Here is a 574,659-nt window from a genome sequence, read left to right on the forward strand (position 1 = left end):
CATATCATAAAAAATAACCAAACAAGCAAAAGCAGAAAAATGTGACCTAGTCCATAAAATAAATTTATAGAATCAAGCCCAGAAATTACAGAGGTAATAAAGTTAGTATAGAAAAACTTTAAAGCAGCTATTATAAAGATTTTTAAGGGTTTAAGAAAAACATAAGCAAAATAAAGAAAGAAAACTATTTTAAAGGAAACCTGAAGCATATAGCACCCAAAATTACAATATCTGAAGTTTAAAATTCATAGGGAAAGCTCAAGAGCAGATTAGACATTCCAGAAAGAAAATATAAGTACATTTTTTAAAAGACAAGAGAGACTATCCAAACAAAAATGAGATTAAAAAAAATAGCTACTAAATTAAACAAAGCTTCAATGGCATGTAAGACCATATTAAGTTATCTGTAATATGTGTAACTTAGAGACCCAAAGAAAAAGAAGAGAACATAAAAATTATTTGAAGAAGTAATACCTGAAAGTTTTCTAAGTTTCATTAAACATATAAATTGACATGTTCAAAAACTCAACAAACCCCAAGGCAGAATAAATATAAAGAATATCACATCAAGGCACTTTATAATCATGTTTTTGAAAACCAGTGACAGTGAGGAAATCTTAAAAGTAGTCAGAGAAAATAAATACTCATCATGTATAGGAGAATATAACTAAAAAATTACAAACACTACCTAGCTGAATCTATGCAAGCCAAAGGACAATGGAACAATATCACTAATGTATAGATTAGAAGGGGGACATGATTATCAATCTAGAATTCTATATCAAGTGAAAATATCCTTCCAAAGTAAAGGCAAAATGAAGAATTTTCAGACAAATAAAAGCTAAGAGAATTCATAATTGAAGAAATTTCAGACAAATAAAAGCTAAGCAGACTTGCATAAGACTTATTAAATAAAGCTCTTCTGGCTGAAGGAAAATATCAGATGAAAATGAAGTCTATACAAATGAATGAGGAGTACTGGAAATGCAAACTATGTGGGTAGATTTTTAAAAACTTATGCATTTTCCTCACTTTCTTTAAAAGATAACTGACTACTTAAAATAAAAATAGCAATGAATAGTGGGATTTATAATGTATGTGTAAGTAAAGTGTGTGACACCAATAGCACAAAGGACAGGAAGGGAAAGGAATTATTTTGTTGCAAGATTTTTACATAAGACATAAAGTAGTATAATATTCTTGGAAAGTATACTATGGTAAGTTAAACATATATATTACAAGCTCTGGAGTAATTACTAAAAACATAAAACAAAGAGGTATAGCTAATAAATTGCATATAGGGAAAATATAATGGAATCCTTAAAAGTACTGAATTGATACAAAATAAGAGGGGGGGGAAATGGAACAAAGAACAGATGAGAAAAATAGAAAATAAACAGCATGATGATATATTTAATCCTATGTATCAATGATCATATTTAATGTAAATTTTCTGAACATTCCAATTTAAAGGCCCCAAACTGACAGACAAGATCAAAAAGCAAGACCAGACTACATTCTACTACAAGACATCCACTTTAAATATAAAGACCAACGATGAGGCTCAGTTGTTCAGCATTGATCCATGAACCAGGAGGTTACCATTCAATTCCTGGTCAAGGTACATGCCCGGGTTTTGGGCTTGATCCCCAGTAGGGAGGGTGCAGGAGGCTGTGGATCCATTCTCTCTCGTCACCGATATTTCTGTCTCTCTCTCCCTCTCCCCTCCTCTCTCTGAAATCAATGAAAACATATTTGAAAGAATAAGTAAATAAATATAAAGACACAGGCAGGTTATAACTGATGGATGGAATAAAATATACCACACAAACATTAATTATAAGAAAGTTCTACTATGTCAATAATCCTATCTTATAATAGACAAATATGCAAATTGACCATACCTCTGACACACCAACAAGCCACGCCCCCATCCAATCAGAGCGAGTATGCAAATTAACCCAAACCAAGATGGCTACAGCCACAGAGAGCAAGATTTCCTAGGTAACAGAGGAAGGCAAGCTTTCCGCCTGCCCTTGCCAGGCCTAAGCCTCCACTCAAGCTACAAAGTTTTAATTATAGAAGGTAAACAAATTCAAACAAATGGCGGCAGAATGGAGCTTGAGAGAGCAGGCCAGGGTTGCCGCCGGCAACAGGGGAAGCAAAGCTTTCCACACACCCTGGCCGGGCCCACCTGCTTAAGGCAACAAAGTTTCAATTATAACCCCAACAGAAATGGCTGCCAGCCGCGGAGGGAGCCCCAGGCTTAGCTCCGCTCCAGGCTACAAAGTTTCAATTGTAGAAGGAAAATAAATTCCAGATACCAGGGCCTCCGCTTGGGTTGCCAGGGGGCATGGCCAGCCTGCAAACCACCACAGGCCCCTCGCTCAGGCCGCCCCACACCCCAAGGAAACCCCCACCTGATCCGGGACACCCTTCAGGGCAAACCAGCTGGCCCCCACCCCTGTACCAGGCCTCTATCCTATCTAATAAAAGAGTACTATGCAGATTGATCATCACTGCAACACACAATATAGCTGCCCCCATGTGGTCAAAGATCCTGCCCCCATGTGGACACAATATGGCCACCACAAGATGGCCAGCAGGAGAGAGCAGTTGGGAGGCACCCGGCCTGCAAGGGAGGGCAGTTGAGAGGGACCAGGCCTGCAAGGGAGGGCAGTTGGAGGTGATCAACCCTGCAGGAAAGGGCAGTTAGGGGTGACCAGGCTGGCAGAGGAAAGAAGTTGGGGCAAACAGGCTGGCAGCAGAGTGGTAGGGGGTGATCAGGCTGGCAGGCAGAAGCGGTTAGAGGCAATGAGGAAGGCAGGCAGGCAAGCAGTTGGGAGCCAGCAGTCCTGGATTGTGAGAGGGATGTCCGACTGCCCATTTAGGGATCCAACTGCCCACCGGGATCGGGCCTAAATGGGCAGTCGGACATCCCTCGAGGAGTCCCATATTGGAGAGGGTACAGGCTGGGCTGAGGGACAACCCCCCTCCGTGCACGAATTTCGTGCACCGGGCCTCTAGTACATCAATAAAAATAATAATAAATACTTTAATTTAAAAAAGAAAGTTGTATTGACTACATTGATACAAGTCAAATAGACTTCATAAAAAGGAATATATCCAGGGATAAAAAGGGACATTACATAATGATAAGGGTATGATAATGATAAATAGTAGAAAAATTTTATGCCATAATCAACAACTTAGACAAAATGTACAAATTCTTTGAAAAACACAAAATACCTAAACCAGTGGTCAGCAAACTCATTAGTCAACAGAGCCAAATATCAACAGTACAACAATTGAAATTTCTTTTGAGAACCGAAAACCAACTTCTGCGCATGGGCCGCGAAGATTCAATCGCACTGTATGTGCGCGCCCGCACGTGGTATTTTGTGGAAGAGCCACACTCAAGGGGCCAAAGAGCCGCATGTGGCTCGCGAGCCGCGGTTTGCCGACCACTGACCTAAACTCACACAAGAATGAATTTAAAAACTGAATTGCCTATATCTATTAAATAAATTTAATTTGTAGTTATAAAACTTCCCACAAAGAAAACAATAGACTCCAATAGTTTCAGTGGTAAATTCTATTTTTAAAATAGGTAGAAAAAATACCATACCTATCCATCTCTTTCAGAAAACCCTTCCTAACTAATTTTATGAAGTCAACTTATCCTAATACCAAACAAAACTAGAAAAAGATATTAAAATAGAATACCACAGACCAATACTCTTTATGGGGCAAAAATACTTTTTGAGTGTGAGCAAATTGTATTCATCAATATACAGAAAGGTAATTCACCTGACCCAGTGGGATTTACCCTAGTAATAACGGTCAGTGTAATGTTCCAATATCAGTAAAATCATAATATCTCAATGGAATCCCCCCAAAATCTTTTGGCACAATTCAGCATCATTTCTGGTAAACACTCGCAGTCTCGTGGGAATATATGCATTCACTTCCAGGCCACTGACCCCCGGGCCTCAGAGCGTGGCAGCTCTCAGGAATCTGAAACAACCCGCTCCTTCATCCACAGGCAGAGCAACTAAGGCCCTGACACTTTCCAGTCACACAACAACGGGGAGGCTGGGCGGGGCCGCAGCCAGGGCGCCCGACTCTGGGCCTTCAGGACTGGCAGGCACGGGAAAGCAGCCACCACCCATCACCAAGCACAGCAGGTCCCAGCATCACCCTGGGGTTCCTTCTGATTACAAACATTCCCAAACTTACCAAAGGTAGACATAGGATCATTAATGCCCACAGACATATACCGTCACCTAGATTTAACAACTGATAGCATTTTGCACTATTTGCTTCACGTGCGGTTGTTTTGCTGAAATATTATAAAGCAAATCATAAATATGATATTTCACACCTAAATTCTTCAGAATATATTTCTTAAAAATTAAAGCATATACCTATGTTAATTTCAAGTCATGAAGGCACCTAACAAAACTGTTAATAACTTCTTAAAATCAAATGCCCCCCTGGGTTTGTAGCAGACGCTGCTGGCATCACTCCCTGGAAGGCAGCGCAGCCGCAGTGGGCAGCACCCTTATACACCAGCACTTCCCACTCAAGCGCCTGCATCTCCACCTGTGGGCAGGTCAGTGCTGCGGAACCCTGCTTTCCCCTTAATGGGGTCCCAAACTAATCAATATTCAGATTTTTCCTATAGTTTAAATCACCTGTGTTTTTAATAGGTCAAAACGGGAGCCTAAACAAGGTGTTGGGGAAGCGGGGGCGGGGGCAGTCAGGATTGATGAGAAGGCGCCCTCAGTTCTGCCACTTGCCCTGGGCTATTTGACCAGTGGGATTGGCCACCTCTAGGCTTTGCCCATTCAGCCCTCAGTCCCCTTCCAATAGGAGTCACCCACCCTGATCCTCCACTGAAGGCCCTGGAGGGGCAAGTGAGCCGGGCCTCAGCCGTCAGTGTCCCCCACTCCCCTGGCCGTGGGCTTTTGTTCGGGAGTGGGCACATGGCCCTTGTGAGCCAAGGAGAGCCAGCACCAGGATTTGACCGAGACCATTGGAGAAGACAGGATGTGAGCCTGGAGCTTCCGGGGGCCACTTCTGTCACCGTCACCATGTGGGCTCAGCCAGCCTGAGGATGGAGTCCATACAGAGGAACGAAAGCTGAGACAGAAGCTGACAATTCCATATGGTACCTAGGACCAGTCATGCCTGACTCCTGCATGTACGCCCGTAACCTGGCTTTGGCTTGAGCCAGGCTGAGCTGGGTTTCTCTCACTCCCAGACAAAATGCACCCTTTGCGGGGACCCCTTGGTTCCCCAACTCAGTGGCTCTGCCTGCGTGGTGTTCAGATGGTCACCAAGGCGCTACAAAAGGCTGCCTTGGGCAGATGCAGGACTCACAAGAAAGCCGGCCAAATCCACTCCATCACCGTCCCTTGCCTCCTTCCAGCCCGTCTTCCACACGGTCCACAAAAATGGCCTGTGTGCCTACCACCGGCTTTACAGGAAGCAGAACCTTGACACTGCGGGCGTGATACCCACTATTTCAACAGGCGTGAGTTCCCTGGAGCTCCACAACACAGAGTGGTTTACACTCTGCTGAGGCCCGAAATGCAATATGAGGGGGCAATGGTGAAGGGACGTGACTCCTGCCCACAGTGAAAGGAGCAGCCACTTCCCTGTGAGTGAGCCTAGTCCACCGCCTCCATCCTCCTCCCTTGAAGGGGAACTACATGCTATGGGAGAGGCCGGCCACTTGGGGACTCACAGATGCTTCAGAATAGTCCCCTTAGGGGTGCCACGGGTTTCTTCTGGTAGGAATATAGCTACTGCTGGTTCCGTGCCAGGTATGGCACATGCATGCCACTGTGCCTTCTGAAGACAGTCCAGAGAGAGGGACCAGTGTCCTTACCTGACAATTGAGGACACCCAGGTCCGGAGAGTTAAGTGACTTTCCAAGGTCACAAAACATTTGTGATGGCTCTGGTATTCGATTTTAGATCTGGCAAACATGCTTTTCCCATAGTGCCTCTCTCTCTTCCCACTAACTTTAGCAGGGGTTCAGTAAGTATGTACAGGGTTGTGAACATAATTCAAGCTGTCTACACACTGACCCTCTGGCCAGTGGATTGGAAGGTGAGACCACAAGGACCTCATCCGTGTAGACACAGGGTGTGTCTAGAGAACCAGGGCTTCCCAAACGGGCTGGGGTTCTGAGCGGGCACCGAGCATCCCTCCGCTTTAAGGAGAGCCCGAGGTATTCTCACGATCAGGCACTGCTGACAGCTGCGCCTTGGGGACCTAACAAACATAGACAACGGCTGTGACACTCAGACTGAAGTGGAGGAGCCGCGGCGCCTCATCACCGAACAAGGTGAGTCCACGTGGAGGCCAGGACGGTGGGACCCGAGGAGGTGAAGGGACGTGCCTCCTGCCCACAGCCGCAAGCAGCGTGTTTTCAAAACAATACTTGCTTTGTAATACTTTCGGGATGTTTGTATCTGCGCCGGGACCATGGGTATGTGCCGTGGCGCAGTGCACACTCTTTAGGGAAATGAGACATCCCCGTCTTTATTACTATTTCACTGCTCTGCATCATCACTGCCACACAGTTGATGAATAGAGCTTTCAAGACATCAACGCAAAGCACAGAGAAGAGATAGCCCGGGGACGTCTTCAATGGCTGCTGCCAGCGGCCACCGCCCGGCTGGCCAGGGAGCCCCGAGCACCACTGCCCTGGGAGAGCCCTCTGCTGGGCAGGTCGGAGCGGCCTTCACCTGGTCATGGGGGAGGCTCCAGGCCCTGGGCTGGCGATCAGAGCACCATGGAAGGTGGATGCCTCCATTTCCACACCAGAAAGTGGGGATAATAATTGTATTTTTCTCAGCGTCTTCTCATGATGATCCTGTGGATATAAATAATGCATATAAAGTGCTAGATTTAGCTAAAAATGTTCCCGAATGTGCTATGTGTTGTTAGTATTCTCGCCTCGTCTGAATGCTGATTCCACCTGCAGAGATCCATAATGACATGGTGTCGGAGCCGGAAGAGCCTGTGGGGGTCCCCAGCCAGTCAAACCCCTTTATTCCACAGACGTAAGAAAAAAAGAGACCCAGAGAGGTTCCGGCACTTAGGACGGTCACACAGGAGTTAATCTAGAGCCCAGACAAGCTGGAGCCCAAACCAGCAACCCGCTCCCCATCGGCACACTTGGCAGCTCCTCAGACTGCGGACATGGTGAGTCCAACAAGAATTGCGGATTCTTTCTTTTAAAGATTGATTTGGATGTTTTGAGGCGTGTGAAACCAGCAATTTTAATCAATTTTTCAAAATTGCTAATTTCATCCATCCAAGGAACTCACACACAAACAGAAGGGCTGATTGAAATTTAAATGGCGGCGGGCTTGTTAGCGGCAGGCACCAGGCGGGGGTTTCACATGTGAGCCTGCAAGTGCGTCAGGCCTGGCAGCCAGGAAGCAATCTCCCAGCCACTCGGAGGCATTAAGAATTCAGGCAGCCAAAATGAGAGGCAACAACGTGAAATGATAAAACAAAGACAGATCATTATTAGCGCCAACATAATGTGTTCCTGTGTCCTCCGATCTCATTTAGAGCCCTGCCCGCCGTCTATTGAAACTGTAATTAGGCTGATAGGAACCAGAGAATTAAAGTAACTTTCTCCCCCGAATTGCGGGGATTTCAAATGAGCGAGATGGGGAGGAGATAAACCTGAGAGAGATTTTAATATTCTGGGCTGCAGCTCCCGGGCCGCACAGGCTGACGACAATGGCTGGCTCCTGCCCCAGGCAGACTGGAGAGATGAGACATGGCTGCCTGCCCCACCTGGGGTGGCAGGTCTGCTCTCTCCCCAGACACCTGGCCTTCCTTCTTGACACCTCCCACTCCTCCTTCTCTTCTCAGGTCTGACTCACAACCCCCTGGCCAACCCGTCCCTCTCGCTTCCTGCAGACCCCCTCCCAGCACAGCCACCAGCTGCTGTGACACCTCCTGCTGGTCTGGAAGCGCCAGGAGGGCAGGGCTCTCAGAACTCTCCCCTCGGCCTCTGCGCCTTTATTTAGATACCAGTTTCCCACCTCAACTGGCCCCTCATGGCCACCTTTCTTACCTCTTCTCTCTCTAAACCCATCCGGGACCCACTCCCCGACCCACAAAAGAAAGGCACCCTGGCAAAGCGTTGAAGTCCTTTCCATCTGTGCCCTCCTGCCCCAGGCTGGCACACAGGGGCCACTTGCCCACCCTCACATGCTGCCCGCCCCACCCCTCCAGCTGGTGCGCACCCTGCTCCAGCCTACCACTACTTTATGCCGCAAAATTCTACATGTCCTTTGATATTTTCTGAGAGGTACTAGCCAGAGCCCATGGAAGTCTGTCATTCCCCCTCAAGTGCTCAGAGGACCCTGTTCAGATGTGAGCCGGAGCCCTCCTCCAAGCTGTGGCCCTCCACTGGGCCTTAAGCTCTGCGAGGGGAGGGCCCCGACCACGGTCAGCCTCACGTTGGTGGAAACCAGTGCTTGGCCAGAAACATGGAATTAAAATTCATTTCAACACTGACCAGCCTGGACATGGCATTTGGGACCCCAGGGGCAGCCAGGCTGGGGAACTCAGACTGCCCCTCCCTGTATCTGCTTTTCCATGAAGATCTCAACCCAGAGATGGAATCCTGTGTTTGTGTTTGTGTGTGTGCACATGTGTAAGAGGTGAGTGTGTATGGTGTGTGTTCGTGCACATATGTAAGAGAGTGAGTGCATATGTGTGAGTGCATGTGTATGTGTGTGCCTGTGGTAGGTGCACACACGTACACAGCAAATCCTGAGGAGGGGCAAAGAGGAATTTCACTTCCTGCGTGAGGCATGCACTCAGGGGAGGAAGAGTGGGCACCCTCGCCTGGGAGCAGGGGGTGATCATGATCATGAACTCAGGTCAGCACTGGGATTTCCCACAATCTCTTGCAATAGTTAAATATTGCTCCATCTGGTCCCTCATATTCTGTAAGTCCTCGGGCGCCTCAAGAGCTGATTCAAAAATGGCCCACGAGCAACATCTGACCATCATTATTCACCAAGTGTCCACTGAGGACCCGGGAAGAGCCAGCCATGGTGCTAAGTGCTCCGCCCTTCCCTTCCTGGCCTCAGTTCCCCACCTGCAATACAACGGGGATCCCACATGACTCAGGGCCTGTCAGCTCTGACACTGTGACCACGCGTCAATGCCCTTCAGGGGACGACTGCCGCACTCCACCACCTGGGCCGGAGCAGAAGGCGGGCGGCAGGGAAAGGGCTTTGTGGATCGTGGCGGGAAATGGGCTGCATGCCTGCATCCAGCTCACAGGGTGGAGTGAGGGAGGTGGAAGGTGCTTCCGCCCCACCTGAGTGATGTGGAGACCAATCCAGGAGGTAAAGGCATGGACCAGCCCGTCCCTGGAGAGACCCGGCCCAGGCGCCCAGGCCCCTCCAGCTGCCCTCTTTCTTTGTTTGCCTGTATATGACTGCTCACTGTCTTCGGGAGTCGCAGAGGATGGCAGAGAGCACCTGAGCACTCTTGGCTCACTTTCCTCATCCTCGCCTCTGAAAGACAGGCATGTGCCAAGTGCTTTCTTCTATGCGTGCTGCACATGTAGGTGAGCATGTCCGCAGAGGGTGAATGTGTGCCTGAGGGAATTTGATGTGGATTGTGTACATGAAAGTAGGCGAAGGCATGTGGATACACGTTTGTGTGTGTGTGTGTGTGTGGGTGTGTGTATGTGTGTGCGCGCGTGCGTGCGCATGCACAAGCAGGTGTATGTGGGCGTGTCATGTGAGCAGCATCATGACCATGAACTCATATGTGTGAGTGTGGATGTGTGTATATATGTATGTGAGGTTTATGGAGCGTGCCCATGTAGGTGTATGAGCGTTTGTTGTGTGTTTGGGATTGAGGAGAATAAGAGGCCATAACATGCACATCTTCCCTAAGATAAAAACCACACAGCCTGATCTCAGAGATGGCCTTTCCCAAAACCACTGTCAAATAGCATTATTTAGGTTAACTCATGCTTCTCACATGACCCCACAGATCAGACAAGTAGCATCAGATAATGTCACATGCAGACTCCCACTTCCTGGGTGGGCTCATTGCATTCAGGCACCAAGGAAATCATGATGCAATTTTCTTAGAGTTTTATTTGAGACTAGAGGCCCTATGCACAAAATTTGTGCAAGAGTAGGCCTTCCTTCCCCAGACTGCTGGCACCAGCTTCCCTCTGGCATCTGGGACCCGGGCTTCCTTAGTAGCCCTGGCTTCATCCAGAAGGTCATCAGGAAGGACATCTGGTCTAATTATCATATTACGCTTTTATTATTATAGACTAGAGGCCCAGTGCACGAAATTCGTGCACTGGAGGGGGGGCGTGTCCCTCAGCCTAGCCTGCACCCTCTCCAATCTGGGACCCCTAGAGGGATGTTTGACTGCCCATTTAGGCCCAATCCTGGTGGGATCGGGTCTAAACGGGCAGTCAGACATCCCTCTCATAATCCAGGACTGCTGGCTCCCAACTGCTTGCCTGACTGCCTGCGTGATTGCCCCTAACTGCTTCTGCCTGCCAGCCTGATCACCCCCAAACCACTCCCCTGCCAGCCTGATCAACACCTAACTGCTCCCCTGCTAGCCTGATTGCCCCTAACTCCCCTCCCCTGGCTGCCTGGTTACCCCTAACTGCCCTCCACTGCCAACCTGGTCACCCCTCACTGTCCTTCCCTGTAGGCCTGGTCACTCCCAACTGCCCTCCCTTGCAGGCCTGGACCCCCCAACTGCCCTTCCCTGCAGGCCCGGTCCCCCCAACTGCCCTCCCCTGCAGGCCTGGTCCCCCCCAACTGCCCTCCTTTGTAGGCCTGGACCCCCCCCAACTGCCCTCCCCTGCAGGCCTGGGTCCCCTCTAACCATCCTCCCCTGCAGGCCTGATCACCCCCAACTGCCCTCCCCTGCAGGCCCGGTCCCCCCCAACTGTCCTCCCCTGCAGGCCTGGTCCCCCCCAACTGCCCTCCCTTACAGGCCTGGTCCCTCCCAACTGCCCCCCCCCCACTGCTGGCCTGATCGCCCACAACTGCCCTTCCCTGCCGGCCATCTTGTGGAGGCCATCTTGTGTCCACATGGGGGCAGCCATCTTTGACCACATGGGGACGGCCATCTTGTGTGTTGGAGTGATGGTCAATTTGCATATTACTCTTTTATTAGATAGGATAGATTCGCTGACAGTCAGGTCCACCCAAGCAAGGCAGCTTATTTTTCTATAAACTGTGAGGCTTGTGAGAGGATGGAGTATGAGGCCCAAAGCCAGCACCTGGCACATAGTAGGTGCTCAGCCCACATCAGCTGTGCTTATTCCAACACCTGCGAGGCCCGTGCTTTGGCCGCCAGACACTATTAATGCCCGCTCCTCTGGTGCTGGACCAAACAGGCTTTGGCAGGGTCACCCCCGCCCAGCGGCCCCCCATCATACATGCCCTATTAGTTGCAGGTTTCCCAAAGTACAACAGGAACGTTTCCTATGCTGTCTCCTCTGCTAAACGCCCCGTGACAGCTTCTTGGCAGGAGCACAGCGCCAAGGTGAACATATGTTAAGAATATGCTCTGCAGGCATCCCACCTCAGCGTGGAAGCAGGAGGAAACCTCGCCTCATCGGGGCCTTTCCTGGGCTCACAGCCCTTAAAGCTGGCTTCGCAGTTGCCCCACAAGTCTCACCCAGGAGATGCCAGGGGGTTGCAGCCCCCACAAATATACCTGGTCACCTCCTCTGCTCACCTCACAGTTCAGGACACCCTACACTACAGCCCTGCCCAGTACCATCCAGCCTCAACTTACACCCGCCCACAGCGCACTTACCACCCCCAGGGGAGTCGAGTCAGTTGTCCTTCTAGCACTTTCTCTGGGCCAGGCTTGAATAGGACATAGAGGAAGAGATTGTGAAAAAGGCATAGCCATACTCCAAGGGGCTTTCAGTGGACGGAAAGTTCTAGTATCATGGTGAGGGCAGGGCTGCCTGTACACCCTCCCTTCAGGGCTCCATGCCCACTCTGTCCTCCAATCCAAAGAAAAGCAATGACCAGACATATAGCAGGCCATGGTCTGCAGCCCCATGGCCCCATCAGGACCTCTTCCTGCTGCATCACCATTTTACCTCCTTTACATCAAATATCCAGGAGGTGGAGAAAGTTGGGCATCGTACTTACACAGCCACAGCAAGGTTTGCCTCAAAGTCCTTGTCTTCTTGAGAACATGCTGGTCTTCCTAGAGGGCAGATCTGGGGTTTGGGGGGGGGGGGGAGTCCAGGTCCCTGGAACTGACATCTTTTAGTCATTTTGTAGATGTGCAGCTCAAGACTCTGAGAGGGCATGTGGTCATTCCAAAGTCATACAGCTATGGGGGTCCCTGCCCTGGTTTTGAACCTAAGTCAGAATGCTTCAGGGTTCTAGGTTTGTTCCATGAGGTCAGACTGGATGGTGGCCTTATCCAGAAGGCCAAGTTCAAGGGTGGTTTCCTTGGTCATACTGCTGCTGAGAACATGTGCTTACATCGTTCCATTTATGAGTTCCATGTCCTGCTTACCATCCCATGGAATTCACCATTTAGACTAGAAAGCCTTACTTACTGAATCTATACTGGTTGCCCAGTCTGGGCTAAGGGCTCCCAGGAAGAGGGAAGTGAAGGTGGTGGGGACAAAGAAGATGTTGTATTAATGTTAAACCATACCAGCTACTGCAGCAGAAAAATCCCCAAATCTCAGTCTTACCCAGATAAAGTCTGTTTCTTGCTTGTATTACATGTCTAACGCAGGGCTGTGGGTGGTTCTGATCCACACAGTCATGCAGGTAACCAGGCTAACAGAGGGTCTGTCATCTTGTAGCGGAACCATCTGGATCAGCATCTGTGTTCGCTGCAGAAGGGGATAAAAGCGGGGAGGAGGACTGCTGCCAGCTCTTAACTGCCTCAGCCAGGAAGTGGCACATGTCACTTCTGCTCACAGTCTGAAACTAGTCCCATGTCCCCACCCCTACCCCCACCAGCAAGGGAGGCTGGAAATACAAGGGATAACATGGATTTCTGGTGAGCACTCACTGTCTCTGACACAGGCATTACCGTCTCAGTCCTCCAGGGACTTACAAATTGTTCAGGGAGAAAAGAAAGGGCCACCGGAGAAGAGAAACTGGGTCTGTGAGTTTGTGTAACACTAGAGACCACTGGGTCCCGGGTCCGGGTGAGGCCGTGGGCCCCTGGATCCGGGTGAGCCTGGGTCCCGGGTCCGGGTGAGGCCGTGGGCCCCTGGATCCAGGTGAGCCTGGCCCCGGGTCCGGGTGAGGCCGTGGGCCCCTGGATCCGGGTGAGCCTGGCCCCGGGTCCGGGTGAGGCCGTGGGCCCCTGGATCCGGGTGAGCCTGGCCCCGGGTCCGGGTGAGGCCGTGGGCCCCTGGATCCGGGTGAGCCTGGGTCCCGGGTCCGGGTGAGGCCGTGGGCCCCTGGATCCGAGTGAAGCCGTGCCCCTGGGTCCGGCCGAGACCAAACCAGAGGGAGTCGGACCTGCATTACCACCATTTGTCCACCATCCAGAGCTGAGGGGTCAGTGCCGACATGTACTCATAGGGAACTGGTGGACATTGATATTGGGTCTCAAAAGAACTGTTGGTCCAGAAAGAAACTCACTACAGACTGATTCATTTGCCTGTCAGCATAACTATTATTGCTCGTCGCACATTCAATTCTTATAAGTATATCTCTAGTGACACATGATTTCGCTCATCTAGGGGAAATGATGAACAACATAGACTGATGAACAAGAACAGAACCAGAAACAAGGAGGCATCGATCGGACTATCGGGCCTCAGAGGGAGGATAGGGGAGGGTGGGGGGAGGGGGGAGAGATCAACCAAAGGTCTTGTGTGCATGCATATGAGCCTAACCAATGCTTAAGTTCAACAGAGGGTTGGGGCATCCATGGGGAGGGGTGTGGGATGGGAATGGGGGGATGAGGACAAATATGTGACACCTTAATCAATAAAGAAATTTAAAAAAAAAAAAACACTAGAGACCAAAGGTCCATGAGAAGGATAAAGATAATCAGGGAAGACTCCCTGTAGGAGGTTGACCTAGAAAGAGGTAACCATTCAACACCAAGGTGGGAACAGATAGAGACTGATTAGTCTCAGAAAAGGGAAGGCGGAGGCCTAGGAAGGAGAGAGTTTGTTCAGGGACATGGGGCCAGAGAATGAGGCCCTTGGAAGACAGCCTAGGAAACTGGGTTGGGAGGGAATGGGGTAGTTAGTATGAATGGGCAGTTAGGGAAGATGAGGCTTCCTGGAGGAGGACTGGAAGCAAGTGACATGCTAAAGGGTTCTTCTGGGAATCCTTGAGGAAGGCGAGGAAGACAGAGAGGATGGCACTGCGCAGGGATCAGACAGGAGAGACATCTTAAATGGAGCCAGCCTGTCCCCAGGACAATCACCCTGCTGGTGATAGAAATGCATCCGAGCCCATAAAATCCTGACCTCCATCCCACACAAGCGTTTCCGGAAAAGCTGCAGCATTAAACCCAACGGAGTGTCTGTGCTGAAAATGAGATGATTTGATTTCGGGAGGTAAAGTACATCTTGAAGTTAAATTCTTGGCTCTACTTTGAAATCCTCTCAAGTGGCTTCCAATAGCTGGCTCATCCTTAATGGATGAAGCTGGGCACTGCCTTCCCCTCCCAGCCACTTAAGAGGGTGTAAGGACACACAAGGCCTCCCTTTTGATAGTCCATTTCTCCCCAGCACAGGAGTCAGATGGCCCTAGGCTTAAAGGCAGAGAGTGGAGGTGCCTGCCTCGGCCAGGAAGTGACACATGTCCCTGGGTTCTCGAAGGCAGGGGCGAGCAGGCTCATCTCTGCAGAGGATGCGCTCCATCTCAAGTCAGGCTCCCGCCTGGTGTCAGTGACCCTCCTACCCTAGGACCTGGACTATGTCCTGAGGACACAGGTGGGACAGTGGGGTGAGGGGACATGAAGTCAAGACCAGGGATGACCTGAGAGTGTTTGCTTGGAGGGCACGTGGTCAGATGTTAGTGGTCTGATTGGCTAATCAATATTCTACGCTTGGCTCTGGCGAGTAAAATTCTAGCTGACAGGTGAGTTCATGGGATTTACAGGGAGGCCTGATTTTCTAACAGATACACTCACTCTCCAATAAAAGAGGCCACCTTAGAAAAAGGACTGGGGTCCCCATTGCTGGAAAGCCCAGACAACCACGGTTCCTCAGCTGGTTTAAAGAGGGGTCAGACAAGGCCAACACCCGAGCAACTCAGACATACTAAGGGACTTGTTTACGATCCTGATCACCTGACAGGTCTGCATGTTGTCATGGGGTGGCTAACCAGTCTCGGTTTGCCCAGGACATTCCCAGCTTTCGGCCTGAAAGTCCCTCATCCTGGAAAAGCCCATAGTCCCAATTAGTCACCCTACTTTTTAGGCTTCATGAGTGACAACCACAAAACACATTTTAACCTCTAGGATGGGGGGATTCAACAGTCCAGGGTTGTGACATACCATGTTTCACCATAATTTTTTATGAATAATGAGGTTTAAAAATGGGATCAAAATTTGGAAAGAATTTTAAAAAAAAATGGATATGGATTCAAGGTTGTTCATGTACAAACTGACACCATTCTGACTATGAGCATTCTAACAGGCTTGCTCGTGTGGGCCGGGAAGGAGGGAAGCCACAGTGAGCACACCTGGGCCCTCCATTCCCAGCAGCTGAACCGAGAGCTCATCCTGATGAGCTACAGAATTCCACTACCTCAACAATAAGGAACCATCCATGAAGGGTTCTTGCCGAAAGAATTGAACCCAAGTCTGATGAAACTAGATCGAGCCTTAGTGTTGACATACCAAGGAGGGAGATCCAGTTCAACACCACAAGAGTGAAGTCAACCAAATTCCACATGAGACATTCTGCAGAAGATGGACCCATGTTCTTCACAGACTCAAAAGCATGAGAGATCAGGGGGTCAGGGTGGGGAAGAGAGAGAATGTTCTTTTAGATCCATGAAAACCAAATCAAAGAGAGGGCCCAGTCTAGCCATGATTTAAAGTAACTGAGAAGGAAGACATTGGCGGGGAGAGGAGGGACCAGCAGGACATTTGAAAATGGATCAAGTGTTAGAGTAGGTCCTACCCTCTGAAGTGTGAGTCTTGCAGTCCAACCAATGGGGACAGAAACTATACCTACCTTCAGGTGAGCTCCTGCTCATGCTCTGTCCCCTCTGACCCTTTTGGGTGGTTTCCCCCTGACCTCAGGCAATTTCCTCATAGGCATGCGCTGAGCAGAACTGAACTCTGCCAGGGCCTGGAGGGGTCCCTCTGCAGCCTTCGGGGTCCTCTCTCTGTACCTCCCTCTCCAGTACCTCCCTCTCCAGCTCTCGGCATCATCTCCTGGAATGCGGAGGTCCACAGGGCTCCTGGGGTTCCCCTTCCTGTGCGCAGCCTGGGAACTCTCTCCAGGCAGGTGGCCGGGGGCAGTCCCTGGGCGCACCTCGTATGTTTCCTTCTCTCATACATCACGAAACTTTGCCTCCTGATGCCACCGTCTGGAAAGCTAGCTTCATATATTCGGATTATTGTTGTTGTTATTGATGTTGCAATCGCTGTTTCAGGCCGGAAGGTAGATCTAGTCCCCGAGGTCTGAGAAGTGGTCTGGCCTGCCGCCCTAACTCCCCATGGACCCCAGCCCCGGGCCCCTGTTTCGAGGCACCTTGTGCTCCTCAGGTGGGCTGTCCTCGCAGGTATCATGCCCTCCTGGGGCTTGCCAGCCATGTTGGTGCCTGCCCTGCCTGAAGGAGGCACTTTCTAGTACTTTCCATTGAAGAGCTGGCCCTAGCCCCTGCTAGTTGTGAGTTTCCGTCAGCATTTTTTTCCTGTGATCAACACTAAATAAAATAAACATTTGTCTTACTTGAGGTTTTTGGCTTTCATGAACTGTTTCCCATCTGCCTCTTTTATTCCTTCCCTCAGCCCCACTCCTCAACTACCATGCTCACCTCCTGCCCCTCCACACACACACCACAGTGCCATTTCCACACACACTCACGCATACATACACACTCATGCATGCCACATGCACACATGCACTCGCACAACGTGCCCTAAACTCTGTTCTTTGGTCCAGGAAGCACTGTTGACTCTTTTCTTCTCATTCCTTTTCTTTCTCTGGCCCTTTATTGAGCACCTCTCCATTCTGGCGTGGAGCTCAGAATCCTGGTTCTAACTCTGCTCCTTGCTGTGTGACCTTGGACGAGTCACAAAACTCAAGCTTTTATTCTCTTGGAGCCATTAATCCCCATCAGGTGCTGAGAACATGGGACCAGAGATGTGTCCCAGAACAGCTTCCTGTAGTGTGAGGTCCTGTCTGTGTGGCCCCGCTCAAGTCCCCTGGCCTCCCTGAGTCTCCAGTTTCTCATCTGTGAACCAGAGACAAGAATCCCTCCACTGCCAGCACCGTGGGCTGTGTGTGCGGGTTCTGCTTCTTTGCGGGGACTCACGTCTGACACAAACATGCGTGGGGTTCTGGTTGCAAATGGAGCAAGTGGCAGTGAGATGGCCCCACTCTCACTCAGGGAAGGGCGGGGACTCTCGGGACACAGACCCTGGCCTGAAGCCTCCCACACCAGGCACACACCATCTACTGGCCCTCTTTGTCTGACATGAAGAACACAGTTCATAGCTAACACAGTTTACAGCTATATAATTATTGGATCTTTATGATCATGCTCACTTTAGAAAATTGGAAAGATACAGTAAGTTAGGAAAATTAAAAATAGCTTATATCCCTTCATCCAGAGAAAGCCAAACACTACTTGTAAGTGCACTCGTGTAGTTCAAACCCGTGTTGTTCCAGGGTCAACCTTATTTTCCTCATGCAGTTGGGAATCCGCATAAGCAGAGAGCAGACTTAAGCTACATGCACATTTTTAACTGTGGGGGCAGTTGACACTCCAGCCCCCACATTGTTCAGGGTCAACCATATATATCTACCTAATAAAAGAGTAGCATGCTAATTGACCGTACCTTCGTGACACCCACCAGCCAATCAGGAATGAGTATGCAAATAAACCCAACAAAGATGGTGGGTTAATTTGCATATGCAGGCACCTAGTGGCAGGGAGCGGGGCAGGATGCTTGCATTGTCACCATGGCAATGATGCAGGCTTCTGCACCACCCCAGCCGCTCCAGGCCTCTGGGCAGCGTGGGAAGGCAAAAAGGTGGCTCCAGGCTGGAGCAAAGGTTGTGCCGGCAGCCAGGGGAAGGAAGGCCCATTCTTGCACAAATCTTGCATCGGGCCTCATATGTGTGTGTGTGTGTGTATTACATATATGTTAACACACACTGGTACACATTTGGAAATTATATACAGGAAGGAAAACATATAGATGTAGATGGTGGTAAGAATTTCATAAGCACATAGGCATATATGGGGGAAATGTCATTTTCATTACTTTTGTGTAAATTAAACTTTACTTCTTTCTTGAGTCCCATTCTCCCTGACAGCAGGAATGCTAACCTAGTGAGTCCCGGGCAAACACTGTCACCTCGGGTTTTCTCCTCAGTGAATGCAGATCTCAGTGCCATCAGCTCAGAACCTTCCTTTCTCACCTCACCGCTTCCCCATCTCACCAAAGGATGGGTCTGAGCTGCCCCTGAGGCTGGGGCGGGGGCTGTGGCAGGGCTAGAAAGGAGGCCCTGGCCAGCTGTCCTGTGCTGGTGTCTGGTGGACATCCATAAGACCACCCATGTCCCCTCGGCCCAGCGCTCTCAATCCCTCATCTCATTCACAGGTCCCTTCACGGGCTGCTTCCTCCTCACCTCGCCCCTCACCTTGCTAGAATGAACCCGAAAAGCCAGCCCCCTCAGTGTCACGGGGCTGTGGGAGAGGCCGAGGGGTGGAGGTGCACAGAAAGGAGAAAAGACACCGCTTACTACACCACATGGTCAGGAGGCCAGGTGCCACGAATGACACACACATCCCTCTCTCTAGCTCCCTCCGTCCCTAACGGTCTGCTAATGACTATAACAGGCATTTAGTGCTTGCTGGGCAGGAGGGCCCTGAGTGCTTTATGGTAATAACTCATGTCATCCAACAGCCACCCGGTCAGATAGATAGTATTACCCCTCTGTTACACAAAAGGAAATGGAGCCCCGAGAGCTTAGGCATCTCCCCCAAATCACACAGCTGGGAAGATGCAGAACCAGGGTTCCCCCCAAGCAGGAGGGCCCAGAGCTCACACTCTAAGCAGGCCAACATGCCACTGTCTCCGTGAGCCGCTGGGCAGACACACACACCACACTTCAGGTCCCGCCTTGTCCTTTGAGGCTGTAGAGTGGGAGCGAGTTTTCTCAGATCAGGCCCGCGGGGAGGGTGGAGCCCCGGAGATTCACCCATTCTCACCCTGTTCGACCAACCAGCACGGTGCGCCCACTTCCTGCCAGTGGTGTGCCAGGTGCCGCGGCACAGAGCAGCATCAGGCATGGTCCCTGCCACCCAGGAGTCCAAGCCTCCAGTGAGGGAGCCAGACCTGGAGACAAATGAGATTCCCCTGCTGAACCAGGCGGCCGAGCAGCGCGCCTCCCTCCCAGGGCTGGCGTGGAGATGAGATTAGATAACGCGGGTACCGTGCCTGCACGTGGCATTGGATAAATGTCAGCTATTAACAGTATTTTAAAATGTCACCACCCACGACCCAGAGCAAAGGAGAAGGGCCACGCTTCCCTGAACAGGCTCCGTTGCGAAGTAACAAAGGGAGGGCTTCGCAGGTGCTGACCACCGAGAGCTGAGGCTCCATCCAAGGGCGATGCCCGGGCTCACCCGCGCACCATGACATGAGCCAGGCACAGAAGGCCCCCACCCGTGATCTTCCCCAGCACCAGAAACCCCACTGTCACTCGTGGGTTCCTCCTCAAGGCCCCTGTGAAACACAAATGTTCTCCAGAAGGTGACGCATCAAGGCCTGGAAAGACCATGATCTTGCCATGTGTAGCATCTTCCCTATTCTCCCGCTGAGACGCTGAAGGAAAAGGGAGTCCGGTATCCTGGCTCCTGGTCCAATCCTGGAGCCTCTACCCCAGGCTCATGCATTCTTCGCTCCTTCCGTGTCATCCACAAACATCCAGAGAAATTATGAACATAAATCTGCTGTGGAATTTGCCCTTTATGGTCTCAAGGTCAGGGGAGGTGAAGAAGCATCCGGCCCCCTCCCACGGTGCTCTGTCACTTCTACCTCGTGTCCTAGGATGCCGAGGGTTCACGGAAGGGAGAGGCCACCCCCGCAAACATGGTCACAGACACAGTCTGACTAGGGAAGCAGCAGGAACCAAAGCACCAGGGACGAAAAACGAGAGTGGATGGGATGGACAGACTGGAGCGAGGAAGGAAAGGTGGGGAATCCAGGGGGCAAGCAGAGAACCAAGCATGCCATGCAAAACTGCTGTCCCATCAAACATTCAAGCAACAACAGGACCAGGTTTAGAGAGCTGGGCTTTAGGGAGATGCTCTGCCCAGGGAGGAACTTTCAAGGGCAGCGGGTGGACGCTGGAGACTGAGACCTCCCTCACCTTCCTGGCCTCGTGGGTCTACAAATGGCACTGCCAGCCCAAGTCCCTCCCCTTCCCCAAGACCATCAGGTCAGCTAGTGTGTGTGGCTCTCATCCCCCCTCCACCTCCTGCCAGCTCCTACAGACACCCCGCCCTGGCACCTAGACTCTTCCTGGGTGCCCTGGCTGGAATTACACCTCATCTGCATACACCTGTGCTGAGCCCCCTCTGCCTCTGTAGATGGAGTTGACTCCTGCGGGAGCTGGGGCACGGAAAGGGTGGACAGAGGCTATGGATGGGAGAACCTAGGGCACACCCCGTGCTGTTGAGGCAGGAATGGGGCTCTGGAACGGCCTGCCTGGGTTCCAACCCAGCTCTGCACATAGAGCTGAGTGACCCTGCAAGTTCTTAACCTCACTGCACCTCTGTGGTCTCAGTCTAAGAATTGTGAGCCAAGCCGTGGCCCACACCTTGCAGGGACGTGGTTTCATGCCACATGAGATGGCACTTGTAAAGCATGGACAGGCAGGTGGGCTTGGCCCGTGGGTACTTCCTCTGTCCCGGGTAGGGGAAAGAGCACATGTGGTGTTCTCCCTACAGCTGCAGGCGCCACTCACATTCCCTCCCAGGGGCAGCTGGCCAGGCTCTGGGACAGAGGGGCTCCTATGGACTCACAGTGGTTGGAGCAGCGGACCCACCACATGGATTGGGAAGCACTGACCAGGCACCCATTTTACAGCTGGGCCAAAGGTGCTGCATCTCTTCCAGTCTGTTGAAGTGGGTCTTCCCCTGCCACTGAGAAGTGCTCAAGACAGAATGTCTGGGGCCCACCAGACACTGAGGCGGGGCCCGCTTGGCACCAGCTCTTGAGAAGGAAAGCTGCAGAGTGGATCCCAGACACTGGAGATGGGGGTCCCCTGGTAGGAGCAGTCGGCTTTCCTGAGCCCTCACGCCTGGGAGAGGATTTGGGGCAGGGGAGAGGGTGCTGTGTGTGGCACATCCAGGCTGGGAAAGGCCACCTCAGACACCCTCCCCACCCCCTCACCGGAGCTGAGCGCTCCTCCATCCGAAGGCACTAGCGGCTTGCAGCTTGGGCAGGACTCTGGCCCAGAGGGCTGGCCAAGGCTGACCCGAGCCTGGGGCTTCACCATGGAAAAGAAAGCTGCCCCTGTCCATCTGCAGAACAGAGACCCACACCACATCATTGTCCTCGAGGAGAGCTGGACACAAAAAACCGGGGAGATTCAGAGGGCAGACGTGAGTTGCCCAAGGGCACAATGACAGGACCTGCAGCCCAGCCCCCTGCCCCACTCCTCGCTGCCCTCCTTCTCTTGCAGTCAGTTCGCTCTGTCCTGCCCAGGTGGTAAGGCCACTCGGAGAGCTTTCTGGTTAGCTGGAGGTAGCAAAGAGTGGAATGAACACCTGAAAGGAACTCAGAGAACCTGAGTTCCAGTCCTGGTTCTACCACTGAACAGCTGTGTGGCCCTGGGCAAGTGTATTCCCCTCTCTGTTCTGACTCCTCTTCTGTTATTTGGAAATGACACTTGAGCTGGGCCACACAGAATAGTCTGCGATGGAGGGTGAAGGTACAGACCAGTCCTGGCCAAGATCACTCAGTCATGCTCAGTGTTCCCAGACAGAGGCAGGGCCCGCCAGCCCAAGCCCACTGGGGCCTAAGCCATGAGAACAAGGGTAGAGCTCCAATTCCGCAGCATGAGATGGTGAACAGCCACTCACCTTTGAGGGCACCAGTTTTGTCATCTGTAAATAGATACAATAATACTCAGAAAGCCATTGTTATTATTAGGGAGCTTATATAAAACAACATCAAGAAGGGAGTTCATACATAAATATGATCCTGGTTGAGATAGCTGAGTAAGCCCCATTTGACTTCTTGAGACTATGATCATAACACACATCTTGTGGCACTAAGTTTAATATGTAAAAGATTGTCCTAGGCCAAGGCCAACCCATACCCACCCCATAGCAGGTACATAAACATGATCATCTTCCACTTCCTCAGTTTATAAAACTAAAGACTGAAGCCTACTCCCTGGGGGGATGACAAAGCAAGCCTTAGACTAGGATTCCTTGTCTAGGTCAGGTCAGAGGAATGGACCCAGGGTGCACCAACTTCATACACACAGAGAGGCGGCCCAGGGTACGCTGGGCTCATGCACACAGGGAGGGGGCCCAGGGTGCACTGGGCTCATGCACACAGAGAAGGGGCCCAGGGTGCATTGGGCTCATGCACACAGAGAAGGGGCCCAGGGTGCATTGGGCTCATGCATAGAGGGAGGGAGGGGGCCAAGGGTGCACTGGGCTCATGCACACAGGGAGGGAGGACATTGAAGTGCACTGGGCTCATGCACACAGGGTGGGAGGACATTGAGGTGCACTGGCTTCATGCACACAGGGAGGGGCCCAAGGTGCACTGGGCTCATGCATACAGGGAGGGGGGATATTGAGGTGCACTGGGCTCATGCACACAGGGAGGGGGCTAAGGGGGCCCTGGCCTCATGCACACAGGGAGGGAGGACATTGAGGTGCACTGGGCTCATGCACACAGGGAGGGAGGACATTGAGGTGCACTGGGCTCATGCACACAGGGAGGGAGGACATTGAGGTGCACTGGCTTCATGCAAAGTAGTTGCAGAGAAAAGAAGTTGTTCTGAACAACTTCAAGGTGAGCTAAGTTAGAAACAAAGAACCATGGAATCCCCCAAGTCCCACAGGCAGGCCCAGCCAAAGCCCCTCCCCTGCCCCCTGTGGTTCAAGCCCATCTGGAAACCATTTAAATGGTGTAGGAATGTTTACAGGCTGCAAGCCCTGGCCAGGAAGCCTGAGACAAACCTGCCTCTTTAGAGGCATTCAGTGGCCAAGTGGTGTGGACCCAGGGCAGCAGGAGGCAGTGAGAAGACTCTGCTGGGCCCAGGCCCTCCTCTTCTCCCCAGGTGCAAATCAGGTCTGTTATTGCCCCTGATGGTCCTGGTATTTTGATACCTGAGGGATCCTGGGGGGAGGGAGGGAGAGCAGGAGAGGGCTGGGGAGGAGTGAGGAGAACCTGGGGTAGTGGGCAGAGCTAGGCAGCTGCTCATTGGCTTTCCCCTATATCAATCATCACTATCCTGCAATGATGAGGAGAGGAGCACTAGAAAGGAGGGCAGGCACCTGGGAGGCTTTGCAGGAAAGAGCCAGACTTCTGGGAGCTGTTGGGAAGAGCAGAAAGGATGGGAGCAGGCTTTGGGGAGAGGGTGTTGTCCCCACCCCAGTGCTCCCAGCTCCTATAGAGTTCCTAGCCCTACCCAAGATGAAACCCTGGTGCAGAGGCCTTCACTCAAGTATGGGGCAGCCTTGCCAGCCAGGGATCCAACAGAGCCAGTCCTGCTGTGAGGTGCCCATGACTGGCACATTTGCCCAGCCAAGTGCTCAAGCCAGTGAGATCGTAGTATACCTTTGACACCTTCTTCTCTCTTGCCTGCCTGCCACAGCCAACCATTCATCAAGGCCTACTGAGTTATCCTACTATCTGTCTTTTGAATCCATCTACTTTTCATGGTCCAACTGCCACCCTCCCTCCCACCCCTCATCATCTCCAAGCTGGATCTACCCTGACTTCCCAAGGGCCAGTCTTCCAGCTTTCCTTTTGACCCTCTATACCCCATCTCTCATTCCTCTTCTGCCCTACAGGAGCTCCCACTGCTTTGCCGTAGGGTTGGGACTGCATTTAATTTGCTCACCCTTGGGTCTTCCAAGAGTTAGCATATGCTAAGTGCTCAATATAGATCTGTTAAATGAATAGAAGGAAGGAGGAAGCAGAGGGAGGGAAGAGCAGCAATGCCTCCTTGTCCAAGGGAAGTTAGACAACCAAAGGAGCAGAGAAAAGGGAAGCTGGGGAGGTTGAAGAGAGGGCCAGGACAGGCAGGGTATTTGGGTCCCCTTACTGTAGCTCAGTGGTTAAAACCCTGCTGGGGCAGGCTGGACTTGTCCCTTCTCAGAGCCAAGCATTGTAAGGGGCCCCTGAGGTTACCTGGTTGCTTTTTCTTTAGTGACAACTCTCTCTGCAGAGCTGAGACAAGTAGTCAGGTTTCCTTCCCCCAAAGACCCCAGCCACTGCTCTGCCAGGAATCGGCACCCTCCCTGCCCACCCTGGCTGCCTGCTCTGGCCTCGCAGGTTGGTGAATACCGCTTCTTGAGTTTGGAGCCCAGAATTAGACTCAGCTCTTCCAGGAGCCCTGGAGGGATGCTGATGAGAATGAATATGCCCGCATCTATGCCAGGGATGGATGCTATCAGCTGAAGATTTAGACATTCTCTAGAGCTGCCACTGGACATGGGGAAGTTCGACCTCAGACAGGGGGTGGGGCTTGTCCTGTGCCAGTGCTGATGGTCTACAAACCCCATCACCAAGCTCCGTCATGAAAGAATGGAGAAGAGCCTGGGCTACAGCCCTTCTCTGCTCCCACCTCTTGTCTTCCACCCCCGCAAGCAGTCCCACCATCCCACACTCTCTTCCCATTGAAACAGCCTCCCAGGGGAGACACAGGACCTCAGTCTGACTTGGATGAGTGGTTAATGACATCTTAATGCATCACCCTTCCAGGGGATTAGCACTGGCAGGATCCAGGACTTAAGCCAAAGCAGCAACACAATGAGGAAGTGATTTCAGGGCTGACCAGCAGATTGGGGCTGAAGAGAGGACCTGGAACCTTCCCAGCATCTTGGAGACCATTCCAGTATCATCAGTGTTGGTGATACAGGCCTGGGCTTTGTCAGCTTTGCTACCTGCTAGCTTGTGGACACATCACTGAACCTTTCTTACCCAATTTCTTCGTCTGTACAATGGGGATAATACTGCCATTCTCATCAAATTGTTGTGAAGGGCAAATGAAGTAATGGAGGTTAGCTACCTGGCACAGAGTGGGTACTCCATCACCACTTCTTTCCTTCCTTCTCTCTGTATCAAGCAGATAGGTCATTTTCCTTGAGGAGTGGTCAGAGAATGGACTGAGAGAAGATGTGGGTAAAGGCATTATACCATACCCTTGAATCTTGGTTATTTCCTACAGCCTAAGGTAACTGGACTATGAAACTATCCAAACTCTCTCTCTCTTTCTCTCTCTCTCTCTCTCTCTCTCTCTCTCTCTCTCTCTCCCTCCACCCCCCCCCTTTCACCCCAGATCAATCTACAAATCAGAGAAAGTGTCACAGAGGCAAACAGGACCTTAGAAATAAAAGGTCCCCATCCCAGTCCCTTCCTCCACATTCTGAGAAATCATAGGAGCTGGAGCTCAGCAGGCACACCCTCCTCCAGTGCTGAGTCCAACCTTCTGTTTATCTGTTGCCACTCCAAAGCTCAGTATCTTAAATTCAAACAAACATTTATCATCGTCCTCATGTTTCATTGATTGACTGGGCTCAGCTGGACAGTTTCCACTCCAGGTCCCAGATGGGATTGCAGTCAGATGTCCTCTGGGGCTGAAGTCCTCTGAAGATTTGACTGCTCTCCAATTCCCAGCTGGCTCCTTCCTGTGGCGAGGCTGTCATCTGGGAGCTCAGCTGAGGTTATCCTCCAGAGAACCTACACGTGGTCTCTCCACGTGGCTTGGCCATCTCATAGCATGGGCTTTCCAAGGGGAACATCCCAAGAGAGAATTCCAAGGGAGCCAGGCAGAAGCTGCAAGACTTCTCATGGCCTGACTGTGGAAGTCTCAGAACATCACTGCATTCTATTGGCCAACTAGGCCCAAGCCCAGCCCAGGTTCAACGCAAGGGATATAGGAGTTCACCTCCTGGTCCGGGATGGGCAAGGTCACACTGCAGAAGAGCATGAGGCATGGAGACAGTGTGATGCCATCTCTAGAAAATATAGCCTTTCACACCACCGACCTATTCTTCCAGGGCAACAGAACTTAGGCTAATGGGGCGGAGGAATGAGCACTTGCAGGCCCCCAGGACCAGTCAGCTGTCACCTACACTGGCAAGGCAGCAGGCCTGTCCGAGTTGGCTCTGATTATCTACCCATGCATTTTAGGGGTGGCTGTAAGGATGAAATGAGATCACCTGCTTTTTTATTCCAATCTAACAAGTGTTCATCAAGCAACTTGTTTATTCATTGATTCAACAACTATTTGCTGAGTGTCTACTTGAGCCAGCCCAGACAGAAATCCAACATGGACAGGGAACACAGGGTTCAGTGAAAGACACACATTCACTAGGACAATTACCAAACACTGCTCAGTGCAGTAGACCTGGGGTGAACAGAGTGAATGGGGTGCAGGCAAGGGAGAGGCTGGCTTTGATTTGGAAAGGAGAAATGGAGGAGGGCTTCAAAAACAGACTTGAGCCTACTCTTAAGGACCCGTGCAGGTCTCCTGGGAGGTAAGGAGGCAATAAAAAAGGTTCCCAGGTAGAGAGCATTGTGTGAGGAAGAATGGCATGTTTAACAAGTGGCAGGCTACTGGATGGCTGTAAGGTGGGAGAGGAAAGGAGGGGTAACATGGGAAACATGATGGGATGGGGTGTAAGGGTGCAGAGAAGCAGGGGTCTGAAGGCCATGGAAAAGTTTGGACTTTAAACCAAGGTGAATCTTTTTTTTTCTTTTTTTTTTTTAATATTTTATTGATTTTCCACAGAGAGGAAGGGAAAGGGATAGGGAGTTAGAAACATCGATGAGAGAGAAACATCGATCAGCTGCCTCTTGCACACCCCCTACTGGGGATGTACCCGCAACCAAGGTACATGCCCTTGACCGGAATCGAACCTGGGACCCTTGAGTCCACAGGCCAACGCTCTATCCACTGAGCCAAACCGGTTAGGGCCCAAGGCGAATCTTGATCAGACCTACCTTCAAGAAAGATTAAAGGGGTATGTTGTGGGGAACAGATTAGAAGAGAGTGACACAAAGAGTAGCTCAACGATGTTATTTATTATTTCATACTACATTCCAGGCCCTGTTCCAAGCTCTTTATACTCATTAGCCTACTAGATTTCACAACAAATGCAAAAAATAGGTACTATTCTCATCCCCATTCCACAGATGAGAACATGGAAAAGGAAAGTTTCTTGCCCAAAGTCACTAAGAAAGGAAGTGGCAGAGCTGAGAGCTGAGCCCAGGTGGTCTGGCTCCAGGGTCTGGTCTGTCTCACCTGGGCTTGCTGGGTGTGACTGTAATCCAGGTGAGCGAAAGGCAGGCCGGCTACACAGGGACAGGAGAGGCAGAGTCACATGTTTCCTGCTCACCACTGAGACCCGTGGAGGCCCAGAGCCTGGCAGTGAATAGGTGCTGCGTAACGACATGTGAGCACATGAATGCATGGAAGGAAAAGACCCCGGAGCCCGTTCGAAATCTCCACATCACAAGAGCGATTAGCCTTCCTCTCCTGAAGCAGCAGGACCATAGCTATCTGGCTGCTCCCCTCAGTGGCCGCACCCACCACGGGCCAAGCACACTGATGACAGGATGCTGATTGAGCAATAAGGCGCTGAGCCAGCCTGCAGACTGACAGGCGAAGTTCCTCCGAGACCTGTGCAGGCAGATGAAGCCTGGTGAGTGCTGTCTGCCACAGTGTCCAGGGACCCAGCACCAGGCTGCGCCTGCATAGTGCGCCCAGTCCGCTCCTCCTCGCCTGCTCCCCCATCCACCTCCCCGTCCCCGCCCCTAGCACTAACTAAACACTTAAATGAAGCGTATTTTTGGATTCAGAAAGACTCCCCTGCTGGAAGGCTGTTTGCAGCCAAGCTGGGAAGGCGTCGCTCTGTAGCACACACAGAGGGTCTGCTGGGAATTTCCTGAGTGGCTGGTGCCCAGAGAAGCAAAACAGATGCTCACTGGGGACAAGTTGCTCTTCACAAGCAGTTAGCGCTAGTCTGGGTACAGAGACAGGCCCTCGTTGGCATAGGGAATTGGAGGCGCCTGACTTGTCATCTCATTAAACCCTCCGTCCCACTCATCGCCGCACAGCAGCAGCTCTGCTCTCTCTGGCTCCTCTGCATCCGTGCCAGTGGGGGGCCCTGCACATCAGCGCTGGCCTCTGGATCATTCAGCTGCTCCATGTCCAGAGCTTCTGCACACCACGTCAACTCCCAATCCCCGCATCTAGCCCCCTAACAAGCCAAGACAAGAAAGGTATAATTCCCTCCATGCAACAGGTAGGGGAGCCGGGAAGGTGAAGACTTGGCTCAGTGAATACAAGTCAGGATTTCAAATCCAAGTGCAGTGCTCTGCCCCCCTCTCCCTTTCCTCCCCAATCCTCTGTTTGGGATCTTCCCATGGATCATGTCTTAGTATGAACCTCTAGAGAGACACCACTATCGGCTGAAGACCTCACAGAGAGCCAAGCTTTGGGCATGGGAACACAGACGAGGACACATGGCAGAAAAAACTCCTGTGAGGGGAAAAGTGCTGGGTGTCAGTGAGCAGCGAATGCCGGGCAGGTCAGAACTTCCTTCCATTCTGACGGCAACAGAATGGAGGAGTGATGGAGGGGGTGACTTTTCCTTGGCCAGTCACCTGAACTGGTGACCAGAGCCTCACAAGCATGGCCCAGCAGAGGGCCTATTAAAAACCCCATGGCTTAGTAGTTTAGTCCTGGTGAGAAGTTACTTCATGGGCCACTCATATATTATTTCTTTGAAACAAGTTCTGTATCCACACACAAAGGAGGTCTAGGAGAGAAGATACCTGGATTTTATAGCTGAGCTCATGAAGCAGAGTATAAATATTCAAAAATGCAAATGGAAAATTCTAGAATTTCCAGCAAAGATGCATGTTCCCATCTAAGCCTTTTACATTTTTGGCTACACTTGGATAAGATGCTGCTGAGTAGCATCCATCAGACCTGTAGACCCCCCATCATCCAGGTCTGACCCTGGGACACCATTGGGTTCCTAGGACCCTGTCCAAAATCACCTTCTGGGGACACTAATGAACCAGCAGGAAGCAGTGTGACCACCAGGAGCAGTAATGGGAGCACCTGAGCCCGGTTTCTTTAACCCTTACCGTGGTCAGCACACAGCAGTGCATGGTGGTATGATCCCAGCCAAGTCTCTCTGTCTCACACACTTATCCTCCACTCTGGATCTCAAAGATTCTTCCAGGCACTAACATTCAGTGATTCTTATCACACATAGCCCTGGTCAACCCTAAATTCCTAGAGATATGTCCTGGAACGAGAACCTATGGGCTATACAAGGCCCAGAGATCAGGGCACAGCGCTGGTCCAGGGTCCAGTCAGAAGTGGGACCCATCTTGTCCAGCTGGCCATTTGAGCTTGGACACGGCCTCTCATAGCCTGAAGGAACCCAGTTAACATTAACTTGGTTCTCTATCTGTGCAATAGAGTCTTATTTCTTTGTTTCATCGTAAAATAAAGGTACTATGTGTGTCAAACCCCAGCAATTATGGGCCCCAACACTTCCTGTCCTTTCTGGGTTACCCATTGTTTCACACGGTGGGTGGAAAGGCTACCAAACAGGAGTCAGGACTGCAGGGAGCCTTCTTTTTTTAATTGAATTTATTGGAATGACATTGGTTCACAAAATCAAAAGTGTACAACTCAATAAAACATCATCTTCACACTGTATCATGTGCCCATTGACCCAAGCTAAGTCTCTTTCCGTACCCATCCCCAACACACACACTCTTTGCCTACCTCCACCTATCCCCCACCCGCCTTTCCCTCTTCTTCATGGTCTTTTTGAAGATCTACTTGTGGCTGGCTATGGACCACAGGCAGGTCACTGGATTCTCACAAGCCACAGGAGGCCAAGCAAAGATTATCAGCCCCACAGGTTAGCCAGAGCTTCTTAGCTGCTTCAAAAAACCCAGGGAACCAGCTTTCTCACAGAAAAGAGAGATCTCGCCTCAGGAGCAGTGGGATCCAGGCACTCAGTGCCCCAGGCTGCTCTCCATCTGCCATCTGGATTTCTCTATATGTTGACTTTATTCTTCCAATTCCAGGTTTTTGGAGAGAATGAAATATGGCCATAGATAACTCTAGCTTATATCTAAACAAATTCATACCAAAAAAAAAAAAAAAGGATAAAAAGCTCTTCTGGGCCAGTTCAAGTAGCAAAATTCCTGGGAAAGAGTTCTGATAGGCTTGGCTTAGGATACCACAGAGCCCAGGGGGAGTAGACAGTCAATGACCAGAAGAAGGCAAGTTAGGGATCAGGACAAAGGCAGTAGCCACCACACCCCAGGTGAAGGAGGTTTGCTGAAACCTAAAGAGGGTAATAAATGAGGAAATACTCTAAAAAGTAGCAAATGCTGCTCGGGCACCATTCTGCTGTGCCAGCAGATGCCACATTTGGCATGGAGGCCATTTAGACATTTCTGGAAGAAGGTTGTGTAGCTGAGCCTGGCACTACCATGCTTAACCTCTCTCCATCTCACTTCAATCCTGCCTGTCAACTCAGCCACACTTAATTCATTACAGCCAATTAAAAGCTGGGCCACTTGCAGACCAGCCACAGGCCACAACATTAGCTAGGCAGTGATGACAGGGAAACATTCTACTTCATCCCTGCCAAACCTTTGGGCATCTTAGCTCAGGGCATAGGTTAGGTAAGTGAACAGAAGGGGGCAACTCTCTCCCATCAAGAGTCCCCTCCCAGGGTTTGGTGCATCAAGCAATCCCTAATGACATGTATCATAGGACCAACCTACTTGTTGCCATTCTTGTTCTAAGATATCCATTGTACATATGACAGCATTGAGCCTTGAGCCTCAAGGAAGTAAGGTGACTTGCCCAAGATCATGTGACAGGTCAATGCCATAACCAAACGCGATCCAGGGTTCCCAAGCCTGGGTTTCCACTCTGGACTAAAGTTGACGTTGCCTTTGGATAGACCATGATATAGGGAATAAGCCAGCTCATTCCTAAAAGCGTCCCCTTCTTTTCTTCTGTCTTGCTCCACATTTGCTCTACTCAAGTGAGCCCCCACCCCACACCTTTTTCCTGCTATTGTTCCCACCTGGCTTGCCTTTCCTTGGATTCTGTTTATGCAGATTCTCCAGGCATCACTCTACTCAACCCTTTGACTTCCAAGGCACCTTCCCTGACTTCTTCAGCTCTCGATAACTTATTTATTCCCTCTCTCAAAGCCTCCAAGCAACTTAGCAACACCCTCAGAATGAAAGTCACAGTGGCCCACTCAACCCCATGGTCTGACCCAACTCCTCAGCTTCTCCATTACTCTCAGCTCCCTTCTTCTGCTCCAGCCATGCTGGCATCTCTACCATTCCCCAAACCCTTGGAGCATATTCCCACCCAGGGCCTGTGCCCATTGTCCTCCTCCTCTAGCTCTCCACTCTCCTGTATGTGTTCTGTCCCTAAGTCACCTCATTAGAGAGGCTTCCCTGTCACCCCATTAAATCAGCCTCCATCTCCCTCAACTCTCTGTCCTAAGGCTAATTCATTTTCTTTCAAAGCACTTTCTTTAAAGTGATTGCTTAAAATTATATTAAGCATTTAGTTAGTTAGCCAGTTAGTTTATTATCTGTTTTCCCCATGAGAATGAAAGATTCATAAGGGCAGACCCCATAACTTTGCCATGTCCACTGCTGTACCCCTCATTCCAAAACAGTGTATGGCCCATGGAAGCCCTCAACTAATAAATCAATGAGTGAATAAATAAATTAACTGTTGTAATAAAACATCTCAAAATTAGGAGTTAGGATGCCCCTTGTGTGTGCAAGATATTTTCTGAAAAGTCTTTGTCTATATAGACAATTTGAGTCATTCAAAATCTGTGTGTCAGCACCATTCTGATGACCCAATCTCATGCCAATCCCACAAAAGAAATATCAAGTAATAAACCATCTGAAGATGAAACTAAAAAACCAACTCCATTTACAATAGTGTCAAAAAGAATAATTAGAACTACATTTAACAAAAGAAATGCAACACTCAGACTTTTAAAACTATAAAACATTGTTGAAGGAAATTAAAGCTTTAAATAAATGGAAAGACAGCACATGTTAATGGATCATTAAACTTAATATTGTTAGGATGGAAACACTCCCCAAACTAATCTACAGATTCAAAGCAATTCTTATTAAAAATCCCACTGACTTCTTTGCAGAAATGGGCAAGGTGGTCCTAAAATTCATATGGAAATTCAAGGGACCCAGAATAGCCAAAACAATCTTGAAAAAAGAGAACAAATTTGGAGGGTTCATACTTTGCAGTTTCAAAATTTACTTCAAGACTATTTGGTACTGGTATAAGGATAAACACATAAATCACTGGAATAGAATTGAGAATCCAGAGATAAATCACCACATTTAGTCAATTCATTTTCAACAAGGATGCCCAAACAATTCAATGAAAAAAAAAAAAAAGGAATAGTCTTTTCAACAAAATCTTTTTGGCACAACATGCAGAAGAATGACATTAGATCCCTACCTCACACCATATATAAAAAATTAAAAATTAACTAAAAGTTGGACAAAAAATCCAAATATAAGAGATAAGACTACAAAACTTATAAAAATACATAGGGATAATTTTTCTTGATTTGGGATTGGACAATGGTTTCTTAGATATGACCCCAAAAGCATAAGCAACAATGGAAAAAATAGAAAAATTGGACTTCTTCAAAATTAAAAACTCTTCTTTTTTAAAGGACACAACAGGTTGGGAGAAAATATTTTCAAATCATATATCTAATAAGGGACTTATATTTGGATGCATAAAAAATTCTTGCAACTCAATAATAAAATGAAAAATAACCCAATTAAAATTTGGCAAATGATCTAAATAGACATTCCTTCAAAGAAGACATAGAAATGGCTGACAGGCACATGAAAAAAAATGCTTAATATCATTATCCATTAGGTAAATGAGACACCCTTTCACACCCACCAAAGATGGTTAGACTCAAAAAGTCCGGTGTTGATGAGGATATAAAAAAATAGAACCTTAATACCCTGCTGGCAAAAATGAAAAATGGTACATTTTCCAAATAGTCACTTAAGAAAAAAGTTTTGACATTCCCTCAAATAATTAAACATAGAATTACCACATGACCCAACAATTCCACTCCTAGATATATTCTCAATAGAAATGGAAACATATTCACACAAAAATTTGTACACAAATGTTTATAGTAACACTAGAGGCCTGGTGCATGAAATTCGGGGAGGTATCCCTCAGCCCAGCCTGCACCCTCTCCAATCTGGGACATCCCTCTTACAATTCAGGACTGCTGGCTCCCAACCACTCGCCTGCCTGCCTGCCTGATTGCCCCTAACTGCGTCTGCCTGCCATCCTGATCACCCCATAACCACTTCTCTGTCAGCCTGATCGACGCCTAACTGCCCTCCCCTGCAGGCCTGCTCCCCACCAACTGTCCTCCCCTGCAGGCCTGGTCCCCTCCCAACTGCCCTCCCCTGCCAGCCCGGTCACCACTAACTGCCCTCCCCTGCTGGCCTGATTGCCCCTAACTGCTCTCCCCTGCTGGTCTGGTTATTCCCAACTGTCCTCCCCTGAAGGCCTGGTCTCCCCAACTGCCCTCCTCTGCCAGCCCCATCACCCCTAATTGCCCTCCCCTGCAGGCCTGGTCCCCACCAACTGTCCTCCCCTGCAGGCCTGGCCCCCCCCCCAACTGCCCTTGCCTGCCAGCCCCGTCACCCCTAACTGCCCTCCCCTGCCAGCCATCTTGTGGTAGCCATCTTGTGTCCACATGGGGGCAGCCATCTTTGACCACATGGGGGCAGCCATCTTGTGTGTTGGAGTAACGGTTGATTTGCATATTACTCTTTTATTAGATAGGCTATTCATAATAGCCAAAAGGCAGAAACAACCCAAAGGTTCATCTATTGACAAATGGCTAAACAAAAGGTGATATTTCTCTGCAATGGAATATTATCCTATATAATAAAAGCCTAATATGCTAAATGTCCAGTCATCTGGTCACCTGTTCAACCAATCAAAGCATAATATGCTAATGATATGCTAAGGTTGCTCAACTGCTTGCTATGACATGCACTGACAACCAGGGGGCAGATGCTCCGAGTGATAGGTTAGCTTGCTGCTGGGGTCCAGCTGATCAGGACTGAGCGAGACAGGCTGGACATGCCCTGGAGCCCTCCCGTGACCCCTCCCTGTCTCACCAAGCTCTTGCAACTCTCCCCGGTCCCATTGTGCACCAGTGGAGTCCCTCGACCTGGCCTGCGCCCTCTCGCAATACGGGACCCCTCAGGGGATGTTGGAGAGCCTGTTTCAGCTCGATCCCACAAGCCAGGCTGAGGGAACCCACTGGTGCATGAATTCATGCATAAAAAGGAGTGAGGTATTGATACTTGGTAAACCTTGAAGACATTATGTTAAGTGAAAAGTCAGTCATAAAAGACCACATCTTATATGATTTCATTCATGTGAAAAGTCCAGAACAGGGAATTCTTTGGAGACAGAATGTAATTGGTAGTTGTTTAGAGATGGGGGAGATAGAGAAGATGGGGGATGGTGTTGGATAAAGGGTTTAATTTGGGATGATAAAAATATTTTAAAATTGCCTGGCCGGCGTGGCTCAGTAGTTGAGCATCGACCTATGAACGGTTCAGTTCCCAGTCAGGGCACATGCCCATGTTGCTGGCTCAATCTCCAGTGGAGGGATGGGGGGAGTGCAGGAGGTAGCCAATCAATGCCTTCCTCTCTGAAATCAATAAAAATACATTTTTTTTAAAATTCTAAAATAGATTGCGGTGATGGTTGCACAACTATGAATATACTAAAACCCATTGAATTATACACTTTAAATGGGTGAGTGTATGGTATGTCAATTCTATCTTAATAACACTCCTTTTAAAACAATATAAAGAAAAGAAATATTATGGTGGCCAGCATAGGCACTCTGTGCAACAGGATTTTAGCCCCAGGATTTAGGCCCCAGTCAACCCCATCGGTGTAACTCCTGCAGTTTACCAGACCTACCTGCACTGTGGAGGAGAGAGCCCCAAGTGGAGAAATTGGGACCAGGACTAGCTGTACATTTTCTGAAAACTTTAAGGAAGGCACTGCAAAGCATGGGGCATGGGCAGGAGCCAGGCTTGTCCCGGGCTAAGGATAAGATCATCTCTACATTCTTATAGTCCTGGATGACAAGCTCATGTGGCCAGTCTGGTAAATTGCAGGGTTCACCTGGAGCTCATGTCCAGAAGACTGAATGAGACAATGCCCAGGCTCTACCACAAAGAGTGTCAGCTCCAGTCCTAATGTCTGCTGGGGACAGGGAGTGCCAGTGCCTGAGCCATGCCTTTGCCAACTGTGATTTGATTCACCCCCCTCCTGGCAGAAGCAGGAGAAATCAAGCCACTGAGAAGAAGGGAAGGTTCCGGGGCCCAAAATGGATCAAATCCCAGCCTCTGAAGACCTCTGCCATCTGTAGGCATTGGCCTGTTCAGCCTCACGGCTTATCGCACCCCTACTCTCACCAATGTTAATAGCCATTGTACTTTCCACCAGTGCCTGGAGCAGGCCAAGCCAGAACCTGAACCCAGGCTCTGGCCAAAGAGTACGTGCTCTTAACCACCATGCTCATCTCAGATAATGCTGAGGCCTTCACCACCTGATATGTCTGATCTTTCCTCAAACTTTTTCTCATCAAAGCCCACAGCTGCCTTGGGAGATAACTATTGTTATCCCCATTTCACAGATGACAACACTGAGGTTCTGAGAGGTTTACTTGCCCTAGATCATACCACGGCACAGCCAGGATTCTAACCAGGTCTGTCTGACTCCAGTGTTCACCCCACAGTCCCAATGGGTCTCTAACAAAGAACAATTTATCTTTCTCTGTAACAGTCTCAGCCAAGGCAAACCAACAAAACAAAACAAAACAAAAAAAAAAACACATCTGAAGGAAAGATAACTAAAAGGAAAATGCTGAAGTTCCTCAGGTTCACTGGCAGGACTCTGAGCACCTTTTCCCTTCAGCAGGTTCACCCACAGCAGCTCCAGTTGTTGCCATATTACTCTCCCTTCCTTCATAGCTAATGATCTAAGGGGGAAATAACTCATACCATTATCTCTGATTCTTCACTGTCTTCCCATTTCTCACCCCAGTGTAACCTGGCTCTATCACCACTCTACAACCTGAACGTCACCAGGTTGAACACTCTGCACCTTTTTGCCAAGTAGCCCCTGACCCTGCTAACCAGCTCCTTCTTCTTGAAACTCACTCTTCCCTTCGCTCTTTAGCAAATACTTTTTGTGCCCCACGTCACGTCCCCTTGATCCTCCTGATTTCAGCACAGAAGAGGAGAACAGTTTTGTACCTCAGCTTAAATGCAGGCATGACCAAAGCATGGAGGAGTTCATGCGCCCAGGGGCAAGCATCAGCCACTGGAAGATCGAAGTGTGTGGATAATTGCCCCATCCTTGGGAGGAGAATTCTAAGTTGCGCTCCCCAGCTCTGATGGGCTTGAGCCCAGTTGTCTATAGAGGCTTGGTTATACACTCTTTACTGGCCTTCCTCTCTCCTCTCTTCTTCTTTACTTACTCTCTCTCTCTCTCTCTCTCTCTCTCTCTCTCTCTCTCTCTCTCTCCCCGCTGCCTTACTCCAGCTACTTGCAAGATCACCTTGCAAATAAACCACCTGCACCCAAGTCCTTGTCTAGGCTCTACTCTGATAGGCACCATTGTCTCACTGTCTTTCTTTACCTTCCGACCCTTCATTTTCTGTCTCTTCACAAACTGCTCCTTTAAGAGTGAACCCTACACTGTTGTTGCTGCCCAGCACCTCCCAAAGCCCTGCCCTGTGCCCTTCCACCTGCACATTAGCCACACTAGTCCTCCCAATTGCCTCTATCCACAGACGAGTCCTCCCACTTGTCTCTGTCCATGCTGCACCCCCTGCCTTAACTACCTGGTGAGCACCTGCTTACCTGGCAATCCACAAACCAAGCACTGCCCTCCACAGAGCCTCTCCCAACACTCCCCACTTCCAACATCAACCCCCATCTTTGCATGTGGGACTGGTGAGGCCCCTTCCAGTATGTTCTCTGCTCCCTTTCACAGAAATGTAAACACCCTGAGAGCAAGGCGGTGAGGTTCATTTGCATATCCCCAGACAGTAACACATGCTCAATAAATGTGGATAAAAGAACGAGCATTCAAGCAAATCTCTCTGCTCATCCCTCCTCAGGATGTCTCCCCGCTGGCAGGATTTGGGCAGGATGAGATCCCACGTGGCTTTCCCTGCACAGAGCTTGCTGCTCTGTTGGCCTCAGCCGGGAGATGGAAGCTAACCTTGTAAACATCCCAGGTCGCTTTCAGGGGCAGCGAGCAGGCAGGGAGCCCGAGGAGAACATCTGACTTATGTGTCCGGGTCAGGACATGAGAACAGGGTTCCCGCATGCACACCGACTTGTGGGATTTGGCAGACAAGCCCTGGCGAAGACCAGCAGCCCTGCCTGGTAGCGTCCGCACCTGGTGAGGCCAGGGAGGACCCAGGGATGGCCATGGTCAGCCAAGATGGAATGATCACTGCGTCCAGCTCACGTAAGAAAAATGCCAGCCCGGCCGGCACCTGCCCAGCACCTTCTCCACGCCAGGCCCTGTGCGAGGTGCAGAAGGCAACAAAGAGCTGGACCGAAGCAGGTCCCTGTCCTAGGGCGGAAAGTCATTCCCCCCCCGCCCCCCCACACACACACACACTCTGCTACCAACTGCCACTCAAGGGTAATAACAGTAAACGCGAAGGAGACGACCAGCATTTATTGAGTGCTTTCTGTATGCCAAGGTCTTCTGAACGTTTGGAAAATATTAAATTATTTATTCCCCACAGTAACCCTGTGGTGGCATGCTAAAGCCAGCTCATATCAGCTCGCAAGAGCTAACTCTTCAGTTTTCAGGAATTTTACAGGGCGCGTGTGAAATATGGCTATTATTAAAAAATTAAATTACATCAATTTACAATTAAATTATATTAAAAACAAAAGTAACACATCCTCAAGACTCATCACTTCCTAACCCTCCTGCTGCGCTTCACGCTGTCCTTGCTGTTAGTGGCCACTCGCGTCTGTTAGTCTGCGAGGGGAGCAGGAGCTGACGGTGCCACCAGGCGTCTCTCCCCGGCTCTGCTGCTGGTGATGTCACAGGGAGATTGCAGAAGGTGACACATCAGGGCTTGATGTACTTCTTGTTGATTTCCTAGACCTAAGAAAGTGATGGAGGAAATATTTCTCATGCGAATGAAACTGAAAAGAAGTGCCTGAGTCTGCAGCTGTTATTTTGTGAATAGCTTTCCCTACAAAAAAAAAGGAAAATATTGCCCTGTATTCAAAAATGATTCAGCAAAGAGGCCACAAGGGCCCTGGATGGGTGAGTGAAGTTTGTAAACATCTTTCATTGTTTCCCTTTCACCTTTTTCCTTAATGTAAACGCCAGTGCCAATCAACCCCCCGGAGGGAACTACACCTGATGAGCCGGCTGGTGAGTCTTTACTGGACACACTGCCTCCCAGGGAGGGGCTGGCTGGAAGCCCATTTTACAGAGGGAGCCGGGTCAGGAGGGGCAGAGAGGACTCCTGCAGGCAACCCAGCCTTGAGTCCAAGCTCTTAAGCACGAGGAAGGGGAAGGGGCATCCTGTCACCCCCAGTTCACCACGCAGTGCTGGGCAAGCCCCCAGGGAGAGCTTGCTTTTCTGGCACATGCATCTGGTCCCCCTGCGAGAGGAAGGAGCAGAAGCAGGGCTGGGCAGTACATGCCAAGGGCCATGAGGGTGTCTCAAGAGGCAAAAGGGAAAAGGAAGCCGAGTCAGGCAGCATCAGGCCTGGGTCAGGAAGGCAACTGCTGGAACAAAGCCTTGGGCATGGGTTTGGGGAAGCAGAGTGGGAGGTGGGGCTGCCGGAGGGTCCAGAGCAGAGGCCAAGGGCCTCAGTCACTCACAGGGCCTGTGGGCATAAACAGGGAGGTTGCTGCCATGTTGCCCACCAGGCTCTGAAATTCTCCTGCCTCCTGCCAGATGGGCCATTTCAGGCCCCCATGACAGGCCCTCCCCATGGAGCCCCCTCCCAGAAGGCCCATGAGCAGACACAGAGAGTGACAGCAGATTCAGGGACATCTCAGGAGAAAGGCGAGCTGGTCCTGGCATCTCGTTCTCATGATGACAATGGAGCAAATCCCCTCAGCCTCAGGTCTGCCCCTCACCACTCAGGTCCCTTTCCCGCCTCTCCCACAATCGCACCTGACACTCCAGCCACACACTTCCCACTGTCCTCTGTGCACGAGGCCCTTTCCTGCCTCTGAGCCCTTACACAGGTTGATTCCTCTGTTGGGAGAATCAAAGAAGGCTTCTTGGAGGAGGGGATGCCTATGCTGGACACTAAAGGAATGAGCTAAAGTGTTGGGGAAAGGTATTTAAAATAGTCCTTTGCCCCCTCTCCCACGTGCACACAGCATTTGTAACAAATAGCCCTGCTGTAATGCTGTAACCGCTGTAATGGGAGGTGCACAGTCTTCGTGGCACACAGTAGGTACTCAGTAAGTAGGCAGGCTGCCGAGCTTAGGCAGGTTGCTCGGCTTAGAGACCCGCAGTTGTGCTAGCTGTGGGCCACATGCACTTGGTGATACCAAACTGTTTGACCTACAAAACTAGCAATGTTTTATGTTCCAACCTAATAGTCTTGCTGTGACTCTGTCAATGGGGTTAATTGCAGTATCACTCTCAAAGGGATGGTGGGGGGAAGAAATGAATTCACACCTGTGCACTCACCTGGCTGGAGCCTGGAACAGGGTAGGTAGGTGCTGACAACAACTGCTCACTCTTCAAGGTTCCTACTATGTGCCGGGCAGGGTGCTCGGTGTGCTGCCTGTTAACTCCTAAGATCTTCCAACACTCTCCACAGCCTACTCTCAGCCCTACTTCTCAGAGGAGCTTACCCAGCTGTGGGTGGGGCTGGGCAGGTGGAAGTCTGGGAAGGACTAGAGGAAGCTTCCAACAGCCCAAAGCATGGGCACAGGCGGGCAGGTGGGCACCGGCAGGAAACCCCAGCGCCTCTGGCCCCTGAAGGGGGAGCTAGCAGAGAGTGCTGTGGAGGCTGCTGCTTTCGGGGGACATGTTGTCACATCTGATCAACACAGCCTTCTAAAACGATGAATTCCTCTTTGCTTCCACCTTCCAAATCTTACACAATTCTTCTTTTGGCCGATCCTGACTCAGAACCCCCCAGAGAAGAGGATTCTGGGAAATGTAGTTCCCCTCCTTGGCCAAGCCGACAGGATCCAATCCAGTGCCGATGGTGGTTCTAGGAACAGCATCATGGAGTGAGGCCAGGGAGTGGTGTGGGTCTGCCCAGCTTGCTCCCCATTTCCCCTCTGTTCACAGGATCCCACTTCCTGGGGTAGCCCATTCCCCAGCTGCCCTTCACCCACCTGGCTCCTGCTGTCTCCCAAACACACGATGCCTTTCTGGACATCTCAACTTGGCAGCCAGAGGTTCTCTCCCCCACCCCCTCCCCCTGCAGGTCCTTTTCATTGCCTACCATCCCCCATTCTCCTGGCCTCAATTCAGTTCTGGAGTCCTCTCCTTCTCCCAAAACCAGGGGGCTCCAGGGACGCTGATCTCATCCTCCCCAGGGGTGGGTCTCATTAGTCTAAGCCCCACAACTCAGGGAATTGCCATGGTGACTTATTGGTCCAGGGCCGGTTCTTCTCCAAAGTGGCGCCAATCCAATTATAACCCATGCCCGGGGGAGAGATTCCTCCCTCTCCCATTAGACAAGAACAAGGACATGCATAGCCTCCAATGTTGCTGACAGCCACGTTTTGACTGCAGACTTACACCAATTCAGTGGATGGCCGTGGAGAGAGAGAAATCACCTGAGACCCAGGTGACACCATGGAGCCGCTGAAGCCACCAGCCCTGAAGCCAGAACTGCCTGTTTGAGACAATAATTTTTTCTTCTGTCACTTGTAATTCTGAAAGCATCCTGACAGACAGACCCACATCTTGACCGGACACTCTTATCCATGTCCTCCAAGCCAGCACAAATGTTATTCCTTCTGGGAAGCCTTGTCCAGCCTCCGGGTAGAGTCCCTCCCTTGAGTGCCCCCCGTGCCCTGCACCACCATCTAGTCCAGCACTGTGTACATTATTCATTTCAGCCCCCGAGGTGTTGTGTCCCCTGAGTCACCGAGCTCTTTGCAAGTGAATCATCTCACCAAGACGAGAGAAGATAAGTGTATCCATTTAATCTCATTCACTCCGCATTCACTCAGCAAACATTTGTTGAGTGCCTCTAAGACAGTGAGTGCCAAGACAGTATCAGTTTTGCATATATGTTGGGGGGGGGGGCGGTGTGCAGTAGATTCATGGCTGGGGAGAGGCAGAGAGAGGGAGAGAGAGAGAGAGCGAGCTTGAAGGCAGGAGTGTGTGGGCAGGACTTCCTTCTGTGGTGGGGAGGAGTTGCCCTTGGGACTTGGAGCCTGGACCCTCCTCCTGGGTGTCTCCTGGGGGTGTGTGCAGGGGGGTAGGGAAGCTTTGGGAAGAGAGCAAAACGCTGAAGCTCACCTCTGAGGTTGCATCCCTCCCACAGCTTTAAACTCAGAGGAGCTGGGGTTCATGTATCCATTCATTCAGCTCATATTAGTGCCTCCTGTGTGCCGGGCACTGAGCTTGGCTCTTGGGGTTCATCCATGAACACGGTCCATTGACTGCTTTGGCTCAAGGAGTCAGGAAGTCTTTTCCCTAAGATCTGGAGATTTTCATGTTCACCCTCCAGGATCATAAGTTCTACCCTAGACCAGAGCTAGGTGACATCTGGGGGTCCCTTCCCATCTCTGAGTCTATGATAAGCTCATAAGTACCTGTCTTCTCTAGATGGATCCTGTCTGCACCCCAAATATTTTAGCACAGCCACCCTAGCCCCATGACCATGCCATCTAGTGCAGCTGTGAGGAATGCACTCAGGACGAGCCCAGTACATTTTTTTTAAATACTTTTATTAATTTTAAAGAGGAAGGAAAAGGGAGAGATAGAAATATCAATGATGAGACAGAATCATTGATCAGCTGCCTTCTGCACCCTCCCCCGCACCCCACTGGGGATTGAGCCCACAACCCAGGCATGTGCCCTGACTGGGAATCAAACTGTACCGCCAAGTTCATAGGTCGATGCTCAACCACTGAGCCACGCTGGCCAGGCCCCTGTACATTTTTAATGCCTATAAAAACAGCAAATGCTCCCTCATGAGCCCCGTGTCCCTCAGGACTCATGTTGCCAGTGACAGAAACACCACTTGAACTAGCTGAGGCTCACAAAATCCAAACGAAGATTAAATGATCAAACGGAGAAAAGACAGGACACAGCTGGACCTCAGAACAACGGGGACCAGAACCTTCTCTCTCCATCTCTCATCTCTGCTTCTTTTTGCACAGGACTTTATCCGCTCCCTGCAGGCCAGCGCCTCAGCACGACAGAATCCTGGAAGCCAGGTGCCCCCACTTTTACCCTCCTAGAGCCTGCACTGTGCAGGGGGCCTGCAGACGCCTCTCCAGGTCCATCATGAAAAATCCCAGGCAAGGACTCCAATAAGCCCAGTGCAGGTGCGAGGCCCACACCAGAGAAGTGAAGTTTTCTAAAAACATGGTGGCATCTATGGGGGCTTGTGGTGGGAGCAAGGAGAACACAAACTTCTAGGGGGTGGGGAATGTTCACAAGATGGGGACTGTCCCAAGTACAGGCTGCAGACGCTGGTAGTGACACAGTAGGTATCTACTAGAGTCCAGAAGCTAAATCAGAGAAAAGATTTCTAGGGAGTCACTTGCAAAGCCATTCTGTCTTCTGATTTTCCTGTCTGTTCTGTATCTGATAATAGAATTAGCCAGTTATGTTAAAAACTGCGCTGAATCTAGAGTCAAAAGAATTAACTTTAAAACAGAACTTGGCCATTTACTAGCTGGAGCAAGTCACTAACTTCTCCCCCTTTGGTGTCCTCATCTGTTAAATGGGTTCAGGTTTACCCAGGTCATGCACCTGAGTGTCTCCAGCACAGTGCTGGCTGGTGCTCCTCAATGATGGTGAAAGGCCTCAGTCGGAACATCAGACCTGGTCCAGCCCTGTAGATTCCAAAGCTCCTAGTGCACAGTTCAGTTCCAGGCACCCAAGTGCCAGCCCCAACGAGGAAGTCTGGAAAACCACTGCTCTCTGCATCTTCTAAGCATCTTCTTCTAGGCATCCTCCATCCTCTAGAAGTTTCTGTTCTGTTTGCTCCCACCACCAGCCTCTGCAGATGCTGCCCCGGTTTGGGAGGACTCCCTTTCTCTGGCCTTGGTTGACTGCTGGTGAGTGGAAGTGGGAAGGTAAGCGATCAGCCTCCCCCATGCACTGGGCAGGGGATGCACATGGAGAGGGTCCCCTTTTCCTCCCGTGACCAAGCAGTCCCACCAGGAACACTGCCTCCTCTGTCCTGCTCACCTTGGCAGCCTAAGATTTTCCCATGTCACTCTCCTGCTAGGGACAACGGTTCCCACTGCTACCGGCTTTCCTCGGACCCCCAGGCCCTCCAGAGTCAGGTACTCAGCACTACCTCCCCCGGCTCCTCCCTCACACTAATGCTCCACTCCATACTCTGTCCTCCTCCTGCACTTCCCCTGCCCACCCTGTCATGCCCAGGCGCCCGAGGGGCACTCGGCTCCTGAGGAAGCTGATCTCTTTATGCTCTGGTTGACTCCTGACCCCCACCTCTAGCCGCTGGAACTCTGCTCGTGATCAAAGGCTACACTGGGCGATGCTGCCTTAGAGTCCTCACCGTTGAGTTCCCACACTTAGAGACCTGAATACCTGCTTTCCTAACACTTAAAATCAAGTCAGGAAAATTAGTTTCCTTTTACGGGGTCCTTTTCAGAGCTTTTCCTCCAGCAGTTAGCATGAGCTGACCTCAGTCTGGACCCCTGAGGAAGTTATGTAGCTCGATCACAGGTTAAAGGGTAAAATTCAGAAGATTAGAAGATACTATTTAGAAAACAGGTGCCCGACAGAGAGATTTCCCTTCTTTAGGAATGGTCAATATATGGCACGTGTTACTGAAGCCTCCTATGTCACCTGGGGCAGACACCACCAATCGATGTCTTTTCCAGGGAACTTGGATCCTGCCTCAGAATCTCCAAGCAGGCACGACCAATCAATCAAAGTTGGCAAATGAAGTGAAACCCATTTGCCAATTATGGTAAAATGAAAAGAAAAAAAAAAACACACCACAAACACATCTTTGGTCTTTGTCTCTTGTTTCTGGCACAGAGCTTCAAACCCTCTTAGATTTCCTGAATGATAGGAGTAGCTTTTATTATCCTGAGTTTATGCTAATGAGAGGACTCATGTAGGTTCTTAGGGAGGGACTGGCCACATCAGAAAGACCAAGCATGTGGTTAGAGGGCTGGCACTTTCAGCCCCACCCCCCAACCATCAGGAAGTGGGGCGGCTGGACATTGAGTTCCATCACCTGGCCAATGATTTAATCAATTGTGTCTACTTAGTGAAACCCCAGGAAAAAAATGAAACAACAGGACTCAGGCAGCTTCCAGTTGGTAAACATTGAGGTTCTGGGAGGGGATTCCTTAAGGATAGGGCATGGAAGCCAGCAAACTCCCCACTAAAGACCTTGCCCCATAACTCATCAACTGGCTGCTCATGTGTATCATCCTATATAATAAAAGCCTAGGTAACGTCATGCCCTCACGTGACACCCTCGCTCGACATCGTCACAAGATGGCCACCACAAGATGGCCACCCTCATGTCATCACAAGATGGCCAGCAGGGGAGGGCAGTTGTGGGCAATCAGGCCAGCAGGGGTGGGCAGATGTGGGTGAACAGGCCAGCAGGGGAGGGCAGTTGTGGGTGATCAGGCCGGCAGGGGAGGGCAATTGGGGACAACCAGGCCTGCAGGGGAGGGCAGTTGGGGGCGATCAGGCTGGCAGGGGAGGGCAGTTAGGGGCGACCAGGCCAGCAGGGGTGGGCAGTTGGGGGTGAACAGGCCAGCAGGGGAGGGCAGTTGGGGGCCACCACTAGAGGCCCGGTGCACGAAATTCATGCATGGGGTGGTGTCCCTCAGCCCAGCCTGCACCCTCTCCAATCTGGGACCCCACAAGGGATGTCTGACTGCCTGTTTGGGCCCGATCCCAGTAGGATTGGGCCTAAACGGGCAGTCAGACATCCCTCTCACAATCCAGGACTGCTGGCTCCCAACTGCTCGCCTGCCTGCCTGCCTGCCTGATTGCCCCCTAACCATTCCCCTGCCAGCCTGATAGACGCCTAACTGCTCCCCAGCCAGCCTGATTGCCCCTAAGTGTCCTCGCCTACCAGCCTGGTCACCCCTAACTGCCCTCCCCTGCAGGCCTGGTTGCCCCTAACTGCCCTCCCCTGCAGGCCCAGTCACCCCTAACTGCCCTCCCCTGCATGCCTGATCGCCCCCAGCTATCCTCCCTTGCAGGCCTGGTTTCTCCCAACTGCCCTCCCCTGCTGGCCATCTTGTGGTGGCCATCTTGTGTCCACATGGGGGCGGCCATCTTTGACTACATGGGGGCAGCCATCTTGTGTGTTGGAATGATGGTCAATTTGCATATTAGGCCTTTATTATATAGGATGATAATTATAAGATAGCACTCTCCTGAGTTCTGTGAGGCATTCTAGCAAATTGATGAATAGGCAGGAGACATGGAGGTAAGGGGTGTCATGGGAACCCCTGAATCTGCAGTTGGCTGAGCAGAATTGCATGTAGTTTGGGGATACCTGAGACTTGCAGCTACTGTCGGAAGTGGGGGCAGTCTTGTGACACTGAGCCTTTAACCTGCGGGGCCTGTGCTAACTCCAGGTAGTTAGGATCAGAATTGAACTGAATTGTAGGACACCAAGTTGGTATCACAGGGCTGGTGCTGGGAAGTTCCCACTCCGCCCCATACACTGCTGCCAGATTTGTCTACTTGGAAACTTCTGAAGACAAAGCAGAGTGCCCACATAGACTGAGCAGGGATCAGCAACTCTGACCCCCAGGCCCAATCCAGCCCACCTCTGTTTTTATAAATAAAGGTTTATTGGAACATAGCCATTCCCATTCCTTTACATGTTGTCTATGGCTGCTTTCAAGTTATAATAGTAGAGTTGAGTAGTTACAACACTGACTGCATGGCCTACTAACCCTAGAATAGTTTCTATCTTGCCCTTTAAAGAGCACCAGGAAATGTTATCCAAGCCAACACTACAACCTCCAAATCCCTTTCAAGTCTCATGTTTTATTTTGAAGACTCACGTAAATGTTGCATTTTCTTCTATTTTACATGTCTATGTGTACACATTTCACATACAAATAATTTCTAAATTACCACCAGTTAAGTAAATATACCGGTACCAGGAAGATGCTCTACATTTTAAAGATGCTCCAAGGGTAAGGCATCTTCTGTTGCATTCCATGGGTTCTTGGGAGTTGCCACTTATTTTTTCTCACTGGAAATCATTCACAAATTGTGTTCTGTGGGAGCTAGGGCATCCATAAACTTCAAAGACTACTGGGCTGGAAGGTAGGGTGGGATCCTAACCTTAACCAAGATATTCCCTATCCCCTGCTTTGTGGTTTGAGTAAAGGGATCTGCTGATAAAATAAGGTTTAAAAAAATCACAGATCCAAATGACTCACTCAAACTCACTTATGGAGACAGGTAATATAAATAAGCAAATCAGGCCAGGCATGGCACAATAGGAAACAGCTAGGCCTTGGCAGAGCGTAGAAGGAGCGGGTGCCCCTGAGATCTAGCCATGTGGGACAACAAATTAATGTGTCCAAGTCTTCCACTTCTTTAGTAAATATGGAATTTTATGTGGATATTTTCCAATTATTAAGACCTGTGCAGATCATATAGAGTCACACCTGTGAACTAGATGCAACTGGTGGATGGTCGGTCAGTAGGCAGCTCCTGGCTCAGGCACTGCCTTTCAGAAAACCCAGCCAGGAAGGGCTGCCATTTCCTTGAACTTATTCCTAGGACAGTACAGGGCACCAAGAAGACCCACCAAAAAGGCAGGCATCGCAGTCCTGGCACTGGTCCTTACTGGCTGGGCGAGCTTGCAGACCTCTGCGAAAATGTGATGACCATAGTACTCCCCAGGTGGCAGGGAGGGCAGAGCGGAGGACCCTGCAGGTGAAAACGTCGCCTGGTACACGTGGCACAGGCTGGGCACACACAAGGGTGTGGTTAGTGTTTTCCTTTGCTGGGTGGAAAGGAGTGTTCTTCGGGAATGAACAGGGGTGTGTGGTGGTGAGGGGGCTCTCTAGATCAGCCCCCAGATGCCGTCAGCCCAGAAAGGCCTAACCCCACTACAAGAGAGATGAGGAATGACTACCGTCCGTCTCTGCTCTTCAGGGTACAGATGAGATTCGAGAGCCTCATTGGAGAGGAGCCAGTGCCTGGGCCCATGGCTGCCTGGCAGGATCATTAATAAGATAGATGCTCCTAATGGCTCCAAGAAGGATCATGGAGCTACTCATTATCAGGGGTTGAAATCGCTAATTATTCGTTTCTCTGCAGCTGTCACTGGATGCACCCACCCCAACCACAGGGCCCCACACGGGTTCCTTCTCCCATGGCCAACAGGGGCCATGAGCAGGCATGGCCAGCCTCCGGGCTGGGGGCAAAGTCTTCTTCCTGCATTAAATACTTATTAAAGTTGATTAGAACTCAACGCACCATAAAATCTCTTTCAAGTCAGCGAAATGCCTAGGGTTACAGATTCCTCCCCAACTCCCCGCCCCTCCCCGCCCCCCCCCCGCCCCCCCCCCTCCCCCGCTCCCCAGCCACCCCTGAATTCAATACAAAAGGAACTCCCAAGTACTCAGAGAGTATTGGGAAAATTAGATAAGGGTCCAGGAGAGGGGAGTGTAGCATTTCAGATTAGGAGGAGGGGAGGTGGTTTAGAACAGTTACAAAGCAGATAGCAACCCCTGGAATGAGGGGCATCCAGGACCCAAAAGGGGGTGTGTGGATTCTGGCGAGTGGGAGGATGGGAAGGCCGCCGGATGCGCATAATCTCAGAAATGATATCACCCTGGGCCTGAAAATAGGAGCATGGCTTTCTTTAAAAGCGATCTAGGTCCTATTTACATTTCAGAGCAAACAGCATATTGTTTTCATCAGGGGGAAATAAGCACTCATGTTTACCTTATGTTTCCTTCAAAATATTTGCATTTCAAAGCCTTCTGAGCTTTAAGTTTCAGAGCTGTTCAAAACGTGGCACCTGGGACTCTCCCAGATGGGCCATGTGACAGCAGAAATCCATACCACCCAGCCAGGATGGCACCCAATAAAAGGGCAGCGCCCCCTTTAAGGCCCATGACACTTCCCCAGGGGCGCTGCAGCTGGGACAAAGCTGTTGGCCAGATGAGAGATAGGAGAGCCAGGCAGCCAGTCAGAAAGCTTCTGTGTGGGTCCACACATCTTCCTCTTAGGGTTTTTTGTTGTTGTTGTCCTCTTTGTAGACTGTGGATGCGCAGGGAGACTGTGCTGGTCTGCACAGACCCGGGGGTCTGTCTGGAGAGGGAGGAAATGGCATCCCTGGAACCCTGGGGAGATGTTAAAGTGAGGCCAGGAAAGATGGGCAGAATAGCCACCTCATTGCCAGAGGGCTGAGCCAAATGACCTCAATCCAAAACTTCTTGCTCCAAAACTCTCATTCATTCATTCAACAAACCATTATTGAGGGTGGACTATGAGCTGGGCCTCAGTCTAGAGGCTGGGGCCATAAGGATGAACAAAACCAATCAGGATTCACATTTATTAGACACTTACTCTGTGCCAGGCATTGTTCTTGGCTGCACATTGGAATTGATATACAGCTTTTAAAATCCCAGTGCCCCAGCCAAACCCCAGACCAGTGAGATCCTAGTCTCTGCAGGTGGGGCCCAGACTCCATTGATTTTTAAAACTGCCTACGTGACTCCAGTGCACAGCCAAGTTTGAGACCCTAAGTGTTCCACATGCATGACTCATTTAATCTTCAAACAGCCTTCAGAGGCAGGCAAGAGTAACTATCCTCTTTTTAATAACGAAGCACGGAGATGTTATATCAGCTGTGGCAGAGGAGCAGAGGCAGGATTCGAACCCAGGTGTCAGGCTCCTCCAGAGGCCACACTCCTAACAGCTCTGCCATAGTATCTCCTCGTACCAGCTGCTGTCCTCACGGAGCTCCTGCTCTGGAGAGAAACCAACAGCCAGGTGAACCCCGTGTCAGATGCAGCAGTACAGAGAGGGGCACTGTGGGATGTCCAGCCACCAGCCATTGCCAACTCATCTCCCCCTGCCTCCCATTGCAGAGGCTGGAAAGCCAGAGATTTCTGTCCCAGCCTGCCTTGCAGCTGGGCTTCTGGCCAATGAGATGCTGTGGGAAGTTGGCGTGGGTACTTCTAGGAAGGGTTTTCCCCCAAGGTAACAGGACAGGTGTGTGAGGAGCGCTCATCCTCAACCCATCCTCAACCTGTCGCCTGGGATATTGCTGGGACAGGACATGATATTTGGAGCTGCTGAAGCCATCTCATGACCATGAGGGGAAGCCTGAGAGAATCACAGACAGAATTATCAATGCTATTGAAGTAGCCCTCCAGAGTTCTTGTTAAAGGAGATAACTAAAAAGTCTTCCTTGCTTTCAGGTAATCATTACCTGCACCTGCATCAATTACAGTGCGATTTGACTGTGATTAACAGAAATCTCCAAAATAACTGTGACTTATGTAAAAGAGAAGTTTATTTTATATAAAATAAGGCTGGTGTCAAATTATACTACAAAGGAGCAATAATCAAAACAGCATGGTACTGTAATAAAAACAGACATATAGAACATAAATCCTCACTTATATGATCAATTAATCTATGACAAAGTAGACAAGGATATACAAGGAGGAAAAGATAGTCTCTTCAATAAATGGTGTTTGGAAAACTGGAAAGATGCATGCAAAAATATAAAATTGGACAACTTTATTACACAATATACAAAAATAAATTCAAAATGGATTAAAGACCTAAATGTAAGACCTGAAACCATAAAACTTCTAGAAGAAAACATAAGCAGTAAACCCTTTAAAATCAGTCTTAGCACTATCTTTTTAGATATGTCTCCTCCAGCAAGGGCAACAAAATAAAAAACGAATGGGACTACATCAAACTAAAAAGGTTTTGCACAGCAAAGGAAACCATCAACAAGATGAAAAGACAACCTGCTGAATAGCAGAAAATATTTGTAAATGATACACCTGATAAGGGGTTAATATCTAAAATATATAAGGAACTTATCCAACCCAATTAAAATATGGACAGACAACCCAATTAAAATATGGACAGAGACTAGAAGAGACATTTCTCCAAAGAGGACATACAGATGGCCAATGGAATAGGAAAAGGTGCTCAATGACACTAATCATCAGGGAAATACAAACCACAACCACAAGTGTATCACCTTACACTTGTCAGAAAGGCTATCATCAAAAAAAAAATCAATAAATAACAAATGAATAACAAATGCTGGTGAGGATGTGGAGAAAAGGGAACCCTCATACACTGTTGGTGGGATTGCAAATCGGTACAGCCACTATGGAAAGAGTATGGAGATTCTTTTTTAAAAATTTAAAATAGAGCTGCCAAGCCACACAGCAATTCCACTTCTGAGTATTTATTCAAAGAAATCCAAAACACTAAATCATAAAGACATATGCACCCTATGTTCATTGCAGCATTTCTTGCAATAGCCAAGATATAGAAGCAACTTCAGCTGCCTAGGTCTATCGATAGGTGAATGGGTAAAGAAGACGTGGTGCATACTATATATATAGTGGGATATTACCCAGCCATGAAGAAGAATGGGATCTTGCCATTTGTGACAACATGCATTGACCGACAGGGCATTATGCTAAGTGAAATAAGACAAACAGAGAAAAACAAATACCATGTGATCTACCTATAAGTGAAATCTAAAGAAATAAATAGATGAATAAACAAAACAAAACAGAAACAGACCCACTGATATAGAGAACAAGCTGATGTTTGTCAAAGGGGAGGGAGTGAAGGGGTGGGTAAACTTTAAAAAAAAAATTAATGTAAAAAATATAAAGACCAAGTAGAGATAACAAACCTGATGACAAAATATAAATCCTAACTAATAAAAGAGTAATATGCTAATTAACCATCACTCTGCTACAGCCACAAGCCACGCCCACCAGCCAATAAGGAGCGAGTATGAAAATTAACCCAACCAAGATGGCTGCAGCCACAGAGCGAGCAGGAGGCTTGGGTTTCTCTGGCAATGGAGGAAGCCAAGCTTTCTGCACACCCTGGTGGGCCCAGGCCTCCACTCAAGGCTACAAAGTTTCAATTATAGAAGATAAATAAATCCCAACGAAAATGGCAACAGCCACGGAGCTGGGGAGAGCACGACGCTTGAGTTGCCTCCGGCGATGGAGGAAGCCAAGCTTCTGCAGCCCTGGCCTGCCTTGGCCTCTGCTTAAGGCTACAAAGTTTCAATTATAGAAGATAGATAAATCCCAACAAAAATGGCTGCAGCCACGGAGTAAGCAGGAGGCTTGGCTCCACTCAAGGCTACAAAGTTTCAATTATAGAAGATAAATGAATCCCAGATCCCAGGGCCTCCACTTGGGACACCGGGGGGCGTGGACAGCCTGCAAACCACCACAGGCCCCTCACCCAGGCTGCCCCACGCCCCAAGGGAACCCCCACCCTGATCTGGAACACCCTTCAAGGCAAACCAGCCGGCCCCCACCCGTGCACCAGGCCTCTATCCTATCTAATAAAAGAGTAATATGCAAATTGACCTTCACTCCAACACACAAGAAGGCTGCCCCTATGTGGTCAAAGATCCTTTCCCCATGTGGACACAAGATGGTCGCCACAAGATGGCCAGCAGGGGAGGGCAGTTGGGAGGGACCAGGCCTGCAAGGGAGGGCAGTTGTGGGCAATCAGGCCAGCAGGGGAGGGCAGTTGGGAGGGACCAGGCCTGCAAGGGAGGGCAGTTGGGGGGGACCAGGCCTGCAGGGGAGGGCAGTTAGGGGCAATCAGGCCAGCAGGGGAGGGCAGTTGGGAGGGATCAGGCCTGCAAGGGAGGGCAGTTGGGGGCAATCAGGCCAGAAGGGGAGGGCAGTTGGGAGGGACCAGGCCTTCAAGGGAGGGCAGTTGGGGGGGACCAGGCCTGCAGGGGAGGGCAGTTAGGGGTGACCAGGCCTGCAGGGGAGGGCAGTTAGAGGCAATCAGGCTGGCAGGGGAGTGGTTAGGGAGTGATCAGGCTGGCAGGCAGAAGTGGTTAGGAGCAATTAGGAAGGCAGGCAGGCGAGCAGTTGGGAGCCAGCAGTCCTGGATTGTGAGAGGGATGTCTGACTGCCCGTTTAGCCCTGATCCTACCAGGATCTGGCCTAAACGGACAGTCCAACATCCCTCGAGGGGTCCCATATTGGAGAGGTTGCAGGCTGGGCTGAGGGGCACACACCGTGAACCGGGCCTCTAGTAAATAAATAAATAAATAAATAAATAAATAAATAAATAAATAAATAAATCTGAAGATAAGCAGTCCAGGGTGATGGGGAAGCTTTAAAGTTATGAGAACCAAGCATATTTCTCTTGCTGCCATGCCATTCTTAGCATGTGACTTCTACTCATGTTAATCAAAGATGGCTGCCCAAGCTCCAGGCGGCACATTTGCATTCCAGCAAACAGAACAGAAGAGAAGAGGTGGATGGAGGGTGCACCCATCCTTTAAAGCACACTTCTCAAAATCTGTTCTGTTTATGTCCCATTGGCTAGAATTTAGTGGCCTGGCTACATCTGGCTACAAGGGAGGTCGGGAACCATGTCTATTGTGAGTAACCATTAGCTTATCCAAAATGAAGGAATCTATTGATCATAAAGAAAGGAGGGCTATTTGAGCAGCCTCTGAACAACCTGATAATCCATGTTGCTGCTGACAATTGTGCTCAAAGGTGACTTCTCTGATGAAGAAGGGAGAGGACTTACGAGGCAGCCAGGACAAAGGAAGGGAGGACAGGGTTCTGGACAGAAGCAATGGCTCGGGCAGAAGCCTGGAAGTGAAAGCACACTTGGTACATTTGGAGAACCAGAAGAAATCCTATTTCTAGATGATAAAAGCAAGGTGGGTGAGAGGAGAGGTGGGACAGGCAGCAAGGAACCAAGCTGTGGAGGACCCTTTACCATGGGGAGGAGCGTGGGCTTAATCTAAGCATGACAGAGACCCACTGGAGAGTGTTGGCAGGAAAGTGACATGACCAGGGTTGCATTTTGGAAAACTCATTCTGGTCACAGGGTGGAGGATGCATTGGGCTGGAGAAGGGCAAAGCTGGAGGCAGGGAGACCCAGTGGGCGGCTCCTGGAGGCTGACAAGCGGCTGACACTGGCTTGCAGCAGCACACTGGCAGGCCCTGCCTCTCCCTGGAAGGCTGATGAGGGATGGTTTCCAATAGTGCTGCTCAGAGGGCTTGTCTGCGTGAGATTCCAAGCTTCACCAGAACCTAATGCAATGCACGCCTTCCTTCACTGAGAGAGTCTTGCTACAACAATTGCATCTGTGCACATATAACCAGCTGAATTAAACATGTACTTAGTGATGTATTTGCTTTACACCCTGGTGTAAGCTCCTTCCTTCTTTGTAGACCCATAAGAGTTGGCAGCCCACCACCAGTCTAAGGACCACACTTTGAATATCACTGGTTTTAAGATGAGAGGAGCCTGAATTCCTCATGGAAGGCTGCCTTCTCGGACCAGGGAAAGGCTGGTTTCCCTGTGTCTGCTGCAAACCTTATTATTCTTACTAGTAATTGCTCCAGCGTCCAATGCCAACCCACCGCACCTCTCCAGCAGTTACCTGTGGCCCTTGGCAGAGGGACAGCTGCTGATCAGCTTGCCAGGAGTGGCAAACTCCCAGGTGACCAGCCTCGCTGCCCACCTGGAGTCCTGGGACCTTGCAAAGACTGCCTGGCCAAGCTATTTTCAGGGACAGTGGGGAAGGCAGACACTGGCTAAGTGAGCTGTGAGATTAGCTCCTGGGCAGCTTCTTAGTTCTTAAGACATTCTGACAGGGAAGAATGAAGGGGCCCTAGGAAAACTTAGACAAGAGGGGATCCCCAGCCCAGGAATGGGCCACTGTGCGCACACACTTTCTGCCCGGGCCAAGACTGTCCCCCACTGGGCTGCCTTCTACCCGCTGCAAGCTCTTCCAGGAAAGTGTCCGGACTCAGCCTCTCAGCTTCCCCAGCCCCTTGCCCTGCCCGCCCAGAGTGTGGCCACAAGTGTCCCTCTCACTGCCAAGCACTCTTCAAGCAGCTTCACATGCATTAACTCATTTATTACTGATCCCCACGAAGCACTTGTAGAATCAATTCATCAGTTCTCCTCGTACATCGATGCTTGCCTCTTCATCAGCTGTCCACACAGCCTCGGCAAGGGCAGGCCTCAAGGAACGGAGGCCCAGTTTGAGCTCAAAAATGAAGGCAACCAGTTCAAGTAGCATTTCAACCCCATGTCAGCACAGGCTCCATTGGAATATCCAGTGGCCAACTTACCAGTCAAGCTGTCTGAAAGAGGGGTTCTAGACAGACTAGAGAGTGTTGGCAGGAATCCAAGGACATTCTGGGTCTGGGGAAGCCGCTGGCGCATAGGGGACAGACTCTCAGAGCAGACTCTTCTAAGAGCCTTACCTGCTCACTGGACAGATGGCAACTCTGAGGCCAAGAGGGAGAAGTAGCCCAAGGTGACAAGTAAGACCCAAGGTGACACCAAGGATGGCAGAACTGAAACTGGGCATTGTCCCAAAGCCTGCCTGTCTACATGCCTTGCCCCCCAGTGCCTAGGAAAGTGCTCCCCGTAAGGAAGAAGCTGGTGCCATCCCAATGAGCCTCTGAGTACACGTTGGACCCCAAGGCGGACACCAGCCCCCACTGACGCCCTTTGGTAGCACTGACCAAGAGCAGGGCGGGAGCACGCACGATCCTGCTTCTAAAAGCCACCCTGAGAAATCAGGGTGTCTGGGAAACAGGCCCAGGGCAGCTGAGCAGGCCGGCCATCCTCCCAGCGAGCTGACCCCTCCGTCAGAGGCCAGGCCCCCACCTCTGCCACTGCAGGGACAGCCAGTGCTGGGCACTTCCACGCTGGCTGGCTGAGCCCCGCCCTCCACCCACCCCTCGTCTCCAGCTTTGTGTTTTTGTGGAGCCTGGGACTTGGGAGGGTGGGAGCCGGGGAGGCCAGAGAGCAGTGAATGAAATTCTTTGTTTAAGAAAGCCGAGAGCCGCGCGACTGCAAGCCCGGGAGAAGCATGTCATTTTGCTGGAAATGCGATTTTCCCTAACAAGTACAGAATTCTACATGACATGTTGAAAAGTGTATCTCTTTGAGAAGCTGCTCTGTATCTCAGAGGCATCACCAGGACAGAACCATGTAATGTGGCAGTTGCCATGGCAATGCCTCGTTTTCCATAGACAGGGAAATCAGAGTGGCTAAGTCGATTGAGAGGCCCCAAATAACGTCTCCAGAGCAGGCTGAGAGAGATGTGGCTCCGGCTTTCGCAGCGCCTGGGGTGCTATTTGGGGTCTCGGGCCACCTCCGATACGCTTCATAGGAAATCCACAGGCTGGCACAGAGCGCCTCCTCCTCTGTCAGAGGCTTGGTGACTGCAGGATGAGATCTGCTCAAGGCCACCAGACAAGGCCGTGCCAGGGCCGAGATGACCTCCTCAGGCAGGTCATGCCCACAGCTGAGGGGACACCCTCCCTCCTACCCCACTGGTTCTGCTCCTTTGCCCAGGATCCTGAAGCTGATTCAGATGAAAACATGTGCCCAGCATCTGTCCACACAGGCGGAGACACTCATGCCTGCCCATGGACACGTGCTCCCGGGGCCGGCTCTCCAAGCACAGGGGCGGGGCCACACAGAGCAAGTGCTCCTTCTGTGGGTGTGGCCCTAACGTCCTACACACCCAAACACAGCCGGGGGAGCCCTTAGCTCAGGGGACATGGGTCTGTCATCCTATGGCTTGGCACAGTGTCTTGCAAGGGGTGGATGTGACACTTGAACTCAACATGCACACACAAACACACAGACACACAGACACACACAGAGACACACAGAGACACAGTCAAACACAAACATACACAAAGAGACACACACAGACATACACAGAGACACACACAGATACACAGAGTCAAACACACACACACACACACACACACACACACACACACACACACACGGCTCTGTCCCAGCCCATAAGGCCCATAAGCATTATGCCCGGACTTGGCCAGACCCCACTGTAAGGCAGGGTAGCCCTTCTCCCTCCATCAGAAGGGGTGGGGGCAGGATGCTCAGAGGGAATCAGCCCGATCTGGAGCCCAGGGAGGAAGCGCCCTCACCCCACATGGGTTCCTGCGTCAGCGCAGCGTGGCCTGTGCTCTCTCCACTCTCAGCCTCCGCCACGTCCCCTGGCGCATGGGCGTCCGCCCGTGCCTGCTGGTGTGTGCTCGCCCTCCTCTCTCCCAGGAGGTGGCTGGCAGCTAGCACTGAGCAGAAACAAGAGAAGCATCACCCTGTTCTTTCATCTCCAGGCGCAGTTAGCAGGGGGCTGGGCGTGACGGTGGGGGAGAGGCAGGTGCCCCCTCAGCTTCCCAGAGGAAACATTTTATGAAACTGTCAGAGATGTAATAGAACTGTCAGAAGTACAGAACTCAGCTACACAGATTACAAAAACATATGTCAGGGACCTATTGGTTTCATGACAGTGTGAAAATCACAATTTTTCTGTCAAGATAGAAAATAGAAACAGAGAAAAGCCAGGAGCACTTGAGCATGCACCCGCCGAGACTGGCAAGTCCCACCGAGGTAGGTCCTGGGCAAAGACCCGCCCCTCCCCTTCCCCCCCCCCCCCCACCCCAGCAGGATCCAGTGGCCGGGGCTCCCCCACCCCCACCCCCGGGGAAAATGGCCACACCTTCAGTCCCCCGTGTCTGAGAAAGTAGGACTGCGCTTCTGGCTGCCAGGTCAGCCACTCTGGGCCTCGCCTCCCGCTGGTGGCTGTCCTGTCCTCCCGGGACGGCAGGTTTCGGAGAATCCCAGACACTGACCAGGTCACTGTTGGCCTGGCTGCTGGGCAGAGGAAGAGCAGCCACAAGCCCGGCTGCCTTGCTCTTTGCTCTTGAGGTCATGAGGAAGCCAATGCGGGCCCTGGGTGGGGGGGAGGGGGGGGATGGGGGGGGCAGGCCGGGAGAACCGGGTCTTGAGGGAACCACATGCTATGCAAGTGGCCCACAGGTCCCGGCCTCCCTGCTGCCACTCATGGGCTCTAGGGTCCCCTCTTCTTGGCCTGACTTTGTGCCCCAGGCCAACCAGCCGCAGCTGGGGTTCCTGGGGGCTGTAACCGGAGTCTGGGTGGAGGCCTCCTGCCACGGCTGGGAGGGGGTGACAGGTGTTGGTTGCCCATCAGCACATGGAACACTTCAGAGGGTGGGAAAACATGGAGACTCGCTTTGGGGTCAGACAGGCCTGGGTTTGAATCTCAGACCCAGAGTCCGTGTGCCCTTGGCCGAAGCACCTGGACACCTCCAAGCCCTGATCTCCTCGGATTTTTGTGAAGAAGGGAACACTTACATGTTGGATCCACCACGAGGGTTTCATAAAACACCAGATGTGCATTCGGGTCCCAGGAGGGGCTGGCGTCGTGCCTAGCCCCTTCCACGGCAATCCACGGGGCCTCCTCCCTGCAGGCCAGGCTGCCGTTGAAAACATTTTACATCTAGAACACTGCAGAGCACTCGTCCCCTCCTCTGTAAACTGGAAATGACAGCTACACCCTCACACTTTCCCCTGGAAGCCCTGTGAACCCCCTCGGTTCCTGAGGCCCTTCCCGCTGGTCTTAGTCTGGGCCTTCCAGAAGCAGGATTCAGGGAGAGGGATTCCTGAGGGAACCGCCCCGGGAGAGAAAACGGGGGGGGGGGCGTTAGAAAAGGCTGGCGAGGCGCAGGTCACAGTGCAGGTCTGACCATGAGTACCAGAGAGGAGGAGGGCACATGCCTGCAAGGGAAGGCCTGGCAAGGCCAAAGCCCTGGCCAGTGCACATCCCTGTCGCCCGCAACATCCCTGCCACACTGTGAGAAGCAGCTGAGGTGGGCAGAGCCCAGCCGCGGGGCCAGGCGGGGTCCTGCCTCCGCCCCCGCTCCCCCCACCCCACAGTGGCAGGTATGAAAGCCCCGCCTCACCACTCTCCCCACGCTGACCCACATGCAGTCCTCTGCCTGCAGCCCTCTCCTCCGCTCTTGGCCTGACTAACCCCAGTCTGTCCCAGCGAGTCTCAAGTAGAGGTCCCTTCCTCCAGGAAGCTTTGTCTGATCTGGACCCCCTCCCCTCTGGCATTACTGGAATGTGCTGTAATTGTATGAAGAATCTTTGTCCTCCACGCACCCCACCCCACCCCACCCCACACACACACTACATAGCTCAGAAGGGCAGCAGACATCGGTAGGTATCCGCCCTGCCTTAGCCTAAGCCCAAATCCAGGGCACTGGGCCCAGGCACTGGTGTGCCAGAAACAGGCACTCAGGACCCTTCTTGATGCCAGCTCAGGAGAGAGAGTCCAGGAAGCAGGTGTCCCCAGCAAGGAGCACTTTGAGTCACCAAGTATCACCCTAAGAGGGACATCTGGCTCATCCACTTGACAGTCCCCCTACTGTGCCAAGGCTGAGCGAGTTGCCAGCTGGCAAAGACATTGATTCCCTTCCCTTGCAATGGCCAGAGCAGGCCCAGGGCACCCAGAACACCTGAGCGGATCTCCTGGCTGTGGCAGCCTTGCCTGAGCACCCTAATAGGTTATATAATGTTTATCCTTCTCGATGACATCACAAAAACAGGTCAGAAGGCACCAATTCTAGTCCAACCCATTATACAGATGAGGAAACTAAGGCCCAAGAAGAGAAAGGGCACTTCCTAAGAGACATCAGAAATGAAGAGGTCGGGGTTCTCATCCAGGGCCGCTGCTGAGTCCCCATCCCGGACACCTCTGCTCCTACCAACCTCAGCCCTTGTCAGCACCAGCTCTATCCAGGCCTTCATCCCCAGAGCAGCGCCCCTCCTTCCATCAAGGCCCAGAGACCCCCCCAGTCCCCCTGACAGCCTCGGCCACGAGTTAGCTCTTCTCCCTGGCAGCTGTCTCCACCTCTCTGATTTCCGTCTCGATGGGGAAGGCATCATGCCGGAGTAGGATGTTGAGCTAATAAATATGTATGCAGGATTTTTATTACTTAATAGTTGTAAGGTTAATCGTCGTGGTGAACGCCTATATTTAATGTGTCAATGGAGCTGCAAAATGCCAAACTGAATAGCTTTAACACACATTAGTTCTACTTGTGAATCTACAAATAGGAACCTTGTCAGAAAAGTATTCAAACCCAGATCAGTATTGATTTTGGTCCTCAGGAAAGGCACTGGGCTGTGACAGTTTAAAATGATAAATGTCTAGAGAATTATTTGCCCGTATTGATAAAAAGAGGCAGATCTAAAGCTGACAGTCTCGGAGGCGTCGCCACTGAGTGAGGGCAGCGCGTCTAACATTGTTAGGGCTCCGAGCTAATCTCCCTTTGGATATGGAGGAGATCCGCGTGTGATCTGGCCCTGCCCTGAGACTGGGCTTGTAATTGCCAAGGAGGGCCTCTGGGAGCTTCTGCAGCGGGGTCCCGGTTTCTGCCCTGACCTCCCCCACCACATTTTGGAAGGTACATTCTGCAGAGACCCTAGCATCTTTCATTCATCACTCCCCACCTGCTCAGCAGCCTTCTACAGCTCAGAAAGCAAAACTGAAGTCCTCAGCCAGCCTTAGTGCTCTTGTCTCAAATGCCACCACCTCCCTCCCCACCTCCTCACTCAAAGCTCCCTCCCCTCATAGGACTCAGCAAGACAGGCGGTCGCAGCTCCTATGAACTCCCCTCAAAGGCCTCGCTCATACCATTTCTCACCTGAATTGAACCGCCTTTCATTTTAGCTGTCTGAAGCCGACACTTTCCCCAGGATAACCCAACCCCACCTTCTCTTCATTCTCTACTCCAAGGCCACTGTAACTGGAGCAAGGGTGGGACCAACCAAGATCCTCTCCTTAACCAGACTCCAGGCAGGCTCCTCCGAATCCGCTTCCCAACTGAACCTGGACTTTCGGGCTTCCATGCTCATCTCTGCACTGTCCAGTTTTAGCAAGAATCCTGCTGAGTTCAATTTAACCAGAACCCATCACCTTTATCAGATGGGGTCCCTCATCCTCCCCGTCTCCCAGGTGATGTCTGGCCACCCTGGCCGGCCTTCAGCAGGAATCTTGTTAGGTTTAGCCAGAATCCCCCACCCCCCACCCCTGATGTTTCCTCTTAGTAATTTTCCACCCACGGACACACACACACACACACACACACACACACACACACACCCGCCCCGCTCATGTTGTATCCTGTGTTGAGCCCAATCTCTGGCCCCTACTACAAAATCCCACCGCAGCAGCCACCCCTGAGGAGAGTCTGACTTACCTTCTTTAACAAGTGTCATGAGGAAGTTTTTCTTTAACACTGGACACCCGACCTGAAAGGGTGTCCCTCTCCCTCTCAGTCTCCTTACTCTGCGGTATTTTTCCTCTGAGCCTATTTCACCAGCTGGTAGATGTGTTTATATGTTGCTTAAATTTCGTCTGTCTCCCCCAAACCCAATGTAAAGACAGACAGTTTGTTTATTTTGTTCATCACTGTGGAATAGTAGTTGGCACCAGGAAGGTGTGAAATAAGTGTTTGTTGAGCAAATGAATGAATGAGTGAATGAATGAATGAATGAATGAATGGAGTCCATCAAGAAGCCTTCCAAACATCCTCCAGCTCAGTCCTCTCTCCTCTTCAAACTGACTCAGGACCTTGCTAGTTCTCTCGCCACCCTCTCTTCTGATCAAAATCTTCCAAGCTCCCTCTGACCTGACGAGCAGGTTTGAACTCCTCAGGCTGAACTGCAAAACCTTGCCCCGCCTGGTCTGTGCCCCAGGCCCCACCTCTTCCCTCTCTTCTGAATCTGGGCTGAGTTTCCACTCCCCGCCTTCTGCCCAGGACCTGGCTGCCCTCTCTCCGCTTCGCACCTCAAGAATAGGGCTCTTGGTGGACAGCCCGCTTGGCCCAGGTACAGCGTCATGCTCCCTTGACGTCATGGATGGCTCCCAGTTTTGAGGCCACCCCAGGCCTGGGCCAGCACAGCAGAACCAGCCTGTGTGAGCCCTGCTTGTTTCACAGGGACTTTGCTCAGGAACCCAGTCACAGGCACTCGTGTGCACATCTGTTGCCACAAATGGTGTTTCTGGTGCTATTTTAAAGCACCAGCTCATGGAGACTCTTCCCTGCGGAATGTCCTGCTCTCCTTCCTGCCCTGGTCTCTGCCATCCCTGCTTCACAGCGGACTGCTGTGCAGCAGAAGCAGAGGTGCCTGCAGGGCGTGCTGGCTTTTGCCTCCCAAAGCTTCACCTGGAAGAAGAATGTGGAGAGTTTGCAGGAAAAGAGGGCAAACCATGTTCTCAGTGAGAAGCCCAAGATCTCCGGAGAGTCATGAATGGGGAGAGATTCCTCCGCAGAGATCTCCAGAGAGTCATGAACGGGGAGAGATTCCTCCGCAGACCGAGGAGACGTCCTCAAGGTGCGGGGCGGAGAGCAGGAGAGATGTCCCCCCAGGAGGGGGCCTGCCCGCTGCTCCCAGGAACAAGTAAGAGATGAGAGATGGCTCTGTGGGGACTCGTGGGGCCCAGGGCCATGGGCAGCCCCAGAAAGGAACCTGTGCCCTAGATAGGATTAGACAGTGGCAAAGAGCAGGCTGCACCCTGAAGGGGCCACACAGGCGGGGAGAGCAGGTCCTGGGGGTCTGGAGAGTAATGACAGAAGGCCCTCCCTCTGATGCCCAGGCAGGCTGACCCATGCCAGCTGGGAGGCAGGAGGACGATCCCGGAGGAGCTGCAGTGAAGGGTGTCTGCCAGCCTCATGGAATGGGCTATGTGAGCCATAGGAAACAGATGAGGGATGTGCCTGAGGGGGTGTCAAAGAATCACAACCATAGTCCCCCTCCCCCGCAGAGCAGGTGCTCCCCAAGGGCAGGCACTGTGTTCCTTCCTCCCTGTCACTCCACACAAGAATAGGTGGTACTGCGACACCCAGCAGGCCGGCCCCCTTGCCCTGTGAGAGATGCCTCGTGCCCTCTTCCCTCAGGGAGAGACAGAGCGCGGGTCGGCAGTGGGTTCCCAGGAGGAGCAGGGGGATGAGCACACCGCAAGAGGCCGCTCACTGCCCCAGCGGGGGCGGCAGACAGGCCCAGAGTCTCCGTGCTCAGCCAGGGCTCCCAAGGCAAGGGCAGCAGGAGGCCAGGCGTGTCCTGGACCTCCTTCCACAGAGCAGCTGGGCCATCTGACTCCCGGTGCTCGTGTCCACTCCCTGAGCTTCTCCCTCAGCCACATGGCACTACCTGGGGCAGGTCCTCAGGGGCCTGGAGAGACCCGGAGTCAGTGACGCACGGTGCAACGACGGTGCTGAGGCCCAGAGAGGGCAAGCTGCTCGCCTGGCGTCACACGGTGGCTCAGCAATCTGACACCACACACCAGGCCCCTTGCCCCCAGGAAGTTGCCCTTTCTAGCACCCCAGCACCTCGGGTGTGTTTGTGTCTCCATGTGACTGTCAGGCCTCCGCAGCCACAAAGCTACCATGACAACTGCCGAGGGGCGCGCAGCTCCAGCTGGCTGAGCACTGTGCAGGGAGCCGAGACCTGGGTTCCAGCCCCACCACCGCACGTCCCCTTCCTGGGCTCCAGGGCCTCAGAGGCCAGCTTCTCAAGTCGGAAGGGAGGGTCATGGGCTAGGTCAAAGCAAATGTGTGTGTGGCGTCGGGGTCGAGGGTGGCAGGTGGGAGTGGGGAGGAGGGGACCCTATAAGAAAGGAGTCCGGAATCCCACCCTCCTGCCTTCACCCAAGTGGCTCTGCTCTCATCTGAGGCCTCTGCTTAGGGTTACCCAAAAAGTACATGACTCTGTGGCACCCCCTACCCCTGCCTCTGTCCCCAGGAGGCAGACTCTTTAAGGGGCTGTACTGAGGGAGGAGCGGCACGGGGGCAAAGGGTCCCCGACAGCCTTTCACTGTGACACCCTCAGCTTCTGAACCATCCGCTGAGCCAGGGCAAAGTTGTGAGAAGTGAGAGAAACGTAGACACCGGCGCTCCAAGTGAGCTCCAAGGCGGTTGCTGAGCAGTTAGGAGAGGTGGCCGTGCCACCTGGGAAGAGAGGTCGCATCGCTCCTTCTCTAAAGGGCCACATTGGGAGCCCTGGGCCTGGCAGACCAGCCCCAGCTGCAGGCTGTGCCAGGAGGGGCTGCGGGGACCCGCTGGTGGAGCCAGCACAGACCCGGAAATGGGTGTTCCCGTGGTCCTGAATGACAGACCAGCAAACCCTCCAGGCCTTCCTCAGGCTCCCCAAGGCATGGCCTGAGACAGAGTGGAGGGTCAGACAGACAAGTTTTCAAGACCCCACTGCCAGGAATGGAAGGGCCTAGAGCCTAAGCAAGTGAGGTGGAGGAGACGCTGAGGTTTGTCCTCCTGGGAGCCTGAGTCCCCACCCCAGAGCAGGCAGGGAGACCACAGCAGACCAGAGGCTGATGGCCAAGAGGTCGCTCAGCAGGTATGGGCACCAGGAGAAGGTGACTGGCTCACCTGAGTCTGAGGCAGGGAGCTGGGCTCCCCGTTCAGAGCTGACCATCAGCTGGACCAGGACCAGGAGAGCAGAACCCCTGAGCAAGGGGCCTCCCTGCTGAAGCCCTGGGTGGGCCTGGGAGGGGGCTTTCATCGGCTGGCCCCAGCCCCGGTCAGTGCTTTCTGAGGATTGTACTCGCTCCATCCAGGCATCCTCATGCTCTCAAGCCTCGCTCCCATAGCACAGACCCAGCTATGTTCCCAAAGGGAAGTTGCATCCAGCACAAGAAAGGTAGTTACAAAACAGGCCCATATTCAAGCGGGGGGGGGGGGGGGAGGGTCAGATACGGTTTCCTGAATTTCGTACCAGTGGTGCATGGACCCCGGAGACCCTGCATAGCCTCGGAGCCAGTGCAAGCCCAGCTTTTCAGTACAAGGAACTGTTCTTTACCCCCTCTCCCCTGAACCAGAATGAGCAAAAGCAAGGCCGCTGTGGCTGGAGTGAGCGGGTGGGGCTGACTCCTGCCTACCTCCTTCCCCTCCCTAACCCTGCTGTGGAACCCTAGACTCCTCGGAACATGGTTTGGAAACCAATGACCTAGTCCAGCCCCCACATTTTACAGATAGAAAAATTGAGTCACAGAGAAAGGAAGGGGGTCATTCAAAGCCACACAGCCATTCTGGAGAAGAGCTAAGGTTGTAGGACACAACTGGAAGGGTAGAGTCCTGAACATTCTTTTTCTAGTTCAGAAAACCATGGCCCATCATGGACAGTCTGGGGCCAGGCCCTCCCCTGGGGAAGCTGAGCACTCCTTCTGGTAAAGACAAAGTCCTCTGGCCACTGCAGGCGCTGCCCCTCTCCTGCAGGCTCCCGTCTGTCTGTGTCTCTCCCTCCCCTCCCTTCCAAGTCAGAGCAGGCTCAGCCCCAAACAGCTCCCAGACACGGCCGTGCCCTCGCTCCTGCTCGTAATTACCCTGTGATAGATGTCGGCATAGCTGCTAAAGGTATCTGCGTGCAGGCTTTATGGTCATTTTCCAACAGCCTAGACCTTTTAAACTCTCTTGTGGGAGCAGGTTAAGATGATTATGCAGATGGATGGACCCTGGTGCAATATTATGTCAGCGATGGAGATGTAGGAGCTGCAGACGAGGCGCGATTACCGCCAGGAGGAGCCTGCTGCCACCAGCTGAGACAGAGGGACCTGAGCAAGGACCTGGGCTCCTGGAGCACCACACACTCACACACTTACATACTCACACCCACTCACTCCTCCTCAACCTCTCTAGCTAGTCATCTGGCTAAAGGCGGACTCTGTTCCCATGGAAACGTGAAATGTCAGCCATGTCTGTTGGGACACCAGGAAGGCACAGGTGTGCAGGGAGGAGAGGCAGCCAGGGCCCACGGAAGACCTGCTCCCAAGCTTTCTTGGTGGGAGTGAGATGATCTACATCAGACGCAGAGTCGGACCCCACAGACAGCCCAAGGAGTGGCCAAAAGGACCAGCACGCTCTGGTCAAGCCCTGGGCCAGGGTGATGTCGCCCACAGAGGTGTTGCTGCCGTAGCCCTGCGCACCTTCTGGAGATGCTGCGCACTTGGCTCTGTGCTTCCCTGAAAAGCAAGGAAGCAGAACGGACAACCACAGGCTCAGTTCCTCTCGATGGAAAGAAGCTCCCCCTTCTCGGCCCGCCTTCTCCCGGTTCTGCAGGCGAGAGAGATGTCTCCCAACAATGTCCTTGGCAGCACCTCTTGGTCAGAGGCACCATAACTACCTTCTTGGGGATGAGTCACCTAACTCTGGGTCTTCAGTACAAGCCGAGGGCGTGACGCCAACGCGGAGCTCGAGGAGACAGTTCTCCGGGAAGAGGCAGGCGGCAAGGTGGGGCAAGGCTGAGCCAGGAAGGTCAAGCACAGACGCTCCTGGGGGCGAGTGGATACCACGACCTTCTACAACCCTCTAGAAATAGAATTCCTCTTCTGCGGACTGCAGAGAGTTGACGGCGGCCGCCTGTGAGAGCAGCCAGCAGGGCAAGTATCCCGTATGCAGAGGAAGGTGGAACCACGTGGTGCTTGGACGTCCACCAAGCAGAAGGTAGGAATTATCTGTGCCAGGTGCCTGGTAATAATCGGGTCCAGAACAGCGGTGACTGTGAGCAGCAGAAGAAACATTCACAGGCTCGCTGCCCCCGGCTCACCTTGGATTTGGTAACTAACCCTGAGACCTCCGTGACTGGGGGGAGGCTGCCGCTATGCTGACACCTATGACCGGGCTGGCTCAGGACGGGTGAGCCTGGGCCTGAGGCTGGACAGCCATGGAGCTGGGGACAGGGGCAGGGGACTAAGAACAGGGTTGGCACGCCTTTTCCTATTCCATGCCTGAGTAAAGGGGCCCACGCCACAACCCGCATCTCCCAAAGCCAGGCACTGGAGGCAGAGAAGAGAAATGGACTCTCTGCTGGTGCGGGAAACGGAAGCCCAGCGCCACTCACATCTCCGTCTCCTGTGATTAGCAGCTCTCGTTGGCCGAGCTGCCCCCAGCGCCAGGCACTGTTCTGAGTAACTTACATGCAGTTCATCTTCTCTGCTTCTTGCATCAAGCCTGCAAGGGCCATGCAATTACCCCCATTTTACAGGCAGGGATACTGAGGCTAAGACAAGCAGCGTAACTCCCCCAGGGCCCCCCAAGGGGGATGGGGTCTGGCCCGGCACATGGTGCCTGTTGCACCAAGAGAATCCGCCTCAGAGGGCCCAGCCTTTGGAACCAAGTGCATCGGGGCTTGAATCCAGTCCAGCTGCTTCCTAACTGTGTGACCTACGCTGGGAGAGTCAAGCACTCTGGGCCTCCGGTTCTCCCCCTGTAGTTGGTGTTAGTTAGGCCCGTGTCCAGAGTCCTTGGCAGGCTGAAGGGGCTGGGTAAGAAGTGCCCCGGACCACAGCGGTGCCGGCTGGCTGGGGACGGGCACCTCGGGGAGGGCAGGGCCGGCTGCCTCTGGACCCGGGGCGTCTCAAACAGCCTGGAACTGAATAAACAGCCGTGGAGTGAGCGTGGGCTTCTCCCTGCTGAAAAGCAGCGTGTGCTCACAGAAAACATGAGAAATGAACACAGGCATTTCGTAAATGTCACGCCTAAGTCCCACCTCTGAAAGATAATCGCTGTTCTGCTTTCTCTGATAGGTCAATCATTGAGTCCTGTGAACTCCTCACCTCCCAGCCACGACTCCTGCCACTCATAGCTTGGCCAGAGACCCCCAGACAGGCTGAGCCTCCTCCATGGAGCCTCCTCCGTGTGAGCCTCCTGCATTTGAGCCTCCTCCGTGCCAGCCTGTCTGAGTACGGACTGAGGGAGCTGCCTCCCTCCCACCCGCCCCGCCTCTGCCACCCACCAGCCCTCAGCCCTGCCACAATCAGGAGTGGGGGCCGCTCAGCAGTGGGGGCTTCAGAGCTGCCACATCTCCTGAGGAACGTGACCAATCAGATCCTTCAACACAGAAGCCTTGTGGGGAGGGAGGGGGCTTAACCTGCTCACCTGGAGACCCTCCCTAGGGGTGCTCCTGCCGGAGCATGGCCCATGGCCCTTCATGGCCTGGTCCTGCCTGCCCCTTACCCCTTCCCACCACCTCCGCCATGCACCCGCCACACCAGACAGCCACATCGGTCCCCACACAGTCAGCCCCCTTTGCTGCCTTAGTCCCTCAACACAAGGTGCTCTTCTCCCTTCTGGGCGTGACTTCTTGTCCACCCTTCAGGAACTCACTCAGGGGTCGCTTCTTCCAAGCCAGGAAGCTTCCCTAGGCCCCCAGCGTAGGCGCACTGGCTTACCCTGTGCCCGCACCCCCGGGCTCGCCTCCACTGCAGCGTGAGCACCCTGTTCTCACGCTCTGGTCCTGTCAGGCCAGGAGCTTGGGGAGAGCATCGGGTGGTGTGGGTGACGGGAGGACAGTCTGCCGCCTCTCAGTAAGTGCAGTGGGGAGCTGTCTGGCCCCAACTCTTGACAATCCACCTGTAAGACACATCTGTGCCTCCCAGTATCTAGAACAGGGCCTGGGAGAGCCGGGCTCACTGAATGGCCAGTGGGAGGGAGGGAGGACTTAAGGAGAGAAGGACAATGGGTGGGTGGACCACAGGACGCTGAGTGCGGCTTTCCCATGGGTCCCAGGCTGGCTGCTCGGGCCCACAGAGGTGATGAAGGAGCAGCAATAAGAACATACCAAGCAGGCTGGGCTGGCTGCTCCCCGCAGGTCCACCTCCAGCCCCTCGTCTCACCCTGTCCTCAGCGAGGAGTGCGGGAGGGGCTGGGAGCTGGGCCTGAGGAGGAGCGGAATCATGGTGAGAGGACGCTCTCCTCCAAGCCGAGCAGAGCGAGGCCTCCCAGAGAATCATTCCCAGAGACAGGGATGCCCAGCGGGAGAGAAGACTGGTGCCTCACCCCCAGCTGGATGCAGGCCGTGCAGAAGTGAGAACGTGGGTTGGGGGAGTTCTTTGGGGGGCTTAACCTATGTCCCCTGGGATTTGGGGTGGCAGTGAGCACAGGAAGGGGCGCCTTTGTGTCTGGTGGTTTCTCCAGGAAGGAGACTTGCTGAAGAGACCTGGTGGACCTCTGGTGGCGGGATAGGAGGCCAAATCATCCCATTTCACTGATGGGCGATGACCGAAGCGGAAGGTCTCAGAACCACCCATTCTTGGAGACTCAGGGGAGGAGAGGTGGGGTTTCAGACAAGCAGACATTTCTCCTTCCCCACCAAGGAGAGAGCTTAGACACAGCTGGGACGCTGAAGCTTCAGGCCAGACCAGACCAGAGGAGGTTCTGACATCTGAAAGGGCTCAGAAGCCAGGGACTGCCCACGACGTTGTGAGGGACAAAGGAAGAGGTTGAGCGGAGTCGGGGGAGGGGGGTAAAGGAAAACCATGTCCCGACCAGTGCCCACTGAGCTGGGACCCTTCACCCAACCAGTCACGGAAGGGAGGAAGGGAGGGAGGTAAAGGGGGTGTGGAAAGAGGGAGTGGAAGAAAGGAAGGAAAGAGACGGGAAGACAGACTTGCCTTGGAAGCCCAGGCTGGGAAGCAGGTGCCTGGGCACCCCCATCCTGCCCACACTCCTGCGGCCACACCAAGTCCAGCCTCTCAGCAACCAAGGGCTCCTCTGAAGTTAGGAAGGTGGGCCCTGTGTCCCGGGAAAGGGTCTAGCCTGTGTGCTTACCCCATGACACATCAGCCTCACCTGGGGCGTCTTTTAAAAATATCCACCCCAGACCCCACTTCAGATCCTGGATCAATTGAAAAGGCCCCGGGTGATTCTCATGTGCAGCCAGGGGTGAGAGCCAGGGGGAACCAGAGGCGGTTCCCAAAGGGTGGTTCTTGCACCAGCCGCAGCAGCATCACCCAGGAACTGGTAGAAACGCAGAATCCCTGGCCCTGCCCCTTACCCACGAATCAGACACACTGAAGTGGAACCCAGCGATCTGTGCTGACAAGTGCTCCAGGGATTCTGACCCAGGTCAAAGGTTGAGAGAGAGGGTGAGGGAGGCAAGAGGTGAGGCACGGGCAGTGGGATAGGAGAAGCAAGCTCCCATCCGGGCCAGGTCGTCCTCTCCCCAGCCCTTCCGCTCCCAGGAGACCCGCCTGCAAGCCGGGAGCACCAGGCGTCCTACACTAGAGAGTGGCTCATTACTCGCAAAATGCTGAGCTCCCGTGAGCACCATCCATTTATTCACTCTGGCTTCCTAGGCGCATGGGGAGTGAGGGAGCTGCCTGTGCTCCCATTAACCAGCCCTGATTAAATCCGCTGGCTCCTCAAAGGGCAGCGCCACAATAATAATAATTTACTAAATGTCTCCAAGCTGGATTCACCCTCATCGTCCATGGACAAAAGAGAGCAATGAAAAGTCTCCCAAATTCTCAGAGCCTAAGCGGTGCCCCTCCTCCAGCTAGGCAGGCTTCGGAGGAGGGTGCAGGCGGCAGGGGTGCTGCATGAAGGACCCGAGATGCAAAGCCGAGGGAAAGAGACAGGGATGGGTGTCTTCGGGAGAGTGAGGCAAACAATGATGAGAGAGCCCAGGGAACTGGCTTGCTGCTGGTGGGAGTCACACAGAAGCTCAGCCTGCAGTGGTTGAACTCCCAGATTCATCTTTTATCCAGCAACCCCCTTCCGCATCACCTCTTCCAGGAAGCCTTCAGGCTGCTGTGTAACGACACTTGTGTGAAACTACACACTGGGAATGAACCCCTCTGCACCCCTGAGCCTTAACCCTTCTTTGCAGATGAGGAGTTAGGGCTCAGAAAGTGCAGTAACGTGGCCAAGGTCACCCAGTCAACTGGAGAGACAGCAGGATTAAAACCCAGGTCAGCGAGCACAGGGCTCTTCCCAGACACACAGCCAGCCGAGCACGCAGGGAAAGTGGCTGTTCCTTCCAGGCACTTTCTCCCCACGTGTCATCTTTTCAACTGTTTTTAAGGGAAGAAGTTGACAGGAGAGTTGTTATGACTGCGGTGAAAAGTCTTTAAAGAAAACAGTGCAAAAACGAGCCTGGAAGCCAGCAAGCAAGCAGAGGGACCGTGCTTGCTAACGCTCTCCCCAGCAGTAAGCAGGCCCAGCCCTCGCCGCCTACGCCAGCCCAGGCTCCCTCCTGCCATGTCCAACGCCCCTTCTCTTCCTCGCAGCCCCTAATCTGTTACCAGCTCCCAGACACACTTATGTGAGACTCGACAGCTCCCAGTCTAGACTGCAGACTCCTAAAGCCTCATTGCTCTTTCGTCAGTGGAGAAGGGCTGCTTCTCCGTCAAGCAGCCAACCACCCGCAAGCCCTCCTGAAGCTCCTAGGGGCACCAGGCCGTGCCGGGGGATCAGCGATGCCTGAGGATTTGATGGATCATCTGGGGTCAGAGGAGGACGGTTCAGACGGTTCAGACGCTGCCTGGGCTGGGCCTCAGGCCAGATGCTAGGCTTCCAAGGAAAGCAAGGCCCAGGCCTGCTGGGTGCTCCGCCAGGCCCCTGGGGGGCAGGGGGGAGCAGAGAGAGAAACCCAGGCTGTAAAGGGACTCCGTACATTGCCTTTCAACAGCCTGGTCCCGAGGTGCCCTGGCCTCCAACTGCTCCAGACCAAGGCTCTGCCATGCGCCCTCAACACAGACTCCCCTCCCTCCTCGATTGAGCGCTTACCAGGTGCTGGGCGCTGTGCTCACAGCAGGGAGAATGGACATGATGCCTGTGGTCCTTGAGTGGGTGCTCACCTGCCCTCACTCTCATCCCCGCGCTGGGATTGGGTGCATTGAAGGATAGGTGTTCGCAGTAATGCTCCATGGGACCAGCCGCACTAGTCTGCTCTCTCCCCAGACCTCCCTGTGAGTGGGTTCTGGCATCTCCTGCGCCCCCCCCCCGCCACCCCCCGCCCAGCCCACCTAGGTGGTCCTCCTCCTCCAGCAGCTGCTCCGGGCCCAGTGCTGCCTTTTCTCCTCTGGGTCCCTCAGACGCCATTTGGTTGTCACCATCGGTCTTCACTCATGAGCTGTAACGCTGTAACCACCGCGGAGCCCTGTTCCCGTGTCTCCTGGGAACCACTCCGGCAGGGGGTCCAGGGCGCCTTTGATGCCTGTCCCCGAGGACAGACGGTTCTTTGAGGCTCAGCGGAACCACAGCCCCTCCTTGGCATTTAGGCAGAGAGAAGAGCTCTCCTTTGTCATCATTCCGGAAAGAATGGCTCCCTGGGGGCAAGGCTCTGCTTAGTCACAAACAGGATTGTCAGACTGAGAGCCATTTATTCATCTCACAATCGCCTAAGTGCCTCTGGTTTTTTAAGAAAGTTACCGTTTACGCACAGCATGCCAATCCTGTCACTCGCTCTGCCTTGAACCCCCACCACCACCCTCTGAGGAAGGTGGGCTCAGAGAAGGGACTCATTCAAGTCGCCTGCAGTCAGGGCCCCCCGAGTCCAGCCCCCACTGGCTCTGGGTCTTGGCCCTGGGCACCTGCCCACAGCGGCTGCCTCTGCCCCCGCCCCCCTGCCTCTCCAGGCGGGGGACGTGTCAGCCTTGCTGTAGGCACCGGGGCCCTCGCTGTGGATTAACTACCTGAGGCCTCCCTCTCCCTCTCCGGCAGCCGCCACTGCGGCAGCCACTGCAGTCAGGATGAAATAGAGCCGCGGAGAAACCAGCAGAGCCGTGGCCATAAACCATCGCTCTCTGCCAGGAATCACTGGTGCCGCTCACAGGAGGGGGTGGGGGTGACAGTGGAAGGATATGTCAGCTAGAAGGAAAAGGGGGAGGGGGAACGGTCCCTTCTGGTCCACACTGTACCCTGGGAGGATGGAAGGGGGAGGGAGAAAGGATGTTCTGCTAGACAGAGGCCAGGTGCCCTTCCACAGACCGAAGGGGGTGGTGGCCAGGCGGCTGCGTATTTCCCCCAGGAGATTGGCCGTATTTCAGTAGGAGAGCCCCATGGTGGCCTCGTATTGGAAAAGTTAGGGCTCTGTTGTGCTGATATGTCCATCAATTCTGCCCCTGAGGGGAGACACGGTGCCTTGCAGAGCGGAGAACAATGGGCACCCGGCTGAGGATGCCTGTGTACATGCGAGCGGTCGCCCAGACACCACCAGAGGAAGGGATCAATTTGGAGAATTAGAGGCCAGCCCACTTTGCACGGCTTCTAGGAGGCATGTGCGGTAAATAAGGATGCAAGAAAAGAAACGTTGCATCATTCAATTAATTTTAGCCTTGAATCGCAGTGGCTAGGGTGGGGGATGGGGGGTGTGTGTAATCAATACCAAGCATTCAGCTTGCTAACATGAAGCACATTTCATACAAAGCTGGACATTTTTCTCCTTGTCATACAGAATTATCTTAATTATTGTTTCAAGGAACAGCCTTATATAGCATCATCTAGTAGTCGGGAGGCGGCTCAGAAACTCGTCACTGAAATAATTTATGATTTTTCTTTCTAACATCTTGGTCTTGTTTGATATGCTTGCCATTTCTCCCTGACAGGGAGGTCGATTAAATCACATTTATATTGTAAACGTATGCATTGCTTTTTACCCAAGGCGCTGGATGAAGAGATACAGGGGCCCCAAGGGAGGGAGAAGCCAATCCACTTTCATATTGCAAATTTCTGCTGTTTGGAAGAAATGAATGGTTGCCAGGGAGAACTGGGAATTACTTGAGGATGCAAAATGTTATTTTAGAATCCTTTTGAGAGGGTTTTTTCCCTCCCCCCCCCCCCCCGCCCCCACCTTCAACATTTTCACTTCTCCAGCTGCAAACGCCAAGGAATGCACCTCGCCGGCATCCTTCAGGGGATGCGCGGAGCCACATTTCCTGCCGGCCGACCTGAAGCAGGCTGCTTCTTGGCCTCAAAGGAGGGTGAGGGACACGCCGAGAAAAAAGGAGCTATTCACGTTTTCCAAGGCAGGCATTTCATCCTCCCATCCGGAGCTAGACGGGGCCGCTCTGGAGGCTGCGAGTTGGATTTGGGGGTGGCGGTTGTAAATAACAGAAAGTGTTGAAAATGAAGAGGGGAAAAGTCATTGGCAGGGACCAGGAGGATGTGGCGCTGCACCATCGTTAACCTAACCGAACTAATTAGGAAACATTCAGGTTTTATAAATTATGCAAGACGCTCAATTTATACTTTTTCAAATTCCTACCATAACATAGATAATGAGGGAACATTTACAGTAACAGCATAACCTAATCAAGAAACCCTTTCATTAGCATGAAATCTTCCCACACGGTGTTTGTGAGCACAACAAACGGAATGATAAATGCCAGGGGAGGCCAGGGAAGGCTAGATTGGGGAGGGCGGGGAGGGTGACACTGATTCCGAGTTCAGCAAGGCTGTGGCCCTGTGAAACTTCCCCTCCCACCCCCAGCATGGAATAGAGCTTTCCCCGGGCTCAGTCTTTGCAAAAGGGCCGGAGAGATGGGAAAGGTCCCTGTGGCTTCCCAGCCCTTTCTGGGTGTGAGTTGGCCTGTGGGTGATTTATAACCACCTCCTCTGTCTTGAGCCTCTACTCCCCGGAGGCTGATAAAGGTGCAGACCTTTCTTCAGGGGGAAATACTCCCCAGGGGTCAGGAGTCAGGGTCCTGTGGAAGGGGTGGGCCTCCGCAAATATGGGGCAGATGCCTTAAGTTCCGTTCATGGAGGTGGCTTTGCCTGGAGGTTCTGAGCTTACTGCTAGTGGACAGAAGGCAAGGAGGGCAGTCCAGCATCATCACAGAATCCCAGGACCCAAAGGGGGTCCCTCCACATTATCCAAGATCAGTGCAGCCACCTGAACTCCCACCGTCAGAGCTCACTACCCGCTAGGGAAGTGCCCCCATGATAGACAAAACCTCTCAAAGGCTCTCATGGAGAATGGGGGCACAGCTGAGGCTTCCTGTGCCCTCTACAGCCACCGACCCTCCCAGCAGTGGTTGGATGGTGGCTCCTGGACCTGCCAGCTCGGGCTGCCAGAACAAAATACCACAGCCCACGTGGCTTACACAACAGACATTTATTCCTCAGTGAGGAGGCTGGCAAGTCCAAGATCGAGGTGCCTGCAAGAAGGTTTCACCTGAGGCCTCTTATTGTGGCTCCTAGGCACCAGTCCTCCACCATCTCACTGTGTTCACGGGACCTCTTCTTTCTGTGTGCAGAGAGAGAGCAAGAGAGAGAGGGGTTCTCAATAAATGTGAGCAACCGGCATTAGGTAGAGCTGAGATCTGCCTCTAGTTCTCCCCATCGGCCATGGTTTTCACCCTCTAGTGCCAGGGAGAACAGCCTGCTCCCCACCAGCACCCCAAAACCCGAAGATGGTGTGTTTTTTATGCTCACAGCTAGATACTCCTCATTCTTTCTACTGCTTCTTATACAACACTAGTAGCCCTGAGCACGAAACCATGCACCAGTAACTCGCCAGTAGCTCGCTGCCGCCTTCCAGTAGCTCTCCACCCGCTGTCCTGCCCTCCTGTAGCTGCCCCCGGTCCCCCTCTCTCCTACCCCCTCTCATACCTTGCTGCTCTGCCCCCTCCTGTAGCTCTCTGCCGGCTGCTTGTAGCTCGCTGCCCCACCCTCCTGCTGATCCATGATCCAGTCATTACATGGTCAGTCGTTAAGCTTCACGGCGTAATGACCATTTGCATATTACATCTTTATTTTATAGGATAGGTGTGCATCACCCCACCATCCTAGGAGGGAGACACTGTTCTCTCTTTTGGGCAAACCAAGGCATAAGCCATGAGAGAAGCATGGGTAAAATGGAATGGAACTGTCATTTTACTTTTTCTAGAACCATTCATTTATTCACTCATCATTCATTCATTCATTCAATGAACAAAATTGTAAGGCTCTCTGAAGCATCCAGGCCCATGCTTGCAACTAAAAAGACAGAGTCCCTACTCTCATGGAGTTTTCAGCTTGTTCCCTACTTCTACCCACCCAGACAGGACCCCGTTGTGTGGGAAAAGGCCCCCACTCGGGGCAAAACCTGACTTAGTTCTGAGTTCCTTGAGACCCAAGGGCCATGTGTGAGCCCAAGCCCAGGGCCCCCTGGTTCTGTCTTTCATCAAAGTCTGGCTTCCCCAGCATCACAGTCTTCCCAGGCGGTGGGGCTATTTCCAGTGCCGTCTTGCTATAGCCATTCAGAGAGTGAGCTTCAACAACCCAAACTCTGGTTCTCGGGTTCAGGGGAACCCACGTCAACGCCAGGCAATGTTCTCTCCCACATCTTACCCAGGTTTCCATATTCCCTCCAGTAATCTGCAAGCTGCAGACTGTAAATTCTGCCAGGGAGAGACCAGGGACAGTGGCATCCTGCTTTTCCTTCATAGCCGAGAAGGAGGGATGGTCTTTGGGCTTCTCCCTGTAGTTGTGCCAATTACTAAGAAAAGAGAAAGAAGCAAAACATTTGCAAAATTACTCCCAAATGTTCCCCCGAAAGCCTTAGGCTGACCCTGGCTGCCAGTGAACTATTCGTAGGGTGACAATTTCATACATCTTGGTCAATGAGCATAAATCTCTGGTGGGGGGGTCGGGTGGTGATGGTCTCAGTTTCGGCAAGCTTTCACGCATCTGTTCCCAGACATACAGCTGCTTGTCACCGGAATGGCACATTTAAATAATAAGCTAGAGGTCTCACATCCAGAGAGTTGGGGGTCAGGCCAAGGTCGTGAAAATGTGAGGCTGAGATAACTGCTTTCTACAGGCAGTTGACGGCAGACAAGCACCCGAAATCCATGGCCAGCCCCGACTCCCATAAGCCCGCAGAGCCAATTGGAGGAAAGAGACCTCTCCATTTTATGGACGAGGGAACTAAGGCCCCAGAGGCTGGAGAAGGAAAGAGTTTAGAATTAACGGATTGTTCAATTCGATTATTTTTGATGCTAGATGGAATGATTCAAAGGCCGTGCCTATGCTGTGGGTTCAGCAGGACACAATGGTCATCTCCATCCCAGGGCAGGACAAACATGGGCCTGCAGAGGTGATGCTCAACACTCAGGGTCCTGGTAAGTCAGTGTAGAAGCAGGTATTTGGGCTCCAGTCCATTGCTCTTGCATACATGCCCCAGCAGCAGCCTCTTCATCCACCAGGTGAGGTTGAGCTTAAATCTGTGCTTCGCTCCAAGGGAGATAAGAATAGTCATGCATCCACATCTGAAAGTCATGTCTTAGATATTGCTTGATCTTCAGTAAAAATTCAAGGGGAAATGTATGTTTTGGTTACATCATTTTTGTACCTAGGACTTAATAAGAGTAGAGGTGAGGATGTGAGGTGGGGGGGGGGGGGGGGGCGGTACAAAGGCAAGAGGAGGGCGGAGCCAATGTGTGGGGAGAAGCCAGGATACCGTACAGAAAGAGGCTGCTCCCACAGCACCATATTGCATATGATTACCCTTTGGTCTCAATTCCCGTGAGGTCCCCCTGGGAAGCAAATCTTCTTTCTGAAGCTCCATGAAAGCCTTGTGTCCTTGAACAAACCTTCTTCAAGAGGTGCTTGAACAGACCTTTACTCTTGGCAATGAAGTGAACCCAACTGAAGGTGTCTATGACCATCTCGCTAAACCACAGGTTTAATCATTTCTTCCTCCCAGAGGCGCATAAGCATCGGCATTGCAAGGCACAGCCCTCCCCTATGATGCCTGTCTGGCTACAGAAATGCCCAGAACCTCTCCGAGGTCATTAGCTGCAATGAGTTATTGACAGGAAGAAGTAACTCAGGTCAAACTCACCTGATGGTGAGATCTTAGTCATGCACCATGTTGGACATACTCTGTGCTACTGAACTTTTATTACAAACCAGGGACACGAAAGTGAACAACATTGAAGTTTGGACAGAGGAGAAAACAGTGTTTATTGAGCATCAGAAGAGATATCAGACAGGGGAGTCCAGGAGACTTTACAGAGGGGATGCCATGTCCCCTGCAGGAAGGGTGGGGAGAGGGAGGGAAGGGCATTCCAGGCAATGGGAATGGGGAAGGGAGGGGCATGGATGCATCTAGCTCATTTGGAGAATGCTGATGTATGCTATTGACCTCAGCTGGTCCCATCAGCTATCAACTGTGGCCACTAATACCTGTGGGGACATGGGTAATAAGGGGAGAGGGAGAAAATGCAGAAGTATTTTCTTTCAAATTTCCTGCTTTGCTCTTATCAATTAAAGGCCAGTGATGTCACCAGATGGTGTTATTGTATGATGAGATATCCTGGGGATAGGGCTTTCTCCAAATTTCACAGATGAGGCCCATGTGGCTCAGAAAGGTGAAGTAATTTACCTGAGGTCACCCAGCAAGATAATGAAACAGTCATGACAAGGATCCAATTTTGCTGACCCCAGACTCCTGGCATCTTTCACAGGAGCCTTCTCAGGGCAGCCAGCTGTGAACATCTTTTGATTCTCTTCCCAGTGGACTCTATAGTGAGGCCTTCCAGGGCCTGGCCTTTCATTATTTTTCATGCTGTTTACATATGAGAGACAAGATATGGGAGGCGGTCAGGAGGTATGAAAGAGCACCAGGTCAAAGTTAAAGCTCTTGGAGGCCACAGTGCTCTTCCTTCCCCCTCTGTCTCGCCACCAAATCCCACTGATGGTTAGGAAAATAACTGAGGCCGCTATCTGACTCCCAGCCACAGGGCTGAGGCTGGGTCAGGGAATTGACAGCCTCTCCTGGCAGTGATGGAGGGGCTGGAGGCAGCCAAGGTTAGAAATGCAATTTCACAGAGGAGTTGAAGATGCTATGGGGGAAGGGACTAGGGGCAGAGAGAAGGAGGAGGGATTAGTGTGGGTTGCTGCTGAGGGCTGGTGGCAGGCTTTCCCAGCCAGGCAAGGGGCTCCCTGGAGCCCACAGGAAAGTGAACACTCCGTGTTGGTTTCTACAAAGAGTTCCTTATTAAGAAACTAGCTTTTCCCCCTTCTTAGTCCCCCTGCCCTTTAAGACTCAGCTTGCTTCCCCAGGAAGCCTTCCTTGACCACCCTGAGGCTGAGCTATAAAGCCCTCCTCTCCTACAATCCCATATCATACTCTATCTCAGCCCTCAGGGCTTGGTACGGGGAGTGTGTGTGTGTGTGTGTGTGTGTGTGTGTGTGTGTGTGTGTGTGTGAGATCCCCACTCGACATGGACTGCTTGAGGGCAGGCACTATATCCATGGCACTTCTGTTTCCTCAGGGCCTGGCACACAGTAAAATAAACACATGAAGATTGAATGCGTAAATGAATGAATGGAATGACTGAACTGACAAATGAACTGACAAGTGAACTGTCTTCAGGACACAACTTGGAGGACAGGGGCCTGCTCCGTAGATTGTCTGTCCACGCCTACCAGGAGCTAGCCTCCCTGAAGGCAGGGCTGTGGCCTAGGCTGAGCACCGCTGGGAGCCCCGTGTCTGCAGCAGGGATTCCCAGCCCCACCACAGCTGACGTGTATTATAGTGTGTGTAGTGGCATCTCTGGGCTCTACCCACTAGATGCCAATAGTAGCCCCCACTTCCCAATTGTGACAACCTACATTGTCTCCGGACATTGTCAAATGTTCACTGGAGGGCAGAATAGCTCCCGGTTGAGAAACATGGGCCCACATGGGCCTGGCACAGAGTTGGATCTAACAGAGTTGACGAACTAGCCAACCTTTCACAGCCTTGCAGCTCTCGCTGGCTTCTGCCAGCCCCAGGGCACTGGCACCTGGGTCAGGGCTGACAATGCTAGGAGGATGTGAGGGCAGAACTTCCAGACCTCCTCTGGATTAGTACCCAGCCCTGCCAGGGGACAGGCTGTGGAGTGTGGGCTCACTGCTTCCCTCTGCAGGCAGGGCCCACCCTTTAGCTCCTCCCACCCCAGACCTAGAGGTTCATGATGTCACTTCCTACCCCATCTGCTCAGCACCCACGCACCTACTGCGGATTCGATTCCAGTTCCTAAACGGAGAATAACTGTCCCTCATGGCTCCTCGGATGAGCCCGTTTATCCAGCAGAGCCTGAGTTAGCACCCGGCTCTTGTGTGAGCTCAATTAAACTAGGCCAAATCTCTTGGTTTTTTTCCAAAATGGCCCTCCTCTTAGACCAATATGGAAATGGGGTCTCATGAAGAGGCTACCAAATTCTCCAAACACTAAGCCACAGTGACCTGGAGATTCTTCACTGGTGGGAGAATTGCTATTGTGAGTGTGAGTGTGAGTGTGTGTACGCGCGTGCGCATGTGTGTGTGTGTGTGTGTGTGTGTGTGTGCGCGCGCGCGCCCCATCTATCTTTCCCGGTAGGGTTTGGCACTAAAACCATAGGCTGGCAAAGGCTGCCAGGTTAGTGCCTCAGTAGTCTTGCAGGAGGTGAGGGCAGGAGACAGTTATGACTTGGCCGAGGCAGACAATTGCAGGTATACAAGGTCTAATGAAACTTCAGAAATTGGACCACCCACCAAAAAGAGCAGAGAACAAGAGAAGCCCAGAGGGCTAGGAGAGTTCCTTATGTACTCCCTGCGCCAATTGGCATCAGCACGCTGGGCACTTTTACTGGAAGCAGGAATATAAGGACAACAGTGGCAACCATTACAGAGCTGAAACAGAGAGGACATCGGAGGGCTCTTTCCACTACATCCACTGTGTTGTTTTTTCCATTGATTCCATTGTTAGCATCTCAGGGCAGGGACCAATGCCTTAGGTTTTGCTATCCTCCACAATGCCTCGTATGTAGCACACAGTGCAGTAAGTGCTGTGCATTTGTGGCCGATGGTTAAGACACCTGATGCACATTGACTTAGAAAAGTGGGCTTTCAGGTAAAACAGTTTGATTCCTTTGGTTATTTGGCTTCAGACCAGGTCTGTCTGCTGGTTGCCTGGAGACAAGCACCAAGAGGCATCTCTGACTGTTCTTCATTCAACCAATAAGCCTGCTCCACAGGGCACTGAGGGTGTATGGTAATAAGACAGAGGGGTTTCTTTCCCTAATGGAGCTACACAAGACCCAGAGTCCTAAGGACACAGCCACCATTTGGGAGGGAGGGTGGACGGGATGGGAAAAGGGCCAGCAGGCACTGGCCAGCCTGGGAATTGGAAATCCTTTTATCCAGAATTGGTACACAGGCCCATCCCTCTCAGTTAAGCAAACCCACCTGCAGAGCTTCCCCAGCCTTTGGTAGACTGCCCTGCCTACATCGCAGGCTGCTTCAGCCTATGCCATGTGTTTACCCAACAAGAAGCCCCCTGCCATGGCATGGCACTAGGGATTCCCAGTGACCAGTCACCCTGAGAGCCTTTGGTTCCTGAGGCGATTTTAACTGCGGAAGGCCCTCCCACACAAAACGATGTCCTCTTTATAAACAATATGAATAGACGTGAAACAAATGATGAGGTTGAATCGGTGATTTTAAAACAACCTTACAAAGAAAATCGCAGCCCTGATAGTTTCACTGCTGTATTCTACAGAACATTCAAAGAAAAACTAATGCCAATTCTTCCCAAATTCTTCCAAAAGATAGAATAGGTGGGAACACCTCTCAACACTTGTTATGAAGCCAGTATTAACCTGATACCAAAAAACAAACAAAGACATCACAAGAAAACTACAGACCGATGTATATTATGAATATGGACACAATAATCCTCAACAAAATACCAGTAAACTGAATCTGGCAAGATTAAATCTATAAATCTAAAAAGAGTATATACCATGACCAAGTGGAATTTATCCCAGGAATGTGCAAGGTTGGTTTATCATTTGAAAATCAGTTAATCATCATATCAATAGAATATAAAACAAGAATCACATGATTATCTCAGTAGATGCAGAAAAAGTATTTGACAAACTCCAGCAACTTTTCATGCTAAAAACAGTCATCAAACTAGAAACAAAAGAAACTGCCTCAACCTCATAAAAGGCACCTATGAAAAATCTACAGTTAACAGTGAAAGACTGGATGCCTAACCCCTAAGGTCAGGAACAAGACAAGAAGTCCACTCTCACCACAGCTATTCAGCATTGCACTGGAGGTTCTAACCAGGGCACTTAAGCAAGGGAAAAAAAGAAAGACAAGGCATCCAGATTGGAAAGGAAAGAGTAAAACTATCTCTATTTTTAGATGAAGTGATCTTGTATATTAAAAATCCTAATGAGTCCACTACAAAACTATTAGAACTAACAAACAAGTTTATCAAGGTTGCAGGACACAAGATACAAGATCAATATATAAAAAGCAATTCTTTCTAAACTTGCAATGAACTAAACAATCCAAAACTGAAATTAAGAAAACATTTCTACATACAGTCACATGAAAAAGAATAAAATACTTAGAAATAAAGTTAATAATAGCCCCAGCTGGGTGGCTAGGTTGGTTGAAGTATCATCCCGTGTACCAAAAGGCTGCAGTTTCTATTCCTGATCAGGGCAGAGACCTAGGTTGTGGGTTTGATCCCCAGTCAGGTTTCTTGGTTTTTCCTCAGGACTTGGGGTAAAGACCGGGAAAGCAGGGGGGTGGGCGGGGGGTGATAGCTAAAGGATATAGGGTTTCTTTCTGAGATAATGAAACTGTTCTAAAACTGGATATGGTGATGGTTGGACATATTTGTCCAAAACCATTGAAGTCTGCACTTTAAATGGGTAAATTGTATGATATGTGAATTATATCTCAATGAAGTGGTTTTTAATCTTTAAAAGAAACCTTGTGTCCTCTAAAACACTGGATTGGTTAGAATTTTAGAAAAGACATCCTCCCTCCTAACTCTCTCATTTTACAAGTGCAGAAACTCTGGCCCATAAATGGGTGTGAACCAAACCCAGGTCACACAGCACACGGCCGACAGGGCCAGGTCTGGAGCTGTTATCCAACTGCCACAGACCTGAGGCATCGCTGAGCCCCTAACTCAAAGTTTCCATCCGCAACAGGGGCTTCGTCTCAGCCCTTATTTCCCAAACCCCAGCCCTGGTGCTCAAAGGGGGAGAGGACATGCATAAAGATTCAGGAACTCCGGGTGCAGCGGGGTGTTGCTCCCTGGAAGGTTTGGGGTGTCTTTCTTATCCTTGGTGTGTTTGACAGCCCCATCACCTGGGCCTCTGTCCCGGCCCTGCTGCTCCCTGGGATCAGAGCCCGGGTCTGGTTGGGGGGGAGCCTGGCTCTCTCCATCAGCATCTCACAGACTCACTGGAACCTGCTGGATTGGTGATGTCTGGAAGCACTTACAACCACAACAAGTCATGCTTAGTTCCTTTGGGGGTCATTACTGTGACATTAATCCTGATAGACTCATTTAGGCTATAAGGTGAGAGAACACCGTGTATGCCCAGTCCCCCCTCGTCATGGCTGTTGAGTCTCATTCTGGAATAGCTGGGACACTCTTCTAAAAGCCCTCCAGTAATCCTTTGTCAGGAGGTTGGGGATGTGATTGGAAACATGCTCATGCCTCAGTGTCCCACCAGGAACAGAGCAGAGAGAGGCTTAGGGTTCCTGGTGGGAATGGGAGTGAGAGGTGGGTGTGGGGTTCAGTGAGGCAGCCACAGCCTGGGGGCTGTGCTTCATGAGGAGCTGCAGGACTCTGGTGACCAGACACCAGCCTCACTCAGGCCACAATGTCAGCCGCAGGGCCCGCGGCTGTAAGATGCCCAGGCTCCCAAGACAACAGCACCCTGCCCTGGGGCCTGCAGGGCGCGGCCCCCTTTATCCCAGCCAAGCTCCTCCAAGGGCCCTGCACCAGGCCGGCAACAGTCCGTGTGCAGCTTGAGCAAGTGATTTCCCTTCTCAAGACCCCAGGTTCCTCATTCTTAAAACTGAAAGGGAAACTTAGTTGAGAGCAGGGACCAGGTAAGGCATGCAAATGAGCAGAAGAGGGAACTGGGGGAAACTGGAAAATGCAGGCTGTATCTACAAAAATTTGAAAATTAACAAAAGGAATAATTATAATTAACACTCTATGGACCAAACACGTATCTGCAATGTGCATTATCTGGCCAACCAGCTTATGACCCCTCCTCTAAACTTTTCTGTAGGTCTCTTACAACTGTGATATCCCATGATTTTAAAAACATCTCCCACCTCCTTCCACCTCCCACCTCCAGCCCCACTCACTGCCTCCCCCATGTCACAAGCTGGCTAGCTCACCATCACCCTCTGTGCCAACCTTGCCACCAACTCTGCTTTTGCACATGGTGACCACTCCCTCCTCTCTAGGGCCTCTCTCCAAACCTCCCTCCCTTCCAGTCCCAGGTCGAGGCTGATCTTGTCCCATTGACCTCTCAAGGCCAGAGTGGCCTTTCGCTCACCTGATCTGCATAGCTATGACCCTGCAGGAGTGGCCTTCTGACAGCACTCGTGTGGACTGTCAGCAACATGACGGCAGGAACCGTGGGCTGGGATATGCACCAAGATGGCACTGAGGCCCAAGGCTCTGCCCATCCCTGTGGCCGGAAGAGGACTGGGCACTAAAGTCCCATCAGGAAGCTGCCCCATGTGAGACTCAGCCTGTGTGGTCATCCACATGAGCCCCCTTCATCCTCAAGATAATCTAACAGCATCCGTTCCTTCACCCCCACTTTACTTATGAGAAAACAGAGGTCCTGCCCTGGCCGAGCGGCTCAGCTGATTGGAGCACTGTCCCATACACCAAAAGGTCTCAGGTTCAATTCTGGTCAGGGCACATTCCCAGGTTGCGGGGATTTGATCGCTGGTAGGGTGCATATGGGAAGCAACCGTTCTATGTTTCTCTCTTACATCAGTATTTCTCTCTCTCTCTCTCTCTCTCTCTCTCTCTCTCTCTCTCTCTCTCTCCCTTCCTCTCTATCTCTAAAATTAATAAACATATTGTTGGGTAAAGTTTTTTTTAAATGAGGTCCTAAGGAGATCTAATAAAGACAACAGGAATCTTGGTTTGGATCAATATTTGCCTCTGTTTTTTGTAAAAACAAAATTGCTGCAACCTCCTCCCCACTAGAGCAGGCACGGGGATGAGGCGGTGGAACAGAATTCTCACTGAGGCAGCCAAAGTCATGAATATCCTGTTTAGGAGGAAAATATGGTGAACAATTTATGGCGTGAAAAGGGCAATGGAAGCAGCAGCATCCAATTCTCCTTAGCAACCCCTCCTCCCCACAACATCAAAACATCCTGGCATCTTTAAGACCAAAGCAGGAGATAGCCCCTGGCCTCTAATTGCTCTCTGTCTAAGGCTGTAGCTAACATGTTATTAAATATGTAAATAATATGAAAGCCAGAAGAGAATTAATATTTCATATATAATGATTTAAGATGAATTCTCCTGTGTCTAATTTTCTGTTTTTAAATACATAACGCACGGTGGAGTCCAAAGTGATTCATGGTGTTTTATATTGGTTAAAGACGTCCGGGGCTTCTCTGAAGCAGCTTCCTAAATGATTAACCTGAAGATTATTATTACAAATAGAATTTGTTTTTTAAAAAATTAATTATGTGGTTAATCGGAATAATAAGCATGGAATTCCTTGCTGGTGGGCTAATTTTAAAAGGGGAAAAGGAACCGAGAGAGGGGTTGCAAATCCTAATGCCTCCAGGGCCTGGCAAGTAAATGAATGAGGCAGGTTGAGTGGCAATAGGGAGCGGTGGGGACTGCAGCAAACTGTGAGAGTCCAAGCCCCATTACAGGGAGAGCCAGTTGTCCCAAGCCTCAACCTCAGATTTTTATGTGACGTTTATTGATATGTAAAGTTGGTTCCTGGATCTAATATTTTCAAACATTGTGGATTCAGAAGAAGATGATCTGGGTGGGAAGTGGCACCAGATTACAACTGCCAGATTGAGACAGGTGGCTTGAAGGACAGTTGCCACCAAATGCAGGTCCTTCCATCCTTGGTGCAGGGGAAACAGTTTGTTCTCACCTTTTCTAGATGATAAACTGGTGAAAATAAAACCTTGTTAGTCAGGCTTTTGGGAGGGCGATTTGGCTAGATGTGAGAAAGTACATATCCTTCAGCCCACCAGTGCTACTTCAGTTCTACTTCTAAGACTTACCCTAAAGAAATAACTAAGAATGATCCAAAAATTGCACCTTAATTATGTTCTGCATAGTTCTGTTTAAAATAGCAACAAAAAAATGTAACCAACAGTCATGTATGATTACTGAATTATATTATGATGCATCTAAAAACATCACAACTGTGCAGTCTTAGACAACTATCAGTAGGCATTCAGAAACAAATGTAAAGAAAGCATGGGTGAAATATACTTGTGGTGTGACCAATAATATTATTTTTTAACATGGACCTACATTTATATGCCCAAGGAAAAGGAGGGAAGGTGATCCGCCAAGTAATCCGCAATGGCTACCTCTGGATAGGTGGGGCAATTTCTAGGTAAACTCCATCTCTTTCTTTTTGCTTGTTTATGTTTTTTTATTATTATTATTGATTAAGGTGTTACATATGTGTCCTTATTCCCCCATTACCCCCATCCCTCCCACTCATGCCCTCACCCTTGTTTATGTTTTTTAAATGACTTCAAATGAATGTTCAGTGCTTCTATATAAAATCAATAAAAAACATAAACTTGATATGACCTTGTGTGATGTAAAAATTCTGGCCTGTGGAAGTTGCCCGTCTAGATCCTCATTTCACTCTTTTGAAGACTCTATGTGGGCTGCTGAGGGCTTTCACCTCCTGAATCTCACAGTTCTCATCTGAGGAATGAATGATGGTGCTACATAATGTCTAAGGTCACTCTGTGATTTGAGACCACAGTCAAGGGACTTGCAGGACATGGCAGCTCATCTATCTATTTATTCATAAGAATTGATTGACTGTCAGATGGATGCCAAAGTTCATGCCAAACTCTGAGCCTGACACTCAAAAAACAACAAAGTGAGAGGCGGAGAGGTACAGGTAAGCAGCACTCACCTCTGCCTTACCACGTCGTCGTGTAGAAACAGAGGACTCTAGAGAACACAGAGGCGGGGCCCCGCCTACTTTAGGGACTAGTCAGAGATTTGCTGAAAGAAATGGCACCTGAGCTGAATCATAAAAGATGAGCAGGAATTAGCCATCCAGTTAGGGAGGAGTCAGAGAAAGGCAAAAGGAAGAGTGTGTACAAAGGATTAGAGGTGAGAATGGGTGCTGAGGTAGGGGGATAAGAGGCAAGGACTAGATCATAAAGGTGCCGTGTTCCCTGCTTAAGAATTTGTATTTTAAACTGGGATGTAGGGAGCCCTGGGGTTTTTTAAAATGAAGGAAATCCTGTGGCCAGAGTTTTAGAAATCTCCATGGCAACAAGAAGATGGATTGAGGGAACAGGCCCCAAAGAGACTGCTGTAATAGTCTAGGTGGAAATGATGGCAGTGGTGATGGAGAGGTGAGACTTTGGCACCTACTGTGTGGGTGAGGCAGAGGAAGGAAGCTAAGGGGACTCCCAGGCCCGGGCTTTGGCAGCTGGCGGATGGTTGTGCTCTTCACTCCAATGGGAATTACTGGTTTGAAAGCAAATTTGGGGAAAAGGCCCATATGCAGTTGTAGGAATTTATGAACATCTGAGTGTCTATGTCAACTAGGCAAATGGACGAACGAATCTGAATTCAAGAAAGATCTAGATTTGGAATTCATCAAAGGATCAGCTATAGTAGAAGCCAAGACAAAGATGAGATGATCCCAGAAGAGAGACCAGTGAGCTGTGCATGGAACCCTGGAATCCACAGGCAGGGGGGCAGATGGAGACTGAGAAAGAAGGCCCCAGGAAGGAGGTCACTGAGAAGTAGGGTTCAGTGAGGCCGGGGAGTTGGGGGGGCGGGCAGTTTGGAGGCACAGAAGGCCTAGAGGAAGAACATTGTAAGAAATAGGAAATAACCGGCAGTGCCACATGCTTCTGCAAGGTCATGTGCGATGGAGTATTGGTGGCATGAGAGAAGAAGTGGGGTGCACAGGGGAGTGAAGTCGACTCTCTCAAGTAGAGTGCCTGTGTAGAGTGGAGTGGCTGAGCAGGTGTGGGTAACAGGAGATAATGCCAGGGCTGTGTTCCTCACAGGGCCAGGCTCAGAGCAGGGTTTCGGGAAAGGCTGGCTTCCTCTCTCTGCTGAGCAGCCTGAGTAGAATCACGCTCCTCTATTTCCTGAAATTGTGCCACTGGTCACTGGTCAGGACGAAGGGCCCAGTGATTCCATCGGGATGCAGTCCGGGGTCACAGAGGAGAAAGGGCCAGGCTCCAGCACCCAAGTAAAGGACCTCATCTGGCTGCAGGACACCTCTCCCAGCTGCCCCAGAGCACTCACACTGGAAAGACAGCCTCCGATAGGGATCCCACCTACAAAAACAGTGGGGGGTTCCCCCTATGTGGGAAGCAGATCAAGGAAAGTCAAGGACAGAGAGCTAGGGGTCTTGAAGGCCAGAGGGGCACCACACCCCTCTCTCTACCCTCAGCACTTTGCCTCAACTTTTGAACTTGCTCCACCTGCCCAAGCATCATCTTTCTTGAAAACCCCTGTCTTCCTGGGCATCCTGATCTCAGAACAAGACCTTCAAGGGGTCAGCGACAGCTGCTGTGCCAGCCCTCTCCCCTCTGCCACAATGCTCCGCCAGCCTCTGCTGGGACAGGCCTCCCGTGGAGCAGCAGGAAGAGCTCTGGACCTGGAGTTTCCTAGGCCTGAGATAAGCCATAGCTCACGTAGTAGCTTGTAATGTTGTTTATGAAAAATGTCCAGCTCTGCACCTTCTGGACAAATACTAAGATTGTCCATCACGGCCTTCTGCTTGGATGAGGTCATGTGACTAGTTGTAGCCAATGAGTTGTGAGCAGAAGGGAGGTGTGCAACTTCCAGGCCAAGCACTTGACCTGTAATATGAGATCCACCAAAGGTCTCTCTTCCCCTCTGCACGGGACCAGTAATGCATCAGACGCCGGCTGTTTTGACAGCCTGGGTCCCAGAGCGACAGTGATGAGAAACAGAGCCCCCAGCCCACACCGGATGGAAATGTAACATGTGCAAGAACTAAAGCTTTGTTGTCTTGAGCTGCTGGGGCTTGTTAAGGCAGCAACACCTAGCCTATCCTGATTGACACAGCCTGGCTCTAGGGCAACCTTGGGCAAGCAACCTCACCCCCCTGAGGCCAGCATCCTCAGCGCAAAACTGGAAAGTAGCAATCAATTGCACTTGAGAGACTGGCGAGGGTTAGAGAAGGAGCGTGCAGATGTGAGCAGCAGCCCCTCACGCACAGTAGGTGCATGTTAGGGGCTCAGTGCCTCCCGTGACAGACAGCGCCTCTGGAGCATGCCTACTCCAGGATCCACGGAATCCTGACAGCTACACAATTTGTCCTCAGGCTTCCCCTCGGCCCTCCCAGAATCCCAGAGCATGGTTGCTCCTGCTTCCTAATGACAGCCATTCACAGATTTGAGAAATGTGGGCTGTGTGTGTGTGAGAGAGAGAGAGAGAGAAAGAGAGAGAGAGAGAGATTGAAGCTACTCTCTGTCATGCTATCACACACCAGCACCTGGGGCTGGGAACTTCACTTTCCTTATGAACAATCCTCCCTCCGAATTTGTGAGGCAAGTATCAATGTCCTCACTGTAGGGAAAGAAGAGAGGTGTGCTGGCTACACCCTGTTCACCTGCCCACCATATCCATTTCTCACCCTCCGAGCCCTGCTCTGGCCTGGGCGGTGGCCCCTAATGACTGCATCAGCCGCCCTTTGCCGCTGTCAGGATGGCTGCGGGGGGGGGGGGGGGGGGGCGGGGATGGCGAGGGCATTTTTTCCCACTCCCTTCCTGCTAGGCCCTACCCAGCATGACGGCAGGCTCCCCTCCTCTGTGTGCCAAGTTCTCACAGGGTCCTACCAGCACTGCCTCCATCAGCCGGTCCCCTCAGCCTTGGGGACAGTCATGACGTCCTGCTGTCACCGGTCACTGAGAGCTTCGTCATCTCTTGGGTGTTGCTCTAATGCTGCCCCCACGGTGCAGTTTTCTCTTCATTAGAACCATCTGGGCGAATTCTGTTTCTTGCCAGAGCCCTAATTCACACCCAGGTCTCTGACGCCAGGCCCTGCCTCTCCTATTACCCCACCCCCTGCCTCCCGTCTTGGGCCCCTGGGGAGTCTTCTCAGTAGAAAATTTCTTGCTGTCCCTTTTCTGAACACGACACAGCATGGAGGTCCCTCAGCTGCACCCTACTCCCTAGGCGTGCCAACCTGGGAAGGGGGTTGCCCAAAACAGCCCAGGGCACAGCCTCTGCTCCGTGAACCTCTGCCGGACTGCTCCTCTGGCTCCCTCCCTGGCTCCCTCCTAGAACAGCGAGCTGCCATGGGGCACTTCCTCCACCCTGGCTGACCTCGCGCTCCGGGAGGCCAGGATCCTGGCCAGGCAGTGGCGGCCTGAGAAAACCCACAGACACAGCTTTTGGGAACCATCGGAGCCAACACAGCCCAGGGCCAGAGAAGGCAGGCATTTTCCATTTTGGGTGTCCTTTGTTTTGCTTTGGTTTCTGCTATGGCAAGTGTCAGATCTTTGTCATCCTTACACCAGCGATGCTTGTGGAACAACAGCCCCCAGTGGCCATCAGTTACCGCCGGCCCGTCCTGTCTGAACACATCAGCCAGGCCCGCAGCATCCGCTCCTGCCACCTGCACCTCGCAGCTGAGCAAACAGTGACCAGAACTCGCCAGGGTCAGCCAGCGGTGGCCTAGTCTCCTCCCCTCCATGGCTGATCCCTAAACCACGGGCACAGAAAGCTGGCCTCCTGGTGGGAAAGGCCCCGAACCCTTCCCACCCCCATGAAAGCAGGTCTCTGAGCGGCTCTCAGAGAAGAGGAAACAGTTACTCGGGAAAAGATTTCTGGGTCAGGTCTCTGTCACTATCAGCTATGAGATCGTGAGCAAGTCCCTCTACATCCAAGCCTCATTCTCATCCCTATTTCACTGGCAAGGAAGTGAGTCCTGACTCTGGGCTGGTGCAAGGCCCATGTGCATTAAAGGTAAGAATGCAAATATTTCTGCAATGTCCCCTGTGTATCCAGCCCTGGGCTAAGCACTTTGATTCTACCATTTAATTCCTTCACCACCCCCTGAGGTTTGACATAGTGACAGCCTCATTGGGCAGGGGAAACCAAGGCTCAGGACGGTTAAGAAACGTGTCCAAGGTCACACAGCTAAGACAAACTAAAGCTGAAATTTGAACCCTAGACTCTCTGATTCTAGAGCTCTCATTCTTTATTTTTTCCTTTATTATTTTTTTAAATTTTGGTTCTCTGTGGCTTTACTTTTTCGTTTTTTAGTATGGAAATTTCCAAACATACACAAAACTACAGAGAAAAATACACTGAACCCCATGCCCCTTCCCCCAGCTTCAACAATTACCAACATTCTGCTGTACTTGATTCATCTATCCCTATGCCCATGACTTTATTTTTCTTTTAGAGAATTTTAAAACAGATGCCAGGCCTGGGTTTCACCAACAGATATCTGAGTGCAGATCTGCAGAGCCCTTGTTCTTCACCATCACCTGAACACTTGATGGCCCTTGGGGAAGGGCCAGGAACAACCCGGAAGACTGGGCTTTCCTGCAAGGCAGGCAGAAAGAGCAGGGGCCAGGTCAGACCGGGCTCAAAGCCCAGCCTTGTCACTGTGTCTCTGTGGACCTTTTGACGTGTCACACCTCTCTGATCACCCAGCTCTTATTCCGTAAGATGGAGATCGTTGCAATTTCACTGAGTTGTCATCTAAACAAGATAATGAATGTTGATGGCCCAGCACAGGGGATGGGCTCAGCACCCTGAGTTCACCTTCCCAGGCCCAGTATCTCCATTCCCTGGGGCTGCAATAACAAAGTACCACTAACTGGGTGCCTTACAACAAGAGCAATTAATTTGTTCACCATTCTGGAGGCCACAAGTTCAAAACCAAGGTGTTGGCAGGGCCAGGCTCTCAATGAAGGCTCTAGGAAGGATCTGCTCCGGGCCTCTCTCCCGGCATCTGGTGGTTGCTGGCAATCCTTGGCATTCTTTGGCTCATGGCAGCATAATTTCAATTTCTGCGTCCATCCTCACATGGCCTTCCCTCTGTGGGTGTGACTGTGCTCAAATTTCTCTTTTTCTCTTGTAAAAACACCATTCGTTGGGCTAGTGTGACCTTATCTTAACTTGAGCACATCTGCAAAGACCCTATTCCAAATAAGGTCATAGTCATGGGTTCCGGGTGGCCATGAGTTGGGGAGGCAGGGACAGGATTCAGCTCAGTGCCCCCGAGCTGCTGCCTGCTGCCCAGGCCTGGGTGGCTTCCCTGCAGGTCGGGAACATTCCCGCTGCTCACTGAGGCTGAGGAAGCCGCCCCCAGGTAGAAAGGGGGTTCTGCCTGGTACCCTTTGCCCTGCACCACCTGTCCTCACTTCTGGTTGCTCAGAAAGCAAGCACTGCTCCCTGCACTTTGGAGAAGGAAATTCATGCTGAGGGATATCCACCTGCCACCTCACACCCTGTCACCCTTGCTGAGTTCACCCCAGCCCTCCCTTCTCTCCCTGCCACCCTCCTGCTCAGGGGCCTGGGCACCAAACTGTCTCTGCACCCTCATCCCTGCTCTTCGTCTCAGTGACCCTTCTCCCGGTAACTCCTGTCCTCCTTAGGTCTCACTTTCACCATCCCAAAGCCTTCCTGACCCAGTCAGAGTCCTTCATGTAGAGTCTCTCTTCTGGCACCCTGTTCCTCCCACCCCCTGCCAGAGCACAAAGATCAATGTATATTTATTTCATTTTATTTACTTCTGTCCTTACTTGCTCCCCCACTGCAAGCCCCATGTGTGCAGTAACCTGATGTACTTTATTTGCCTCTCTATTCCCAGGACTTAGCGCGGTGTCTGGCACATAGTAAATGCTCAATAAATTCATGTTGACTAAATCAATAATGAAGTTACCTCTTCGGAACCATCTCATTGTGCAAAGGAGAGTTTAGCAGATCAAAGAGGGAGGGCTTCTTTTCCTTATGAAAAGGTACGTCCCCCATCGGGGGGCACATAAATACTCCCTTGTTAGGAAGTTCCTCCCGCTGTGGCCTCCACACAGGGCTCCGAGCTTGGCCTCCACATCACACAGGCCCACACCGCTGCCCGCTCCTCCATTCATTCATGTGGGGCTGGCTCTCGCGCTCCTGCACCTGAGTCTTCCTTTCCCCAGCAGAGCAGCCCCCGTGTCTTCTATTCCTGGCTCCAGGCTCCAGGCCTCACCCCTGCCCCCCTTCTCTGCTCCATTTCACCCAGGTCTTTCCTTAGGTCCACCTCTGGATCCACGCCCGCAGAGGGCGGCATTCCTTCCCGGCTCTCCAGTGTGGGGGACCTGAGCTGCCACCCTTGGCTGGCCGGGCCCTCCTCTCAGGCTGGCCGCCTATTGCTAATGTGGGGGGGTTGTGGCTGGGAGCCCTGGACTCAAAACATAAAGTCAGCCACACGGTTGGCCTGTGGCCCAAGTAGTCAAGACTCTGGCCACATCACAGTATGAACCGCCCTGCACGTAGCATAGGACAGCCTCCCCTCCCCCACACCCATGCTCACCCTATAGGTGTAACTTATGTGGCCACCACATGACATAGGGGCTCACATGAACCTACCACCAGCTAGATCCCCAAAAAGAACCACAGAGGCATAAAAGCTCCTCTCCCAGAGGCCAGGCTCTCTGACAATCCGATTAGCCCAGTGGGACCTCACCTGAGCCAAGTTCTGCATTCCCGGAAATGGCCTATTGACCAGGGAGAACCAGAGGCCTGGTCACCCGAACTCCAGGCACCGAAGAAAAGTGCCTGTCGAGAGACAGTGAGCTGCACAACGCCAGACGCAGCATCAGCTGCAGCCACTTGCCTTCAGGCAAGTGAGGACCCTCCTGAGAATGGAGACCCTGACTGGGGAATGTCCTGGCCAAGGTTCCCTGAGGGGCAGGGTGCGGAAGGAACCGTCCGGGTAAGTGCTGGGCAGCGTTTGCTCCAGGAGCCCACACCCAGGAGGAGGTGGGCCCTCCATCCCACTGAGGCCTCCCCTGGGAAAGTATCTCCACCTCCTTCAGCGAACAGCCCGACCTCCCATGCTGCGAAGGCAGCCCCCTGCTTCTCTCTCCCAGCAAGCCAGGTTGACCGCTGGATGCTAAGAACATAAAAATCCAAGGAAACAACAATGGGATCAGGACTGTGGCCTGGGATTAAACAGACAGAGCCAGAGCCTGAGCTGTCTCCCTCCGCCCTGGAGCCCGCATTGCCAGCCCAGCTCTCCTCCACTGAGTGTGCCATGGGTGCACTGGAAAACCGGGGCTGTTTGGGGGGAAACCCAGCCCTCCCCAGCTGCACCCCACGAGGCAGATGTGGACAAATGTCAAGCAGGCATCATGGAACTGTCCCTCGGCCAGCGGCACGCCTCCTGCTCGCCCCATGTGGACGCCCCTTCTTCCTGAGGCCCCTGTCTGAAAGGGGAGGCCAGCCCTGGACCTTCTCAATCAGAGAATCCCCGCTGCTCGGGATGTGTTTAAATTTTCCCTCCCCCCTCTCTCTCCAGCATTAGTAATAACTGGCTCGGATGCCTGCATGAGTCAGCCTTGCTGGAGGCCCAATTAGCTCACCCACATGCACCCATTATCTGTCCCGTGGACCCTGGGTGTCAGGCGGCAGGCAGCCCCCTTAGTGAGCCAGGAGCCCGGCTCCTCCCTCAACCCCTCTGCAGCTGTGGGCACCTACTCCATTCCCTTCCCTTCACCTCCCACCACTGCCCGGACCAGGCCTCATCATCTCTCTTGACTTGCTCCCACCCTCTAACAGGCTCCGTGTCTCTGAGCCTGTCTCCTGCCCATCTATCCCCTGCCTGGCTGCTTGCAGGATGACTGTAAAGCCAGACCTACCCATGTCATGACCTTGCTCAGAAACCTTCTGTGGCTCCCCATTGCCCAAAAAATATAACAGTCACTCTCACTAGGCTTGCACTTAGGTTTTCTCTTGAGTCTGGTCTCTTCTGCCTTCCACAGCCCTCTTTAGCTCTGTTCCCCCATACAAGCCCTCTAGTGAACCAAACACCTATCCCTCACTGGCAGGCTCTGCACCTTTGCTGTAGCCAGTCTTCCACTTCAAATACTCTCTCTCTACCAGTTATCCCAGCCCCTCCCTCAAGGCCTGGTTCCCTCTCTCTCTACTCCTTAAAGCACCCCCAACCCCAACACCACCATTCAGTAGTCACACCTTCACTCCAGTACCTCTATTGCATCTCTGACACTCTGCACGGGCAGGTCCCAACTGTATTTTCATGTAATTACTTTTATAGGCTTGTTGTTTTCTCAAGCAAGATTGCAATTTCTTAGAATTTACCTAAGTACCCAACAATGGGGGGCTGGTTAAATAAACTACAGAATATTCATATAATGAACAACCAAGCAATTATTAAAAACAAGTGATGGGCCCTGGCTGGGTGGCTCAGTTGGTTGGAGCATTGTCCTTTACACTGAAAGGTTGTGGGTTCAATTCCTGGTCAGGGCACATATCTAGATTACAGGTTTGATCCTAGGAGGCAACCGATGGAAGTTTTTCTCTCACATTGATGTTTCTCTCCCTCTCTCTCTCTCTCCCTTCCCTTCTCTCTAAAAATCAATAAAAAAGCATATCCTTGGGTGAGGATTGAAAAATAAAAAATAATAATAAGTGATGGGGGAAAAATGTATATGAAAATATATTGATTATATATTAATCTGGGGGAATTGGGGTTAAAAAACAAGATGCACCCTAAGTGTTCATTTTTTACTCAAATATACTAGTATATGTGCATAGAAAAAGAATCCAAGAGTTCTAAAACAAAATACTGAACACTATTTTTTATATGAGTAGTATGATTATGAGTAATTTTTCTTTCTTCTTCTTATCTGCATTTTCAATAGTCAATATGTATAATCCTATATAATAAAGAGGTAATATGCAAATTAACCCTCAGTCCTCCCAAGATGGCTGCCTGTGACCAGATCAGCATGGAGGTTAGTGAGGGACGACCAAACAACTGAACAGCAGGCTGTGTGGGGCAACCAGGCAGGCAGGGGGGCAATTGGGGGCGACCAGGCTGGCAGAGGGGGGGCAGTTAGGGGCAATCAGGTCAGTACGCAGAGGCAGTGAGGGGCAATCAGGCCATCAGGGGGCGGGCAGTTAGGGGCGACCAGGCAAGCAGGCAGGTGAGCAATTAGGAGCCAGTGGTCCAGGATTGTGAGAGGGATATCCGACAGCCAGTTTAGGGATCAGGCCTAAACCGGAGTCAGATATCCCCCAAGGGGTCCTGGATTGGAGAGGATGCGGGCTGGGCAGAGGGGACCCCCGTGTGGACAAATTTTGTGCACCAGGCCTCTAGTCTATATATATAAAAGGCTAATATGCAAAGTATCCCCTCAGGAGTTCGACTGGGAGAACAGGAGTTCGATCGCTCACTATGACGTGCACTGACCATAAGGGGACGGCACGGAACATGTCGGGTGACCAGCGGTGGCTGCAGAATGCTGAGGGAGCAAGGGAAGGAAAAGGCAGGGAAGCAAGGAACCTGATTGGCCCTGATTGCTGGCCAGGCCTAGGGACCCTACCCGTGCACGAATTTTGTGTACTGGGCCTCTAGTCTATAATAATAAAAGGGTAATATGCTAATTAGACCGGATGTCATTCCAAATGAAGCCAGGGCCAGAGGGAAGCCAGCCTGGGTCCCGGATGCCAGAGGGAAACCAGTGCTGGCAGCCGGGGAAAGGAAGGCCTACTCTTGCACAAATTCCATGCACACAGCCTCTAGTCTACACTAATAAAAGAGTAATATGCAAATTGACCATATCTTCGCAACGCCCACCAGTCAATCAGGAGTGAGAATGTAAATTAACCCAACAAAGATGGTGGGTTAATCTGTATATGCAGGCGCCAAGTGCCATGGCGACGACACAGGCGTTTGGCACCACCCCAGCTGCTGCGGGCCTCTGGGCAGCATGGGAAGGTGGAAAGGCGGCTCCGGGCTGGAGCCAGAGTGAAGGCGATGCCGGCAGCCAGGGGAAAGAAGGTCCATTCTTGCACGAATCTTCGTGCATCGGGCCTCTAATCTTACCTTATAATAGAGAAACATGCAAATTGACCGCACCTCCGCTATGCCCATGATTGGGCCAGCGGAGGCTGAGGGCGGGACTCCGGGTGGCCTGTCGACCGTTGATAAAATCAAGATGGCGGTGCCCAGTGGCCGCGCCCGAGCCGCTGCTCCCCTGGGGTGCCTGGGGTGATCGGCACCCCGGGGGGCGTGGCCGCACCCGTGACCGCTCCCTGGGGGTGCCTGGGGTGATAGGCACCCGGGGGGGCGTGGTCACGCCCGTGTAGCTGCTCCCCGGGGGTGCCTGGGGTGATCGGCACCCCGGGGGGCGTGGCATGGGGGCGTGGTCGCTCCCCGGGGGTGCCTGGGGCGATGGGCACCCCGGGGGGGCGTGGCATGGGGGCGTGGCCGCTCCCCGGGGGTGCCTGAGGCGATCGGCACCCCGGGGGGGGCGTGGCCGCGCCCGTGCCTGCTCCCCGGGGGTGCCTGGGGTGATCGGCACCCCGGGGGGCGTGGCCACGCCCCTGCTGCCACTCCCCGGGGGTGCCTGGGGTGATCGGCACCCTGGGGGGGCGTGGCCGCGCCCGTGCCCGCTCCCCGGGGGTGCCTGGGGTGATCGGAACCCCGGGGGGGCGTGGCCGCGCCCATGCCCGCTCCCTGGGGGTGCCTGGGGTGATCGTCACCCCGGGGGGCGTGGCCGCGCCCCTGCTGCCGCTCCCCGGGGGTGCCTGGGGCGATCGGCACCCCGTGGGGGGCGTGTTCGCGCCCGTGCTGCTGCTCCCCAGGGGTGCCTGGGGCGATCGGCACCCCGGGGGGGGGCGTGGCCGTGCCCGTGCCCGCTCCCTGGGGGTGCCTGGGGTGATCGGCACCCTGGGGGGTGTGGCATGGGGGCGTGGCCACTCCCTGGGGGTGCCTGGGGCGATCCGTGTGAGAGGGATGTCCAACTGCAGGTTTAGGCCCGATTCCACAGGGATCGGGCCTAAACCTGCAGTTGGACATCCCCCGAGGGGTCCCATATTAGAGAGGGTGCAAGCTGGGCTGAGGGACACCCTCCCCAGTGCACGAATTTCGTGCACCGGGCCTCTAGTGGTATAATAAAAAGCAATGAAATGTATTTTAAAGATTGGTGGGTTATATATTTTAAAGCACTTTGGAACTAGGTAGGCTGGCTCTTTGGTGTCTTTTGTATTTACCACAGAACTGGCATGCAAAGAACACCCATTGTGTGGGGGAGGAGGACTTAGGAAAATCTAGACCTTCACGTTCACCAGTCTCAATCCCTTCCTTCTGAAGAAGAGGAAGCTGGGTTGGGAATTTCTCTGGGCCAGGCCCTTTCACCCCTAGTTCAAAATCACTGCTCATGGTTTGGGGAAAGCTACTTTCCTCCCTTAGCTCACTTTGTTTTCTTATCTGTAAAACGGGGAGGTGATGGTGCCAGCCTGTCTTAAGAATTAAAAGAAGCAGCGCCAGCCAGTGTACCATAACTATGCAGTCACTGCTTGCTACTGCTGCTATCACATACAACCCTGTGGTAGGCACACCCATCACTCCCATCTGACACTTCTGGAAATTAAGAGATTAGAGAACTTCAAACACACATATGCACAACAACAACAAAGTCCAAACCCTGCTCAAAGCACTGGGTCTAGGAGACGGAAGAGGCAGAATTCAAGCTCAGGGCCGCTCACTCCGTAATCCAAGCTCCCAGCAGTAACTGCTATGACAATGACTTGTCCCAAGGTCACAGAGCTAGTGAGGGCAGAGCTGAGATTAAACCCATCCACTACAGGAAGTCACTGACCTCCATGCATCTTTAAAAGCATTAATAAAATAATCAAGTCATCCTTTTCCTGGAAAGCTGGTCTTTCAAAGCCAGGGCCATGGGTTTTCCAGGGATGGGCTTGAACTGGGCCAAATACCCAAGGGCAGGGTCTGCTTGGAAGGCTGGGGCGTACCTGTCTCAGACTGGGCTCAGGGAGGGCTCATTTGGGAAGTACTAACCCAGTGAACAAGCAGCACCAAGGATGGGCGCAAGATGACCCTGGCGGGGTGGGCATGGTCCCGGGCAGCGTGTTCCTCAGCAGCTAGGCACACAGTTCAGAGGTCTCTGCAGCTTCAAGGCGTAAGGAGCTCTTCAGGTCAAAGGGGCGGGCGTGCTGGCTGTCTTTGCCCCATTGGGGCGGGGAGGGGAGCCATTCCTGTCCTCCAGGGTCCACAACAGGCACCATGAGAGAACATTCTTGTTCCGCCAGTTACATGCGTCTTCCCTCGATTTCTTGCTGCATCAGCCATGCCAGCCAGGTCACTTAGAACTTCAGGTTGATTCTGCCACCAGCAATTCCAGGGCAAGAGAAGAAGAAAATAAATCAAATACTCCTGAGATCTCCTACATGAGAGACTGAATCAGAGAAACTATGTTCTAACCCAGTCACTTCTCAGGAATGCGTTCCCTGAATATTCCACTAGAAGCCAGGGTGCCGTGCTAGGCGTAGGGCGGAAACCACACATTTACCAGAATTCGTCGAGCACCTGTTAGTTACACGACACCGGAGGCAGCCATTCTTCTCCTGCCTCGAAAATCAAACCAGGAGGAAGTCAATGCCCGCCCCCCTCCCCCCCCCCCACACACACACACACCCTCCCATCAGGCTTGACACTTCTTGGAGCTAAGCCTCAGTTATGAGAACAGTGAGCTGCCCACGAGGTGTGACTTGCCCCACAGCATTGATGATTTCCACTTACTAAAATAAAGACTGTGCTTGGCGAAGGCTGTGCTTCTCCATTTGGGGTGTGGGTGAGGCATCTTGCAGCCTGACCCCTCAGGCTTCGTGCATTTCTCTCTGATGACCACATCGCCGCATCATCATCCTTTTCTGCGCCTCAGGAAGGCAGGATGATCACTCTGTTCACCCCACACCGAATGGCCCGAGTAACGAAGCTCCCCTGTCTCCCCTCATTGTCAGGCAGGTCTTCTCACGCCCCAGCAGGGAACCAAAACACATAATCTTTGCCATCTTCTGGTTATTCAGGTCCTATATTCATTTATTCATTCATTCATTCATTCATTCATTCATTCAGCAAAGGCTCTCTGAACTCCTGCTCTGGGTCAGGGACTCGGCCTAAGAGTCAGAAATGAGTAAAGCCTGTCCCTCCTCCCTCCCAGCCCTGTTTGCTGACCTGAGACAAACCCACTTCACTTCTCAGATGCTCAGTCTCTTCCTCACCAAAGTGGGGAATGAGAGCTGGGCCAGTCTTTAAAGATGGTCTAGCTCAAGGGTCAGCAAAGCACAGCTCTGGAGCCACATCCTGCCCTCCACCTGTTTTTGCACAGCCTGGAGCTAAGAATGGTTTTCACGTTTTTAAATAGTTGGAGGGAAAAAGAATCCTTCCTGACACATGAAAATTATATGAAATCCAACTCCCACGCTCATAAATAAAGTTTTATTGGAACACAGCCACGCTCATCCGTTTGCCTATCATCTGCAACAGCAAGATTGAGGAGCTGCAAGGGAATCCCTACGGGCCGCAGAGCTGAAATCATGTTCTTCGCAGAAAAAGCTTGCTGACTGCTGCTCTAGTCTGTGTTACATGATTTATCCAACTCAGCCCACAGCACCCAAGGCTGCCCGCGGAAGCCAGGCAGCAGCTACCGGTCGGGGCTGCACACGGAACGTGGGGACCACACTGCTCTCCCCAGGAGTCACATGGGTTTGCTCAGCAACCCCTCTTCCCAAACCCTCTTCGCGAGACTCCCGTTTTCACAGGTCTCCTTCCCGGAGGCCTGGCTGCCCGCATGCCGGCCTGTCAGGGCCACATCCCGGCTGCGCTGGGTCAGCGGCCGGTGTGGCTAACTTGCTCCTGAGAGAGCTCTCTGGGCGCTGTCACCATTCCTGCCTCCACGTCCACTCCACGGGGCAATCTCCCGCGGCCCTGCTTTCATCCATGAAAGCCACATCTTCAGGAAGAGTCACCAAGACTGACAAGGTCAAGGAAACACAGCTCCTCTTAACTCCTCGGTGCCCTTTTCCAGGTGGCACGGCAGCCAGGGGACACGGAAGTAGAGAGTGGTACCGTGTCCTGCTCCAGAATGTGTTCCTGGAGCCAGGGACGCTGGCCTCCCTCTGAGGGCCCCGCCCCTCCGCCTGGGCCTCCAGTCTTAATGTCTGCCCATGCCTGGCCACTCCAACGCCCACTTCCTGTCACCTGAGGTCACACCCTCTGCCTTCCCCCCAGGAGCCACATCTGGGAAAATGCCTGCGGACAGAGGGAGCAGAAAGTGTAAAGGCCCTGAGGTGAATGCTCCTTGCTCTTTTGGGGGCTCCCTTACAGTCAGGCCACTGCTTCCACAGGACATAACATGTCGGGTGTTTGCTTTGCCAGCCTCCTTTGTATCCAGCACATGGCTCGCTTAGGCCCCTCAATCAGACACGCTAGTCCCAGGCTTAGTCAGAAGTGAGGGACACAAAGAAACAGGGGCTGTGCCGGCTGCAGGCTGGCAAGTGTCCCAGAGCAGTAGCCAGATCCTGTCTCTAGGGGGAGGCCATGGCTGTGGCTCCAGGACCGGCCCTGTTGGTGGGGTGGCCTTGGCCTCTGTGCCCGTGTGCGCAGCATCTCAGAGCATCTCAGCACAGTTGGGACCTTCCTTCTATCTGCACAGCCTCCATGCTTGGCTTTCTGGCCCTTCAGGAAATTCTCTGAAGTCCATAATATTGTTTTACTAATTCCTTTTCTGCCTGCAAACCTGAAGTCACTTTCTGTTGCTTACTCTTCAGAACCCTGACTGATACAGACAAGTATGGCAGAGAGAGTAGGTGCCCACTAAATATCCATATGCTCCCGACTACTTCCCAGACTCCCTTGCGTTTATGTTAGGTCCATGAGACTAGTTCTAGCCAAGAAACTATGAGCACAAGTGACAAGTGTTACTTCTGGGCCAAATAAATTTCCCACCATGGCCACTTTGGAAGCACATACTGAGACAGCAGCGTCATGAAGAAGAGGGAGCCTGGATGCTTACGTCACCAGATGGAGGAGAGACCCAGCCCACGTCAGACAGTGCGTAAAGGAGAAAAAACGCATGGGAGCTGAGCCACTGAGACGTCAGGGTTTATTTGTTATTGCAGCACAGCCCCATCTATCCTAACTATTACAGCAAGTTTGAGGACCAGAACAAAGGCAGGTGGCATAAAAAGGATAGGGGAGAGAAGGGTCTGAAATAATATTGAAACTATTAAAAAGATGGGAAACTTTGTATGATCTTATTCTAGGTTTGATGAAAAACCACTGGAGGGTTTCACACAGAAACAGACATAGCCCAATCACCGAGGCAGATGGCCTTTTCCACAGCTTACAGACACAGAGCTTGAAGGATGTCTCAAAAGGCAACTACTCAACCCCCCGCAGTGTGGGGGAGCTACCGTCACACAGGCCCCCACTTCAATGCTTGTAAGGCGTTCCCTGGCCTCTTCTTGCACATTTCCATTGACAGAGAGTCCACTTCCTTTAGGGCTTCTCATTGTATTTTGGGGTGGCTCTGAGCTTTCTCGTTTTCCTGCAGCCTCCGCTACTGGTAAACCCAACAAGTCTGAATGCATCCCCCAGCCCTCAGAGGGCCCTCACAGAGCTTGCTGCCCGGCTCTGCTCTGCTGAGCCACAGCCCCTGGACACTGTCCTCCCAAAGCCTGTTTCTATAAGAGCTGGATTCTGAAAGTGGAGTTGGGTATGAGATTATGAATCCAGAATCTCTGCACATATAACTAGCCCAGCATGAGAGTATGATATGCCCACAAGTTCACAGAATCAGTTATGTTCTCATCGCCCTCCTTATACAACCCCTGGAGGGAGCACAAGAGACATTCAAATCTCTGGGCCTGGCTCTCCCTCTGCCTGCCCTGGCCACATCCCCAGCCTAACCTTCAGCTCCATGAGCTGATGCAACAGGAATTTATTTACAAGCTAATTATCCCTGTGAATCATGTTCAGCTTGAGTTGGGGCTTAACAAGGAGCTGAGGAGTGGTCCTTCAAGTAGCTATGCCCAGGCAGCGTGGGGAGGGTTGGGCCTTGCTGCCCTAAGAGCCAAGAGGTCAGATGGAAGCAGTGGATGGGAGGTGGCTCGTGCCAGCCCTGGAGTTTGTTCTGGCTTCAGCAATTCTAGGGCTTTTCCAAACTCTGGCATAATTCCAACACAGAGGTCCCAGATGGAAGATTTGGCTGGCAATCATTTTTTATTTCTAAGTCCCAAAATGTACCATTTTACAGGGTAGAGAGCCAACATCTTCCTGGCTTCCATCCCTGCCCTGGGGCCCTGCTGCACCAGCCCCTGGGTGAAAGGTCTTGCTATTCAAGTGATGACCATTAACTTAGCCAAACTTCTGCTACAACCAGTATTTTATTTGAGCACTGCACGTAAACTTATGCATCTCCATTTGGAAGAAAAGGATTCAGGCTCAAAAAGATGAAGAGGCTGGCCCAAGGTTGACTCATAGTTAATGGTGGAGCTCAGGGTTTAAAACCAAATCCTTAACTTTATGTCCACACTGAATCCGAATTTAATACCCGCTTGTGCTTTCTGGTTGTCTTCTGAGATGCAGAATGGCACTCTGTCAACGTTTACTCAGGGAAACGAAAACAGATCTTTCAAGCAGGAAGGGATTTAATACAAGAAATGGGTGCTGTGGTAGATTTATAAAACTGGCCTTGATTATTCTCTTCCATGTGATGTGACTTTGAATTTGGGCTGGTCTTTTAGCTTAGTTTGGTCAATAGAGTATTGCAGAAGTTACGTTGCTCCAGTTTCAAGCCTAACCTTCAAGAAACCTTGTGTCCTTTCGCCTGCTGTCTTGGAAACCTACACAGTCACCTCCCGATCAACCTTTCAGTTGATTTCAGATGTATGAGTGAGTCTAACCAAGACCAGATGAACCACCCACTGAGCCCAGCTCTAATTCTGATCCACAGCATTGTGTGCTAAAAATATAATTGTTGCTTTTAAATGACAACTTTTGGAGTGATCTGTTATTCAGCAAAAGCTATTTTGCTGTATTTACAAAACTTTTGGAACAGCTGAAAAAATTAATCTCAAGGGCCAGCTGGTGTGGCTCACTGGTTGAACGTCCACCCATGGACCAGGAGGTCATGCATGGTTCAATCCCCAGTGAGGACACATACCCGGGTTGCAGGCTTGATCCCCAGTAAAGGGCATGCAGAAGGCAGCCAATCAACTATTCTCTTTCATCATTGATGTTTCTACCTCTCTGCTCCTCTCCCTTCCTCTCTCTGAAATCAATAAAAACATTTTTTTAATGAATGTCATGGGATATTTAAAGAATGAAGATTCTTTGCAAACTTCAGGAAGAAAATATGTTGTGAGATCTTCAGGAACTGCTGCGGCGCTCGTAGATGCTGCCGACTTGTTGACCCACTGGAAACTTCTGAGGTTGTTTCAAAACCTCACATCTGCCAAAGCCCACCAATCCACCTACCCCAGATGGAGAACACTGATATGGCTCCTGCTTCTCTCCCGCCTTCTGCATCTCATTGAAAAAGTCTAAACTGGATCCAGGGTGGCATGGCTTCCTGCCCCTGGTAGAGAAAGGAGAGCATGGAAGCAGAAGAGTGAGACTCAGTTGCCAATCAAAATATGCACAGGCACAGGGTCTGCTCCACCTCAGACATTGCTTCTTGAGGCACTAGTTCTACCTTTGGGACCACATTGGCATTATTAGCTCATTTCATTTTCATTTTAAGGCCTGCAATGAAGGAATGGTTGCATGTTCAGGTACCCCAGAGTGCAAAGGGTTTGGATAAGTCCCCAGAAATGAGAACAATCGGCACAGCTTCCCAGGCTGCCATTCTGCTGGCTCCATCCTTCTTTGGTATGGAAGCAGCTGACAAAACCCAGCTCTCTCCACAGTATAGGTAGGAAAACTGGTCCAGGAGCACTGGCAAAGCATAGGATGACAAGGCAAGAGTAAAGAGCTTGGGACCCTGGGTTTCTTCTCTCTGCCCCTAAGTCATTAAGTCATGCTGGGGCCTTATCATGACAGCCAGGTTTAAGACATAGTAGATTTTGGGGTAGAGGAGGCTTTCCTATATGAGGAAAACAAGTTCCTCTGAGGAGCTGAATTTATGAGAAATCTGGACTTCTAAGTGCCTATAGGATCTCTTCTCTCGCAGGAGGATTCTCTTCCCAGCCTCCTTTCAGGGGTCAAGCTCCCAGGGTTGCTTTGATCCTGACCGTCTTTGAACAATCCCATCAATTCCTATGGATTCGATTTCCATTGAAATACGGATGGCTCCCAGATCCAAATCTTCAGGCGCATACATCTAACTGTTTGTTGACTATTGCGCACAGGGTCCTACACTCAACATGACTCAAACTCAGGTCCTTCCCTTTAAACCAGCACCAATCACCACCAATTCAGTTGATGGCATCACCAAGTCACCCAAGGCAAGAATTTTTCCATCTCCCAGTTTGATTTCCATAACCAACTGGTTTTCATGCTTGGTTTCTTGGCCTCCAGGCTTGTGCTTCTCTAAACAATGAGTCCCACAGCTGCCAGAGAGAGCCTGCTAGCCACACATGTGCCATGACACTCTCTAGATTGAAAAACTTTATTAGCTCCCTGTCATCCATAGGATAACATTCAGCTGCTCAGTCTGCTCCCTGCTTACATCTTCAACATCTTCAACACCATCCACTCTCACATTATCCGCTAGCCACACTGTGATACCCAAAGCTGTCAGGCACCTTCGTGCCTTTCGTCTGCAACACTCTACCTCCATACCCCCTCATTCTGAGCTCCGTGCTCTTCCTGTGGCCTGTCACAGTGTCATGGTCTTACATCCCTTTTTGTCATTATATCAACTTGTTTGTCTACCCCACAAGATTAGAAACCCCAAGAAGGCTGAGTCCAAATCACCAGGATTGTCTTTATATCTCAGTCCCCATTAGGAGTGGACAGTAGTGAACGGTTATTAAACAGAACCATGAGCTCCCCCAGATGTTGTAAAGTTCATGGCAGAGGGTGTGTTCAATCCATACTAATATAATAACAATAATAGCTAAATGTGTAAATGTGTTTAGTACTTACTATGGGTGAGAGAATTTGCAGGCATTATTAGCTCATTTAACCCTTACCACAGTCTCAAGAGATATTACTGTTATCATCCTGATTTGTAGGTAGGAAACTGAGATTTAGAGAGGTTAAATAACTTGCCCAAATCATTCAACTAGCATGCAGTGAAATCAGACACCAGCTGTCCCTTTGGGATCACATGGGCATTATTAGCTCATTTAATCCCCATTTAAACCATCATCAGGCTCCGTTCTGGGGTGATCCCTATGGAGATAAGATTTCATCTATATGCCTTCTCTTCTTCAGGCTTAAGAATAGAAAGAAGGGACAGAGGACCTGGATGTGTTGGCAAAATATTGTGCATTAAATCTCCTTGGCCCTCTCTCACCAAGCTAGTCTAGTACTCACAGCAAAGAAGGAAGGAATGACTGGAAAGATTCAAGATGGTCCACATCCTTGACCACTAGACATGCAGCCTCTCTAGTATACTCCCTCTAAGGTAAAGTCAGTTCCATCACAACAGGATGAGGTTCAGGGTAATGTAGAGTCTCGTTCTCCTGGGTCGGGTTATTAGCAATTATATCTTACTCTGAAAATATCTGGGTGAAATGCTTAGCTAATTAATTAATCTTTCTTGGTGCAGGACTTGTCAGAACCTTTAATATGCCGATGTGTTTTGAGCAAAAGATATGTAGCATTTCCCAAACTCACTGGACCACTTCATGTCTTCAGGCATCTGCCAGAACTAGCAACCCATGGAACATTGGCAACCATTGATTCCTGTGTCCCGTTCCTCCAATGGCTGTGTCTTCATGAGATTAGCCAGATTCTTTCCAGTGAATTTTCTTCCCTGCTAAAGTCAACTCAGGTCAGTTTCCATTACTTGCAACAACAGACCTTGACTGAGACGTGCCCTCACTTGCCCTCAGAAAGGCCAAACCTCTGGAGCCTGTTGGGATTTACACTCAGGGCGGAACACAAGAGAAGGGTTTGAGGAGGCCCAACCAGTCAGACATGCTCATGGCAGGCTTCTCTGAGACCCCCCACTAAGGGGGTCATCTCATAAGGCATGCTAAAGGGCTCATAGCTATTTTTTGTTTTTTATTCCTTCCTGATGAGAAATTTGGCATTTTTAGATGCTAGAACTGTGACTTATGTTTCTGGATTCCTGTGGCTGAGTTGATGTCTTTTTGACCTTTTGATTGTATTTCTGGCTGTTATAAAGAGTTGAGGGAGTGAGTCAAATGTCCCTCTCCCTTCCATTCCCCCAACTCTGACACATGCACACACGAGTACCCTACTTCTGTTGAATTTCCCCCAAATCTATTCGCCAGTCTGATGAGAGGTCTATGGGTATCCTTGGGTTTCCTGCTTATTCTTGACCGGTGAATGCTCCATACTGGCCTCTAACAGGACCAGAAGCCCTGGCTTCCAGAGCATCCCCTTCTCCTCGCCATCCCCTGCCCCAGGTGAACTGAAGTTCTGTTCTGTTAGCTGACAAGGCCTATTTATAATGTAAGTTGAGGTGGGTTGGTTGCCGCCAAAATGGCTGCTCAGAAGTTCAACTAAGAGGGTTGCAATAGTGGACAGAATTGTACTAGGTTTCTCTAAGCTTCCTCCTACAATCTGTCCTCACTGCCACAGCCACAGTGCATGGCCACACTGGAGAAAAAGGGACTTGGAGATAGAGCCAGATCTGGTCACCCCAGCCTGAGGAAGGACAGTGCTTCCCAGACCCCTGGGCAGTGAAGGCCACTCATTCGCACACTCCTTCCACCACAGTTGGGAACGGCTCCATGTCTCTCACTCCTCACCATGTGTGATAGTAATATATAGAAATGTTTAAAAATGTTTTAAAAATGTCTAAAAATGTTAAAAAGGTTTTAAAAGGTTTGAGTTAACTTTCTTGAAACTTAAAGTGTGATATTAAGGACACATTCCCCACTGCCCTGAAGCATGTGTACCCCATAGATAAGGATTTCAACTTCAATTACTGACTTAGAAGTGACTTGCTATGTGTGAGTGATGTACTCTACCTAGATAACCACATGTAGCCCCTTGCCCTGTTTGAGATTAACATGTGTGCATTGACGTATTTCATTGATAGCCACCTGAACTGCTGCGGGTACGAAACAGACTTTAAAAATGGGTCCTGACCAGCCAGCAGTGCTCACCTGTCGAGACCACCACAAAGGCACATCCTTTTGTCAGTCCGGTAAGCGACGCCGCTTCAAGCTCCTCTCCCTGCCAGACGACAGAAGAAGGGCTAGTACCTCCTGATCGAGATGCAACCGAGCTCTCAGGTGAAGAACACCGGCCCCCTGCATCCGGACTGGACCAGCCCAGCTGCCGGATCCCAGAGGACAGCACCACCGGGATCCTGTTAAAGCCTGTACCCACAGCATAAGGAACTTTTGTGAGTAATAAAGTGCTGTGTGATTTGCAATTGCATATGTTTCATGTGGTGTAATTCCTCCGGCAGTTAATTGAATCATTTTGCGTATGCTTAAAATTGAAATTAAAGCTCCTGGTCTTTTCGGTCCTAGGCCTGCCCTTGGTCCTGCTTGCGTAGAGTAGCCTCTTCGCTAGCAACTACTTAAATGTCCCAACAATTGCACGGTTAAAGGTTATCTCAAGGGACGCCTTAGATCAGTGGTTCTCAACCTTTCTAATGCCGCGACCCTTTAATACAGTTCCTCATGTTGTGGTGACCCCCAACCATAAAATTATTTTCATTACTACTTCATAACTGTAATTTTGCTACTGTTATGAATCGTAATGTAAATATCTGTGTTTTCCGATGGTCTTAGGCTCTACAGCAGCGGTTCTCAACCTGTGGGTCGTGATCCACAGGTTGAGAACAGCTAGCAGGGTCGCCTAAGACCATTGGAAAACACAGATATTTACATTACGATTCATAACAGTAGCAAAATTACAGTTATGAAGTAGTAACGAAAATAATTTTATGGTTGGGGGTCACCACAACATGAGGAACTGTATTAAAGGGTCGTGGCATTAGAAAGGTTGAGAACCACTGCCTTAGATAAACACCCCAGATCCTTTCCCGGGATCTACTTGGGACACCATGATTCACCACCACATATGAAAACCCCCTGCTCCCTGAGGTTCGTGCCACCTGGCTACAGTACCACTCCCCCACCCTAACCCCCACACGTCCTATCTGAGTCATTCACCAGTCTCCCAGTCTCTCCCCAAGATCATCGAAGATTTTGGCACTGCAGCCACAGCTCTCATCTCCTCCCAGACCTTACCCTGCTGACTTCAGTTTCCACATGCATGTCCCATCCAACACCTTCAATGCTTAGCTCCTCAACTTTGTCCTTGATGACCTTCTCCTTCTCTCCACTGCAGCCACCCACGTCTTTGGCCACACTCTGAACCTCGTCATCACCTCGAACTGCTACTCTGAAATCATAAATGCAGACTAGCTTATTCTTTCTGTTTCACAATTTATTTTATTGTGGTAAAATACAACATAAAATTTACCATCTTAACCATTTTTAAGGATACAGCTCAGTGGTAATAAATACATTCATTGTTGTGCAACCAAACCACCATCCATCTCCAGAACTCTTTTCATCTTGCAAAGCTGAAACTCTGGCTCCATTATACAATAACTCCCCATTCCTTCTTCCCACCAGCCCTGGGCAACCATCAGAGGCTGTCTCTGTGATTTTTACTACTCTAAGTACTTCATAAAAGTAGGATCATACAGTATTTGTCTTTCTGTGACTGGTTTATTTCAATGAATCTAACATTCTCAACATTCATCCATGTTGTAGAATATGTCCGAATTTCCTACCATTTTAAGGCTGAATAATATTCCAGTGTATGTATATACCACATTTTGTTTATCCACTCATCAGTTGGCAGACACTTAGGTAGCCTACATGTTTTAGCTATTGTGAATAATGCTGCTAAGAACATAGGAGTTCTTATATCTCTTTAAGACTCTGCTTTCAATTATATTGAGTATATGCTTAGAAGTGAAATTGCTAAATCAATAATAAAATAGTAATTCTATTTTTAATTATTTGAGGACTTAACATATTGTTTTCCACAGTAGCTGAACTATTTTATATCCCCACCAAGAGGGCACAAGAGTTCCAATTTCTTCACAACCTCAGTAACACTTGTTATTTTCTGGTGTTTGTGTATTGTTTTATTTTTATATAATAGCCATTCTGCGGGTTTGAGGTGGTATCTCATTGTGGCTTTGATTTGCATTTCTCTAATGATTAATGATGTTGAGCATCTTTTCATGTGCTTATTATCTATTTTATATCTCCTTTGAAGAAATATCTATTCAAGTCCTCTTTCCATTTTTGAATAGGGTTTGGTGGGTTTTACTGTTGTTGAGTTTTATAGTTCTCTTTATTTTCTGGATATTAATCCCTTACCAGATATATGATTCTCAAATATTTTCTCCCATGCTATGAGCTGCCTTTTTACTATATTGGTAGTGTCTTTTGATGCATTTTTTTTTATTTTGTGAAGTCCAAATTGCTGTTTGTTTGTTTGTTTGTTTGTTTTTGTTGTTGTTGTTGTTGGCTTGTCTTTGGTGTCATATCGGTAAGATCACTGCCAAATCCAACATGATGAAGCTCTTGCCATATGTTTTCTTCTAAAAGTTTTATTGTTTTATGTGTTACATTTAGGTCTTTGATCCATTTTGAATTAATTTTGTATAAGGTGTTAGGTAAGGGTCTAACTTTATGCTTTTGCATATGGATATCCAGTTTCCCCAACAACATGTGTTGAAAAAATTGTCCTTTCCCCATTGGATGGTCTTTACACCCTTGTCAAAAGTTACCTCATCATATATGTAAGAGTTTACTTTTAGACTCCATTCTATTCTATTAGTCTTTATGTCTCTTTATGCCAGTACCACCCTGTTTCGATTACTAAAGTTTTGCAGTAAGTTTTAAAGTCAGGAAGTATGAGTCTTCCAGTTTTGTTCTTCTTTTTCAAGATTGTTTTAGCTATTTCAGGGCCCTTGAGATTCCATATGCATTTTAGGATGGATTGTTCTACTTCTGCAAAATAACATCATAGGGATTTTGATAGGGATTGCTTTGATTCTGTAGGTCACTTTGGGTAATGTGAACATTTTAATATTAAGCCTTCCAATCCATGAATATGATATGCCTTTCCATGTACATTTTCATTCTACAAATCTTTTATCTCCTTCATTAAATTAACTCTTAAGTATTTTATCTAATCTAATAATAGACAAATATGCAAATTGACCGCACCTTCGCTTAGCCCAAGCCACGCCCACCAACCAATCAGGACGAATATGCAAATTATCAAAACAAAGATGGCGGCTAATTTGCATATCGCGTAGAAAGAAGCCAAGAGCTGCAGAAGGGAGCAAAGCTGCAGAGAAGCAAGCAAGCGGAGGGGTGGGGGAGGAGAAGGGAGGAGCGGAGGCGGGGCCGGGGGAGAAGGAAGTTGAGCAGGCGGGGCCAGGGGAGAAGGGGCGGGGCCGGGGGAGAAGGGGCGGGGCCGGGGGAGAAGGGAGGAGCGGAGGCGGGGCTGGGGGAGAAGGGAAGAGCGGAGGCGGGCTGGGGGAGAAGGGAAAAACAGGCGGGCTGGCAGAGAAGGCGGGCCGGGGGAGAAGGGAGGAGCGGAGGCGGGGCCGGGGGAGAAGGGAAGAGGGGAGGCGGGGCCGGGGGAGAAGGGAAAAGCAGGCGGGCTGGCAGAGAAGGCTGGCCAGGGGAGAAGGGAGGAGCGGAGGCGGGGCCAGGGAAGAAGGAAGGAGAGCAGGCTGGTGGAGAAATTACAAAAGCAGGGGGGCTGGTGGAGATCGCGGGGCGGGGGACAAGGGAGGAGAGCAGGCAGGGTGGGGTAGAGTGCAGCAGGAAACCCTATTGCAGGATTTTTCCTGCAACGGGAACGCTAGTGTTATTATAAATAGAATTGTTTTCTTAATTTCCTTTTCTGATTGCTTGCTGTTAGTGTATAGAACTGCAACTGATCTTTGTGTATTGACTTTGTTGAATTCATTTATTAGTTCTAACAATTTTTTGGTGGAATCTTTAGTTTTCTACATATAAGTCATATCAACTATACACAGAAATAATCTCATTTCTTCCTGTCCAATTTGGGTGCCTTTTATTTCTTTTTCTTGCCTAATTGCTGTAGCTACAACTTCTAGTACTATGTTGAAGAGAAGTAGTAAAAGTGGGCATACCTACCTTGTTCCTGGTCTTAGAGGCAATGCTTTCAGTCTTTGAGTATATGTTCCTTGGGGTTTTCATACATGGCTTTATTATGTTGAGGTATTTTCCGTCTCCCCTAGCTTTAAGTGTTTTTATCATGAAAGGATGCTAAATTTTTTTATCTTTTTAATAGTTGACATACAATATTATCTTAGTTTCAGGTGTGCAAGGTAGTGATTACACATTTATATAACTTATAAAGTGATCACCTTGTTAAGTCTGACATCATACAGAGTTATTAAAATATTATTTATTATATTCCCTGTGCTGTGCTTTACATCCTGTGTCTGATTTTATAACTGGAAATTTGTACATCTTAATCCCTTCATCTTTTAACCCATCCTCCTAACCCCCCTCCCATTCGGCAATCATCAAAACGTTCTCTGTATTGCCCTAACTGGTTTGACTCAGTGGGTAGAGTGTCAGCCTGCAGACTGAAGGGTCCCAGGTTCGGTTCCAGTCAAGGGCATGTAACTTGGTTGCGGGCACATCCCCAGTAGGGAGTGTGCAGGAGGCAGCTGATCGGTGTTTCTCTCTCATCGAATTTTCTAACTCTCTATGCCTCTCCCTTTTTCTCTGTAAAAAATCAATAAAATATATATATTTTTAAATGTTCTCTGTATCTATGAGTTTGTTTCCATTTTGTTTGGTTGTTTAGTTTTTTAGATTCTACATATAAGTGAAGTCATATGATTGTTGTCTTTCTCTGTCTAACTCATTTCACTTAGCTTAATACCCTCTATGTTCATTCTCTTTAAAAATTTAAAAATGGGCCCTGGCCAGATAGCTCAGTTGTTTAGAGCATCATCCCATACACCTAAAGATTGCAGGTTCAGCTCCCAGTCAGAATAGATACCTAGGTTGTGGTTTCAATCCCCATGTGGGGCAGGTACTGGAGGCAACCAATGGATGTTTATCTCTCATATAGATTTGTCTCTCTCGCTCTCTCTCTCCCTCCCTCCCTCCCTCCCACTCCCTATCTCAAAATCAATAAAAACATGTCCTTGGGTGACAATTTTAAAAAACATTAAAAATAGAACTGCCACCAGGCCGGTGGTTGAGCATTGACCTAGGAACCAAGAAGTCATAGTTCGATTCCCAGTCAGGGCACATGCCTGAGTTGCAGGCTGGATCCCCAGTAGACAGGGTGTGCAGAAGGCAGTTGATAGATGATGTTTCTCTCACTGATGTTTCTAGCTCTCTCTCCCTTCCTCTCTTTCTCTCTTTTTCTAAAATCAATAAAAACGTATTTTAGAAAAAAATGGAACTGCCTTATGACCCAGTGATTCCACTTCTGGATATATATCCAAAGAAACCCAGAATACTAATTTGAAAAGACATATGCACTCCTATGTTCATTGCAGTATTACTTATAATAGAAAAGATATGGAAGCAATCTAAATGTCCATCAGTAGATGGATACAGAAGATGTGGTACATATATGCAATAGAATATTCCTCAGCCATAAAAAAGAATGAAATCCTGCCATTTGCGACCAAATGGATGGACTTGGAGGGCATTATGCTAAGTGAAATAAGTCAGACAGGGCAAGACAAATACCTTTATAGTATACTTCTGTATGCATGTACTTGATTTATTTTATCATCCCTCTTTTGCTTTCACATGTGAGAGTCTTTCTACAGGATAAATTCTTAGAATTAGTTAGATCAAAAGCATTTGTAATGTCTGAAGATATTGCCAAATTTCCCCCCCTTCAGCTGAACCACTTCCACTCACATCAGCAATGCTTCCCAATACAAACATTTTGATCTTTGTCAAACTGAGAGATAAGACTATCTCAGTAAAACTTTAATTATATTTCTCCTGTTGTACATAAGGGGGCGTCTTTTCTCAGGTTTCACTAACTCTTTATATCTTGTTTATCTTCCTTTTGTATTGTTGATCTGTTTCATATTGATTTGTGGAAATGAGCACATGGTCAGTGGAGTTGTAATTATTTTTCAAGTTTGTCTTTTGATTTTGTGTATGCTGGGTTTTGCCATGCAGACGTTTTATTTTAATAGTTTAAATTATCAGTCTTATCTTTTATGCCTTCTTGGTTGAGTCTCTTACCTAGAAAGTTTTAAAATACTCCTATGTTTCTGGCACATTTTTGGGTTTGTTTTGTTACAGATACATCATTGTTTTATATGGGATTTATTTTACTATGAAGTATGAGGTATGAATCCAACTTTTTTTTCCAGATGGTTCTCCAATTGTCCCAATCCCATTTACTGAATACTGCATTTTTCCACTCAGTTTGAAATACCGTATTTACCTTAGACTAAGTTCTCATGTATAACTTCTGAGATTATATTTTGTTTCACTGAGTTTTCCAGTACCATCTTGTTTTATAAAATATAACTTTATAGTACAGTTTAATTTCTGATAAAACCAGCCCACCTTCTTTACCATTCTTTTGCAGCAATTTTGTGGGTATTCTTGCTGTTAAGAAGTATGAAGAGTCTGAGCAAGTTTTTATTCTACTCATAAGCCAACACATTAGCCTCCCTGTTTCCTTGTTACCCACAGGAGACAAGAGACTTGTGGGTCAGAGACAAAAGACTTTGTTACTCACAACAATGGCAACAGCCAGAGCGTCAGCATTTGTGTCAGTTCCACGAGCTGGAGTTCCCAGAGGGTGACATGAAGAACTTCCGGGGATGCCAGGCGGTCGCTTGTGGTTCAGGAGAAGAACCTTGCGTTTCAGGAATCCAAATCTTTTATATCGGGCAGTGAACCTGCCTGGTTTTTGCCCGAGAGAGGCATTCTCTTTATTTTACCGGACAGTAAGCAAACTTGCCTTTTTTCCTGAAGGAGACACTATCTCTGCTTTGCAAGTGTGTTTCCTGTAGAAACATCCCTGAAGAGACAGGCTAGAATGAAGGTGGTGCTGCCTTTTCTCATTCAGAAACATGAGAGGCCCATGGAGAATTGTCTTCCCATTTGTTTATTTCTCCATATGAACTTGAGGATCTGTTTGTCTAACAACAAAGGCTTCGTTTTTATTGAGAATCTTATTAAATTCCAAATTATCTGAGGGAGAATGGAAAATATTATGCTGTTAGTTTTCCTACCCAAGAACATTATTCAAATACTTCCTTTTTTGTTGTTCCTTGCAAACATTTTAACGCTTTCTCTATTTAGATTTTTCACATTTCTTGTTACATCCATTCCTAGTTGTTGTTTCTCTCTCTCTCTCTCTCTCTCTCTCTCTCTCTCTCTCTCTCTCTCTCTCTCTCTCTTTTAGCTGCCATTGTAAGTGTTTTCTATTCCCACTTCATCTCTAACAGGTTGTCATTAATTCCTGCCCTTTAAATGAGTGCTTTTCCTCCAGGGTCTCTCCTCTGCTTTCTTCTCTTCTTACTCTAAGATTTCCCTGGATGGATTTTCTCTCCCAAAACTTCAGTGAGCATCTGTCAGCCAGTGCCTCCCACGCTGGTCTCTCTGGCCCTGGTCTCTCTCAGGAGCTCCTGACACAGATGTGGTGAGTGCCCCACAAGCACGTCATGCCCAGGCAGCTTTCAAATTAAACTCCTCGTCCTTCTCCCCAAACCTGCTTCTCCTCTGCACTCCAGCCTCAGTCAATGGCACCACCATTCACCCAGGAAAAAGAGAAGGCTTTCTTTCACCCTCTTTCCCAACCCGTCACCAAGTCCTGTCTGTTCTTCCTCCTCAATTCCTCTTTAATCTGCGCCCTTGCCTTCATTCTCTCTGCCGGGGCCTGAGCTCCACACGGATGACTGGGGAGTCCCCCGAGTGCCCACTTGGTCTCGCATCTCCTCTCTGTTATCTGTTCCTATCCGGCTGCAGAAGGGGGCCGCTGTTTGGTTCCTGTGACCTCCCAGAGGCTCCAGGTTAAAATAGAGACCATGGCGTCTCTCCGCCCCCAGTATGGCATCCCTTTCTGCTGGTGACCCGGCCCCGCCCACCTTCTTGAACTTCAAGTTTTCCATTCCCACACTATCCTGCACCTATGCCTGTGCACATGTTTGTGCCTTCCCCTGGAATACCTCAGCCCACCACAGCCTCCTTCCAGGCTAGCTCCCACCCCTCCCCTAAGGATTCAACTCATAGGACAGCTCCTCTGGAAGACTAGAAGACCCCCTGACACCCTCATCCGCATGAGATGCTTCCATTCACTTCTTTATTCATTCATTTCTTCATGTCAGAGGCATTTATTTGGTTCCCCCGCTTGTAAAGCCCTCAGCTTGGTACTAAGATTACCAAAATGAATTGAACACAAGCCACTGTCCTCTAGGGACTCACTAAGTTCTTGTCATTCAAAATATGGGCCGGACCAGCAGCAGCAGCAGCAGCATACCTGCATTGCTGGAAATCAGGCTCCATCCCAGACCTGCCGAGTCAAATCTGCATTCGAACAAAAGTCCCAAGCAATTCATGTGCACAATAAAGTTTGAGAAGCACTGATCTAGGTGACGTGGAAACGGAGAAATATAGCAAACGAGGTAAGTGCAATCTTAGAGGAATGCACAAGGTTCTGAGGACATGGTGAGCAGTAACTAGCTGAATATGAAAGGAGGGAGGGAAGGAGGGAGGGAGGGAGGGAGGGAGGGAGGGAGGGAGGGAGGGAGGGAGGGAGGGAGGGAAGGACAGGAAGGAGAGCTCAGGACAGAAAAGGTGGGTTTCAGTGGGGGGAGGGATTTTCAGGCAGCCTTCACAGCTTGAGCAAAGGCGTAGAGGGAAGAGGTGTGTATGCTGGATTGGGGATGCAGGAACCACCGGCTGCTAAATGCAAGGTCCTGACACAGAAGCATGAGAGAGAAAGCACACTCAGGTTTACCTCCTAACACTCCACCCTAGACTCATGGCCCCCTTCAACCACCCACAGGGGGTGGGCAGGTACCACAGCCTGATGGCCAACCAAGGAGCTTGGGTCTGGTGGGTTAAGTGCCTGCCCACTCACGCAGACTGCATGTCAAAGGCACAAGTGATGCTGCCTCTCCATGTGAGTCACCTGCAGGCAGGGAACCGATTAGGGATCATAATTGTTCCGGCAGGGGTGACTCCAAACCAAAGCACAGCAGAGGCAACCCAGACAGAGAGAAGAACTCAGATTCCAGAAAGTTCTGGGAGGTCAAATTGGTAGGGCAGAATGTGGGGAAGATGCAAAGAGAGGAGCGGGTATAATTCTCAGGACCCAGGCTTGTGTTTGGTGAAAGTAAAAACCAACCAAAGCAGGGGCAATAGGAGAAAGAGCCAGCATGGGAGAAAGGTAATAAGCACCAGTACTTACTGAGCTCTTGTTCCGGTGGGCACCATCGTCAGCACTCTGCATGGATTTCCTCAATGTGCCCCCGGCCAGCAATCCTCCACGCAGGTGCTGTCATCGTCTTTAGTTTACAAAGGAGAAGACAGAAGCAGAAAGCCTACCTTGCTCACTCAGAGTCACCTAGCAGGAAGTAGGAGAGCTGGCCTGAGCTCAGGCCGTGACCACCTTGTCACCCTACTCTGTGCACTGGCTTCCAACATGATGGGAGTTCAGGGCCTGTAGACTCCAGTGGGAGAAGAATGAGTGGGACAGAGGATTAGGTGGCCACTGGCAGATGTCAGCCCACAAGGCTGCCAGAGCCCTTGAGTGGATGAGATGATGATGGGAAGGGGGGTAGGGTTGGTGAGGGAGCGCGAGTGATGGGGGGTAGGGTTGGTGAGGGGGCTCAGGGTGGGCTAAATAACCACACAGCTTTCCACTGCCCCTTGGGTTGCCATTTGCTGGCTTAGGAGGAGACCCCAGGAACCTTGAGGAACCACGCCTCCCACCAGGGCAGAGGCTGGGAGAGCAGACCTGATCAGAGAAGGGAGACAGATGTGCCAGAGCCAGGCAGAGGGCCTCAGGGGGCACCAGGAGTTCCACAACAGAGCCCTCCTGGCCTCACCCACCCACCCCGCTATGCTGACAGCAAACTCTTTCTGCACTTTCTGACCAGGTAGCAATCACTGCTGGGCCAGCACCTTCTCCGCTGTGAGATGGGGCATGACACCCTCCTCTCAGAGCAATCAGTAGGACCCCGTGGGCCTCATTTGCAGAAGGTTCTGTGCAGATGGCAGAACCCCCACACCCCACAGTGGGTGGGGACTCCTCCCTAGGGGTATAAGGGCTAGAACTACTTAGGAGAACCGAGGCCTTCCCATGCCCAGCTCAGGCTCCAAAGGTCGGGCTGGGGGTCCAAGCTGGACTCCTGGCTACCTGACAAGGGCTCCCCAGGGGGCGCTGACCCTCCCCTGAGCTGGCAGCCTCCAATGTCCACCGCAGGGCAGAGGGCACAGCTGCGGGGCAGGGCTTCCAGCCCAGCCTGAGGGGCCCTGCTGCTCAGCCCGCCATTACGGCCAGCCGGAAAGAGGCCTCAAATTGCCAGAGCTCCCGATTTTGCAAGAGAAGGCAGAAACCCAAATGTTTATGTGAACTCCCCAGGTTTTCCGTGTAGACAACTAATGTATAAATAGTGTAAACAATGGGGCAGCTAGCCTAGCCTACGTCATGTCTAGGGTTGGAATTCGGCCTTTTGTCAACAAGGCCCTGGCAAGGACGAGGACGGCACCTGCTTGTGCCTCTGAGTGTGCATGGACATGCCCACGGGTGTACTTCATGTGAACATGTGAGCAGGCGTGGCTGCAGGAGTTCACAGGATGCATGTGCCTATGTGAGCACATGCATACATGTGCTGTAGGTAAGTCTGTGGGTTAGCATGTGCATGGTCCTCACGTGTGCATTTGTGAACATGTATAAACAAGCACAGGCATATAATGTGGAACAGCATGTGTGAGCATGAGCTCTTGTGTCAGTGTGAGTGCGTGTGTGTGTTAAAGCACGGGCATAGCGGCTCCAATGCGCGCAGGTGTTTGCACACGAATGCGCACCAGCCAGGGACACGGTAGTGTCCTGCGACTTTCCCATCGGAGAAGCCATGTCCGCACCGCAGACCGCAGGGACACACGTGCGCGCTACAGTGGGGACAGCAGGGTCCGCAGTGCCTGGCGGGCTGGAGGTGGCAGCCTTGGCCTCCTGCACACCAGGGCCTTCTTGACCGTCCCTGTCCACGCCCCTCTCCACCCTCCACCCCTCCCCCGCGCCGGCGCAGAGCGAGGGAAAGGGTGGGCGCGGCAGCTGCACCCCGGCCCCGCAGGAGAGAGGAGCAGGCGCACAGCCCTGGCCATTAGTCACCAGATGTCACCTTCTGCTGCCAAGGCGCCGCCAGGCGCGCAGACAATGGCCGCGCAGGCCCAGGGGTGGGCGGGGCCGGCCCCCGGACCCCAAAGCCGCGCCTCTGCTGACACCTACAGCCTCCAGCCCAGCGCTGCCTACCTCTCTCCTCCGGCTCCACCAGCCGCTGCTGCCATCCCCTTGGCTCTTTGCCCTCCGCCACCATTTCCTCCACATCCCCTCCCGTTATCTGCTTCAAGCCTCATTCTCCAGGAGGCTGGGCAGGCCTCACCTCTCCCAGGAAGCTTGCCCCCCTCCAGTTCTCATAGCTCCCATCCCTCAACTGGATGCGTGTCTTGGGCCATCACAGTCCTCCCAGACCAGCTCTGTGAAGGGCCCAGGCACTATCCTTTCTTCCCCTGTGTCTGACACGGTGCCGGCCTGGGGGACTGAGTGCCTGCGGTGGCACTGGTGCCTTCCAGTCTGCAGGAGAACCATGTGAAATGTCGAGGGTCATTGCCACCCCCAGATCAGTGCACTTGACCGCATCCAGAAGGAAAAGCCCTTCGCCCCAGAAATCCAACCTGAGAAATGGAATTCACGCTCTGAAACGAATAAGGAGATCTTTTTTATCTAAGGAGCCAAGCCCAGGATTGTCAGTTCCACCTCAAGTTTGTATGTTTAAAAAACCAGACATAGGGGTCACGGCCCCTGGATTCTAGTCCCTGGCTTGCTGTGTGACTCGGACCAGTCCTTGCCCTCTCTGGGCTTTGGCTCCTCATCTGTAAAAGGAGGACGTGGGGCTGGGTGGTGGCTGCCGCAGTCCTCCTGCCTGTGCCAGTGGGGTCCATGCACAGCTGAATTCCAGCCGTGTCTCTAAGGCCATCGCCCTCCTCCTCCCACCCACCCAGGCTGCACTGGGCAGCGGCCTCTGGGCCTCAGACGGGGAGGGCCAGAGCAGGCTGCCTTCTGTGAAAAGTTCATGAAAGTGGGAGTAGCTGTCCAGGGCAAGGTCCAGGCCCCCACATGGCCAGCATGCTCAGGGACCTTCTGAACTAGAACTGGCTTCTGAAACAAAGGCACGGAGCGTGGGAGATGAAAGGAGAGAACAGGGATCCGGGCTAGGGAAACGCTTTGCAGGCTCTCCAGGGAAGCAGGGTCTTGGCCTGTGACTGCGGCACTCCCTGACGGCCTCCACTGTCAGGACCCAGGCCTGGTGTCCTCCTCAATGTGGCCTGTGCGCCCTTCTTCTCACTGTGTGGCCTGCCAGAGCTCTTTCTGTCCCCCGGCCCCCAGCCCCCAGCCCGCAGCCTCTCCCGAGAGGACTGTCCTGGCCCTGGGGACAGCAGGCACTCTGAATCCACAAGAAACATGGCCTCCACTATCGTGGTTTCCTTTGTTTCTTTTAAAAGTAATATTTATTTTTTAAATTTTATTACAAAAGTAATGCATATTGTTTGAGACCATGAGAAGAATGGGAACTTTTTTTAATTGCCTTTTATCCCATCATCACTAACAACTGTTCCTCTTGCATAAATTTTTCAGGCTTTTTCCTGTGCGTCGTATATATTATCTATTTATGTAGACACATTTTTTCACACAAATGGGAACATGCTCTATTGAAACCTTTTTTTTCTTTCCACATAACAGCTTGAACATTTCCTCGTATCCTTAACTCTCCTGCCTCCCTGTTTCTGTTGCCTGTGTAATCGTCTATAGGAATGATAAAGTATTGAATAAGCCAGTCGTCTCTCACTGGAAACAATGCTGACGTTTCAAATGGCAATGAGTCCAGAGCATCGCCAAGTCTCAGGGGGACTCTGTCTGGGAAGAGACTCAACCCAGAGCTGGAGAAGGAGGAGGGGCTCGGCACGTGGAGTGAGTTCCATCACCTTCTCCCGGGCGTCTCCGGCTCCTCACCAGCAAGGGGTGCGTGCTGCCCTGGATGGGCCCCGAGGGCCCCCCAGCTCAGCGGTCCCTGGGAGAGACTTGTTGGCCATAAACAGGAAGTCATGGCAGAAGGGAAAGGAGAACCAGGTCTCTCAACTCCGGGCCCAGTGGCCGTCCTGAAGTGACACACAGCCTCGGTGTCTCGCCCCATTGCCACGTAAGGCATGGTTTCCACATGAACCATTTCTCTGCAAGTCGGCCAGGGAACCTAGTTATGAGCCGTGGGAAAAACCACTGAAAAAGAGAGAACTCTGCTCTGCCAACAGCTCTGCAGCCAGCCAGCACAGCCAAGAGGAAGTGGAGGGCGAGGTTGGGTCTGATCAAGGTGTCTCTCCCTGGTCTGAGCTCCCACCATGAACTGCTCAGCTAGAATTTCTAGTCCTGTGTGACCTTGGGCAAGTCATTTCTCCTCTCGGAGCCTCCATTTCTTTAAGAGTAACAAAGAGATGCAATACCTACACAAGGTTATTTCGAGGATGTGGACACCATAGGGACTCCGACAGGTTCCTGCCCAGCAGCCTCCAACCCCGACCTGGGTCTTGACAACCAGTTGCTAGGTCTCTATTGAGTGCCCACTATGTACTAGGTGTCCAGGATGCAGGGGTGAGTGAAACAAATGGAACACCTGCCCTCACAGCCCTTAACAATAAATAATTAAACAAGTGAGTTCAAGTGTGAGGTCTGCGTGAAGCAGCATCAAGTGCCCTGAGAGTTAAAATCACTGTGCCTAGCCGGGGGCAGGGTAATTAAGGAGAAGGGGCTCAGGGATGGGTTTTCTGAGGAGCAGTCATTCTCATGAGAGGTGAGCATTAGAAAGAATAATGCAGAATAAAAGTGGAGGGAAGGGGGCTGTAGGCACAGGGGACAGCCTTGAGGTGAAGAAGAGAACGCCATGGCCCAGGCCTGGCCACGGGTAGCAGGGCTGGAGTGTCCAAAGTTAAAGAGGAGGCTTGAGGAGGCAGGCAGGGGCGGGTGTGCAGGGCAAGAGGGTGTATGGAGCTCTCTTGCAAGAGGGTGTATGCGGCAGGCATGTCTGAGGAGCAAAGAGGCCACCAGTGTGGCTGGAATAAAGTGAGCAACGTGGACACAAGGTCATAAATAGTCTGAAGCTAGATCATTCAAGAACTTGAGGGTCCTGTAAGGATTTGGGCTTTTAAATGAAATGGGAGCCATAGCGGGTGGGGGGTGTTGAGAAGAGTGATATGGTCTGAGAAATTTTTAAAGAACACTCCAGGCATTCTGCTTCTAATATAGTGAAGTAAGCTCTTCTTTTCATTGAATTTATTGGATGACACTGGTTAACAAAATTATACAGTTTTCAGGTGCATGATTATACAACATATCAACTGTACGCTGTATTGCAAGTGTCCTCAAACTACGGCCCGCGGGCCACATGTGGGTGTTTTTGCCGTTTTGTTTTTTTACTTCAAAATAAGATATGTGCAGTGTGCATCGGAATTTGTTCATAGTTTTTTTTTTAAACTATAGTCCGGCCCTCCAACGGTCTGAGGGACAGTGAACTGGCCCCCTGTTTAAAAAGTTTGAGGACCCCTGCGTGTATTGTGTATTTACCACCCCAAGTCAAGTCTCTGTCCATCACTACTTAGCCCCTTATACCCTCCTCCACTTCCCACCAACCCTCCCCCAGCAATCACCACACTGTTGTTCCTGTCCATCAGTGGAAAGCAGCATGGAGTTTCTTCAAAAAATTAAACGTGGAACTGCCTTATGATCCAGAGATTCCACTTCTGGGAATCTATCTGAATAAACCTGAAACACTAATTCCAAAGAATATATGCACCCCTGTGTTCATGTCAGCGCTATTTACAATAGCCAAGCTATGGAAACAGCCCAAGTGTCCATCAGTAGATGAGTGAAGTAAGCTCTTAACAGATCTACCCTCCTACAGAAAACACGTGTAGCCCTAGCCAGTTTGACTAGTGGATAGAGCATCGGCCTACAGACAGAAGGGTCCCAGGTTCGATTCCAGTCAAGGGCATGTATCTCGGTTGCAGGCTCTTCCCTGGCTCGGGCCCTGGTTAAGGCACGTGCAGGAGGCAATCAATTGATGTGTTTCTCTCACATTGATATTTCTCTCTGCCTTTCCCTCTCTCTTCCACTCTTTCTGAAAATCAATGGAAAAATATCCTCGGGTGAGGATTAAAAAAAAAAAGAAAACACCTATAAACTCTGAATATCACGCAGAAAACAACTACTAGCCCTGACTGGTTTGGCTCAGTGGATAGAGCGTCGGCCTGCGGACTGAAGGGTCCCAGGTTCGATTCCGGTCAAGGGCAAGTACCTTGGTTGTGGGCACATCCCCAGTAGGGGGTGTCCAAGAGGCGGCTGACCGATGTTTCTCTCTCATCGCTGTTTCTAACTCTCTATCCCTCTCTCTTCCTCTCTGTAAAAAATCAATAAAATATATTTTAAAAAAGAAAAAGAAAACAACTACTAGAAGGCTCTACAGGCAGACTTTGGAAAGATGTTGAAACTTCGAAGAAGGGGTCTGCGTGTGGTAAGTTTATGGCTTATCCACAGGGCAGACTGCAGTTGTGGCACAGTGCACGGCAGCTAGAGAGAGAAAGGGGGAGAGAGAGAGAGTTTGAAAAAATAAACAGTCTTGGGAATCTATGGGACAATATCAAAGATCTAATGTGCATAATTGGAATCCTAGATGGAAAGGGGGAGAATAAAGTAACATTTTTTTTTAAATAATGGCCAGAAATACCACCTCATTTTCCAAATTCAATGAAAGAAAAATTTACATATACACTCGTATTTAAACTGCTAAAAATAAAAGATATAAAGAAAACCTTGAAAGCAGCCAGAGAAAAAAGACATTACATAGAGGAACAAAGATTCAAATCACCACAGACTCCTCATCAGAAATCGTGGAGGCTGGAAGACACAGAGTAACATCAGTAAAGCACATAGAAGAAAAAAACTGCCAATCAGAGTTCTATATCCAGTGAAAATATTTTGCAATAGGAAGGCAAAGACATTTTCATTTTAAATAAAATTTATAGAATTGTCATCAGAAGACCTGAACTATAAGAAATACTAAAGTAAGTTCTCCAAGTTGAAGATAAATGACACAAGAGGGGCACTTGGATCTTCAGAAAAGAATAAACAGCATCACATGGTAAATATCTGGGTAAATATATAAAATTACAAGAGTATTTTCTCTTAATTTCTTTATTATGCATATGGCTGTTTAAAGTAAAAATAACATTGTACATGATGAAATTTATAATGTATATAGTATAGTACCTATAACAAGTATAGCAGATAGGATGGGGGTAGCAAATGTTTACAAGAGTTTTATATTTTATGTAAAGCGATAAAATATTAACTCTAAATTGGCTATGAAAAGTTAAAGATGTCTCCCTGGTTGGTTTGGCTCAATGGATAGAGTGTCAGCCTGCAGACTGAAGGGTCCCAGGTTTGATTCCGGTCAAGGGCACATGCCTGGGTTGCGGGCTCGATCCCCAGTAGGGGGCATGCAGGAGGCAGCCAATCAATGATTCTCTCTCATCATTGATGTTTCTATCTCTCTCTCCTTCTCCCTTCCTCTCTAAAATAAATAAAATATATATTTTTAAGAAAGTTAAAGATGTCTATTGTAATCCCTAGGAATAAAAAAAAAAAAGTACTTATAAAAATGCAAAGCAGTATAGCTAAAAGGCCAAATAATCACATTAAGATCAAATTCTGAACAGTCACTGTGGCTCCTGTGTGGACTGAAGAATAGAAGGGTGAGATCATGGACCCGCTTAGGATGTCACTGACATAATTCAGGTGAGTGGCCTGCTGGCTTGGACTAGGCTAGGAGCAGTGGAGATGGGGAGAACGTTGGGTCTGGGTGTGTTCTGAAGGTAGAGACACAAGGAATTGCCAATGGACTGGATTTGGGGTGTAGGAGAAAGGCAAGGATGACCCTCAGGCCTGGGACCTGAGCTGTAAGGATGGAGCTGCCAGTTACTGTGATCACTGTATCTGCCCTCCCCACCTCTCTCTGGCATTTGAGCCATGCCGCAGCCCTGTGCTTGGAAGCCGAGCAGGGCTGGAGGCCAGCCGAGGGAGAAGGCAGTCACAGGCCACCCACCGCAGCCCTCATGCCAGAGCAGGGACGGTGGAGCACGTGTGCCTTTTGGCAAGGTTCACGCCAGATCCCAAAAAGCATCCTTATGGCTTCTTCCAGCTTCCAGAGCCCCGTCTCTGAGTGTTGCTTTCTAGTTGGGAAGTAATGGAGAAATAATTGCTAATATTTCACAGAGATGGCAGAAGCCCCAGCCTCTGGAAACAAATTAAAGATGAGGACGAGGTTTAGAAGTGGAGAACAGCCCGCTTCTCATTAGCAATTGCAAACAAGATAACAGAAAGATGTTTCTGCCCTGAGGCTGGTATCTGCCTGGAAAACACTAAACCATTTTGGGTGCCAAGTGGATACCCTGGGCCAGGATTCGGGAACCTGGGTCTAGGGCAGTGCTTTAGGATCTCTTTGTCCAAAGTCACAGAGAAGCTTTGCTGCAACTTGTGTGAGCCTCGTTTTCCAAGTCTGCGAAATGGAAAGAGGCTGCGGGACTCAACTCTGGAGGTGGGCTATCATCTCTCCTCTGTGTGAGAAACTGTTTGCAGCCAGACAGTCTGGGTGCCAGCAGCTCAGATGGCACCGATTCATAGAGCTGGAGGGGGCGGTGAGCACAGGGCACTAGCTTTGAGATCTGTACCTTGCTGCAGCCCGTCCCCTAGGTCCTGGCTCCATCCCAAGCAGCAATGGCTCGCACTTACTGAGTGATAGGCACTGTTCTGAATGATCTTTGTGTACCTTCATTTAATCCTCCCCAAAACCCTACTAGGTAGGTACTATTATTATCCCCATTTTACAGAGGAAGAAAGTAAGACACAAAGATGCCAGCCAACGTGGCCAAGGCCACAGAGCAAGCCACTTGCAGGGCCAGGAGAGTGAACTCAGTCTGATTTGAAAGTCTGAGCCCTTAATGCCATGTATCTGCCTCTCGAGGCTTGTGGGTCCCTTTGACTCGGCCCCCAGACTTCTAGAAGTAGAGAAAGGCTTTGGCGATTAGCCCAGGAAAGGATCCCAGGCTCGGATGTCCCTCCGCCTGGGTGTGAATCCTAAGGCTACGGCTGATGGCGCATGACTCTGAGCTTGTTTTGCTTGTGTGTGTGCCTTTAAATTGATCGTAGGCTTGGCCCAGATTTGCTCTAAGGAAGAAAGCAGGCTGCGATATAAGATACCAGGCCTTTCTGAGGGTCGGTTCCCCTCCTCCCATCCTGTGCAGCCTCATCGCTAAGGGATTCTCCCAGCTCTAGGCCTTCTTGGCCGAGAAGCCCTCCTGTATTTTCACTCCCCTCACCCATGTGTCAGTGCTCCTTCCTAGGCATCTGTGGCTCCAGGTGTTGCCACCTGTAAGGCCCTTCTTTTCCATCCATAAATGCAGCATCCCTCCGTCTCAGAGGGGTTCTTCCTGCCTCGTTGCCACAAAAGACGGTGTTTGAAGAAGACCAAATCCTGCCACCGGCATTCAAGGCCCTTTCTAGCCTTGCACTCTGGACAAGCTGACCTCTTTTCTGCAACCTGCTCCCCCCACCCCCCAGGCTCCATTTCCCCACACACACAAGAGCCTTTGTCCAAATTCTGCTCCCCCAGCCCCCATCCAGGGGCTGGGGCAGGGGGCTGGATTCTGAAGCCCAGGGATATTCTGGCCAGAGCTGCCCTGGGGACAGGCATGAAAGAGAGTCCTGAGGCTGAGGTGTCAGGTTACTGGGTAGATAATCTGATTATATCTGACCTAGAGAGGGAGGTAATGGTGGGGGGAGAGGGAGTCTTAGGCCTAGAAAACTAGAGAAAAAGACAAACCAGGATGCTGAAGCCAGAAGTGGGAGCAGAGAAACAAGACAGGACTGAAGCAGAGGGAACAAGCAGTCCTGGGTTCCAGTCCCAGCTCCACCACGTACCTGCGCCTGTCAGCTGGTGACCCTGCACAGGTCACCTAGGCTCTCTGAAGCCCACCAGAGCCCCAGGCCTGTCGGGATGGTTCCAAGAGGAAGCACAGGGAAGCAGGCCAGGGGCTGTGCTTTCCAAGTGCCCTTCCCCTCGTCTCCCCTCCATGCACAGAGCCAGGCAAAGTGGCCCACCCCACCCTGGGGGCTGGCAAGTACCCCCACAGCGAGCCTGCAGCTGGTCTGTCAACCTGAGAGCGAATCTGCCCCCAGGGAGGCTCCTAATTTAATCAGCCTCACAAATCAGCTCGATGGGCTTAATTGATCTTTTTCACTCCTAATATTGTCGCTGTCACTTTCTGAGCTTGCCTCCTCCAGCCACCCCATGCACCACGCTCAGCCAGCTGAAAAGGGAGAAGAGACACTGAGATGAAAAAGCACGGAGTGGATAGCGAAGAAGCCTGTGGGACGGAGCGGGTACACAGGGAGGTAAGAAGAGCAGGGGAGTGGGGAAGGTCAGGACGGACACCTGAGCCGCACCTCCAGGACCACACACGGTGTCCATGGGGCAATCATGAGAGGGTAGGGCAGGAGGGCTCCAGTGAACCATCTGCCTGGGCCCTCGGGCCCTCTGAGCCTCCGTTTCCTCACCTGTAAAGATCACAACCTGCCCTCGGCAGCAACCGTCATTCCACAGTGCTTGTGGGATGCCTACTGTATCCCAGGCATGATGTAGGCACAGGGAATATGGCAAGCAGAAACAAACCTGTTCTGGCCAAACCTGTTCCCGCCCTCATGGGACACTCCTGACAAGCGGTGTCCCCTGGGCAACCCCTCCCCCAGTGGAGCATATAGACCAGAGGGATAGGTGGATGTTGATTGAATAAGCACATGAATAATTGCCAAGTGGCAACAGTGCTGGCAAAGGAGGTTCATGGTGGCATGCGGGCAGGTCACCGGGGCTCCCTGAGGACGCAGTGCTTGAGTTGAGACGTGAAGGATGAAGTGAAGTCATCCAAATGAAGAGGCAGGAAGAACTTTCCAGGAGAAAGCCCTGTGTCTCTCACTCACAGCTGCACTGCTTCCAGCTGACCTCTGGATAGAGGCGGAGCACGGGAGCGTGTGGCAAGATGAGGCTAGACCAGGAGTTTCTGAACAGTGGCTTCCCGAGTGGTTGACACAGCCATAAGACAGACATTTTGCATGGTGGCCCGGAACACAGCACACACATGGACACACACACACAATGACATGCGTCCGTCAGCTTTAAAAGATCGGTGAAACAAAGTTCCTCTTGCCCATTAAATGCCATCCAGCCTGAGAGTTTCTGTTCTATTCCCACTCCAGCCTGTTCTACGTCTTTGACTTAAGAAAATGCAGGTCACCAACCGCCGCATTGACTTCCCAGCCCCCTACAGGGTCAGGGCTGTAGGTTAAGAGGCACCACGTTTTGCATGGCCTCTCAGGCTGCGTACCTTTACCCCACAAGCAAGCGAGCGAGCAAGTGAGCGAGCGATGGGAAGCCCCGGTTCTGTTCAGCAGGGCAATCTAATGAGACTCGCATTTTGAAAAGGTCAGGTGGCTGCTGCGTGGAGTCGATGGGAGTGGGCAGGCGTGGAGGCAGGGAGCCCAGAGAGGAGGCTGCTGCTCCCACCACCGGTGAGACATGGTGGCAGCTGCAGTTGACAGGTTTGCAAAGCAAATGAGTAGCAGGTATGAAAATTTTTGTGCCAATTAAAAAAGTGTTTTATGAAAAGCTGCACAATGAAACTGCAAGAGCTCCAAATCTAGACCAGGCCACCTGGGTGCACATGCCAACGGCTTGTCTTCCCAGGTCTCCCACCTCGAGGGAATCACGGTGCCCCATGGGTCTCAGCTTCCTAGTTGTAAAGAGGGTCCTAAGAGGCCCTGTCCCCGAGAGTCCTGGCAAGTTTGGAACGCAATGGTGCACACCCTCAGCCAAATGCCTGACCTGGAGCAAGGGCTCAACCAATCCATGGTAAATATGGAAATAAATGTTAGAATTTATTCACTGGTCAATACACACCCAGTGCCCACTCAGTGCCGGGCATGGGGGAGATGGTGAGAACTCCTGGTTCAAGAGAAATTTCTAGAGCCAAATCAGTCTGGGTTGAAACTGATTTTGAATCTGGACTGGGCTGTGCAGCTCACCTGGTCAAGCTCTCCCATTTACAGGTGATCAAACTGAGGCCCGAGCCGGCTAAGGATCATTTTTAACAGGTTGTACCTTCATACAAACCTTTACCTGGGCCCTGTTACCTGGGGCTCCGTTCACTCTGCAGGGAATTGGGCCGATCCTGGTACATCTGCTATGTCTGTGTGGCACCTCAAGTAGACAGCTGCCCACCCTCCCCTCTCCCTCAGAAGCTTCCTTGGGGCAGATTTATGGAGAGACCAGAGCAACATGAGGCTGTGCAACCAGGAGCCGGCACTGTCGGGCAGGCTGTCTGCTCCACGCCAGCCAAGCTCAAGTGAGCAGATGGGGATGGTGGCAGGGTCCTCCCTGCCAGTGAACACTGCCACCTCCCTTCACACCTCGGAGGCTCAGTTAAGTGGCCCTGGGCAGGTGGGTACAGCTACAGGCCACAGCCCACCCTGTGCTGGGCTCTGGGCACCTGGGGTGCATGCAGAGGGAAGGTGTGTCCTCACCCCAGCACCTGCTCAGCAGCCATGACTCACTGGCCCCGATTTCTGGGCCATGTGGCCACTGACCATCAGGGCACTCTGAGAGCCGGCCAGGTCCCCATCCAACAAGCCACCTGCTCTGCTCTTTGGCCCCCTGCCTGGGAGCAGGGCAGGGGCTGTCAGGTTTGTGCAGCTGGCTGTCTTTCCTGTCCTGCTGTCTTCACCCCTCTGCATCCATGAGCTAATGTCCCTTCCGTGCCCCTGCGTCCTGAGGTCTCCGCTCGCACCTCTCTGGCCTGTCTCCCTAAGTCAGGGCAGACCTCCCGGGCTCTGTCATGGTTTCTCTCCTCGGGCTCGCATCTCTGCGGCTGTGTGAGCACCGTCTTCTCAGCTGCCCAGCAGCTCCGTGTGTCTTGGATCACCCTTCACTTTCCACGTTGTGTTTACCTGTCTCTCTGTTTCTCTCTTTGTTCAGTTGTGTAGCCGGGCATGTCTCTCTCTCTTAACCCACCTGGAGTAGGGAAGTGGAGGTGTCTCTTTCTGGCCCTCAAAGCTGCCTTCTGGTAAGGGGCTATCCTTGAAATAAGCCAGTCAGACTGCAAAACTCACTTCCCCCTTCTCCTCCCAGCCTCCAGCCCCACCAACACACACAGACACACCTGCTTTCCTAAGCTTTGTGCTGGCAAAACACCCAGGACACCTTGACTCAGCGAGGCTCGTCTCCCCTCCACACTCCTCACAGTTAAAGTGCTGCCTCTACTGCCCCCACGCAGCCCTCAAATGCTGCTCCCACACTCCTCAGCTGTGCGACCTGGTGCCAGTCACTGACCCTCTCTGTGCCACACAGCCCCAGAGGTTCCCTACACAGCATCACGCTGCCTTCCCCACAGACCCCTCCTGTCGAGGGTAATTAGGACTAATTACCCTGGGAAGGCCTCCCATTAAAGGAGGAAACCCGAATTTGCCAGTGGTGATCAGCCCCTCTCCCCCAGAGGAACCTCTGCCCTGGGTGGTGAGGACAGAGCTCTCTATCGGGTGTAGGATCAGCCACTTTGCCTGGAGAAGAGCCAGGCTGTCTCCTAGCTCCTTGCCAGACAAGCAGGAAAAAGACTTGTTCCTTAAGTGGCTGTTGCTCTGAGAAAATAAAACTAAATCCAGCCCCAGATAGCACACTGAGAGTGGGAAAATCTTATTCGATCGCCCGATTTCAGTGCCTTGCCGAGGGCTGGAGGAAAATGGGAGCGGCCTTATCTGAAGGTCTATCCGAGGAGAGGAAAACACCGCTATAATAGGCCTTCACTGGTCTAGACATCCACACAGACGCTCTCAGCGCCCAGGAGAGGCCGTGGGATGCGTGCATGGTCCACGGGCAGGATTTGTGGGCAGATGTCTGGACGAGGGGCCCTGGACCATGTGGTGAGTGGAGCTGTGGCAGGTGCAGGGTGCAGACACCAGGCTCTGGGCCAGGGGCTGTGCTGAAGCCGAGACAGACAAGCTCCCCCTCCGGCCACGCTAGAGAAAGTTCTGAGAGTACAGCCTCACTCCAGACATCTGATGTATAATGCTTCATCCGTGCTCACAACCTCCAATGAGGTAGGGTGCTAGCATTTGCTCTCATTTTACAGGTGGGGAAGGTGAGGCACAGGGTGAGTCACTGCCCAGAGTCACACAGCTGAACTTGAACCGAGGCAGCCTGGTTCCAGAGTCTGTGATCTTACCCGGCCTCTCCTGGGTGCTGTGTAGTGTATAGAGACTAGAAGGTAGAGCAGGTAAGTGAGCAGCTCATTCATTGTGTGCGGAGCATGCGCCTATCAGGACTTCTTGGGGATAAAGGGTTTCATTAATGTCAGAACAGGTTTACCATGTAAAAGGTTTTAAATGCTTACATCTCACAAATTGGTGCTTTTAGTCCTCAAAATGCAATGCAATAAAAAGTATGCTCTTTCCAAGATAGTTACATTATTTACAACAATGATGTGACTTCATAGAGCACTACAGCAAGGCGGGCTGTGATGGGCAGAAGATGTAAGTGGTGGGCAATCAGTTCTCTCTGAGTCTTCAAGTCTAACCTCTTTAGGGGGTAACTCAAAAGTCTAACGTGGGAGGAATCAGCCCAATGTTGCTAGCTGTGAAAATGGAGAAAGGGGGCCATGAACCAAGGAACGGATTTCTGATCTACAGAACAGCAAGATAATAAATGTGTTGTTTTAAGCAGAGAGAGAGAGAGAGAGAGAGAGAGAGAGAGACTAATCTTGAGGCCCTCCATGAACCTGCCCCTTCTCCCACTCCCTTGGGAGTTACTGAACCCTTATAAGGAATAGAAAAAGTATAGGAAGAAGAATGGGAATTGGAATCGGTCATGGGTGGCTTCGCAGAGATGGTGACCACTGAGCAGGGGTCCTGCAGGATGGGTAAGTAGTCCCTCAGGAAGATAAGGGGAAAGAGCATTTCGGGCAGAGGGAAAGGCCTGCGTACAGGTCCAGAGTTAGAGGACAGTCTGGGTAGGGACACCATCCACGGCTTAGGGTTCCCTGGACTAAAGTAGGTGATGGGAGAGATAAAACTGCAAAGGTAGGTAGACACCAGATCATACAGGACCTTAGAGGTAAGGAAGGCTTTCTCTGCAGAAATTGAGAGAGAGAGAGAGAGAGAGAGAGAGAGAGAGAGAGAGCCTGGAGTTCCCTCTCTTGGAGGAAGTTTCAAATACCCCGGAAATGTTTAGTCTGGAGACAGAAGATTTGGGGGGAGGCAAGAATGTGATAAGATCTACAGGATAACCTTTCCATGTTTGTGAAGTCCTTTTTCCCCCCACCCCAATACACAGGGCTTAGGACACACATGGAAGTTAGAAAATGCCGGCTACAGTTTAGAGATAAAGGTGACGATCAAAGTTTCCAAGAACGAAATGGGCAACTGAGGTGGCAATGAGTTCCCCATCATTGGAGGTATTTCAGCACAAAGCAAAGGGCCACCAGCAGAGATGCTGACCAGAGATTCAAACACCAGGTGAGAGCTGGCCTCGTTCGTTTGACTTTTCCTCCAGCCCTGAAAATCTCAGATACTATTTTGTATTAGAACAGATTCAAGACCTTGCCTTGGGGGGGGGAAATAGTAATCAAAATGTAAATACCATGGGAATAATAGATTTGGCCTAATTATCAGCGATTACTGGGAGTTTGTCATTATTTCCATACAATATATCCCAAAGTTCCAGAAAACAAATCAAAGAAAGTACCATGGCCGATGCCATTAATAGAAGCAAAACACTTCAAGACAAGAATTTAATTTACTGGGTGAGTTCTTGAGGCACGTTTTTGTTGATGAATATTTATAAAAGTGGGTTAGGCTGGACCTGGTAATGATTGCGAAAAATTTTAATGCTGTCCCCCTCATTAATTTACTTTTAATGAATGACTTGGTAAAGCATAACCATTTGTACATAATGATTTCATTAATGGCTATGGCATATGCAACCGTTTTTCACACGTTTGAATGTCACTTGAATAAAATGATACCTTAAATTATACAATCTAATAAAGTATGTTTGTTGAAACATGACAAGCTTCTGCCTCTTGGTACTCAGGCACCAAGAATTCATTGCATTTGGAAGAGCAATAGTTTAATGGGATTCGAGTGATGGATTTCTTCTTCCATCTCTGAGGTTTATCGCAAACCTAGTCCCTGGGCTTCTGCCCTGAGAACTCTGTACATGAAAACTTGGAGCTGGAGGATGCAGTATGCTTTTCACAGCCCCCGCCCCCTCTCTTCTCACCTTGGCCTTGGGGATTTGCTTAAACAGAGGCCCAGCCAGATCATTCCACATAATGTGGGCACCTGAGAGCAGGACTAGACCAGGGGCAGAGATGGGCCAGGGGCAGGGACGGGGACACGAGGGGGCGGAGTCTGGGCCCTGGCCTAGTAAGGGAAGAAGCATGTACAAAAGATACCCTACTTTGATCACCCTCTGCTCATCTAGTTGTCTGGCTCTCACCTGCTTCTCCCAAAGACTTCCCAGTGTTGGTCATAGGCCACCATACCAACGTGCTTCCTTAAGCTTTTTGAAACTGGTTTGGGAGAACAGAGAGACCATGTCCTATTTAAAATGAATCTCCTTGGTTATTCCTCAGCTCAGACCTGCGTCTGTTGCAGCCGACACAGTTTGTAACTATTTATTTGTTATTCATTTAGTGCAGAGACCATGCCACTAGCATTCACTATGGAATCCCCACTTCTGGAATGTTAACAAGTGATCAGGAAATATTTCTGGGCAGGGAGAGAGAGGGGAAGGGAGAGAGAGAGAGAAGGGAGAGGGAAGGAAGGAGAGGAGGCAGAAAAGGGATGGAAGAAGAAAGGGAAAGAAAGGAGGAAGAAATGCTGATTGAATTAGATTTAAAGCATAAAGCAAAGCAGGCCACTGGCCAAAAAAGAAATGTTGGCATCAATGTCCTTGGCTCTGTAGAACAGTCATGTTCCTTCCTGCCACCAGCACCCTCCCCAGCAGGGCTGTGCCCTGCCCAGGTCTCATCATCCTGCTCCCCTGGGTTACTTAGTCCATCCTGTGTGAACGTGGTCTTGGAAGTGAATGAGGTGTTTGGACAACAATGAAAGCAATATTCCTCGGCAGGTGTACCCTGGTATGTGGTTTTCAAAGTGTTTTCCTACCTTTGATCTCCTCACGTTTTTGCCGATCCCGTCTATCTCACAGGGTTCTTTCATTGTTCCCCCTTTTTTTTTTCTAGAGGAAGCAGACTCCATGGAATTAAATGTTAGCTCAATGTCGCAGAGCCAGGAAATGGCTGAGCTAAGAAGACTTCCACTCGGGTCCTCCGGATTATGCGGCTGAACAGCTTTTAATGTTTCTCAGCCACTTAATAGGTTACCTCTCTCAAGGGTGTTTGCATTTTAAAAGAGAACTAAAAAGAGAGGGAAATGTATAATCCAAATGAATGAATAGTGAATAGTAAAATGTCCAGAACAAAAGCATGTGCACAGGGAAGTCTGGGCTGGGGCCAGAGGGGCAGGGTGGTCCCAGAAGATTCTTAATATACAGGCTCTCAGGGTCAACAGATCTGGGTTCAAATCTCTTCCATTCCATGTACTAACGCAGTCATCTTGAGCCAGGGAGTCCCACTTTCTGAGCCTTCTTCCTAATCTGTGAGATGGGGTTGATGTGAGACTGGCATGCATAGAAATGTGCACACAGTGTGTGGTCGGCACAGATTAGCAGGGTACATGGAGGACCGCATGTGCAGTTGGCCTCAGCAGGAACCACGGTGCTGAACGGAGCTGTCCTTGCCCCCAGCTCCACAGGGGAAGGAGAGCGGAAGACCAGGCCGCCGCCCAGGCCCCTCTCTGCCCAGCACTGGGCTGGACGCACCTAACCCTGTGCTAATTACTCAGCCTTTAGGATCAAGCCCAAATCGGAAGGGCCGGGTACCTGCAGCTAACGGCTGTCCTCGTCGCCTCTGAGTCTTCCCCCACCTCCTCGGAAAAGATTTATGGAAAGATTAAGGGGCCTTTTTTTTCAATATCTATTAATATTCATGGCAGTCTTCACAGCCATCTGCTTTTAACGATTTTGTTTGCAAAGACCTGAGATTAAAATATGGCCTGCTAGTGCTCTGAAGCATCTGAACCGAAGGCGATAAAACAAAGGCCTTTTCAGGAGCTCTGAGCTGGCCTGTCACTCCACCTGCAGCGGGAGACTAATGACTAGTGGGAGGGAGGGGCGGGGGGGAGTGCCCGGACCTGGCTGGGATTAGATCCGGGGGCCATGGCTCCCCCTAGGCCTGGCAGGGTTGATTGGGGGGGGGGGGGCGGAAACAGCCCATCTCCCTCCCCACCACCTTGCGCAGGGCCCTGAGGATGAGGAGGCTTAGCCAGGGCAGGAGGAAGATGCTGGCTACAGTACAGAGACGTCTCAGGGCTTTGAGAGCTCAAACTCTCTGGGATCAGCACCTGGAGAGAGGGTTGCCAGCCCTGGAAGTGTCCAGGGGTCTGGAAAGGACGGGGCTGCCCCTCATTGTGATGCTGTGACCTGAACGCACCAGCATCACTGAACCTCTTCTATGCACCAGTGCCGTGCAACCGAAAGCCCAGTGTCTTTGTCCCGATTTCCAAAGTCAGTCACTTCAGTACAGTCCTGCCTTGGGCAGGAACCCCATTTGACCACCAGTATCTTGGGGTGGCCTTGGCCAAGCTGGTGTTCCCCTCTTGGCCTCACCCAGGGGTAGAGTTTTCAGTGAGCTTCTAGGAGGCGGCTTGGGGCCAAGCAGTGGACACAGGCCAGCATAGGTGGCCATGCAGATCTTGCACAGCTGCAGGGGCGCCTTTCCCACCCTCTGCAGCAATCCTGAGGTCACCAGCCTCCCCGCAGCAGCCCAGGCCCCTGCTTTGTACACCCAGGCTCCACCTCGGCACTCATCTGACTGAAGGCGCCTGCTGCTGAGGAGTTTGAAAACCAGCAGAATTCCAGTCATTCTCTCATTAGGTGACACCTCTCCTCTCTGGCACCCTTTGATTCTGGTGCCATCCTTCCAAACATCCCAGAGGGGCACCACCTGGTTCCCAGGCAGACAGGCAGACCAAGATGGAAGATCATGAGTGTCACAGGCGGCCCCATCCTCCTCCCCCTGCCAACAGGGTGGCCTCTTAGTCTAAGTGTCCAGCTTCCTGTCCCAGCCCCCCTCACATGTGGAAGGTCAGACCATCCTCGTCTCCCTACTGCCTCTGTGGACTGAGACCCGACCCACAAACACCAGGAAATGCCCCCTAGCTGCTCCTCACAGGGAAGAAGAATTTTACAACAGGAATCCCATCAGGCCAAAGGGAGGAGGGTCTGTCTTAAGTCCCACAGGTTGAAAAAATCCTGCTTTCATTCCCACTCCGGCCCAGCCTTCCTCGCCTGCCAGGCTCTCCGGCCTCCCAACGCAAGTTCTATCTTCCGCCAGGCTTTCCAGGCCAGAGTGAGGGAGACAGGCAGCTGGTCGCCAAGGTGCACCCCCTGCTTTGAGAACTGCTCAGCACCCCAGTCCTGTGACGGGTGGGCCGTGCCTTGCCCACCATGGAGCCCCACCCTGCTTGTCCTCCACTCTGATAGTACTGCCAGTCTGGTACCCTCAGTGGCCTCACTTCTACAGGAAAACCACACCCCCTCAGAGTGAAACACATGCTCTGTCACCGTCAGATCCTGCTTACCTTTCCAGAATCTTCTCCCTCCTAATCTTCCTCTTGATGCCTCACACTCTCCTCCAGTCACAACCCCCAGCATTCATTGGACATGCAAGCCCTGCCATGCCTCTGAGCCTTCGCACATGCTGTTCCCCAGGCCTGGGATGTGTTCTTAATTGCTTCCAAACTCAAATATCACCTCCTCCATGAAGACGCCCTAAATGCTAGGCCCCTCCCTCACAGACAGAGTCAGCCACCCTGAACACCCCCAAATAACAGCTAGCACTTGGGGGACACTGTACCTGTATCACCTCATTTAGTCCTCAAGTGTCCCTATACAGGATGTCCTAGTATGATCCCCATTTTGCAGGTAAGGACATTGCTGCACAAAGAGGTAAAATGATTTCCCTGAGGCCACACAGCTACAATGTGAGAGAGCCAAGACTCAGGTACAGGAGTGTATAGAGCATGTATTCGTGTGAGTGTGTGTGTGTGTGTGTGTTGGGTAGGTGCTGTGTGTGTGAGAGAGAGAGTTATGAAAGTGAGTGTATGTGACAGTGTGTATCTAGTGTGAAGGCAGATCTATGTGTTTGTGTGTGTGTGTGTGTGCATGTGTGTTTGTGTGTGTGCATGCGCGTGCACTCGCATAGGCATCCTCAGACACTCGCAGGCCCTGCATGGGTGGGTAGAGGCATGTTCTTGGCTGCATGAATAGTTAAAGCCCTTAAACTGTGCCGCTTCATCATTGATATTTTTACAAAGTTGTCACAGAGAAATATCATTTTTCTTCCTCCTTTATTTCATTTTCTCTGGGATATAGTAATTAACAAAAGCCGTTAGATGCCAGCAAAACTGTTTCTTTTGAAGTTTCTACATGGCTGTCACCCGGGAGATAAAGGCAGATTATTCAATCTTGACATTATAATTGTGGATGCCAGATAAAAGCCTGGATTAGACACTTCCCAGCCCCACTCAGGGGGGGAGGATGAGATCACCGGGGCGGGGGGGGAAGGCCTCCCTCAGCTGGGAGGGCAGGAGGGCCCAAGGAGGGGCGACTCCGAAACGGGAGGGGCAGCTCGCCACCTTGTTGGCATCTTTCATTTTGAGCTGGACAGTCCCCAGATCACACAGTGTTGGACAGGAAGGAAGCACATTCCACACCGAGGTGGAACAATCCCGAAGTCAGGGTCTAGGCCCCAAGCTTGGTTCTCCCCTGTCACACCTTGCCCCACCTGGACTCCTCCACCCCCCCCCTCCCCCCACCAGTGGCGCCTTGGAGAGGCTGTGCCTGCTCCTCCAATGAGGATGGCAGGAGAAATGCCAGCAGCAAGGACAGGGGCAGGGCCTGGCAGCAGAGTCTGTTCTGAGCCTGGCACTGCCACTCAGTTGCTCTGACCATAGCTAAGTCCCTTTCCATGATTTAGACCACAAGGAGGTCGGGCCAGGCGCCCTTCGGGAGCCTTCTCCACGCCTCCAGGCTGGGAGTCCATTCCCGAGCAGAGGTGGGAGGAAACCACTTCCCGTGGAAGCGCTGAGTGCGTGAGGGTCCTTAAGAAGGAAGGTCGCGGGGAGACACTGGGAAACATAAATCTGCCGGCGCGGCTCTCTCAGAAAGGGTTTTAATTAATTGTTTTTATACGACATAAGAGCAACTCATTACCGAACAGCTTTGATTTGTGACACCTGCATTATAGATGATTTTTAAATTAACATTTCCCCAATAAAAGGTGTCAGTAGAGAGCTGAAGGCGCCCAGAGAAGTATAAAAGGATAATAATATGAAAATACAAATAAACACCAGCCCAGCCCAACAAAGGGGGCTGCTTAATCAATTTTACAATTAATTAAGGCTGCCTGGGGGACCGGGGCCCTGGAGGCAGGTGGAGGCACCGGGTTGGGGCTCAGGCATCAAATGCTAGAAGGCGGAAGAGAGTGTGAGGCTTAAGAAAGAAACGCAATGAGCATGACCTGCCGGGCTTTCCCTGAAGGGGAGGCAAGTGGGAGGCCAATATGTGCTGGTGAGGATTTTCCTCCCTTTGTTCTCCTGGATTTGTCAGCTATTGGTCTGTAAGTATTTACAGAGCTCCTGCTGGGTGCTCCAGGGAGAGCCGGGAGCCCAGGCGGGGCTCCAAGGTGAGCGAGAGGGAGTGGCGCCTTGGAGAGGCTGAGCCAACGTCTGGTCCAGCAGGAATGGGGGGCAAAGGAGCAGAGGAAACTGGAAAGGTAGGCATTCGGAGCTATTTTCAGATGCCCTTTGAGAGTTTCAGGTAAAAGAACCACATAAGAGTTCCATTTTAGGCAGATGCAGGTGGACGCCACACTGGAAAGGTAGATGGGAGAGGAGGGGTCACCTGGCAGACCTGCTGAAGAATGGAGTTGAGAGAGAGGTGGCTGAGGTGGAGACAGCCCATTGGTCCCTGGGAGACTTTAAAGCTAGAGCCCAGGGTGTTGCTCCTGGGGGTTGGTGGGGGAGGGGACGGGGGAGCCGAGGATCACCCCCGCCAAGGAGACCGCTGTAGAAGCAGCTGCGCACAGGACACAGACAAGCTCCTGCCCACAGCGTCTTACGTTCCGGTCAGAAGAAACAGGAGAAAGACACACAAAGGGATGAACGAAGGCCTTCAGGAGGTGCTGGGAGGGGGCTCGGGAAAGAGCATGGACGGGCTGCTGCTGTGGGGACTACTCGGGCAGCGCAATCTGGGGCAGGGTGGTCAGGGAAGGCCTGTCTGAGGAGGCAATGTTTGAAGTAAGACCTCAAGAATGAGGGGCCGGACAGCCCAAAATCAGGGCAAAGGTGGTTCAGAGATCAGCTTAGCACGTGCACAGGCCCTGACACTGGGTGGCAAGTGGGGGTGTGGGGGAGGCACCAGGACTGCCCTTGCCAATCTGCCCACTGCACTGCTCTCTCTTAGTCCTGTCTTTGCTTTCCTCTGGTTGACCAAGATGGGTATATTATACTAGGGGCCCAGGGCACGGATTCGTGCACCTTGAAAGGACTGTGGCCACGAGCTGCGGTGGGCACATGGGTGGGTCTCGGCCCATCCTCCATGCCCCTCCGCCCCTCCCACCCCAGTCCCCTGTTTGCCAGCAGCCCCACTCCCACCACCACCACTTCCAAAGCTGACGGCGCCATTCCCACTCGCACCCACTGATGGCATGGAGCAATTGGGGCCAGTGCTGGCAGCAGGTGCGAGCACCAGGTGGGACCTCAGCACGTGGGAGCAAAGAATTTTCAGTAACCAACAGAGGCTTGCCCCGATGACAGCAACTGGTGCCCCGCCTTGGTCTGGCGCCCTGCTTACCTGCTCCACCATCCCACTGCGGTGATGCCTGCCATGTTCCACGCTCTGCCACCTGCTGCTGATGCCCACCATGTTCCATACCCCCCTCCCCCCCAGTGGTCAGTGCATGTCATAGCGATCATTTGTTCGGTTGTTAGGTTGTTCGGTTATTCCGCAGTTCAGTCTATTTTCATATTAGGGTTTTATATATATAGATAACTGGTGGATAATTGAGGATTGGTCTCATTTATAGACAGAGGCCATGGAGCACTGAGAAAAGTGTGCCATGCCCCACCCAGGCCTCCATTCTCTCACCAAGTGATTCAACTCCTCCAGGGAGAGTCAGTCCCCATCTCCATGCCCAAAACTCCCCCATTTTTATCAACACCCCAGATAAAAGCCTGGATCCACTTGGATGTCTCCCAGGCATCTCATACCAAACACATCCATCATCCTCCTCCCAACATCCACTTTTCCTTCTTGTCTCAATCTCAATTAAAGATGTCACCATCCATCCAGTAGCTCAAACAGAGACCAGGGAATCATCTCAATGTTCCCTCTCATTCTCCCCTATCTCCAAGTCCTGTTGGCTCTTCCTCCTCATAGCTCTTGAATCCATCTTCTTCTCCACATTGGACTCCATTCTGCCCATCCTCCTCTCCCTGCATCCTCCTCCACATGGGGCAGGAGGAATCCTAAAATGAAAGCCCATCACAAGTACTGCTGCCCCAAAAGCTTCAAGGGTTTCCTGTACAAATGAACACATGCGTGTATGCACGTGTGTGTGTGTGTGTGTGTGTGTGTGTGTGTGTGTGTGTGCTAGACCCATTCACAGATCTCAGAGGTAGGGTTTGGTCAGAGTAAGAGTTAGGGTCAAAGTTACAGGAGTGGCTGTAGGGAGTCTACAGCCTTCAAGCCCCCCAGGCAAGACCAGCAAGTAGGGGGAAAGGCTGGAGTGGAGGTCAAGGTCAAACAAGGTGAGATGACCCTTGCCTGGAAGAATCCAGGAGGGCCTCCTGGAGGAGGTGGGCTTGAGCTGTTCCCTGACAGATGGGGAGGGTCGGAAAGCAAGAAGTTCTTAATCAAGCTGCTGCTTCCTTTATCTTCAAAATTTCCTGCCAGGAGGAAGCACCTCTGAAGGCCAGCTTTCTCCTGTAGGTCATAGACTCAACCACTGGTGACACAATTCATGAATGTCAGGACAGAAATAGCTCAAAAGTCCAACTCCTCCATTTTATAGATGAGAAAACTGAGGCCCAGAGAGAGAAGCACAAATCCTCCTTTGCATTTGAAATGGCCTCTCACAACACATCTGCACAACAGGCTTCCGTCTTCTTTATTTAACAAGTGAGGGGCTGAGTCCCAGAGGAGCCAAAGGGCTTATGGAGGTCACACAGCATGTGACAGAACCAGGACTCAAACCCAGGCTGATCTGGTTCCAGATCTAACACCCTTAGGTGACTTTGTCTTTAGTTCTGATTTTTCTGAGGCACAGAGAGAATACTGGCAGTTGATGTCAAAAATATATGTAGCTGTTTTGATTGACAGTATAGGCTTGGTGATGTGCAAACAGGGTGATTTTATTTTTCTCAATAACTGCTATCAGCCTTACTCTGCAAGCCTCAACCCCACAAGCTGGCAGTTGAAGAAGAGGAGGGAGGGAGGGGAGAAAACAAACTTGCCATATAATAGTGTCTTCATTCCTTCTGACAGTTTTCTGGTCACATTTAGTATCTGTAGCTGTCACTTTCTAATTATTAAAAAGTGTCATTGTCCAATTCAAAGACACCTTCTGCACAGCTTCCATGAGGCGCAGCAGCAGGGATGGGAGTGTCCTGCTTATGAGTGACTGGCTGCCCCTCGGAGGAGGACTGGATGCTGCCCTGCAGGACACCGCCCCCTAACTCTGGCCACGGACCGGACGTCCCCACCTTGGCTGGCCTATGAGGGCACTGGTGGAGGCCAGTTGCCAGCTCCTTATGTGACCCTGTAACCCTCTCCACAACCACTGACCTCAGGGACCCGCCAGGGCATAGCTGCTTCCTCTGCTCACTCCTGGAAAGTGTGGGGCGAGGGGCATGGCTGTGTTCGCCCAGCACACTCTGCTCTCCTCTTTAGAAAGAAAGGGGACGAAGAAAACCTTGTGTCTGCTAAAATGCCCCTCCTTAGCAAAGCCTGGAGTGGATCTTGTGAGACCACTCACTCTCCATCACAAGCCAATACCCCCTGGCAAAATGTGGCTGGGCCAAGGTCACCATCTAGACAAGGAGTCCACACGCAGCCAGATCCAACCACCGCCTGTGTTTGAATGGCCTATGAGCTAACATTGGCTTTTGCATTTCTAAATGGTTGGAAAAGGTTAAAAGAATAATATTCACGACACATGAAAATTATATAAAATTCAAGTTTTTGTGTCCATGAATAATGTTTTATTGGGACATAGCCACACCTATCATGTGCATATTGTCTAGGGATGCTTTCAAGATACAAGGACAGAGTAAAGTACATGCAAGAAGAGTATATTGTTCACAAAGACAAAAATATTTCCTGTCTGGCTCTTTACAGAAAACATTAGCTGATCCCAGGTCAAAATTACATTTCCCGCCTCCCTTGCATCTAGATGGGGTCATGTGCTAGGTTCTTATTAGTGGAAGTGGAGGGGAAGTGCCTGTGTGCCCCTTGCTGCTCTCTTCCGTCTCTGGCTGGAGCCAAGCATGGCAGCTCCCAGCTTTAACCAAGGAGACCAACAGAAGGCTTTCAGCGGTCAGAGGGCAATGGCATGGAGGACTCCAGTCCCTGAATGACTATGAGACTCACAGCTGCTCTGCAAACCTGGGTCATTTACCTTAGAACTGTGAGGTGAGAAAGGAAGAAAAAATAAATTTAAAAATGCAAATAAAAAAGATAAAGAAAGAAACTTCAAACCTGTCTATACTACTATATGATCATGATATAGCAACCCATCCTTACACTGGAATAGATGTTTATTTCCACTGGGCCCTGTCTATAGAGTTATTCACCTACAGATCCCAGCCATGTTAGTTTGGGCTATTGTTCTTGTGCAGGAAGCCTGCTTAATAGATGGGTTGAGCCCCTCCTCACACTGGCAGTACCCTAAAACCTAACAGGAGAATTGTTCGTGTTCGATTCTGTTCATAAGGAAGAGAGGGGCATGAGCTCAGTGAGAGACTTAAGGAAAAAGACTAGTTCATATAAAGCAGATCCTTGTCAGAATCTTAAAACAGACAGCCAGGAGCAGCCAGGGTCCATGGGAGCCATCATCACGAGGTGCCCCTCCAAGACCAGGGGTCTCTCTGTCCTTCTTCTTGGCTGGCCAGCTCCCTCTGGTCACTCAGAGCTGGTGATCATGATGAGTCTCCAGTTTCCAGTATAGTTCATCAACAATTCCCACCCCGAGGCTCAGCCTCTTTCTGATACCTCCCCAAGTAGGAGTCAGATTGGCCCAGCTCATGCTTTTGAGCCAGACCACCCAAAGAGCGTAACGTGGGGAAGCCTCGCTTCAAGTGCCCACCTCAGATCAATCAGCTGAGGTCTGGAGGAGGCAGACACGTGGCACAGACACAGCTGCTACCCACGCAGCATGCACTTGGGACAGGGATTGTCCTTAGCCAGGAAATCAACTCTCTAAGGAGTTGAGTAGTTTTGTGGCTTTAGCACTTGAACTAGGGGCTAGAATGCTGGCTTCATCTCCACCTCCTTCTTGTGGAAAGTTTAGTACCTTCATCTCCACTTCTATGAAATAGGAATCATAATAAAAACACCTGCCTCATAAGGTTTTCAAGAGGATAGAATGAATTAATCCATGTAAAGCACTTAGAACAATACCACCTGATACATAGTAAGCTTTCAAGGAAGGCTAGTGATTATTATTATTATTGTTATTGTTATTATTATCATCAACATCTTTAAAACAAGAAGGAATCAATAAGTCAAGGCTCTATTCCTTTTGCTGTGAAACATCTCATTGTGTGCTCAGTGAATGATTTGAGACAGCTTCAGAAATGCACTATAAATGGGCCAAAGATACACCCTCCTAAGGATCAAGGGCACAATGGCTACCATCTAGTAAGGACCCACTCTCTCTATGCTCATCCTGTGCTTGGCCCTCTACACACAGCCCACTTGATCCAGGGAGGGTGAAGCTCCAGTTGTCCAAATTCAAATTCACACATTTTAGGCTTAAATCCTTTGTCCTCATGGAGAACACAAAGCATCCCCAGGCCAATTGCTGAGTCCTGCCATTTGGAGATAAACATACTAAAGACAGAAAAAGGAGCAAGGCATATCTGGACTCCCACTGGGAGAGGGAAGGCTGGAGTGATGGGGATGAGGTGGGAGAAGGCCACCTTGGGAAAAGCACAGCAGGTTGGGGCAGGTAGGGGAGGTGGCTGTGTGCTCAGTCAGACCTCCCCAATTAGGCTATGGAAATGCATGCAGCAGAGTCCCCATTTAGCAGGCAGAGCCCTGCCTGGAGCAAAGCCAGCAGCCCTGGGTGCTTGTTCCAGCTCCGCCTTCCTATCCCTCTGTGACCCTGAGAGCCAGGCCCTGCCCTTCTCCCCTCACAGTAGTCACGTGTGGTAGACCAGGTGACTCTAAGACCCTTCTGGCTCTGGTCCCACAATGGTGATTTTCTGGTTTCTGTTGTGTTCTTAAGGGGGCCACCTTGCGACTTGCATCCCAACCGGGGACCACGGTGTTGCACTCCCCAATTTATTATATGCTTAAGAGTCATGGGGAAAAAAATAAAACTATTATCCTCAAAACCCCAGTAGGTCTCTTAATGACTACTCCACTAATTAGTAGCAGCTGTTAATGAAGTGTGCAGGTACAAGCCTAGCCTCGTCGATTAATCCATAGATGCTCCTGGGCTGCAGTCATATTTAAAGGGGAAATCAATACCTGGCAGCTGGGCCTGGGGAGGTCGGTCTGGGTGGGCAGGGGAAGGTGTAGCATTTCAAGGAATTTGTAACTAAAATAGCTTATGCCTAGAGCGCAGTGCAGGAGCAGTAACTAGGATAGCCCTTAAGGGGCACAGGGATTCAGGAGCCTGCAAGATGAAGGCAGGAGGGGCTGGGCAGGCAAGGCGAGCAGGACCTGCTTCTTCCATGGGTGGGCAGAGAGCTCCATGCCAGGGGCATATAAGGGTAACATCTTTCTCCAATCTTACCTTATAATAGAGAACATGCAAATTGACCGCACCTCCGCTATGCCCACGATTGGGCCGGCAGGAGGCTGGGGGCGGAACTCCGGGTGGCATATCCGCCGTTGAGAACTTCAAGATGGCGGTGCCAAGTGGCTGGGCCCATGCCGCCACTCCCGGGGGTGCCTGGGGCGATGGGCACCCGGGGGGGGCGTGGCCGGGCCCATGCCGCCGCTCCCCGGGGTGCCTGGGGCGATTGGCACCCCGGGGGGCGTGGCCGGGTCCATCGGCACCCCAGGGGGGCGTGGCTGGACCCATGCCTCCGCTCCCGGGGGTGCCTGAAGCGATGGGCACCCCGGGGGGCATGGCCGGGCCCATGCCGCCGCTCCCCGGGGTGCCTGGGGCGATCGGCACCCTGGGGGGGCGTGTCCGGGCCCCTCCCGCCCCTTCCACCCCTCCAGGGGGTCCCGGGGGGCGATCGGCCACGGGGGGGGGGGCGTGTCCGGGCCCCTCCCGCCCCTCCCACCCCTCCCGGGGGTCCCGGGGTCGATCAGCCACCTGGGGGGGCGTGGCCCGGCCCCTCCCGCCGCTCCCGGGGGTCCCAGGGGCCGAGGCTTTCCGGGCCTTGGGCACCAGCGGGGAGCCTGCACCGATCGCAGGAAACCACTGAGGGTCGGCTCCTGTGATCGGTAGCAGGGACGCTGGGTGAGGCGAGCCCAAGGCCACCGCCTGGGGCCAAGCCCCGACCCTGAAAAAGGCAGAAGGCGGTGGCCACAGCCAAGGCCTGGGTCCCTGGTGCCGGCAGAAAACTGGTGCAGGCAGCCAGGTGAATGAAGGTCTATTGCACGAATCTTCGTGCAAACGGGCTACTAGTTCATATCATAAAATCCACTTATTCATGTGGGTATGGAGGCTGAGGGGTTTACTATTACCTCCTCTCAGCAGATGTAGAAATCAAGTCTCCACGACACTGTCTTGTCCAATGTTGCAAAGCAAGAAAAAGCAACAATCGCGTTGCCTGGCCGGTGTGGCTCAGTGGTTGAAGGTGGATCTATGAACCAGGAAGTCATGGTTTGATTCCTAGTCAGGGCACATGCCCAGGTTTAGGGTTTGGTCCCCAGTGGGGGGCATGCAGGAGACAGCCAATCAATGATTCTCTATCATCATTAATGTTTCTATCTCTATTTCCCTTCCTCTCTGAAATCAATAAAAAAAATATGTTGTTGTTTTTAAGTAACGATCACTTTCCTGGCCTATGCTGTGCCAAACACCCTACACACACATCACCTCATTTAACCCTTACACTAGCCCGGTGGCATGAGAACTATTTTTCTCGTTGTGGAAATGGAAACACTTCAGCTTTGAGAAGTTAAAACACCTGCCTAACAAAGCTGGTTATCGGCAAGGCTGGTATTCAAAGTCACACAGTCTGACTTCAGAGCACATATATTTAACATACATGACCCCTAAATGTGATGAGCCTTTAGCTTTATAGAAAAAGATCCACACTCCTTTGCATGATTTATAGCATCTTGAACGCTAGCTGCCTGTATTAGTTTCCTATTGCTGCTATAAAAAAGTACCACAAACTTACTGACTTAACACAACATAAATGTATTATCCTGCAGTTACAAAGGTCAAAAATCTGAAATGGTTTTCACTGGGCTAACATCAAGGTGTTGGCGGGCTGCGTTCCTTCCCGAGGCTCTAGGGAGAGCCCTTTCCCTGCCTTTTTCAGGACCTAGAAGCTGCCAGCATTTCTTGGCTCCTGGCCCCTTCCAACATCGAGAAGCCAGCAATTCAATCACTCCAACCTCTACTGCTTCCACCATCACCTCTCCCTGCCTCTCTTCCTCTGCCTCCCCTTGCAAAGACGCTTATGCTTACATGATATCCATTCAGATAACCCAAGATAATTTCCCGGATAATCCAGGATAATCCATTTCCTTTTGCCATGTGAGGTCACACAGTCATAGGTTCCTGAGATTAAGTTGTGGACATCTCTAAAGAGGATATTAGTCTATCTACCACACCCTCTCACTTTCTGTTTCTTCCCCTAGAGCTACCCATGTTCCACCCTCATCAGACACCTGTATCAGTCAGTATCCAGCCAGAAAGACAAGGCCACTCTCAGTATTTCAAACTGAGGAAGTTGAATACAGAGAATTAGTCACACAGGCAATGAAAGAGCTGTGAAGTCGCAGAGGAGCTGTTAAAGTCACCTAGAAATTAGTAATAACAGCAGTATTTTCTAACCCTTCCCACCCACTCACAGAGACACATGCAGTCAAGGTCAAAGGCCCCTCCTCCAAGCTCTAGTGACCTAAGTGCCAAAAAATACCTGGTCCATTGCAGGTCCCCAGCACTGAGTCCGGAGTTTTGCATAAAACAGGTGCTCAGAGAAAAGTCATCTGGGCCAGGGGTCCTTCCTCCACACCAGAAGTGAGGACACAGCCCCGGCTCGTGGCTCCTAGAGAGGTGACGTTGCAAGTGAAGCAGGCAGACAAAAGGCAGCCGCTCAACAGCCAACTGTCAGACACTAAAACCAGGAGCTGTGTTCAGTTCATGTGGCTGCCAATCACAGGCTTAGACAACTCGGACCTCACCTATTCAAAGAAAACATTGAGGGGCAGACAGATCACCCCTCTCAGGGAAGAGATGGGGCATAGGGTACGTATTCCGAGGGTCCAGCAGGATGCTGTGAGCCACGGGCTGCCCCGCTGCTGGGAAGGTCCTGAACCTGCGTTTACCTACGCTATGGAGTCTGGCTTCTTGCCAAGTCAGAGACATGGGGAGAGACCACGATTATCATCTTCAGTGGATAACCTTTCCCTGATTGAACATGATTCCATGCTCCTCGTCCTCAGCAGCTCATCCTGAGATATCCTGGGAATGGAGGAGACTGGAAAAACATACCAGGGAGGAAAGGAAGGAGAAGGGAAAGCGGAGGGGAAAGATCCCAGGAACCAGCCCTTCTCCAGCAGGCCTGGGTCAGAGGTGGAGGGGGACATGTAATTTCATGGAACATCCACCCAGGGTACAGCATACCTTCCCCCACCAGAGGAGGCCTTCCTTCCCCCATCCTGGTGAATGGCACCACTAACTCCTCCCACTCAGCTAGCAGGTGGGTCCCAGACTCACTTCTCCCCTAGGCCTCCTCCTTTCACACCAATCTGCTCATCACCAGGCCCGGCCAGTCTACTGTCCCCTGCCCTTGTCCTCAGTGCCACAGCCTTAATAAGGCTCCTTCAACAGCCACCTAACTGATGCTCTTGCCTCTGGCCTCACCCCCTCATCTCATCTTTACACTCTCCATCTGCAATAGATCTGGTTACATCACTCCCTTGCCTAAACCCATCAGTGACTTCCCCCCACGTCCAGGGAATTCAAGGCCTTCACTTCCCTCACCAGCTCCCTCTCCTCCCACCTCCTCCCCTCCTCCTTCCTATCACTTTTCAGGATCCTACCTATAAGTTCACAAACACACACACACACACACACACACACACACACACACCAGGAATTCTCCCCTCCCTACACCCTGGGAATAAGCTCAGAGACAGGAATCTCCACAAACCTGCTGTATCTTGAGACTTTGGGCTCATATTCAGGAGTCATGTTGCATCTGCAGAATCACCTGTGCCATCCCCACCTGTCCCCACCCCCTCCTGCTGCCCAGGGTCTATACCTTGTCCTGCCATATAGCTGTACTCCATCACTGGTGCCCAGCTTGGGGGAAAGGTGGGAGAGGCATTCACTGAGAGTGCCCACGGGCATGGGGAGGGTAGGAATGGGCTGGAGCACTGGATGTCCATTCAGAACCACTGACATTCGGCTACATTTTCTACCAGGACCTCCTTCCTTTTAATATCACTGGTCCCGTGGGGGCCTGAGTAACATAGGGAAGAGAGAAACCAGTCTGGCTGCTTGCTGAAGATCAACAAGTGTTACTGATGTCATGACACCGACCAACACCAGGGGGGAAGGATACACCCCCTCCCAATGCCATTTTGAAGGACATTGTTTGAAACAAGACTGTGGATAAGTTAAAAATCCCCCCTCCCTTTGCTGTATTTTACCTTTGCCATCAGTTCAGCATGCCGTCCCCTTAGCAATCCACGCCCCACGACAAGCCATGACTATCACCGGGAGAGATAAGAAGAGCCAGCCGCTGCATAGCCCTAGTGTAGCTTCAGGACCATGTCACCGCCTCCTTGGGAGCACTGAGCATTCTGCGATATTTATCACTCACACAGGAGCATTGCAAGGTCATTGAGTTTGGGCTTGGGTAAGTTACTCAGCCTCCTGCCGCATGAACCTGCCCCATCACAAGTGATCAGAGCCATCAGCCCAACTGCCATTCATTCCGTGGTTCTTCAGACGCGCATGGAAAGCCTGCCGCTTGCAGAGTCCTCCCAGGGCTGGGGGAGCAGGAGCCCACCACGCAGCCAGGTCGCTGTCCTCGCGGAGCTGAGATTCCAGTGCAGAACCGGAACCGGAACCGAAACAAAGCAGAAGTGCAGAGTGCAGGGCGGAGAGACGTGTGACGGAACTACACGGCAGCAGGAGGCACGAGAGGGCTGGAGTCGGGCGGTTTACTATTTTGCAATAAGAAAGACAAGTTATTCTGAGACCGAGTGAATGGCAGTTTCCCCATTGAAGAGCTGAGGGAAAGTAAATAACAGAGAACAGAGACGGCATGAAGCGTGTCTGGCCCTGGAGAGCAGAGGGAAGAACACTGCCCCGAGACTGCTGTGCTGAGAGTGGAGAGCCTAGACTAGCTCCTCACGACACCAGGGTCACCCCCACCTCTAAAGACTGCGTGGTCTAAACAGCCCGCGCCCAAGCCCCCTCCCCAACCCCCAGTGCCTGCCCAGAAACACCAGCCTGCACACGGTCTCGCCTTCGCATACCCCACCACACAGGCTTCTCCTCAGCCCCCCAAGTTCTGTGCATCTGAACATTAACTCAGCTGTTCCCTGCCCTGCACGACCTTCCTCTCTGCTCTTCCAGGCTCAACTCAGTGCCACTCACAAAACTACTTCTGGGGACATCCTCACTCCTCCGAGTCCCCAGACTGCAGTCTGTTGGTCCCCTCTGTCCAGGCCTTTCCGGACACGCCCTGCCCTGGGTCTGCCTGCTGCCCTGGGTCTGCCTGCTGCCCTGGGTCTGCCTGCCCGAAAGGAGTGCAGTGTTTTCTGAGTGGCCTCCGTGCCCTCGTGGTGCCCTCCGGGAGGCCTGGCACAACCTAGTTCCTGCAGAGGAGTGAGGAGAGGGCATGGGGTGAGGCCTGCTCCCTGCCAGGAACAGCATCCCCGTGCACCCCCATGCTGGCAGCAGCAGCGCACGGGGTGCACAGCCATGCCTGAGGGGCCATGAGCTCTGTGTCCAGGTCACACTCCAGTCAGAGGCTGGGCTGGGTGCCAGCGGAGCTCCCGCTAACCACAGGCATCTTTCCACTCTCCCCCGCCGCCCGGTCACGGGAGACCCTCGGTAAATATCTGGTGTGTGAGAGTGTCTGAAGGAACACACACACATCCCTCCAGCCCCGGACCCCTTCCTTGCGCCTCCCAGCAGGCACGCGGGCCAGCCTGGGCTCTGAGCTCAGCCTTCTCTCTGGAAGAGAAGCCCTCTGGTGCCTTCAGTGGGGGTGTGCCTTGGGGGAGGGCCTTTATGCAACCACGGATCTGGCTTCCTAACTCAGTCTCCCAGAGAACTGTCAGACCCTTCCTCCAACACTGAAATGGGAGCCCAGGTTTGGGGGTTCTGAGGCTGTGCTCAGTGATGGCCTTGAATGAGCAAGTATCAGACTCAAAAGCCCCCAGGGCTCACAGGCCAGCCCTCTGCTCTCCTAGAAGGGGAGGTTCCGGTCCCCAACACACAGTTAGCAAACAGCAGCCTGGACCCAGCCGCCCAGCCCTGCACTCTTCCAGCCACTGCTCTGAATGGCTCCCCTTCACTTTTGAAGCTGCTGGGCAAGTCCTCAACTTGAGGGGGTGGGGCGGAAATGGAATGGAGCTTCTCCCTCACCCATCCTGTGGGGGGAGGGGTGTTGGGGGGCACAGATGCACTGCCTGTGGACTGCAGCAAAGATATGGACCTGGGACCACTCTGTTGGTTAAAGTGAGGGAGCTTGTGTCCCACAGCCCAGGCCTGCAGGTGGGGATGCTCCCTGAGCATAATCAGCCCAGGGTTGTCACTGCACAAGAAACGAGGTCACGCTCATGCTAATGGGAGGCGCACACATTTCTCACCTAGCTGAGGGGAACTTGGGAAGGGAATTAATTCTCACAGTGAGGCATGTTCGATTGCTGCTGGTCCGGAAGAAATCAGCCCCAGCCAGGAGTGAGAGCCTCCCTGGCCCTCTCACTTCACCTCTTCTCAGAGCAGGGCTCAGCCCTCCCCCCGCAGAGACAGCAAAAAATGGGCAGAGAGATGCCTGGCTGGTGTGGCTCAGTGGTTGAGCATCAACCTATGAACCAGGAGGTCATGGTTCAATTCCCAGTCAGGGCACATGCCCCGGTTTGGAGCTTGATCCCCAGTGGAGGGCATGCAGGAGGCACCCAATCAATGATTCTCTCTCCCTCTCCCTTCCTCTCTGAAATCAATAAAAAATATATTTTTTTAAAAAAAAGAAAATGAGCAGAGAGGAAAGCCACCAATGGTCAACCAATGAGAGAGGCAACAGGTAATGAGTAGCCGTGGGGAATAGCAGAAAGAGGAGTTAAGGACACTTGCTGGTCATTATTAAGCACTTACTGTTAAGTATTTAGCTGCATCATCTCATTTAATCCCACAATAGCTTGTGATGCAGATCTTCCTATTATCCCCATTTCACACATGTGGAAACTGAGACTCAGAGAGGCTATCCTCTCTGACTTACCCTTAGTTAAAGAGCCAGCAAGTGGGAGGACCAGGACGATTCCAGGTTTCTGGGCAACCAGGTGGGTTCTGGTGCTATTGCCCTGAGAGGGGGCCAGAGGAGGAGATGGGGATCTGGAGAGCCAGCAAGGGGGTCAGCACTGGGCGTGTAGGTAGAGGACCTGGAGTACAGGCAGACGGTGGTGTCTGGTTGGCAATGGAATATGTGGGTCTGCAGCTCAACGGTATATGATATGGATGTGGGAGACTATGCTTAGAGAAAAGAAGCCACAGGAATGGAGGAGGAAGTCTCCCGTCGCCCATGTGAAGAGGAAGGAGCAAGAAGGCCAAGGACAGAGTTCCAGGAACACAGACGTGTAGAGGTGAGCGGAGCAGGATGGGGAGGAAAGGGTTAGCAGCATTCTCCACCTTTACTGAGAAGAGAGAAAGATGACCCGGTCAAATCCCCTCATATCGCTAGTGACAGAGCCCCTGGCAAACACAAGAGTGGTATTGGCTAGCAGAAGAAGTCTTATCTATGGAATGCTTTTAGCAAGATACAGCCTAGCTGTCTAGGGCTGCTGAGGGTAAACAAACCTGGACCCTATGGATTTATGGAGTATGGCTCCCTGGGAAATGTTCTGCAAGCTATGTAACTATCACAGAATAAAATGGAGATATTTCATCACCAAAATAGCTCCCTTTGTGGTAAGGAATAACTCACTTGTATCACATAGAGACCTCTTTTGATAAATCCAAGCCAGGGCACTTCTCAATGTGGCAGGAAAGATCCTGGGAGCAGTACTGGTGGGTCCAGACCACAGGCTTTCTCTGTGCCTCGTAGTTATTTGTATGTAGCCTTGCAGTTTTTAGGAAAACTTAATCCTGGATGAGATTTCTAATTCTTAGGAATCTGATTTGACAATCTGAACCTTTATATTTTATCTCAAGGACAGAAACTTACTGAACTTTGCCATGATCTTTTGAGTTTTCTGCCCAGCGCTGGGATGGATCCAAGCTTGGGAAGTAGCTACTTGGTCTTGCTGACGGATGGGTACCTGGAGGTGGGAGGGGGCCATGACAGGCTTTGTATGCCAGGCTGAGGAGGCATTTTGTCCAAACAGAGGCCACCAGACACTACCAAAGACCCAAATGTTGGGGAAAGACAGGGTCAGGCTGAGCTCCGGAGAAGCCCCTTGATCGTTGGGTAGAAACTGGATGAGAGAAAGCAAGCTTTGAGGCAGAGAACCCAGGTAGGGGCAGCTCCAAGAGAAAAATCATGGGGCCCTTGAAGGGGGAGTGGCAGTGGGACTAGAGAGCGATGGTTAAATCTGAGACCTATTTAGGAATTAGAGTGTACATGACTTGAAAATTGATTTGGTCTTCAGTGAGGGGCAGTGAGAAAGAAGAGTCAAGGTTTCTCACTTGATTAACTGGGTGGGTAGTGGTGCCAGTCACAGGAAGGGAACATGAAGGCAGGCAGCTTAGAGAAGATGAGAGAGTCCACTTGGAACATCTCAATTGTCCTTGGCACATGCTCTTGGAGTTCTCTCATAGGTAGTTGGGTATGTAGCTCTGAAGTGCAGGAGCAATGACTGGACTAGAGATAGAAAGTGGATTGTAGGTGGCAGCTGATGCCTTGGGCCAGATGAAATTTGAAAAGCCATGTGACTAGCAAAGAGTCAGAATGTCCACACCAAGAACAGCCGATAACGAAGGCAAGGTTTTTCAAAATGTGGTCCAGGGACTGCATGCATCATCTTCCCGGGCCTGCATGAAAACCACCAAACCAAAATGTATGGGACCTGAGAATCTGGTCTGCATGTTAGCACGCAGCCCAGATGATGTTTAGGCACCTCTAAATTTGGAAATCACTGAAGTAAGGAACAGACAGAGGAAGAATATTCCCAAAGGAAACTGGGACAGAAACCCACGGGAAGAGATTTTGCAGGAGGGAACTGTTGAGAGTGTCCAATATTTCTTCAAGTTTGAGTGAGTTAAGGACCGAGAAGTGCCCTTGGATTTGGGAGGATGTAGGTCCCTGGGGACTTTATGCCAAGCATTCTGGGAAGAGTATGTGGACAGGGACCCTATGAAACAGACAGAGGGTAAGTGGGAGATGAGGAAGTAGGAAGTGAGTGTAGACTAAGTTTGGCTGTGAATAGAGATGAGGATGATAAGACAGAGTGTCTTACGGGGGGCTGGGAGGAGGTGGAAGAAGTGGGAGGAAAGAACTCCACTCCTTGTAAATATGGAGAAGACACAAAGATATAATGCTGACCGAACTGGTTTAAAGGGAGAGCATGAAGATAGAGGAAGGAGGGGCCTGAAGTCAGCAGCAATAGGTGGCATCAGCCTTGGTCAAGAACAGGCCTGGAGAATGAAGACACGATGGCAGACAGCGTCCTTAAATTTAAAATCCTTATGACAAGAGTTTGGCATTCCCATCTGACGACTTCTATTTTTCTCTGCAAAGCAGGGCATGGGGTTAACTGCAAAAAGAGAGTGAGGTGGAAGTGAGCGCAGAGGTTTGGAGAAGGAACAAAGCAATAGAAGCGAGGCCGTGCTAATGATGTCTACGGTCCCAATAGTGAGCACACACTGGCTCACAGTGTATTATGGAGTTGAAATGATTTTGTCCAGGTCAGCAGAGCTTAGCCAGAAAAATGTTCTACTTTCTACAAGCACCATGCTGTGTACTTCTAAGTCACATAAAGCAGTAGAGTCCGTAGCGAATAGACCTCCACTTGTCCATTTGGCTCCTAGGAGGGGCCAGATGAGTTGTGACCCTCCGGATCCCGCAGTCTTGGGAGGCACCTGAGGACTCGCCGCTCTGGAGCGCAGGAGTGGGGCTGCTGCTTCTGTGCTCAGCCCAGACTCTCAAATGCTTCTGAGAGTTAACTCACAACCTTCGCAGTACCAAAAAGCCACAGTCACTGAAAGCAGGGGGCATCCCAGCCAAATCCTGGCAGGTGGAGGATCATGACCATATTACCTACCTTAAGTCACACGCAGTGGGGCAGCAAAGCCCAGAAGGTATGAGACCCACTATGGGCCCAGAGGTGGAAGACTCAGAGGAGGAGCGAGCGTCTTTTCCCTTTATATTCACAGCTTCCAAATAAAGAGGCCATTTTTCCTTTCCTTGTTGTGTGTTTAGTTTCAACACAGCCTGCGGGGGTCTTAGGGGAATTAAAATGGACTCTGTGTAAATTACTCAAGTGAACCCCAAAGCCAGTCAGCAGCACCCAGTGGAGAGGTTCAATGGAGGCAGGAAATGAGGTCAGCAGGTGGCCTGACGCAGCAGTCACTGCCTCCGGGCAGCCGATCTGGCTTTGCTTGTGCTCAGCATCCCCCCAGGAGTGGTGTAATCAAAGGGCCTAATGAGGTTCCAACCTCATCAGTCAGAACCTCTCAGGTGGGGCCTGAAGGTTCCACTGATACCCTCCCAACCCTGAGAACCTGGGCCAGGGCCTGCCGGAGCCCTGCAAACAGGAATGCAGAATCACCGGCCACCAGACTTGACAGGCTGCCGGATGCTGACTCACACTCACAAGGGCAATGACCCAAACCCAAATGCCAGTATGTTCATTTGCAGGCTGTTCTGCTGTCTGACCATATCTTCTCCCCCATGGCTAGCAACACAGGAAGCCAGAGCATAAGGGTGTTGCCAGGGGAACCAGTGGCATCAGGCTATGATATGTCCTTCTTCCTGACAGACAGAGGTTTGTCAGGTGGGCCGTAGACCCGGTCCAGCCATCCAGGACCCTATCAACATGTGCCCCTGGCCACCTCATTTGCTCTGTCCCTATTGGCTGATGAGACTCCCCACTGACAGGCACTGCCTTCCCATGCATACAGTAAGTCATTTCTAAGCTCCTTGGCCCACTGCCTCTTGAAAATGACCTTGTGTCTTTGTTCCATTCCATGTTATGGGTTAATGTCTTAGTTGAGTGCTCAGGACCATTGTATTCCCCTTTCATCAATCCTAGGGACATTCACATTTTTAGGATCCTGCCTCATCCACATTCACCCAGGTTCGGTGTCAGATCCCAAGGCATATGGCTTCCTCCCGGGAAAGGTGAGGTCTGAGCCAAGCAAGGGGAAGTGGAGATGGAAAATGGGAATAGGCTGGAGTCATATTGAAGGGAAAAAGGAGGCAACACTTCCAGCTTGGAGACTGGGCGGGAGGAGTGATACTAAGGAGACTGGGCAGGCAAGGGAGTGTGGGGGGACTGGGCAGTGATGAGGAGGGTCGTGTTGCTCTTGGATCGTCCAGACAATCAACACATTTACTGAGGACCATGCTGGGTACTGCAGGAGGGGCTTGGACAGAGACAGAAAGGGACATGTGCCAATCTGACAGCTTTCATAGCGCAGCAGGCCTGTGATTCACACTGCTCCAATGAGCTGTCTTGTGCCCGTTCCTGGGCACTAATCTGTTCTGTTTCGTTAGGACAATACGAAGTTCACAGCTGACTGCGGTGGTCTACCTACATCTCAGGCAATGCTGCCGAGGGGCTCACCCTGCAGCATCAAGTAAACTACCGATCAAGACCTCTCAGTTGCCGCTTAAACCGGCTTAATCTGAAAAGAGAATGTGAGGCTCATGCAGTGGAAAAGCCTACAAGTAGGTCCTGGTTGCATGTGCAGCTGGATCCAGAGGCTCGAACCACATCCTCAGGACCGGTGTTTGCTCCCTACTCTTTGGTCCTCTCTCTGGTCCATCTCTTGGCTTTGTTTTCCTCTGTGCTGCTTTCAATCTCGGGCATACGCTCCCCACTTGGAGGACCCCAGAAATTCCAGCATCATAACCCCAAATCCAGGAAGAAAGTTCACTTCTCTCCACAACCCCACACCAGTGCCGGCATTGGAGAAAATTTACCCGTAGATCCGTCCTGTACCCATGACTGTGCTGGGTCGACCTGACACACGGGTTTGCCAGGCTCGGGTCATGTGCCTGCCCTGGGGTTAATACACTCAATCCACATGGACTCAGAGTGGGTAGAGCAGATTCCCAAGGAAAAGGATGTCCTGTTGCCAGGAGAGCTAGATGAATGTTGGGCAGGCAATAAGTGCCTACTATTTTAAAAAGCAAAGCTCCCTGGGTGCAGGAGGGGGCAGTGATGGCCAGAGGCCTCCTGGGCCCAGAGCCACATCCTAGAAGCAATAGCTTCTTCTCTCTGTGGCTGAAGCTGATCTGCTATCACCTACATGGTGCACTCCCTCCAGCAGAAGGGGCCCCAAAGATTTTAGGGGTGGGTATTTGTTGGGGGGAGGGGAAACATAAAAAGAAGAGAGAGATGGGAGAAAGCCACTCTCAGATCTCTTAGTCCCATTAAAAATTACAGCAAGAAGAAGCTGAGTTTGCCAGGACCAGAAAGATGCAGAAGTGGGTGTCATCTAGGGCAAAAGGGAAGGGGGGCTGTGATCAAGCAGGTCCGTGGGGCAGCAGAACACACTTGCAGGGGAAGGGAGCCTTTGAGGGAAGACAGAGAAATGAGGCTGAGTCATGGGTGTGGCCCCTCCAGAATGATGAAAACAGAAAACTGCTCAGAGACCTCCCTGCCTCCCTGCAGGGAACCAAATGGCCCAGCTTCAGCGCCTGGGCTTCTAATCCACTCCCCTCCTGGCTAATTAATATGAGATGACAGCTAGGAAAAGCCAGGTTAGCGCTGTGGCAGCTCAGACTTCCCTGCAGGGCCAACTTGGTCCCTCTCCCCAAAGCCTGTCCTGCACACACACTCCCCTCCGGAGCCTCGCCCTCCGCTCAGTTTCTCAGCTGTCCTCTCTCATGCATTAGTTCCATGTTTCACCTAAGGTGATCGTGTCTCCTGGACCGCTTCTTGGACCCGCTCACAGCACTGCATTGCTCAGAATTACCTAGAGCACATGTTAGAAATAGACCCCTGGGCCCATCCTTGGAAATGCTGATTTGGAAAGTCTCAGGTGAGCCAGGCATTTGTATTGTCAACAGGCTCCCTGGGTATTCTGAAGTAAAGCCAAGTTGGGGAACCACGGTCTTAGAGATACATGGATCGCTACAGCAGGGAGAGACCTTCTCCTCTGTGAAATGAGAGCGATCAACTAGGACAGGGGCCAGCACACAGTGGCCAAAGCAGTGGCTGCTAGTTTTCGTAAATAAAGTTTTATTGGGATGCAGCCACACCCATCATTTACATATTGGCTCTGGCTGCTTCGGGCCATCGTGGCAGAGTTGAGTAGTTATGGGAGAACCATTGACCCAAAGAGCCAACAATAGTTACTATCTGGTCTTTTTCAGAGACGTTTGCCAGCCCCTGAGTTAGAAGGTGATTGCTAAGCCCCAGAGCTATGTCTTTTGGTTGAAGACTTAGAGCCAGAAAGACCTGCTTCTTCCTCTCTGTCCAGAGGTCTCACCACCTCCCCACTCTTTGGACTGTGGACTGGGCATAGGTTGTTCCATCTACCTATGCCCAGTGCACGGCCCTTTTTCTGGAAACAACACCTTACTTTGGAGAACCCCTTGTCCTCATTGGATGAAATCTTAGTACAACTGTCAGTCAAAATGCCCCACCTTCTCCTTGAACATGTGACCCACGCTGAGCCGATCCCATGTTCTCTCCCTGCAATTTGAACCTTGAGCTGAGAAGAGAACCATTGCCAACCATTAGATCTCCTTCCTCCCTCCCACAAAGCTCCCCAGAGCTGCCCTGGTCGGCCCCAGTCAGGACCAATTCTTCAGCCTTTTCTGTGTTCCTGTGGGGGGCCCTGTCTCCTCCCCACACAGTCCTTTCATGGTAAGTTAGACAGAATTTAAACTACCCTCCAAAAAAGCAGCTGATGCCAAATGCAATTGTTGGACTAGGCCAGTGGTCGGCAAACTGCGACTCGCGAGCCACATGCAGCTCTTTGGCCCCTTGAGTGTGGCTCTTCCACAAAATACCACGTGCGGGCGCACACGTACAGTGCGATTGAAACTTCGTGGCCCATGCGCAGAAGTCGGTTTTCAGCTCTCAAAAGAAATTTCAATCGTTGTACTGTTGATATTTGGCTCTGTTGACTAATGAGTTTGCCGACCACTGGACTAGGCTGTGGGGTATGGATCTGCCCATTTCACAGGTGGATGCCAGGCCCCTGTGACAGCAGGAATGAGAATCCAACGTTTGTCCCCTGCCCCCACATCTCCTCCTACAATGTCACCCACTCCCTGTGATCACTCCAAGTCAATGGCATCAGACATCAATCCTGAAATACTGAAATCTTTTTTAGAAATTAATAAGTACACACATAGGGGCACTTCTCGCGTGGAGAGCAACAATGGCAACGCCACAGAAAGACGATCCCCAACAAGAAGCTGTGCGCGTCGTGTAACGCCGGGAATTAATGAACAGGGAAAGATCAAGTGGGAGGAACATGAACTATAAATGGGATGAAAGACACTCTTCTGCGCACAGAATAATGACTCTAATGAGTTTCCGCGCCAAAGTCCCTGCATCATAAAGTACAAAAGCCGGGAAGGGGCTGAGCAGGGAAGCAGGAGCGCAGGGGGCTTTGTGTGCGAGCGCTCGATTAGCAGGCGGGTAGGGAGGAAAGTCCAGAGCAGACAGAACGTCAGTGCTGGGCCGTGGGTCCTGACACCAGTCACTGGCCTCCCAGGAGGTGCCCAGTGGGCACAGGGCATCTGGATCCTCTGGCCCCGGGGCAGCTGGCAGGCCACAGAGCACACTGGAGTCCACAGCCCTGTGGCAGACCACCTGGGCCACCCCAGCCCACCAGACAGCGGCAGTGCAGGTGCCCCCTGCTGGCATTTGTGTTGACTCTGGTCACCCAGATGGGGAGCCAGTGCGGGCAGCCCTTGGGAGACGTGGCGTTCCCTCAACTGGCCAGGAGCAACTACACATCCAGAGGCATGGCATGAGCGTGAAAGGCAGACAGATGGTGACTCCTAACCCTGGCTGTCACCTCCGGCTAGGAGACCCTGAGCAGGTGACTTAATACGTCTACACTGGAGCTTCCTCACCCATGAGGTCAGGACGCTCCATCGTCCTCGGTGTTATCGGAGGGTCAAGTGAGACGGCACGTGTAAGCCTTTAGCCCAGTGGTAAGGAGGCGGCCCTTCCCTCGCCCACGCCGCACACACAGGGTAGCCATCCAGTCACTGTGCTGCCAGTGTGATCCCCAGCAGCTCTGGGAGACAGCAAAAGCCCGAGCCACTCTTCACGCTGGGCAGAGGAAGCCCAGCAGCAGAGTGGCAGGAAGCAAGGCGTCTCGGTTCAGCAGCCCCATGACAAACAGGAGGCTGAGACCCAGTGCGAGGCAGGCCCTGCAAAGCCAGCCAGAGCCCAGGTTGCAATGACCTGGAACAGGCGATTTCCATGACAACTCTCCGCTTCCACGGTCATTGTCATCCTCCTCCTACACACGGAATCCCTCAAGATGCCCAGGTAGAGCATCCATTGACCTCTCAGCAGCCGGAAGAAAGGTCTGTGATGCATCAGGCATGGCTGAGCTCCGTGGAGGCGAGCAGATGGCCACGAGGGGCAGAGACAGGAGTTTCTCCTTTGTTTGCATCACCAGGCCAACATGCCGGGAAAGTAGCAGCAGTGACGATGACAGCAAAACATAAATGAACTCCGCATAGAGCAACTCATTGATCCTCACAATAACCATACGAGATAGACATTACAGATGTGTCCATTTTACAGAAAAAGAAACTGAGGCACAGAGAGGTTAATTAACCTGTTCAACTAGTAAGTGGTGGAGGTGCAATTCAATCTCAGGCCATCTGCTTCTAAAGTCCATGCTCCTAACCCCAAAGGACTGAATGGTATCGCATAAGCCTGTCAGAGGAGGGGCTGGTGAGAGGGCTGGGAGGCGAGGGTTGATGATTCCCACCTAGGACGAAAGCAGAGGGTGAAGTGGGAGGTTTCTGTCTGCCATTCAGGATAGGCTGGGCAGCGACTGGGGCTTCAGAAGACAACAGAGTCCTGGTGTGTTAGTGCCATCTCCGTGCCATGTCTGGTTTCTCTTGTTCTGAGTTCTCCTTGTCCCTGACTGTTCTCCTGCAGTAATTAACAACAAAGCGTTTAAACTAGGAACGCCTGTGGCTTGTCCAGGAAGGGAGCTATGCGGCTGACTGCAACCTGCGCTGCAGCCAGGCCTGGTGGGGTGGCACTGGGAGACACTAATGTCCATGCCCTACCCACCCCCCTCGGGGCAGGTAGGGCTGCAGCACCAGGTGGGCCTCAGAACCGGAGCAGGGGGTCTAAGCCAGGTCAGGATCCCAGCTGGAATTAAATGACTTAGTTGTATAATTTGTTTCATGTATAATTTGTTTAATGACACCCAGTTGGCTCTAAGTGAGAAAGTGAGCAAACTATGTATAGCTTATTCAACTCATGTCCCCAGGTCCTGCCTTGGAGCCTGGTGCATAGTAGATACTCGATAAATCTTTATTAAGTGAGCGAGCAGAGAGAAGACATCTAAGCCAGTGTTTGTCACCTCGGCACTATTGCACTTGGGGCTGGCTAATTTTTTGTTGTGGGGACATTCTGTGCCTTGTAGGATGTTTAGCAGCATCCTGGCCTTAGACTAGATGCCAATAGTAACCCCTCCCGGATGTAACAACCAAAAATGTCTTCAGACATTGACAAATGTCTGGCAGGGCGGGGGGAGTGGGGGGGGCAACATTGCCCCAGTAGAGAACCACTAATACAAGCCACTATCCTTGGCTGGTTCCACTAATGGCACAAGGGAAGCCAAACTGAATCTACTCACCCCATGGGCAGGAGGGGGTCTGAGCACGGGAGGCCCGGAACGGCTGATAGAAGAAGGTGTGATATCAGGGCGATGCTCGGAGCACTGAGATGAACGGAGCTCGGAGCCAGGTTTGCCTTTTAGCCTGTGAGGCACGAGGGTGACTTGTGCTGACGCGAACATACAGAATCAGGCAGGCGGGGATGCAGAGGTGCCGGCAGCAATCGGGAGGCGAGAGAGGCAGCCTGAGACCAGACACTGGAGGGAGGACAAAAACAGCCCCGGGCGTGGGCGGGAGAGGATTGGGCAGCAGAAACCCCCACGCAGCTCCCCAACCAGGGGTCTCTGACAGGTGGCCCTGCCACAGAGACCCTCCCTTGTCTGAGCTCTGAAGGCTGCCTGGGAAACGTGGCCTGGCCCCCAGGAGGCCCGTGGATCAAGGTGGTCTCGACACAGCTACCAGAAGGGATTAGCCGCTGACATACAGCTACATGATGGCCTCGTTATTATTACAAACACACTCTCCCTGTCGAAGCTTCCGAACCCTGATTTGTTTATTTCTGAAAACTGTTTCCACCAAGACACCAAGCTGGGCTCAGAAAGATAGCACTGACTCAGCCATTTCCCCATCCTCGGCATAAAAGGGTCTAAAAAGAATAATTTAAGCTTCTCTGGAGTGAGATCATTTAATGAATCTTCTCGATGCTAAGAGGTTTTATATGCCTTTTTAAAAACCCTTCCCCAAGCACGGGGCTATGATATTACCTTGGAGAGCGAAGAGATGAAGTGATACACGTATGCACAGCACACGGGGAGGAAGGAGGTGGTTTCCTTGGCAACAGCATCCATGTTCTGGCTTCCCTTGGCTAAATTGGAATATATTGAAATATCTGCTTTGGGCGCCTCTCTTGAGAAGGGGGGAAAAAAAAGCTGGCAAAGTCCTCAGGCTTCATTTGCAAAACCAAAGCATCCTTTCCGGAGCCAGAGGAAAATGAAAGCAGCAAACACAGGCAGCTCCACTGGCCCACAAGATAGGGCCCCATCTCACGGCTTCCTACAGCCAGGGTTTCACGGCTTTCCAAACACACACCACTCAAAAGCCCAGTCTCCCAAGTCTACACTTGCTTAAAACAGAGAATGGCTCTAGGAAAAGTACACACACACACACACACACACACACACACACACACACCTCAGTTAATCAGCTAAAACCTTTAGCAATAGGGAGATACCTATGAGCCCGAAGCACAGTGCCTGGCACACAGTAGGATGCCAACACCCCATCTGAAGACTCGGACTGGGAGTCATGCACACCTGGGTTTTGCCCTGGTTTCGCCATGAAAGTGGCCACATGACCTAATACAAATAAGCCCTGTGTCTTCAGTTCACTCAACTGTAAAATGGAAATCAGCACCCCTTTCCTCCAGGGTTGCTGCGAAGATTAAATTAGGTGACCTATAAAATGCCGGGCACAGAGCAGGCATTGAATTATGTTTTCTTTTCACCACCAAGAAACACGTAGCATCCTGAGTCTTCCAAATAGTTAGAATTTACCAAAAAAAGAGCAGTGTCTGAGAGGGGCAGCAACAAGTTCACCAAAGAACCCACCGCTTCCCTGTTTGCATACCTGTGTTCCCCGGCGTACTTTTGCAAAGCTGAGGCGGACCAGGCTGGGAAGGATCTGGACAGGGAGGACAGAAGGTCCAACTCAGTGATAACCAGAGACCCAGCCACACGCCTAGGAGGAAGCGGCCCAGGAGGCCAAGGGGCAAGGGCGGCGCAGGCCAGTGGCAGCAGCACGTCAGAGGCCAGCGCTGGCTGCCAACGGGAGCACCAGGCATCAGCAGGGCCCAAGGGCGGGGGCGGGGAGGTAGCCAAAAGAGTGGGGAGGAGCACTGACTTCGTGTGTCAGGAACACGGTTTTTAGAACCAGGCTCTCTACTTAAAGACCCTCACAGAAGATGCCCCGCTATTTTTTGTTCTGATTTTTTATACCCCGCACTCCTCGGAAGGTCTTCCCGAAGTCTTGCTCAAAATTATGCTTCAATTTAAACGAATCAGGACTGAAGATTTCCCATTAGAAGCACAGACTGTGGTCTCGGCTCCTGGGCCATTGCTCTTTCTAAAGAGCCTTTGTAGTCTAAAGACCACAAACTGCACCCGGCTGGGGTGGCTCGGTGAACCGAGCATCGCCCCATGCACCAAGGGGCCCTGGTTTGATTCCCGATCAGGGCACATGCCCGGGTTGCGGGCTCAGTTCCCGGTAGGGGGCTTGCAGGAAGCAGCTAGTCTATGTTTCTATCTCACTCCCTCTCCCTTCCTCTCTCTCTCTCTAAAATCAATAAAAACGTATTATTTTTTTAAAAAAACTAATACCACACTGCGTTTTAGTCCTATTTCTGATATTTACCGTGTGAACTTGGACAAAACCTTTCTAAGGTTTTGTACCTGAGATCTATAGAATGACCACCCCTTCCTAAAGTCACAGGACTGCTGTGAAGGTTGAATGAACAGGCAGGCAGCATGGTAAGCGGGAATACATCTGTGTCTTTATAGCTCCTGCCTTTGTCGTCTGGCCGTCTGTGAAACAGGGTTTGCTTCCTGGCTGAGATATGTGCAAGCACAAGGCTTTTCCCCTGGGGAAGGAGAAAACAATAATTCAAAAGTTCCTCTAGAAAAATTAATAAATCTCTTGGGGAAAAAAAACATTATTATATGGCTGTTTGCTCTGCAAATATTAAAATGCATTCTAAAGCTACAATAATTAAAACAGTGTGGTACCAGCAAAGAAACTGGCAGACACAGCAATGAAACAGACTCACTATATTTGAAATTATATATACATTTTTAAATGTATTTTTTATTTATATATTCTTTTATTTTTTATTTTTTTGTTAATCCTCACCCACAGTTATTTTTTTCCATTGCTTTTTAGAGAGAGTGGAAGGGAGGAAGGGGGATAGAGGGAGAGGGAAACATGAATTTGAGAGCCATCCATTGGTTGCCTCCCGCACGTGCCCAGACCAGGGCTGGGAACTGAACCTGCAACCCAGGTATGTGCCCTTGACCGGGAATTGAACCCACAACCTTCTGGTGCATGGGCTGATGCTCTAACCACTTAACAACACAGGCCAGAACTCATATACTTTTAAGACAGAATTTCATATGGTTGTAGAAAAATAGGGACTCATCAGTGAACTTTGGTTTGGGGACAACCGACCAACTCATTAGGAAACAAATTTAAACTCTGTCCCTACCTCACACTGCACTTCAAAATAAATTCCATATAGGTTAAATATTAAAGTAAGAAATAAATAATATTAAAAGACAATACAGATTGATATTAAAACTCACCTCATCTTTGGGGTGTACGCCAGATATTTTTTATGTCCTTCGCACATCCTCTCAGCCCACCTTTGCTCTGGCTATTGCTGTGGCAACCATTGTGCTAGGAGTGATCCTACAGCCCTCGCCTCTGCTACACCACACCTCTCTCTCCGCTCCCGCCTCGCTGACACAGCTCTGAGGGGCACCCGCAGCAGCCACTCAGCCATCCATGTGTGTGCACAGACGTGCAAGTGCAAGGGATTTACACCCCCTCGGGCAGCCCTTGGCCTCAGGAGATAAAAGCCGAGGGTGAATGTTCCCACTTCTATCATCAGGAAGAGGATTCTGAGGCATCTCGCACACGGCTCCTGATAGGGTCCGCACAGGCACCATCTCCCTGTGTTGGCTTCCCCCTCTGTCCCTATACCATTACTCCCAGGCCCCCCCATCCCTATACTCTGGGATCATCACCAAAATAAACTGCACACAACCCTGTCACAGACTCTGCAGTTGGAAGGACCCAAATAAGATGAGTGGGTAAGGCTGAGCGTGGTACTAAATTGAGAAGACATTTAAAAAAGAGGTATAGATTCCCTTTACTTACTATGTAGAACTTTTGTACATCAATACACCATGCACATTCTTCCCTTCCCTTCCAGAACAATTTAAACCAAAAGCCATTAGGTGGGGCCAAGCAAGGCGGTAGGCATCCATGCGAGGTGGGCAGGGGCTGGGGGTGGTGCAACATGGGGGTCAAAGCCTGAGCAGGGCAAAGGGGACACACATGAGGGTGGGAGGTGGCCCTTTGGGGTGTCAGAGTCCAAGTGGGGTGAGGAAGGCATCTGGGTGGGGACAGCCGGAACAGGGTGTCACAGCCGAGTGGAGTGAGGAGATGTCCGTGCGGGAGTGGGCCGGCCCGCGCCGCTGGAGCCTGGATGGGAGGAGAAGGCTATCTGCAGTGAGGGGAGAGGAGGGGCGTCCCTGGGCAGTGACAGCGATGGGAACCTGATTACATACAAAGCACTGATCACACAAGCACACGTCTTGTAGGTGATGAGAGGGGATCCAGGTTTCTAGGGTCATGGAGCACAGTTACAGCAATGGAGAGGGGGGAAGCTGGAAAGTGCCCCGTGGCGTATGGCTAGAATTGGAGGCACTAAACTCGTGCTTTTATGAACATATGCATCCTTTCAACACATGTAGATGTATAGAATAAATATAGATGTAAACGTGGAAATGTATGCTTATGTATGCGCATGTCCGCGGAGAGAAGCTGGGCGTAGGGACACTCCAGTGGCAATAAGCACACGGAGGACCCAGATGTTTGGCTTCAGGGTGCTCTTCTCCACTGAGAGGAGCCAGGGCTCCTCGGAGAAATGGCCGATTCCGGTCCTGAGGAGGAGCACCTTGTTTGCTAAAAAAATCAGGATGTGCTGAAAGAATGATGGGACCACAGTCACGAAGATACAGAGCCCACTTGAAGAGCACCTACTAGCCAAACCTAGGGCAATCTGAGCATCAAAATAAACAATGGCATTGATGGATCATAACCCATTGCATCATGTAGAAACCCATGGTACAGATAAAAACATACAGATGGATTCATTGAAAGTCTGAAAAGGAACAGGATATTTACGTCTCCCCACAAAATATGTGCTAATTACAAAGGGGAAAGGCAGCTTTGTGTGGAGAGACCTGGGAGACACCGCCTTAATCAAGTGATCAAAGCTCCACTCTCCTGTGATGAGACCAGTGCAAGTCAGGCGTGAGCTGACGCGCTGCGGTGCGGAGCGCCCTGCGTCACTCTGACAGCCTGCCAAATAGGAATACGCTAAGCAAGTAAGAGGCAGCGTCAGAAAACGCAGCAGCCACTCAGCCATCCATGTGTGTGCACAGACGTGCAAGTGCAAGGGACAGTCAACAAAATGCCTGGCTTGTGCTCTTCAAACGTGTCAAGGTCATGAAAGCCAAGGAAAGACGGAGGAACTGTTCCAGATTGAAGGAGAATAACGAGACATGACAACTAAATCCAACATGTCATTCTGAACCGGATCCTTTTGCTACAAAAGACGTTGTTGGGACAATTGGCAAAAGTTGAGCCCTGGCCAGTGTGGCTCAGTTGGTTGGGTGTCGTCCTGTTCACCAAAAGGTGGCTGGTTCGATTTCCAGTCAGGGCACATGCCTAAGTTTCAGGCTCAATCCCCAATCGGGGGGAAGGCACCTGATCAATGTTTCTCTCTCTCTCTCTCCCTCTCTCTTCTTCTCTCTAAAATCAATTTTTTTAAAAAGTTGAATGGGGTCTGAGGAATAACTGGTGCCCACGTACAAGGTCAGCTTCCTGATTTTGACAGTCATATTGCGGTTATGACTGTGGAAGAATGATCTCGGCACTTGAGTGCAGGAAATACGAACTAAGTATCCAGGGATGCTAGGCATCAGGTCAGCAACATACTCCCAAGTGGGTCTGGGGGGGAAAAGGGTCTTTGTACTGACTTTTAACTTTTCTATCAGCTTGAGATTATTTCAAAATAAAAGTAAGCAACAAAAACCATAGAAAATGTAAAAGACAAACTGAAAAAAAATGCAAATCACATAATGGAAAAAGAGTTACATCCTCAACATATAAACAATGCTCCAAATTGTATTAGAAAAATATGAATACCCAGATAGGAAAAAAGGACAAAAGATGAACAAATAATGCCAAAAAATAAATGTTCAATAGACATTTTTAAAAGTTTAACTTCTCTTGAAACCAAAGAAATGAAAATGACATGCCATAATTTTTGGCCATTCAATTTGCAAAATGTATTTTAAAATAATATCTCATCTTGGCAAGAGTGTGAGGAAACAGCTACTTTTACTGACTGCTGGTGGGAGTATAAATTCACGCATCTATCCTGGAAGACAGTTTAGCAATTTGTATCAAAAGCCTCACAATTTTGCAAACCCATTGCCCCAGGAAGGCCCTGTCCAGGAGTGTTCCTTAGGAAGCGGTCATGAATGCTCACAAATATTTATTGCAGAGTTTCTTGTAGAGAGAAGCAACTTAATTTCCCAGCAATAAGGGATCAGATAAATTAACCACAACACATCAAAAACGGAATACTATGGCAACCATTAAAAATTATTTAATCAAATATTACTTAATGACAGCTGTGCATATAAATGCAGTTATATTAGCATTCATATTCAAATGGAGGCAGCTCTGAGCTCTCACCTGCGTAACTCCCATGTGTTGCCTCCTCCCTCAAAATCGCCCCAGTTGTTCTGGGAGATGCTGCAGGTGCCTCCCAGTCCTCAGGAGCAAACCTGGCCGTCCCTCCTGCAGGGACCATGGCCAATCAAGGAGACACTATTCGGACAGGAACCGCCATCTGACTTACTAGGGACTGCTCCACTCAGGAACTGTCGCTGGCCCATCCCACATTGCCACTCAGTTCTAGCGCTGAAGTGACGCTGTGTTGGACCCCAAAGTGGGCCTTCTCCAGCCCCAAGTCTCACCACATCTTTTATTAATGCCACCCAACCAGCTTCTGCCCAATCCCTCTCCCACCTGAGCCAAAACTGTGATTCTTCAGGCCAGACAAAGCTCTCTCCTTGTCCCACCCATATGCCCCAGAAAAATAATCCCCCAAACCTTCTCCATCCGACCACAGAAAGGAACACTACCCCTGCATTCATAACTGCTGGGGGTGATGGGGTAGAATCACCAGGTCTCCCCCTGGAAGAAACCTGGTCCCGGCTCAGTCTCGGCCTGCACAGCATACACACAGCGACAGAAACGTGACCAAAGTAAATAAATAAATGCCCAGACAACCTTCACCAAAAGGTTACCTGTGTTTATCTCCTTGTGGTGAGAGAATGGGTGACTTGTATTTTTTGTTTATTTGTCTGCATTTTATAAAATTTTCTCTTTAAATCTGCACCTTTAAATCTTCTAAATACTTATTGAAATGCAGGATAGCAATGATGAAATATGCTACAAATTTTATAAGACTAAGAATACCCATAACCCACACACATCCCCACCACCCAGCTGAATACATTGAATTGATCCCTCTATTAAGCCCCTGCATGACCTTCCATGACCCCAGCTCCTCCCCTCCCCCAGGTAGGAACCACAAACACCACCATTCTAACTTGGTTCTTCTCGGTCCTTTGCAAATATTTCTAACTGTGCTATATATGTTTGTATACCTAAAGAGCCACTTGGCAGGTTTTTAAATTTCCCATAAATAAAAGTATACGCTGCATGTTTTTCTGAGGCTTGCCCTTTTGCTCAGCATTCTGTTTGTTCCAGAGAGAACTCTGAACATCCATGACTTACTTAGCCATCCTGCTGTGATGGGCGTTGGCCCTCCATTCCACCACCGGTAGCGCGGCGTGCACATTCTCATGCACGTCTCCCTAGGCGCTTGTCCAGGAGATTTCCCAGGCTCCACTCCGCAGAGCAGACCTTCTGGATTGTAGGGTGAGCTGACTTTTCTGGAGGATGCCTAATTGTTGTCCCTAATGATGTGCCAACCAAAGCGTTAAGTGACAAGACTGGGATCTCTTTAGAAGGTTCAAGGTGAGGAAGATGTGTCCTCCATGAAGCCCTCCAAGGACACACCTTCCCTGGTTGTTGGAGTTGTTGTCAGGCACCTAAAGTGATAAAATGGCACCTCTTTCTTAAAAACGCAAGTCACACTTTGGAATAACGTGAATCCCGTCCTGCTCTCCCAACTCATCTTCGATTTTTCTTGGTTCCCTCTGGGCTCCCTGAGCCATGTTCCTGGTAGAGTCCTTTGCCCTCCGGAGCCAGAGAGGCATCTCTGAAGTGCCATGAGCGGAGCCCTGGGATGGGCAAGAGTAGGCCTGGACCATGGGCCAGTCCTGCCCCTCTCACTGGGCAGCCTTGGGGAGGTCAGCCTTCCTGCTGCAGAATGAGGCAAGGGTTCAGGCTGGGTAGTCTCTGAGGCCTCTCCCACTTTCAAGCTGCACCACTAAATCTTCCCGCTGCCCTGGCACCTGCCTGACGATGTCAGCCATAGAGTGAGGCAATGACTGGGGCCACATCCTGGCTCCTCGCCCAGGCCCTCACCCCAAAACATCGTGCAAGATGTGCAGTGGGAAGAGACAGGGGTTTCCCAGGTTCACGTCTCTCTTGCTTTGGCCCAGCGACAAAAGCTGCATGGGCCCCCCACAATCCCATCTCTCTGCCCTGGTTCCCCTGAGATGCCTCATGCCAGGAGCCGGAGGAGAGGAGTTCCGAATAAGGACCTTTGTGCCTCCTTCTCTCTCGTTTTCTTCCTTATTATGTTAAAGAGTGGAGTTGCCAGACCTGGACCTGAGTCCTGGCTGGCTTTCTGCCTGTGCAACCTTGAACTAATCACTTAACCCCTCTGAGCTTCCTTTTCCTCGTGTACACATTGATGACAACAATACTTCACAGGCTTATTTGTGTGGTAGTGACCTCAGATAGGAGATCACATACCTGGAGCACTTAGCGCAATGCCCAGCACACAGGACATGCTGGGGAAGGGGAGCTGCTATCAAAGCAGGGCTCCCCTGAAGTATGGCCCAGTTAGCCCGAACTTGGAGAATTCGGCCTTCCCCGTTTGCTACTATTTACAGAGAGAGAATGTTTGGAAACTCCAGCCTGTTGTCATCATTTTATATACAAGGAAACGAAGCTCAGAGAGGTTAAGTGATTCGCTCAAGGTAACACAGGCAGAAAAGCCAGCCAGGACTCAGACTCAGGTCCAACAACTCCATTCTCTAACACAGCAAGGAAGAAAACAAGACAGAAGGAGGGCTCAGAGGTCCTTACTTGGAACTCCTATCCCAGGGCCCCTGGCAGGAGGCATCTCGAGGAAACCAGGGCAGAGAAGCAAATAGAAGCCCAGAGAGGGGACAGCAGGGACCAATGAGAGAGGCCCGCCCGGGGGGCAGAGGCTGGGCAGAAACATCTGAGACTGTGTGCTTATCTGAAGAGACAACACTCTGACGCCCCTTCCAAAGCCTTTGATGTTTAATCTAACTGGATTGGGAGTTTATTTCTCAACAATTCTCCAGTGCTGTGTGTGTCCCTCTCCTAGTATACTTCGAAGGGTCTGCATGTATAGGCATGATGTGTGTGGATGTGTGTGAGCGTGGGTGTGTGTATACATGAACACCCATGGTGAGCCCTCACCCACCCTATGGAATCGCCCTACTACAGGGGTTATGTTGGGATCATCCTTGGATTTCCATTAAGCCCAGTCCAGAGGTTTACACAGGAATGCACTCAACAAACACATGTTCATCAAGTTTCATCAACTATGGACTGAACACCTTATTACAGGTGCTGGCCAAACAGATGTGACTCCACCACAGCTTCTGCACGCAAGGACCTCACAACCCAGTGGGGACGGCAGGCCAAAGTCAGCTATGGAGCAGCCAGAGCAAGAGAAGGCCAAGCGGAAGCAGCAGTCTGGGCAAAGGCACGGGTGAGAGGCTGCTTCGCGTGTCCAGTGTGGGGCGCTGGCTGGACAACTGCAGCTCTGGCTGCATGGAGAGGCTACGTGACGAGGCTGGAGAAACAGGCCAGGCCTGCAGGTCACCACAAGCAAGGGACTTCTCCTTGAGGCAATGGAGAGCCGTGGACATCTTCAAGATGATACGTCTGTCTTAGCACAATCACGCAGGGGCTGTACGGAGAATGATCTGAAAACTACATGTAAAAGAAAGTGCTAAAACTTAATAAAAGAGTTAAAGAGGGGCTGAAGAAATATTTCAAAAAGCAAGTCAAAAATACAAAGGGAAAAACATAAAGTTAGAGATCTAATCCAAGAAGGCTAATGTATAAATTATTATGTGTTCCCAGAAAAAGAAAGCCAAAGAAATAGAGGGAAGGACGTCATCAAATAAATAAATTGGGAAAATTTCCCAGAACTAAAGGGCATGAGTTTGTAAACTAAAAGTTCAATTAAGTGCATGACACAATGGTTAAAAATAAGCCTTCTGTACAGACCGCAGAGCAAGGTCACCTCGCAGACCCTGGCAGCTTTCACAGAAAAGAAGAAAAAGGTAATTTACAAAGAATTAGGACGAAGAATGACATTGACTTCTCTACATCACTGGAAACCAAAAGACGATGGTGAAAACGCTTCAGATTTTTTTAAAGAAAAAATTCCAACTCTGAAATCTATAGTCAATCAACTAAGCAAGGGTGATCTTCCAAAGGCAAAATTTTTGCTTCGCGTGAATCCTTTCTTAAAAGTTATGGGAGGGTGTGCTCTGTCAAAACAAAGTCGTAAACCAAAGTAGAGGAAGACTGAAAAGATAGGAGACTACCCAGGAGCAAGGGGAAGGGCGTCTCTAGGGGAGTAACAAAGGCCCTGGAGGAGCCGGTGGCCGGACAGAGGGCTGCCGTTCTGAGGGCCCCAGGTCAGAAGACTGGGGTGGGACCATTCAGGACGATTAATTGGATAGAGTCCCTGAGGCACGTGAAGGCCTTGAAAGATGACACAGGCAATCGCCAGAGCCTTTGGAACCAAATTAGTGATAAATACATAGACAGGTAAACAAGCAAAAACACAAGATGGTTATCTGCTCTCGGGAAAACAAAAAGTTGTGCAGGAAAGGAAAATAAAGTATACCACGTGGAATTAGATGCTTCCTTAAACAATAAGCATAATGACTTTGACAACATTTAAAAATAAAAACAGTCCACGTATTAATACAGATACATTAAGGTCCTCCCCCGCCCCCTCCCTCCTGTTCCCCAAAGTGCCCGGAGAAGGCCTAACCCAGACATCTCCTTCTCTCTGTCCTCAAGTAGGCAGCTTCCCCTTCAGGAGCAGGAGCTATTTGGCCCCAGACAGGGGAAAACAAGAAAATAAATTTGAAAAGAGACCTGTGAGACTAAAAGAGAGAAGGCTGGTAATTAGAGCTTCAGACAGATCATAAATTCTGAACTCACAAATAAGGCTTTACGAGTCGAGTGTGGATAATTGATCCCCCAGCCTGGAGAACCTAGCAGATCGACTTAATCCCACTCTTTGCCTTGTGCATTTTAAATTATTTCGTTCTTTGAAAACCGGAAATACTATCTGTGTAGAATCAGACAGCTCACTCCATGGGGTGCCAATTTAGGATCTCCACGGTGGGTTTAGCCAGAGACACTTGCCTTGAAGTCTGGAGATGTGTATCCAGTCAAACCCCAGTGATCAGTGCCAGAGCTGGGACCTGCTCCGTTCAGGCTGCACCTGCTGCCTGCAGACCTCTCCACCCCCCACAACTCCAGTGGGAGACAGCCATGTTTGGGGCACCAGGCAGAGTGAGGATGGTACCAACAGTAGGAGGTGAAAGGCCCAGAATGCTCTAGCTCCCCAAGTTCAGCAGCATCAGTTCCAGATGCTGCTCACTGCAGGCTGGGTGCAGGACTTGGTCCTCTCCATTCATGATGCCATTTGATCCTCACAGTAATAGCCCAGTGACATGGGTGATACTATTAGACCCATTTCACAGATTAAGAAACTGAGGTTCAAAGGAGCAAAGTGCTTTGCCTAATGTGCCACAGCTAAGAGGCAGTAGAGCTGGAATTTGAATCCGAGTCTGTCTGACTCCAAAGTCTACCTTACTAGGCTCCTTTTGAGAATGTCCTCTGGGCCAGCACATCTCAGGGAGGAGAGAGGGGCCAGGCCCAGAAACAGGCCTGCATGCTGAGTGAGCTCCTTGATAGAGGGCTGGTGAGCATAGATGCAGAGGAGAAAGATCTAGGTGTCGGTGATGTGTAAGGGGTTGCCCTACCCCCTCCTCACGAGGAGTGGCCTTGGAAAGAGGAGACCTGCAGGTCTAGAAAGTTGTCCTCAAAGGGCATGGTCATTCAGAGCAACCCCCAAAACTCAACCAAACACAGGGGGTAGACATCATAAGAAGGCCAGCTCAGAAGGGAGGTGAGCTGGAAGGGGCCACTCTGCAAGAGCACGGGGACCCTGGTGGGGAGAACTATGTGACCTGAAGCCAGATGTACTCTGTCAGGAATGTAGCTCAAAGGATTCTTGAGCTGGGGGCAGGGGGTAAGAGCACCTCACTCTATGTTCTGATCTCTCTTACCCTTCTCAGAACATCTATCATCACTTTCAGTCATCTGAAAAATTGGGATAATAATAGCCCTGCCTCGCCAAGAGGTTAGGAGGACTAGATAGGAAACTAGGGCTCAGGTAAATTAAGCGATTTGCCCAAGGTCACACTGTATGCAAGCCGGGGAGCAGAAGATCATTGCATGGTCTTTCTTTTAAACCAGCTCTAAGAAACTGCCAGGTTAGCAGACACTTCCAGTGAACAACAAGTGGGAAAGCCCTCTGTTAACAACTGTAAGAAGAGGAGGCAGGGAACTGGTTGGTGCACATTGAAATCCTGCTATGTGCCATGTCACAAGCAGACCCTGAGATAAAGATAAATATGCAAATGACGGATTATGAAATTGCTCCTGGGAGAACATGTTAAGGTAGTGGAGGAATCAAGATGAGGAAGAGGCCATGTAGTGACACAATTACAGGTAAAGTCCCAGCATGGCCTGATCCTTCAGGGAACTCGAGTGTTAGTTATACCTCCAGAGTTTGTGCCACCTTGAAGCAAAGGAGTTAGGCTTTCCTACTCCTGCCTTGGTTGATCATTGACTACAAGCCACTCTGGAGGCACTTCCTGTTCTCAGAACCTCTGGGTGAAGCAACTACAATAGCCTAAAGGTGGTCTTCAGAAGAAGCTTGCAACTGTAAGCTGTTAGGAGAAAAGCATGCAGAAGCTAGGGGTGGACAAGCGGAACTCATAAAGGAAATCCAAAGGGATCTGAGTAGAGAATTGACAGTGTTTACTACACGGATCCTAAATATACATGTTCTCATTTAATTAATATTCAACTCAGTGAACAGGGTATTATTAGCCCCACTTTACAGAGGATGAAACTAAAATTCTGAAAAGTAACTCACTCAAGGACCCACAGTAAATGAGATCAATTCTATCTGCCTCCAAAGTCATGCTCTCACTGATGGTACTGCACCATTCCCTCTGCTTCATTCTCCAGCCCCTCACAGCACTGGTCACCTAGGCCCTGCTCTTCTCGCAGGTTCCATCCAGTCTGCTTATTCCATCAACATCACACAAGGTCAAGGTACTCACTGAAGTGGAAGTAATGGAGACAGTGATGTTGGTGGTACAGATGTTAGCAATGACAGTGATAGTGATGATAATAGAGATAATTTTGATTATGTCAATAGAGAAGTAATGATGATGATATTGGTTGTGGGGATAAGAGTATTAGGATAATGGAGGTGCTAAGAGTAGTGGTGGTGATAGTGATAAAAATAGCATTGGTATTGGTGCAGTGAAGCTGGTAAGGGGGTGATGGAGGTAGGGGTGGAAGTAGTGGGATGGCAGCTGTGGAGAGGATGACAGTGATGGTGCTAATGGACATGGCCAAGATAGTATTGGCATTGTGGAGGTTATGGTCATGATGGCAGTGGTGATGGAATTGATAATGATGGTCATGGTGGTGGTGATGATTAGGGTGGTAGTGAAGAATGTGACAATTGTGGTGGTGATGGTAGTGTAGGTAGGGATGGAGGTGGTGATGGTGATGGTGATGGTGATGGTGATGGTGATGGTGATGTTTGTGGCCATGGTAGTATCAATATGGTGGAAGTAGTGGAGGTGATGATGATGGAGGTGATGATAGTAGAAGTGATGGAAGGAAAAATTGTAGTGGTGGTAGAGGTGATGAGGATGGTGGTCATAGAAGTGATGACAGTGGTAGTGGTGGTAGAGTAGGTGTGGGGGTTATGATGGTGATGATGATGATAATGATTGTGGCATGGTAGTATCATGTGGTAGAAGCAGGGGAGGCGATGATGATGGAAGTAACGAGGGTAGAGGTGCTGTAAGTGAGGATGGTGGTAGTGGAGGTGATGAGGGTGATAATAATGGCAGGAATGGTGGTGTGCTGTGATGGTAGAAATACTGTTTGGGCAGTGGAAATGTTATTGGTGGCAACAATGACTGTCCAAGACGATGTTAGCAGTAAAGAGTTGCTTCCTGTGGTGCATCAGAAAATGGAGCTGGTGGGTCCTCACCTGGTGCCCTTGGGAAAGCCAAGACGCCCTCTTGAGGGATCGGGGCTAGAATGAGAGCACAGTCTCTTGGTAAGACCAAGACTACCATGTGCCACCCTTCAACAGAGAGCCAGAAGCCTGAGGAGGGGCAGAAGACGGCAGAGCAAGCAAGACAGCAAAGCAAGTCAGTCACATCATATTTCAGTAACAGCATGTAGCTGCTTGTTAGCAGAGATCTGCTTTCCAACGGCAAATAATAAAATTATGCTTTTTGTGCGGCTAATGAAATGCAAATTGAAGCTGGATGCGCATTAATGCAAAGAGTTGAATATCCATTTAATCAGCTCCTCCCTGCAGGGGCCAATGATAAAAATGACAGAGGAATTGCATTGCTAATTCCGGGCCTGTCACATCTTATACACCCTTACCTTGTAAACCCACTACTCCAGTGGCTGGCACCTGCCTGAAGGGCTCAAGGTCTACGCATCAGAGTTCTGGAGCCTGGGAAACCCTTTGAGGGGTGGGAGGAGTGGGAGGAGGGAGGGCCCGGATGGGGAGTGGGGAAGCCTGAAGGGACTAGAATGAAATAGATTTGGTCTTTTCTGTATTCCCAAAATAATCGGCCACTACCTTCTCTACCACCTCCATCAGGCCAGCCTCTCTCAAACAGGTGGGTGGGACGATTGTGTGACTATTTCTTCCTGTGATAAAAATCAGAGATTAGTAGTATAAACTAAGAGCTTACACTGTCCCAGGCACCATGCAGGGCAATTTACCTGCATCTACTCATTCAATCAGCACCCCTGAGGTGGGTACAATTACTCCTGTTTACAGATGAGGAGACTGAGCCTCAGAGAGGCCAGTGCCTTGCCAAAGACACACAGCTAGTAAGGAATTTGAACCCAGACAGTCTGACTCTGAAGGCCATATTCTTCACTCCTGTAGTATAACTGTTTCCCATGAAGAAAGTGACACCTGGGAAAACAGTTCGGGGCAGACCGCTTGGTTCTTGATGTCCAGCAATGGGAGGGAGAGGTGTCAGGAGTGGAGCTGAAGGAGGTGAGACTAGTGCTGGGAGTAAAGATGGGAAGAGTCAGCATAATAGTAGGAGGGGCTGGAGGTCGTCTCTATGGGCTCTGAATCCTGCCCAAACCAGCGACTTTGGGGCAGAGGAAGCAACTCAGCCTATCAGAGGGGAATCGGCCAGACGTGCACTCAGTCACCCCGGGAGAAAGGCGGTCAACGTTGATCTGTTGATCAGGGACAACCAGGGACAGCCAGGAAGAGATCCGAGGAGGCAGAAGGGGCGGTGAGCGTCGGCTGCAGTGGCAGAGGCCAGAGGTGATGGGCTACAGGTGGGCCATCTGGGTACATCCCACCTGGGCCTCTACTCTGTCTCACCAGAACCACTAGGAATGGCAAAGAGACGCTCAGGCCTCGGGGGCCTCTCCCTTCCCTCTCCACCAGCACCATGAGCGACTTCGCTGGGCTCTAAGGAGCTCAGTGGAGACATGTAAAAGGACCCAAATGACAGTGTGATGAGGGGTGCTTAACCCTGCCTAGCGCACTGGAGACAGGGGCGGGGCAGGCATGCTGATGAGCGACGGCTGCCTTCCTGAGCCTCTGCCCTGACAACCCATCAGGATTCTGATGGGACCTGACAGGGCCTTTCCAACCGTCACACCATCACACTGCAACTCAGGCAATATTTACTACCACCCGCCTCTGACAGGACCCAAATGAGGAGACTCCCAGCGCTGCTGTAAACAGGGACCCCTTGCTGAGCTGCATCCCCTCACTCTGCCTGCCCCACCGGCTGCAGGGGAAACACCAGGCCTCCTGAGCAGCCCTCACAGCCGACCCCCATCCTGGCCACAGGGACAGCCCTCACTGTGCAGAGTCACCATGCTCTTATTTCAGTCACTTACTGAGCACCTACTATGTGCCAGGCACTGTACACTCTACTGAATCGTGGCAACCTTTGCAGAAAGGGACTCTTATGGTCCCCATTTTATAATGTGAAAACGGAGGCCACCAAGCTGGACAGGAATGTGATTCCATTGACTACAAAGGTCTGTGCCCTGCATGCTGTGCTCCGCTGTGGGCCACGCCCCAAGGGCAGCCACGGAGCAAGGACACGCAGCCCCTGCCCTCAAAGACCTTTCTAGTTCGTCTGGGGTAACTGCCTTTCAAAAGAGCATCTCACACACGCATCCTGTAGCTTAAAACGCAGATTGAAAACCAAACACAGCGAGGTGTGCAGACTACGCTGCCACGGGCGTAAAGAGAGAAATGAAGACGTGTTTGTTTGCCTAATGTAAACACATTTGAAAGACACCCTCGGGGACATGAGAAATCAGTAGCCGTCTAGCTGGGGCAGGAATGGGCAGATGGGGCAGGGAGGGAGACTTTATTCTATGATCCTTCCATTTTATTTTTATTTTTGAATGTATAACAATATCAGCTATTCAAGAATTTAAAGTTTTTTACTAAGAAAATTAAACATCCTTTCACATTCGTTAGCCCATTAAATGCACACAAGAAGACAGTGACAGGGCCCCAGTAAATGTAATAAAAATAGAAAAAATAAAAAACAGTGTCTCTGGCCAAGGTCCATGGTCCCCTCATGGAGAGCGCTGACGAGAGCCCAGCAGAGCGACTCCTCATTGACACAGAAATGAGAGCTTGCTGTTTTCTTTCCTAACTGAAGGGACATTTAGAAGATGTGACTCCTTTTTAGCACAGAACTGTATAACTTTCCCAGCCCTTGCCAGTTTGGCTCAGTGGATAGAGTGTTGGCCTGCGGACTGAAGGGTCTCGGGTTCTATTCCAGTCAAGGGCACATGCCTGGGTTGCAGGCTCGATGCCCAGTAGGGGGCATGCAGGAGGCAGCCAGTCAATGGTTCTCTCCCATCATTGATGTACCCATCTCTCTCTCTCCCTCTCCCTTCCTTTCTGAAATCAATAAAAAATATATTTAAAAAATAAAAATAACTTTCCCAGACACTGTTAAACAGTGGTTTGATCACTAATAGCAATTTCAATTTTAACATGTATTTCAGGGTCACTCACATTTCTTTCCTGCCACTTAAATGAAGTGGGAACATTTCTTCATTTGTTGTCATCATAATCAAGGCACTTGGAGTTAGAAATAACAGAATTTAATTTAAACTTGGTTAAAGAAAAAAGGGGATAGTTTCTCAATGGAGTAAGTTTATTTTAAAGAACCTCCCCCCAAAAAAAGAAAGGACAGGGATGGGGGCATTTTGCAGCAAAGGAGCCTGGCGCTCAGAAGAGTTAGTTGGTCAGGGCTGTGGCTCACACACTGGTCGGCAGGCGAAATAGGGAGGGCCACCCACTCATCTCCTCATTTCCCAAGCATGGGCTCCTAGTCCAGTGCCCAGCAGAGCCAGGCACGTAGTAGGTCTCAGTAAATAAGACACCATCCCCCCTCCAGGACCTCAGGTGGGAGGGCCATGGTAAAGTAAACTCGTTCCCCTAAAACAGGAAAAATAAAGAAACTTCAGCACCTGCCGGGCTCGGCCAGAAGAACCCCTTGGTAGGGAGGGAGGCTGGCGCAGGCACGTAGACCCTGTGACCTTGGGCTCACCTTGCTGGGGAAGGGTCTGGCCTCAATTCCTGCTGCTGCCTAAGGCATCACTCCCACCGTAGTGCGCCATCCCTCACACCAGCCCTTGGCTGCCCTTATCACAATCAAGATCAACATAACTTTCCAAAAAGCTCCACTGAGGAATTGAGCGGATGAGACCAAGGAGGGGCTCCTGCCTCAGTGTCTGATCCCCACACCTTCTCACCTGTCCACTGGCAGCACCTGGGCCATATCCTGAGTCCTCACCTCCCATGCCCTCTAGTCTTCCATGTGGAGGCACCAACCCCACACCACCCCCAGGACCTGCCCCTAACTCCACACTCCCAGGTCAGGCTTCGGGGTTCATGACCAAAAAAGGCACTGATCATGACCCTGCCCCCCAGATCCTACCCCAGTGCGCCTCTCAGGCCACACTCACCCTCCCCCTAACACAGGGCGGTGACGATGCCAACTAACAAGAGCTACACGTGGGCAGCATGGGCAGGGCGCAGGTCATTCCCTACCAAGGCACTCTGCATTCAATTCTGTGGTTTATGTGACCAGGGGAGATAAAGCAGACATGAATGCAGAGCCATGGACCGGGAGACAAGGAAGGAAGGAGGTCTTCACAGAAGCTTTGAGCTGGGACTTCTCGACCAGCCTCCTAGATCCCGGCCTGTGATGGGGGGTCACACGGATGAACGAGACAGGCTCCCCCGGGTAGGAGAGACAGGCTCCCCCAGGTAGGTGTGAAAACAACACAGGCAGAGAGCGTCATAAGCACAAGAGAAAGGAGAGGGAGCGGGACTGCTGGGGATGCCAGGGAGGCTTCCAGAAGGAAGGATGGACAAGGGTGGGTCGCCAGCAGTCCAGTGCGGAGGAAACTTCCAAAAGGAACAGCTTCCTCAGTGCAAGTGTTCAGACTGGGGTGAGGTCACACGAGCGCTGGTTGGTGCTAAAGTCACACTACCAAGTAGAACCCTCTGCAGGGAGGGGATGCGCTCTCTCTCTCTCTCTCTCTCTCTCTCTCTCTCTCTCTCTCTCTCTCCAGTTCAATTGCCATGAGCTGTGAGCAGCTACCCAGCACTTGGAATGTGGCCAGGACAACTGATGGCCTGGCTGCATACATTTTTGAAGGTTTAACTCGTTGAAACTTCAATAGTCTCCTGTGGCCTGTGGCCGCCTTATTGGACAGCACAGCTCTGAAGTGGCCCGGAGGATGAGGGTGAGGGGCGGTGCTGACGCCCAGTAGTCACCTGATAGGAGGAAGTCTCTGAGGACAGAGGCTGCGAGGAAAGGCCGGTCAAGGAGAGAATTTAAGCACTGGTGACCTTCTAGACATCAAGGCGAGGTTGGGGTCAAGCTCGGCACATGCCGCGGGTCAGACATGGGCCATCTGGGTTCCCCAAAGCCAAGGACAGGGCTTCCCTGAAGCCATCACTCAGCTGAGTTTGGTGTGGCCTGAATTGTCTTTGTTTGGGGCTGTTTGTTTTGAGTGGTGTCATTATTTTATTTTTAAATTACCTATAATGCACCCTTGAAAAATTCCCTAATTACAGATAGGATAAATACATAATTGCAGACTTTTTAAAAAGCACATATTATTTACTCAATACTCCATAATTACGGTCTTTTCCATGAAATGTATTATTTCCTGGATGGTCCATAATCGCTCCTTTGAAGCCGGCTGGGGAAGGCCAAATTGTTCCTCAGATTCCGTCACAGGTCACTGGTCCATCCCATCAGGCAGTTTACAAGTCACTGTGGCTGGCGGAGCCCAGCAGAGCCACGCCCAGGGAACACCGGGTTCGGTCACTACACAGGCAGGTCACCACCCTGTGGGTGCCGCTCAGACGGAAGACGGCTGGGATTTGGGGCGTGAAGTTGAGTTTCTCCTGTTTCTCTCATGATTCTTCTGATGACGGCAGCATGGCCGACTCCTAGTGCTCAGGCTCAGGACGGACCGCTGCTGTGCACCCCAGCACCATCACTCACTCCCCAACCTTAGGAAGGGGCTTAGTTTGGGTCATACCAAAAGCAGCCTCTGAGCTCAGCATTTGGTGAAATGACCCCAGGAAGTCCAGGCGAGGGAGCAGGAAAGTAAGACAGGCAGGAGAAAGGCCACATGAGCGTGCATTTGTGAGCAGGCAGCCATGGCTGTACCTCTATAGACTGTAGGACACACCTCAGAATAATCTCCTGAGGGCTGAGGAAGCTCAATGGCTATCCACCAACTCCCATCTCTCACTTCTAAGGAATGTCATGGGTGCATTAACTCCTGGCACTCCCAGGCTGCCCTGCACACAGGCAGCTTGATACAGGGAGCCATCAGCACTCACAGCCACTCTCCACCAAGGCTGCTGGTGACCCCCAGGAAGGACCACCAGGTTATAGACAGGCACTAATAATATCTTCTAAAACACATGACTTCATCTTATCCTTGCCCGTTTTCTCCCCTGCAAATGAAGATAAAAACAGTACAAAAAAACAGGACCTGCCCCTTAGATGATGGGACAGAAAAACTGAGGTTGGATAAATGGAAGTTACTATTAAGTTGTTATTATTGTGAGTGACTGTGGACAAGGCCTTGGCATGCTCTTCCCCTGGGCTCCATCTGAGCCACCCCTGGCAGCATAGATGGCAGCCCACACCTACCATCAAGGTGACTTCAGTGAGCCTTTCAGGACTAGCCAAACAAGCATCTTAGGGCATGATGGCAGATCCTTGCCATGTGGCTGTGTCCCCACATCCGTCACCCTGAGTCAGACATTGTTGGCTAATTCATCATTCCACTCCTCTTCTTTCTCACTACAGACCTCCAAGCTGGTCCAAATATAAGTGGATTCAACAAGAGGAATCTGGCTTAGGCTCAACCAATCACGGTGATTCTATTCTCCTCTCCCCAAGTGGTTAGTTTAGTCATTTGATCCAATGAGATGCCAAGAAAGTTATTTGGGAAAGGCTTTTCTCCTTCCAGGTAAAGAGGTATTCTCTCTTCGGGGTTTGGACAGTGTTGTATGAGGAGTGATTCTTGGTGCAGCTGCCACCATCTTGCACCAGGAGGACACAAGGCTGAAGACAAAGTCAACACATGGACAGTGGCAGAGCAGACAGTGGGAAAAATCCAGGTCTTGCTCACATCACTGAGTCCCCAATAGCAGTATAAGTAAGAGACAAGACTAATGTAGACTTACCATGTCTCAGGCACTGCTCTAAGCACTTTGCACTTGTTAACCCATGTAATTCTCACAGGAGCCCAGTGAGGAAAGTCCTGTTGGTAGACCCATTTACAGATGTAAAAACTGAAGCCCAGAAAGGTTAAGTAACTGGTTCAAGGTCATATAGCTAGCACTTATTCCACCTTAGGCAGAATAACTTGGGCCTTTAAACTCATTTGGGTTACATTAGACTCTACTGCCAGTCTACTATCCTTGTAATGTGCAAAAATAAGTCTCCCTACCCTTTAAGCCATTTTGACTTGGTTCTTCTGTTAAATGCAGCTGAAAGTATCCTAATTGATGCACCTTCTTGAGATAAGCAAAAAAAAGAAAGAGGGAGGCAAGGAGGGAAGAGAGAAGGAAGGAAGAGACAAAGGGAAGAATGGAGGAGAGAAGGATGGAGGGAGGGAGGGAAGTAGGGATGGAGGGAGGAAGGGAGAGAGGGAGGAAGGGAGGGAGGGAGGGAACCCAAAATTTGAAATCAGTGGGGCTGAGTAAGTCTTAGATGTGCATCAACAATGTGGCATCTGAAAGCCTGTGCCTCATGCACTCCACTAGCGGGCCCCTCCTCTTGCAATGATAACATGACAAAGTATGGCTGTTGCCATCGGCCCACCTTCACTATGAGTCTGTGCTCAGCACTTACGTAGATCTTCTCATTTAGTCCTCAAGGTGACTCAGCAAGACAGGGGCTACCATCTGAGCTTATGAATTAGAAGGTCATAATAATGCTATCTAGCATGTACTGAGTTCTCATTCTATGCCAACCTTTTCTCATGCTTTTTCCATGCCTCACTTGATGTTCACAACAGCCCAATAAAGTTACCATCATTTTATGTAAAGGAGAAACCAGGCTCAGGGGGAGATGAGTATCATGGCCAAGGTCACAAGATAATAGGAAAAGCTAATATTCTAACTCCTTCTCCCTGACTCCCAGCTGGGCTGGGGTCTGCAAGAGGGAAGAAAGGTGTAGCCAGAGACGCAACCACCACCAACTGAGAAGTGGTGGGAGCTCAGCCATTGGGGGTCAAGTGGCCCGGAGTCCAGGCTAATGGCCACCAGCACAAGGAGGGAGGAGAACTTGATATCAACTGAAGTGGTCAACAATGGGGAGGGGTGAACATCATCAGAAATGTTCACACAGAGGCTAGGTGAGGGTTTGTGCCAGAGGTAAGAGAGTCTCAAGACCCCATCCACTTCCAAGAGACAGGGAGTTTAAGATTCTAGGCTTTGGTAGCCCTATGTCTGAACTCTCTCCTATGCCATGGAGACCTCTGTGTTTCCTGCTTACTCAAAGTAGGGAGGCACCAAAGGAGCACTGGACCAGGAGTCCAGAAATCTGGGACTTGCCACTCTGCCTGTCCCTGTTGCCTTACCAAGTGCCAGCCCAGGGCGCAGTGCCAGGTGCAGCTCTGCTGGGACAAGGAGGCACAAGAATGAGCTCAACCCTCCGCTGGCTTACCATTAAATACCAGCCTGCTGGATTTCCAGAGAAATCCATCGGGTGACTAATGAGCAAGCCCTCCCCAACCCTGTCTGGGTCTTAGGGCTGTGAGGGCTGTTCATGGGCTGAGAGCAGCCATATTGAGCTTGGCTACTCCTCATGAGGAATCTGAGACAATTCTCTGTTCCAGCCTCAGTTTTGTCTTCTGTAAAATGGGTTGCCTTATGGGTGCCAGCCCTTGGGAGAAGGTGAGCTCTTCCCTGGCTTCTGGGAGTTAGCTCACACTGAGAAGTAGCAAGTCGTGGGGTTCTCCTTCCCCCAGTCTTTTCAATCCTTTGTACTCACAAATGGTCTCCAAGACTCACCCCAAAAAAATTAGGTTTAAGGTGGTCTGACTTATCCATCAACTTCATCACTTTCCCGAAGGGAGGTATCATGGACACAAACAGATTGAAGTCCCCAGCCCTGCCCTTCCTGGCTGTATAACCCTGTGCAAGTCTATCTTACCTTTGGTTTCTCACCTTTGAAATGGGAATACAATATCACATTATCCCACCATTGTGAGGATGAGATGAAATAAGGCATTCAATAGTTTGGCACAGTACACAAAGTACACAGCTGGTACTCAATAAATGCTCATTTTCCTCCCAAGGGCTGGGATAGAGCTCGCTCCCTTCTACCCATGGAGAAGGGTGCCTGGCCTAGAGGCAGCTGCAGGTGCCATCCCACCCGCAGGGACAGGATACCTGCAGTGCGGGAGCCAATTGGGATGCGGGCAGGTTCTCAGGCCAGATAAAGGACAAAGGAGGGCCTGAGGCAGAGCTGCATCAGCAGTTAGGAAGGGCAGTGCTGTGACAGTGACACTGAGCGCAGCCCACTCTTCTGAGCCAATGCCCAAGAAATTGCACTTGGCCCAGAAAAGCGTGCACCGCCTGACAATGAGGGCGCTGCATGCTCCCCACTCCCCACCCCCTTCCCTGCTGCCTCCCACTTGAGTTTCAAGGTCTCAGCTCCCTGTCAGGGTACCCGCCTACTCCAGCCTGCAGGGACCCCTCCCCCAACGTGAGCTCCTAACAGGTTAACAACTCTCCAGGCAGCACAGGCGGACTCAGGGTCTCCGTGTGCCCACAGGGTGCTGTGGGGGAAGCAGAGCCCAACATGCCATGCCCAGACCACAGGGAGCTTCCCTCACAGTGAGCTGCAGCCGGAGGCCCCCTGCCTCACTCACAGCCCTGCCCAGGCCCGGGCTCCCCTGAAGGATGGCATCCCAAAGTACTGCCCATAAACTGCTTATGACCAGCCGTGTGCCCATTTCCTCATAGGGCTGCCGGCCAGGTAGCGATGTTAATGACCATCCCTCTTTGCAAAGCTGTTGAGTCAGGAACATGTCACCAAATGCCCTCCCGAAGTCACTCAGGAGACCTGTAGAGGGAGGTCCCTCCTTCTCATCTGCCTAATTAGAAATGGGGCTGGGGTTTCTAAGACCCCTCCTAGAGCTAACCATCCAGGGTCCGCGAGCCTGCTCAGGGACAACCAGCCCCAAGTCCTATTTCCAAATAAGCCCACCAAACCAGCCCCGCAGGAAGGTGAGCTCCCCCGTGAGGGGGTGGGCTCGGGCAAGAGGCCTGCGGCAGCAGGAGCAGGTATTTAGTATCAGAACAGACTCCTGTGGGAGTGCATTGGGAGAGGATTGCAAACGGCAGGACCTGAGCTGGAATGGGGCGAGCCGAGCCTTGGGACTCATCCTCACACCCCCATTGAACCCGCACCCTTGAGCCCCTTCCCATGCTTGGGGAAATCTCGGAGGGGTGTACCAGCCTGGTCCCCTCCAAGTCCTCCTGGCTTCTCCATGTGAGGGCAGTGCGCTCAGCATGGCCCAGAGGCAGGAAGCTGGTGGCCCAAGGACCGACTTTTAGTAATGAGAGACCAGAACTGGTGGGCGCATGCCTCCGCTCCCTCGTCCCCAGGGGGTGACACCCAGGCACACTCTCTCAGGGCCCGGTGCAGGGTTGCGCCTCAGTGGCCCACTTGCTCAACACACCCTTTATCGGTCTTCCTCCCAGTCCTGTCTCACTTCACCACCTCACTTTGCTTTCTGGGACCACCCTACATAACCCCACCACCACCTCCAATGCTGGCCTCAGGGCCCATCGTGCGCTACGGGAGACAAAATGCCCAGAGGCCCGGCTCCCGGCCCTCCCCTGGCAGCTGGGGTGGTGGGTGACCTGGCTCCATTGGTCAGAGGCAGCGGCCTGCACTTTTGAATCTGGCCGAGGACACACACACACACACACAAAAGCAAGGCCTGGTTTCCGTTCTGGTGAAGGCTGCAGCGGCGGCACAAACGTCCTGTTTCCGAGGACCCCCCGGAGACACGGTGCCCACAGAACTGTGCGGGGCCCGGGGCTGGCTGTGCTATTGCCGGAGTGCCCTCCCAGGTGGCCTGTGTGGCAGGATTGTGGCTGTGTTCCTGGCTGCCAGCTGGGCCCCTGCTTACTGCCTGCACCTTGCTTCTCAGGCTTCCTGTAATGCAGCAAATACCTTTTCCATAACCTGTCTTTCCTACTTGACATAATAGCCAGAGCCTATTTCTGTGGCCTGGTACTAAAACTCCCAGCTGACAGGCACACAGGGACCATGCAAGAATGACTGCAAGGCTCGGGCCTCTTCTCAGACCTGACAACCCTGGTTCCAAAGCACAGCAAGATGAAGGCAACGGTGGAGAGAGCAGGGAAAAGGAAGAGGAAACCAGTCGCTGAGGTCCTTTCACAGTGATTCAGGACCCTGCCTTCATGGAGCTCCAGTCCAAGGCGTTGGGCGGAAAGCCAGAGGTAAGCACGAGGCATGGAGACGGCAGGTGACTGGGATCCAAGGGCTTCCCGGAGGAAGGGTGTGAGTGTGGCGGAGGGAAAAGAAGGGAGGAAAGGGGAAGGGAGAGAGAGCAAGCCAGATGCTCCGCAGCCATGAGCAGGCTGGCCTGGAGCCAGTCTCGGGCTGGATCGTGACTTGCTGCCTGGCTCCAACTGTAAATCTGGGAGACAGGCGGGCGGCTCTCTGGGGGACCACCGCTCTCTGGGGAGGGCTCCAAGTTTGTCACCCGCTAATAGGAAATGAAAACATCCGCAGGTGTGTGCGGAGTGGTTGAAGGCCGCATGCTCACACACGCTCACGCACGCACCCCAAGGGGAGGCACAGAGCGAAAACATCAGTTTGCTGCTGGTGGGTCTTTGCATGAGAATCATGGTTAGGACGGGACTCACCCCATCTTCAAGCGGGGGCTTCGGGGGAGAGAGCTGCCACCCCAGGCCCAAAACCGCCTCTCTTAGCAGCAGGGTTGGTGTTGCCCTCGTGACTGCTTTCAAAGGGAGAGGTGACGGGCGGCGGAGCAGGAGACTGCCGGCTCGGGAGGCAGCACACTGGGTTTCCACCCTCAGCTCTTCCAAACTGTTTGGATGGCCTTGTAAGAGTCCCCTTCCCTATCTTGGCCTCAGTTTCCTCATCTGCTGTTGAGAAAATTAGTCTAGATCAGCAATGGCCAAGAGTTGTCATTTTACATGCCTACCCTAATCAATAGACAGTGGCTGCCTGGAGCACTCTGATGAGAAGGAACCTGGGTTTAGCAGAGACACGATTGATTAGTGATGTCTGCCATGGGCACAGGTGGGGGCAGAGGTGGCACATGTGGTACCCACCATCCCTTGCCTCTGGAGTCCTGACACACTGTGAGTCCCTGACCTCACCTCTTGGGTCCCAACCTGTGGAATCCTGCAGCCAGCTTACACCCACTCATGGAGCCAACTGTGTACCTCTTCCCACGCCACGTCCAGTGACATTGTCAGCCTGAAATCAGCCATGATGGGGAATATTTACACCATGGAAATGGGCAAATGCTGCAAATGAGGGCTTTCCCCACTTCCCCAGAGAGCTGTTGTTAGACAGTTACTACACACCACTGCCTTGATCCCTTCCACAGCAGCAGGGCCATGGGGAAAAGGGAATCCAGGCAGCCCCTTCAGCCCTGAGCTCCATGGGGAATCCTCGTCCCCTGAGAGTGGCCAGTGCCCACAGATGCCAGAGCCCACACTACCCTATCAGAGACTCAACCCCTGGGTGATCCTCATCACCACTTGTCTCAGTCCGAGAGGCTCCTATAACAGGAACCCCCAGACTGGGTGGCTTCTGAACCACACACATCCAGTTCTCACGGTCTGGAGGTGGAAGTCTGTCCAGCAGACTCTGTGTTTGGTGAAAGACTCTTCCTGCCTCATAGCCACGTTCTCGCTGTGCCCTCACATGGTGGAAGGGGCGAGGGAGCTCTCTGGGTCCCTCTTATAAGAGCTCTGATCCCATTCATGATGCCCACCCTCCTGACCTAATCACCTCCCAAAGGCCCCAGCTCCCAATACCACTACATCGGGGAGTAGGATTCAGTATGTGAATTATGGGGGTACACAAACATTCAGTCTATAACACTGCTCTTGCTGCACACGTCCCTATTTGGGGGTCCCACTCCTTCTGCCTCGGCGCCATTCATGCCCTCCTCCTTCATTCATTTGTGGATCCTTACTTCCCCGACCCCTTCAGCTCTCACGCCACTCTCTGCGTTTGCTGTTTCTGGGATAAAAACTGCCTCCCTGGGAGCTTCTCGGTTCAAAGCCAATGTCTCCTATTCTTCAGGCCCCACAGTCAATGCCCTACATAGATCTGGCCAGGGAACAGCCCATGGAGATACCAGCTGCCTGGGACAGAGGTCTGAAATGCCTGTCACCGTTATCCCAACCGGATCTCATTTCAAAGATGGAGAAACTGAGGCCCAGAAGCATACGTAACTGCCTGTTGGCAGCTGAGCTAGCTCTAGAACCCAGGTCTCCTGACTCCTGCACACTGCCTGGGAGTTACATGTACAGAGTGCTCACAGAGGACAAGAGATGTAAGCAAGGTCACAGCGCCACCCAGTCACTGAGCCAGAACAGACCCAGGTCCCCAGCATCCCTGAATGAGGCCATGCCCTCCACCTGCACCCCTGCCTCTCCCTTCACTTCCACCTACCTAACCAGCCTGGACGTGTCCACAGCGGGGCTCTGGGACCCGTCTCCCACCTCTCTCTCCAGCATCAAACCACAGGGGTCACGTCAGCAACCAGCAGGCCTGAAGCCCCAGACCCTCCGCAGCCACATTCTCCAGCAGGGAGCAAGGCCCAGTGTGGCCCTGCCGACTGCATCTGGGCCATCTCCTCCCTCTCCCTCTTCCCCCGGGCTGCTGCTTAACATGCACACGGGAACCTCGACGCTGAGCGTATAGATTTCTCTTTGTCTTTGGTGGTAATTATTAGCTGTCTCGGCGGGTGAATGCAGGCAGAAACAAAGGCAGCAAGGGTTGTAAAACCTTTTATCTCGATCAGGCCGCATTATTTGATAAGGTGCTAAGCTAATAGCAACGCATGTCAAATAGTGTTTAGACAGATCGAGGGGCTGGCAATGGAGGGTATATTTGTCTCCGGAAACCTGCACCTGGAAGGATAAAAAGAAAGGCACTGATATTCGCAGCCCCGTGCAGAATGCAGACGGCCCAGCCTCTGGAAAGGGGGCTAAATGGGAGGCTGAGAGGGAGAGTGTGGGCCCACATGTGCTCATTCCCACTCGAGTCCGTGGCAGGGTCTTTGCCCTGAGGCCCACAGGTCCCCACAGGAGTCAGCTGCAAAGGTGCGATTCGAATCCCGGTTCCGTGGTTCCCAAGCCAGAGTACCCATCACAAGCATTTATTAAACTCCAAACATGTAAATCTACCCTGTGCATAACACTGGTTCTTATAGACAGACTCTCTACCCTCAGGAAGTGGCATGGACCATATAGAATTAGTACTAAAGCATGTGCAGTCATGAGAAGTGGCTCACAAAGTCCAGAAAAATCAAGGAAGACTTTCTGGAGGAGGTGGGGTTTCAAACAGGCCTTGCAGGATGACAAGCATTTGAAACCAGAACCGATGAAGAAGCACCCCTAACCACCAAGCTTCAGACTCCTTACTATGAGCTCCCAGGTGACTATTTGGCTGTTTCCCCGGGTCCTACCAGACACGTCCTCTGGTTTGCCTTTCCCAGTCCCTCCAGGAGAGCTTCACCCCACCTCAGGTCCCCAGCGCGCACCCACAGCTGGCCCCTCTGTGTCCTTTGTGGGCAGGACAGTGGGTTAGAGGAAGACAAGAAGCAGAGGATGCAGATGCCACAAATATTTACCAAAGCCTAGAAAAATGCACACCCTTTGACATGGTGGCTTTATGGCTAGACATAGTCCCTAAGGAAATGACTAAAAATGTGCACAGCTTTTGAGCTCCAAGGATGTCCATCACAGGATTGTTTCTATTAGCAAGAAATTGGAAACAACCTTTAATATCCAACGATGCAGGATTGGCTGAGAGAAATATTGGGACATTTACATAAAGCCATTATGAAATAATCATCAATCAGAGTACTCGTTGGGGTTCTCCCTGGAGCAGACCCAGGACTCTCACGCACATACACGCAAATGCATAGGGGGTGGTGGTAGGGGAGGTGAGACAAGGAGGGCGGGCAGTAACCCGGGCATTTTCAAACCAGCTACCACCATGGGCGATTGGGAGCCTAATTCCTCTGCATGAATTCTGGGATTCACATAAAACACTAGCCTCAGAGTGGTCCCACCAAGGGCTGAGAGAGCTGGGGGGTCTGTACCCCAGGTCGTTGATTGGGAGCTGTTGGAGGCAGGAGACAAGAGCACTTCCAGCCGCAGGGCAGCTGAGCAGGCTCCTCAGCAGGAGGAAGTCCTCGAGCAACAAAACGCAGGTGCCAGCAGGCGCGTGGGGACCAGCGGTGCAGTGCAGTGACAGGGCCGAGGTGTGGGCAGGGCACGCGGCTGCCGGCTGCCATCTGTGTTTCCTCCCCGCAGCCCGCACTGGGGGAAGCCGGGCTAAATGAAGACAAACCTGTGTCTTTACTTCAGGGCGCCTCTTGACACACTACTGTGCGCTGGTGAATTTCCAAGAGCTCGATGCACACCGACCGCATCCAGGGCGTCGCTGCCCGGCTTTTCACTCCTCCCGAGGCACGCCTGCAAGCGTCTCTCGGACATCAGTGCTGCCCAGAGCAGGCTGGGAGATGCGGTCGCAGCTGCCTTCTCATTAGCATGGGCAAGTGGAGGAGGCAGGCATCGCCGCAGTTGGTCCAAGATGCTCCCGTTTGCTTAATGTGTTTGACAAGAGAATGACCAGCAACTTCTCGCCTCAGCTTTGATCCTAGAGAAGCAGTCTCACCCAAGGACACATGTTCAAGAGCATTTCTTGCAATTGTAAAAAAAAAAAAAAAGTGGAAGCAATCTAAAAGCCCATCACAAGGGGATGGCTAAATAAAGGCTGATGTGTCTATGCCGAGGACTTCTCCCCAGCAGTCGGGACGAACGAGATGAGCTATGAGTGCTGACACGGAGAGAACGCCATGACTAATGGCTAGGTGACAACATCAGAGTGCAGAACAATACATACCGTGTGATACCGCTTCTGCTGAAGAAGAAAACACCAGGTACACTAAAAATAAAACCACGTCTTTCCCTATGTTCAGATATAAATGCGTGTGTACACTTAGGGGGAAATCAGGCACTGTGCACATCAAAATTATCACTGTGATTCCCCGCGCGGGAAAGGGGAGTGGGCTGGGGAGGGGAGAGGACCCCTTCGCGAGGTCTGTACTGCTCGAATGTTTCCAGCAAGAGTGCTTTCCTAAATGATGTGTAATTAAAAAGAAATGAAAATGTTTCAAAGGAGAAAAAGGGAGAGACTGGCAGTATATCCACCAAAATACCAAAATATTTACAGGGTTTATCTCCGAGTGCTGGGATTAGGGTGTTTTTAATTTTCTCCTGTTTGCTTATCTGTGTTTTTAAATTTCCTACAAAGAGCATGCATGTTTTTGTAATGAGAGGGAAAAAAAACTAAAGTAATTTTTAATTAAATACCCAGTACACAGGCCCCCGGTGGGGAGCGGTCCCCTCCCCTGAGCAGGCTGTTGCCCACTTCTTCCTCGCACTCCTCCGGGGCGGATTTGGACTTGGATTCCAGGCTCCCCGGCAGGGCGTGCTGAGCTGCACACCCCAGCGACCGAGGGACTGCTCTCCAAGGCCCAGCTCTGCTCTTCTCTCTCCGTGCAATCTCGGCCCCGGGATGCCCGCTCTGGGTCTCAGCCTCAGCTCCTGCCCCCGGGGAAGCCTGACTCTCCCCACCCCGCCTTCCCCTCATGCTGCTGAGAGGCCCAGCAGGTGACAGCCTTGCTTGTCCTCAGGCCACCATTATGGTGGTCAGCAGACAGGAGAAGGGACTGACCAGGAGCCGTGGCCGCCAGCAGAGTCCCAGGACCCGGGACCGCGTGGAGGAGCTCCTGGAATTGGAAGTCAGGCCGCTCACAGGAACGTGGAAGATGCAGATCAGGCACGTGAGCAGCGGCCGGCTGCAGGCGCTGTGTCTCCTCCGAGCGGGGCCTGAGTGTCAGATTTTCCACTCTATTTCTCTGTGGCATGTTCTGCACATCCCAGAGCTAAAAATAACTGCAGCACGTGAGTGGGGAGCAGCCCAGGGTGGCTCCAGGAGCCGTGGGGCTGGTTGGCTCAGCAGCCTCCCTTCTCTGGGCAAGACAGGCCTCGGCCACGCAAACCCCTCTCCACTCTCCTCTCCTCTCCTCTCCCACCTCACGCCTTCCTCCCCTATCCCCAGGAGCTGACAGCCTGGGAACTACAAGAATGGAAAAATCCCAAAAGAGGTCATCTCTTCCCTCCCCCTGGGAGGGGTACAGTCACCCCTAAGTCCTTAAGGACCACAGAGAAGTTCCCATAAATCTAAGACTCCTCCTATTTAACCTGTCCCGTGGCCCATAGTCCCCACACTTGGAAAGCCATTCCTGAGTGTAGCTGGCACCCTGCTGCCCAGCCAAGCCCATTCTATTGTTCTCCCTGTAAGAGAACGGAGAGAAGCGCTGCTTCCGAGTTTAAATTGAGTTTAAATCGAACTGGACCTGGGGCAGATGCGTGGCCCAGTGACATCTACTGTCCCGAGAGCCTGGAACTCCGCTCCCAGGCCAGGAAGGGATCCTCCCCCCTCAGGGCGAAACTCCAGCACCTTCCGCCAGCTGCAAGGTATCAAATGCCTTTCCTGCTCAGCATTCCCTGGCGCCCACTGTTCCTGGTGCAGCCACGAGCATGAACTGTGTATGCACCTGTGCCAGGCCAGGAGGCGCCAGGGGGCTGGGGGCATAAGAGGACCCTGTGCCCTCAAAGAGCTTATGTTCAGTTCAGGCTCGAGCCTCCCACAGAACAGGCAGCTCCCGCTGCATCCACCCCATCGAGGGGGAGGCATGGTCAGCAGAGCACGCTGAAAGAGCTGCGTCACCCATCCCACTGGCTCGCGGGCAATATGGCCTTGTTCTCCTCCATAAAGAAGTGGGTTCGCTTTCTCTACCCTCTTGAATGTGGGTGGGCTCATGACTGCTTTGTCCATAGGATATGGGAACGTGGCGCTGCTGGTTCAAGGCATAGCCCTTAGCCCATTGACCCCCCACTTTATGCCCCCGGAGCCAGCTGCCATGTAAACCTGCAGCTACCCTGAGCTCACCCTGCTGGCGAGGCCCAGGTCCTGCGGAGGCCCTGGAGGAGGGCATGCCGCCAGAGAGGCCAAGGATGCTGAGAGGTCAGGGCAGGACGCAAGCAGCCTTCCTGGGTGGCCTCGAGCCCAGCCCACAGCATGAGACCCTCAGGAGAGAACGGCTCAGCTGAGCCCAGTCAACACAGAATTGGGCAGAATAATAATAAATTGTTCTAAGCCACTAAGTTTAGGAGTGGTTTTTAAACTCTGTAGCTAACCAGAACAGGTGTCTCTCCCTCCCTCCACTCGCAGCTTTCAGGGAGAAGGTGGTCACAGAGAGATGAGGAAGAGGTGGGGAGGGAGGCAAAGGGGTGGGGTCAGGGTTCCAGGAGCCTCAGACACTGGCCTGCACATTAGGAGCCTGCATGCCAGGCCCTGGCTTGGCCTGGCCTGTGCTGCTCTCTCCCCTCCCGGGAAGTGAGGAGCTGGAACCCATGACCCCTGAGGCCCGCTCCAGCTCCTGCATTTGGATCTCCATGCAGCTCATTCCAGCTCTGATTCTGTCCAGCAGAGCCAGGACACGCTGGCACTGGGCAGACCCCGGAGGCCCTGAGGATGCCCCGCCGCACCCTGGGCCTCTGCGTCACTGGAGAGCCCCGCACTGCAAACCTCCGAGCCCAGCAAGTCCGGCCCGGCCAGCCCTGCCGACCCTCACACTGACGCCTGGCGGCTCTGAGCCTGTGGGCTAAGCCCGTGCCAGCTGCTGAGCCCGTGTCCGGAGCTGTGCCAGGCTGTTAACACGAATGATCCTATTTCATGCTCCCAGCCATCCAAAGAGGCAGATATTGCTACTATTTCAATTTTTAGATGAAGAAGCTGTGGCTCAAAGATGCTAAGTGACTAGGTCAAAATCACACAGCTGTCAATGCACAGCCAGAATTTAAACCTGGAGGCCTGACCCATGGTCTCCCTCTCATCACTGTACTAAACTGCCACCAGTGCACATGCGTGAAGACACAAATGCTTCCCCCCCCCGCCCTGCTCCCCATGCAACACTCCCTGCACCTGCGCGCACACATCTCAACCACACAAATGCACAGGCACAGACCCGTGGCCCAACACGGTAGACACACCGCACACTGGCACACACTGGTCCACTTGAAAACCCACATTCACATGCTCGCACACAAACACTCCTGCCACACACATCTACATCATTCTTACACACAGACACGGACACTCATGGCCTTGGCACGTGCTCACACACACCTACACTCCCAGCCCCACAAAAAACATACTCACAAGCAGGCAGCTGCATTCATACATCTTCACCACACACACACACACACACACACACACACACACACACACTGCACCTTTTGTAATGATGCCTGGCAAATGAGAGAGTCGTTATTTTTATTTTTATTTTCATTTTTATTTTTATTTTTAAAAGAAGGCTCTCACATGCCAATAGACTCCAGTGTGTCTTTTCAGAGCTAAAAGGTTTCACAAGCAAAAGTCGCCCAACAGCGCCACCTGCTGAAGACTGACTGTTCTAGTGCTCTCCCCTCTTGCTCCTCCCACCCTCAGCAGAGACCCTTCCTCAGTTTCCCCCAAATTTCTCAGGAATTGGGAGCTGGGTAGGGGGTGGGAGAGTAGTAGATGCAGACGGGAAGAGGAGGTGCTGCAGCGGGGAGCAGGGAAGAGGGGCTTAGCCTTCCGTACCTGGGCAAGGAGACAAAGATGGGGTGAGGGTGCCACAGGGAAGCAGGGAAGCAGGCAGGAGCAGGGGGAGGACAGTGGGACCCAGAGAATTCAAGAGAGCACATAGAAAGAACCAGAGATGGAGGACACACCAGGAGTGCCCGGAAAGCAGGGAGGGAGGCGATCGGGGAGAGATAAGGAGGCGTGAGGAAGAAGGCAGAGGGGCAGGACATGCCCAACAGGTTGTGAGCCACCCCACACGTGGCCCCACAGATGCAGCCAGCCTGGCCCTGACCATCCTCCCTCCGGGGGACGGCAGGATCCTAAGGCTTCAGTACCATCCTGGAGGCTGGGACACCCATGCCACCAGCCCTCCAATATGTCTGCCCAATGGGCTCAGGTCAGGATGTGCTGACTCTCCGCAGGGGAAGGTTCTGCTTTGAAATATTTGGTCTGCCTTCCAAGGTGCAGAGAAATATGCAGAGGGAGCTTGCTCAAGGCTGCACAGCAAGTTAGAAAGAGTCAGCCCTGGAAGTTTCCAGGGCCCAGGCACTGCCCTCTCCCCGCCTCCTTCCCCCCCTGTCCTTGATAAACTCCCTGAGGAAAGAGAGCTGTGGATAGACAACTGGGAGCTACACCCCGTTTCCCTCTCTGCTCCTGGTCCCAGGAAGCCGGGCACACGGCAGCTCCTCGGCATAGCCCGGGGGTAGGAGGGCAGGGAGCAATCCCAAGTCTCCTGTGAGGACAAAGAGCCCACATCACCATCACATCTGAGTAACCCCTCCCTGGGCTCAGGCGCTGTCAGAGCTGGACAACCAGTGGAATGCAGATCCATGACTCACGGCCATTACCTCTGACACTGTAGGTCCCACTAACCCTTCCCGAGGGACACTGAGCACGGAGGAGCCGGCGAGCAGCCGCGGGATGAGAACCCGGACTCCAGGCCAGCCTCCCATGCCACCTCTTGGCATCTTTAGAAACTGAACCCTCTAAATCCCGAGGCCTGGGCTCCCTGCGGGTGGCAAACTTGGGGACTTCATCTTGCTCTTTGGGGCCTAAACTCTGGTCCTTCCCGCACCCAGTGGGACACTCCCTCCAACAGAGAGGCCTCTGGCAGAGAAAGCCTTATGCAGCCCCAAGAGGTGTCCCACAGCTCAGCCAGGGTCAAGAGGAGACATCTCACACACCTTTGTTGACGCGAAGGGACCCTCCTGCTACAGACAGTGGCTGACAACACAATACAGAGCAGGTGCTGGCTCGCATCTAATTTGCATGTGGTTTGCATATGCTTCCTGACTTCTCCAAATCCCAGCAAACCATCCCCCATCCTACAACGTCTTCGAGTTCATGGTCCCTCTTGACTTACAAGGGTCATTTCAGTGCTGTGACTCCCATCTGCTTAGCTAGACAAGAGGTTCAACTGTAAAGCAGGAAGGACCTAAACTTCTTAAAGAGGCATCCTGGCTCCAACCTCCCTTTCCAACAGAAATGTCACTCACACACTTCTGCTGCCCCATCCCTGCCCGGCCGGACCGTGCCCCCCTCCCTGAAATTACCCTGCTCTTCTGTGCCCGCAAGCGTTGGCTGGTGCTGTTCCCGCTACCCAGATGCCCTTTCCTCTCCTTCTCTACCTGAAAGACTCCTACTTACCCTTCAAGACCCAGTTCAGATGGCACCTCTGCAAAGCTCCTGCATGTCATCTCGCCCACTGGGTACGACTGAGCAGATGAGCGCCTCTCCTCAGATACTTCCCGGCCCCAGCATGTTAGCTCATTAGCGGCCAACAATTAAAGCGGCGAGTGATTGTGTCACAGAGTGCTGTCATCCAGCATGTCCCTCCTGTCTGACGGTGAGCGCGTTGAGGGCAGGGACTGTGGGCGCTGTGTCTGTTGCTGCATAGCCGCAGCTCCTCTATCGCTGCTGGTCAGCTGTCTGATGAACGAATTAACAAGAAAACGAGTTCTTCGTTTTCTCCAGAGCCCTCCTGCTTGAACTCTGATTTTCCCTCCTAATGCCTCACCCAGGTTGGGTTAAACAGTAGTGATACTCCACTCAGTATTTTACAACAGGAAACAGCACGGAGCAGAGGTGCTCAGAGACCCAGCTCCACATAGACCCCTGTCTACTTCTGAGCACCCAACTCTTCACAGACAAAACCCCAAATCAGGGTCTGCAACCCCCCAGCAGGGCCATAGGGGAGAGAGGCAATGGCACCCAGGATGCTGTGTAAGAAGCAAATAAGGAGGCAGGAAAATTTACAGCCCGATAATTGGCAGCTCTGGTGCACAGTCAAATGCAGTAAATTAAGTGTTTTCCTGTAAATCAAGTTTATGATTTGCACTGGAGATGTAATTGTTAAAACTGTTCATTTTACCCGCAAATAGCAGTTGAAAGAAACCAATTTAGGAGTGACAGATTGGTTTTGATTTTAAATGTAGCGCTAAAACAGTTAATTTTAATAAGATCCATTGGACAGGAGTCGGCTTGTTACTTAATGTCACAGTCAACAGTTTGAAAACTGCACGTTCAGCCACTGCCGCTTCCGCTGAAAATTAATCCCATTTTTCCCCCGGATGGAGGCATTTCTCAGCAGGAAGCGGCACATCCACGCAGGAGGGCTTCCCTGCACGAGGTTATGGCCTTCCCACGTGGGGAAGGGAGGCCGCAAGAAGGTCAGCTGTCGTCTGGAACAGCAGGCACAGGGCCGAGGTATGAGGGCCGAGCGCCCTGCGCCCTGTGGGAGCACCTGCCTGCACAGCTCCGGGGACAGAGCGCTCACTCTCTCTCCTCCTCCTGTCTCCCCGGGCCTTCTCTGAAACTGCCTGGACATCAACTCCACCAGCCACGGCCCAGCCCTCCAGGACCTGCCAGGCGGTCCCCAGGTCGCTGTCTCTCCGGCCCGGCTCCTTGTCTTCTGCCAGTTACCCAGGTCCAGGCGCAGGCCCATGGCAGTGTGGTGTGTGGCCGGGCCTTGGGTGCCCTTGGTATCTAGTGGGTAACTCTGAATGAACAGGTTGCCTTCTCTTCCAGACTTGTCCATCCTCCTTGCCATCTCAGCACACACTCCCGTCTACCAATATCCAGCCTCAGTTTGTGGTGTCCATTTTTGGTGTCCTGGTTCTCACCATTTTTGTCACAAGCCAGCTTGGGTCCTAAGCACACAGTAGGCCTACAGCTTTCCAGAACAGGAAGCCATTTGGCTCAGGGAGCCCATAGACTCTCTTGGGCTCTTGCAACTCTTGCAGACTCGCCCTGATGTTTCACAGGGCACCAGCCCTGTTTCCCAAGAAGCCAGAGCTTCTCAAATTTTTGCGTGCATCAGAATCGCCTGGAGGGCTGATAAAACAGACTGCTGGGCCTGTGCCCAGAGACCCCGATTCAGCAGGAGTGGGCAGAGCCAGGGAACCTGCGTGTCTAGCAAGCTCCCGGGTGACGCTGATGCTGCCAGCCCACAAACCACCCTGGGTAGCACTGATGAAGGGCATCCATCCATGTTATTGTCACCACCACCCTCTCACAGATGAGGAACTGTGGCCCACAGCAGCCAGACACAGGAGGGAGGACAAGCAGCCCCCTGGATATCCACGCAGCAGGGACGCCACACCTGCTGGGCCTTCCCTCCTGCTGTGGGGGAACCCTAACCCCTTCCTAAGACATTCCTGGGAGCTCCAGATTCTCAGCAAGGAAGGCGCACAAATCAGCCCATTTACCCAGTTTTTGTTCAATAATTTCAAGAGGTATTAAAGAGGAAAACTTTCAAAAAGCCTGTTTGTTTTCATGGCCAACACTTGGAGGACCGGTTCTTCTGGAGCCGAGGCAATCGCTTGTAAGAGTCTATTATAAGGGGACGCCTAAATCACGTTTATGGCTCAGACGGTAAGGCAAATGTAGGTATTAAAATTGTTCCTTTTAAATGATAAACACCCGCTGAAATAGCGCAATAGAGCTGCATCAGAGACTGTTTCCACCAAAAACAAACTGATTCAGGAAAGGCAGTAAATAGTGAATGTGACTGCAGTCCCGTAACTGCTGTTGAGATGAGGAGTGGGAGGGAGCGGTGTGGGAGGAATTAGCACATGGAGACCATGTTTGTTTTAGCAACGTCCACCACCTTGCCTGGCCCAGTCTTCTCAAGGCCTGAGAGGTGGGATTTCTCCCCACAAAGGACACTGGCTCCTTGGTTTCTCGCCTGGTTTTAGACAGTGGGGCCTCCGTTTTACTGTGCGCATCGCAATTGTTGTTTTGATTTTGAGAGGGAAGTAATGGAAAAAACAGTTAATCACCCATTCATAATCTCTTAAACATCATTTTTAAGCTGATAGTTGCAAAACAAAATGCAATCTTTCTAGCATCTCCAAGCAATTACTTGCCATTTTCCCAGTTTCCATAATAAAAGGAAATTAGAGTGGGGGTGGAGCGAGCAAACTCCTGACTTTGAATTTTGGAAAGATGAAGGGCAGACTTAAAAAATTCTGTCTGGTTTATTTTCAAAAAGAAGGAGGAAGAGGAAGAGAAGGAAGAGGAAAAGGAGGAGGAGGAGGAGGAGGAGGAGGAGGAGGAGGAGGAGGAGGAGGAGGAAGGTGGAGGAAGGAGGAGGAGGAAGAGGAGGAGGAGGAAGAGGAGGAGGAGAAGGAGGAAGAGGAGGAGGAGGGGAAGGAGGAAAGTGCCAAGTAAGGACAAGTGATGTGAATAAGAATTGGGGGGTGAGCTTCTCCTGGCCCAGCCCAGCACACCTCCAAATATAATATAATGTGGGGCTGATTACCTGAGCTTTGTTAAGCAAACTTGCCTCTGCCCAGCCCCTGAAGGAATTGAGGGGACATACCTATCTCTCTCCCCTGCCTCAATAAATGAGGAATCACATCCAGGAGCCACCTGTAGCCACTCTGATCCTCATATTGAGGGCTTACTTCATCATGATGGATGGATGGATGATGGGTGATGGATGATGGATGGATGGATAAATGGATGGATGGATGGATGGATGGATGGATGGATGGATGGATGGATGATGGATGGATGATGGATGGATGGATGGACTAATGAAAGAAAATAGACACTGTTTTTTGAGAATTCTTCCATGCTAAGGCAAGACATCTCAAACTCTCAACGTGAAAAGACTACTTTTTCCATTTCCAGTCAATTTATTTTCTGATCTGTTCATGATACTTTTGTAAAAAGAAGTTTAACATGTCGTGGTAACGTCAAGTTGCTGTACAAATTTGGTCTGTGCTGACCAGGGGCAGGCTTAGAGCAGAACGGCCCTCAGGGCCACCACTAAGCAAGTCACACATATGAACATGCGTTCTCCCTGCTCCTCTCTGACACGGAGGCTTTCATTCCTACTGTCTGGGTGAGGAGCCCGGACCCAGGGAGGGTAAAGGAGTTACCCAAGTCCCCAAGTCCAATGGTTTGAGAGCTCAGCTTTCCACCCAGGTCTCTGGACTCCAGAGGTGCCTTAAAGGGAGTGGAGGGGAGCGATGCTCAGCCAGTTGGGTCACCAGGAAAGGCCCCTCCAAGGACTTGGGTCAGGAGTTAGGAGAGGCTCCACAAGAGACAGGGCACCAAGGACCCCAGCACCCTGGACGGGGGGCAGAGTGACTGGGGAGAGGGCCGGGGAGCCTGGTGGCTCTCTCCCTGGGCAGCGGGGTGCCAGGGCCCTTGGCCAGAGCTGGGAGTGAGAAGTCAGCCCCAGAGTCTCTCCCTGCACCTTGATCCTCCCCTTGGAGCCTGGGTTTCCCGTTTTAAAACCCATGAAGCGGTAGTAGGCATTTAAAAAAAAAAAAAAATCTGACAGAAGACACTCCACCAGGGTATTTCTCCTTTACAGGAGTTTTAAGAGACTAGAGGGGTCAGAGGGACGCTCGCTCCCCGCAGAGCAGCCTCTGTGAAGCTTTGAGTGTGAGGACCGAGGGCACAGGGCGGATGTTCAGAGAAGCCTGGAATGAAAGGGAGGATCAGAGCGTCTGTGCCAGCCGCCCTGCCTGGTTGAGCTGTGCTCCCTCGAGCTCCCGGGGATGGAGCAGGGCTCCCCTCGGGGGACTGAGCCTAGCCACAGCCTATGAACAGAATCAGGCCTGGGAAATGCAAGTTAAACTCTCACTACCCTGGGGGGGAGGTTTCTCCCTCTTCTCCTGGACCCCTGCCCAGCTCTGTCATCAAAAGGTTCTTCAGAGAAGGGGTCCCCAGTCCCTGAAGGCAACAACTTCCACTCCCTACTGCTCCCCAAGAAATTTCCCTGATCTGAAAGTACAGTTTCCTCCCATTGAGGAAGCTAAGGCCAGTTCAGCTCATTGAGTGAGGGCCCCTCTGCTCAGACTCTGTACTAGGGCTAGACTTCCAAGATGCAGGACACCTGGGGCTCCCAGTCTGGGGCTGAACCAGGTGCGCCATAGAGAAGCAGGTGCCTTGACAGAGGGAAGCCCAGGGTTATGGGTCCCAGAAGAGGGGCCCTAGTCTAGCCAGGAAGGTGGTCTGGGAAGGCTTCCTGGAGGAAGAAGGCATACCTGAAGTGAGCTCCAAGCAAAGGAGGGAATGTGACATTCTAGGCAAATACACACACAGCAACGATAACCTCAGCAATAACTCAATGAAATTCAGTTGCCTTTTCCTGGTGAAGCGGAGGAGAATTTTCAGTTTCTTGAAGCAGGAGTTCAAGACCTTTGCTTCCCAGATGAGGAAACTGGAGCTCAGAGAGGTGAAGCTCTGCATCCGAGGTCACACAGCACGCTGGGGGCAAGGGTCAGAGGCTCCTCCAGCTCCCAGGCCAGCTCCTCTCTGCCACCCGTGCTGTGACTTGCTCTGTGCTGGCCAGGCATTAACATGCAGAAAGAGGGCCTCTGGGGGAGCAGGGGACACTCACCCTCCCTCCGCTGCTCCCAGGAACTCTCCGGAGAGGAGGGAGCCAGCCCATCCTTTCTGATCTCTGGGGAGCGGTGAGACTCAGGGCAGCAGCACAGAAGCAAGTCATATTATTAAGATCCCTAACAGGAACTGCAGACCGTGTTCAATGTCACCTGCCACTCGCCTGCCTCCCTCTCCGAGCCACCCCTGCAGGAGAGAAGGCCACAGCCGACTCCCACTGGGGTCTCCTTTCCCCTCGGGAAATCTAAGAGCGGCTCGGCCTGCCTCAGAGGTCGGAGGAAGATCAGGAGGGGCAAACTGGCTGGACTTGGGCCTCAGGTGACCCATTCCGGCCAGGGCACCCCACTTCCCTGTGAGGCCTCGGGAGAGTTGATAACCACAGCAACAACGTAACAACACCAGCAGCTCACGCAGCCCTTAGGAGAAGTCACCTGCAGAGAGCAACTCCCACAACCCCCATCGCCATCGGCCAGGCAGGTGCCATTGGCTTCCCCAGTGCCCACGGAGGACACGGAGGCTCAGAGGCACGAGGTCACTGCTCCAGCCACAGAGGTGGCGAGTGGCAGAGCTGGGGTTCAGCCCAGGCATTTTGTCCCTCTTAGTCCCTCTCTCCCTGAAGAATTGGGCGGGTTGCCTCTCGGGCCGGGGGAGGTTAAGAACCTGGTCTAGGCACCCAGTGCCCTCTCGGGAACTAAAGCCAAGGACAGACATGTGTAGCTGTGTGGTGTGAGGGGCAGAGGGAGAGGGTATGGCGGAGGGAGCGATCCGGAAGGGATTGGGCGGTGCCCCCCACAGCGAGGGGCTGCGCCACTGGGCACAAGGCCCTCCACGGGCACCCAGAGGCCAGAGAACTCAAGAAACAGAAAAGGTCAGCGGAGCTGAGCCTTGAAGGGTGCTCAGGTGGGTCCAGTGCAGAGAGGCAGCGGCAGGGCACTGCCGGCCATGGGACAGCACGTGCAAAGGCCAGGAGGTAGCATGTTCCAGCTGCACAAAGTGCTTCCTCTTGGAGCTCCTGGTGCCAGGACGGGAGCAATGACTGGAAAGGAAGGGAAGCCAAGGCCACACTGCGGAACATGTACATGCTAAGTGCTGTGCCAGGTTCCGGACATGCACACAGTCACCACGTCCTCAGCGTAGACCAGAGGAAGGCTGCTCACTTGGCCCATCTGACAGGGGAGGAGCCCGAGGCTCAGACAGGTGAGCGGCCTGTCCCAGGTCACACAGCTGGCCAGGCTGGAGCAGGACTTGGACCAGACAGTCAGGCTCCCATCCTGCTCTCTCCACCATCACTGTCCCACCTGCCACTCCAAAAGCAGCGCTGAAGCAGAGAGGGCGGAAAGGCAGAAACCAAGGCACAGTAAAGAGATGCTACTGACCCAGGGGCACATGGCCAGCGTGGGCATCATCGGGATTCAAGCCTGGGGAAGAGGAACAGCAGTTCCTAGAGGCCCTGTCCTGGCCCACGTGACATGGGAGGATACAGTGAAGGTTGCAGCAAGCTGGCTGCAAGCAGCTGAGGACACATCCTTGTCATCTGTGGGAGCCACAGTGCGTGATGTAACCAACCCAGGTGGTGGCTTGAAAAGATGACCTCATCCCTGCAAAGCCGCCCAGTGTCATGCTGCAGCTCTCTCCAGCCCCTCCACCCCAGCCAGCCCCTCAGTCTGGTAGGGAGGGAACAGTCCCATCCCACAGAGGCTGCTGGCCCAGAGCGCCGAGTGACACAGGGGACTGCATCATTCACCCGCCGACATTTTCTGAGGCCCTGCCATGAGCTGGCCCTGGGCCCACCAGCTGTGCAGCCTTGTCCAAGCTCTTGCCCTTTCTGGTATTGATGAAAGGGCTGGACCAGATCATCTCATTAATGCATGCATTCATTCATTCACTCATTCATTCATGCACCAAGAGCAACACACTCCACAGAGCCGGGCCCTGCTCTCAGATCCCTGGATAGCTCCCTGGGGCTGCCATATAAACTGGGGGTTCAAAACAACAGAAATGTGTCTTTTCACAGGTCTGGAGGCCAGAATTCTGAACTCCAGGTGTCAGCCGAGCTGTGCTCCCTCCACAGTCTCTAAGGAAGAATCCTTCTTTGTCTCTTCTAGCTTCTGCTGTTGACCAACAATCCTTCACATTCCTTGGTTTGTGGCAGCCTAACTTCTATCTCTGCCTCTGTCTTCCATGGAGTTCTTCTCTGTGTCTTCAAATCTCTCCTTATAAAGACACAGCTTAGGGGCCATCCTAATCCAGTATGGCCTCATCTCAACTTGATTAAATATTCAAGACCCTATTTCCAAGTCACAAACAAGTACTAGAGGTAGAGATTTCAATATCTATATATACTAGAGGCCCGATGCATGAAATTCATGCAGAGTAGGCCTTCCTTCCCCCAGCTGCCAACACCGGCTTCCCTCTGCCACCCGGGACCCGGGCTTCCCTCCAGCTGCCAGCAGGCACCCGGGACCCAGGCTTCCCTCTGGCCCCATCCGGAATGACATCCGGTCTAATTAGCATATTACCCTTTTATTATAGACTAGTAGCCCATTTGCAGGAAAATCCTGCAAGCGGCTGCCGCCGCCTTTTCGGCCACCGTGCCTGCACCCGCTCGCCACTGCCGCCCGCCCTGCTCCACCCTGTTCCACCCCGCTCCACCCCGCTCCAACCCGCTCCACCCCGCTCCGCCCCGCCCAGGCTTTCCCTCTGGCAGCCACCTTGCTTTCCGCTTTCCCTCCCTTTTCCTTCTAAGTTGTCTTCAGTCTTCACTCCTCCCTCCCTCAGAGTATGCAAATTAACTGCCATCTTTGTTGGGTAATTTGCATACTCACCCTGATTGGCTGGTGGGCGTGGCTTTGGCTGGCGGGCGTGGCTTGGGCATAGCGAAGGTGTGGTCAATTTGCATATTACTATTTTATTAGGTAGGATTTTTCTTTTTTGAGATGGTGAGAAATTCAACCCACAGCAGTGCTCAGGCTCCCTCCCAGCCCCAGGAGTCTAAGCTTCCTGTTCTTGTTGCCTCTGACTTCCCACGTAACCTTATTTTTTTTTTCATGTATTCAGTACCATTCACTGTGTGCCTACTGTGTACCACAACTGTCCTGGGCCCTGGGGCACGCATTAGTCCACAAAACAGTCATGTTCCTGCCTTCCTAAGGAGCTAATGGTCACGTGAGGATTCCATAGAAACATAAGCTTTACAGATCATATAACATTTACAGATTATATAGAAACTAATAAATAATCTTACCCCCTGAACCTCAGTTTCCCAAACCTTATATGGAGAATGGATCTGGTGGGGCAGATGAAACATGTACTTCACAGCAGAACAGAACATCAGAAGTCCAGAGAGCCTCTGTGCCCCTAACCTGATGTGTGACCTTGGGCATTCACTTCACTGCTTTGTGCCTCAGTTTTATTACCTGGGAAATGGGAAGGTTGCATTGCCATATCCCGCTGAAAAGTACATCATCTATTCTCCATCACCTGAGAACATAACAAGCACTTTTTAAAATAAATTTTTAATTGATTTTGAGAGCGAGAGAAACATCAACGCGAGATCGTAATACCCATTGACTGCCTCCTGAATGCCCCGCCCCCTACAGGGGATCAAGCCCGAAATGCAGGCATGTGCCCTCACTGGGAATTGAACTGGCAGCCTTTAGATGCATGGGATGATGCCCACCCAACTGAGCCACACCGTCCAGGGCCCATCCACCAGCACTTTCCATGGCCCTGGCCCCTCCAGCCTCATCCCCAGCTGCTCCTCTGTGACCCTGAAACCTGACCCCTCACTGCTCTGAATGAATGACCTTTCCAGCCTCAGGACATTTGCACAGACCAGTTCTTCCACCAGAAATGCCCATCTCCTGGCTTTTTTCTTTGCCCGGATGATCCCTTCAGGTCCAGCTCCGATATGGCCTCTTCAGCCACTTAAATTCCCCAGGTCTTGTTTTACTCCAGAAAGAAATAGCGCTCTCCCCTGTTGTGAGTGTGTGTGTGTTTTAACTAATTTTGAAATAAAAGTAAAAACTGACTCATTAAAATTTTGAACTGTTCATGAAGATACAAAATAAAAAGGAAGTCTCACCTCCCACACAGACCTCCCTCGATACCCAAACTAGCCCCTGCTAACATGTTGTGTTTTCTTCAAAAAATTTTTTATATGAGTATATACAGTAATAATAATAGCTAATAGCTAGATGGGCCCAGCCCAATTCAGGCTTCACATGTATTAACACATCGAATCCTCACATCTACTCTCTGATCAGATGCTATTACTAGCTCCATCTTACACTTCAAGTAACTACACCCAGAGAGGCCACGCAGCATTCCCAAGTCACACAGCTGGTAGGTGGCGGAGCAGGAGCGCACATCCAGGCAGGCTGTGCCAAAGGCCATACTTGCGAACGTTCTTTTTCGTACACACAAATGTGCTCATATACACACTGCTTTGCCCCTTGCTTTATTTGCTGAAAATGCATCTCTGAATCTCTCCACATCAGCACGGAAACAGCTTCTCCAGTCTCTGCTGCAGCCGCTTGGCATGGAAGCACCGCCTCTTGTCTACTCAGCCCCCAGTGAGCACCGGTGGTTTCTAGTTGCTGTCCCAAACAGTTATGTAACGCTCAGGCTTGTGCCTAGACCTCGAGGCACTTTTGCAAACACATCTGTGGAATGTGGCCCTGGAATGGCTGGGCCAAAAAGCATTGGCTTTTCACATTTTCATACACCCGGCCGAATCACCCTCCCAACAGCTGGGCGTGGTTGCATTATCGGCAAGCTCGGGCCCATAGAGCTGTGTGCCCCTTTCTCCTAGGATGCCTGAGGTGGGTGTCGCGTCGGCTCACCAGGGTCCCTCCCTGACCTGGAGTCCCTGGGAGGGACTTGTTCTCCGGAGCCCAGAGCACTTGGACTGAGCTGTGCAAATGTTTGAAGGAAATCCAGGACCTTTTAAGGAGAACCATCTAGAGTCAGTTTCATGCAACAAACACAAGAATTTCTTTGGCATCTACTGCATCCTCTGTTTGTGTACAGGAAGTGGAGACAAGGTCAGGGTTCTCCAAGTCAAGTGGCTGCAGGGGCCGGGAAGGCTGCCTCGAGGAGTCCCATGAACCAGACAAGGTGATGCTGGGGAGGATGGCCGCAGCCCAGCACCCACCAGAGGCTGCAGGAATGCGGCCAGGAGCCACACCTTACAATGTTCCAAGAAAGCCAGAAGCCTGGATTTCTAGGTGAATTTATCCCGAATCTGAGCATAACGTTGGGCACTTGGAGACTCCACACTCACTGAATGAACAAAGGAAGGAAAGCATGGCTCCAAAGCTCGAGTTCTTTCCTCTGCAGCTCAGTCTGGAGGGACCTACCGCTCCAGCAGGAGGTACAAAGCCCTGGCCTTACTCTGAACAGGTGGGCAGGGCAAGGCCAGGCTCCTGCCAGTGCCCAGCTGCAGCAGCTCCGGGTAGGGAGGGCGCTCTGGGAACCATTCCCACCACCCATCGCACGCACACCACCATCAAGCACATTTCCCTGGGAGCTGTAGGAGAGAAGACACTTCCCCGTTTGGCAAGGTAACCTCTGGGCTTAAAATCAGCTTCGTTTAGCAAATTCCACACTCTGGACAGCCCTGCTCATGCTGTGCCCTCCTCCTTTCTTAATTCCTCCACCACGCACCAGTAATTGCACAAGGACGTAAATAAGTATAAAATAACCGGCCTCTAACTGCTAAGGGGCATTAAGCATCTCCTACCCTACCTTCAGCAAGCTTCAAGAATTATGAATTGCCGAAACCGGTTTGGCTCAGTGGATAGAGCGTCGGCCTGCGGACTCAAGGGTCCCAGGTTCGATTCCGGTCAAGGGCATGTACCTTGGTTGCGGGCACATCCCCAGTGGGGGGTGTGCAGGAGGCAGCTGATCGATGTTTCTCTCTCATCAATGTTTCTAACTCTCTATCCCTCTCTCTTCCTCTCTGTAAAAAATCAATAAAATATATATTTTTAAAAAGAATTATGAATCAATTATCAAAACAAATGAGTGGTCAGTCTGTGTCCCTGATTTCCACTGTTACATGTTAAGAATGATTAAGACTGCTGGGGGTAGCCCTGGCCGGTGTTACTCAATGGTTAGAACATCGGTCCGTGCACTCAAGGGTCTTGGGTTCGATTCCAGGTCAAGGGCATGTACCTGGGTTGCAGGTTCCCTCAGGGTGTGGGAGGCAATCAATCCATGTGCCTCTCTCACATCCATGTTTCTCTCTCTCTCTCTCTCTCTCTCTCTCTCTCTCTCTCTCTCTCTCTCTCTTTCCCTTCCTTACCCCCTCCCTTCTACTTTCTCTAAAAATTAATAGGGAAAAAATATCCTCAGGAAAGGATTAACAAAAAAATAATAATAAAGTAAAAAATAAACTTTATTAATATTTTTAAATTCTAGCCGGTTGTTCAGTGGTTAGAACATAGGCCTGAGGACTGAAAAGTCACGGTCTGGTCAAGGGCATGTACTCGGTTGCAGGCTCAATCCCATCAGGCCATGAGTGGGAGGCAGCCAATTGATGTCTCTCTCATACTGATGTTTCTCCCCCTCCCTTCCACTCTCTCTAAAAATCAATGGAGAAAATATCCTGGGATGAGGATTAACAAAAAAAAAAAAAGACTGCTGGGTGGCGCCATGACCAGGGCGGGCATGGGTTTATTGACCCTTCCTCAGGCGTCAGCACCCCAGGAAGCCAGGACGGAAACAAGGGGTGCCTTTGATATTTGCCTTTCAAAGGGGCAGCAAGAGGCCTGTGGGCTGAAGGCAGCAGAGGAGGCAGGAGCTGGACAGACCGGCTGAGAGGGGACAGGTATGGCTTGGGCACTTGCCAAGCGAGAACCACTGGGCTAGTGCCAGAGAGAGAAGCACCCAGGAGCGCGGAGCCCGGCCTCTATGGAGCCCGGCAGCAAGGCCCCTCAGCCCTCTGGGCCTCAGTTCTCCCCGCCCCACCCCCTGAAGAGTAAAGGGCATATTTAGCACAAGATCTCATTTATCACACAAACCAGGAAACTCTTCTATGTTTAGCTTAAACCATCTGAAATTGCTTTCTTGTAGGTCCCAAACAGTCAGATATTGGCAACCCCACTTGATGCAATTTCAGAACAATTACTCCAAGACTTGGCCCCTCAGAGGCTCCCCGGGAACTGTCCTGAGCACATCGGGACGTGTGGTCACCCCCTGGCTCATAAGAACTTCGACGGCTTCTACCCCCCACTTGCCTGTTCCCCGGCCCCTGTCATTAGGCTGAGGTATAAAGAGGTATAAAGATTAAGTTAATGGTGGGCAAAGAAAATCAGCTTTGTTGGCAAATTGTCTCTGATATTTATTTTGAACATTAAAACGAATCATTCTGACTAAAGAGGGCTGCAGTGCGCGGCCCATTAAAATGCATGCATTATGTATAACGCTCCGGCTTCACCTCCAAGTATTACCAGCCTAAAAAGCAAACATGGTTTTTAAAGCCCCTTGTTTACGACATCCCGTGACAGCTGATTAATGGCCACAGTTTCCAGATCTGAAAGCTTAGTAACCCAAGCTAGAAAATTCAATCTTATTCTAATATGGGTGGGGGGTGGGGGTAGGGTGAGCGAAGCAAAATAGGAACAGAGCAAAGCCCTTCAAAGAGATGCCAGCTGAGGGTTGCCACCACTGGAGCAATGTCAGCTAGGGTTCTCATTGGGCTTTGTAGGTTTCCTGCCGCAACAAATTACCACCAACTCGGTGGCTTAAAACAACAGAAATGTGTCCCCCCCCCCCCCCCCAGCCCTGCAGGCCAGAAGTCGGACCAAGGTTCGATGGGGCCACGCTCGCGCTCCCTCCCCCCCCCCGCCGCCCCCCCCCCCCCCCCCCCCCCCCGCCGGAGGCTCTAGGAGAGACACTCCCCTGCCTCCTCCATCTCCTGGTGGCTCCTGGTGTTTACTGGCTCGTGGCCACATCCCTCCAACCTCCGCCTCTGTCTTCACGTTGCTTCCTTCTCCATGCCTCTGGGTCTTTTCTGGCTCTCATGAAGATACTTGTCATTGAATTTAGGGCCCAGCCCAATTCAGAATGCTCTCACCCTGAGATCCTTACTTTACTTACATCCACAAAGACCCCAATTCCAAATAAGGCCACATTCTGTGGTTCCAGGTGGGCATGTCTTTTGTGGCAGGAGCACCATCCAACCACAACAGGTCTCCTTCCCTCTCTGAGAGTGTCCCCTTTTTCCTTAGGAAGGTCTTGGGACCAACCAGACCTACAGATCCTACGAGATCCTAGGAAGCTTTCTGATCTGTCCACATTTGTGCATTTTCACTCCATCCCCTGGCTCTGGACTCCAGGGTCCTCCTGACTGGCCTCCCTGCTCCCACACCTACTCTGTCCAATGGGGTCCCCAGCAGCAGCCAGAGAAGTCCCTCTAGGGCCCATCTGATCCTGTCCCTCCTCCCTGGGGCCCCCCAAAGGCTTCCCAGGGCCAGTGGCCTCCGAATCATGGCCAAGAGGCCCTGCGCATCTGCCTTCTGACCCTCCTGCCAGCCTTTCTCACAGGACACACCTCTTACTGGGCTGGTTTCAGCCAGGATTTCAATTCACTGCTTGTTCCCTAAGCACCTACTCCCACCAGGCCCTGTGCCAGGTCTGAGGTCACAGCAATGACGTGGTGTTTAAGACAGAGGTGCCCACAGTCTGCAAAGGACACGGACACACTAGCAAACACACACACACACACACACACGCCCTGTGCAGAGGTGCAAGCAGCAAGGTGGTACATGGAGACGTCAAGGCCTTCCCGGAGGAGCTGGGCCTTAAAGAAGCCACCTTCTTGGCTGAGTGGGAGCATTTGCTTAATATGTGCGTCCTGGGGAGGTTCCTGCGGATTTGCCTTCCTGCTGGCCTCTAACATCAGTCTATAAGTCTTAAGTCCTGATTTAGAATGACTTCTTAAATGGCAACGGCTGAGTTTTGGTGGTTCTGTTCCCAGTTCTTGATCATATAATTAAAGATCTATAAACCAATACTCAATTGGGGTGGGGCCAGAGGCTGTCTATTTCAGGGACTCTGATGTAGGGAGGAGGGTTGCTGGCCTCAGTCACCCCCACCTCATTATGATGTCTACAATAGACATCCTTTTTCCATTTGTTAGAGAGGAAGCTGAGGCTCAGGAATAACGCTGGGCCCAACGCGCCTCAGTGAATCAGAGCTGGGCCAGGACTAGAAGCCGGGCTCCCAGGGTCCGGCCAGGATTCCACCCACACCCTCTGGGCAGGGCACTGCATAAGGAGCCGAGGTCACTGGTCCTGCTGCTGCACTGGCAAACAGGTACCACTGGTCAACACAAACCGACAGCGCAGTGGCTGGGCCTCGGCGGGACAGGGCTCAGAGGAGCCACTTCATCTCCTCTGACGCACAGGTGAGTCTAACGCTGAGAGACCCATGAACAGAAACACCCCCACAGTTGGGGCGGGGGCATGGTGAGGAACCCTCTTACACCGGGTATGTGACCTTCTTGCTGTGCTTTTAATTCTCATTCAATTTTATGTGAAGTTTTATGTAACACTAAGGAATGTACCCAATAAGGTAATAGAATAAAGATATTGACCTGTGATCAGATTTAATAAATTATGAAAAGTAATAGTTCAAGTAAACCTAACATGTGTTTTATTTTAAAAAGAAAAGAAACTCCCCTCCCTGGGCCCTTAGGAGAGGTTCCCCTTGCTGTGGGCCCATCTCAACCTCTCTCCTTCCCCCCATAGAGGAGGGCATTCTCCTTCCCACCCATGGGGAGGGCTCCCTCCACCTTCTGAAGGCCAGGGAGGAAGGCCAGGTGGGGCGAGGGCTGAGAGCTGGGCTCGCAGCAAGGTTTGAGAACTGACAGAGGGTTAGTGTTCTTCGCCGCACGAGTGGAGGAGGTCATTTAACTTAATAACTGTGAATTTAGGACTGCCGCCACCATCCAGGGCCCCTGCAGGGAGACTGCTGAGCTGAGCGCTCAGCAGGGCTGCCCCTCCCAGGGTGCCCTTTGTGGCAAGAACAGCAATTGCCTGCTTTTGATGTCGCTCTTATCTAGTCACTCAAGCTGCGGTTCTAACAGTCATCTCCTGGCATCTGTCTCAAGTTCGGAGTGTGGGGGCATTTGCACCACCGCCTGCTGGCCCAGGGAGTGCATCTTTAGGACATGTCACAGTGCTGGCCAAACACAGGGCACCTCCATTTGCAGGGCCTCACACGCAATGGCCCCACCTGTGGGAGAATATCAGCAGCCAAGTCTTCAGATGGTATGAAATCCAACCTTCCAAGCTGCCACTCAAGGCACAATCATTCTCCAGTCCCTGGCTTCCTGCAATCTGTTTTCTGTTTCCTTCATCTCAAATCATCCTATCTAATAAAAGAGTAATATTCAAATTGACCATCACTCCAACACACAAGATGGCTGCCCCCATGTGGACACAAGATGGCCACCACAAGATGGCCAGCAGGGGAGGGCAGTTGGGGGGGACCAGACCTGCAGGGGAGGGCAGTTGGGAGGGACCAGGCCTGCAAGGGAAAGGCAGTTGGGGGTGATCAAGCCTGCAGCGGAGGGCAGTTAGGGGTGACCAGGCCAGCAGAGGAGGGAAGTTGGGGGTGACTGGGCCTGCAGGGAAGGGCAGTTGGGGGGGACCCAGGCCTGCAGAGGAGGGCAGTTAGGGGTGACCAGGCCTGCAGGAGAGGGCAGTTAGGGGTGACCAGGCCTGCAGGGGAGGGCAGTTAGGGAGAAACAGGCTGGCAGGGGAGCAGTTAGGCATCAATCAGGCTGGCAGGGGAGTGGTTAGGGGGTGATCAGGCTGGCAGGCAGAAGTGGTTAGGGGAAATCAGGAAGGCAGGCAGGCGAGCAGTTGGGAGCCAGCAGTCCTGGATTGTGAGAAGGATGTCCCAGATTGGAGAGGGTGCAGGCTAGGCTGAGGGACATACACCCCCATGCACGAATTTCATGCACCAGGCCTCTAGTATATATATGTTCAAGCTCTCTGTCAAATCCCAACCCAAAATCCTCCTCCACCAGGAAGACTTCCATGATTGCTCCAGCCCCCCGAGCCAGTTTTCCTATCTTTCCCACTCACTTCACACTTATGATATAACTTTCTTATTCTAATTTAGTTAGTTGCCTCCTCGTGTAGGTTCACTGTGTGTTTCCCTGAGCTATGAACTCCTATGAAGCAGGGGCTCTGTTATACTTGTTTCTGAGTCCCCTGGGAATAGCACATTGCCCATCACAAAGTGGTTCTCAGCATATATTTGGGCAGTCGGTCTTAACAATTTAGACTCAAGGAAGGTAGATGGTCTAAATTAGTGCCACAACTGAATTCTGGGATGTATACTAAAAAGAAATGCAGATTATTCCTTTACATGAGGCCACCAGGAGCTTGGGGAGAGGCATGCAACAGATCCTCTCATGGCCTTCAGGAGACAACCCTGCCAACGACACTCATTCATTCATTCATTATTGATTCATTATTGCTATCCTCATGTGCTCACTGACCCATGTTGCAGTATGATACAATGTACCAACCCCTACATCTCTGTGTGATACTTAAACAACCAGCAATTAATAGAAATGCAAAATACTGAAGGCAAGGTATGGTTGTGGTATGGGGTGAGGAGGCTACAGAGAGGAGGTGACATTAACCCAGCACCTTAGAGAATCCTACCCCCTACTCTCACCTGTTCTCACCTAAGCTTCCCAATATTCCACACATACCATGCACACAGCACCGAAAACATCAGCCCAGCCCCTGTGCCAGGGCAGGAGAGTCACGTGTACTGAGTGCTTCCTAGGGCCCAGCAGACTGGTGGGCCAAACCCAGCCCAAACTGGATCTCATTTGGATCGCAGAGTTTTAAAAACTCTGAACTAGCTAATGACAATTAAAAGTCAGAAATCACATATTAAAAATGCAGAATTTTTTCGCCCAGTTGGTGTGGCTCAGTGGTTGAGCATTGACCTATGAACCAGAAGGTTGAGGTTCAATTCTTTGTCAGGGCACATGCCCAGGTTGTGGGCTCCATCGCCATTGGGGGGGCATGCAGGAGGAAGCCTAACAATGATTCTCTCTCATCCTCTCCCTTCCTCTCTGAAATCAATAAAAATATTTTTTAATACAAAATTTTTGCTTTCTCTGGAAAAAATGGGAAGTCTCTCCAGCAAATAGCCCACAGCTGGAATCTGAGTGATAGTTGCCCTCCAGACCTTGGACCCATTTTGAACCTTGGGCCCTGGGGAAAGTTGACTTTAAGACCTCTGGGTCTCTGTCTCAGGGTCCTGTGGAATTTCTGGGAGTGGCTGTAAAATGCCACTAGTCCTTTTATTCCTTCTCAAGAGAACATATCTGAATGGGAGCGAGAGTGCCATTTGTAAAGGAGGTCAATTGTTTATCAGTGTTGGCGTTTATTACACAATGACTCACGACACACAGGCCACCGGAGCGGGACACCTCCTGTGATGTGACGCCAGGGCTCGTAGCACAGACAGTGCCACAAACCCCGCTTGGTTCTGCCTCCCACTGGCATCTGGGGGAAGTTAAGTCAGTCCTGGCACCACCCAAATAATCTAGGGGGAGCGTGGGCAACGGCAACGACGTGTGCGCGTTAAGAGCAGCCCAGTTCTTTTCCCACCGGATGAGCACAGCGCCCTGGGAGTGCTCCACCGAATCCCGGCTCCTGTCTGTCACAGCAGCTAGTTTATCACAGACAGAGGCCTAGAGTCCTGGCTGGCACAGGCTGGCGGGAGAGGACTCCAGGTTCCTGCATCTGCCTACAGCCGCTGGCGACTCACGCCTCCTCTCTGGGCCCGGGGTTTGCACACTGGCTGCAGGAACTCTTAGACCAGGTTTTCCCCGATTTCCGAGGGCGGAGTGTCCGAATCCTCTGGAGCCTAGTTAAAACAGAGATCGCCGGGCCTCTAAGTTCTGATTCAGCACATCTGGGGCAGGACCTACGAATCCTCAATTCTAACAAGTTCCCAGGGGCTGCTGCTGCTGGTCTGGGACGCTCTGAGAACCACTGTCATGGGTCACTCTAGTCGTGAAGTAATATAACTCACGGTGGAAGTACCATATGTTTGGAGCCTGCCTTGAAGAGGCCAGAAGATGCCCCCAGAGCTGAGAAGTGAAAGGCTTAGCTGAGGAATGGGTGCGTCCCCTCAGTCCTCTGCTGGAGAAAGGTCACCATCCGAAGTCCTAGCTATTCTTCGTGGCCAGGGGCCGTCCTGTGCGCTGGAGGAAGTGCAACAGCATCCCTGGCCTCTGCCCACTGGATGCGGGGAGCCTCTCCCAGGTGTAACAATCAAATATGTCTCCAGACATGGTCCCAGTCCCTGGGAGCAGAACTGCCCCGGGCTGAGACCCGCTGCCTGGAGCAGCCTGCCCCCCGGCAGCACAGTGGAACCACCTCATGCCCGGTCTCCACAAGACACTGACGTCATTGGTCAAGGGTGCAGCCTGGGCATGGGGATTTGTAGAGCTCCTCACGGGATGCTAAGGGGCAGCCGGGACAGGGAACCACGTTCTGACTCCCACTGGGATGCCAGCCGTTATGGTGATGGGAGAGAAAGAAGAAACTGGGGGGGTCGTGACACAGTGTGCTAGAGAAGGAGGTGAATTCTACCAGCCTGGTGATGACCAAGCCTGATCACATGTACCCATTAGACCCAGACAGAAACAGGCTCCAATCTGCCCATGACATTGGCCTACATTCGAACATGAATATGCTAAGATGTGTACGCCTGACTGGGCTCTGCCTTCCTCAGTTAACTCAGGTCCCAGGTGAGCCAGAATTAACAACAGGACGGGGTTCTGGTTACAACAACCAGATCAGCCCTGCTGAACCCATTTCTTCACCTTTAAAACAAGAGGCTAGCCTTAGGTGGCATCTCCGGTCTCTCAGGGCCTGTCCCCCTGAGGCTCTCTGTAGGTAGAGGCTCTTTGCCAAGTCACTGGAAACGGGTGCTGGGAGCCTCCCCAGTGGCCTCTATAAGGAGCACCAGCTGACAGCATGACAACTCAGGCAAGACTGGTATGAAAGATACTGCCCCGGCCGAAGCTGGCCTGGAGTCAGTGCCTGGCCACCATCTGCCCACTTTATGGACTAACTGGAGGCCTGGTGCACAAATTCATGCACGGGTGGGTCTGGCTAGCCCGCCCCATCAGGGCGGATCAGGCCAGGCCGGCCAGGGGGAGGGGACGCAGGAGGTTGGCTGGCTGGTCCCGCCCCCTGGTCGAACTCCCAGTTGAACTCCCCATTAAGGGGACAATTTGCATATTAGCCTTTTATTATATAGGATGGCTCCTGAGGGCTAAGTGTGGCCTGCAGGCAAACGGAGAAAGGGCTGGATTCCCCAGGCCACACCCTTCCCCTGTCCCCATGGAATCACAGCATCTGGAGCCAGACAGATGAGCCTATCCAGGGATTTGTAAATGCAGAGGGCAGAGCCCCAGTTGCTGGCCACTGACATCGTCACCTGGGAGCTTACTAAGGAGCGTCCCAGGACTCACCCCCAGAGATTCTGCTTCTATAGCCCTGAAGTGGTGCCTGGGAATCAGACTTTTCAAACTCCCAGGAGGTTCTGAGGCAAGGTCTAGGAAGAACCGAATCCTAAAGAGAAAATTTTCTGGCCTCAACACTCATAGGGTGTCAGCAGCTCATGCTTGGGCACCTCGCAGCCTGCCCAGACCTTTGTACTGTGCAGCGTATTCTTTTTCCTGCACATAAAAGCCCTCTGTGTTAGTAAGAACCATATTGCCTTTACTTGACTCAGAGAGGGTAAGCGACTTGCCCTGGGTTGCCCAGCAAAGTGGATGCAGAACTGGGACCAGACTGTCCTCCTGCCTCCCAGTTAGCACCATCAAAATTCAGCCAGCAGGGTGGGAGGACCTACTCTGTGCCACGTCCACGTGGCCTGGCTGGCTCTGAGGCACAGGAGGCTGTTTACACAAGCTGACAGCTCTGATCCGCCAGCGGCGCCCGCTCCCAGCTCAGCCTCTAATAATAGCTCTTCCTCGGAATTCCTCCCGTCTTGGTGGGAGCGGAATATTTAGACATATCAAAGATTCTTTCCCCTTCTTTCATGGAGCCAACAGTGATATGAAAGGAGTACAATGAAAAGACGGGTCTCTATGACAAGCTTCAGAGAGCAGCCAATTCCCTGACATCCTTCAAGCCTCCAATTGACTCCACGCTTCTCTGGCGGCAGTCAGGGTGGTTACATAATAACAACACCTTCATTGCTATGTGCTATCGTGGGCCTTTCACAGGCATTAGCTTACTGAGCCCACAAAACATCCTGGAGGAGGGAAGGGCAGGGGTCCTTCTTCCCAGTTTACAAATGAGAAAATTACAGCACAGAGAGGTTAAATGACTTACCTAAGGTCACACAGCAGGCAGGGAGTCTGGAGAGCACAAACTCTAAATGGCCTTCCCTGGAGGGCCTGTGCTGGTGGGTGGGTCTCACCTGTCCCCCCACCTCTCTCTCCCTCACATTCCCTCTCTACCAGTGAGCTCCAGTTAAAGGCCTCATCTCCAAATATAGTCACATTGGGGGTTAGGGGACAGTTCTGTTCCATCTGGCACACCTCTCTCTCTCATCTGCATGGCTAGCTCCTCCTCATCCTTCTACACTTGTCCCCAGCACCACTGCCTCCTCCAGGGAGCCTCCCCTGATGCCCGCCTGGCAGAGCCCTGTGCAGACCTCCATTCTGCCCTGTATCATGCTGTATTATAATCACCAACTTTAGGGTCTTGCCCACCAAATTGTGAGCCCTGCTGTATTAGACAGTTCAGGCTGACATTGCAAAGTACCTGAGGCAGAACCAGACAGACTGAGTGACATAAACAAGAGAAATTTATTTTCTCACCGCTCTGGAGGCTGGAAGTCCAAGATCAAGGTACAGGCAGGGGTGGTTTCCAGTGAGAGGTCTCTTTCTGACTTGTAGGCGGCCCCCTTCTGCTTCTCACATGGTCTTTCCTCTCCTCTCTTGGAGGGGGGGGGGGGGACAGGGGGCGATCTGCAGAGCCTCCTCCTCTTTTTACATGAGCATCAGTCCTATCAGATTAGAGTCCCACACTCACTTAAAATGAATTACCACCCTAAAGGCCCCATCTCCAAATACAGCCCCATTGAGGGTTAAGGCTTCAACATTATGACTTGGGGGAGACTACAGGCCCTGGGGACAACACCAGCTCTGGCTGTTTGTCAAGGAGATGGTGTCTAGCCAGGGCCTGGCCCACAGCAGGGCTGCATGAATGTGCCATGTAGGCGTCCCTTTTCACAAGTCCCTGACACGTCACCCAGCATCTGCTTGACACCCCAAGGATGGGGGCCTAAGTTTCACTGTTGGTCAATCCACCAGGACTCTGCGGTAAAGCACAGGAAAGAGTAGATAAGGAGACAACAGGTTAAAAATCATAACATCTGCCCAGAGCTTCCTACTGAAGTCACAAAACAGCCCATCCCTTTGAAAATAACTATTCTTCCCGTGAGTCTTGAGTCTCCTAGGCTCATCATCCCTACCCAACCCAGGCCCAGCAAGTGTCTCCTGGCCATCCTCACTGCACCCCCTCTCTCTCAGAGGGTGCAAGAGGTTTACACAGAGCACCACCCCTGGGGGCCCTTCTTCCTCACTGACAGGGAAACCAGATTCTCTTCCATTCTTGAAGAGCTGGAGAGATGGTCTGTTCCCTCATTCCAGGGACTGCCTGGAGCAAAAGGTCAGCACAGATGTCGCCTCCTCCAGGAAGCACTCCTGATTTCCTCTTCAGGGCTCCCAGAACACAGAACTCCCTTCTGATGTGTAGCACATACCCCACTCTGGTGTACATTTTTCCAGTTGCTGCCCCCACCACTGGAGCCCTTGAGGGCAGAATCTGTGTCATGTTCTCCTCTTTGCCTCTAGTACCCAGCCCAGTTGGGAGGTCTTTGTCCTCAGGCTCTAAGAGCCACAGTTACCACTGCAAGGGGGCTGCCCCCTTGGCAAAGGTGTGGGAGGACCAGCCTCTGGAGGACTCACATGAGCCACCGGGACTCCCTGCCCAGCTTCCCAACATGGCCACACACGGGGCCTTACCACTTACCCGCTGCTGAATTTTAACAAACACTCCAAGAGATAATGGTTAATTTCACAGAGCCTCGAGTGGAGGCTGTTAAAATGTTAATATTATTTAAATTGTTTTACATTTTCGACAGTTTGAGCCACAAATATAAATGTTTTCTGTGCTTTCCACCGAGCTGAGCTCACAAAAATGATTGATGAGGCGCCAGATATGGAATTTCCCACTTTAAATTAAGAAACGCAACGTGGAAGCGATGAGGAAAATACTATCGGCCAAATGTGGTCCCCTGGTGGCTCCAGAGGCCAGACTCCTCCACATGGAGCCTGGACCAGGGCATGTGGCCCTCCGGCCCCTGGTGGCTCGGTGGCTCTGGGCTCCTCGCCTCACCTCCCGGGGCCTGATGTCCTCGCCGGGACATGGGGCTAATAACACCTGCCAGCAAGGCTTCCCAAAGATTCCAGAGTGGCTTGCAGTGGGGGCTCCGGGGTTTCCTCTGCACTGAGTCACCTAAGTGCACCCGACGGTCGAGGGGGTGCTACTTACACCTCTTTTACACACCGGGCCTAAGTCACACGCCAGCTTTGGGGGCGCCCGTCTGACACTAACGCCAGTGCTCTGAGCACCTTGTTACGTAAGATTAAAAGTGCCTGTCTCCCTCACCAGTGCCTGTCTCCCAACTAATGAATGGCGTCTGCTCCCCTCCACTCGTCCCCCTCCCTCACGTCCACACCCAACATTCCAAGCCCTCCCTCCCTGAGCCTCCACTTCACCAGGTCGGGGAAATCTCAACTTCGGCTAAGTCCAAAGGAGGAACAGGCTAAGGGACACAGTCCTGTCAGCAGGCCAGGGGAGGGGCAGCGTGGGGAACCATCCTGCCTTCTGCTCCTCACCCATCCAGGCCTCACAGCCCTCCTGACTGCAGAGCCCTGCCCCCCCCCCCGCCCCCCCCCCCCGCCCCAGCCCCACCTCCAGGCCTCACAGAAGCTGCAGCCAGGCCGGCCTGGGCCCCAGGGCGACACCTGCCTGCTCCTCTTCCCGGCCCAGCACTGAGCTCCCTGCTGCAGGTGCGTCAGCTCCAGGGCTCGTCTCCGGGAAGGAGTGTTATTATCCCCGTGTTGCTTGTGAACAAACGGAGGCATGGATAGGCGAAACCAAAGAACACACAGGTTGTAAGAAGTGGGGTATGGTTTTAAACCCAGGTGCTCAAACTCCACAACACCGCCCCCTAGGTCTGAGGCCGGGACCCCTGCCACACCTTGAGGCCCCGTCCTAGTCTTATCAGGCCTCCTTCATTCATTCATCACACTGGTTCATCACCACGCCCTGCTCTGCCTGGGGGAACAGTGCTGAGGGGACACACTCACACCTCCCCAGATCTGACAGTCAATAGAGGTGACAGACAAGCAGAGAACAGTGTGGTCTGTGCCATGGCAGAAGGAAGCACATAGGGCCTGGCCCATCAGGAGAGGCTCCCTGGGAGACGCCCACCCGGGTTGGGGTCTGAATGATGAACAGGAATAGCCGGACAATAAGTCGCAAGGCGATGCTCCTGCTAAGAGCAAAGCAGAAGCAGAGAGACCCCAGAGTGAGCCGGAGGTGGCCGGGCAGGAGGAGCTGGAGAAGTGCACGGCCCTGCAAGTCAGGCCAAGTGGGGCGTGTGGGCCTCACCCCCAGTGAGGACTGAGCTTGGGTTTTAAGCAGAGGAGCCAGTGAGCAGCCGTGGGCTCCGGACAGTCCTGGCTACAGTGAGGAGAAGAAAGGCTGCCGGCAAGATGAGGCCAGAGGCCAACGGCGGGCTGGGGCAGTCCCCCAGCGCTGGCCGTGAGTGGGAGAGGGCTGTGTACGGATTTGAAGACAGTTAGCAGGGACCGCTGAGAGGCTAGCGACTGACTGAATGAGAACCGAGGAGGCAGGAGGACCAGAAGGAGATGCCCGGTTCTGTCTGGAGTAACAGGCAGAGGGAGGGACAGGGCCCTGCTACCTGTGGACAGCTGCCCGATGCCCATCCTTTGCTGGGGTCCTCGGACCTGCCCTGGCCAGCCCCCCAATGAGTGCACTGTGACCCTCAGCTCCCGTTTGAGCTGAGAACCTGTCCTCCTGCCCCTCCCAGAGGCCTGCACTCACATATCTGGGCTCCATTGCTCTGACACCTTCAGAGTGACCGTAGGCAAGTGACCAGACCTCGAACCTTGAACGCGAAGTTACGCACCTCTCCAGTGGCAGTGACCCTGCGTCTGCTGGTGCTCGTGGGGGTCCATGAGATAAAATAGGGAAGGAGCTTAGGACTGCCCGGGACGCACTAAGCATTCGATAAATGTGTTCTTGTTATTATTATCATGACTCCGCCAACCCTGCACTCACGGGCCAGGTGTCACCCCCTCTCCCGCCCTCTGCTCCCCACGGGCCAGAGCGCGCAGGCTGAGCCCTCTCTGGGAGCAGGTCGGGAAGGCAGGCGGAGGGGCTGCGGTGATGGATGGCTCTCGGCAGATCTGCGATGCGTCAAATGTTTAATGGAAGTCAGCCTAGCGAACAGCCCTTCCCACACTGCGGGGCGCGGGTGGGGCCTCCTCTCCTGCCTGGCTGATGTTCCCTGACATCCCGGGAGCGTGGCAGGCACTTAGGGGCTTTGCTGAGAGGGAGGGAATACCCAATGAAGCTGAGACCTCCTCCCCTCGCCTCTGACAAGGACGCATTCCTTCAGGAACGGAGAGGGAACTGGGCCAAGCTCCCTCACGGGCAAGAAGGCGGAGGCGCTCCAGTGCCAGGCCTGGGCTCTCCTCCTCCAGATTTGAAACCACCGCAAGCCTCAGCTCCTTCATGTCCGAAACGGGGTGACGATAGCCCCTACTTTATAGGAGGACTGTTGTAGGATTAAGCGTGGAAACAGGTGCAAAGAGCCGGAATGGCGCCTGGAGGTGCTCAGTCAGAGCTGGTTTTAATAACAGGAAAGAAACTGGGATGCAGTGCGCTGGGAGGTGTCCTGCCTTACTGCTGACGTGCTGTGTGACCCGGAGTAGTTCCCTGCCCTCTCTGGGCCTAGGTTTCCTCACTCTGGACTGTGGATTTTGGTCTCCATATGCCCCAGAGCTCCTCTTTGCACATAGTCAGGGCCACACCTGCCCGTGACCAATAGAGACTCACACACCTGGGCTCCGGGCAGCCATGAGTGGAGACAGGGTACTGAACACCACACTATAATAATGGCCATCCTATATGGGGTACAGTCCACCTGCCAGACATTGACTACTTCAGTCCATCTATACAACCCATTTTGCAGATGAGGAAAACTGAGGTTCTGGGTGATAGAAAGGGAGTGGCAGAACCAGGATTCCTACTAAAGGCCATTGACCCCAGGGCCCACATATTAACCACAATCACGGGCTCTCGGCCTCCCTGTCAGACAGGTCTATGGCCAGAATCCACAGGGAGATAAAGGCCGGAAGCTCAGAAGCACAGCTGGTCCTGGTGGCAGCACCTGAGCTCACGCAGGGGGAAGCTTAGTCAGTCATCCCTCCCTCCTCCCCTCTGAGCCCCCATTTATTAGGAAAATTTCCTCCACCGAGTCTCAGCAACCACTCGGCCTCCGATGATCATGCTAAAGCGAGGAGCTTAGTAGGCACTCAACGAGCCTCCTCTTAGAACATTTTCTTTCCAAACGAAATGCTTCCGACAGAGGGACAGGCAAGATTTGGGCTGCCAGGGAGCCCTTGGATATGGATCGTCCCACCATGCACCCCTTCTCCCCCGACCCACAACCACTGAGCAGAGCACCACCCCATCATCTCTAAGGCGGGTTTCTGGCTCCCACCTCTCCCCACCCCCCCTGTGGAGGACCCCGTGGGTGTGGTTTCGGCGGTGCCACCACCTGGATTTCTCACAGACCATTTCAGTTCTCTCTCCTGCCTCTCTAGCACCTCTCTCTCCCCGTAAACAGCCCTAAGCTGGCTGTCCTGATAAACTGGGGGCTTGGGGACTTTCTTCAAGTGCCTGGTAAATGGAAGCATCTCAGACCGACAGCTCGCGGTGTTCAATGAGATTATATTTCTTATTTAAATAGCTGATTGGAGGATTGGTTTCAAAGCACCAGGCTGTGTGCCCGTGGCCCCGGCGGGCTCCTGGGGAGAAGCAATATTGTGTGGCATTGTGCAGCGGCAGGGGCCTCTCCTCCAGCTCCGCTCCCATTCAGCGGCCTCCAGGATGCGAGCGGCTGGTGGGGGATAAAAGCCGCCCCCTCCTGGTTTGGGGAGCCGCAGATTACGCCTTTCATTGGGGACCGTCTTCTCCAGGGCTCCCCACCATGCTCTGCACCAGTTGTCGCCCCTCTCAAAGCGCCGGAGATAAAAGGCAATGTGTTCGCCTCATCCACCTCCCAGGAAAGCTCGAATCAGTCTTTTGTCAGCGCCACCATTTTAGGAAGGTTGTTGTGCAGCGTGCTCTGCTGGGAGGTTTCGTGCCGGCTCTTCCCCCATTTATGCCAGGGTCTCCCGGCTCCATGCTGGGCCCGGGGCGGGCTGGTGCACACTTTCTTCCTGGGTCCCCACTCCCAGCCCCGAGAGGGGTGGCATCACCGTGGGAGCAGGCAACCTTGGGGAAGGGCGAGGTTTGCACAGGACAAATCTGTGCACAGACCCTGCACGGCCCCAGCTCTTTGCTTAGAGCAAATTTGCAGTTAATTGTGTGTCAAAATAACATATTAGTAACAGCAGCGTCTGGGCTCTGAGCAATTCTTCTCCTTTCAAGCCTTTGTCTGCCCGGGGCCGGAGGGGCTTGTCAGGGCATCTTTGAGACAGGCTGGTGGCCCGTCAAAAGCAGCCCTAGGATCTCGGTGATTGGCCCAGAGCCCTGGACAAGATAAAAGGCCAGTGGTGGCCTTGCAGGATGCCCAGCTCTGTCTGCAGGGCCGGGCGGGGCGGCGATCTTAGTAACTGGCAGCGGCAGCATGGGGGCGGGCGGTTTGGTATGCCAGGCACATCCAGCGCCTCCTGCAACCAGGGACCGCAATCAGGTAGCTGCTGGGGATGCAAGTCACATCGCCTGGACCATTGCCGCAGTGAACTGATTCATGCTGCTACTCTGAGGCGGAGAGAAGGACAGCGGGGCCGGGAGACGAACGAGCTGGCTTTATTATACAGCTGCTGTTTTCAAGCTGGAATATTCCAGCCCCTCCTGCTTCCTCCCTCCCTCTCTCCCTCTCTCTCTGCCGAGCTGGTGCTGGCTGCCTACCTGCACAGGCAGCGCTCGCTCTGGCCCCTGGCTGCAGCTGAACAATGGCATTATGCGAGGCATAAAGAGTACCCGGGCAACGGAGACAGGCACAGCTTAATTCGCTCAGTGCCCAGTGGCTTTTGAACGCCCCTGCATTCAGCTTTTATCCGGAGCCGCTTTGGGCCTCCCCACCCTTTCTTCCCGTCCCTCCCCATCACATGCTTCCCCGGCTCTCACACAGGGCTGCGATGGAGCTGATGGCATGACATGAGGGACACAAAGGGAAGGAGACAGGAGCCCTCGCTAACCGGGAGAGGCCCTGGCTGTGGGTCAGGAGACCTGGGTTTGGGCCTCAGTTTGGCTCAGCAAGACCCTTCCCAGCTCTGAGGCCCAGGCCTGTGTCTGTAAAGAAGAGAGATGGGAACAAGATCCCTGAGGGCTTTTCCGACTCAGACATCCTATGATTTGGAAAGACACAGCATCGTTCTGGCCTCACTTAAGGATAGTGAAGGGTCCTCCGTGTGCCAGGGATATTCTCCTTAACCGTGACCTAGACCAGGCCGTGGGTCAGGACAGGAAGTGAGGGAAGCGAGCCAGGGGATACCCACAGCGCCCTGGAGCCCACTTGCCCCGTCTAGAGCAGCAGCCACTGCCCAGCTCCGACGCTCAGCTGCCTTGTGGGAATAGGAAGCCCAGCCCTGGGAGGTCTTCCATGTTTTTTTAAAGAAACCAGAAATATTAAATTTTATGCAAAGTCTCACAATTTTAAAATGTCAGCTCCATTTCTTATAAACATGGGAGGTCCAACAAAACCTATCAAGGACTTTACCTGTTTGACCGGCTTCCAGATGAGAAAGTCGGGAACTGACAGGGCTCCTGGGTATCCCAGCTACGGGGCACCCCCACATAGAGCCCTGAGGTGCGCAATGGGCGCTCCTGGACCAGACAAATTACACTGGGCAAAGTGCCCCATTATGTTCTGAGAACAGAGGGGATGGGAGGGGCCTGGGGAGGAGGGAGGGGAAGCGGGGAGAGAGGAGGAGAGGAGAAGGGAGAAACCAGTACCTTCAGATACCCTGCCACCTGCATCCAGGCTAACTGCACGGTCCCCTTCCCGGAAGTGAGGGAAATATGCCCAGGGAGCCTCCTGGTCTCACCTCCTCACTGCCCTGCCACCCAACCAAGTAAGGCCAGACCATGTTCCCAGATTCCCAGCGCCCAGCCCTGCATGGCTGGAGGAATGATTCTACCGCCTAAGTTCCCACCCACCCACCCAGACACTGGGTGGCACTTCAGGGCCTCAGTCTCCAAACCCAGCTTCCTGATGCCAGCCCTTGCAGCAGGGGGCATCTCCAGGCGATGTCACGTGAGGACCCAGGACCTAGGAGGGACTGCAAGAGCTCCCAGCAGGCCTCTGCCCCTGGAACCCCAAATCGGCCGTGATGTCCCATCCACCCAGCTTCTAAAAACACATCCCACAGGCCGAAACCGGTTTGGCTCAGTGGATAGAGAGTCGGCCTGCGGACTCAAGGGTCCCAGGTTTGATTCCGGTCAAGGGCATGTACCTTGGTTGCGGGCACATCCCCAGTAGGGAGTGTGCATGAGGCAGCTGATCGATGTTTCTCTCTCATCGATATTTCTAACTCTCTATCCCTCTCTCTTCCTCTCTGTAAAAAATCAATAAAATATTAAAAAAATAAAGAATAAAAACACATCCCACGGAACAGATGCTATATTTTAATAATATACCCAGAGGTCTCTGAAGCCACGAGTTTATATTATTTCAACGAATATTTGGCAGAAGTGGAGAAAAAGTACTCCATACAAGGAGCTCTTTACGGGCCAGGAGAAAAGACAAACTCATACGCACATTCAGTTCCATAACAGCCAGGGAGCAGGCAATCCGGGGCTACACACAGCCAGCTCCTCTACTGACAGAGGGGTCGCTGTATATCAGCCCAGGTCTGCTGTCGAAGCCACCCTCTCCAGGCACAACACTGATATAGGAGGCCTGTGGCTGACTCCCCGCTCATCACTGCAACACAAATCAAAAAGCCTCTACAGGAACACGATCCATTGCCATGGCAGGTGAGAGGAGAAAGAGGTGATCTGTTCTCTAAACATACAGATGGAAGTAGAGAAAGGGTACCCCTCCCCACCAAAAAAAAAGGGGGAGCATGGGAGAGAGCAAAGATGGGGGTGAATGCAGAAACAGAGAGAGCTCGGATGGTCCACTGGGTGAGTGGTCCCAAATCCCAGGGTAGTTCCAGCTGAGTGGAGCAGTGGGAACATGGAGGGAGAGAGTTGGGAAGAAGGTGAGGAAGGTTGATTAGGGCCCAATCATGATGAGCCCTAGGCAGACAGAAGAGTTTAAGTTTTACTCTTGAAGCAAGAGGGAGCCATTGAATGTTCACTGCGGGGGGTAGGGAGGGGAGATTCCATTATAACTGGGTTTCAGAATGAGCCTTTGCTGGCTACATGGAGAGCAGACTGGAAGCAAGGAGCAGTGCCAGGAGACCAGAACAATCGCCTGGGGAGAGCATGGCGCCTGAACCAGAGCAGTGCTGATAGAGTGAAGAAGAGGATGGCATAGAGAGAGCATCCACGCAGCTAGGTAAGTGGTGGCCAGTGGGGTGATGGTAGAAGCTGCCTGCAATATCGGGCAGGAGGATGGTGCCACACTCAGAGGGAGGAGGGAGAACAGGTTTGGGAGAGAAGAAGCTCAAGCTCTGGGTGAAGATCAATCAAAGATCAATGAGCAACCTCGGGGCTTGGCTGAGGGGTTGGAGGGCCCTGGGAGCTCTTTCCTGGGTGACGGGGTCCGGGGGATACTGGGCACCATGGAGGTACTCAGCAGCTCCATGGAGGAGCCAGCAGCTCCCCAACACTCCCAAGCCCCGGTCCACGGGGCCTGAGGCTGCACTCTGAGCTCCAGGCTCTAGGACTTGTGAGGCCTGAAGGCCTAATGGGGACCGTAAATATTTGCCTCGTTAAGAGTCCCAACTGGAGGCCCAGCCCCAGTTCCACGCGTGGTAATAATCGTGGTAATCGGCACATCTCACGGAGGGCTGCAGGAGGGGACCTCTCAGCGATGGCACTTCACACTCGGCACTTGACATTTCCCGGCACTCCACAGGCATTAGCTAATTAATCCTCGAGTCTGTTTAGCCCCCACAAGAACTCCCAGAGGCTCCACTTGTGCCCCGGGGAGTTTCACACCCTCCTGAGGCTCAGCGGTGAAGCAGAGGAGACAGGCTTGCAGGTGGCCACTCGCCTGCACCCTCACCTCCCTCATGTGCAGGTGACTCAGATGGCTGCCAGGCAAAGAGCGAGTGAGCCTGAGAGATGAGATGTCTCGGCAGCCATCGGTGCTTCCTGGAAAAGGGACGAGAAGACGAAGAGAAAGGCGGGAGACCCGGATCTACTCCGTCCCCACGAGGAACTGCTCACTGTACACTTTGTTTTTCGCGGAGCATTTTTAGTGTCTTCTCATTTCCCCTGGAAATGATCCTGTGATAGACACTTGTCTGCAGTGGGATTCCCCAGGAGGATTCTCTGAGGCAAGGATTCAAGTGCAAGCAGTGTATTTAGGTTGGGGTCCCAGGAAGCACCAGTTGGACCGAGGGAAAGAGGCAAAGAAGGGCTGTCTTCTCCTCCCCAGGTAGCACTGTCCCATCAGAGTCCAGCTCAGGAGGGAAGCTGGGGGTCAAGGAGGTGCTGGGATGGCCAGACAGAAAGGGGAAAGGATCTGGGGCCAGGTGTGTCCCCTGGAGTGAAACACATACTTGGTGCAGCTACTAGGAATAGAAAATTCACAGGCAAGCAGGAATGGCCATAAGTGAGGGTAGCCAGCAATGAGCATCAGCAGGAGCAGGGCTGCTGGCAGACGGGGGACCAGAGGCCGCAGGGGGAGGGGCCAGGCCGGGACACGGAGGATGGGCCGAGACCCGCCCCTGTGCCCACCACAGCCTCGCAGCCCACAGTTCCTTTCAAGGTGCACAAATTTGTGCACTGGGCCCCTAGTGTGGCTATATATGTTTTTTTCACTTAGGTCAGTGGTCGACAAACCGCAGCTTGCGAGCCACATGCGGCTCTTTGGCCCCTTGAGTGTTCTAACACCACTTCTTCAAAATAGACTCGCCCAGGCCGAAAACCGACTTCTGCGCATGGGCCACGAAGTTTCAATCGCACTGTACATGTGCGCCTGCACGTGGTATTTTGTGGAAGAGCCGCACTTAAGGGGCCAAAGAGCCGCACGTGACTCGTGAGCCGCGGTTTGCCGACCACTGACTTAGGTAAACAGCTTGCTTGGATCATATGGTAAGTGTATGACTAACTTTATAAGGAACTGTTAAACTGTTCTCCAAAATGTTGCACCATTTTTCTGCCCACGAGCAGTGTGTGAGCATTCCAGGTCCTCCACACCCTCACCAACACTTGGCATGGTCGGTCTTTTTCACTGTAGCTCGGAGAGGATGTGCAATAGGATCTCATTGTGGCTTTAATTTGCATTTCCCTAAAGACTAATAACATTGAGCATCTTTTCATGTGCTTATTATCTTCGCATGCCTTCTTTAGTGAAATGTCTATTTAACTCTTTTGTCTATTTTTAATTTCTCTTATTATTATTGAAAGCTCTTTATATATTATGCATACAAGTCCTTTGTCCAATATATGATGTGTACTTATTTCTCTGTCTGTGGCTTGCCTTTTTCAATTCTCTTGACAGAATCGTTCAGAGATACAGTGAACAAACTGAGAGGGGGAGGAGAGTTGGGTGAAAAAGGTGAAGGGAGTAAGAAGTTACAAAATACAGCATAGGGAATGTGGCCAATAAGCCTATATAATAAAGAGGTAATATGCAAATTAACCATCACGTTGTCACAAGATGGCGGCGCCCACAGCAGGGGCAGGGCCGGCTGCTCCGCGCGCCTGCCACCAGAGTCCCCTCAGCCCCGCCGGGGGCCTCGGGTCCTCCTGCACTCCCCACTGGCTCAGGCAAGCAGGGCCGGCCAAGGTACAGGCAAGCCTCTGATAGCAGCTGCCCTGCCACCCAGGGCTGGCCCAAGCTGAGGTAACCAGGGCCGGCCGAGGCTTGCACTGCCGGCAGTGGCAGCAGCAGAGGTGTGATGGGGGCATCGCCTTCCCCTGATCTCCTGGGTCACCTCCCGCCCCTGAGGGCTCCCAGACTGTGAGAGGGAGCAGGCCGGGCTGAGAGATTTCCCCCCCCCCAGCCCGTCCAGTGCATAAATTTTCATTTATTGGCCTCTAGTATTGTAATAACTATGTATGGTGCCAGGTGGGTACTAAAATAATCAGGGAGATCACTTCATAAATTATGTAATTGTCTAACCACTGTACTGTACACCTGAAACAAATATAAAACTTAATATTGTTAGTAATACAAAACAGATCGGTGGTTGCCTGGCAGTAGGGTGGGGGCCAGAAGGAGTGGAAGGGATAGGAGGGCAGGATTACAAAAGTCCAGGATGAATCTTTTGGGAGGATGGACATATTCACTATCTTTGCTGGTGATGATGATTTCATGAGTGCATAGATATACTGAGGCTTTTCAACTTATATACTTTAAATATATGCAGTTCGTTGTGTGTCAATTATACCTTAATAAATGTGTTTAAAATTTTTTTAAAAATTAAAGCAGAAGTTTTTAATTTTTATAAAGTCCAGTGTTTTTCTTTTATGGGTTATGCTTTTGGTGTTGTATTTAAGAACGCTGCCTAAACAAAGGTCACTAAGATTTTCTTCTGTTTTCTTCTAGAAGTTTTATAGTTTTAGGTGTTACATTTAGATTTATCACCCACTTTGAGTTAATTTTTGTGTAGTGCAAGTTATGAATCAGAGTTCATTTTTCCATGCCCTTTGTTAAAGACACTATCCTTTCTCCCCTGAATTGTCTTTGCATCTTTGTCAAAAATCAGTTGTCCGTATATGTGTGGGTCCATTTCTGTGCTCCCAAGTTCAGCCCACCGGTCAATTTGTCTGTCTTGATGCTCTCACCACACAGACTTGATCCCTGTAGCTTAATAATAAGCCTGAACATCAGGCAGTTTTCGTCCTCCAACTTTGTTCATTTTCAAAATTGTTTTGGATAGACTAGGACCTTTTCATTTCCACATGAATTGTTGAATCAGCTTGCCAATTTCTACAGTTCCCAGGCTGCTACACACCCTTCTTCCTACTTGGAGCGTTTGACAAGGAAACAAATCGGGAAAATGTGAGCTGGCGTTGGTGCCGCAGCTCCCCAAGCACAAGAAGACGGAATGGAATGGAAAGTGCTCTCTCCATCCACAAAACGGGACAAGGGTGGTTTCAAACAAAGCATCGCAGGGTCGAAGGGGACAGACGCGGGCTCTCGGGGAGCCTGTCCCTCGCTCTGGGCACGGAGCTCTGCCTCTGGTTACTCCATTAGAACACTCTCCTCCTCCGGCCTTCCCAGGCCGCAGCGTGTGGTTCCTGCGCCTGAGGACCTTCCAGGCTGTATCTGCGTCTTCCACCTTTGGGTAACCACAGAGTCCAGAACAAAAACAAACAAAAAAATCAGCCCTCAGTGGACACCGGAAGTGGGGGCTCGGAGGTAGGAGGAAAAGGAAATGGGAGTGCACACTGGGAAACCCAATGAGTAACAATTGCTGGGCATCGCTTTAGTAGCTTTAAAGGGTTTGGGGGAGAGGGGGAGGGATGGTTCTAGAAATAATAATAGCTCCCACATAGAATATGCTAAGGCTCTGTCCTAAGCTCTGTGCTGCATTAATTTAATTTTTTCAGTCAGTCTTCAAAAGCATCCAGTGAGGGAGGAGTATAAACTTTTAGATGAATCAAGACCTATAGAGGTTGAATAACTTGCCCAAGTCATTGCTAGCACGTGGCAGAGCCAGAGCAAGAATCCAGATCTGTCTGATTCCAAAGCCCACACTCTAGATGGAATCCCTGGAAGGTTCAGCCTTTAGGGATGAGAAATGGAAAAGCCCCGTCCATATGCGCAGAGTATTAACACGATTTAATGAGCTGCTACTATGAGCCAGGATTGTACCAGGACCATCTGACACAGCCGTGCGTGACACACGTGCAGGGGAGACTCCTGACTCTCCCCTCGCCAGCCTGGGGAGCCACGCCTGGCAGAGACGGGAGGCCTTCAGTGGTGGATTTAGAAAAAGCAAGGGGAAACCTGGGGCGCCAGTTTCCTTGCGAAGAGGGTCATCTGACAGAATCGTAAACCCTAGAGCTTCTAAAACTGGCTTTAGCACAGGGAGGATTTATGGATTTGGTGCCAGGCAGCCCGAGATGGTGTAGCTTTGGGCACAAGGGGGGGCGGGGGGGCCATTCTCACCAGGTTCTTTCCAGGGGCAGCTCTGTAACCACCCGCACCTCCAGGGTTACACTCACCCTGCTTATAGCCCTCTCTTAAAGAGAGCTCCAACAAAAACCCCGGTCAGACTCACTCCCTCAAGTAGGTCCATTCCAGAACCCATCCATGACACTCCATTGGGCCAGGCCTGAGTTTCACATCGCTCCTGGAGAAAGAGTGAAAGCCAGCCCAGCCAGACCCCCGCTGGAGGGCTGGAGGGCAGGAGAGTGGCAGATCCCTGGAGGATAATGAGATACCATTGCCAGAAGATGGGCGGCTCAGCAGGGGGAAAACAGCTGTCCACTCTGACTTCCTCTGGCGGGCACCTCCAGGCCAGGCTGCCCAGCGCCAGGCATGCACTGGTACCGTCGGCTCGCTTTGTGGGCTTTCCTTCCTGTACTGACCTTCACAACCTCAGACATATGCCTGCTTCCGACTGCGGCGGATCCTCCTCTCAGTCCTCTGCCAGCCAACAGAGCTCAGGGCCTGGCACCTACACCCTGCATGCGGCCTGGGCTTTTCTGCTTCAACGGCGGCCCTGTTTCAGATTTATACACGCCTGTCCTTCATCACAGAAACTGTACGCTCTGTGCTGGAATCTGGGCTTGTAATGTGATGTGTACCAAGAGGGCCAACGAGAGGGGCAACTGGGATTTTAAATGTCCCCAAGCACCGAGGCGGCATGTTCACTGTGCCACTGTCGTCTGCCCGGCAGCATGGGGCCAAGGTCAAGACAAGGCAGCTACCCTCATACCTGAGCTCTCGCCAGATGCCCTTGTCCCAGGTCCCAACAGGCCTGCGAGGCTTCTCCAAAAGCTACTGTTGGCTCCAATTAACTGGACAATTTGACCCAGGACAGCTGAGACCAAGTTGACCACCAAGGCAGCCAAGGTAAGTGACCAGGCCCCAGACTCCTGGGTTTTCTCTGGCCCAACACTGCCCAGCCTCCGGGCAAAGGAACCGCAAACAGTGTAGGGCGGAGCCTCCATCCCAGGGAGAAACGCGTGTGTGAGATGTTTCACATGCAGCAGCAGCAGCCACTGCAGCAAGAAAGGCAAGTTCAAAGGTAATTGGACGAGGAGTTTTAAGCACGGCTGTTCCCGTAGCAAACTGCTTCATGAATCCCCAAAGGGATGTGTCCATATGGACAGCAGAAGGGCTCCTGCTGTTCTTTTGCTAATAAAAACTGTTGTGATTACATTTCCAATCCTCTCGGAACGGGGCCGCGGTGGGGCGCAGCAGGGCGTGCGGAGATGCGGAGATGCGTCTGCCAGGCTGACAGGCAGCAGCCCGCCTTGCCACGGAGGGTGTGGGACCCGCACCCACTGGATTCGGAAGGAGGGTCCCCCAGGGAGTTCGGGGCCGCACAGGTGTGTGAGTGTATCTGTGACTAGGTAGTCCACGCGCACACACACACACAGGAAAATCTTAATTAATGAACAACCTTCCATAAGTGGTTCCAGTTACTGACACTTTCCAGTTAATTAGAGGTTAACTTGCAATCGCTTTTTTATTTCAGCCTCCTTGTTGGAGCACATTAATCTAATTTCACCCCTACCCTCATGCCTGAGCTCCAGCCATTGCCTTGTTAGAACTGGCCTCCCCTTCTCTAAGTCCCACCTGTCCTTCCCGCCCTGCGTCAGCTCAGACGCTGCCTCCTCCATGGTGCGCTCTATGAGTCCTAGCTTTAAGTAGGGACATTTTACCTCCTGAATTTCCCCAGCCCTCCGGGTCTCCTCTTATAGAGCAATTACCACTCCCTCTGTTGCCTTCTCTCCCCTCTATTGCCTTCTCTCCCCTGGGAAGCCGCCAGGACCTTGCCTCCGGAGCCCCCTGCCAGCGGATACAGTAGGTGCACAATAACTGTTCAGTAAACCAAGGGATTAATGCAGCCTAAGGGTTTAGGAGCCTGGGGTCAATCAAAATTCAAGACCTCCAGAAAACTTAAAATTTTATAGTTTTAAAAATAAATTCCTGCTTTTCCTTATTTCTGTTATTCTCATAAAAGGATTAAACATGACAAAGCTCAATTAATTGGGTATGTATTGATCTAAAATATATCCTTTGGAAATTCAGTCTCTTGCCTTGGAGTGGTGCGCATACACATACACACACACTCACACACATACACACAGCACACCATAACATACATACTAGTAAACACAGAAAAATATACATGGCAGTGCAATTTTTTAAAAATCTCCAACACACAAAAATTCTAGTTTAGAAAATATGTTAAAGAGAAAGCCATGATTCACCTTCTTAAAGAGTTCTTGTTTTACTTAAGAAGTCATCCCAAGGTCGCTTTCATTCGAGTATTTGTTTATTGACATTAATTGCTTGACTTCAAGTATACAGAAGCTCCCACTGGCTGTGGCTCTTTGAGCTTCGCTTCTGCGTAATCAAAATGATGATGAAACACCTCTGGAGGGCTGAGTAAAGCCAACAGGCAAATGGAATTCTGTTTGCCAAAAAACAACCATTTAATAGGGCCTGGTAAAGCAGAAGTTATAATGTATGATTATGCCACTAAACCAGCGGCCTTAAGCTTGTTACTTAACCTCTCTGGCCCTCCATTTTCCCATCTGTTGAGTGGGTTCAAGAAGGTTGGTAAGGTAGCTGAGGAATTTATTCCTAGAACACAATACAAATGGAACTTGAACATAAATATTTGACTCAGTATCCTCTCACAGCTTTGCCACCAACTTTCGATCATCCCAAATGTTCACTTTGCTGTGGAAACAATCCCCAAATCTCTGTGGCTTAACACAATAAGGGCTTATTGCTGACTTACCCGGCCAACACTGGCCCTTGGTTGGGGGACACTGATGTTAGAGCCAACTTGAGTCTGAAGAGGACTCAGCTCCACATAGTCACTCGGGGACTCTGGCTGACAGTCCCTCCATCTTAACACTGCACCACCCAACACTCTTGGCCTCCTCACCTCCATGATGAAACATAGAAGTGACCCCCATATTTCTGTTCACAGCCCATTGACGAGAGTGGTCCCATGGATCTAGGGGAGCAGATGGCCCATCAGTGATGTGATTGCCACTGTCTCTACCATAAACTAGGACACTGTCCACTCCCACTATCCCACCTACCGGGCAAACTAAGTCACTCCCCCACTTAGCATAAAGCCGGACTCTTCTCCATAAAACTGGCCTCCATAAAGAGACTAACAGGACATCAGTGTTCCCCCAACCCTGGGCCAGTATTGTCAGACCTTGCCATAAAGCCAACGAACCCTCCACTGGGGCAAAGACAGTCTGGTTGATGCCACCTCAAAATAAAGTCCCCAGACTTCACAGTAAACCCAACCCCCACTGCGGTGGGACTGACAGGGTGGGTCCCCAGCTGCACACCCACCACATCATCCTACTACAAAGGGCTGCCCCAGCCAGACACCTGCCTCCAGCCCTGCTTGCCCTGCCAGATGCTGGCCTCTGCCCACTGTGGGGCCTGGTGCCTCCCAGCACACACTGGCCATCCGCCTCCTCAGATGGCAGCCTCCCAGGGCAGACCCTTCTCACCCAGGCCCTCCCTCTTGTCTCAGGCCCAGTCCTCAGCCTACACTCCTGGTGGGGCAGGGAATGGCTGGAGAAGAGGGCACATTCAGAGCCTGGGGGAGTTTTTGAAATATAGTTTTGTGTTTTGTTGTTGTTGTTTTTAATATATTATTGATTTTAGAGAGGAAGGGAGAGGGAGAGAGAGATAGAAACATCAGTGATGAGAGAGAATCATTGATTGGCTGCCTCCTGCACACCTCCCACTCGGGATCGAGCCCGCAACCCATGCATGTGCCCTAGGCTGGAATCGAACCCAGGACCCTTCAGTCTGCAGGCTGACACTCTATCCATTGAGCCAAACCAGCTAGGGCTGAAATATAGTTTTATTCCTCCTACTTCCCTGGTCCATCCGGAGGCCACAGTCTTCAAGTTCACAATAAGGAGAGACAGAAGAGAAGTGACTGACTCTCCACCAAGAAATCAGAGAAGTGCCCCCTTCTACAGCCAGAGGGCAGCTTTGACCATGAGACAGGGAAGATGTGGGGCGGCTCCCAACCTTTTCTGAGGCCTCCAGGTGAGTCACGGCAACTCTGAATGGCAAGACAGCGAGTGAATGACAGAATGTCATACAACAGGTGCTTAATGAATACCCATTCGTGCATTCTTTGTGACGTTAGCTGCTGCCACACGTCAGCAGAGCCTTTGTCCTGCCAAGAGACTTGGGCAAGATTACTGAGTAAAGAGCAAGCATCTCCTCAGCCAACTGTGCTCAGCCCTCCTCACGCACCAGGGTGTGTAATACACCTGGTCTTTATTTGCATTCACTCCTTTGATCCTGATAACAGCCTCATGAGATAGGCTATTCCTACCTTATGGTGATTTCTATGGCCATTCTTCCTATGATCATTATTCCTATGATTATTCCTACATGACAGACTGAGCAAACTAAGGCCTGAGCCTTGGTCTTCCAGGCAGCAAAGGCAGAGCCAGGGCAGGAGCTCAAGGATCTATGGGATCCCAAACCCTGCTGGGGCTCTGGGCAATGTCCAGTTACAGACTCTGGTTGGAATTCAATCCAGTCAGACCCTCCTGGGCACCTGCTCTGTGCCTGTGCAGTCTACACTAGGTGATGTGGAGAATATGGAAGTGACGAGTCATGATTCCTGCCTTAAAGGAACCTGTGATCCAGCAGAGGAGGCAAGATGGGCCATAAGAGCTGTGCTAACCTACGTCCCATCCCTTGGCATTCTGCACTGGGCTGTGAAACGCCCATGAGTTCACATCCATCTGGAGGAATCAGGGAGGGCTTCCCAGAGAAGGTGGCACTTGAGCAACTGCTGGGCCTCAAAAGGAAAATAGGATTGGTATCAGCAGATAAGAGGCAGGATAGACCCGGGGCCACAAGACTGCAAAATTAGTATAACAATGACAATTTAACAGGAAAAAAAACCTGGGAATCCAATAGCCTGGGGTCACATATTAGCTCACATGGTGACTTTCAGGAAGTCCTACAGTCCCAGTTTCCCTACCCAGAACATAGGGAGAGTGACAACAATGTCATGTCCCAGACCCTTCTGGAGGATGCAATAGGTGACAGTTGAAAAAGCACTGGGTAAATGGGAAATGCTGAACAAAAGTGGAGCATCGTGGTTGCTATGACTACACACAGGGCACCGAGCGGAGCCACAGTCCCAGCTGCGCGCTTCATGATGAGGCAGAAACCACTGCTGCTCAGAGCAAGGCAGATTGTCCGCCTCCTGCTGCCCTCATCTCAGGGAGCTTGAGACAGAGGTGAGTAAGGGTGCCTGCCGCTCCTGGGGACCCGCAGGTGACAAACACAGCTTAGGCAGAAATGACACGTGCCCTGCCAACACCACCATGACTAAGCCCCAGTGATGTAGGAAGGACCGTGGGTGCAGCTGTGCCTCGTAAACACAGCCTGATTCCAGCTCCCCCGGAGCGGGGAGCCTGAGCCTTCTTCCAGGGCAGCTGTAAAAATAAAGCTACAAACACGCAGGCCACACCCCTCAGCTGCTTGGGGCCCACCGGCACGATGTCTGCACCCCAGGGCATGGCAGGACAGGTAGAAATGAGGCAATGAACCACGGGCTGACTTCACAGTTCCTGGGACCTTTCTGAGGACACTTGGAACTCAGTGGTCCTCTCTAAAGAGTACAGCTGAATGAACCAATGTCACTGACCAGTACATTTACTAAGCATCTGGATATGCCTAAGTGCCAGTAAGATATTCATTATTCCCACTTTGCAGATGAAGAAACTGAGGCACTGAGACAGAGAAGGGACGTGACATGGACAAGGTCATAATAATGGTAAATAGCAGAGTCGGGATGTCATTGCATCTTTCTAAACAAGATGCACTGATTTTTACACTGCACGGCCTGTCTTCACTCCCTGTTCCCTCTCTTCACTGCCTCCATTAACTGAAAGTGCCTCCTCCTTCACCTCCTCCCACCCCCATTATAACCCCATATCACCCCATCTTCCCCAAACAGGCATAGGAGAGACATAGACAGTTAACTCCACAAGGGAAGGCATCATATCTAGACTGTGCTTTACTATCCCCTCAGCCTCTTGAACATGCCAAGATGGAGACTGCACACAATATTTGTTGAATAAAAAACTTTCGCCCAACTGGCATGGCTCAGTGGTTGAGTATCGACCCATGTATGAACCAGGAGGTCACTGTTCAATTCCTAGTCGAGGTACATGCCCGAGTTCAGGCTTGATCCCCAGTGTGGGGCATGCAGGAGGCAGCCAATCAATAATTCTCTCTCATCATTGATGTATCTATCTCTCTCTCCCTCTCCCTTCCTCTCTGAAATCAATAAAAATAAACATTTTTTTAAAACTTCTTTTCTTCCTCCTATCTAATTCATTAAAATCTCCATGGGCTCTACCTTTAACATACACCCAGAACATTAATTAGAACCACTAAATTAGAAGGACTGACCATTCCAAGTGAGGATGTAGGGAACTGAAACTCACACACTGCTGGTGGGAAGGCAAGATGGCACAGTCACTTGGAAACAGTTGAGCAGTTGCTTACAAAGTTAAATATGCACCTAACATGTGACCCAGCCAATCCACAGCCAGCTATTCATCCAAGAGAAAAGAAAGCGCCTGTCCATATGAAGACGTGTACACAACTGTTCAAAGCAGCTCTACTGGTAATAGCCCCAAACTAGAAACAGCCCAAATGCCCATCAGCCGGTGAATGGATATACAAACTGTGGTATAGCCATACAGTGGAATGTTACCCAGCAATAAAAAAGGAATGAACATGCAACAACATGAATAAATCTCAAAATAATTATGCTGCGTGAAAGGAGTAAAATAAGAGGGAAAGAGTACATATTTTTGTACGATTTCACCTTATCAAAATTCTAGAAAATGCAAACTAACCTATAGTGACAAAGGTCAGAAATCCTCTGGGACATGAGGGGTGGGGAGCAAGATGAGAACAAGCAAGAGAGTTACAAAGGGACACAAGGAAACTTCTGGGAATTATGAGTATGTTCCTTATCTTGATTATTGTAATGATTTCATAGATGCATACACATGCTAAGACATATCAAAGTGTGCACTACATGTGTAGTTTATTATGTTAATTATATCTCAATGAAGCTGGGGTGTTTTTCTAAATATATAGACGATAACAAGTAAGATGCAAGTGCCCAAGAGGATCAGAAGCCCACCACAGTCATTGTTTCAGAAGTCCCATGGTCTTAGAGATGCTGGGGTAGCCCTTCCAAAATAAAGAGCAAGTTCTTATGCCTTCTATTCTGAGAAAGAAGCACAATGCTTGGGAGGCAGGGAATGATGCACTAAACCATTTGTCAGGCGATGCAGGAGGCTGCTAGTTTTGAGTGAGGTCCAGAGTAAGAATGTACCCTGCAATTGATTCAGGCTGTGGTACAAGCAGCTATTCTATGTGGGCCATATGATACAGCAGACCTCCCGGTACCAAGGTATGTGTGGTGGAAGGACGTCTTGTGGAATCTCTGTCAAATCCTAACAGGAGACTCACAGGCAGACCCCTGAGGGTCTACCACAAAACCAGGCCATTTGCAGCAAAGAACCATACACCATTCCAGAAACAGCTCCTAGCATGCTAGTTGGCCCTGCTAGAGACAAGAGTATTTGATCTCAGGACATTAAGTGGCCCTGAGACCAGAATTGCCCATCATGATACTGTCAGCCCCACTAAGTCATGAGGTCAGCAATCCATCCGAAGACAGGAGTGATATATCCAGGATCAGGTTCAAACAGGTCTGGAAGGCAGAAGTAACTGAACAAGCAGATGCCCAATATTCCAGGTCACAAAACATATACACACCAATGTCTCTTCCACAGCTCATATCTATGGTCCCATGAGAAGGTCTTCATGGCCAGGTGGTGGAGGAAGGAAAAGCCCAAGTTTGGGTCATAGATGTTGGTACATGCAGAAGAGGGATGCTGCTGCACTGCAGCCCCACTCAGGAGACCCTGAAAGACAGCGGTGAGGGGTCATCCTCCCAATGGGCAAAACGTCAGCTAGGGCACCTGGTCATCTGCTTTGCACGGAAAGGGAAGTAACCTGAGGTAAGGATGTACACAGACTGATGAGGAGTAGTGAACAGCCTGGCTTACTAGTCAAGAGTCTGCAAGGAACAAGATTGAAGTTCAGGGACAAGGAAGTCTGAAGTAGAGCCATGTGAATGGGCTTATTGGAGTGGACACCAAGTGCGAAGATCTTTGTGTCATACGTTAACACATACCAGGGACCACCCACTGTGAAAACCAGACAGAAGGACTTAGCCAGGCAGTGTTAGCTAGCTTCAGTTCTTGGCCACCACTGGCTTGCACAATAGCTCATAAATGAAGTGACCACAGTGGCAAACTGAGTTATGCATGAACTATCAGCTTGGGCTTCTTGTCACCAAGGCTGATCTTGTTACTCTCACTGCTTCTTGGGTTACTAAATCAGCAACCACAGGAAGTTTCTATACCATCAAGGGTCATTGGCTCTTATCATCATAAGGAAGTGTGGCTTGCTGATGTATAACGGAAGCATGGAGAGATGTGTTTGGAATTCATGTGATGCGCTGGAGTGTCTCTCGGCACTCCATGCCTAGGGTTATCTATAAATAGCGAGTACACCAACCACATGAGGAAGGCATGGTAGGTAACCAGGTGCTCAGAACCATTAGAGGTGAGTGACGGAGTCACCCCACCAGGCAAGCCACACAAACCAGAAAACATGCTAGTCAAGGATAAGTAAAGCCTAAACCAAATAGTATAGGAGGAAGATAATGATGATCAATCTAGGCCTCAAGATCAGCTACTACAATAGGGCTGTAGTTCAGCCCACTTACCTTCTTCTTGTAAGTTTCCCCAGGTATTGTCACTAGAATTCTAGAGAAGCTGGGACCAGGCCGAGTGAACTGAATGTGAGAATCAAGAGGATTTGAGTGGTGCAAGTGGTGGGCTGTGGTAGACGTTATCAGTGGCCCACGCAGATCCCTTTACCTGGCCAGGGTGCCCAGCTCCAAACTGCTGAGTGTTGGCTACTCATAGCTCCAGTCGCCCCCTCTTTATCCAGAGAATTGTCCTTGCCTGGTGGGAGCTGCTTTGTCCAGATGTTATACACCCCCAGAGGGCAGTCCAGAGCCAATGGGAGTATAAAACGTTGCCTGAAGGGGGGAGACTTTGCAGTGTGGCTTACACTTCAGTGCCCATCACCACTCCGGGATCAGATGTGGCAAGAATTGACCTTTAATTATTTCTCCTTCCCTGACCTGCTTCACTCCCTCCATTAAAGGTATTTTCTGAGAGCACTCCAATAAATTGTATGCACCGAAGCCCCAGTCTCAGGCTCTGCTCCTAGACAGCAGGACCAAGACCTTCCTTTGGCTGTGTCTTACCCATCGCTGAAGCCTCATCTCCTAGTGCCATGATGCCTAGCCCAACAATAAATGCATGAATGAATGCATGCATGAATGACTGGAATTGGGGAAGCTCAGAAGTAAAGGCTTGGCCAAGATCCTCCACATCACAAGCAGCCAAGCCTTGAACTTGCACAGTGGTGTCCCAATAAATAGCAGAGGGACTCATCCTATCTAATAAAGAGGGAATATGCTAATTAACCATCACTCCATCACAAAGGTGGTTGCACCCACAGCTGAGGCCAAGTTCCCATAAGAAGCCTTAACGAGCAATCAACAGGGACCTGAGGCTACGCCCTCCCCCGCCCCATGGGGTTTGACAGGGAACCTCAGGCCGTGTCCCCACCCAACAGGGCTTGACAGGGCATCTCAGGCCTTGCCCCCCACCTGGCAGGGCTTGACAGGGGACCTCAAGGTACGCTTCCCATCCTGGTACTGGGCTAGGAGACCTCAGGCTGCTCCCCCTGCCCCAGCGCCAGGCCGGGGGACCTCAGGCATTCCCCCCACCAGGTGGGGCTTTACAGGGGACTTCAGGCTGGGCTCCCCACCCCAGCACCAGGCTGGGGGACCTGAGAATGCACCCCCCCTGCCTGGCAGGGCTTGACAGGGGACCTGAGGCCGTGCTCCCCACCCAGCAGGGCTTGACGGGGGACTTCAAGGTGCACCCCCAGTGCTGGGTCGGGGGAACTCAGGCCACGCCCCTCGCCCCACGGGGCTTGACAGTGGACCTGAGGCTGTGTCCCCCTCCCGGTGCCAGGCCGGGGAACCTGAGGCTACGCACCCCCCCCACACCTGGTGGGGCTTGACAGGGGACCTCAGGCCATGCCCCCCACCCAGCGGGGCTTGACAAGGGATCTCAGGCCGTGTCCCACACCTGGCGGGGCTTGACGGGGGACCTCAGGCCACGCCCCCCGTCCTGGCACCGAGCCAGGGGACCTGAGGCTATGTCCCCTGCCCAGCAGGGCTTGACAAGGGTGGGAATGGCTGGGTCTGGATCTATCCCAATGGGGGTGGGGGGCCGGCCGGGTCTGGGTCTCATGCAATTTTGAGGCTCATGTGGGTGGGCGGGGACTTGACTCTGGGTACCGTAGTGTGCCCCAGACTCTGACAGGAGGAAGGTTTTCATATATATTTTACTAATTTTCTTTCATCTATGACACTTCTATTAGAGAGAAGGGGCAAATAGCAATATTAAATTATTTCCTCTAATTAATCCCCTTTTAATGTGATGAATTTCGTGCACCAGGCCACTAGTACTTAAATAAAGTTTGTCCTCTGGGAAGAACCTTTCCAGGTGCCTATGACTGACCAACTAATACAAATGACTCAAAGTCTTGAAAGTTTTAAAAGGGAATCAGAAACCAATATTTTTTTAACTCATGCCATGTGCTAAGCACTTTACAGGCATTACGTTATTTCATCTTAATAGTGATTCCTTTAGGTAGATTTTGTTACCATCCCCATTGTATAGATGTTTAAGTGGTTGCCAGTAAAGCAGGGATCCCAAACTCAGGTGCCTACAAGAACCAGGTCGGTATGAAATTAGCAAAAGGGCCCCAGTTACAGGCAGCTGAGAGGGGTGGGAACTGTGACCAACTGGAGTGTGTGTCCCATCCAAATGAAGCATCTCTGCTTGGCTCCAGAGAGCTGATGTGCAAATTGCTCCTGCTGACTGTTCAAAAGGAGCTGAAATCACAGCTGTTTTGTGAGGTCTCCTAAATGGTAGCTGCTAACAACTAATTCAACAAATTACAAAACCCTGTGAGGATCAAACAAAACATGTCCGGGCCATATCTTACCCAGGTCATCAGCCTTCAACCTCGGCAGTCAAGGATCAAGCATCAGGAGGTAGTAGACTAAACGTCTTAAGGGCCCAATACCCTGTCATCCTGTGCCTGCCATCCCTTCATCGCTCTGATCACCAGGAGCCGGGAGGCCTTCTCCTCTCCTGCCCCAGGCAGGACCCCATGTCCCATAAGTTTGTGTCCACAGCCTGGAGACATCCTTGAGTCTTTGCTGGAGGTCGTGTTTCTCAGAGCTTCTAGAAACCAGTTTTGCTCTCTCCGAGGAAGGGGTGAGCAGAGCATTACAGGGCAATGTCTTAACCCCTGAGATTGTCATCATCCTGATGCCTCTTGAACTTCCACATGCTCTGATCTCTTTTGTGCCTCAGCTTGGCAAGGTGTCTGACTGGTACAGAAGCCGAGGCTGGGGAAGTCAGTGATTTGCCCAAGGTAGCACAACTGTGTTTTGGGGGCCAGACTGGAGTTTTCCAAGATTTCATCTAGGGCTCTTTTCACAAAGCCACACCATGCAAGACAACAGCTGCTCCAGTACCCTGCTGGAGAGCCACACACAGCCCTCCCGCCCAATGGCGTCCAGCCAGCATCATGCCACGTGTGCCTGGGAGTCAGGGAGGTCCTGTGGGCCCTGCTGCCCTCACCGTGGGTTCTCTGGGGCGCTCCCCACCAAATATAGCACTGGAGGTGTCGGCTTCCTCTTCCTCTGTGCCCTGTTTTCTGTGCCCAGCCCCCGGTGTGCACGGAGAGGTTCATCTGCCTGCGGAAACCTTGGGCGTTGAAATGGCCAAGGAGGATTTTGTAACCACTGCCTGCTGCTGTTGCTAAGAAACAGGTCCTTTAAATTCAATTTACAAAAAAGATAGAACGAGCGAGCAAGTGAGCGAGAGCAGGAAAGAGATGTTTGAACATCTGGTTATCTTCCCTGCCTGTCTCCGGTGACTATGAAAATGAGATAAGTACATTCCAAGACGGATGCTGGCCCTCTTCAAGCCATTTTCTAACTTTCCTCTGAGCTAATATTTCAGATCAGCAGTGGGTTTGATGGGCGTGGGGAGGGGGAATGCCCTTGCCAGAAACTTGGTGGGTTTGAAAGAATACCAGTCACCCTTCCTCTTCCAGTAATGAGTCAGACACCTCCCCTCCCCCCTCCCCCCGCCCCAGACAGTGACCTCCCTGGTTCTTGAGTCAGGGGCCCCCTACCCCCACTTCCACTGTCAGGATAATTACTCAGCTTATCTGTATAACTATCCCCAGCTTACTCGGGATTTTCACAAGCGTTACATTAGCTCTTATGCAGTCACTGTTATTTTCGGCATCTCACAGACGAGGATGCGGGGTAGGGTGGTTAGAAAATGCACCTGTGTCAGGGGTGCAGGAGGAGTGAGTCCTGACACAGCCCTGCCAACAACGGGCTCAGCCCTGCCTCCCCTCTTGGGGCCTCAGACGACTCAGCCATAAGCTGCAAGGCAGGGTTAGATCATGATTTCCCACAGTGTGTGCTGCAGACCGGCGTTCCATGGGAGGTTCCTACACGCTTGGTGAAAGAGGATTCTCTGGTCGAACAAGCTTGCCGTACACTTGGTTAAAGTTAAATAGGTCTCTTGGAATCCAAGAAGCAAGATGTCTTAGAGCCTTCAATGCTTTCACGCGCTATAGGAATCTCCTAGGGCAGCTATCTTGGCTTGGGTCCCGCCAGAAGCGGGCTCTCATGCAAGGATTTGAGCCCAAGGAGTTTATTTGGAAGGTCAACCCAGGAAGCCTGGTAGAAAAATAAAAAAAGAGAGACAGGGCAGGGAAGGCAGCCCAAAGGATGAGTTAGCAAGCAAGTGGCCTCTGTGGGCACAGGGTTTTCATCTCAGTGGGGCTCTCGGAGTGATGGCTTGGGATCATGCCTCAGAGTTATCCCTCCCACAAGCAGGGGAGCTGGGGTAGTGATACACCAACTGTGGCTGGTCATTGGCTGAGGGCTCCTCTTGCTGGGGGTGGGAGGGATGTCAGTAACTGTCACTCACTGTCAGCACTTGCTGGGTTTTCAGGCAGAGCAGCAGATACCGCAGTTCAAAGTCCAGCCCAGTGCACCGGCCGGCAGGGCCTGGAGAGACAGCCAGGGTGCTAACAGCACCTGCTACAGGGGATGGAGCTGCCGTTGCCAAGGCTGATTCGATCACTAACCGGCTTCCATAGCTCATGTTCCACGGAAGAGTCCGTGGAAACCTCAGCCAGGGGCTTGTCCAAGGCCGGAGGGCTCGACAAGTCTCAGGCAATAGCCTCATAATGGCAAAGACTCACGTTTGCTCACCATCCCTCCAAAGCTGGGAGAGGAATCCTCACAGACATCGGGCATGTTTGCCTCTGCCCTGCTCTCCGCTCGTGTATCAGAACACCCACCCATTCCTGAGACCCTGGCCCCTGACTGGTTCTGGCCAGCATCGTCCCAGCCAGACATCACACCTGCACAGTAAATTCCAGCTAGGGCAAGGTTCTACTCCCACCCCCGGGGTTTCTAGGCTGGCTGAAAACAGGAAAACCATTCCAGAATGCCTCCTCCACTCACACCTCTGCTCCCACTGGCCAGCTGGCCCTAGAGCCTTGTTTTTGAAAACTAAATAACAATACTAATCCCAGGAGAGGGGGTAGTAGGGTGGTTAAGAGCATAGGTACCTGAAATGGAATTGTACCTCCTCTACTCACCGGGAGGCCTAAACAACTTAATCTCCCTGAGCCTTAGGTTTATTAAAAAAAAAGGGGGAGTGGCCTAGCTGGTTTGGCTCAGTGGATAGAGTGTCGGCCTGCAGACTAAAGGGTCCCAGGTTTGATTCCAGTCAAGGGCACATGCTGGGGTTGTGGGCTCGATTCCCAGTAGTGGGCGTGCAGGAAGCAGCCAATCAATGATTCGCTCTCATCATTGATGTTTCAATCTCTCTCTCCCTCTCCCTTCCTCTCTGAAATCAATAAAAAATATTTTTTAAAAAATATAGGGATAATAACAGTACTTTCCTCGTAGAGTTATTACAATGTGTTAGTTATTGGAAAGCAATGCACGGTGCTGGGGACAGTAACTACTCAGGAATGATGTCACCAGGATAGCTCATGTTCACTGAGCTCTTATCAGGTGGCAGACAATGTGCTAAGCACTTGAATGATTAAATTCCAACTATCAACCCACCTACCTATCTATGCTTTATTGAGGTAGTGATGAGGTTCAGAGCAGCCAGGCCGCTGGCCCGAAGTCGCTATGGAGTAAGCAACCAGGAAAAATCTTCAAGTCTCCAGGAAAGGTTGCCTGGTGGGGAATCTCAGTGTGAAACAGGTTTGGTGCTACCCAAAGGCGACAGTGGCTGCCTTCTAGGTGATCTGGCCATGCCCAGTCCTTTCTCCTCCCTCATCCCAGAAATCTACAGAAAATCCTCGGGCCCCCATATAAATACCTGATCTTTGGAAGTAGAAGCTTCCCACTACTGTCCTCTCTTTTATCAAAGCTTGACCCATGTCAAAAGGCCCCCTTCCTCTGGGAAGACTTCCATGATTCTTTCCATCCTGGGCACACAGAGGACTGCATCCCTCCCTCCCCCATTTCTATCCCCACTAGAGTACTACCTGCATGTGACACTCTTTTAGCATGTTAACCTTCTGACATCTTCACATTGGTCTCTTGCCATTTGATCTCATGAGCAGGTATGGCTGCCTCACAAAGGCAGAGGCATTGCCTTAAACCCAAAGGTACAATGCCTAGCCCAAGTATGTCTGTCACAGATACTCAGTAAAGAGTCAAGCATCTTGCCCTAACCAGTTTGGCTCAGTGGATAGAGCGTTGGCCTGTGGACTGAAGGGTCCCGGGTTCGACTCCGGTCGGGGGCATGTACCTTGGTTGCGGGCACATTCCCCAGTGGGGAGTGTGCAGGAGGCAGCTGATCGATGATTCTCTCTCATTGATGTTTCTAACTCTCTATCCCCCTTTCTTCCTCTCTGTAAAAAATCAATAAAATATTTTTAATAAAAAAAAAAAGAGTCAAGCATCTTAACACTGAGCTGGACCTGAGAAATCATTAAGCACCTTCACCTATTCTCTGCATTTTACAGTCAGGGGTGCCAACCTATTCTAGTCACCAAGGCAGGCAATGGAGGAGCCAGACTTGAATCCATCCAGGACCCCTGGTTCCCAGAGTGCTGTCTCTAGCATGATTTATAACACTGAATTAATAGACAATATATCTAGCAAAGGGCTCATGCACACCCACCTCCCCACCACCACCATGCATCAGTCTATCTCTCATCTCCCTGACCCACTCGCTCTTCCTCTCCTGTGACTTCTCTGCAGTGGCTGCAGGTTTATGTCCCACCATGAGACACTGGAATGTCAGCCATTAGTCTCCATTCCCCCATACTCTCAAAAGAGAGGGCCAAGATTAATGAAGCATCTTCTCTCAATCAAAAAGCCATTTCAGGCTGTGCTTTTAGCCCAGTGAATTGTGCAGATGAATTAAACCATTTGACCTTTTTATTTTCCACGGAAGATTTGTGGTGCTCCCCCACCCTGTCTAAGAAACAAGCTTGCTCCCAGCCACTTGCGTTGAGTAGGGTGGGCCCAGGAGGGCATCCTCTCTCAGCACTGGGGTCGGATTACTCCTAGGAGTGGCTGGGTGAAGGGGACGTGGGTGTAACTCCACAACTCAACACACCACACCTAACAAAACACAGGAGATCCTCCTCCCTCAACAGGCAGACAGAGCCTGGAAAGGGGCCCCCAAATCCAAGTCCTTGATGTGCACTGGGGAACCCCAAACTGAGTCTGGAGTTAAGCTAAGGAAATATTCAAAACAGCTAACAACCAAGTATTGCCTTAAACCCAGGACTACGATGGCAAATCCCAATGAGATGGGATTTGGGCATGAGCACCAACCAATCAAAGCAGATGCCCACCATAAACCACCAAAAGGCCAGTGGGGTGCATCCCAGGGCTGTCAGCTACCCCAGGGCATTTGCTCTTCCCAAGAAATGGAAAGGGTTGGGGTATTGAGACAGAGAGAGCGAAGAGAGGAGGACCGAGTAACATGGTAGGAGGCTAGAAACCAAGTCTTGTAAATAGTCAAGGGACATTTTAAAAAAGAAAGAAACGTCTAACCTAGTTGTTTGTGTTTTTGCATTATAAATCACTCCTTTATGCAACCCTTCAGTGAAGCCTTCTTCCACACACAAATGCCTTCAAAGAATGGTGTGTGTGTGTCTCTGTCTGTCTGTATCTATGTATGTGTCTCTCTGTGTGTCTATTTGTATCTATGTATGTGTCTGTGTGTGCCTGTGTACATATGTTTTTGTGTGTGCATGCATGTCTGTCTACATGTGTGTCTGTGTGTGTGTATGTGCATCTGTGTGTGTCTGTGTGTTGTATAGCGGGGGTAGAGCAGCAAAGAAAGGGCTGAATTCTCCATCTGCTCCCCATGTTTCTGGACAGGAACAGCACGCTCAGGGTCCCTAAGTCATCATTAGACTACACTAATTCAGCAGAAGCTCAGAGCTAGAGTGGCCATGAGCCAGCCAGGAATTCTTGGGTCACATTTGCTTTTAACACACCCATTCAAGGTTCAAGGAGCTTGGGGTCCAAGGAACTCTTATCCAGATCTTAACAGTCAGCGTAATTCAAGGTGACATCTGAGTTACATGTGCAATACTGAAGTCACCCTCTCTACCCCAGCACCCACCCATGCCTCCCTCATGTGACTGAATGCTCTCGCTGCTAGTGGTCAACATGGTGAGATGCTTTCTCAGTGTCCACTGCCCAGTTCTTCCCGGCTAACTGAGCCCTCATTTGGTTTGGGGAGCACAGAGGAGGAAAGGAGGAAGCGACATTTTAGCGGAGCCTGGAAAGAGAGATGGGATTTGAGCAGAAAGAGGAGCAAGAGGGCACCCTTAGCAGAGTACTGCTTTTATAGCTTGTTAATAAATACTTTTCTGCTCTAAAAAAATAGACAGCATTAGAGCCTGGAGCAAGTTACAAAAGCTGTAGTGACCGATGAACCCCTAAAGTGGGTGCCCTGGGAAGGGGGCTGTGCCTGCGGTTTGCGTGTTAAGGAATGTGGACTTTCTTCAGCACGAAGCCATGGAGGGTTTCTGAGCCTGTGACAAGGGAACGGAGGCCGGAGGCCAGAGGCTGTGGAGACAGCCACCTGTTTCCAAGGCAGCTCTGGTCTGCCATTGTTTCCAGGACACCCGAGCACCGCCCGCTGTGCGGACGGTGGTGCTTAGGCTGTACGAGGGCCAGGAGACATTTCACTCGCATAAAATCTCCCTTCTCCTCACCATTTCCCATCTCCAATAGGATAAAATCTCCCTTCTCCTCACCATTTCCCATCTCCAATAGGAAAAAAATGCCTCTGTCCTCCGCCCGCAGTTGAGCTGCACACACAGGTCCTCCCTGGTGAGACCGAGGCGCACTGGAGGGTCTCCACAGGCGGAGGGGCAGAGCCCTCTGAGCCCCGCACCTGGGCCAGCTTCCCATTTCCCAGCAGAACACGGCCGGCCGAGCTCATCCGGGGTGGATCCGCTCAGGAAAACCTCCTGCACTGAAAACAGAATCAGAAAATCAACCAACAGCAAGTGAAACCCATCATAGAGCCCAGCCGCCCGCCACACCCCTCCGGTTCACTCGCCAGCGAAACACCCAATCTAAACATCGCCCTGTTTGGGACCGCTTCTATAGCTTGTCAATATCACTCTTCTGTTTAAGAAAAGTGTGACTTCCTTATGGGAACTCTCCTGATATCAAGAAATTTAGAGCTTCGTGAGCAAATTGTTTAGCAAACTGATAGAAATCCAAAGGGGAAATATATCCTGTAATATACAAAAACAAGTCTCCCCCTCTCCACACACACACACACACACACACACACACACACACACACGCACACACACCGGCACCCAGGCACTCCCGGCCCATTCTCCAGGCCCCAGAAACCTCCTTGCCCTTGGCAGCCGGGCCGTGACGAGCCTCTCCCCCAAATCCCCACCATCTGGCATTTTTGTCTGCAAAGCACAGGCCCTTCTACCCGGGCTGCCTGCCCACCCTGCAGATGGAGGCCAGGCGGTGGCGAGGGCTGCCTGGGGTTTGCCTCCCTGCCGTGGTAACCACACACACACACACACACACACACACACACTCACACTCTCAGCCCTGCCTGCCTCCTGGCCCTGCCACAGTGGGCTCAGGCCAAGCCTGCCTCATCTGCCAGATCTGTCCTTCCCCCACCTACCCCCGCCACCAGCCAAGGGAAGCAAATGTCAGAGGGAGCGAGGGAGGGCGGAAGCAGCCACAGGGCCAGCAGCAGGACTGGAGAAAGGAAACCAGGGGGTAGGCACAAGCAGGCAGGTGGCAGGGAGGGCTTCATTTGCTGGGCCATCTGTCAGAAGCAAAGTAGAGGCACCCAGGTTCACAACCCAGGAGCCCACTGCACACACACTCACACACTCACCCATGCTATGCACACACAGACACATGCACACACATACAGACAACCATATGTGCACCACATATCCACAGGATTCCACACACATACACACTCATACCCACATCCTCTTCCACATGTGCACACATAAATGTATACAAATAGGCACATGTACACATATACACAAACATGCATATCTACCTACATAAAGTCATAAACACACTCACACCCATGCACACAGATATACACAACAATATGGACTCATGCTTAAACTAATACCCATATGTAGTCAAACATATATGCACATGTTAACACTCATAATTACATACTCCCACACTCGTACATTGTCTCTCACATGCACCCATACACACCCATGCAAATACAAAAGCAAGTGTGTACATACGCATACTCGCAGATACACAGCACAAATGCACCAATGCATATGTGTATATATACTCCTACCTACACTCTCACACATACAGACACAAATATATGTACTCTCTTACATGCACACCCCTGCACACATTTATACATGTATATAAATGCTTGCCTACATGCATACATAAATACACAACTATGTTGTCAGGCTGCTATTACAAATACCATAGACAGGCTGCTTGAACAAGCTATTGTTTCTCACAGTTCTGGAGGCGCTGGCAGATTCAGTGTTTGATGAGAACCGTCTTCCTGGCTTGTAAACAGCCACCTTCTAGCTCCATCCACACAGGGCAGAGAGACAGCTCTCCTGTCTCTTGCCTTTTTATAAGGGCACTAATTCCATCATGAGCACCCCACCCTCATGGCTTCTACCCTCCCAATTATGTCACCTCTAATTACTATCACATTGGGGGGTTAGGGCTTCAATATATGAATGTGTGGGGACACAAACATTCAATCCATAGCAAATGTGCACACACAGAAACATACATGTACATCTATATATAGTCATACATACATGCACAGACCCACATACATGTACACAACCATATACATACACATGTTTATACTAAAATAAACACTCATGCCCCGGCCAGTGTGGCCCAGTTGGTTGAGCATCATCCTGTGCACTGAAAGGTGTCTGGTTTGATTCCCAGTCAGGCCACATGCCCATGTTGCAGGTTCAGTCCCCAGTCAAGGCACTTACAAGAGGCAACCAATGGATGTTTCTCTCTCCCTCCCTATCCCTTTCTCTCTCCCTAAAATCAATAAAAACATATAAAAGTAAATAACAATTTTAAAAACACTTATATACATAGTCAAAACACATGCACGTTACCTAATCCTATACCCCCATATATACACTAACACTCATACATACCCGCACATAAATAAACACATAAAGAAATGTGCACATACATTTGCATGTACACAAATACACAGGCATATATACTCATCCAAACAGATTCATACAATCATACACACAGAGAGATACACACATATACATACATACTTCCTCACATGCATATACATGTCCATACACATATTTCCACAATTACATAAGTGCATATACATGATCATACAAATATTCAATCACATGCACACACAGATATATATGTCCATTCTCTCTCCCCCACTCTCTCTCAAACACATGCAAACACACACACACACACACACACACACACACACACACACACACACAGGCTCATCCTGCTGGCTATTTTTCTTCCCCTTAAAGAAAGATCATGCTGCTTCCGATGCTCAGGAGCCTCCAATGGGCCTCACCATTGCATCTGCTGCCCACCAGAGAGACACCTGGTCCAGCCATTCTCAAGCCTGGCCACACATCAGAATTCCTCATGCACTGTCCACCTAATCTGACCCTGGAACCTGCCCCAGAGTTTCTGATTGCATTGATTTGATGTGGGACTTAGGTACTGTGTTTGGTTTTTAAGTTCTACAGCTTCTCTGACATAAATTCCCACTCCCAGCTCCATAACCTCAAGTCAATAAAACAGAATATGTAGCCAATAACAGATGCTGGTGCATGCAAGACCTTCCTATCAAATCAAGGATGCTTCCCAAACCAGTGAAAACAGAATGAGCGATTCAATAAACAGAGTTGGAAAATTCGATACCTGGGAAAAAATCCTGTTAGAGCCTTGCCTCACAGCATTACATCCAACGGAAAAATAACAACTACAAGAAAATGTCACTGGATCTTTATCTGGCTTCTCTCTAAACACAAACACGAGCACTGGAAGGAACCACAATGGAAGAGATCAAGATGGCACTACCAGGATGTACACGTTTGAAAGTCAAAAATCAATATAACCCCATGGCTGAAGCTGGACGACAGGGATGGGGTGGGGGGTTCATTATGCTACTGCTCTGCTTTTGTATATGTTTGAAAATGTCCATGGTTAACAATAAAAGTTTTTCAAAGTTTTAAAAATCAACATAAATGTAAAAGGCAAACACGTGAAGGGAAACACTCCTTTACCACAATGTGGCATTTGAACCAGGCTTATCTTACAGTGTAAGAGCTCCTTCAGATGACTAGCATTCCTTAGAGCACCAAGAGGTAGGAAGTGACATTTGTGGGTCACCCTCTCAGCATCCAATCCCCCTTCCTTCTTCTTCAAGGCCCTTGATTTCCATCGAGAGATCCACGTGCTTCTGACTCCATCTCCCACCCCACAGAGATCATGTGACATAGCTACTCCAATCAGTGCATTGAATTCTCAGCCATTGTGATTGGCTAGGAAGGGGCATGTGGCCAAGGCAGCCCCCTCAGAATGAATCTCAGGCTTCTAGTGGGTCAGGGACAAAGAAGCTTTCTTTCCTGGTGGACTTTAACGGAGTCCCAGGAGCTGCTGGGAGAACCCTGGAACCAGGAAGCCTCCGCCCTGCAGAATGAAGCCAACGCTAGAAAGTAGCTCCAAGAAGTCAAGAGAGAAAGAGGACTCTGTGACTTTTTTTTTAAATCCTGGACCAGCCCGGCCACTGTGCTTCAGTGTTTGAGCATCAGCCTATGAACTGGGAAGTCACAGTTAGATTCCCAGTCAGGGCACATGCCAGGGCACAGGTTTCTGGCTCAATCCCCGCTAGGGAGTGTATAGGAGGCAGCCCATCAATGATTCTCTCTCATCATTGATGTTTCTATCTCTCCCTCTCCCTTCCTCTCTGAAATCAATAAAAATATTTTTTTAAAATAAAATAAAAATAAAAATCCTGGACCAAGTTATACCCAAAGCTAAACCTGCTCCTGTTTAAATGCACTGGACACCATAGGCACAGACAATAGTGGGGTGAAGGCCTGGGGAAGGAAGGGGAGGGAGGGAGGAGGTCAATGAGGGGGAAAGAGGGTCATCTGTAATACTTTCAACAATAAAGATAAATTTTTAAAAAATAAAAATAATACATGTGCTGGATAAAAATTCCATTTTTTCCCCTGGGCTTCTATTACTTGCAACCAAACTAAAATAAGCTAAATGGGCCTGAATGTGTAGTGATTTCCAAGCATGCCCCCCGCAGGGAGCGGAGGGCAAATTTTGCACGTGCCCCACAGGTGAGGCTCAGGGAGTGCTGGCTCGGGCAGGCCGCCCTCCCTCAGAGGTTGGGTGGGTCTCACTGGTGGACTGGTTTCTGCTCTGACTCCTCTCCAGGCTCCTCCCAGGCCCCTTCTCTCTCCCTCCCTCTGAGAACATAGATTCGGACACCACTGGGGCCGCTGCCCACAGCAAGGCAGGCCTCCCTCAGTGACGGCACTGCTCTGCCCAGGAAGGCGGAGACAGCTGGGGCAGGTGCTCTCCGTTACTTTGACAGAAACCGAGAAGCTTCCACCTGAAGCTTCCCTCTCCTGCCCTGAGATGGGAAAGCAGGTCAGGGAACCCTCCAGCAGAATGCAGCCTCACTGGGAGTGATCGGCGTTGCAGGGGGTGGTCAGGAGAGGCCAATTTCACTGGCCATCTGGGTGTGGCCTCTACCGCTTGACAAGGCCAAAACAGTGCCTTCTTCATACAGCCAGAAAGGACCAAACTCTCACTGACAGTTAAATCAGAACCCCTGTTGGACAAACCCAGCAGCCGCTGAGTTCAGCCCCAGTGGCAACTTTCTCTCTGTAGACCCGGATCACTCATGCCCCCATGCAGGGTCCCTTCAGGCAGCTCAGCCCCTGAAGAGTCCTAATGAGCATGATGTTGGGGCCAATGAGGACGCATCCTCCTCAGGGGTGAGGAGGCCTGATGACCTGAGCTGCCCCCTGCACAGGCCTGTCCTGAGGGGCCAGAACACTCAACACCCCACCTGCTTGTCCAGGCCCCTGAACTCTGCTCCAAAATGTATTTTCCCAATTTGCTCCTAGGAATCCTGGCTCTTCTAAAATAGCTCTTTTCCATAATCACTTTTCTCTGCTTTTAGTTATTTCCTTTCCCAGTTGTTATCTTTGCATTCTTTCTAAATACAGATTATTTTGAATGTAATATCTGCTAGACAATATAAAGAATAAATGTAAAAAAATTAAGTTAAAATGTGTAACATTAAAATGACTCCCCTCAATACCCCCCCGCCCCCCCCCCCACAACCTCAAAGCTAAAACATTAGCAGTAAATTCTCTCCACCTATCCCATCCCCATACTTTCCTCTCCCCAAAGTGGCCACATCTTGAATTTGGGGTATATCATTCCTTTATGTTTACTGCAGTGTGTTCACCTATGAATGAATTATAAAATGAATCATACTCTATGTAGTTCTGTAGACTTGCTTAGTACACTTAATATTATGTTTCTAGGATACATCCATTTGTCCCAAATAGCTGAGGTTTGTTCATTTTAATTGCTGCATATTATTCCTTTGTGTAAATGTGTCCTCATTTATCTATCACCCACCTGTCCACAGACATTCAAGTTGTTTGAGTTGCTGGGGTTTTCGCTCTATCCTAAATATGTAGCTAGCAACATTTCTGCACCCATTTGCATACATGTGGTGCCCACATGCAAAGGGCTCTCTGGGGCCCACTCCTAGGAGCAGCATTGCTGGGTCAGTGGATGCTCCCATGTTCACTTTCAGGAAATGGTCTAATTGGGTACCCACATTCTCTAAGTATGTGGTTGCCTTATTATTCGCTCCCCAATTTGTAAGAGAATTGATTCTAAATGTCAACCCAGGCCTGTGGCATGCAGTGTCTTGCTGTGGATGGAGCACACCTCCCTGCCATGTGACTGGCACTGACCAAAGGAACAAGAAATGACGAACGCCTTATATCTAAGCAGAGACTTTAAGAGCCATCACAAGGTTCCGCCTGCTCTTTCTCCCTCTGCCATGAGATCGTCACGTCCCAGATGTGGGCCATTCCACCTGCCTGGGCCCTAGGATAAAGGTGCATGGAGCAGAGCAGCAGCAAACACAGGTGACAAAGGACATGACTGAAAAGCAAACCTTTGTTGTTATAAGCCATCGCGTTTGGGGGCTGTTTGTTGCTGCCTCCTAATACAGTAAAACTTGCCAGATGCAAAATGTTGGACTAGTATATTTGAGTATCTCCCACATACCAGGCAAGGTGCCGGTTCTGTGGAAGCCATGATGGCCAATGTAAGTCCATTAAACACTTGAGAAAAGCAGCAGGTCCCAAAGGCCCTAGAGATTTTCTGGTACAACTGCCAGGGACAAACTCATGAGTTAGGATTCTTTCTGTCAGAAATGACATGCTTGATTTTAAAACATGGGAATTAAGCTTGAAGCAGGATAGACCCGGGGGGCAACAGTATTATCAGGGCACATTCTCTCTCTCTCTCTCTCTTGGCTGAGTTTTCCTCTGTGTTTGTCTCCCCTCCCAGACAGTTCTCAGTTCTTCTCTGTCGTGGCCAGTTGGCCACCAGCAGGCGCAGGCTGCTCCTTCACATCCCCAAGACCCCCCAATTCAGACAAGCCCTTGGCCCGACTCCCACAGCCGAATAGGGCCCCTAACCCATCCCTGAACCAGTCAATGTCCAGGGAAATGGGATACACTGATTGGACCAGGCCTAGATCACATGACACCCTTGGAGCTGGTGAGGGGGTCACCCTTACCCAAACTATGTGGGCCGAAAAGAGGGTCAGGGTAGATACACTCAGGAAAAATCAGGGTGCTCTTACCAGAAGGAGAAACAGATGTGGACAGGCAAACCATTGCCCTTCCCGGTGGTGCGCTGAGCCAGCTCCTTCGGGCTCTGAGAGATGGCTGTGCACGTCCTTCCACATGCCACCCTCTGCGACGTCATGGAGGGAGTGTTCACCCCATAGGACCAGCAAGCACTACACGCCAGGCCTTGAATTTCCCCAGAGAACCCACTATTACACAGCTACCAACACACCACTGCCCCTCATCCTAGGTTTCCCATTGGTCACAGTTCTAGCTCTGCCCCATGTCACGGTGTCACTTGGACAAGTCCCGGGGCTCCCTGGGACTTGATTCTTCACCGCTGTCAAGTTGGTCTGGCTCTTGTATCTCCGTCGTTTTTAAGGTATCTTGCATCTCTGACAGTTGCAAGGCTGTGACACTCAGAAAGTGTGTGTGTGTGTGTGTGTGTGTGTGTGTGTGTGTGTGTACGTGCATGCACGTTTAAATTTGCTTTCTGTGCATCAGAAACCACCAGCGCAGGCATTGGCTATAAACTCCCACCCAGGCTGGTGGCGGCACCTCTTCACTGGGGCTATGAAATCACTTTCCCTCCGAAGGTGCACATGCCGAGGCAGAAGGAGCAACACTGTTGACAGATGGCGGGGAAACTTCACAGGCCCATAATTGAGACTTATTTTCATACATTCGTGCCAGTTTGAAATCTAATTGCCAATAAAACAATACTGTGATACTGCCACATCGAATACCTCCGCCACTCTCCAAAGTTACACTTGAATCCACTAGTAAATTCTAATCTCCCAGAGAAAAATATTTCCCCTCTCGTCGGAAAAGCAGTGCCATAAATCCACGGGCAGTGGTTCATTTTCGAATGCGAACCTCCTTTCCCTGTCCCCAAAGAGCCCTCAGTGGGCTAACTGTTTGTGTACTTGGCAGAAGCACAGATGTGCTTGGGGAGCCTGAGCTGGGGTCTTGGCAGAGGGACGAGTTGCTGGGCCAGGTTACCCCAACTCCTTGTGGAGCGACCCAGCACCGGGCTTCGGAGAGGATTAGGCCCCAATAGTGGGGTAAGCGGCGGAAACCCAGCAGTACCCCTGAGCGAGGGAAGGTGCCGGAGCATCGACCTCCCCTCCCTGCTTGTCTGTGTTCACTCCCCTGATGGAAAGGTTTGAGGAGAGATCGATCCAGATCAATGGAGGCTGAAAATAAAAAAAAAAAACGGGCTTTCAGTGGGATGAAGGAAACGGGCTGGGTTTGTTGTGTCTGCTGAAAAACGCAACCTGTCACCTCAAACCACAGGCCTGCTAATTGCCGCAGTAGCCATCCTTCACCAGGCAAAGCCCATTTTACAACAAAATCAATGCTGTGGCTAAATCTGCGCCAGGCCTGTGCCCAGCCCAGGTGCTGTGAATACAGCAAATACAGGTTTTGCCCTGAGAGGGACGTCAGAAGTTTTCCCATTTTGCAGACAGGAAGCTGGGGCCCAGATGGTAAACAACTTTCCCTTCAGGGTGTGCCATGAGACTTGAACTGGGACTATGTGATCCAATCCACGTCCAGGTCTTTTGTACGGGGCTTAAGTGACATAGTTAACTATGGAAGCTTAATAAAGTTCCGTTCCCTCTCTCCCACGACCCCCCCCCGCCCCCACCCGGAGCCCTGCCTCGTGGTATGGTCTCTGCTCTTTCCTTTGGGATTCATCGCCCCACCTCCCACAACAGGCCTCTAAATATTTGAAGATGGTTGTCACCGCTTCCTGGAGGCTTCCCTCGGTTTCTATGACCTTCCCCAATCATGGCCTGACATCTAGGCCACCACTTCTCAAATGGTAGCCAGTATAGAAATGAGAATTTGGTAACATGCACATTTGGACTCGGGAGGTCTGGGTGGGGCCTGAGAGTCTGCGTCTCTAACCAGCTCTGGGAGGGGAGGTGCTGCTAGTCCTGGATCACACTCCGCGTAGTAACCGCAGGGCGCAACCTGCGCTCGTACCGGTAGCCACTGGCCACCTGTGGCCCCTGAGCACTTGATGTGTTGCTAGTGCCACTGATGGGTTAAATTTTTATTGCATTTACTTTTAATTATTTAACACTTAAGTTAAAAAGTGAAAGCCGTATGAAATAGATTCCATTAAATACAACTTACTGTTTTAGTAGGACTATATGTCAACCATTGAAAATTTAGTGTCTTGCCGAAACCGGTTTGGCTCAGTGGATAGAGCGTCGGCCTGCGGACTCAAGGGTCCCAGGTTCGATTCCGGTCAAGGGCATGTACCTTGGTTGCGGGCACATCCCCAGTAGGGGGTGTGCAAGAGGCAGCTGATCGATGTTTCTCTCTCATCGATGTTTCTAACTCTCTATCCCTCTCTCTTCCTCTCTGTAAAAAATCAATAAAAAAATAAAAATAAATTTAAAAATTTAAAAAAAAAAGAAAATTTAGTGTCTGAATAGAAATATAACATACACATGCTGGATTTGAAAGACTTAGTATTCAGGGAGAAAAACTAACGTAATATCTCATTAATAATTTGTTTATACTGATTACAAACTGAAATCATAAAGTTTTCGATATACGGGGTTACCCAAAACATATAATTGGCTACTAGAAAATTTTCATTTTAGCAGTTTATTGCCTTAACCATTTGGCCACCTCATCCCAAAATTGTTTTGTTTTTTTTTAATTGAGGTATTATATGTGTACATATCTTACCATTACCCCCCCCCACCCCACACCCACACATGCCCTCACCCCCCAGAGTTTTGCGTCCATTGTTTATGCTTATATGCATGCATACAAGTCCTTCGTTTGATTTCTTATCTACCCCCCCTCTCCCTAACTTTCCCCCTGTAATTTGAAAGTCTATTTGTTGCTTTAATGTCTCTGTAACTATCTTTTTGTTCATCAGTTTATAATGTTCTTTATTATCCATAAATGAGTGAGATCATGTGGTATTTTTCTTTCATTGACTGGCTTATTTCACTTAGTATAATATTCTCCAATTCCATCCAGGTTGCTGCAAATGATGAGAATTCCTTCTTTTTTATGGCAGCATAGTATTCCATTGTGTAGATGTACCACAGTTTTCTGATCCAGTCATCTGCTGACGGGCACCTAGGCTGTTTCCAAATCTTAGCTATTGTAAATTGTGCTGCTATGAACATGGGGGTGCATATATCTTTTCTGATTTGTGTTTCTAGTTTCTTTGGATATATTCCCAGGAGTGGGATTACTGGGTCAAATGGGAGTTCCATTTTCAGTTTTTTGAGGAAACTCCATACTGTTCTCCACAGTGGCTGCACCAGTCTGCATTCCCACCAGCAGTGCACGAGGGTTCCTTTTTCTCCGCATCCTCGCCAACACTTGTCGTTTGTTGCTTTGTTGATGATAGCCATTCTGACAGGTGTGAGATGGTACCTCATTGTTGTTTTGATTTGCATCTCTCGGATAATAAGTGACTTTGAGCATGTTTTCATGTGTCTCTTGGCCTTCCTTCTGTCTTCTTTTGAAAATATTCTGTTTAGGTCCGTTGCCCATTTTTTTATTGGATCATTTATCTTCCTTTTATTAAGTTGCATAAGCTGCCTGTAGATGTTGGAGATTAAACCTTTATCAGTGCTAGCATTTGCAAATATGTTCTCCCATGCAGTGGGCTTTCTTGTTGTTTTGTTGATGGTTTCTTTTGCTGTAAAAAAGCTTTTTATTTTGATGTAGTCCCATTTGTTAATTTTCTCTTTAGCTTCCATTGCCCTAGGGGCAGTGTCAGTGAAAAAGTTCTTTTGGCATATGTCTGAGATTTTGTTGCCTGTGGATTCCTCTAGTATTTTTATGGTTTCCCGTCTTATGTTTAAGTCCTGTATCCATTTTGAGTTTATTTTTGTGTATGGTGTAAGTTGGTGATCTAGTTTCATTTTTTTGCATGTGTGTGTCCAATTTTCCCAACACCATTTATTGAAGAGACTGTCTTGATTCCATTGTATGTTCATGCCTCCTTTGTCAAATATTAATTGAGCGTAGTGGTTTGGGTCGATATCTGGATTCTCTATTCTGTTCCATTGATCTATATGTCTGTTCTTGTGCCGGTACCAGGCAGTTTTGAGAACAGTGGCTTTGTAATACAGCTTGAAATCTGGTATTGAGATCCCTCCTACTTTATTCTTCTTTCTAAGGATTGCTGCGGCTATTCGGGGTCTTTTTTTATTCCAGATGAATTTTTGGAGAGTTCTTTCTAGGTCTGTGAAATATGCTGTTGGTATTTTGATGGGGAGTGCATTGAATCTGTAGATTGCTTTGGGTAGTATGGACATTTTAATGATGTTGATTCTACCAATCCATGAACATGGTATGTTCTTCCATCTGTTTACGTCTTCCTCTATCTCTTTTTTCAGTGTCCTGTAGTTTTCCGCGTATAGGTCTTTTACCTCCTTAGTTAAGTTTATTCCTAGGTATCTTAATTCTTTTGGTGCGATGGTAAATGGGATTTCTTTTTTAGTCTCTTTTTCTTTAAGTTCACTATTGGTGTATAGAAATGCCATAGATTTCTTGGCGTTAATTTTGTATCCCGCTACATTGCCGAATTCATTTATTAAGTCTATTAGTTTTTTGATGGAATCTTTTGGGTTTTTTATGTACAATATCGTGTCATCTGCAAATAAGGACAGCTTCACTTCTTCTTTTCCAATTTGGATGCCTCTTATTTCTTCTTCTTGCCAAAATTGTTTAATTTTAGATCAATAAATAGATAGACAGACAGAGAGATAGCTAGGGCTTGCATTATATTTCTATTAAACAGCCATGGTCTAGAGTCTAGACCGTTCACCAGCTTGACCACCCTTCTCGTGGCTGAGCTCCAACTACCAGCATTCCATGGACACCCAGTCTGGACACTGTCCTCAGCCTGAGGCTACTGGGTTGGGTGGCATGAGTTAGGGGGCGCCTGCAGCACATCCACCCCTGCACTTTTGGCATGACCTGGCGTTCATCCGCCCTCCCCCAGCCTCTCCGTGCATGGTCTAGACTTTTGCAATGTTCCCATCGTAAGACAGTGCGGGTTTCCCTGTTCAGTTTCTCCGGTTGGTTTCAGGCCATGCTTCCTGCCACTCCGGGTCTCCCCTGCATCGTGATGCCATCACTCAACATATCCCTCTCAACCTCACGGCTTCCTCATTTTTATAAGCTCGCCTTTATGCCTCCACCCAGGGCAGCAATTACATTGTTGAAGGGGACAGACCACCTCGAGAGACGTATCTCTGACCCCAGAGCCCTGCTTCCAAGATGACAGCAGCCCACTTATCAGCACCTTTGGGAACCACTGTTCATTCTGCACAGCTGTGCAATCACCAAAAGCCTCCTATTCCTCTATCTGCAGGAAGGTGCAAGCGCTTGTCCACAGCTCCGCTGAAATTCCATTGCCAGGAAACTGCCCAGGGAAACAGCAATGAGTGTGTGTGAAAATACAGCCACAGGAAGTTCCTCCCAGTGCTGTTTATGGTGGAAAACAATAAAGAACAGCTTACGTGATGTCTACAATCAGGAATCGACTAAAATAGACTGTGGGAAATCCACCTACTGCAATGATCTGCATACATTTAAAAAGATGATGCTATAGAAAATATTTCATGACATGGGAAATTGTCCTCAGTATATGTAAGTGCTAAAAGCATGCTACAGAACAGTATATAAAAAATGATGGTATTTTAAAGTATGTATTTATATAAGTAGGAGTAAGACTGATACAAAAATACATCAAAATGGTAAACCTGGTAATCCCTAACGATGGACTTGACATCACTTTTACTCTTCATTCCAAGTGTTCTGCTTAAGTTATCTTGGTTAATAGTTACTGCGACGGTGGCGTAAATGGCATCATGTGCAGTTAGAGACCAACCTGGGCTCAGGGAAGTTGCCCAGCCTGGCCCTGGGCCACTGAGGATCCAGTCCCGCTGGCAAAACCCATGACTGAGTAACTAAACTTTTCATTTTGTTTAAAATAATTTGAGATGTTTAACAGCTTTATTGACATACCTTAATGTTCAACCTGTTAAAGTGTACAATCAGTGGGTTTTAGCGTATCACAGAGTTGTATAACCATCACCACTATCTAATTTTAGAACATTTTATTCCCACAAAATGATAATGTACTCATTATCAGTCTCTCCCCATTCTCTCGTCCTGCAGCCCTTGGCAAAAATTGATCTACTTTCTTTCTCTATGGATTTGTCTATCTGGGCATTTATGGCATTATACAGTGTGTGGTGCTTTGTGACTGACTTCTTTGACTTAACATAATGTTTTTAATATTTATCCATGCTGTAGTATGTATCAGTACTTCATTTCTCTTTTTTTATCTTTACCAAAGGACATGCTAAGAGAGAGAGAGAGAGAGAGAGAGAGAGAGAGAGAGAGAGAGAGAGAGAGAGAGAAATCAGTTGCTTTCCATATGCTCCCAGACTGAGGATCAAACCCACAACCCAGGTATGTGCCCTGACCAGGAATCAAACAGCAACCTTTTGGTGCATGGGACAATGCTCAACCAACTGAGGCAGTCTGGCTGGCTGTACTTCCTTTCTTTTAATTGCCGAATGACTTGCCATTTTATGGATGTACCACTCTTTGACTAGCCAGCATCAGTTAGTTGATGGACATTAGGCTTGTTTCCACCTTTTGGCTATAATGAATAATTCTGCTACTATGAACAATTTTGTGAGGACATAAGCTTTCATTTCTCTTGGATACATATCTAGGAATGGAATTTCTGGATCATATGGAAACTTCTTGTGTAATATTGCTGAGGAACTATAAAACTGTTTTCCAGGCCTAACCGGTTTGGCTCAGTGGATGGAGCAATGGCCTGCGGACTGAAGGGTCCCAGGTTCAATTCCGGTCAAGGGCATGTACCTTGGTCCCAGTGGGGAGTGTGCAGGAGGCAGCTAAATCGATGTTTCTCTCTCATTGATGTTTCTAGCTCTCTATCCCTCTCCCTTCCTCTCTGTAAAAAAAACAATAAAATATATATTTTTAAAAACTGTTTTCCAACATATCTGTACTATTCCAACAGGAATGCATAAAGATTCCAATTTTTGTTATTTCCAAAGTTTGTTATTTATTTTTTTATTATTGAGTTATAGCTCTTTCTAAATTCTGGTTACAAGTCCTGTATCCAATATATGATTTGTAAATATTTTCTCCCATTCTCTGAGTTGTCTTTTCATATACTTAATGATGTCTTCGGGAGTGCAAAACTTTATAATTTTTTATTAAGACCAAAATATCTGGGTTGGGGGGGAGGGCGTTGTACTTTGGTGTCATGTCTACTGCCTAACCTATGGTCACAACATTTAATTCTGTTTTCTTCTAAGAGTTTTATAGTTTTAGCTCTTAACTTTCATACATGGTCTCAGGTAGGGGTCCAACTTCGTTCTTTTGTATGTAGATATCCAGTTTTCCCAGAACCATTGTTGAAAACACTCTTCTTTTCCCTCCTTGAATTGTCTTTGCAACTTTATCAAAAATTAATTGGCTGTAGAGATGGTGGAGTAAATAAACGCTGTGCTCACCTCTTCCCATGACGACATCAAAATTACAACTAAAATACAAGAACAACCATCACTGAGAACCACCTGAAGTCTAGCCAAACATGGGTCCTATAACTAAAGATATACAGAAGAAGCCACATCTAGACTGGTAGGAAGGGCAGAGACATAGAAAGGTGGTGGTTAACAATTGGGAAGCATATCTTGGCTGTGGAGGTCTCCCCTGAGGAGCCAGGTGTCCCAGCCCCACACCAGGCTCTCCGATCCAGGGCTCCAGTACTGAGAAGTGAACTCCCCATAACTTCTGGCTATGAAAACCAGTGGGAATTGTGGCTGAGTGAGACAGAGGGCTGCTGGAGTCCCAGGTTTTCCTCTTAAAGGACCTGCTCACAGACTTATTGGGACTCACTCGTTCTGAGAGGCAGTGCTGGAGCAGCAGCTCGAAAGGCACCAAGGACATACAGGGAAGAACTGGATAGTCTGGCATCGGGGCAAGATCTTGAGGGACAGCTTTCTCCCAGACAGAAGTGGGGGGCAGAGGCTATTGTTCCTTTGCTGAGCCTTCCCACACAGAGCCAGTGGGCAGGCGCCATATCTGAGTCTCAATCAACCTGACTAACATTGTTAGCCCTCCCCTGGTGATTCCCTGAGATCCCACCCCACCCAACTTGCATGCTCACCCAAACCACTTCCAGTGGCTTTTCCATACAAACTGCCTGTCTTGGCTCATGCTGAAGACTTTCCCAAAATCTCTCAAAAGTTCACAAACCACAAACAAGCAGCATCTGGCCTCAGCGTGCCTTGTGCCTCTTATTAAGCATCACCTAGCCCAGCATAGCAGAAGCCAGCCTCAGGCACCTCCAAAGTACCTCCAAGCCCAGCACAAGTGGCAACCATCTTCAGATCACTTTCTAGCTCATACCAAGTGGTCCTGGCAGGGCACTGGCAGCGGCTGACTTTGGACTACACTAGAGCCCTTCTCAAGATGCCCCACTACCAATACACCTGGTGGTCAGCTTTAGACCACACCAGAGTTCTATCCAACCATCACCACAAATGGCACACCCAAAGGGTAGATTTGGCAAGCATCAGAGCCCCACTAGCCCCGCTAAAGCAAATTCTACTCAGTAGGGTCATCCATTACAGTCAAGGAACACATCTGAAGTACCTGGCTCATGTGACCAGGGAGACTTTGCCACTGGGCCCCACAGAACACCTACTAGAAAGGCCACTCTGGCAAGACCAGGAGATACAGCAGCTCTACCTAATATGTAGAAACAAACACAGGGAGGCAGCCAAAAGGAGAGGACAAAGAAACATGTTCCAAATGAAAGAATAGAACAGAACTCCAGAAAAAGAACTAAACAAATTGAGAAAAGCAATCCACTAGATACCGAGCTCAACATACTGGTTATAAAGATGATTTCAATCAGAACTTTAACAAAGAGATAGAAAACATTTTTGTAGATACAAAACATAAAAAAAAACCAGTCACAAATGAAGACTACAATAATTGAAATAAAAAATACATGAGAGGAAATCAATAGTAGATTAGGTGAAGCAGAGGATTGAATCAGAAATTTGGAAAATAAGGTACCAGAAAATATCCAATTAGAACAGAAAGTAATAATAATAATAATAATAATAATAATAATAATCAAAAAAAAAACACAACAAGAGGATAGTTTAAGAGCATGTTGGGACATCAAACATATCAACATTTGCATCATAGGGGTTCCAAAAGGAGGAGAGAGAGAGCACAGGAGTTGAAAATCTATTTGAAAAATAATGACAGAAAACTTCCCTAGCCTGGCAAAGGAAATAGACATACAAGTGCAAGGAGTGCAGAAAGTCCCAAACAAGATGAACCCAAACAGGCCCACACCAAGACACATCATAATTAAAATGCAGAGGTTAAAGACAGAAAGAGAATCTTAAAAGCAGCAAGAGAAAAGCAGTTACCTGCCAGGAAGCTCCCATAAGACTGTCAGCTGATTATTCAACAGAAATTTGTCAGGCCAAAAGGAATTGGCAATAAATATTCAAAGTTATGAAAAGCAAGGACCTTACAACCAAGATTACTCTATCCAGCAAAGCTATCATTTAGAATTAAAGGGACAGATAAGGAGCTTCCTAGACCAAAAAAAGCTAAAGGAGTTCATCACCACCAAACCAGTATTAAAAGAAATGTTAGAGGTATTTGTTTAAGAAAAAGAAGGGGGGGGGAGATCAAACACAAAATAAATATGAAAAATAAAATGGCAATAAATACATATCTAGCAACAATTACTTTATTGTAAATGGATTAAATGTTCCAATCAAAAGATATAAGGTGACTGAATGAATAAGAAAACAAGACCCTTATATACACTACCTACAAAAGACTTACTTCAGATCAGAAGACACACACAGAAGTAAAGGGATGAAAAAAGATATTTCATGAAAATGGAAATGGAAAAAAAAGCTGGGGTGATAATTCTTACACAAGACAAAACAGAATTTAAAACAAAGGTAATATCAAGAGGCAAAGAAGGACCCTACAATTCTACTTCTGGGTATTTATTCAATGAAACCCAAAATACTAATTTGAAAAGAAATATGCACCCCTATGTTCATTGCAGCATTATTTATAACTAGTGGCCCAGTGCACGAAATTCATGCACATTAAAAGGGAATTAGTAAGAGGAAATATTTTAATATTGCCATTTGCCCTTTCTCTATAATAGAAGTTTCAGAGATCAAAAAAAATTAGTAAAATGTATATGAAAATCTTCCTCCTGTCAGAGTCTGGGGAGCGCCGTGGGACCCAGAGTCCAGTCCCCACCCACCTGCATGAACCTCAAAATCATGCAAGACCCAGACCCGGCCGGCCCACCCCCGTCAAGCCCCACCAGGTGGGGGGCACAGCCACAGGTCCCCTGGCCCGGTGCCAGGGCAGGGTGCGCGGCCTGAGGTCCTTCGGGCTGGGGCAGGGGGCACGCCTTGAGGTCTCCATCAAGCCCTGCATTGTGGGAGGCGCAGCCTCAGGTCCCCCAGCCTGGGACAGGGGGCATGGCCTCAGATCCTCCAGCCTGGCGCCAGGGTGGGAGCGTGGCCTGAGGTCCCCCATTGTCAAGCCCTGCTGGGCAGGGGGCATGGCCTGAGGTCCCCTGTCAAGCCCTGCCAGATGGGGGTCGTGGCCTCAGGTCCCACGGCCCAGTGCCGAGGTATGGGGAGCAGCCTCAGTTCCCCTGGCCTGGTGCTGGGGCTAGGGGTGTGGCCTGAGGTCCCCCAGCCCAGCGCTGGGGCGGAGGGTGCAGCCTGAGGTCCCCCGTCAAGCCCTGCTGGGTGGGGGCATGAGGCCTGTCGTCCTTCATCAAGCCCTGACAGGTGGGGGCATGGCCTGAGGTCCCCCAGCCTGGCGCCGGGGCAGGGGGCACAGCCTGAAGTCCCCTGTCAAGCCCCACCAGGTGGGGGGCGCAGCCTCAGGTCCCCTGCCCCAGCCCAGCACCACGCAGCCTCAGGTCCCTGCTGATTGCTCATTAAGGCTCATTACAGGAGCCCCGCTTCTGCTGTGGGCATAGTCATCTTGTGTTACAGAATCCTTGCCTCCACTGTGGGCACAGCCGTCTTGTTATGGTGTGACAGTCAATTTGCATATTCCCTCTTTATTAGATAGGATAGCCAAGATATGGGAGCCACTTAAGTGTCCATCAACAGATGAATAGATTAAAATATGTACATATATGCAATAAAATATTAACCATTAAAAAAGAAAGAAATCTTGCCATCTGCAACAACATGAATGGACCTAGAGGATATTATGCTAAGTGAAATAAGTCAGACAGAGAAAGACAAATACCATATGATTTCACTTATAAGTGGAATCTAAACAAAACAAACACACACAAAAAAAAAAAAACGGAAACAAAATAAATGAGCAATAAAACAGAAACAAACTCATTTTGATGGTTGCCAGATGGGAAGGGGGTTGGAGGAATGGATGAAAAAGGGGAAGGGATTAAGAAGTACAAATTAGTAGTTACAAAATAGTCACAGTGATGTAAAATATAGCAAAGGGAATATAGTCAATAATATTGTAATAACTATGTATGGTATCAGATGGCTATTATATTTATCTGGGGGATCACTTTGTAAGTTATATAAATGTCTAATGGCTATGTTGTACACCTGATACCAATATAATATTGCATGTCAACTGTAATTAAAAAATAAAAAATTATTTTAAAAAAAGAAAATGCTAATATACAAACATACAAAAAATCAATTAACTGCAAATGTGTGCATTTATTTCTGAACTCCAAAGTCTATTTCATTGATCTATATGTCTATTCTTTATTTTTTATATATATTTCTTTATTGATTTCAGAGAGGAAGGGAGAAGGAGAGAGAGATAGAAACATCAATGATAAGAGAGAATCATCGATCTGCTGCCTCCTGCATGCCCCCCCCCCCCCCCGGGGATCGAGCCTGCAACCCAGGCATGTGCCCTTGGCCGGAATCGAACCTGGGACCCCTCAGTCCGCAGGCCAATGCTCTATCCACTGAGCCAAGCCGGCTAGGGCTATATATATCTATTCTTATGCTAGAACCAAAGTCTTGATTACTGTAAGTGTGTAGTACAGTTTAAAAGTCAGGGAATGTGAGGCCCTCCAACTTGGTTCTTCTTTTGCAATTTTTTTTTTTTTTTTTTTGCTATTGTAGGTTCCTTGCATGTCCATATAAATTTTAAGATCAGCTTGTCAATTTCTACCCAAAAAAGCCAACTGGAATTTTTATAAAGATTGTGTTGAATTTTATAGGTCAGTTTGGGAAATATTGCCATCTCTACAGATGTCTGTCATTTTATTTGGTTCTTCTTAAATTCTCTCAACAATGTTTTATAGTTTCAGTATACAAGTCTTACACTTCTTTGGTTAAATTTATTCCTAAATATCTTGTTCATTTTGATGCTAATATAAATAGAATTTTCTTAATTTTATTTTCAGATTGATCCTTGCAAGCTTATAAAAATGCAATTGATTTTTATATTTGGATTTTGTATCCTGTAATCTTACTAAATTGGTTTACTAGTTTCAATAGTTTTTTTATATTTTATATGAAATCATGTGAACTGTAGATAGAGATAGTTTCACATCTTCCTTTACAAACTGCATTTTCATTTATTACTTTTCCTTGCCTAACTGTCCTGGCTAGAATACAGATGATGAGAGCAGACTTTCTTTTCTTGTTCATGACCTAAGAGGAAATCATTGTCTTTCACCATCAGAAATGATGTTAGCCATGGGGCTTTTATGGATGCACTGGATTAGGTTAAAAGAGTTTCCTTCTGGACTTACAGCTGCCATAACAGGTTGCCACAAAATTGGTGGCTTAAAACCACAGTAATGTATACTCTAACAGTTCTGGGGACTTGAAGTCTGAAATGAGAGTGTCACAGGACCACACTGCATCCAGTCTCTAGAGAAGAATCCTTGGTTGCCTCTTTCAGCTTTTGATTAACCCAAGAATCCCTTGCCTTGTGGCTGCATCACTCCCATTTCTGCCTCCACCTTCACATGGCCTTCTTCCCTGTATCTCTGTGTCTTTTCTGTCTCTTAGAAGGGCACTCCGTATTGAATTTAGGGCCCACTTAGGTAATCCAGGATGATCACATCTCTATATCCTTAACTGAATTACATCTGCAAAGACACTTTTTCCAAATAAGGTTACACTCACAAGTTCTGGGATATGAGCAAATTGGGGGGAGGGGGGTGTTGAGGGGTTACCATTCAACCCCCTACATCTTCTATTCCTAGTTTGTTGAGTGTATTTTGTTGGATTTTGTCAATTGATTTTTCTGTGTCTATTGAGATAATCACATGTTTTTTTGTCTTTCATTCTATTGATATGGTTGATATATTACACTGATTGGTTTTCAGATGTTAAACCAATTTTGTAATACTGGGATAAATTCCACTTAATTATGGTATATAATTCTTTTTATATGTTGCTGGATTAGATTTACTAATACCTTGTTGAAGATGTTTACGTCTATATTCATAAAAGATGTTGATCTACAGTGTTATTTTCTTGTGTTGTCTTTGTCTGATTTTGATATTTGGGTAACATGGTACCTGGCTTCATAGAACGTGTTGGGAAGTGTTTTCTCCCTTCTGATATTTGGAAGAATTTGTGATTGGTATTAACATAGTTGGTAGAATTCACCAGTGATGCCATCGATTCTGGTATTTTCTTTTGTGTGATATTTAATTACCAATTCAATCTTCTCTTGTTAGAGGTCTATTCAGATTTTCTCTTTCTCTTGAGTCAGTTATGGTAGTTTGCGTCTTTCTAGGAATTTGTCCATTTCATTCGGGTTATCTAACTTGTTGGCATACAGTTGTTCATAGCATTCCCTTATACCCAGTTTATTTCTGTTCCCTTTTGCCTTCCTGATTTTAGTCACTTGACTCCTCTCTTTCTTTCTTGGTCAGTCTCGTTAAAGGTTTGTCTATTTTGTTTATCTTCTCAAAGAACCAGTTTTAGTTCACTGACTTTCTCTACTGTTTTTCCATTCTCTGTGTTAAGACTTCTTTATGGTCTAACATAGTCTGAACTAGACAATGTTCCACGTGCACTTGGAAGAACATGCATCTTGCTTTTGTTGGATGAAGAGTTCTGTAGATATCTGTTAGGTCTAGTTGGTTTAGAGTGTTGCTCAAGCCTTCTACTTCCTTGTTGATCTACCTCATTCTATCCATTATTGAAAGTGAAATACTGAAGTTCCCAAATATTATTGTTGAATTGTCTATTTCTCCCTTCAATTCTGTCAATTTTTTTGCTTCGTGTATTCGAGGTTCTATTGTCAGATGTACATATTTTATCATTGTTATGCCTTCCTGATGGATTGACCCTTTTATCATTATAAAAGTCCCTTTTTGTTTCTAATAACAAGTTCTGTCTTAAAGTCTATTTTGTCTTATAATAGTGCAGCCACTGCAGCTCTCTTTTGGTTACTGTTTACATGGTATATTTTTTCCATGCTTTACTTTCAACCTATTTGTATCTTCAAATCCTAAAGTGTGCCTCTTTTAGGCAGCCCGCCAGTTTATTTTAAAACACACATCATATTACTTCGTCTTCAAATCCTTTGATATGTATTTCTGAAAGGTTAGGACTTTTTTTAAAAAAAAAACAAAAACCATAAACATCGCCCTAGCCAGTTTTGCTCCGTGGATAGAGCATCAGCCTGTGGACTGAAGGGTCCCAGGTTCTATTCAATCAAGGGCACATGCCTGGGTTACGAGCTCGATGTAGGGGGCGTGCAGGAGGCAGCCGATCAATGATTCTCTCTCATCATTGATGTTTCTCTCTCTCTCTCTTCCTCTGTCTTTCTCTCTGAAATCAATAAAAATGTATTTTAAAAAACATAAACACAATACCATGATCACATCTGAAAATATTCACATAATTTCTTAATTAGCTACACTGAAAATCCCTGTCACCTCAGTCACCTGCCTAGCACCTCCCATGTGTGCCTACAGGCATATAATCCTACCAGTTCCCCTGCCCCCACTACCTGCCTCTGCCAATTCCTCTGTAATAGAGTTCTGTGGCTTCCGCTCCCATAACCATCCTTCCTGCTGGGAATGCTTGTCCTCACACCGATGCTCAGCTCATCTCATTATCAGCATATCCTCAATGAAACCATCTTCTTGGTTTGGCATCTTATTAGAGTCTCAAAATGCTCACAAGGAAATGGTGGCCCAGAGAAGTTAATTTAGTTACCCAAGCACACACAACTGTGAACTGGTAGAGCTGAGACCTCAACCAAGTCTACCCATCTCCAGGTGGCTCCATCCTTCTCAGCAAGTGTGGATGGTAAAGTAGTTCAGCCTTCCAGAGGATGATGACTAAGCCACAATTCTTGGGATTCACAATTCTGATGGGAACAAAGACACAAATAGGAGAGCAGTCTATTTTGTTAAACAGATTTAAATCTTGGCAAAGGCAGCAGCAAAGAGATGAGAGGAATTTTCCAGGTGCTTGAGGGTGCCATTTACTATGATTCACTTATATCAATGGTGGGCTCCAAGGACTTTGTCCAGGAGCTATTCCAATCATCCATGGAGAAGCATGACAGGGGGACCAAGGGGACCAGCCTAGAAGGGCACAGCTGAGATAGGGCAAGAGGGGGAAGAGTCTGAGGCGCTAGGAGGAAAGGCTAGGTGAGGTGGGGGGATTCACACTGGGGAGGGTTTACGCTACCAGGATGAAGACTTTGTACTTAATTGAGCAATGACTGCATTTCCATTTGTTTAGAAACTTCACCTGGAAGAAGTTCATAAGAAAGATTGATGAAGAACCTGAGGTTGGCTGAGATCCGAGTTCCAGTCTAAGTTTCTCCACTAATAGACAACTCCTTGTGATGGGCCCTATTCTAAGCACTTCACATGTATTAACTGACTTAATTCTTATAACCCTATAAAATTATCATTTCATCCCGATTTTGTAGCTGAGAAAACAGAGATAGTGAAGTTAAATATCTTTCTCAAGATTCTATGATTAGTAAGTGATGGAGCCAGAGTTCAAACCCAAACCATCTGGTCTTAGAGTCTAGGCTCTAAACTAATACACTCTGTACTTCCCTACTGGGCCATCCATCCTTGGCCAGTCACTACACCCATTCTAACTTTGGTTTCCAGGGCAGGAAGGCACATTTTGAATTTGTAGTTCTTGATGTGGGCCAGGCATCTCTCTCCCCTCCTGATGAGATCCCTGTAAAATGTCAGTGAGGGAATTTAAAAGTCATAAACCCGCCTGGCTGATGTGGCTCAGTGTTTGAGCGTCAACCTGTGAACCAGGAGGTCACGGTTTGGTTCCCAGTCAGGACACATGCATGGGTTGCAGCCTTGATCCCCAGTAGGGGGCATGCAGGAGGCAGCTGATCAATGATTCTCTCTCATCGTTGATGTTTCTATCTCTCTCTCCCTCTCCCTTCCTCTCTGAAATCAATAAAATATATTTTTTTAAAGTATGCAGGTCAGGGAATGAATAGAAGGGGTTAATCTGAAATCTTTATAATGTTCATCACCCCTCCTACCTCATCCCACATGCAGCGGGCCCTGCATCACCCAGTGAAGAGTTGCACCCTCAGGGGTTGATGTGAACTATCTGGGAAGAGCAAAGACAGCGCATGGTGGTGTTGCAGTATTCAGGCTCTCCCGGGTAACAGCAGTTTCTATTCACTCATAAGCTCTATGTCCTCAGAGCTCCCAAGACAATCTTTCTTAACCATGAATGGACAACTCAGATCACCAGACATGTAAGGCAAGCTACCAACATGAAAACAAGAAACCAAGAAATATACAAAGACAGGCCCACAGGGAAGCTGTGATAATTCAGCATGCAGAAGAGCAGAGAGATCCAAGTAGCTACTTCATACATGAAATAAGGAACATAAAGCATGAAACAAGTAACAAGATGAAGTAAAAAACGGGACAATTTAAAATGAGAGTATGAAAATAAGATTTTCCACAAGAAAGGTTGAAAATAGAGTCAAAGAAATTTTCCATCTAGTCAAACAAAGAATATGTACAGAAATGGTGGGAGAGAATACAGTGATTAATCTAAACAGTTTGGCATTTGACTAATAGGAGTTCAAGAAAGAACACGGAAAGGAGAGGGACTTCTCCACAGATAGGGACGGATAGGCACTCCAGGCACAGGGAAGAGCACACACAAGACACAGAGGCCTGAGGGAGCGTGAGCTGTCTAGGGAACTGCAAGTAGGTCTGTGAGGCGGGACAGGATTCCTGAGAGTAAGGGCCGGGAGATGAGGTCTCAGAGGTGGAACCAGAACGACCTCGAATACCACACCAACATGCTTGGTCTTTAACCTACAGGCTTTTGAGGCTGTTTTATGCAGAGGAGCAAGATGATCAAGTTTGCAATGAGCAAAGACTAGTCCGAGCTGTGGGAGAGGGACTCTTTTAGGTACCAATTGCTGTGCAGCGAAAAGCCCCAACGTTAGTGACTGAAACAACAACAGTCATATTTGCTGGCAAATCTGTAATTTTGAGAAGTCTCAGTGGGGACACTGGTCTCTGCTCCATTTGACACCAGCTCGGAGGCTCAAAGGCTGGGAGTGACTCAGAGGTTTGGAGGCTGGAATCACAAAATGGCTGATGCAGCTCCTACCTCACATCCTTTTTTGGAAAAGTGAGAGAATGGCTTTTCCTCAATTCCCAGCAAATGTCTAATCGAATCTCATGGAACCTGAGTGGGTCACACATGTACATCCCTGAACCAATCCCTGGGGCCCAGTACACGGATTGGCCCAGCTTTGATTACATGCTCTCCCTCCCCTGAGCCGGACAGGAGCCCCACCCTAGCCCCACCCATGGATTGAGAGCCGCAAAGGGGAGCATCTCCAAATAGTCGCGGAGGAGGATGGGGGATGGACGCCGCCCGAAAGGCAGACATCAGGTGAATGGATGCCTCTCTGTTTCCCTGTTCCTCCCCGCCCCCTCCGCCTGCTCATCCATGGAAGGAAGCTGCTCCCTGTTCTCGTGTCTGACTGGGTGGAAGGAATGCTAATTCCCCTAACTGAAGAGCTCTGTACTGAGAAGGGCCATTTACACTCTGCTCAATACGACTGATGAAGCATAAACTAATTAATTCTTAGAGTGAGAGCATTCCTATCAGGTTTCTCCCAAATAGTAATGAATCATTATCAGCAAAAACCTTAACATCTGCTTACTCAATCAATCCACTGCTAGTCACATGCTATTAATGTCAACTGCGTGGTCGCCCCAGTGCCAAGCAGCCTGCACCCCAGCCCCAGAGCCTCATTAGCTGCGTAGCCAGAGGACCTCAGGCCTGTGAGAGGACGAGGATTGTATCATGGGCACCGGCTGCAGCTTGTTGGAGGGATGGTTGTGGGCACAGTGAAAGAATGACCTATTTCCAACTCTTGTCATCAAAAATATCTCAGAACTGAAGGGATCTTTCAGCCAAATGGTCCTCCAGCCTCTTTACACACCTCTGATGGCAGTCAGCTCATGACAAGGCAACACGCTGCACTGCTTTGCACATCTGTTAGAATTTCTCAGTCTGTGCCCACTTAATTAGTTAATTATGTCCACATTTGAAGTGGCTTGAACAAATATGTCCAATGCATAGGGACAAAGGAGCAGGAAAAAACTAAAACAAGGAGTAAGATTAGCACGCAGAAAGGCAGATCATCCATTCCATAGAGCCACAAATTTGACATTACGCTTCCATGTGGCTGAAAGGAAGAGGAAGCCTGGATCAGTTACAAATTCACAGCATCCATGAGAGATAGACAGAGAGATGACAGACAGACAGATAAACATACAAATAGATATCTCAAAAAGTGGTTATTAAAACACCTTGTTATGAAAGCCTGTTTTTCCTGTTAGTGTTTGCTCATACTGAACCAAAATCCAATTTCCCTCTAATTTCTACACATCGGTTTAACTCAACAGACACTTAAGAAAGCCACCGTGACTCCTTCATTCCATGAACTTCCAATGTGTTCTTGTGATGGGCAAAACATTAGACTATGTGCCCTGTGGGGATCACATTCCCCACCTTCTATTTATTTATTACCTGTGTGACCTTAAGCAAGTCATTTTACTCCTGAGCCTGTTTCCTCATCCTAACGAACTCTCTACCATGGGAGTACCTACCTTACAGGCCAGGGAGAGGCAAATGACATATGAGCCCCACTCTGGTCCAAAAGGATCAGTCCCACTCTATCCTCCCAATCTTATTCACACCACCCCTTTTCACAAACTTTCTGCTCAAGGGGAATCTAACTTCCTGGTATATCCCTAGATTTCAGCTTCTCAGGCTCTCTGCACAAGCTGTGCCTTCTGCCTGGAATGCCTTCCTCCCTACCCATCCCCCACCTCCAGTCTCTCAATACTGGGCATCCTGCACAGCCCAGTTCAAATGGCAGTTTCTGTAGGAAGACCACCATGAGTTCTGCAGACACCCATTACATTTCCCTTCCCCAAATCCCCACCTCATGACCAGTGTATCCATTCAGAAATCCCTTCCTGTTATTTCTCAGGGAATTTAAATGCTTTTCCAAATCTCAACTCTAAAGAAAAAGTCATCAAGAAAAATGTTTGGCCAGTGTGCTAAGTGGTTAGAGCATCAGCCCATGCATCGAAGGGTCGCAGGTTCAATTCCTAGTCAAGGGCATGTACCTGGGTTACAGGTTCGATCTCAGTCCGGGTCAGGGCATGTGCAGGAGGCAACCAATTAATGTGTCTCTCTCACATGGTTATTTCTCTCTCTCCATCTCTTTCTCTCTCTAAAAATCAATAAAAACATATCCTCAGGTGAGGATTAAAAAAAAAAAACAAGAGTAGGAAATGCCAACCAGCAGAGTTGAAGGTGAGGGTTGACATGAGTCCATCTAACTCATAGCTGTTGTATGTTATCAGTGTGTTTGATTCCCCTTTTACTGCTAATGGTGAGTTATTCTTGCAAATAAAATATTAATACTGTAGGTTTGTATGCATCGTATACTTTACAGAAATCCTATGAGTGCTGCTCCAAGAAATAACAAGTTTTAGAAAACTCCTAATTGCTTAGTGCTATTAACCTTACTAGGAGATATCCATGTTACATTATTCAAATACTACCCAATTATGTTCTCTGGCATTTTCCAGTGTTTCAAAGCCACTATAGGCCATATTTCTATTCCACTAACTTACTATTTTTTATATCAAAAAATTAGCTACACATAATAATGCATAAACAGGATGAAGAACATTGGAAGTCTTAAGAATAACATGATTTAGAGAATTCCCTGGAATTCTCATTTTTTGTTCCTATATTCTGAATATTGGTACCATTACATTAAGATACTCTGCTTTCTTCTTTATATGACAGTTGTTTACTCCTTGTCTCGGTGCCTCTAATCATTGTTGGGTTTTGTTTTGTTTTGTTTTTTAATATATTTTTATTTATTTCAGAGGGGAAGAGAGATAGAAACATCAATGATGAGAGAGAATCATTGATTGGCTGCCTCCTGCACGCCCCTTGATGGGGATCAAACCCTTGACTGGAATGGAACCTGGGACCCTTCAGTCCACAGGCCGACGCTCTATCCCCTGAGTCAAACCAGCAAGGGCCACTGTTGGGTTTCATAACAAGTTTTACACCCAGTCACTGACCTCACACACAGAAAACCAAGACAGCTTCTCACAATAAAGAGTATGGGCACTGGGGGGTTGAATGTCAGCTCTGTCACTTTCGTGTTGTCCTGACTCATGCATGGCTTAAACACCCTAAGCTTCAGCTTCCTCATCTGAAAATTAGGGGTGATAATGTCCATCTTAAAGGCTTACAATGGGATCATGTGAAATAATGTGTATGAAATGCACCCAATACATGTTTTACCTTCCTTTCCAATAAAAGTGCAGTACTAATGGGATGAATGGTTGCACGGATGAATGGGTTAAACTACCAGAGAAAACAGCAAGTGCTTCCCATGCACACATTCCCCACTCCTTCCCCTAGAATTGAACAAGAAGCAGTGGCATTCCTGAGGTGCAAAGAAAGCAGCCATCAAAGCCTAGTGTGCGTTTGCGATGCCACAGGCCCCAAGAGATGAAAAAATAAACCCTATGCTCCTCAGTAAAATGGCAGGACCACAGGCCAGCTAACAGAGACAATGTTGGTTTTTTAATTCTTCCGCATAGGTTTAGACTGTGTTTTGGAAAGAGGGAGGGAGGGAGGGAGGGAGGGAGGGAGGGAGGGAGGGAGGGAGGGAGGGAGGGAGGGAGGGAGAAAGATAGAATAGCAATGGGGTCACATAATAGATCACCTGGTGAGGAAACCAGCAGGCACACAGCTCTCACTCATGGGAGGATGGAATAGAAATTGGTGACTTGTGTTCTTTCTTTTCTTCATTGGCATGGAACTCACACCCTCACACACAGGCTAATCTGTAGGCTGAGCCAAGTCAAAAATTGAATTAATCAGAACTTTTTCAGCTGCAAGTGAGAAGAACCCAGCTCTAAATAAATTAATGTATTGTCCCAGTCAAGGCCAGAGTAGGCCTGGCTTCAAGCAAAACTGAATATAGGAGATCAAATCCTTTCTTCAGATCAAATCTCTTTCTCTCTCTCCCTCCCTCCCTCCCTCCCTCCCTCCCTCCCTCCCTCCCTCCCTCCCTCCCTCCCTCTCTCTTGGCTCTGCTCCCCTGGGTTCTGAAATCACTCTCAGGAGATCATCTACACATGGTGGGCCTTGCCTGGCTTTTCTCTCAAGCTCCAAAAAGAGAACATTATGCTAGCAACCAACAGCTAAAAAATGAATTTTTTTAAATACTTTTTACAGCAGCATCACGAAATATAAGCAACAACAAAGTATTGCTTAAAGAATGAAAAAACTAAAACAACGGAGAGAGATACTATCGGCCTGGATTGGGAGAGTCAGTATGGATAAGATGTCAACTTCCTCCAAACTGACCTAGAGATTCAGTGAGGTCCCAGTCAAAATCCCAGCATGATTTTTTATGTAAATTGAAATAGTATATAAAATTTACATGAAAATTCAAAGGACCTAAATGGCAAAAACAATTTTGTAAAGGAAAAAGTTAGAAAATGTATACTGCCTAACTTCAAGGCAGTATATCAGGGAGTGTGTATTGGATGAAGAATAGACAAATAGATAAGTGGAATAGAATGCAAAGTCCAAAATGAAAAGTTCTAGAAGGAAAAGTAATCTGTGGTGATAACAGTCAGAAAATAATTGTCTCTGGTGTGTACGTTGGGGAGAGAGTGGTATTGACTGGAAAGGACAGAGGGAACTTTCTGGGGTGATGGAAGTGATCGCTACCTTCTTTGGGTGTTAGTTACACAAATGTGTATACATTTGTCAAAACTCTTTAACCCGAACACTAAAGATCTGCACATTTCATTCTATATAAGTTATGTCTCAGGGATAAAAAATAAAATAAAAAGAGAGCTTCTCTGTTGTAAGTTTTACTAAGTTTTCAAATGTGGTCACATGTCCATCCCTGAACCAATCACTGGCCAGGGAGGGAATAATCCGCTTGTCCAGGCCTGAGTTATCTGTCTGTCCCTGGAGTTTAAGCATATAGTCAACACCCCGAACCATATAACCTAGTATTTCCCCAAAGTAAAAATCAGGCGTTTATGCCTTCACATTCAAGAAGTTGTGAGAAAGAAAAGATGGAAAGAAGGAGGAAAGGAGGAAGGAGAAGCTGGACCTTCTGCCTCTAACTATAACCTCACCTCGAAGAGATAAATTAGATAGGTGGAAGATAAAGCCAAGGCCATGGAAAGGCCCACTTCCTACATCTACTAGCAGGAGTCTGTATGCTTCTAGGACACGCCACTTGTAAAAGCTTCCCATCTGGCAGAGAGTGAGGCACAGCAGCAACCACAGGAATGACCAGAGGAAGGAGCCTGAGGCAGCACCCCTGACTCTATGAAGGAGGGGACCTAAGGAGGGGAACCCAGAGGAGATACAAAGGTCCTGACAAGGCAAAGGCCTAGGATCCAGAGAAGGAAGCCACCCTGTGACCTGAGGATACGTGGCCAAAACCACAGAAGACTGGAAGAGACCAGTCATTCCTTAGTGGCCACCAGTCCAGGGAGCAGACCAGACTAGCTCTTGGGTCTGAAGGACACCACACAGCTTGAAGGCCCTGTTCCCTACAGATCGAAGGTCCTTCTCCCTACAACTTGAAGGCCCCTCTCCCTACAACTCGAAGGCCCCACTCCCTACGGATCGAAGGTCCCTCTCCCTACTGCCTTGAGAATGCAATAAGCCCCTCAGACACTCAGGTGCCACCTTGGAGAGAAGAAGGGGAGGGAGTGGAGTTCTGAAAGACTGAATGTTCACTTCAAGTTCTTCAGCAATCCCAAGGGACTATTTAAACCAGCCCTGATAGGAAGATGGAAATGAAGAGGGGCAACATTTTCACTGAAAGGAGACTGACTAGACTGGCAATGGCAGGTTAGGCTTCCCTGTCCCCCTGTAGGAAAGGGGCTCATCAAGGTCAGATAAGCCAACGGGGCTACATTTCAGAGCATGTTTAACTAAAGTGAGGAAAGTTGCAGGTTCTCATTAATTCCAGGTCTCACTGAATTTCAGTGTCATGAAAGCAAAAGTAGTGCCCAGGGTCGCATAGATAGTAAATAACAAGGCTGGACCTGAAAGAGGTCTGTCATGTGCCGAAGACACATTCCTTCTGCTGTCTTCTGCCCTCTCCCTGCCTCGGTGCCTTCAGTTATCTGTCCTGCTGTGTCTGAAACCTTCCCCACTGACTCCGCCAACCCTGCTTTTGTCTTGAGGAACACTTCTAGCCTCTTCTTGTTTTCCACTTGCTGGTGGATGATGACTCTATGGGCAGAAAGCCCAGCACTGAGGCACGAGGCAGCCCAGAAACCCCACGCTCTGAGCTTCTGAGCTTCCTATTCCCCCTTCAAGCCGTGCACCAGACCTCACTCCACACGGTCTCTTATAGCCTAAGGGAACAAAGCCAACTGCCTCAGCCCAGCATTCCAAACAACTCCCCACCTAACCCCAACCTGCCTTTCCTCTTGCCCCCACTGCCTCAGTGACAATCAGACCTGTCTACCCTTGATCCCCAAACTCTCATCACTGCACCTTCCCTTGCCACCCTCCTTGTGTCCATCCCATCCTCTCATCCCGGAGACCCTCCTGAAGACTGTTCCACCCAACAGTGCCCCCCTCCTCGAACTCCTCCAAACTCATTCTTCGGGAAATTGTTGCCGGGTGGAAAGAGTTTGGATAAACAGACAGAACTTGTTGCTTAACCTTGGGCAAGTCACATACCTCTTGATACCTCGATTTAGCTCATCTGCACAATTGAAATGGAATTGCTTAGCTTACAGAGTTGCTCTAGGAATTAAGTAATGCATGCCAAGTATGTGGAAGGGCCTGACACATGGGAGGAGTCCCAGAAATGTCAGTCCCCTTTTGCTACATCCTGGGGAGTTTTTCTAATTTGACCCTTTTACCCACAAAGGGCTAACTCATAATGTAAGCAGCCTTCCTTGTCTGCTCCAGGAGGTCACTTAGAGTAGCATGGCACAGTAAAGTAAGAGTGGCTTCCAAAAGTATACTGGGAGTCAGACTAATCTGAGTTTGAGTTTTGGCCAGCTTTTCGAGCTTGTGCCACTAGTCACATTATTTCACCTTCCTGAGCCTCAGCTTTGTGACATGTAAAAGGAAAGTAATAATAGTGACTACTTTAAAGGATTGTTGAGGATTAAATGCATGAGTAGTTGGTTAGGTAGTGTCTGAAATTAGTGAAACAAAATACAGCTTTGTTTCTTTCTAAGTACTGCCTTCACCCATGCCCTGATAAAGCTCAATTTCCCATTTTGTAACGACATTGCAGGAAGAGCCCCCTGTCTCCTCTCATTTTCAGTAGCTAAATGGAAAGTCCAGTTTGGTTAAAATCTCAGCTGCATATCTAATTTAGCACTTATATCCCCCCATCCTCCCATAGTAGCGAAGCATCAACCTGAGTCTTGCCATGAGGGAGGGCGCATGCTCTGCTCTTCCTCTCCTGGGGCTCTTTCTCTTTGGAGCTTTTGGGCCTAGAAAAAAGGATAGAAAGGAGCATAGTGCGGGTCAATAAAAATACCCAGTCCTAACCCCAGGCACACAGAAAAATTACAATTTCCTGTCCCCTTTAAATTATGTGGAACCCTGTGGCCTGCTGTAGCAAATGACACATGAACACAGGTCCCAGTAGAATAAGTAGAGATGAACATGAATAATGAACTAGGAATATATCTTCATTGTCATAAAGCTCTAAGATTTTGGTGCCATTTGTTACTTAGCATAACCTAACCTCTAACTGATACAAGTGGCTAATAGCTCTTTCATGGCCCAATCTTTACTGTCTCTGGTAATAATCTCTATGAGGTAGGTCCCAAACTGATCTTAGAATGCATGCATGAGCTCTTCAGGAGACCCTACAGAAGGGAGGGCTTGCCACTACACTTCCCCAAGAGCTACTCCAACCTGACATCCTCTGAACCCCCTCAACTACCACCCTTTGTGGTCTACCCCAAAGTCTCTTGCTGCTAAGCTTCCTTCCCCTGCATGTAGGCTCTTGGATGGGCTTTGGTAGACTGCCTCAAGCTTGGCTGTATTCCAAGATGTCCATCCAACTCATGAGCAACTATACAATATTATTATGCCAAAATGCTGGACCCTCTCTTCAACCCACTGTCTCTGTCTGTATTTGTTTCCTGTTGCTGTCTTAACAAATGACCATGAACAGTGGCTTAGAACAACACAGATGTATTATCCAACACAGATCTCACTGAACTGAAATCAAGGTGTTGGAAGGGCTGTGTTCCTTTCTAAAGGCTCTGGGGGAAATCTGTGTCCTTGCTGTTCCCAGCTTCTCAGGCCATCTGCACTGCTCGAATCATGGTCCCCTTCCTCCAACTTCAAAGCCAGCCATGACAAGTCAAGCCCCATCCATACTTCTAATTTTTCCTGCCTCTTCTTCCAACATCCCAGTCATCCTAGCTCCCTCTGACAGCAGCCAGGAAAATTTCTCCACTTTCAAGAAATTGTGTGACTAGATTATGCCCTGCTAGATAACTCAGGATAATCTCCCCATCTCAAGGTCCTTAACTTCAGTCAAATCTGCAAAGTCCCTCTTGCCAGGAAGGTAACATTCACAGGTTGATGGGATTAAGATGTAGACATCTTTGACGGGGCATATTTCTGCCTGCCACATTCTCCAATCATCTTTTCCCCCTGTTCAAATAAGCACAGGGAACAGATCAGCAATTCCTCTGTAAAGAAAAGTCAAACCAAGAAATCAGATGCCAATCTTCCCTTGTCTGCACTCCTCCATTTCCATGAGCAATTGTCTTAGAACTTATTGTAGGGAGTGAGGACAAACTCCCCTCTAGCCTCCCCCATGAGAAATGGAAAGGGAAAGCCACTACCCTTCTAATATTCCCTGTCCTCATGAGCTCCAGTATTCTTTGAAAACATTTAAATATTTTTATTTCCAAAAGAATAATAAAACATATATTTTTAAATTTCCTACTGGTCACATTAAAAAATAAGCAAAACTAAATGGGTAAAATTAATTGCAATAATATATTTCATTTAATTCAATATATCCAAAATATTATTTCAACATGTAATCATACAAAAATTATTGAGATACTTTACATTCACTTATTGTACTAAATATTCGCAATTCAGTGTGAATTTTACACTTTCAGCACATTTCAATCAGGACTAGCCACATTTCAAATGTTCAGTAGTCACCTAGGGCCACAGTTGCCATATTCAATAGTGCCAAATCTAGACTTTCATTTGAACAGGCTGGGCCAGTGTGGGGCCAGTGTGGGGCCAGTGTAGGGCCAGGGACTGGGCTGCAGAGATGGGTGGAGGTAGAAGAACACATTCAGTAGCTTCTGGAGGGGTGTTTTTTATAATACAGTTGTTTTCTGCCTCTCATCCCTGCCTTTACTTTATGATGGCCCATTCCCATGCAATGGGAGTCTCATTCACCATGGTCTTAAACATGTGAAGTGCTAAACTCAGTGTGTAATACATAGTCCATATTCACAGATGTTACTACTATCCTACACAATGCCCAGTTTAGGAACAGACACACAGTAGGTGCCCAAAAAGAAGCTGTTAAATGAATTGGCTTTTACTTAGTCCCCAAAGAGAACTTCCTGAGTTCCATCAACTTATGTCAATACCAGAACCAGAGCTAAGCCCAAAGAAGAACTCAGTAAGTATATTCTCCCCACCACAAGGCCTGGCTCTGGGCACTGACCAAACAGATACTCAACAAGACTGTACTCTCACTCCACAAATAAGTTAGAAGGGAGGGTTTCAGTCTGGAAATGGAAGCTAGATTCCTCCTCAAGGTATGAAGCCAAAGCCAGTGAGGAACTTAGAAAGTAGGTGACAACTTGGAGTATCAAAGCTAAAATAAGAGGCATATGTTAAGTCACTTCACCCAACCCCTTTGCTGCACAGGTGGGGAAGCTGAGGCCTGGACATGGAAAGTGACTGTACCCCCAAGAAGGCGGCCCGGTTCCCTGACACAGAACCTAGGGCTCAGCTCTGAAATAAAGATTCAGGATGCTTTCCGTGGTTTTTGAGATAAAAGCAATGTTCTGACTTGGGGATGCAAAGGGGTCAAGAGAAGTGAAAACTCTTGACTCTGCCTCCAACTTCCCTTGTGGCCTTGAGGAAGCCTCTTCCCCGTGGGTCCCCATCAGGCTCTCGAGGACAAGGAGCAGAAGCCAAGTAAATGAGATGCTCCTGAGCATCTACCAAGATTTCACAAAGTCATACAGACTGACCAGACCAAGGCTCATTTTTCAGGGACAGGACTTAGGTAAGATCACCCAGCAAATTACTGGCAGGTCTTCACGTAGGGCTCGTTATTCTAGACCAGGAGGCACCTCCCCAGATAACAGCACTCACCTCCTTTCCATCCAACCTCTTCATTTCTGAGCTCAATAGCAGGGTAACCACCACTTCTTTGGAAGGTGGAGGAGAGAAAAAGGCACATGGGGGATGGGTGGCAGTCAGCTGACTGTTCTAAGCAGGGCTCTGACACTGGGGGCGAAGAATGAGAATTCAAAGGCCAGGCTGAGCCCTAGCCAGTTTGGCTCAGTGGATAGAGCGTCAGCCTATGGACAGAAGTGTCCTGGGTTTGATTCTGGTCAAGGGCACGTACCTCATTTGCAGGCTCCCAGCCCTGGTCGGGGCATGTGCAGGAGACAACCAACTGATGTGTCTCTTTCACATCAGTGTTTCTCTCTGTCTTTCCCTCTTCCTTCCACTCTCTCTAAAAATCAATGGAAAAAATATCCTTGAGTGAGGATTTTTAAAAAAGGCCAGGCTGAGGTGAGAGCTGGGAGCCAACAATTAGACCCAGAAAAAAATGCAAATGAAATGCAGCTAAGGAGGAGAAATGCTGAGACCTGAGGCTGGTTCCACCAAACACACACACACACACACACACACACACACACACACACTCAGCCCCGCATCCCGCCTCATTCAATTCCCCTGCGTGTTCTAAACCTAGATGATCAGATAATAAGAGGTTGAGTGGTATGCATAACATCAAGTTGATTAAATTTGTTTACTGATAATTCTTTCAAGTTCCCATGAATATCGTGTAATTTCCTTGCTGTATTTCAAACAGATTTGGGCTAATGCATTATTGACAGCACCCTTGCAGACCATCTCGACAATGTCATTCAGGATAATTATTTCACAACAGATTTCCAGAGCCCCTGGTTCCTGTTGGGATTCACTTGGGCATAAATTACAGAGCCGAATATTTAATCAGTGTCCCCATTAGAACCCTGTGGCTTATTTTTAGGAACTGAGGAGGGAGAGCGGGTGGGGGAGAGGGTATTTGTATTACTACAGCATGAATACATTTCTTCTGTTCTGGGTGGATTTTTATTTTTTTCTCCCAAAGCTCAACCAAGCTGAAAAGCAGCCTGGAGCATCCTTGCCTTTTTTAGAAATCAACACAAGCATTAATCTTTTGACTGCATTAAATTAAATATTAATGTTAACGGATCACATAATGTGAAGTTAAAAAAAAAACGATTAACATTTACACCACATTCTCTCTCCGTGACTTTTCTATTACACAAATTAGTCCCCCTCTTAACTAGTAATACCTCAACAGTGGTGCCTTGGGAAGGTAGGACGAGGAGGCAGGGCTGGGTGATTGTTTTTGGCATTTCTCATGGAGAACTGGGAGCATGGGGGGCAAAAGGACAGTGGGTAGCCAGACCAGCCTGCCCTGCTCAGGTAGCTCAGCTGGAACTGGGGCGCAATGTAGTTGCTCCCTGGCAGGGAGTGACCTCAGGGTAATGAGCAATGCCAGGGGCTCCGTGCAGGATCTGGCGATGCTTTCATTTCCGGCTCTCTGTGCTGTTCAAGCAGCAGAGTCTCTCAAGCAGTGAGCCTGTGTGTGCTGGGCACCCACTCCCAGCCCAGATGAATGCCGCTGCCTCACTGCCCGCTCCAGCCACTCTGCCAGCCCTCCCAACTGGGCCATCGCTCCTCCTTTTTAAAAGGGTGTGCCCCTTGGGTTTTGAGACTTCCTCTGACCCTCCTTTCACTTAAAATTCTGTATTCCCATCGCCAGGGCCCATCAGAGGCCACAGGGCAATGTAGGCCCCTTCTGCCCTTTCTTCCTTCCTCATCCTGATGGCTGATTCCAGATCTGGCTGCTCCCCCACAAGGCCGCCCCGACTGCCTAACTCAGACCCAGCCAGCACCCCCCACCTGCCGAGCCCCTGGTCATTCACATCCAGGGTCTCTCCCGGCAGCTCTTACCACTGGCAAGAGACCACACTGGTTAATTTGGCAGCTCCCATGGCTCCTCCCAGGGCCTCCAGGGTCAAGTCTCCCTCAGGACAAAGGGCCTTCACAACCAGCCCCAGCGCTGAGCGCTGTCTAGTCTGGCCACTTCCGGCCACGCATCCTTGGCTCCAGCCATGAGACTAGGCACCATAAAGGTCAGAGAGAGAAATGAGCCAAGACCTTTCAACCTTCACAGAACATGGCTGTGCACCTACCATTTGCCATCGGGTGGGCGTTGACAAAGAATCCAGTCCTGGCTCCTGGCTCCTGGCTGAGAAGGAAATTGACGGTCTCACTCTGCCTGGTCCCGGCTGAGCAAGAAGAGACCCAGCCCCTGGGGCTGCTCAGAGAACCTTCCTGAGGACGGGCATGTGAGTGGGACCTTGAAGGAGTAACAGGATTTCAAAAGGCAGAGAATGTTATTTTCTTCATTGATCGGCCTGAATAGCGCTTGGCAATGAGAAGAGGGAGCGGCACCAGCATGCAGAGCCTCCCGCAGGGCCACAGGGGCGTGTTCCTCCTCCTTTGAGGAAGCAGCAGCGGCGCTGCCTAAGGAAGGTCCTGGAGGTCAGCAGCTGCTAGAGTGGCCAGCTCCCCCAAATCCACCTCTCGAACCTGGGACCTCTGAGCTCTTCCAGCCTGGACCATAAACAGGGGGTGACCATTCCCTGCCAGGCAATCAACAACCAACCACCTCTTTCCACCATTCATTGCACGGAGTTTGGAGCCAGTAAGCTGAGTTCCGATCCCAGCTCAGTCAGCCATTGATCAGTGATGTGATCTTGGGCAGGTTTGAGAGAAATGAGCCCAGTTTCTTCCTGTGCAGAAAGGGGTTGACAACAATCACCTCTCAGGCCCGCCTGAGATGCAGGTTGTGCTGGGAGAAGGCAGTGTGGATGCGAAGCCCCAGCGATGAGCATTGTCCTCAGCACAGACTCACCACCCCCTGGCAGCCCTGGGGTCCTGGACTCCGTCACAGACGTGCCCGGCTGCAGTCCACCGTGAGGCTGGTGCCCTGGCTGCCTGGCAAGCACAGCTCTGCCCTAAGTGCTTCCCTGCCCAGCTCAGTGCACAGCCCGCAAGCAGGGGCCCACTGCACCTCCACGACCCTTTCCCTGTGCAAGGTGCAGACAGAGGCCCAGAAAGTGGGCATCCCTGCGTGTGTAAAGGCGAACGCTGCCAACACCTACTGCCACACTGCCCTCTCCTCCTCTCGCAGGTACCGCACCAGCCTCCTTCACCTTTGACTTTCAGCCTGGCTGCCAGTACGCCAGGGATCAAAGTATACGAGGGCCCAACAGGACTGTGGTTCTCTGCTGTTGCTGCTTTATGTTGCGTTTTCATTTTTTTTAATGTATATTATTGATATCAGAGAGGAAGGGAGAGGGAGAGAGATAGAAACATCAATGATGAGAGAGAATCATTGATCGGCTGCCTCCTGCGCACCCCAGAATGGGGGTCAAGCCTGCAACCCAGGCATGTGCCCTTGCCTGGAATTGAACCTGGGACCCTTCAGTCCGCAGGCCAATGCTCTATCCACTGAGCCAGACCAGCTAGGGCACGTTTTCATTTTTTGAGTATTATGAGTATGTGCTTTAAAAACTCAAACCGCAAGGGATGTAGTGACAGGTAAGTCTTGCTCCCATCCCCCTCCAACCCATCTGTAGCCTGCCCTGTCAGGAGGCATCTCCGGTGGCCAGCGCTCTTACATACCTACCTTTTTACACAGATTTTAGCATATTATACGTGATGTTCTCTTCCTTGGTTTTTTCCACTTAATGTGTCCGAGAGATGGGCCTAAATCAGTACATACACATTCTCCTCATTCTTTTTGACAGTGCAGAGTATTTTATTGCACGGGCGCACCCTCATTTCCTTAACCAGCGTCCGACTTGTGGAGACAGCTGTTTCCAGTCTGGTGCTTTGATGCGAAAAGCCACCTCGCAAGCATACCTGGTCCTACGCACCAGGTCCACAGGCAGCCCCCAGAAGTCATCTAATCCAGTCCATGCCTCGGGTACCACCTCCCCCATGAAGCCATCTGAATGCCTTTCCTTTGACGGACAAGGAAACAGCCCACAGAGGCTTTGTGACTCGCCCCATGGCACTCAGCTAATTGACAGCAGAGTGAGGAGCCCAGGTTTTTCCACTCCATGGAATTATCTGAATTTGAAGTTTAAAAAAATAATTCAAACGCTCCACTTTAATGGCTGGGGAGAGTGAGGCCCTTCAAGACAAAGCACATCTCAAAATCCTAAGGCCCGGGGGGCTTGTAGAAACAGTGCTGGCCCCAGCCCCAGGGTTTCTGATTCAGTGAGTCCTGGAATTTGCATTTTTAACATGTTCCCAGGCCATGTTGAAGCTGTTGATACAGAGACCACTGTCCTCAGGGTTCACGGTGCTGTTTCAGGTGATGCCGGGAGGCTGTGTGGGTCCTGGGCCCCAGCCAGCCACCTGCCCACCCGTGATTTGAATGGTGCTGTTTCAGGTGATGCCGGGAGGCTGTGTGTGTCCTGGGCCCCACCCAGCCACCCGCCCACCCGTGATTTGAACAGAGCAGCGCTACTTTTTTCTGTTGTGTGAGTGAGATTAGCTTTTGTTTTTTATTGGTGTTTGACCGCTTACACACTGTGGTTAGAAAAGGACCGGAAGATGTCATGGAGAGTCCCTGTCATTTGGCCATGAGAAGCTACACTTCATTTCCCTGGAGCATGGTGTCACCCACTGTGGGGCTGGGGAGGCGGAGGGTGGAGTCCCTGGGTGATGGGGTAGACTGTCAGAGCAGGAAAAGGCCTTTTCCTGTCTCCTCCCCACTGGACACCCCACATCACAAAGCGAGGAGGGTGTCATAGGCCAAGTGTGTTCCCACCGTGGCTGCACCGCCGGCTCTCCCTCTGTCCTGCAAGCTCGGCTCTGACCCACTGGTGCCCAGACAGCTGGACTCTGCCCTTGGCCTGAACTTGTTGACCAGCTGCCTTAAAGGCAGGGATAGTCCACCATCTCCAATTCCCTCCCTTCCCCTCCCCCACTCCAGAGCTCCCCAGGAGCCTGCCGTGGCTCCTCTCAAGATCTGAGCCTCAACCTCCAGGAGCCCAAGTCCCTTTCTCAACGCAGCAGGAGGCACAGAAGTACCAGGCAACACAGAAATACACCAAAAACATGCCAGATCAGGTTTCAGCATCATCATGGCCGAAGATTTTGAAAACCTCTAGCATTTGCCATTGACATACATCATTTGATGGCCGCCCCACAACTGCGTCTTCTCACTGTGTAATAAAGAGCCTACTGTGCGAGTCTTCAGGAGGCAGAGCCCGCCTCCTAACTCAGAGCAGCGCAGGTCTGACAGCTGGTTGATACTTGCCTGCTCCTCTTGGCAGCTGAAGTCCAGTGTGTCACCAGGAAGAGCAGATTAGATGCCCAGCCTGTGGCACGGAGGCGGGGTCAGGAGAGGATCCTCCCAGAGGGCGAGGCAGCTCTGGTGTCCCCAGGCATCACAGTGAGGACAGCGACAGCACCACTCCACGCCCAGCCTCCCTGCAGGACAGTTCAGACTGCGGTCCTGGGGCCCCACCAACCTGGCCCTGATTTCCCAGCTTTCCCGTGGATGCTCTGATATTTTCTTTCAACAAATTCCTTTCCTATTAAACCAGCCAGAGGCCATTTCGGTTGCTGGCAGCTGCGAACTTGGACTAAAGCAGACCCCATCAGAATCCTCTGAAGCCAAAGGAACTTTTGTTCGAACTTCTCCCTCTTGTCATCAGAGTAAGCCCGCCCTCCTGGAGGAAGGTCTGCATGTGGCCCGGATGAAAAGTATGTAGCCTTGTGAGTTAAGTACTGCTTCGATTTATCGTTTATGCTGGAATTTTTTTCTCCCTACGAAATGTACGTAAAATTTAATATTTGCCACCAATAAACAGTAATACTAAAATTTTTTTATTTAAAATCCCTAGATGATTCTGTAGCCTTCAACGTAGCTTATTAGTAATAATGCCTTATGCATAAGCACCAATGACCTTTTCAAAGCTATCCCCTCCTGTAAGGAGGCACAGGGGAGGTAGACAGAGCAGGTCTTCCTATTACCAGGTAAGGTTGAGAGAAGCCAAGAGAAAGGACAGGATAGAGACTGGGACTCAGGACATCTGAGGGTATATTTTTTATGTTTAACACTATCCTATCTAATAAAAGAATAATATGCAGATTGACCATCACTCCAACACACAAGATGGCTGCCCCCATGTGGACACAAGATAGCCACCACAAGATGGCCAGCAGGGGAGGGCAGTTGGGAGGATCAAGCCTGCAGGGGAGGGCAGTTGGGAGGGACCCAGGCCTGTAGGGGAGAGCAGTTGAGGGGGACCAGGCCTGCAGGGGAGGGCAGTTAGGGGTGACCAGGCCTGCAGTGGAGGACAGTTAGGGGCAAACAGGCTGGCAGGGGAGCAGTTAGGCATCAATCAGGCTGGCAGGGGAGTGGTTAGGGGGTGATCAGGCTGGCAGGCCGAAGTGGTTAGGGGCAATCAGGAAGGCAGGCAAGCGAGCAGTTGGAAGCCAGCAGTCCTGGATTGTGAGAGGGATCGGGCCTAAACGGGCAGTCGGACATCCCTCAAGGGGTCCCAGATTGGAGAGGGTGCAGGCTGGGCTGAGAGACAACCCCCCCCCCCCCCCGTGCACGAATTTCATGCACCGGGCCTCTAGTTATTAAAATAATAATAAAAGCTACCATTTGTTAAGAGTTGGCTATTTGCAAGCACTATACTAAATATTTCATCTACATCATGAAACCCTACAAGGTAGATTTTTAAAAATACATTTTTATTGATTTCAGAGAGGAAAGGAGAGGGAGAGAGAGAGAATCATCAATGATGAGAGAGAATCATTGATCGGCTGCCTCCTGCTCGTTCCCTACTGGGGATTGAGCCTGCAACCCGGGCATGTGCCCTGACTGGGAATTGAATCGTGACCTCCCCGTTCATAGGTCCATGCTCAATCACAGAGCCACACCAGCCAGACAAGGTAGATTTGTTGATACACATTCTAGTGATAAGGAAACAAGCTCAGAGAGGTTAGATAACTTGCCTAAGGGCATCCAGCTGTGAAGTACCGAATTTGGACTCGAATCCAGGCCCATCTGGCTCCAGATCTAAAACTCTTCACCATTACACTAAATGGATTCCCACTGCTCTGCTGCCTAGGTCTCTGGACAAGCCATTGAAGCCCCTCTGGACCCCAAGGTCACCAATTAAAGTTTAGGTTCTCCAGAGGGAACCGGCAGCCTTGAGACAAAGCTCTCCTGACCCAAGCTCTGGTCAGGGGAGGAGTTTAATTAGAAGCCAGGCGTCCCAAACCCCAGCACCAAACCTGCTGGACAGGCTCACATCCAGCCAACCATGGAGCCCTGATCTTGCAGTCTCAGCATGAATCAATCCTCTCTCCTGCGCTTTGACTGTCTTGGAGGCGAGGTGGCTGGCTAGACAGGTGGGCAGTGCCATACCATTAGGTTGGATGCTGATTCACTTCACCTCCTCATTGAGAAGGATTCTAATGACAAAGTCCTAGGAAGTGGCGAGTCCTGGGTGCTGTCAGGATCAGCTCACAGAGCACAAGGAGTGCTGGCAGGAGAGGGCATGTCTGCCAGTTGAAGGTAGGGGTAGGAGAGGAGGGGGCTGGGTTCTGAGCAGCTCTTTTGGCCCCCCCAACCCCCACCCCCGAGAAGCTGACTCTGCCCTTTCACAGTGCTCAGAGGAGGTGGAGCCACACGCCACCTCCAGCCCAGTGGGACCAATTAGAGCATTTACAGTACAACACGGGAGGGGATGTATCTCCCTCTCCATCTTGCCCTGTTTGCTGAAGGAGTGCCTATGACATTACACAGATTAATACTCCACTGAGCAAATTAATCCTTGGGACTTCGCTCACTACCTGTGGCTTATAAATTTTAATTGGCTCTAAACCACCACCTGAATTGATGTGAGAGTGTGGTGATGCATGGAGAGACATCAAAAACAGTGCCAGCCACACATGTGGCCTCTGGGAGGAGGAAGGAGGGGCACCATATTCCAGGTGCCAAAGCGGGGAACGTCTATCAGAATGAAGAGGCGGTCCTTGACCTTCTCCTTCCCTCTGCTTGTCTCAGTCTTGTCCATTGGTCAAATCTCCCACATCCAACAACTGAGCCCGCTTTGATGAGCCTGGTATGTGCCACGTCCTAGGCTGGGCGGTGGAGAGGCGATGTGTTTATAGATCCTCAGGTCGTAATAAAGGAGAACCCACAGAAACTCCCTTGGTTACAAGTCGGGGCAGCACTGTTGTGAAGACGCCCGGGTATCACAGGGAGAGGAGAGGGCCTTGCGGGAACTAGAACGTGATCAGAGCCACACTCTCTCTGCCTCTGTCGCTTTCAGGGGCGTGGGCCTCTTCCTCTGTCTCCATAGACAGGGTCCTCGTCTTCCTGCACACAGCCTGCGTAGCCTCCCAAACACGGCAGCCTCAGGCTCTGTCTCCTGCACGATGGCCTTCCAACTCAGCACTCACGGCTAATGGACTCCATCTCTGTTTCCAGTTCATGTTCCCAGGAGAAGGAAACAGCAGGTCCAGGTGGAGCCTCCTGACCCCCCTGCTCGTGCTAGGCTCACCAGTGGCTTCCACTCCTCACTCTGTCCTTCTTGGCTTCCAGGACTCAGCTTGAGTTGAGCCATCCTTCCTGTGACTCCTGACTGTGGCTCCTCTGGCTACTCCCTCTGTTCAATAGTCTGTTAGCAGTCTCTGATCATGGCTTCGACTCCATCCACATACTGTCCTTGAACTTGGGCGGCTAGCATGTCCCCCTTTTAGAGGACTCCACTCTGGTCCTCCTCTGCTGCACCCCTCTCTCCGTGCAGTAAGGTGTCCATGGATCCAAGAGGGCAGGCCCACCCAAATACCATGGATCCTCCTAGACTAGCACATTCTGCAGTGATGAAGTTCTATACGCACCATCCAGTGGTAGCCACTAGCTACCTGCAGCAAAGGAGTCCTGGAAACATGGCTGCTACTGCTGGGGAACTGAAGCTTTTATTTTATCTTAATTAATTTAACTTAATTTACCTCCCACTAGTCTCCCAGCCTGCCAGACTTCCTTTCTAATTCCAACCCCACCCATCAGCAGCCTTGAGTCACGCCCCCAAACTATAAAATATAGTCTTATACCCCCTGCATTATAGATCCTCTACCACCTGCATTTCAGAGTCAAGTTACTTTTCCACCTACCAGTCAAGGTTTTTGTCCTCCTGCTTCATCTCCTACCTTTCCTCCCTCCTCTTGCCCCAAACACAGGCAAACAGCAACGTCTGCACCCTTCTCTCTGCTCTTTGTCCAAGCCTTCCCTTCTCTCACTGTGTGCCTTGCGAGCACTGCTCCCTCTGCCCAAAGTGTGCTGTACCCCACCCTCACTGCAATGCTAGCAAACTCCTATTCATCCTTCAAACCCCGGGGGGACTGTCACCTTCCCACCTCCCTGTGACCTTCCCCGATCCTCTCCTCTGTCCATGCTGACCATTCTCATTCAGGGCCCACAAACCAGGCCCAGGCCTACATAAGCTTTGGGTACACCTGGGCATGTGTAGATTTAACACTACGATGACATTTATAGATTTAACACTAAGATCGCTGCTATTTAAATATTAATTTCACCCAAGGTCCCATACACATGGGAGCATTCCTGGAGGCCTCTGCAAAGGAGTAATTTGCACGAGTGTGGCTTTGAATCTCATTCTGGAAGGCTGGTGTACAGAGGGAACTGTGCAGCTGTTTCATAAGCCCAACTCACCACTCGACATCCATTGCTCGGTACATATTTGTTATTCCCTATTCATTATTTATGAGATAAGGGATTTTTAATGAAAAAAACTTTACTTGTGGGAAAAAAAATGCCCTTCTTATCTGCCAGCCAAAAAAAGCTCTGCGATAGTGATGCATGTACATTTAGATGCAAATCAAGGTGGTCTCAGGATATAAAACCCCATGAGGCTCCCACAGTGGTTCTCGGAGGGTGATCCCTGGGCCACAGCATCAGCATCACCTGGGAACCTGCTAAGTGTACAAATTATCATCTTTCCCTAGACCTTCTGAATCAGAAACTCCGGTGGAGCCCTAACACCCTGGTCTATTTGTGTATTAGGAGGGCTCCCGAGGATGGGGCTCTGCCATCCTCAGCTCTCCATGCCCAGCCCCTGGTCCAGTGTTCTTGTGTGATGGGCTGTCTACAGCTCGGTATGTGTGCACTGAATAAGCGAATGAATGCATGCATGAGTGAATGAAAAGAAAGTTAAAAATAAATAGAAAAGAAATTGAGCAACAGATGCAAAAGAAACTAGAACTTCTTGTTCGGCATTCATCCAGACCCGATCCCATGAGCAGGAAGAGCCGTGTGAATGCACAGTGCAGGCGGTGTGGGCCCCGCCTCGGACCTTATCCTCCCCACTCCGCTCCCTGTCCTGAGAACTGAGTGGCAATGCCCCGTCACTCAGCCTCTCCAACCCGTGTCCCAGGTGAAAATTCCAGTCTAAACAGCTTCCTCAAAGAAATAACCCCAGAAGCAAGGGAGCGCTTGGTCCTAAATGGCCTGTGCAGGACCCATAAATTAATTACTTAATATCATTTACAGAAGGCCAGTTGGTCTCAGGATGAATGGAGCTAATGCTGTTCTTGGCATCCAACTTAAAGATTCAAGGCGCCAGAAATACAAAGGAAGGCTTTTCAACCTCCAGACGAGGCTGCTGAATAAAGCTGGAAGGATGGGATGGGGGTGTCCTCTTCAAAGAAGTGAAGAGGGAATAAAGGCTCCTTTGGTGAGGAAATATTAATCTCAATATTCACGCGGCGTTAAAATATATGTTTGAGATCTCCAGAATGAGATGTTCATAAATAGATAAGCTCTAAGTGGATGCTTTTTTAGCCTTGATTTTCCTTTACTGAAATATAATTAACACTTCCTGAAACCAGCTAGCTTGGAATAATTTAGTCAATTGTAAGTATGCAAAACACTTAACAATTAGCTCCATGAAATGAGAACAGCCAGCACTGAGCCGACTTCATTAATGCCCTAAGTGCATATGCCCTATTATAAGAACTCTCAGGGATATTGTATAACTCTGAACTGTCCCACAGAATGGAGCAGAAAGGGTTTCCTGTTATTTCCATTCATTTGAAAGCTACATCTCATAAACGCAGCCGTCTGGAAGATGACTGCAATTGGTTTTAATATTTTTACAGCCACTTCTGAGGTAGTAAAAAGAAAATGAAGCCAGGTATTGTAGTGGGTCTTTAAAGCCAGCAGGATTTAACCTGCCACACAGAGGGGCAGCTTGGGCAGTGGGAAAGCTCACGGCTCCTCAGAGCCCGGGTCCTGGGTTCAGCAGCATGGCTTGCACCCACCCTTCACCTATCTGAGTTTTCCCATCTGTAAAATGAGGATAAACAGGGGTCCTATTCCAACAAGTAACCATCAGTGCAGCACATGCGCTGGCCAATCAGAATGGATGCTGGTGGGAAACAACCAGAACCATGGGCGCATAGTATGTCTGCACAGCCTGTACCCTAGCCTGTTGATCCCGGTTAACTGTCAGATCAGAAGACTAAGAACACCTCCCTCAGAGTGCTGGGGAGAGCATTGCCAGAGATAGTGAGTGAATGGGATGGGGCCGCAAAGGGGGAGGCTTGTGTTCACATCTGGGAGATCGGATATTTTTATATTTTTTATTTCTTTTTCAGATATGGCTGCAGGCAAAGCCTTCATGAGGTTAAAATCAACTGGGGCCCTGGCCACTGTGGCTCACTTGGTTGAGCATCATCCAATGCACCAAAAGGTCATAGTTCGATTCCCAGTCAGGGCACATGCCCAGGTTGTGGGTTTGATCCCCAGTCTGGATGCATATGGGAGGCAACCAATCCATGTTTCTCTCTCTCTCCTTCTCCTTTCCTCTCTCTAAAATCAATAAAAACATGTCTTCGGGTGAGGATTAAAAAAAATTAACTCGGCTACTGCCATTTCTTTAAGCTAGAGTAGAGTGAAAAATGAAAAGTCACCAATGCTAGAACGCAAAAAGGAAAGAGAAAAAAGTGGGAAACTTGCAATGTGTGCCTTTACCAAAATGTTTTACCCGCCAACCCCAACTGGGTTGCAATGTGGTCATGCGAGACATGAAATGAAGGCCGCCCTCCTGAGAAGCATGGAGCACCAGGGAGTGAGGCAGGACTGAGCCACAGGGACAAGACTGCAAGGTGCACATTTCTTCTGCAGTCCCACCACGGGTTCTGTGACTGCATGTGACCTCAGGGGTGACAGCATCCCAAGTCCACATCTGAAGCCCTTCACAGTGTGAGGCCCAAGCCAAATGTCCCTCCCAGGCCCCTGTGGCACACACAGGACAGGCCCTGGGAAGGGCAGTCATAACACCTGGGTCCCCCACAAACAAGGAGGGTAGCAAGGAGCTGCTCCACCTCTGGAAAGCCAGGCCGAAAGTGAGTTCTCCCCGACTGCCTGGCTCTCACTCTGTCCTCAGGCTGCTGGACAGGCTGCCGGGAGAGCCTGGGAGATGGCAGGCTGCGTTTGCCAGACAAGAGAGCTCTCTTGGGAAAGAGTTATGGTGTATCCAAGTCTAGAAGTAAGTCGCAGCATTAATTGGGTTAGAATCTACTGAGTGCCAAGCCCGCGTCAAGTATTTTTCATGTGTTAAACTCTCTACAGATATGCAAACTGAGGCTCAGAGAGGTCGGGTGGCTGCCCAAGATCATACCACCAATGAGCAGGAAAACTGGGATTCCTGCTCAAATCTACATCAAAGCCCACATTCTCCACACACTCATCACGCTGTTCACAGAAACACGTTTAGTAGAAGTGCCAACACAGTGCCTGGCCTGGAGGAGGAGCTTAGAAATGTCTGTGGAATCTGAATGGAAAATCTATACTAATAATAGAGGAATATGCAAATTTTCCAGGACGTCATCACAGTAACAGTGATGACTGAACAGCAGGCTGTGTGGGGCGACCAGGCTGACGGGGGGGGGGGGGGGGGCAGTTGGGGGCGACCAGGCTGACGGGGGGGGGGGGCAGTTGGGGGCAACCAGGCCGGCGGGGGGGAGGGGGGAACAGTTGGAGGCGACCAAGCCGGCAGGGGGGTGCAGTTGGGGTGACTAGGCCAGTGGGGGGGCAATTAGGGGCGATCTGGCCAGCAGGCAGAGGAGGTTAGGGGTGATCAGGCTGGCAAGGGGGTCAGTTAGGGGCAATCAAGCAGGCAGGCAGGTGAGCAGTTAGGAGCCAGCAGTCCCGGATTGTGAGAGGGATGTCTAACTGCCAGTTTAGGGGATCGGGCCTAAACCGGCAGTCAAACATCCCCCGAGGGGTCCTGGATTGGAGAGGGTGCAGGCTGGGCTGAGGGGACCCCCCCCCCCCCGGCGCCCATGCACGAATTTCATGCACTGGGCCTCTAGTATTAAATAAGAATCTTGTATTAATTTCCTACTGCTGAGGTAACAAATTACCACAACTTGATGGCTTTGAACCACACACATTTACTAGCCTCCAGTTCTATGGGCCAGAAGTCCCGGATGGGTTGGCAGGGCCACATACTTTCTGGCCCTCGAGAATGTTTCCTGCCTTTTCCCATTTCTAGAGGTGCCCACATTCCCTGATTCGTGGTCCCTTTCTCCATCTTCAGAGCTAGCAGCAAACCACCTTCAAATCTCTTTCTCTTCTAACTTTGCTTCCACCATCATATCTGCTTCTCTACCTCTGTCCCTCCTGCTTCCTTCCTTTAAGGACCCTATGATGACATTGGGCCCACACAGATAATCCAGGACAATCTCCCATCTCAAGATCCTTGATTTAACCACTTCTGCAAGATCTCTTTTGCTGTGTAAGGTAACATAGTCACAGAGTCCAGAATTAGGGCATGAACATTAGGGTCCCATTATTCATATTTTTCATTCAGATTACACAGACCTTAATAGATGAAACCCTAATAGCCTTTGCTTCTTCAGAAATAGTCAGAAGTTTTAGCATATGGTTACAACAAACTCAATTCCAGATCTTTAAAACAAGACTCAGTATCAAATATTGGCACTCCTTAAAAATTATTATTATTTATTAATTTGGTATCATGATAAAGTGTCTCCCAAGGATCATCTCATTTTATCCTAAAAATGCCCTGTGATTTGGACATTGTTATCCCCAATTTACAAAATAGAAACCGAGGCTTCAACAACTGCATGACTTGCTGAAGGCCACAGTTGGTAAATGATAGAGCTGGGATTTGAACCCGGACTGTCTGGAGTTGGATTGGTCATCCTGATGGTGGGTTCAGGAATAATGGCCATCAGACAGCCTGTGCATGAAAGAAAAAGTGCACTGGAAAATATGTATTAAAGAGATCTTACATTAAAAAGAAGCACAAGGAATAATAAGGAAGCTTTTGGGGCCAAATCCCAATTCTGCCACTTTGGCCTCAATTTCTTCATGTGTAAAATGGGTTTCATAGCACCCATCTCCATGGGTTGGTGTGGAGATTAAGTGGAGAAAATGCATGCAGAGCGCTGTAAGTTTCCACATGTGTTAGCTAGGAGGGGAGGAAGACCCTTGTGGCCCTGAGTCCTAGCACTGGGACTAATGCTGGTCACTCCCTTCTCGTGTCTGGACCAGGATCTCCCAATACAGCGAAAAGGATGGACTAGCCACTATCTAAAGCCCCCCACCACCGCCCACTCCCACCCCACCCCACCCACCCCCAACCCCGATTTCCTGGGAGAAGACCTTCCAGCTTCCTTTGACTCCAAAGACCTTGGGAGCTCGGCTTCCCACTGCTGTGAGCATTCTCACTTCTTGGTCCCAGGGCAGCCTCAGAACGGATGGGAATGTGTAAAAGGTCTGAAAGAATCTTGCTCACAACCACTTTCCGCAGATGCTCTTCGAGCTCCTTCCAGCAGAATCGTTTATCAGGCCCGTGAAAACATGCCAGCAACTACGGGTCAGGAGCCTGGTCCCACGCTGTTTTACGTGGGGATTAATGAGGAGTGTGATCAACCAGGAAAGGCTGGCTCTGCAGCTTTGTGATGACATCATTGGGGCAGTTCCTTTGTCCCCTGGGAAGGGAAGCTCCACCCTTCGCCATCTCACATGGGCCAGACTGTGGTGTCAAACACAGCAGGTGACACCAGACCAGCCACTCCAGGAAAGAGGCCCAGGGCCTGCCCCAGTCATGCAGCAGGCTGGCACAGGTCATGACTGTCTGCTCAGCCACAAACAGGACCTTGGGAAAGCCGCGTACCCTCTCTGTGCCTCAATTTCATCAACTGTAAAATAGAGCCAATGATGTTGCTGTGAAAAATGAATTAAAACTTGAAAGGTGCTTAGAAGAGTACCCAGCCCGCAATAAGTGCTATGTTATTATTAGCTACTATCTCCTTAGAACTTGGCTCCAAGCCCGCCAACTCCTATATTTCTGCTCTTTCCATGATGTCAGAGCCACACAGCTTCCTGCCAGGTCAGTGCTCTGACATTGCCCTGTCTTCTCTCCTCCGCTAAAATGGGAGTCTTAGTCCTGGGCCAAGGCCCTCGTTCATTCTCCCAGCTCATCCCGAATAGGACTGTTCCTTCCCAATGCTCTCACTGCTGATTTCTGGGTTCACTATAACATAAGGAGTGTGTTATGACAGCCCAGGCGTTACAAACCCCCAGCCAGAAGCTCCTCTGTGCAGTGATGACCGCAAGCAGCAGAGGGAGAAGGCCTGCCCATTCCAGAAAGCTGGCCCCGCCGTTGGTCCCTGCTGGTTGTCCCCTGGATTCCGAGCCAGGGGAAGGCTGTCCCTTGCTCCCCAGCCCCAGCCAATTCCAGCTGAGCTCTGACAGTTGGCTGTCACATGACCCCTAACCTAACATAGCTGATCTGCAAGGAGGCAGGAGGCCTGACCCAGTGGCTGTTGTGATAGCCAATTAAGGACAGTCGTCTTGTCACTTTGCCCATTAAAAGCCCTGGTGATACGTCTCCTTCCATGTCTAACCCTCTCCCTCTCTCACACACACAGCTTGTTTCTTCTGTAAAGACATAGGGAGGTCCACAGCACAAGGGAAACTGTTGGCAGGGGCAGCCAAGATGAACATGGCCCTGCTCAGCCCTGGGGGCCAGCAGATTCCCAGACCAAATAGTGTCCTGGCCATTCAAGCTAGTATATCAAAGCACCACAGACGGTGTGGCTTAGAAACAGAAATTTATTTCTCAGAGTTCTGGAGGCTGGAAGTCCAACATCATGGCATCGGTATGGTCAGGTGAGGCCCTTCTTCCAGGTCACAGACTTCGTTGTGTCCTCACAAGGTGAAGGGTGAGGGGGCCCTCTCGGGCCCCTTTCATAAGGACACTGCTTCCATTCATGAGGGTTCCACACTCCTGACTAAACCCTTCTCAAAGGCCCCACCTCCAAATACCATCCCCTGGGGGACTATGATTTCAACATATGAATTGTGATCTGACACAACCAGTACATGCTACGACACTGTGGCCTGTGAAAGCCCACAAGTCTCTGTGACCCTGGAATAGGAAACGCCACGCAGGGAGGAGCAGGAATGGGGCCAGAAGCAGAAATAAAGCCCTGGAAATAAAGCAGGAAGGTGGGAGGCGCACATCCAGGAACCACCCCCACCCCCACCACCACCAACACCACCACCACTCCTTCGGAAACTGAAGTAACCAGCTGAGACAAAGACCATGAGAACAATATTTTCCAGGCCAGGTGACACTTGCAGAACAAAATCTGTCTTTTCCCAGAATTCCTGAATCACATAAGAGGCCATTAGGCCTGGGTTCAAATTCAGATTGTGTCACTTACTAACTGTGCAACCTTCTACAAGGAACTTGACCTCTCTGGACTTTAATTTCCTTATCTGCAAAAAAGAGTTGAAAACAGAAACTCTTTCATAGGGTTGTTCTGAGGATTAAAAGGGATGACTTATTACCAACTCCTTCACACAGTCTCTGGTTAAAATTAGCTTGCAGTAATAGTAGCCAATGTGTACGATTATATCCCCAGCACCCAGTACAGCCTTGGCAACCAGTAAGCACTCAATGAATATTTGATGAACAAATGAATAAATCATCATTGAGTGGTTATAACTGGGCCCATTTTTCCTGGCAGGGTTGTGAGGATTAAATAAGAGTCCATGGGTAAAATGTTGAGCACAGTACTTGGAACATGGGAGATGCTCGGGACAGAATGCTATTAGACTCTTGACTAATGTGGGTACGTGTCTCCCACAGCGTGCTCTCTTCCTCGTGGGCTCAAACGACTTGAAGTCAGGTGGAAACCCAGCAGTGAACTGTGGTCTTGCAGGCCTCCCCAAGGGCACAGTCTCTGCTCAGAGCCTTCAGAAGACAGCTGCCTACTCAAAGAAAATAAGACCACAAGAGACTAAGCCTGGTTCTGTCCTCCTGCCATGGTCTAGAGCAGCAATCGCCAACCTTTCGGACCTCGTGGACCACCAGTGGTCTGCAGACCACCGGTTGCTGACCGCTGGTCTAGAATGAGACAAATGGCTTCAGCTTGCCCTTGGTCTATGGCAGGTGTGTGTAGGCTCACTGGCCTGCACACAGCCTCAGATGAAGGGGCAGCCAGCCCTAAGTGGCCATTTTTGTCTCACATACTCTCCTCTGTTTGGGCCAGAGATGGATACCTGACCTAAGGACATCAAGTTCATTGGCTAACCAGTGACCAATCAGGTTTTTTGTCTCAAGAATTTGGATCAAGTTAGATAGTGATGGGCATTTGGGGTTGTGTAGAGTCATGGCCAAGGTTGGCCCTGTAGCAAACAAGCTTGAGGAGGGGATATGCAGAGCAGCGAAGACATGCGTAAGCAGAGGAATCCTGGCTACAGAAAGGAAAACAGAACAGAGGCGGAGAGAGAGGCAAAGAGCAAAGGCCATACAGCCGAAGAGAGATGGGAGACTGGGAACAGAGATAGAGAGAAGCCCCTCTCCCTTTGGCCTCCCAGATACACCTCCCATGAGCTGGCTGGCCTCGCTTTCCTTCTAAAACCCCTGTACTGCTCCAATAACCATGCCCTGTGCCCAAATCCTGGTTCCTGAGCTGGTGCACATGGATTGTGTTCCATGCAACCCAATGATCCTCACCTACAATTATGATATCAAGGGTCATCCACCAAGGAGCAGGGGTTCATCTTTCTTAGGGATCTGACTCCATATCTGTCTGAATATCCTCCTCTCCACCTCTCCTTCTTTTCCAGGGGACCAAACCCCATGTGCCTACAAGGACTTCCCCGAGCTCCCGGGCAGTATGCAGATTGGCCTGCGAAAGGACTCCAGGTGTTGTGCTTGAGCTGTCTCTACAGATGAGAGATCTATAAAACAGTCCTAGAGTTACTGCCCTTTACCAAGGAGGCTTCGGTGTAACCACGACATGATAGATTGTTTTGGTCTCCTGGAACTGAAAGAGTCTCTTCCACCAACTAAAAATATACACCTTCAAAGCCACTGCATCCTCAGCCAACAAGCCATTTGGCATAAAAAAATGTGGGTTCAAATGTTGGCTCTGCCACTCAGCAGCTCTGACCTGGAGCAAGTTTTTCATCTCTTATGGAGTCAGTATCTGACTATGTGGTCTGGAAAGGACTCAGCAAAATAATGCATCTAATTTAAAATAGTGTAAAATAGTATGAGGTTTTCTGTCCATTATAAGTTGTCTTTTATTACAAGTGACTGCCAACAACCAGGTACAAAATAAATGTATTGTGATGGGTGAGGGAGCTGCTTGGTTGGTTGGTTTTAAGTAACCCATTAATGACAGGGGAAAACCTACTGAAATGGGAAAACTTCAGGTAAAAGTGTGAGTGTTTTACACTTTTGTAGAAGTTGACATTTCTCAACAATATTTCTTCACAAATATTGTCTCACATGCTCATCACAACCACTCCAGGATGCAAGGGGAGGCAGAATTACTATCCTCAACTAACTCCCCATTGCCTTTCCATTCCCCATCAGGATGACCCAATTTTTGCAGGAGGCACTAGGAAGGAACCCTGAGTAGAACAGGTAGACCAGTTGCCCTATCCTCTACCTAGCACTGTCTCCTCCACATGCAGGACTACAGGAGGTTTCAAGAGTTGGAGCTGCTTCCTTTTGCCTCTGGGTATGGAAGAGCCCATGGAACAGGTCCAGTGTTAGGGGTACCTATCTTTGTGGGTCTCAGAAAGCCAGGCCAGGAGCCTCTGCCCCGTGGAATGGCAGATCACTTCTGTCAACTCCAGAACAATTCTCAAGTGAAGTTCAGGGTCTCCCTCTCCTGGGGGATCCCTCCAACTCTGTCTGTGTCACACAACAAGGGCCCTTAGTCTTATGCACTCTAGTTATTCTGTAGGTCAGCCTTCCTCCACAAGTATATTGGAAGCTGCCAGGAATTAGGAATGGAATCTCTAGAATGCAGCTGTCCACATCCAAAGCCTATCCCTGTTGCTCTATGCTGTGTGACCCTGGATGCTTTGCTTACCCTTCCTGAGCATGTTTCCTCCTTTGGAAGAGTATTGATCTTATCAGGAAGCTGGGAGGATGAAGTTAAATAATTCAGGAGCAGCCCCCCAAGCAGGTACATGGCAAACACCTGACAAACATTGGCCCTCCTCATCCTATGGAGGTGGCTGGCTATGATGCCCAGTGCCATTAAACATCACAAAACCTGCTTCCAGTCTGCACTAGACCATGAACCCCTCAAAAACAGGAGCTGTGCCTTATTCTTCCTGCTACCCCCAATTCCCAGCGCAAGCTCTGGCACAGATTTGAAGGCTGAAGAAGCAAACGGATGGGCTCCTTATAGCACATTCAGCACTGGAATTGTTTGGCCATGGTTATCATGAAAATTCATTCTGTGAGTCCACACCTGTCACCTAGGAGAGTCCAAGGACAGGTCATGGATTTGGGACTAGGACTTCTTTCCACGCAATATGGACACACACACACACACACACACACACACACACATACACACACACACCTGTCATGTGCTATGGTTAATGCACATATAGGTGATTAGGAGCCAGGGCCAGTGCCAACTGAGATGTGTCCTATTCAAGGGACCAGATAAAATCTGGAAGCCATATTCTGGAACAAACTCAAGGACCAAAAAAAAAAAAGAGAAGTCACACATCAAGGAGATTCAAAATTTAGACCAAGCGCTAAGCCCAGATAAAGGTCAGAGTCAGGGCACAGGGTGTAGACTTAGGTTAGCTGCCTTACCCCAAACAGCCTCCCATCTTCCAATGGTTCCTTCAGGCCACCTCCTCTAGGAGAGACATCACCATGAACACCTACTGGTGACATGATATCAAAGTATGAAGGTACCATGCAACCAGCCACCCCACTCCATCATTCACCATACAGTGGGATGGGTGGCAGGGGTGAAGGTTTGCTGAAGAGGATTCAGCCACAACTCTGCACTTGGAGGACTAGGAGGAGGTGCCAGGAACAAAGACAGGAAACCAGCACGACTCTTACCACTCCCTACCCGGCACATTAGACCCAGAACTGCTCCAAGTTCTCAGCACACCCTATGCTATTCGATGCCCGCCCCCCCCCCATCTTCATCCTTGCTATTCCCTTTCCCTAGGATGCCCTTCCTGCATTTCCTACCCTGATGGTCATTACAATTCAAGACTGAGCTCAAAGGTCATCCCCTCCAGAAGCCTTTCCTGAATGCTCACATACTCAAAGGCTAGGAAATAGCATCTAAAAGGTCTCCATCCCCATGTTTGACTTAGCTCTTACCATTGCATACTAAGGGTCTCTCCTTAGGTCTATGGCCCCCAATGGACCAAGAACTCCCTGAGGATAGGCACCATTTTTGGTCATCCTTGGATCTCCAATACAGTGGTAGGTGTATAGTAGCTGCTCAATTAAGTACTTGTTGAGTAAATTCTTGCTGCAGAGAAAACATTGGTTTGGACTGTGCATGAGAGAAGGGAAAGAGATGAGGATGTTGGATATGAACACAATGAAATTTGGTGGGATGTCCAAGTGGAGAGAGTCACAGAGAGGGCTCAGGGCTGGTGACAGGGGCATGAGGTATCCCACAGGGAGGTGATCATTAGAAGCATGGGAGCATTTGAGCTTTTGGGGGTTGGAAGGTGGCTTGGGGGGTAGGAAAAGAGGATGGAAAATAACACAATGTTCCTAAAGTTGTCCCAGCCATACACAAGCCCTCACTCTAAATGTGGCACAGGATGTCAGTAGGATATTTACCGGAGCCCCTGAGCTAGCCACTGGAGCTAAGAGCAATGAGAGGCTCACTAACACACATCTAAAGAGCCTCCAGCAGCAGACACCCCCAAAGGGTTCATAAAGAAGGAAATAACCCAGGCCCTGTAATACCAGACCCCACCCCAGTGCTACCCCCCTCTCTCTCACACACCCCCTAAATATAAAGACTGGGGAGGGGAGAGAAAGAAGAGGGCCACTGGGAGAACTGATTGTGTAGAGAACACGTTGTTTTCATACGAGGGGCTCAAGAGAATCACTCATAGAACTGGTGGGTGCCCTTGAGCTGGGGAAGCTGGCATTTCCCTCCCCAGCTGGGCGCTTGCTGAGCTCCGGATCTGCAGCCCCACCCTGACACTGCCAGGGGAGAGGAACAGAGCCTCGGGAGGGAGTGTGGCTGAGGCTGCCTCGGGCCCCTGGAGCTTGAGGACAGACCTGAGCACAGAACTTCCCTAGAGCTCTCTGCAGGCATATCCATGAGTGCGTATTGGAGCCCACAGAACCAGCAGCATGAGGAAGGCCAGGCAATACAGTGCCAGGGAAGACTGGGGGTATCTGCACCCCTGACCCCATGGCCCCCAGAAGCACTAAAGGATCACAGATCCTCCTGTGCTGCCACGTGGAGGTGCAGAGGGGAGAGGAGGGGCTGGATCCGGGGACAGCAGCACCCCACCCTAAAAGGAGACCGGGGCTGCCCATTCGTGGGGCTGAAGGGAGAATGCTGCCTCTGTCTAGGGGCATCCTCGGTGACGCCGGTGCTGGGCTCTGCCCAAGGACACAGCCGCCATCGGCACAGAGACCACCGGCTCAGCCATGGTGGAAGCCAAGGTAGAGATGGAAAGCCCGCCTCCACAGCCCACCATCCCTGCCCCCAAACCTGAAGGAGGTTCAGGCTCTGCAGCAGGAGGAGGAGTGGAGAGCAAGCACCACCCCGCCCCACTCGCATCATCCCAGCACAGATCTGGCCTACCATCGCCAAGGCGTGAGCAGGCAGTTTTGAACCAGCCTGGACTTCCAGTGACCATGAAGCTATGACCTCCTCTGGAGCTGATGGTAAAGGGAATTTGACAGAGTTCAGAGCAACTGGAGGGAAAATGAAACCATCCCATGTCCCTGTGCCACCAAGCTGACACGGGTCAATACACCAGTTCCACGGCGGCCAATGCGAGCCCTCCCTGGGCTCCCAGGCAAAGGGACTAAGGGACAGGTGCAGAGCTCTCGGCCCCACCTCTGTCTCAGTAAGACAGAACTCAAGTCAAAACCTCCTCAGTCTTAATTACCAAACAAAAAACTAACCAGACGAGCCTCTCACTGTATGTCTTTATTTATACTGTCATCTGCTGCAGCATTTTAATATCCAACTTTCCGTTGAAAGACAGATGCCTGGATGTTCACACCCCGTTCTAATGGCTTAATACCCTGGGTACCGGAGCAGGATGGGGGCTGCGAGGAAGGAGGGGGAGAAAGCTGCCACCACATTGAGCACAACTTTGAAGCAAATGGGTTTGAATATTCATTAAACAACATTTAATTTAAACACCCAAACTCTGAAAGCACCAACATATGGCCTGTCTTATTTTACATAAACTGAATAGGAGGTTGGGCCATTAGTTTCTCCAGACAAAATGTTCATTACCAATGAAGAATGCTTTCCTTTGAAGATACCCCTGCCCGGTATTGGGCCCACTGCCCGCTGCTCCCACCAGCTCGAAGAGCCCAAGGCGAGGGCTCCCTGGTGACCCAGTTATGGTGGCACCAGGACATCAACCAAATCCCCATCACCCGTCTGGGGAATTAGGACTTCACTGAGGAGAGAGGGGAGACTCTAGAGGCCTCCTGGCTCCTGGGTTTACACCCTGGGCGTGGACTGGACAGAATCCTCATCCTCATGGACTGAGCCTCCATGATGCCTGGGGGACCGGCTGGTAATGTCCAGATGGCACGAGCTTGACCTCTTCTGCCCATGCACAACTGCCATGCCGTGGCCATGCCAGGCCCGGGACTCTGCTCACCGACCCTGGGATTTAGGATTGTGCATGTGTTTATACAGAGGCTCTGGGTACAGAGCAAGATGCATGTCCACATGCTTTTGTTGTGAGCCATGTGTAAGTGTGAGCATGAGTATGCACTTCTGTGAGGAGCTGTGTACTCATGGATATGTGTATGTGCATATGCACATCTATCAGTGTCTGGATATGCCTGCAGCTGTACATGTATGTGCATGCGTAGCAGGTTCACCTGGGGAGGTAGGAGGGATCCTTTGTAGCTCTGTATGCAGAATGAGGATCCTGGGAAGTGTATAGATGAATAGCATCCACATTGTGCATGCATGTGTGCATGTGTATGTGTGTGCGTGCATGTGTGTGTGTGTAAGGGATTTTGCTTTTTTTTACAACTACCTGTCACTCAGAGGTTCTTAACTTGGGGCCCATGGGGTTCATGGATAGAATGCAGGGAGGCCATGAACTTAGATGGGGTGGGGATCACACCTTTACTTCACTAACCTCTAATGTTTTTCAATTATGAATGTAGACAACAAACCCCAGCAGTTTGATCAGTTCCAATAACATTGTCACCAACAGAAATCACAGATATTTTCATATATATCATCATGGCTATTACAGATGCCTCCAAATGCCCATTCCACTCTCTATCACTACCTTGAATTATAGTTATTAGATCTGCCACAAGGTACTATTACTATCACATAAGTAAAGAAAATGTTTAAAAACATATGGTACTTTGTCAGAAAAATTTAAATATTTTGCTAAATGTACCTGAATGGTACATTCTTTTTAAGTTCATGTTTTTTATGCATTTTATAAAATTCTCTTTAAATTCATGTTTTTTATGCATTTTATAAGATTCTCTCTAAGTTCATGTTTTTTATGCATTTTATAAAATTCTAGGAAGGAGCTGATTGGTCAGCAGCCCACTCCGGGGCAAAGAAAAGGTAAAGGTCCTCATGGGGATGGCAGGCAGCGGCCTGGGGTCCAGCAAGGCTCCCACATGGAGCTGTGCACAGACCTCCCGCAGAGGCGTGAGTCCATAAGGGGCACGTGTCCATAGGGGGCAAAGGTTAACAAGCCAGTGACTCTCTAGGACAGATTACTCCCATGGTCCCAGGGGTGCTAGAAACCATGAGGACCGCCCAAGCTGGCCCCCTTTCAGGGAGAAATGGCTGAGAGCATCTCCCGGCACTAGCCCTCCGGGCCTGCAGGACAGAGGCTTCTCCGAGGAACAGGGACTGGGCAGGACTGTGGCGCACACTTCATCAAAGCCACCACGGTCCTCACCGTCCAGTCATGCCCCCATCACCAGTGACCCACCCAAATACCAATTAGGCCTCTTCGATGAGCAGGGCAGAAAAGCCGACTCAAACTTAACCAGTAGACAGCATGGAGGCCCCATAACTGGAGGCCGGGACAGCGAGTGCTTCGGGCAGTTTGTGGGGCTCTGGCTGTTTCCCTGCTGCCCTCTCCGCGCTGCCCGGCTCCAAATCTAAATTTTGCCCTCAACCTGGCTTCCCTCCTGCTAGCAACGTGTCTGTGGCAGCTCCGTGCCTCATTTCTGCACTTCCCACGACCTGGAACAGGTCCAGCCACTGAAAGGAAGCCTTTCTGGCAACTCTGATTGGCCCAGCCTCCCTCAGTCACGTTAGCCAGGGGCAAGTCCCTGCACTGACAAGTCGGGGAGTGGTAGGGGATAGAATGGATGTTTGGTGAGGCTACTGGGAGAGCCTCCAGGATCTCTTTACACACACTGTTAAGCAGGCACCTCAGCTTCCAACCTAACTGGCAGCACCTGGGGCAGGCGCCATCTTACACCCCAAGGTTGGACACCCCAAGTGAGAAAAGCACTTCATACATGTCCTCAGTCACCTGACAGGCCTCAGCCGGCCCTGAGCGCACTAGCAGCCCCGCTCAGTCCGAAAAGCTGGGTTCTGTCCCTAACTAAGTGGGGAATTCCTTCTGTGGGCCTCGGTTTCCCCACGTGGTCAAAGAGAGAACTGGACAAACTAACCCTAAGCACTCTTCTCAATTGACAGCTCACTCATCGCAGCCGGGGCAGAGCTTCTAAGCCCTGGCGTCTTGTAGACAAGAACCTGTCGCCTCCCGTCTCATCCTGCCACAGCCTCCCAGCTGTCTCCCTCTCCACTCCGGCCCTGCCCCCAGCCCGTGTGCTGCCCCCGGCCACCATTTCCCAGCCACCATTTGGTTGGACAGTCATTCAGCAGCAGCGTTTATCTATCCTGGTGAGAACCAGGTATGGTTCTAGGTGCTCAGGATACAGCAAAGAACAAATTAGAAAGACGTACAAAAAAATTTTTAAAATCCTGCCTTCATGCCGAAACCGGTTTGGCTCAGTGGATAGAGCGTCGGCCTGCGGACTGAAGGGTCCCGGGTTCGATTCTGGTCAAGGGCATGTACTTTGGCAGCTGATTGGTGTTTCTCCCTCATCGATGTTTCTAACTCTCTATCCCTCTCCCTTCCTCTCTGTAAAAAATCAATAAAATATATATTTAAAAAAAAATCCTGCCTTCATGAAGCTTTCTAGTGGGGAAACAACCAAGACACAAGAAAATTTTAAAAGTGACTGGGAAAATTAATTTCATGTTTTTTATGCATTTTATAAAAATGAAGCTGGGAAGGAAATCTGAGGAGAGCTAAAAACTTTGATAAGATGCTCAGAGGCGATGTCCCTGAGAAGGTAAAACTTGGGCAAAGACCACAGGAAGGGAGACCATGACCCACAGGGTTAGCTGGGGAAAGAGGGGGTCAGGCAGAGAGAATGACAGGTGCAAAGGCCCTGGGGCAGGAACAGGACTGAGAAGCTGAGGGCAGAGCCAGTGGCTGGAAGGGTTCTGGGAAACCAGGTCTTGGGCCACGTGGATCACAGAGGGCCTTGCGGTGTCTCACTGAGGGGAGAGGCGGGTGCAGCCCGCAGAGGGTTCTGAACACAGGAGTGAGCGCATCCGTGTCAGCTGCTGCGTGGATGGAGATACTGAGGAGCAGAGGTGCAATTGGAGCACATGAGGGGACCTCGGCATAAAAAGGTGAAATATGGGGACTTGGACCAAAGAAGCCGTGGGGGTGGCGAGAAGTGGTCAGATCCTTGACAGATTTTGAAGTAAGAGCCAGAAGATCTGAGGACAGATTCGACATGGGGTGAGAGAAAGAGTTGAAGCCATTTGCAGGGTTTTCAGCCCCAGCAAGCAGCGTGTGAAGTTGCCATACTCGGTGGGGACAGCCATCGGGGAAGGGGAAGGCAGGGAACCCTTGGTTTCTGGCCAGTGCCCTCTGTAAAAAGGGGAGCTGAGTGCACCATTCCTCTGCTTGAAATCCTCCAGTGGCTGCCCCCGCCCTCCAGCTACAGTCTGACCTGGAAAAGCCTGTCACCGTCCCTCTGGCCCACCCGGCCCTGCAGCCACAGGTCCATGCACTCCCAGGACCTGGCTCTCTACCTTCCACAAACCGGCCCGCTTTCTCTTGCTTCCAGGTCTTGTGACCTGCCCTTCTCTCTTCCTGGAAAATGTGTCCCTGGGCTTGCTACTCTGAGCCCCAGTTCCCTCAAATGCAAGGAGGGACGGAGAGTATAGCCCCAGGTGATTTCCAGGGACCTCCCAGCTGTCCTCCGTGGCCCTGGGTTTCTGAGCTCCACCCACTTGCCTGGTGCCTGGAAGACTAGCAACAGTCAGAGTCCAGGCCAGAGAGGCCCCACTACAGGCTGGGGCATTTGCCAGGTGCCAGCCTGAAAAACAAGTGCCAAGGCTGGGAGGAAAAGGGCTTAGGAGGGATAAAAAGCCAGGTGCCCGTGAGTCTGAGTAGAGGTAGGCGTGACGAACAGGATGGCTGAAGTAGACAAGAACCCAAGCCAATGTGCCTTGCCCAAGCAGAGTCCTCCCTCCGGGGTACCTTCCTTCCACCTGGGCTCTTCCTTCAGCAATTCCAGCAGCTTTTCCCTGAGCTAGTCCACAGCCCCGCCTCTGCATGTCCTGGCTCTCAGGCCATCCGTGCAACAACTTCAGCTCACAGGCTTAGAACCTTAAAGAGCCCCTACGAGAGTCCTCCCCTGGGGAAAGTGAGACAGAGGGACGAGGACCTTGCCCACATTACATGCCTGGGAGGTGGGGAAACCAGGCTCAAACCCTGAGCTCCAGGCTGCAAGCCCAAGTGCAGGGCTCTCTCCAGGGCTCTTTCCAAACTCAGCTCAGATCCCTCCCTGAGGAAGCCCTCCTGCTGCCTCGGGACCTTCACTTCTCAATTCCCCCCCCCCCCCCGCAGCCAGCCAGGGTGGACACACGGGTCTTCCCTTCACCGTGGGGCTCAGACTTCATTTCCTCACCTCCACACCCATCCACACCCACTCCTGACAGAGTCGACCTGGAGCCTTTTGCACGGAGGATGTGCCTTAAACTTTTTATGGAACCAGGTCACCAATATACAGCATTGTGCCCAAGACGCGAGCCTCCAGCTGGGAGATGCACGCCTTACCAAATGAGCATCCTGTACTTTCGGGGGGCAAGCCCAAGGGGCTGTGATCCAGGCCACTCCCCGGGCTTGCTCCTAATCCAGCCACCTGCTCTCACCTTCAGGATGTGAGGAACCCAGAGAATGATCCCTTCTCCTCTCTCACCCTCCTTCACCTTCCGCCCAGGGATGTGTTATGAGAATTAGTGGGATAACAGATGCAGTGCCTCCAAGGAAACAGGCTACATAAATCCGAAGTGTTGTTATTAAATTCCAAATTTAGCCCTCAGGATCAGTGAGGCCTGACGGATCCGAGCTGGGAGTAATCCCAGCTGCATGAACAGGATGTCCTGGCAAAACCAGAAGCACCACATTCAGGCTTTGGGGGTCAAAGGAGACCATAAAAAATCCCCAGGCCTACACCTCACAGAAGGCCAACGATCTTCCCCAGCAATCCCACAAAGCCAGCGGCTGGACTCTGCTCTGCTTGTACATCATCAGTGACAGGAAGCACGCTGCTCCCCAAAGCAGCCCCTGCCTTCTTCCATTAGCTCTAATTTTTAGAAAACTTATTCCTTTCCAACCAAGCCACTTTGCCATCCTCTCCACAGTCGGGAACAAGCTTTACCCTTTCCCCACGTACCCTTAGCCCTTAACCAAGAGCACCTCTCTCTGCTCATTTCCAGGCCTTTCAAACAGGCTTCACAGGCCATTACCTGAAGGCGGGCCGTCATCTGAAGGCGGGCCGTCACCTGAAGGCGGGCCGTCACCTGAAACGGGCCGTCACCTGAAGGCGGGCCATCACCTAAGGGCAGGCCGTCACCTGAAGGCGGGCCGTCATCTGAAGGCAGGCCATCACCTGAAGGCGGGCTGTTACCTAAGGGCAGGCCGTCACCTGAGGGCAGACCATCACCTGAAGGCAGGCCACCACCCTGATGCTCCTTCCTAGGAAGGCTTTCTGTAACATCCAGATCAACTGTGAAATCATAATCTACATTTAGGTTTCAGACCATAACCCCTGCCACACATATATCTGGCTAGGCATCACCCCAAGAACCCCAGAAAGGGTGTCCAAGCTGGTGGAACCTCCCGGGAGCAGAGAACCACAGAAAACGGACGAGACGAGGCCTTGGAGCCACAATGACTGAGTTCAAGGCCCGGCTGTGCCACTGACTGAACAACCCTGAGCAAGTGGCTGAAATCCTGAGTTTCAATTTGCTTATCTCTGAGCTGAGGACAATAACACTAGTTGACATTAAACCTTGCAAAACTGTGGTGAGGACAAAAGAGAATATCTATAATGTGCCTAGCATAACAATAGTAGGTGATTAATAAAAGAAATGCATTATTGTTACATTCAAAGTCTCATGGGAGCCCTGACAGCAGTTCCAAGGACGGAAACCCAAGAAGTGGCAACACAGCCCACCGATTTTCCACAAGGCGCCAGTACAAGTCAGTGGGGAAAGAACAGTCTCTTCAGCAAGAGGGCGGGACAGGTGAGTAGCTACATGCAAAAGAATGAAGTCAGACGCCTCTGTCACACCATATAAAAATTAACTCAAAATGAATCACAGACCTAAATGAAAGAGCTAAAACTATACAACTCATAAAGCAAAACATAACTATCTTTGTGACTTTGAGTTAGGCAATGGTTTCTTAGATAAAACATCAAAACCATGAGTGATGAAAGATAATTTGGAATTCATCAAAATTTTAAACTTTTGCCTTTTAAAGAACACCATAGCCCTAGCCGGTTTGGCTCAGTGGATAGAGCATCGGCCTGAGGACCGAAGGGTTCCAGGTTTGATTCCAGTCAAGGGTATGTGCCTGAGTTGCGGGCCCGGTCCAATGTGCAGCAGGCAGCCAATCAATGATTCCCTCTCATCATTGATGTTTCTCTCTCTCTCTTCCTCTCCCTTCCTCTTCGAAATCAATAAAAATACATATATGTTTTAAAAGTGAGAAGACAACCCACAAAATGGGAGAAAATATTTGCAAAGCATATATGTGACAAGAGACTAATATCTAAAATATATGAAGAACACTTACAACTCAACAATAAAAAGACAAATGACCTAATTTTAAAAGAGCAAAGGCTTAAATAGACATTTATAAAGAAGACATAAACAGTCAATAAAAACATGAAAAGATGCTAAAAAACATTAGTTATCATAAAATGCCAATCAAAACCATAATGAGATACCACTTCACACAATTTAGATGGCTAAAATCAAAGTGCAGATAATAATAAGTGTTGACAAGGATGTGGAGAAATTAGAACCCTCAGACATTGCTGGTGGAAACATAAAATGGTGCTACCTCTATGGAAAATAGTTTGGCAGCACCTCAAAATGTTAAACATAGAGTAGCACTATGACCCACCAATTCCACTCTAGGTATATACCCAAGAGAAAAGAAAAGCATATGTCCACACAAAATCTTGCCCATAAATTTTTTTTTAATCCTCATATGAGGATATGTTTTTGTTGATATTGAGAGAGAAAGGAAGGGGGAAAGAGAGAGAGAGAAAAGCATTGATGTGAGAGAGAAACACCATGGTTGCCTCCTGTGTGAGCCCCAACCAGGGATCGAACCCACAACCTTTCAGTATACTGGACATTCCAACTGACTGAGCCACACTGGCCACACCTTGGTTTTGTTTGTTGGTGGTGGTGGTGATGGTGATGGTGGTGTGTGTGTGTGTGTGTGTGCGCATGCGCGCGCCCACAGTTATTTTATCCACTCACCTATTATTGGCACTTGGGTTGCTTCCATACCTTGGTTCTTGTAAATAACACATAACAGCAGAATGGTTTTAAATAGAACTTTTAAAAATATTTTTTATTGCTTTCAGAGAGAAAGAGAGAGACAGAGACAGAGACAAATAGTTCAATGATGAGAGAGAATTATTGATCGGCTTCCTCCTGCATGCCCCCTACTGGGGACAGAGCACAAAACTCTGGGCATGTGCTCTGACAAGGAATGGAACCATCACCTCCTGGTTCATAGGTCAACGCTCAACCACTGAGCCATGCCAGCTGGGCTAAATAGAATTTTTATAAGAATTTATTTGAACTCAACTGACAATATATGCTGAGGAGCAAAATCTTAAATACTCCCCAAAATTATCTTTTTTTTTTTTTAGACAAAGAGAGAATTTGTTTTTCTTTTTAAAAATATATATTTTTTATTGATTTCAGAGAGGAAAGGAGAAAGAGAGAGAGAGAGAGAGATGATGAGAATCATTGATCGGCCGCTACTGCATGCCCCCTACTGGGGACCGATCCCACAACCTGGGCATGTGCCCTTGACTGGAATCAAACCTGGGACCCTTCAGTCCGCAGGCCAATGCTCTATCCACTGAGCCACACCAGCTAAGGCCCCAAAGTTATCTTTAATAGCCAAAAAGTTCATCAATTGATGAATGGATAAATATGGTATATTCATATAATGAAATATTCACATGTCCATCAACTGATGAAAGGATAAATATGTATATCCATATAATGGACTATTATTTGCCAATGAAAAGAAATGAAGTACTGTAGTATACCATAACATGGATGAACCTAGAAAATATTATGTTAAGTGTAAAAAGCCAGGCATAAAATCATACACATGGTATGATTCCATTTATATAAAATGTCCAAAATAGACTAATTCATATAGACTTTATGGCTGTCAGGGGCTGGAAGGATGGAGAATGGGGAGAAACTGCTCACCGGTAAGAGGTTTCCTTTTATGTAGTGATGAAAATGTGTGTAAACTAGCTATTGGTGAGTGTTGCACAACCCAGTGAATATCCTGAAAACAACTGAGTTGTACACGTTATAGGGTAAATACTATGGCATGTGAATTATATCTCAAAAAGCTGTTCTTAAAAATAAAGTACTAATACATGCTACAATGTGAATGAAGTTTAAAAACATTGTGATAAGTGAAAGAATCTAGTCACAAAAGTCTACATATTCTATAATTCCATTTATACACAATAGATGTGTCCAGAATAGGCAAATGCATAGGGACAGAAAGGAGATGGGTGGCTGCCCAGGGTCAGGGGGCAGAGGTTGGAGGAAATGTGGAGTGGCTGCTAAATGACACGGGGTTTCTTCTGGCATGACAAACATGTTCAAAAATTAGGTGGTGGTGATGGTTACAAAACTGTAAGAATATCTAAATCCCACTGCATTGCATACTTTAAAAGGATGATTATTTTGGTATATGAATTATATATCAATAAAGTTACTTTTTAAATAAATTTTTTAAAAATAGTTTTGTTTTTTTAAGTGACGAGGAGAGAAGGCAGAAGTCTTAGCAACACGAGGGCAGCTCTGTGGCCACATTAGCAGCCCCCTGCCTTCCCCCTTCTCAGCAAGTGCTCCCTCAGCCACAGGTAAGTGGAAATGGTGCCCATGAGCTGGCAGGACCGGGATGAGACCCCTCTCCTGGGCAGGGCCAGGCAGCATCTCATTCCCGGGAAGCGACAAGTAGGATGCAGAGTCTAATTAATGTTGTTGGATGCATTCAGTGGGAACTAATGGGAAGCCTGGTGTGGTGGCCGTGGAAAGAAGGGAAAAAATAGCCAGCCTGCCAATAGAGTGGAGGAGCATCAAAGAGGGGGGAGGAGGAAGGAGGAAGGAGGAGAAGCTGGTTTATACTGGAATACTCTCCAGTCCCAATCTCAGGAAGGCTGCCAGCATTGCCTATATTTTTGGTTGGTTGACATCTCCCAGATTTCCAATAAATTCCCCCTTTTGCTTGAGAGACTTCTGTTGGAAGGGTCCCTGTGAAGTACCCATTTACTTCTTCCTGCCACGGCAAAGACTGACCGATGTCCCCAAAACCCTTCTCCGCACCTGTGCCTGGGCTGGAGCTAGCCTACGTTTCCCGGCCTCCCTTGCAGTCAGGTGTGCAGAGGCTAAGGCGCAGCCACTGGAACAGGAACAGACACTTCTGGTCAGGCCTCCGTGGAGACCTGGAAGGAACGCTTCCTGCTGACCCTGACTGCCCTGCCTGGGACTATTAGGAGCGTTAACACTAAATGTGGGCTGTGTTTATGCCCTGCACCCTCGGGGACCTCTTCGTTACAGTGCAGCCTGCTGTAAGTGAAGCAAGGCAGGCAGGCAGTCCCTCTCCCACCAACAGGAAGGGCCCAGGAGCCCCAGGGCCAGGCCTATGTAGTGGGAGGTACTCTTGGGGTCACGAAAGTGCTAGCCCTTCACTTGTACCACCCTGAGTGCACGCCTCCTTAGCTTTCGCATCCCAGGCATTTCATCGCCTCGCCCTAGTCCCAGCCCTGCGGGCTCCCTCTGTAATTGGCAACCATCTTACAAAACGAAGCCAACACTGTGAGTGAAAAGCAGAGAGAGAAACCGTCTAGGTCCTGGGGACATTGTGGAACTGCCGCATCAATCCAGCTGAAGTCCCTATGCATCTAGATGGCTTCTGTGTAAGCAAATAAATGTCCTCATTGGTCAGGGCCGGTGAGTTCTCAGTTACTTGCAGCTGAAGGCCTCCTACCTAACACACCATCTAAACCAGCAGTCGCCAATCGGTGGTCCGCGGACCACTGGAGGTCCGTGATGTCCGAAAGGTTGGCGCCCGCTGAGCTAAACCAAAGACAAAGCATCTCAGAGAGCACCAACTGTAGGCGTTTCAGCACTCGGCCTCCAGGGAATAACTCCGTACCGTGGCACTGAGGCAGCACCGGGCAACGAGCTGAACAGCATGGAGCCGTTCCCGGACAGCAATGAGTGCTTTGTAACCTTGCAAACAGAAGGAAAATGGTGCTGGGAAAACTGGACAGCCACATGCAAAAGAATGAAACTGGACCTCTACCTCACACCATCCTAAAAAATCAACTGCATGAAAAAAAAAAAAAAAATCAACTGTATGAATTAAAGCCGTGAACATAAGACCTGAAACCAGAACGCTCCTAGAAGAAGACATAGGCAGTAAGCTCCCTGACATCAGGCTTGGTGGCGATGTTTTGGGATTTGACGCCAAAAGCCAAGGCAACAAAAGCAAAAATAAACAAGTGGGTTTACATCAAACTAAAAAGCTTCTATGCAGCAACAGAAGCCATCAACAACATGAAAAGGCAATCTACTGAATGGGAGAAAATATTTGCAAACAATATCATGGATAAGGGGTTAGTGCCTAAAATGTACAAAGAATTTACACAACCTAATTGCAAAGAAACAAACAATCTGATATTTTAAAAGGGGAGAAAAGTTAGGGGACTAAATGGCAAAGATGAAGGGATTGAAAAGTACAAGTTGGTAGTTATAAAATAGTCACAGAGATGTACAGTACAGCATAGAAAATACAGTCAATAATATTGTAATAACTATGTATGGGGCCAAGTGAATACCAGAAATATTGGGAGAATACTTTGTAAAGTTTATGACTAACTGCTATGCTATACACCTGAAACTAATACAAAATAATACTGAATGTAAACTGTAATTGAGAAATTTAAAATTTTTAAAGTTAAAAAAAAATAATTAAAAACAGGCAGAGGAACTGAATAAACATTTTTCCAAAAGAAGACATACAGATGGCCAACAGGTACATGAAAAGGTGCTCAACATCACTAATCATCATGAAAATGCAAATTGAAACCACAATGAGATATATGTATCACCTTATACCTGTTAGAATGTTTATCATCAAAAACACAAGAGAGCCCTAGCTGGTTTGGCTCAGTGGATAGAGCGTTGGCCTGCAGACTAAAGGGTCCCAGGTTCAATTCCGGTCAAGGGCACATGCCCAGGTTGCGGGCTCAATCCCCAGTGTGGGGTGTGCAGGAGCCAGCTGATCGATGATTCTCTCTCAGCATTGATGTTTCTAACTCTCTCCCTCTCCCCTCCCCTCTGAAATCAATAAAAATATATTTTTTTAAAACACACAAGAGATAGCAAGTGTTGGCGAGGTTGTGGAGAAAGGGAACTGTGGGTAAACTGGTGCACTATGGAATACAGTATGGAGTTTCTTCCAAAAATTAAAAATGGAACTACCATGCCTCCCAGCAATTCCACTCCTGAGTAGATATGCAAGGGAAATGAAATCGGAATCTCAAAAAGATATCTGCACTCCTATGTTCACTACATTATTTACAACAGCCAACCTAAGTGCCCACGAAAGGAGAAATGGGGAAAGAAAACATATGTGTACACACACACACACACACAGAAATATTATTCAGCCATAAAAAAAGAAAATCCTGCCACTTCTGACATGGATGGACCTTGAAGGCATTATGTTAAGTAAAATAAGTCAGAGAGAGAAAAACAAATATTGCCTGATCTCACTAACAAATATTGCATAATCTAAAAAACACTAAAAACAAACAAACAAACAAAAAACTCATAGAAACAGAGAACAGATTGGTGGATGCCAGAGGCAGGGGTGGGGGACATGGGAAGGGTGGAGGTGGGTGAAAGTGGTCAGAAGGGACAACTTCACAGTATAAGTTCTGGGGCTATAATGTACAGAACGGTGAGTACAGTCTGCAATGTTGCATTGTGCACTTAGAAGTTACTAAGAGAATGGATCAGTTAGCAATATTGCATTGTACATTTGAAAGTTACTAAGAGAATAGATCTTAAAACTTCTTATCACAAGAACAAATGTGTAACTGTGAGATAATAAATGTTAACTAGACTTATTGTGGTAATCATGTCGCAATATATACATATATCAAACCATTATACTATTAACCAATGAAATTTTTTTAAGAAAAAACCTAAGGGTAGAACATTCAAATAAAATAAGAAAGGAAATGGCAGCTGAGTAGCCAACGGCCCACCTGCCATCAGGAGTCAGGAGGGGCACCAGCTTAAGGTGAAAAGCCATCAACAAAATGAAAAGGCAACCTACTGAACTGGAGAAAATATTTGCAAACAATATCCTGGGTAAAGGGCTAATGCCTAAAATGTAGAAAGAACTCACACAACTCAATAGCAAAAGGGCTGAGGGACTGGGGGAAAGTCACCTGATCCCTCTGTGCCTCGGTGGTCTCATCTGTAAGCAGAGAAAACGCAGTGCTACCTGCATGCACAATGGAGGTGCCACATCCACTGAGGAGCTCCCTCCCCTTCTGCGAGGAGGCCTGGAGGCAAGGGGCGTCCTGTTTCACGTTTCCTCCCCAAGCAGAGCTGCCACTCGAGGGTGTTTACCTACGGGTTGGGCCATTTCTAACCAAACTCCCTGAATCATCATAGACAGTAGGAGCCAGCAGGGGCCCTGCTGGAGCAGACCCTCTCTATCCCCTGGCTCTGGGATGCACATGTCTGCAGCTTTCTGAAATCATAGTTCCGGAGACTAACGGCCCAGGCCGAGCGGCCAGGGTGAGGTGCAGGACGCCGATCCCCGGATTAATGAGGAATGCTGAAGCCCCTCGCTGTCGCAGCCCCTCCCTCTGCGCACTGTATTTTCGGAAGAAATATACACTGCAGCTGAGAGAACACGGTGTAAATCTTTCCTCCCGCCAAGCAACGCAGAACAGAAATCTATAGAGGCAAATCCTTGATGTCCAAAGATGTGGACTTTTTAAAAATCCAATTTGCCAGGTTCCACCTTACTGCCTTGCACCAGTCCCTGCCGAGGCTTACTTAAAGGGATACGGGAGACAGATGCTTGCAGCTGGCCTTGCAATCCAAGTTCCTCAAGTAGGACCAGTCTATCTCCTCCTCAACTCCCCAGGGAAGCATTTTCTCTGTGTAGAGCAGGGGTAGAGAACATCCAGCCCACGGGGCCGTGTAAGGCCCACAAAATCATTTGGTCTGGCCCTGCCAAGGCATTAGGGATGCGTTCATTAAATGCTTGACCAAATATAGCAGGCTAATTTTTAAGTTGATAATTTTGTAGGGCTCGTGTTAGAAATACCCAAATGGCCCTTGGCAGAAAAGAGGTTCTTCACCTCTGGCGTAGAGGAAATGCAGAAAGCCACCTTCTCAGAGCCTGAACCTTATCTTAGAGTAGGAAACTGAGGCCCAGAGACGGGGTATGCATGAGACCACGAAGTATGGCTGGGCACTGGTGAGGCTTGAAGACAGGCTTGTACCCAGCACTCTAGTCCCCACCCAAACTGTCCAAGAACAGGACAGAGGCACCGCCATGCAGGGAGAACGCTGAACCAGGGCTGGCCTCTGGGGTTCCAGCCTTCTTCCTCCCCAAGAAACTGCAAGCCTGTGGCTAGGCAGCTAGCTACAAGAGAATGCCGTGTGCGCAGGCTCTGCAGAGACACTGCAGCACGGATGGGTGGGCATCGCCACGCACATGTGAACAGCAGAAAGCCCTGCAGATTCAGCTTCCCTGTGAAGGCTGAATCCTATAAACAAGATTACCACCCCCATTAGACCTTCTCTAAGAAGAAAGTGACCTCTCCAGTTGATGTGGCACCAGGCTTTTTTCATGCTTCCGCAAGGGTACAGCCCTGACAACAAAGCAGGCAGCATCCAAGCCTGTGCCCACAGCGCCCCCTCGTGGGAGTCCGTGTGGTTTATCAGACCTCTTTATTCCACCAAAGGGAAGGTATAGCACTACCCTTCTAGTCCCTACAACTGCCCCTCCTGGAATGTCTTCCCCTCGACCCCCCTAGCTCAGTGTTTCTCAAACTTCAGCCCACATCAGAATCACCTGGAGAACTCGTTAAAATGCAGGCTGCTGGGCCCCACCCTCAGTTTCTGATTAGTTCTGGGGTGGGCCTGAGAACCTGCATTTCTAAATATTCCCAGTTGCTGATGCTGACTGTTCAGGACCCCTTTGGGAGAAGCACTGCCCTACTAATCTCTCTGCAATCATCAAGACTCAATACAGCTCCTTAGAAGTTCCAGGAGTATCCAGAGATGTGTCACAGAATGTCAAAGCTCTGTCATTTTGACCAAGTGCCTCAATCTCTGTCTATAAAATGGGGATAAGAGCCCTAGCTGGTTTTGTTCAGTGGATAGAGCATCTGCCTGCAGACTGAAGAGGCCCAGTTTGATTCCAGTCAAGGATTCATGCCCGGGTTGCAGGCTTGATCCCCAGTAGGCGGTGTGCAGGAGATAGCCATGAATGATTTTCTCTCACATGGATGTTTCTATCTCTCTTTCCCTCTCCCTTCCTCTCTGAAATCAATAAAAAATATATTTAAAAAATAAATAGAAATTTTTAATCCTATATAATAAAAGCCTAATATGCAAATCGACCAAACGGCAGAACAACTGGTAGAACAACCAGTTGTATGATGCGCACTGACCACCAGGGGGCAGATACTTAATGCAGGAGCTGCCCCTAACCCTCAGGCCCCAGGCTGGCCAAGGCAGGTGCCAGTGGGGGGCCCCTCAATCACCCTGCCAGTCGCCCCACAGATCAGCCCTGATCGCCAGCCAGGCCTAGGGACCCTACCCATGCACAAATTTCGTGCATTGGGCCTCTAGTAAATAAATAAAATAAGGATAATAGTACCTCCCTCATAGAGTAGTTATAAAAGGTAGATAAGATAGTTTGCACAATAGGCTTACTATGTACCTGGCACCTAGAAAACTATTCTGCTGTCATCACTATTTTATTAGCAGAAGTAATAGTACTATCACTGGTTATTTGCCAGCTTCTTGTGGCCAGAGACCAGGTCTCCTACTTAAAGACACACAATTCTCATAGGCAGAAGGGACTTCAGACTCTTCCGTTCAGTTTCCCTAACCTAGCTGATCAGCACACCAATCTGGAAGTTGTTCAACTTCAGATGCTTGGGTTCCTGGGACCAGGGGCCTTGGGCATTTGTATTTTGAACAAGCCTCTACATGCCAGGCTTGGGAACCACTTCTCTAGCCCTTGTACCTCACCTAGACAGGGAAATGGAGGCCCAGAAAAGGGGAATCCCTTGCCATTCCATGACCCCAACTGGCTGGAGGAGGGGTAAGAATCAGAAAGTAGGTCTCTAGATGCCAGTCAAGCCTTTTCCCAAGCTAAACTGCATGGATGCCATCTCAGCTATCTCTAACCTCCTGCGCAAATCCCCTCTCCTACATACATGGTGAGCAGCCCAACAGCTCAATTATCTCCCATGCCAAGGAATTCTGCATGTGCCAAGGACACTCAATCCATTGCTGAACATCTAATTCTCCAGCAGATTCCTTCAACCACAGTATTGAAGAGAAATCTTAGGCATACAGGTCCCCCCTGACCACTTCCCTGATGAGCTCTCATGTCTCATTTCCCACCAGAACCTCGCTTGTACCCTAATGCCCAACCAGACCATGGACAGTTTGTTTTTCTGGGGGTCTCACTGCTGCAACGTCTGGCCTACAGACGTTTAAGGGTGAGTGGACGTGCAAGGTCAAATGAAAGTGTGGGAGTCTGCTCGCTCCCTAGACCCACACTAGAGCTCTAGAACTCAGGAAAGCCTCTGCTTTGTCAGCACAAACGAGTCAAAGTGGGATGTCTCTGTACTCTGGCAGCCAACCTGAAGTCTATTTTTGAAATGGAATTTCTCCTACCAGAGATGCATTGTGCAAACTGCTGGAAGCCACCAGTCACTGCAGGGCCTTCCGGCTCACTGATAAGAAAATGCCTACCTGCGCTCAGCTCCCACCCTCCCCAATCCGGTCCCCTCTTCCCTCAGCAGAACGACTGGTATTGCCTCACACCATAGCTGCCTGCTCTTCCCAGCCCATGATCCTTCCCACCTTTCATGGCGCCAAGTGAGACCCCTGCTCCTGTGTCCAGATCAGATCACGTGTCTTGCCCACTTGTTGCTCTCTCAGAAGCCAGCCAATACCCAGCCCCCCTGCACTGATCCTCTCGCCTCTGGATCCCTATGACATAATTTATCACAATTACGCACTGTCTGGTGCTTCCTGGTAAGGAGCAGAAGCCAGGCCTTAAGACTGTTTCAAGTTGCTAAACCCACTGTGAGCTTTGAGGGAAGGGACTGCTTCTTCATCCATCTCCCAGGACAAGGACTAGCACACAGCTCAGTAATAAATGGGGAATTCAGTCGGCCATCTAACAACTTGTTCAATGATCGCCTGGCAACAGACACCTTGCTGAGCATAGTAGGCATATAAATCATGAGTTTTATATAACATTGTATGTCCTGCAGAAAACAGCTACTCAATATTTGAGTGAATGAATAAATGCTCAACAAAGACTCTGGGGTCATACAATTGCGGTCCAATCCCAGCTCCATCACTAAATTGGTGGGGCTCAAAACCCTCTCCAACACAGGTATGGTTAAGACCTCCGAGAGTTATTGTGCAGATTAAAGGAGGTAGTTTATAGTTAACAGCAGCTGCCTCGACTCCAAGAGTATGTTGTTTTTAAGATGTTACTTTTCCCAAGCCCTCAAGTGTGGCTCTTAGGATGGGCCCTGCCAGGGGACAATGCTGCAAACCTCACAGGACTGGTTGCTGCTGCTGTCATCCTGCTATCCTGTTCCCAGCCGCCTCGTGGTGACACCACACATATATCCTCCCGCGCTGCCCCTGAAGCCCAACTCCCCCACCCCCACCCCCTTCCCCACCTTTCCATTACAACTTTGCTTGGAGGCAGGGGTTGATTGCAGGAAGCAACAGATTTTTGGAAAACAGAATCTTCCTGAACCATGGTAAGGTTTTGGTCATTATTCTAAGAGTACTGTGACATCACAGAGAAGTTTTAACATGAAAACACCCGAGTTGTGGAAAGATCCTTCTCTGCAGAAGGACTGAAAAGAGAACAGGAGTGCAGAGGGTGGCCAGGGAACTGAGGTTACTCAGGAGAGGTGGTGTGTGCTGGTGCAGAATGGTGTGGATTTTAACTTTAGGAGCTCAAGTTGTAAGGAATTCATGGTGAGTTGGATTCCGGACAGGGGGAGACGAAAGGAGAGCTATCAAGAGGCAGGGGTGGGGCTGGGGGGGGGAGATGTTGCTTTTAAGGAGAGCCCAAAATAATCAGCTTTCAAGAAAGAGCTGAGTGTTAAAAGCTGCCTGATAATCTGGCGCGTGCAGCTACAAAAGGAATTCAGGGGTGTAGTTCTAAGGCAAGCTATAAAGCACCCCACTCTTCACTGGACTCTTCAGCCTTCTTCAGAACCACCCCTAGCTTCTCTTCTCGCCATCCTCCAATGACTCCTGCTACCTCTCCCAAAGCCTCAGACCACCCACACCACCACCACCACCATAGTAGCAAGCTTGAGGGGGGTGGGGAGGGGGGGGGAGATGTGCTCTCCCTTTTAGTAAAAGCAACCTTGCATTTTTATGGAGGCTTTCAAAGCCTGTTGACAGTTTGATTACTGTAGGGGCCAAGGAAGTGCTGCATCTCCAAGAACCCTGAAGTTCAGTAACACACTTGCCCACAATTTAAAAAATTTCTGCAAGTCCCTGCTTCCAGTCACACTTGCTTAGCACTTGTTTCAAAGATGCATCATCATTTGCGCATCACAACAACCTCTTGAGTCAGGTCAGCAGAGCAAGTACCCTTGGGAGCCCCAATTTAAACCCAATCAGGGGACCAAGTGACTTGCCCCCTCAGCCGGACAAGGTGGGAGCATGCAGAGGGAACACAAGACCCCCAGCAGACGAGGGTGCAAGCTAGCTGCAATAGTGGCCATGTGAACAGAAGAGCAAACACCTGTCCTGAGGCTTGTAGCCCACCTATAAACCCTACCAACTGCCCCAGGCAGGCAGGGCCAGCTGATACTTCCAGATATTTCAAGAGGCTAGGAATCTGGATATTTATGTAAAATCTGTCAAAATGCTCTGCATGTTCAAAAACGCTTACAGATCAGGACAGCCAATTTGTGACTTTCACATCCCAGCCCAGCCATAGCTAATCACAATTCCCTTCTCCAAAGAGGCTATGGCTACTAACTGCTCTCCCTGAGCACATCCCAATAACAAAGCTCTACAGCCCTGGCTGGTGTGGGTCAGTGGTTAGAGTGCTCGTGCACCAAAGGGTTTCTGTTCTGATCCCCAGGGTCCTGATCCAGGTGCATGCTGGAGGTAACCAATCAATGGGTCTCTTACACTGATGTTTCTGTCTCCCCTTCCTCCCCTCCCCACCGACCCCGACTAAAAACCAATGGAAAAAATAGCCTCGGATGGATTAACAAAGCAAAAATTCCCCACTCATAATAAACCACTCACTTATCCCATAAGCATGAACCTACAACACACAGGTAACAATTTTCATAGATCCTAGTCAGGATAAATAAAAATGTGACCTAATAATTTTAATTTTCATTGAGGCCAGCAAATAATCTTTTCAGTAACAAGAACTAAGCAGGATTCTAGAAAGAACAAGGAATCAGATTTTAGGTGTCTCTTTCAGAAACACACCAACTACACTGATGGCAAATAGTAAAATGAGCACTACGTACTGGCCCTGCATGCTCCCATGTTGCCCAATCTCTAACCTGATGTCTTCGTGCTGTTAAATGGAAGGATAAACACCACCCCATCATATCAAGTTTTCAGTGAATTAGATTAATGGAACATGTGAACTTGGTCTGCAATCTTAAGCCCGCTAAACAGAAGACTAGTTACACTCCCAGTAAACACCAAACAACCAGACACATGAAAGTTTAGTTTATTAATTCTCTCACGAAAAATCTGCACAACGAAAAATCTGCACAACCATCAGAGATAAAGTCACCGAAGAATCTTTACTCCTTCTGTGAATCAAAGGAAAAAAATTTAGTTAGCAACTAGTTAGCAACTGCTGAACGGAACTTTAAAAACTCAAGTTCAAAGTCATCAACAAACTCCAAAATTAATGACATTCATGCAGAACAATTATTAGTAACCTAGAATCACGTTAGGTTTGTATGATCACAACACAACATAAGCATCAAGAAATAAAACATTCAAGTTAGGAAACAAACAATGAGTTAAATATTACTAAATTTTAAAAACAAAGCCATGTCACTATTAGTATTTAAAACACAACTCTTGAGCACATTTATAAATCTACTTCTACATCTACTTTGCATGCTCTACTTTTAAATTACTGTGTCAGTAAATGAAGTCTAGTGCTCTAAATGAAAAGCTTGAATTATATATACCTGTTGTTCAATCTCCAGCTCACTGAATCAGTGGCAGGGAAGGGAGAAGGAAAAGGGAAGAGGGGGAAGAGACATTCATTAATAGCCCCTTTTTAAACTCCAAAATAATCTGCATTTAAGTGCATGCAATCAGATAGATACCTTGAAGATGATCATTCTGCTCTTTGCAGAATGTATATAGAACACTCCTTAGACACACTCACTGATTTTATTACTCCCAATTTTTGAGAATCCCTTGCCTGATTACTCAGGCTCTTATGCAAACAAGGTGGCATAATGACTTCACAATGAAGAGATCAGTATAACGATAATCCCAACCCAGGCTGCCACTGCCTTCTTATAGATGGAAGTAGGCATACCCAAGCCTCGGGCCCTCTGCTCTGCCCAGCAACATGGCGCTGGGCACACATACACTAGCACAATCGACAGACTTGGTAATCATCCCAAACTAAAGTCTAATTGAACCATAATGGGAGAGCTCTAAATGATCAAGCAAGTATTTTAAAACTTGCCTCAGCTCAATACTTTAAAAGCCACCATCCACAGCAAAAGTAATGCAAATTAGTATTAAGAGGCAGAACTTAGCCAAGGTAAAAATGCTTCAACTGTTCTTCAAACATGAGATTATTTATTCCTTAATTTAAAATAACTCATTGCACTCAAAAGGTAAAAAGCAAATACCAATTCCAATACCTAAACAAAAACTAAAATAATAGGAACACTAATATGCCTGACTTTTTCTTTTTAGTCAAAAAATGTATGTTCTCGCTCGCCCTTGCGGGTAACTCAGTTGACTGAGCATCATCCGGATACACCAAGGTTGGGGGTCAGATCCCCGGTCAGGACACATACAAGCAGCAACTATTGAATGCAAAGATAAATGGGTCAACAAATCAATGTTTTCTTCTCTCTCCCTTTCACCAATAAGTAAAAATAAAATGCACATGCTCATTTATGCATTCATTTTCCAGGTGGCTTTTCAGAGCAGTGCTAGTGAAATGTACCAGTACTACTTGAAGTAGTAACAGTGATGGCTCAGGTCCCCACAGGTACCCCCTCTATACCTGTCACCACTGAGCACTAACACATGAGACTCAGGCTAAATGAAGAAAAAAGAATGTGTTAATCATCCTTCAGATCTAGATCAGAAGACAAATATACTGACTGATTCTTTTCTGCAATCTCCAGAAATTCTGTCAACAGGTAAAAGAGTGGCTCTAAGTGGCAAGTAGCTCCTCTGGCAGTTTGTCAATGTTAACCATGGCACTGGGAAGTCAGTGTGATCGGAGTTCTGTGCAGGCAGAACCCGTTTAATGCCTGGTCTAGGGGGGAGAGAAGGGGAAGTCATAGCACACAGGGGCAGTGACCACCCGTTTCAGAATCCTACTACTCCCAGCCCAGGCTCAGCCACGTTACAAGTGGTTTACACTGCTCAAATATGCAAAATGTGTTTTAAAAAATTGGGTACTGGACCATTCTGACTAAGTATGTGTAGGAAAAGCATATTCATCAAAGGTTTTAATGTGAATATACAATTATATTGAGACATTTTTAATTAAAAATACATATACGCCCAGCTGGCGTGGCTCAGTGATTGAGCACTGACCTATGAACCAGGAGGTCATGATTCAATTTCTGGTCAGGGCACATGCCCCGGTTGCAGGCTCAATCCCCACTGTGGGGCATGCAAGAGGCAGCTGATCAATGACTCTCTCATCATTAATGCTTCTGTCTCTCTCTACCTCTCCCTCTCTGAAATCTATAAAAATATATTTTTTTTAATATATATCAGCTCTGCCCAGGTAGCTCAGTTGGCTAGAGTGTCATCCTAATACACCAAGGTTTTGGGTTTGATTCCTGGTCAGGGCACATACAAGAATCAACCAATGAATGCATAAATAAGTGGAACAACAAATCAATGTTTCTTTCTCTCTCATCCCCCCCATCCTCTCTGTCTAAAATTCAATAAATATAGAATTTATATCAGATGAAAAGTTGGGAGTAAAAAACAATGGCATGATAAAAGGCAGCTTTGAGTGGATGACCCCAGGACAGAGGCTTTGCCAAGTTTCCTGGGCCAGTTTATTACCAGAGCTGCAGAGAATGGGCCAGTCTCCAAAGTCCCCAAGGAAAAGACTGCTCATAAGTGGAGAGGACCCTTCCCAAGCCTTGTGTTAAGTGAAGCCATTTCCTGAGTATGTAACTTTCGGAGACACAGCTTTCCAAGTGAAGTTAAAGGGAGCCTACTAAGTAGGATATCCACCTTCCTCCACTTCACACCATTAACATGCATTTTTGAATTTCCAAAATAAGCGTGATTAAAACCTTTCCTCCTTTGTTCACAGTACACTATCTTAAAGCATAGCAATCTATAATAATAAAAGCGTAATATGCTAATTAGACCAGACGTCCTTCCGAACGAAGCCAGGGCTGGGAAGGAAGCCCAGGTCCCGGGTGCCAGAGGGAAGCCGGTGCCAGCAACCGGGGGAAGGAAGGACTACTCTTGCACGAATTTCGTGCATCGGGCCTCTAGTGGTGTTTTCATAAACCATACTGTGAAACTGTTGTTCAAAAGCCAACATGCAAAGCATCAAAGCAAACTCAGTGAAGGTGATGCATCCCACACCGTGCTCAGAATCTCTGTACCTGCCAGACACTTCATTTCTGATGAACAAGAAATCCAAGACGGAAAAGGCAAAAAAAAAAAGTTCACAGAACACTTGATTATTTGTTAACTTAACAACCCAACACCTTAATTCAACTATTTAGAATTAGCTAGGCAAAGCTGGTAAAAAGCTGCTCATCATTAAAATCACTTAAGTCTTGGCTAACTGGAGAGGTAAACCATTCAGATTTCAGCTGCCTCTCCAGCATGCCAGGAAAACACGGACCACATTGATTCAACTGCCTCTTAAACCCAGTTGTCCATTTTAAAGTAAGTGCAATCTCAGGAAACTAGATCTGCATCCTGGTGAGCCTGTGCCAATTAGTAAAATGAAAACTCGGGATTGGGCTTGCAAGGCGCCCACCAGGGTGATCACTGAACCGATGTGGCCCCGTGTTGTGCTAATAATCTGTGAGCTGTGGCGAAGCTACTGTGGGAGAAGCTACTCTACTGACGTGGTGTTAAGATACTACATTATATAGCTTCTCAAAACATTACCTTCTGTAATCCAGAAGAAGTGGGAGGGAAGAAACATTAAGAAAAGTTATTAAAGGGAAAAAAAACCCTTTTTCTAGAAACTAAAGACCTGCAGTTGACACCTCTGTATTTTCCTTGATGCACTATACCTTTTTGCCAGCACCAACATTGGCCTTTGCAGTCCCCCTGACTTTCTTCATCCTGTTCTTGCGTTCCTTTCTCTGTTTTCTTGAGGTCTTCTTCTTCTCATATAGGCCATGCTAAAGGAAAAAGGAATGTATATAGGTTATTTGCAAAACATCATTACCCACTAATCTGGTAGGAAAACGGACCAGGCTGGAGCTCAAGAAATGCTGCTTCCCAAATCAAACTTTTCAAGTGCATTTAATACTTCAACAGAAAGGGTCTTAAATTAAGAAACAATGAGTACAAATAACACAGGAAACAAATGTCCACTCAACACTCCCACATGGTAAGTTCAGGGGACTCGGCTATTATTGTCCAGCCTTGAACCTACAGCTAACAAAGCGCCCCCACGTTTGCCTTCTCTTCAGTCTCTTCCATTTCATCTCCAGATTTATTATTCCCATATGACAAAGGAGCCTTTTCCATGAGTTCCACCCACCCTCCATGGAGACTGCTATAATCTACTCCTCTTCACTCTGCCCACTTTTGCACTTACTGTTCCTGCTGCCTAAAAGACTGCTTCCATCTTTACAAGGATCTCGGCTTCAATGTCACCTAAACAGCTCCCAGCACCCAGTAGAGTGCAACATCTATCTACCAGACCACAATAATTTCCCTCACAGCTCTTCTCTAAGAACATTTATCTAAATAGCAAGGAGAAAAAGGGCTTAAGAGGATAGCCATAAGAAATAACAATCCTTCGCTGAAACCGGTTTGGCTCAGTGGATTGAGCGTCGGCCTGCGGACTGAAGGGTCCCGGGTTCGATTCCGGTCAAGGGCATGTACCTTGGTTGCGGGCACATCCCCAGTGGGGGTGTGCAGGAGGCAGCTGATCGATGTTTCTCTCATCGATGTTTCTAACTCTCTATCCCTTTCCCTTCCTCTCTGTAAAAAAAACCAATAAAATATATTAAAAAAAAAAAAAAAAGAAATAACAATCCAGCCCTAGCCAGTTTGGCTCAGTGGATAGAGCGCATTGGCCTGCGGACCAAAGGGTCCCAGGTTCGATTCTGGTCAAGGGCACATGCCCAGGTTACAGCCTTGATCCCCAGTAGGGGGTGTGCAGAAGGCAGCCGATCTATGATTCTCTCTCATCACTGATATTTCTCTCTCCCTTTCCTCTTTGAAATCAATAAAAAAATATATAAAAGAATAAAAACTAACAATCCAACCCTAGCCAGTTTGGCTCAGGGGATAGAGCGCTGGCCTGTGGACCAAAGGGTCCCAGGTTCTATTCGTCAAGGGCATGTACCTGGGCTGCAGGCTCCTCCCCTGCCCGGGCCCTGGTCCAGGCCCTGGTCAGGGTGCGTGCAGGAGGCAACCAATCCATGTGTTTCTCTCACATTGATATTTCGCTGTCTTTCCCTCTCTCTTGCACTCTCTAAAAATCAATGGATAAACATCCTCAGGTGAGGATTAAAAAAAAAAAAAGCGCAACAATCCACTTGCTAGTTTAGTTTACTACCCAAATACCACTCTGGCTCCTGGCTACCTATGGGAGTTAAGTCCAAACTCAGACGTTTGGTACAAAGGATCTCACTTTATTTGGTAACAACCTATCTTTCCAAACTCACCCCCACTTCCAGTTCCTATCTCCAGGGATAGTACTTTACCTGCCCTTCTAGACCCAGCTCAAAAGCTATCCCCTGCAATGCTGCACTCTACCTCTGAACCCCATGCTCTCCCTGTTCCTTTATCAAACCTTCTCTTAACCCCTTAAGAGTTCATTAGGTCTGTATGTTGTCCTTCCCCCGACTGCTTGCTCCTGCTTATTTCGCTGTACCCACAATACAACGCTACTGAAAAATGTCTTCAGCAGCTGTAACAAAAGGAAGATACCTACTCTTGCAAGTCTGTGTTTGGGTTCATTTTTCTTTGCATAATCCAAGGAATCATAAATCATGCCAAAGCCAGTGGTCTTGCCACCACCGAAGTGGGTTCTGAATCCAAACACAAAGATGACATCAGGTGTGGTCTTATACATTTTGGCTAGTTTTTCCCGAATTTCTGTCTTGGGTACTGTTGCCTTCCCAGGGTGAAGGACATCAATGACCTAAAAGGAAATGTCAAGTTTAGTATTTATTATAATGTAACACATCTTCTAAAAATGGAGAACAATTAACCAAACTTTGATGTGCCCCTTCCTTACCATTTGCTTCCGCTGAAGTAGTCTGTTGGTCATGAACTTCCTGGTCCGGATGGTTACCGTGTCATTCTGAAAACATTAACACTAGTTAATAAAACTACTCAACCTTTTCCTGGCCTTGTTGTGATTTCCCAAGATCTAGAAGCGTGCTGTCCAAATTAGTAGGCACTCGCCATATGTGGACAGTTAATTAAATAACATTTAAAATGCAATTCCTCAGCTGCAGGAGCCACATTTAAAGTGTTCAAGAGCCACAGGGACTCCTAACAGGAAAGCTTCAACACAAAGAAAAAAGGCCCAAATTCCCATCTCCTCCTAACCCACTTACCACGGTGCGCCTAGCTCACAGGACCCAAACGCACAAGCTAAGTACCAAGAAAAGGCAGCCAGCAGCTGCGTGTGAACCTGCATTCCTTCCCTGTGGTTTGGGAACCACCTGGAGCATGGTATGTATCTCAACCTCTGCATTACCGACACCGAGGTCCCAGGAATTCCTCCTTGTGGGGGCTGTCCTAAGCATTCTAAGATGTTTTAGTGGCAACCTTGGCCTCTAATCACCAGATGCCCAGAGCATCCCCACTTCCCAGTTGTAACCAAAAATGTTTCCCGACTTTGTCCCCTCTGAGGCAAAAGTCACCCCCAGTTGAGAACATTCTCTGGAGGAAAACTCACCAAGTGCTTCAGTCACCAGCGTCCTGCACAAACCTGACACACATGCATGCAAACTACCCTTCAACTCGACAGCCCATAAAAGCCGGTTCCCTTCTGAATGACCCAACAGCTCTCTGGACTACCAAGGAGTGTGGACATTTATTTAGCATGTTTACAAATTGAAATAACCTTTACCAAAATGATGGAGAAGGGGGATGCTTTCCCATAACGTCTAGTTGCCAGATTTCAATGTGTTTGAAAAACTACACCAAAGTTCACTTCAACAGTATCTAATTATGAAAGGAAGGGCCAGGGGGAAAAGGCTCGCAAAGCGGAGTGGACTTTAAAAAAAAAAAAAAACTGGTGCCGAACCTTTCGAATGACGGCCTTAACTAGTCACAACTTGAGGATGCTGCTTCTCTTCCCAGGCAGCAGTATCCCCAAGGCGTCACAAAAGGATCCAAGCGGCTGACAATATTCCGGCTCACACATGACAGCGGTTCCATTCGCCCCAACTCCCCGGGGGCTGCCGTCCCCTACAAACCGCCTATCCCACATTGCGACTGTAGGGTCTAAGTGTTTCGCGCCACCCCACCCAATCCTCTGAACTCTACGAAGCCAACAAATGAAGCAGCCGCTCCCTCCTTCCCTCCCCAGGCCCTCGACTCTGACGCCCGGCGTGTCCGGATCGGCAGCGCAGCCTGGAAACCCGGCCGGCGGCTCCGGGGCCGTCGGCAACAGGCCTCAGTCCGACACGCCAGGGAAGAGCAACCGGGCTTCGGGCGGCCGTAGCGCAGACGGGGGGAGCGGGGGACGAAGGATGGCTCCGATATGCAGCGGATGACTGCATGGGTACGAGAGACTCACCATGATGAAGGTCTAGCTTCAAGCAGCCAGGGAGGAAAAGAGAGCCACTCTTCCTTGGCCAATCATATCAACGCGTACGGAAGGCCCCCGGCGGCGCCGGCGTGGGGGCGTGGCCAGACCGCGAGGCTGACCACGCCAATGCCGGATTGAAAGTGCCTAAGGCCCCGCCTCATCCATCTTTGGCCACACCCAGAATTCTGAACTAACCAATAGGGAGATGGAACAGTTCAGCGCTGACTAGGTTTAGGTAAGCACGTGTTCAATTTCAGTTCAATTCTCTACTATCTGAATTATCCCTACTTAAAATTTCTGTAAACCAAGTTATAGTTTAAATGAACTCCAGCCAAGGATAAATACCATATTATTTCACTTACGTGTGGAATCTAACGAACAAACCAATTTGAAACATACTCATGAACACAGAGAGCGGCTGGTGGTTGCCAAAGGGGAGGGATTGGCAGACTGGATAGAGGTGAAAGGGTTAAGAAGTATAAATTGGTAGTTACAAAATAGGGGATGCAAAGCATAGATAATATAGTCAGTATCTATAATAATAAAAGGGTAGTATGCTAATTAAACTGGATGAAGCCAGGGGAAGGAAGGCCTACTCTTGCACGAATTTCGTGCATCGGTCCTCTAGTATAAAATAATAGTTCATGTCAACTGTAATTGAAAAATAAAGTTTGAAAAATAAATAAAAATAAAAAAATTACCTCCAGCCGAGTTAGAAGTTGGTAAAGCTAGAAGACATCGTATGTCAGTGTCCTTATTTTACAGCTAAAGAAACTGCAGAAACCCTGACTCAAAACCTTTGCTATTTCAAGTGCTCAAACTGACTGTTTTGATTTACTGCTAATTAGCATTTTTGTGAGATTCTCTGTTGATGTTCTCCCCCCCATCTCTCTCCCTCTCTCTCTCTCTCTCTCTCTCTCTCTCTCCCCCTCTCCGCTGCCTGTTGATGTTCTTATTAAAAATAAATAACTCGCCCTAGCCGGTTTGGCTCAGTGGATAGAGCATTGGCCTGGGAACTGAAAGATCCCAGGTTCCATTCCGGTCAAGGGCACATGCCTGGGTTGTGGGCTCAATCCCCAGTGGGGGACTTGCAGGAGGCAGCCGATTCATGATTCTCTGTCTTCATGGATGTTTCTATCTCTCTCTCTACCTCTTCCTTCCTCTCTGAAATCAATAAAAATATATTTTAAAAATAAAATAAAATAACTCTTTTTCTGCAAATCTTAGTTCTTACAAAAAATGAGCTTTTAATGAGTACTTGCTTGATCCAGAAATTTAGTTATTCAAAGTGAAAAGAGACATGTAAAGATAAAGAATTTAAGTGTGGATGTTAAAGAGAGGCATTAGGAAAGAACTTCCCAAAGGTTAGTGTAGACCAGGAGACCAGGATGCAGGCTTTGAGGGTAGCTTTCCTGTATGCTTCAGAATAATAAGAATAGTTCATATTCATTGAATATTGCCTGTTACATTCTAATTACTTTTACCTTCATTATACCACTTACCCATCCCACCAACCCTAAAATTAGGGTACTGTGGGGTCAATCAAAGATATAGCCCAATCCCCCTCCCAGTCAGTGGAACAGTGTCCGTGTAGCCAGTGACCACAAGAAGCTGATCAGCACAGACCCCAGTGCCTTGCCTTGTCCTTGACAGCTAAAAATCCTCACCAGACTCTGTCTTTGTCCTGCCTGCACGCAGGGTGCTCCCTATCTTCTAGTTAAGCCCCTATCCAACCCTGACTGAGAGCATCCATGGGGTCTTCCTCATTGTGTAAGTAATAAAGGCCATGTCTGTTCCCCCTGGTCCTCTCATGGTTTTTTCAACTAGCAAAGAGCAGTGTGTCCCTCCAGGGATTGGAGCTCCTGTTACAGGTACCTATTCTAGCCTTTTTATAAATGGATAAGTAACTAAGACACAATAAGGTCAAATAACTTTCCCCAAGTCACTCAACTTGGAGGCCCTGTGGTTCCAGAACCTTTGCTCTTAACCTCCAGTCATTCGTCAAATCTTGTTGGTATAGTATTGTCAACATTACTTCAAAGATACAATGAGCGATTAAATGATGAAATAGGTTAGGAACATCTGGTTTGCATTTTGTCTGCCACATTATTGTTTTACTATAGAGGATTCATGAAGTCTGAAATTTAGATAGCATCCCTTCATAACATTTAAAGATTGTTGATCCACTTTATAAGAGTTTCTCAAAGTAGTAAAGAAATTTCAGATTCTGTACCACTGAGTCCTGTGGCGGTGTGGTTTCCTTGCTAGTTTTGTGCACTAAGATGTCATATTAATCACCTCCCACAGGTTGCCACCCACTGTAAGCAAGCAATTTATTTCAATACATAAATGATCTTTCCTTGCTATTCTCTCCTCATCTTGTTTCCCTGGCTCATCGTGGCTCACTTTTCACTCTAAACAGACACTTTCAGCTTCTGTTTTTGCAACCAAGAATATGAGTTTAATCATTTTATTTTGCAAAATATCTTTGTGAACTGGAGGAGCATGTGTGGCTGTGTTTTCTGCCTTGTTTATTTTTTTGTTGTTGGATGTCGAGATGGTGCCCTTTGTTCCCTGGGAGGGTTCATTTTAGCCTCCAATGATCTTAAACTATTTGAGACTTTAATTAAGATGCTATTAATGTTGATAATCACTATTTTTTATTTTATGCAATTTTTGTCTCTCTGGTTGTCTGAAAACCCTAAGGCAATGAGTTGTAGTTTCTCCGTCTGTGTCAGACCTGGAGAAATGAAGCAGAAATGGAACTTTGAAAATACAGGAGTGGGGGCGACTGGTGCGGCTCAGTGGTTGAGCATCGACCTATGACTTCAGGAGGTCACTGTTCGAATCCTTGTCGGGGTAGGAGCTCAAACCCCAGTGGGGGGGGGGGGGGGTGTACAGGACGCAGGCAATCATTCTCTCGTCATCATTGATGTTTCCATCTCTCTTCCTCTCTGAAATCAATAAAAATATTGTTTAAAAGAAAAAAAAAATACAGGACCGGCCTCCCTGCAATTTCAAGGAGGTGCCACAAGATGGCAGTGGATATAGAACTGAAAACATCGGTGTTCCCTGAAGCCTCTCTTGACAGATAGCCTGCGAGTAGCGGAAGCGGAAGCGGCCACGTGGGACGCTTTACGGTGGCCGAGAGGCTGCCCCGGTTGTGTCTGTGGGGTCTAGAAGCTCTCCCCGGAGGAGTCGGGAACCCCGTTTCTCTAATCCAGCTCCCCGAGTGTGGGGAGCTACCCCGGCAGCCGTCACCATGGTGAAGGAGCAGTTCCGGGAGACGGATGTGGCCAAGAAAATGTAAGATGGAGCCAGACTGGCCGAAGGGGGAGCAAGGAGGGGCAGAGGGTCCCGCGGTCAGGGGTCCGGGTCTGCAAGGGTTTGAGGTGAGGGCCCGTTGGAAGGGGCGGCTGGCAATCAGCCGAAGGGGTGGGCAGAGATCAGAACCCGGTGGGTCAGAGGATCCTGACCCGGGGAGAGCACCTCTGCACCGAGGGGGCTGCAGGCCGGGCTGGGCCTGGGCGATGCGCACACCGTGGGCCGAAGCTCGAGCTCTCCCGAGGTCAGGCCGTGCACCCTGTATCCCCGAGAACTTTTCGCCACTGCAGCGCGGGGAGCCTCTGGGCGGGCACTGATCCTGGTCTTGCTGTAGAGCACAGGACGGGGAGGCAGCAGTGCCCGAGAGGACAGCCCTGTCGGCTAGAGGGCTGTGCCCCCGGGGTGGGCAGTCTCGGAGGGGAGGCTGCTGTCCTGGGCCTGCTCCCCCGGAGCTGCTTTATGAGGCCGCGGCCCCTCTCAGAGCGCCCAGTAGAAAAATGAAACTCACTCGGCCTGGCAGCAGGCATTTATGAGGAAGGCGCTGTGTGCCCGGCCCGGCCATGGGCCTCATGGGACGGGAATCAAGACCTCACTGCCCAGTGTAGGTGCAGAAGGTGGACAAGTCAGCGCCGGCTGTGGCAAGGGCAAAGGCAAGGGTGGGCCTAGGGGCTTCTGAGAGCACCGAATGTGAAGGGTTCAGGCAGCAGAAAACCACCAGGCAGCTTTCTTCCAGGACCATAGGGAGGCACAGGGAGGGTGATGAGAAGGAAGCATGGTTCCGGAGTCATCTTGCAGGCAGTGAGGGACCTTTGAAGGTTTTCACTGAGCAGGGGAGGGGCTTGATCAGAGTTCTCCTGAAAGATCTCGTGATTCGGCGGGACAGGATAAGGGGGGGACCCTGGAGGCCTGGGCAGGGGATGATGGCCTGCACTGGGGTGGCAGAGCCATTGGAGGGAAGTGGACTCCAAAGGGGTTTAGGGTCAGGATGAGGAATGGAGGAATGAGATGGCACAGAATTTCTTGCTTGGGCAGCCGTGTGGATGGTTGCCATTCCCTGGAATGGGAAAGTGTGCCTCCGCTGGATGAACCCTTCCAGGCTGTCTCTCCCATTCGGCCCTGGCCTCTCACACCCACCCCAACCCCCGCCTCTCTTCAGATGTAATCTCTTCTCACAAAGCAACCCCAGTGACTGTTAGGATGCAAATTACATCCCTGACACTGCAGCTTAAAATCTTCCAGCAGCTTCTGTTGCACTAACATTTAAATTCCCTATCATAGTTCCCGAGCCCCGTGTGACCTCTCTGGCTTCATCTTGTACCATTTGCTTTCTGTGCTCTAGTGCACAGCTCTCATTCGGTTTCTTGAAAATGCCAGGCTGGCCGGGTAGCTCAGTGATTAGAGCATTGTCCCCACACAAGGTTGCAGGTTTGATCCACAGGGCACATACAAGAATCAACCAATGAATGCACCAGTAAGCGGAACCACTAATCTCTCTCTCCCTCAAATCTATAAATAAAATAAAACATCTGTATAAAAAAGAAAATGCCAAGCTTGTGCTGGTCCTGCGACCCTTGCCCTATTTATGCTCTACTTCAAATGCTCAGCCAACGGATCATCTTATTGCTGGTTCCTTCTTATTCAAAATTCAGCTTAAAAGTCAATTTTACACAGAAACTTCCTGACCACGAAACATAAAGTAGGCTCCTTAAACTCTACCCCTTCACATCATTTCATTCTCTGCTTTTCTCAGTTTTGTGGATCAGTTTATTATCTGTCTTGCCTACCCTGGACTGTGAGCTCCATGTTGGCAGGGGCCCTTGTCCGTCTTATTTAATCTGTGCTCTCACCCCCTCAGGATGGTGCCTGGCACATTGTAAATCCCCAATTTTGGGGGGAAATGAAGGAAGGAACAGATCTGAGAGAGAAAGTCTTGGGGTCTGTTTTAGAAGTGTCGAGTCTGAGGTGCCTGTAGGGCATTAGGCACGGGTGTCCAGAACAGGTGTCTGTGTGGTCTCCAGATGAATAGAAATAGCTGGCCTACAGCTAGAGATTAGACAGACATCAACATATACTCAAGTGCCAGGATCCCTCAGGAGGAATGTGTAGAATGAAAAAAGAGGATAAGGGTTATCACCCCAGGTAGGGGGAGATGCCAATATTTAAGAGAAGGCAGTAGAAGAAGAGACCACAAAGCATCAGCCAGAGAAGGAAGAAAGCTCCGAGTATATGGTGTCCCAAAGCCATGAGAAGACAGTATTTCCAGGTCCGGGGCAGTACTGCAGCTGGGTAATGCTGCCCCTGGGTGAAAGGAGAGTGCTCTCACTAGATCTAGCAACCAGCAGGTGACCTCGGTGAGCCCCACTTCGTTTGATAGAGTGGGAACAATTCCAGCAGGATGAAGGGTGCTTACCAAGGAAAAATGGGAGCGGTTTCAAAATATAATAATGGGGCGCAGAGCCTGTAGGGAGTTGGGAGGATATGGTTGGTTATGGTGGGTCACAGATGTTATCACCATTTTTGGTAAGTGGTTTTGATGTAATTGCTCCCCTGTTTCTTTTCATTCCAGAAGCCACATCTGTTTTGGAATGAAGTCACCCGAGGAGATGCGCCAGCAGGCGCACATCCAGGTTGTGAGTAAGAACCTGTACAGCCAGGACAACAACCACGCCCCCTTGCTGTATGGGGTGCTTGACCACCGGATGGTAAGACCCCGCGCCTTCCGGGTTCCTTGTGTTTTGACTTGCGGGTGAAACTGGTGACTTGATCACACTGGTAGAAACAGGGCCTCCTTCCATCCACCCTGTTCCCCTGCGCACACATCCCAGGGCCTCCCGCCTTCGGCCAATTGGATGGGAATACGCTTTAGCTTCCCAGGGGATTCTGATTCCGAGTCGCTTGGCCACCTGTGAGGACTGGTCCCCGCTTTGCCGTCCGGCAGTCTTCATTGATTACTGGGTGTGCTTTTTATCCAAAGGGTACCAGTGAGAAGGACCGCCCTTGTGAAACCTGTGGGAAGAACTTGGCTGACTGTCTGGGCCACTACGGGTACATTGACCTGGAGCTGCCTTGTTTTCACGTGGGGTACTTCCGAGCCGTCATAGGCATCTTGCAGGTAAGTGCGTGTGTGCTCCCAGCCCAGGCACGAACTTGGGAGTGACCAGTTAGGGACATTGGAGTGGTCTTAGGAGTTGTGAGAGGTGGGAGACACATCTAGGGAAGATTTTTATACTAAACGCATAATATTTTAACTTCAATAAATAAGTTGCTAAAGGATTCCCTGTTTCTTGAATTTCCCTGAGTAAGTGGTAGCAATCTATAATAATAAAAGCGTAATATGCTAATTAGATTGGACAGCCAGACAACCTTCCAGACGAAGCCTCGGCTACGAGGGCTGAGGCAGAGGCAGCTGCCGCGTCTGCGAGGGCCGAGCCCCTTGCACAAATTTCATGCATCGGGCCTCTAGTGCAATGTAAAAGATAATAAAATAATAATTCAAGTCATACAGAACAACAGAGAGAAAGAAGTTAAAGATCCTACCGGCCAGCTCTGACTGGCTAGCTTCCTCATGAGCTCGGGCTGCCTCTGTGCAGATCTTCTTGTAGGTCCCTCAGTACATGTTCACTCCGTGTCCTGGGCAAGGCGTGGGGTGCCATTTTAAAAAGAAGGCTTTTCATCCTCTTTTATCTGTTTTAATTTTTAAAAGATGATCTGCAAAACCTGCTGCCACATCATGCTGTCCCAAGAGGAGAAGAAGCAGTTTCTGGATTATCTCAAGAGGCCCGGCCTGACCTACCTCCAGAAGCGAGGGCTGAAGAAGAAAATCTCTGATAAATGCCGAAAGAAAAACATCTGCCATCACTGTGGCGCTTTCAATGGTGAGCAGAATGCAGGAAAGGTTCAGCAGTAACCCCTTCTACTCATTCTCTTCTGTTTAGGCTGTTAGCTTTATGCAGTGTTTCAATGTCAACTTTTTCTTGCAAATTAGGCTATAGAGCCTAGCAGTTAGTACACTGTTAGGAAATGCACCTCTCATCTTTTTTTTTTTTATCATTGTTCAAGGATATGCTTTGGGGTTTTTTTTTTATTGATTTTTTAGAGAGAGAAACATAGATCGGCTGCCTCCTGTGCACACCCCAACCAAGAATCGAACCTGCAACCTAGGTATGTGCCCCAACCAGGAATCGAACCTGCAACCTTTTGGTGTACAAGTCAACAATCAACTGAGCTACCCGGCCAGAGTGCACATCTCATCTTTCATTACTGTAGCAATTTCAGTAACTTCATTAACCAGGCTGCAACCTCAGGCTAGCCTAGCTAATAACCTTTTATTTAACCTTAGTAATTAATTCCTACAGGTACTGTAAAGAAGTGTGGTTTACTGAAGATAATTCATGAGAAATACAAGACCAACAAAAAAGTGGTAGATCCTATCGTATCGAATTTCCTTCATTCTTTTGAAACGGCCATCGAGCACAACAAAGAAGTGGAGCCCCTGCTGGGGAGGGCACAGGTGAGTCTGATGTGCATGCCTGCCCTCTTCCTGCCTCCCCCGCCCCACCTGCTCTCTCTGCTTCCGCTGCTCCCCCAGGTCTCACACACGTTCTGTCTCTCCACCCTCTGATATACGCACGTTTTGCAAAATGACAAGTTCAGTTAAGTTAGAGCTCCAAGAATACTTCATGTGACAAGTGTTGAGCACTAAGCCTAATGTGGACTGGTCTTACAACTAACAAATTTTCCACTGTCCAGGTAACATGTCATATCTCTATTGTAAAAGATTGTAAAATTATAGCTGTACAGAGCACAAACTGAGAAATCCTGTTTCTCACTGGGATAATGAGACATAAGAACTTGTAGGTAATTCTCATTACTTTTATTGACATAAATTTGACCAACAGAATCTTATGAAGTATCTTATTTTTACCCTGCTCGGAGCTTGATTAGTTCTTAATTCACATAGTACTGTTTAGAATTGATACTATATAAAACTAACAAATGAGTTGAGTGGCTACTGAGTACCAGACTCTATGAGACCTGTGGGGGAGCATCAGGAGCTGCCACCACTGGGTCTACTCTCAAGGATCCCACAGTTTAGATGTGTAGGTAGCCATTCATCTGTGAAAAGATAACCAATACCATAGGCCGCAGTGCTGACTCACAAGAATGGCAAGGACGGTGAGTTCAGTGGGAAATCAGGAGGAAAATGTCACTTTGGACTTGGTTAGGGAAGACTGCGGAAAGGTGTGGTTCCATCTGGTGTAAATGCCAGTGGGCTAAGAGAGTCAGGGGCAGTGAGCTCAGGCTGTGCAGCTCACAGCGTCTAGGCTCATTGAGGCAGAGGCTCTCTTTGAAAGACCAGGGAGCGATGGAAAAGCACCTCGCGTTCAGTGACTGCTGTCACGCACCGACCCTGTTCGAGTTCTTTAGATGGATTAACTCACACGGAGGATTACAGCTTTGAGTACGCAAAACAGTTTGTTCTTATACTGGTGTTATTATCTACTGATGATTGTGTTCTTTTCCATACAAACAACCCTAAGCCTGCTTTGCCCCACCTTGTACTGGTACTTAATCCTCACAATAAACTTCCAGGACAGTATTGCCCAAGATGACAGTGAGGAGGGAGCAGGAACTCTTGCCAAGGCAGTTGGCTTGCAGGCCCACGGCAGCCAACTGAGAGCACTGGGCAGAGGGCCTCCTGCTCGGGGGCGTGTGGTGCCACCGAAGGCTTTGAGCAGGGAGGGGAATGAATAAATGGTGAAGTTTTCAAAACATGGCTGCTCTTGAAAAGACACCATGATGAAAGGGAAAAGGCAGGTTGCGGCTGGGAGAAAACAGTCACAATTCCTAAATCCTGACAAAGGACTCGTTGCCAGAACACAGGAAACAGCTTTTACAAATCGCTAAGGAAAAAAACTACCTGATTGATTTCAGAGAGGAAGGGAGAAGGAGAAAGAGAAACATCAATGATGAGAGAGTATCATTGATCACTTGCCTCCTGCACGCCCCATACTTCGGATTGAGCCCACAACCAGGGCATGTGCCCTGACCTCCTGGTTCATGGGTCAGCACTCAACCACTGAGCCACACTGGCTGGGCAAAATCCACCTAATTTTAAAAGGTGGGAGCAAGACTTGAATTGGCACTTCATAAAAGGATGTATCCAAATGGCCTAGAAAAATTAAAATGTAAAAAAACTGAAAACCAAGTGTAGGGAAGGCTCTGACACATATTGATGTGGAAGTGGATGTTACTGCCACTCTGAACAAGTTTGGCAATTTCTTATCAAGTTAAACCTACATGTGGTCTAGCAATTTTGCTTTTAGGTATATACTCAAAAGAAATGAGTGTGTATGTATGTACACAAAAATATTTGTACAAAAATATTTCTTGCAGTTTTATTAGTAAAAGCCAAAATTGGAAACATCCCAAATGCCTGTGAACAGGAGGATAAACGTCACGTGTCCACACAATTGAATGTAATGCAATGAAAGCAATAACTGCTGACACACAACCTGGCTGACTCTCAGTCCTGCTGCGAGGAAGAAGCTGTGTACCAGAGTTCCTAGCGTCTGACCCATTTAGATCAAGTCCAAAAACAGGCGGGGCTCCTCTGTGGGAGCGGATGTTGGGAGAGCCGTTACCCTGGGGTGAGGCCGAGACACTGGCTGGAAGAGGAGCACCAGGTGCTTTCTGGAGAGATGGAAATACTCTGTCTCTTTATCCGAATGGTGATATATATGCATACAGATGTATGCATATAGAGGTTTAAAAATCTCTAAGGTTTGGGCAGCTTACTATGTATAAATTATGCTTTGAATTGAAAAAAGGGGAAACCAACCCTGAACTTGGGAAGTGATAGTGGAGCCTGAGGCCAGAGTCAGTGTGTACAGTAAGAGTGGACCGGAATTGATGACCCGCCGCTGTGGAGAGGGTGTGCGAGGCAGAAAGCTGTCAGAAGCCTGGCAAGCAGCCTTGGTCAGTTTGCATGAGGGGCCCAGGCTTTCTTGGGGGCAGCCTTACTCGTGTTCCCCCTAGTCACTCTGCTGCTCTCAGATCAGCCTCCCTGGCACGTTCCCCTGCTAGCTCTGCCCAGGACCCGCGGCACTGTCCTCACCGCTCTTCTGACGCTTCCACCGTAGTGATCCTCCTCGAGGGCCGGAGGCATCTTGTTTGGAAAAGTCTCCTAAGGGACTTGGCCTAGGAAGGATCCCCTCCATTTAAGAGCCACTTTCCTAATGCCTTAAGCTGGGCCCTTGGGACACTCCCCCACTGCCACCACCTCCCCGTGTCCCCACTCCACTTTGCCCAGGTTGACACCCTAGAGATGGTTTAGGGTAGTGGTTATGAGCTTTGTCTTTGGGGTCAAACAGACCTGAGATTAGAGCCCAGCTTCGCCATTTATCATTTCCGTGATCTCAGACACATGACCCAACCTGTACCTCAGTATCCTCAGCTACAGAGCAGGGATTACAAGGGTATCTGCTTTAGGGCTTTTGCGAGGATTAAGAGATGATTCCAGATCCAGTGCTTAGCACAGTGCCTGACACATACACGTGCTTAGAGCATGTTGCCCCATTGCAACAGTAGTTTCCACTGCCACTAACACTCCTGTAAAAGCAATCGTGATAAAGACAATGAGGTTCCTCCCACCTCTGCTGTGCTCAAACTGAGTATCTCTTGAGCTTAATGACGCCTCCCTTCCCAGCCCTTTGCTGCTTCCGTGCAGCCTCCTCTGCTGTCTGGACCCCCTTTGAGATCTCAGCCTTGCCTCCCCCATGTGTACAACTTCTGTGTCGTGTATAACACTTGTGCTGTCATGTACTTTTGGTGGTTTCTTCTGCTTAAGCTTGATCCCTAACAAGATCCATGTTTCTGAGCCTGGCAGGGTCTCTGAGATCATCAACTGGCCCCAGTTCATTTCCTTTTCAGGAAAGTGGAACCCTGTGCCTTTATGGGCAGCACAGCGTGATAGAGTCTGGGTTACACACCGTGTAGGAATTGAACTGAACCTCTGGACTCTATCCCGTAAGACTACTATATGTCCACTCCGATTGTAATACCAATCCAGGCAGGTTGGTGGACCTGAAGACAAAGTACCTCCTTAGATGTCATCAGTCTTGTCTCCCCACCAGGTGAAATGCATTCCGTGATGTCCCTGGCAGACTGGGTGACAGGCTGCCCTGGCTGCCATCCTGCCAGGCATGTTCCCTCACCACCACCCGAAAGCAGCCCACACTAGAGCTCTAGCTGCTAGGATGCTCTGCCCTGTGCAGAACAGTCCTCTGCTGTCTTCATGGGTCCCTGATTTCTGCTTCCTGGTGACAGGGGAATAAGTCACCAGCCTCCTCCAGGTGCTCCAGGGAGGCAGATGTGATAGCACTCTTGGAGTAGCTGCTCTTGCAGAGAAATGGCTTCCAGACTTTTGCCAGTCCTCCTGCCCTCCTGGATGGCCTTCAGCCCGTGATGTTCTCGCCTAGTACTGACTGGTACTCCAGGGGATGGCTGGCCTTCATCCCCTTCCTAAATGCTATGAACAGTTTTAGATTCCCCCCTAACTGCTACAGGTGGTAGTGAGGTGCCCATTGCTGGGAGACAGGGAAACTGAGGAAGGGAATTCTTTTTCGGGGTGAGGATGTGGATTGGAATAGCTTCCTTCTCCCCGACTTTACTGCCATTTCCTCCAGGATGGGACAGCAGTAAGTTTCTTTTGCGGCACTGTTCTGAGGGCAGTAGCTGTTCAGACATTTCTTCCTTAACTTTCTTCCCCTTCTCAGTAAGTTATGCAGAGCAAATTCTGCATGTAGCATATATTCGCAGTCACATGATCTTTGATTCCAAGAAAAATCAGGCAGCAACAAGACACAAGCTGATCATTCTTCCCTTTGATCTTTGACTGTCTGATAATTTGCCTAGTTCTTACATTATGATTAGGTTGTTACAGCATGGCACTTGTATTAAATGAAGTTAATAAAGACCAGTGTAAGTTCACTATAGAAAATGTAAATGTAAAAATAGAGCAAAATGATTATAATTCCACTCACTGAAAGACAGCACTGTTAAAACCTTGGCAAACTCTTCCATTTCCTCTTTTCTGTATAGACGTATATCCTAAATGAGATCATATTGTACACATGCTTATTTCATTTACCAGTATTTTGTGAACATCTTTCATGGCAATAGCTACGTTCTATAGTGTCTTTTTTTTTTTTTAATGGCTTCATAATTTTCGATGTATGATTTTTATCTAGCCAGTCAGGCTGTTTCCAACTTCACTATTAAGAACAGCTTTAGTGAACATAACCTTTATGTTAATTTTTAATCATCTCCTTTGGAATAATTATGAGAAGTGGAATTATTGGTTTATAATTATTGGTTTTAAATAATTGGAATAAAAGGCATGCATATTTTAAGGGCTCTCACAGTATAGCATATTAGCAGAAATCTGTCATCACTTACACTTAGATTCTAAGTGGTGAGTAGGCTAGAGTATGGAGAGTAAGCCCTTGCCCAAGCTATGGAAATTAACGTATCTCTTTCCTGTCCATAGGAAAACTTGAATCCCTTAGTCGTTCTGAATTTATTTAAGCAAATCCCAGCTGAAGATGTCCCTCTTCTTCTGATGAACCCAGAAGCTGGAAAGCCCTCCGATTTGATTCTCACGCGGCTTTTAGTGCCCCCCTTGTGCATCAGACCCTCCGTCGTGAGCGATTTGAAGTCTGGCACCAATGAAGATGATCTGACAATGAAATTGACAGAAATCATTTTCCTAAACGATGTCATTAAAAAGGTCAGTGCTTCCCATTAGCATTGGCAAGCCCTACATTTTAGAGTATCTCTGCAAACACTTGTGAGCGAGAAAGTCAAGATGACGAGGCACGTTTCTATTCCTTCTCTGCTCCTTTTTAGCATCGGATATCAGGAGCCAAGACCCAGATGATCATGGAAGACTGGGACTTCTTGCAGCTGCAGTGTGCCCTCTACATCAACAGCGAGCTCTCGGGCATCCCCCTTAACATGGCGCCCAAGAAATGGACCCGGGGTTTTGTCCAGCGCCTGAAGGGAAAACAGGGTATGTTGCCAACAAAATGTGCAGGAGACAGTTTACTGCCTTTGTTTGCTTGCTTGCTTGCTTGTTTTCGAGTGCATGTCCAGCTTATCTAATTGGGGAGCACAGACTTTCCTTTGTCTTTCTGCCCACATTACCCCAAATGGCACACCTTGTGCCATGGAGACCTGTGACACATTTTTTATTTATTTAGGTCGATTTAGAGGCAATCTCTCAGGAAAGAGGGTGGATTTTTCTGGCAGAACTGTCATCTCACCTGACCCCAACCTCCGGATTGATGAGGTAGCTGTGCCAGTTCATGTGGCCAAAATTCTAACTTTTCCTGAGAAAGTAAGTACCATTCATCTGCTTGATTCTGTGTTTTGAATCCAGTTCTTTACATTATAGTTTAAGATTCCAAACAACAGACAGTGGAAAATCTCCCGTAGCTCCTCTCAGTGCACAATTTGGCATGTGTTAGTATAGGTATCTTTCCCGTTTGTTGCATTGCTGTATGTAATATCTGCAGCATGTACAAGCAGAACTGTGTATGTACTCACAGATACATTAAATGTACTGCTCTGCAACTGTTTTCCCAAGTACTATCTCTTTAACATCTTTCTATGTTGCTTCATACCTCATGTTTTAGAGGAGCTAAGTGATAAACACCACACACAACTAATTTTCTTGTGATGGATTTTTATTTCTTTTTTAAGTGAAAGAATTTTTTTTATATATATATTTTTTAATTGATTTCAGAGAGAAAAGGAGAGGAAGAGAGAGATAGAAACATCGATGATGAGAGGGAATCATTGATTGGCTGCCTCCTGCATGCCCCTCCACTGGGGACCGAACCCACAACCTGGGTTTGTGCCCTTGACCAGAATCGAACCCAGGACCCTTTAGTCCACAGGCCGACGCTCTCTTTACTGAGCCAAACCATCCAGGGCGGGATGGATTTTTATTTTTAAAACCTTAGAATCACTGAGTCAAGGCTTTGAGCATTTTAAGGCTATTGATGCATAACCAGAAAGGCTGCACCACTCTACCTCAGTGCACACTCCCCATGAGTGTAAAATACACAGTGCCCTTTTTTAACTGAGGTGTACAGGGCCTAATAACAGAAGGCTATTAATTGGCTTTGCCTTAGATTCATAATTGGCCAGATCATAGACGGTTGTGGTAAAACTTACGGGGAGTGTCCTCAGTGAGTTACTGATGATCCAAAGTTTCCTGCTCTGAGATGGGTGTTCCAGGAGTCTGTAGTCCAACAGGTTGTAGGACACAGTGTTACAGACCAGGTCCTCTGTGTTGGTGTCACCACTTTGAAATATTAGAAGCCCATGGTAAGTCATGGCAGATGAAGTGGCCACCTGTTTTGAAGATCACAGTATGTGCTAGAATGTTCCTACAGATCAGTCCAGCCCACGCTCTTTTCTGGTGGGGATACCAAAGGCGAGTGAAGGACTTGGTGGTGTCATCCAGGGAGTGAGTGACCAAGTTTGGACTAGACCCTGGGCTCCTGTATGCCAATCCATTGTCATTACACACATGACCCTAGGCAGCAGGATGCACAGGCGCTGCCGTTCTCCCTCCTAGAACCACACAAAGAAAGTGAAGGTTGAGACACAATTCAGTGTGTTGAATGACTAGTAGAAGGATAGGAAGTATAATCTAATAGTATCTCATTGTGGTCCTGCAGGTAAACAAAGCAAACATTAACTTTTTGAGGAAACTGGTTCAAAATGGACCTGAAGTTCACCCAGGAGCCAATTTCATTCAGCAGAGACACACGCAGATGAAAAGGTAACGCTTTCCCAGTCTAGCTGGGTGTAACTCATGACCAAGGTCACTGTCGCCATGGTTAGCCACAGAATGCAGTCCTGAGTACAGTTTTGGGGGTATTTAGCATGTGGAAAATATGTGTTTAAATTGCAGTGAGTCTAGGTATACCATTTGCCCCATTTGGTGATTGAATATACATGAAGTGTTCATTTGTTTCCTAGCATTTAGTGTTACTGGATCTAGGTGGACAAAGCACATTGGGATAAATGAACCTGTATGTTACGATCAGCTTGTCATAATTTAATTGACGCCTCTGGGGGCACCTTAGAGTCAATGAAATATGATCATTTTAGAATTTGAATTCTGTTATGAAGAGGGAGAAATGTGGTGAGGAGACCTTGCTCTCACATACCATGTTTATTATTGTGTGTTCAGGTTTTTGAAATACGGAAATAGGGAAAAGATGGCTCAGGAGCTCAAGTACGGGGACATTGTGGAGAGACACCTCATAGACGGGGATGTGGTGCTGTTCAACCGGCAGCCCTCGCTGCACAAGCTGAGCATCATGGCGCACCTGGTGAGTGTGCGGTTTCTGGTCTGATTTTCTGTGGAGTGGAAATAATGTAAACAATGCTAAGTTCCAGATTTCTAAAATTAAAATTGCCAGTAATCTCTGATTTTCATAACCTGCTTTTCCTTTTCTCTCACTTTTTAATTTGAGGAAACTTAAATTTCAAGCTTTTCTTCAATGTTTTTACTATTTATAATGTAATATTCATACACTTAAACAGAGAGGAACTAATTGAAAATTAGTGTGAAAGTGACTAGCATGATTTCACTTGCAAACTAAAATATATACACATATATGTGCACAAACTTATATAAAATAGATATGATTTTAAAAATTGACTTTTGACTTAACTTAGCATATTAATCAAGAAACTAAAATACTTAAAATATTTTTCTTTGCAATAGTCCTCCAACTAAGACCTTAAACCATATTTTTTTGGTGATTTCGTTTTGCAACAGCAGCAGTTTCTTTTTCTGGAAATTTAAAATGGAAATGAGGTGCAACTTTAATTTGTTAAATATTCATCAATTCTCCTATCTTCAAAGCCATTGAACCATGAGCATTTGTAAACAGTGTTTAAACAGGCTCTGAAAGTCGGGTTTTTCTGGATTCCGTTTTTCAGTAGTTTGTGAATATATTGCATCAGTCTTTACCTTAACAGTGAAATACCAAGCAGCAGTTTATGATTTATGAGGATATGATTATGGGATCTAGGGGGAAACAGAAGCCTTCCTTTTCTAGGAGCTTCTGCTTAGCTTTGGAACATTTTTTTTTTTTAAGAAATTTTTTGTTTGAATATTTTTAAATATTCAAAGAATTCTATTGTGAACTCTCATATTCCCAGCCTCTTTACTCAGTTTTCTTGATTTGGCCTCACTTGCATATCTTCCTTTTTTCTTTGATGAACCCAGATGCCCTGTCTTTTTCCGTGTGCGTTCAGTTTACTGTGTAAGGCACACACAGTAACCACAGTGCCATTGTCACACCTCACAAAATGAACAGTCACTCTCTGGCAGTGTCTAGTGCCAGTTCACAGTCAGATTTCCCCAGAGCCTCAACAAACTTGCAGCTAGTTTGTTCAGATCAGGATGCAGAGTCTACATGCTACATTTGGATGATACATAGCTAAGGTCTCTGTTGATCTGGAACAGTCCTCCCTCCTTTTTTAAATTGTAATGTCATTGTTGAAAAAACCATGTTATTTGTCATAGAGAGTGTCCCATGTTCTCAGTTTGTATAGGTATGGAGTTAAGTGTTTCTTCGTTCTTCCTTGTATTTCTGTAAACTGGAAATTAGCTCCCAAGACGTGATCAGATGCAGGTTCAACTTTTTGACAAGAATGGCTGTGGGTGGTGCGGGCTACTTCCAGGAGGGCTTATTTGAGGAGGCACATGTTATCTGAATGTCCCACTCTTATTAAGCTGAAAAGTATAAGGAGTCATCTGATGTCTTCTTTGAAAGGTTCCTCATCAACCTTTTTTCTAATAGTTTCATTCATCTATGATCATTGCCTACATTATTTCATTAGGGCTGCAAAGTGGTGAAATTTATCATTTATTTCACATTTAATACAAAGGATCCTTGTACTAAAAAACTAGAGCTAGCTGCTTGTCTAGAAATACAATTCATAAAGGAAAAGCAGCCTACATACCTAATTCTTTTTCCTTTATTGTCAGTTTGGGAAGTAAAAACTTGGTGCTCAGTTACTTCCCATTCGGTTGTTTTAGATTCTTTATTTGCTTATTTTGGATTTTCCTTCCTTCATTGTCATTATAAACTCATGGGTTTATGTAGTCTGTGTGTTTTAATCAACTGCCATAAATTTTACTGATATCAAACTGTGATGTCATGGGCCGGGGCCTTCATGTGGCTCCAGTGCTGGTGTTTGCCTCCAGCGGTCAAACAAGTTCCCTACATTGGCCGTGGTGAGTGAGCCCACAGGTGGCATGTGTCACTCAACAGAACACACTAGAGGTTTATTTCCTTAATCTACATTTTCCGGTTTTCCATGAAGCCATTTTCTAATAACTAAGAAGCTTTTGGATCAATGACTAAGCCCTCCTCTTGTTTTGTGTTCCACAGGCCAGGGTCAAGCCCCATCGGACCTTCAGATTTAACGAGTGTGTGTGTACACCCTACAATGCGGATTTTGATGGCGATGAGATGAATCTTCATCTTCCACAAACGGAAGAAGCTAAAGCAGAGGCCCTTGTTCTAATGGGGGTACGTAGGGTGGTGCAGCCCAGCTTACAGCTCCGTGAGGGTAGGAAAGGGGATCGGGCCCCGTTGGGAAACACCTTCTAGTATGTAAGTGAGTTAGTGTCTGTAATAGGGGCTTATTGGGGGGAGTTGATGTTTCTAGACCTATAATGTGGGTTCCTGAGAGAAAATGTATATGTGAGCACTATTTATGAAAAGATGAGAGAGCGTAGCAATCGGCTGTTGGGTATCATGGGAAAAGATGGTTCTGCATACGTGGATTTTCTAGTAGCTAAAGATTCTTTAAGCACCGATATATTGTATTGAACATTCTGAATGGAAACTTCCCAAAATGTAGCAATACTTCTTTGTCTTCTGAAGGGCACACTAAACAGTCGTTTTTGTAATGACTCGTATCACCATTTTATTGTTAGCGGGTAGGCGTGCCCATTCGGTGCCAGGGGAGTCCGGTGATGAGAGGCTGGTGCCTGGTCCTGAGGAGTCACAGTTGGGCTCTAACTCTTGCACTGTGTGTGCTGTTCACTCCTGAACCCGCCATAGCACAGTGTCCCTGGTGCCTGCTGGGTAGGTTCTTCCCTCCTAAACTTAACAGCCCCACCTGTTGGGTTTTTAGAACTTAGGTCTTTCTTTTTTCTAGTATTCTAGTTTTCTGTATTATGAACGGATGTATCTTGTAGTTTTAAGTGTTCCTTCCTCCAAAAATACTAATTCTGATATGATGCTTCTAATCTATTTTGGTTTAGGGCAATGGTTGGCAAACTCATTAGTCAACAGAACGGTAAACCGTGGCTCGTGAGCGCAGTTTGCCGACCACTGGTTTAGGGTGATTCTGAGGGAAAGGCAATTAGGTTCTGCAAGCAGATCTATTAAATGTTAAAGTCCGTGTGGATTTGGTGGGATAGGAAGCAGGGGCTACATTCGTAGCCTTTGCTAGAGTTCTTCATGGCAGGAGTTGACATATCTTTTTGTTTTTTTTTAATATGTTTTTATTGATTTTTAGAGAGAGGGGAAGGGAAAGGGATAGATAGAGAGGTAGGAACATCGATGAGAGGGAAACATCATCGATTGGCTGCCTCCTGCATGCCCCCTACTGGGGATCAAACCTGCAAACCCAGGCATGTGCCCTGACTGGGAATCAATCCAGCTCAACCACTCAGCCACTCTAGCTGGGTGACATATCTTTCCTGATAAATGAAATATTTAATTTATCATGTATTGTTTATACATGTTTAAATTATTCTTTGGAGAACTTAATAATTCTGAGAAATTTTTGTGCTAAAATAGGCTGAAGTCTTCAACTTTCTTGAAACATTGATTCTTATTATTCAAACATTCTAGCAAAGTAATGGAAGTTATTTAAAAAAGGTACAGTTTCTACACCTCACAGCTTTTTTATTTCCACCTCTATCAGTTTGTTCCTTATCCATGAATATAGATGGTTGTCATGGTTAAATAGCCTTTGTTTTCCTTTTTTCTGCTTAACATATTGTAAATACCCACTTGCTGTAGAGTCCTCATGATTGATCATAATGGCTTTACAGCATTTCACCACGTTAGCATACCATGACTCATCTTCCCTCTGGTGTTGAAAATGTAAGGTGCTCTTATTGTTTTGTTTTGAGAATTAGTCCCTCAAGGGCCATCTTTGTGCATTTAGAGTCTTCTTTTGAATTATTTCTCTAGACTTCTCAGCCTATTAAAAAGATTTAGTTGATGCTGATTGAGCATTACTGTGTGCCAAGCACTCTTCTAGGAACATAGCCCTGAGTGGGGAAGTCAAGTTCTTGCTTTTCTTCCTATTTGAGCGGGGGGGGGGGGGGGGAGAATCCTATCTAATAAAGGTGGAATATGCAAATTGCTGTAACTCCATGACAAAGATGGTGGTGCCCACAGCCAATAAGGAGGGAATATGCAAATTGACGCAACAAGGGGAGAGGCCGAAGGTGGCTCCGGGCCGAGCGAAGGCAGAAAGGCGGATCCAGGCTGGAGCAAAGGCGGAAAGGCGGCTCCGGGCCTGAGCAAAGGCAGTGCGGGCAGCCAGGGGAAGGGAGGCCTATTCTTGCACGAATCTTTGTGCATCGGGCCTCTAGTAACAAATATAAAATATCAGGTGGTTATAAGTGCTAGGAAGAAAAGGATCAGGCAGTGTAAGGATGAAAGAGCATGAAGGCGGTCCTGTTTTAGGATAGTCTGGGAGAACCATGAGAACAGTAACATATGAACCAGGTTCTGAAAGAAGTGGGAGAATGATCAGTGGGTCTGTCAGGGAAAGAGTAATTCAAGCAGAAGAGCAGCAGCTGCAAAGGCCCTGTGGTACAATTCCACTTGGGGAAGCAAGAACTTAGCCTGTTTTCTCCTGTGCCTCAGTGTCTGCAGCAATGGTGATGAGTGCTGTGTTGGGAATTGGTGGTTGATATGAGAGGACAAGATGGTTGATGGGTATGTGGTTGGTGGAGGATGGATAGCCATGAATGAGTTCTTGTTCTGCGCTCCTATAGTCAAAGGGTGAATAGGTCAGTACAGTCATTCTTCCTGACTGGCACTCTCATTTCTAGGAGGCTCTCCAGAGGAAGTAATTAGACTTGCAAAATTATTTGCAATCACACAACACAAGCAATGCCCAGGGAGAAAAAAAATTGATTTTGTTAAATTATGTCACATCCATACAACGAAACCCTTTGTGTTCTCTTAAAAATGATGACATAGTTGTATACGTAGTTGTTTGATAAGTAGTTGCCTGTAAGTTTGTAAAAATGTTTATAGCAAAAAGTTGGAAGGGTTATATACAAAGTCTTAAAACAGTAGTTGTTTTTGCTTGGCAGTTCGACACATTGAGTTTTTATTTTTTTTATGGTCTATATTTTTAGATTTTTTAATAATGGATATATATTATTTTTGTAATTAAAAAGTAATGTTTAGAATGTTACTAGTGATAATAGTATCAGCCTGCAGCCAAACAGTTAGACTTTATCATTGACTTTGCTATTATAGATCCTTTTTGTTAGACATTTTGTTATGCTTTCATTGGTTAAAAATGAAAACACTAAAACGCAGGCTTCAAGGATATTGGGTGGAAGAATCCATAATTACTATTTGGACAAATCCCTCAGTTTCTGTGAGAAGGTTGGCGACTGCTGATCTACTGCACTGATTCAACAGTCCTGTCCCCGTGGAGCAGGTGGGGCTCTAGCTTAAACGTGGCCCAAATTGCCCAGGAAACTTCTCCAAAATGTGCACGTATGGGCTTGCGCACCCTGCTCCCACCCAGACCACTTGCTATCCTCCCCAGAGAAATTCTCTTAACCAGAATTGAGCAGCTGTCTCCTGCCCAGGTGCGGATCACTGCTCTGGGTAGTGGTTCAGAAGAAGGCAGGCAAGGTCTCTGCCTTGGAGGGCCTTTCACTGTGGGTGAGGAGGCCCAGAATACCCGCAAGTGCGCAGTGCACTCTGACACAGAACCTTCCGTAAACCTACCCATGTGTTGGACAACAGCTTCCGTTTTTGCCCAATGTGGCACTCATTGAATTTTAGTTAAATCTTGTTGCTAAATTGTTTGTTGTTGGAACTTTTTGTCTCAAGAGAAATTGAACAGTTCTGCCATCATTGTGAAGAAGTGTGGAATTGATTCACTTCAAAGATGACACAGTACTACTCATTCATAGAAGTGAATTTCTTTGGAGAAGTGCATTTATTAAAAACAATAAAGTCTTGGATGGTAGAGTTCTTTTCAGGAATCCGAAACAACTTAACTCGGTATTTTACTTTAGTGCTGGTGGGAACCTCTGAGGTCTGTCTAGCTGGTATTTCTTTTCTCTGCTCAACAGATGAGGAACTGGAAATAAGTGACAAAGCTGGGCTTAAGGCCCCTGGCTTCAATTTCTCAGTCTTGGCATGCAGATCTTTGGACTGCATCATACCTCCAAGGATGGCTAACTTACTGTATCCATTTTTCCTTCAGACTAAAGCAAATCTTGTAACTCCAAGGAACGGAGAACCACTAATTGCTGCTATTCAGGATTTTCTAACAGGTGGGTTTGTGACATTCTCTTAAAAGGAGACTGTGGAACAATGGTTCTCATTCACAATGGTTTTATATGAGAACTTGCAAAGCTATTTAATTGCCTGTGTTTAATTCTGTTGTTTGTTTACTAAGTTTAACTGTGAACCTGTTGGAAATGTTTTGTAATGGTTGATTATTTATTGAATCAACAAGCATTTGTTGAGCTCCTGCATAGACCAAACATGTTTCTAAGCCCTGGGGATACAGCAGTGAGTAAATCCAACTCCTTTTACTCATGGAGCCAAATTCTAGCTGGAGGTGAGAGCCAGTAGGCAGCTGTATGGTTTGTCACTTTTTTAGTAATAGTCCATATTTATTTAATTTATTTTTAATATATTTTTATTGATTTCAGAGAGGAAGGGAGAGGGAGAGAGAGAGATAAAAACATCAGTAGGAGATGCTGGTAGGAACCTCAATTTTAAAATTGAAATGTGATTTTCTCAGTTTCATTCCTTCATGTGTGTGTGTTAACACTTTTAGGTGCCTATCTCCTTACTCTTAAGGACACTTTCTTTGACCGAGCCAAGGCATGCCAAATCATTGCTTCAATACTGGTGGGCAAGGATGAGAAAATTAAAGTTCGTCTCCCACCTCCTACAATATTAAAGGTTTGTGCAGGAGCTATGTGTGTATGTACACAGGTGTGTGTGCGTGTCCATCCCCATATGCCCGTATGGATGTACCCGAGCCAGTGCTGGGTTTGCATGTGATTGCTGTAGTCTTGTCTTATTTACATGAAAGGTGGTCGAGACCAGGCTTGGTCAGTTGATGCTCTGCCTTCCTTTCCTTCTCCAGCCTGTCACCCTGTGGACAGGAAAGCAGATCTTCAGCGTCATCCTCAGACCTAGTGATGACAATCCAGTGAGGGCCAACCTTCGAACCAAGGGCAAGCAGTACTGTGGCAAAGGAGAAGACCTCTGTGTCAATGATTCCTGTGAGTTAAAACAAACAGGGGACGGGGGAGTCAGAAAAGCAAATTCAGCGTTTCTCTAAGGCCTTAGCCTGAGGCAGGAAATTTGTTCTTCAGGGAAATGTAGCTGATGATTCTCCTCTCAGGTATTATTTTCTTGTTTTGTTTTCTAATATATTTTTATTGATTTCAGAGAGGAAGGGAAAGGGGGAGAGAGATGGAAACATCAATGATGAGAGAGAATCATTGATTGGCTGCCTCCTGCACACCCCCCACTGGGGATTGAGCCCGTAACCTGGGCATGTGCCCTACTGGGAATTGAACCATGACCTCCTGGTTTATAGGTCAATGCTCAACCACTGAGCCATGCTGGTCAGGCTTAGATGTGATTTTCTATTTCTCTAAAGTGGAGATCCTGTAGACACATGGGCCAGTGATTAGAATGTTTTTCTCCACATGCATTTTGTCTTAGGTGACTGGTTTCTGTCTCTTTTTTTGTCTTAATTAAATTTATTGAGGTGACATTGGTTTAGTTTCTGTCATTTAATGCAATTTCTTTTATTCATCAACCAGAGTCTCATTACTTAAGGCATATAATTTCTTATTTTATGTTCAAAAAATGTGTTCATTGACTAAAAGTATGACTAAAACATATAACAAAAAATATGAAGTTTTTTCCCTGCCTCACCTGGTTAGTAAATTTTCTGATAACATGAAGATCAGATGTAACAGTGAGATTTATTTACTAGTAAGTACAAGCCAACTGAGTCATGTAGACGAATGCAGCTCAAAGTTTGGTCTACAGACCAGTGCCATCAAGCCATCATTTCCTTTCTGGCATGAGCTCCTTAGTTTATCTTAGGCTGCTTACAAGAATGGGCTTTGCTAGCAAGGCCTTGTGACAGGAAATGGATCTATAGGACTCTGTGGAGTCTCTCTGAAGGTCAAGGTTTCTACTGTCTTGTAATGAAGGTGAAATGTTTTGTAGAGCATTGATTTTTCTCAGATTTATAGTCATTACTTTGAAAATATACTCCCAGGATTTTTAAATATTTTGGTTTGTTGTTTTATTTTTTTTTTTTTTTCCTTAAAGCATTTATTTATTTATTTTAATCCTCACCCAAAGATATTTTTCCATTGATTTTTTTTTGTTTGTTTTGTTTTTAGAGAGTAGAATGGAGGGAGAGAGAGACACAGAGAGAGAAACAATGATGTTAGAGAGACACATTGATTGGTTGCCCACACACACACACACTAGGGCTGGGGATCGAGCCTGCCATTTAATGCAATTTCTTTCATTTTGCCTCTTGTTTTTTGGGTATATACCCTTGACCGGAATCAAACCCGGGACCCTTCAGTCTGCGGGCCAACGCTCTATCCACCGAGCAAAACCAGCTAGGGCTAGCTTGATGTTTTGGATTGTGTTTTGTTTATTTCTGGATAAGAATTTCACTTCTTTTGGTTGTATAAGCTCTTCATGATGGTGCCCCTGTTGGTTTCCAATATCTTAGACGAATAACACAGTGCTCTACACTTTGGTTACAAAGCACTTTGCTATACACGATGTCATTGATGCCCAAAATATCCCCATGACATAGAGATGGCAAGTGCTTGATACTGCCTTTCACAGTTCACAGATGAAGAGAATGAGGGTCAACTAGTACATTTCAGAGTTAGGACTGTAAGGTAACTAATTGGGCCTTTAATGCTTTTTAAAAGACACTAGATACCTCTTTTTGAGGAGAATTTCTATTTGCTCTGCTTTAACTTTAAATATGGGAACAAGTTTTCTCAACTACTTCCAATGCTTTTTGGAATGAAGAAAGGTATATTAATTGTCTGTTACATGCATAGTCACTGTTACCCTTGCAGACGTCACTATCCAGAACAGTGAGCTGATGAGTGGCAGCATGGACAAAGGAACATTGGGATCCGGATCCAAGAACAATATTTTTTACATTTTGCTGCGAGACTGGGGACAGAATGAAGCTGCCGATGCCATGTCAAGGCTTGCCAGGCTGGCTCCTGTCTACCTCTGTGAGTATCTCAGCATCCTCGTTTTATGCTGTATTTGCTGTGTTTTAGGGTTTTCTTCTGCTATTGTTTCATCCCCCTTCTCACCCCACACACATACACACACAGAGAAAAGCGTATCTATTCCAAACTAAACATTATGCTTTCCTCGGTGAAATGAATGTGATACTGACTCATTGGGTGGCACATTTGCATTGCTTTTCAGTCTCTTCTCAAATCTATAAGGGCTCCCCGTTGCCTACCAGATAGGGTTGTGTTACATAAAGGGCCTTGTGTGGGCTACTTCCAAGGTTCCTATGCACTCACTGTACCCTCTGGGCCTTCCATGATTCAGCCCTACCAATTTCTCACTATTTCCCTACTACCCTGGCACTGTTCTATTTTCTGTGTTTGCTCATGTTTTGAGCATGCCATGAGTCAGGAGATCTTTACTGCCCCCAAACATCTTTAGTCTACTCTTACACTTGATTGATTCTTTGGCTGGGTATGGAATTGTCAATTGAAAATTATTTAACCTCAGGATTCTGAGGATATTGCTTTATTCTATTCTATTCTAGCTGCCAGAGTTGTTATTAAAGTATATTTCTATTCTTATACCCAAATTTTTGTATTGAATTGTCTTTTTATTCTGGAAATACTAAGAATCCTCTCTGGTTTTGGCATTCTGAAAGTTCATAATGGTACATCTTTGGTGGTATGGGTATTTTACCATTCATTGTGCTGAGCACTCTGTAAACTCTCTTAATTTACAATTATTGTCCTTCAGTTCTGGAAATTTTCTTGTATTATTTTTCTGATAATATTCTCTCCTTTACTTCCTCCGTTCTTTCTTTTTGGCATTTCTATTAATTACCTACTAGAGCTCGTGGATTGACTCTCTCTGATTTAATCTTCTTTTTCTTGTTTATTTTTTTGTTTCTGATTTCACATTATCTTTTAACACTTCTATTGATTTAAACGTATTTTTCACTATCATATATTTAATTTCCAACCAGTTTTATCCTCAGGTAGTTCTTTTTTAAAAAAAAATGTTTTTATTGTTGTTGTTTTTTAGAGAGAGAGGAAGGGAGAGAGATAGAGAGATAGGAAAATTGATGAGAGAGAAACATCATTGATCAGCTGCCCCTGCATGCCTCCTATGGGAATCAAGCCCACAACTCTGGCATGTGCCCTGACCAGGAATCGAATCAGTGGCCTCTTGATTCCTGGGTTGATGCTCAACCACTGAGCTACACTGGCCAGGCTCTTTTTTTCTTAAGGCTTCCTGGTGTGTTTTTTTAAATCCTCACTCGAGGATATTTTTTTCATTGCCTTTTAGAGGAAGTGGAAGGGAGAGGGAGAGACAGAGAGAAACACTGATGTGAGAGAGACACATCAATTGGTTGCCTCCGGCATGTCCCCAGCCAGGGCCGGGAGCCTGCAACCGAGGTACAGGCCCTTGACCAGACTCAAACCCGGGACCCTTCAATCTGCAGGCCGATGTTCTATCCATTGAGCCAAACAGGCTAAGGCAAAGCTTCCTATTCTTGCTCCCCAGATATATCCTCTCTATCACTGTGAGAGAATATTACTCAGTTTTATTTTATTTACTCCCTGAATATTCTTTTAGTTTTTTTTTCTGTGTGTTTACTGTCTTCTGTATTTCATGGTAATGAGTTTCCTCAAATATCTGGTTCTCTGGCTGTCCTTCATATTTTATGAGTGAGGCACAAAAACACTGATTGAAAATGGAGCTGATTGGCTGATAGATCTCTCAGTTTATTAATTGAGCTGGAAACCAGCTTTTTGATTGAGGAACTGCCCAATATCCCTATTAGTAATGTTTTTCTCTAGAGAGACGTGGTTTCTCCAGAGACGTCTTTCAATCTCAACCTCCTTCCCTAGGATGGAGACCTGGCTGCTGGAATTCTGGGAGCTGGACAGGGAAAGGGGCTAAGGAACCTTTGCCATGGACTATGAAGACCTTCTCTTAGTGCCTGATTGGCAGTCATTCCCATCTGTCTGCACCCAGAATCCTCCAGTCCAGAATCTCTCTACTTCCATTTGTTTGGGTAGTAAGCTCCCATCTCCCACAGGGGTAAGGCCCTGGGCCTGCTTTTTGTGCAGACTTTACACTGGGTTTCTCTGTTTCCAACACATACCCCAGCTCTAGCATCTGCAGAGCCTTGTTTCATCCCCCTTCTCACCCCACACACATACACACACACAGAAAAGCATATCTATTCCAAGCTAAACATTATGCTTTCCAAAAAGCATTGGAGGTGATCTAGCTTCTGAGCCTTTCCATTGGACCTCATTTCCATAGCCACTTATAGGCATCCTACTCCCAACCTCCCATCTGCTCACTTCCTACATATATTGGGGCTAGGGTTATTGATGGTGCATAGTTCCATCAAGGTGGGGTTTACATTTGTGTCTTGCTCTCTGTGTTTTGGGATGATTACTGAAAAGAGAAACCAGAATTTGGGGGCGTGGGGCAGAATCTAAGACCCTATGATGCTATTCGAGAACCAGAAGTCAGATGTTCCATAGGTAGGTGGGACATACCGTCCTCCCACTAAATTGTAATCTCTGAGAGAAGTGAGTCTTAGTCTGGATTGTGTCACTCCCTAGGGACTGATACAGTAAGTTTTTTGCTTGTTTGATGCAGTAATTTTTAATGTAATTTAATTATGACAGATTCTCTGAAGGTATAAACTTGTTTCCACATAGTAGTTTGACTGACATCCATGACTCTCTCTTCTTACTTTACCTATCAACTACTTCACAGCAAATCGTGGGTTCTCAATTGGGATTGGTGACGTCACACCTGGTCAAGGGCTGCTAAAGGCCAAGTATGAGTTGCTGAATGCTGGCTACAAAAAATGTGATGAGTACATCGAAGCCCTAAACACGGGCAAGCTGCAGCAGCAGCCTGGCTGCACTGCGGAGGAGACGCTGGAGGTGAGTCTGGCTCTTCGGGCAGTCAGTTCCGCTATGTGCTCCTGGGATGTGCATCAGCCATAGAGAGAAGGTAGCAGCGGGGAGAGGGAAGCAGAGGCAGTGGCTTCAGCCTCGTCTTGGCTCTGTGCTGCTTGTGTGTGTTTAATGAGGGGAGGGCCTTCGGTCAGGCCCCTTACGTCCCTCTCAGCTGTCACATTCTAGGTGATGAAGACACAGCCTTATCTGTTCATTTGGCCACACGGGGCTGCTCGTGTTCAGACATCACACTTGGCCCTTCTGGAGCTGGTAAAGTGCTTCTGCCCTGTTTCCCACATCCTTTGCCTAGAGGCTGGCACTGCCACTGTTTAAATGGATGGTCTTCGGAAGAGACTTGGGTACAGAAGATGGAAAATTCATGTCAAGAGTCATGTACCAGAGTGCTGCCCCTCCGCCCCCCTTTGAAACTAGGTTAGCTGAGAACAGGACCAGCACATGTCAGAGTCAGAATCGCAACCATCCTTTGAGAGCCCTGCGTGTTCTCTGAAGCAGCCGGTCAGCAGTCTGTCTACACCGGGGTTTGCCTGGTTCTCCAGAGGAAGGGCTCTTTAAGCAGTAAGAAGTTTTCTGATGAAGTGAATTTTTAAAGCAGGGTTGTGTGAGGTAGTCACCCTTACTAGCTCAGTCTTAATCTCACAAGTCTTAAAGAGGGGGCGGGGGGGGGGGGGCGGGGAATGGGAGGTTCTCATCTAGAGAATTACTTGAGGCCGCAGCAGCACTCACTTTTACTGGAACCATGACCCTGAGTGACAGCCTCCTGAGTTGGGGGTTGAGGAAGGACAGTGTGGATGAGCTGGAGGACTGGAGCATTCCAGCGGAGTCACCTCATCGCACGCTTCACTGTGGGAGTTCAAATGTGTTCTTGGCAAGAAAAACTAGACACATTTTATAAATAGTACAAGCATTGTCTTCCACTGTGCACATTTACTCAGGCATGTGTGTGCACAGCGATAGACTTGCTGATGTGTGTCGTATGGTTCTGTGCACACAGCCACGTGCATTCTCCTTACTGCCATTGAAAGGGTTGCTCGGGGTTTTGTTACTAATCCTCTACCTCACACACTGATTTGGAACCTTGTAGAAGATGTTGGTCTGTACATAAAGGGCATCCTGGTCTTCCAAGGCTCTGAAACCGCTATCTTTTGGAAATCTGACGTCTTAAATTTTTTCACATTTCCTTAAATTGTACATTTGTGATCAGCAGAGCCAGTGCGGGTGACGCCCACACCTCCCTTTCTCCCACCAGGCTCTGATCCTGAAGGAGCTGTCGGTGATCCGAGACCATGCGGGCAGCGCCTGCCTCCGGGAGCTGGACAAGAGCAACAGCCCCCTCACCATGGCTCTGTGCGGCTCCAAAGGTGCGTGCTCTGACCGCCGCATCATTGTACTGTCCATGTGGACTGGCCGTATTCTCCATATGGACTGGCTGGTTCTGTGCTGGAAAATGTAGGAATCATAACTTCAAATAGACCTTTTGTTTATAAAGGCATATCTTTTTAAATCAGGTTCACTCATATGTTGTTTTTAAAACACAAAAAAATCAACTGTATTTCGATCCACGGTTGGGAATCCACGTATGTGAGGGCTGACTTCAGTTACATATGGATTTTTGACTGCAGGCAGCTGATGCCCTTCACCCTCACGTTATTCAGGGGTCAGCTGTATATAGAAAAAGAACTATTTACATTTTGCGGAGTTTATTATTCTAGAGGAACTTCTTGGTAATGTGTGTGGGTTTCTCAGTTTGAGGGTGTTTTGAGCAACTTTAAAATAACTTTTAAAAAGCTAGGGATTTGAAAAATAATATATAGTATTTAGTGATGAAGCAAAATGCTTTTAATTTCACACCTACCCAGGGCCTTAAAACATTAGGTTTCATGCTACTGTGCTCAAATTCAAAACCTCCATGCTTCCCCTATTTCTGAAAATTTTTTACAGATAAAGTTCAAATTCTTTGACTTTGCTGCCTTTAACCCCAATATTCTACTTTTTGCTCCTTGTACATGCCTCACCCTTTCCCATTCCTGTGTCTTTGCTTCCCACTCCCCCACCCACTTTGGGATTCCCACCCCCACCCCGTTTTATGTCGGAGTCATAATGTCCTCCAGAAGTCTAACCTGGTTGCTCTTGAAGAGGCACCTGAAGTCTTGCCTCCAACCCTGACGTGCCCGCTGCTCCCGAGCACCTCTAGCCCTCGCCCCCGCTTCCCTGTTACCGAGCTCTCCCCTAGGCTGTGACCTTACTGCGGGGAAGGGGCTGGGCTGGCTGCGATACGTGCTGTTTTATTCCAGGATCTGCTCGCACTTCAGTTAGTGTTATTTCAGTAAATGATGTTACATTCCTGACCTGCTTCCCCAGGTTCCTTCATTAACATATCACAGATGATTGCCTGTGTGGGACAGCAAGCCATCAGTGGCTCCCGAGTGCCAGATGGCTTTGAAAACAGGTCCTTGCCTCACTTTGAAAAACACTCAAAGGTAAGCAGTGGAGGGTCAGGCAGAACTTAAGGACAGCCATCTGCAGTGCAGAGGAGAGTAACTGAGCCCTGCAGCTGCCAACCAACATACAAGGGCGGGCACTGCTCAGGGTCGTTCTTGCCTCTTCAACCCAACCGGGTCGCGTAGAAGGAGCCTTGTTAAAACAGAGCTGTAAGGCCTGGACAATGCCCCCTTTGAAGTTCCTCTCTGAGGAGGAGGATTTCAGGTTCCCATCCAACTTAAGTAATCAGAATGAATATTTATATATATGCTCAATCTGTTTGCTTATTTTGGGGAGATTTACATAAAAGTATAAGGATTTTTAAATAGTATAAACCACACTTAAACCAACCAAGAAATTTCAGGTTCACCCTCTGGAATTCTCAAACTCAGCTTTTAAATGTCTTCTGAATTCTATTAGCCTTGTGGTTTGGGCGCTAATGTAAGCAGAGAGAGGCAGACCTGTGCTGAGGTTGTTCTGGGATTCAGGGGCAGACAACTGTTAAACCTGTAGTTACAGAACGTAAAGTAGATTTGGTCCCTCAGCAAATTCTGGGTGTGGAGCCCAGCAGCTCCTGCCACTGGAACTGCAGTATTTCTGTTCAGCCCCTCCTAGGCAGACAGCACTGCTGTCCTGAGATGTATGGAGTCTTTGTATCAGGTAGCTCTGGGAACAATGCAGGTCCTCTGCCCCTGGTCAGAATTCACCAGAGTCAGGCAGATAAGTGATCGCTGGAATGGTATCTGCCTGTGCGTGTCAGGCTCAGGGTTGTAGGGCAGCTGACTAATTTGAGGAGAGGCCAGGGGCATCCAGACTTCTCGGTCCCTGGGCCAGTGCTAGATTAGACTTCGGGAAGTCTGCTTGCCTAGAAATGTCTCTGAGTCCACCAGCTGCCCCTTAAACACAGTAAGGAAGCAGGAGGTTGGTCTGTTCATCTCAATTGTCCTCTAAGGAGCATAGACTTATCCAGACTAAAGGCTATTTGGCCATTTCACATGGTGCTTTACACATGTGTGTATTGTTAACAGTGTCACTGAAATACATTGTACATGTCATAGTCACCCATTCAAAGCGTACAGTTCAGTGACTTAGTAAGTATATTCACATGATGGTGTGATCATCCCCATCATCTAATTTTAGGACATTTCCAGCACCCCAAGTGAACCCCGTAAACATTAGCAGCCCATGGTTATGTTCTGGAGGTGGACAGGCCTGGCCCAGGAAGGATGTCTTTAAGGGAGTCACTACTTCCCAGGAAACGGGCCGGCTGCTGCAGTCAGCGAGTGCCCTCCGAGGTCCTTGGCTGCCCGCCTGCTCTAGGGATGGCAGCCCAGGCTTTGGTTTTCTCTCCTGAGCCACTTGCACCAGCCCTGGCGGGGACCTCACCCTCCTTGTCTCTGGTAAGAAGGGGTTGTGCCAAATTATTTCTCATTTAGGGAAGAGTATACAAGGCCCGCCACTTCAGGAGAGGGCAGTGGCCAGGGAGTTCTAGCTGGAAGGTGTGGCATTTTCTGATGTGAATGGGTTTTGGAATGGTGGACCCTGAACTTTTTTTTTGTTTGATTTTTCTTTTTTTTCTACCTCTCTTTAGCTCCCAGCTGCCAAAGGCTTTGTGGCTAATAGCTTTTATTCTGGTTTGACACCAACTGAGTTTTTCTTCCACACAATGGCTGGCCGGGAAGGTCTAGTCGACACAGCCGTAAAGACAGCTGAAACGGGATACATGCAGGTAATTAAAGAAATGTAGGCCATTGACAACAGAGTAGGACAGAGCTCTGTGGATTTTGACTGCTGAGTGTTTACATATTTTGTACATGAGCTAAAATATACCCTGTCTTGGTAATAAAAGGAAAAATTCAGAAACAGAAGAAATTAACAAAAAAGGGTAATGTTAATGTTCCAAATCCTGTGTACCTCGAATGATCAAGACCAGGCCAGAGCCACACTTTGCAAGGCTCTATGGGAGGAGAATGTGCATCCTGGGACATAACGATTGACCCTCACTGAGCCTCTGTTTCCTAATGCACACAAATGGGCGTGGCAGTGCGGACCTCCTGTCTATTGAGAGGACTCTGCTTCACTTTGCAGCTATGTGTAACTCATTATTAGTATCATCTAATGGACTCCAAGAATCTATTTTGGCATTTTGGTGCCCGCAGGGGAGCTGGGAGGGAAGGCTCCCCACTGTGTGTACAGGCTAGGATAACAGGTCCAGGGGTTCATTTAAACTGGAGGGCTTCCTGTGCCCCTGCTGCAGAGGAGTGGAAACATTCCTGCTTTGTTCTTCCATAGACTGAAAAAAAAAAATCCTTAGCAAGGGATTTTGTTTTGTTGGTTTTTTTCCAGTCTAATTTTCATTTCTTCTCTGTACTAGTAATATATGTTTGTTTAATTTTAATGTTTTTACCTACTTACAACACCAAGTAAAGTTAACACTTCAAGTTGCTAGACCATGAACTCGCTGTAGCTTTGTGTCCTCTGTCTCCCACTGTGGATGCCAGTCTGAGAAGCATGGCGCTTTGCAAACTGGGAACCAGTGCTGCTAATCCAGAGATGTGAACGAGTGGGCCAGACAAACAAGGCCGCTAAGGGTGAAATCAGCTCCAGCCAGTAGACACCTACTTCTATACCCTCTTCTGTACCTCGTGTGGTGTGTCATTACCGATACTTCCCTTTTAATCATCTTTTGATGGGAAATTGCCCTTCAATGTTGGAGTGTGCTGCTTTTGTCAAAAGCCCAAGGACTGAAATGCTTTTATCACTCTTGCCAGAATGTCTTTTGACTTTATTTTTTGTCTTTACCTTTTGGAGTAGAATATGGATTTCCCAGAGCAGTGTGTTAACGTGAACAAATTGGTTCTGGCAGGAGGGATTTTTGTTTTGAAGTTGCCTGCAGGAAGAGTTCTTTCTCCCTAATTCACTGAGCCACCGTCACATTGCTGCTGCAGTGGGTTCTGCTGGGGGAAGGTGTTCCCTAAGCAGATTTTTTTTTTTAATTTCTTTATTGATTAAGGTGTCACATATTTGTCCTCATCCCCCCATTCCCATCCCACACCCCTCCCCATGGATGCCCCAACCCCCTGTTGAACTTAACCATTGATTAGGCTCATATGCATGCACACAAGACCTTTGGTTGATCTCTCCCCCCTCCCAATAAGCAGATTTGAGAAATGGCCGCTGCCTGCTGGTTCAGACACAATGCTGGCCCTGTTCTCCTTCCCCTGTCCCAGAAGAGGGTCTGTACCTGATCCTCTGTAATTCATATTGAAGTCCACGGGGGTCCGAGATTAAGTTGTGTTTAGAAATGCAAAGCTGTTGCATTAATTTATACCTTAGGGAGAAAGAGAGAGGAGGCACAGCAGGCTAGGAAAACAGTGTTTGCATATTCCTTCAGGGTAGATGGGGTTTAAATTGCAGGTATTCTAAAACACACTAAAGTGCTGGAGGTTGGGCATATTCTAAATCCCACTGGACAGGTTAGTGAGGCACTCTTGGCCTCGTTCTTGGGGTTAGGGGAATCTTTTTAAGGGATTTCTAATAAAATGTTTTTATGTGATTAAAGGGCTAGTAACCTTGAAACTTAGAGTTGGAAATCTCATCCTCTGCACATGTGACTAGTCTTTGTTTTCTGTTTCATTCCTTTTAGAGAAGGCTTGTGAAGTCCCTTGAAGATCTTTGTTCACAGTATGATTTGACAGTCCGAAGCTCTACGGGAGATATCATACAGTTCATTTACGGGGGAGATGGCTTAGATCCCGCAGCTATGGAGGGAAAAGATGAGCCCTTGGAGTTTAAAAGGGTTCTGGACAACATCAAAGTAAGATTTAGTATTATATCTGGGGTTGGAATGTTCTTAGAATGGAGATGCCCTTTGGAAAATCACACACAGTTTAATGCTCAATCATATCTACCCAACTACTGGCTTAGTATTTTCCTTTTGTGTTACTCTGTATAAGTTTTCCAATATTAAAGGAAAATATTTTCTCAATTTCAAAGTCTAGTGTTAGTCATCAAATGCCAGTAGAAGAGGGCTTTTGTTTCTATGTAACAGGCCAGTGTTATAAGTCATGGGTGTGAAAAGCAGTTACATTTCACATAATTTAGAATAGCTCTGAATTAAAATGTGGGTGCTTTTGCTCCCATAGTTCCTCTTAAAGGAACCAGCCCTGCAGAAATGATCTAAGAGTGTTTTCCAGCACTGTTTGTGGTAGAGGCAGACCATCATGGAGGAGAATTCAGATACATAGTGGTCTGCCTGTGCATTAGGATGATATGTAGCCCTTACATCTTTGGGGAAATGCTGTGAGCTTGAGGGTGGTGGAATATTTTCACTCTTAAAATATTTGGAATTTTTTAAAACAACAATTTGTATTTTTAATGCAAATCTGGGTTGGGGTGAAGTTTGGGAGCAATGTGACAATACCCAGAAGTCTTTGTGTAAGTGGAGTACCAGTTTACCGTTTCCACCTTCATATTAAAGGTAGAATCTAAAACTTGTTTTGAAGGAGAAAAACATCACAGGTTGCTAGAAGATCCCTCTAAGTATCCTGTCTCTTATAGCTTCTTTCATTTAATATTGCCCCCTTCTCCGTTGCCCCGCCACATCATACTTTGTCCTTTGAACACTTGAGGCAGTCTTCCCGTGTCAGAGCGAGCCTGCGCTCAGTAAAAACGAACTGGTCCTGAGCACCGAGTCGATCATGAAGAAGCACGAGTTCCTCTGCTGCCAGGACAGCTTCCTGCAGGTAAGCTCCGATGCTGATCGCCCCACCTGGCTGTCACCAGAAAGTGGTGGCCAAGGGCCAGCAGGGCACTTTCATGAAATGGGGGGGTTGTGTAAGAGTGTTTCTTTGTTTAAAAAATTAAAGAATGGCTGAGGCAAAATCTCTGCAGCCAATGTGAAGAATTTATCCCAATCTTTCTTAGTTTGTGGCTTTTACACAAGTGTTTTCCTATTAGAAGAAAAATGCTTTAGCTAGAGAACTGATTTGTGCATAATCCCTCCTGTAGTCCAGCTCTTCTTAGTTCATTCTGAATTCCAATAATTTGTATTGGTAGTGGTGCTGTCTCAGTATCCTTTTAATCGCTCTTTCTCCTACTACGGTATGGATCAGAAATCCATGGAGTCTGCCCTCCTTTTTCTTCAGGGGAGCTGGTACCTGGGGACAATCTTAAGGGGTTTTTTGTTTGTTTGTTTTTGGTTTCTTAATGTCACTGACCCGTTTAAGCAGTCCTTTCTCTTTATGTGATTATGATCAAAAGCAAAGGGATGCAGGAACCGATCGTTTCTTGTTTGTGCTGATTGGTTATGCAAATGCAGCAAAAAATCAGCAGGAATGTATCCCTTTCAGTATATCAGAAATAAAAGCCATGCCCAGCTGGTGTGGCTCAGTAGTTGAGCGTCACCCTATGAACCAGGAAGTCATGGTTCATTTCCAGGTCAGGGCACATGCCTAGGTTGCACACTCAGTCCCCAGTAGGGGGCGTGCAGGAGGCAGCCGATCAATGATTCTCATCATTGATGTTTCTATCTCTCCTCCCTTCCTCTCTCTGAAATCAGTAAAAATATATTTAAAACATTTTAAAAAGCCACAGAGTGAAAGTGCAAGGATGCTTTCAGTTAAGGAAGCTTCACTTCTTCCTTTCATGTGTTGAGGAGTGAAAGGTGAAAAAGAATCTTACAGAATGTAATATGTTTAAATCAAGAGTATGGCTAGGCTGGGTGCCTTTGTTTTAATGTTTTTCCATAGATTTTTTAACTAACAAGTTAGAGCTATGATTTTGTTTTTCTACATCATTATATTTACTTACATATTTCTCTGTTTGTCCTTGAAGACCTTAACTGAGACAGGCTATGAGAAATATAACGAGGTAACGCACTTCGCATGCTGCGACTGCCGAGCATAAAGGGCTGAACCCGAGCAGCACTCGGCTGCTTGCCAGCCCTGGAGACGACAGCCCTCATCCTAGGGCTGGCAAGCAGGCCTCCCTGTGCGTCACTTTGGACGGGCCCCTTGCTTGTCTTTGACAAGGGTTAATGGGTGACCTCTGACCTCGGTGTTTATTTAGTCAGTGAGCAGCACTGTGTCATACACTGTGCAGGTCCTGGGAACACAAAGATGACTAAACATGTCCTTGCCCTTCAGTGGCTCACAATCTGGTGAACTTGGTTTTGCCAAGAGGGTTCAAAATCCGCTGGCCAGACAGATTTGTCTGCGCCTCTGAGATGTGTCCTGGCCCTCGCCTTGCCAGAGCTGAGGCAGCGGAGGCGGCTGCTGAGTGGCGCTGAGCCCTGGCCCTGCCAGAGGCTGGTGCCCCTGCTCACAGACTACTATGGTGTGAGTGTGAGAACCTAACTGCTAGTTAATCGTGTGATTAATCGCCTGTCATTTGCCATGTTGTGAGTTCCCTGTAGTATGCATGGGTTGATTCAGCTGAATTCTTAGTAGCTTATTTCAGTTTTCATTTCTGCAAAATGAGCCCTTTTTTTTAACCTCCAGAATGTCTAACTTTTGTGTAAGTCATTTCAGCAAAGCCGCTGGAAGCGGGTGGCCGCTAAAGGTTGGTTTCCAGTGCCTGAGCTGGGGAGTGGTTTTAGGTGTGTCCCCTCTACCGTGTGTGCAGAGTTCCTCCAGATGCCCGGCCGTGGGCTCTCTTTCCAGTTTCCCTGCACCGACAGGTGGGGCACCTTTAACACCTGGCGACAAATGGCAGCATCTGAGCCAAGAGGGCTCTCAGGAGCTTGCCCTAAAGCAGGCGTCCTCAAACTACGGCCCGCGGGCCTCATGCGGGTGTTTTTGCCATTTTGTTTTTTTACTTCAAAATAAGATATGTGCAGTGTGCATAGGAATTTGTTCATAGTTTTTTTTTAAACTATAGTCCGGCCCTCCAACGGTCTGAGGGACAGTGAACTGGCCCCCTGTTTAAAAAGTTTGAGGACCCCTGCCCTAAAGGATACGGCAGCGGCTAAACAAGAAGGTGGGGAGGAAATCAGCAATGTGGAAGAGGCTGTTTCCACGGATGACACAGAGGAAAAGTGCGGCGGCACAGGGCATGCTGCCTTTGAATATTCCATTAGGCAGAGTCATGCCCGGGGAGATTGCTCTGCTGTGGTGTGTGCTGTCAGCTCATTTGAGAAGTGCTGAGTCAGTCCTATCAAGTGTGACGCCCTGGGAGCAGCACTCTGAAGGGGGCAGTTCCTTACCGCGCAGCACACCCCTCCGTAAGCACTCGCGGGAGGAGGTGACGGCTGGTCCTGGTTCTGGGAGTGACCATGAGGCTGGGTTTATTTCACAGACACACTGTCAGCTGTAAAACAGACGGGTTTTTTCCCCTTTGAGCGTTGCCAGAAAACTTTGCCGCAGGTCTGTAGTCTCCAATGCTGCCCTCCTCATGATGTACTTCTCACCTTCCTTGCTCCATTTTGTCGCCATCCTAATGTTGTATCCCTTAAGTATACATTTAGCGGCTTAAAGTTCTGTTCTTCCGTCCTTTTTGTTTTTTGTCCTTTGAGAGTACTGTTCTTAAATACAGCAGGAATAGCAAATATACTGATGTTTCATTCAATTCTAGCTGAGAGCGGTTTCCAGGAACCCTTCCAAATTTCTGATAGTGTGGGAAGGGAGCGGGAGACTGAAGGGGTGAGGCTGAGGTGAGAGTAAGGGAGCTGAGTGTGGGGGTGTTTCCTTTGAAATGTACATAATGTCTGCAAAGCTATGCTTTAGCTTGTTAGTTTTTAAATGGATCTTAACGACTTCAGGAGAAAATCTGAAGTTAATCAGTCCAGAGACTAAGTATAACAGTGCATTTCTCCTGCTCTGAGCTGTGTGAATGGAGGCAGTGTGTATGCCAGGAGAGCAAAGGGAGAGCGGAAGGTAAGAAGGCTTACCTAGTGTAAGGGCGACATGGCAGGGCAAGGAAAGTGGCTGGTGTGGGCCTCTGCTGAAGCATCATTGGAGAAAAAAGGCCCTAGAAACATCTGAACCAGTGAGCGCTGTGTCCAGGGTGTGGATGATTGGGTGTATCCCTTGGGGAAACATTTTGTAGTAGGAACTTTATCCGTGTTGTATCCCTTAAGTATACATTTAGCTGTCACTATTTCAGTGATACGATGGGCTTGCCTATTACTGAAGTTTATAAAACACATCATATCATCTGAATTATTGATATTTGCTGTGTAATCACTCAGGAAATAAAGAAATTCATTAAGGGGGTTTCTGAGAAGATCAAGAAAACCAGAGATAAATACGGCATCAACGATAACGGCACAACAGAGGTAAATGGCCTTCCCCGCTGGAAGGGCGGACACTCGGGTATTTTCAGGTACCAGCCCTAACTCTGCACTTGGTTTTGTTCTTCCAGCCCCGGGTGCTGTACCAGTTGGACCGGATCACCCCCACCCAAATAGAAAAGTTTCTGGAGACCTGTAGGGACAAGTACATGAGGTAGGATGCTCACTGTCTTAGACGACTGGGTAGTCACAAGGGTCTCAGATCCTTCCTATTGGCCCATGGAAACAAAATTCTGCACCAGCACCACTTAATGATTGCCTGTATAAACGGATGCTCCAAGGTGTGGAATTGCAAAGAAATTTCCAAGTGTTTTCTCCCCACAGAGAAACTACCAATATATATTTGGCAGGTGCTACCCCTGTCTCTACCTTCAGTTCCATTTGTTAGCAGGCTCTCATATCTTCTTCAGGTAATAGACATTGGGGCCCAGTCATTGCAAGTTGACCACAAGTAGGCACACAGTATTCAGTTTCATTATCTGACCCTTCTGGGCATTGTGTCTCCTGTGTGCAGGTATTGCCGATCTATGCCAGCTTCCTCCTCTGCCACCAGCACAGCTTGGCTCGTTGCCAATTTCTTCCTGACCCTGAAGGCATTTTTTTCTGCTGAAAAGAAATAACCAGAAGTTTCTCCCTGGCAGTTTGACTGGACTTTCCATCCATATCTTCCTTCTAGGGCACAGATGGAGCCTGGTTCTGCGGTAGGTGCACTCTGTGCCCAGAGCATCGGTGAGCCAGGCACCCAGATGACCCTGAAGACTTTCCACTTTGCAGGCGTGGCCTCCATGAACATCACCCTGGGTGTGCCCCGCATCAAAGAGATCATCAACGCGTCTAAGGCCATCAGGTGCCCGCCTCCGTTTCCCTTCTGTTCCCATACTGCCTGTCTCGTTTTTTTCAGAAGCAGTGATTCTCTTGTAACATGTGCTATTTAAATGAGCAGTATCTCAAACTTCAGTGGCATGCCTGTGTTAATCATAATTTTAGTTTTTAAAAAACCCTCTGGAAAAAAATAGTTGAAACTAGATATGTAAAGTCAAAATTGAAAAGTGGGCCGAAACCGGTTTGGCTCAGGGGATAGAGCGTCGGCCTGCGGACTCAAGGGTCCCAGGTTCGATTCCGGTCAGGGGCATGTGCCTTGGTTGCGGGCACATCCCCAATGGGGGGTGTGCAGGAGTCAGCTGATCGATGTTTCTCTCTCATCGATGTTTCTGACTCTCTGTCCCTCTCTCTTCCTCTCTATAAAAAATCAATAAAATAAAATAAAAATAAAAAATAAAAGTGGTACTTTTTGGCCATTGGTCACATAAAAGAGAGAAACCTAAAAAACTACTGGAAAAATGACAGCAATGTGTCAATGTAGATTTCAAACTTCTTTTGTTTTTGTTAATCCTCACCTAAGGATCTTTTTTTCCCTTTTTTTAGAAGTGGAAAGGGGCATAGGGAGAGAGAGAAACATTGATATGAGAGAGACACATCGATTGGTTGCCTCCTGTACATGCTCTGGCTAAGGCCAGGGATTGAAGTTGCAACCCAGGTACATGCTTTTGATCAGGAATCAAATCTGAGATCCTTCGGTGCACAAGCCATCGCGCTAACCATTGCACACCCAACCAGGGCTAGGTTTCCCTTTTCTTTTTAAATATGTTTTTACTGATTTTAGAGGGGAAGAGAAAGATAGAAACATCAATGATGAGAGAGAATCGTTGATTGGCTGCCTTCTGATACACTCCCTGCTGGGGATTGAGCCCACAACCTGGGCACGTGCCCTGACCAGGAATTGAACTGGCAATCTCCTGGTGCATTGGTTGCCGCTCAACCACTGAACCACACAGCCGGGCAGATTTCAAATTTTTGATGTTATATTTCCAGCCTAACCATACCTGACTGATGTGTCTGCCATTTGGGCTGTGGTCATGTTCTGTGACTCCCACGTGATTTCATGATAGGATTTGTAGGTGATCTGAGACTAGAAAATAGAGAAATATGTTACAGTGCATTTGATGATTTGTCTGTGATCTGAGTAAACACAGCATTAAGTGAAGAAAAGCTGCAATTGGCTGTAGAATGGCAACTATAGACGTCCACGGTGGCAGGGGCTCCGCCTGCCTTCTCCAGGTGGTCAGTCTCGTCCAGGAGTGTGTGTTCAGGGGACACTACCAGGACAGTGGGTGTTGGAGGAGCTGGAGGTGTCCTGGAGAGCAGGTTATGGGGCAGGGGAAAGGGATGGCGGAAGCTAAAATACACAAAGAGCCATTTTACTCAGGGAACAGAACTAAATTAACTACTTATTAGGGCCAAAGAGGAAGAGGTAGGTGCACTTGGTCAAAAAGAATTTCATGAAAGGCATTTCATTCACTGGTAGAGTGGTTTGCCTCATGGACTCCAAAAATAGTAAATGTAAATGAGAATGTCTGGCCCTAGCTGGTTTGGCTCAGTGGATAGAGTGTCGGCCTGCAGACTGAAGGGTCCCAGGTTCGATTCTGGTCAAGGTCACATGCCCAGGTTGTGGGCTCGATCCCCAGTAGCGGGTGTGCAGGAGACAGCCAGTCAATGATTTTCTCTCATCATTGTTGTTTCTATTTCTCTCCCTTCCTCTCTGAAATCAATAAAAATATATTTTAAAATAATAAATGAGAATGTCTGAGGAAGCAGCTTGACACAGCAAATGCTCAATAAGTTGCAGTTGCTTTTGTGTGCGGATTTAACAAAGCAGCCGTCTTCGAGCAGGCTTACTCCTCGTGCTGACATTGTTTATGCTTTACTTTTCACAGCACTCCAATCATCACGGCTCAGCTAGACAAGGATGACGATGCAGATTATGCTCGCCTCGTGAAAGGGAGAATTGAGAAAACTCTCTTGGGAGAGGTAAGGAGAAATCCCTCTTAATAATAAGAAAACTAGATCATCATATTGGAAGGAAATATAAAAGCCAGGTGCAGTAGGTATGCCAGTCGGTGTGTCCACACTATTCTATGTCCTTAAAAGAAAAGAGAGAGCAGGCCCTGGCCAGGTACTCAGTTGGTTAGAGCATCATCCAGATACACCAAGGTTGCAGGTTCCATCCCTGGTCAGGACACGTGCAAAAAGCAACCAGTGAATGCATAAATAAGTGGAACAACAAAATCAAAGTTTCTCCCCTCCCTTGTCCTATCCCTCTAAAATCAACTTTAAAAAAAAAAAAGAGTAAGCAGGCCCTGGCCAGGTAACTCAATTGATTAGAGCACCATCTGATAATGCCAAGGTGGCGAATTCAATCCCCAATCAGGACACATACAAGAAACAGCCAGTGTCTCAGCTGGTGTGGATCAGTGGTTGAGTGTCAACCCAGGAACCAAGAGATGGAGGTTCTATTCCCAGTCAGGGCACATGCCTGGGTTGCAGGCTCAATCCCCAGAAGGGGGAGTGCAGGAGGCAGTCAATGGATGATGTTTCTCTCTCATCGATGTTTCTATCTCCCTCTTCTTTCCTCTCTCTCTCAATGAATAGAAACATATATTTTTTTAAGAAAGAAACAAGCAGTGAATGCTTTTAGAAAAAGGGAAAGTGACTGACTAACGTGCTGGTCTTCTGATACTACAGATTTCAGAGTATATCGAAGAAGTCTTCCTTCCCGACGACTGCTTTATCCTCGTCAAGCTCTCCCTGGAACGGATTAGACTTCTGAGGCTGGAAGTGAGTCGTTAACGAAATGTGTAGAGGCAGTCGCCCTCTGTCAGTCCCAGGCTGGTGCTGGTGAGCGAGGCCAGGCACGGGGCGCGCTGCAGAGGCTTGCCTTTGGTGCTTCTGTGTGAGTCTCTTGCACCTTTACAGTCTCTTTCTAAACCTGACCTGACACAGATGTTGCCATTGAACACCACACAGGAAATTAGTTGAAATTTTGTGCAGGCCACCGTACCCCTTCACTGTGACAAAGTATTGCAATATTGGTCTCCTTGTCCGTCTTCCCAGTGTCTAGAAGGGCCATAGGGCTGTCTGTGTCTTCCACATCTGAGGCCCCAGCACCAGCACTGCACCTGGCTAGCTCAGTGAATGTGTTTGGGTGGGCAGGTTACCCTTACTTACCATATTGGCATTTATGTTTGAAAGATTATCAGCCCTTCTCAGGGACAGACTGAGGCGGGGTGCAAACTGAGTAACTTCTTGGCACCTCCCTCCCTCTCTAGGTAGTTAAAACCTATACTAGTCTTCACACATTTTGTGTCCCTTCTCTCAAGTACCAGGTTCATGTGTTTGTTCATGGGAAAGATGACCCAAATTGAGCAGCCAGTTCTCCAGGTCGGCGTTTCTCCAGGCTGGCTCTGGCCACCTGCCTCTGTCCTTTTAGCACAAGAGCGGGGCCGCGTCCGGGAGTGTAGATACGAGTAGCTGTGAGGTCAGTGCAGGGGAAGTGGCACTGATGCTTTTAAATTGTTCTGGCCACCAACCTCGCACTCCAGACTCCCCTGGAGCCCGGGCATGCTGCCATGAATTGAGCATGCATTTCCAGTGGGGGTGTGGAGGGACTATAAAAAGAAACTATTTTATAAATAAGCACAAATAGACATACAGTACATAACAAATACAGTGTATCTCTAGTATTAGAATTTCATGGTGGGGAGAGAGATTAGGGGAGGAAAAGCCTGAAAAGACTTCTTAGAGGGGCACGATGGCAAAAGGCTGAGAAATACTGGAATCAAAGGCTCCAAACGGTCAGTAATGCCCTGGGCGTGCGGCGCCCCTGGCCCCTGCAGGTGAATGCGGAGACGGTGCGCTACTCCATCTGCATGTCCAAGCTCCGAGTGAAGCCGGGCGACGTGGCTGTTCACGGCGAGGCCGTGGTGTGTGTCACCCCCCGCGAGAACAGCAAGAGCTCCATGTACTATGTGCTGCAGTTCCTGAAGGAGGACCTCCCCAAGGTGAGGCGACAGGCACCCTCAGGCCCTGCCCAGCCAAGTGCGGGAGGTTTGTAAAGGGACGCATTTACCTCCATCATCAGTATATAGGCCCCAGTGCACCCTAAGTCCTGTCACTCCTGAGACTGAGGGGGCACCCGTTTCTCCTTCTTCTGTGCCACCCTCCTAAGGAATCTGTCAGTTTTTTCTTAGAACTGTCATGCCAGCTCTGTCTGTTAGACTCCTCTGTTCTCATAAAACTGACGCTGGGAAAGGACACGGTTCCCTGAACTGCTGCCTTCTCCCTGGACCTCAGAACAGTGGGCAGGACTTTTAGGCGTGGACGTCACTGAGACTCCCCACTGAGAACGGGAAGCTCCCGGGAACACACCAGGGCCCGACGTCCACATCCTCTCTGCTGCTGTGGTTTCTGAGGCTGCCGGGTGGTGGGGGCCATGGGCACTGCAGGGCCTCAACGTCTGTGTCTCTGAGTCCAGGTGGTGGTGCAGGGCATCCCAGAGGTGTCCAGAGCTGTCATCCACATCGACGAGCAGAGTGGGAAGGAGAAGTACAAGCTCCTGGTGGAGGGTGATAACCTGCGGGCAGTCATGGCCACTCACGGTGTGAAGGGCACCCGAACCACCTCCAATAACACGTATGAGGTACTGCTCACACCCGGGTCCCCTTACACGCGTCCTGTCTCCCTCAGCTGGTTCCTGGCGCTCCTGGGATAGCTGTTTGCTCTGGGTCTGCCGCTGAAGATCTGATTCTGGAAAGGGCGTGGGGCTTGCCGTGAACCTTCAGGGTAGAGGAGGGCGGGGGGGGGGGGGGAGGAGGGGGTGGCATCGGGAAGTGGCTGCTTCCGCTCACCCTGGCTCTCCGTAGGTGGAGAAAACTCTGGGCATTGAAGCTGCCCGGACAACGATCATCAACGAGATCCAGTACACGATGGTCAATCACGGCATGAGCATCGACCGGAGGCATGTGATGCTGCTCTCCGACCTCATGACCTACAAGGTGCGTGGGGGCCCGGTCTCAGGAGAAGGAAGCCGGCCTGCTTATGAGACACAGAGTACTTGCTGTGGTGGCCACTGCGAGAAAATAAGACGTCACCATCCCCCCAAAACCAAGGCCTGGCGGGCAGGCTGGGTGTTCTGGTAAAACGCCAGTACAAACATTGCAACCTCCTGGTATGAGGGGGAGAATGGTTTTGTTCTTAGCAGAAATGTATCCTAAAGCAAAGCCAGCTATTGCCAAAGGCCGGGATGTCCTGGCAAACTGAGGTGTTTATTCCCAATTAAACCCATTTATCACACTTCTGTAGCCATTTCCAGGAAAAGACTAAGTTTACATGATCGTGGGGGGCTGAGGTTGGATGGTCGTTATGTATTTTTTCTTTTCCCAAAAAAGTCTCCCCTCTAGCAGCGCTGTGGGACAACAGGTTTTTATGACCCTTCCCATTCAGACCTGTGCTGCACTCGGTGGGAGGAAAGGCCTCTCCCGCCTGGAGGAGAGGCTGTGCTGTAAGGTCCCCCTTTCAGTCTTACTCTGCAGGCATGTGTTATGTTACTGCGGTTGCAGTAAACAGTGGGCCTGCCGTTTTTATGCTGCCTTTTTTAACAACGTTATATTTTCCATGTTGTTACATAGTTTTTAAGTATACTTTTTAATGGTGGTAGAATATTCCTTTGGGTGAAAACACCTAAATGGACTTACTCTCTCCCTGCTTTGTGCTTTTTAAGTTGAGTTTTAAGTTCTTCGATACGTAATGAACGTCTTCAGGAAGTACTCTCTTTTCTCTAGATTCTTACCTCTTTGTTCCATGGCCCCTCCTTGTGAGTGTAAGGATCCATGTTGTCAGTGGCTGGCAGCCTCACTGAGGCGGGTGGGACAGGAGCTGTTAGGATCCTGCGCACACCTGAGGTTGTGACCTGAACAACTACTGTATTTGGCTGATTTTTGCTTGTTCTGTTGAGGAGGTGCCGTGGGTGCGGTTTGGTTTGAGCTTCCATTAGTGGCGTGGGTGCCAGTCTGACAGGTGTCTCCCTTGGCACAGGGTGAAGTCCTGGGCATCACTAGGTTTGGCCTGGCCAAGATGAAGGAGAGTGTGCTGATGCTGGCCTCCTTCGAGAAGACGGCTGACCACCTCTTCGACGCCGCCTACTTTGGGCAGAAGGACTCCGTGTGTGGTACGTTTGCTAAGAGCATCACCAGAGGCCTGGGGTGTTTGCAACTTAGACCCTTAGCTGGGGCTTTCTGAGAGGTGACCACACTGAATAGGCAGAGCTATTTTTTAACAGTAAAGTCACAGATCATGGAGCTGGAACCAGTAGATCTTTTATCTTCCAAGCTTGACTGGAGCACCCCACGTCCCCCCACATCTGTTAGGAGGCTGCTCTGTCAGGACAGTTGGTTTTTGGTCCAAGAAGAAAAGATTGACCCTGCGCGTGCAGGAACCTTTCCAGCCCCTGAAGTCGCCGCACCGCTCCTGCACCCTCTGTGATGCCAAGGCTGCAGGAGCGGGCAGTGCCAGGCCTCCCTGTTGTCCTGACTCCCGGCAGAGGCATCCAGCCTGCCTTTTACGTTTGTGGAGCCCCTGTGCTGGGCACCTTAAATGCCCGTATCTCAGCACCTCTGTGAGGTGTAGGTATCAAACCTCTTTGCAAATAAGAAGACGGAAGAAACTAACTTGCCTGCCATCCCGGCCAACTGCAGAGTCTTGCCCTGCGCTGGCCTTGTCCCCCGATCACGGAGTGCATCTCCGCCGGAAGCCTGGGAGAGGAAGGAAGGGGGACTGCCACAAAGTCCCTGCTGCCCACATGGCTCTTCCTGGGTCCTTTACAAAGTGCCCGCTTCACTCTAGCCTTTCTCCTGCCAAGATCCTGCAGGCCTGGGGTGGGAACTCGTGAGGAGCTGGGGCGCAGGAGGCTCAGGAGCCTCCCCAAGCCACAGGGATTCCAGGCCTGGCCGCCTCCGCGCCTCCAGAGCTCTGCTTCCTAGTGGCCATTCCCCACATCTGCTCTTGAGTGGATTTGCCACACAGGTGATGGGCAGGTGGAGCCCCAGTCAGTGTACGCCTAAGATGAACTCTTCCTCCTTTCAAAGGGCATCAGCTGCAGATAAAGGGAAAGAGGAATTACATAATTCTTTAAGATAATAAAGGGGGAAAGGAAAGAAAAGGAAGCAGAGATTGGGACAGAGAAGGCCAAAGCCAAGGTAAAGATAAGAGCAAGTGTGCTTGACAAGGGCGCTAAGACCCAGCACCCCAGCCTTGCCACCAGGATGGAGGCCCTGGGCCTGTGCTGCAGCCTTGCTGCCTGCCTATGGCCCTGCCCACTGCCCCTCTCTCCACTGCTGCCCCCTTTGGGGCCTGGCACAGCCACCCCACCCCCACTGTGAAATCTTCCTTCTCCTCCTGGTCCTGTACACGTTGTAACATAATGTCGTCCTCACCGCATGTTGGTTTTAGTTTGGTTGTTTGCCTTTGCCTCTCTGGTTTCCCGATAGCACCAAGCCCAGAATGTAGTAGGCACACGCTTGTTTTAGAGCCAGAAGCCGGCTGCAAAGCCCAACATTGGATTTTGTGAAGCCGAACTGGAGCTCAGAGAAAGAATCTGCACCACCTCCCTGCTCTGTGGCTCTCCAGGGAGCCCCGCCTTCTGAGTGTTTCCGGCTAGAGCTGTGCCTCTCCCAAGGCTGGGGCCGCCTTCAAGCCCGGCCCAGGCCTGGGCGCTGAGCACAGTGAACAGCTTGCTGTTGCTGTTTCCAGGGATCATCACCTGCCCATGTCGTCCAGTGTGCTTTTCTTCTGGGCCTAAGTTAAGCAAACACTGGATGGCAAACTCAGGAGTCCCTGTGCATCCTTCACCAGCCTTGCTGTCTACATAAGCGCTACAGAGTGTCTTTGGCTCTGGGGAGAGAACACTGAGCCATCAGTCTCCAGCCGGGAGCCGGCTGTGGGCGTGCACTGCCCTTCCCCCAAGTGTAAGAATCTCTCCACCAGCTAGGAGCACGGTGCCAGCCTGCGCTTCGCAGCTTCCCCTGTCATAGATGAGGAGTAAAGTGACCAGTCCAGGTTCAACAGTTGATGTGTCATGGAGCTGGGACTTGAATCCCAGTTTCTGGCTCCTCCGTCAGCAGTGTTTCTGTCCTGACAGGCCACTGTGTGTCCGCAGCTCTCTAATCTCCTTCTGGTTGGTTTCAGGCGTGTCCGAATGCATCATCATGGGGATCCCCATGAACATTGGAACCGGGCTCTTCAAGCTGCTCCACAAGGCCAACAGGGACCCGAGCCCTCCCAGGAGGCCCCTGATCTTCGACACAAACGAATTCCACATCCCCCTTGTCACATAGTCCCGGGAAGAGGGGACCACTCCTGCCCTCGGCTCCTGTCCTCGAGACCAGCAGCTGCCTCGGCTTTGTGCTCCGTGGGACAGAGGCCCTGCTGTCCCCACCATGCCAGCAGCCAGGGCAGGCCCCCGGCACCCCGGGAGCAGCTCACCCGGTGACCCTGACCACCCCGCAGTGCTGGGCCAGGACAGCTGAGGTTTCTCCACACCTGCCGCCCACTCTACCTCTCTGACACCAGGAGGCCCCAGCTAGGAGTCCTCACTCATCCCACCTCACCTGTCTGTCCAGCGGCTCCCAGGAACCAGGGGCCTGAGCCCCAGGGCCAGGGCACCGTCCCAGGTTTCCCGCCCCTCGGTCCTGCCCGACTCTCAGTGTGATGTATTTGTGTAAATATTGTTACTATTATTTATTTGTTCAGTTTGAAAAAGTTGGCGTTTTTGTTATTTGGTTTTACTTTTGAAACCCAGAAGCTTAGAAACCCAGAAAGCCAGCACTGAAGCGTCACTGGAAAAACTGGCTGAGCCGATGAGCCTGTCTGGGATTGGAAAGTGAGCTGAGCCGCCGTGAGGCCCCAGCTGCTCTGAAACGCTCTCTCATGGCCTGGCCACCCCGTTGCTTCGTCTGCCTCCAGCTCCTTCAGGTTGTGGCACTGCCTTGTCACTCTACCTGTGACAGAGTCGGGGGCCCATTCTTCGTGGCCCATAGAAGTCTTGCTGGCGTTTGGGGCCTGCTGGGTGGGATTGTCGGTGTTCTTGGAGGTGATGAGTGAAGCTGGTCCAGCTGCCGGCACTACCTGGGTGGCCTCCCCACCCTCCTGAAGTAATCGCCTGTGTGCGCAGGGGGCAGGTGCCAGCTGTAAGGGGTGAAAGGGTCACCCAGACAGGAAGGGAAAGGCCCACATGTGGGGTCAGCGGGAGCTGGGGACTTGCCCCAGTTGGCAACATCAGACTCCTCGAAGAGTAAATACTGTGACAATAGGATGCACATGCCAGGCCATCTTCTGCTGGTGACTGCACCCTCCCTGGGGTGGGTTTCATGGCCTCTGGAGTATAGGGTGGCAGGAGGGAACACCAGCAGCACCCACTTTCCTCTGTGTGGCACATGCTTGAAATGGGGGAGGCGAGATGGCGGCAGTAGTGTTTCTGTGAGTAACAAAGACGCATTGCCAGGAGCCCTGGCCCCCTGGGAGCGCTCTGGGGGCTGACGAGTCCATGGGACAGGATTGCAGTGGCTGCAGATGGGTTGGGTGTAGATCAGCATGTGTCTCAGAACAGAAGGGTTCTGCGAGGGAGCTCACCACCCAGTGAGAAGTGAGGGGTCCTGTAGGCACTGGTTCTCGGGTCCTGCCGCCTGCTGGGACCACAGGCACAAAATGTTGGCTGGGAACTGTGTGCTTCCTGCTGTGTGTGCCATGGGAGGTGGTGAAATTGTCCCTAATGGAATCATCTCCCTGCCCTGGGCACTGGACTTTATAGTGAGCACAGAGCTTGAAGGCCAGATAGCCATGTGTTCTCCAGAGTGAGCGCCGTAAGTTAGGGTTTACTCTGGGCCTTTTGGGAAGAAATAAGAAAACATTTATATTCTGTCTCAGCCATTCACAGATACATATTCCTGCTTAGTCATCTGTCTAGCAGTTTGCCCTTTTTTATCTTTTACAAAGGATTAAAATAGCTATTGCCTCCGTTACAACCCCTGCTGTGTTCAGCACTTTGAGTAGGAGGAACATCGCAGAGTTTCAGTGTGTGTCAGTTGAATTATGGTGTGTTTCCATTTCCGGGTTTATCCGTGTGCATTCACATTGATTCATGTCTGATTGAACCTGACACTGTATAACGATTTTTCGTAAATTTTTGCTCTCTCTTGGCAGAATTCTATTTTTCTACCAAAGCTCAAAAGAGGAAAAATAGGTATACATAAAACTGTAGCAATTCATCCTGTAGGTCAGCGAATTTCAACTGGTGTGCTGCAAGAATTTGTAAAGCTTGCAGTGCCTGGCCGTTTAGTCAGGAGCACTGACCTCTTTTCCCTTAGAGTGACAAATTAAAAAAAGACAACAGTCAACACAACAGTAGCCATTAGGTGTGAATGAGTCAAAACTATATACCTTTTTTTTTCTGTCTGATCGGCAATATATATATATATATATATATATATATATATATATATATATATATATATATATATATATTTGTATATATGTATGTGTGTGTGTGTACACACACACGCGCGCGCGCGCGCGCGCGCGCCACAGCATTTTAGTAGTTTATGTGTGCCCTGATGAGAAGGTTGGACATCGCTGCTGTGGGTTGTGAAGCAGATGATTGGGATATACGCGGGCTCTGACTCAATATAACCAATGTCCCTGCAGCAGGCCCACTGTCAGGTGCTGGGTCAGCAATAAGCACCAGCCCCACCCTGTGATGGACCAGGTGCCAGCTCAACTGTTCATTCAAATAAGGGCCTCCTATGTCAAAGGCACTGTTCTAAGAACTAGAAATAACAGCAGTAAAACAGGTCCATTAGATACAGGTGCATCTTAAAATAGTTCAGCAAAGCGGGTAGAGAAAAGAGGTTCTGCATCAAACTTGGCAAGAAGTGCATCTAGCATAATCTAGGGCCTGGTTCCTGTGGGCAGGCTCAGCACTCCAGGCCTCACTGGGGTCCCTCTGAACCAGAGCACCCCCTGCCCCAGGTTCCAACCTTCCCTTCAGAACCCTTTGAGCCCCCAGTTTGGTCTCTTTCCCTTGGGTGTGGATACCAGAGGGTGTGTCTTGAGCAGAGGACACAGCCTGCAGACCCTGGGAAAGCATGCTGCTGTCCTCTCCCCTGCCCCAGCATACTTGCAGTGTTAGTGAATGGATGTTTAGGACCATGCATATTGGTTAAGCTCCTGCTCTGTACCCGGCAGTGTGCTGGGCCCTTAGGGACGGTCCCTGCATACTTGGGACTTACCCATATGCAGTCATCGTGTTAAAAGCCTGGGTTCTATGATCAGACTATTGGAACTCAAATCCCAATTTCCCTTTTCTGTCTAGTGACCTTGAACCTCTCTTGAATGCTTTTGAATGGTACCTAACTCAGGGTCATTGTGAAGTTTCAATGTGATTGTGCATGTAAGGTGGTATTGCAGCACCTGGCACAGAATATATACTCATTAAGTATGCTTGCATTTTTTTTATGTGACTATCACTATTTTTACTAAAAATCACAACTAAAACCCAGTCCTCACCCTAGCCAGTTTGGCTCAGTGGATAGAGCGTCGGCCTGTGGACTGAAAGGTCCCAGGTTCGATTCCGGTAAGGGCACATGCCTGGGTTGCGGGCTCGACCCCCAGTAGGGGCATGCAGGAGGCAGCCAGTCAATGATTCTCTCTCATCATTGATGTTTCCATCTCTCTCTCCCTCTCCCTTCCTCTCTGAAATCAATAAAAATATATATTAAAAAAATAAAATAAAACCCAGTCCTCTAACCCTTTTAAATTCCTCCAGATAAAGCTGTGCTTTGTGGCCTTGGGGATGAGGCCTCCCGACTTACCCCTGCCCACTTCAGCTCATCAGTAGGTTTCAGTGTTCACACCACACAGAAGAGCCGGGGAAGGGGCTGACATCCGCAGTCATGTAGCCAAGGGCCTGAGCACTTAAGTTTAGCCCTAGAGCAAAAGTGATCTCAAATGAAGGTTTATGGATAGTAAGACCAACATAACAGGGTTTTTGGGTTTTTTATTGAGAGAGATGGATATTGATATTTATATAAGATTATTATATAACAGGGTGTCTGTCCCATGAGGGGGGACTTAACTTTTCTCTGTCTCTTAAAGGAAAAGCTGCTATTTAAAAGTCGTCAGCAAAGACTGTAAAGACATTGGTAATGGTTGCCTCAGGGATAGAAACATGACTAAAGGGTACAGGTGGAGGTGACTTAATTTTCACTCTATGCTCTGTTGTACCTTCTGAGGGTGTTTCCAGTTCTTTTCAAATCAATACCTGATGCTAAAGAAATCCATCACCTTGGAACTGACTTGGTTCTGAGTGTTCTGTTCTGAAAGGAGCTGAGTGATTCAGGGAGAAGGGTATTGTTCTCAGGATCAGGTGACAAAAAACCCTAACAGTCTTAAATACCTAAGATTTTCTTCTGATGGAAAGCCAACAGGGGGCATTCCAGGGCGGACAGCAGTTTTCCAAAGCTGTGGGGGACCCAGGTCCCTCTCAGCCTCACCTTCCACATCCAGGGTATGACCCCAGCCTCATTCCTCATGGCCCAAGGGAGCTGGTGGAGCCCCAGGCATTCCAGCCAAGAGGAGGAGGGAAAGAAAGCCATAACTTTGGAGTGCTTTCCCAAAAGTTATACTTGACATCCCCTCAGCCAGCACTAGCGAAGCCCAGCTCCAAGGGAGGCTGGAAAATGTTTGGGTTCTGGGTGGCTGTGTGCTTACCTAAAAGTAGGGGCTTCTGTTAGCAAAGAAAAAGAAACCGGAAGTGGGAAACAATTGCCTCTGCCTTTGGTGTATTGGGTTTTAATTTATTTTTTGACAGAGGTCGGCATATCCCCCTAAGCGCCTGGGAACTGGAATGTGTTGTGGCGGGTGGGACCAAGGCGTCTTCCTCTTCAGAAGAGAGACTGACCCTGGCCCCTTCCCTCTCCCTTTGTCTCTGTTTCTTGCAACTTTTATGCCTGAGTTCTTTTTAATAAACTGACAATTAAATTAGGTCACATTCACTGAGCAGACTGTTCAAACTATCTGGGCTGATGGAAAATATACCTGTCAGACTATTCAATAAATTACACTATTTATTGCTCACTTACTGTAGTCTGGCCCAATACCAGGCTCTGGGTATAGAGTGACGAACAGTTCCTTTGCCCCTTTTCTTTAGAATTAATCCAGTCACCGCACTGTCCAACAGAAATACAATACAAGCCACTGATGGAATTTTAACTTTTCTAGTATCTTCATATAAAAAGAACTGGTGATGGTGAACTTGATTTTAACATGTTTTCTTTAGCTCATCATATCCAAAATATCAGTAGAAAGATTATGAATGAGCTATTTTACACTCTACGTACTAAGTTTTCAAAATCCAGTGTACGTTGCACACTTAACTGCACATCTCAAGTTTCAAGCGCTCAGCTGCCGCATGTGGCCAGTGGCATTGTGTTCAGGTTGGAAAGCAGGTTAGTGCAAGAGAGCAAACAAATACCTCGTTACAGGCTGCTCTGGGCCCAGGAAGAGCTCAGCGCTAGGAAGCGCAGAGGCCTGCTTGGGTTGGGAAGTCCGAGAAGGCCGCTGTGCGGAGGTGACATTGAAGCTGGTACCTGAAGGCTGAGAAGGACAAGGGGAAGGGTGTGCTCCAGGCAGAAGGATTAGTGTGCAGGGAGCCCCTATGGAGGGAGCCTGGACCCTCCAAGGGCCAAGAGCCACCAGCAGGGGACCAGTCCCATCCTCCTGAGAAGCTGAGCTGAAGTCTGAGCTGAGCCCAGGCCCCAGAGTGTCCATGGCCTCGTGCTCCTCCTGAAGCTGGACACTCCTGGCCACCTGAGGTTGATGTTAGGCTGAACAAATCGCTCACTGTCCAAGGAACTTTCCAGTGAGCGCCTCTGGGGGCTTAAACTGTCCAGCTGTCATTTTCTGTTGCCTGTTAACCTGGCCCAAAACCCAAGGCCTGTTTGACAGGAGATAATTCACACAAAATAGGTAGAGTCCTGGCCAGTGTCGCTCAGTGGTTAGAATATTGGCCCATGCACTGAAAGGTCAAGGGTTCAATTCCCAGTCAAGGGCATGTACCTGGGTTGCGGGTTTGCTCCCCACCCCTGGTCAGGGCACATGTGGGAGGCAACCAGTTGCTGTCTCTCACATTGATGTTTCTCTCTCTCCCCCTCCTCCCCCTTCTCCTCCCTCTGAAAAGCAAAGGAACAATATCCTCAGACGAGGATTTTAAGAAACATTTTTTAAGGCAGAGAGACTGGTGTAGAAAGACTTGAGTCTCACCGCCTCCTTAGGAAGCTTTGTGGCGGAATCCACGCTGTACACTGTGTGCCTTGGACCTGTGCTTCCAGCCTTCCCCATTTCCTGGCGTTGGTATTGCCTCCCGGGAAGCCAGGGGTTAGAAAAATGCCCTTCGTCTGCTCACCACCAGACAATGAGCATGACCATTCATCCCGTACAAGTCAGGGGAGCGCATCATAACCACCTGAGGTTGACATTAAAAATAAAATAAGCCATCCCCCAGGCACACTTACACCAGTCTCCCAGGTGTACAACGCAAGCGATTTGTTCATCCTCTGGAACACAGTGCCCGGCGTAGGTATGAATTGCCAGCTTGGTGATAAGTTCACTGTCTGGCAGAAATGGTCCTGGTCTAAGGTAGCCCAGACTCAAGTTCTGGCCATTACCCTCAAGTTCGGCCCCGAGCCGCATTGCCACCGGCATGCTGCCCCCCTCTGCTGTCAGCTTCTCCGTCTGTAAAACTGAGTGAACAGCCAGGCCTGTCTGCTTCATTGTGTCCTGTGAGGCCTCCAGGAAGCTGGGAGCCTGAAAATCACTAAGCTGTGTTACCAGAACCCCGGGAGGAGCCAGCACCGCTGACGGAGTCTACCTCGCCCTCCTCCCTTTCAGGAATTGTCCCAAAGGCTGAGCCCGTGACTGCCCAGGGACCGAGCCCCTATGACTGTGTGCCACACCCTATCCCAAAGTTCTAGCTCCTTCCCGAACACTTAAACCACCGTCCGGCCTCTGCTCTTTACTACTTACTGTGCTGATGGTGTCTCCCCCAGTAGGATGTAAGCTCCATGAGGACAGTTATTTTTTGTTTGTTTGTTTGTTTTTTAAACGTTTTGTTTTTTCTTTTAGAGCGAGAGGAAGTGAGAGGGAGAGATAGAAACAATGATAAAAGAGAAGCATCAATCAGCTGCTTCCTACACACCCCATACCGGGGATCGAGCCTGCAACCGGCAACTGAACTTGCAACCTGTTGGTGCTTGGAGCGATGCTCAGCTAACTGAACCACACCAGCCAGGCTATTTTATTCACTGCATCATCCTCAATGCTTAGCACAGAGGCCAACATGCAGTAGGTGCTTTAAAAATATTGGCTGAGTACATGGAGTGAATTCCATCTTAAACTCCCTCTCAGCGTTACGGTCAGGCAGTGAGGGCGTGCAGCCCAGTGATCCTGGTTTGAATCCCTGCTCAGCCATTTTCCAGCTTCCTCGCAGCTGCCCTCGTCCTGAGCCCACAGTCCTATGAAGGGTGCCCTCCTTGCTGCAGGATCTCTCTTCAAGGACTGCACAACCCCGACTGGTTGTCCTGGCACCACTTCCCAAAAGGCTCAATTCCACCTTTGGCCAGAGAGGGCCCCTCTCCCCACCAGAACCAAGGGCAACGGGCCCCGCCTCCTCCCCTTTCTGCCTGTGGGCCTGGGCCCCAACACTGGCCCCAAACAGAAGAGTCGGAGCCAAATGCTTCTAGCATATACCACCGTGAGTGATTTATTTAAGGGCCTCCAAATAATCACTTAAGTGTCACCATGGCAACCTGAAGAGTTTCCATGGAGATCAGAGCAGGAAACGTCCCCATGGAGACCCCTGGGAGACTCTCTAGGAAATCATTACCAGGTGGAGGAGGCTGGAGAAGGGGGAGCTAGACAAATAAGGGGACCCCACGGTTCTCTGTAGTGGGGGGAGGGAGAAGGGGTGAAGGGGCAGAGTGGGAAAGACCAGCTTAGAAAGGCAGGCAAGTTAATGATCTCCACCCACTCCAGGGTCCCGTGTGATAATAGCTTCAGTTGTGTGCTCGGAATATATCTGAGGGGAGAGACAGGAAACTAGTAACACTGGGGCCAGAGAAGGGGGCGGGGAAGAGAAACGTACTTTTCATTGTACGCTTCTCTGTGTACTGTTTGAATTTCTTTACCATAGGTATGACATATTAATTATTCCAAAATTAAAATTAAATAAGTTATTTACAGAGTAGTTATATCCTGAAACAACCCCAGAAGATAGATATTATTCCCATCACACAAATGGCAAAACCGTGGTCCAGAAAGTGGCCCACCGTCACAGGCTGAGCACCTTTAGGAACTGTCTCCCCTCTGGACCTCAGTTTCCTCACCTGTAAAGGAGTTTGGCAGTTTGGACTGAATGAAGGCAAATGTCCCACTAACTGACAGGCATCCTGTGACTATGGCTCTTTAGAAGGATTTCTGAGAGCTGGTTCAAAATCCTCCTCTTCCTTTTCCTCTCCTCACCCTCTTCCTAGTCCCCATGCACAGCAGTGGGTCCTCAGGGTTCTAAAGGAAACACTTAAAGAACTCAGAATGGCCCTAGCCAGTTTGGCTCAGTGGATAGAGTGTTGGCCTGAGGACCAAAGGGTCCTGGGTTCAATTCCGGTCAAGGGCACGTACCTTGGTTGCAGGCTCCTCCTCAGACCGGGCCCTGGTAGGGGCTCATTCAGGAGGCAACCGATCAATGTGTTTCTCTCACATCAATTTCTCTCTGTCTTTCCCTCTCCCACTCTCTCTAAAAGTCAATGGAAAAATATCCTCAGGTGAGTATTAACAAAGAAACAAACAAACAAAAAAACCTCAGAATGTCAGGCTAGAACATGAAGAGCCTATAGTTCAGACAAAATTCCATAGACCGGGTGGTTAAACAATAGACATTTTTTCTCACAGTTCTGGACACCGGGAAGTCCAAGATCAAGGTGCTGGCCAATTTAGTTCTTCATGGAGGGCCCTCTTCCTGGCTTGCAGACGGCTGGCTGCCTTCTTGCTGGATCTTCACATGGTGGAGAGAGAAAGCTCTGGCTTCTCTCTTCTTATAAGGGAACTAATCCCTTCATGGGGGCTCCATCCTCCAGTTTGCAGATAAATCTAATTACCTACCTCAGGCCCCACCTCCTAATATCATCACATTGGGATTAAGGCTTCAAAGTATGAGTTGGGTTGGGGGTAGGGGGGACACAAACATTCAATTCATAACAAGCCACTTTGGAAAATAGTCTGGCAGTTGCTCAAAAGATTAAAGATAGATTTACTACATGACCCCAGTCCATGCCTAGGCATATCCCCAAGAGAATTCAAAACATCTGTTAACACAAAAACTTTTCCATGAATGTTCATAGCAGCATTATCCATAATAGCAAGCCATAAACTACCAAAATGTCCAACAATGGATGGATGGATAAAGGATGTATATTCATACAATGGAATATTATTCAGCCATAAATAGGAAGGAGGTACTAGGCACATGCTACAATGGGGATGATCCTCAAAAACATTACGCTGAGAGAAGCCATTCACCAAGGCCCACATATACTAGTAAAGTGATTCCATCTATATGAAATGTCCAGAATAGATAAATCTACAGAGACAGGAAGTAGATTCATGGCTGCCTAGGGCTGAGATATGGGAAATTGGGCATGAGGTTTCTTTTCTGGCATGATGAAAATGTTTTAAAATTGATTTTGATGATAGATGCATTACTCTGAATATTCTAAATATTCTAATTACACTGAATTGTATGCTTTAAATGGGTGATCTGTATGGTATGTGAATGATCCTATATAATAATCCTATATAATAAAAGGTTAATACACAAATTGACCGAATGGCAGAATGACCGGTTGCTATGATGTACACTGACCACCAGGGGGCAGATGCTCAACACAGGAGTTGTTTGCTCCCACAGGGGGAGCGCCACTCAGCCAGAAGCCAGGCTCACCGCTGGCAAACACAGCTGTGGTGGCTGGAGCCTCTCCCACCTCCAGCAGCACTAAGGAGCAGTGAGCCGAGTGATAAGGAGCAGCGAGCAGGCAGGCAGTAAGGAGCGAAGAGTCCCGGACTGTGAGAGGTCGTAGGCCGGGCTGAGGGGACCCCCCCCCCCGGCAAGTGCATGAATTTTGTGCACTGGGCCTCTAGTATCCCAATAAAGCTGTTTTAAAAAGAGAGTGAGAGGGAAAGTACTAATCCAAGGTCATACCACCACTGAGTGGCTGCTTTAGGATCAGCCTCCTGGCTGGCCTCCTTTCACACCCTCTGCTCTCTTGGAGGGAGTCCAGCAGGGCCTCTAGGGCCCCGCCTGTAATGAGTGGGTACCCAGTGGCGGGGCTCTACATCACGCCCTCCTCCCATGCCCCTGGCCAGAGCAGCATGCCTTAACCAACTGGGCTGCCTCGAGATTCCACTTGGAGAAAGGGGGCCACTCCCCAAAGAAGAGAAAAGTAAAAAGTGGAAAGCCATTGAGAAGGTATGAAGGAGGGGTGGCAAAGAGATTCAGAGCCTGGAGGAAGCATTGGCCCTGGAGGAAGCATGCCTTTGCTGGGATGCTCTGACCTCGGGCTTGCTGACTCTGGAGAGGCTGCCCCTCCCAGGGCCAGTCAAATCCTAGAGATAGTGAAGGCCTCTCCTTGAGTGCATTTTCCACATGTAAACCAACCAAATGGGAGCCCATATCCCAACCACCTTTTTTATCTGGCTCTTGTACTTTAGGTCACTAGTCCCCTGCCCTAACCGCCCCAGGCCAGGTACTGACAACCAGGGACAGCTCCTGCACCCCAGAGCTCATTGAAATGATTCAGACCAGCCCATCCTAAACCTGCTCACCCTGCCTTGCCTGTCCTTCATGAGAAAATAAAAAAAAAGATTCTTGCCCACGCCCCCCACCCTCCCACCCCCACCTTCCCAGTGTGGCCCTGCAGTGTAACATACAATGTCACTACAACTAAAGAAATATCAGATCTACATTTTAATATATTTTTACTGATTTCAGAGAGGAAGAGAGAAATAGAAAACATCTACGGATGAGAGAGAATCATTGATCGGCTGCCTCCTGCACACCCCACACTAGGGATAGAGCCCGAAACCCGGTCATGTGCCCTGACTAGGAATTGAACCGTGACCTCCATGTTCATAGGTTGATGCTCAACCATGGAGCCACACCAGCTGGGCTCAGGTCTACATTTTATTTTAAAGATTTTTTTAAATTGATTTTTTACAGAGAAGAAGGGAGAGGGATAGAGAGTTAGAAACATCGATGAGAGAGAAACATCAATCAGCTGCCTCCTGCACACCCCCTACTGGGGTGTGCCCGCAACCAAGGTACGTGCCCCTGACCAGAATTGAACTTGGGACCCTTCAGTCCGCAGGCTGATGATCTATCCACTGAGCCAAACCAGTCAGGGCTAAAGATTTTTTAAAATATAATTTTTTATTGATTTCAGAGAGGGAGATAGAAACATCAATGATAAGAGAGAATCATTGACTGACTGCCTCCTGCACACCCCCCACTGGTGACTGAGCTCGCAACCCAGGCATGTGCCCTTGACCAGAATCGAACCTGGGACCCTTCAGTCCACAGGCTGACAACCTATCCACTGAGCCAAACCGGCCAGGCAGGCCTCCTTCTGCTGGGCTCTAAGCTTGCCTTGGCCCTCTGTGACCTCAGGCAAACTCCTTCACCAACACACCTCACTGTCCTGATCCATGAACCCAGGCTCCCAGCTGTGCTGCCTCAGGGCCTCAAACAATCATGCTGTATATACTGTTACTTGTGTTTGCACAGGGAGCTGTGCCAAGGGACTCTGGTCCAAGCTGCTGTGGACCAGTTAGGAAGAACAAGCATCTTTTCCTAATTTATACATATATATATATATATATATATATATATATATATATATATATACACATACACACACATACACACACACATATGTGTATATATGTGTATATATATATATATATACACACACACACACACACACACACACACACACACACACACACACACAATGGGCCAGATCCACCTGATACTAAGTCACCAGCCTCCCCAAGGTGTTGATTTGACAATCACAATGTCTCCCTCTCCAGGAATGACCAGAGGCCACCCAGTGAATAAGTGGCACCTAATAACCTTGACCTTCTGACTGTAGGTCCCTTCTATCCTGATCTTTGAATGTTCTTCAAGTCCTAGGAGGGCTCCAAACAGGAGGGTTCCCCACCTGGTTGATGTATGAGACTTTGGCAAGAAAATCGTTTAAAAATTAGACATCCCAAATGCCCTCTCCTATTCTACTACCCAGATAATTAGTGGAAAACTAAACATTTATTCTCAGGAGAAATTAAACCAGACGGTCTCTAGAGGAAGGGTTACCAGCTGAGCTAGTCATAGGGCTCTGCACTGAGAGCATGGGATTAAGCAAACATTGACAGCGGTAATGTGGAGCTCCAGCCTACTCATGCATTCAGCACCCAGGACACTGCCGCTCCAGGTGCTGAATGAAAGTGTGCATGGGGAATCTGACTAGCTCCCCACGCAGCAAAGACCTAAGGATGCTGATAACAGCTTCACCAATGAAATGGTTCAGCCATTCGAAAAGCTCCAGCCATATTCTCAGTTTCCAGTCAGCTTTTTAGTGCTTCCATTCAGAAAACCAACATCATCAGACATTGAAAAAAATATCTAACATGAAAGGCAGACATTAAAAAAAAAAAAAGACAACAACCACAAAAATACTTGAAAGATATGGCTTAGGGAGAAGAAAAAAATTTCAAACAAAACTTATCATTAATATCCTTAGAGTGATTTTATACATGTCATATAAACTGAAACAAGAGCATAATATCGTTGTTTTTTTAAAAGCATAACATTCAAAAGCCAAAAGGAGCCCTAGCTAGTTTTGCTCAGTGGATAGAGCATCGGCCTGTGGACTGCAGGGTCCCAGGTTCAATTCTGGTCAAGGGCACATGCCCGAGTTGCAGGTTCGATCGCCAGTAAGGGGCATGCAGGAGGCAGCCGATCAATGATTCTCTCTCATCATTAATGTTTCTATCTCTCTCTCTCCCTCTCCCTTCCTCTCTGAAATCAATAAAAATACATTAAAAACAGAAAAGAAAAGAAAAGAAAAGAAAAGAAAAGAAAAGAAAAGAAAAGGCAAAAGGGCCCTGGCCAGTGTGGCTCAGTTGGTTAAGTGTTGTCCCACTTAACCAACTGGTGCACCAAAAGGTCACCAGTTTGACTCCTGGTCAGGGCACATGCCCAAGTTGTGGATTTGGTCCCTGGTCAGGGTGCATGTGAGAGGCAACTGATCAATGTTTCTCTCACACATCAATGTTTCTCTCTCTCTCTCCCTCTCCCTTCCTCTCTTAAAAAAAATCAATAAAAATATATTGAAAAAAAAAAGGCAAAAGGAGCTCTTAAAAGTATAGAAGTATTAGAAGAGAAAATTGAGGAAATCTCCTAGAAAGTAGTGAAAAGACATGGAAAGTTGGAGAGAATAGACAGGAAAATCAGAGGGCTTCTCCAGGAGGCTCACCTCCTAAATAATAGGAGTTCCAGAAAAAAAAAACGAAAAACAAAACAAAACAATAAAAAAACAGAGAAAATGGAGTGGAGGAAATGATCAAAGAAGTACATGAAGAAAATTTTTCAAAACCAAAGGACAGATTAAAAGAGCCCATTGAGTGGCTGACAGAATGGATGAAAATAGACATATATCAAGACAAATCATTATAATTCAGAACACTGAAAACAAACAGGAGATCCCACAAGTTTCCCAATGGATTGGGGAACAGGTCAGGAATTAGAATGTCTTGACTGTCTATTAGAAGCACTGGAAGTTAGAAGATACTTAAGCAATGCTTTCAAAATTCTGAAAGAAAATTATCCCCAATTTCAAATTTTATACCCAACCAAACTAGCAATCAAGTTTGAAAGTAGAAAAAGACATTTTCAGTCATTTGAGATAAAAAAAAATATATATTTTTTTGTGGACTCATGAGGATGCTGGAGGATGTGTTTCACCAAAATAAGGTATTAAACCAAGAAAACACAGACAGCAGGAATCTGACACAGAAGAGAATCCCCCAGGATATTAGTGGCTATATTGCAGGTTGAACACAATGCAACAAGCCTAGAGGGCAGCCAGCCTAAATCAAACTAGGTCAGAAAGCTCCAGGAGAGATGTCTTCAAGAAAACAAAACTGGTGGAATGTCATCTGAATGTACTGAGGGGAGATTTCAATAACTGGAAGCATTTGGCATTGAGTACAAAGAAAACTAAGTGAATGGAGTAGGGGCTATAATTATTAACTCCAGGGGAAATAAAAACATGTGCATGAAAAGAGAAGTAATCATAGTCCACCCCAGGGCTTATTGTGTAAACACATGGAAATAGTGTTTACCTGGTAGTAATAATGTAAACACTGACTGTTGCTCTAACCAAATTATTACATGGCTATGTTGGGAGCATGGGGGCCAGGAAGTGTGAGTGGGTTGTTGGAATGAGAAAGGCAGTAAGTAGTGCCTAAAACTGAAAAATCATGAAGTAGTAATACAACTACATTATTTAGGAAATTGTGATAAATGCCAAAAGAATGAGTCATAAAAATGTAAGGCGTATAGATGAGGAAGAGGGCTCTTTTTTTCCTGTCTTACACCACTATTTGACTCTGAGCTATATGAATGAAGAACTTTAAAAAAAATTAAAACTTTGCTGTAATTTCTGTCTTACCATGTACAAGCTGAGGCAGGTAGATTCAGGAAGCGATGCTTAGGAGATAGAGATGAAGAATCCAGGATCCTAAAAGAATGGTTTAGTAATAGACAGGGAAGGAAAGAGCATAGGTGAGAGGAATAGTGGTACGTTCTCAAATAGGCAGACCCAGGCTAGTAGCGAGACCTCCTTAGACTCGTCCAGGAAACTTGCACACATAACATAACCTTTACATTTGACCTTCAGGATGCAGCCCTGTTCCCCCAGGGATGGCAAGTGGGAGCTTCCCCAGGGAAGGCTGTATGGGATGGAAGTGCCTGGAACCCAAAGCAGCCATGGCTCCCCACCCTTTCCTCTGCACCTCTCTATCCTTTGCTCCATCCTCCACCTGCTCCTGCCTGGAGGACTTGTGCTCAGGCTTGCAGAATCAAACTGGCTGAGGGGTTAGGTTGCACTTCAGAGCTAGCAGACAATCCTGGCTTTACTTTGCCTCCCCACTCTCGCCCCCCACATCCTCTATCCCAGTCAGGGTCAGGCCTGTGATATCTGGGCAGACAGTGCAGCTGACCCACCTGCTCAGCTCCACCAGACATTCCACACTCAGACAGTGGTGCCGTGAGTAAAGCTGGAGAGAAAGGGAAGGTATTAGGGGAGAATTAAGGTGAGGAAGTGAGTCAGCCCAGCATAAGCCTGCAGGCATCCGGAGGAGTTCTCACCCTGCCCGGCAGTGGCAGTCACTTGTTTCAGCTTTCAAGTGGGCCTGGGAGTGTTGCTGAACTGCGGCTCACTCTGCCCCACTGAGCGCTGGGTGGGAGGGGAGAGCTGGCTGGGCTTCTGCGGCAGCCATAGAGCATCCCTGGTGGGCCCCCCACCCAGGGGGGGAGCAGCTTGGGGTAATTGGATTTTGCAAGCCAGCAGGTTTCTTTTTCTTGGATTTGTGTGCCTCGTGCAAGATGGAACCAGACTGGAGAGGAGACTCTAGGAAGGAGCTGCCTCGCCCTCACCCGCAGGAGCTGCTCACCAGGAGGATGGAAGATGGGCCTTGGGGGGCTGGCAGGCAGGAACAAACCCCTGGAGCTCAGAGGAAAACTGTTCTGTACAGAGTGTGTGGTCTTGCAGTTCAAATTCAGGCTCTTGACCTTGGACAAGACACCGACCTATTGGAAACTATTTCTTCATAGGACATATCCTGGAAACCAAACTACCTCACCCAGTTGTGGTCAAATTCATCATTCATTCATCCATTCATTCACTCCATAAACACTCTGATATGTCAGGGTCTGAGCTCATTTAGCAAGAATTTTTATTTTTTATTTTTAAAGAAGATATTTTTATTTCAGAGAGGAAGAGAGAGAGAAAAAAATATCAATGTTGAGAGTGAATCATTGATTGGTTGCCTCCTGCATGTCCCCCAATGGGGATCGAGCCCACAGTCCAGGCATGTGCGCTGACCTAGGACACATGGGCCCCAACCACTGAGCAACACTGGCCGGGCTCTTTTTTTTTTTTTTTTTTAGCAAGAATTTTCAAAAAGTAAAACACCACACACACAGGATGACAACTATAAAAACAAAATAAAAAAAACAACAGAAAATAGCAAGTGTTGGTAAGGCTATGGAGACATGGGAACCATCATGCACTGTAGGTGGATACGTAAAATGGTGCAGCCACTGTGGAAAGTAATACGCGCTTCCTCAAAACATTACACATAGGATTACCATAGATCCAGCATATACCCCTATGCTTCTGGTCATGCACCCAAAAGAATTGAGAGTATGGTCTTAAAGAGTTATTTGTGCACCCATGTTCATAGCACAAAGCCAAGAGGCAGAAGCAACTCAATGTGTCCACTGATGGATGAATGGATAAATGAAATGTGGCCTCTACATATAATGGAATATTATTCAGCCCTAGAAAGGAAGGGAACCCTATCACATGCTACAATATGGATGAACCTTGAGGAGTTTGTGAAATAACTCAGTCAGAAAAAGAAATAGTATATGATTCCACTTATATGAGGTACCGAGAGCAGTCAAATTCATAGACACAGGAAGTAGAAGGGTAGTTGCCAGGGGCTGGGGGAAGCAGGGAAAGGAGGAGTTGTCCTTAATGGGTTTAGTTTCAGGTTTGTAAGATGAAAGACTGGGGAAAACTCACTTTAACACGGTCCTGTGGGCTCCACAGTTTCCTAGGTGAACAGCGTTTCAGACTTTTCTGAAAGTGAATTTAAAAAAAGTGATGAAACCTTTTTCTTTTCTCCTTCCTGCTAGCTGAAATGTGGATGCGACGGCTACATTTGGAGTTCTGGAGACTAGTTGAATGACAATGTGAATATACTTATCAATGTTTCAGGCTGTGGCCTGTTAACTATGTCTATGGCTCACCAGCATTTTGTGTTGTGGGATACATAATGCGTGTACGTTTGTGTAGTGAGAGTATTAGGCAGAACTGCTTGGAAATTCTCTTGTGAGCAAGGACAGCTATGGCAGAGAGTGGTCATTGTCCTGCAAATCCATTATCTCGTCTTTCAATGACAGAACTCCCAGGTCTTAGGGGGAATTAAGGGCACCAAGAATTAAGACTACATCTTCTAGGATCAGGTGGAGGTAGTTGTGTCCGTGAGATTTAGTCTGGCCACTGGGATATAAGAGGAAGTGTCCTGTATAATTTTCTGAAAGTGTATTTAAAAAAAAAGTGATAAACTTTCTTTTTCTTTCCTCCTTCTATTTAGCTGGAATGTAGATATGACGGCTGGCGCTCAAGTAGCCAATGGGAGTTTAAGCAGCCAGGCCCCGTGCAGAGGAGAGGGGAGCGAGATGGAAGGGACCACTCCATGAAGCAGTTTAACAGCCCGGTAGCAGACCTGTGCCATGGACTAGGAGTCACACGCAGCAGCCTTGTCAGTGATCACCAGGGCCTGGACACAATTCCAATAACCACCAACAGGAGGACCGCTAAGTAAACCGAGGGGTGTTTACATAATAGAGTAGAATGTGCAGCAATGAGCAGGCATGAACTACCACCAAGGCATCTACACGGGCAACCCTCCAAAAAAATCATGGTGCGCAGAAGCAGCAAGACACAGAAGAAACTGTGCAGTCATAGAAAATCCAAACCGGGCAACTCTAGACAATGTGTTATCCAGCGAGACATACATTCATGGCCCATCTACAAAAAGAGGCAAGAAAATGGGCCACAGCAGACTCAGGACAGAGCTTGGAGGAGCAGAGAGGGGGTGACGGGCTGTCCCGGAGGAGCATGCAGGAGGCTTCTGGGGTTCTGGCCAGGTTCTACTTCTTACTCTGGGGGTGGGAGAGGGGGTGGCCATGTGGATGTTTGTTTTGGAGTTAGTCTAACCTCTAGGCATGCGTATTCTGCTTTCTCCCGAATGTGGGGGAGACAGGAAGGGAGGCAGAGTTGAGAGTCTGTTTTGACAGTGCAGGGGAGAGAGGATGAATGCCTCTTCCCTCTTCCTTCCCTGTCAGCAATAATGACTCATTCCACCACCATTTAGCACTTACTCCATTCTGCTCGAATTACTGTTAGCTGTTAACGCGTCTGTCTCCCTCTGTCATTAATTTATTCATTCAGCTGACAATTACTGAAAGTCCCAGTGTCAGAAGGAGAGAGGGTGACAGGAGGGAGTTAACCAATAAAAATGAACAAACCTGGCCTCTTTCCTCCTGCAGCTCAGAGTGTAGTGGGGGAAAGACAGGTCTCCACCAACTGGCCTCATCTGGCCCTGCGCCTTCAGGGCCTGGGTCCTAGTACAGGTGAGGTTAAAGGAGCATCTACCTGGGGGCCCAGAGGAGCCTTCCCACAGCTCTGTCCCCTCTCCACCTCGCACTGGGAATTGTTGCTTAGGGCCCGTATGCAGGTCATAGGTCGGTGTGCAGCTCTTCCAGCTTAAAATACAGGCTGCATTGACTGTTCCTAGAAAGGGACTTCAGAGAGTCCCAGGTCTGGAGTCACTGTCTCCCAGACTATTGGTTAGATTCATCTGGGGTGCAGGTTCTCAGGCCTCTGCCCTGGAAGGCCTGGCTTCACAGGTTTAGTATGGAACTCAAGAATCCGGATGTCAAATTCACCTCTCTGGTGTCACATGTATTGTCCAGTGACACGTACATTCTGCCCTCTTCCCTTCTGAATGTGAGACACATCTCACCATCTGGGAGGCCTAGACGTGATTGGTGGGAGGACTAGCAGGGTGGCCTCTTCATTCCCAGGAAAGTGCTGGACCCGCCGCGGTAGAGAAGGCCTTATTCACTTCTGTCCTCTCCAACTTCTTGCTGGTTAGCGAATGTTTGTGGATCCAAAGTGAGCTAAGAACGAATGAGATAGAACCCAGCATTTTTCTGAAACGTCAATAAATCTTGCTCCCAACTTTGAAACAACCCAAGGATTCTTCTATGAGCATCTGTGTTAACCTGAAAACATTCAGAGGCGGTGCAGTGAGGCGGGAAGAGTTCAGCTCTGGGCGTGCTTTTTCATCGCTGTTCTTGCTAGTCATCTGACTTCTCTGTGACATCCCGTTTGTGAAGTGGGCCTGCTAATAATGGTGCACACTTTGAGGGTTGTTCTGAGGATTAATAGTTGACATGTGAAGCTATTAAAATAGTGCCCCGCGTGGTGCTAAAAAGAATGGTAACTGTTACCATTGTGTTCTCGCTTTCGTCTGACAGTGAGAAGGTGGGGCAGCCTTGGGTGAAGCTGACCTCAGAAAAGGAGAAGGGACCTCTCTGGAGCCAGCCAGCCTCCTTGAATAAAAGATGGTTGGAGCCCAAACCGGTTTGGCTCAGTGGATAGAGCATCGGTCTGCGGACTGAAAGGTCCCAGGTTCGATTCCAGTCAAGGGCATGTACCTTGGTTGCGGGCACATCCCCAGTGGGGGGTGTGCAGGAGGCAGCTGGTCGATGTTTCTCTCTCATCAATGTTTCTAACTCTCTATCTCTCTCCCTTCCTCTCTGTAAAAAATCAATAAAATATATTAAAAAAAAAAAAAGATGGTTGGAGGCTGTGGGGGGCGCCCTGAAACCAAGGAGGGAGAGCGCATGCTGAGGGCAGAGTTCCGTACAGGCCACGACTGGCCTGCACTGGTTGGGATGTTTCCGTGGCTCCTGGTAACTCACTCCTGGGTGCATTTGGCTCTCTGGAGCCTGCTTCGTTTCACCATGTGTATACGCTGACACCTGTGGAGTTCCTGAAAAGGCTCATGTACTTGCTTTTGGAGTCTGGGAGCAAGTGGGGAGAAACTGGAGACAGACTGGTTTCTCGGAGGCCTCCATTGGCACTTTCCCTGCCTGCGCTTTAGGTTCCTCTCTTGAGAACAACAAAGGAGCTGGACATATGGATACACTCAGGTGTGCTAAGAACAAGAGGGCCGTCGGTTAGGTGGCAGCTGAATTGAGATCAGAGGTGACCCAGGGAGGGGATAATATTAGGAAGCTCCCCCACAATCCAAGGCAGTTTCCTTCCCAAAGATTTATGCCCAGAGTTATTACCCTACTTTACAGGTAAGAAAACTGAGTCACAAAGCAATTAGACAATTAGGAGGTGTGGAAATAAATGAAGATCACCCACAGGGAAGTAAGCGGAGGCTCTCTATTCTGAGTTTGCTAGAGCAAGGGAGCCAGCCACCATGGCTTGCTTTTGGTGGCTAGTGGGGTGGTCAAGTTTCATGGTGGAAAAGGGAAGGACTTGGGGTGTGCTCTGATTGGAGGCTGTTGGCATGGGGAACAGCCTTGGCGGGGCTTTCCCACCAAGGAGTGTCCCAGGAAAGCTGGTGGCTCCCAGCTGGAAACTGGAGGCCAGCGTTCCCCGCAGCTGTTTCTCCAGCTGCTACATGGGCACAAACGGGGTCTGGCTCTGCCCACACCTGGGGGGAGTTGCTCTTAAGGCTGTTGATGTGACCCTGATTCCATCACTTCCCATCTTCGTGGGCCTGAGCGGGCTGCTTCTCTGAGCTCCATGTGGACTTGAGGCATCGTTACCACTACTCGCCACTCTGTGGAGGGGAGAGACGATTGAGAGAGTGGGTACAAGGACTTTGAATGCTCTGGAAAGTTTGGGGCACTGATGGTATTCTGATTTACCCAAACCAGAGTCCCCAAGCACTGTCCATTCTAACATGCTGTTTCTGGCTTGACCAGGCCCAGGGGCCATTTGCGTCTACTTTACTTGTGTCTGCACAGACAGGACCCCTGTTGATTTTTGGAGCTTGTTCTCCAGCAGCTGGATTTCATTCCTTTGAGGGCAGGGGTAGTTTTGGTGCATTTTCAAAACATCTTTGAGGCTTCTGGGCCAGCCCCTGCACTTCAGATCCTCTCCCCTGCAAGATGGGAGACACCACAGCCAGGGGGCCTTGGAGGGGGAGGAGTGTTGAGCCTCAGGCCCCTCATCTGTAAAACGGAGCTGATGGTCGTACCTCTGGGCGTGGTGCAGAGTCACTGGGGGCTGCGGGGGAAGCATTCAGTGCAGCGCCTGGCATGCACTTAACACTCGGGAAAAGGGAACTGCCAGTTTGCTCTGTGGCTGGGGTTGTAGCAACCCCACAGATATGGGTCCTTCCAGACTGGAGTCTGGTCTAGACTAGAGAGATGGAGGGCTCCATTAGGGAGTTCCTGAGCGCAATTATAGGCACCAGAGGCAGGTATCTCCTCTCTTTCTCTAATCTGTTCTTTCAACAGGTAGTTTTGAGACTCTCATCCATCAGACTAGATGCTGGGATGCAGAGGTGAACTGGATAGGTGCTCAGTGGAGCTTCTTGTCAGTGGGAGACTCAACACAGTCACATAAGAAATCAGGTAAAGTGTGACGAGTGCCAGGAGGAAAAATGGCTGCTCAAAGGGAATAGAACCAATTTTGATCATTTGGGGAGATGCCAGGACAGGCGGGCTTCTGAAGAAGAGACCTTTAAACCGAGGCCTTGAGGAGACGAGCTCTGCTTTGCCCACTTTCCCTGGCCTGGGGTCTTTCCATCGCAAGTATTTCTGAAGTGCCTCCTCTAGGTCTTCACTATCCTAGCCATACTGCGAAGGATCTGAGAGAAATAGCAGGCTAGGCCACTGTCCCCAGTGTGTTTGGGTGGCGAAACACATCCCAGGGAGACTGATGAACAATGCGAAGAAATAGATAATGGCAATGGGGGAGAGAGCTTCAAGGTGTAAGCACATCTCTCTAGTTCTGGGGAGGGACAGGTAAGGTCAGCAGGAGTGGTTCCTGGCCCCCCAAAATGCGAGGGGGTTGTACAGGTGCAGACGTGCCAGGAGTGGGCTCCCAAGGGGAGGGCAGAGTGGGTAGGTCACTGGAGCACTGAGGAGGTGAGGAGATAAAGTTAGCAGACAGCAAGCCTAGGATATCTACCTAAGGAGCTGCACGTAGACCCACCCGCAGGCAATGGGGAACTAGCGAAGGCTCTTGAGGAAGTAGCATTGTGGTCTGAAGAATGGATGGAGGGAGCATGGATTGAGACTATGTGGCCAGTCCTGACCCAGTAGGGTTCACCCAGATGGCTGCTCAGACCTGAGGTTCAGCCGAATTGTTGTCAAACTACAAACTCTTTGGGAGAAGTAACCAGGAAGTTATCAGTTAGTATCAGATCCTTTCCAAATATGGCTTCCAACTGGTTTCTGTAGAAGAGCTACACCTTAGGAGTGTTTTAATGGGGGGCGGGAGGAGGGAGGAGCTGGGTGTAAGCCTTGCAGGGTTGCTGCAGGCAGTTTGGGTGGTATCCAGAAGGAAGACTGAAATTAAGGACTCCAAAGGAGGGCCTGGCTCCAGGACGAAGAGCAATGAACCTAGGTGATGAGTGTAAATCCTCGCAGGGCTTCTGTGTGGTTTTGGGCAATTCCTTGGCTCTTCATTGATAAAAGGAGGTGGTAGCCTCAGGGCCTAGCCGGGTACCTGGTTCACAGTAGGCATTCAGTAATTAGATAATTATTTATTTATTAATCATTAATTAATCCATTTTAAGGTTCCCAAATGCTTTGAATTTCTGAACTCAGGATTTTGCCCTGACTGGGTACTCTGAGCAAGATTCATCCTAGATATGAGCCCTCTCAGATGTCCTGTTTTAAAATCTTAGGGCATTTGCCTCTGGGCTATTCCTGAACTAAGAACAAAAGGAGCCCCGAGGAAAAATGTCTTCATGATTTGAGAAGCTACCAATAGCCAAAGGTAAACTAATTTTTTTCTAAACAGGTATGTTCATTTCATTGGCATAGCAGCCCGAAACAGTTGTGGGAAACATGGCATTTTCTTTCTTTCTTTTTTTTTAAAATATATATTTTATTGATTTTTCACAGAGAGGAAGGAAGGGGGATAGAGAGTTAGAAACATCGATGAGAGAGAAACATCGATCAGCTGCCTCCTGCACACCTCCCACCGGGAATGTGCCCGCAACCAAGGTACATGCCCTTGACCGGAATCGAACCTGGGACCCTTGAGTCCGCAGGCCGACGCTCTATCCACTGAGCCGAACTGGTCAGGGCAAACATGGCATTTTCATAAGTAGTACTTCATTTTCAGTATCCTGGAGGAGTTCATTGTTTTAAGGAACTCTTATTTTTATTCTTTTAGTTTTTTTAAATGGAATTTATTGGGGTGACATTGGTTCACAAAACCATACAGGTTTCAAGCGTACAATCAACAAAACAACATGGCACACTGCACCATGCACCCAAAGTCAAGTCTCTTCCCAACCCCATTTACGCCCCCTTTGCCCTCTTTCAGCTCCCCCCACCTCCCTTCCACTCTGGCTATCACCATACTGTTGTCTGTGTCTATGTGTTTTATATATATGTGAATTTTGCTTAATCCCTTCACCTTTTTTTCACCCAGCCCCCAACCCCTCCTCCACTCTGACAACTGTCACTCTGTTCTATGTACCTATACTTCTGTTTCTATTTTGTTTGTCAAGTTATTTTGTTCATTAGATTCCACATATAAGTGATATCATATGGCATTTGTCTTTGACTGGCTTATTTCACTTAGCATAATACTCTCCAGGTCCATTCATGCTGTTGCAAAAGGTAGAATATCCTTTAAAAAATTATTTTACTTTTTAAATAATTTTTTTATTGATTTCAGAGAGGAAAGAAGAGGGAGAGAGAGATAGAAATGTAAATGATGAGAGAGAACCATTGATCAGTTACTTCCTGCACGCACCCTATCGGGATGGAGCCCGAAACCCAGGCATGTGCCCCTTGCCTGGAATCAAACCAGGGACCCTTAAATCTGCAGGCCAATGCTCTATCCACTGAACCAAACCTGCGAGGGCTCCTTTTTTTTTTTTTTTTTACATCCCAGTAGTATTCCATTGTGTACCACAGCTTTTAAATCAACAAACAATAAGTGCTGGTGAGGATGTGGAGAAAAGGCCACCCTTGTGGGAATGTAGACTGGTACAGCCACTGTGGAAAACAGTATGGAGTTTCCTCAAGAAAATAAAAATGGAACTGCTTTTTGACCCAGTGATCCCATTTCTGGGAATATATCTGAAGAAACCCAAAACATTAATTTGAAAGAATATATGCACCCCTATGTTCATAGCAGCATAATTTACAATAGCAAAGATCTGGAAACAGCCCAAGTGCCCGCCAGCAGATGAATGGATTTAAAAAAATCCATTTATTTATTTATTTATTTATTTATTTATTTATTTATTTATATTGTTTAAAGTATTGCAAATAGTAGTATGTATGTCTCCTTTTTCCCCCTATTGACCTTCCCCCAGCTTCCCCTACCCGCCAGCACATGCCCTCTCCTCTCCCCCCAATGTCTTGTGTCCACTGGTTATGCTTATATGCATGCATACAAGTCCTTTGGTTGATCTCTTCCCTCCCCCCCTCAACCCTCCCCAGCCTTCCTGCTGTAGTTTGACAGTCTATTCAATGCTTCTCTGCCTCTGTATCTATTTTTGTTCATCAGTTTATAATTTTTTTTAATTATCCATAAATGAGTGAGATCGTGTGGTATTTTTCTTTCACTGATTGGCTTATTTCACTTAGCATAATGCTCTCCAGTTCCATCCATGCTATTGCAAAACAACAATGAGGCACCACCTCACACCTGTCAGAATGGCTATCATCAACAAATCAACAAACCAAATGCTGGAGAGGATGTGGAGAAAAAGGAACTGCTGGTGGGAATGCAGACTGGTGTAGCCACTGTGGAAGACAGTATGGCGTTTCCTAAAAAAAATAAAAATGGAACTGTCATTTGACCCAGTAATCCCACTTCTAGGAATATATCCCAAGAAAACAGAAACACCAATCAGAAAGGATATATGCACCCTATGTTCATAGCAGCACAATTCCCGAGAAAATCCTTTTAAATGTCACATCTCGAATGTTGGGCCACCTGCAATTCCCAGGGTCGGTTGGGGAACCATCCTAGAAAGAATTGCTTCCTCACTCACAAACATCCAAGTATTCTTTTTTTGTTTGTTTCGTCCATTTCTTTTTTTTAATTATTATTATTTTTTAATCCTCACCTGTGGATATTTTTCCATTGATTTTTAGACAGAGTGGAAGGAAAAGGGAGCGAAGGGAGAGACAGAAAAAGAGAGAGAAACATCCATGTACATCGACTGGTTGCCTCCCCCATGCACTCCAACCAGGGCCGGGAGCCTACAACTGAAGAACGTGCCCTTGACTGCAGTCGAACCTGGGACCTTTCAGTCCACAGGCTGACACGCTATTTACTGAGCCAAACCAGCCAGGGCCCAAGTATTCTTAAGTAACACAGTTTGTGTTCACAGACACCCACACTCACATTGACACAGTCCCACTTCTGCCCACGATGCTCTCACACTTTGTTGTGGCGCACATGCATGCTCACACGTGCAACACATGCATGCTCACACGTGCACACATGCATGCTCACATGTGCACACACGCTTGCAGACTGCTTTGCTTACTGTCAAAGGAACTGCACATGAGGAGCAGAGCAGCTGGACCGATTTCTCCAGAGAACAACTGTTGCTTTTCCGTTAGAAACAAACTCCAGGATCAGAGGCCCCTGGGGCCCCAGGTCACTCAGCCTGCAGAGGAGACCCAGTTTCTTAGGCATCCTCGGTTGAAAATGCCCCCCCACCCCGCCACTTTGATCGCTGGTGGAGAACTGGATTCTGTTTTACAAAGATGTCTTAAGTAATTAGCCCCAAAGCCAGTCCTGGTGGAGGAGGAGGTCTCCCTTCCTCCATCTAACGGGTGTTGGAGTGCCCACCAAATGACAGGCGCTATGGTAGGTACTCGGGGTTTGACAGTGGGCCAGTTACTGTCGCTCCTGTCCCCGCAGAGCTTAGTCTTTGGGGATTGCTAGTTTTCTATTGCTGCCATAACAAAATTTCCACCAACTTAGAGCTTTAAAACGACCTACATTTAGTATCTCATAGCCCTGTAGGTCAGAGGTGCCGGTTGGCTGGACTGCTCAGGGTCTCACAAGGCTGAAATCAAGGTGCTGACCAGCGGGCTCTCGTCGGAGGGCTGTGGGAAGAACCCACTTCCAGGCCGTTAAGCTGCTGGCAGAACCCAGTTCCTTGCTGCTGTAGGACTGAAGTCCGTTTCCTGGCTGGCTGTTAGCTGCAGACTGCCTTCCTTCCCAGCGCCTCTCTCTGCCTGTGGGCTCCTACCTCTCAGAGCAAGTCAGACCCTTCTCTGCTTGGACTCTCCCTGACTTCTGCTTCTACTGCCTCAGCTTGAGAAATTCTCTGCTTTTGAGGGCTCATGTGATTATACTGGATCCACCTGGATAACCCAGGACAGTCTCCCTACTTCAGTCTGTAACTTTAATCACATCTGCACAGTCCCTTTAGCCATGTAACATATTTCATAGTCACATGTTATGGGGACCAGGGCAAGGACATCTTTGGGGGGCCAGTCTGTCTACTAGAGGGCTATAGAGAAGTAAACTATTTTAACAATATACACTGATAGATGTTAATAAAGGGGAGGTAAAAAGTTGCAATGGGAGCAAGGAGCAGAGACATCTAGATCTTTTGAAAGGAGGCTGGTAAGGCATGGCTGGCTTCCTAAAGCAGGTAACATGTAAGCTGGAACGTGGAGAAAGGGCTCTGAATCAAAGGGTTAACTCTTTCCAGGCAGAACTGTGCTTGGAGAAACCTGGAAGGGCTGTGCCCTAGAGCAGTGGTCTGCAAACTCATTAGTCAACAGAGCTGCAAACTCAAAAAGCCGACCACTGCCCTAGAGCGACATTCACTTTGGTGCCTTTAGCTCAGCCTGGATTTCTGACTGCGGGGTCTTGAGCAGGGTCTGTTGGACCAAGCCTGCACGCAGGGGAAGGCAGGAGAGAATGGGGGTCCTGTTACTTAGCCCCCATGAGGTGGGGGCTTTGCAGTGGGTGGAGTTTGGGCACCAACATTGAGCTCCCCACCTGCCACAAACGTCCTCGGGCACGAGTATCTGTGAACCTCTCCCCCTTTGCGTCTGATGCCCTCCTTTGTCAGGTGCCCTCCTTCCCCACCTCTCCACTTATAGCAGATATTATTTTTTTAAAGGAGCCTCAGTGCAAAATTCTTTAGTTCACGTATTCATATGGTCACTTATTAATTACAAAGTATCTGTTGAGCACCTAACACAGGCCAGGCGCCTGCTAGGGGAACACAGCAGAGAACAAGGTAGAAGGGGCACCTAAATACAAGCGAAATGGAAATGTTTCATTCAGGAACCTGGAAACCTCCGCTCACAACCTGTTGCGAGAGGCCGTGGAGAGTCTTTCTGCTCAGTGGGTGAGAGTGGAAGCCACAAGAGTGACAACTACCATTGACTGAGCACTAACTACGTTGATACTGTCATTGATACCCCTAAGTTACAGATGAGGAAACTGAGGCATGGGGAGGTTTACCCAACAGTACCCAGACAATAGATTGCAAAGCCAGTATTTAAATCTGGCATTCCGACTGCAGAAGTTGAGGCTCAAACACTACATCAGGAGTGTCTGTATGTCTGCCAGATACCAGGCATTGTGCTTGGGCTCTGTGTAAGTCCTAACTGGATTCTCCTAATAACCCCACCTTCCCAATTTAGGCATGCAGAGGCCCAGGCCCAGGACAGGTCAGTAACCAGTGTGTGTCAGCACTGGGAGCTGAGCTCCTGTCTGCCCAGCTCCAAAGTGATTTCCTTGGAGGATGTGGGGAGAGTCAGCTGTGGGGAGAAAGGAGCCAGTGGGGAAGGAGGGTGAGAGGGAGAAAAGATGTTCTCAGGGGGGCATGACACCGTCAGAGCGGAGGGTGGAGGCAGGTGCAGGAGAGGCCTGTGGAGGCAGCGAAGGGTTAATGCGGAGAGAGCAGTTTCTGGGCACAGCTGGACTAGAAAGCTTCAGAGGAGTGAGTGGGCTATGACCATGTCAGGCCGTGGAGAGGGAAGGGCTCCTTTGAGCATGGAAGACCCCGCCTGTTTGCTGACAAAGGGGAGGGAGGCATAAGCCAGAGCAGAGGGAGTCCATGTGTGAATGTGTCTGTGTGCGTGAAAGTGAGAGTGTGTGTGAATGTGTGAAAGTGAGTGTGTGAATGTGAGTGTGTTTGTGTGTCTGTGTGTGAGTGAATGAATGTGAGTGTGTTTGTGTGTGTGTGTGAGAGTGTGTGTCAGTGTGAGTAGGGTGCAGGGGTTATATCCAGACTATGGGAAGGCTATTCTCAAGGAAGAGAGACTCTCTTTTCCTAAGAGCAGAAGAAAGCAGAAAAGAAGGGTAAATCTACAGAGAAATTCTTAGTGAAAGAGTGATGTGACAGGGGGATTTGTAAAATGAGACGCCCATCTCTGCCCTTCATACCTACCCCCATGTGATGAGACTGTGCTCATTTCCTGGGGTGCCATAACCAATCGCCACGAACTGCGGGGCTTAAGTCAGCAGAAATGAACTCTTCTCAGTTCTGGAGGCCAAAAGTCCAAAACGCCGATTTCGCAGGGTGGCTCCTTCTGGGGTGGGTTCCTTCTGGGGGCTCTGAGGGAGAAGCTGGTCCGGGCCTCTCTCCATGTGGTGGTTGCCAGCATTCCTCAGTGGTCCAGCCTCTGCCTCCATCCTCACGTGGTTCTCCTGTGTGTGCCTGAATCCAAATTCCCCTCTTCTTACAAGAACACCAGTCACTGGATTAAGGCCTACCATAATCTATGACCTCATTTTAGCATGAGTACATCTGCTAAGGTTTTATTTCCAAATAAGGTCAAATTCACAGGTACTGGGACTTAGGATTTGAACATATCTTTTTTTTTAGGGGGGAAAGGGGGAGCACAATTCAACCCAGAACAGGGCACAAAGGATATAGTGTGTGGAAAGGCGCCCTGAAGGTATAACATGCTACAGGAATTCAAGGTCATACCAAAATCACTGGTTCAAGGGACCTTAAAGTTGAATGTATTCCTAAAGTAAACTATTTCTTCCAGAATTTATGTTTTGCATAAAACCCGAGTGTCCAATAAAGGGCTTGTTGAAAGTAGTGTCCATCACTGCACAGCCCCTGGGAGAAAGCACTCTTAGCAAATGGACGTCCTCAGCGCTTGCTTCCCGGGAAGACTTCCAGGGACAACACACATGCTCCCCACCTTCCTTTTAGGGGTTACGGGGAGACGGTGCCTCCCTGCCGCCCCCTCCTGTCTCAGGTACCCTTTGCCTTGGATGGGGACTTACTGTTGGTTCTAACCATAAACCAAATGAGTCTCACCTCCCCCCATCTTTTCACCTTCCTCCCACCCCCTAGATTTCTAGTTAATCCATCTAAGGGCAGAGGTCCAGGTGTGTCTTGAAGGATGGGCACTCCGTGGGTGATTTAGGCTCTGTAGTTGCTGTAAGGGAAGTGGTGGCCAGAAGGGGGAACTGTCTCTCAGGGGCAGGAGGGGGAGGCAGGAGCCAGGGAGCCGGTCTGGACCCAGGCACTGTGCACTGTGCACTGTGCACTAGCCTCTCCTCTCCTGGAACCTTGCTCAGCCACAGCAGCCCAGTCTCTGAGCAGGGAGGCAGCTTAAAATTGTTTCCTTCTGCCATTTCGGAGTCCATTTGGGGTCAGGGGGCCCCTAAAGAGTTTGATCAGAGCTACAGACCTCTCTCCTAGAAATATACGTAACTACCCACAGAAAAATTCAGATAACTTTAAAAGCTTCCCTGACACCCTGAAGCTTATTCATGAACCCAAGGCTCATGACCCCAGGTTGAATACACTCTCCACCCTGTTTTCTGAGAACACAGAATTCAGCCAGGGGTAATCGGTTTGCTCCCACGATGTCCATCTCCTTAAAGGGAAACCCAAAACTGAAGTGCAAAGTCTGGGACTCTTGTTCTAACCACAATATAGAGAGTTTGTTTCCATTAAATAAAAGCTACTCCTCCCCTTTAAAGATGAGAATCTGAAGGAGAACTTTGCTTTATGGGGGAGGAGAGGAAGTGATGGGAGCGGGAGGGACGTATCAGCTGGAAAAGCACCTGTGGCCCCCCGTGTTTGTAAATGAGATTCACCCATCACAACACATTTGCAGTGGCCCTGGGATCCCACAGTACACCAGTGTGGTGGGGTGACTGTGAGCAAGCAAGTGGGGTTCCAGCTTCTAAGGACCTTGTCCTCTGAAGTTAGTGGCATGTATGTGCTTACAAAGGACTGTGCTGGGAGGCAGAAGACACTTGGAGCAGGACTTTAGACCCTCATTGGGGGCATCACAGAAGCAAGGTTTCCATAGCCCACTGATTTGCCTCTTCCCCAGACTAGCTAGAATCTGGGGGTGACATCTAGCAGGGAGAGCACTTCTGTTGCCCAAAAGATGAATGGCTCTACAGCAGACCCCCACCACCTTCTTTCTCACCCAGGAACACATGCCCTCCTCTTCCCCACATCCAAACCCCTTTAGACTCTGGGGACCAACCCATCTCAAATGAGGGTGAGGAGAAAGATCCTGATGAACCAAACTTTGGGGATTAGATTGGGAAAGTCTCTATATAAGAGCTCTTTGGAGGTGGGGAACTCTCACAGACTCAAGGGAGGTCTTAATTTGGAGATGTCCAAGTTTAGGGGAGCCCAATCACCCTCAGTTGTCTCCAGGCTTTATTTTGGAATTCTCATATTAGGAGACCCTCGATCGGGGTCAGGGTTTTTTTGTTTGAGGGGGTCTCCAGTTGTTTGAGGTATGGCCGTGTGCCTGGCCCAAGGGGCTGGGGGTTCCTGCGTGGCCCCTAAATCCGTGTCTCTCACCCCCTGCGGCACCTGGGCCTGGGGGACTATGGGGGGCGATTGAGCGGTCTGGGGGCGAGGACCCCTTCCCTTGCCCACCCCTCGGGACCGGCCAGAGACGCAGGGGAAGGGGACAGGGTGGGGGCGCACGCGCCGGGCCGAGCCTGAGCTGTCGGGGGCCTGGGAGCTGGGATCTGGTTTGGGGAGGGCCGAGCCGGGGTGTCGGGCGAGTTCTCTCGCGGGGCAGAGGGAGCATGCCCGTTGGAGCCCGGCCTCGGGCGCGCCCCGGCCGCCGTCTCCACCTCCGCCTCCTTCTCCTCCTCCGTCTCCTCCTCCTCCTCCTCCTCCTCCTCCTCCACCTCCTCCTCCTCCACCTCCTCCTCCTCCTCCTCCAGTCCCGCCGCCGCCGCAGCCAACATGGCTGCGCTCCTGAGCCCGGGAGGCGGCTGCCGCTGAGCGCCGCCCGTCCCCGGGCCCGCCGCCCGCGCCCCCGCGCATGGCCCCCGCCGCCCCCCGGGCCCCGGCGCGCTAGGCTGCAGCGGGCGCTCGGGAGCCGGAGCCGCCCGGCGGGCGCGCGCGCCGCCATGGAGCCACAGCGCCGGGAGCTGCTCGCCCAGTGTCAGCAGAGCCTGGCCCAGGCCATGACGGAGGTGGAGGCCGTGCTCGGGCTGCTCGAGGCCGCGGGCGCGCTGAGCCCGGGCGAGCGGCGGCGGCTGGACGCGGAGGCGGGCGGCTCCAAGGCGGAGCTGCTGCTCCAGCTGCTGCTGACCAAGGAGCGAGACCACTTCCCGGACCTGCGGGCGGCGCTGGAGAAGACACAGCCCCACCTGCTGCCCATTCTCTACCTGAACGGCGTCGTCGGGCCGCCGCAGCCCGCCGAGGGCGCCGGTGAGTGGCCCACCCGCCCGGCCGCGCGGCCCGCCTCCCGCCGCTTCTCTCTCCGGCCCTCGGAGGGGGGCGCGGGCGGGCCACTGCTCTACCTGGCGCGGGCCGCGGGGGCAGCCTCCCTCCTCTAGCTGCCGGGGACTCCGCTTCACACCTCCTCCCCGGGCCGGGAACAATGCCCGCACCGCAGGCCTGGACTCCGGGGCCAGGGCTGCAGGGTCCCCCCGAGACCACCAGGTCCAGCAGGGCCAGCCTCCTGGGGACCGCTGAGGGATGGCTGTCAGCCCCATTTCGGAGGCTCTTCCCCACCCGCCGGTCCTTTCAGAGCCTCTGGTAGCCTTTACTTAATGAGACAGTCAGGAACACTGGAACCTGGGCCAGGACCCGGAGTCCTGAATTTTGGTCCCTGCCACCTGGTTTCGGGACCACTGGTGCCTTTTCTCTTTCTGGCTCTCTCTGCTCCCTCTGCCCAGAGCTCAAGCCCTTTGCTAGCCCAAACTTGTGGTTGATTGTGCACAATGCCTGCTAGGTTTCTTTGGAAACTGTGGGCCCGGAAAAGTTGGGGAAGTTGCATTGCACCATGGGAAAATCCTAGTAGTGGCTGCTGGGGCTCAGATCCCTCCCTGAGTGCTGAGCTGTGCCACAGCGAAGACTGGTGCTGGTTCCCTTGGGTGGTGGGTGACGGATTTGAGAGTTTTCATGTGTGTGGGGTTATGTTGGGAATTTGTGACAAGGGGTAGGCCTGGCCTGGCCTGGTTGGGGAGTGTGGACAGCCAGTATTTTAGACAAGAGAGCTCCAGGAAGGTGTAGCACCGAGTAAGGAAGAGAAGCATTTATTAGGCACCTACTGTTGTGGTAGGGACACTGGTTTATCGCATTTAATTGTTACTACTCTGTGAGCTATTATTCTTACCTTGCCAGAGAGAAAACTCTGGCTTGGAGTGGTTAAAATGCTCAAAGTAGTTTTCAGTTGTGACCTACCGTTTTATTTAACTTGTTCGGAGCCAGGAAGCGGTAAGTGCTACCGTTTCTATGTCTTGTCCTTATTTTAAGAGTGAACCGAAAGGACCAAAAGACTGCCTTTAGCAACTTGTAGGCCCAAGGCTGAGGAGACCCGTTTATAAGGCTGTTAAATGCCTCACTTATTAAGGGGATGATTTTATAAGCTGTTCTTGGTAACAGCTCTGATGTACCCTCGCCCTCTGGACCTCAACTTTTTATAGTGAAGGGAACTGACATACAGAGGAACTAAATGGCTGGCCACACAGCATATCTTTTTATTGGTGGCCCTTTTGTATCCACTTTGGGTTGCTGACTCTAGCATTTACACCCCTCAAACCTGTGTTCTGTCCCCCAATTACGATCATATCTGAGTTTCTGGGCAAACCCAGCCCTCTCTTGGAATGGTGTTTTTGAAGATGCAAAGAAGGATAAGGACAGAGGGAAATCTCATTGCGGTAATTTTTTTTTTTTCCTTTTAAGTTGCTTTTATCTTTCTGCCTGCCTTCCATTTATCTGTCTTTGAAGGAGCAGGTTTATCGCGGAATCCCAGAAGCTGGAGTGCAGAGTCAAGTCCTGCTGGGGTGTGTTTGAATCAGTGCTAGCCGTAATATCTGGCGAACAGGGGTGAATTGCCATTATTTAGGTCTCCCCTTTGCCTTGCCTGGTGGAGAAGATGGGGCCTCACGGGACCAAAGTTCTAGGAGCTGCTCCCAACCTGTGAGGAAGGAATGGAATAGCAGGGATCCTCAAACTTTTTAAACAGGGGGCCAGTTCACTGTCCCTCAGACCGTTGGAGGGCCGGACTATAGTTTAAAAAAAACAACTATGAACAAATTCCTATGCACACGGCTAAGTCGGCTGCTAAGCAGGACAGGCAGCGGCGGCAAAAACACCCGGCGGGCCGGATAAATGTCCTCGGCGGGCCGCATGTGGCCCGCGGGCTGTAGTTTGAGGACCCCTGGAATAGAGTTTGGATTTTATGCCCACGGGTAGTGATTTCAGACCCGCATTTACTACAATGCAGAGTTCTATAGCCTTGCAGAGGGTTATGAAATCCTCAGAAAAATAATTTTCAAGGGGAAGTTAAGTTATTTTAGTTAATATAGAAAAAAAAATATAGGGTAGCATTTGGTATCACAAGATGCCATCTAAAGCTTCTGGGGGAGAGGGACACGATGTGCAAGCAAACAGTAGAGTGCTGGGATCTGTGTAAAGGATGACATACTATGCAGTGGTTTTCCAACTTTTTTTTTTCTTTCAGCCAGGGAGCCCTTATGGGGCAGAGCTCAGTGCATACAAGCGCTGCTATGGTTGAAGGGGTGGATGTACCCGTCTCATCCCCAGGGAGCCAAAGTCGGGGGAATCCAGTACTGTGTCCTGCATTCTTGCTCTCCCAGCAGTTTCCACTCTGCCTGCAGGTCCACGGCTCTGCTATGGGTCGGCCTTAGAGCCAGGCCTTTGTGGGATCCTGAGAGGAAGCAGTTGGCTTTGTCAGGATCCAAAGCATCAAGGGAAGGTCCCTTTGTCACCATCTCCATATTGGAGGTGCTGCCACCACCCAGTGGCCCAGAATGCCCATCCCCTGCCTGGCACTTGTATGCTGTGGGAGTTTGCTGTGCTGCAGGCAAACGCTGTCTGGCAGCCCCCCACCTGGGCCCTGGAACCGGGAGGAAGCTGGGCAGGTGAGCACAGCAAACCCATCTGTTCTGCTCATGCTCAGTTAGAGCCCCGGACATTTATAACCCACCATGTTTAGGCTTGGAGTATGAAAGTGGCTAAGAAAATACAGTGCTGTTTTATTTCGGGTGGCTGGGGGACTCCTATATCAAGATTGACAGTACATTGCTCTTCAGCATATGGCATCTTACTGCATGCTTTAGTATCTCACTTAATCCCGTGGCGACCCCAGTGAGATGAGTGATGCCTTCCTGCGTTATGCTGGGTTCTGTGCCCCCATCCCTGAGTGTGAGGACAGGACAGAAGTTGCAGGGCAAAGAGGAGCTGGAGTCAAGGGGAAGCAGTTCCTGATTCTGCGATGGGGACACCTTTTCCTATTACCTGATTCGGCCCTCCCTCTATAATTGCAGGCATTTCCTGCATTGGGGACCCCTGGGCTCATGCAGCCTTTCCTTGTCCCTGTGTGGGTCTGTGAGGAGGAAGTGATCGTCTCTGCCCCCGCTGATGGTAGAGCTAGGGGAGAACTGTTGTCTGAGTGGCTCAGCCTGGAGGGTTTTTCCACAGTTGTACCAGGATCTTGTTTGTTCACTTGGAACCCACATGGTCTTTCCCCCCGCTTTGATTCAGTTACTAACATCTGGGTTTTCTCACTTGAGGAACATTGGCTGTCTGTTCCTGGAGTGAGGGCTTCCTGGCTGTGCGCCTCAGTGTCTTCATCTGTGAGATGGGCTAAGTGAACTACACTGCCTGCCTCAGCCACGGGGAGGGCGGAATGTGATCGGAGAGGACTGAAGTGCCCGGCTCTGTGCTTGCTCCAGGTGAGGCCAGAGGGTGTAGATAGAGACAGGGGTGCGTAGGATGTAATTCCAGCCTGCAGCTCACTGCCTCGTTGGGGGAATGGGACACTCGGGAGAGTGACATTATGAGACAGATCAATTGAGTGATACAATGCAAGCAGGCCTTTTCCTCCCTTTAAAGCTCTGGATGCTACATGCTTCCCCAAATACTCTCCTCCACCCCTAGGGGCTCTAATTCCCATCTCAATGTGGAGGGCTCCCCACGGCAGGAGTGGGGCAGAAGTGGCCGAGTTTGGTGATTGTGGGGCAGAAGTGGCCAAGTTTGGCGATTGCCGCCAGTCCCTGTAGTGCAAGCATGTCAAACTCAAAGGCTAACACAGGCCAAATAAATGAGGCATGAGGCCCGCGGGCCGCAAGTTTGACATGCTTGCTGTAGTGTGTGCTCCGAGCTGGATGTTTCTTCTCTTCCCCTCAGTGCATCATCTTTAGTTTCCTAGTGAGCTGGCTGATTTGGCTTCACCAGAGTGAAGAGAATGGAGACAGCAGCAGCTGCTGGGGATGCTGGGGGAGGCTTCACGGAGGGACCGGAGCCTGAGCTGGGTGTTGAAGGGGTACTTTGAACACGCAGAAGGAAAGGAGGACGTTCTGGGCGGTAGGCATAGCCTCAGAGGAGCAGTGTGTTTTCAGGTTGCAGAATTAGGCCATCCTGAGTAGTGCAGGGGATGCAGAGCTAATCTGGAGGACCACGATGGCTAGCCGAGCGAGGGGTTTGGCGTCTCTTGGAATTCAGGCATTGTGCACTTGTCAGAAGTTAAAGCTGGAGGAATTTTTCTTAAAGGAATAACCCTGCCAGGTTTTTCCAGTAGGACAGGTGCAGTTGGCTGCTGATAGTCAGGTGTGGATTATTTATTATTCATTAGAGGTTACCTGGGCCTTTTGTTCTCTGCCTACTCACTTAGGTACCAGCCACCTTTTCTTCATCTACTTTGCCCTGGAGGGTCAGCAGGGACAGTAACATAAATAAAAGTTCCAACCAGTGTAGTTTTTCTCTTGATTGTGTTGTTTGAGAGGAAGAGGTGGAGGAACTCGGAAGTAATGATTGAGAAGAGTTTTCTAAGAGAAAGGCAGAATTTATTTATCTCTCTCTGGTTTAGTTCAGGGTGCCTCTTGCAAGTGACAGAAACTTAGCCCAAACTGTATTAGGCAGAAAAGAGAAGTTTATTATATGATATTTCAAAACCTTGGGATGGGTTGGGGAAACTGGCGCTTGGGTGCTTGATCCTGAATGCTGCACTCTTTTCCTAGAACATGGTCCCCAGCTTCCGGGCTTCCCTCTTCACAGCCCCTGACCAGAGAAGTAAGGGTGCTCTATCCAGTTAGTCCAGGCAGAAAAACCTCCTGGAAGGATTTCATTTGGCCTGACAAGGGTCATGTGTCCATACGAGGCCCAGTCCAGGGCTAGAGGACTAAGCTTGGCCCAGCAGTGGATCCAACCAATAGGGTTGGGTGATGGGATGCTGTGATTGGTTCTTTAGAGTGGGGAGAAGCAGTTCTCCAAAGGCAGAAGAGCGGGAAGGAGATTGTTCAGGTGAAACACCGGGTGAATGTCCATGATATGTGGTCGCACCTTCGTGTGATGATGCAGTTAGAAGGTGAGGCCATTGCTAGAGTGGGATAGTGGGGAGGTGGGCATATGCCACCAGGCTTTAGACTTTGAGCAAGGCATTTAACCTTTCTGAGCTTACTCTACAAAATAAAACAATAACTACTTCACTATGCTATTTGACAGTCCGTGGTAAGAAGAGAGGAGGAACATTTGTTAGTGTGGTGAGCAATACAGCCCAGAACCAGCCTTAGAACCAGAAACCTGGGATTCTCCTGATATTTCTGAGGGTTATGGGAGAGCTCCTTGTAAACGATGCTGAACAGATGGCAGGGATGCTTTAGCTGTGGCTGTGGGTCACCGAGAGTAGAATGTCATCTCCATGAGCTGAATTTGCTGTTCTGTTCCTAATGCCTAGAATAGAGCCTGGCCCAAGATAGGTGTTCAATATATTTCTGTTGAGTGGATGACTAATCAGCTGTGTGTACAATGTGTGGCGTGATCCTGCGTAAGACCCGATCCTCTTCAGAAATATGTGCAGATTTCTTTTTTATTTTATTTTATTTTTTCCATCACCATTTATCCCCTCTATGCCCTCTTTCACCTCCACCCTCCCTCTCCCCCTGGCAATCATTTAAGTGGTGACTTCACAGTGGCAGAAGGCTGTGGGAGTGCAGGAAGGCTAGAGTGAGTCCCAGATGCACACACAGATGTCACCACCCACAGTCTGTCTGTGATGGAAGCAGGTGGTGTGACTTTGGTGTCTGAAGTTCCCAAGGTCACCCATCAGGTACTGGCATGGTGGGGCTGGCTGCCAGGAGCCATATGGAGCCTTTTGTAGGATTAGAGAGCCCTCCCCTTTCTGCACTTAGAATTTGAATGTCAGCTCGATGTCCTCGAAAGAGTCTTGGATGGTATCTGTTCCTAACTTTGCAATATCTTGACATTGGATGAGCTTTATAACTACCTGGCACGTGTGTTCTGTGTGTGTATATGTGTGTGTTTTCAGTACAACAGTAAAACCAGAAGTTTAGCATGACTGAGGCCATGCTCAGTCCTGTGGGATCCTCGGCACTTCCAAGGAGGCGTCAGGTCCAAGGAGGCTTGGTGAGAGGGTTGGGCTAGATTTCTGAGGCTTCTTCCAGCTCTGTACCATGATTACTGTTTCCTTGGAGTTAGTGTTGAGTGATTTTTGATACTCTGGCTTTCTATTTCCTGAAAAAGTGAGCAGCAGAGAAATATTTTGCCTTAGTTTTTGTTGTTGTTGTTGTTGTTGTTCTACCTCATTTCCAACTGCCTATACATTCTGCAGGCCAGTGTGAGGGCTCTTCAGTAATTTCCTGTAACTTTGGGAAGACGGGAGCCACGTAGAGCGAGAGGGCTGCGCTGCTGTCAGTCTGTGCAGTAGGGATGCCGGGTGTGTTCAGCAGGAATTTTAAGGTGAATTGAGTTGGGATATTGCATCTTTTTCCATCTTTTACCTGAAGCAGGTTGCTTATCTCTAAACTGTGTCTCTGTTGATTTTTTGTGTGACAGAGTTTCATGAAAGTGCTACAGAAAGCTTTTAAACTCAACAGAGATATTTGGAATGTTTCATGTCAGTCATCCAGATCTAAACCCTTGGTGACTGTTGACCTTGATGTTTATTTCACATTAAAGGTAATAACCTATTTGCTTTTTGTGTGTATGTGTGGTAAAATATACATAACATAACATTTACTATTTGAACCATTTTTTCTATTATTTAAAACTAGAGGCCTGGTGCACGAAATTTGTGCACTGGTATGGGGGTCCCTCAGCATGGCCTGCGCCCTCTCACAGTCCGGGGCCCCTCAGGGGATATCTGCCTAAGCCAGCAGTCAGACATCCCTCTTGCAGTCTGGAACACCTTGCTCCTTCCTGCCCGCCTACTCGCTGCTTCTTACCACTCAGCTTGCTGCTCCTTAGTGCTGCGCTGACGTGGAGGCAGGAGAGGCTCCCGCTACCGCCACTGCACTCACTAGCTGGGAGCCCAGCTTCTGGCTGAGTGGCGCTCCCCCTGTGGGAGCGTACTGACCACCAGGGGGCAGCTCCTGCATTGAGTGTCTGCCCCCTGGTGGTCAGTGCACGCCATAGCAACCGGTTGTTCCACCGTTCAGTCGATTTGCATATTAGGCTTTTATTATATAGGATTGTGGCACACTATACATAACACAAAATTTTCTATTTTAATCATTGTTCAGCATTCAGTTCCATGGTAATTCACATTGTCGTAATAATCACTACCATCTATCAGTAGAACTTTTTCGCCTTGCAAAACTGAAACTCTATGCTAATTAAACAGTAACTCTCTATCCTCCTCTCCTCACAGTCTCTGGCCACAACCCTTCTACTTTCCTGTTTCTAGGAATTTGACTGCTCTAGGTATCTCCTATAAATGGAATCATACATTATGTGTCTTTTTGTGACTGGCATCTTTTACTTACCAGTGTCCTCAAAGTTCATCCATATTGTAGCATGTGACAGTATTTCTTTCCTTTTCAAGGCTGAGTAATATTCCATTGTATGTATAGACCACATTTTGTTTATCCATTCATCCATCAACTTGGGTCCTGTTGCCTATTGGCTATTGTGAATAATGCTGTATACAAATATCTCTTTGATAATTTGCTTTCATTTCTTTTGGATATATGTCCTGAGGGGGGGGCGGGGCGGTTATGGCTCAGGAGGCAATTCAGTGCTTAATTTTTGGAGGAACTGCCATACTGTTTGTTTTGAGTTTTAAAGGAAATCCATACTGTCCACAGCTCCTTGACATGGGGGTGATTGGCCTGGCTGGAGTCTTAGTACCAATATTTTCTTTTCTTTTTCTTCTAAAATTGTGTATCCCCGCCCCAGACCTATTTTGGGAGTCTCGGGACAGTTCCTTTGGACTTTAAGTAAAGATTTAGTTTCAGTCGTCTTCTATGAGTCTTTCGAGGCTAGCAGTTACTAACCATAGAATCCCAGCAGTATTCGTATCTGGCAGCCGAGGGATGTTCACACATTTCCTTTGGGTTTCAGTACTAACAGCTCCATCCCCAAAGGCCTTGAAGTATGTTAGTTATTTCTGCTTTGTAGACACTCCTCCTTATCCCATTCAGGGTGGACTTGGTTTTTTAGTCTTGTTCCAGGGGAACTAGCTCTCATGATTTTCCTTCAAAAGGCTTAGGTCAGCATTTCCCCAGGAAACATCTCAAGACTGGTTTGGTGGGATGTCGGTGGTGTTGCTCATTTAAAGGGTTCTGTGGTCAAAGTCATTTGACCAGAGCTGGTTTGAGCAGGTCACAGGGGCTCCTCTCCTGGGATCCTCCTGAGAACACCAACCAGCCAGTGGCTTTGGGCTTCACTGGAGTGGGCTCACTAGGCAGCGTTTCCCAAACTGCTTTGACCACAGAATCCTTCTTCATTGAGCATTTTGCGACATTGGTGTTCTGAGGAATGCGCTTTTGGGAAACTTCAGCATTAGTGCACGGAACTGAAACATTAAATATACCATTGTTTTTCGAATTTTCCCTCAGCTCTCTCACGTGGGGAACCAAAACCTTAAACTTTCCCATTCTTTTAAATTCGGCTGAAATGGGCACATGTGATTCTGGGGCCAGTAGATTTTTTGGTTGTGTGAACTGAAGGTGTGTGACTTCTCTGGGCCTCAGTTTCCCCAGTGTGGCTTGACAAGAATAAAGTCTGGTTTCGTGATGATTATTCTTTGAGATGGTTAAGCCTCTTGTCTTCTCAAGGAGTGGACTTGGTCCCAGAAAGTGGAATATGGGCTGACTGGAAGGTAGACTTGAGCTGAACTTAAGCAAAGGCCTTTCTTCCTTCTTTCCCTTTAAACTTGAGTCTAAAAATTTCAAGCATAGGTAGAGATGGAGAGGATAATATAACAAACACCCAACTTTCCAACCACTCTTGTTTTCTGTAGTATTTTAAAACAAATCCCAGAGAGCATATCATGACCCCCCAAAATACTTAAGGAAGTGTCTTTAAGAGATAAGGCCTTTAACAAAAACATCACCAGGAGACCATTTTTACAACCAGCAGTACTAACAATACTTTTTTTTTTCATGTCTGTAGCTTTTTTTTTTTTAATAAATCTTTATTGTTCAGATTATTACAATTGTTCCTCCCCCCCCCCCATAGCTCCCCTCCACCCGGTTCCCACCCCACCCTCTGCCCTTACCCCCGACCCCACTGTCCTCATCCATAGGTGTACGATTTTTGTCCAGTCTCTTCCCGCACCCCCCATACCCCTTTCCCCCCCGAGAATTGTCAGTCCACTCCCTTTCTATGCCCCTGATTCTATTATATTCACCAGTTTATTCTGTTCCTCAGATTTTTTATTCACTTGATTTTTAGATTCACTTGTTGATAGATATGTATTTGTTGTTCATAATTTTTATCTTTACCTTTTTCTTCTTCTTCCTCTTCTTAAAGAATACCTTTCAGCATTTCATATAATAATGGTTTGGCGGTGATGAACTCCTTTAGCTTTTTCTTATCTGTGAAGCTCTTTATCTGCCCTTCAATTCTGAATGATAGCTTTGCTGGGTAGAGTAATCTTGGTTGTAGGTTCTTGCTATTCATCACTTTGAATATTTCTTGCCACTCCCGTCTGGCCTGCATAGTTTCTGTTGAGAAATCATCTGACAGTCATATGGGTGCTCCCTTGTAGGTAACTAACTGTTTTTCTCTTGCTGCTTTTAATATTCTCTCTTTGTCTTTTGGTCTTGACATTTTAATTATGATGTGTCTTGGTGTGGTCCTCTTTGGATTCCTTTTGTTTGGGGGTTCTGTGCGCTTCCTGGACTTGTAAGTCTATTTCTTTCACCAGGTGGGGGAAGTTTTCTGTCATTATTTCTTCAAATAGGTTTTCAGTATCTTGCTCTCTTCTTCTGGCACCCCCATAATTTGGATGTTGGTACGCTTGAAGTTGTCCCAGAGGCTCCTTACACTATCTTCATATTTTTGGATTCTTTTTTCTTTTTGCTTTTCCGGTTGGGTGTTTTTTGCTTCTTCGTATTTCAAATCTTTGACTTGATTCTTGTGATCCTCTAGTCTGCTGTTGGATCTCTGTATATTATTTTTTATTTCAGTCAGTGTATGCTTAATTTCTAGTTGGTCCTTTTTCATATCCTCGAGGGTCTCACTAAATTTATCGGCCTTTTCTAGAAAATTCTTGAAAAACCTTATAGCCGTGGTTTTGAACTCTATATCCGGTCGTTTTCTTTCCTCCATTTCTTTCATTTGTGACCTGTTTCTTTGTCTCCACATTTTGGCTGCTTCCCTGAGTTGATAGAGTGGCTTTGTGTGCTAGGTGTCCTATAGGGCCCAGTGGCTCAGCCTCCCCAGTTACCTGAGGTGGACACTCTTGGTGCACCCTTTGTGGGCTGTGTGCACAGTCTTGTTGTAGTTAAGCCTTGATTGTTGTTGGTATCACTGGGAGGAATTGACCTCCAGGCCAATTGGCTGTGAGGATCAGCTGTGTCTACGATGGGAGAACTTCTGTGCTGGAGACACCCTTATGAGGCAAGACTTGCTTCAATGGGGCTTTGGTGCTTACTGAGTCTGCCCCCTGAATGTGTCCCTTACAGATCTGAGGGGTTGTAATCTGGATGGTCCTACTCTGACCCTTGTGTACACTGACTCTTGCATCTCCAAGGAGGTGCTAATTTAGCCTCTGCCTGAGGCCACCCAGCAGGAGCTACAGAGAGATCTGCAGATTCCTCTTCTTTATTTGGGTTTTGGAGGTGCCCAGATGAGGCCCAGCTGTGAAGCAATGCAAGCTGCTGTGGGGCCTTGGGCCTTCTTTTGGATGTTCTGGGTCTCACTGACTCAGCTGCAGTTTGTTAGGTAAGTTTAGATTTCAAAGGACCAGGCCATTCATATGCAAAGGCCTCTGTGCTCAGCTTGGATGGGGCGGAGTCTCAGGGCGGAGCAGATAGCATTGGCTTCCCGTCAGCCCTGCCCTAAGAGGCCCCCGGGTCTCAGTGTCCCTTGGTAATCTCTGCAAGCACCTCTGAGAGAAAGCCGCCCTCGAGTTCTGCCCGCTGCCAGACAGTCCATATTCTCCCGGTATGAGTCTGGGTCCCCAGAGTCTTGCCCAGAACTGGAGTTCAGAGCAGTCGGGAGCTTGTGTCTCCCTGTGGATTGAAAAAGCCAGCTGCGTACTCAGTTGCCAGCCCTATCCACACGCGCGCGTGCGCGCGCGACTCCATACCTCTGCCCTTTACTTCCGCAGCTCCTCTGAGTCTCAGTGTGCTTTTCTCTTTCCTTCTAGTTGTAGAATTTCCACTCAGCCAGCCTTCCTGAGGTTCTGGATGATGTCCGTCTTGTCTTTTAGTTGTAGTTTTGAAGTTGTTGTGCGAGGCAGCAGTTCAGGTGTTTACCTATGCCGCCATCTTGGTTTCTCCTAACAATACTTTCTTAACGTCACCTCATAGCCAGTTGATGCTCAGTTTTCCTTGTCTCAGAAATGTCTTTTTATAGATGGTTTCTTCAAATTAGGACTTTAATAAGGTGCATATGTTGCATTTAGTTGATGTTGCCCTCTGAGCCTCTTTTATAATCCCTAACAGCTCCCCTTTCCTGGCCTTGTTTTCTTTTTCTTTAAATAATAACATCGTTTGAGCACTTACTATGTGTCAGGCACTTTTTTTTTTTAAAGTATATTTTTATTGATTTTAGAGAGGAAGGGAGAGGGAGAGAGAGATAGAAACATCAATGATGAGAGGGAACCATTGATTGGCTGCTTCCTGCATGCTCCCTACTAGGAATTGAGCCCACAACCTGGGCATGTGCCCTTGGCCAGAATCGAACCTGGAACCTGTCAGTCTGCAGGCCGACGCTCTATCCACTGAGCCAAACCGGCTAGGGCTTTCCTGTGCCTTTTGTTTAAGGAAGAGCTCGTTTTAATGGCCATTGCCATCCCTCTCTGGAGTGGACTGTTCTAGGTGGTGACCCTTCTTCCCAGAGAGTCCAAGTGGACACTGGGCGAGCACAGCGTGGTTACTCTGAGAATGGGCTGTGGAGTCTGACCGGACGCCTCTTCAGCCTCAGTTTCCTCACAGGGCTGTTGTGAACAGTTAAATGAAGGAGCATGTGAAGTGTAAACGTTCTTTATGATTGGGCCCTTTTCATTAACTGGACTCTGACAGAAAAGCCAGCTGCGTAAAACAGACCAAGAGGTGCTGTGGCAGTCGGGTGTGGAGGCCTGGAGCTTGCCCCTCCTGTGGCCTCCGTGAGGCACTTCCCCAAGGCCCCCCTACCCTCCCACCCCAAAGCCTTACCTTCCTTGGCCTGAGCGCAGGTGCTGAGTCACAGGTGGACACGGCAGCTGCAATTGGTGGCAGCTGTGCTTCCATGAGATACTCTTGTCTTCCTCTGCTTCCTCTGTTTACCTTTGTAGGTTTCCTTTCAGGATGACCCAGGCTCTCAAAAATGACCACAGTGTGGCTAATAAAAAAACCCATTCTCTTTGTCCCAAGATCTAGATATGGGAGGGAGCAGAGTGAAACCCAACCAGGTGGTCCTTTTGCAGTGGGAAGTGGTTACGTTTTTGAAAAATTAGTCTGTTTTTAAAAATATATTTTATTGATTTTTTCACAGAGAGGAAGGGAGAGGGATAGAGAGTTAGAAACATCGATGAGAGAGAAACATCGATCAGCTGCCTCCTGCACACCCCCTACTGGGGATGTGCCTGCAACCAAGGTACATGCCCTTGACCGGAATCGAACCTGGGACCCTTCAGTCCACAGGCCGACGCTCTATCCACTGAGCCAAACCGGCTAGGGCAAAATTAGTCTGTTTTTAAAAACATATATGGCCCCTGGCTGGCCCTACATGTACATTGCATAAGAGAACTGTTAGCCATGGATGCATAAATGAGCTCCAGCCAGCAGGCGCTCTTCAGGTGGGCCGGGCGGAGCTGCTGCGTGGGAAGCTGTGCCATCAGAGGTAATCACCTGCGACTCCTGCTGCTGCTTTGTGGGCTGTCTCAAGCCAGGGTGTGTTTTCTGTGCCCACAGCATTTTTCCAGGTGTGGCCTGTCTCTCAGGCGGCTCTCAGGCCTCTTTCTGAGTCAACTTTAGGTTACTTATCTGAATGGTTATCTGTTTGACTCCTTAAGGTGGCCTGGGACCCCCCCCCAGACAAATCTCGTACATCATTTGACCATTGTGAGTCTGCTGACCAAAAATGATGAAAACCCATCCCGCCAGGGGTGAGTGATGTGATCAGAAAACAAATGGGAAGAGACTGGATTTTTATATTTTGATGTCAGAAGTCATAAAAAAGTTTAATGACCTTTTCAATACTATGAGAAGCTCTGTTCTTCTTACTCAGGGTAACCTCGTTTTCATCTCAGCTGGCCAGAACTTTCATTTCCTGTTTATGTTTCTTAAGCAGCTTAAGACTGTTTAGTATCAGGGCTGGAAGGGGTCTTAGAGACCATTTTGCCCAAACTGCCTATTTTACAAATGAGAAACAGCAGTCCAGAGACACAGAGGGACTCCGCCAGGATCTCAGCATGCCCCTGGCAGAGCTGGACCCAGGACCCAGGTTTCTGCCCTTGCGGGGGTTCCTTCCAAGGCATCTTTGCCAGCCCCAGGCTGGGCGGGGAGTCTGGTTTTTCCTGATCCGGGCCATGGCTCTGCAGGCACCAGCCTTTCCCGTGAGGGTGAGCAAGTAACAGGGCATTGCAGTTCGTGGAGTTGTGCTGCAGCTTCTCATTCCTGACCATTGAAATGAATCTTTTATCCGTCTGTGTAAGAGGTATTTACATCCCACTGATGGGCAAACCAGGCCAACAGATGTTCGTCAGCTTGCTCAGGGCCGCCAGCTGCTCAGAGACTGGGCAGGTTTTGGAGTCCTTGTCAGTTTCTTTATAAAGACAGCGTTTGTTCTGTGCTCTGGGCCAGCCTGTGAAAGTCCCCGTGGAGATGTCCATGTCCTTAGCCTTGGACACCCCTCCCTGTCTTGTCACAGCATTCATTCATTCAGCAGATGTGTTCTGAAAACCTGTCACGTAGGGGCGACTGTTTGATGCAGACATAGGTCATGACATCTGAATTTAAGTGCTGAGTCAGATAATGGGTCTGATGTTGGCAGGAGGTACCTCCTTGTCCCATTCTTGTTGTGACACAGCAAAACACTTCCAGGGCTGACTGCTGTGGCTTCTTATTGCTTAGTCACAGGACAGAGTTCAGGCAGGAAAATGACGCCACTGAGTCTCTTGCCTCAGAGGAAAAAGCCTGAAATAAAGATAAGAGGGTAAAGGCCCTAGGACACTGAGTTGGGTCCACCCCCCCACGCCAACCTCAGTGGGAACTGGATCCAGGAAAAAGCAAGAAAGTAAACAAAACCAAAGTGTGCTGGTTCTTGGTCTTTTTCCCAGAAAAAAAAATAAAAATATATATATATATAGCTGAACCTGAAGCAGCTTAGACTTAGGGGCTGTGTGTGAGAGAATACATACGCCTGTCTATTCTCCTACCTAATTTTTGATAGAAAATGGCAGATGACCATTCTAAATCCTGTCATATTTTCTACCTATTTTATGAGCCCAGGGAGAGGGAACAAAACAGTGTCCTTGCTTTCTAGGGAATTGTGCTTTGTGGGATTTTATGTAAGCTTGTTCTGCCCTCAGCCTCCCTCATATTAAGGTTGTCCTGAAAACTCAGAGGAGCTGGTCACAGTGTCTTCTTGCACAAGATCACACAGCCTCTCGGGTGGCCGTCCACTTGTCTGTCCACCCCATCATCCACCCAGCCTATACCTGGTCTGTGACTCTGCTGAGAGCCGAGTGTGTAGAGATGAGAAAGACATCAGCATCACCCATGATCAACACCATAGGCCCAGACCAAAAGCCCTGACTTTGATTTGTTCTTTTAGCTGCAATGCGTATCCTATTGCTCACTGGAGCTTTTCATTTTGGGTTGCTCTCTTCTCTATTCTGCCTGTACTGCCAGAATTAAGCAGCCTAGCCTACTGACTTCCTATTCCTCACCTGCCATTTTTTTTTTTTTTTTTTGGTTTATAGCAAATGGCAAGTGTTTTTGGTTGCAAAAATCTGTAAGATTCTCAGAAGGGTGAAAAGAAGATGATTCTTGAATCCCAGGAGTTTATTGTCTCATTGGAAAGCCCAAACCTGCTGGAGCAGGTAGCCCGCAGTACAGGTCACGCAGAGCATGTGAGGCCGCCCCATGGACAGCTTGCAGTGAGCTGGGCGCGGGCAGATGCCTGGAAGGCTGGATTGGTGCACGGGGGAAGGCAGGCCTGGCCAAGGCAATGCGCAGAAAAAGGGAGGAGACTTGGGAGAGAATCCATTCTCTGAAGAGTGGATCTTTTTGTTGTTTGTTTTTTTGTTAATCCTCACCAGAGGATATTTTTTCCATTGATTTTTAGAGAGAATAGAAGGGAGGAAGGGAGGAGAAAGAGAAAGAACGAGAGAGAAAAAACAAACAAACATTGATGTGAGAGAGACACATTGACTGGTTGCCTCCCGCATGTGTCCTGACCGGGGCAGGGGGTCGAGCCTGCAACCCAGGTACGTGCCCTTGACTGGGACTTGAACCTGCCGACCCTTTGGTGCATGGGCCGACACTCTAATCACTGAGAAACACTGGCCAGGGCTGGAGAGTGGGTCTTTATGGGAAGTACAGGCTTCTGCTGGAGGCAAGCATTCAGCAGGCCGTGGGAAGACAAGGCTAGGCTAACCAGCCCCGGCAGACACAGGGCGGCCAGGCTGCTGCTCCCAGTCATTCTCCTGCGATTGGGTCTCTGAGGCTGCCTGAGCTGGGCTGGAGAGGAGTGGCAGAGTTGGCATGAAGGAGGAGGGTCATGTATGGGATGTGGCCCGAGGAAAGCCCGACTGGCTTTTGCAGAGTCCCGGAGGGAGGGGTGTGTGTCTGATCGGCTTTCTGTGAGTTGCTAGATGGATTGGAGAGCCATCTTTTTCCTAACTTTCAAGTCTGAGAATTACAGCTGGGCTGTTTAGAAACCAGAGTCCAGGAGTCCTCTGGGGACCTTGAGACCAGTTCCCATCTGCTGGCCTTCTCTTTGCGGAGGAGGAGGGAGGGATTGAGGAGTAAGGTGGCTGACCGGGAATGAGTAAGTCTAGCTGTGTTCCCATGCCGCTCCCATAGTCTCCCTAAGCCTCATCCTTATCTCTCTGTTGGGGTCCATGACACCACCTCCTCCTCAGAGCTGGTGTGGAAGTGGGTGGGTGGATGGAGCCGGTTGTGTGTCGTGTAGACGGTGTTTTTATTGCATAGGATGCCTTGTCCTTATTTTTGTATTTACTTTCTCATTTGATCTCATCAGCAACCCTTTGGGGGTCCTTACTCCACCTTACAAGTGAGGGAACAGGTAGGGGAGGCCAGGTCACTTGGGAGTCAGTTTAGTGGGATTGTTAAGAGTCTGTATCTGTCAAGTAATTGGGTTCAAAACTTGGACCTGCTACTTACTGTGACCCTGGGCAAGTTACTTTCCCTCTCTGTGCCTCAGTTTCCTCATCTGTGAAATGAGGGTAATAATAGGGCCTTGTACGGTAAGGATTAAAGGAGTTACTGTCTGTAAAGTGTTTGGAGCAGTGCCTGGCAAACAGTAAGCGCTATGTAAGCATAAGCTGTCATTGGTACTGTTCTGAGTGCCCCAGTCCCATGGCTATTGAACTAAATCATTAAATTGTGATTTTCGGGAGAGGTTGACTGGTTTGTTCCTGCGCTGTATCCCACACTCAGGGTGAGGTCTGCAGATCAGCGCTGGGCTCAGGCTCTTGGTTTCTGGACCGTGCTGACGTTAGCACAGAAATTTAAGAGGAAGCGGTCAGCAGCCTCTAGAGCAATTTGACCTTGCTGGGACTCATGGAACAGGTAGAGACTGCTTCAGGTGCTGTCAGGTCACATGGCAGTCACCTGTGGCAGGAGCTGTGCGTAACAGTCATCAGGTAGCAGGACCGTGTGATTGCAAATAAAAGTGGCATGAGAGCGCCACTGGATTGCCGCCTACCCCCAGCAGTCGGCTTCCTTGGCAGGAGCCTCTGCCTACTGGAGCAGGCGGGCGGGACCCATGGCATTGTGCAAGCCAGTGTGTGATGTTTGTGCTCCAGCAGGCTGTGACAACTCAAGGCAGTGAGGGCTCCCTACGAAGATTCTTATTAATGAGCAATTGTTTCCATTCAGCTCAACTTACTGTGGCAGATGCCGTTCTTGCCGTTCTAGCAGGCGTGGTTCTAGTAGATTTGGTAAGAATCCACATGAGCTCTATTTCTTTCCATCTCCTAGGCTGGCAGAAACTAGAAAGCTGGGTGTTGTCAATGGACAGTGGTGTGTGGGGTTTCGGACACTCCCCTCTACGGATGCAGCTGAGCTGGAGCCTTTGGCCGAGTTCCTGCAAAGCCCTACCCTACTTGAGAGCCTGGAAATCCATCCCCCCGCCCCCCCACAGGCTCTCATGCAGGTCCCTGAGGGGACCGGTCCCTGGAGATCCCTATGGGGAGACACGGGCTGTGATGGGTGGACACGGGCTGGCAGTCCTCTGAAGCAGCTCCAAGTGACTGATGAGACACACATGGCAGTGGCATGGGTCATAAAGCATAGAGCTCACTGAGAAAGTAAGACCTAGAGTAGAGTAATGCAGTGCTGGTATGTAGATGAATACAAAACAATACCCAGTTTGCAAGAATACAAAGAAAAAGATTAACCCAAAGAATGGTCACTTATGGGCTTGGAGGAGGAGAATGGGAAGGGAAATGGGAATAAAAGGAAATAAAACAAGAGGAGGAGGAAAGAAGCATCACTTTTCCGCCCTGCTGCTGTCTTTGAGGGAAGGCCTTCGGTGTCTGGGCTGCACTTGATCCCTCAGCTTCTAGTAGTGAGGCTTCTGCTTGTCTTGGCCTCGCCGGCAGCTTTAAGCAGGTTGTTCACCCCCAAACAGCCTTAGTGAAGAGTTACTGCCCAATGAAGTGGGGGTGGGGCAACTGTTCAGGGAACAATGAATGCAGTCGGGACACAGGTGTTTTTAATAATCATTTAGGTGATTGTAGGGAGCAAGAGTTGATTTAAACATGGCATTGTGAATATGCATCAGCCATGCTTGCAAAACCCCACATTCTCATCTTGGCCATAGTGGGAAAGTATGGGTGCTCATCCTGTAAGTCAATTAATTAAAAACACGGCCCTGTTCCTTGTGTTTATTGGGCCTATGATGCCATGTACTGCAAACTGCATTAGGGAAACAGGAGACTTTAACTTCAAGAAGGTAGAATCCTGTTCAGGATGCGGGATAACTTTTACATTGCTAGATACTGACTGCTCTAGGGAAGGGAATGAGCTGCTGCTGACTGCTGAAGGTATTCAGGTAGAACTTTCATTTTTTAAATATGTTTTTAAAAAATTATTATTGATTTCAGAGAGGGAGGAAGGGAGAGGGAGTGAGAGAAACATCGATCGGTTGCCTCCCACACATACCCCGACCTGGGAATGAGCCTGCAACCAGGGCATGTGCCCTCACCGGGAATTGAACCAGTGACTTTTTGGTGCTGGATGATGCTCAACGAACTGAGCCAGGCCGGGCTTCAGGGCTTCAGGTAGAGCATCAGGCAAGTCAGGGAAGGAGTTCTGTCATCTTCATGGTTGAAATAGTTGCTGTCTACAATTCCTCCTGTTCTAACTGAACTGGGCTTCAAATTTTAGGTCTGATGCTGGTAATTAAAACAAAAAAGTTATGTGGTTTCAAAAATATTATGTAATTAGCCAGGTTGACAGTAGAGAATTTAGAGAAGGTAGATAATCAAAAGGGAAATAACTTGAAGGTAATATTACTAACCGGAGATAACCACTAATAGATTTGCTTTTTTAAGTGAAAAAGGAGTCATTTTTCATGGGTGCATGGTATTGCCCTAGCAAGATGTAGGTCACAAGTTCCCTGCTATGGAGATTTAGAGAGTTCCCATTGTTGAGTGTAAATCATGCCACAGTGAACATCCTTATGGATAGATCTTTGCTCTCGTCTTTATTTCCTCAGGATAAATTCCTGGAAGTGGTGCTCTTGGGTCAGAGGGTGTGGATGTTTTGAAGGCTGTTGATACAAATTGCCAGGCCGATGGCACTGATCCTGAGTCACTCCCCGTTTCTCCAGGTGTGGTGTTGGGACTGGCTTCTTCAGAGTCACCTAGGACGTTTCTTAAAAAACGATGACTCCTGGGCCCCACCCCGGGTCTCCTGAAGCAGAGCCTGGGGGTGGGCTGGTCTCAGCAGCTGCATTTCCCACCAGCGCTGAGGAGGCTTTTACCTTCAGGGTGGGGATTTCCTCGGGGTCCGAGCCTGCCCGGGGAAAGAAGCCAGGAAGCAGGTCTGTTCTGTCTCCTCAGAGGGAGAACTGGGATGCTCATGGGGGTCAGGGAGGCAGTAGCGGGAGGAGAGCACCGTTCAGAGATCCACCTCTGGGCACCACTTTCCGCATCTGTAAAGTGAGAGTCTCAGAGTGGTTGTGATGAGCCAGAGTACGCTCTGTACGGATACCTGTGTGACTGCTTCCCTCCTGATGTCCCAGGTGAGAGGGAGCGCACGGGGCCGGGCCGGGGAGCTCTGGGAAAAGTGGGTCAGGACCAGAGCTCATCTTTCCGCCTCTTCCCCAAGGGCACCCCGGGCTGATAAACTGTTGGAGCCGGTGCGCTTGGCCGAGGCCCCTCCAGGCCCTGGCGTCTTTCTGTCCAGGACAGCAGAGAGGAGCCCAGGATTGCCTCTTCCCGTGTCAGGAGTGCGAGTACCAGGAGGCCCGGGACTGAGCCTGATGTGGGCTCCCCTGCCAGGGCCAGGAGTGGGTGCAGAAGGCCCAGAGACCCCTCCGCAGCAGTGTGGCTCCCAGAAGCCCTGGTGCTGCCCTCACCGCCGCTTTACCATGTGGAGGTGCTGCTTCCTGCCACTGGAGTCAATAGTCCTGATGGGGTCGCTCACGTGCACCCCACCGAGAATGAACTGTTTGCCAGAAGGCTACTCTAGACCTGCTGTTTACCAACTGTCCCTGCAAAGGTCAAGCCCGCCTCTCACTGTGTTTGTGTCCCGGTCTGTAAGTCTAGAAGGGAGATCATTCATTCACTTACTCAGGCCAACACACTGAGCTGTGGTGGAGACAAGATGAATGATCTCCATTAGGGAGCTGCTGTCTTGGGGACTGGTAAGCTGTGCTCTGATATGCATCTGTGGAAGGGACTGGTTCTGTCTGTGGAAGGGAGTCGTTGGGCTGAGGGTCGGTCTCATGGAGAAGACACTGGGGAGCTGGGCTTTGAGGCGTGAGTAGAAGTTGTCAGGTGATGGGGAGCTGCATTCCAGCCGTGGGGAGAGAAGCCTGAGGAAGAGCAGGGAGCCAGGAAGGTGCCAGGCATGCTTGGCGACCACTGTGAAGACTGAACAGTGGTTGCCAAGTCTTCACAAGTGGTCGCCAAGTCTTTGCCCAAGTCTCCGCCTCTGGGGGAGACAAGCCGGAGAAGGAGGCAGGGCCTGGCCTCGGAGCCCGCTTCTGAAGCTCCTGAGCTGTGTGGCTTGGGCAAAGTGCTTACTATTTCAGAGCCTGACTTCCTCCCCTGTGAGATGCAGTAGTAAGACCTACCTTGGAGGGAGTTATTAAATGGTGTCATACATGTAGAGTATGTAGCTGAGAACTTTCCACAACATGAGATGCTCAGTAAATGTTTGTTTCCTTCCTTTCAGGGCTGGGGTGAGACTTTCTGACTGGCCTTGTAGGTCACAGGGAGCCCTGGAAAATTGTGGAGCATGGAATTCATACGATTGTGTCTATTTGCCTAAGTGTTTGTGTGTTTTTGGTGGTCTGGTCTGGTGGAGGATCCTTTGGGAGTCTAGGATGGTGGGGCTAGAGACATGGCTCAAGACAGGAGAGATGAGAAGAATCCTCCCCGTCATGGTCCCCAGCTGCCTTTCTTGTCCGTCCTCTCCCATATGGCCTGCCTGAGCTCTGGCCAGAGGTTTTGGGGGGAGGGGCTAGGGTTGAAATGGGTTGTCAGTATGCCAGCCATCCCTAACGGAGGCTACAGTGCTAGTCTGGTTATGAGAAAGTGGGGTGAGTGTCAGGTGAGGGGCAGCAGACCATGACAGCAATGTGGTGTGATGGTAGACATTGATGACCATTTATGGCGGGGTGCCTGGGAGTTTACATGGATGTCTCCTGGGTCTTTCCAGAAACCCGAAGATGAGGGGCTGCTGTCCCCATTGTACAGATGAGGAAACAGGCACAGAGAAGGGAAGTTACTTGCCCAGAATCTCAAGCTAGTGAGTCAGGATTTTGCCCCTGGCGCTTGGGATCCAGAGGGCCCACCCACGGAGATGTGCTGGGAGGTTGAGCAGCCTATGGGGCCGCTAGATTTGAGCATGGATTCCCGTTCCTGCTGGCAGATTTCAGCTGCCGGCACGGAAGAGCACTGTGCACGGAGAATGGTCAGCGATGCAACAGCTGCCTCTGGAGGTGTGAGCTCCCGAGCCAGGAGGGTCTGGGTGGCTCTGTCAGGGGCGCTGTGGGGGTGGGAGGAAGGCGAGTCCGCACCTCCTGCTAAGGAGACAGGTTTCCTGCCGCTCGCTCCAGAGACTTCCTGATAGATGCCCCTTCCTTCCCAACCTTCTTCGCGCACATGCTCCAGCAGTGGATTTTGAGCTGGAGGTGGGGGTGGGAGATGGACGTTTGCAGAGGCAGGCAGAGACCACCTTGCCTGGGGGCAGGAATAAGCCTGCGGTGCCTTGGAGAATGCTGCTGCGGTGTCCTGAGTGACTGCAGGGATCAGAAGTCAGGCTGGCTTGACTCCAGGCTGGCCCCTGAGTTGTCAGAGTTCACGGAGGAGTGGCAGGTCTGGGGCCATTCAGCTGAGATGCTCTTGCCTGCTGAGCCTGCCCGGGGTCCCAGTATGCTTCTTGCTCAGAATCCTAGGCAGCTCACCACGGCCAGTTGATCACAGGTGTTCTTGAGCTGCAACCCTCTTTGCCACATCTGGGTAGAAGGGGAATCCCGGCATGATGCCAGCCTGCTCAGTGACCTTGGGCCAGTGCCTTCCCCTCTCAGGTCTTTGCACCTGGTATTGGGGACCCTGCAGAGCACGGCAGCTCCCTCCGCTCCCTCCCCCACGGCCTCGCTGTCCCAGGCACGCACAGGCCTGTCGAGAAGTAGGCCTTGGAGGAGCAGGGGCCTCACGGCCTCGGGAGCACGGAACACGGAGCACGGGCAAGTCCTGGCCTGAAGGAGAGACCAGGGCCCCTCGTGCCTCCCGTGCCTCCCGTGCCTCAGGAGCTGCTCCTGTGCTGCTGCCAGACGGTGTCGTATGGGGTTGGATTAAAAGATAACTCGACGGGCGGGAGAAGCAGCCCTCTCCCGGATTTAATAAGCAGCCATCGGGCTCTGCAGCCTCTCAGCGCCTGCCTTGGTATCGCTGCCTCTCAGTCCCCTCCAGCTGCCAGGACAGCCCTGCTCAGGTGATCCTCCACTTTTGTCTCCTTCACCTTGTCACCAGCCCCCCGCTCTGTGGACAGTTTAATAATCCCAGTGAGCAGTTAGCAGCATTCTCTCTCTGAGAAAATCTAAGTCCGCAGGAATTGCCGTCTAAGTGTAGGGGAGCAAGATAGAGATGAGGAAACGGGGCGAAGCGCAGGGCCGCCTCAGCCTAAGGGTGGGGGTTTGCTCTGAGCCATGTCCTCCGTCACTGGTGCAGGGGGCTGTTCTGGCGCCTTGCAGAAGGTGCTGCTTCGAAGCTGGGTGGTCATGAGTGGTCTTGGGTGGGTGGCTCCGTGTTCCTGGACCCTGGGTGGGCAGTCACAGGACTCTTGAGGGCCTCGGGAGCCCCAGGAGGCTGCGCTGTCTGTGGGCAGTGGAGATGGAGGGGTGAGCTCCGCCTGGAAATTCCACCACCATCATCAGGTGACCCACAGGCAAGGGGACCAGAATATTCTGGTATAATATTTTCCGACTTCTTCCCTATATCTCCTGTCTTTGCACAGGCCCTCATTTTGGGAATCACATACTTAAGGAAAAAATTCATTCTACACTAAGAAATGATACAGTACACTTTTAAAAATGGATTATTCCTTATTTGCCTATACATTGGTTTATGAAGAGAAAAAAATTCTCTTAGGACATTTTCCTTCTTGGGCAGATAAAACATGGCTGGACACAAAGTATTACCTATTTTTATTTATTTATTTTTAAAAATTTTATTTTTCAATTACAATTTACATTGAATATTTTGATTAGTTTCAGGTGCATAGTGGTTAGACAATCATGCACTTTACAATTTGAACCCCCCAATATTTCAAGTACCCACCTGGCCCCATACATAGTAATTATAATATTATTGACTCTATTCCTTATGCTGTACTTTACATCCTTGTGACTGTTTTATAACTACAAATTTGTACTTCTGAATCTCTTCACCTTTTTCACTAAACCCCCAAACCCCCATACTCAACTATTTTCAAATTCACAGTTATATAGCAACTATTTAAAAGAATTATCTAGGCATTGGGATTATGAACCATTTTATTTTTCTTTAATTTTTTTTTAAAGTATGTTTTTATTGATTTCAGAGAGAGGAAAGGAAAGGAATAGAGAGATAGAAACATCAATGATGAGAATGTCGGCTGCCTCCTACACGCCCCCTACTGGGGATTGAGCCTGCAACCCAGGCATGTGCCCTGACTGGGAATTGAACCATGACCTCCAGGTTCATGGGTTGACGTTCAACCACTTAGCCACACTGGCTGGGCTAAATTTTTGTTTTAAGCAAATTTCTAATGGTACTATTTTTCTCTCTGATATTTTGTTTTTTAAATTTTCAGATCCACAGAAAAGTTGAAAGAATAGCACAATAAACATTTGCATAGTCTTCACCTAGATTCACCAGTGGGTAACAGCCTCATGTTTGGTTTTTCATTCTGTGACTCTCTCCATATATATTCACATACATTTCCCCCCTGATTCATTTAGAAAAAAGTAGACATCAGGACACTTCACCCTGAAACACTGACGCGGCCATCACTTGTGAACCAGGGTGTGCTCCTACCTAACACACCACCCTTAGCACACCCAAGGAATTCTGGGGATACAACAACATGATCTACTGTGCAGCCCATTTAAGTCTCCCTAATTGTCCTAAACAGGCCTTTTATAGAGTTTTTATTTTATTTATTTTTAAATTTTTTATTGTTGAAAGTATTACATATGTCTCCTTTTCCCCCCATTGACTTCTCCCCGGCCGTTTCCACCCCCCCTACTGTCTGTGTCCATGGGTTATGCTTATATGCATGCATACAATTTCTTTGGTTGATCTCTTAACTCCCCCCCCCCCCCCCCCCCCCCGCCTTCCCTCTGAGGTTGGATGGTCTGTTTGATGCTTCTATGTCTCTGGATCTATTTTTGTTCATCAGTTTATGTTGTTCATTATATTCCACAAATGAGCGAGATCATGTGATATTTATCTTTCTCCAACTGGCTTATTTCGTTTAGCATAATGCTCTCCTGGTCCAACCATGCTGTTGTGAATGGTAAGAGTTCCTTCTTTTTAACAGCAGTGTAATATTCCATTGTGTAGATGTACCACAGTTTTTTAATCCACTCATCTGCTAATGGGCACTTAGGCTGTTTCCAAATCTTAGCTAGTAAAAATTGTGCTGCTTGTGAATATAGGGGTGCATATAACCTTTCTGATTGGTGTTTCTGATTTCTTGGGATATATTCCTAGAAATGGGATCACTGGGTCAAATGGCAGTTCCATTTTTAACTTTTTGAGGAAACTCCATACTGTTTTCCACAGTGGCTGCACCAGTCTGCATTCCCACCAGCAGTGCACGAGGGTTCCTTTTTCTACGCATCCTCGCCAGCACTGTCGTTTGTTGATTTGTTGATGATAGCCATTCTGACAAGTGTGAGATGGTACCTCATTGTCGTTTTGATTTGCATCTCTTGGATGATTAGTGACTTTGAGCATGGTTTCATATGTCTCTCAGCCTTCTGTATGTACTCTTTCAAAAAGTGTCTATTTAGGTCCTTTGCCCATTTTTTGATTGGGTTGTTTATCTTCCTTTAGTGAAGTTGTATGAGTTCCCTATAAATTTTGGAGATTAAACCCTTGTCAGAGATAACATTGGCAAATATGTTCTCCCATGCAGTGGGCTCTCTTGTTGTTTTGTTGATGTTTCTTTTGTTGTGCAGAAGCTTTTTATTTTGATGTAGTTCCATTTGTTTATTTTCTCCTTAGTTTACATTGTCCTAGGAGCTGCATCGGTAAAGATATTGCTATGACAAATGTCTGCTATTTTGCTGCCTATGGCTTCTTCTAAGATTTTTATGGTTTCCTGTCTTACATTTAAGTCCTTTATCCATTTGGAGTTTTATTTGTGTGTATGGCGTAAGTTGGTGGTCTAGTTTCATTTTTTGCATGTATCTGTCCAATTTCCCCAACACCATTTATTGAAGAGACTGTCTTGACTCCATTGTATGCTCTTGCCTCCTTTGTCAAATATTAATTGAGCATAATGGCTTGGGTCGATTTCTGGGTTCTCTGTTCTGTTCTTTTATACAGTTTTGAAAATGTAGGCTCTGATAAACATTTATTTGGTTGTTATGCTAATGTTATTAAAAACATGGATTATAAACTCAGTTACCAGTGATTGACACAGCTTTGTTAGAACCCATTGTTATGATATAGACATGTATGTACATGCTACTGATAGTGTCCCCTAGACCAGCAGTCGCCAACCGGTGGTCCGTGGGCCACTGGTGGTCCGTGAGGTCTGAAAGGTTGGCGACCGCTGGTTTAAGGAAACGGCTGCCCTAGACAGTCTTCGAATTCCTGAAACTTGGGCAGGGCCTGGAGGTCTCTCTTCCCAGAGTCTGTGAGCCGAGCAGTGAGAGGCCTCTCCGGAGTCCCAGCGTGCGGTTTGCACATGTGCTCTGAATTGCTTCGATTTATGAAATCTGACACCTCCAAGTCTGGACATTTTAAACTGTCCTGCTAAATTTTTGTAAGTACCCAGTGCTCAACCCTTTTAAGTACCGTTGCCTGGAGTGTTAGAGGTCATTTGACATAAAACAGAAAAACCAGCAGTATCTGCTACGAAACCCGAAACCTCCTCCTCCTGTCACTGGCCCCCTTAGCTATGGACACCCCCAGAAGGGCTGATGGCTGCTGTGGGGCCACGGAGGACCAAAGCCCAGCGAGGGAGGAGGGAAGTGAGCAGTGAGCGGGAGGGAGGGGGAGGGAGCAGAGAGAGAGGTGCCACCTTGGCCAGTGCAGTGCTGCCCTGTGGAGCCAGCGCTTAGGTGGCCCTGGGGTCTGTTAGCTGGGGGCCTGCCCTGTGCCTCCCTCGGGGAAGCAGTGTCGGGAATGAGCCCTTGATTAGAATCGATCAGACTGGCTTTGGTCCAGCGGTGGGACTGGCTCATCACTTCCCTTCCCTGAATCGTCCACTCATAGGGTTGTAGTGAGGATCCAAGAAGAGAATTCGGGTGAGTGCCTTGAAATTGCAGAGGAAGGAGGTGGCCTTGCCCTCGGGACTGTCCATTGTGGGGTTGGCCAGCTTTTCACCCCTGGAACTGGTTCACGACGGCCTTGCTCAGGGATGGGCAAGCACCAGATAGGGGAGGGCAGGGGTCAGGGAAGCTGGTGTCCCAAGGAGGAAGGCTGCAGTGTGGGCCCTCTAGGAGGTCCTCTCCCAGGAGGCCAGGCTGAATTTAATGGGATGGGCAGGGGTGGAGAAGAGGTGTGGGGCCCGGGGGCTGAGGAGGCTGGGGCTGCCTGGGCAGTAAGCGCCTGCCCTAAAGGGGTTCCTGAAAATAGAGCGGCAATGGGAGGGCGGCTTCCGCGCTGAGTGTTTGGAAGAAAGGTTGCCTTGGAATTCTGAGTCGTTTTTCTGACTCCATCTCAAAAATATAAACATGAAGCTTTATTCGTTGCTGACAATAAGGCATGCACATTTATGTAGAAAATTTAATTAACGGAGAAGGAAAAAGAAAAGCACACAAAATCCCAGAGGCGACACTATTAACCTTGTGCTGGGGGAAAACGGAGCTTTTATTTTATGCAAGGCATTGCCCCAAACGTTATCTCACTTCATCCTCACAAAAACCCTGGCAGGCGGGTACTTATAGTGTTCCTGTGTTACCAGTGAGGAGAGTGAGGCACAGAGAGGTTAAGGAAGGTGCCCTGGCCACACAGAAGGGGCATGAGCTGGGATTCCCGCAGGCAGGCGGGCTCCAGAGCCCATGCTGGCCACCCAGCCAGGATGTGCCCGTCCCTGCAGTTACCTGGTATGTGCACGCATGTCCTTATGCACATAGGCTAGGATTCAGATGCTCAGTGGGTGATGGAGACCCCTAACCACATGCAGTGGGTACCAACAGACGGGAGTCTCTGCCATCTTCCGCCCCACAGCTCCCTGTGTGAAAGCCGGGCCGTGGCCTGGGGTTTAGAAACTGAGGACTGTCTGCTTGCTCTGATTGCTGAGGATAGAGTCACCCGTCTGTGGCCACATCAGGAAGAGGAGACTGGAGAATCGGTCCAGGGAGCAGGTGGGGTCTGAAACTGCTCCCTCCTCCCCACATCGGCTGTCAGTAATGTTTACTCGGGGCCAGTGACTTTTAGGCCACGGGGCGTAGTTGTTTTTCACTTGGCTATCTGAACTTCCTTGGACTTCTGCCCTTCTGCCCAGTGCATGGGGGGGTCCTCAGCCAGTGCTTCCTTGTGGCATCGGGACTGGCTGTGAGCTTGGCAGGTCACAGCCAGGAATGGCTGCCCAGAGGGATGTGGGATTGGCAGGAGTTGCTCTCCGGGGGACTGGCACCCCGGGAACCCTTCCCCCCCTCCTTGGCCTGGGTCAGTTAGAGCAGGAGTGGCACCAGGGTTTCCAGGGCACTGCGGGACGGGCGAGGCCTCGGGACCTCGTTTCCCCATCTGGACTGTGGGGTGCTGGTGCCTGTCCTCCCTGCTCACCGGGGAGCTGGTGGGGGAGGAGGAGGCGGCGGCGTTATTGGGGATTTCATCCCACTCATGCACTGTCTTCGGGGCCCTGCATACTCCCTTTCTGCCTCCTTGCTCCGATACTGGCAGGCAGGCAAGGTGAGGTTTATTAACCCTCCAGTTGAGCCTGGAAGAAACCGAGGTTGAGAGGGAGCTGCTCCGTGGTGACACGGCCCGCATGCCAGTGTCAGAGGCAGGCTGGCAGCCAGTCTGCCTCCAGGCCAGGGCCCTCACCCTGCAGCACGCAGCTTGCTGGTCTTGCCGTTCTGAGGGTCGTGTTCTTCCCCCAGGTACCCAGCACCTGCCGCATGCAGTCTGAGAAGAGAGCAGGAAGCAGGTGACACAGGAAGCTCTGTTTGCTCCTGACCCCGTGGCTTTGGGATGCCCCTGTGGGTTGTTTGTTTGTTCAAAGTTGTTTATTGAGCACCTGCGGTTGCCTGACCCTGTGAGAGATGCTAGAGCTGCAGAAATGGAAGAGGCGACACCCTGGTGTCAGGGACCTCCCAGTTTGGTGGGGGTGGCAGCTTGTAAACAGTTAGTGCTCATACGGTGCACTGGCGTAGTGTCCAAGCAGAGCATGGTGGGGTCTAGGAGCCCAAAGGTAGGCAGTCTTTGGGACTGCTGGAGCCAGTTTCCCCACCTGCCAATGGGTGCATTGCACTATTTTGATTTTCGGGGGTCTCTCTCCCTGTCTTTTACGTTCTGTGGTTCTTCATGAAAGCAGTGTTATCTTGGGGGTTAAAACACACCTGGTGCCAACCAAAATTGTTGAAAATGCTCCCAAGTCAGTTGGAGAGGGAGGAGCCTATTGTGTTCTATCTATTTATCTTTTCACAATTACCCCTCTGATGGGACAAATGCGTTTGTTTTGTATGCCAGGGAGTGTTTTTCTCGCAAGTTGCTCCGGCTTATTGCTGTGTTCCGGTGCCAGGAGGTTGCTTATGGGTCATGGGGTAGGGAGGGATCGAGGGCATGTGTCAGATGTGCTGCTGTGGGTCTGAGCCAGGGTTGGGTGTGATCCCATTAGTGGGGCGTCCCAGGGAAGTGGCTGCCATCCCTGGTTCCTAAGGCTGTGTCAGGCCTGTGGGTGTCTCTCTCCTCCTGAGTCTGGGCCTGTGGGCACCACACATGTGGACTGTGAGAGCAGAGGTGGTCGCTGTGGGCCCGAGTCGCTTGAGCCAGACTGCGGGAGCGGGCGGGGCGCAGGGCTGGGACCAGGTCTGAAGGAGGGGCAGGGGCAGGAAAGGCGGTGAGGGCCCTGTCCCTGAGGGCTCTCCCTTTCCAGGCCTCATGCTAGGGACGTGGTCACGGTTACACAGCCAGCAGCAGCGGCAAAGCCGATGACTCGCAGTCAGTGTCCCTGCATTCAACAGCGCTCGGAGGTGCAGCATTTTCAGTAGTGTCCAGGCCTTTTTCTTGATATGAGTGCGGACCAGAGGGGAATGTGGGTATAGGGAACGACCCGAGGTGCATCGCTGCTCTCTGCATCGCTGCTCTCTGCTGTGTGTGTGTGTGTGTGTAGGAGGGAGGGAGAAAGGTGAGTGGCTGAGGTGTGGGACCTCTATTAACTGCTCACATAGAGCAGATGCCTGAACCTTCACCTCCTTCCCCTGCATGGAATCCCGGCTCTAACAGGCGCTGCTGCTCCTTGGGGCATGCACACCTGGGCGTCACCTCCTTCCCCTGCATGGATCCCTGCTGTAACAGGCGCTGCTGTTGTGGGCCATGCAGAGGGATAAACGAAGCCTTGCCCTTGAGAAGTCCTCAGCAGGACTGAAGGCGTTACGTGTGGCCCATTGCAAAGTGAAAATGTGTGGCCCCTTGCTCATAAGTCATTGAGAATTTTAAGGTGGTGATCGCAGAGTGTGAAGCCAGGCATGGGGCCTTGGGAGACTGTAGCTCGAGTGCAGGACGCCGGCCCTGGTCCCATCTCATAGGTGAAGCCAGGCCTGTAGACATCAGTTAGAACCATAGGGAGGAACAGGCAGGGTGATGGTAACAGGTCATTTCCTGATGGAGGGATCTGGAATGCTCCTTGGAGAGGTTCCATGTAAAGCTGGGCCTGGAGGGATGGCTAGGATCTTGGTAGAGGTGGTGGTGATGGTGGAGATGGGAACATGTGGGCGTGGACAGGGAGTGAGGAGTATTCGTCCTTGTAGCCTGCTGGGAGGCCTGGGTGGAGGTAGGGGGCAGTGGGAGGGTGCAGACCGGCTGGGCCCAGCCCTCTAAGATCCTCAAATGTCAGCCTCAGGCAGGCTTGACCGTTTAGCCAGGGACTCCTGGGTGCTTGGAGATGGTGCAGAGCTGGGCTCTAGGGGACGCTCTTGGAGGTGGGGCTCAGTGACATTCCAGCAGCTGGAACAACCGATGCTGAGATACCTGACATTTGTTGCTCTCTTAGTCATTCTGAGCCACTGCAGATGAAGAGTGGAGGTGAGAGAGGTTTCTGTACTTTGTCCACGGTGGTAGGTGCCTGAGCTGGGGCCCTGGAGACCCGAGCAGAATTAGGAAGTGGATGAAACAGTTGAGCTATGAGAGGTGTCGCTGGGATGGTGGCAGTAGAGAGAAGTGACGAGTATGAGAAGGCGTGGAGTCGGTCAGGTGGATGTTGGCACCTGAGTGGTGGTGGGCTGCTGCAGTGGTGGGGTACCCGCGTTGAGAAGCTGCTCGCCTGTCTCATCGGTGAGTCCTGCCAGTTGTTAGCCTTGGTGTTTTGACCCTAATCTGTCTATAAGTTCCCCTTTTCTCATCATCACCCTTTGGGCATGCAAAGGCAGCAGTCTGTTCTCCAGACCTTTGGTTTTTTTCTTTTGGCAGCTCTTGGTTCTTTCCTGCTCTCACATCAGTTGCGGTTCTACGCTGAACACGGTGGTTCAGGCGCCGTTAGAACAGCTGGGAGAGATGGGACTGGCTTTCAGCAGGTCTCAGCGATGCTCTTGGGTTTGGGATATTCTTGCGCTTTGAAGGTGTTCCTTATCTTTGGCGCCCCACCCACTGGGTGCTCCTCGCCATCGTGTGTCCACTGAACCATGTCCCCACACATTCCCCCCTCAGAGGGCTAACCCCTTACCCCATATACCCCAAGACCTGGCCAGGTTACTCATGTGACCAGTTCTAGACGCATTCATGTGACTATCTTTCTTCTCCTGCCCCCACGTGTCAGAGGATACAATGCTTAGTGTAGAGGGATGAAGTAGCCTGCAACTGACCCTGCCTGACCCCTTCCTGGGTCTGGAAGGTGAATCCTACGTAGTCTCCCAGCCTGGCAGGTGACCTTCGAAGCTTGGTAACTTGATACTGCTTTGCTAATTGTCTGCTGAGGTCACAGCTAGCCCTTGTCACTGCCCATCCACCTGGACTACAGTCCCCCAACTGGGCTAACTGGTTGAGCCAGTGTTCTGGGCACTCATGGGAAACAAGTGGCCTTTGTGGTGAGCCGGTGGACAGGCTGCCTTCGGCATGGGCAAGGTGGCTGCACAGGCAGGCCTTCCAGGCTGGGCAGGGCCCAGGGAGCTGGGAGGCCCGCAGCAGACCCCGTTTTTCTTGATGATACGGGGCACAGACTTGCAGGGACTGCTCCTCTGCCCTTTGGTTGCCATTGAAGGCAGTGTGTTCTGTGTTTTTGTTGTGCCTATGTCAAGAAGCTTCGTCAGTTCTCTGCTTGGCCTAGGCCTGGGAGGGTACCGGTGGGGTGTAGCACTTCTGCATGGCTGTTTTGTTTTTAGAATAGATTTTTATTGATTTCAGAGAGGGAGAGAGATAGAAACATCAATGATGAGAGAGAATCATTGATTGGCTGCTGCCTCCTGCATGCCCCACACTGGGGATCTAGCCTGCAACTGGGGATATGCCCTGACCAGGAAGCGAACCGTGACCTCCTGGTTCATAGGTTGATGCTCAACCACGGAGCCACACTGGCTGGGCTGCATAGCTGGTTTTTCACCAGGTCTCCTTGAGATGCAAACAGAGGGGAAGTGAAACTTTGGGAGATTCGAATGTTTCCATTGTGACAAGTCTTCCTTAGTTATCTTGAGGGAATCCAAACACAAACCCCAAATGTACCACACATTATAAGAGACCATACACCTCAGAGGAACTGGGTAAACATTAGGTGACTTGGTTTAGTTAGGTTTAACGCTTGGAACTTGAGAGCAAGACACATTCAATAACAGGGGCTGGGATGGTCCTACATGTCTTTGCCTCAGAATTTCATTTGCTTGACACACTGGTGGTGTAAAGGTAGATTTGGGCACAGACGTATGTCTTTTGAGACTGTTTTAAGAGGCTCCAGTGAATGATCTTAGAGTGAAAAAGTGGCTTGCCCTTTAAAATAGTTCCAGAAGAATCAGTGTCATTAACTAAAACTATGTCCAACAGTTTTGCCCAGTGAATATTAGTAATTCTTTTAACCCCCTCATCTAATCCTTTCATATGGGAACTCGTTCCTTTGTCATCATGGTTTTGTGTCCCTGCCCCCCACCTTGGATCTGAATTTTGCAACTCTTGGTTCTTTCCTGCCTCCCACCTTTGTTGCGGTTTTATGCTGGATGTGGTGGTTCAGGCACGGCTAGAACCGCTGGGAGATACCATTTGCCTCTGCAGGACCTGCAGGTCATCTGGAGGGAAGGTGTGCTAACTCAGTCTGGGGCATCCGGGCAGGAGCTGCAGGAGAAGGGGGAGCTGTCGCTTCCCACGTGGACCCTTCTGAGGTCATTTCTCTGAGATTGACCCCTTAAGGCTGGGCAAAGAGGCTCCTGTGCATTTGCCTCCTAGGCATTCAGTTTGCTCTGTTCTCTGGTGCTCCCAACAGCCCTCCCTCCCCACCCGCGTCTCTCATCTTTGATGTAGTTGCCATGGACAAAAAGCTTAGGAAATGAAAGAACAAGTTGTAGACTCAGAATGTTTGCCCCCAAGGAAAGCGCATGTTTGCACAAAATCCCGTCTGACAGTTTCCATTTAAACAAGGAAGTTGGGGGCCAGCAGGCCCAGGAAATGTGAAGATTGGTGCTTTGTTGGGCTGCAGGCCTGGGGTAGCTCCGTGTAGGAGTCCCGTCCATCAATAGAAATCCGAATTTTCAGATGAAAATCACTGACTAGTCCTGCCCCGCCTATGCAAGTGTACATGCTGCATGTCGCCTCGGAGCCTGCTCATCTGTCCCCCAAGGTCTTCTCTTTGTTTTTCTGAAATGGGATGAAATAGAACGAGCTTTTAAAATACATATTTTCTGGAGAGGGCCTGGCTGGGATGGTACTTCTGCCCCTGAAAGTTCCTTCTCTCATATCAGGTGATGAAACACTGGCAAGGCTTATATTAAAAAAAAAATAAAAATCTTAATAGTCTGTCCAAATAGATTCCCTTGATCACTTACTTATTTGCACACAGGCTGAAGTTTTGATAGAATTCCTTAACCATGTTAACTTTTTTTCCTTAAGAATAATTTTTTTTTCTGATTATCAAAGTAGTGCTCATTTTAAAGGAAAAAAAAAAATTAAAGGAAAAGATTCCAGGATTATACATGATAGAAACCCTGAGTTCTCTTATGTGTCTGCCAGGGGCTCGAGGCTGGGGAGAAGGCATAGTGGCCTCAGACAGCGGGCATCTGGTGGGCAGGGCCATCCTGGGATCATACGGTGGCTGCTGGGTGGGTGAAGAATGGGCAGAGGGAGCAGTTTGGCTTAGAGGCAGCTCAGAAGTAGTTAAAGGTGCAGGGTGCATCTGACTTCAAGTGTAGCTGATGGATCCAGGGCTCGTTCCTTAACCTCTCTGAACTTCAGGGCCATTGTAAATTGGGGCTAATAGCAGTACCTCTGCTGAAGTGCGGGGAGTTTTAAGTAAGAACACACGCTCATTTGATGGTTTTTCAAGGCTCTCACTGGGGACGATGTCTGTATGGGAAAGGGCTGCACGGAGCGTGGCACAGTGGCACCTGTATTAGTGTGGTAGGGCTGCTGCTACAAGTACCATCGCCTGGGGGTGGGGAGAGGGCTCTCAAACAGCAGCCATTTACTGTCTCCCAGTCCTGGAGGCTAGAAGTCAGAGATCAAGGTGTCAGCAGGTTGGGATCTTCTGAGGCCTCTCTCCTTCGCTTACAGGTGGTTGTCTTTTCTCTGTGTCCTCACATGGTCTTCCTCTGTGTGCACACGTACGTCTGTGTCCAAATTTCCTCTTCTTAGAAGGATTAGGGCCAACCCTACTGACCTCATATTAACTTTTTTTTTTTTTTAATTTCTTTATTGATTAAGGTGTCACATATTTGTCCTCATCCCCCCATTCCCATCCCACACCCCTCCCCATGGATGCCCCAACCCCCTGTTGAACTTAACCATGGGTTAGGCTCTTATGCATGCACACAAGACCTTTGGTTGATCTCTCCCCCCTCCCCCCACCCTCCCCTATCCTCCCTCTGAGGCCCGATAGTCCGATCGGTGCCTCCTTGTTTCTGGTTCTGTTCTTGTTCATCAGTCCATGTTGTTCATCATTTCCCCTAGATGAGCGAAATCATGTGTCACTAGAGATGTACTTATAAGAATTGAATGTGCGACGGGCAATAATAGTTATGCTGACAGGCAAAAAATCAGTCTGTAGTGAGTTTCTTTCTGGACCAACAGTTCTTTTGAGACCCAATATCAATGTCCACCAGTTCCTTATGAGTACATGTCGGCACTGACCCCTCAGCTCTGGATGGTGGACAAATGGTGATAATGCAGGTCCGACTCCCTCTGGTTTGGTCTCGGCTGGACCCAGGGGGGGCACGGCCTCACCCGGACCCGGGGCCCAGGCTCACCCGGATCCAGGGGCCCGCGGCCTCGCCCGGACCCGGGGCCCAGGCTCACCCGGATCCAGGGGCCCGCGGCCTCGCCCGGACCCGGGGCCCAGGCTCACCCGGATCCAGGGGCCCGCGGCCTCGCCCGGACCCGGGGCCCAGGCTCACCCGGATCCAGGGGCCCGCGGCCTCGCCCGGACCCGGGGCCCAGGCTCACCCGGCTCCAGGGGCCCGCGGCCTCGCCCGGACCCGGGGCCCAGGCTCACCCGGCTCCAGGGGCCCGCGGCCTCCCCAGACCCGGGGCCCAGGCTCACCCGGCTCCAGGGGCCCGCGGCCTCGCCCGGACCCGGGTGCCAGGCTCACCCGGCTCCAGGGGCCCGCGGCCTCGCCCGGACCCGGGACCCAGGCTCACCCGGCTCCAGGGGCCCGCGGCCTCGCCCGGACCCGGGTCCCAGGCTCACCCGGCTCCAGGGGCCCGCGGCCTCGCCCGGACCCGGGGCCCAGGCTCACCCGGATCCAGGGGCCCGCGGCCTCGCCCGGACCCGGGGCCCAGGCTCACCCGGATCCAGGGGCCCGCGGCCTCGCCCGGACCCGGGACCCAGGCTCACCCGGATCCAGGGGCCCGCGGCCTCGCCCGGACCCGGGTGTCATATTAACTTAATCACCTCTCCTAAGACCCTATCTCCAACATCGTCACATGCTGTGGGTCTGGGGGTTAGGACTTCAACACATGAATTTTGGAGGGGGTGCAATGCCACCCTTCACAGCAGTTATTTCTGTTATGCACGGTTCTGAAATGGTGCGGTGTGCCCAAGTTGCCCAAGTCGCACACCTCCTGGTGTGACTTGGCTCAGTTGTAGAACATTAGGGCTGGGTGGTATAGGGGCTCCCTTACTCTCTGAGGAGGCTGAAGTGTGGCTGGAAAGCATGGAGCCAACACTTACTCTTCACACTTGAACTAAGCTGGGCCTGGGGAGAGCAAGCACACTGCAGGCCTGGGGTCTCCCTTCTGCTGGGAGGAGACTGGGCGTGTTTGCTGTCAGGGCTACCTGCCGATGGCCAGAGGACCAGGAGCTAGGAGGAAACTGGGAGCTTTGGGGGCTGGTGCTGTACTCTGTGGTTATGGGTTTTGTGTTTTTCTCCTTGCACAAAATAGTAAAATATTTTCTCTTGTTACTTAAGATCAGCTTTCTCTCCTGAGGGCTGCCTCTGTGTGAAAGACGCACTCCCCTTTGTATATTTGAAATACTTCTCTCATCTCCTCCTCTATTCCTTTGAGATGCTGCTTTCAGTGTTCTTTTTTGTTTGTTTGTTTATTTGTTTTTTGTTTTTTTGTAAATGCCAGGAAGTAGATTTATTAGATCATATGGTAAAACTATTTTTAATTTTTTTTGAGAAGCCACCATGTTAGTTTTCAAAGTGGCTATACCATTTTACATTCTCAGCAATAGTGCACAAGAGTTCCAATTTCTCCACATTCTCACCAACATTTGTTTTTTTCTGTTTTTTTCCTAAAAGGTGTAAGGTAGTATCTCATTGTGGTTTTGATTTGCATTCCTCTAATGACTAGTGATGTTGAGCATCTTTTCATGTGCTTATTGACTGTTTACTTTCTCTGGAATAATATAACTTATTCAAGTTATTTGCTTATTTTTGAATCAGGTTTTGTTGTTGTTGTTGCTGAGTTTTAGGAGTTGCCTATACCCTGTATCAATTTGTGATTTAAATATGTTCTCCTATTCTGTGTGTTGCCTCTTTACTGTTGATAGTGTCTTGTGATGCCCAAATTAAAAAATTTTAATGAAGCCCAATATGTTTTGGTGTCAAAACCAAGAAATCATTGCCATTTCAATGTCATGAAGCTTTTGCCCAGTATTTTTCCTAAGAGTTTGATAGTTTTAGTTCTTACCTTTAAGACTTTGATTCACTTTGAGTTAATTTTTATAAGTGGTATTAGATAAGGGTCCAAATTAATTCTTTTGCATGTAGATATACAGTTTTCCCAGCAACATTTCTTGAAAAGACTGTTTTTTCCACATAGAATGGTCTTGGCACCTGTCAAAAATTATTTTACCATCTATGACAGGGGTGGGGAACGTCCGGCATTAGGGGTGAGTTAATTAAATGTTTGACCAAATATAGCAGGCTATTTTTTAAGTTGACAATTTTGTATGGCCCTCAAATGTTGTTATAAATATCCAATAGCCCTTGGCAGAAAAAAGGTTCCCCACCCCTGATATGCAAAGGTTTATTTCTGGTCTTTCTATTCTTTTTCAGTGGTCTGTCTTTATGTCAGTATCACACTGTTTTGATTACTATACCTTTGTGGTAAGTTTTGAAATCAGGAAGTGTGAGTTATCTGGCTTTACTTCTTCATTTCTAAGATAGTTTCATCTATTTGGGATTCCATATTAAAATTGGGATGGGCTTTTCTATTACTGCAAAACATGTCATTGGGATTTTGATAGGGATTGCATTGAGTCTGTAGATCACTTTGTGTAATGTGGGAATCTTAACAAAGTCCCTCCTTTTTTACTCATTCCCTTGTGTTTGTTGTTTCTGTTTGTGTTTTGAGTAAGAGTAGAAAAAAAAAGTAGATGGAATTTTGGGAAGAGAAGAGCTGAGCAGTAAAGAGTAGAAGAATGAAGGAAACTGGGAAAGGTGTTGTGCCGTCAGGGAACAGTGAGACGCAGGTCTCCTGAGCAGCTTAGAACATAACGTTCGTGAGCAGTTCCTTCCTTCACAGTTAAAATGCAGGTTCAACATCTGTTAATATTTGTTTGACACAACAATCTGTGATCTACAGATAAATACTTTTTATAGCCCCCAGTGTACAGATATGGAAACTGAGGCTCAGGAAAATGATTTGCCCCCCTGGTCACCCATTAATAGCCAAGCCAGGAAGAGCCAGATCCATCCAGCTCCTGATCCTGTGCCCTTTCCCCTGGGCAGAGTCACTTTGTACCTCCCACCCCTGTGGCAGGGGTCTTCAGACTCAGCAGGAATATTGGGGCAGTGTGGGGGGAAGTGAGCGCTTGCTCATGATCTCAGAATCCTAGGCTGAGTTGCCGTGGTGATCAGTAATCTTCAAGGCACCACACAACGCAGATAAGGAGGGTGGTGTTGATGCTGGTGGAGGAAGATGGAGCATCAAACAGTTGTTGATGAAGACGAGACCTTTCCTTTGTAGTTGCCCTCTTTGGCCTTTGTGGACTCAATGTCCCTGGCCTGTCCAGCCCGGGTGGTCATGTCCTTGTGGCCTTTCCAGCTCTTGCCCTGAGACTTGGGCTGTTCCCTGAGCTGTCATTTCCTCTGGCTGACTCCTCCGCTTACCCTGATCTGAGATTAATGAAAAATGGCCATTTGGAGGATGACATGGCATTAAGAGGACAGTGGGAGAGAGACATTTTTGCAGTTCTTTGCATGCAGTCTGATCATCGGAATCAGGATCAGGTTCCCCACACCCCATTGGTTCACTCTATTTCCTGCTGCCTTCTGAACCGGGATGGAAATATTTATCTAGTTTGTTCCCGAGATTGTAGTGGTCTCCCCTGGGTGGACCAGGATTAGCTGATGGCCGGAGGAGTGACATGGTTGGAGGGGTTGAAGCCAGGAGCAGAGGACAGGCCTGCAGCTGAGGTGCAGCAGAGATGACTGGAACCCAGCTTTCTCCCCTTTCTTCCTCTCCACTGTGGGGAAAGATAACCTTGGCCACAGTGCCGACGCTGGCCCATAAGCCACTTCCTGGCGGCTGCCTCTCAGAGTTACCGACCCATCGGTCATGATTCCTAGATGCTTCTCACCTGAACGTTGTCATTGAGCAAGGGGATGGCTTGCTCGCCTCCTCTGCTGTCCATCGGGGCAAGGGATTGGTGATTTTCAGTTTTCCTGATCTTGCTGGAAAGGAGGTAGTATAGCGTTAGTGGATAAGAGTGGTGTTTGAATCTGGACCTGCCACTTACCGGCTTTGTGGTTCTGGGCAAGTTACTTGGCCTGTATTTTGCCACCTAGAAAATGAGGTGTCAATAGTCTGCTGCTCATAGGGTTCTTAGGAGGATTAAATGGAATAATCCTCATAAATAGTGACAAGTACTCAATAAATGTTAGCTGCTGTGAGTAGTCAGGGTGTGGTAACACATTCAAGAAAAACTGGAGCCAAAGCATGGAAGGTACTACTACATGTTGGTACGTACTAGCACTTCCTGAATCATGTCCATCCATCTCTTTGATACCCAGGAACGTGCAGGGGGTAGGTGGAGCGCAGGTACAGTTTGATCAGAAGTCAGGAGGGTGTGTGTCCATCTTCCCTTCACCATGGAGCATCCTGGGCATCTCAGCCCACCTCTAAGCCCTCTGCCACATGCCCTTGTGTTCCGTCCCTTTACTTGGCCAGGTGGCTCCCCTTCAGCCTCCCTGCCTGCCCCTCCTTTGTCGTCTGTGTTGATTCCCCTTTTCATCCTTAGCCCTGAGCGCTCAGAGCTTATTCCGTGGACGCCTCCACTGCCCTTCCTGTCCATACTCCCTCCTTGGGCTGTGATACCATCGACTCATTGCTTTAAATACTGAGCATATGCCGACAGTTCCCAAATGATAGATGTAGCCCCAGCCTCACCCCTGTACTTCAGACCATATCTCCACCTGCCTATCTGTCATCTGTACTTGGGTGTCTGTCCTTCCCTCAAATTAATTTGGTGAAACATGAACTCATGACCCCTTACCCCCACCCCAACTCTTCCTCCTGCAAGGTTCCCCATCTCGGTGACAAGCAGCTCATCCTTCCATTTCCAGGCCGAGACCTTGGAGTCATCCTTAACGTCTCTTTCTTTCCGATTCCACACTGAGCCTGTCAGCAGACCCTCCCTGCTGTACCTCCACAGCATCGCCCAGCCCCAGCCCCCTCGCCAGCTCCACGCTCACCACCCGCCTGGCCGCCAGCACAGCTCCCTTGGACGATTGCCTTTGCTGTCTGGCTGGTTTCCCTGCTCCCCCCACCCTCTTTCCCCGTGGACAGTATGCAATGCAGCAACAACCAGTGATCTTGTTAAAGTGTAATTCAGACCATGTCTCTCCTCTACGCAAAGACTTCTAGAGGTTTTCCTCTCCTCACTAAACTCAGTGCCCGCTTTATGGCCCGCAAGGCCCTGCTGCCCTGAGTCCTTCATGCTGCCCCACCCAGATGTTACTTGCACACCTTGCAGTTACCTGAGACATGGACACCCCATTCATCACCCCCCATTCACGTTAAAAGATGGACTACTGGTCAATAAATGGCCACGGAAAGTGGGAAATAAGCATCATTACTCTGGTATTTTAGCAAGTTCATTATTCTTCCAAAATTGTGCGCAGCTGCAGCTATATCTCAGTGAGGGAGAACTAATATTAGCTTACAGACCTGACACCTAGGGGTGTGTGCTCTGCATACTAGGGGGTGAATCTTCGCCTGACCCAAAGATAACAGCAGGCTCTGCTGTGTCGCCAGCCTCCCTGTGTCCGTCAGGGAGAAGGTGATTGGTGTACCCGGAGCTGGGTGTGGAGGGTGCATGAAGGCTTTCTTGGTTGAAGCCCCAGCCTCTGTGGCTGCTCCATTCCAGGGCCAGTCATTCATACCTCCCTGAAAGGCTGGGGCTTGTCAGACTCCAAGTTTGGGTCTCAGCACCCACAGCCGAGGGCCATGTCTTTAAAGGAAAGGGGGCTGCGGCCCTAGGTGGAGTGTGGCTGCCCTGAGCCCTGGCTCTTCACAAGGGCTTCTTAGCAGCCAAAGGAACCCACCCTCCCAGCACCTCCTGAGGTCCTCTCGAGTGAGGGTGCCCGCTCTGGGGCCAGCCTCTGCACCCAGTATGGGCGAGTGACATAAAGCCATGGCTCCTCGCCCTCTCTTTGCCCACATTTAGTTCCTATGTTCAGCTCAGCTTACGGTGCCTGCCGAGTGTCCTCTCGGTGGGGAAAGGAGGGTGGGGAGGGGACAGGCTCACTCTGAGACTTGGCACTTGCACAGGGTGACAGGTTCTGCCTGTGTCTCCTCCAGGCTGATCTGGCTTCTCAGGTGGTTGGTTACCCAAGTCTACTATCCTCCAGGGCCAACTCCAGGCCCCTTCCTCCATGAAGTCTCCCCTGACTGCTCTTCCACCTTCAGAGCTGGGCAACAGCATTGTGTAGAGCAGGGGTCCTCAAACTTTTTAAACACGGGGCCAGTTCACTGTCCCTCAGACCGTTGGAGGGCCGGACTATAGTTTAAAAAAAACAACTATGAACAAATTCCTATGCACACTGCTATGTCGGCTGCTAAGCAGGACAGGCAGCGGCGGCAAAAACACCCGTTGGGCTGGATAAATGTCCTCGGCGGGCCGCATGTGGCCCGCGGGCCGTAGTTTGAGGACCCCTGGTGTAGAGGGATCAGGAGTGCAGGCTTTGGACTAGACTCCCTGTGTTTGTATCCTGTTTGCCCCCCCAGTAACTCTACCACGACCTTAAGCAAGTGATTTAATTTTTCTAACTCTTAGTTGCCTCCTTTCTGAAGTGGGGCTAATGACAGCCTCAGGGCTGGCGTGGGGACGAACCGAGACAAGCTTGCACAGTGCTTACACATCCAGGCACTAATGGTTAGTGAGGCTCAGACAGCCCAGCAGTTGTCATGGGGAACTGTGTGGCCTCGTCACGCTAGTACAGCTTTCACCTTAGGTCATCAAGGGATTGAGGACAGGTTGGAAGGTCTGGTTTGACCATAATAGCAGCAGCTAACAGAGTGCTGGCTGTGCAGGAGCTGTTTCAAGCCCTGCCTTGCCCATTAATGCAGTTGATCCTCTATGAGGTAAGTACTCCTATTATCCCATTTTACAGATAAGCACATGGAGGGAGGGTGGGAGAGCCTGAGCGACTTACCTGAGGGCACAGAGCTGCTAAGTAGCAGAGTTGGGAGTTGAACCTAGGCCGGCTGGCGCCCCATCGGCATTCTGCTCATTACCGCCTTGATTTACAGACAAGGGCCCAGGCGCAGAGTGGGGAAGGGACGTGTGCAGGGTCCTGGCAGGTGAGCACCCTCCGCAGTCCCAGCTTCTCTTCTTCCCACCAGACCCAGCCTAGTGCCGTGCCGGTGGCCGGTGAGCCCTCCGTGGGTTGTGTGCCGGCTGCGGTTCCTCTGGTGTGAGCTAGGAGAGGGTCTAGGGTGAGGCAGGTGGCCTGGTGGTGACTCCCCGCTGTGACCAGGCAGCACCTCCCCACTCTCCCAGAGCCCCGAGGGGATGGTAGCTTGCCTTCTCCCTCTCTCTTCTCAGGTGCTTTGGGGAGGGGTGGTGCACATCGTCCTGGGACCTGAGCTGTCTCAGGGCAGCTGGCAGGCCAGCCTCTGGGCACCCTCCTGGGCTGGCTCCCGGCTGGAACACGTCTCTCAGCGCTGCAGCTTTCACGTGAGAAAGCGTGAGTCACCGCGGCCTCTCGGGCTCCAGGTGAATGGAGCGCTGTGTGAGGGACGAGTCTCTGTCTCTCTCGGGCCCCACAGGCTGGTTACCGCTCATGTGACTTTACTGGAAGTTCTTTTTAAGAGGTCTCCGTGACCCCGTGGGGCTGAGTCACAGAGTAAACAATGTGCAGGGGCCCCAGTGCTCTTGGGAAGGGCGCAGACAGTGCGTGGCCCAGGCCCGGGCCAGAGGGTGCCGCTCTCTCCAGGCCTTCCGCCTTGACGTCGTTTGCGTTCACCTGCTGGCCCTGGCCAGCCACGGACCCTGCATTCTTTCCGACTGCAGACCAGGCCTGGGGCTTGGCAGAAATGCGGAATCTCAGGCCCCACCCTGATCTGCCCAGGTAGAGCCTGCACTTGGACCAGGCTCCGAGGTAACTCCTACAGTCAAGAACCCCTCTCTGGTTCCCAGGCCATGAACCCCCGGGGCGCATGCTCTGCTCTCCTTTGCTGGAAAGGTTTCCAGATCATCAGCTTTCTCTGGGCCTGGCAGGACCTCTGCGCAGGCGTGCATGAGGCTGCGGGGCACGTCCTGGGGGCAGTGCTTGCTGTCCGTGGGCATGGGGGCAGTGCAGGGGGAGCGCGTGCGCTGGGCCTCTCCTGGAAGTGGAGGATGTGTAGGTGTCAGAACAGGTGGGGTGCAGGTGTCTTGGACATGGCCAAGAGTGAGGGGCTGTGAGGGGCAGAGGCTGCCTGAGAGACAGGACTCCCGGTGGCCTCTAGATCTGATTGTGAAATCCCAGAGGTAGATGACGCTTGACACCCGCCCCTCAGAAGCACCGGCTTGGAAAGGAGACCACGTGACTTTGGAGGAGCGTGACTCCTGTGCCAATTCCCGAAAGTCCTGACCACACAGGCCTTTTAAGACCACAGTAGCCGCAGAGACAAAGCATGACCAAGACAATGTCGTCTTCGGGCCCTTTCCACTCCCCGAATGACGTCTAAGGCCCTGGGAACATTGTAAAAGCTGGGCCCTGTCCAATTTTAATCGCTCCTTGCTGGCTCCCCACCCGTAGCTCCCAGGAACCTTGCCAGCTGACTCGGGGGTGGTGATGCCCAGAGATGCGGGCAGAGATGTCACACCGTCCCTGGGTCAGGCCCCAGAGCTCCGTCCGGCAGGACGTCGGGGACAGGGGAGAGGAACAGAATGTGTTGGTTGGCCAGTTGACTCCCCCAGCTGGGGTGGGAGATGGGCGGGGAGAGAGAAGGCTGTCTGCCAAGTTTAATTAACAGTGGAAACTCGCCACAGGGAAGGAGAGAGACCATCTGCAGAGGAGGGGCTGCTTACTGGAAGATAGGGCACTGCTGATGCCAGTATGAGGAAGGAGCGAGGCGTTCCTACAGGGAGCGTCCAGCAGAGCACGGGCGTCCTGTCCGCCAAGTTGCAGGCAGGATTGGCTTGAACTCGGAGAACCTGGAGGTGTGAGTGGGAGAGTTTATTGATGCCTGCTTTTCTGAGTTGGCGTCTTTTGAAAACAGTCCACCGGCCTACCAGCTGGCTAGCCTTCCTTGCCCCCATAAATGAAGGAAATTATTGAGAAAATGGCGATTGGGTTTAAAAATGGGCATTGTGTTGCCCTCTTGTTCTTTGAAGATGTCACGGTCTGCCTGAACTGCATCTGACTTTATTTCATGGATCCCTACACAACACTCGACATTTATGATCTGGGAAGAGAGATCGTTTGAGAAGTTTGTGATGCTCATTGTTTAAAACAAAAATGCAGAGGTGTTGAATGGACAGTAAAATAAATTCGGTGTGGGTTGAACTTGAAATACAGGAGGTATTTCTTTGGACATTGCTATTCATGTTTTAGTAGCACCCGGGAACTTCAGGGCTGAATAGGGTTTTCTGGTTCTAGCCTCCTTCTGATGATGTGCAAGACCCCTCTGGTTCCCAGCCAGGGGTGCTTGGGGCAGCACGGACTGCCTGGCCACCCTGACCTGGAGCTTTCTCCACATTTCCCTGCTGTTCCCAGCGCTGCTGCGGGAGACCATGTGGAACAGATTGAATCCCTTCCGACAATCCTACTTGAAGACAAAACACCGGCCCACTCCCCAACTCAAATCGCTTCAATCCACGTGAAAAACCTGTAGGTTCTTCAGAGAGTCTCACAAAATGTGATAATGAGGTCACTGGTCTTCCCTGGCCACTGTTCTAGTTTCTGCCATTACCAAAGCCCCCTGTTTCTTCTCTTCGTTCTCGCCTTCCATCTGTTTTCGTGTGGGCACACCTGCTAGCTCAGATGCACCGCTTGTCCATCTCTCTGCCCTCCAGGGGTGGTCTTTTTCTCCTCCCCCCCAGTTTTCCCCTCCCCCTGGGGCCTCTCCTGCTCCCTCCCCTCCTTCTCTCCCTCTCCTCAGTCTACTCCCATCTCTCTTTCTTTCCCTTCTGAGTATGTGTTGCATGTATGGGGTGGCTAGTCAAGAATAGAGATGGGAGCAAACCTCTTAAATTTGGCCCCAGATATTAGTTCTTGGCCACTTTCTGACACTAAGTCCTAAGTCTTGTTCAAAGGCTTTATTGCTAAAATCCCATCCTGAGCTCACCCACCATGCCCAGTACACACCCCTCTTCATTATAGTTCTTTTGGTTCCAAGAACAAAACATCGCATTCCTCCATTATCTTGTTTTGATTGACCCACCATCTCTGCGTGTTGTGCTTTTTTAAACGCCCAGTTTAGTCTCCGAGTCTGTTCACCCTCTTAACTTTGTGTCACCCATAGTCTTGATAAGCAAGGCACAGCTCAGTGGAGAGTGGAATCGCTGAGGTGAGGCAGGTGCAGGACCCCGTAAGACTAAGCCGCTTGACTGAATGCTTCATCTTACAGACCAGGACAGAATTTCAGAAAACGGAAGTGATTTGCTCAGCATCACCCAGCTCCTCACGCCCGGACACGAGCTGGGTTCAGAAACTGGGTTTTCTGACCCAGAGGCTTTTCCTGATGCTAGGCACAAATATCCTGTCTGAAAATATCGGAATTCAAACCAAACCATAGTGGTTGTGTGTCTGTAGCCAGGAGTTGTGTGTCTATAACATTGTGTTGACAAACAACAACAACAATGAAAGGTGCTACTCCCTGGCTTCGAGGACAGTGTAATTGCTCCAAACTTGATGAGTAACTTTTATTTTATTATTTTTATTTAATAAATCTTTATTGCTCAGATTATTACAATTGTTCCTCCTTTTTCCCCCCATAGCACCCCTCCACCTGGTTCCTACCCCCCCCACTGTCCTCATCCATAGGTGTACGATTTTTGTCCAGTCTCTTCCCGCACCCCCACACCCCTTTCCCCCCCGAGAATTGTCAGTCCACTCCCTTTCTATGCCCCTGATTCTATTATATTTACCAGTTTATTCTGTTCATCAGATTTTTTTATTCACTTGATTTTTAGAATCACTTGTTGATAGATATGTATTTGTTGTTCATAATTTTTATCTTTATCTTTTTCTTCTTCTTCCTCTTCTTAAAGAATACCTTTCAGCATTTCATATAATACTGGTTTGGTGATGATGAACTCCTTTAGCTTTTTCTTATCTGTGAAGCTCTTTATCTGCCCTTCAATTCTGAATGATAGCTTTGCTGGGTAGAGTAATCTTGGTTGTAGGTTCTTGCTATTCATCACTTTGAATATTTCTTGCCACTCCCGTCTGGCCTGCATAGTTTCTGTTGAGAAATCATCTGACAGTCATATGGGTGCTCCCTTGTAGGTAACTAACTGTTTTTCTCTTGCTGCTTTTAATATTCTCTTTTTGTCTTTTGGTCTTGGCATTTTAATTATGATGTGTCTTGGTGTGGTCCTCTTTGGATTCCTTTTGTTTGGGGGTTCTGTGCGCTTCCTGGACTTGTAAGTCTATTTCTTTCACCAGGTGGGGGAAGTTTTCTGTCATTATTTCTTCAAATAGGTTTTCAGTATCTTGCTCTCTCTCTTCTTCTGGCACCCCCATAATTCTGATGTTGGTACGCTTGAAGTTGTCCCAGAGGCTCCTTACACTGTCTTCATATTTTTGGATTCTTTTTTCTTTTTGCTTTTCTGGTTGAGTGCTTTTTTGATTCTTTGTATTTCAAATCTTTGACTTGATTCTTGCGATCCTCTAGTCTGCTGTTAGATCTCTGTATAATATTTTTTATTTTAGTCAGTGTATGCTTAATTTCTAGTTGGTCCTTTTTCATATCCTCGAGGGTCTCACTAAATTTATCGGCCTTTTCTAGAAAATTCTTGAAAAACCTTATAACCGTGGTTTTGAACTCTATATCCAGTCGTTTGCTTTCCTCCATTTCTTTCATTTGTGATCTGTTTCTTTGTCTCCACATTTTGGCTGCTTCCCTGAGTTGATAGAGCGGCTTTGTGTGCTAGGTGTCCTATAGGGCCCAGTGGCTCAGCCTCCCCAGTTACCTGAGGTGGACACTCTTGGTGCACCCTTTGTGGGCTGTGTGCACAGTCTTGTTGTAGTTAAGCCTTGATTGTTGTTGGTATCACTGGGAGGAATTGACCTCCAGGCCAATTGGCTGTGAGGATCAGCTGTGTCTATGCTGGGAGAACTTCTGTGCTGGAGACACCTTTATGAGACAAGACTTGCAAAAGCCTCTGTGCTCAGCTTGGATGGGGCGGAGTCTCAGGGCAGAGCCTCAGGGCGGAGCAGACAGCATTGGTTTCCTGTCAGCCCTGCCCTAATAGGCCCCTGTGTCTCAGTGTCCCGTGGTAATTGCTGCAAGCACCTCTGAGAGAAAGCCGCCCTCGAGTTCTGCCAGCTGCCAGACAGTCCAGTTTTTCCCTGAATGAGTCTGGGTCCCCAGAGTCTCGCCCGGAACTGGAGTTCAGAGCAGTCGGGAGCTTTTGTCTCCCTCCCGCTTGAGAAAGCCAGCCGCGTACTCAGTTGCCAGTCCTCCCTGCGTGCGTGTCTCAGTACCTCTGCCTCCTGCAGCTTCTCTGAGTCTCAGTGTGCTTTTCTTTTTCAGAATTTCCACTCAGCCAGCCTTCCTGTGGTTCTGGATGATGTCCGTTTTGTCTTTTAGTTGTAGTTTTGAAGTTGTTGTGCGAGGCAGCAGTTTAGGTGTTTACCTATGCCACCATCTTGGTTTCTCTCTTGATGAGTAACTTTTAATAAGGAGGTAGACACTGGCTAAATTATTAAGGACTGAGCTTGAATACAGTTAGAACCTAAGAACAGAGTAGTCCGGCAAAAACCACAGGTAGTTCACCGACGGTCAATTTGTGCTGCTACTCTCTGCATGGAAGCCAGAATTATGCTGATACTAATCTGTGGGGACTCCTCACTGCATTTAACCTGGGCATGCTCCCTCGCTGAGCCTTTCCCCAGATGTCCCAGTAGGAAGCCAGCTGGCATTACAAGTTCCACTCTGCCCGCACATACATTAGCCTCCAGAGCTGAGGGTGCGGAAGGTGAGGCAGAGGCGAGGCAGAGACACCAAAGACTCGTCCCTGCCGACGGCCCTGCCCTGCCTGGCCCTTGGGGTTCGGTTTCTGGCCCCTGGTGCAGTGCCGGTTCTCAGCCTGGCGATGACTGAAGGTCAGTTGGTCCGGCAGTGGTCTGGGGTATAGACAGGAGGCCCCTTGGGGTTAGTAACAAATGCTCTCCCTTTCTGCCCCCAGGCTCCACCTACAGCGTCTTGTCCATCATGCCCTCCGACTCCGAGAGCAGCAGCTCCCTCAGCAGTGTGGGTGAGTACCACCTCCCGGACCCTCCTTCCTGTAGAGCCGGCGGGCCAGGGTCTGGGTGTGAGCCAGGGCAGCCCCGGGTCCATGGGATGGGAAGCTGGCCCTCACCTTTGATATTACTCATGGGCTCATCTTGCGTTTATTCCATTTACATTTTCTCGTCAGCAATATGTCATCTTCGTGCAGAGGGCAGGAATCTGGCTCTGGCCGTAGAAGGGTGGTGGGTGCCGAGGGAGGCACGTGTTTTGCAGTTTCTTCACTTGTCAGGGCACAGGACTTCTCCGTGAGCTCCCCCGTCCCCCACCAAGGCCACCCTTCCTACAGGGAGATTTCCACTCAGGGAGGAGAGTCTCTCGCCAGAGGTTCCAGAGCTTGTGGGGGGCAGGCCTTGCTGGCTGTGTGCTCTCTGGGTGACAGCTGACACCCCTCCAGGTGCCAGAAGTGGGCTTGGGATGTGGTGGTGACCACAGGTGTGGTCCCCGTGCTTGTGCATCTTAGGATCTGTGCGGGTGCGGGGGGGGGTGGGGACAGTTACACAAGTGTACAAAAAGTGAGGTCAGAGTGATCAGAAGGGAAGACAGGTACAGTAGGGGTACTATATATATTCATTTGCTATGGCTGCCATAGGAAGTACCACAGACAGTGTGGCTTGTACGACAGAAAGGGATCCTCCCGCAGTTCCGGAGGCTGGAGGTCTGAGACCAAGGTGTGGTGTTGGCAGGGCCGTGCCCCTCTGAAGGGTTCAGGGGAGGGTCTGTTCCGGGCCTCTCCTGGCTGCTGGCGGCTCCTAGCAGTCTTCGATGCTCCTTGGCTGGTAGATGCATCGCCCAGTCTGTCCAAGCCTTCTTCCTCACATGATGCTCTCTCTGTGTCTCCCCAAATTTCTCCTCTTAATAGGACACCAGTCATATTGGTTTAGGGGCCCTCCTTACTCCTCCAGTGTGACCTCATTGTAACTTGATCATATGTAAAAACTGTATTTCCAAATGAGGTCACATTCACATTTACAAGGGATTAGGACTTGGGCATCTTTTTGGAAGACAAAATTCAGCCCCTCACAGGTTCTCTCATCTTGTGTAGGGTTCAGGGAGGACTCTTCTGGGACCATAATTCAGAGCTACTGAGTCTCTATCACTTTATCCTTCCTGCTTTGGGTCCAGGAGACACATTGATTGCATGATGGGATTGTCGGAATTTCGCATTTGGGACTGGCTTTCAGGAAGCACATGGGGTGTGCAGTTGGGATGAGGAGAGCAGTGAGGTGCGGCTTTTGTAAAGCTGTGAACTGGTTGAGTCCTGAGTTTGTACCCCTTGCCTCTCTCATGCTTCACCCTTTTCCGGCTTCCTGTTACTTGGGAACAGGTACAATGATCTAATTTATTCAACTTCACATCCACACTTCAAGGCTTAACCCAGCACCTTTCCTGGGAGCATTTGCATTTTAAAAGGGGGCTCCAGAGAGAGGTCTTGCTTAAACCACAGCGAGCTAGAGCAGGAGGTGTTTTTCCAGACCTCGCATGCCTGGAAGAAGCCTTGTCAGTACTTAGTTCTGCACACACTGGTGGTCCTTGGGATGGAGGGGTCGGCAGTGTCCCCAGATCTTGTTAGCAGGCAGACAGGGAGCACGCTGTGTCCAGATCTTAATGCTGCAAGACCGAGTTGCATCCCTCAGGTCCAACCCTCTTCACTTCACAGGAACAGGGTTTGCTTCTCTTGCTCTTCTGCATGCAGGTGACGCGTCCTTGGGTGGCTAGCTCCACTTTTTTTAAAAAAATATTTTATTGATTTTTTACAGAGAGGAAGAGAGAGGGACAGAGAGCTAGAAACATCGATGAGAGAGAAACATCGACCAGCTGCCTCCTGCACACCCCCTACCGGGGATGTGCCCGCAACCAATGTACATGCCCTTGACCAGAATCGAACCCGGGACCTTTCAGTCCGCAGACCGACGCTCTATCCACTGAGCCAAACCGGTTTCGGCTAGCTCCACTTTTTCACCGGCTGATGTGAATGTCCTCATGGCTGCAGCAACAGGGATTACCGACTCACACCGCCTTAAACAATAAAGAAATGCATGACCTTGAACAGTAAGAAGTGAGCATCCAAAGTGTGGTGTCCTCCCCCTCAGGCTGATGGGGACAGTGTCCCGGGCTCTAATGTCCATTATGGGAGCCACAGGCCATAGGTGGCTTTTTAATTCAAAATAATTAAAATGAAATAAAATTTCTAGTTTCAACAGTCACACTAACCACATTTCAAGTGCTGTCTGACCACCTGTGGCTAGTGGCTACCGTACTGGACAGAGCAGGTAAAAGAACATCTGTCGCATGAACAGTCCAGAGGACAAGAGGGCTGTCACCTTACGAGCAGAGAAGCCTTCCCCAGAACTCCCTCAGCCCAGTCTCCTCTCACCGAATCGCTTGTCTGTGTCCGAACCGGTGCTCACCCAGTGTGGCCCCTGGACCAGCAGCCCTCAGGCACATGTTAGAAATGCAGGTTCCAGGCTCCACCTCCTGCCTGCTGTATCAGCAGCTCTGAGCGTGGGCCCCGCGTGTAGGCGCCCTCCTGGTCTGGGTTGGGTGGGCCTAACCTCAGCCCTGGCAAGAGACCTGGAATGTGGGGGCTGGCGTGGACCGGCCCTGGGTGTGGAATGAATGGTGGGGTCAGCCGGGGAACCACGGCGGCGCCTCCTGGAGAACCCCTCCTGGCTCAGCCTTCGCCCAGTGCCGGCAGCCCTCCCTTTCTCGGGGGCGCTGGCAAGTCAGACGGAGACTGGCTGTTTCAGTTTGAACCTAAGGAAAGGCAAGAGGAAGGTCTTAGAATGAAAATACCGCCTCTGCTCTTCCATGTTTATCTCCCTAACGAAGAACATTTGGGGAGAGAATGGCAAGTTGTATTCAGCCTAAGAGAAGCTGGTAGATGAAACCTTGAGTATATAACATTTTCTTAACGTCGGGTCCCCTGGTTGGCGTTTGATCCTTAGGCGGTCTGCCTCGTTTCGGCTCTCCAGCTTGATCCCACGGATACCTCACTGTGCCTTTGCCAACTAATGGTTTTAGGGGCTGCAGTGTCTTTCTGTTGAGGTCTCTCCAGGCAGTTTCCTTCCTTCCTTCCTTCCTTCCTTCCTTCCTTCCTTCCTTCCTTCCTTCCTTCCTTCCTTTTTTTTACAGTGTAACATTTTCATATTTAGAATTAGGCAGCGGGACTCATTTTAGATGATCCCAGTTTTGTTGGCAACATCCAAAGCATCGTTGTCAGGATCCAGTCGAACATATGCCTTCTTCTCTCCATCAGGCCTCATGATGGTGCTGACCTTGGCCACCTCAATGTCATAGAGCTTCTTCACAGCCCGTCTGATCTAGTGCTTGTTGGCCTTGACATCCACAATGAACACAAGTGTATTGCTGTCTTCTTTCTTCTCCAGGGCTGACTCGGTAGTCAGGGGGGATGGATGGTGGCATAGTGGGCAGGCTTGTTCTCCTGGTGCGCTTTTCCGAGGATATTTGGGCGGCCTGCAGAGCCTCAGTGTCTGGCCGTCGGAAGGTGGGTGACGTGCGGATCTTTTTTGAGTGGCTGTGGACGCCTTTCAGCACTGCTTTCTTTGCCTTCAAAGCCTTTGCTTTGGCTTCGGCTTTGGGAGAGACAGGGGCTTCCTCTTTAGCTTTTGGCACCTTCTTCGCCATCTTTGTAAAAAGCTCCAGGCAGTTTTCATCAGCTGAGTGTGGTGGCTTCTTCGAGGCCCTCCTCCATCCCGTGCAGCACTTTGCTAAGGAACCTGCCCCACGGGGAGGCCCCAGGGATCTGCCGGGATTGCACACTCCTTTCAGGCAATCCATATGTTTTCCTCCCCATACATCTGCACCTGACTTCTCTGGTGCCTTTTAGTTCTCGTCGCGAATAACTGGGGAAGTTTTAAGTAGAGACATTCTCGGGTGGCATTTATAAGATGAGGCTTAAATGTCATACAAATTGAAGTAACAAGAGGGATTTCTCATTGAACAGAGAGTTCTCCGGCCGGTTGGCAGGGCGCGGAGCCTGAGAGCGTCCTTCGTGTCCCAGCGATGCTTTCTTGACAGCGCAGCTTCTGGTTGACAGGGAAGGTGGGGGCAGGGCTGTACCCCGACTCCGTGCGCTCTCTGGCCCTTCCTTCTCTGGTCCTTTGGGACCAGGGGCCTGTTTTCTCTCGGTTCAACAGAGGAATAGAAGCATCTCTCCTCTTGGAGCGTGCGTTCCGTCTCGTAGGGGTCCCACTGGGGCCTGGCCCCTGACCTTAGAGTCCAGCCAGTGTCTCAGTCCATCCAGGCTGCTCTAACAGAACGGATGGCTCAAAGACGAGCATTTATTTCTCTCCGTTCTGGAGCCTGGGAAGTCCGAGATCAAGGTGCTAAGGCAGCTGCAGTGCCTGGTGAGGCTCATTTCCTGGCTCAGTGATGGCAGCTTCCCGCTGGGACCCACCTGGCAGAGTTGGGAGAGAGCTCTCGCTGGGGGTGGGGTTCCTTTATGACACATTAATCCCATTCATAAGAGCTCCAAACTCATAAACTAATCACCCCCAAAAGGACTCACCTCCTAATATCACCCCTTCGGGGTTAGGATTTCAACACAGGAATTTGGGGGACGGACACAAACATTCAGACCTTGGCAGCAGAGATAAGCTACTGGCCATTCCGCCCTGTGAAACAGAAAGGAACAGCCCGGGAAGGAGCAGCTGTTTCTGATGAGTGCTCCAGAGTGAGTTTCGGGGAGGGGGCCCTTCAGGTGGGCCTCCAAGGCATGGCTCAGCAAGCAGTCGGCCGGCTCTGTGTGTCTAGGCTTGGGTTTCTGCCAAGCAGATCCCGAGTTTAGGACTCAGAGCAAGTAGCTTATCTGGGAGGAGAACTGGGAGCTGGGCAAGGCTACAGCTGCTGCTTGGAGTCTCACCTCCTCTCCCCGAGTCCTGGGAGGAGCTGAGCTGTGGGCTGCAGGACCAAGGAGGCCGTGCCCCTGGGCTCCATAGTCAGGGAAGGGGCCCTCCCTGCGTTTCATCAAAGGGTGATGCCTTTAAGTGCAGTGGCTGGTGGACAGCCAGTAAAACAAGGAAGGAAAAGCCCTAGCTGGTTTGGCTCAATGGATAGAGCGTCGGCCTGCGGACTGAAGGGTTCCAGGTTCGATTCCAGTCAAGGGCATATGCCCGGGTTGCAGGCTCGATCCCCAGTAGGGGCTGTGCAGGAGGTAGCCGATCAATAATTCTCTCTCATCATTGATGTTTCTATCTCTCTCTTCTCCCTTCCTCTCTCTGAAATAAAAACAACAACAAAAAACAATACAAACAAACAAACAAACAAAAAACAAGGAAGGTAAAGCTACGCTGGGCCACAAATGCAGCTTTGGTCTAGACCAGAGGTTCTCTAGCTTTATCCGGCATCAGGATCACCTGGAGGGGGTCACTCCAGGGTTTCTGATCAGTGGGTCTGAGTGGGGCCTGAAATGTGCATTTCTAACAAGTTCTCTCCTGATGCTAAGATGCTTCCAGAAGATGGCTCCGGGTGTGGGGCTGTTTCCCGCTGGCCCTGGCTCTCCTGGCTGGAGCAGAGGTTGGCTTGGGTTTGCCGTCTGCTGCCGGTCATGACCTCGTCCTGCTGCTCCTTTGCTTCTCCTCTGACAGCCAGGGCCTGGAGGTGGCCAGAAAGTTTACCTGGGCATCCTCACTCCACCTGACCACATTTGGCCACTACCAACTTCCTCCTTGGCTCTGGCACCGTGCCACAGGGCTCTGAAGCAGAGCTGCCACCTGTCCAGCTGTAAATAAGACAGAGCGTGGTGATGAGGGAGCCAAGGACAAAGGGGCTATGGCCAAGCAGCCCACCCAGCTGTCAGGCTGCTCACTGAGCCTCGTGGTCTATGGGGGTGGCCACATCAGCTGGGGCGACGAGGAGGAGGAGCCAGGACTCCTGTGATGGAGACAGGGCTCTGCCCGCTCTGGTTCTGCTGCTCCCCTCACGCCAGGGCCCAGGTGAGTGATGGCTCTTTGTCCAGAGTCCAGGGCATGTGCCAGCTCTCCTGCATCTCCCTCCACCCCTTTGAGGCCATTCAGTGCGATCACATCCCTTACCCCCTGAATCCCGTCTGGGACACCAAAAAGGAAAAGAAAATCTGCCTTCTCAAGTGGTTCCAGACTTGGGAAGAAGAAGGGGTGAAGCTGGGGAGAATGGACAGTTTGGCATTTGAGTCCAAAAGAACAACTGTACTGGATAGGAGAGAGAAGTGGCATTTGGATTTTTTTTTTTTTTTGACAACTCACTTTTTAAAAACATTTACCTTTATTGTAGAAAATATTTCAGGTGTTCCCCTCCGCCCCCATTAACCCTGTCTTCCCAATCCAGCCCCCTGCCCAGGCCTTCCCCCACTATTGTCTGGCCATGGGCTATGCATGTATGCATATACGTTCATTGATTAATCTCCTCCCGCTGCCCCCTTCTCCCTGGAATACGTTGGACAATTCCCTCTTATTTTGTTCGTTATTTAAGATGTTTATCAGGACTGAGTGACTGGAGAAGGGCTCACAGTTCCCATCTCTGCACCAGCCACTCCACTCCTCGGATGTGGCTTCAGTTTAGGGCCCCACAGCTGTAGTTTTTTGTAACTTAATTTTTTTGTTAAGGTATAAATTACATACAGTAACGTTTATCCCTTTTAGCATATAGTTCAATGAGTTGCGACAAACTCTTGACCATTTAACCACTGTCACAATGAAGATACAGAACAGTTCCTTCACCCGAAACATTTCCTTCTGTGGCTTTGTAGTTTGCCTTCCACCTTCTACCCCCCACGTCTGGCAGCCACTGACCTCTTCCTGCCGCTAGAGTTTTACCTTTTCCCGAGTATCATGAATGGGATCCTGTAGTACAAGCATGTCAAACCCGCCGGCCACGAGTTTGACATGCTTGCTGCAGTATGTAGCCTCCTGAGTCTGGCTTCTCTCACATGGCACACAGGGCATTGTGGTTTCCCCGTGCTGTTGTGTATATTGGTAGTTTGATCAGTTGTCCATTCATTTTTACTGTTGAGTAGTATTCCATTGTAGAAATGCTGTTGTTTATCCATTCACCAGCTTCTTTCTACAAACAGTTGTGTGCTGGTTTTGCGTGAACATAAATGTTCTTTTCTCCTGTGTAAATAGTTTGGCGGGGGGTGGGATCATGAGTAGTACAATAAATGTGTGTTTAACTTTATAAAAGGCTATCAAAGTGTTTTTTTTTTAAAGTGGCTGTATCATTGTGTATTCCTACCAGCAGTGTTTGAGAATTCCAGTTTCTCTGCATCCTTGTCAGCATTTGGTGTTGCTACTTTTTTAAAAAATAATTTTTAAAAAATATTTTTATTTCATGGAGGAAGGGAGAGGGAGAGAGAGATGGAACTGTCAATGATGAGAGAGAATCATTGATTGGCTGCCTCCTGCACATCCCTCTGTGTATCAAGCCCACAACCCGGGCATGTGCCCTTGGCCGGAATCGAACCCAGGACCCTTCAGTCCACAGGCCAAGGCTCTATCCACTGAGCCAAAGCAGGTAGGGCTGGTGTTGCCACTTTTTACTGTCAGCTGTTCTGATGGTGACACAGGGACTTGATAGCTGTCTTCAGTACTTGCAGGTCTGTTGTGTAGAAAAGGAATTGCAGTTGTACCTTGTGGCCCGTTGGGGCAGAGCGAGGGTCAGTGGGGGAAATAGAGGGACAGCTTTTAACTCACGCAGAGAATCACTCCGTGGGGAAAGATTGGATGGGCTTTGTGTGAGGGAAGGAGTGTGCTCCCTCACTGTGGAGGGTTCAAACAGTCTTGATGGCATTTGGGGGATTCTGCTAACGATTTGGATGGGAGGACAGCATCATCTTCCCAATTCCTTTCAACCCTGAGATGCAAGTAAAAGGGGAAATCTTTATTTTTAGTTGACTGGGATGGAGTGGGTTTTCTGCAGAACTTGCTGTTATTTTGGAACTTCCTGGCTTAGCACATCTGGGGACTCTTCCTGAGGGCCCGTGGCCTCCTCTGTCCTCCGCCTTCCTTACTGCGAAGCACAGGGGCGCCCAGGCCGCATTCCCCCATCAGGGAGCGGCCGTCTGATGGCTTCTCAGGCCTGGGCGGCCTCACTTTTGTGTGTTTCTTGTGTGCTCCCGCCTTGGGGCAGGAGGAGGGGCACAGGAGGCGCCCCTGTCAGGAGGCCGTGCAGCGCAGGGGGAGGCCCTGGCTCTGGAGTTAGAGCTGAGTGTTGCGTGGGGTCCGCTGCTTCCCTAGCTGCACAGTCTTTCTGGACGTCATTTTCTCACGGGGTGGTAATAGCACACACCTGGGCGGGTGCCTTGGGGATGAAGGAGGTCAGGATGGAGGGTTTAGCACAGAACCCAGCGCCAGGCTGTGGTGGGCAAATGTCGGCACTCACTTCATCGTTTGCGTGATCCACTGCCCCAGACCCTCACCCTGCTGGGGACGGACCGGAGGCCGTGGCTGTGCTGGTGACAGAGCTATGGTCCCCGCTTTCTCCTGCTGCTTCTCTCCAGCTTCTGCGGAAGCTAAGGGACACATGCACCTTCTGTCGCTTCATGTGTGACATGGGGTGAGAATCCTTGATCTCCCTGGAGGCAGGTCTCTGCCCCTGGTGGTTTTCCGTTCCCGAACTCGAGATGTGATGCTTCTCGGATACTTCGTGCGCTTGGGCGTAGCACCGAGCGGCTGTTCTCAAAGCATGGCCAGTGTCCCCGAGGTCTCCTCAGGGGCCAGTGAGGTCCAAACTGTTTCTCATTGACACGTAGGTGTCACTTGCTCCTCCACGCTCACACACTCGCTGTGGGTGGGGTTTTCTGAAGGTTCGTCATGGCGTGCCATCCTGCACAGACACGAGGTAAGCTGGGCACCAAGCGGCATAAGGATGCCCCGCAGTGCTGCTCTTCTTACTGCATTTTTTTGTTTTGTAATCGAAAGGGTAGTTCATTTTTAATTTAAAAAATCTTATGTAGCCGAAACCGGTTTGGCTCAGTGGATAGAGCGTCGGCCTGCGGACTGAAAGGTCCCAGGTTCGATTCCGGTCAAGGGCATGTACATTGGTTGCGGGCACATCCCGGTAGGGGGTGTGCAAGAGGCAGCTGGTCGATGTTTCTCTCTCATCGATGTTTCTAACTCTCTGTCCCTCTCCTTTCCTCTCTGTAAAAAATCAATAAAATATTAAAAAATAATTATTAAAAAATAAAATAAAAAATCTTATGTAAATAGGTAGTAGGTGTTTGCTTATTGTAAAACTAGATTTTCAGAATTCATAGTTTTAATTTCTAATCTGGTAGATAGTGTTAGGTAGATGTAGCCCATATAAACAAAAGCTCTTTGCAGTCCTTAGTCATGTGTAAGAGTATAGAGAGGACCGAACATCAAAACGTTTGGGAACTTTCAGGTTAAGGCCTTGGCTCTGGGGTCAGGTCCGTAGAGGGAGGCTCAGTGCTGTCATCTACCGGCTCAGCGACCTGGGCACGTTGCTTAGCTTTGACAAGGTTCGGTGTCCTGATCTGTAAGATGGGAATGACAGCAGTATTTTCCTTAAGGGGATTGGATGGGATGATGTATGGAAAGCATTTCAGAAACTGCCAGGCACGAAGTAAGTGCTACTCATGGTTGTCATTTGGGAGGCAGGGAGGCGTGATGGCAGTGTTCGTGCACCGAATCTATTTTAATTGATGAACTAACCTTGCTGGTCCTCTATTTTCTCACCTGTAAAATGGGGTGACAATATTAGTACCCACCTGGGGTTGTTGGGAAGCTGGAGTTAATGTCTGGGACATTTGTGTTGTCTGCGCTGTGAACGTTAACTGCCCCCTTTCCGGGTGCTCTCTGAGCCTCTTCATCCCACTCGCTTAGGTTTGTCAGTCTTCCACAGGTAGTTTCCCCCAGAGTTCAGAGGGTGACTCATGGGCATCTCCCGGAGGGGCACCGGACACATGTCCAGAGGAAGCCCCACTTGTGAGAACCTTGTAAGTTATGCAAATCAGATGACAGTGAAGACCTGGCCCTAGGCTCACCTCAAAAAGTGACTTCATTTGCCAGAGAGCAAGAAGTTATACAGCCCAAACACAGCTGCAACAAGCCTTTTCCCAAAACTCCGGGGGCAGGAGTGAGGGTGCAGGGTGTTTGGGGGAAGGCGAGGGAAAGCGTCTGTGGAGCAGAACCATGTGGGGAGGAAGATGGGAAGGGCTGATCTGGGCCCCACTTTAGAGAACATTCTGACCCCAGAGTTCTGGCCCGGAGTACAGGAGTCCTGGGGGGTAGGGTGTGGTGGTTTTAAAATAATGTGCACTTCGGGGGGTAATAGATTTAGGTGGTTGGGGTACCAGTGTTGGGTAACCTGAGCTGAGCATGAGGCTCCTACCTCAGACCAGGGTATGGCTTATCACCACAGCGTGGAGCTCCCCATCCTCCCTGGCACTCCTGGGAAATGCGAGGCCACACCCGGGTGCCCCTCTTTTGTCTTGGTGGGGACACTTGGTTTTTGTGAACAGCCAGCCAACAAGGGTCAGCTGGGAGTGTGGGGGGTCAGGATGGCAGAGTCAGAAGACATGCATTTGCCCTTCGCACATTCGAGGGCTGCTGGGGTGAGTCAGCCTCCTGGGTCCCATCCATGAAATGGGAAGGCTGCTCTGAGTTCCTGACCTACCTTGGCTCCCTGAGGGTCGAGGGCATCTCAGGTGAACATATGGACAGAGTTAAATATAAAAGCAGCATGGCCCTAACCGGTTTGGCTCAGTGGATAGAGCGTCGGCCTGTGGACTCAAGGGTCCCAGGTTCGATTCCGGTCAAGGGCATGTACCTTGGTTGCGGGCACATCCCCAGTAGGGGGTGTGCAGGAGGCAGCTTATTGATGTTTCTCTCTCATCGATGTTTCTAACTCTCTCTTCCTCTCCCTTCCTCTCTGTAAAAAATTAATAAAATATATTTAAAAAAAAATAAAAGCAGCATGGACTCATCTCTTTCCCAGACATTTGAGTGAGGGGCTGTCCTGTTAGAAAAGGATTTGGGTCTTGTCAGAGGTGCTGGCAGTGGCCACTGTTCCTAGTAATAGCAGGAGGCACGGGGCTCCCTTCAGGACGCTTTCGTCCCGGCCCAGGTGCTGAGGGTCTGATGTGGGCTGGGCCACAGAGCCCCCACAACTTCCCTGCACCACGTCACACTTACTTAACCGTGGGCAGCTCTCCCTGACCGCCCTCCAAGCCCGCACACCGGGGCTGTTCGGCAGGTCCTTCAGGCAGCGGGATGGCTCAGAGAAGGGGGCTGTACGAAGTGTCCCGCCCCGGTCAGGGGAGGATGGGGACCCAGCCCTTGGGCCCAGCTTTGGAGCCAGTCACCTTGGTCCTCGGAGCTTCACTGGGTTCCAACTGGACCTTCCTCCTCAGGCCATAGCTTCTGCTCTGCTCAGGGCTCAGCTGGGCCTCTCCATGCCCAGGGGTGGGTGATAGTTACTGTTTCCAGACTAGGCAAGGATGCGAGGATTAGGGCCGAAACAGCTGATCCTGGAGGTGTCCTGGCGGGATTGGGAAGAGTGGAGGTGCTCGGGGCTCTCCGCCAGGGCCGGGAGAGCGGGCGGTGAGTGCTGGGAGGCTCGGGGACGCCTGAGCTTTGTTCTTGTTTGTCTCTTACTCCCTGACGTGGTGTTGTCATCTCTGAAGGGCGATGCTAACAGGATACACCTGGTAGGGCCGTTGGGCGAAGTAATGCAAGCCAAGAGTCAGAACGGTGCCTGGCAGCTGGTGACTTTCTCCAAATGCCAGTTCACGTTATTATTTCCCTCCTGCCAGGAACCACCGGGAAGGCACCGTCCCCACCGCCCCTCCTCACTGACCGCCAAGTGAATGAGAAGGTGGAGAACCTCTCCATTCAGCTGCGGCTGATGACGCGAGAGAGGAATGAACTGCGGAAGCGCCTGGCCTTCGCCACTCACGGGACGACCTTTGACAAGAGGTAGAGATCAGCCAGCTCCCCTGCCCAACACTCACCAACCTGCCAAAGGGCAAGGGTTATTATCCTGGGACCATCACCATCCCCTCCCCGCCAGGGGGTCCTCAGCTCCAGGGGGTGGGGCACAGGCTTGTTGTGCTTCTTCCAAATGGAAATTGAAGCCCGTGGCCTGAATCACACAACTCGAGGACTGAAAGATGTGGGTGTATTTATCATATATTTGGCCCTTGACCGTGGTGTCTCGTGTGTGTGTGTGTGTGTGTGTGTGTGTGTGTGTGCATGTGCCACTGTCTCCCAGAAGACCCCAGCCTGTCTCCTATTGGGTGGATCTTTATGTAGCATGCAAACATATTCATTGTATCCTGTCATGTATGTGTATTAGGAAGAATATATCTCTCCTGGCTTCTTTGTTTTGAAGACAATCTCATTGCTCCTGTTGCCAGGAAAGGGCAGTCCAAGGGTTGGGGCAGAGGAAGAGGCCTTACCCACCTGCATGATCCAGGGGGGCTTCATGGAGGAGGAGGAGGGATGCAGAGTGGTTTATCCTTCCAGGAGATGCTGGAGGGGTCCTCCGTGTTTTAGCTTCTTCCCTTTAGGAGCATCAGAGTGTGTGCCTTGTCCCGAGGAGGATTCCTCTTGGGGGAATGTCGGGCTGCAAGCCTGCTCCTTGAGGTTGCTCTGATGAGGAAATGCCCCAATCAGATGGCACAAAGGCGGGGCCGTGAAGACACAGTGCGCCAGCGTGCATGTTGTCCACGGCTACTTTCATGCTACCGAGGCAGCGTGTGTGGTTCCACAGCAACCGTGTGGCCAGCAAAGTCTAAAGTGGCCCTTTACAGAAAAGCATTGTTGATGTCTGCTCTAGGGCAGGGGTTCTCAAACTCGAGTAAGCACGGCAATCCCGGAGGCCTTACTGTTGAAGCACAGTTTGCTAGTTAGCCTGCCCTCCCTAGTGTCTGATCCAGGAAGTCTGGGGCTGGCCTGCCAATTTGCATTTCTAACAAGTTCCCAGGTGGTATCAATGCTGCAGGTCCTGGAACCTCACTTTGAGAACCACTGCACCCTGCCAGTTTTCTCAGCTTTGGCTGCACATTGGAATCCCTTGGAAAGTTAAAAAAAAAAAATTCCGATCTCTGATTCCCATCCCAGGTTGCTGATATAGTTGGCCTGGGGGTTTTAATGTATACCCAAGATAGAGAATCACTAGTCTAAAGAGAGAAGAAACCTCATCATAGGTTTCTGGTGGACCCACTGTGTGCATAGGCCTGTCACAAGGTCTCCCAGAAGCTCCTAGATGGTACATTCTCAGCTCTTCAGGCCCATGCAGGGAGCTCAGGCAGCTGAGGGTCCCTCCATCCTGGGGATTCTCATTCTGTTGGCCTGTGTGTAGCTGGGGCATCTGAACTTAACACGCATCCTGGTAGTTGTGGTGCGTAGGAGACTGGTATTTGGGAACCACTGGGCTGGGGTGACCTAGGACACGGCTTCGGGGGAAGAGACATTCCTTGTCAGTGTGTTCATGGTGCCATTTGCTGTCTGGGCCAGGCCCTACCACAGGCTGAACCCCGACTACGAGAGGCTGAAGATCCAGTGTGTGCGGGCCATGTCGGACCTGCAGAGTCTGCAGAACCAGCACACCAATGCCTTGAAGAGGTGTGAGGAGGTGGCCAAGGAGACCGACTTCTACCAGTGAGTGGGGCCTGCCTGGCAAGGGCTCTGGCATTCATGAATGGCTGCCTCTTACCCTTCCTCATTTCTGGACTTGGAGCCAGGCCTCCTGGTTCTAGTCCTGCCTCTTCCATGTGGCCAGCAGTGTGCCTTCTGCAAGTGGGTTTTGCCTCAGTTTTCCCAAGCACGAAGTGAGGCTTTTACCTTTCATACCATCTTTGCAGCCTCAGAAGCAGGGTGGTCGGCGGTGATGGAGCAGGGGATTCAGGGGGCCGGGCAGATAGATCCCTGGGATTCTGGGTCGCTGTCCAGGGCTTTGCTGCGGCTCCTGCCACAGGAGAGGCAGATGCGGCGTGCTCCCTCCTGGTCTCCTGGTGCCCCTCTGAGGGTACTTGCCTGCCCACCTGCTGATATTTGCTCAGACCTAAGTACCTCAGGACGTGGTGGTGCCAGGTCTGTCCCAGGGAGCCCTCCTTGTCTATGCACCCTTGTTGGTGTCAGGTTTTTAACAAGTGGTCTGGGTCCTTCTGGCGTCTGGCTGACAGCAGGCTTTTGCCTGTCCCTGAGCGCTGGCACCCAGCTTCTGTGGTTCCCGGCTGGTGTATTGGTGTATGGGGCCCGGGAGGGGCTGGTGATGCCTGGGGTGGGGGTGCGGGCTGTCTGGGGCTCACTGTGGGGGGGTTTCAGCACACTCCACAGCCGGCTCCTGAGCGACCAGACCCAGCTGAAGGACGACGTGGACACGCTGCGGCGGGAGAACGGGCAGCTGCTGCGGGAGCGGAACCTGCTGCAGCAGTCCTGGGAGGACATGAAGCGGCTCCATGAGGAGGACCAGAAGGAGATTGGCGACCTCCGGGCCCAGCAGCAGCAGGTAGAGCGGGCCGGGTGCTGGGTGCTAGGTGCTGGGTGCTGGGTGCAGGCCCAGGCCCAGGTCGCTCACCCTCCCCAACCCCCCAGCCACTCATCCATCCACCCCCCTGATAATTTAGCAAGTATTTCTGGAGGGTTTGCCTCATGTGAAGCCCTGGGATATGTGAGCAAACACTCAGGCCTTGCTCTCTGGACTCTTCAGTCCCCTGGAGGAGACACATGTTAATAAAATAATCCCAGGTACCCGTGTATCATTACGAATGTTGCAAGGGCTACCAAGAAGGAGGCGCTATGCAGTGTGTACCGGGAATTAGTCTTATTCTGGGGCTAGAGGGCTGGGGGGCTGTAGCTTCTTTCCTTTGTACAGATCCCATGAGATTGCAGTTGGAGAAGCTTGGAAACTTTAAAGCCCTGTGCAAATACGAGATGGAGTGGTTATCATCGTTATTTTGGTGGGCGTGTGGCCTATTGCTCTCGCTGCTCTCTGCGTTACGAGTTAGGTTCTTTGCTTTGCTCAGCTCTTGTTTCGCGTGGACAAAGGCATGAGGGGCAGGCCAGTCAGAGCCTGGCTTGCTGTGAGTGATGGTGGCCCCTTCTCCTCTCGGAACTGCCCGGCTGCCCAGGGACATGGCAGGGCTGGTGGCATGTTCTGTGTCCACAGAGGGTTCGCTTTGTGAGGTCGGAAGGCAAGCCCAGGAGGAGGGGAGCACTGCTTTAGGGACGAAGTGAGGCACAAGGAGAAAGTGCTGTGCCAGCCCATGGCTAGTGCCGTGCTGAATGCGTTGAATTTCCCTGCATGTCCACGAGCTTCCTAGAGCACAGGGTTAAGGCTGTGCGTTTTCAGTTGTTCAGAGGCAAACCGTTTTACCCCAACAGAAACCCTCTGCAGAAACCCAGTGCGTGAGGCAGGTGAGGATGACTGCGGCGGGGAGTCAGGCACAGGGGCAGTGACAAGATCGAGTCCATGTATTACGTGATTCCATCCACAGGAAATGTCCGGAACAGGGGAATCTATGGAGACAGAGAGTGGCTGAGGGATGGGAGGATGGAGAGTGTCTGCTAATGGGGACCGGTTTCTCTCTGGCTTTAAATTGTGAAACTTTTACCAACTTACAGAAGAGTTTTAAGTACAGTGCAGAGAATTTCCCCCTTATCATTCAAGAGTACGTTGCCAACCTGATGCCCTATCAGCCCTGAACATGCTAACGTGTACTTCTGACTAGCAAGGATGTTCTATACAACAGCAACACAGGCACCATCAGGAAGTTAGTGTACATACTGCCACCCAGTCAGCAGACCCCTTTGCGTTTTGCTAATTGTCTCAGTAGTATCTGTAATAGGAAAAGGATCCAGTTCAGAATAAAGCATTGCGTTCATTCCCCACATCTCTTCAGTCTTTTAAAATCTGGAACAGTTCCTTGGCTTTGACCTGCATGACCTTGATGCTTTGGAAGATTACCAGCCGGTTATTCTGTAGTCTGTCCCTCCACCTGGATTTAGGCAATCCTCACTGTTTGATGCCCTTTGAGCATCTTAGGCAGGACCGTCACGGACGTGATGCTGCCTTCTTCTCTTTGCATCCTATTGATTGGGACTTGGCTTGATAGGGCCTGTTACTGATGCTGTTCACTTTGGTTGTATGACTCAGGTGGTGTCTCCAGGCTTCTCTCCTGTAAAGTTACTTGTTTTCCTTTTGTTTACCTACCTACCTAACCTATTTGCTCATGGTTGCTGTTTTATTCAGCGGAAGCCCCTTCAAGGTTGCTTCTCCGTCGTTTTGTCATGTCTCCTCACTCTGAGTGCTGCCTTACTCTCTGGCACAAGATGTTCCAAGCCCCTTTTATAATTTCCCTGTCCTTGTCCTGGAAAATCAGCCATTTCTTCAAAGAGCCTTCATTCCTTTTAGTGGAGAATAGTATTTAGCAGTAAGAACTGAATGCTGGGTGTATTCATAGCTACTGGGGTATCACTGCTCCCAGGGCCTCTCAGTGGACAGAGTAGGGAATGTCTGTGGACACCCTGCACCCCCACACTTACACCTCTCTCTGTCCCTTATGTGTCTATATCCTCAATATGTAATATATATATGGGAAATAGGGGTTCACACTAACACTTTCCGATCCAGTCCAATGCTACAATACCACAGGGTTCATTCTAGTTTACTCTTCCCAGTTTTTGTAATTCCCTTTTATAGCAGTGTGAAACTTGGTTCCTGTTATTGTGTGGGGTTTTTTTGTGTTTTTTGTTTGTTTGTTTGTTTTGTTAATCCTCACCTGAGGATATTTTTTTCCATTGATTTTTAGAGAGAGTAGAAGAGAGAGAGAGAGAAACATCGATGGGAGAGAGACATTAATGTGAGTTGCCTCCCACAGGTACCCTGATTGGGGCTGGGGATCGAACCTGCCACCCTGGTCAGGTATGTGCCCTTGAATCAAACCTGTGGCCCTTCCATGTGTGGGCCGACACTCTAATCACTTAGCATCACCGGCCACGGCTGGTTCCTATTTTTCGTAATCTGTTACTTGGTCAGCCCCACTGTGTACCCTCATCCCATCTCCTCTCTAGCTCCCTTCCCACTTGTTCCCTTCTTACCCCTTTGGGCTCCCATGTTCTGTGCATTCCCTCCCCCAGGCCTCGCCTGTGCTTGTACCTCCTCATCCTGTGCAGGCCCTGATGCCCGCTCTGGGCTCCACGAGAGCTATACACCGACAACTATGGCTCCAGGTCCTGCTTGGCCTCACTCATGGCTGTCAGGTCAAAAGGTCAAATTGTTCAAAAAGGGGAAGGGCAGAACTTTCTTTTCATTTTTATACTACTTTTTTAATTGCAAAATTAATATGCATTTTACTAATAACAGAATCGAACAACACAGGCTTTTAAAAATAAGAGGTAGAATTCCTCCCGTTGTCTGACTCCCAGAAGTAACCACTCTGAGCACACTACCAGTGGAAGGTTTGAGGTTGTTATGTGTGCACATAGAACCCTTGTGTCTTGTTAGGATAGTTCACAAAAGGGAACCACACGTCCGTTTTGTTGTGACATTTTTCTTGCTGAATGTATAGTGTGTGCACCGTCCTACTTCAGGACAAAGCCCACTTCCCAGTTAGTCATGGCTGCCGAGTATTGAGTCACAGAGACGCACTGTGATTGCTTCAACCGGACCCCTTGCTGACGGACTCCTGGGCTGTTTTCAGTATTTTCCCGTTTAAACTGCTGAAGAACTGGCTTCTGTGGTTGATTTTCTTTCTGTGGTCTTTGTTGAAGTCTTACGTGGAATTCCCAGTGCAGGCTCAGGGAGGGACCTAAGGTGATGTACTTGGGGACTTAGCCCATGTCTTCGTGAGCCCTCTGATTAGGGGACTTGGTCCTGGGCGGGAGTTGGTAGCCCTGATGGAGCCTTGGTTATGGGAAGGTTTGTGGGAGGGGAGGGACCTGCAGGCCAGGGCAGCAGGAGCCCAGCTGCAGTCTCCCTGCGCCACCCCCACCCACCCACCCACCCACACCCCCCCCCCCCCAGGCTCCACTGCCTCCTCTTTCCTTCTGTCCCTCTAACAGTCCAGGACCAGGACCGGGGTGGCGGTGCTGGGGGAGCACTGCTTTAGGGACGAAGTGAGGCACAAGGAGAAAGTGCTGTACCAGCCCTTGGCTAGTGCCGTGCTGAATGCATTGAATTTCCCTGCATGTCCACGAGCTTCCTAGAGCAGAGGGTTAAGGCTGTGCGTTTTCAGTTGTTCAGAGGCAAACCGTTTTACCCCAGCAGAAACCCTCTGCAGAAACCCAGTGCGGGAGGCAGGTGAGGATGACTGCGGTGGGGAGTCAGGCACAGGGGCAGTGACAAGATCAAGTCCATGTATTACGTGATTCCATCCACAGGAAATGTCCGGAACAGGGGAATCTATGGAGACGGAGAGTGGCTGAGGGATGGGAGGATGGAGAGTGTCTGCTAATGGGGACCGGTTTCTCTCTGGGGTGATGAAAATGTTCTGGCATTAGATAGTGGTAGTTGCTACACAACTTTGTGACTGTACCCCAGACCAGTGAATTGGGCACTTTAAAGGGTGAATTGTATGGTCTGTGAATTATATCTCAAAATAAAAAGACTCCAGTTATCGCCTTGTCATAAAATGAAAAAAATCAGCCCTCATGAGGCAAAAATTTCCTTGCCTCCCGATCCCTGTCTTCCCTAGGCCTTTCACGGCTGTGCAGACAGCCAGCCTGCGATGACCCCCCACCCCCCTTTCCTGCTCTTCCCACAAATGGCAGGGAAGGTCCCCCCCCCCCCCTCCTCCGTTCCTTGTTCTCCTTTCTTTTCCCACAGCTGTGACCCTTGGAGGGGGTCGTTTATCATAGTGGTCAGTGAGTTTCCCCAGTCTGTTCAGCGGGACCGGTGCCCCTTACCATGTGCCACCTGGGGACCCCCACTAGGGGAGGAGGCACAGCTGGGGTGGCTCTCCGAGCTGCCAGGCCACCTGCTGCCCCCGGCCTGGGCCTCCTCACCTTACCCAGGTCCAGGGTAGGTGCCTGGCTGAGCAAAGCTCCGGCCTTGGCAGGTCAGCAGCTGAGGAAGCCGGGAACACGGGGAGGCCCAGGTTTCCTCCCCACGGGCCTGGGGGCAAAGGTTGCCCTTGCTGGACAAGGCCGGTTTTGTTGCCTGGTTCCTCCCACGCCTTGTTCACTTGAAGAGGCCCTTGCGGGGTAAATGGTGCTGTTTGACTTGCTTGTTTGCTTGAGGGATTTGTGGGGCTCCCAGCCCTCTGCATGATTGATCTCCGAGGAAATGAGGCAGCCCCGGTGGGGGTGGGGGTGGGGGTGCGGCGCCACAGGCAGGGGCCTGGGCCCTCTCCCACTTGAGAGCAGCAGACAGGTGGTCTGTGTGAGCGTGTGTGTGTGTGTGTGTGTGTGTGTGTGTGTGTGTGTGTGTGTGTTTGCAGCGTGGCAATGCCATCTCCAGGGTTTCTCAGTCAGAATGCACCACTTGAATTCTCATTTGGGTCAAAAATGTCCATAGCTCCTGGGCAGAGATTGCTAAGCTTGGGTGGGGGCGCAGCGTGGAGGGTATTTTTACGTCGTCGTACTTTACCACAGCAACCTGTATGCTTCGGTAAGAAAAGAAGAGAACCTCAGACTACAGTGCAGTGTCCTCCACCCCAGGCTCCCCCTGGAGTTGACCGACCTCTCTGAACCGCGGGGATACACCCTGGGGACACTTTCTGTCCTACTAAACATGCAACACTTTGTTTTTATTATCTGCTTTTTAAAAAAATCTAAGAATATATCATCGGTCTGCTTCTATTTTCTGTAAGTTTGGAACACCCAACAAGATATTACACAGTTTAGTTTTCAATAACTTATTAGCCCCCTCTGCATGTGCTGAGAATGGTTGTCTACTTCCCTATTACAAATGCTTTTTTGGGGGACACACTTACATATGTCCTTGCGTTCCCTTTTGCATCTGTGATAAAGTTTGATTCTTACAGGTAAAATTGCAGGGTCCAAAGCATTGCTGTTCTCTATCAGTAGGTTCTGCCAATTTATTTGGGAAATGTATAAGGCCTCAGGAGACTTCTCTCTGCACTTCCTGGCTCTGACCCTGCCTTTAAATATACTTGCTTCTTTGGTGATTCATGAAAGTTAACTTTTTCCAGATATCCCAGGAAAGGAGTTTCACAGCCTCACAGAGAGGCCCAGAGAAAATGCGTTTCTGACCAGGCTAGGGCAGTTGTGTGGGCTCGCTGTGGGGAGCTGCTCAGGCTGCGGCTGCAGCCGCGTGGATGAACCCAGACCCGGCTCTGTGCCTCCCTGGTGACACTGCTACCCTGCCTCCCAGGCCCCTTCCGCACCGTCTGGAGGGCAGGCATCTCTAGACTGCTGCCTGCCCGAGACGAGAAGTTCACTGCATTCTCGTTTGAGAATTCTGGGCCCAGTTTCAATTCTCTCTCATTTGGACTTCCAGTATAGCCTTGGCTGGGAAGCTGAGCATTGGATTGGTGTGTGTGTGTGTGTGTGTGTGTGTGTGTGTGTGTGTGTGTGCATGTGCAACTTCTTACTACGAACATAATCTACAATAATAAAAGAGTAATATGCTAATTAGACTGGACAGCCAAACGACCTTCCGGATGAAGCCGGGCCTACGAGGGCTGAGGCAAGCTGCCGTGGCTGTGAGGGCTGAGCCCCTTGCATGAATTTCGTGCATCGGGCCTCTAGACTAATGATAAAACGGAAAAAATCCTAGACTAATGGGATAGTTTTTTTTTAATTCTCTGGAGTTAACTTTGGCTGTGCTTTCCCCAGATTTCTTCAGATGCGTCCGATTACCTTGGCACAGGCATGTCCTAAGGCCTCTTCTAAGAAAAGTTGAGACGTGTTTGGGGCCCAGGAGCCTCTTTGAATATGTGGATGCTGTTCTGTGGGAAAGGGTTGTTCTGCAGCACTCCGGGCTGGCTGGGAGCTAGAGGTTAGACGTTGGGGAAGGTCGGTTTCAACTCACAATAGGCAAGACCTTCAGGCAGGCCTTCTCGTGCAGTTTCCACCTGTGGAATGGCTGGAGTCCTGGCCCAAACAGCACAGGTTATAGGCCTGATTCCCCTGGCCCCCCAGTTCATGGATCCCACCATGTTATCACAGGTGGGGTAAGCCTCAGAGGGGACCCCTGGGTCTGTTCTGGGATTTTTCCTGATCAACCCCGTCTCACTGGGACCTGGTGACCCACCTGCCCTGTTGGTTTCTGGGTTGCCATGCAGCGAGGTCCAAGCTCCTTAGGGCATTTGGGGGACTATTTTCCATGAAGAAAGGTCAAGTCACGGTGTAGATCGCGAATTCTATCGTGGAGGTGGGGTGGGCTCTGCTGGCTAACGCCCGAACAATGTCTTTGTTTGTGTCATTTCGAGGCCGCCTTAATGAAGCTTGAAAGATGGGACTGCCCTAGAGCATTTGCCTGGTCTGCGCAGGGCTGCCACCTTGTGGGAACTCCGGGAATGGCAGCAGTGCCTTTGTTCTGCAGAAACCAGTTGACTCCTTTGGAGACCTTGGGGTTTTCACCTGGCTTAGGGGATATTTAGAGAGTAAAAAATTTAAAATGACATATATATATATATATATATATATATATATATATATATATATATATATATATATATATATATATATATATATATTTCAGAGAGGAAGGGAAAGAGAGAGAGCGATAGAAACATCATTGATGATAGGGAGTCATCGATTGGCTGCCTCCTGTGCGCCCCCTACTAGGGGTTGAGCCTAGCCTGCAGCCTGGGCATGTGCCCTGACTGGGAATCGAACTGGTGACCTCTGGGTTCTTGGGTCAATGCTCAACCACTGGGCCACTCGGGCCTGGCGAAATGATTTTCAATTGAAACATTCAAGGTACTGCCCACAAGTCAGGGCAATCCGTCCGAGAAGCTGGACTTGTCCAGATGTGAGTAGAAGGCACTGGTGAACCCGGAAGCCAGGAGAGCTCTCCACTGGCTCCGTGTGGGCACACGTCCCCTGGGCACCCTCCTCATCGCTCGGTGATGGGCACTGTGTCAGGCGATGTCCTCAGTGTCCTCCAGCCGTCATTGCCTGCTCTCAGACAGGTTCAGGCATCTCACTTTGTCCTGCACTCAGGGACCCGGTTCTAATTTGTCTGGGGACTCATGGGAAAGAGTAATGTTGTATTTCCATCTCGTGCCATACACAAAAAAATATTCCATGTAGTTCAAAGATTTAAATGTAAAAAGTAAACTAATACTTTAATAAAAATAATAGAATGCCTTCCTGGTCTCAAGGTAGGAAGGAAAGAACTTTTGAAATAAAACTGCCAGCCTGGCCGATGTGGCTCAGTTGTTGGAGCGTTGATCTATGAACCAGGAGGTCATGGTTCGATTCCCAGTCAGGGCACATTCCCGGGTTGTGGGCTCACTCTCCAATGTGGGTATGCAGGAGGCAGCCAATCAACGATTCATTGATGTTTCTCCAGCTCTCTCCCCTTCTCCCTTCTTCTCTGAAGTCAATATAATGTATTTGAAAAAACAAAAAACACTGCCAAAGCACAAACCATAATGGAAATGATTGATAGTTTTTACAGTATTAAAATGTGGAAGTTTAGTATAGTGAAGGTACTACAAGAAAATTTAAGAGCCACATATTGGAAGAAGATACTGGTAATAAATATAACTAGGAAAGAATTAATACCTGGAATCTAAAAATAAATCCTACAAAAAAAAAAAAAAAGGAAGAGAGAGAGGTAGAGAAAATGTGTATAGTCAATATAAGGAGGGCTGCTCTGTCTTTTTAGTAATCAGAATGCAGTGTAAGAATGTCCTTGTAAGAATATCACTTGTCTTTCCAGAGGAAGGAAATTCTGTCACATACTTCAACACGGATGAGCCTTGAGGACATTATGCTGAATGAAATCAGTCAGTCCCAGAAAGACTGATCGTGTATGACTCCGCTTCTGTGAGGTGTACCTATCGTAGGTTCATAGAAACAGGGAGGAGAGGGGTGGTTTCCCGGGCTGTGGGGAGTTGTTGTTTAACGGGCCCAGAGTTTCAGTTTTGCAAGATGAAAAGTTCTAGAAGTTGGTTGCACAACAATGTGACTAAACATAACACCACTGACATGTGCACTTATGTGTGGTTTATCACAATTAAAAACTAAAGGAAAAATCTGACAGTATGAAGTCTTGGTGAGGATGTGTTGAGGACGGTGACTCTCAGAACTTTGCCCACAGCTGGTAGATCCTACGTTGGTGGACAATGTGATGTTGTCCAGAAGGGGTGAAAAAGTCCACGTCCTGATACCCAATACGGGGCCACTCTGCTGCTAGAGAGAAACCCCTCAGGCGTGGGAGAGCAGACGTGTGCAACAGTGTTCATGGCAGTATCGTTTATAACAGCCAAAAACCCCCACAGAACCCGCCTCCCCCCAAAATAAATGGAGACAACGCAAATGTTCATCCAACAGAAGAGGGAGAACGTGGTTTCATACCGGGAGATGCTGCCTGCACCCCTGCACTCAGTCTCAGGCACGTCAAGTAAAGGAAGCACACACGATGCCCTTAGAGAAGCACAGATAACCCTGCGCCCACGTGGAGAGGGTCGGCAGCAAGTTTAGGGGAGCGATTCCTTGCCGGGGGTGGGGGGGGGGTGGGGAGAGGGCGATGGGATGAGCAGGGTGCCTTGGGGGCTTTAGCAACACCAGTAATACTGTATTTCTTTGAAAATCAGTTTGACACGACGAGATGTTGAGATTAGAGCTAAGTGGTGGGTACTTAGAATTTTGTTCTTTTATTTGCTGTGCTTTTTCTGTATGTTTGGAAGAGACTCACTGATTGTTTTAAGAAAGGGCTTTAGCGGGTGGAGTGGTTTTCCGGCTGTTTCTGCGTGTGGGTCCTTCTGCACAGCGAGCCATTCGTGCAGAGCGGTGGAGGTTTTAACTGGCAGGGAACCTCTTACCGGAGGAGTTTTGTATTTTGGTGTCCTTGTAAGATTTCCTTTGAAGGAAAGACCCCTTCCTTCCTTCCTTCCTTCCTTCCTTCCATACTGTAAGAGGAGGCGTGCCTGTGTGCAGTAGCTCCAGGTTCTGGTTCCCTGGCCGCCGCGATCTGATAACCCGGGGTCCACGCTGAAGGACCAGGCGATGCCTGGACTGTTGGAGCTTGCACGGTTAAGCAGGCTTTTCTGGTTCAGACCTATCTTTTGAGGAGTAAGGAAAGAGAGAGCCGGGAGGTGGAGTGACGTGCACTAGCAGCTCCCCTGACGACCTCTGCAGGCCCCTGACAACCTCCTGAGTCATCTTCTTGTTTTCCTTCTCTAGAACAGTGCCCCGAGCGAACCTGTAATTGCTCTCTTGCTTAAAGCTCTCCCAGGGTTCCCCTCTCCCTCAGGACACAGTTTTGGCTGTGAGCCTTGAAGCCGTGTGGCCTGTCAGGTTCCTTTTGAACCCACTGCTCCTGTGCATGGCTCCCCTCGCTCTGTCCTGCCCTCCTCTTTGTGCCTAGAACACGCTGGGCGTTCCTGCCGCAGGGCCCTGGCGCTGCTCACCCCTCTGCCAGGCGCGTTCTGGGCTGCTGCTCTTCATTTGCATCACGTTCTTGATTGACCTCCTCAGCCTTAGCCTCTCTCACACCTGCTCCAAAGGTCTCTCCTGCTCATTAGCCTACTTTATTCGTTATTTTCTTGATGGTTCTTATTGTGCCCGGAAGTTACTTTATTTGGTCTCTCCCTCTTCCTTTCTATCTACGTACTTATCTCTGTCTGTCTGTCCATCTGTGCATTCATATCCTCCTCCAGGGTTAGAGGGACACAAGCGGCAGTTGTCTGTGTCCTGTCTGGCATCACCAGCCTCTAGAACATGTCAGGTGCTGGTGCTGGGGGTTCTCAGATCTGCTGGTCCCCAGGTTTGATGGTCTAGGACAGTGGTCGGCAAATCGCGGCTCGCGAGCCACGTGCGGCTCTTTGGCCCCTTGAGTGTGGCTCTTCCACAAAATACCAAGTGCGAGCACGCACATACAGTGCGATTGAAACTTCGTGGCCCATGCGCAGAAGTCGGTTTTCGGCTCTCAAAAGAAATTTCAATCGTTGTACTGTTGACATTTGGCTCTGTTGACTAATGAGTTTGCCGACCACTGGCCTAGGAGGACTCAGCATATAATCCTACTCACGGCTAACGTTCATTTCAGTGGAAGGACACAAAGCAAAATCAGCAAAGGAAGAGGTGTGTGGGGCGACGTCCAGCGGAAACCAGTGCAGGTCCCAGGGCACGCTCAGGGCCCCGGCGCCGAGTCAGGACCGCATGGGTGGAGTGGTGCTAGGGAAGCTCCTGGGGCTGGCCCCGTAGGCACTGCTGCCTCACATGTGCTGAGACTTCAGAGAAAGCAGGTGCTCAGCCTGAGCCACGCTGTTCACCTGCTCCAGGCACTGGGAGTCCCTGTTCTCACCCGGGGAAAGTTCTGTATCAGTGTAGGGGACTCCTTGCCACCCAGGTTCCCAGGCGCCAGCCAAGGGTGGACGTGCAAGCAGCCCTTCTAGGGAGAGAAGTTGGGCCTGCTGGGTAGCTCCCTTCAGCACACTATTTACCAAATGCTTACGAACGAATGAGTCACCCAGTGTGACTGCAGGGCTGTGGAGTCACCTGAGGTCCCGGGGCCTCCCCTCCCTGGTCAGCAGTTCTACCCCCAGCACCGGGAGGTGAGAGTGCTCAGCACCAGAGTGAAGGCTCTGAGAGGTCCCGCCTTGCAGACACCTGTCTGTGTGCAACCCGGCAATTCCGGAATCTTCCTCCTGTCCGTCTGTCCTTCCTCCTGCCCTCAGACCCCTGGTGAGTGTGACTCTCTGGTCCCAGGTGTTGAAGCACAACGGGTCGTCAGAAATCCTCAGCAAGCTGTACGACACGGCCATGGACAAGCTGGAGGTGGTCAAGAAGGACTACGACGCCCTGCGCAAGAGGTACAGTGAGAAGGTTGCCATCCACAACTCGGACCTGAGCCGCCTGGAGCAGCTGGAGGAGGAGAACCAGCGCCTGCTGAAGCAGACGGACATGCTGACCCAGCAGAGGGACACGGCCATCCAGCTGCAGCACCAGTGTGCCCTCTCCCTGCGGAGGTAGGAGCGAGGCCCCGAGCGTGGAGAACGGGCCCCGAGGGCCAGGTGCACCTTCTTTGCTCTGGGCACTGGCCTCTGTGGGCGGGCGGTTCTCTGTGAGGCTCCCAGAGGCTTCCAGAGAGCGAGAGCAGCACAGCCATTGCGCTTTTTCAGTCAAAAAGTGCTTATCTCCAGGAAGCATTTTCTTGACACTCAGTGTCTTTGGAGAAGTTCTTCTCTTGAACAACTTTGGGGTGTTCTGATCGTCTCATTTCCTAGGGCTCCCACAAGCCTCTCCCCTCTGTCAGTCACTCACCTACCAAATTGCAAAGTTAATTGTCCTAGGCATCATTTCTTCCAGAATTTTTATTTTTATTTTTTATTAAGGTATCGAATCCATAGGGAAGTGAGCCCTGGTCTCAAACAGTATTCTGTGAAGTACATTTCTGCAGAATCCCAGTTCCCTGGAGCGCTCATTGCTTTCTTATGAAAAGTGTTCTCTGGATAGAAAAAGGTTTTGGAATTGCCAGGTTGCACACAGACACAGGTGTCTGCAATGCGGGACTTCTCCGAGCGTTCACGCTGGTCCTGAGCACTAGGCAGAATGCAGTGTTTCCCAAACATAATCATCCAAGAACATACTTTTTTCCCTTCTTTTTAATGGAGCGCCATGCAGGGTGGGTGTTCTAAGGACACACTTTCAGAAATGCCACTAGATCCACAGGCTCTTAACTTGCAGGGTTGTCTGGCTTGGAAGGGCTGAGCTCTGCTCTCACACTAACCCGGTGCCTCTGGGCCAGCCCCCTACATCTCCTTATTTTCTGTATTTGTAAAGTGAGGTGGTGGGATGAAATGACTGATAGGCCACTTTTATATGCTGTGATTCCAGCATTAAAATAATCATGTAGCTGACTGTGGAAGACATTTGCTGCTGTTCCTAGTAGAGCAGGGACATGAAGTCCTCAGTTCAACTTTCGGTATTTGTAAAGGCTGAGAAAAATTCCCGGTCCCGGGCACTGGTGCTCCGTGACTTCCCTCCTGGGGGTGCGGAGAATGACCTCACTTGAAACTTCATGCTTGACTGTCCAGCGCGGCAGAGCTGACCGGGCAGGTCTCCGCCCCCCACCCCCCATGTCCTGGCTGCCTTTCTCCCCAGGTTTGAGGCGATCCACCATGAGCTGAACAAGGCCACGGCCCAGAACAAGGACCTGCAGTGGGAGATGGAGCTGCTGCAGTCGGAGCTGACGGAGCTGAGGACCACACAGGCGAAGACCGCCAAGGAGTCGGAGAAGTACAAGGAGGAGCGGGACGCGGTGTACAGCGAGTACAAGCTCATCATGAGCGAGCGCGACCAGGTCATCTCCGAGCTGGACAAGCTGCAGACCGAAGTGGAGCTGGCCGAGTCCAAGCTCAAGAGCAGCACGTCGGAGAAGAAGGCGGCCAGCGAGGAGATGGAGGCCCTGCGGCAGGTAGGTGGCTGGGCGCTGGCCTCCCGGACTCTGGGACAGCGGCGAGGGAGGAAGGGCTGCGGTGCACACGGCGTCCAGCTAGCAGCCTGCTCCCAAGTTGGGAGTGAAGGGCTTCTCCTCTTAGGCCTGCGTGCTGGCTGGGTCATGGGCGCTGCCCAGGAAATGGCTGCGCTCGCTGTGCTCGGTGCCCGGCTCTAATCAGTGCTACAGGGATGCAAGGGGAGGTCCCGCGTGGTCTCAGCCTCCACAGCTCACAGTGTAGGAAGACAGCACAGACACTCTCACACTCAAGCGCTTGGTTAAGTCATCGTTGGTCAGTCTTGTGCTGAAAGCCAGCAGGTATCTCGAAGACTTGCTCATTAAGAAGGAAGTTCCCAAGGCCAACTTCCCAAAGCCGTAGGTACCTTTGGCCTCGTGAGTCAGAAGAGTACGCTCAGGGCTCCTTTCTCCCGGCATCTGAGGGGTCTGCTGTTTAAGGGGCAGCGGCGCCTGCTGGGAAGATGGTATACTAGGCTGTGCCAGAGGCCCTTCTACAGTCTTGCTTCCTGGGGGACAGGCCTCCGGGGTTGGGGCCTGGGGCTCACTAGCAGAGTTAGACCACTCAGCCTGACTCCTGAGGGATGGATCCGTGTGGACCCTTTTCATCCTGCTTCCTGGCCCCGCGGCTTCATCGCTGACACCCCTCACCCCAAGTGCGGATGTGTCCTGCCGGCTTCCCGATTTGAGGTTCCCTTCCCATCCTGCGGGTCAGTGAGAGGCTCTGTTTAGACCTGCTGAACTTGACCATAGCAGACTTTCTCCCATGGAAATGCCTCTCCATTCTACTTTCCTGTGTAGGTTGTTAAAGGTTGGGCGCATTGGCAGGGGATGGCGGGCATTGGGTTGTGGGAGCCAGAGCCCCTGGACCCAGCACGAGGCAGGGCTGATGCCTGAGGCGTGGCCAGGGCCCTGTGAGGCTTTCTGTGAGCAGTGACATCTCCTGATGCCCAGGTAGTGCGGGGGCCATGGATGCCAGGGGCACAGGCCCTGTGCTTGGAGTGGGCCTTCTCAGTCATGTGACCTCTTATATTTCGGGGCCTCAGTTTTTTCCTCTGCAAAGTGGAAATGATACTGGATAGCATCTACCTCATGGACTGTGGCGAGCACATGATTTAATATTGAAAACGTACTCAGATTAGTGCCCGCACAAAGTAGGAATGATTTGAATCTTTATTATTAAGATGATTATTAGCTACTCTGTCAGGAACCCTGTGAAAGTGCTTTGTAGGCAAAAATGGGCCAACTAATGGCAATTTCATATCAAGGGAGTGAGACGTTTCCAAACCGTCAAGGTGAAAGCCGTTGTGAAAAGGAGAGTTTACTTCAATGAATTTTTTAAAAGACCGTAATGAAGGAATTTCTAATAAGCAAATAGAATGTATTAGAACATGGTAATTGTCCTGGAAAAACTATCAACTCCTGGTTTTCACACTCCGGCATCTGAGAACTTAATGGTTGGGAAAATGTTGTTATCAAATAAGGAAAACAAAATGATGAAGAGGAAATCTTTGGAAATGACGGAGCCAGCCAGTCACTACACTGGAAAGTCAAGGCTGACATATGAGACACATAAGAGATGAGCCTGGAGAGGACGCGGCCCACGTGGAGGGGTTCTTGACACTAGGAGGTTAACCGTGCCCTTTGTAGGAATGTGGAAAGCACCGAGAAGTATGAAGAACCGCCGACTTCCGAGTGCTAGCATCTGGTGGCAGCCCGTCCCCCCACTGCCCGCACCCATGCGTGCCCTCCAGCCTGGAGCCCGGCTCCGGCTTCGCAGGGGGCATTGGCTGGGTGTCAAGTCTGCCTGTCAGCTGAGGCAGGAATCTTTTCCAGGCACCGATCCAGCCAGCAGGCAGGAGAGCCCCTGCCCCCACTCCCACCGGGCAGGTTCCAGAGCTGAAACCCTCAGCTCCTCCTCTGCTTTGTGTGGCTTCTCCAAGACCACGTCCCCACGCCCCCAAGTGGGCCAGGCCAGGTCTGTGGCCGGGCCATTTTGGCTCTAAGGTGTGGGTGGGAGGCTCTTAATCTCCCTGGGGCCTGACGAGACCCGAGACCCGCTGGTGTGGGCTCTGCCCCTAGGCCTTTCTCCTTGGCCTTAGGTCTAGGTGGGGTGAGCCAGCCCAGCCCTTCCTTAGCCTGTCGCCCCAAGGTCACCCAGGGTGGCCAGAGGACATCATGCGTGGTGCCTTTGCAGAGTGAGATCTGCATGGTGTGGAGGAAGAAGCACAGGGGCAAGAATCTTGGGGACCTGGGGTGTGGGCTCAGCTCCCCCGGGTAGACATCGGGGAGCAGTCACTTCCTAGACCCTGAGGTTCCTCATTGGTGTAATCAGGGGCTCAGACAAGGGACCTTAGCTCCCCAGTTCTGTTGCCCTTTTAAAGATACCTTATTCCTCCTCTCCCCTCTCAATAAAACCAAGTATTGTGCTTCCAGCGTTTCTCAGAAGGAAACTGTTTTGGAGGTGTTTTCTTTTTGGAGACTAACAAGGATGGCCCCAGCGGAAGGAAGGGGAGACAAGGTGGGCGGGGGGAGAGTAGGTGCTGCCTGATCCCCTGGCGTTGGTCTCTGTCTCCACCTCCAGCCTTCAGCTCGAGATGCTTATCCAGGGCCAAAAGGAAAGACCATTCATTGAAACCACATGTTAACACGTTTCAAATAGAAAACTATGTTAATATAAAACATTGAGTAAAATACAAATTTAAGAAAACGTCATTAAACCTAATATTCATTACAATAAATTCATGCTAGAGTTAATAAAAATAATTGGTTTTTTAAACATATCAAACTAAAAAAATACTCAGCACTGCATAAAAGTGGGGAAAATAAAAACTGAAATCATTTGGCATGACTTGATCCTGGGGAGTGTGCTCAGCAGAGCGTGACACTGTCACTCTCTCTTGAGTTAAGGTGTTATTCTTGTGCAGATCCCGCCCCCCTCCGCGCCCCCCGCCCCCCGCCCCCAGCTCCTCCTGACTCTGGATGTGAGAGATGAGGGGGAGTGAGAAGCCGACTGCACGCATTTCCCTCTGTCTCCGTCATCCTTGTCTCTTGGCTGAACTTGCGAGGTCTCTGGGGCGTGTTTCCGCGGAGGCGTGTTGCTGTCTGCTGTGGGGCCGGGAAGCCTTCTCGTGTGCTTGTCTTCCTCACGCTTGTCACTCAGGGGCGCAGAGTCCAGGGCGGAGATGCAGGGTCTGCTCCTCTCCGGTCTTGTTTGTGTTTTGCCCGTGAGCAGGAAGCCTGTGAGCAGGAAGCCTGTGAGCGACAGTAGGAGCAGACACTTGCTTTATCGTTTCCCCGTGTTTTCTAAGGATCAGAGGCACAGGGGAGCTTTCTGTATGAGCGCTTCTAAGGGTTGGATTTGAATTTTAACGGAGCGTGTAATGCTCTGGGGAGGCGTCAAGATGCAAATGCTTCCGATTTCAGCTTTTAAATCGAACTGAGATACACAGGTCCTCACCAGCAAAACACTGCTGCTTGTTCAGATGGGAAAGGAACCCAGGAGGCCAGGGTACAAAAACCAGAGTACAGAAACTGCGCTGTGGCCAGAGCCGGACATGACCCCTGACCAGGACCTCCACCCTTCACTGCAGTTGGGCCTTGCTTCTTTATGTTTTGTCATAGGAGCACTTCATTTTTTATTTTTGTTTAAAAAAATTTATTTATTTATTTATTTATTTATTTCAGAGAGGAAGGGAGCGAGAGAGAAACATCAATGATGAGAGTGAATCATTGATCAGCTGCCTCCTGCACACCCCCACTGGGGATGGAGCCTGCAACCCAGGCATGTGCCCTGATCAGCAATCGAACTGTGACCTCCTGGTTCATAGGTTGATGCTCAACCACTGAGCCATGCGGGCGGGGCTCCCAGGGGCACTTTAGAGCGACGTGGTGGCTCCCTGTGAGATACAAGCCACGGACGTGGCAGGGTGGAGCCTGGAGCGAGCCCTCCAGGGGAGACGGCCCCCCTGGGCCACTGAGACCTTGGCTGAGAGAGACTGGGGTTCTAGTCCAGGCACTGTGTGGAGTGGTGAGAGTTTGGACTTAGGCTAAGGTCACTAGGGGTCTGAGTATGGCTGTGGGGTGTGAGGTCACTGGGAGGTAGGGGGGCAGCAGGAGGGTATAAGGGTGGGCTCTGGCTGGGGCCCCAGTGTTCCCCTCCATCCGACTCCTGAGAGTTCAGCCCAGCCCCGGCACCCGTCCATCGGATGGTACTCCTGAGCCAGAAGGCCCATTAACCTCCTTTTCTGCTGGCTCCTCGTCCCCACCAGATCAAAGACACAGTGGCAATCGACGCCGGGAGAGCCAACAAGGAGGCGGAGACCCTTCGGAAGCAGTGCAAGGCTCTGTGCCAGGAGCTGAAGGAAGCCCTCCAAGAGGCAGACGTGGCCAAGTGCCGGCGGGACTGGGCCTTCCAGGAGCGGGACAAGATCGTGGCCGAGCGGGACAGTATCCGGTACGGTGCCCTGGGCGGCGTGGGCTCGGGTCCCCCTGGCACCCTGGGTCTGTGGGGAGGGCCGCAGTCATTCGCCACGGGTCCAGGTAAGGTGAGAGTGGCTGGGTTCTTCCCTTCTCACCCTGGGTGACGCCCTACTCGCCTCAGAGCATTAGAATTTCCACGTGTCTCTGCGTCGATTGCACTTCGCCCCAGATCCCGTGTGCACTGAGACCCTGCGGGGTGGCCCGAGACCAGGCTGGTTTCTCAGGGGGCGGCTGATGACACTGACAGTCAGAACTGCGTTCTCCCAGGAAGTATTAATGGGCCCCTACTATGTGCCAGGATCTTAGGTCCCTTGAGCAAGGAGATCCTGGGAGACAGCTCCAAAGCTCCCAGGTGGGGTGATGCCTGTGGGGGCCACGGGCAGCTCTGCCAGCCAGGGCAGAGGGGAAGGAAGGAGGATGCGTGAACGGAATTCCAGGGGCGTGAGGGGGCAGGCAGGGCACTGGGCAGGGGGAGCAGATGGGGAGGTTTCCCCAGAAAGCATGGAATCTGAGCGAGAATGTAAGCATGAGTGGGATTTTCCCACATAGGACGGACGGGCTTTGCGGCCTGAGCGACCATCATCAGCAAAGGTGTGATGTGGAGGCAGGAGGGATGTGGGTGTGACTGAGCAGGTCTCGCCCTTGGCGTTGGAGCAGGCAGCTGACAGTGTCCTGGGGGCAGTTGTAAGGGCTTGAAAGGAAGCGGGAGTGGGTTCCAGTTGAGGGAGAGCCAGGAGAGGCTGGGGTGGGGTGTTGGTAGTGAGCAAGGACTTGGTCATTGAGAATTTAATTTCTGAAAGATCCCTGGTGGCCTTTTGAAGGAGAGGCTGATGTCCATGCAGGCTGGCCAGGAGGTGAGGGTTCAGGGTGGGGGGACTTGGGGCCATGGAGCGGGGTTCCAGCTCTCAGGGTCCTTCCAGTGGCCGGTGTGGTGCTGGAGGTGGTGCGGAGCACAGACTCCCTGCCGCCACACCGCCTGTCCCCGCTTCCTCTCTGAGGAGCTGAGCTGGTCCTGAGGTCCTGGCGGCCACATGTCCTTTAGCGGAGCTGTCTCGCCTGCACCTGCTCAGAGCTCAGGCCACAGAGAGGCGCGAGGCACGATTCCTGTCTGGTTGTGGGGTGGGGGCAGCTCTGAGAGGCCTCATGTGGGTTGTTAGGCATCTGGTCGGTGCTGGGCACAGGGCCTGCTGGGTGGACTGGGGGAGGGTGGTCATTAACCCAGGCACATTGAGGGTGAGGCGCTGGGGTGAGCACTGGGTGTTAGAACCCAGTGCTTGTTGCCCAATAACTGGGGTGGGGGGTCTCTTCTCCTGGGTCCTCATTGTCACCTCTGCCCTCAGTGGGGTTGGCCTTTGATGGCCTTACTCCAAACTCTCAAACATTCCTGTGCCTCTGGGGCAAGGCAGGCGCCTGGGTGTTCACTGCAGGCCGTGAGTCCTGCGTCCCTTATCCCTTATGCTGACCTTGCCCTGTGCCCTCTGCCAGGACGCTTTGCGACAACCTGAGGCGGGAGCGGGACAGGGCAGTGACCGAGCTGGCGGAGGCCCTGCGCAGCCTGGATGACACTCGCAAACAGAAGAATGACGTCAGCCGGGAGCTCAAGGAGCTCAAGTACGCTGGGGTGGGCGCCTGCCCGGGCTGCGCGTGTACCTGGGAGGGAAGTGCCCACCCTCTGCTCAGGGCAGGGCCTGGCCATCTGTTCCTTCTCTCTGCCTTATTCTGTCAGTCTGTAGAATGGGTTCAAATGCTGCCTCCACGTGCAGAGTTAATTAGAAATTCTTAGACCAGCCGAGAAGATGGCAGTGGCCCTTTGGTGAGCACACGGAGGTGTGCGCTGTGAGCAAAGGCATATAGGAAGGAAGGGCCTGCTCCAAGGCAGCCCACCCGGGCACAGGCGAGCATGCATTGTCCATTCCCTCCCCCCCTCACTCACTCTTTCATCAACTGAACCCGCTCTGGGTCAGGCCTGTGGGAGGCACAGGGGAGACGGCCGAGCAGGCCGGCCAGGTCCCTGCCCTGTGGGGCTCACGGCACACAGAAGGAGACAGACCACAGGCAGGCCCATCAGAGAGACAAGTACAAAGGAGCAGAGTGATGACGGTTGTGGTGGTTTGCAGGCGATTGTGATGACCACTCACAGTCTGTCCTGCTGTGTTACTCGGATGCCCATCTGGAAGAGACTGTTTAGAATGTAAGATAACCCCCTTCTGTCACAGCAGAGCTCCCAGGGTGTCGTTTAAGGCTTGGTGACGCTAAGCAGTAGATTGAAAATACAAATATCGAAGTTTAAAAAGAGAAATTGCAGAGCCCAGGAGCCATCACGGCAGCCCAGGACCAGATTCTGGTTGAGGAGCAGCGGCTCTGTCTGTGCCAGGAGCTTCCCAGGGATGGAGGCGAGAGGCAGGGGCGTGGGAGTGTGCCAGCCCTGCTCGCTGAGCTGCGCCCTTCTGAAGGGCGTGCAGCTTCCCCTTCCCATCAGTGACATCTAACAGAAGACGACCACTTCACTCATTAGACAGAAACCTGGAACCTCTGGGCCTTGAGTGCTCTAAGGAAAACCTCAGTGGTTGCAAAGCGACAGTCTCTCCAGGGACCCACATTGGATCTAGCAAGTGATGGAATCCAATTAAGGTGCAGCCTAGACCCCCTGGGGCGTTAGACAGGAGGAGTTTCCATTTTCCTGGCGCCCGGTTGCCTGGACCATCTGAAGAAGTCAGCTTCCTTTGCTTGTGCAGCACAGTTGTATTTGCACCTCCTTTCCTCTGAGTTCTCTCACCGGGGTGCTGGTGATGGAGTCCGCGCCGCTGCACAGGAAGCCCCCAGCCTGCAGGAGCAGCAGAGGTGCCCCGTGGGAGGGAGGAGAGGAGTGCAGTCACCTTCAATGCCCAGTTTCCGGCTGCACGGGTGGGCTGGGCTGGGGCGGGGCCCAGGGGAGGCTGAGTGGCATCCTAGAGCTGGCCAATGAGAGCACAGCCCAGCCAAGGTGTGGACCTGGAGCTGTTCACTGGGGCAGGAAACAAAAGTTGGTCCAGAGTCAGCCAGGAGCCCCCGGGACAGGGCTAGTGAACGGGGAAGGTGGTCTGGGCCTGGGTTTTAGGAAGAAGGGCATTATATGCAAGTGATAGGACAAGGTTTCTGACTCCTTTTTTCCCTCTTAACTGGGTCTTTCTGAGAGATTAAGTTTTTATTTTGATTTAGTCCAATTTATTGATTTAAATTTTTTTTTATTTTCAATGGATTATGTTATGTCTAAGAACCCTTAACCTAGCCCTAGATCTTGAAGACTTTTCTCTTGTATTTTCCTTCTAAAAGTTTTATAGTTTATTTAAAAAATATATATTATTGATTTCAGAGAGGAAGGGAGAGGGAGAGGGAGATAGAAACATCAGTGATTAGAATCATTGATTGGCTGCCTCCTGCACGACCCCTAGTGGGGATTGAGCCCACAACCTGGACATGTGCCCCGACCGGGAATCAAACTGTGGCCTCCTGGTTCATAGGTCGATGCTCAACCACTGAGCCACACCAGCCGGGCTATAATTTATTTTTTACATATAAATCTGTGATGCATTTTGAGTTAATTTCTAAGTAAAGTATGGTGTTCAGGTTGAGATTCTTTTTTCCCCATGATGTTCAGCGGCTCCATCATTAGTTGAAGACTATCCTTCCTCTGTTCCCTTACGTCTGCACCTTTGGTACTTGGTGGGGCTGTTTCTGGATCCTTCCTTCTGTTTCATTGATCTGTGTGTCTCTCTTCCTGGCGGTTCCCCTCAGCCTTGAGTCTGTAGCTGTAGAAAAACTCTTAAATTGGAGCAGAGTGGTTTCTCCCACCTAATCATTTTCTAAATGAGTGTAGTTCCGCTTTTTTGCCTTTCCCTATAAATGTTAGTCTTGTCTGTACCTATGAAAACGTCTTACTGGCATTTTCATAGAACTGCATGAAACTTCTAGATAAATGTGAGAAGAATTTCTGAGTCTTTCAAAAAAAAAGTATAAAAACCCATTGAAATCCCAGAAGCCTGGGCCTGGCGTTGCAGATTTGTCAGGCAGCTGGCGTGAAGGACGAGATGAAAGCCCATTGGTGGTCCCCTGGTTTCCAGGCTGTGACTTGGGTGGGATGTTTCGCCTCTCACAGGGCCATGGCCATGGCCCCCTCTCTTCACAGGGAGCAGATGGAATCCCAGCTGGAAAAGGAGGCCCGATTCCGGCAGCTGATGGCCCACAGCTCCCACGACTCGGCCATCGACACAGATTCCATGGAGTGGGAAACGGAAGTTGTAGAGTTTGAAAGGGAGACGGTGAGCTTCCTTTGTGTCTTTTCTGCCCGTTCTCCTGACATGAAGACTTTGGATGCCCTCTCTGTGCCCCCCAGTGTCCCAGTGGCTAGTTTGGAGGTTCAGCTTTTCCTCCCGGGGCGCAAATGCATCCTTTCCCTGCACTTGCTCCAGTTGGGTTACAGCAGATGGTTTCCTGAGTTGCATGGCGGATGCTGACACGGCACACGGAACAGAGAGGGGAGAGCAGGGCCCCCAGAGGTGATGCTGGTGGCGACGTGTGTCTGAGTGGCTGAGAGGGGCAGGTTGTAGCAGCTCAGAGGCTGCTGCTTGGGGCCTAAGTGCCCCGTCAGTCATGGCGAAGGTGCAGTCCCACAGAGGGAGTGGCTTGGGGTTTATACCACGTGTTTCTCATCACTGCTTCATAAAGTGTGCGGCTGCTGCTGCTGTTTCAACAGGAGGACATTGACTTGAAGGCACTGGGGTTCGATATGGCGGAAGGTGTGAATGAGCCTTGTTTGCCCGGGGACTGCGGCATATTTGTCACTAAGGTGGACAAAGGAAGCATTGCAGACGGCCGCTTACGGTAAGAGTTGAGGAAGCCCAAGTTCTGAGGGAGGGTGGGGCCTTCCTGGCTTAGTGGAAGGCCCCGGAGAGCCAGGTGGCAGTTAAATGAATACATCCTGTTTGCGTTTCTGGGTAGAAAAGGGCTCATGCCATGTGTGAGAGTGTATGATGTGCATTGCATGCTCATTCCATGAAATACCAATGATGAGAAAATAGTGCTGTGTGCTCATTGCTGGTTTAAGTACTTAAAATAATTCATTAATCTTTACAATCCTATGAGGTAGGTGCTACCCCATGGTACAGATGGAGACACTGACGCCCCGAGGGGTTAGGCCACTCAGCTGGTAGGTGGCGGAGCCAGGCCTTGAACCCAGGCAGTCTAGCTCCAGCACCTGTGAGTTTAACGTTCGGCCATCCTGGAAGGGGGACTGTTTCTGAGTGTGTACGTGGGGCACCTGCTTTCTGGCATTCGGCTCCCCGGATGGGAACAGTTGAGCGGCCCACCGGTCCCAAGGCCTGCATGGGCACTGAGCGGAATGTCCTCTACAGGGTCAATGACTGGCTGCTGAGGATCAACGACGTGGACCTCATCAACAAGGACAAGAAGCAGGCCCTCAAGGCGCTCCTCCACGGGGAGGGGGCCATCAACATGGTCGTGCGGCGGAGGAAGTCCCTGGGCGGCAAGGTGGTCACGCCCCTGCACATCAGCCTGAGTGGACAGAAAGGTAGCGGCTCATGACGCGGGCAGGGGCTTCAGACGGCAGGGGCCCCTCCTTGTGTTTCGGGTGCACTTCATTCCCAGGGCTGAGGTGCTGATGCTGCTTGAATGTAGCCCATGTGCTCTCCCGACATGGGGCCGCTGGGTCCCGGGTCCTGCCTGTCTGAGTCACTCCCCAGAACACACGTCACTGAGCTCCTGGGTGGTCTGGCGTGGGGGGCCGCTGGGATGGACAGGCGCCTGGTAAGAGCGTCTCCCAAAGATGAGGCGGGTCAACCAGGGGCCATGCGACCTGGGCGGAGTTAACTGGGGACACCTGTGGTTGACAGACAGCGGCATCAGTCTGGAGAATGGAGTGTATGCTGCCGCCGTGGTGCCCGGAAGCCCCGCCGCCAAAGAGGGGTCTCTTGCCGTGGGGGACAGGATTGTGGCGGTAAGTCTCCAGGATGGGCCGTCCGCTGCACGTATAGACAGATTCAAATTTGGGAGGTGTGAACAAGACGTAATGAACACAGTTTTTATATTTGCCTTTTTTAAAAAATGTGAACATTTAAATATGATTTTTTCCCCCTTCTAATGGTATGTTTCTATTTTTACGACACGATAATGGAATCATCTAATGTTATCCACATTTTGCCATTGTGGATATCTTTCCAAGTCAATCCTTACTGTTTTTGTCCACCTCGTGGTGGTTTAAATTATTCCACAACTGATGGACCTAGGAGTTGTTCTCAGTTTCTGCCATTGCAAACAGCCCTGCATGGACGTCACCTGTGTGCAGCAGCCACTGTGGGGAGACTTAGCAGATCCCTGGTGACCACACCCACAGTGCCGTGCGGGGGCTGTCATAGAGCATGCACCTTTAGTCTTTGTAAGTAACTCTTTAAAAGTGAAGGCATATGCGTGTGCATGACACCGGCCCCCCCACCCCCCCACCCGCCCCCAAAATCCAGTCCCTGCAACCGGCACAGTGGCAGTAACTCCTCCAGTTCTGGATGCATCTCCAATCAGTTCCCATGGTAACCATGGTTAACAATTCACTGTGTTTTCTTCCAGAAATGTTCAAAACATGGTATCTTCCACTTAAACACACACACACACAAAACCAGATGGGATCATCGTAGACCGAGCCGCTAGCCTTGTTTTGTTTGTGACGCATGCCCTGCGCTTCTTCCTCGCTGTGTCGGGGTCCTGCAGGAGCTGCAGGCTCCTTAGTGGCAGCAGCACAGGCTGTTAGCTGCGCCCCCAGCGGAAACTCGGGGCATCTTTGCCTTTACAAGTTGTGCTGCATGGCACCTGCTGCATCCTTCCTTCCACGGGCCCCATGGGGCCCCCCCCCCGAGAGTGTGCCACGGGGGGTTATCCCTGGGGCGGGGGAACTGCTGGGTCAGATAAGCATTTAACGTTTGATATGATCCTTCCCTGCACCCCCTCAGGCCCTGGCCTTTTCAACCCCACCTGCAGTGTGTGTGGGAGCTCCTCACCTCACATCTTTGCCAGTGTTTTTCAGATTTGGGGGGCTCCAGACGTTAAAAGCAACATGGCCATTGTGAAAAACTTCAAGATATGGGAAATTTATAAGGAAAAAACAACCAAAGGAATCCACCACTCTAAAATAATCCCTCTGCATATGTTTTTTAAACTTTTGACCTTGAAATAATTATAATTCAGTTAAAATATTTCATAATTAATATTAAAAAAGTAGTATAGGGAGGTTCCTATATACCCTTCACCCAGTTTCCCTAATGGTTATATCTTACATAGCTGTAATATTAAAACCAGGTAGTTGACAGTACAGTGTGTGTATTTAATTCTGTCACTTGATCATGTTTAGGTAACCAAAAAAAATCAAGACAGAACTGTTCCACCACCAGTCTCCCTCGTGTTACCTGTTACCCCTCTATAGTGACACCCACAGACACACCACCACCGCTTCTGCTTGAACTGCCCCATTCAGAAGCCCTGGCAACTAGTTTGTTCTCCATCTCTATACCTCTGTCACCTCGAGAATGGTAGTTGAGTAGAATGGTACAGTGTGTGGTTGGCTGTTCTGCCCCACACGGGGCTGTGTTCCTTCCCACTGCTGGGTGTCATGTTCCCGGTGTGGGTGCAGCCTGGTCTGACTGTTCGCCTGTTGCTCATGCACTTCTTCTAAGATTGGAGCACACCCGAGAGGGATGTGGACAGAAGTTCAAGCAGAAGCGGTGGTGGTGTGTCTTTGTGAACAATGACGATACTTCATCTCACGTGGTACTTTCTAGTTTACAGAGGCTTTCCACACCATGGCTGCGTTTTTCAGTCTCCTCCCGCCCCTGGGGGACTCATGTGACTATCTTCCAATTTGTGCACGAAGGCGTTCCGAGTCGGGTCCAGCCTTACACAGCAGGAAGCAGAGCCGGCTGTCCCCGCGACCTTGGTGTTCTGGTCCTAGTCAGACACACATCTTCCTGTAGAGTGCTCTCGAGGCTGTGTGGCCCATGTGCCACGGAAGCCCCTCGCCTGGATTCCTCAGGCCTTACGGGCAGGGCTGCTCCTCCGCCAGCTGCAGACTTGGGGACCTTACGGAACCAGGCCCACTGTCCTGGCGGCGGGCCTGACGGGTTCTCTGTTTGGCCCTAGATCAATGGCATCGCCCTGGACAACAAGTCTCTGAATGAGTGTGAGTCTCTGCTGCGCAGCTGCCAGGACTCCCTGACCCTCTCCCTCCTGAAGGTAAGGGCCCCGCCCTCCCGTCCCTGCTCTCGCAAAGCCGCAGCTCCACTGCTCTGTGTCACTCGGAAAGGGGGTATTGATTTACCAAGTGCAGCGAGCGCATGAACCCCAACCAGAATCTGGTTTAAAAACAAAAATTAAAAACTGTGAAGGGCATTTTGGGGGTAGTGGGTGCATTTGAATCTGGATTGAATAATTAGTTGATCCTAAGGAATTGTAGATTTTCATGGGTACAGTGACAGTATTGGGGTCACAGAGGAGAATGACCTTAGTTTGGGGAAGTACGTGATAAAGTTGTTAGGGATGAAATGTCATAGTGTAACTTACTTTCAGATGTTCTGCAATATTGACAGATATAGAAATATTGTTGAATCTAAATGGTGGGTTTATGAGTATTCATTGTACTTTTCTATCAACTCTTCTACATAATTGAAAAGATTAATAGAAAGTTGGAAAAATAGGCCCATCTACTTCAGTAAGCAAAGTTTTAAAAATTTATTTTAAAATAATAGACTTTTTGGGGAGTAGTTTATGTTTACAGGAAAGGTGAACTAGTGTAGAGAATTCTCATATTTCTCCCTCTGCTTCCCCTGTTAGTAACATCTTGCATTAGTGGGGTTCATTTGCCACGATGCTAACACATTAGTATTAACCAAAGTCCACAGTTTACATGAGGACTTACTCTCGGTGTCGTACATTCTGTGGGTTTGGACAAATGTGCAAGGACATGTGTCCCCCACTGCAGTATCACACAGCTGGCTTCACCGTGAGGAAGCTCCTCCGGGCTGCACCCGTCCATCCCTTTCTCGCTCGCCCTGTCCCTGGAGACCATTGATCTTTTCACCGTCTCCATCGTTCTGTCTTTTCTAGAATGTCTTCTCGTTGGAATGTAGCCTTCCCAGATTGGCTTCTTTCACTTAATGATATGCATTTAAGTTTCCTACACTTCTTTTCACAGCTTGATAGCTCATCTCTTTTATTGCTGCGTGATATTCCATTACGTGAATACTAAAAGATACGTATTGTTAATGAATCTTTCTTTTACTCAGTAATATTAGAAAGTATGCAGGGCATTATACAGGTGATTTCAGAAAGTGCTCAAAGTCAAGAGCATGTACGGCTCTCCTGTGGGTCCCAGTGAGCTGGGCTGTGAGAAAGCCTCCGGTCAGGGAGAGGATGCATGTGTGTGTGCGCGCGCGCACACACACACACGCGTGCACGTATATGTGCCTGCTTTCTGGGATGTGGGCCCATTTCTGGCCGTTGCTCTACCTGCTGGGGCAGTTTCAGTGGCAACGCCAGGTTCTGTCGTCTTTTTCTCTCTTTCTCACTCCTCTGTGGTTCCTACATAGGTGTTCCCTCAGAGCGCCTCATGGAGTGGCCAGAACATCTTTGAAAACATCAAGGACTCGGATAAGATGCTGAGTTTCCGAGCCCACGGCCCGGAGGTCCAGGCTCAGAATAAGCGGAACCTGATGCAGCACAACAACTCCACGCAGACGGACATCTTCTGCACAGACAGGCCGGAGGACAGGAAGGAGCCGGGCCCCCCAGGCGGTGGCAGCTCCTTCCTGCACAAGCCGTTCCCTGGGGGGCCCTTCCCAGCCGCCCCCCACACGTGTCCCAGCGCCTCCGAGCGTAGCCTGAGCTCCTTTCGCTCAGATGCCTCTGGGGAGCGCGGCTATGGACTGGGGGACATGTGTGCCCGGCGGCCGCTGCTGCCCTTCGAGACTGAAGCTGGTCCCTGCGGGGCGACGGAGGCTCCCCTGGACAAGGCCGAGCCCGAGGGCTCCCACAGCGGCGGGACCTGGCCCAAGGCCGTGCTCAGCTCCGCGGCAGCGCCCGAGAAGCTCTCTGTTTACAAGAAGCCAAAGCAAAGAAAGTCCATCTTCGACCCCAACACTTTCAAACGCCCCCAGACACCCCCCAAAATAGACTACCTGCTCCCCGGCCCTGGGCCTGCTCATTCCCCCCAGCCCTCCAAGAGGGTGGGGCCTCTGACGCCCCCAAAACCTCCCAGGAGGAGTGACTCCATTAAGTTCCAGCACAGGCTAGAAACCAGCTCCGAATCCGAGGCCACTCTGGTGGGCAGCTCCCCGTCCACCAGCCCCCCAAGTGCCCTGCCCCGCGACGTGGACCCTGGGGAACCCATGCACGCCTCGCCCCCTCGCAAGGCCAGGGTCCGCATTGCTTCCAGCTACTACCCTGAAGCGGACGGGGACTCCTCCTACCTGCCCGCCAAGAAGTCCTGTGATGAGGACCTCACCTCCCAGAAGGTGGACGAGCAGGGACAGAAGCGTCGCCGGCCAAAGTCTGCGCCCAGCTTCCGGCCGAAGCTTGCACCAGTGGTGATCCCTGCTCAGTTCCTGGAGGTAGGGCCAGCGCTGGGCTGAGGGTGGGGGTGAGAGGGGGTAGCTGGCCGTCGCCAGCCTTGTGCTTGGCCCTGGCTCCTTGGCTCTGAGCATCTACCTGAAGGAGCGGAGGGAGGCAGGTGGATGCCAGTGGGAGCAGCCTTCCTTTGCAGAGTCACGTAGATGTGCACGTTCCTGGGGATATGACACCAAGAGAGAAAAACACATTCTTGGGTGTAGCATTAAATTTGCTTATTCAACAAGAAGCTTTTGAAACTGTACAATAAAACCAGGTGACATGGACTGGCCTTGAGGGGTTCAGGGAGGGGTTGCACAGAGACTCTTAGCTGGCAGCAGGACAGGCTGGCTGGTCATGGCGGGGGTGCAGTCATTTCCGGAAGGGCGAGCTGCTCTGCAGACAGAGCCTCACCAGCTCTGAAGCACGGTCCACCTGTGCACACACACAGCCTGTTTACTGGAAAGCACAGGACCTTCCTCTGTGGTTTTCTTCCGGAGCATTTTTGAAAGCAGTTCTTCCCTCCAGGTGTATAAGGCAACTTGAATGAGCAAGGACATCTCCTGACCATCACTTTGTGTCCAAGTGGGAGGAGCTAGTGTGTAAGGGACAGAGTTGCTTGTAAACACCTATGCGTTTCCCTGTTTCCAGCCACTCCCTCTTGCCTCTGGTTCTGCAGGAGCAGAAGTGGGTCTCAGCCAGTGGAGAAGTCTCCCCAGAGCTCCCGGAGTGGTCCCCTTACTCACCAGGGCACTCCAGCCGGCACAGCAACCCCCCGCTCTACCCCGGCAAGGCATCTGTGGGTGAGTCAGCCGGGCAGGGCCGGGCGGAGGAGGGTCTTGGTGGCCCCAGGGCCGCGCAGTGCCTGGGGCAGTGGAGGCGGTTATTTCAAGGGGCAGCTGTGTGTCCTCAGCCCCGAGGTCCAGAGAGCGAGCAGGTGCTGCCCTGGCTGGGTGATGTCAGTGCCAGTGACATTTCCTAGCTTTGCAGAGTGCTTTCTCCCGTAGCGGCCTGGGAAACAGGAAGCAGCAGAGAGAAAGGCTCGCTCAGCTGTGGGCTGGCTGGGTGCTTTGGGGAGCTGGTTCTCACCCCGCCCATTTCTAGGCACCGTTCCCCGGAGCATGACCCCGAGCACCACTGTGAGCTCCATCCTGAGGAACCCCATCTACACTGTGCGCAGCCACAGGGTTGGCCCTTGCAGCTCTCCACCCGTCCCCAGAGAGATCGGCCCCCAGGTTTTGCATCCCAGGTATGTGAAGTCTCCCACCCCTCCTTGCACCCCCGCCATCCAAGCCTACCTGGACACAAAGCCACCGGTGCATGGAGAGGCTCATGGACAGAGGGTTCCTGCCCAGCTGGAAGGGGCTGGTTTCAGCAGTGCTGGGACCCCAGGGAAAGGGTTCACCAATGTGGAGCTTGAAAAGGTATTTAAGGAAATGTGATAGTGATGGTAGCCAGTGCTTTGTCGCTCACTGTCAGGCACTGTGCTCAGACCTTTGTAAATATCATCTCATTTGCCACAGCAACCCTAGGTGCTAAGGACTATTGTGTCTCTGTTTTATATAGATGAGGAAACTGAGCCTGAAAAAATGGTCACTTTCGTTTGTTCATTCATTCATTCAATTATTTGACAAGTTTTTATTGAGCACCTACTGCATGCCATGGACTGTTCTAGTTCCAGGGGGATGCAGTGGAGAACTAAATAGACAAGCTTCTACTTGTGGCAATTGTGTTCAAGTGTGGGAGGCAGATAGGAAAACGTGAACAGCGATACCACATGGTGCTCAGTAGCTCTGAAAACTGTAAAACAAGGCGACGAGCTGGCCTGAGTTGGAAGCCGGTGGAGAGTTAGATTGGATGGTGGGGAGGCCGCCTGGTGGGAGGATGCTGCTGTAAGCCACCTGCACAGGACGTGGGCTGAGTCCCCGGTAAGGAGGGCTGTCGGTGCTGTGCCTGGGCCCCTGACAGCATGTGATGGGCTCTTGGGACAGAGTGGGGGAGCCAGACAAAGGTAGAGTGGGTCGGAGGTGAGCCCAGGTCACAGGGCACCAACCCTCAGGGTCTGCAGCCATAATGCAGAGTTGGAGTCTTACTCGGAGTGCAGTGGAAACCACTGGAGGGTTTTAAGGCAGGAAGAGATGTGGTCTCATGATGCTGTTAGAAAGGCCATCGTTGGGCCTGACGCGGAAGATGCCTGGGCTCTCTGCCCTCTGGCTTCCCAGGCACGCTCTCCTGAGGGAGGCTCCCGGGTCCCTCCCCAGGGCCCTCTGCCCACTCCCGCGCCCCCCAGGATTCAGAGCCCCTTTTCCCTGTAGAAGCCCTTCCTCCAGAGAACCCGACCCCGGCTGAGGCTGAGGTGGGTGGGCCGCTCCTGCTCCATTTGTGTGGCCCTCTCTCTCCCTCGTGCAGGGCCCTCGTGGATGTGCCGTTGGCATGGCTGCGGGCAGGCTGCTGTCCTCAGCTGACAGCCAGTGGCTTCCAGGCCTCCCTTCTGCCAGCCCAGGGAGGGAGGCCTTGCTGCCTGTCACTTGTGTTTCTCCCAGGGGCTGCGTCCAGTCTTGGCCCCTCACCGTCTGGTTCTCCCACAGTGTCCAGCACCAGGGACGCCTGAGCCTGGACCTGAGCCACAGGGCCTGCAGCGACTACTCGGAGATGCGAGCCTCCCACGGGTCCAACTCACTGCCCTCCAGCGCCCGCCTTGGTAACTGCGCCACTCAGCCTTGTCACAGTGGCAGTTCCGGCTTGTTCGTCTCCACCTGCGGCATCATGCCCGCCTCGTGGTGGCCTCTCCATGGCGCCCCCCCTCCTGGGCCCAGGGCGGCTCTGCACCGCACAGTTCCTTGGGCTGTCTGTTGTGCTCTTCGCTTTCCTAGTGGCCATGCAGTTGTTCCTGGCAGCCCCTTGGCCCGGGAGCCCTGCTCCCGCCCCTGAGCTTGTCGGTCATCCGGGGGGGGGGGGGGGGGGACCTGTAGTGCTCTTTACTTACGGGAATGCAGCCCCGAGTGGAGGCTGGCACTTGCCCTGTGTGGCGGTGCCCAGGCTGTGAGAGCAGGTGAGCAGCTGCCTCTCTCACTTGGGTTGCTGCCCCTGTTCCGAGACGGAAGTGAGATTTGTGTGAGTCTGTTTGGGAGCAGGCTGGGTCTGCACAGTTCATTCAGAGACTGGGCGTTCGGTAGCTGCTTTTCTCGCCTGAGCCACATTTAGGCCCCTTGGGGATCAGTGGCAGGGCCCTGCTTTGCATTTTGTCATGGCCACAGAGGGTGAGGGTGGTGTTTACTCTCAGGCCTAAAGTTCTGTCCCCTGTGGAACACAGGGTCTTCAAGCAACTTGCAGTTCAAGGCCGAGCGCATTAAAATCCCATCCACGCCAAGATACCCCCGGTCTGTTGTGGGCTCCGACAGAGGTGAGGCCTTCCCAGCACGCCCTCCCCTGCTGTTCACACTGTGCCCTGAGTGGAGTGCCTGGGCAGGGCTGTGACTGCCTTCTCAGTCCAGCCAGTCGGTAAACACGGAGTCCAGCTCAGCCTGGCCGTGTGGGGGTGGAAAGGCCCTGTGGAGCCCGCGTCTGAGGTCCAGGCCACGAGCTGTGGCCGCGGTGTGGGGCCACGTGTCTGGATCATGTCTCCCTCTGGGTCTTGGCTGCTGGAGAGCTGAGATGCAAGATCGAGCCCTGTGTTACCCCACACCTTTTTTGGCAGGTTCATTGTCGCATTCTGAATGCAGCACACCCCCGCAGTCACCCCTCAACATCGACACCCTGTCCTCTTGTAGCCAGTCCCAGACCTCAGCCTCCACGTTGCCTAGAATTGCAGTCAACCCCGTGGCCCTCGGGGAGCGGAGAAAGGACAGGTGAGCATGACCTGGGCGTCCGTGCCGGGCACAGTGATGGGTAGCACATCCCCAAATGGGCCAGGGCTGTCGAGGGAAGGCACCTGGTAGGAGCAGGGGGAGGTGGAGTTCTGATTGAGTTGATCCTAGACCAAGGCCACCTTGAGAGGGTCACCCGGTACTCCCTGGTGTGTTGTCCCAGCAGCCTGTCTTCTCAGCCATGCATGTCCTTAGCATTGTTCCATGTCAGTAAGTCCTGGCATCATTTGTTAGGTTTCATGGCGTCTATTGTGTGGCTATGACGATTCAGTTACCTGCTCTTTATTGAGATAGATGTGTTGATTGGAGGTGGGACAGAGGAAAGCGTATTCAGGGGGACTGAGGATGCCTGGGCCAGAAACTCACTCTGCCACACCCGCAGGCCGGCCTGGGCCTTGATGCTATCCTCCTCGGCTGGGGCGTGAGGAGGGGGTTGGAGTGGTTGCTCTCTAAGGGTTTTTTGTTAATCCTCACCCGAGGATATTTGTCCACTGATTTTTAGGGAGAATGGAGGAGAGAGGGAAAGACAGAGAGAAATATCGATGTGAGAGAAACACATCGATTGGTTGCCTCTTGCATGAGCCCCAACCAGGGCCTGGGCCGGGAAGGAGCCTCCCACCGAGGTACGTGCCCTTGACCTGAATTGAACCCAGGACCCTTCGGTCCATAGGCTGATGCTCTGTTCACTGAGTCAGACCAGCTAGGGCATCACTAAGGGTTCTTAAAACTAAACTGCCTGGGACTCTAATATATCTTGAGCCTCAAAGTGATGGAGGGTGCAGGCCCGGGACTCACGTGTCTGAGCCGGAGGGTCGAGGAAGGCATTGCAGAGCAGGTGAGTCTGGGAGGAGACAACACTTGGGGCAGGAGAGAAGAGACCAGTCAGGAAGGGTTTTTATGTCAGCATCTGAGAGAGATTGCTGCACCTCGGGTGGCAGGGGTGGGTGGTTCGGGGCCTGCCCTCCGCCCACCTCTCTTCACCACATGGATCCACATGGACCACCCCCACCCACATGCTGGAGGGCAGCCCCAGGGGATGGCTCTCCTACTGGTCCTACCTAGGCCTCTGGCCATGATTTTGTCCGGAAAGGGAGAGCTCAAGGCAGCGTGGAGCGCAGTCACGTGGCTGTCTTTCTGTCTTGTGTTCCAGGAGTCTGTGGTTGTCCTCCTGCTCCGAGCATCCCTCTCCTTTCTAACCTTTCGCACCTTCCAGATGTCACCAGCACAGATCCCTCCTGAGACTGCCCGTGGCTGCCAGGCCCAGGTCCTCCTCCCTGAGGAGTCTGAGGTTGGCCGACTTGAGGCCCCGCCGAGCCCCTTGGGCCCTTGGCACGTGGTCAGCTCCCCCCGGGCCTGCAAGTGCATGGCCGCTGCCTTGCTCTGCGCCTCCCGGAGGCTCCCTTTTTAGTGGCTTGGGTTTGCAATAGCTTAATTTCCATGGTCATCTTACCTCCGCCTGTGTTCCGGTAAATACAGACACTGACACTTCATTGTCTCTTCTTGGGTGAATGTCATCCCAGAAGCCTTTCTGTTCCTCCGAAGGCATCTTCAGACCCCACTGGGGGGTTGTAAATTGCACATTGTAAGGGAGCTCATCTCACGTGAAAACCGTTGTGCTTTTCTCCTGCGTATACTAGTATTTGCTAGTATAGTTCAGACGGACCGTTCTTTGTGTCTTTGTGTCTGGGTGCTTCCGTACCATTTGGGTGTTGTGTTTGTGTAGCATGAGGTTGCAGGGATGTGTATCACTGTCATACAAAGGTGGGTCATCGTGTTCTCATCCGGCTGTGTCCACATAGGAGCGCCTGGCGCTCCCTGGCCCTGTCTGCATAGCTGATTGCATGCCTCGCCTCACGTCTTCCCCAAACCCTTCCTTTAGGTCCCAGTCCCCAAAATTCTTGTCTCTCTTCCAAGGCCCTACATGGAGGAGCCGCGCCATGTCAAGCTGCAGAAGGGCTCGGAGCCCCTGGGCATCTCCATCGTGAGTGGAGAGAAGGGCGGTGTCTACGTCTCCAAGGTGACTGGGGGCAGCATCGCTCACCAGGCTGGCCTTGAGTATGGGGACCAGTTACTTGAGGTGAGCGGGAGCCTCCCTGCCTGGAGAAGCGGTGCCCCCGCGTCCCCATCCCGCCACATCACCGCTCGCTCTGGGTGTTCCCTAGTTCAATGGCATAAACCTGCGGAGCGCCACGGAGCAGCAGGCCCGGCTCATCATCGGGCAGCAGTGTGACACCATCACCATCCTGGCCCAGTACAACCCGCACATGCACCAGCTCAGCAGCCACTCCCGGTCCAGGTGAGGGCCTGGCCTCTGAGGGGCCGCCTGGGCGCGCAGGTGCACGGCTCCCCACTGGAGACCAGGGCATTCTGCTGCCCTACGGGGAGAGTTGCCTAGCCCGGGATTTTGGAAAAAGGACATATTAGAGGGAAGATGTCTCCTCCTGAAATAGGGTGTGGAAAGGGATGAATGGGTCCCCCGGTGCCGCAGGAGGCCCACCCCTGGGGGTGTGGTGGCGGAGGGGGTTCACACCCAGAGCCCCTGTCCACGAGCATGCACTGCCTGTGTTTGTTCTCCTGCTGGGGGTTACAGGGCAGATGAGGGGCGGAAATGCCCTGCCACCCAGCACTGCACAGCTGTGCAAGGGGGACAAGATGTGCAGTCGAGGAGCCTGGTCCCTGTGTCCAGCCCAGCCTGGTCGCCAGCAGAGGGAGTGGCTCCGGCTGCTGAAGGCTGCGTGCTGCTCCTTATTCTTCCCGTCCCGTGTCCTCAGCTCCCACCTGGACCCTGCCAGCACCCACTCCAGTCTCCAGGGCAGCAGTGCTACGGTCCCGGAGCATCCCTCGGGCATTGACCCACTGATGGAGCAGGACGAGGGCCCTGGCACCCCCCCGGCCAAGCAGAGCGCCCCCAGTTCCAGGTCAGCAAATGCGCGCTGTGAGCCTTCCTCCCGTGCGCCTCAGGGAGTGGGTGGTCCAGGTGGGTCGTCGTCGTGGCCTGAGCACATACGTCCTCTAGAGGCGTGGGCACTGGACAGGGTGTCAGCCGTGCTGCGGACCGCACAGCAAGCCAGCAGGATCTGGGTGGGGAGCACACCGTTCCTCTTTCCCCTCCTCCTCCCTGCCCTTTCTTGCTTTCCTCGTTTCTCTTGTACATATTAGGGGGGCAGTGCAGGCCGTGAGGGAGCCGTCAGGAGTGTGGCAGGGAGTGGTGGCAGCTGGGTCAGACGTTCAGGATGAGCAGGGGTTAGGTGTGCACAGGGTGGGTGTGGAGAGCAATCAGGAGGAGGGAGCAGCCTTGCTGTGGGCAGGAGGAGGGGGCGCACATGGGAGCTGGAGGGGCAACAGGGAGAGGCCACATGGGCCAGGGCAGGCAGCCCTGCATGGAACTGTTCCCTGTCATGGTGGGGCCTCAGCCAAGGCCGGCCTCGCTCAGCGTGAGGCCAGCTCTGTGGCCTCAGCACCAGGTCTGTCACGTTGGAACTTACCTGCAGCACATTGTCATCACCTGGCTTCTCCCCTGATGTCCCTGTCCTCGGGCTCCACCCCGTCCCCCGTCCTGCGCTCGGTCTGTTGCCAGCACCTTAGTCTCCCTCACTGCACCGTGGGTTCCTCAATAGCATGGGACCCCTTTCCGTGGTTCAGCGCCGTCCCTGGGCTGAGAAGCTGCTCAGTAAACTTGTGCCGCCTGAGTTGTGTGCTGGTCAGTGGGACTGGCTCTCACCGTCCTCGGGCAGAACAAGGTGAGGAAAGCAAGTACCACCAGGTGGGAGCGACGCCCAGCCCAAGGCACGGGGCTGGCAGCTGGCCAGAAAGCAGGGGCTTTGATGCCCACTCTGTTGCCAACTGGCTTTGCGACCAGGGCCCCGTTTTCACCTCTGCCAAACCTCAGCAGCTCACTAGAACTGGGCCTGCAGTGGGACCTCCCGGCTCTCTGGGTTCCGAGACTTCAGGGGACATGGGAGCAAGCAGACAGGTTGGGGCGTTGGCCACTGTTTTGCCTTGTTCCTGCCCTCCTCCTGGGTCTGCTGAAGGAACTCCATTTCTCTCCTGAAAGGATGGTGGGAGATGCCAACAAGAAGCCCCCAGAGCCACGAGTTGTCTTTGTCAGGAAGTCCCAGCTGGAGCTCGGAGTGCATCTGTGTGGTGGGAACCTGCACGGGGTGTTTGTGGCTGAGGTGGAGGACGACAGTCCTGCCAAGGGCCCCGACGGCCTGGTGCCGGGCGACCTCATCCTGGAGGTGAGTTCTGAGCGCTCTGTCTGCACATCAGGCTTCCTCCTTTACAGGGGGCGGCGGAGGGCGTGGAGCTGCCAATACCCTCTGGGCCATCACAGGGAGGCGGGCACCCGCTTGGGCACTGGCGTCTGTCTGGAGGGGAGTGCTCGGCTCCTGTCGGCAGCAGGACTCTGATCTGCCGAGCGTGGTGTCTGCCCCTCCGGGTCTCCTGCTTGATGGGAGCTGGGTTGTAGGCCTTGAGAAATACAAGCCGTGTAGGCAAGATGAAGGGCGGCGTTACTTGCTGAGGGACTGAGCAGGTTTTCTCCCGGGCCACAAAGGGAATAAAAACACCGCTCCGCTGTGTGCCCTGGGGGATGGGTCCCTGTCTCTAGCACCCCCTCCTTGGTGGGGGTACCGAGTTTCCATCCTGCTGTGGAGGGCAGACTGGACACAGGCAGATGCACCAGCCCTGCCTGCAAAGGGGAGGCAGGCAGGTTCTCCTTTAAGGGATGTTGAACCTACACCTTATCCCACAATCTGCCCCTCATGGGTGCCCACACTGCTCTGGCCTCTGCCCTTTGACCCCGGTTCCCTGTCCCTGGGCAGTATGGCAGTCTGGACGTGCGCAGCAAGACGGTGGAGGAGGTCTACGTGGAGATGCTGAAGCCCAAGGATGGCGTCCGCCTGAAGGTGCAGTACCGCCCAGAGGAGTTCTCCAAGGTCAAGGGCCTGCCTGGCGACAGCTTTTACATCAGGTGCTGGTGCCAGGGCTTCCAGGGATTCGGGGCCAGGGGAGGGGCTTTCGATGGAGACTGTTCCTGGTAAATGTCTCTGTTTTCACCCCAAAGGGTGGGCCCCAAACTGCATCCCATGGGGGGATGCTTGTGACTTAGAAAAACCCTTTGAGGGCTCGCAGGGCCAGATGGGCTCCCTCTTTAGAGTTTGGGGCCTGGGGGCCTTTGAGACCGAAGAGCCCCATTTTCCTGTGGGCTGCCCTCCTCTCCCATGTTCCCCCGACCCAGGAAGGCCGATCCTCCGCAGTGTGTCCACAGTGTCCTCAATGTGTGGGGGACGTGCACCTGGCAGCTTTTAGGGGGTGCTCTAAGATCTGAGGCCACAGAAAGAATAAGAGCACTGGTCAGCTGTGTACCATGAGCTGTGGGTCCCTGTCTCTAGGGCCCCCTCCGAGGTGGGGTGACATGTTTCCATCCTGGGGAGTTTCCAGTCTGTAGGAACCATCAGCCTTGACTCGGGGAGGAAGGCAGAAGGAAAGGTTCTCACGGAGGGGTGGAATTGCCCTTGGTCCTTGGCAAGTTCTCTGCCTGATGGCATGAGGTGCCCTCCCCCCCCCAGGGCGCCCTGGGTCTCAGGGAGGAAAGGCAGCTGCTTTGTCCCGTTAGCAAAGCCCGCTCCCTTCTTCGGACGAGCAGAGACAGCAGCTCCTGACCCTGGTCTGGGAAAGCTCAGAGCGGAGAGCGTACCCCGGGGCCTGGCTGTCGAGGCTGTGGCTCCTGATCCTCTCCCTCGTCGCCTGGCGCAGGGCCCTGTACGACCGGCTGGCGGAGGTGGAGCATGAGCTGAGCTTTAAGAAAGACGACATCCTCTATGTCGATGACACCTTGCCCCAGGGCACGTTTGGGTCCTGGATGGCCTGGCAGCTGGATGAGAACGCCCAGAAGATCCAGCGCGGGCAGATCCCCAGCAAATACGTGTGAGTGTTTTGTGGGGGAGGACGTGGGGGCGGGGCGGGGTGGTGCCTGTGGCACTCGCCCCCAGGACGGAGGACTCATTCTGCCTCGCATCTCGGCTTCTGGTCGACTCATCTTCCAAAATCGCTGTCTGAAAGCTGCTCCTAGCGTAAGTCACTGCCGAGCGTGAGTCAGCGCTGTACAGAAGCACAATGGCAACTGAGGAGACAGCTTTTTAAGATGTTTAACAGATTTATTGAGGTATAATTCACATATCATACATTTACTCCAAGTGTACCATTCGTGGCTTTTGGTAGATTCACAGATAGTGCAACCACCAGCACACGTTTTAGAACAGTCTCACCGCCTGAGAAGCCCTAGCCCCTTTAGCTGCCCCGCTCTGCCTTCCCTGCCCCTCCTCTAACCCTAGGCAGCCACGAGTCTACTCTCCGTGTCTGTAGGTTTCCCTGTCCTGGGCTTTGGTAGGGAAGGGATCAGAGAGTTGTGGTCTCCGTGCCTGGCTTCTTCACTTAGCGTGACGTGCGTGCTGCCGTGTGCACCAGAGCCCCATTCCTCTGGGCAGGGCGCATAGCCTGCAGTGCCTCCCTGCGCAGGCCGTCCTGGTCCTTGGACGCCATCTGAATATAGACGTTGCCTGCTCTGAGAGCTGGTCCACAGCAGTGGTTCCAGGGCTCCTCGGTGGCAGGGGTGGGTGAAGTGCCCAGGAGGCCTGCAGAGGAGTATTGGCGGAGCTTGGACTTCCAGCCCTCGCCCTCCTCGGGGGCAGGCGGGGGGGCGGCGGGAGATGGGCCCTTCCCAGCTCGGCCATTCCCTGTGGCTGCAGGATGGACCAAGAATTCTCCAGGAGGCTCAGCATGTCCGAAGTCAAAGATGACAGCAACGCCTCAAAGACGCTGTCCGCGGCTGCGCGAAGGTCCTTCTTTCGAAGAAAACATAAGCACAAACGCAGCGGGTCCAAAGATGGGAAAGACCTCCTCGCCTTGGACACCTTTTCCAATGACTCCATTCCACTCTTTGAAGGCAAGTGGCTGAGCTCACTTTGCCGACGGGCCTTCAGGATGGGGTTTGCTGTTGACCGCAGAATCCTCACAAGCGCTTAAATAAGACAGAGGAGGTTTACTTTGCTTTTGCACAGAAGTAGTCCAGAGTTAGGTGTCTGGGTTGGAGTGGTGGTGCCACTGTGTTCAGTCTCCCGTCTGTAGGATGTGGGTTCCTTCCTCAAGGCCTCCCCATGGTCACCACATGTCATTGCAGCTGCAGCCATCACGCCCATGTCCCGGCAGCAGGAAGGAGGAAAGTGTGTCTCAGCTGAGTGTGGCTATTGAAACAGCTCACCCAGAAGCCCCACCCTGCAGCTTCTCATGTGCAAGAGCGTGAAACAGGCAGGGTTTTAGTTGGCACATCCTGGCCTCCTGTGACGCAGGTTCTGTCAGTCAAGAAGGACAGGCACTACTTGGTGGGGACCAAGGACCACTGGTCTCTGCAGATCTTTGCCCCTTTCTGGCCTCACTTTTGTGTCCATTAATGGTTTTTACTAGATCCTCCCAGGGCTGGGTGCTGACCGGCCTGGAGTTGCATATTAGGGAGTCAGACATCCCCTGGCGGGTTGCCCTTGAAGAGAGGGTGTGCTCGTCCCATAAAGCAGGAGGTGCTTGTGCATGTTGCTCCTAGGACCCGGGAATGTGTCCGCTATCCTAGAAAAGGAGCCCTTCTGGGTGTGGAGGTGGCAGTGAGCAGCAGAAGGCAGGCAGCTGTTTCTCCTTCCCTCCTTCTCTCCCCTCCTTCCCCCTCTTAATGTCTGAAATTAAGGCCTTAGGCTCCCTGTCACTCTGAGTCAGGATAGGGGTTAGCATCCCACAGCCCCTGGACCGAGTGTAGCCCACTGCCTGCTTGCTGAGACTGGGTTCTTACATGGTAAAATGTAAGAAAGACAGGCTTTATAGGTAATTGATTTTGCCTTTTGGCCTCTAAAACCTAAAATATTTACCATCTTGCCCTTAATAGAAAAAATCTGCCAACCTCCTGGATTTCTCACTTTAGTTTTTTGTTTCTTTTCTTCTTTTATTTCTTTGATCTCCACTTTCAATATCCCCATTCCCTTTCTCCCATAGACACCATCTCTGGTATATTTGTTGTGTGCTCAGTGGATATATTAATATCTCTGAAAAATAGCTATTTGTCTATTTTTCCTTTTAGTTTATCAGTTGTTTTTTGAAGTTGTCTTTAGGTGCATACAGCTTTTGAATTGTTATATCTTCCTGGTGAGCTGTTCCTTTTATCATCATGAGCTGTACATCTTTATCTCTAGTAATGTTTCTTGCCTTAAAGTCTATTTTGTCTGGTGTTATTGTTATACCAGCTTTCTTTTGGATAGTGTTCACACAGTTCATCTTTTTCTATCTTTTTACTTTAAACATTTGTAGCTTTATATTTAAACGTCTCTTGTAAGTAGTGTGTTTTGTGTTTTTTTTAACCCATGGTGACTAATTCTTTTTTCATTTTATTGAAGTACTAGAGACCTGGTGCATGAAATTTGTGCATGGGGGCGGGGAGGGGGGGGTCCCTCAGTCTGGCCTGCACCCTCTCTAATCCAGGACTTCTTGGGAAATGTCGGACAGTTGGACATCCCTCTTGCAATCCGGGACCACTGGCTCTTAACCACTCACCTGCCTGCTGGCCTGATTGCCCTAACTGCTCTCCCCTGCTGGCCTGATCCCCCTAACTGCTCTCCCCTACTGGCCTGATCCTAACTGCTCTCCCCTGCTGGCCTGATCCCCCTAACTGCTCTCCCCTGCTGGCCTGATCCCCTTAACTGCTCTCCCCTGCTGGCCTGACCACCTCTAACTGCTCTCCCCTGCCAGCCTTATCCCCATAACTGCTCTCCCCTGCTGACTTGATCGCCCTTAACCACCTCTGCCTCGGCCCCGCCACCACGGCTTTGTCTGGAAGGATGTCCGGAAGTTCGTCCAGAAGACGTCGATCTAATTAGCATATTACCCTTTTATTAGTATAGATGATATATGTACGGAAAAGTGCACATATATTTAGAGTTTGGAAAATTGTGTCATTTGGAAAATGCCTGACCACTGTTTCTTTAAAACTGCTTCTGTGCTCTTCTTTCCTCTCCTTCTGTATCTTATTTTTTTTTGGTTCATCGTCACCCAAGAATATTTTTTCCATTGATTTTTAAAGAGAGTGGAAGAGAAGAAGGAAGGGAGTGAGGGGGGGGGGGGGAGGTAGAGAGAGAGAAACATTGATGTGAAAGAGACACATCAATTGGTTGCCTCCTGTACCCGACCAGCAGCAGGGCCAGGGATTGAACCTACAACCCAGGTACATGCCCTTGATCGGGAATCGAACCCACGACTCTCTGGTTTGTATGCCAATGCTCTAACTACCTAGAAACACCAGCCAGGGATCTATCTTACTTCTTTGACCATTTCCCCTATGTGTTTTACACTCCCCCCCTACATTTTCCATATTGTTCTCTCCTGCTTCAGCCTGGGTGCTTTCTCCTGACCTTTTTCCTATTCACAATGCACTCTTCTGTTGTATCCATCTCGTTCTTATTTCAGAAATTGCACATTTTAGTTTTAGTTGCCATTTGATATTTTTGTGGTAAAAACACATATCATTAAATCTGCCATCATAGCCATTTTTAAGTATCCAGCTCAGTGGCGTTAAGTATGTTTGCATTGTTGGGCAACAGATCCCTAGAGCAGAGAATGAGTAGGGAGTGGGTGAGCAGGCCTAAGACAGAAGGAAAGGTTTCAGCAGACGAAGTGCTGAAATGCTTGGGTGTTCACAGATTGGGAGTTGTGCTGGACCCCAGAATGACTGTGCCCTGCTGTGCCCGGGATGTGGGGCTCCAGTGCTAAGACTGGGCAAGTCCCAGGCAGACTTGGTGATCTGGCCACACTGCCTGGTGCTGGGTTTGTGGAGTGTAGGGGTGAGCCTGCCTGGGGTTAGCAAGAACAGGACCACTGTGTCCCCACCCACTCTCCCTCCCTCACCCCAGGCGGTTACCATGACACTGCCCCTCTCCCTCCCTCAGATTCAGTGAGCCTTGCCTATCAGCGGGTCCAGAAAGTAGACTGTACCTCCCTGAGGCCCGTCCTGATTCTGGGGCCGTTACTGGACGTGGTGAAGGAAATGCTGGTGAACAAGGAGCCCAGCAAGTTCTGCAGATGCCCCCTGGGTAAGGCCCCCCCCCCCCACCCGCTCCTCATGCTCGTCCCCGTGCCCCTTCCCTCAGTCTCCTGGGCCGACCCCACACTGTTTCCGAGCCCTTCTGACTTGGGTTAGACGGTGAGTAGCCTGTGGCTCTTTCTCTGGAGAGAGGATGGCAGGACTGGGTCCTAGTGGCCCCCCTGGAGTTCCCCGCAGGGCGCTCTGCGGTGCCGCCTCCTGAGGCCTGTGTCTGCTTTGCAGAGGTGATGAAGGCCTCCCAACAGGCCATCGAGCGAGGCGTCAAAGACTGCCTGTTTGTCGACTACAAGCGCAGGAGTGGCCATTTTGACGTGACCACGGTGGCTTCCATAAAGGAGATCACAGAAAAGGTACCCGTTGCTTCAGACTGAGGGTTTGCACCTGTTGGAGCCTTTGGGTGCTGCCCCGTGCAGTCCCAGACCCTCGGTGAGCTCACCCATGCTCTTGAGTCCGGATGAGCCTTCTTGGGGCTGGCCCATGGCTGCTCTGTGCTTCCACTTTCATGAAGAGGAAGCCGGTCAGGGGTCACCCTGTGCACGGGGTGTAGGAGAGGGTGCAGGAGTCACCCTGTGCATGGGGTGTAGGAGAGGGTGCAGGAGTCATCATGTGTAGGGGGTGTAGGAGAGGGTGTAGGAGTCACCCACCCTGTGCACAGGGTGTAGGGAAGGGTGCAGGAGTCACCCTGTGCACGGGGTGTAGGGGAGGGTACAGGAGTCACCCTGTGCACGGGGTGTAGGAGAGGGTGCAGGAGTCACCCTGTGCATGGGGTGTAGGAGAGGGTGCAGGAGTCATCATGTGTAGGGGGTGTAGGAGAGGGTGTAGGAGTCACCCACCCTGTGCACGGGGTGTAGGGAAGGGTGCAGGAGTCACCCTGTGCACGGGGTATAGGGGAGGGTGCAGGAGTCACCCTGTGCACGGGGTATAGGAGAGGGTGCAGGAGTCACCCTGTGCACGGGGTATAGGAGAGGGTGCAGGAGTCACCCTGTGCACAGGGTGTAGGGGAGGGTGCAGGAGTCACCCTGTGCACGGGGTATAAGGGGATGGTGTAGGAGTCACCCTATGCACAGGGTATAGGGGAGGGTGCAGGAGTCACCCTTTGCACGGGGTGTAGGAGAGGGTGCAGGAGTCACCCACCCTGTGCATGGGGTGTAGGGGAGGGTGCAGGAGTCACCCTGTGCACAGGGTGTAGGAGAGGGTGCAGGAGTCACCCACCCTGTGCATGGGGTGTAGGGGAGGGTGCAGGAGTCATCCTATGCATAGGGTGTAGGGGAGAGTGCAGGAGTCATCATGTGTAGGGGGTGTGAGGGAGGGGTGCAGGAGTCACCCTGTGCACAGGTGCCTCTTCCAGGGAGGTCTGCAGCTGGGTCCCACACACGTCTGCTGAGCTGGGTGAGAGCTTTCCTGTGCCTTTGCTGGGACAGGGCCCAGGGCTTCCGTCAGGACCCTGCCCCTGGGTGGGCCAGCAGCCCTTGCTGTGGGTCTTTAGGCTCTGGAAGGTTCTGGGGTCCACTTGCATAAGGGAAAGTGGACATCACAGATCACGGCGTGTGCGAAAGGCACCTTCGAGGCTGTGGGTGCTCCTCAGGCCCCGCCTTCCCGGGCCTCTTAGAGCTGTAAGTGCAGATGCCCAGGCGGAGTGATGAGCCCAGGCACTTAGCCCACAGTGGGGAGAGCCAAAGGCATGGTGCCGTGGGCTTCTTCTGGCTCACACTCTGCCTGGAGGCTCGGGACCCTGGGACACATTTCAATCACAGTCCCCCAAAGACAGACAGTCCCGTACGCCACCACAGGCCCTGCTCATCGGAGGGCAAGGTGGGGTAGCGCTTAAAAAGTTCACCATATCTGGGCAGAGGCAGGAAAGGAAGTTTGCAGTCGTCCATCCAGCCCCCACTGGGCACTGGCTCCCAGCCTTGACCCCATCAGTGCTGACAGCTGTGGGCAGAGAGTTTGGGGTTAGCCTCCCCACCGTTTGTCATGCCGTGTCTTCATGAGAGATGGTCTCGCTTCCTTGTTCACGGGTAGACTTGGTGTTCATTTGTGGAGACAGGCAGAGCCTGTGAGGGGAGGGGTGGGCCCCATTGGTGGCAGAGAAAGCGGAAGGTGTCCCAGAAGGCCTGCGATGTTTCCGAGGCCCGGCCCTCAGGCCTGGCCCTGGCGCTCACTCTCCACCCGCCCCCCGCAGAACTGGCACTGTCTGCTGGACGTCGCCCCCCACGCCATCGAGCGGCTGCACCACATGCACATCTACCCCATCGTCATCTTCATCCACTACAAGAGCGCCAAGCACATCAAGTAGGTGGGGGCTCCTGGGCCTGGCCTGGGGCCGGATGGGCTGCTGCTCCCACAGCCAGGGTGGTGGGGGTGGGGCACCGGGTGGTGGGGCTGGGGCAACAGGTGGGGGTGGAAGAATGAGACCAGCCTGTCGGCCTTGAAATAGGCAGCACATGTGGGAATGACGCTTCCGCCTCAAGCTGCTGTCTCACGTTCAGAGCCGGGCAATGTTAGCCTGGCTCAGCCCCTCCCTGCCCGCCCCCTCTGCCCTGTTCGGGTGCTGCCCTAGCTCTGAGTATGTCCAGCTTTGTCTGCAGAGCTCCACTCCTACCCTGTCCCCATTCCCTTTTCCTGCCTCTCAGCTGGGTGCCCACAGGACACAGGAGCTAGGGGGCCTCAGCCGGGTGCTCACAGGACACAGGAGCTAGGGGGCCTCAGCCGGGTGCTCACAGGACACAGGAGCTAGGGGGCCTCAGCCGGGTGCTCACAGGACACAGGAGCTAGGGGCCCTCAGCTGGGTGCCCACAGACACAGGAGCTAGGGGCCTCAGCTGGGTGCCCACAGACACAGGAGCTAGGGGCCTCAGCTGGGTGCCCACAGACACAGGAGCTAGGGGCCCTCAGCTGGGTGCTCACAGGACACAGGAGCTAGGGGCCCTCAGCTGGGTGCTCACAGGACACAGGAGCTAGGGGGCCTCAGCCGGGTGCTCACAGGACACAGGGCGCCCAGCTCCGCCAGAAGCAGGCTGTCATGGGTGAGCCTCTGCTCCCCGACCTCTAGTTGGGCTAACAGCTCATCAAGGCCCCTCCCTTTTGCCCGTTTGTGCTTCCAAGCTTCTGGTACCTGCTCTCGGGGGCTGCTGGGGTGTCTGCTCATGTGCGTGCATGGGGGTGCCCCCTTCCACCTCTGCCCAGAGCTCCCCATGGAGCCTGCAGGCTACGGCTGTGCTTACAAAGGGAGCAGGCGGGGGTCCTGTTACTCTGGACAAAGGAACGGAAGAGGGGGACCTGGGGAAGCGCGAGGCTCACTCGGTTCCCTGCTTGTCCCCACAGGGAGCAGAGAGACCCCGTGTACCTGAAGGACAAGGTGACGCAGAGGCATTCCAAAGAGCAGTTTGAGACGGCTCAGAAGATTGAGCAGGAGTACAGTAGGTACTTCACAGGTAGGTGTCCCGAAGAGAATTAGACGTGGCACAGCCCATGCTTGCTGGGGGCCGGTGATGCCCTTGCCAACACGCATTTCAGATGCTCTGATGGCAGGCACAGGGCAGTGCAGGAATTCAATAGGTTGAGAGGTAAAGCTCCCTGATTTGGCCCCAGGCCATGGTCTGGCCTGTCCACCCAGGTTTGTCACGTGTGCAGTGGCAGGTGTGTCTCAGAGCCTGTAGCACAGCTTCCGGGTTCCCGGGCGGCAGCACGGGGTGGCCGTGACCCTGTGCTCCCAGCACCCCCCGGGCAGGTCAGTTTTGCCTTGAGGTTTGGTGAAGAAAAGCTGCGACCTTACCATCCCTGGTCTTTGAAACAGAGCAAACCACAACAGGCCTGGCTCCAGCTGCTGGCTGTCGCTGACCCTATGGCTTTCAGCCTCCTCCACAACGTTAGTCATTTGTGGGGGGTTAATAGGTGGTGCTCGCGGAGAGGTGTGGACTGCCCATCACTGATTGTCGGTAGCATGGAGGCTGCTGGGATCTGTGCTTCGCGAGCAGCGGTTCTCAGAACCAACCTTGGTGCTTCCCTGTGTATGTGTGTGTGTTAATTTCCAGTCCACCACAGACCAGTATTTTAGTCAAATACATTAACAGTTACTAGAGAAATGAGGATTTAAAACTCCAAACGTATAAAATACAGGCCTTGCTTCTTTATTAGATTCAACAGACCCACAGATTCTGTCACGTGTCTATAGCAGTTTCTAGCGCTCCCCAGCAAGTCCTGTGCATGCCTGTGACGGGCACCTGAGACACGCTCTGTCCACTGCGTGTTCTGTGGAGCACACTGAACGCCCTGGCTGGTGTCTCAGGGCCCGTGGTGTCGAAAGCCTGTGAGCAGGGCTGGGACATACACGGAAACGTCACGTCTTTGCTGGGAGTCCTCTCTGGTCCATGGGATATCCAGTTCCTAACCCCTGTTTCCTGCACAATTCTGCTGCGGATCAGACCTTCATAACACGCCCCCCAAATGGCTTTCCAATATGCTGGGTTCCCCAAGAGCGAGACTGGGCACCAGGCCTACTCACATGTGATGCCCAGGGTTACATCCGGTTACCCTGTGACAGGGGCCGGGGAAGCCTGGCAGAGTTTGACACCCACCTTCATTTAAGCCCATGCTTTCAGCATCCTACTGAACAGTGGACCAGAGAGACAGATAAGAAGCCAAAGTGATTTGTGTTCAACTCTTCTTTTTCTTCCCCAATTTCTTGCTGATGGAAGAAAGTGGACAGGAGAGGCAGGAGCTCAAAGTAGGCGGAGAAACAGAGAGTAAAGGGTGTATTTATTTGCCTCACACCTGGGGTCTTCCTCTTTTGCAGGGGTCGTCCAGGGAGGAGCCCTGTCGAGCATTTGCGATCAGATCATGGCCTTGGTCAGCCAAGAGCAGAGCAAAGTCCTGTGGATTCCAGCCTGCCCGCCGTAGGCCGCTGTGCTGGGAACGGAGGCGGCTTGTCACCAGCGTCGGGCCTGGCTCAGCTTCTCTAACTGAGAGTCCATCGGAATATGAGCACCGGGGGAGGGTCCACGAGCAGGGCCCCAGCTGCTCCCCTTTGAGACGCGTGGCCCCGGGCCCAGCCCAGCAGACCGTCTTCCTCACACGTGTGCTTTAAGACAAAACAATAACCACCCAGGACTCTGCTAGAGGTTCCACACCAGCCTTCCGAGGCCAGCGATCCGAGATGCTGCAGAGAACCTTTCATACCACAAGTTTACAAGCCTTTCTAAGTATTTGGTTGTTTCTGTTTACTTGAACGGCCCATGTTGTTGGTGCCCAGCCCCTGCCCCTGTCCATCCCGTGTTGCTTTCGTGTTTTGGTTTTGTTCCTGTTTTCAACGAAATAACTCTGGAACCTCAATGGGCTGCTCTGCTCTAGAAGGTTCGTGGTGGGACCAGAGCTCTGAAAAACCTACTCCTCGGTGGCATCTCTCCTGGAAGGACATCGCCATGGCAGATGCTTGGACATTGGTGGTGGCAGAACCAGTGCCTTTGTGGGGCCGACTCGCCAGCGGCAGTGGTTTCCCCGCCCGCACCAGGGCAGGCGACCCTGGCATCTCACAGACTCGTCTCAGACCTTCCCTCCTGCCTGCTCGCCCTCTCATCTCTCCTCCACCTGCCTTTATCATTTCCGCCTCTCTCTGTCCTTCGGAGCCTCTCGGGCTCACGCTGACGACTGGTTCTGGCAGGAGGCCAAGCCGATGCATGCCGTTGGTCCTTTGTGGGTTCTGTAAATAGACAGCCTTTCTCAGTGCAATGTTTGCAGGGTACTTCTCAAACTGTAGAGGGAGCAGACACGCCAGCTCTTTTGGACATGAAAAGTGTCTCAGACTTTGAGTTGAGAGTCTTCGGGGAAGCCTAGTGATTAGTGTTGTCACCGTCAAAATCTAAAAAGCGGGCGGGACCTCTTAGTCTTGGCTGCAGCGCTCCCGGCATGCCCAGTGCTCCTTGAGGATGTCTTCATTGGGACTTCTGTTTTTTCTTTTTTTTTGCACTTCTGACGCTGGGTACCTCTGGCTGCAGATTTGATGTGGTTCCTCCCTAAACTGTGCGTCCTGTTGTTAATAGGTACTGTACCGGGCTCTGTGTGTCACTGGGGTAGGGCCTATATTTTAATACTGTTCCTAACATTTCATTTTACTAGCAAGAAATCTTTGATTTCATTTTATCCTTTGTAATTCTAGACACTAGATGGTAGTTTAGCCATACTGACATTTTTTAAAAAGGGATATATTTTCTTGCACAGTTGTTCAAAAAGAGACACGTGTGGGTCCTCAATGCTGCCCTTTGTTTTACAGGTACAAGTTTCTAGCTCAGACAGCTGAGACACGAGGCTGTCTCGAGTCTTACGCGCACTCGGGGCGTTGCTCTGAGCTGCAGAAAGTGGGACTGTGATGGTACAGTGTGCACAGGTACTGTTCCGACAGACTGGGATTTTCTGTAATGAAACCTTACTTTGTATCAAAAGCAAAACAGACTTTAGTACAATAAATAAAGGTCAATTTCTGTAACTTGTGATGAAGGCGCCTGTATTTCACTCTTTCCCGTCTATTCCTGCTCCCTCCACTTTCCTTTCTTCCTAAATTCCTTCGTCCCGGCAGCAGGAGCCAGCTGATGTGTGGGCTCTTTCCAGTTCCAGTGTAATCAGGAGCCCTTTTCCCTGCCGCATCAGCCTCTCTCTGACTCCCTTCTCCCCTCCCATGCGACCATCCGTGCATCCTTTTATCTGCCCATCTGTCCTGCACAGCGTGGGTGAGGTTGCAAACAGGTGGCTGATTGCAAGACTCAGATCCTGCCCTCAGGTGCTCACCTTCAGGGTGTAGGTTTGGCTGGGCCCTGAAAAGCAAAGGGGAAGGGACCCCATAATGTGTCCAGCCAAGGTCTTTTCTGCAGGGGGAAGGCCCAGCCTGGAGCGAGGGGGGCAGCCTGGCGGGGCTGTGAGGATGCCCAGCACTGCGGGGCTCTCTGGAGCAGCCTGTGTTCCAGGGGCGGGAGGCTGGGAAAGTAGCCAGGATGCCAGGCTGCTGCAGTAAAGGCTCCGAGGCCTGGGGCACCGAGGAGCCCTCTTCTCTTGCGTGGAGGAGCTTGAGGGCCTGGAAAAGCCTCTTGCTGCTGTGGGGACAGGCCAACCCCTGTCCTTTCCTGCAGGTTCTATCGTGGGCCCGCACTCAGCCTCCCCGGTGGCCACAGGAGGCCTAGAGCTGTGTGGGGCACAGCCCTACCCACATGCATCCAGCACAGCTGCCCACACCTCCTGCGCAGCCCAGACGCAGCGCCGTCCTCAGGGGGCAGTGCTGCGTCAATTTTGTCACCTATAGGGTAAATGTATGCAGGGGGCGCTGCTTGTTTTAGGAACGGTTTCTCTTAAAGGGTTCAGTCATGTTGCCCGAACCTTAACAGTTTGCACTTGGGGCATTATAAGTAATTTTATTTTCTTTAGATGTTTTTGTATTTTCCAAATTTTCTATGGGAAACAGTTTTCTTTTATAATTACAAGGCAAATTCACTCCACCTTTTAAAAACGGAGGGAGGGCCAGTCAAGTTGCTGAGACCACACGCTTTCGGGATGCACCGAGGCCGTGCAGGGCAGCCTGGGCACACTGCCAGCAGCCCGGGGAGGGGATTCCTGCTCAGCTCTGAGCCACTGAGACCAGGTGGGGGTGGGGTGGGGGGCACTGTTCCCTGTGTCTCCGCCCAGGTCGGTGTCTGTCGCAGGCGGGCTCAGGTCTTTCTAGAAAGGCAGAGCTGACAGCTCCAGCCGTGAGGCCTTGGACGGATGGCTACCGGCCTCGGTGCCTGGGCCTCCAAAGACAGCACAGACTCAGGCGTCCTCAAACTACGGCCCGCGGGCCACATGCGGGTGTTTTTGCCGTTTTGTTTTTTTACTTCAAAATAAGATATGTGCAGTGTGCATAGGAATTTGTTCATAGTTTTTTTTTAAACTATAGTCCGGCCCTCCAACGGTCTGAGGGACAGTGAACTGGCCCCGTTTAAAAAGTTTGAGGACCCCTGGGTCACTAGGTGATCTCCAAGGCCCTTCCTGTGCTGACACCTGTGCCGACCGCCCCTGGCCCTGCAGAGGCTGAGCAAACCCCAGCTCCGGGAGCCCTGACGCACGTGGCTTTGCGGGAGGCTGGGGGCGAGCTTGACGCCTGGTGGTTAGGGACAGAAACGGAAGGAGTCTGGGTTAGGAGCCAAGCACTGGCCCAAAGCCTCGGGCCTCTTCTTGGCTGAGACAAAGCTCTGAGGCCGAGCAGCGTGGCCACCTGCAGTTGGGTGCTAGGAAGCTGAGCTGCTGCCCGCGTTGAGTTGACAGGGTGGAGGGCCACCTGGGTCACGGATGCCAACCGAGGAAGCACAGGGTAGGGCTCGGAGGCAGCGGGACTCCCCTGGGGAAGCTGGGCTGGCCTGGGAGTGACGGTCCTGGGGCAGGGGAAAGGCTCCGAGCCTGGGCCTGGGCAGCTGGGCCTTCTCCGAGGCTCCCTTCTCCTGGGAGTCTAGCCTGTGAGTGCCCTCGCCCTCCCTTCCTCAGTCCGTGCTCGCCTCTGCTCACGCCTTCTGGAACCTGGTCTCCAGCCTCTCGGTGTTGCCCCGGCAGTTCTCCTGGCTATTACGGGTTTATATGTGTTTTTTAAACTGTGAAATGCGTCATACATACAGAAGGACTTACATAATATACACGTATGCTCCAAAGAATAAGATGGATGTTGTCTTTAAGGAGCACAACGCTACCTTAGAAGCCACCTTATGCCCAGCCCGGTCAATCCTCCCCATTTCCCACTGAAGTACTTACTTACTCACTGACTTGTGGTTTAATCATGTCTTTGTTTCCTGCTTTTACCCCCACTGGAGATATTTTGAAGCGGTTCAGTTTTGAAAACACCAGGCATCAAGCACAAATTCAGCCACTCGGGGAAAGAAGTACTTTGCCACTGTTAGATGAAGTCGGCCAGAAAAAGGAATGCGACCTGTGGGTCAGAGTGAAGCTAGGAGTTTACAAGAGCCCCTCTGGGGGTCAGTGAGCAAAGACTTGTAGGCGTCCTGGGACCAGGGGGGTCACACAATGAGTTCAGGTGGCAGCGCTCTCCACAGACCAGGGCCTCACTGTCTGGCAGAAGTTCGGTCAGTGGAGGGATGGCTTAAATATGGAATTCAGGAAGACCTGTGAGAAACAGACTTCCTTGATTCCAAATTCCAGGGCTATTCCATTTCCTTCAACTTGGCACAAGCTGGGAAGTTTTCTCACGAAAACTAAGACAGGGCCCCTCTCCAGCTAGACAGCTCTGCTCTGCCCGCTCCTGTGCTGGCCTGCTCCGCTCGCTCCGGGCAGACGGCTTCAGCGTTGCAGTGTTTCCGCTCGGCTGGGGAGAATAGCCTTCAGCCTTCAGAAAGGGCAAGTGCAGTTTCAGACCAGAGGGGACCTGACTTATATAGACAGGAAACCCACTCCTGACCCCTGATTGGCCCATCCTCATGCAAATGAGGACTCAAATGCCTTGTAGTTTGGTCCAAAAGGCACTGACTGTCCTCATTGAAGCTGCTCCGATTGGTCAGTGAAGAAGCTGATGGGGATATAGCTGTGCAGCTCTGACTGGATGAGGGAAACCTCAGTCCTATTGGTGGAAATAGGATTCCAGGAACTCCTTTGTAAGGCTGGCTCATATGGCAGAAACACAGTGCAGAGGGTGGTAGTTCAGTGGAGCCTCTTTTCTGAGGGGCAGGTGGCGAAAGAGGCTCGTGTAGAAATGACTGCTTGGCTGTTTTTCACATTTGAGCCCAGTTGGCCACCAGGAGCCCTTGTGGGCGCCTTCTCTCTCAGGGTCCACACGGATGAAGATGAGTTGAACAGTGCTGCCCTGCGCTTGGCCTGCGAGAGTAACTCCTGTGTGTACCTGTCGTAGCAGCCAGGAAAGAACATGCTAGTTTACCTCTGACAATGAAAGCAGGGCGGCTCGGATTGGGCCTGACAGTGCCAGGAAGAGGAATGGGCCTCTGTTCTGCTGGACCGTGGGGATCGGAATGCACTGGACATCGATGGCATCACTGCTCTCCACTGTGCTGCCATTGGTCCACCTGCTTTCAGCTTCTAAAACAACTTTGCAGTTGTTGCCTTTCTGCTCTCCCCTTATTTATAGATTTATGAATTTTTAAAAGAAATCCTCTTTCTATAATGTAGTTCTTTTTATTATTGACTAGAGGCCTGGTGCACAAAATTCATGCACAAGGAGTGTGTCCCTCAGCCCAGCCTGCACCCTTTCCAATCTGGGACCCCTCGAGGGATGTCCGACTGCCCGATCCTACTGGGATCGGGCCTAAACAGGCAGTTGGACATCCCTCTCACAATCCAGGACTGCTGGCTCCCAACTGCTCGCCTGCCTGCCTTCCTGATTGCCCCTAACCGCTTCTGCCTGCCAGCCTGATCACCCCCTAACCACTCCCCTGCCAGCCTGATTGCCCCTAACTGCCCTCCCCTGCTGGCCTGGTCACCCCAACTGCCCTCCCCTGCAGGCCTGGTCACCTCTAACTGCCCTGCCCTGAAGGCCTGGTCACTCCCAACTGCCCTCCCCTGCTGGCCATCTTGTGGCGGCCATCTTGTGTCCACATGGGGGCATCCATCTTTGACCACATGGGGGCAGCCATCTTGTGTGTTGGAGTGATGGTCAATTTGCATATTACTCTTTTATTAGATAGAATAGAGGCCTGGTGCACGGGTAGGGGCCAGCTGGTTTGCCCTGAAGGGTGTCCCGGATCAGGGTGGGGGTTCCCTTGGGGCGTGGGGCGGCCTGGGCGAGGGGCCTGTGGTGGTTTGCAGGCCGGCCACGCCCCCTGGCAACCCAAGCGGAGGCCCTGGAATCTGGGATTTATTTATCTTCTATAATTGAAACTTTGTAGCCTTGAGTGGAGGCCTGGGCCCGCCAGGGTGTGTGGAAAGCTTGGCTTCCTCTATTGCCGGGGAAACCCAAGCCTCCTGCTCACTCTGTGGCCGCAACCATCTTGGTTGGGTTAATTTGCATACTCACTCCTGATTGGCCGATGGGCGTGGCTTGTGGGTGTAGCAGAATGGTGGTTAATTTGCATATTACTCTTTTATTAGATATGATGATTTCAGAGAGGGGAAGTGGGAGGGAGAGAGAGAGAGAAACATCAATGAGAGAGAAACATTGACCTGCTGCTTCCTGCATGCCTCCTACTGGGGATCGAGCCCACAACCCCAGTCTGTGCCCTGACTGGGAATTGAAGAGCGACCTCTAGGTGCATGAGTCAATGCTCTGCCACTGAGCTATTTACTTTGGCCAGGCTATTTACTTTGTTTTAATAGAGGAGCAAAATTAAGTTTATTTATCAACATACCTTTTCATTTCCTTTACTATTGTATTACTCTCAGTGGGGCCTAGAATGCATACCTCATTCCTTTCAGGCGCATACCCTTCCAGTTAGTGGGTGTCAGTCAGGCTTCAACAGGAGAGGCAGAACCAGTACAGTATATACGTAAATGTACACATTTATTACAAGCAATTTGCTTATGGATTGTGGGTGCTGACTAAGCAAGCCTGAAACCCATAGGGCCAGTGGTCAAAACAGGAAGACCACGGGCAGGTGGAACTACAGGCGTAGGCCAAAGTTGTCTGAGGCAGAGCGGAGGGGAAGAGTGTGAGCAGGATGGGTTTCACAGGAATGGGTGAGACTGCTGTTCACAGGCGGAATTTCTTTTTTTCACGGAAGCTTTTAAGGCTTCTGCTTCTGAGGCCTTTCAACTGATTGAACCAGGCCCACCTACGTTATCCAAGATGCTCCCTGAGATTATCCGTAATGTCTCATTGGGGGCTCTTACTGCATCTGCCAAATCCCTTCACAGCAACACCTAGCGTAGTGTCTAATCCAGTAACTGGGGACTGCAGCCTAGCCGAGTTGACCCATAAGAAAACAAAAAACAGCCAATAAATTAATTAGCCAGTTCTCAGCAAATGGCCATTTGGATTAAGTTTGTTGTGTTTATAGACTTATTTAACTTTACAGAAACTTCTATGTGGAGATTGTAGTTTACAGATAAAGACACTGAGGCTTTAGGCCGTTAGAATGAATAGCCTGAGTCCCCCACCCTCATCCCTTTTTTTGCCATGTTACCTTTAGGATTGTCAACATAAGAAACATTCAAACCTATAGAGAATTTTTGTGAGTTTATTTGACCCAAATTGTCGACAATTGCCGGGAAGCAAAATCTCAACAGATTGAGATATTGCTCCAAAAAAGGGCAAGTTTGCACCTTATTTTATACATCACAATCAAAGGAGGAGATGCAAGCAGTTGCATGAAATCCACTGGTGACAGATGAGGGAAATGGAAGAAAGCAAAATGGGAAGCCTCTGGGATTGGATGAAAAGTAAAATGACAGACACATACATCTTTTACATACTAGTAGGTGGGTATGGGATAGTTAACAGTCAACAATTAAGTCAATAACAATAGGGGATGTGTGGTCTCCACAGAGTGGTGTCTGGCTTTGAGGGGTCTGGAAAAAGGAAAATTACTTTGACAATCCAAAGATATGTTATTATAGATTCAAAAAGACAATAGACAGGTTCACTTAAGGTAAAGATTGTCAGGGAAGATGCCAGCCTAGGACATGACTACCCGCTATAAACTGCTTTTAGTTAAAAAGTTTTAATTTCAGACCATCCTTTGTGGTTACTTTAGGTCTCTGAGGTTGCAAGGCCACCCCACAGGCCTTTCCTGAGCTGGTCAGGTTAGCATGTGTCCCCTTTTTGTCCATACATCCCCCTTTTGGCCATAAAGCGATCCAAAGGATGCAATGATGATCAACCTTTTGGTTGGATAACAAGGTCCCACAGTGCTAGGAAGGCTCATTCCTAGGAAATCTCAGTGTTAGCACTTGTCTTGCTGAGCGATGGATCATTGGGGATGGGGCAAGACCATAACCTTGGATGGAAGTCAAGGCCAATTTTTTTTTTCCTCCAAAGTGAAAGACAGGTAAATGGGAGGCAGTTAGGTCTTATGGGTCTTTATTAAGAAAAACACACTAGATTATTTCTAATCTACAAGCTATTATGAGATCCATGTCTTACCTGTCTCACTTTTATATATTTTGCATCTAATATAACATTTCACTTTTAGTTTTGAGGGCATAACACACACCTTTTTAGTTTTTATAATCTGACCATGAGATGGGTTTGAGAAAAGGCTAAAAAACAAGCATAATAATAATAATAGTAATTATTAGCAACATTAATTTGTAGGTATACAGGCCTTGTCAGTGTCTCCGGATGGCTGTCTGATATTTGGGCTTTTCATCCTTGAAGAGTCTTTGATCTCCACTGTACCAGTAGACAAAGGGTAGTATTAGAGACAGGGGCAAATGTCCATTTGCAGGTAGGCACCTGTTAAGGTAAGGTCCCCTCCAGCACTGTTGGAGAGAGTCTTTAATTAAGTAGATGAACATCTCCTGGTTGTAAGTTGTGGTCTTTGAAATCTTTGTCTGCTGGGAGCACACTGTGAAATGAATGTTGCTAATTTATCAGTCCCTATAACCTTGTTAATGAGCCATTGATGAAAATGCAGAATGTCTCCTTTTAGTTTTCCTTATAGTTGGAAAACAAAAAGATTTAAAAATCAGCAATACTAAAACAGTCATAAGAATAAATGTTCTCAGTTCATTTAGTCCCATAACCATTTTTTTTTGTTTATTCTGATTATTTGCCAGTATTTTCATGAATTCAGTTATTCCTTAGAGTTCTATAAATCTTTATCTAGGTCAAAGATATGACCTGCTTAGAAACGTCTAATTTAGAGCAAGTCAGAGTCCTTTTCATGTATTTTTCTAAAGATGTAACATATCTGCAAATGCATCAGAGTAAAACAATGACTGTCTATAAATGACAAAACTTAAAGTAGCATAGTTATAGGTTTAATTATAATGCAATTGATAAAAAACTTTGCTTTTTTGTAAGACATAACATTTCAAGACAATTTCTTGGTAAATAATAATTACTGTAGAATGACAGAGAATAATATAAAGTCTCTCTCTCTCTCTCTCTCTCTCTCTCTCTCTCTCTCTATATATATATATATATATATATATATACATATAGATTCAAGACACAATTTCAATATATAAAGAACAGATATATGCAAGATTTTAACATGCTGCACATAGCTTATCAGAAATGTACATTGAGCATTGGCAATAATTCATAAACTCCCGATGTCCAAAGTACCACTGCCGGACGCCCCTACAGGGAACCATCATGTTTGGCCTGCCTGGTGTCACTGACAGGACCTTGCTACCCCTGTGAGCTCCCTGTTTGAACTTGGCTTTGAATCTTTGCAAGTTCCTTCCTAGGGCAAGATAAAATTTTTATAACACCCACTTTAATAAAAATATATGTAGAAAAATAGAACAATTTTATTATTATTATCATTATTTTGGCAAAGCTTCCCATGTAATTTCAAGCATATTAAATGGGCCTGATTAGTTTAAAAGTTTTTCTTTTATAAAGAGAGAAAATAAATCCTTGAGGTATTTCAAGGCCCATTGGAATAACTCAAAGTCATCTTTTGGTTAAAAAATCTCTTAAAACCTAAACTTTGAGAAAGTTGTCAAATATACTTAACAAAGAGATCTACACTAATAAAAGAGAAATATGCAAATTGACTGTACCTTCGTGACACCACCAGCCAATCAGGAGTGAGTATGCAAATCAACCCAACAAAGATGGTGGGTTAATTTGCATACACAGGTGCCCAGTGGCCAGGGGCAGGACACTGTGTCATCGCCATGGCAATGACGCAGGCATTTTGCACCGCCCCAGCCGCTCTGGGCCTCTGGGCAGCGTGGGAAGGTGGAAAGGCGGCTCCTGGTGGAGCAAAGGCAGAAAGGTGGCTCCAGGCCAGAGCAAAGGCTATGCTAGCAGCCAGGGTAAGGAAGGCCCATTCTGCACGAATCTTCATGCATCGGGCGTCTAGTTATATCATAAATTCCTTGTCAATCTAGGTAAAACAAATACATATTTTATGGTAATAACTCTAAAAGACATGAATCAAACTTAAACTGGTTTTAATATTAAATATTTTGTCCCAACCATAGGATCCTGCTTAACCTAGATAAGTATTTAATCTCTTTAGACCAATAAAATATCACACCCTAGTAATGCCATCCAGAGGCAGAAAATACATCTATATCTTATATAATAAAAGTCTAATATGCAAATAGACCGAATGGAGGAACAACCAAACAACTGGTCACTATGACATGCACTGACCACCAGGGGGCGTGCATGGAACATGGTGGGCATCGGCTGAGGTGGGATGCAGCAGGTGAGTGGGGTGGAGCAGGTGAGTGGGGGGTGCAAGACCAAGGTGGGGTGCCAGTCGCTGTCATCGGGGCAAGCCTCTGGTGGTTATTGAAAATACTTTGCTCCCGTGTGCTGTGGTCCTGCCCGGTACTCTCACCTGCTGCCGGCACCTGGCACTGGTCACCAATCACTTAGCACTGTCAGGGTGCAAACAGTGGCTGCTGGCCCCGAGGGCTTCTCCACCTCCCCCTGCTCCTGAAGGTCGATCGGGGCAGCAGCCACTGCTCGCACCCACTGACAGTGCCGGCCTCACTTGCACCCACTGCTGGTGCTGGCCCCAATCGCTCCACACCATCAGCAGCTGCTAGAGGGGCCAGCGCTGTCAGTGTGTGGGAGCAGCAGTGGCAGGAGCAGGGCCACCAGCAGACAGGGGACCAGGGGCTGTGGCCGGAGGGGCTGGACAGGGGCACTGAGGATGGGTTGAGATCCACCCCTGTGCCCACCGCAGCCTCGCAGCCCACAGTTCCTTTCAAGGTGCACAAATTTGTGCACTGGGCCCCTAGTATTTATATAAAAGGCTAAGTGACTATCCGACCGGTAGCTATGATGTGCACTGACCACCAGGGGGCAGACAATGCAGAAGCTGCCGAGCTGCAGTGATTCGGTAATGGTGGTTCTCAGGTGATGCACCCTGGAACCAGAGAGGAGCAAGCCTGATTTCAGGGTGCATCACTCAAGAACAACCCTCTTGCAATCTGGGACCTCTTGGGGGATGTCAGAGAGCTGGTTTCGGCCCAATCCCCGCAGGCCAGGCTGAGGGACCCCACCTGTCGGAGGGACCCCACTCACTCCACAGATGCCCTTTGAGCCCCAGTGCTGCCCCAGGTCCAGCCAGCCAGGGAGGGACTGCAGGAGGTTGGCTCCAGGCGTGTCCAGCCCTTCTCACCCAGTCCCGCCCCACTGGCCACCTTCTAATTAATTTCCTTTTAATGTGCACAAATCCATGCACCAGGGCACTAGTTACATATAATAAATACATAAACAAACACATAAAGACCATACACATAATTTGAGTTCCTAATTTTTGTAGAGAAGGCACAGGATTTTTCTTATTAGCTTTTTACATCTTTTAAGAAGACTAGAAAAGGGGAGGGAAGTTTCTAAATGCCAAGCAGATAGATCTGTTGAGACTTTCAATGAAAGTGTCAAGGGCTATGAATGAGTAGTGGCAACAAAGTAAGTCTTGGCTACTATGTAAGGAATTAAGCAACAGGAGAGAGCCAGGCTGGGTTTCTTTCTTTATAAACTTAAAACTTTCACAAACTTTTATAGTCTTAACAACCATTTACAAACCTTTCTGCAATTTTCACAAACCTTCTTACCCATTCAGAAATAACTATCCTTAACACAACTCGCTTTCTTCCTTTTCCCTCAAAAATGAATTTCTATACCTCATGCCTTCTATTACCAAAACCATATAACTTCTTTCCAATTTTATTAGAATTTCTAATTTTTAGAAACTTCAATTTCCAATGATAACCAAAAAACTAAGCAACCAGTATTCCCCAGATTGACTTTTATGAACATATTTCATAATCTTTATAAACATAGATTTCTCAATTGGCACTTTCAAGAAACACACCTCTAAGAAAGTATTAGGCATTTATATCAATAGCTCCAAGTTTCCCCCACAGCCCCTCTGCAGCAAAAGCCAAGAGCAGGCGAACCCAAGACTCGTCTAAGCAATCAATGTTTTAGTATTTCATGTTATTTCAAATATCTAGAGATGTAATAAATTTATCAAATTTACTAATTTAGAAAGGAATAGCTGAAATGAGTTACATTGATTTGCTTAGATGGCTAAGTTTTTTTTTCTTTTGAAAAGAATCACCTTCCAACATTTGCATTTTAAAAGATGGCCCACATAAGAGTTCTTGATGAAGTCCAGCTATTTGCATTTCAAAAGTCCTAGGATTTTGATTTCATAAAGTCAATTATCTATAACCTCTTGAGATGAGTAGGGGAGCTCATTGAGGAAGGTAAAGGACTTATTGGGGTTGGGATGTTCTTGAGCCACACCTTTGGCACTGTTAAGACTGCATTTGTAAAACAAGGACAGCACATATTTATTTATTTAACCTCAATAATTGGGTTGACAAATCCATTCACCCATTTTTGTAGTGTTTATCCATCTGGGAATATTTTACTAGTTTATAGACAGCACATAGCTTAGGGTCACCTCTGAGAGCCATAAAGCCTTGGGTATATGGAACCTCTGTCCATTTCCCTTGGGAATGGTAAAACAGGTCAAGCTGCAAAATAAGCTAAATAATTTCATTTTTGCTTCCATGGTGGCCTCTTTAGAATACCCTAGAATTTTGATACTTGCCAATTGTTTTAATTTCTGTATGACATGTAATCATTCTGCAACCTATTTTCCATTCTTTATGGGCTGCCTTAAAAAAATTAAGAAGGCCTGTTGTTTCCACAACATTCTAAAGTTGTGAGCTACACCAAAGGCATAGCTACCATTATACCATTGTAATAATCTGGTTATTATTGAACAGAAAAGGAGCAAAGGGTGTGGGAGCCCCTTTCATGTCCCGCGTGGTTCAGGGTTCCTGTTCAGGGTTCGGGTTCTGGAGAAGGCCGCACACAAAATGAAGAGAGACTAGAATGAAGAGAGACTAGAAAAGAATTAATTTGGGAAATGGGGGGCCAGACAGGAGTCCACCTCTAGGGGGGGGACTACCCACTGCTCTGGCCTTGCTATCCCTTTTATTAGGTTATGAGATACACCCATATCCTTTAGGCAGGAAATTCCAGTAATAGACAATCAGCAAGAATTTACATATGACTAACAGGTGGAGGTTGCTTTAACTACCAATGTCTCAACTAAACAATGAGTGATTAGCTCCGACCATTCAGAGCAATTAAGGTTGACCAGCCTTCCGGATTCCCTTTTCACATTTCTCTATTAGTGACAATGATCGGTTTCCGGCATCTTCCCCCCCCTCCCCCCCCCCCCCGTTTCTTTCCTTTAAAAAATCTTGCATCTGCAGACCAGAAATAAACATATAAGAACAAAAAATGAGTCCCAATTTCAATGTCCAACAGTTCTGAGTCCAAGTTTCAATGTCCAACAGTTCTGAGTCCCAGTTTCAATGTCAAACAGTTCCTTATGTGTACATGTCAGCAATGATATCTGGATGGTGGACAAATGGTGGCAATGCAGGTCCGACCCTCTCTGGTTTGGTCCTGGGCAATCTGCAGCGACGCACAGCTGCTGACTGCTAGCATGGCAAGGCGTCGTCAGTGTCTTCCATCTCTGGACTATTTCTCCTCTTGTCTTCATGGCTGGAGCATTCCTGATAATTCCTCTCTGTTGCAGGAATCCACATGGTCTTGGGAGTTGTTTTCTGAAAATATACAAACATATTCTCGACCAAAAGTTAATAAAGGAATCTTTTCTATAAATTTTACTTGGGATCCTTTTTATTTTTTGCCCAAACAATTTTCCTTTGGCTTATTTTGACACCATGTGTGTTTTTCATGGGTGTCTTGCTGTTAGCATTACAAATGAAAATTAATTTTAAAATTAAAAATTTTTTAGATGTAATTTACTTTCAGGATACTTTTCCTTACATAACATTACTCCACTATCCCCCTTTTTTTGATTTAATTATTAGGAGGCTTTTGGAAAATTTTTATAATGCAGTCTAGATAACTTTAAATTTTAATTTTTGCACAAGAATATGACTGCTTTAGGTTAATTGCATGTTAAGCAATTTTACCATGAAATGAACTACCAATAGAAATTTTGGTTAATACTTTAGGAACAGCTTTTTGTACAATTAAATTTTCTTGAATATTTACTTATTTCAATTAGCCAATTTAAATTAATCTGAAAACTTGACTGCTATTTTACTGTCAAATTTAATACTCTAACAACAATCTTAGTTTACCCTGTAAATATTAGTGGAAAGGATTATTTGCATCCTTGAGTAGGCCCTGAGCATTCCTGGTGTTAGGCTGAATTTAGATATAGGGCAGCTGCTGTCGGCCAAGTCTCTGTTGCCTGGGTCCCGATCTGAGCTGGGCCAAGTCTCTTTCTGTTACCTGGGTCCCAATCTGAGCTGGGCATGGGAAGCGTGAAGCAGCCATGGGGGCAGGAGACCTCCCTCAGAAGGGGCGAGGGTTCAAGCCCCTGCAATGCTGGTGGGGGGGGGGTGAGGATCTGTGTCCCACATCTGTTTATCCCCAAGTTCTCTCCTGATGGCCCCTCTGCGACTGTGCCTGTCTTAGGTTGTTCCTTCCCTGAGGAATCTTACCCGTCTCTGGCTAACCAGCCATCCTCTGGGGCCAAGCAGGGAGATGTGAGGTTCAGTTCTGTCTCCTTGGTAGCCTATGCTACTGTGGCCTCCTCCCCAGCCACCTGCCTTGGGATCTCCTTGCCTGCTGGCGGAGCCCCGGCACTGATCACATATCTTGGGGAACCCAGGTTTCTTCTCCAGGGAGGGCCCAGCTCACTCCATTGAGCAAGAGACAGATCCATGGTACCAGCCACCATGAGGCTTCAACCTCAGCATAAACAGAGAGCTCAGGCAACAGCTGTGGGCAATTGGATTGTGAGAAGAGGGTCCCTCTTGGCAAAAAGGGCAAGAAGGGCCAATATAGAATGCTCAAGTACCTTCCCAGTGCCTTAATTCCTTTCATGTCCTCTTTTAAATTGCTGCCAAACATTCAAAGAATTAGTTTGTAAGTTTGTTTGGGATAATTGTACAATATGCTGTTGTAAAATATCAAAAATTATAATGACATTGTAGAATAATATCATGTAAGGATATTCTTTGCTCTAGGCCATGGCAATTCAATTTCAAACTGGAAGAAATATTTATTACTTCATTTTGCCAAAACCTTCATAACATTTAAAATATATTTATTAATTTTTATTTGATAAGGCTTTCCATGCAATTTCAAGTATATTAGATCTGTTAAATTTAAAAATATTTCCTTTAAGAAGAGAGAATAAATTTCTTGTATTACTCTGGGCCCTTGGAGCTTTCCAAGAATCATCCCTGTTAAAGCCTTGAAATTTTTTAAAATTATTTTAAAAAAAATATATTTTATTGATTTTTTACAGAGAGGAAGAGAGAGGGATAGAGAGTTAGAAACATCGATGAGAGAGAAACATCGATCAGCTGCCTCAACTTCCAAAAAAAATGTTTTGCTGTCAAACGAGTTTGGAGGAAGTTTTTAGCCATTCAAATGCAAATTACCACATTCCTTAGCATACTGGGAGAGTGGGCTTCCATATTGGATCTCCACGTGTCTCCCTTCCCCCATATCCTGTTTGCTCTGGGGGATGCATCAGCAAAAGATCTGGCTGAATTTATTTTTCGCTTTCCAAAGTAATAACTAACACTCAATTTGGCCAAGATTTGTATATCCCTGCAAGTCCTTCTATAATTTTTAAAGAAAACTTTAAGTAATCTCATTGTGGGAGAGCAGATAGCCCTACCCTCTCCTGCCACCTTTGAATTTCTCCACACCAGAGGTGGCTTCAGCAGTGGAGTCCCACTTCCCATTACAGACTTCAGACTCCAAATACCAATCAAGATTCCAATTTGAACAAGAAACCACATTATTTTATAATCTAATTCTTCCCCATTAGCCCAGCTGAAAAAGACGTTTCCACCCTACTTACAGATCTCGACTCTGCAGTTAGTCCGTGGGCTTTGTGTGTGGTGAACCTCCCTCACCTTTTTTTTTTTTTTTCGGTGAATTTTCCACACCTTTTCTCGGTGTATTTTTTCCTTCCTTCTCTCTAGGCGAAAAATATCATCTCCTCCAGAAGCCCCATGTTGGGCGCCAATTGTGGGAGCCCCTTTCACGTCCCGCGTGGTTCAGGGTTCCTGTTCAGAGTTCGGGTTCTGGAGAAGGCCGAACACAAAATGAAGAGAGACTAGAAAAGAATTAATTTGGGAAATGGGGGGCCAGGCGGGAGTCCACCTGTAGGGGGAGGACTACCCACTGCTCTGGCCTTGCTATCCCTTTTATTAAGGTTATGAGATATACCCATATCCTTTAGGCAGGAAATTCCAATAATAGACAATCAGCAAGAATTTACATATGACTAACAGGTGGAGGTTGCTTTAACTACCAATGTCTCAACTAAACAATGAGTGATTAGCTCCGACCATTCAGAGCAATTAAGGTTAACCAGCCTTCCAGATTCCCTTTTCACATTTCTCTATTAGTGACAATGATTGGTTTCCGGCAAAAGGGGAAGACTAAAATAATACATGCATGCCATTTATACAGCTTTGCTAGTTTGACATTCTCCAAGTCTATTTTCCGCTGACCAATGGGGGAAGGGATTGGACAAAGGCAGTTTAGATGCATACCCAGTAAGGTCTGAGTGATATGGGAAGGTACCTACCTGTCTGTCAATCACACCTGGAAGGGAGTCAGTGGCCAGGAGCGCATGGCCACTGCAAGCATGCAAAACGTGAATATTTAAACTTCTAGACAAAGCACCATGCTCTTTTACACTCCTGTGACTCCTGTTGCAGGGGCCTGCGCTCCCAAGTCCATGTGGTCCACGGCCATGTGGGGCTCCACACAATGAACTAAAGGACTTTAATTAGCTTGGATGCTACACTGGACCCAACTCCAATATGGAACAGACACTCTGGACACTGGCCCTCCGTTGGCTCTACTGGAAGCCCAGCTACACCCTTTTCAGGACTGGTTTAAGGGGCATGGGGCTTTGGAACCTGAGGATGTAACTCCATGCAAATAAAGCCTTTTACCACATCTCATTCTCTTGTGCGAATCTTAGAAGACTCATTTTCTAAAGATATAAGAACCTTGCTCCCATGAGTGACAGGGAAGTTTGTATCTCCAGGGACACTAATGATAGGGGCAGAAATAGAATATTGGGGACCAGCTATAATTTAAGAAATATTAATTGTGCTCTGTTGACCGTGATTGTTTTGTTCTGATTCAAGAAGGCACATTCTAACCTGGCTGGGTGTTGCATGCGGGGACCTGGGAGCTCACCTGGAAATCCGGCCCATCCTCCACATCCGGATCTGCCTATTATCATGGAAAGATTAACAACCTAGTTGCAGAAACCAGACCCCCCCAGCCCTTTGCATATCGCTGGCCCTTTGAAGACCCCCAGCCTTTGCATACCGGCAGACCTTTGCAAATGAGCAGCCTGCATTACCTGTAAATTGCCCATTTGGCATACCCTTTTGCCTGCTTCCCCTTCCCCATGTAATTGTCCTTCTACCCAATATAAGCAACTGGCCTATAGTGGGGTGCAGAGCAGATTTTTGTGGATGACCTGCTGCTCTCCCATACTGCTGGCAGTATTGGAATAAACACTCATATGTGATTCAACCCTGTCTCTGCTAAACTGGCTCCAATAGTGACAGGCAGCCTGGACCCATTGATAATCCGGTTACAAGTCTATTACTGAAAAATATTGGCAGTCACAGGAATGGCTGATAATAAGGTGTGGATTTGGAACTGCAGGATGTCTGGGTATAACTCCCATATTCAGCTCTGAGATTTTGTACAAATCTCAATGTTTTTCTACTTGGTTTATTTATTGGAAAGATAGGCGAATTACAGGGGCTCACACATGGAATTATTGATAGATCCTCCCTTCCCCCAACTGGTGGGTGGAGTATGATGTAACCTGCACCTGCGGCCTGGACATACCTGAGTTCCTAACCAGGCACCTTATATGGACTATACATTGAACTGTTGTATTGTACCCTGAGTCTCACAAAGGACACCTCAAAAAGTCAAATTATGGAGTCATTTATTAAAGGCCAGTGGCTTTGAGGAGCAACATGCTCCAGATCTCGCAGTGCCAAAAAGCTTGCCACATTTGGCTTATATTGGCAGAATATCACAAATGTATAGATTATATCTTTGGGTTTAGAATGAGGAACCTAGTTTGCATAAAGCAGTTACAGAAGCGAAATTGAGCAAGTTAATCATCTATAAAGATTAAGTATAGTTTTGGGTCTACGGATCACTGAATCAACAGAAACACATTATCTGGGGCCACCAAGGCAATTTAGAATAATTGTGCTGTCCAGATTCCGGGACCACTGAGTCAACTGGAATGCATTATCTGTAACTACTGAGGCAATCAACACCTGCCAAATACCCTAAGCCAGTGGTCGGCAAACTCATTAGTCAACAGAGCCAAATATCAACAGTACGACGATTGAAATTTCTTTTGAGAGCCAAATTTTTTAAACTTAAACTTCTTCTAACGCCACTTCTTCAAAATAGACTCGCCCAGGCTGTGGTATTTTGTGGAAGAGCCACACTCAAGGGACCAAAGAGCCGCATGTGGCTCACGAGCTGAAGTTTGCCGACCACGGCCCTAAGCCCTTGTCCCTAAGTACCTGAGTGAGTGACTATGTACCTTATAGGGACCATACATTAAGCCACCAATCAGCGCATGCCGAGTACACTAAGCCCCCATTCCTTCCCATTCCTCCCCTCAAAAGGCATGTTCACCTCTGCACGTGTTGCTCTTCTCCCCTTGTGAGACAGCCCGGCAGGTCTCTTTCCCCTAATAAAGCCTGTAATCCTGGTTTTCGGCTCCCGATTGATTTTATCAATTATAAGCTCTCCCTTTTTTATGGTAATTTTAATTTCTCCCAAACTATTAATAAGGAGAAGGGGAAATGCCTTCTCGTGGTCCTCAGAGCAGCCCTATGCTGGTTTCTGTTTCTGTTTGTGTCTTTTCTAAATCCGATTTCAGTTTCCTGTCACCCTCACAGTGGACAGACTTCTTCACAGGCGTTTCCTGTGAACCTTATTCGGAATCCTGCTGCTTTGGCTCCCGAAACCGGTGGGTATATTGACTGCAACAAGTTAGTGAAAGGACAGAAAACAGGCCTCTCCTTTTCTTTGTGGTGGGTTTCCCCCAATTTATAAGCAGCACCTGGTAATGAAACCCCGAGGCTGCTGGCTCCTCCGTTCAAACAGCGGCCTAGTCAGGCTGCACTCACCCTTCCCTCCTCCCTGCTGCTGAGCAGCCTCAGGATGAGTCCCAATAAGAAGTCTCTGGTTAGTGAGGAGTTGGATTAGGATTCCTCCTCCACCTCCTCTCTCCCCTCTTAGTTCCCCCTCCCCTTCAAAAAGACCTCCCCTTTGAAACACTTCATAACTTTTGTTCTAAGCTAGTGTTACAGGCATGGGAAAATGCTGATACAGCAAGTCCTTGGTATACCGGTTAATAAAGCAGATTTTTTCAATAGATGGAGTTACACATATGTTGATATGCGATTTGATGTGTATGCTATTTTGTTGTATTGACAACAAGCTTTAAAACTTCATATGTCAAATTTGCTGAAGGTATTAACATCATAGATATTTTTACGCTCAAAAATGTCAAATTTCATGCCAAAAAAGAGTGGGAAGTTTTAGTTCATTACTTTACTTTGAAGAAAAGTGCTGCTGAAAGTTATTGTATACTTCGGGAAGCTTATGGTGAACATGCTCCATCTCAAGATACTTGTGAACGCTGGTTTAAATGCGTTAAAAGTGATGATTTTGATGTGAAAGACAAAGAACGTTCAGGTCAACTGAAAAAGTTTGAAGACCAACAATTACAAGCATTATTGGATGAAGATGTGTGTCAAACTCAAAATCAACTTGCAGAAAGATTAAACGTTGCTCAGCAAACAATTTCCGATCGTTTACAAGCAACGGGAAAGATTTTAAAGGAAGGAAAATGGGTGCCACCTCAACTGAGCGAAAGACAAATGGAAAACCGAAAAGCCATTAGTAAAATGTTGCTTCAATGGCACAAAAGAAAGTCTTTTTTGCATTGAATTGTGACTGGCAATGAAAAATAGATTTATTTTGAGAATCCCAAACGCACAAAATTATGGGTTGATCCAGGTCAACCATCAACATTGACTGCAAGGCCAAATCGCTTTGGAAAGAAGACAATGCTCTGCGTTTGGTGAGATCAGGAAGGTGTGGTGTATTATGAGCTTCTAAAACCAGATGAAACTGTTAATACTGATCGCTACCGACAACAAATAATTTGAACCACGCTTTGATCATGAAACAATCAGAATGTGCCAGAAGACACAGCAAAGTAATTTTGCTTCATGATGACGCACCATCACACACTTCAAAACTAGTTAAAGACACGTTAAAGGTCTTGCCTGGGAAGTATTAACCCACCCACTGTATTCACCAGACCGTGCTCCTTCAGATGACCACTTGTTCCGATGGATGGCACACGCACTTTCTGAGCAGCACTTCAAAACGTTCAAAGAAGTGGAAAGTTGGGTCTCTGAGTGGTTTGCCTCAGAACAAGAAAAGTTCTATTGGGACGGTATCCACAAAGTACCTGAAAGATGGGGAAATGTGTAGCTAGCAATGGACATTACTTTGAATAAAGAACTTTTGATGCTTCTCTTGAAATTATCGTGTTTTCTTTGATTATAAAATCCGCATTATTAACCGGTACACCTGCTTGACCACCTCCTGGAAACCAAACAACTGTAACTTATCAAGATAACCCTTGGCATCTGCTCACAGTTGAATCACTAATTTAACACAACCCTCTCCCTTCCTTATTGTTCCGCAACAGCAACTGTTTACTCTTTCAAAGCCCAAGCCACTCTCTCTCCAAGCTGGTATTGCTCTATCAGTGCCTGGCCCTTTCCTCCCTTGGAAAGTAAAACAAATTTCTTCTTCTTTGTGGATTTTTTCACCATCTGCATCACTGGCCATCCTAACAGAATAGCCAGGATTACATGTTCCAACAGGTAAATTTCTTTGAGAGCCCATCAGGGTCCTGGATAAGATCGACCTTTGTCAGGGAAGATGCTGGCCCAGGACATCTACCTGTCATAAACAGCTTTTTTTTTTTTTTAATATTTTATTGTTTTTTTACAGAGAGGAAGGGAGAGGGATAGAGAGCCAGAAACATCAATGAGAGAGAAACATCGATCAGCTGCCTCCTGCACACCCCCCACTGGGGACATGCCCGCAACCAAGGTACGTGCCCTTGACCGGAATCGAACCTGGGACCCTCCAGTCCGCAGGCCGATGCTCTATCCACTGAGCCAAACCGGTTTCGGCCATAAACAGCTTTTAGTTTAAAAGTTTTAATTTCAGATCATCCTTCGTGGTTACTAAAGGCCACCATGCAGGCCTTCCCTGAGCTGGTCAGGTCAGCATGTGGCCCTCTTTTGTTTACAGGACAAAAGCACACTTGCATTTATTTTGGAGTTGCTCTCTTTAGCTTCTCACAGATGCTACCCGCTCTGCGGGAATTAACCATCTAAGCTACTTTACTCCTACTTGAGTCAAAGATGGACAGAGAGGTTTAGAATAAGTGATTGTGAGGATAAAAAGTGGGACTGGCAGGGTCCCGGGTGCCCACCTGCTGACTGAATGCTTCGGCAGCACATTGTGGGATGTGACTGGCATCTGGTATGCCAGCTCAGAACACATTGCAGTAAAAAAGAACAGAACCCAAAGCTCCTTCAAGGTCAGCAGCAGTGCATGCTAGTGTCAGTTCTCCATGGAAACAAAAATGATAAACCTGAAATTAGAAGGTATTTTGCTGGAAATGACAGTGGCTCTTTTTTCCCCCACTAACAGTTTATTGCTATTAAAGTTATCTGCTAATAATTAGAATAAAGATATTTTATGTTTAACTTTTGCATTTTAGAAATTTACATTATTCTTGAAGTACAGTAACTTGTACTTACTAGTACATTTTTTGTGTTTGAAATAAAGTGCTTTTGGTAACATTTTATAATTTCTAAGCAAGTCCATTTTTTCTTAAAAACGAATGTAATTTTTAGACTTACATTTGTTTATATCCTAAATAATCTATTATTTCTACATGTTGACAGGGTCTGGACTGAGTAGGTTTTGCTCTAGGAGGCTGCTACTTGAGGTCATCCTCATTTGTGGGGAATACAATGGTTTAAGACCAAAAATGTCGGAGTTGAATATGAAAGGAGTGTATCTGTGTACATATCCTTGAAGATCAGAAGGCAGGCTTTATTTCAGGTCAAAGCACAGGTAACTGGCCCTTATAAATGAAGGGATGGGACCAATAAAATGTCTACAAATGCAGAAGAACGTGGGATGGAAGCCCATTAGAAGAACTTCTCTGGGTCCCTTAGAGTCTGTGTATTTGTCGCCCCAACAGTCCGAGGCAGAGGGCCCAGGTGTTGGGGAAGGGGAGTGTCGGAAGCCGACCATTGTCCTCACTAGCAGAAAGGTGTGGACAAGGAACTCGGAAGGCTGGTCAACCTCGAAGCTCTGAAAGGTCAGAGCCAACCACTCCCTATCTAATTGAGACAAGGGTAGCTGAAGCAACTTCCCTACCAAACAATCATGTAAATCCTTATTGATAACATAGTCTGCCTGTTACTGGAACTGCCTGCCTAAGGCTATGGGTGTACCCCAAACCTGAATAAAAAGGATGGCAAGGTCAGAGCAAAGCGGAGTCCTCTCTTGGGCTTCCGCCTGGCCCCCAATTCCCACATTTATATTCTCTTGTCTAGTCTCTTTTATTTGTGTGTGGCCTCCTCCAGAACCCTAACCCTGAACCTGAACCCTGAACCACACGGGTCGTTGCGGGGGTGGGGGGGTGGGGGCACTCGCCGGGAGGGGACAGGCCTACATGCTAAAGCAGTACTTCAGATTGGAGTCCATCCTTTAGTCTTGGAACAGGTGTGATTTCCTATGCTGTGTCATAGTGGCTTACATGATGCTGTTGAGATTGCAGGTATTCACATAGAAGTCAAGGTTACTGTTTACATCCAACTACCGAGTCAGCAAAGGTCGGTGTGCCCAGCCACCGAACAGGAAGGAGCTCAGGATGCCAGGCTACTGCAATCGGAGTTGTGTCACCACATGCATGTGTTCATTGTTCTCAGATCCGCAAAAACGGTGGTTGTTGGTGCTGATCATGTTTGAAGAGGTTGAAGGCCTTTATGGTGTCAACAAGCAGGAACTGAAGGCCTATAGGTGCCGACAAGCAGGAACTGAGTCGGCAATCTATCAATTATAGCCAGACATGGGTTGGGTTTGTGTGCAGCCCAATGGCTGTCATCATGAGATCATCCAAGTCCCCAGGGAAAGAACTAGCTGAGCAAGTCAAAATATTGCTGAACATGCCAGACGACAGCAGCCAATGCAGTAAGGGGGCACCAAGACCAATGCAGGCACAGGACAACTGCGGTTCCCCCAGGGCAGCGAGACCCAGACATCCTGGCCGCAGCAGAAGAGGTTCAGAAGGCCCGTAAGCAGGCACCACCAGGTGTTGTGGAGCAAACACGAGTAAACGACCACTGGAGTCCAGACCAAAATAAAATTTAGGGAGCCTTTAATAGCTAGCCGGCGACTGCTCTCTCTTCACGCAGAGAATCCAGAGAGCAGCCCCAACCCTTTGTGCAGGACCACTTTTAAGCACATTAACCACATCCTGTTTTTGCAGAGTAAGCAACCCAAAACAAAACAGTTTTTCCCAAGTAATGTCAGGGTCATGCTATTGACAACCATGTTATTTACAACGTTATCCTGTTCTTCAGAAAGCTGACAGTGTTCTATTTTGCAAAGCTATTTTGTGAGGTGCAACTGGGAAGGGGCCATGAGACTATATCTCAAGGCCTGGCCTGGTGTCAGCACTGACAACTCTATCTGGGGCATGGTCCACAGCCTCTCTGGAGTGCTCAAAAATTCCCACTCTCTAACATTCCCCACTGGTTTTATGGGAGAATCAAATCGTTTCTTCATCCTCAGTGCCGACATGATGACAGTGAGTACACAGGACCATCAGCTTTACTGCCTGTATTCGCCTTTGTACATAGTTGGTGAGACCATTTATAAGACAGGATCCAAATGTTGCTATTAACAATAAGATTAAAGGTCCTGCTAGAGATGATAGGAGTGTTGTTAGCCATGGGGACCAAGAGAATAGATTTTCATACCAGTTTCCCTCAGTTCTTTGCTTTTCCTCTCTATTTTGGAGTCTTTTTCTGAGTTGTCTTAGGCTTTCTCTGATGACCCCGGAATGGTTGGTATAAAAACAGCAAGTTTCTCCTAAGGCCATACAGAGTCCTCCTTGCTTCATGAATAATAAGTCTAAACCCCTTCTATTTTGTAAGACTACTTCTGCTAACGAACTGAGAGAATCCTCTAGGCAGTTTACATTCTCCTCTAGAGTGCTTAAGTCTAAATCTACTTGGCTGCTGAGTTCCTTAAAGTTTTTGTCTCCCGTGACCAGTGCTGCAGTGCCTATTGCAGCTGATCTGGCTATTCCCAGACCAACAAGCAGGGGGACAATTACCAGGGCTCTACTAACTCGCCCAGGGGCTAGACCCAGGTGCTCGCACCCTCCCTCCCCAGAATAGTAATACACCTGGGGTAGGATATGAGCCAAGATGCATAAGGAAGGCTTGCGTGGGTGCATCAGTGTCAGAGGAGAGACACAAGGGGTGATTCCTGTGGTGCACGCGAACCAGGTACCTTCAGGGGCCACTAGGTACTGGTCTGTCTCCTCTTCATTGTCCTGACCAAACCTCAGTACGGAGGAACAGGATTCACCGTAGGGGGATTTTGATAAATCAAACTCTGAGGACATAACACAAGTACCTCGTCCCTGGAAATCCCCAAGGGTTAATTTTGGGGTTTGCCCCCATCTGCACACCCCTCGTGGGGGGTTTGTAATTGAAACATTTCTAATGTCTGATGAATCTGAACCAACAGTGGCATTTGCCCCTATCCCAACGTAGTAGGGGGGGTTCTGGGTTTAAACACAACCAACAGTCTCTGCTGGCATTTGGGGAGGTCTGATTTTAAAAGTTAAAACCGCATCCAGAGTGTCCAGGATAGGTCTCCGACCTGGTTTGGTAGTATGAGTCTTAGGAACAAGGGTCACCGTCACCTTGGTCAGAGGAGTTAATTTAGTATTGTTCCGGGTAGGAGGTGGTGGTGTGGGACAGGGCCTAAGTGGCTGTATTGGAGGCAGCCCCTGGTCTAAGGGTCTTAAAGGCCCGATGGGGTTTTTCCTTTGGGTCTGCTGGGTTCTCTGGAGGGTGAAGAGGACCCCAGGATCCCTACCAGCTACATACAGTCTCAGTCCCCAAGTTTTTCCCGCATCCCAGTAACTCTCCCACCAGTTTAGGGGCGTGATAACAACGGGATTGCAGTCTCCTACCATACAGTTATTGGAAGGGGCCCCGGGCAGACTATTCTCTTGAACTGGATGGCGGGATCTCTGTTAGTCCACAGTGCCACAGTCTCACAACCCCATTGGGCACAGTAATAGTCCCCGTCAGTTCCACATTCAGGGCTACCTTCGGCTGGGCAGACATAATGTTGAGTTCGCCAAAGTCCTTGTTCTAAGTGGAGGGTGCCACACCCATAACCCGTCCCTACATGATGTGCCCCATGTGCTGCTCGGGAAATGTAGGGGGCATTGCTTTCTGGCTTTCTCCAAGTTTCCCCAAATAATCAGCATAAGTCAGCCTCTATTGAGGGGGTCCTGGGGTCGTGGTATGACCTATTAACAGTCCCATCCACAGTCCGGGTCAGTTCCTAAGTGTAATTAGCCCTCAGGTGGGGATTACTCGCCATGACGGGCCACAGGCACATCAGGATCAGGAGGACTGCCTTTGGAGTCGGATTTTCTGGGGGTCCTTGGTGCGCTGGATGGTCCATCTCTCCGGCTGGTCCTCTGATTCCGCCTTCTTGATTTGAGTTCGATGTATCCAGTGCTTTTTTCCCACAACCTTCACCGCTGATGGGATGCTGAGGACAACAGTGAAGGGTCCAGTCCACCTGGCCTCCAGGGATGATGGCTCATGCTTCCACACCCACACTAGGTCTCCTGGTTGGAATGCAGGTGGTGCAGGTGTAGTCCCAGGGGGTGGGTCTCGGTGAGCCTCTCGGACCAGCTGGTGGTTAAGTCTGGAACTCAACTGTAAGGCCTGTAGGGACTTTAGGAGGTTGTGATTAGAAAGGGATGCCAACACTTCTTCCCTTAGCTTGGGAAGCAGCGGTGGGGGTCGGCCAAACAGAATCTCAAAGGGGGTAAGGCCCTTTACGTAAGGGGTACAACGGGCCCCGAGTAGGGCAAAAGGAAGGAGGCTTACCCAGTTTTCACCAGTCTCCAGTTTTAATTTTTTTAAGGTTTCCTTTAGGGTCTGATTCATCCTCTCTACCTGCCCTGAATTCTGAGGTCTATAGATACAGTGTAATTTCCAACTTATGCCTAACATTTTTGCCAATAGGTGAGTGATGTGGGCAATGAATGCTGGGCCATTGTCAGACCCCATCGCAACAGGTAGGCCAAACCTGGGGATAATTTCTGAGATGAATTTCTTAACTACTATCTGTGCTGCTTCAGACTTGGTAGGGTAAGCTTCTGGCCAGCCGGAGAACGTGTCAATAAAAACCAGAAGGTATCAATATCCTCCCTGCCCTGGAGGCAATTCTGTAAAGTCTACTTCCCAATGTTCTCCAGGACTTCTTCCTCTGAGTCTGGTTCCTTGGGTCAAGGGGGAGTATCTCCCAGGGTTTAACTGTGCACAGACGTGGCATCTCCTTGCAATGTCCATCGAGACCTGGAAGAGCGTAGGGATATAATAGTCTCGTTTAAGCAATTCTACCAGCTTGGTTCCCCCTAGATGGGTGCTCTGATGGACCTGAGAAATGAGTTCCCGTCCCAGGGCCTCCAGAATGAACAGTCTGGTGTCGGGTAATTCTCTCCATCCTCCAGATACCTCCTTAACCTGGAGTCTCTTTCCCAGTTCGTTATCAGTCTCTGAATAGATGGGGATCTCTTCAAAGACCTTTGCTGGGAGAGCTGGCAGGATATGTAGAGGCCCCACTGGGTTTGGGGCTGCCTCCTTTGCTGTTTTATCTGCAAATGCATTTCCTCACGCATCCGGAGTGTCAGCTGATTGGTGTCCCCTGCAGTGTATGCCTGCTACTGCCTTTGGCAGCCAGAGGGCTGCCAGGAGGGCGAGGATCTCCGGGACATTTTGATTTCCTTTCCCCCCGATGTCAGGAGTCCCCTTTCCTGATATAGGGCCCCATGGACATGAACCGTAGCAAAGGCATATCCGCTGTCAGTATATATGTTTACTGTTTTTCCTTTTGCCCACTGCAACGCTTGGGTGAGGGCAATGAATTCTGCCTTCTGAGCCGATGTCTCATGCCCCAACGCCTGCGCCCAGATTACCTTATCGGCTGTCATGACCGCTGCCCCCGCGTACCTGGTCCCTCTGTCCACGAAGCTGCTCCCATCCGTGTACAAAGTCTCATCCGGGTCTCGGAGGGGCTGGTCAGTCAGGTCCTCCCGAAGATTTTTCAATGAGGACAGGGTTTCAACACAGTTGTGGAGGGCTGTTCAGGATCATCATCCGGCAGCAAGGTTGCAGGGTTTAGAGCTGCTGTCTTAAGAAAACTCACCCGCGGAGGGTTGAGCAGAGCACTTGGTACTGGGTAATACGGGCATTTGAAAGCCACCACTCAGGCGGGCTTCGCAGAAGGGTTTCCAAGGCATGGGGGGCCACCACCTGTAAGTCCTGCCCAAGGGTGAGCTTTGAGGCTCTCTGACCAGCATGGCTGTGGCCGCTACTGCCCTCAGGCAGCCTGGCCTTCCTGCAGCTACAGGATCTAGTCTCTTGGATAAATATGCCACAGGCCTTTTCCATGGCCCTAAGAGCTGGGTTAGCTCCCCCTTCGCGATTCCCCGGGCCTCCGCCACATGCAACTGGAATGGCTTAGTGAGGTCTGGCAGCGCCGATGCTGGCGCACTGACTAAGGCTTGTTTAAGGGCCTGAAAAGCCTTAGTTTCATTCTCAGTCCAGTTTAGTTCTTCCATCTTTCCCCCGGTTCAGGTGTATAGGGGTTTTGCCATCTCTGCAAAACCTAATATCCAAAGGCGGCAATATCTTACTGACCCTAGGAATTCTCGCACCTGCTTCTTTGTTTTGGGGACCGGGATTTTCAAAATAGCCTTTATTCGGCGAGCAGATAAAGTTCTCTTTCCTTTGCTGAGTTCATACCCCAGGGTAAGTGGCTTTTGGGGTGCAAAGTTGGGCTTTCTTAGCGGACACCCGGTACCCCAATTTGTCTAGAGTCCTCAACAGGGTCTCAGTGGCTTCCCGGCACTTACTCTGAGTTGCTGCGGCAAGGAGGAGGTCGTCTACATATTGGAGTAGGGTGACCTCTGGATGTTCTTTCTGGAACGTGCCTAAGTCCTGGCTGAGAGCCTCATCAAACAGAGTTCCTTAAATCCCTGGGCAACTGGGTCCAGGTCAGCTGTCCCGATTCCCCTTCTTCAGGGTCCGTCCACTCAAATGCAAAAATGGGCTGGCTGGACGGGGCCAGCGGCAAGGAGAAAAAGGCATCCTTTAAGTCCAGGACTGTATATATTTGATGACTCGGTGGTAACAGGCTCAGGAGGGTATAAGGGTTGGGTACTGTTGGGTGTATAGTCTCTACTCTCTTGTTGACTTCTCTTAAATCCTGAACTGGCCTGGAATCCTCCGTCCCAGGTTTTCGTACAGGGAGCAAAGGTGTATTCCACGGGGAGTGACAGGGCACGAAGATCCCGCCTCCTTCAGTCTTTTTATATGTACTGTGACGCCCTTCCTGGCCTTCTGGCTTATTGGGTATTGCTTAACCCGTATTGGAACAGCAGTACTAGTGAGCTGTACTACAATCGGGGGCCTGTGAGTCGCCAACCCAGGCGGATTGCTTTCAGCCCATACTCCTGGTATCTTTTGCTGTAGTTCTTGGACCAGTGAGGCGCTTTGGGCCGACATAGTCTCCCCGGGATCCTTGGTGAGGATGTATTCCTCGCTTAACGGACACGTCAGGAGCACGGTGTCAGGTCTGGCATTAAGGGCTACTTTTGCTCCCTCCCCCCCCCCCCCCTGGAATGAGATGGTGGCTTGTAATTTGCTGAGGAGGTCCTGTCCTAGTAAGGGGTAAGGACATTCTGGCATCACTAGGAACGAGTGGGTCACTGTTCCAGCCCCTAAATTGGTTATTCGGGCCTGAGTCCATGGATATAATTTTGTCTTCCCAGTAGCTCCTTGAATAGGGGTTCGCTCCTTGCCTGAGAAGATGTCTCTCTTGAAGGTTCTGGTGATCAGGAGTTTTTTTTTTAATTTTAATTTTATTTTTCTGCTTCAAGAGTAGAACAGGTATACATATGTACACACTGATTCCACCCCTCATCCCGGAAAGAGAACACATTTTTGTCAGTTTATTCCTACTGCTGCTTGACGCAGGTGGCAGCTGAATGGAACATGAATGCCCCATTTCTCCCCCGAAGGAGTACACGCAGTGTTCTGTGACTTACTTTTTTCACATAACCCCAAATGCTGGTGTCGCTTTTTGCTTCACATTGCACTTGCCACTGTGGTGGCAAATGAAGCTGTTATAGTTGAGACCAAAGTGCAGCGTGCACCAGGTGAACAGCCAGTGACCAGAGCCTGCCTGTGCTAGGTGGGCTGCAGTTCAAATCCCATCACATGGAGCCTACTGCCCCGACAGGGAAGCAGAAGATGCTGTTAAAATGCTACACAGCCCTCAGAGGAGGCCAGAGGCTGGGCAGGTGTTTGGGGTGGGTTGGGAGTTTGTATCAGGGGCATCCCTCAGGCTGTGTGAATTACTGTCATTCCCTGTTTTTCATAGACAGTTGACAATGGGGAGTGTGTTATTTAAAAAAGGAAAGAAAACTATTTTAAAGATCCTTTAAAATAGTGGAGCCAGACTGGAAGCCCTGCTTTGTGCCCGTCTGTGGGGTGGGGACTAAGAGAAGACGCGGCCCTGCTTTGGGCTGTGGGTAGTTTCTGTGTGTGGTGTGGTCCTGTACACCCCGAGTTACAGGAGGTGTCATTTCCTGATGGAAGGCAACAAGTAAGCGGCCACCGATTCTTATATAAGCTCCTGAGCCTGCTGTGTTGGCTGAGACCTTGAGGCATGAGGGAAGGAGCTTGGAGAAAGGGACACCAGGTGCTGTCCCTCAAGGGTCCTGGGAGAGAGGGAGAGAGTGTGCGCTGCTGCCCACGGAGGGAAAAGGCAGCGCTGCCTCCTCGGGCAATGCCAGCGCTGCTGTTGCAGGTGACTTCCGTCTGCTCTGCACTCACACTTCCCAGGAGGAAGTTCTGTATTTTTTAATGGTCAGTATTTGACTGTAGCCTTCTTTTATTCAAATTAAAATGAAACTCATTTGAATGAGACAATGTCATTAACTACATATTCTAATGAAAAGAGGGCCGAACCTTATCTTATAAAAACAACACCACCCTCATCTTGATTTATTAGGCCAGATTATGCAAAATTTGGCTTCAAATTGCACAGTTGGTTGGAAGCACTTATTTAAAATCAAAATAAATTCTAGATGAAAAAGTAAACCACCTTTTTCTTGCAAACTTAACAGGCGCATGGCAAAACACGCAAATGGTACAGCAGAGCACTGACAAGGTGAGAGTGAGCCGTCTGGCTATTTGCACCTTCACTGTGATCACACTGGGCAAAGGCAGTAATTGTAGGAATAAGGCCACTCAAGAACAAGCAAAGGCTATTTATTCCCGGTTGCTGTGACAGAGAGGGTCAGCCCCCCCCCCCCCCCCCCGCACTTCCTTTGGCAGAGACTTGAGGCAGGCGGGGAGTGGGAAAGCTGTAGCGTGGAAAAGGAAAGCTTCCGAGGCTCTGGTCAGAGTCTGTTAGCCTGGGGGAGCTGGAGGCAGACGAGTTAGCAGGGGGCATCCCATGTGATTGGTTAGGGGGCAGATTTGTCTTTTTTTTTCTGTTTGTCCTGCTAAGCTGGAAGCCGGGGCAAAAATTAAGGAGGCTGGCAGGTATGTTCAACTCTTGGCCATTTGGGGTCATTGTTTCAGGGATTGCGTGGCTGCAGATTGTGGGTCCAAGCCCTAGTTCTGCATATGGCCTGGCTGATGTCTATTAGCATATTCAATCTCTCATAATGAAACACCAGGTAGTGTGATGAAGATGCAATATGAGATAAGGACACAGCATCACTATGAGATATCCTTGCCCAAAATGCTTCACCTGGATCTCATCAAGCCATCAAATCCAGCTGCTGGTTAATAGCAAGTTAGGGAATGCAGAAACAATCAGGCAAATCTACAATGGATATTCTACAAGACAATCACCTGGTGTCTTAAATGCTATTTCTTTATATAAAAGGCTAAGTGACCAACCGACAAGCTGACCGACCGACCGGCTGGTACATATGATGCACACTGGCAATTTAAAAATAAACGTTGACTTGCACATGCACGATACATATAAAGCTCTCGCTGGCGCCAATCGCACGAGTGTGTTTCGATCTGTCATTGTCGATCATGAATTTGGTTGTTTTTGTTGACATTCTGTGGGAGATTCCACAACATTATGTGTTTAATAATTCTTTGTGGAGAAAATGCCAAAAGGGCGGGAATAAAGTATTAGGTAAACTGTTCACTGTGAGCTTTAGAGAACCAGAACAATATTACCTTAGACTTTTGCTTCTGCATGTTAAAGGTGCAATAAGTTTGCTGATCTGTGAACTATAGGAGGTGTAATTTATGATACTTTTTGTGAAGCTGCTAAACATCAAGGATTATTAATCGACAACACTACCTGGAAAGATAACGATTGATGATGCGATCATCCTTAATATGCCCAAACAACTATGGCAACTTTTTGCATATATATGCATGTTTGGATGTCCTTCTGATGCAGACAAATTATGGGATGAGAATAAATCTCATTTTATTCAAGATTTTTGTTGGAAATTACTCTGAAGAGAAGGTAAGGTGCCTGTGTGAACTGTGAAATGCATGCCCTTAACTAAATTCAAGAAGTATTCACATTGTATGGAATGAAATGTTTGAATTTCAAACTTCCAGACTATCCTTTATTAATGAATACAAATATATGTGATGAATCATATGAGCGACAATAAGCAGAGGTTTTGATCAACTGAACGATGAACAGTTGGCAGCCTTTCAGACCATAACTTCAGCCATCAAAGATCAAACTGTACACCCCAAATGCTTTTTCTTGGATGGTCCAGGCGGTAGTGGAAAAACAGCCTATCTAATAAAGAGGGAATATGCTAATTGACCCTCACGCCATCACAAAGAAGGCAGCGCCCACAGCCAACAAGGAGGGAATATGCTAATTTACTGCCCCACCCTCAAAGATGGCGGCACCCACAGCCACAAGATGGCAGCGCCCAGTCCCCTCAGCCCTGCAGGGGCAGCAGGCAGGCCTGGCTGCTCTGCGTGCCTGCCTCCGGAGTCTCCCAGTCCCCTCAGTCCCCCAGCCACCCAGGGCTGGCCCGAGGCTCAGGTAACCAGGGCTGGCCGAGGCTTGCGCTGCTGGCAGTGGCAGCAGCAGAGGTGTGATGGGGCATCGCCTTCCCCTGATCGCCAGGTCGCCTCCTGCCCCTGAGGGCTCCCAGACTATGAAAGGGGGCAGGCCAGGCTGAGGGACTCCCCCTCTAGTGCATGAATTTTCATGTACCGGGCCTCTAGTATCTTTATAAAGTTTTAATACATTATATTAGAGGTCATGGTGGCACTGTTTTACCTACAGCGTCTACAGGAATTGCTGCAAATTTACTTCTCAGTGGAAGAAACTTTCATTCCCAATATAAATAACCAATTCCATTAAATGAAACTTCAATTTATAGACTCAATATAAACAGTGAAGTTGCTGAAACCACTAAAAAGGCCCAACTTCTCATTATTGATGAATGCACCATGGCATCCAGTCATGCTATAAACACCATAGATAGATACTAAGAGAAATTATGAATTTGAATGTTGCATTTGGTGGGAAAGTTCTCCTTCTCAGAGGGGATTTTTGACAAGGTCTCAGTATTGTACCACATGCTATGCGATCAGCCATAGTACAAATGAGTTTAAAGTACTGTAATGTTTGGGGATGTTTCAGACAGTTGTCTCTGAAAACAAATATGAGATCAGAGCATTCTGCTTATAGTGAATGGTTAGTAAAACTTGGAGATGGCAAACTTGATAGCAGTTTTCATTTAGGAATGGATATTATTGAAATCCCCCGTGAAATGATTTGTAACAGATCTATTATTGAAGCTACCTTTGGAAATAATATATCTATAGGTAACATTAAAAATATATCTAAATGTACAATTTTTGTCCAAAAATGAGCATGTTCATAAATTAAATGAAGAAATTTTGGATATACTTGATGGAGATTAACAGATGATGCTGAAAAGGAAAATTTTCCCATCAAATTTCTTAATAGTATTACTCCATCATGCTACTGGGAAATCTTAATAGTAAATGGGATCTTTGTAATGGTACTAGTTTTATTATCAAAAGATTGCGACCTAACATAATCGAATCTGAAGTATTAACAGGTTCTGCAGAAGGAGAGGTTGTTCTGATTCCAAGAATTGATTTATCCTGGTCTGACACTGTCCTCCCATTTAAATTAATTCAAAGACAGTTTCCCATAATGCCAGCATTTGCAATAACTATTAATAAATCACAAGGACAAACTCTAGACAGAGTAGGAATATTCCTACTTGAACCCGTTTTCAGACATGGTCAGTTATATGTTGCTTTCTCTTGAGCTCGAAGAGCTTGTGACGTTAAAGTTGTAAATACTTCATCACAAGGGAAATTAGTCAAGCCCTCTGAAAGTGTTTTTACTCTTAATGTGGTATACAGGGAGATATTAGAATTAGTGTAACCAATTTATGTCATTGTTTTTATCAATGTTGTTTTTATATCATGTTTTTGTTATATTTTTATCATGTCTTTGTTGTTGTTATATCATGTTATTGTTTATTTATTATTCAATTTATATACTATTTTCATATACATTTTACTAATTTTCTTTCATCTCTGGCACTTCTATTATAGAGAAAGGACAAATAGTGATATTATAATATTTCTTCTAATTAATTTCCTTTCCCGAATCCGTGCATCAGGCCACTAGTATATAATAAAATATTTTCTTTAAAAAAGCATCTTAAGAGATTTAAATATATTTTTATTGATTTTTACAGAAAGGAAGGGAGAGGGATAGAGAGTTAGAAACATCGATGAGAAAGAAACATTTATCAGCTGCCTTTTGAATGCCCCCTACTGGGGATGGAACTTGCAACCAAGGTACATGCCCTAGACCGGAATTCAAACCCAGGACCCTAGTTCACGGGCTGACGAGCCAAACCAGTTAGGGCAAGGGATTTATATAACCAAATACAAGAAAGACATTGTAAGAGACATTTCGGAAACAATTGAGACTTGAATATGGAGTTAGACTGGAACGATACTAGGGAATTGGTTCAGAAGTTAGGGTGCTAATGGCATTGTGTAGGAAAATGCAAGCTCAACTCTTCAGAGGTGCAGTGCTAAAATCCATTGAAATGCTTCAGTAAGATACAGTTGATGCACATGGCAGAATGTTGTAGCTTTAGGTCTGGACAGTGAGCCTGGCTTTTTATCCCCCAACAGCAGGCTGGTATGTTAGAACTTCTCACACGAATGCTTAGAAAGGAGTGACTTTTATCTGCCTCAGTTGCCCTTCCTTCATGGAACCACCAGGACAGTTTGTGTCTACACAAGCAGAAAAGAGATTTGAACCCCCTTCCTATTTTTACCTAAACAAAGCTACAGCCCACCGACCTGATCTTTCCCCACCCAATGCCACAGAGGTTTCTCTTATCATAGCATGTGGGTCTGCCTTGTTCCTTTCACAATGACAAGCAGAGTATTTATTTGTATGAAGGAACCATCACTTATTTAATACTAGCCTCCTGCTCTTTCCCGCTCCGTGGCTGCCGCCATTTCTGTTTGGATTTATGTATCTTCTATCATTAAAACTTTGTAGCCTTGAGTGGAGGCCTAGGCCGGCAAGGGCAGGCAGAAAGCTTGGCTTCCTCCATTGCCAGGGAAACCCAAGCCTCCCTCCTGCTCTCTGTGGCTGTAGCCATCTTGGTTGGGTTTATTTGCATATTCGCTCCTGATTGGCTGGTGGGCGTCACTGGTGGGCGTGGCTTGTGGGTGTAGTGGGGTGATGGTTAATTTGCATATTACTCTTTTATTAGATAGGCTTGGTGACTTAGTTTTCCATAGCTTTTCTGCTCTTAAAAGCATTTATCTAATTCTACTCTTAAAGGAACAGTGAAGCCTCACAGTGTTAAAGGAAACAGGCTGGTTGCTTGCCCCGTAAGAGAGAGGACCAGGCTTTGGGGCCAAGTTCACAGAGCTTATAAAACCAGTGCTCCTGGTAGCCCATCTTTGGGGACCATTTCACCTTTGGCCTCTCAGAGACGGACCTGTCATCTGTACATAACTTTGGGGCACTTCCTCAAGAGTCAAATGGCCTCAGCCAGTGTTTTGGATCCAACAATAGATGGGTCACTTTAAACACTCACCTCTGGTTTTTATGTGGGGAATTTCCCACATGGAAGGATATAAGTGGGGCTGCTACGCCCTTACAACCATAGCGAATGTCTCTGAAAGATGAGGAACAGGCAGTGTTAGGATATACTACCCCTGGCCTCTCCCGCTTGGACAGGTTTTCTGAAATATTGTTATAATTTTTTTCGAGCTCAAAGCACGTGGCCTGCACCTACAGGAGGTCAGATACACTCCCCGGCTGACTCGGGCACCCCCTCTGCCTGAATTCTGCGTCCCCAGACATCCTGCTATCTTCCAAGGATGTCCTGTTGTTCAGGAGCTCCCCCCACAGGCTGGGGGTGACTCTTGAGCTCTGACTCTGCACACAGACACTCCCTCAGGGCTGACACCCACACACTGGGCTCAGCCGGCTGTGAGAGAATGCAATAAAATGCCTTAAACTCTCAACGCCGCTTGGCCTGGCTCCTGTCGGCATGGACCTAACAGGCAGGAACACTGCCTGGGGAGCCCGGCCTCTCTGTCAGGACCACTGCCTGGGAGCCCGGCCTCTCTGTCAGGACCACTGCCTGGGAGCCCAGCCTCTCTGTCACTGCCAACGGCAGAAAACGTGCCCCACACAACGCACTGCTCTTTCTAAGTTAGCTTTTCTGCATGTGGAACCGGGAGGGCCATCCCTGCTCCCACCTGCGAGGGAGCCTGAGAAAATGTGGGTTTGTAGCTTGGGAGGCAGGCCCACGAGCGTGGGGGTTTTCCAAATGGAAAGAAGGATATTCAAAGCATGCTGGGCAGCTCGGGCATAACACATGTACACCATGAATCTAAAGGTCTTCGGATAAGATAATGGTGCATTCATTACATGTGATAGGCAGCCGTTTTATAGGCCCGTTTTGAAGAACATGTAGTAGCATGGAAGAATGCTCAAAATATGTAATATGAAAAGATATAGGAAACCACACATTGAGAGTGGCCTCAGTTTTTCAAAGGATGCACAGGGGAAAGCCTTGGAACACAGCTGGTCCCCCTGCGAAGCAGATGCCAATATGGAATTAGACATACAAGAGGTTTATTGGGAAAATGCCGGTGAAGGGCAATGGGGGCCGGTGGGCATGAGAGTAGCCTTGGAGCTGGAGTTAGATCCGACTCCTGCGGGGGAAGGCAGGAAGGAAGGATTGAGGAGGAAGATCCTCAAAGCTGCAGTACAATTCGGAGAAAATCTCAGCCAGGCCAAAGGCTCTGAGCAAAAGCTGCTCTTCAGAAGAGCCCCATACTGGCCCGAGTGAGCCGGCGCTCCCTCTGCCTCGCTCAGTCACTGCCCCAAGCTGCCGGAGCAGCCCCAGGGGGCGTGGCCTCTGGAGCCCAAAGCTGTCAGTCTGCGGGGAACTCTGTACCCACAGCAGGTCCTCTTGAAGGAGATCGAGTGGCACGTCTGCCTGGCCACCACAACCTGTTCATAGAATCAGGGGTGACTCTTGAGCTCTGACTCTGCACACAAGAAATATTGTATAGCAATCAATGGTTATTAAAACTGCCCAAGTAACCCGTTAGCTGCTCTTTTGGAATCTGTATTGCTGAGAAATGTCACGCACGCACACAAGGTACATAAATTACAAAAATATAGATGACGCCCATACATCGAGCAGCATATAAGCAGCATGGGTGGGTGACCCACGACCGCCAGCCCCTCTCCCTGGTGCCCCAGGCTCAGATGGCAGAAACACAGTGCAGAAGCAGGCGTGAGAGGCCCGGGAGCAATGGCTGCTGGGCTGATTTTTACATCTGAGCCCAGTTAGCCAGCGGGAGCCCTTCTTGTAGGCGCCTTCTCTCTCAGGGTCCACAATGATAAAGACGAGATGAACAGTGCTGCCCTGCACTTGGCCTGCTAGAGCAGCTGTCCTAGCAGACAGAAAAGAAAATACCAGTTTACCTCTGACAACGAAAGCAGGGCGGCTCGGATTCGGCCTTACAATACCAGCAAGAAGAACAGGCCTCTGTTCTGCAGGACAATGTGGGATCCTTGGTAAGGGTGATCGTGTCTCTGGTTTCTGTGTATCAGATCAGAGATCCTCAAACTAGTTTTCTGTCACCACCATGAATGAGCAACTAGAAGGGGTGGGTGAAATATGGTGTCCTGAGGAAGCAGTAATAAAGGCAATGACCACAGTTACATGGTCCCTACCATGTGCCAGGTACTTTCCTAAGTATTTCATCAAAATTAACTTGTAATCCTATTTGGTAAATATTATTCCCCATTTACAGATGGAAAAACTGAGGCACAGAGAAGTTGAGAAACTTGCTTAAGGTCATACAGCTAGAGTCTGTGCTCTTGACTCCCTTCCTAGCATGCCTGCTGGGAGGTTGAGAAGTGGCCATCCTCAAACCAGACCTGGAGACTGGACCGGGCCTGGGGGGACGACGGTGTCTGGAAGAGCAGGCGGGTGTGCTGATCCAGCAAAGGACATAGCTTTGCCGAGGGAAGTGGGAGCCAGAGGAAAGAGAACCAAGCAGGACCCGGAGCCAGTCCTGGTGAGCGCCAGGGGGTCTGAGGTCCCCCTTCACTGTGGAACATCCTGAGGGCAGGGATAGCTGCCTTTCTCGTCTCCATTTGCCCTGTCCCCAGGGTGGGCCCTCAGGGCGGTTTCTGCGCCGGCCAATGACGTGGTTGGAGGCCTGATATAGCCAGCCTTGCCTAAGTCCGCTCCCAACGCGGAGCAGTGTTATTGGTGGAGGTGGGGTTCTTGGGGTTCTGCTGGAATAAGCATTTCTGGAGGCCCCCACGGAAGGATGAGATATGGTAGAAAGCTTTATTTTCATGGAATCACATTATCGGGATTCTAAAGTCCCATTTTCCTTAATCCAGTGCACCTGGGGCTTCAGTCAAGCTTGAAGCAGAGCCAGTGCCCAGAGTTCCCTTTCCACGTTGGAGCCGGGACCAGTCCAGCCTCAGGCCATTACGTTCGTTAGTCCTCTGTGTGTGGGGTCACATGACCAGTGGCCACATGGGCGAATGCAGGAGAGCATGCCCCAAGCAACTAGAGTCCTGAGAGTCCCCAAAGCACAAGAGAGCAAATTCCTTTGTTCATGGATTAAATCTCCCAAATCTTCCAGCGCTTGCAGTGGCCACGCCCATTCTGGCCAACCATCTCTGTCCCCAGGTGTGACTGACAGACAAGTATCTTCCCTATGTCACCCCAACTTCACTGGGTCTGCGTCCATCTTCCCTCTGTCCAGCCCTCTCCCCCAGTGTTTTGCCTGTGTCTGGCCTTCCCCTTGCCCCCCAGCTGTTATCAATAACTAGGTTAATGACATCGGTATGGGCCGGGTTGCCAGGAGCCGTTAGGGAAGGGCCAGAGAGGGCTGTGGGACCTTTACTAGGCCATGCCCCCGTGTACTCCTACATGAGGCCCAATCTGCAGACAGAGGGAGGCATCTTTCCGTTAGGACAGTGACACCAGTCCTCAAAATGTCACCTCGCAAGAGGCCCTCTGGTTTTAGAACTTGCAAAGCATGATACCCCCTTCCCTTTGACCTCTCCACCCCAGCCCCAACCCCAGCCCCAGCCCCAGCCCCAGCCCCAGGAAGTGGAGGTGGCCCCTTTTCCCAAGCGGACATCATTGACTGTGAGGGTGAAAAGCTCCTTTAAAAAAATCCTTTTAAGGGTTTATTTTCAAGAACAGTTTTTTAGAATTTAACTAGAAGGGACTGCTAGAAATAGACATATAGTCGGCTGTCTGGTGGAATCGATGTATTTTTCAAATATTTAGTCAATAAAGCTGCAGTTTTTATGTGTCCTGCTACTTCTGTGTGTAGGCAGGGGTTCAAATCAGGGTGTTTGCTTGGGGAGAAACCTCCGGGGAGATCCCCCTTAGCGGTGTCCGCCTGAGATGAATGGCGGTAAAAGGTCGCAGACCAAAGCCCAGGCCAGAGAACAGGGTGCGCGCCTGTGGGGGGGGAAGTTCCGGGGGCTTGTTCGCAGCTGGAGGCCTTTGCAGCTGAGGGCTGTCGCGAAGAAAGGGTCTCCAGGGAGGCGTTGTCATGGCCCACGCGCGGCTAAGCCCCAGGACAAGGCGGAGCAGCTGGGCACACGGGGTGCTGCCGCCGCTTGTGTCTTCATGGGGATCTGAACCATCAAGAACACCATCCTATCTGTGGGCACAAGTGTCTCACTGTTTGGGGTCAGTGGTCAGCAGCAACACGGTACATGCTAGAAGCGGCAGCAGCGGATAAACTGCAAAACTGTGGCTGGTTTCTGACTTTTAACCCCTGAGTCTAGGGACCCCGGCGGAGCCATCTCGGGGATTCTCAGGCAAGTTAAATGGCACGAGGAGTCCCCAGCGGGAGATCCTGGGCCAGTCTACCTATCTGGAAAGCATAAGGTCAGGAGTAGGTCGACACGAAAATGCTACAAAACGTGCTGTGAGCAGGCCACGTGCTCGCCCTGTGCAGGAGCTGAGCAGCGGTCCCCCCATCCCCCCCTTCGCCCCACCCCACTCCAGCCCCTGCCGCTGTCTTGGGAAGGCCTTGCACAGACCCAAGACGTCTTAGGGGGATGTGATGCTTGGCTTCAAATGTCAGAACCAGGCGCCAGGAGAGAATCCTGGAGGAAGATGCCAGCTTCCCAGCCACTGCACCTGTTCCGCGGCCAAGTGCGGCGGAGAGACCCGAGGTGGCGATGGCAATTGGCTGGGCTGCGTGGCTCCAATACCATGTCCCTCACTCCAGTCCCGTTCCTGGCTGGGATTCCAGCTGCAGCTCCCCACCTACACGGAACTAGTCTGAGGGAATCACAAAGGAGCCCTGGGCCCACTCCTTCCCCAGATGGTCCTCCGCCGCCCTTTGCAGGTGGGCAGCCCTTCAGCCTGGACCGGGGCCCTCCACCCGCTCTCAGGGTGGGACTGCTTCCGTCTAAGGCACAAGCTCAACCTCTTAAAAGATGGTTGGGGCCCCTCTTTCCTGTCTCAGAAGGAGAATCCGCTGTTCTATGGAGTGGCTTTCTTGCTTATCCTCTTTGCTCAACAAAACCAGGATGAGGCAGAGTTCAAGTTCTCCTCTGCAGTGACGCTTGGGAATATATGTTTGGGTTGCTGAAGGTGAGCCCTGCTGGGAGGAGACTGGGAACAGCCTGCAATGGCCAATTAATGCCGATTTCTTAAAAATGACAGCTAAAATGACTTCTTAATGACACTACTGGGAAGCTGAAGCACAATAAAGAATTCTCTTCCTGACACACAGGAGAGTTCTTTCTTTCCTATTAAAATGTGTAAGTTCACTTTTTATTTTGGGGGCTGCAGGGAGCTTTATTGTTTCCACCTGGGCCAACGCATGGGAGAGGGCTTCAGGGTGGTTAGAAGGCTGCCTAATAGGCTCAGGCAGAGGCTTGGGCAAAAGCCAGACACCAGGGGGATGCAGAGGGGCCCCTCAAAGGCCTCTGGGCTCCAAAGGCTCCTAGTTGTGCTTGAGGGTGAGCCTTTCGAAGAGATACTCGCCCAGCCCGGCCTGGGGGCCGCAGCCTGCGGAGGTGAGCCAGGTGCGGCCCATCTTGATGAGTTTCACCTGCTCAGCCAGGCGGCAGTTCACCAGGAAGTCACGGAGCTGAGGTCTGTGCGGGTAGAACCCGGGCCTGCAGCTCCAAAGGCCTCGTTCAGGTTCTTCTCCAAGGCCATGGCGGCTTCCTGAGTGTTACCCACTCAGGTGGGGAAGGCTCCTGCACGTCCTGGAGGAGAACGCGGCCACCGCGCCGGTTTTGCATCTTTAAGTGCCGCTCAGCGTCCTCGGGCTTCTGTGCTAACCTGGGGAAGAGGCGCCCCCGCCCTCCAGAGCCACATCGTTGTGGTCAAAATAGAAGCCCAGAGAGAGGTAGGTGTGTGTGTGTGTGGGGGGAGGGGCGGCGCAGGTGCAGGCTGGCCAGTGGTTGACCGCAGCCTGTACCTCGGTGGAATAACCAATGAATCTGGGAGCTCATGGTTGTTCGGCAATAGGAGTTAAGGTAGAAAAGGGTGTTGGCTGGTCTCGGAGGCTGAGGTGATTCCAAAGGTGGTGACTGGAAAAGAGGTTGGAGGGCAGTCAGAGGCTGGAAGAAGGGATGTCCCTGGTCTGTTCCATACAAACACTGTTGAAGCAAGAGACAGATCCGGGACCATCGAGGGCCCTACCTATCAATTCATTTTATTAAAAAAAGTCTTTTACAAGCAATGCTGAGAAGCCCACGTTACAAAACAAAACTTGCAGGTAGCCTGAGGCAGGATGAGAGTTCTGGGAGTTACTTCCTAACAGAACCAACCGGGAATCTTTGCTCAGCTGGTGAAGTTACATCCTTACCAAGTCCTATCGATAAGGAGTGCTGTGCTCGCTGCTAGGCCAAAAAGAGCACCTGCCTTCTACAAACTGGTCTAAAACAGACTCTTCTGAAAATGAAAACATTTCAAATATTTTTAAATTCAGAAGTGTACTAGAAAGCTGCTTTGGGACCTAGGCTTCCAAAAGATTGCGCAGGCCCTCACAGCTGCGGGGGAGGCCCGGCACCGCCAGCCCGGTCCTCTCCCACGCCCCTGTCTCGGACTTGCAGAGCTGGAGGTTGGCAGGCTGTGCTGGGCCAGGGGAGCGGGCGTAACTCGTTGCCTCTGGACTGAGCCTGCTGCGTGGTCCAGGTAACATCATCTTTATCAGTATGTTTGAGGGTACAAACAAATGTATATGTTATTTTATGGAGTTGCACAGTATAGGTTAAGTATAAAATGATGCATGGGAATTGTCAAGAATTTCCTGCTTACTCTTGGGGAGTTAACAGGATAGGGGAGGGGCACAGGTTCTCAGGGCCTACCGCTGTTGCTTGACAGGGGCAGAGGGTAGTGGATAGCAGGAGAATCATAGTAGGAGGGGGGAAATCTGGGCCAAGGGGTGGGTTGTTTCTTTAAATGTATGACATCCTGGACTATGCATTTATCTTCAGCAGGGTTTTTTTTTTTTTTTTTTTTTTTATCTGTGAAGCCTGGCTTATGGGTTGGTCCTGAAGTAGGAGAGGGGTATGAGAATTATATAAATTAACTAAAGTCAAAGTCAGGGGCCTGTGCTGACCCGTGACCCAAGACCCAAGCAGCCCATGAGCTGCCGCCTTCAGAAAAAAGAAAATTCCTGCAAAGATCAATTAATAGCTCCTCCCCCATATTTTCTTGTTAACCCACGACACAAAAGGAAAACAGGCCACAAAATATATCACGTGAAGATTAACGTTAACCCCAACATCTTTCCACTATTTCCCCATACCAGCACTTTTCCACAGAAACTACAGGCACAATCTCGACCTCTTACACAGATGGTTGGGGCCCCTCTTTCCTGTCTCAGAAGGAGAATCCGCTGTTCTATGGAGTGGCTTTCTTGTTTATCCTCTTTGCTCAACGAAACCTACTCTTCCAGGTTAACCTCCTGTCTGACTCACGTCTTGAATTCTTTCCTACACGAAGGCAAGCACCCCCTTGGCTCAGGGCCTGCAGGCCCCCTTGGACTTGCCCCTCTGACATCAGTCCTACACAGAGATACTTCGCCTGCTTATGACGGGCAACCTAGGGCGATCGTCAGCACAGTGGCCATTTTCTGAGTTCCCCAAATATGAGGGTAGTATGTATTTACAGTACAAAGCCCATGAGTCCTAGACCACAGTTCAGAATTCTCCAGGGAGACTTTCCTCCCCAGCATATAGGCTAAGATAGACAGACCCTTTTCTTCCTGTGTAAACTTGTCTCATTTCCCCCTTAGCTGAGAGCACTGCTTTTAGAGCAATTTTATGTCTGAGTTCAAACGCTCCCTATCAAGGCCAAAGGCTTCTGTCTCCTTCCCTGTGTGGGCATTGAAGATCAAGCTTCCTAACACAAGTCCCATCCTTCCACACGTCCAGCCTTGGGCAGCTAGAGCAGCTGCTGATGCTGAATGCTCTGGGGCTCGTCCCCTTGGCGTTTCGGCCCCTACAGGTTTCCCTGACCCTCTTGCAAGCTCAGCTATGCATTAAAAATATGTTTGATCAATTGTCCTCAACATTTTCTAGGTGCGTTGTTACAGGAAGCTCTTCCGGTTATCCTATCTGTCCTCGTGCCAGAATAGAAGCCTCATGGGCATCAGCAGGATTTGACTTTTTAAATAAAAAGATCTGAACAGGATGAGTAAAATAGTAGAGTTTGCTAGAGCTGGGCAGGGAGTGTATGGATATTCATCCTCAGGATGTTTGTTCGTTGAAATATCTTATAATCAACAAATAAAGGGGGTCCACTTCATACCTGAAATCCCTTTCTGTTTCCCATTCGGAGCTGAGCTTTACATGGTTGAGCAAGTTTCCCTCAGCAGCAAGGAGGGCAGAATTCTTTGGTATGAGAGTCTTTCGAGGGCTTGGGTCTGGGCAGTAGAAGTGACAGGCACCGCCCCTGTGGCCTGAGCCTCACCTCAGGCTGGACAAGTGTGAGCCTCATTCGGCACTTGACATAGTGTCATTTCATTGACCAAGAAGTGACCAGCTCTCCTTGCCAGATGGGCTACCTGTTCACTAATATGAGGTGTGACTATTTATGGAAATGACTAAAAACCCTTGTGCTCATCACAGCACCAGCATCATATTGTATGCCGGTGGCCAAGTGGGAATTAGTGGCAAAATTAATTTGATTGCTACTTCTTCCTTCTTTTCTTAAATGCTAGTTGACATACAATAATGCTTTTCTTTCTTCTTCTGGCTCTTCCTGGCTTCACTTTATGTGTGGAAGGCAGAGAAAATCCTGAAGAGACTAAAGGCAGCCATGGAGACACAGAGGCCAGGACCGCTTCGTGGGGAACAGGGTTTCCAGGCGGGCTGTGAAGGTGTGCAGTGGCCAGCTTCTTCTTAAAAGTGTGCGGACACACTGCCTGGCCGGCAGGTAAGAGGAAAACATGATGTACATGAGGCCGCCCCTGTTTCGTTTAAGGTGCAAAAATAGCTCTAGTCAGTTCACTGCTAAGACCAGGCCTTCCACTTAGAACTTGGCCGGTTAGATGCACTTGGACATCTTGGAAGTGTGGCCCACGCCTCCCTGGACCCCGGTAATCTACAGGTACAAGCTCGACCTCTTACAAAGATGGTTGGGGCCCCCCTTTCCTGTCTGCCCACCCTGCGGCCCTCCTTGCTTCCCCTTCCCTTTCCAATGCTTGCCTCTTGGGGAAGCCATTCTAGGCGGAGGGAACCACACAAGGGAAGTCAGGGAGCTTCCCCATGGGGTCACCCCATCCTCCCAGGACTGCGCTCCCAGTTTTAATGCAGCTGCTACTGGGAAGGCTGCCTCCTCCGCATAGCTGAGGTTGTATGGGTTGAAGAGGATTAGCCCAGTATGAGGTACTTTTTAGTGGATGGGGTTTGGCTGTTATCTCCTAGGGCCAGGCCAGCCTTCCTCTCCCATCATTTAGGATTCAGCCCCCGTCCCACCTCCTCCAGGAGTCAGGAGCCTTGCTCCAGGGTTCCTCATTCTGTGACCTGGCATCACCTTGTCTATACCACTCATTTGACTCGAGGACCCTTGACTGCAGTACAGTCGTGGTCTCTGGGAGCACCGTTCTCTTCAGACGAGTCTGCTGTTCGGGGAGGAACACGAGTGGAGTGGGAGAGAGTTAGTGGGAGAGCCACATGGTGGCAAGTCAAAACAACAATTCTGGAAAACAACAGGATGCCAGATGTCACAGACCACTTCTCAGTCTTGGTGGCTTTCTGTATACCTAACCGACCCTGCGCCTAACTCAACCAGTTTCACCTCTCTCTCTTCTCTCCTGATACACTCAGTTGAATTCTTCAAAGGGAGGGAAAACTTCATCTTTTACATGCCTTTGACATCTAACACAGACCTGGGTGTGCCACATGTCACCAATAAGTGCATGCTGAATGAATGAATAAGTGAATACTCTGATTATCAAATGGCAAATCTCCATTCCTGAAATGCCAGGCATCAGGTGAGCACCTCAGAATCTGTGGTTCTCCCACCATCTCAAGCCCAAAAGTCTAAAATCCTCGTATTTTCTCCTTCAAATCTGTTCTCCTTCTTGACCTTCCCATTTTTCTTAATGGTACAGACCTCTTAATACTCGAAGACACCGCAATCATCTTGGAAATCTTCCCCTCTTGGTCCCTAACTCACCAAAGCCCAATGAATTGGTTATTTCCTTTTATTCCCACACAGCTACAACCTAGGTTCAGGCCCGTATCACCCAAGCAGGGACTCCTGTAAAAGTCTACTGCTTCCTTGCACAATGCAGCCGGGCTAATCTCTGTAAACCATTTATCTATTCAAGTCACTCAATGACATTTAAAAAATAAAAACATCCATGGGTCCCCTGAGCAGTAAAATACCATTCAGATGCCTTAGCCTGCACTCAAGGACTGCCGAGCTGGCTCCTAGCCTGCCGAGTCTGGCTCCTACCCAGTCTGCCGAGCTGGCTCCTAGCCTTCCTCTCCCTGCCTGTGTTTGCAAAGTTCCTGTGCAGGTGGACTGGGTTGCTCACTGGCTGCCCTGCAGGTCTCTGGTGTTCTTAAATCGGTTCCTCCTGCCACACAGCCCTTTTTCATTTGCTCTTTCCAAATTCTGCCCGTTTTTCAAGGCTCACCAAGCTCAAGTGCCATCTGTTTGACACCTCCCTCAGTTACGTGCAAAGACCACAGTTCTTGAAAGTACCCCCATGTTCCCCAGCTCTGGGCCTTAATTTATATTTGTAATCTTGCATTATTTTTCTCAATGTTCTCCCAATTTTATAGATTTCCAGCCCACATAAAACCTGCGCCCATCTCTGCTTCTAACCATTGTAACTCATGTGCTGCTTAACTGATCAGGGAGTAGGGCTGCGTTTGCCTGTAAGTGTCTTATTACAATAGAGCTGGAAACATGCTCAGAGCTCACACTGTCTCCTACTTCCTATACTTGTTAGAATCAAACCCCCGAGAATATGCCGACGTGTACATTGTGCATGACACAAGAGCGCCCGGGTGGAGCCAAGGCAGGGAAGATCTGCCCTAGCATCAGTGGCCTGTTGTTGAGAGGGGATTAAGTACAACAGCTGTGAAATGAGGTGGGCAAAGTAAGTACAGTAGGAGAAGTACAAAGTGCTCCGGGCCTCCTGTGAAAGTCTACTGCTTCCTTGCACAATACAGCCGGGCAAATCTCTGCAAACCATTTATTAAGTCACTCAGTGACATTTAGAATATAAAAACATCCATGGGTCCCCTTACCCCCATGGATCTTACCCCCAGTGTTCCCATATTCCAGCAGGGCATCCTGGGTAGGCTGAGAAGGAGAGAACAGCAGCCAGGCCTGTGTGTGTGTATATGGGAGGGCTGGGGACGGGGAGGCTGAGCCTCTTGTTGCCTGGCCTGCTGCCCTCCACCCCTGCAGCCCTCCACTCCTGCTCCCCTCCACTCCTGCTTCCCTCCACCCCTGCTGCCCTCCACAGCAGCTCATGAGGCATTCATTCCCAGTGCTCCCAGCCAGCTCCTTCCCAGCAGCTGTGGCCTGTAGAGAGGTGCAAGTGCTTCCCAGGCTAACTTCCCAACGTACGCTTTTAGGAGAGCACTCGCCACTTTTGCAAAATCCCTAACTGTATCCACAAGTTGATTTGAATTTGTAAAAATCAATGAAAGCAAACAACCCACACATCTGTACGGTCTTCTCTGGATGGACAGAAACAGGGGCAGGAACTCAAGGAGCGGCCCCGTGAGTGTGGGGTCCTGAAGTTAAGCTTCATTAGCTTCAAGGCAATAGTCTCTGGTCAATTTCTTCCTTTTGAACTAAACTATTCCTCCTTTCCTTGATTCCGAACCCCTCACTACCATCTCTCTGAGGTCAGAGTTCCTTTTCCTACGGATGCTGAAAAATAAGCAGCTGTGGCTTGCTGCCTTGCTCAGGAGTCGGGAAATCACTTTCCTTTCCTGAAAAACTGGTACTGATGCTTCCTTCTACTAGTCCCTTCGCTGCCAAGGAGCTCAGAGCCACATTCTGTGCAGTTAGCTACTCCAGCCTCCTTAGGCTAATACTTGGGATTTTCTTCCTCTACTCCCTCTCCACTACCTTTCCATTTCTTTAGTGTTGGTTCTATTATATTTTAATATCTTCATATAGGTCAGTTTGAAGCTTTTGCCGATCCCCCCTTCCCCATGCTTTATGCCACTTCATCTACTTTCATGTAAAACCCATGGGGCGTAGCTTTCCTCCCCTCAGGACTGAGCAGAACCTTCTCCCCATCCGTGGCCTCTGATGGCTGCTCCTCCCAGGCCTGGCAACAGCTCTGAGCCTCCTTCTGATCCAGTTTCTGAAATATAGCTTCAGGAAGCTCCTGCCTTTAGGCGACCCTGGCTCCGTAAACCCTTAACGGGACCACCTGTTTCCCTCCCCATTTTCAAGCCTCTTTCCTGTCTCAGGGAGGGGAGCAGTACCCTTGCGCTCCTCTCTTGACTGGACCCAGTGGCAACTGGGGTTCTGGGAGGTTGGGCCAGGCTCAGCAAGCCTGGTTGCCCTGGCAACATGGGTGGGGCTTAGCCTCACCGGCTGCTGATGGCAGTTATTTAAGAACTTTCAGTTGGTCCTCACCAATGACCCTGTAACGACTTTTTAACTGAATTTCCCTGGGGGGTGGGGGTGAGGGTGGGAGTGTGTGTGTGTGTGTGTGGGGATGGGCAGTGTGGCTTGATCAGAGATTAACCTGGCATTCAAACCTAGGTATCCTTTCTCTGAAAGCACATTACACTATCTGCCTCTGATAGGCCAGTGCCACTTCCAGCCATCTCAGACCTCTTACCAGATGGCCAAACATGGCCTGATTCTGATCCAGGAGAAAAACAATGGAAGAGGGGAGGGGGGTAATGGGGGGATAAGTTCACATATGTAATACCTTAATCAATAAAGAAATTTAAAAAAATGAAAGAGGGCATGTTTTCCAAATTGTGGTCTGGGGGCGTCTAGGATGCTTATTTTATTTATTTATTTTTTATTTTATTTTATTTTATTATTATTATTTTTTTTTAATTTCTTTATTGATTAAGGTATCACATATTTGTCCTTATCCCCCCATTCCCATCCCACACCCCTCCCCACGGATGCCCCAGCCCCCTGTTGATCTTAACCATTGGTTAGGCTCGTATGCATGCACACAAGTCCTTTGGTTGATCTCTCCCCCCTCTCCCCACCCTCCCCACCCTCCCTCTGAGGCCTGATAGTCCGATCGATGCCTCCTTGTTTCTGGTTCTGTTCTTGTTTATCAGTCTATGTTGTTCATCATTTCCCCTAGATGAGCGAGATCATGTGTCACTAGAAATATACTTATAAGAACTGAATGTGAGACGAGCAATAATAGTTATGCTGACAGGCAAATGAATCAGTCTGTAGTGAGTTTCTTTCTGGACCAACAGTTCTTTTGAGACCCAATTTCAATGTCCACCAGTTCCTTATGTGTACATGTCAGCACTGACTTTTCAGCTCTGGATGGTGGACAAATGGTGGTAATGCAGGTCCGACTCTCTCTGGTTTGGTCTCGGCCGGACCCAGAGGCACGGCTTCACCTGGACTCAGGGGCACGTGGCCTCACCTGGACCCAGGGGCGCGTGGCCTCACCCGGACCCAGGTGCGCGCGGCCTCACCCGGACCCGGGACCCAGCCTCACCCGGATCCAGGGGCACACGGCCTCACCCAGACCCAGCTTCACCCGGACCCAGGGGCGCGTGGCCTCACCCGGACCCAGGGGCGCGTGGCCTCTCCCAGACCCAGGGGCGCGTGGCCTCACCCGGGCCCGGGACCTGGCCTCTCCCGGATCCAGGGGCACACGGCCTCACCCGGACCTGGGATCTAGCTTCACCCGTACCCAGGGGTGCGTGGCCTCTCCCGGATCCAGGGGCACACGGCCTCACCCAGACCCAGGATCCAGCTTCACCCGGACCCAGGCGCGCGTGGCCTCTCCCAGACCCAGGGGTGCGTGGCCTCACCTGGACCCAGGTGCGCGCGGCCTCACCCGGACCCGGGACCCAGCCTCACCTGGATCCAGGGGCACACGGCCTCACCCAGACCCGGGATCCAGCTTCACCCGAACCCAGGGGCACACGGCCTCACCCAGACCCGGGATCCAGCTTCACCCGAACCCAGGGGCGCGTGGCCTCTCCCAGACCCAGGGTCGTGTGGCCTTACCCGGATCCAGGGGCGCACGGCCTCACCTGGACCCAGGATCCAGCTTCACCCGGACCCAGGGGCGCGTGGCCTCACCCAGACCCAGGGGCACATGGCCTCTCCCAGACCCAGGGGCCCGTGGCCTCACCCGGACCCAGGTGTGCGCGGCCTCACCCGGACCCGGGACCCAGCCTCACCTGGATCCAGGGGCACACGGCCTCACCCGGACCCGAGATCCAGCTTCACCCGGACCCAGGGGCGCGTGGCCTCACCCGGACCCAGGGGCACGTGGCCTCTCCCAGACTCGGGTGCGTGGCCTCAACCGGGCCTGGGACCCAGCCTCACCCGGATCCAGGGGCACACGGCCTCACCTGGACCCGGGATCCAGCTTCACCCGGACCCAGGGGCGCGTGGCCTCTCCCAGACCCAGGGTTGCGTGGCCTCACCTGGATCCAGGGGCGCGTGGCCTCACCCAGACCCAGGGGCACGTGGCCTCTCCCAGACCCAGGGTCGCGTGGCCTCACCTGGATCCAGGGGCACACGGCCTCACCCGGACCCAGGATCCAGCTTCACCTGGACCAGGGGCGCGGCCTCACCCGGACCTGGGACCCAGCCTCACCCAGACCCAGGGGCGTGAGGCCTCAC

The 574,659-nt window shown here is 50.0% G+C and overlaps 3 protein-coding genes, 1 long non-coding RNA gene and 1 pseudogene across 10 annotated transcripts; 3 read left to right on the plus strand and 2 right to left on the minus strand.

The window, feature by feature from the left end:
- Positions 1–61,476: 61,476 nt before the first annotated feature.
- Positions 61,477–335,015, minus strand: RPS24 (ribosomal protein S24). Of its 5 annotated transcripts, XM_079793983.1 has the most exons (6): positions 334,941–335,015; positions 333,426–333,491; positions 333,120–333,329; positions 331,240–331,350; positions 327,949–327,970; positions 327,458–327,558 (listed from the first exon to the last, which is right to left on the minus strand). In XM_079793983.1, exons 1-5 carry the CDS (start codon positions 334,941–334,943, stop codon positions 327,968–327,970), a joined length of 393 nt encoding a protein of 130 aa, XP_079650109.1. In that variant the 5' UTR covers positions 334,944–335,015; the 3' UTR covers positions 327,458–327,558; positions 327,949–327,967. The 5 variants fall into 5 exon arrangements, with proteins under 5 accessions (XP_079650107.1, XP_079650109.1, XP_079650106.1 ...); XM_079793981.1 differs by lacking the exons at positions 327,458–327,558; positions 327,949–327,970 and adding an exon at positions 61,477–61,490; XM_079793980.1 differs by lacking the exon at positions 327,949–327,970.
- LOC307112917 lies at positions 290,748–297,083 on the plus strand. Its single transcript, XR_013814767.1, has 3 exons — positions 290,748–290,980; positions 295,809–295,992; positions 296,915–297,083. It is a non-coding gene; the product is annotated as an uncharacterized lncRNA (long non-coding RNA).
- Positions 335,016–338,097: 3,082 nt separating the features above from the next.
- POLR3A (RNA polymerase III subunit A) lies at positions 338,098–384,986 on the plus strand. The gene is made up of 31 exons (XM_079794320.1): positions 338,098–338,258; positions 340,843–340,978; positions 341,251–341,388; positions 341,980–342,151; positions 342,632–342,786; positions 347,827–348,066; positions 348,186–348,348; positions 348,539–348,675; positions 350,027–350,130; positions 350,545–350,686; positions 352,763–352,903; positions 356,859–356,928; positions 357,441–357,568; positions 357,756–357,894; positions 359,743–359,907; positions 362,675–362,847; positions 364,130–364,241; positions 365,242–365,360; positions 366,953–367,090; positions 369,008–369,178; positions 369,993–370,106; positions 373,550–373,636; positions 373,723–373,805; positions 374,328–374,498; positions 376,426–376,519; positions 377,234–377,326; positions 378,385–378,549; positions 379,023–379,187; positions 379,411–379,542; positions 380,582–380,714; positions 382,730–384,986. The coding sequence occupies exons 1-31, from the start codon at positions 338,215–338,217 to the stop codon at positions 382,876–382,878; spliced, it is 4,173 nt and encodes a 1,390-aa protein (XP_079650446.1). The 5' UTR covers positions 338,098–338,214; the 3' UTR covers positions 382,879–384,986.
- Positions 384,987–413,951: 28,965 nt separating this feature from the next.
- On the plus strand, positions 413,952–525,977 carry DLG5 (discs large MAGUK scaffold protein 5). Of its 2 annotated transcripts, none has more exons than XM_079793977.1 (32): positions 413,952–414,418; positions 462,355–462,423; positions 474,229–474,391; positions 475,934–476,077; positions 476,744–476,927; positions 488,267–488,526; positions 489,662–489,974; positions 494,282–494,466; positions 495,978–496,103; positions 498,658–498,790; positions 499,225–499,352; positions 499,883–500,058; positions 500,381–500,484; positions 502,671–502,763; positions 504,116–505,135; positions 505,810–505,933; positions 506,235–506,379; positions 507,719–507,831; positions 508,444–508,533; positions 508,828–508,978; positions 510,911–511,073; positions 511,159–511,292; positions 511,768–511,914; positions 513,051–513,234; positions 513,820–513,968; positions 514,754–514,924; positions 515,746–515,942; positions 518,977–519,120; positions 519,354–519,481; positions 521,314–521,423; positions 522,455–522,564; positions 523,926–525,977. In XM_079793977.1, the coding sequence occupies exons 1-32, from the start codon at positions 414,115–414,117 to the stop codon at positions 524,027–524,029; spliced, it is 5,766 nt and encodes a 1,921-aa protein (XP_079650103.1). In that variant the 5' UTR covers positions 413,952–414,114; the 3' UTR covers positions 524,030–525,977. The 2 variants fall into 2 exon arrangements, with proteins under 2 accessions (XP_079650103.1, XP_079650104.1); XM_079793978.1 differs by lacking the exon at positions 413,952–414,418 and adding an exon at positions 455,647–457,114.
- On the minus strand, positions 465,568–467,602 carry LOC307112318 (large ribosomal subunit protein uL23-like; annotated as a pseudogene). Its single transcript has one exon. The product of its transcript is annotated as a large ribosomal subunit protein uL23-like (transcript).
- Positions 525,978–574,659: the final 48,682 nt, after the last annotated feature.

The sequence above is a fragment of the Cnephaeus nilssonii genome, assembly GCF_951640355.1.
Source record: "Cnephaeus nilssonii genome assembly, chromosome: 16".
Lineage (NCBI taxonomy): Eukaryota > Metazoa > Chordata > Mammalia > Chiroptera > Vespertilionidae > Cnephaeus > Cnephaeus nilssonii.

What these genes read in the sequence shown, in the direction of transcription:
- RPS24 (XM_079793979.1), bottom strand. An exon ending in TACTTCAGCGGAAGCAAATG is followed by an intron (nt 333,330 to 333,425) that starts GTAAGGAAGGGG and finishes ATTTCCTTTTAG; the next exon opens with GTCATTGATGTCCTTCACCC. An exon ending in CCAAACACAGACTTGCAAGA is followed by an intron (nt 331,351 to 333,119) that starts GTAGGTATCTTC and finishes TTTTTCCTTTAG; the next exon opens with CATGGCCTATATGAGAAGAA.
- POLR3A (XM_079794320.1), top strand. Translation starts at nt 338,215, where the DNA reads ATGGTGAAGGAGCAGTTCCGGGAGACGGATGTGGCCAAGAAAAT. An exon ending in CACCTCCTACAATATTAAAG is followed by an intron (nt 357,569 to 357,755) that starts GTTTGTGCAGGA and finishes TTCCTTCTCCAG; the next exon opens with CCTGTCACCCTGTGGACAGG. An exon ending in GCCAGGACAGCTTCCTGCAG is followed by an intron (nt 370,107 to 373,549) that starts GTAAGCTCCGAT and finishes GTAATCACTCAG; the next exon opens with GAAATAAAGAAATTCATTAA.
- DLG5 (XM_079793977.1), top strand. Translation starts at nt 414,115, where the DNA reads ATGGAGCCACAGCGCCGGGAGCTGCTCGCCCAGTGTCAGCAGAGCCTG. An exon ending in AGATGGAGGCCCTGCGGCAG is followed by an intron (nt 489,975 to 494,281) that starts GTAGGTGGCTGG and finishes CGTCCCCACCAG; the next exon opens with ATCAAAGACACAGTGGCAAT. An exon ending in TCCCTGCTCAGTTCCTGGAG is followed by an intron (nt 505,136 to 505,809) that starts GTAGGGCCAGCG and finishes CTGGTTCTGCAG; the next exon opens with GAGCAGAAGTGGGTCTCAGC.